The sequence below is a fragment of the Ambystoma mexicanum genome, chromosome 6q, assembly GCF_040938575.1.
Source record: "Ambystoma mexicanum isolate Mex_15411 chromosome 6q, UKY_AmexF1_1, whole genome shotgun sequence".
In the NCBI taxonomy this organism is placed as follows: Eukaryota; Metazoa; Chordata; class Amphibia; order Caudata; family Ambystomatidae; genus Ambystoma; species Ambystoma mexicanum.
In genome coordinates this window covers 1,563,758,448-1,564,335,163 of record NC_090937.1, presented here as the reverse complement: position 1 = coordinate 1,564,335,163, position 576,716 = coordinate 1,563,758,448, and the positions used below count along the sequence as shown (strand labels likewise).

The 576,716-nt window shown below is 46.7% G+C and overlaps 1 protein-coding gene across 2 annotated transcripts; it reads right to left on the bottom strand.

Annotated features, from left to right (window-relative positions):
• Positions 1 to 103,386: 103,386 nt before the first annotated feature.
• NAGK (N-acetylglucosamine kinase) lies at positions 103,387 to 564,298 on the bottom strand. Of its 2 annotated transcripts, none has more exons than XM_069632274.1 (10): positions 564,052 to 564,298; positions 505,563 to 505,647; positions 484,493 to 484,591; positions 460,773 to 460,914; positions 385,114 to 385,224; positions 383,925 to 384,037; positions 301,202 to 301,289; positions 190,087 to 190,184; positions 166,826 to 166,904; positions 103,387 to 103,931 (listed from the first exon to the last, which is right to left on the bottom strand). In XM_069632274.1, exons 1-10 carry the CDS (start codon positions 564,078 to 564,080, stop codon positions 103,741 to 103,743), a joined length of 1,035 nt encoding a protein of 344 aa, XP_069488375.1. In that variant the 5' UTR covers positions 564,081 to 564,298; the 3' UTR covers positions 103,387 to 103,740. The 2 variants fall into 2 exon arrangements, with proteins under 2 accessions (XP_069488375.1, XP_069488376.1); XM_069632275.1 differs by lacking the exon at positions 564,052 to 564,298 and adding an exon at positions 563,983 to 564,002 and having other exon boundaries at positions 103,606 to 103,931.
• Positions 564,299 to 576,716: the final 12,418 nt, after the last annotated feature.

Sequence of the window (576,716 nt, the reverse complement as noted above, 5' to 3'; positions counted from 1 at the left end):
AGTTGAACCTGTGGGGAGATGGTTTGGATGTTCAGAGGCCAGAACGCAGTGTGCCTGTTTCTTTCCAGGAACTGGAGGATGACTACCCTACCGGCATAACACAAGCTTATGTGATGCTGTGAAACGCAGAGACTAGAGCAGCATAGATCCAGTGTTTGACGACTTGGTACCATCTAAAAGTGAAACAAAGTTTCGTTGAGGTGGTGTCTCTGGCGCTTGAAAGAAATACAAGGTGGTCCAAACTCGGACATGTGAATGCTTGGATTCCTGGAGACCGCTCTTATTTGGAGGAAGAAAAGAGAGGAAGTACTGAACGTCCAGATGAACTGGGAGACATGTTCGACCCAGGAATCAAGGACTACCCCTGTTAAATTGTAGGACTATTGATTTAGATAGTTTTTTTTTTTTAAACAATTTTTATTATTATTTTTTTAAAACAACACACCAAACTTAACCAACATGTAGGACATTTTCATATACTTGCTGCTTGATGTTACATCAACATGTTTCATGTTACAGTCATCCCCCCTCACTCCCCATTAACTCGAGCGCCCACTTCAATGCCGCTGGATTCATTTATTAGGGGTTATCTCCTTCACTATTACCAGGCGTATAATCTTCACTAGAACCGACATGGGAGAGTCCCGACATCTTAGCCACCATTTGTTTCCATGCTATCAGGGGTCCTGCTACCTCTTCCCCTTCCCTGCTGACTGCTTCGTACCATGCCACCATCTCCGCTTCTGCCCACTTCAAGAGGTCATTCCACCACACCTCTAATCTAGGTCTTTGGGTGGCCTTCCAGCTCATGGCAATTCTCCGTTTGGCCAGGATGTAGGCCAGGTCTTTTAGTTTGCGGATATGCTTCAGGTTACGTGGTCTGGTGAATCCCCCCAGCATGCAAGCCCATACTGAATCCACCCTTATCTTGATCCCCTTTTGGGACAGGCGTTGTTTGACTTCCTCCCAGAATCTTCTCACCTCCGGGCATGCCCAGAACATGTGAATCATCCCGGGATCCAACACCCTGCACTTGGGGCATTTCTGTGTCACTGCACTTCCGAACCTCGCGATTCTACTAGGGGTCATGTATGCCCGGTGGGTAACGTATAACTGGATCGGTTGCAGCCTCGCATTCCGGGACACCTTATGATATCTCTGGGCTCTTTCCCATTGATCGTCCTGCATAGGTTCTCCCACCTCCTCCTCCCAGTCCCTTCTCAGTTGAAACAACTCCTTGCCCACTCTGGATATCAATAGTTTGTAAATTTGGGATATTTTCGTGCCCGCCTTCCGAGATATCGTACATCGCTTCGATAACCATATTGGGTTGTTTTGATAGAACTATCTCAGGCCACTTTTCTCCCACTTGTTTGATGATTCTGATGTATGTGATGTGTTGACCTATGTGTACTCTGGTTTTCTCCCTTGTCTTTTGGAAATCTGATTACTCTCCCTCTTGCCACATGTCTTGCAGAGTCACGAGACCCACCGGTTCCCAGAATTTGCAGATCCCCTTTATCATTTGCTCATCCTCTCTGCATAGCGCCACAAGTGGTATCTGCGGGGAGCATGGGGTTGGATTTCCCACTACTTGGCATGCTTTGCGGCATGTTTTCCAACATAATTCCAGCAATCTTGCTCGTCCTTGGACTTTTGATTTGGGTAGCCATATCAGTTCATTTAAAAAGAATGGGACACAATACTTACTTGGCAATCTGGCTTCTGCCGTTTCTACCCCCGACAGCCATCTGGCCACGTACTGGAGCTGCCCCGCTAAATGATACATCTCAAAGTTCGGCAGGTTTATACCCCCTTTGTCATATGGGTTCTGTAGTTTCCATAGGGCCACTCTATTTCTGGTATTATGCCATATGAAGCCCCTGCATAAGCTCTGGAGTGTCGTGAAAAAGCGTTTGGGGAGCATATATGGGATATTCGTAAAGAAGTGTAACAGCCTGGGCAGGACCACCATCTTGAGCAAAGCCTCCCTACCCACCATGGCCAGGGGGAGCTTCGCCCAGAACCCCATGCTGTTCTTGATTCCTACCACCGCCCTCTCTATGTTGTATTTATATTCGTCTGTAATCGTGTGGTATACATTAATCCCCAAGTGTCTAATTGTCCTAGTCTGCCAGGACAATTAGATACATTAATCCCCAAGTGTCTAATTGTCCTAGTCTGCCGAGGTATCTGCAGGACAGGTAGGTTCCCCTGTGGGACCCCCTTATATCTCCCCTGTGGGAACATGCTTGATTTTTCTGGGGTTTACTGCTATGCCCAAAAGGGTCGCATACTGGTCAATCACTTCCAGGACATACCACAAGTTTTCTTTTGGGAAGCGTAGATATAAAAACATATCATCAGCGTACAATGATATCAAGTGCAGTCCCCCCTTTGTGTGGATCCCGATCTCCCCGTACTGCTGTCTGAGGCAGATTGCTAATGGTTCTAATGCCAGGATCTATAGCATGGGGGCAGCCATGTCTTGTGCCTCTGCTGAGTTGCCATTTATCTGAGATTATTGCGCCCGTTTTGACCTTAGTTGGGGAGCTGTATACTATCTTCACCCACCTCAAATACCCTGGTCCCATTCCGTATTCTTTCAAAGCCGCCGTCATCCAAGGCCATCTCACTGAGTCGAAGGCTTTTATGGCATCCAGCGAGACTATCGCCATTTCGCTAAGGTCACCCTCTGTCTGTTCTATGATGTGATGGAGTCTCCTGTGGTTGTCGGTTATGTTCCTGCCCGGGACATAGCCAGTTTGGTCAGGGTGTATTAGTTTGTTGATTACCCTTTTGAGTCTATTTGCCATCACCGCTGTGAGGATTTTGCTATCCTGGTTTAACATAGATAGGGGTCGGTACAACCCACATTCTGTGCTCGGCTTGCCGGGTTTGAGGAGCGAAATAATCACTGCCTCCTTTAGGGATTCCGGCAACCTCCCCCTCTCATACGCCTCGTTTAACATAGCCAACAGCGGGGGGAGCACTTCTTGTCTATAAGTTTTATAGAATTCACTGGGGAGCCCATCAGACCCCAGTGCTTTGCTAGTGGGTAGATGCAGTACTACTGTCTCTAGTTCCTCTATCGTGATTGGGGCCTCCAGGTCATCCTTTTCTTCCTCATTTAGTTTGGGTAATCCTATGTCTTCCAGTGTCTCCTGAATTTCCCGTTCTGCTACCTCCCCCGTATCTTCATAGAGGCGTTTATAGAACCTAAAGAACCCCTGAGTGCAAAGGGCTGAGGATACCGCTGTTTGCTGTGGCGAGCGTTACTTTCCATTGAAGAGGAGACTAAAGAGCTTTAAGAAGAGGAAAAGAGAGGTGCGTGTGCCTGTGCCTTTATTTGCCTGACTCACTTGGTCACCTGACTCAGGCTAACTGGTATTTAAGGCCGCCTCTTCCGCCCTTGTGGCGCTAAGCCCTGAGTGCAAAGGGCTGAGGATACCGCTGTTTGCTGTGGCGAGCGTTACTTTCCATTGAAGAGGAGACTAAAGAGCTTTAAGAAGAGGAAAAGAGAGGTGCGTGTGCCTGTGCCTTTATTTGCCTGACTCACTTGGTCACCTGACTCAGGCTAACTGGTATTTAAGGCCGCCTCTTCCGCCCTTGTGGCGCTAAACCCTGAGTGCAAAGGGCTGAGGATACCGCTGTTTGCTGTGGCAAGCATTACTTTCCATTGAAGAGGAGACTAAAGAGCTTTAAGAAGAGGAAAAGAGAGGTGCGTGTGCCTTTATTTGCCTGACTCACTTGGTCACCTGACTCAGGCTAACTGGTATTTAAGGCCGCCTCTTCCACCCTTGTGGCGCTAAGCCCTGAGTGCAAAGGGCTGAGGATACCGCTGTTTGCTGTTTGGTGAGCGGCGTAAGGAGTAAGGAACAGACTATTGCATTGGGAAGTCATGGACCCATCTAACTTAAAGTCGTCATGTCAGATTTCCAGAACTAGAGCCCAAGTGAAAAGGGCCGCTAACTCTGATGTAATGCATGAAAAACGATCGAGAACCAAACAGCAGAGTCAATATTTTTCCTGTGGATCAGCTCATGACCAAACAGAGTCATCAGAATTTCTAGCTGTAGATTTTGCTACGGAGCTCATGGGAGAGGTGTTTGAACCCTCAGGTCACGAGGAGGAGAGCCAGGCTCCAAAGGCTCCAAAGCATACTGATTCAACGCCTTCACCCTCGCTGTAACGCTCACCTGATTCCCGAAGAGGCGCCGGTCTTGACTGGGTGAATGCTGTATCTTCAAAGGTGATGTGTAACACACGGTTGGCTCTTTGGGCACTGTATGTCTCACTCGAAGAGTAAGATGTCTGCAGATAGAAAATATGGGATTAATGAACTGGGGTTATTGGGTGCCTCTCTCCTCTTCCCTTTCTCTTCTCCTGTAGAACCCCAAAGGTTAACACCCTCACCTTAGGTAAGTGAACGCCGAGCTCTCCATCTGCCTCTGGGCAGGGTGCCGTAACCAGTTTCTTCACTGGATAAGGGTGCAGGCCTCTTGACCTCAGAGGACTGCTGTCCGTCGTTAACTGCACGAACGGTAAATTCTGGGCACTTCAAATGTCTTAAAAGTCTTTTGTAATGATATCTCTTGTTTTGCAGGGTCCCGGCGATGGCGGATGGCGGGCTGATGAGAGTTGAGGATCGAACCCGCGTGAGGAATAGAAGCGCCTGGAAGCACCTAAGTAAGCGCTTGTAGCCTGCTTCACAATGCGCACTAACTGTCCCTTTTATCTTGCAGGTACAAGTTCGGAGCTTTAGAGAAGCTGAAGGGTGCTGGAATACCCACTGGATTCGGCGTGGGAAGGAGTAATGGCACGTGAGTAATAAAGTTGCCCAATGTCTTTAAACGCACCTTCTTTTGTCTTTCAGATGCGGGATGCAGCGCCGAAGGCCTCCGGAGCGTGCGAAGAGCTGGTAAGCTTTTGTCTTTCAGATGCCGGAATGCAGTGCGAAGAGTAGGTAAGCCTTTGTCTTTCAGATGCCGGAATGCAGCGCGAGGCGTTGGTGACAGCCGATGGACCAGGTAAGAGATGCGCTGCCACTGAAGACCGTAGTGCTAACCTGTTCTTTCTTTGTCTTTACAGGTGCTGCTGAAGACTGGATTCCAGGATGGTAAGCCTTTGTTCCCTTAGGCAGTTGCAAAGGCTGCTGGCCGGCATAAGAAGTGCAACCGGCACTGATTAATAAATGCTGCAAACCTCTTTGGGTCACCAGAAAATCGTTCGGGCGGAGCCAGAGGTACATTCCCAGGTAGGTTGATCTGCACTGGGTTCGTAGAGGATGTTGAAGGAAGATTTGCCCCTGATGCGGGTAACAGAGTTTGTCCGGCTTGTGACTGTAGCAATTGTCTAGCGAGATCGCCTGTTCGCTCCTTGGAAATAATCAGTTCCCTTCTTAGAGCATTTGTTTCCTGACGGGCTGCATGCACTTCTGCTCTTAGTTCCCCAAGTAACTGGGCTAGCTGGTCGGTATCCGAGGTTTCCATAGCGCCTGGGTGGGAGTTTTGCGATAGGCTTTGCGTTCTGTAACGCTCACCTGATTCCCGCAGAGGCGGCGGTCTTGACTGGGTGAATGCCGTATCTTCAAAGGTGATGTGTAACACACGGTTGGCTCTTTGGGCTGGACCTCTGTGCACTGTATGTCTGACTCGAAGAGTAAGATGTCTGCAGATAGAAAATATGGGATTAATGAACTGGGGTTATTGGGTGCCTCTCTCCTCTTCCCTTTCTCTTCTCCTGTAGAACCCCAAAGGTTAACACCCTCACCTTAGGTAAGTGAACGCCGAGCTCTCCATCTGCCTCTGGGCAGGGTGCCGTAACCAGTTTCTTCACTGGATAAGGGTGCAGGCCTCTTGACCTCAGAGGACTGCTGTCCGTCGTTAACTGCACGAACGGTAAGTTCTGGGCACTTCAAATGTCTTAAAAGTCTTTTGTAATGATATCTCTTGTTTTGCAGGGTCCCGGCGATGGCGGATGGTGGGCTGATGAGAGTTGAGGATCGAACCCGCGTGAGGAATAGAAGCGCCTGGAAGCACGTAAGTAAGCGCTTGTAGCCTGCTTCACGATGCGCACTAACTGTCCCTTTTATCTAGCAGGTACAAGTTCGGAGCTTTAGAGAAGCTGAAGGGTGCTGGAATACCCACTGGATTCGGCGTGGGAAGGAGTAATGGCACGTGAGTAATAAAGTTGCCCAATGTCTTTAAACGCACCTTCTTTTGTCTTTCAGATGCGGGATGCAGCGCCGAAGGCCTCCGGAGCGTGTGAAGAGCTGGTAAGCTTTTGTCTTTCAGATGCCGGAATGCAGTGCGAAGACCTCCGGAGCATGCGAAGAGTAGGTAAGCCTTTGTCTTTCAGATGCCGGAAAGCAGCGCAAGGCGTTGGTGACAGCCGATGGACCAGGTAAGAGATGCGCTGCCACTGAAGACCGTAGTGCTAACCTGTTCTTTCTTTGTCTTTACAGGTGCTGCTGAAGACTGTCTTTACAGGTGCTGCTGAAGACTGAATTCCAGGATGGTAAGCCTTTGTTCCCTTAGGCCCAGGATCAGAAGCAGAAGACACGATGAGCGTTCTGCTGCAGAGAATGCAGAATAACGCAAAGCAAGATTCATCCATCGGGTGTGGTTTAAATAGCCTCCTGTAGTGCTTAGGTCTCTCCTTCCACAGCCACGCCTAGATAAGAAAAGAGTTCCTGCTTTCCAGAAGAGTTCCAGTGTTCTGAACCTAGGGAGTGGCTCCTGCCCCACCCAACAGGAAAAGTAGTCCCAAACAGAAGAGGATCAAGGGTTCAACTGGCAGGTAAGTAAGCAGCATGGTCTGCTGCAGGTAAGTCCACCCAAGCATTATGAGCCCGGCGCTTCCAGTGCTGGGACTGGGCATCTTTATGAGCCTGGTGCCACTGGCGCCAGGACAGGGTCCAAAAGGTCCCAATTGGGACTGGCTGGCACTCGGAACGGGGGTTATGGGTCTGCTTCCACGGGAGTCGGGCAAGTCCTGATCTTTTGGAAGCAGAGATCATGACACTCGCCCACACACTTAAAATCAATCCCTACCGCCACAGTGTGCCCCCCGGACTCACTAACTGATCAACAGGTGTAGGAGCACTTGTTGATCACATCGGACAAGTCCCATAGAAAGGCCGATAAAGTGTTCGTCCCTGCGTGCAACAGGGAAATGAATTTACCGAGTAGGGGGGATGCTGTGCAGCGGCCCCTATGTAGGGATGAGAGGTTGGTTGGATCGACACCTGTGGCGGGGGACATTGTTGCTGAGCAGCCAACAGAGGAGGCGGCGTGGCCGCTGGAGGCGGCGCCCGCGGATGACGTAAGAGGGCTTGGTCGGGGGGAGAGGCCAGCGACATTGCGTGAGCCCGGCGCCGCTGTGGAGGCCTCGCGCGGAGATGGCTTCGCGCTGCGCCAGGATGTCCCGCTGGATATGGGTGTGAGCGTTGGTGCGGCTGCGCACCTCGGGTCCGGCCTTGACTCGACCAGCCCATTGTGTGAGTCGGGCATTGCCGGAGCAGTCCCGGTACTTGAAGTAAGTGATACTGACATGTCGCCCAGTTTATTGAATAATGTGAGAAACGCTACTGTGAGCAAATCTTCTGCCTTTATTCCATATGCTGCTAGCCACACCCCCAAGCCGTCCCTTTCAGACAATCTGCAAAAAGACTCTCTTTCAAATAGAATAGGGCAGAGGGAAAGTGTTCAGAAAGAGACAGACAAGTGTTCTTCCTCTGTGGTAAATGACAACCCCCTTCTCGGCAAAAGAAACTCATTAGAGGTGGTATCAGCAGTCTTACAAAATTTGTTAAATTTGAATAAATCGAGAGGTTCTGATCGATTGGTTGTTTCTACTCCAATAAATGAAACTCCACATAAAGCTGCCCAGAAAAGGCCCTGTACGCATGTCACAGATACCAATCGAGATATTTGGGGAGCGGATAATTATAAAAGACACAAACCACGAGAGACCGTGTCTCCTGCCAGCTCAGTACAGTCACAAGAGGGAATTGTGGCTGACTCCCAGAAAAGGGTGCCTACCCATTATCAAGCTAGACCATCTACAAGGAAAAAGAGTCAACTTAATAGAAGTATAAGTTCCCACCGCGAAGACTCATCAGATGAGTCAGAAACAACAGACTCTTCGATTGGTGAACGTCCATTTCCAAAGATTAGGAGAGAAGGGGTACGTTCCATACAAAACACATGAGAGGCACATGAGACGTGTCCACGTCCCCTCTAATGATCTACTAATGGTGCTAACATCTGCAATGGCAATTTCCCTTACTCCATTCACTAAGCTGTATGAAACATTAAACGACACTTTGAAGGATGTCACGACGTTGTTAGCAATGATGAACTCAAAACTGGTCTACTTAGAGGCAAAACAGGGGACGGATGGCCTTAAACAAAATGAAGTGAACCATCAAATATTGTCAGGTATACAAGCAGTGAATGAAGTCAAACAAAATGACATGATTGACAAAATACTATTCACAGAAGTGGCGAAGGAAGCATTGGCTTTATTTCATCAGTCACATGTAGTGCAAAAATGTGAAGAGTTGAAGGTTGATGGAAAACAAAAAGACAAAGGAAGTAAAGCCGCAATTTCAAACTTTGTTGCCGTAGTAAACTCTTCAAAGAGGCCCAGGAAATCTGTTTCCCAAATACAGTTGGATCAACCGTACAATTCTACTCTCCAACCTAACATCTCAACTGAAACTTTGCAGACTGAAGTGCCTTAATTGTTTAATGAAGGAGCTAAGGTGGCTGCTTTATTGACGGAGCCTGAGGTGGGAAAGCTGATGACGGCTAACAAGTCATATGAGAAACATGACAATCAAACGAACCTGCTCGAAACTTCGTTCAATTCTGCTTTCTTACAGGCTCAAAATGTACTGAATCCAGCATTGGTGGATTTTCAAATGGCCTCCGGTTCATCCTCTGGTCAGGAAATAGTAGACTTGGTTGACGGCCCACAAAATGAGCTGCTTGCGTCATCAAAGCCAGGACTATTTCCCATTTTTGGAAATTCAGACGTAGAAGCTCAATCTACTCGGATGGTGGGGGTAAAGAAAAATCCTCCACAAACCAAAAAACTAAAGAATATGCCTGCTCGGAAAAAATCGCAACAAAAAGGAGCCCGAAAATGTTTGCGGAATCTAAACATGTTTCAGTTAGTTGACAAAGCTATTTCCACAAGCTTAAAATTAGCTGATACAATTGAAGAGACCAAAATCGTTCACCTCGATCAAGAGGATTTAAATACAAAGGTTAAGGAGAGTTTGCTTAACGAAGAGGACTTGGCAATACAGGCGGACTTAATGGAATTATCAGTCTACGAAGACAAGGCTGACGATGAAGTCGAACTGATGAAAGTTCCTGTGGAAATAAGTGACATCCAAAGAACTGATGGAGTATCGGTGGACCCAAAATCTAATAACCAAATTCAGATATCGAGTGTCGCACAGAAGCGGCAGGTGCTGCTAAACAACACAACACGAGAAACTAAAAATAGAGTGTGTGAGATAATTCCTCCTGTTATTGAGTCTAAGGATGAAAACAACGAACCTAGGAGTCCGGAGTATATCACACTACAAGGAAAAAGAGAAAGACAAAGGACCCAAAATCAGGTGAAAACTGTGACTGTTGATGGGTCAAGTCAGGGTTTGTTGAATGTGACAACTTTGGAGAGGAGAATTGAATCAGTGGAGAGTGCTAATCTAAACATTAAAGCACCCATGCCTCAGAATCTAGACTTCTACCAGTCGGAATTGCATGCACAAAACCAGAAAAATAGGAACCAGTGGCCTCCGGCACGGTCAGTGGAGTCGTCGTCTCTGATTAAATTGATGTTAGAGCGACTGGAGGGAACCGATAAACTTATTCTGAATCGAACAAATGTGCTAAGGTTGTTACATCATGTGCCGCGACTCCGCTCTCTCGAGTCGAAAGACTTGAAAATCATTGAATTCCCAGATGACTTGTGCACTGACAAGGTGATCATACACCTAAACTCTAATCTAATTGCAAACGTAATCCTGAACGCAGATGAAGAATTGCTGTCACTAGGTTTTGATTCCTACAAAGTGATGGACCCTGAACTATGTGGCAAAAAAGAAGAAGAAAAATTCTATCAAGGGGAGCCATTGTTTTCTTGTAAGAGCGATTCCGCGCCTGTGGAGGCCTTGAGAAAGTGTGATCAAACGGCCCAAAAATGGCAGCCGCAATTCGGAAAGAGCAAACTAATTTGTGAGGTCAATCAAACCGCTTCCCCTCTGCAAAGTTTGGCGGCGGGAATACAGGACACAAACATCAGAACAAGTCCAATGGAGAAAATCAAAATCACCATAGACAACGGGAGATTATCTGATAAATCCTCTTTTCCACAACGCAACAACCAAACTGCACACACTCCAGGGGAAGACTGGAATTGGATGGCCTCTGCGTTAAATATGAATTCGAACAGTTAATGCCGAAAGTCTAATGTATCTCAGGAATTCACTTTTGCTTCATGGAATACACGTGGTTTTGTACATCTTTTTAACAACTGGGCCAATGAGTTACAATTGATCTGCCTCCAGGAAACCTGGATGTGTGAATTACCAACTATCACAGACTTTGAATGTGCACTGAACCCTGCTGTTAAGGCCGAGAAAGGCCGCCCGTTAGCTGGTGTTTTGACAATGATCAATCGGTCTTCGGGATACCGGTTGTTGAAAGCAGTGAACCACACGCCTTACATTCAAGTATGCGAGATAAGAAAATCCACCGCTACTTCTCAGGCTTGCGATGTGATTCATATCATTAATATATATTGGAATCACCAACGAATTGGGACACAACCCTTTATTGATCAGGTTACCACAATTCTTGATAATTTGTTAGAATCCAGCACTGGAAGTGACTTGATTATCTGTGGAGACCTGAATATTGATTTTTTTTAATCCACAGAGCTCCCTTAAAGGTAATTTAGCAAAATCATGGTTAGACAAAATGGAAGTAAGGGGCCTCTCAATGCTAAATGGCTGTACGCAAGGTGATATTCCGGCAATGCCGACGTGGCAGCGAGAAGGCCAAAGTTCCATCATTGATTATATCTTTGTTTCTGACACCGTGCACGGAAAAATCAAGTCAATGAAAATCCGGTCGATGAACAACAGTAAACATGAAATGCTGGAACAAAAATACCAAGAATTAAGAGGTGCGCAGAGTGAAAAATGGTGTGCAAAAATCTCAGTGGAACCAAATCGCCTCCGCTTAAAGTTGGATGAAAAGGAGGTAATCACAATTTGCAATCAATTTAAGTCAACAGGGAAGGAGATTGATTATGTGCCAATACTGTCGCAGTTCAAAACAAAGAATATTGGTATGAAAAATTGGTCTTTTCAGAAAAAGCATAGTTTTGACATTATGATAAAACAATGAAAAAGAATGATGAGAGCTGAAATTCGAAAAAATAATCAAGGCCCATTGGGAGAAATATCAGCAAAAAATAAAACAGCGAGACAATCCTATAAAAACTGGATTAAAAGCCATCGAACAATACTACATCAGAATGATGCTGAAACAATGATGAAGATTCTAATGAACAAAAACAGCGGGGAGTTTCGGCGAATAATCAATGGCATGGAAGCCCCACAAGTCGCTTTGCAAGCTTGCCCGGTTCCAGAAAAAGAGTGGGTGAATCACTTCACAGCCTTATATCATAAAGATCTTGCTCCAAATAAGTCAATTTCCAATATAACATCATGGAATCTACAGTTCCCAAAAGACGAAATCCGTGAGAGCAAAAAACTCTCGGGCACCTGAACCTGATGGGTTGTCGAACTGTATGATTAAACAGTTTCCTGACTTATGGGCCAATCTGTGTGGTGATCTATTTGCAAGAATTAACTTGCAAAAACAAATACCTGCCTCATGGAAGACTGGGATAATAGTACCCATATTCAAGAAAGGTAACAGATTATCACCAAAAAACTATCGACCGGTGGCCTTACTTGACGTTCTGGGCAAGATTTTTTCATCTCTGTCGCAAAAAAAACTGATTGCATGGGCAAAAACATCAAATAGAGTGGATGAAAGAGAGGTGGGTTTTGTGAAATCTGTTGGCTGCTCTTTGAACCTGCTTGTACTAAATCTGCTGAAAATGGAAGCCCTTAGAACAAACACGAGAGTGTATCTTGCCTTTGTCGACTTTTCCTTGGCATTTGACATGATCGACTGTGAAATGTTGTGGCAAAAGTTAGAATTGTGGGGCTGTCCAGCTGGATTACTTGCAGCAATTAAAGAACTTCACAATGACACTTCAATTTTCATTCGGCTCGATCAATCTGGGACTTTAGCAGCTCCAATCAGGACGTATAAAGGTGTCAAGCAAGGGTGCCCGTTAGCAGCAGCAATTTTCAGCCTCTTTATCTCTGACATTGGTGCCACGATTCAATCTGTGAGATCCTTTCCGCCAAAACTCAATTCATTGAAGGTAGCTGGCTGGCTATTATATACTGATGATTTGGTAATCCTAGACCTGACACCAATTGGCTTCAACGTAAACTGGAAGCAGTTCAAAAATACGTGTGTCAGAACAATTTAAAGATCAATACTGCAAAAACTGAAATACTGGTCTTTGAGAACCTAAAAATAAGCCGGCTACAAAAAGGATCAAGACAGGTGTGGCCTTTAAGAGAAACTGCAAATTTCAAAAAGCGTTAAATATCTTGGGATGATTTTGAATTCCAGTATTTGCGATGAACCTTGGGTAGTAGACTCAAAGCGAAAGTGTGGCCAGCTGGCTTGTCAGGGCCTAGTGTTGCGTAGAAAATATGGGCGCTTCTCAATGCAACCACTTCGCAACTTCTATGAACAAAAAGTGGTGCCGATCCTGACCTACGGTGAGGAAAATGCTTTTGGCTGCCCGTCAACTCACTGGGCCTCACTAGAACACATGTTCTGGACTTAGTCCTTAAGCTTACCGCCCGGAATTTCTTCAGCGTGTATAAGATATGAATTAGCTCTAATCTCATTGCACGCCAGGATATGCTGGAATCAGCTCATATTGTTTCGGAAAACAAGAGCAGAGGAAGGAATACTCCAATTCCAGATTTTCCACCATGCTTCATCTAAAGGACGAGATATCCTTTTGCAATGGGTAAAACGATGTGAAGATCTTTTAGCAACTAATAACATCAACTTGAAAACTCTTCACACAAATCCAACGGCAGCCAAAGTGACATTATGGCGTGCTGATTGGATAAATACATGTACTGAACGTAGAGACGCACACGCGATGAAAGATTCTCCCGCTGAAGCAAGAGGGTATGGAATCCTTCAAAAATATCTGACTTGCTTTCCGAATCCGAAAGCTAGAAGATCATTTATGCTATAGAATCTGTCACTGGGCGTGCAATGCAGGTCTAAATCCCATTTGTCGGTTGTGCAAAAAGGAGCCGGAGTCCCTTAGAGATTTAGTTCTTTCTTGTGCAGCGTTGAAAGATGTAAGATCAATTCACTTGGGACGATGGCACGACGACCAACAGTCGGCATGCGCTGATGAGTGGTGGCAGAGTATGTGGAACGGCTTGGATATGAAACTAATTATACCATTGACCTCCTTCCTGGCTGTCATAGAAGAGAGACTAAAAGACACTAATGAGTAATTAAGAGACGGCTAGCCCTAATGTTGTATGTTCTATACACAACAAAAAATGATTGAGTAATGTTTAGACTTGTGGACAAAAGGGAGGAGGTTAATTTGGGGAGAAATGACAAAGTTCAATGTGTTCTTTTTTATTTTCTGATGTAAAATATTTTAAAGGTTTGAATTTAAACCAATAAAATTAAAAAAAAAAAAAAAACCTTCGTTCACCCCTTCTTGGGTGTTCCAGATCTGGCCTTCTCATATTATCTCCCTAATTATAGGTCTTGGTTTTAGTGTCTCGTTTTTGTATAACCATGCGAGCATCCTCCCTGGTCTTTCCCCACCTGCATGTTGCCTTTCAATATATCTTCTATAGTTCAGCTTGCATAGTCTTTCCCAGAGTGCCTCGCTAGCTTGTTGTAGTTGGCACACTTGTTCGGCATCTTCCTGTGAGGTGCCTCCTCTGTGCATTATTTATTCTAGTTTCTTTTCTGTCTCTTGTAGCTCCCGCTCTATGCCCCCTAGTAGCCCTTTGAATTTTAATATGGCCGTCCCTGTCACTACTACCTTAAATGCCTCCCATAGGGTTTCTTCTGACTTCACACTCCCTGTGTTAGTGCAAAGTACCCAATGATCTCCTCCCTTAGGTCTTCTCGGAATACAGAGTCCTGCAGGGCCTTCCCTCTGAGACTCCATGTCGGAATTCTTGCTCTGGGGGGTTGATGTCTCCAGTCCAGGACCAAGGGGGAGTGGTCTCATAACGTTCTTGTATTCTATGCTCGATATTTCTCCCACAAGGTCTGAGGTGACAAACAAATAGTCTAGTCTTGTGTACAGGTTATGTGGGGCGACGTAGTGTGAGTAATGCCTGTCTTTCGGGTGTTGCTGTCTCCATATGTCCTCTAGCTCGAAGACTCTCAGCAGGAGCTGTATTGCATTTGCTGCGGGGGTGGGTTTATCTAGTTGATATCTGACCTGTCCATTTTAGGACATAGCATGCAGTTAAAGTTCCCTCCCCATATGATCGCATCTTCATGCATCCATAGATATGCATTGGCTGTGCACAGCTGGCAATAAAACACGTTTTCTTTGCAGGATCAAAGATGGATCGGCAGGAGCTCACCAGAGACGCGTCCTATCCCGCGGCCATGTAGCCACGCCCGACTATTGATTTAGATAGTTAGTTAGGTGGGTGCCAGGACTTGAATGCACCCACTGCTGTAATATTAGTAAACATGCGTAATGCATGTGGCTGTTTATTGTTATGAAAAGGAGTGTGGTGAGGACCCTTTTATGGGTCATGACTCGGTCAAGACTGGCTCCCAATAAAAGGAACCTCAGCCGGCATGTACAGCCACTGACGGCTACCCGTCACGGTAAGGACCCTGTGAAACCAGCTTTACCCTGACAAGTCCACACAGACAATGAAGAATCCAAACCCACAACTCCATACTCAACCCGAGAAGATGGAGTAATGAGGCTCAAGCCTTGCTATCCAAAAATCACAGCTGATGGATAAAATCTATCAGCAAGAATAAGACAGACGACGTCCTTACAGCGGCAGACTCGGTGACCAGCAATTCTGTCGCTGTGTCGCATTGCTTGCAGGTCGACGCCATGGGTTCACGGTGCTAGAGCACCCCAGCTTATCCGTGTGATCATGGATCCTCATGCTTAGCCTGGGTGGCCTGAGGCAACAGTCCAGCTGTGTGACCGTGGCCATCTTGATAAGTCTGGGTGCCCCCGGCGACTGTTTTCCGGTTGTGTGAACACAGCAACCTAAGCCCCTGCTGGGTTCCCCCAGCACAGATCTGGCTGGCCTGTGATAACATAGGTCCAGCCCATACAAGCAAGGAGCGGACCTCGACTGTACCAAGATGGAGACTCCATCAGCTACGGATATCACTCCTTCTAAATTGAAGAGGGCTTTAAAACCAAACAATAGCTACTGTACCGATAAAAAGTGGAATTGGCAGCTGTCTCCCCAAAGCATAATGTCATTTTTTCCTCTATATCACCGATTATGAAAGATATTTTCTGCAACGAGTAGGAGTCGCTTAATCACATGCCCCGCAGACTACACACTTCCAACCAACGTAACGATTAATAATGACAAAATACATTTCTTTGTTGAAATTTTAGCATTCAGAATATCTAAAACGTGTCAAAGCGCATTTCATTTTGTGCCAACATTAATTGTTAAAATCATAGCACAGCATGTGGAAAAGGTTCAAATGATGGATTTTTACATTTTTGAGGTAAGTGATTTTTGAGGAATTAGGGCATGTTGACTATAAAGATGGAAGACCAGGGGATTAACTCTTACTCAGGAGAGGAGCTGCTCTGTAGGCAATGACCATGGCAGGAAGGTTGGCTTTTGTGATAGCATGACAAGTATTAGATGGTAAATAGCCCCAGACCGCCCCGCAACACAAGCAAGCACCTGCACAGATAAATACACGGACACGTCTTGATGCTTCGGGGTCCCGGCAGCAACTGGCGCGCAAGGACTCCCATTTATTCACAGCGAATGAGCGTGCAAGAACAAGGCCAGCGCATGCGTATTACAGTACGTATTGCTCTGTAACATTCCTCCTTTTCTTTGAAAACAAAGAACAACCAACACCATAATATCACATGGCCCAACAGGGGCTAACACTGTGGTACATACACATTAACGACAGGTGTACCCAACGTGCGTCATTACCATCATCCCTGCCAGTCAGGGATCAGTGCCCATTATGAAGTCCTGGAACCAGGCCGGACACCTTCGTCCTTCCCAGCTTGGGTACCTCCGGCTTCCGCCCTTGGCCAGACGTGGAGAGTCCATTGGTGGCGGGACCCCGCCACCCTCGCTGTCACTGGCTGCTGGACTGGCACTCGTGGTCATTGTTCCATTGTCCATTTGGCTTTCATCAGATGAGCGGGTCTCAATTTTCTTGAAAAAAAGACACATTCCGCGTCACGGTCCCCCTCTCGTCGGCGGCAGTTACTGAGTTTTACGTCCATGGGCTTTGGCTCATACGTGAGGGATAACTTTCCCTCTGAATGGCGGTTGCGCACTAGCTTGGTGTTCCCCACTGAAATGGTGGGCTGTTGGAGGTTTCTCCGGGCACTCTCCCGCTCATTTGCGTACCTGTTGCTCCTCTTGTACTCTGGTTATCGATGCTTCCCGGCTCTCTTCCCTCCACCTCCGGTATGAGGCCTCTGGGGCACCGCTTGAAAAGTGCCTCCACAGGTGCTACTCCCGTGGATTGATGTGGAGTCGCCCGGTACTCCTGGAGGAACTGAAAGAGGTTTCTCCGTAGTTCTCCTCTTTCTTTCAGAGATATCCTGAACACCTTGTTCAAAGAGCGCATGAATCTTTCGGCCTCACCATTGGCCCTTAACCAGAGGGGCGACACCTTCCGATGCCTTATTCCCCACTCCTCCATGTATTTTGCGAACTGTTGGCCTTGAAAAGGTGGTCCATTGTCAGAGCATAATTCAAACGGAAATCCGTGGGTGGCGAAGATTCTTTCCAGGGTATGTAGGGTGTGGTCACTGGCTGTCGATTCTACTAGCTCTATTTCAGGGTACCAGGACCATTGATCTATCACCGCCAAGAACTATGTGCTCCTCCCCGTGGATCCGAAGTCCACGTGCACTGTGCCCCACGGTTGTTCATCCCTTTCCATGGATTGGATGTGGGGTTCTCTTGCTGCCAGGCTGGCCGCTTGGCACCAAATGCACTGATGAATGTACTCGTCCACCCAACGATCCAGGTCCGGGAACCACATTTAGCACGAAAGCGGGCCTTGGTTTTGGCCGTGCCTTGGTGTCCCTTGTGGGCCAGCTCTAACACCTTCACCACCAGTGCCTGTGGCACAACAATCTGGCGCCCTCTTAGCATAAACCCTTGTTCCGAGATAAAATGTTCATTTTGGGCTTGCCACAGCACTTGCAGGTCCTGTTGGGCACCCCTCTCCCTCCGGGTGTTGTTGGCCAATACCGCCTTCCAGTCTCTGCTGTCCATTCGGGCCTCAATGAGCTCAAATACTTTGTCCGCTCTGGACGCGTCTGCCAGCTCCGGATGGTCAGCGATATGGGCATGGCAGCCTCCACTATGTGATGGAGAACCTCTGCACAGTCGTCTTCCTCTGGTCTTTCCTGCGTCCGGCCGGCACCAGGGTGGCAGCACAAATAGTCTGCCGGGTTATTCGTGCCTGGCCTATAGTGGCGTTTCACCCCATATTCCATCAGAGACAGCATACATCTCTCGATCCGTGGGGGATGCTTTGAGGACCCACCGGCCATGATGGGTATCAGTGGCTTGTGGTCGGTAATGACGACACAGGCTTGCCCAATATGTACAATCGAAAATGCTTACAGCACCATAAAAAGGCGAGCGCCTCCCTCTCAATCTGAGATATGGTATGATATGATTTTAAATTTTATTTATATTGCGCTCGCACACAAGTGTTTCACAGCGCGACCAAGCAAAGGGAGGGGAACAAGGGAGAACAAAAATTAAAAACAACGATCTTACTAGGCCGAGTGACATTAAGAACGTGCAAGTGCATGGAGAAGACAAAAGGGGGAAAGTGCGTGGAAGGAGGAGAAGTGGAAATTGCAGAACAGAGGAGAGGAAAAAATAAGTTAAATAAATGAATAAATCCAGGCAATGAAAAGGTGGTAGTGCAGCCAGCAAGTGGCAAGTGCAAGATTAGTCAGATAGGGTATATCTGATAAGTGCAGAAGAAGAGTGGGGAAGCGAAGAGGGAGGTATTGAGGTGCTTCCGGAGATGGTTCTCCTCAAGTTTCAAGGTGGCCGGTAGGCTGTTCCAAAGGGAGGCCCCAGCCAAAGACAGAGATCTGCCCCCAGCTTGTTTCTTTGAAAAATTACTGACCCTGACGGAGTTAGAGGTAGAAGAGCGAAGGGCTCGAGAGGGAAGGTATTTGCAGAGGGATAGTTGAAGGTATTTTGGACCCAGGCCCCAGAAAGCCTTGTGGACAATGCAGAGGGTTTTAAATTTAATCTTTGCATCCACTGGGAGCCAATGAAGGGATTTTAGAGCTGTAGAGATACGATCCCAAGCCTTGAGGCCAAGGACAAGTCTCGCAGTTCTGTTCTGGATTAGTTGGAGAGGGCGGAGAGTGGAGGCAGGTAGATTTAGAAATAGGCTGTTACAGTAGTCCAACCTGGAGAGAACCAGAGCTTGAGAGACAGTGAGCTTCTGGGGGAAGGAGAGGAAAGGCAGAGTACCTCTGCGGAGGTGGAGTAAGAAGTTTGATTTTTTAGAGACGTCAGAAATGTGTGCGGAGAAGGAAAGTGTGGAGTCAAAGATGACCCCGAGGTTCTTGGCTTCGCAGGTGGGGGTAGGAAGAGGGCCAAAGGAGGCCAGCCAGAAAGTAAGGGGAAAGGATGGTGAAGGTGTACCGATGAGGAGGATCTCAGTCTTGTAGGCATTTAGAAAAAGATCGTTGGCAGTACACCAATTTATAATGGTAATTAGGCAATCAGAAATGAGGGAGGGAGAGGAGGTGGCCGAGGGCAGCCTGAAAATGAGTCGAGTGTCATCAGTATAGCACTGGAAGTTTGAGCAGAAAATGGAAATCTAGTAGGCGAGAGCTGGCAGGTATTGGTTGAAAAGCCAGGGCGAGAGGTTAGACCCCTTGGGAACACCAGAGGTAGAGAGGGAGATCGATGAAAGGAAGGACCCAAGTTGTACCTGGGAGGGTCGATCAGAGAGGAAAGAGGTCAGCCAGGCCAGAGCCTGATCAGTGATACCCAGGTTATCACATGGACGGTTGAGCAGGGTAGTGTGGTTGATCATATCGATGGCAGAGGAGAGATCAAGTAGGATAAGGACAGAGGGAATGTTAGAGTGAAGGTTGAAGAGCAGATCTTCACAGATGTTCAGGAGAGCAGTTTCCGTGCTTCTGACAGCTCTGAAGCCAGATTGATGGTCATGGAGGGAGCTAACAGAATTGGAATGAAGGTTTAGTTGAGAGATGGCCAGCTTTTCCAGGAATCTACCCAAAAAGGGAGTAATGGGAATTGGGCGATAGTTAGCCGGACAAGAAGAATCGGCTGTGGGTTTCTTGAGCCAAGGATGCACAATGGAGTGCTTCAGGGGGGAGGAGAAAGATCCAGAGGCAAAGGAGAGGTTGCAGAAATTAGCAAGGGCTGGAGCAAGGGTATCAATGTGGTTCTTAATGGTTTTAGGGGAGCAGGAATGGACTTGTTTTGATGAAGCTTTCATAGATCGGACCTGTCTAGCGATCTCATCAGGGAAGAAAAAAGGAAAGGAGGAGAAAGAGGGTGGTGGGCTAGCTGGAGGAGGGACAGCAAGCAGAGACAGAGAGGGGAGAGGAGGAGGAGCGGAGGAGAAGATGTCGTGGGTTTTAGAGATAAAGTGAGCGGCAAGGACGTTGCAAAGAGCCTGGGAGGTGAGGGGGGAGGGGTGGAGACTGCAGCAGGGTTGGCCAGCTCCTTGCACTTTTTAAAGAATTCAGCCGAGTTGTTAGGTGCCGCAGAGACACAGGCTTGAATGTGGACTCTCTTCTTGGTGCGGACAGAGAGTCTCTATTGCCTTTGGAGCAGTTTGTTAGAGGATGAACAAGAAGCCCTCCATTTCCTCTCAGCCACCCTACACTTATATTTAAGTGTAGCTAGGTCAGAGTCATACCAGGAATTGCACTTGGCTTTGGACTTCAAACTGATCCTCATGACAGGGGAAAGAGAATCAAGAGTATCAGAAATAGAAGAGTAGAGAAGGGACAGGGCTCTGTCCGGGTGTGAGTCAGCCAGAGGACGAGGGTGGGGGGGGGCTAGAAAGTGGCGGCAAAAGCCTAAACTGACACGCGCTTCATGGGCCAGGTGTCCGAGAAGGTAGGTGGCAGTGTTGGGGTAAGCTTGGCTTAGAGGGAAGAGAGTGAGAGATGAGAGGAGAGGAGGCAGTGGTCACTCCAAGAGAGAGGAGTAGTCAGAGGGATGGAGAGGGGGAGGCCAGAGTAGATCAAGACATCAAGTGTGTGACCGGCAGAGTGAGTCAGACCAGAGGGGAGGATGGAGAGGGAGAGTGAATCACAGAGGTCGCGAAAGAGCACAGATGAACAATATGGATATTGAGGTCAACAATGAGGAGGAGTTCAGTGGTTGAGGCCAGGAGGGAGGAGGAGAGGTCTGCCTAATCAGAGAGAAAAGAAGTAATTTGACCAGGGGGCTGGTTGAGAGTAGCAACAATGAGAGAGTAGCTAGGAGGGAGAGAGAGCCTGCAGACAAGGCATTCGAAAGAAGAGTAAGTCTGAGTAGGGTTGAAAGAGGCTGGAATCCACTCAGAGTAGATCAGGGCTACACCCCCTCCAGGCCGGTTGGATCTGGGAGCGGAGAGGATCTTGTAGCCGTCAGGGAGGAGAGTGACAGAGCAGCCGTGAACCAGATCTCGGTAACCGAGGACATCAAGGTCAAGTTCTTCGAGGAGGTGTATCACTTTTCAGTGTCAATCAGGGCCTTGCTGGAGTAGGCTATCGGATGCATCTGGCACAGTGCATCAGGCTGTAGCAGCACCGCCCCTAACCCCATGGGACTAGCATCCACCACAAGCTCCGATTCTCTCTTGGGATCAGAATAGGCCATGGTTTCAAACCCAGTCAGTTCCACTTTGATGGTGTCAAACACCTTCTGTTCTCGGGCGGACCACTCCCATCACTCTCAGAGCCTATAGAGGCTCTGAGAGTGATTCCAGATCCCGGATAAACCGCCCACAGTAGTTCACCATCCCTATAAAGCTTTGAATGTCTGTAGGGTGTTGCCTCTCTGATGTCACGTACCTTCTCAGGGTCTGGGGAAATGCCCCCAGCATGGAACACAAATACCAAAAATTCTATTCTGTCTCTAAAAAATGTGCACTTCCCTTTGTGTAGAGTCAGGCCCAAGTTCTGTATCCTCTCTAGGTTCCTCTCTAACCTTTTCATGTGCTCTGCCTCGGAGGAAGCGAACACAAGAATGTCATTGCTTAAATTTATCACACCTTTTAGGCCTGCGAGCGCCCCTCGGATCACATTCTGAAAGACTTCAGCTGCCGACGAGATACCAAAACTTAGTCTCTTAAATTGGTACAGGCCCTCATGCGTTGTAAATGTGGTTATGCAGCAGGATTTAGGGTGCAGCCCCAGCTGGTGGTAACCAGAGCAGAGGTCAAGTTTGGAAACTACCTTGGCACCCTGAAGTTCTCCTACTATGTCGTCCAGCGTAGGTGTTAGGCGAGGCTCTCATCGGATAGCCATGTTGGGCAGCCTCATGTCTACGCAGATGCACACTCCACCCGGTTGCTTAGGCTTGGCCGCCACTAAGATCAGGGACACCAAGGAATGGGGCCCTCGACCCTCTCAATTATATCCATGTCTACAAGTGCTTGTAGTTCATGTTCAACCTGCGCCCTCAGGTGGAAAGGGATGCTCCGATGCTTCAGTGCCTTAGGTCTCACAGACACGTCACTATGGAGACGGATGGGGTCGCCCTTGAGTTTGCCTACACCTTTGAATATGTCTGCATATCGCTCTGTGATGTTCTGTATTTTGGACAGATATATGGACATGGCAAAATGCACAATGTTCAGTGCTTCAGATGGCGCACAGCTCAACAGAGAGTGTGGACGCACCTCTGTCACAAAGAAACTTGCCTTTATGGAGTGCTGTCCATGAGTGACTGATGCTACAAATGCCCCTCATATTGGCAAGGGCGTGTCGCCTCCAAACGTGCTCCGTAATGCCCTGCAGCCAGGACACACACAGATGCTCCAGTGTCTATTAGCACGGGTGTCAGTGTTTCCACGATGTTGACCACACAAGTGGGTTGACATCTCTTCTGTGAGCCTGATGCGATTTGGAGATAAAGAATACTTCATCGTCCTCCTCCTCCTCTTCGGGGATATCCAGCTCTTGAATCCCCTTCTCTACTGTGGCAACACTCTTTTGCTTCCTCGGGCCGCCGCTGCTGACTCTCACCGGGCCCCTTGAAGCAGCTACTGGTACGGCTGCCCTGCAAACTCTTGCATAGTGTCCCGACACCCCACAGCGACCACACACTCTCAACTTCACCGGACACTCACCAGCATGTGGAAGATAGTAGCCACAATATTGACAGGGGTGTGACTGGTCAGGTTTTTGAAATCCCTCAGGCCGCCTTGGAGTCCTTTATGGCTTTTGAGCTGGATTCAACTGATCCAATGTCTCCTCGCCAGATTGCCTCTCTGCGCACATGACAAACCTGTCGAAGTCCTGGTTCGCCAGGGGCAGAAAATGTTCTTGGAGGGAATTAATAAAAACTTCCACATATGATATGTTGTTGCCTGTGAGTTGATGGACTAAAAAATGCGATGTACCTCAGATCCTGCTGAATATAGCATGGTTGCCACCTTGGCATCATCTTCAGTCTCTCCGGTGGCCCTGAAGAACATCTCAAGCTTTTTGACCCATAAGAGCCACTTGGGACCCAGCTTGGACAGGGATCCTGACAGGTCAAACTCGGGCATGGGTGCCAAAGTTCCCTGCTGTCTACGTGGGGGCTGCGCTCGGGCAACAGCATCCTCCTGGTCTTCCATGACCTCAGACAGCACAAGCACCTAACCCTGAAGTATGAGGCCGCAAGTCTGTCCTCCCTCCTGGGAGATTGTGTACCAGTTCTGGGCCAACGCTGTCCGTGGGTCTTGGATGGCACGTGGGAGCACACTAGGCCGACTGTGAGCTCATTCCTGGGCTGGAGACAATGTAGCAGAACAAAATGCACCCTTTTTTATAAGTAACCACAGCCATCTGGGGTCAGACAGCTGTGAATGTTCTAAAAATTGTTCAAATGCAGATATGAACGGCGCACGAGCACCCGTGAGGGCCGCAACCGTCGTATTTGTGAAAAAGATGGCAGCCGCGTGTGCCACGTAGGAATCAGCACCTAGTGGGCGTAGTTAGATGAATCCTTCGGTATGCAGGAAAGCTGTTCCAGGATTACACCCCCACCCCACTCAGGGCTCTCCTCATCGCCAATGTTGAATGGTAAATAGCCCCATGCCGCCCCGCAACACAAGCACGCACCTGCACAGATAAATACACGGACACGTCTTTATGCTTAATGGTACCGGCGGCAACTGGCGCGCACTGATTCACGACGCATGTGCGAGCCAGAACGAGGCCCGTGCATGCGTATTACAATACGTATTGCTCCGTAACAATAAGGTTGGTTAATATCACTCCAGTTAATGGAAAGGGTTTCCTGAAATGTAGACCACGTGGCTGCATAACCTATCCTGGAACTCAAGAGGCCAGGACTAATGGATTAACAATGAAACGACTATATATTGGATTAGTGTTCATGATATGTTTCTTAACCAAGAAACATGGCTAACCAACCCCTCTTTAGTTTTGGCCATTAGGTAGCAATAAGCCTAGAGTACAGCCAGGGGGAAATGGCCTATGAGGAGGGACACATTGCTTGTAGGTGTTGTTTGGTTATTTACCCACCCACCCATTGACTGTACATGTCCATGCTAATCGCTATTGCCATTCCCACCCCTACCTGCCCCAAACATACCCTCCTGGAATCTCCTTGAGCAAACTTTATCAAGCCTGGAAATCAAACTTTGCACTTCAAGTGCCTGCCATGGTTTTTCCCAAAGCAAAATCTAAAATCTAATGGTTTAATCGGTGCTACATGCTACTGGTGTAATAAAAATGTATTATCCAGGTCTGCCTTTAGCCACTTGATTTTGAAAACAAGCATTAGCATTAGCAAAGCCAACGTTTGGACTTTTGTCTAGGTACTAGGCTGCCAGCATTAATGGCCAGTTAGTACTATTATGGCAATACCTGGCGAATACCCTTCCCAAATCTACACAAAGCCCAAACTGTTTTGGGCTGACCTTTTCCATGACCGGTGAATGGTCATGCTCTGGGGATGAATTTGAGATGACAAACCAGGGAAGCATACTCAATTTGACGTTCATTGTATATCCACCATAGATTATTATTGTGTGAGTGAATATATTGGGAAGAGTTCACACATTTAAGGCAACCTTGAGTGATTACACCATCTTGTCCTTAAAAAAGAAAAATGCGGCAGCATTAGCCAACGGGAGATTTGTTCTAATAGGGGTTCTATGACATAAAATGTACAAGGCACCAGGATCGCCTGATCCAGCAGAAACATTAGCTTCTTTGATACATCTTCAGAGGGGGTCCAATAATTTTATAATTTGGAGGGAGCTTTGGTGAATCAGCTTCTGCGAGTCAAATTAATAGATGGACAGGGATGATTGTCCTAATATCACAGTAGGTGCCAAATCAAAAAACAGACATCTATGGGGTCCACTTATCCACAATAAGAAAAGTCAATGTTAGTGTAAAATTGTTGATTTAACTGAAAACATTGTTTTAATTCGAGGTTGTTTCCATTATCACAGCCTCTATTTTTTTGCGCCCTCTCTAGTTCTTCCTCCGTTTCCTGCAGCTCCTTTTGGACTTTGCTATGGCTACCACTCTCATCACAACTTTAAAAGCCTCCCAAAGCGTACCCGCTGAGTTCACACTGAGTGTTGGTCTCAAAATAGTTAATAATCTCCTCCCTCATGTCTTCCCTGAAAACAGGGTCTTTCAGCGCCTCTGCTCTCTGGTGCCATGTCGGTATCCTCGCTTTCGGGGGTCGATATTGCCATCTTAAGAGTAATGGCGAGTGGTCAGAAAGGACCCTCACTTTATATTCCATCTGTGTGATCTCAGTTACTATCTCTTGTGTGGCAAAAAAATAGTCCAACCTGGTATGCAGTTGCTGAGGGGCAGAATAGTGCGAATATTGCCTCTCTTGGGGGTGGTGTGACCTCCATTCAGCCCCGAGCCCAAAATCTTACAGCAGTGTCTGCAATGCTTTGGCAGCTGAGGCGGGTCTATCATCTGATCTGTCTACCGTAGGATGTAGTACACAATTAAAGTCTCTCCCCCAAATCACCGCCCTCCCCGCACACGTGCTGAGGTGGTCACATAGGGTCCTAAAATATGCCGCTGTGTTTTGAATCGGAGCATACGTATTTATAATGCATATCTCCCTGTTTTCCACCAATCCCCTCAGTATAGCCATCCTCCCGTCCGTTTCCACTATCGTCTGTAACAACTGAAACGGCACATGCGGCGCCACCCAGATAATTACTCCCCTAGCGTAAGCGGAATATGAGGAGCCCACCATAGTTCCCTTCCATTTCTTCCCGATCATCTCCATCTTATCCCGCGTCAGGTGAGTCTCCTGCAACAGGGCTATGTCTATCTTTTGTCTACGTAGGTACAACATAACCTTGTTCCTCTTTAAGTAGTTATTGAGCCCTCTAACATTCCAAGTAATTATTCAAAGGTCCCTCATGGCCTGTTAGAATCTTCCCCCTCCCCCCATCTGTGCAGTCCAAATCCAATTGTATTTCCCTTCTATATAGGTTTGTTTCCCAACTTAGACTCTCCTTAACTAAAAACACATCAAACGCCTCAACCTCCCTCCCTCCCACCTCCCTTCCCCACCCCAACTCACACTGAAACACCCCGCCCCCTTTCCCTCACAACTGTTTCCCAGCTCCATCCCTGGATCTCAGGTTCCCCCACATCTAGCCCTTTCCTGGCACTGCCCGTGCTTGGGACTCAGTGGGGAGATGTCGCCCTATCGGCGCTCCTACTACTTCTACTAATGGGGATAAAGCACAAGCATCCTGTGGCTCCGATATGTCTATAAGGCGCAGCGCTATGCATCACATTTCTAAATAGTTATCACTATATCCACTCCAGTGTTCATTTGGCGAGCATATATGGCAGGGGGCTTCTGCTCTGTTACCATTCAATTTTAGCTAACAACCCCGCCCCCCCTTACCCTTATGCAATGTCATTGTCATCCCACCTCCTCTGCCCCGTATCGCCGGCTCACTTATCCTCTCCGCTTCAGTCCTGGTCCCCTTCCGGCTCTGGACATCCATGCGTGTCCAGCCAGCATGCCGCTTCTCCCGGGTCTCAAAGAAGTGGGCTTTGACCTTATGCAGAACTTTTAATTTAGCCGGGTAGAGTAACATGTATTTTATCCCTGCAGTGCGCAGTCTCCTCTAGACTGCCACGTACCTGTAACGTTGCCTTTGCACCAGCATTGTATAATCCGGGTAGGCCGTGATCGTTGCTGACACTCGTGTTATAGTACCACCTTTTCGGAAGAATTCCAAAATCTTTTCACGGTCTCTGTAGTTCAAAAGTTTCGCAATGATAGACCTGGGCGGCGCCCCTGGTTGTGGTCTTCTCGTCTGGGCCCGATGCACTCGCTCCACCGCAAATCCCTGGGAGAGTTTACCAGCTCCTACTGCCTGGAGCAGTATATTCTCGACATAGTATTTGGGGTCCGTACCTTCTTCCCCTTCCGGCAGGCCAACCACCCGTATGTTGCTTTGTCTAACCCGCCCTTCAGCTTCCTTTGCCCGATTTTTCAAATTGGCCACTTATTGCTTCAGTACATGGACCTCATTCGTAGAACTAAGGTCCTCATTCTTCTTCACAGCACTTTCCAAGCTACTAGTTCGGTCCGCCAGCGCTCTCACATCTTGCCGCAGTAAGTTTACATCTATTCCTACCGTGTCTATCTTCTTTTCCAACGCTTCTCTGAGCTCGGCCATCGCCACACACCATGAGGATTTCAGTTCTGTAATACCTCCAGTATCTGTTGGTGGTCTCTCAACACACCCCCAGTCTCTTGCACCTTCGTCCCAGACTGTGCTGGGGGGGTAGTGGGTTGCTGTGCTTTAGTGAATATGTCCAGGGTTGCTGCTTCACTCTGCTCTTAATTCCCTTTTGTGCCATTTTGCGGGCGCCCTCTTGTGCTCTGTCAGTCCGCCATTCCGGGACCCTGCGCACTTTTTGCACCCGTATGTGGGTTACTTCTGGGCGCAGTGTTTTGTGATGCTTCCTGGGGCCACCCACCTCTTCGTGGCACCTGGGCCGTGCCATCCACACTGCGAGTGAAAGCACAACACCGCAATGTCCATGCGGTCTCTTGTGGGCAAGCAGCGCTCCACTCTGTGTGTCCACTGTCTCGCCCGGACCATGGAGTTTTCAGCTTGCCTCTGTCTCTGGCCTCCACCGCGCAGCACCTTCCTGCTTGGCAGCAGCCCTCTGTTATTCGTGTATGGGCCTCCAGCCACCCCATATCCGGTCAGGCTGCCATCTTTCTATTGCTTTGCTAAACAGATATGACCTCGTGCAGCCCGTTCAGAACGCCTGTGGACTGGTGGCACTGCTTTTTTGTGCCGGATAATCACGCCCAGCCCTTAGGGCTATTTAGTTATCAGCCGTGGCTTGTGCACGATTCCCTATATGGCGGCTTGTTTTTATATATTTATTGTTGTTATTTGTATGGGGTTCACTTTTCTGAGGGGGGCACCTGCAAGTCCTCCACCCCCTATGCAGCTCGCTCCAAGTGCGAGATCAGCAGCAGCCTGCCCGCACGCACTCAGGGGCTACGGCAGCAGTCCCACGTCGCACTCCCCACAGCTCTCAGATGTTCAGAGCGGCCCGTTCCACATTATGAGGCTGCTTCAGTGACCTGCGCCGCATATGCTATTCGAGCCACGGCGGGCCCTGCCGTCAGTAATACCCAGGGCTTCACGCCCGCTCTGTGGGGTGTGCCACGGGCACCCTTCCAGCGGCGGCCCTGTATTCTGGTGGATGGGGGCTACAGGCCGCCATCGGCATCAGCGCTGCCCGCTCCCTATTGTATTGGAGCTGCAGTCTGCATCCGAAGCTCCAATGCAGTCCCCAGCCACGCTCATCGCTGCGCTCCTTTCTTCCTCGGCGCTGGGGCTGTTCACCTCCACAGATCGCAACATATGTATCCAGCAGCCTGAAGTGTCTGAAGTCACCAAGACTTCCCTCCCACGCTGCACATTATATCGCAGCTTTGCACATTCGTCCAGTCCTCTCCAGGGCTGATGGCTGCCCTTCACAGTTGTTGCCAGCCTTCTCCGGGGCTCGGGTATCCTTTGTTCTTAGGCCACCATCTTGATATTCGTTTCACGGCCGGATCCAGGATACAAAGTGTCCAGACAGCTCCTCCTCCGCCTCAAACAGGACTCTGCCTCGCTCTTTCTCTGCCCAATGTACTTACACATAGTTCATATGGTTTTTGAGCTGCAATCAGCAGTTTGATGCACGCTATTTAACAGATCTATGTACCGGATCACGGAGTTTCCAGGAAACACAGCATATTCCATGGCTGCCTAGCCACGCCCCCACCTCTATTTTTTTTATTGCCATTTCAGTTACTACAACTTCAACATAATACCCTTCCCAACAACTCCCCAATCCTTCCCTATCCCTGTTGACTCCCTCCTCCGCCCACATCCCTCCCCCTGTGCGTGTTGCAAGTTGACAAAGGCAACAGTCAACGTGTGTCTCAACTAATTCCCACTAAGCGAAGTTTGTGAAGACAGTAGGACTCCCCATAATCATTGTGCAGAAAGGTCAGCGCCACTTCCCAGTCACTGGAGAATTTAGCCTGGCCCCCCTGTATTAGTTACCTGATCCACTCCATTGAGACAAAAGTTCCAAACCTTGGTGAACCAGTCTTGTTCGTGTGGAGGTTCTTTGTTTTCAATTTCTGGACAGCTACCAAGAGTGCTGCAAGGTTCAAGATGGAGAAAGGGTTTCGTAAATGTTGTGGCCCAGATCTGTCTTTATGCTCTTGGAAGCCTAACAGACATACTTTAGGGCTTCTGCTACCTTGGTTGCCAAAAATGGCTTGCTTGTGCTTATTTATCACGTCCCAGTATTGCCTCCGCTTCGGGCATCCCCACCGTATATGGAGCCAGTCTCCCTTTTCTCCACACTCCCTCCAGCATTTGTCCGAAATGTTGGGATTCATCCTGTGCAAGCGCACCGTGTGTAGTGCCATTCACTTATACCAGAATTCCTTAATTTGTATTGAGCGCGCATGTTTTGATATGTCTTGCCAAAGTTGTTCCCATTCTTCTTCTGGAATGCCCTGGCCTAACGTGGTCTACCAGCAGTGCTTATATGTACTTGCTTGTCTGGGCCCCATCTAGCAAAATTTGATGTAAACTGGAAATGAGGTGTTTTTCTCCTGACTGTGTAACCAATTTCTTTTTGAATGGGGTTAGAATTCTAGTGGCCGCAGCTTTGTTGGGCTGGGACATCAGCCAGTGTCTGAGCTGAAAGTATTGTAGTCTTTGTGTCTCTAGCAGCTCCAGTTCTATCTTACATTGGTCAAATGACTTAATGGCGTCTCCTTGAAACACATACCTACGTTTTGTGCAGTCCGCCTTTCTCCAGCGGGAGAAGGAATTGTTTAATAAACCCAGGGTGAAGTGCCGATTATGGAATAGTGGTGTGAGAGGCAACAGGAATGTGGTAATACGTTGCTGTGAGGCCACCTTGTACCACGTGTCCTCAACCAGTTTGGTAATCCTGTTTTTGTGTACATTTTGAGGCCCGTCCTGCTTTTGTAACCACAATAATACAACTATCGGCATCAATACTGTTAAAATGGATTTCTAAACTCTGACCTGGTGGGCAGAAGTTTAGGAGGCCACCCTAGTTTAGTGGAATAGGGGAACGTTCAAAGCAGACAAATCTATGGTAGCTTGGCAGGCGGTCAAGACTAAGTCTCAGGAGGGGTGAGAGTGATTGGAAGCTCACAATGAGGACACAGTAAAACTCGACAGATTACTCTTAAACCAGTGTATATCAAAAATACATTTATTATATGCCTTTATTACAAAACACAAATCAACCACAGTAGTAATAAAACGGTTACCACACACGCTTTTCAACATGTAACATATATACAAAATGCATTTAGCCCAATGCGGATAAAAGAGGAGAACACAACCACAACCTGCAACAGAAGAGGTGAGTAAAACACAATTACCACATTAGACAGTTCTTCAAATCGATCCCTAGCGAATGCAGTCCAGCCCTACAAAATTGTGAGCCTTGTGCTCAAAGGTACAACAGTGTGTTAACAACGTGCGGCCGTGTGTAAGAGCGAAAGCGGGTCATCTTCAAGAAGCTGTAGCAGTTCAGGAAGTGGGGTGATATGGTGAAGAATAAAGCCCTAATCTGCCAGGCGGGTCTACCCTTGCAGGTAGAGAGACTTTCAGAGTTTAGGAATAGCTGGGGAGCACAGGCTAGCCCAGCTAAGGTGAGTATCTTTTCAGGGATTCTCGTGCGTAAAAACAAGTGGATGTGCCAGGGAGCTACCGGTTAGTGGTGCAAGTACTCACTGACCCTTGACACAGTTCGGCCCAAACTTTGCCAGTCTAGTCCTGGTCGCTTGTAGGTTTAACCCTTGCAGTTACAGGTCGCTCTGGCTCTCTGTGGCTGTGGCATGGTACGATCATCCTTGGCGGGACAGTAGCCTTTTCTCAGCTCTCGAAAAAAGGAGAAGGATAGTTCTGGTGCAGCACATCTCAGGACACGGGGCACGGTGGGGCAGGTCTGCAGGCACTTAGTCACAGTCACCACAACGGGGCGCCACAGGGACCGCAAATGCCACAAGTAAGCGATTCCCAAAGTCTCGAGTCTAAACTCAGGACGGCAGCGCTCCTATACGATACATCAGGTTCGAGCTAGTCAGATGGCCCAGGAACACATCCGAAGAGGCTCTTTGCGAAGGTAAGCAGGGGATGCCGAGAGTAGTTGGTCCCACTACTCCAAAGTGTTGAAGTGCCCTGGCAGGCCTTCTTTGTATGATACAAAAGCAGGGGGCCGATGGGACAACAGCAGAGTCAAGGTGCCAAACCTTCCAGCACCTCTCCGGAGGTATCATAAGTGTGCTCTTTCGTTACAGAATACTTGGCTCCTTCTGTGGTTCAGTGAGAACTTCAGGTGATCGACCTGGAATTTATGCAGTGCCCCTTCTCTTATCCAGGATTCATTTTGCGGCCAAATCTGGGATAGCCAATGGAAGATCTGCTCTCTTGCATGCACGCCAGGCATGGGCCAATCGTGGCCCATGGTGTTCCAGTCATTCAGGCCTACCAGACATACTGGCACCAGAAGTATGGATTGGGACCAGACAGTTCCAACCCTCTTTCCGGGCACTAGCACACATGACACGCAGGAGCCCACGAAAGATGCAGTTTTTGTGGCAGGCTGCATGCCCTCAAAATGGAATACCCGGGTCTCTCGACCTGGGTGAAGGCCAAGAGACAAAATGGCAAAAGGACAGAACAAAAGACTTTGTGGCACGCCCATTTTCAGCAATGACCACATGCAATATGGTCCATAAAAACAAAGTAAAAATACTTAAAAAGTAAACTACTGCCAACAGTTCATTCCTAGGCATACCTGTACAAACACCAAACAATCCTTAGAGGGTGGCTAGGGCCATAAAACAAAAGGAGCCCTATGGGCGGTACTAAGGTACTTGTCATATAGCTACAAAGTTACCAAGAAATGGCAACATATTTGAAGACTAAAGGAAACAGTTTCCCAGTACTGACAGCCTGAAGGATGTGTCAGTTTCCCCATAACAAATGAAAAAAAGACCAGAGGAGTGCAGCTAGCTGGAGGCTGTGCTCCTCAGGAAAAAATCAGGCTAGGTAAGCCAAACAAAAGCCAAATGTTTGGGGGGTCCATAAATGGAGGGAAAATTACACCTAAGGGAAATCTTTCCTAACAACTACCAACGCCTGTTCCATATGTACCCATCTTTTCTCGGGGTCATCTGCGAACTAGTCTTTTCCAACCCGGAGTTGGGCCACTTGAAAGTATCGGCAAAAGTTGGGAGGACCTAGACAGCCTTTATGTGTGGGCTTCATCCACATTTTTAATGCTATGCAAGGGGATTTGTTATTCCATACTGTGAGAAACCAGAAGGTGTCTCACCCACTAGTGCCTGGGGATCTGTCATCCAGGATGCCAGGACATGGCCATCCCTTTTGGATCCAGTTCCTGGGGGTGACCCAGTGCGCAAGGATCACCTGGGTGAGGGGTTTTTGGGGAGTGGGACACCGGATGATGAGACACTGTATCCCCTTCCCTGTAACACCTTTACTCCATCCTACTAGGTAGGATATTTAGGAATTCTACCCCCTACTCCTTTTACAACACAAACACTTTCACACAGAGAAAACAGACTAACACCTGAGCAGTATACCCGACGTATCCCAATACAATGGACAGATGAGGTCAGGCAATTACTGACCATCACACACACCTGACTTCCATTAAGCTTCCCCACACGGATAAAAGGCGGAGCACAAGAGCACACTCTGAGCAAGGCAAAGCACACAAGGAAACAGCAGCTTTGAGAAGGCAGCTGAACGAGAGAAGAAAGACGGCAGAACAGAAGGGGATCGCAAGGAGGAAAGTTCCCTTGACCTTTTAGACAAGGAACCATTACTTTCCAGAAACCTCAAGAATAGACAGTGTAAAACCAGGAAACCAGGCTGAAGAATCCTGCATTGTGTGTCAGAGATACCCGGGGCCCTGCTGTGTCAATAATCAAGGCTGTGGTACTGACCTTGGTTCCAAGAACAAAGTAGTGTCAGTGAAATCAACACAGCCGGTGAGTTGGGGAGACCGATACAAGACCGGCCTGTGTTGAAGCCAAGGTTACAAACAGCAACATTGTATGGAAAGCACTGGAATGAACATTGTAAAAACATGTGTGATAAGAGACGCACGTAAAGTAGAACTGCTTATGAGTGATTGAACTTTAAAAGCAAAATATAAAACTTTTGACAGAGTGATCCGGCACTGCGTGTGTGCTCAATCGAAGGTGTCTGTAAGGTATCCAGCTCAGAAGTGGCAAAAGTGAAAGTGAGAAAAAAGTTATATCAAGAAGAGCGTGAGTAATTGTGAATCAAAGTGATCCTGTGACGGGTCAAGCTAAATTCTACACACAGTCGAAAGTCTTCAATTTTGATGAAGTAGATACATTTGGTTCGAGCCCGGTGGAGGGAGACCAATTGAAGGTTTTGTGTTAATGTATCTGAGACCGGCGCAGGGGGACCAGGGGTGAATCACCCGAGAAGTTGTATATGTGAAATCCCAAGAAGAAAGCAACTTTAATGTTTGTTGTGCTGCATCAGGCCCTCTGAAATAAGAGACTTTGAATGGCAAAAAGACTTTGGCACCAAAGGCCCCGATGTTGAGGTTTTGAACTGCATCCTCGTGCGAGAGAAGCCAGAGAATGTGCTAATCAAGTGTGTCGCATCGTCCTGTGCTGAAAACGCGGGGTAGATCAAAGCCACCCACTTTAATATCCTGACATATCATTTCTTGAACGCATTTCTTTTGCATACCATTGTTTCCCACACTATTTGTATTTAAAAGTAAGGATTGGCAATAGATTTATTAGTATAGGCCCTTGTATTTTGACAAACTCGACTAGGACTGCATTATTATTTGATGGTTGTAGCTTACTGCCATCTTTAGATTTAGGATTAGATGGTCGTTTTTCAAACCCAATTGAAGGTCAATGAACGCCCTCAAACTGTTATCACTTGTGTCTGTCTTACTGTTTGATACCATGCCTTCCTTACAATATAAAAGCGGAGAACAGACTATTCAACGCCTGAAAAAACGAGTCAGGGATCGTAATTCGGATTGCCTGAAATAAGTAAAGAACTCTGGGTAGGATGACAATTTTTACCTTGTTTATACTCCACAACCATGAGACCGATAGAGAGCCCCATTTATGTACCTGCTGCTTAAGCTTATCCAGGAGTGATTGGTTATTAGCTAAAAATAGGCCTTTCAGTCTCCACGTAATAGTGGCCCCAGGAGTGTTATGCCCCTGTCACACATCTAAATTGCATTGCCTCTCTAGCCCGTCTAAGTTCTTCTCGCTGTAGGGATAGATTTAAAATTTTCGATTTGGTGACAATTTTTAGCCCAACCACTGCTCCATATGCCTCAATTTCTCGGACAACCACCTGTAGTGAATCTACGGGATCTGTAAGAGTGAGGAGAATATGATCTTCGTATGCCATCAGTTTGTGGACCTCCCTACTGAAGGGGATCCCTCAGATATTCTCCATCTGGCGGAGTCTCATGAGAAAGGGTTCAAGATGTATTGCGTAAGGCAAGGGCGAGAGGGGGCATCCTTGTTTGGTGCCCCTCTGTAGTGGTATTGCCTCAGGTAGCTGCCCATTGATGAGGACACGTACTGCTGGACTGTGGATTCTTGCCAAAAACCCCAGGCCAAATCCCATCTTCTCCATAGTATGGAAAAGAAAAGGCTATTTCACTCTATCGAACGCCTTCTCCGCGTCCAATGAAAGAAAGGTTGCTGAGTCCCCCTTTATTGAGATTTCTTTCCACTATGTGACATGCTCGCTGTATATTGTCAAGGGTTTGCCGTTGGTGTATAAATCCTGCTTGGTCAGGATGAATAAATCCTGGAAGGGTAGCCCTTAATCTGTTAGCTAAAATGTTAGTGTATAGTTTAGCGTCAACATTTATAAGAGCTATTGGTCGGTAAGACCCAGATGATGTTGGGTCTTTGTCTGGCTTGGGAAAGAGTACCAATTTAGTAGCCTCTTCCATCATAGGGGTGCTTTGACCGCCCAAGCTGAAGGAATTAAATAGACGGGTCAGTTTTGGGGCGAGTATTGGTTGATATGTTTTATAGAATACGGCTGGATAGCTGTCTGGACCTGGAGACTTATTCAGCGGGAGGTTTGTAATCACTCCTTGCACTTCCTCCTGTGTGCACTGGCGTAACGGGGGCACCCGCAGCCCCCATGGTGCGGTGGCCCCCGCTAGAAAATGTCCTGGAGGGGGCCCCACTTTGTTAAAAAAAATATATATATTTTTCAAATTTAAAAAAAAAAAAATATATATATATATATATATTCTTTTTGAATTCACTCTGCCTTCATAATTATTTCTGTAACAGAAATACATTTCTTTATGACGGCAGAGTGAATTAAAAAATACATTTTCTTTTTGAAGTCTGAGGGCTCCCCCCACCGCATGACATTGAAGACCCCAGGCTGGAGGCTTCCATATCATGGGGTTTGGGAGCCTTATGACTTAAGTCACTGTGCCTTCATAAAGAAATGATTTCCGTTATGGTTCGGTCCTTAAGGGAAATCATTCCTTTATGAAGTCAGAGTCACTTCAAAAAGAAACAATAGGCTTCCTTATAAATATGGTGGTCTGGAAACAATGGTGCTGGTAAGCTTACAGGCACTGTTGTTTCCAGACCGGCATACTACAGGTCTGCCTGCCGGAGCCACTGTGCCCGTCAGGTCAGACCCTGCCGGGCATATTGGCCACGGTAGGCAGACCGTCACAGAAGCATTGGCACCGTTAACAACGGTGCCAGTGCTTCCGTGTTCCGCATTCCCATAGAGTCCTGTGGGATTCTATGGGAATGGGGACTACAATTTACCAGCGCTTGACTTTCCGGTTACCGCCGGACTTGGAATGAGGCCCAATTTCTTTTTGAAGTAATAGGGCATCCCTCAATCTCATGACGTGTGCATGTGTGAGTGTATTTTGAAAGGGTGTACACTTAAATGTGTAGACGGCTGTCTGTGTGAGTGCATGGTGAAAGGGTGCACACAAATGTATGGGTGGCTGGGGTGCGTGTACGGTGAAAGGGTGCACACTTAAATGTATGGGTGGGCGTCTGGGTGTGTGTGCCTCGATTGTAAAAGGGTGCACACTTAAATGTACGGGTTGCTGCTTGGGAATGCCTGTATGGAAAAAAAGGGTGCACACTTAAATGTATGGATGGCTGGGTATGCATGTGTGTATATAGTGAATGGTGTGTGTGCTTGTGCAACAAAACCTACATTTCGGGGGCCTACTCCTTCAAATGTTGGGAGAGGCGCTAACTTCATGGGTGGTGGGGGAGGGGCAAACTGATTTGTCTGGGGGCATCGAACTTCTTTACGCATTTTAATGAGACGTTTCTAGTGCAGCTTCAATGTTACAAGCAGTTAACTCAGTGGGTACCAGTTAACCCAGTGGGTACCAGGCAACCAGTCAGTACAGCAGACAGGTAGGTCAAGTAGGTCAGCAGGGGTGGGAGAGAGAGAAAGCAGAGGAGAAGAGGAAAGTTTTGAGCTGCTTCCGGAACTTCAGGTGGTCCGCTCAAGTTTGAGAAGGGTAGGGAGGCCAGAAGGAATGCTGGAATCAAGGTTAGAGAGCAAATCTTCACAGGTGTTCAGGAGAGCAGTTTCCTTGCCTCTGGTAGCTCTGGAGCCAGACTGATGGTAATGTAGACAACAGATTCAGTGTGAAGATTAAGCTGGGAGCTGGCCAGCTTTTCCAGAGTTTGCCCAGGAAAGGGGTGATGGAGATTGGACGATAGTTTGCCAGCCAGGTAGGATCGGCAGATGGCTTCTTGAAGAGTGGAAGCACAAGGGAGAGTGCTTAATCAGAGAGGGGATCTTTCCAATGGTGAAAGAGTGATTACAGAAATCGGCTAAGGCTGGAACGAGGGTGTCAATATAGTCCTTGATGGTCCTGGAGGTGGCTGGTCCTGTTTGGACGACACTTTCATTGATCGGACTTGTCTAAAATCCTCGTCAGGTGTTGTCAGAGAGAAAGAGGAGAAAGGAGGAGGAGAGGTAGAGATGGCCAAAGGGGGGACGAGAGAGGAAGAGGAGATAGAGTACAGTATGTCCTGAGTTTTAGCAGAGAAGTGAGTGGCAGAGCCATACATAGGGCCTAGGAGTCCATAGGGGAGGTAGAGACTGCAACAGGATTGACCAGTTCCTTGCAGATTTTAAAGAGTTCAGCCGTGTTATTAGAGGCTGCAGAGAGCCGGGCTTGAATGTGTGCTCTGTTCTTGATGAGTGTTATTGCTTTGACTGGCATTTTGGTGTAACCAGTCCAGGTATGTCTAAATGTGACATGGCATGCTTTACTGTAATGTTATTACATGTCTACACTGGTCTACATTGTGCAGCCAGTGGGACATGTTTCAATGTGGCATGGCATTTTTAATAGCAAAGCATTGAGGTTGCTGTGCAGTGTTGGTGACTTGCATGTATTGGATTGGTGTTACCCTACAAAACAATTGCAAACACTGTGGCTTTTTAGCCAATTATTCTCAGAAAGTGTGCTGTATATTGCATGAAAACACTTATTTATATCTTTCTCTTAGTACAGTACGCGGCTTACCCCTTCAGCAGCACGTTCGTGCGTATTGTGCAAGCATGACAATCTAGGCCGGCCCAGAGTGTAGCACAATCCATGATTTGTTGCCGAGTTGGGGGGGGGGAAGGCCTGTGAGGAGGCCGCTTTGTACCCTCTAGAATAAGGACACTGAGCCAAGGAGTAGGTGGCAACTTGTTACAGAAACAATTTTTATTAAATATAACTTTGTTTTGTTTTCTCTTTCTCTTATAGAGAACAGAAAAAAAAGGATACGTTTTTCTTCTTTTCCAAAGGAACTGGAACCGGAGTGGACCACCGGACTCTCTTGACCCACTCTCTCTGGTAAGTTCCAGTCAAGATTTGCAAATGTTCATAGTCTTTCTTTCAGTTTTCTTTTGCCTGTTTTTTTCCTTGACACCCCTGTCCACTGCTTTCAGTCTCTCTGTACCTTCTCTTCCTTAGACTAAGGAATCTTCTTGGTCTGCTAAACGTTCTGCATAGACTTTACTGTCTTTCTTAACATGTCTTTTCAATTGACTGTGAACCTTCTACCAATTACGTTTTCGTTTGCCTTTTCAATAGTTCATTATGCTATTTTTGGATAGTCTTCCCGCTTTACCTGTTTTCATTAAGGGTTTGGCAAAACGTCCCAAATGTTCGTATTACCCTTATTCAGTTCGGTGCTTCTTTTCTCTCAAGTCATTTCCACATTCTTAAGCACTGTTCAATAATGCAGGCTTTAACTTTCCCCATACGCTCTTCTGCTTTCAACGCCGTTCGTTTCTTTCGAGGATTCTCGTTGCTTGTGGTGTGACACCTCGAACAGTTTCGCACACACGGCTCCCTCAATCCACTTCACACACACACACACGGCTCCTCGAAAAAGGTTCGGACTCTGTAATGACGAGAAGGAGCCAGGTAAGTTAGCAACAACTTTAATCATCAACCTGAACAGCCGTGTCCTAGCCGCTCTCCCCACGTCTCCTCCTAATCCCACTTCCAACCGCCAACCTCCCGGCACGAGCGTAGAATCCTCAGGTGCATTCCACGCTCGTGAAGAGAGGCTAAACCGGAAAAACCATTACAACACTTCTCCCCCCGTCACACACACCACACACACACACACACAGGAAAAGAGCGCGAACATGCCCCAAACACCACATGAAGGAACTGGAAGAAAAAACAAAGGGAACACAGAGAAAGAATACTTCCTAACAGGAAGGAGAAGAAGATTGGCCTAAAGAAAGACATAATTAAAATCCTCAATCATCGGCAAACTCTAGGACAAAGTCCTTATACTTAGCTGGCACTTTCTTCACTCTCCTTGGGCAGATACTTGTGTCATTGCTAGTCTCCCCAGAAGAATTATGCTCAGTAGGCCCCACCTCCCTTGGAAACAGCACAGAATCCTGCGAAGTACCTTGGGAAACTTCATCAACTCCCCCACCCCGAGGTGCAACACCCTCACATTCCGGGGAAGAGACCACCATACTCTCACCGACTCCTGCACCCATCGGTGCTGGCACTACCACCTTACTATTGGCCCCCGTGGACCCCGGAACGGACGCAATACAACCAGTCGCATCATCACCAGACCTAACCGTTCCCTCGCCACCTGCAACCGTACCATCACCACTACTGTCATTCGCGGAACCACACGATTCCTCACAAGGAGCAGCTGTCCAATTCCCATCAAAACTCCTATCCTGCCCCCCCCGCGTAGAGGGTATCTTCTTCCCGCCAGATGCCACCAGGATTTTCCACAGGAACCACACGTCTCAAACTCCATCTGGTACCGTCCTGTAACTTTACATAGCCACGACCAACCTTGGTCACCACACATGGCTGCATGAACTTGCTCAAACCCTTGGCCACGAACCTGGGATTCTTCACGACTACATGGTCACCCACTTTCACACGCAAGTGCCTCCTCCGTTTAAGTTGACTTTGCCAAAACACATCCTGCTTGGCGCGAACTCTATCGAGAACTTCTTGCATGTTCACACGAGTTTGAACCCCACCCCCCAAGACAGCTACCCTCAGTTTGGACCCAGGCTTCCTTCCCCTCATTAGCTCAAACGGAGACAAACCCGTAAGGAACGAAGGGGTAAGCCTATATGCCTTGAGTGCTTCGGACACCACACTGCACCACGGCAACCCATTAGCGATCGCCAACTGAACCGCTCCTTTCACAAACCTATTCATGCGCTCCACTAACCCATTGGCCTCTGGGTTGTACAAAGCCACTTTGTGGTGACGAATCCCTAACTTAGAGAAAAATTCTTGCATGGCACTTGATACAAACTGAGGACCATTGTCTGTGACAACTCCTGCAGGTACACCCTCCCTGTCAAACACTGATGCCAAAAACTCAATTACCTTTTCCGTAGTTGCGGAAGACAAAGCCGTGGCCTCCACCCACCTGGAGGTGTAGTCAACTAATACCACAAAAAATCTCAACCCACCACCCAAGGCGTCTATGGGCCCCATGATATCCACCGCTACCTTGGACCACACATCTTGGGGCACCTCCACGGGGTGGATTGGCTGCGCTAGGGTCGTCTTACTTTTATCACTGACGGAACAGGCTGCGCAGTCTTTAACAACCCTTTCAACTTCCTCATCCATCTTGGGCCACTAATACCCCTCTCGGAGCCTCCTTTTCGTCATAGATCTTCCGATGTGACCTTCATGCGCTAACTCCACAAGCCTAGCCTTTAGAGACTCTGGCGGGACTAACCTAGAACCTCTAGCGATGCCCCATGGACCTTCCGACAACTCTGACCACACTTGACCAAATGACTTACTCAAATCTTCCTTGCCCGCACCAGTCGCGAGAGATGACTTAATACTATTCAAAAAGGGATCCCGACCACACTCAATATCCCACTCCTGTTCACTGATTGCAGGAAACACTTTGGCCACCAAGGTGCACTCGTCCCCTGCTACCTTCTGGACCGGATCCCCAACATACGAATCTTGGCGTGGGAAACGAGAGAGACAGTCCGCCACTGCATTTTTCTCACCAGGCACATACTCGACCTTGAAATTGTACTCCCCCATGTCAGCCATCCAACGCATCACTCTGGAAGATGCTTGGGCTAATTCTTTGGTTGTTAAAATGTGCACTAACGGTTTGTGATCGGTGCGCAAAGTGTATTCCACACCCCATAAAAACGTCCTAAAGTGCTTCGATGCCCAGACCGCAGCCAGGGCCTCCCTCTCTATCACGGCGTATCTGCGCTCTGTCTCACTGAGTACCCTGGAGGCAAAGGCAACAGGGCGGAAAGCCCCCTCAAGCCACTGCTCAAGTACAGCACCCACACCGTATTCACTCGCATCTACGGTCAAAACCGTCCTCCTAGAGGGACAAAAGGAAACCAAAGAAGGAGCCTGATCGACTAGAACCTTCAAATGTTCAAACTCGCGCTGGCACAACTCAGACCAGTCAAAACGAACACCCTTTTTGACTAACGCTCTCATGGCAACAGTCTTGTCAGAGTACGTGGGAATGAACCTGCTGTAATATTCGGCCAACCCTAAGAATGATCTCAGCTGGTCCTTGCTGGCGGGTGGTGACACCTCACACAACACCTTCACCAAATCAGCCTTGGGATGTATCCCCTTAGCATCTAAGGTGTGTCCTAGATAAGTGACGCTTCCCACTCCAATCTTACATTTACTCATTTTGACTGTCAAACCACTCTTTTCCAATATGCCAAGAACTTGCAAAAGCCTCTCATCATGCTCCCTGTGCGACCTGCCCCACACCAAAATATCGTCCTGAAAATACTCTACGCCTCCCACACCGGAGAACAACTTCTGCATCACTCGCTGGAAAACAGCAGAGGCGGAGGCTAAACAAAAAGGCATTCGCCGGAAACGGAAAGCCCCAAACGGTGTGATGAATGAGGTGAGGGGGCGCGATTCGACATGAAGGTCCACCTGGTGGTATGCGGAGGATAGATCAAGGGTGGAAAAATGAGACGCTCCGCCCACCAGAGAGAGCATTTTGTTGATGTTAGGCAAGGGATGTCTGTCGATCCAGATATTGCAATTCAAATCCCTGAGATCGACACACATCCTCATGCCTCCATCAGATTTGCGCGCCAATACAATAGGAGCCAGCCACTCTGAGGATTCCACCTCTTCAATCACACCAGCCTCCAAGAGTTTGTCCAGTTCTGCCTTGAGTGGCTCCCGTGCGACAATGGGCACTCGTCTGACCTTATGCACCACCGGGATAGCACCCCTCTTCAAAACTATTTTGTGGGAAAAACCACGCAACTTGCCCAAAGTAGAGGAGAACACTGAGGGAAATTTGGCCTGGAGAACATCAGCCGTCAATGGACTAGCATCCTTCCACTCATCCCCACCTTCCTTGCTCACACACAAAACTGGGACCGCCTTACCCGGGCGAACCTCCATATCAAGAGCTGCCTGTTCATCCCAACCAATAACAGGATCACCCTTGTGTGCCACATAAGGTTTGCCTCTAGTCCTTCGCCCGTGGAACTCTATGTCAACCCAGTCATAACCAAACACTTTAATGGGGACACGCCCATAAGCACAAGCTCTAATGTCAGGTGGAATCAAGTCGGACACCTTTTTCTGAAACTTAGTCTTGTACAGCTCGGGAGAGACCATGGTATAAGGAGAGCCAGTGTCAACTAATACACTAAGGGGAACCCCATTCACACTGAGGGTAGCCCACGCGCTCTTCTTGGTGGGTCCCACACTCAATAGCGCCCCCTCCTTGGCGCGCACACCCGGGACCTGCGAAGGACTGACGTACCCAACAACAGTTACATCCTCATCGGCCCCGTCGGGATTCACCATGCGCACACTCTCCCTCTGCGGACCACCCCTGCACATGCGGGCGTAATGCCCCCTCCCCTTGCATTTCCTGCACATAACCGTAGAAGCAGGACACTCTTTGGACCCTGCAACATGTCCTCGCCAGCCACACTTCTTGCAAAGGTCTTTGGCGCTAAACGTTCCTCTTTGGTCCTTGTCCCTGGCACGGTTATCCTCTGCCTTGCGTGGCTGAACCATGTGTACCACATCCACTTTTTCAGTCATTTCCTTGACGCTCTTCCTGGACTCCTCCAGGGCGCGGGCTATCTCAATCACTTTATCCAAAGGAGGGTCCTTTTCCGTCCATAACCTCTCCCTAACCTTGGAATCACTTGTCCTCATCATGATCTGGTCGCGAATGTACTCCTCTATAAGGCCCGTGAACTTGCAAGTCGAAATAAGGGTACGCAAGGCCGTCACGTAGGAGTCAATGCTTTCACCAGGACCTTGCGCTCTCGAGAAAAAGTGATACCTCTCCAACACTATGTTGGCTCTCTTGCCGAAACGGGCCTCCAACTTCTTGAGAGCAGTTTCATAAGCCAACACCACCACCTGGCCCCCCTCCCCTTCGCCCTCGCCAGTGGGCAACGCCAACACGTTATTTCCTGGAAGATGTCTGAAGATCCTCAGGCCCTCCGTTCCGAGACAGTTAAGTAGGGCCGCCTCCTTATCGTCGTCTGACAACCTGGAACCCCCTGAGGCTCTAAGGTACACTTTGAAACTGTCCACCCAAAGCTCCCATGCAATGGGAGGCTCACCCGGGTTGGGTAAAAAGCCGGGGGGAGGACGAGCATTGCTATGCTGCATGACTGAACAATGCTGTAGAAGGCAAACTTGCAACGAGAAACTGGAGAAACCTCACAAGAGAAGAGCACAGTCGGCAGTACAGATGCGGGCCCGAGGACACTTGAACAGGGTTAATGGCAATTTCAGCAGAAGTAGTAAGAGGAAGAAAAACAAAAACTCTTCTGCTGATAGAACGTGGAGAATTAGTTCAGAAGGGCCAGTTGACACTCCTGGGATCTTAGGGGTTAACTGTGGTGGAGACAAGTCAATCCACCCCTTTGCAGTCAAATCCGCCCCTTTCCAGACAATCCACCCTTTAACAGCAGCAGGGGCCGTTTTCTCCTCCTCTAGGGGCGGGACAGTAAAATCCCTGACGTGGCACAGTCACGTTGGCAAACCGCCAGGAGAAGCGGCGAGGAGGGGGAACCCACCCGGGTCAGATCCCCACCCGAGCGTGCGCGGCCTCACCTGCGAGGGAGCTGGAGGCTATCAACGCCACGCTCAACCCAGCTCGGGAGCGCGGCAACAGCAACAACAGTGGTAGCTGGAATGGGCCGCGCTCGACCACGTCCGGGAGCGCGGCACGGGAGGCACCAGTTCCAGGCACAGAAGACCGTCAGCTGACAGCAACACAGTGGTGGCCGTTGTGGACCGAGCTCGACCACGTCCGGGAGCACGGCACGGAAGGCACCAGTATCAGGCACAACAGACCGTCTGCCGAGGAGAGTGCGACCAGGCTGCTGGGCTGAAGGAGAGCCTCCACGACGACAGGACACACGGCTTCGTCAGGCGCATGGGTACCAGGTTGATGCTCGTCGCCAGTGTAATGACGAGAAGGAGCCAGGTAAGTTAGCAACAACTTTAATCATCAACCTGAACAGCCGTGTCCTAGCCGCTCTTCCCACGTCTCCTCCTAATCCCACTTCCAACCGCCAACCTCCCGGCACGAGCGTAGAATCCTCAGGTGCATTCCACGCTCGTGAAGAGAGGCTAAACCGGAAAAACCATTACAACAGACTCCTCCCCCTTCGTTTGGTTGCGTATGAGAGGCAAACAGCGTCACCGGGTCTCCGCCCCTATCGCAGCTGATCTCAGCGCGGCGTCCCCACTTCCATAGAAAACACGGCTCTCGCCTTTCGTGACTGCGTGGCCGTGTTTTATCCTCTTCACATGGATTTCGGGAGAGTCGCACTGGCAGGGAAGGTTATCAGGATACAGTCTCCCTTTTACAAGCTACGACTCAGGGCATTCCTCAAACTCCGCCTTCAGACTTCGTATCACGCTGAACAGGACTTTCAGCTTATCCCATTTAACGACTGGGATCTACACTAATAACAACATAAACACAAGGAGGGTTAAGCGCAACGGCGCAACAGGACCTCTTCTGCTACAAACTTTGGTTATTTTCTCTCCTCGCTCCGTCGTTGAGACATGCTAATAAGCCCACTCATAACCGTTGTTTTTCTCCTCGACCTCCGCTTCCTAGCAACCGGAAAGAAAACAAAACAGTCATTTGTTGCGAAAAACATCCAGCTGTATTAAAAGAGAGCCTTTTATTGGCCCAAGGATTTGTCAATTACTTGTGGTATTTCTGATAGCTCAGTTAACCCTTCACATACTAGTTTTTCCTCCTGACATCCTGTTTAACCCTTCACAGAACCATTCAGCTCAGTAGTGCCAGAGTCTGAGCCTAAGGCACATGATGCTTGTTTTGCAGAATTTACCTTATAATCATCACAGGCCCTCAGCATGGCTCGCAGGGGGGCCCTCACATTTTGTGTTACACAACTGCCTGTGTGATATGTGTTTCTAACATTTCTTTCACCTGTGGGGTGATCTACGGTAGGCAGATCGATTGCCAGTATGCCCGTTGTCGTGAGTGACCCGGATGATTCAACCGATATAGAGCAGAGTAAAATGCTGGAAATAGGGCCGTAATTTCGGGGGTCGTCGTCACCTTATTCCCATATGGGTCTATGATCCCCTGAATTATCTACGAGGCTATTTTCTGTTTAAGTTTCCGTGCCAGTAGCTGATCGGCCTTATTGGCCTTTACGTAGTATTTCGGTCTCGTACACATCAAGTTCTTCTCCGCTTTCTTTGTCTGTAACAAATCTAGGTGCCCTCTAACATTCCTGTATGCCCTTTGCAATTTAACTCCGGAGTTGGTTTCCATTTGTCGCAAGACTTTGCGCAGTTTGAGCTCCAATTCTGTTTCTAGAGATCTCAGCTGTTTGTGCCTACGCACTCCCACTGCTATCAGTTCGCCTTGAAAGATTGCTTTAAATGCATCCCAGAGGGTGCTCTCTGATATCGCAGAAGAGGTGTTGTTTTGAAAGAACTCCCTAATTGTAGCTTCCAACCCTTCACGCACTACCAAGCCCGATAACAATTCTCCCAGAAAACCCCAATTCCAGAGCCCTCTTTTTATGTGTGGGATATTCATATCCATTGTGATTGGGCCATGATCCGACAGAGCTATTGCGTGTGTGTCTACTTGTGAGGTGTTACCTAGTAGCGTGCCCGAGGACCATATGTAGTCTATTCGTGAGAAAGATCTATGGACATGCAAATAAAGTTGTATCCCCTTTCGATGCCCCATAGTGAGGCCCAAACATCTTTCAGAGCAAGGTGGTCTATTCTTATCTTAAGGGCCTGTGATGTGGGGGCTGTGCATGCAGAGTACTAGAGCTCCTGTTATGTTGGGGATCCCACACCATGTTAAAGTCACCCGTTACTAAGGTGTCTCCTCTGCCAAATGTTTCCAAGTTGGCTAGGACTGTCCTTAAAAAGCCATCCTGATAATTATTAGGGGCATATATAGAGGCAACCCTAAATGTCACCAACCCAATTTGGATCGCGAGGAAGAGGAACCTGCCTTCTTTGTCTGCATGCGAGTTTAGCACCTGGACTGGTGTGCCAGATTTTAGGGCTATTTATCTGAGCGATCGCTTGACAAATGTGGGGGTATTGTTTTAGCCATTGTTTGTGCCTCTTCAACTTTTTTATATGCGTCTCCTGTAGCACCACCAAGTCTGGTTGATGATGTGAGAGAAGCCATTCGAGTTTCTTTCTTTTAACAAGGGTGTTTAAGCCCCTTATGTTAAGCATCAGGAATTTGAATTTGGGAGTCGAACAAGGGGAGCTATTTGACATTGACCCCTGCCCCTAAAGTCTTTGCTTAATTCCTCTTTGAGAGAGTACACACTGCATGCGCACAGTAAACCCCACCCTATCCCCTACCATCACACTGCCCTACCCACCCAATACTCTGTTCTGTTGTCAAACCCGGAACATCTAACATCCCACACCCCCTCCCACCCTGGTTCGAGCCAAGGACCCTATGTAGTCCTCAGGCCTTACATCCTCTGCAGTAGCTTGCAAACCCATCCAGGGACAACTTGTGGGGTGTCCTAAATCCCTGTGAGGTGAAATCCAAATGGATACCATGGCAGAGGGCTTCTGCCCCATGTCTTCATCTGTAGTGTATTTTGCTGTAAGGGCTTCCTGTGGTAATCCCATCAAGTCGAGGGTTTGCTTTGGATGCCCGCGGGGCGTCTATCTTGTGACACCCAGGGGCCACATTGGTTTTGTCTCCGACCACGAGCTGCTTGTGACCATTCCCAGGTGTTAGTCTTTTGGAGGGGGCCTCTTCCTTCTGACGTTTCCGGACCGATGTCATCATCTTCATTGATGTGCAGTAGGTGGATTACCTCCTCCCGAGTTGAGATCCTGTGTTGTCTTCCTTACCAGGTGAAGAGGAATCCGAACAGGAAGGTCTATTTATATTTTGTTTTGCCTGTAGTGCCTTAACCACTGTTCCCATCGTTCTGCCCTTTTGAAGGGTGATTTGTGAGAGATCCTGGTAGAGTTGAATTTTGGCCCCATTATAAGTGAGCGGTTCCGCTAGTCGGGCTGCCCGCAGTAAGAGATCCTTTTGGGGATAGCATGCTAGTGCAGCTAATGTGTCTCTTGGCTGTGCCCCCGATTCCAGCCTTTTGGGACACGTTGTATGGGCCCTATCGAGGGGGACGTCTGGATAGTTTCGGGTAGATTTTTTATGCAGATGTTTGACCCCGGAAACCTATTTTCAAGGTCGTCACACTGTTGTTCATCATTATGTGTGATCCTGACTAGATCTTTTAGGGTTTCATCTGTTTTTCGGTTGTTTGAACCATCTCTTGGAGCGCCCTTTCAGTAGTGTCGGCCCGATCTCCAATGTGAATGTTGCAAATTGTGCTTGGAACGATGTGGTAAGTCTGTCATGAAAGCACTTCTCCAGGTCAGCCATGGATACCATCGTCGTGGATGTGATATCACGGAATCCTACTTCTTGCAGTGTTTGCGTTGTGCTACCTTGTAGTTGGTGGTCTGGTTCCCTAGACCAGCAGCTCTGAATGGTGCTGTCTCAGAGTGTGGTCGACTGTAGCCGCTCACCCGGTGTGGTGTTCTTTTTGGCCTCCGGCATTAGCACCTCCAGGGAGAAAGTTTGTACACCCTAGAGAGAGAGCCAGTGCATTTCCAGGTCCACCTTTCTAAGGGTGGGAGGGGTGATCCCGGTACGCAATGTTGTGCCAGTATTCGCCCGCCTTATGAGGGTTCGTATGTATATCCCTGTGTGTGCCTGGGGTCGAGGCCTCGTCCCCTCCGCGTGGCCTGCAGGAACTGAGGCCATCAGCAATTGTTGGAGCCCTCTTTTTTGAGGGGAGGTCCTCCCCTTTGCGGTGGAAGAACATTTTTCGGGGCCGCTAGATGAGGTGGGACCACTCCGGGTATTGAATTGATATTTTGTTTCTATTGCACTCGTACACAAGTGTTTCAGAGCGTGACAAGGCAAGGGAGGGCAACAGGGTAGAACAAAAAAACAATCTTACTAGGCCCAGTGACTTTGAGAACGCGTACGTGCATGGGAGAGGGGGAGGGGAAAAGTGCATGTAAGGGGGAGAAGTGGAAAGTACGGAGCAAAGGAGAAACAGATAAATAATAAAGGCAACAAACAGTGGTAGAGTAGCCAGCAAGTGCTGGGTTTATGGCAGCAGACACTCTGATAAGTGCAGGAAGAAAAAGGGGGGACTGTATGGGTACAGATACAGACCCCAGTGCAAGGGGTGGCCCAGAGGCAGTGCGGGAGGGTGGCAAGGTGGGCAGGTACCTGGGCCCGGAGGACAGAGGGTGGCCAGGTGCACGGTGCCAATAGAGAACAGATCAGCAGGGAAGAGGGGGGGGGCGAAGGCAGAAGCAAAGAGGAAGGTCTTGAGGTGCTTCCGGAACCAGAGATGGTTCTCCTCAAGTTTTAGAGTGGCAAAGAGGCTGTTCCAGAGTGGGGCTCCAGCCGAAGACAGAGATCTACCCCCAGCTCGTTTCTTTGATAAATGATTGACCCTGATGGAGTTAGAGGTAGAGGAGCGAAGAGCTCGAGGGGGAGGTATTTTCGGAGGGATAGCTGAAGGTATTTTGGACCCAGGACAGGTTGCTGAAGCCAAGCGCCATCACGTCACCTTGTTTACCTTCGGGTGGTCTGCCCCGCCTTGATGGAGCGATCTTCTCCCTTTCTCCGGCACGTGTTGACAGGGCCCGCAAGGGGATGGCCTTGCTGTCAGGTGTTACTTAATGGGGGTGATGGGAACTGCTACAGCACTTAGCCTCAGCAGCGGGTAATCACCAAAGATCCTGCATGGTCGTAGTAAAACTGCATATTACTACGGCACCTCCAAGCCGAAGCAGTCTTTCCTCCCGGCTTGCTCATCCAAATTGGCGTGATTGTCGGGGAGGTATTTCCCCCGGGGCAAACCAGTACTCACTGTGCCTCCGGACCCCCTACCCCCTTTGGTGTCCGGTGGAGTTATTGTGTTCTGCAGGCGCCTCTCAGATCATGTTGGCAGGCTGCCCACTCGCTTTCTCCACGCTCACCACCTTAGCATGCTTCCATCAGCCGGCATCAAATGTCTCTGCAGACGGCTGTGCCGTTTTTTGACCAATCCCTCAGGACTGCAGAAGGGTGCTCCGAAAGGAAGGCCCAATTCGTTCCTGCGTGGGTCGGTGTGGATCCCTGATTGTAGCTTTGAGGTGCCTTGTCTAACTTTGTAGGCCTTGACGGGATCAGAACTCAGGGTGCTCACGTCTTTATCACACAACCACCATCTTGGAATCATCACAGCCTCTTTTAACAAGTAAAACATCTTTTAATTATTTAATTCCATGATTTTCAGAACAAGTGTTCCTCTCCGTATGATAAGTTCAGTACTTAAAGAGGTCAGACCCAATTCACATCTTATTAAGGACAGATGAACTCTGTGTGGCTCTCCTAGGCACGGTCGCCAATATCTTGCTTACAGTTGATCAAGAGATGGAAGAGAATGACTAGGAACACTTTCAACACGGTATAAGGCAGGTACTTTTGTTTATACAAGGTATGCATGAGGACCCAAGAAAAGTCCCTATACTTTCTAGCCAAACCTATAGTACTGCATTAAAAGCAGTACCTCTTCTAGCTCTTTTAACCCACGCCTGCTTACATGAGGTGCTGTTCCTGTCCTGTAGGCTCAGGTAACAATATTCGGCAACTATTTCCAATGGATGATCATTTAGTGGCCATTTCAATTTATTTGTAGATCTTTTATTGGAGAACATCATGGCCATATACACCCGGGAGATGGGGGCTCCTACAATCAGCAGATGAAGCTCGAAGACCTATAGCAATTCAGCTTAATCAACATATATATAGTATGATATTATAAAGGAGCAAGGTCCATCTACTCAATAGAGAGCACAAATGAGGTGATAAAGTACTAGACATAGAGCAGCCATCAATCCACAGGGTCAGATGCGGGTAAGTGTAAAGGCAGTCGATATGTGATCCGGATGTGGAGACCACAGAGGGCTGTTGGTCTGTATATAAGCCACAGCAACAAAGCATCAGATGGAGCAGAATTGACCCTTATGTTGAATTAAGGGTTTTGCAGGAAACAGCATTGTAGGACGTTCTTGAGGAAGCTGCTTCACAGCCACAAACGGTTTGCAAGCCGATTGCATGCTGCAGAAAAATTCAGGATAGATGTAAACCCAGCTGGATTCATAAATGAGCTCTCTGCATTGCCCAACAATTCAAAATTAGTTCTTCGTCGCTATAATTGAAAAACCGCTCAAATGTGGGTCGTGGTGAGCCAAATGTTGGTCTAGGCGCAGGATGCCGGGAGGGATGTACAATCTCAATAACAAACCAAGAATGAGTCAGCAACTTGTGCAGCCGTTCTTCAAATAAATGTTCCATGGTTCTCATGGTATGCCGATGATGCAAAGCTTATTGAGTCTAGGCTTACATAACATGTCCTAACACTCAGGGCAGGGACTGTGGCATGTGTCCTGCTGAGAACCAAGGGAGATGACATTTGCAGCCGGGTCATCCAGCTTGGTATTTATAGCAGCAAATCTCTCTTGCGTACTTCTTATGACCTGGCTCCATTCTGAGTCGCAGTCTGAGGCCGGCTGAACAGCGCCCTAAACAGTAGCCACCGCATAAGAGGCACCTTTGGTAGAGGTTTATAGTTTAGCTAGTGCTCCAGATAACATTTTGAAGTGGAAGTAGTCTACTCCATGTTTTTTTAAGTTGAAAATAAAATGATTTTTAAGGGAGTTAAAAAGTAGGTGCAATTCCCAACAGCAGTATTTTATAAGCGATGAGAAATAGGTTTTAATCGGATGGGAAACAGAAATGTTTTTGTAATAATTTTTTCTTTCCATCTAGCACATTAAATGGCACATGTATACTGTTTTGTATCAGGCAGAAATAACAGTCTTTTTTTGTTTTCCTAACCACAGTGTAATTTATGCACACAGATGCATCCACATAACAATGCACATCCTATTGTGCCCATTTATTCCGTTTCCCCAACTCCCCCCACCCTCATCCCAGCCTATTCCACATGTGTTATCTCCTCCATCATTACACCTGACTGTACTGAGTATCAGCATTCATACCTGCTCCATCGATTGTGTCGGAGCGTTAATTACCACTTGGGGTGTCACTATGCTCAGAGGCCATCAGTTCCTGTAGTTTATACCTCCAATAGTCCAAATCTCTATTTTGCTCTCCTTGGCCTCTCCGGGCTGCCTCCTGCCACACCGAGGTCTCTGCCGACGACCATTTCTGGCGGTCACTCCACCACAGACCTACCACCAGTCCTTTGTGACTTTTGAACCCATCGTTATCCTACGTTTCGCTAGCATATATGCTAGGTCTTTCAATTTACTGACATGTCTAGCATGCTTTGGTTGTGCAAACAAACCAAGCATACAGGCTGTGGGAGACCGCGTTGTGACTTCTGAACCCATCGTTATCCTACGTTTCGCTAGTATATATGCTAGGTCTTTCAATTTACTGACATGTCTAGCATGCTTTGGTCGTGCAAACAAACCAAGCATACAGGCTGAGGGAGACCGCGTGTCTAATAGTATGCCTGCTTTGGCTAGGGACTTAACTATGTCCCCCCCCCCCAGAACGGGTGGATCTTTGTACATGTCCAGAACATGTGTACCAAATCTGCATTAATCAGTGCACATTTTGGGCAGGTATGTTCCAACGTTTTGTTAAATTTGGCGATTTTCTTAGGGGTTAAATACGCCCTGTGTACAGCTGAAGCAACTACTGAAGTTTCGCATTTCTTGACACTTTCTTATGGTAGGCTACAGCTCTATCCCAGTCTGCATCTGACATTTGTTCGTGCAAACCTGCTTCCCAACTGCGCCGGAGTTGCGCAAGCATATCCCCATGCCGAGACATCAATAATTCGTATATTCTCGATACTGCATGCCCCCCGTCTCAAATGCCATGAAGTGTTCTATTGGTTCACTCTCCTGCAGTGCCCCATCTGTTTCTGGCTTTAGCCTAGTGAGGGGAGTAGCATGTATTATGTGCTACCCAGCATGTAAACCCGTCTCCAAGGGGAGTGCCCTAAAGTCCTTTGGCTTCCCTTCTTGTAATAAATCTCCCACTGTCGCTATACCCCTCAGTTCCCAATACTTCCTGACATTTAATCTGAACTGTGGGTCCTCAGCTTTTAGTGTCACCAATGGGATCCGAGGAGAGTAGGGCGACTATCTCTAGCGTGCAACAAGCTCTATACCATATCGTCCTACACAGCTTCAGCAACAAGGGGGGTTCGGGGCTGCCTGGTGTTTGGGTCAATATCACTTCCTTTAGAAAAAAAAAAGGGTGCATGCTGGTTGTAATAACAGTGTGTCTTGTGTCTGTTTGTCGGACAGCCAGTCTGTAACAAATTGAAGCCAGCAAGCTACAAAGTATGCCTCAAAGTTGGCACATTTATACCACCCTGTTCCTATGGTACTGCAGTTTTGTTAGTGCCATTCTGCATCTCGAATTGTGCTATAAACTGCTATGACACATAGTGCCCAATTTCCTAAAGAAGCCTTTAGGTATGTCATATGGGATGTTAGTGAAAAAATGCAGGAGCCTCGGGAGTTCTACCATATTCAATAGAGCAGCTCTGCCGATCAGTGAGAGCGGTAGTTTAGCCCAAAATACAATGGATATCTCAATCTTATCTACCGCCGTCTTTGTATTCTGTGTGTGTTCTGTCGTGTGGTCATGGAATTTTCTACTCCCAAGTATTTAAATGAGTTCACTTCCCACTTAACCGGCAGCACTGGTAATGTGTTCAGAGGTTTTTCTTTATACCCTGCTAGGGGGAACAAGCATGATTTTTGTGCACTGATCGTGATGCCTGAAAAGTCTGCGTAGCTCTCAACCACGTCCAAAATATATTGTAGGTTAGTCTCTGGGTGCTGTAAGTATAAAAGCATGTTGTCTGCGTATAGGGAAATCAAATTCTTACTACCATGTGCGACTATATCTGCATCTTGATACTCCTTACCGAGATACACTGGCAGTGATCCGAAGGCCAATATAAAACAACATAGGAGACAATAGGCAACCCTGCCTTGTACCCTTTCCTAGCAACCACTGTTCTGAGATATGGTTGCCTGTCTTAATGCTCGCTATCGTTTTGCTATATAGCAGCCATACCCATTTAGTGTATGTGGGCCCCATCTCAAAGCTCTTCAGTGTAGCAAACAACCATGGCCATCAAACCGAGTCAAATGCCTCGATTGCGTCCAGCAATGCCACCGCATAATGATGTGAGCTGTCACGGGAGTGGTCGACGATGTGGCGTAACCTCCTTCGGTTACATGTGATATTCCTGCCCGGGACGTAACCTGGCTGATCTTGGTGTATGAGCTTGGATATTACCGTTTTAAGCCTTTTGGCTAGCAAGGCTGTGAGTATCTTCCCATCTTGATTGAGCAGTGAGAGGTCTGTATGATCCACAATCAGTGTCGGGTTGGTTTTGTTACAACTGTCCTGTGGAATCGCACTGCCGCACACTTCCAGGAATCGATACCCGTGACACCCACGGTTCAACCCGGAATCGGGACTCTCAATGTGGAGGATCCAGAGACTGTAAGCCGCGCTCTAGTTGTTCCCGCTAGTTGTTCCCGCTCCACGGACCGCTTCAGTAGTGGGATGACAATACACTCTCTCAGCGACGACGGTAGAGACCGTGTGTCTAACACTTCGTTCAACATTGCTAACAATGGGGGTGTACAATCTGCAATGAATTCTATATAAAATTTGCTGGGCAGACCATCTGCTCCAGGAGTTTTGCCCGTAGGTAACCCTCTTATAGTAGTGTTTAGTTCTTCTATGGTTATGGGAGCCTCTAGCATACCATCTTCTTCTACATTCAGTGTCAGAATAACTACCTGTGTTAGGGCCTCATCTCTCTCAGACGACTGTGTTTCTGATGTCACCTCTAAGCATCCAAGATGGAATACGTGCCCTGGGTGGGACGACCTGCCATGTGACTATCAATGGCGCATGATCAGATAATACTCATGCTCTATATTCCGCCACTTTGAATAAACTGAGGATTTCTCCCCGTGAAGAGATAGGCTAGTCTGGTGTATAGGTCTTTGGGGGCTGTGTAATGTGACTAACTGCTGGCCTGCGGTTGCAGGGCCCTCCATATGTCGGACACTGTAAATGCTTGCAACAGCATCTTCAAGGCTTTGGCTGCAGGGGGCGGCTGTGTGAATTTGTTATCCAATCTATCAAGTTCTGGGTCTAATGAACAATTAAAGTCAACCCCCCAAATAAAGTGCCATCCCTGTAAGGACCAATATGTGGGTATAGTGAATGGAAGTATGCAGCTGTGTCGTGGTTTAGGCAGTGCTTAATTTGTAAAAAAATAAGTGCCTGTGCCCAAAAAATATTGGCACCATAAAGCTGGGCGCAGCGCCGCCCGCAGTGCGGTCACAGCGCTGCCCTCAGCGCGGGCGCGCCGGTCGCCCCAGTTCAGTGCTAGACCTACCTATATCGGCCCACCACCAGCCCATCACACTGCTGCTGCTCCATGTCACATGTTTGGCGCTGCAGCAACTGCTGGCACAGGCTAGTAGTAAATACGCAACTAAGACATGCTCCTCCTGTAACTGCACCTCGATGCCCCCGGGCTGTGTGAGCGCTTTAAAAATGCAAATGAATAAAAAAGCATTCTGTTTCAGTCACTGTTGCACTGTATTTGTCTCTACCTCTTCTACCCCATCTGACAGTCTGTTAAAGTACACCAAGTATTGTTAATCGGTTACCTCCAGGAAGAGCACCCTCCCCTCAGCCCGTACTTCAGTAACCTCATCCAGGTGTTTTGTGTAATCAATATACTCTCAAGCCCTTATCAGTCATCAAATCTCATAAATGCATCCCTCTTCACCCTTCCTTCAAGCATGAGCATGGTGTTGTAGAACTTGAAAAAAGTCATTTCTGCAAGACATTGTTGTGAAATCAACGGCCTGTGCTACTTCTGCTTTAGGGCCATTTTCCACCTTAACACATATTAAAAAACTAAATATGTTTTGTCACCCAATATTCAGGAGCCAGCGGAGAATGCATATTCGGATATCTCCTTCCCACTGACATGTTCTTGACATACTTCACTAAACTGCGGGTGCAACAGACACCCACCTCCCTATCTGAGGATTCCTATCTGAGGATTGCATGTGCTATCATTCGGAGCACATGCTGGGAGCGTATTGTACCCAGGTTAAGGGGGCACATCTGGTGTATAAACCACACATCAGGATAGAAAACATGCGCTGGAATTCTGTAAAAAAATGACAGCAAAAGACGGTTGAGAATTATACAGGAATACTCAACTAGTGCTTTTATTTATGACGACAGATTAGTGGGCATGTGCACCATGTTTATCGCCGTCTAGTTTACATGTGTATATCTTTAAACCTGAAATGGCATTTCAGAAGTTCGTCTTTGCATGGGCTTTTCTCGCGAAATGCAGCCGGTTCGGTTTTGGCCCAATGCGTGCACCGTTCCGGGTCCCCTCGCTGAAGCTCGTTTGTGCTTGTAATAAGACCAATAACATTAAAAGGAAGAACCGAAACACCCAGGCAAAAATTCACAGTTCATGTTTCACTTAGATGAATGCTATCCAGGGTCGGACTGGGGCATACAATTGTCACGAGTCGGGCTCAGCACCAATGAAAAAGTGGCCAAAGTGGCAAACGACAATTCATTCCTTTTGTGACAGACACTAGTGGGACCACGCTGCCGCCCGTGCCCCGCCCAGTCCTGGGCTTTGCCCTGCCTTGCCTCAATCACTTAGGCTACCTTCCGTGGGGCCACCACCGGCACGTGTTGACAGGGCCCGCAAGGGGATGGCCTTGCTGTCAGGTGTTACTTAATGGGGGTGATGGGAACTGCTACAGCACTCAGCCTCAGCAGCGGGTAATCACCAAAGATCCTGCATGGTCGTAGTAAAACTGCATATTACTACGGCACCTCCAAGCCGAAGCAGTCTTTCCTCCCGGCTTGCTCATCCAAATTGGCGTGATTGTCGGGGAGGTATTTCCCCCGGGGCAAACCAGTACTCACTGTGCCTCCGGACCCCCTACCCCCTTTGGTGTCCGGTGGAGTTATTGTGTTCTGCAGGCGCCTCTCAGATCATGTTGGCAGGCTGCCCACTCGCTTTCTCCACGCTCACCACCTTAGCATGCTTCCATCAGCCGGCATCAAATGTCTCTGCAGACGGCTGTGCTGTTTTTTGACCAATCCCTCAGGACTGCAGAAGGGTGCTCCGAAAGGAAGGCCCAATTTGTTCCTGCGTGGGTCGGTGTGGATCCCTGATTGTAGCTTTGAGGTGCCTTGTCTAACTTTGTAGGCCTTGACGGGATCAGAACTCAGGGTGCTCACGTCTTTATCACACAACCACCATCTTGGAATCATCACAGCCTCTTTTAACAAGTAAAACATCTTTTAATTATTTAATTCCATGATTTTCAGAGCAAGTGTTCCTCTCCGTATGATAAGTTCAGTACTTAAAGAGGTCAGACCCAATTCACATCTTATTAAGGACAGATGAACTCTGTGTGGCTCTCCTAGGCACGGTCGCCAATATCTTGCTTACAGTTGATCAAGAGATGGAAGAGAATGACTAGGAACACTTTCAACACGGTATAAGGCAGGTACTTTTGTTTATACAAGGTATGCATGAGGACCCAAGAAAAGTCCCTATACTTTCTAGCCAAACCTATAGTACTGCATTAAAAGCAGTACCTCTTCTAGCTCTTTTAACCCACGCCTGCTTACATGAGGTGCTGTTCCTGTCCTGTAGGCTCAGGTAACAATATTCAGCAACTATTTCCAATGGATGATCATTTAGTGGCCATTTCAATTTATTTGTAGATCTTTTATTGGAGAACATCATGGCCATATACACCCGGGAGATGGGGGCTCCTACAATCAGCAGATGAAGCTCGAAGACCTATAGCAATTCAGCTTAATCAACATATATATAGTATGATATTATAAAGGAGCAAGGTCCATCTACTCAATAGAGAGCACAAATGAGGTGATAAAGTACTAGACATAGAGCAGCCATCAATCCACAGGGTCAGATGCGGGTAAGTGTAAAGGCAGTCGATATGTGATCCGGATGTGGAGACCACAGAGGGCTGTTGGTCTGTATATAAGCCACAGCAACAAAGCATCAGATGGAGCAGAATTGACCCTTATGTTGAATTAAGGGTTTTGCAGGAAACAGCATTGTAGGACGTTCTTGAGGAAGCTGCTTCACAGCCACAAACGGTTTGCAAGCCGATTGCATGCTGCAGAAAAATTCAGGATAGATGTAAACCCAGCTGGATTCATAAATGAGCTCTCTGCATTGCCCAACAATTCAAAATTAGTTCTTCGTCGCTATAATTGAAAAACCGCTCAAATGTGGGTCGTGGTGAGCCAAATGTTGGTCTAGGCGCAGGATGCCGGGAGGGATGTACAATCTCAATAACAAACCAAGAATGAGTCAGCAACTTGTGCAGCCGTTCTTCAAAAAAATGTTCCATGGTTCTCATGGTATGCCGATGATGCAAAGCTTATTGAGTCTAGGCTTACATAACATGTCCTAACACTCAGGGCAGGGACTGTGGCATGTGTCCTGCTGAGAACCAAGGGAGATGACATTTGCAGCCGGGTCATCCAGCTTGGTATTTATAGCAGCAAATCTCTCTTGCGTACTTCTTATGACCTGGCTCCATTCTGAGTCGCAGTCTGAGGCCGGCTGAACAGCGCCCTAAACAGTAGCCACCGCATAAGAGGCACCTTTGGTAGAGGTTTATAGTTTAGCTAGTGCTCCAGATAACATTTTGAAGTGGAAGTAGTCTACTCCATGTTTTTTTAAGTTGAAAATAAAATGATTTTTAGGGGAGTAAAAAAGTAGGTGCAATTCCCAACAGCAGTATTTTATAAGCGATGAGAAATAGGTTTTAATCGGATGGGAAACAGAAATGTTTTTGTAATAATTTTTTCTTTCCATCTAGCACATTAAATGGCACATGTATACTGTTTTGTATCAGGCAGAAATAACAGTCTTTTTTTGTTTTCCTAACCACAGTGTAATTTATGCACACAGATGCATCCACATAACAATGCACATCCTATTGTGCCCGTTTATTCCGTTTCCCCAACTCCCCCCACCCTCATCCCAGCCTATTCCACATGTGTTATCTCCTCCATCATTACACCTGACTGTACTGAGTATCTGCATTCATACCTGCTCCATCGATTGTGTCGGAGCGTTAATTACCACTTGGGGTGTCACTATGCTCAGAGGCCATCAGTTCCTGTAGTTTATACCTCCAATAGTACAAATCTCTATTTTGCTCTCCTTGGCCTCTCCGGGCTGCCTCCTGCCACACCGAGGTCTCTGCCGACGACCATTTCTGGCGGTCACTCCACCACAGACCTACCACCAGTCCTTTGTGACTTGTGAACCCATCGTTATCCTACGTTTCGCTAGTATATATGCTAGGTCTTTCAATTTACTGACATGTCTAGCATGCTTTGGTCGTGCAAACAAACCAAGCATACAGGCTGTGGGAGACCGCGTTGTGACTTCTGAACCCATCGTTATCCTACGTTTCGCTAGTATATATGCTAGGTCTTTCAATTTACTGACATGTCTAGCATGCTTTGGTCGTGCAAACAAACCAAGCATACAGGCTGAGGGAGACCGCGTGTCTAATAGTATGCCTGCTTTGGCTAGGGACTTAACTATGTCCCCCCCCCCAGAACGGGTGGATCTTTGTACATGTCCAGAACATGTGTACCAAATCTGCATTAATCAGTGCACATTTTGGGCAGGTATGTTCCAACGTTTTGTTAAATTTGGCGATTTTCTTAGGGGTTAAATATGCCCTGTGTACAGCTGAAGCAACTACTGAAGTTTCGCATTTCTTGACACTTTCTTATGGTAGGCTACAGCTCTATCCCAGTCTGCATCTGACATTTGTTCGTGCAAACCTGCTTCCCAACTGCGCCGGAGTTGCGCAAGCATATCCCCATGCCGAGACATCAATAATTCGTATATTCTCGATACTGCATGCCCCCCCCGTCTCAAAGGCCATGAAGTGTTTCTATTGGTTCACTCTCCTGCAGTGCCCCATCTGTTTCTGGCTTTAGCCTAGTGAGGGGAGTAGCATGTATTATGTGCTACCCAGCATGTAAACCCGTCTCCAAGGGGAGTGCCCTAAAGTCCTTTGGCTTCCCTTCTTGTAATAAATCTCCCACTGTCGCTATACCCCTCAGTTCCCAATACTTCCTGACATTTAATCTGAACTGTGGGTCCTCAGCTTTTAGTGTCACCAATGGGATCCGAGGAGAGTAGGGCGACTATCTCTAGCGTGCAACAAGCTCTATACCATATCGTCCTACACAGCTTCAGCAACAACGGGGGTTCGGGGCTGCCTGGTGTTTGGGTCCATATCACTTCCTTTAGAAAAAAAAAAGGGTGCATGCTGGTTGTAATAACAGTGTGTCTTGTGTCTGTTTTTCGGACAGCCAGTCTGTAACAAATTGAAGCCGGCTAGCTACAAAGTATGCCTCAAAGTTGGCACATTTATACCACCCTGTTCCTATGGTCCCTGCAGTTTTGTTAGTGCCATTCTGCATCTCGAATTGTGCTATAAACAGCTATGACACATAGTGCCCAATTTCCTAAAGAAGCCTTTAGGTATGTCATATGGGATGTTAGTGAAAAAATGCAGGAGCCTCGGGAGTTCTACCATATTCAATAGAGCAGCTCTGCCGATCAGTGAGAGCGGTAGTTTAGCCCAAAATACAATGGATATCTCAATCTTATCTACCGCCGTCTTTGTATTCTGTGTGTGTTCTGTCGTGTGGTCATGGAATTTTCTACTCCCAAGTATTTAAATGAGTTCACTTCCCACTTAACCGGCAGCACTGGTAATGTGTTCAGAGGTTTTTCTTTATACCCTGCTAGGGGGAACAAGCATGATTTTTGTGCACTGATCGTGATGCCTGAAAAGTCTGCGTAGCTCTGAACCACGTCCAAAATATATTGTAGGTTAGTCTCTGGGTGCTGTAAGTATAAAAGCATGTTGTCTGTGTATAGGGAAATCAAATTCTTACTACCATGGGCGACTATATCTGCATCTTGATACTCCTTACCGAGATACACTGGCAGTGATCCGAAGGCCAATATAAAACAACATAGGAGACCATAGGCAACCCTGCCTTGAACCTTTTCCTAGCAACCACTGTTCTGAGATATGGTATTTAACGTTTTGTTAAATTTGGCGATTTTCTTAGGGGTTAAATATGCCCTGTGTACAGCTGAAGCAACTACTGAAGTTTCGCATTTCTTGACACTTTCTTATGGTAGGCTACAGCTCTATCCCAGTCTGCATCTGACATTTGTTCGTGCAAACCTGCTTCCCAACTGCGCCGGAGTTGCGCAAGCATATCCCCATGCCGAGACATCAATAATTCGTATATTCTCGATACTGCATGCCCCCCCCGTCTCAAAGGCCATGAAGTGTTTCTATTGGTTCACTCTCCTGCAGTGCCCCATCTGTTTCTGGCTTTAGCCTAGTGAGGGGAGTAGCATGTATTATGTGCTACCCAGCATGTAAACCCGTCTCCAAGGGGAGTGCCCTAAAGTCCTTTGGCTTCCCTTCTTGTAATAAATCTCCCACTGTCGCTATACCCCTCAGTTCCCAATACTTCCTGACATTTAATCTGAACTGTGGGTCCTCAGCTTTTAGTGTCACCAATGGGATCCGAGGAGAGTAGGGCGACTATCTCTAGCGTGCAACAAGCTCTATACCATATCGTCCTACACAGCTTCAGCAACAACGGGGGTTCGGGGCTGCCTGGTGTTTGGGTCCATATCACTTCCTTTAGAAAAAAAAAAGGGTGCATGCTGGTTGTAATAACAGTGTGTCTTGTGTCTGTTTTTCGGACAGCCAGTCTGTAACAAATTGAAGCCGGCTAGCTACAAAGTATGCCTCAAAGTTGGCACATTTATACCACCCTGTTCCTATGGTCCCTGCAGTTTTGTTAGTGCCATTCTGCATCTCGAATTGTGCTATAAACAGCTATGACACATAGTGCCCAATTTCCTAAAGAAGCCTTTAGGTATGTCATATGGGATGTTAGTGAAAAAATGCAGGAGCCTCGGGAGTTCTACCATATTCAATAGAGCAGCTCTGCCGATCAGTGAGAGCGGTAGTTTAGCCCAAAATACAATGGATATCTCAATCTTATCTACCGCCGTCTTTGTATTCTGTGTGTGTTCTGTCGTGTGGTCATGGAATTTTCTACTCCCAAGTATTTAAATGAGTTCACTTCCCACTTAACCGGCAGCACTGGTAATGTGTTCAGAGGTTTTTCTTTATACCCTGCTAGGGGGAACAAGCATGATTTTTGTGCACTGATCGTGATGCCTGAAAAGTCTGCGTAGCTCTGAACCACGTCCAAAATATATTGTAGGTTAGTCTCTGGGTGCTGTAAGTATAAAAGCATGTTGTCTGTGTATAGGGAAATCAAATTCTTACTACCATGGGCGACTATATCTGCATCTTGATACTCCTTACCGAGATACACTGGCAGTGATCCGAAGGCCAATATAAAACAACATAGGAGACCATAGGCAACCCTGCCTTGAACCTTTTCCTAGCAACCACTGTTCTGAGATATGGTTGTCTGTCTTAATGCTCGCTATCGTTTTGCTATATAGCAGCCTTACCCATTTAGTGTATGTGGGCCCCATCTCAAAGCTCTTCAGTGTAGCAAACAACCATGGCCATCAAACCGAGTCAAATGCCTCGACTGCGTCCAGCAATGCCACCGCATAATGGTGTGAGCTGTCACAGGAGTGGTCGACGATGTGGCGTAACCTCCTTCGGTTACATGTGATATTCCTGCCCGAGACGTAACCTGGCTGATCTTGGTGTATGAGCTTGGATATTACCGTTTTAAGCCTTTTGGCTAGCAAGGCTGTGAGTATCTTCCCATCTTGATTGAGCAGTGAGAGGTCTGTATGATCCACAATCAGTGTCGGGTTGGTTTTGTTACAACTGTCCTGTGGAATCGCACTGCTGCACACTTCCAGGAATCGATACCCGTGACACCCACGGTTCAACCCGGAATCGGGACTCTCAATGTGGAGGATCCAGAGACTGTAAGCCGCGCTCTAGTTGTTCCCGCTAGTTGTTCCCGCTCCACGGACCGCTTCAGTAGTGGGATGACAATTGACTCTCTCAGCGACGACGGTAGAGACTGTGTGTCTAACACTTCGTTCAACATTGCTAACAATGGGGGTGTACAATCTGCAATGAATTCTATATAAAATTTGCTGGGCAGACCATCTGCTCCAGGAGTTTTGCCCGTAGGTAACCCTCTTATAGTAGTGTTTAGTTCTTCTATGGTTATGGGAGCCTCTAGCATACCATCTTCTTCTACATTCAGTGTCAGAAGATCTACCTGTGTTAGGGCCTCATCTCTCTCAGACGACTGTGTTTCTGATGTCACCTCTAAGCATCCAAGATGGAATACGTGCCCTGGGTGGGACGACCTGCCATGTGACTATCAATGGCGCATGATCAGATAATACTCATGCTCTATATTCCGCCGCTTTGAATAAACTGAGGATTTCTCCCCGTGAAGAGATAGGCTAGTCTGGTGTATAGGTCTTTGGGGGCTGTGTAATGTGACTAACTGCTGGCCTGCGGTTGCAGGGCCCTCCATATGTCGGACACTGTAAATGCTTGCAACAGCATCTTCAAGGCTTTGGCTGCAGGGGGCGGCTGTGTGAATTTGTTATCCGATCTATCAAGTTCTGGGTCTAATGAACAATTAAAGTCAACCCCCCAAATAAAGTGCCATCCCTGTAAGGACCAATATGTGGGTATAGTGAACGGAAGTATGCAGCTGTGTCGTGGTTTAGGCAGTGCTTAATTTGTAAAAAAATAAGTGCCTGTGCCCAAAAAATATTGGCACCATAAAGCTGGGCGCAGCGCCGCCCGCAGTGCGGTCACAGCGCTGCCCTCAGCGCGGGCGCGCCGGTCGCCCCAGTTCAGTGCTAGACCTACCTATATCGGCCCACAACCAGCCCATCACACTGCTGCTGCTCCATGTCACATGTTTGGCGCTGAAGCAACTGCTGGCACAGGCTAGTAGTAAATACGCAACTAAGACATGCTCCTCCTGTAACTGCACCTCGATGCTGTGTGAGCGCTTTAAAAATGCAAATGAATAAAAAAGCATTCTGTTTCAGTCACTGTTGCACTGTATTTGTCTCTACCTCTTCTACCCCATCTGACAGTCTGTTAAAGTACACCAAGTATTGTTAATCGGTTACCTCCAGGAAGAGCACCCTCCCCTCAGCCCGTACTTCAGTCACCTCATCCAGGTGTTTTGTGTAATCAATATACTCTCAAGCCCTTATCAGTCATCAAATCTCATAAATGCATCCCTCTTCACCCTTCCTTCAAGCATGAGCATGGTGTTGTAGAACTTGAAAAAAGTCATTTCTGCAAGACATTGTTGTGAAATCAACGGCCTGTGCTACTTCTGCTTTAGGGCCATTTTCCACCTTAACACATATTAAAAAACTAAATATGTTTTGTCACCCAATATTCAGGAGCCAGCGGAGAATGCATATTCGGATATCTCCTTCCCACTGACATGTTCTTGACATACTTCACTAAACTGCGGGTGCAACAGACACCCACCTCCCTATCTGAGGATTCCTATCTGAGGATTGCATGTGCTATCATTCGGAGCACATGCTGGGAGCGTATTGTACCCAGGTTAAGGGGGCACATCTGGTGTATAAACCACACATCAGGATAGAAAACATGCGCTGGAATTCTGTAAAAAAATGACAGCAAAAGACGGTTGAAAATTATACAGGAATACTCAACTAGTGCTTTTATTTATGACGACAGATTAGTGGGCATGTGCACCATGTTTATCGCCGTCTAGTTTACATGTGTATATCTTTAAACCTGAAATGGCATTTCAGAAGTTCGTCTTTGCATGGGCTTTTCTCGCGAAATGCAGCCGGTTCGGTTTTGGCCCAATGCGTGCACCGTTCCGGGTCCCCTCGATGAAGCTCGTTTGTGCTTGTAATAAGACCAATAACATTAAAAGGAAGAACCGAAACACCCAGGCAAAAATTCACAGTTCATGTTTCACTTAGATGAATGCTATCCAGGGTCGGACTGGGGCATACAATTGTCACGAGTCGGGCTCAGCACCAATGAAAAAGTGGCCAAAGTGGCAAACGACAATTCATTCCTTTTGTGACAGACACTAGTGGGACCACGCTGCCGCCCGTGCCCCGCCCAGTCCTGGGCTTTGCCCTGCCTTGCCTCAATCACTTAGGCTACCTTCCGTGGGGCCACCACCGGCACGTGTTGACAGGGCCCGCAAGGGGATGGCCTTGCTGTCAGGTGTTACTTAATGGGGGTGATGGGAACTGCTACAGCACTCAGCCTCAGCAGCGGGTAATCACCAAAGATCCTGCATGGTCGTAGTAAAACTGCATATTACTACGGCACCTCCAAGCCGAAGCAGTCTTTCCTCCCGGCTTGCTCATCCAAATTGGCGTGATTGTCGGGCAGGTATTTCCCCCGGGGCAAACCAGTACTCACTGTGCCTCCGGACCCCCTAACCCCTTTGGTGTCCGGTGGAGTTATTGTGTTCTGCAGGCGCCTCTCAGATCATGTTGGCAGGCTGCCCACTCGCTTTCTCCACGCTCACCACCTTAGCATGCTTCCATCAGCCGGCATCAAATGTCTCTGCAGACGGCTGTGCTGTTTTTTGACCAATCCCTCAGGACTGCAGAAGGGTGCTCCGAAAGGAAGGCCCAATTCGTTCCTGCGTGGGTCGGTGTGGATCCCTGATTGTAGCTTTGAGGTGCCTTGTCTAACTTTGTAGGCCTTGACGGGATCAGAACTCAGGGTGCTCACGTCTTTATCACACAACCACCATCTTGGAATCATCACAGCCTCTTTTAACAAGTAAAACATCTTTTAATTATTTAATTCCATGATTTTCAGAGCAAGTGTTCCTCTCCGTATGATAAGTTCAGTACTTAAAGAGGTCAGACCCAATTCACATCTTATTAAGGACAGATGAACTCTGTGTGGCTCTCCTAGGCACGGTCGCCAATATCTTGCTTACAGTTGATCAAGAGATGGAAGAGAATGACTAGGAACACTTTCAACACGGTATAAGGCAGGTACTTTTGTTTATACAAGGTATGCATGAGGACCCAAGAAAAGTCCCTATACTTTCTAGCCAAACCTATAGTACTGCATTAAAAGCAGTACCTCTTCTAGCTCTTTTAACCCACGCCTGCTTACATGAGGTGCTGTTCCTGTCCTGTAGGCTCAGGTAACAATATTCGGCAACTATTTCCAATGGATGATCATTTAGTGGCCATTTCAATTTATTTGTAGATCTTTTATTGGAGAACATCATGGCCATATACACCCGGGAGATGGGGGCTCCTACAATCAGCAGATGAAGCTCGAAGACCTATAGCAATTCAGCTTAATCAACATATATATAGTATGATATTATAAAGGAGCAAGGTCCATCTACTCAATAGAGAGCACAAATGAGGTGATAAAGTACTAGACATAGAGCAGCCATCAATCCACAGGGTCAGATGCGGGTAAGTGTAAAGGCAGTCGATATGTGATCCGGATGTGGAGACCACAGAGGGCTGTTGGTCTGTATATAAGCCACAGCAACAAAGCATCAGATGGAGCAGAATTGACCCTTATGTTGAATTAAGGGTTTTGCAGGAAACAGCATTGTAGGACGTTCTTGAGGAAGCTGCTTCACAGCCACAAACGGTTTGCAAGCCGATTGCATGCTGCAGAAAAATTCAGGATAGATGTAAACCCAGCTGGATTCATAAATGAGCTCTCTGCATTGCCCAACAATTCAAAATTAGTTCTTCGTCGCTATAATTGAAAAACCGCTCAAATGTGGGTCGTGGTGAGCCAAATGTTGGTCTAGGCGCAGGATGCCGGGAGGGATGTACAATCTCAATAACAAACCAAGAATGAGTCAGCAACTTGTGCAGCCGTTCTTCAAAAAAATGTTCCATGGTTCTCATGGTATGCCGATGATGCAAAGCTTATTGAGTCTAGGCTTACATAACATGTCCTAACACTCAGGGCAGGGACTGTGGCATGTGTCCTGCTGAGAACCAAGGGAGATGACATTTGCAGCCGGGTCATCCAGCTTGGTATTTATAGCAGCAAATCTCTCTTGCGTACTTCTTATGACCTGGCTCCATTCTGAGTCGCAGTCTGAGGCCGGCTGAACAGCGCCCTAAACAGTAGCCACCGCATAAGAGGCACCTTTGGTAGAGGTTTATAGTTTAGCTAGTGCTCCAGATAACATTTTGAAGTGGAAGTAGTCTACTCCATGTTTTTTTAAGTTGAAAATAAAATGATTTTTAGGGGAGTAAAAAAGTAGGTGCAATTCCCAACAGCAGTATTTTATAAGCGATGAGAAATAGGTTTTAATCGGATGGGAAACAGAAATGTTTTTGTAATAATTTTTTCTTTCCATCTAGCACATTAAATGGCACATGTATACTGTTTTGTATCAGGCAGAAATAACAGTCTTTTTTTGTTTTCCTAACCACAGTGTAATTTATGCACACAGATGCATCCACATAACAATGCACATCCTATTGTGCCCGTTTATTCCGTTTCCCCAACTCCCCCCACCCTCATCCCAGCCTATTCCACATGTGTTATCTCCTCCATCATTACACCTGACTGTACTGAGTATCTGCATTCATACCTGCTCCATCGATTGTGTCGGAGCGTTAATTACCACTTGGGGTGTCACTATGCTCAGAGGCCATCAGTTCCCGTAGTTTATACCTCCAATAGTCCAAATCTCTATTTTGCTCTCCTTGGCCTCTCCGGGCTGCCTCCTGCCACACCGAGGTCTCTGCCGACGACCATTTCTGGCGGTCACTCCACCACAGACCTACCACCAGTCCTTTGTGACTTGTGAACCCATCGTTATCCTACGTTTCGCTAGTATATATGCTAGGTCTTTCAATTTACTGACATGTCTAGCATGCTTTGGTCGTGCAAACAAACCAAGCATACAGGCTGTGGGAGACCGCGTTGTGACTTCTGAACCCATCGTTATCCTACGTTTCGCTAGTATATATGCTAGGTCTTTCAATTTACTGACATGTCTAGCATGCTTTGGTCGTGCAAACAAACCAAGCATACAGGCTGTGGGAGACCGCGTTGTGACTTCTGAACCCATCGTTATCCTACGTTTCGCTAGTATATATGCTAGGTTTTTCAATTTACTGACATGTCTAGCATGCTTTGGTCGTGCAAACAAACCAAGCATACAGGCTGAGGGAGACCGCGTGTCTAATAGCATGCCTGCTTTCGCTAGGGACTTAACTATGTCCCCCCCCAGAACGGGTGGATCTTTGTACATGTCCAGAACATATGTATCAAATCTGCATTAATCAGTGCACATTTTGGGCAGGTATGTTCCAACGTTTTGTTAAATTTGGCGATTTTCTTAGGGGTTAAATACGCCATGTGTACAGCTGAAGCAACTACTGAAGTTTTGCATTTCTTGACACTTTCTTATGGTAGGCTACAGCTCTATCCCAGTCTGCATCTGACATTTGTTCGTGCAAACCTGCTTCCCAACTGCGCCGGAGTTGCGCAAGCATATCCCCATGCCGAGACATCAATAATTTGTATATTCTCGATACTGCATGCCCCCCGTCTCAAATGCCATGAAGTGTTTCTATTGGTTCACTCTCCTGCAGTGCCCCATCTGTTTCTGGCTTTAGCCTAGTGAGGGGAGTAGCATGTATTATGTGCTACCCAGCATGTAAATCCGTCTCCAAGGGGAGTGTCCTAAAGTCCTTTGGCTTCCCTTCTTGTAATAAATCTCCCACTGTCGCTATACCCCTCAGTTCCCAATACTTCCTGACATTTAATCTGAACTGTGGGTCCTCAGCTTTTAGTGTCACCAATGGGATCTGAGGAGAGTAGGGCGACTATCTCTAGCGTGCAACAAGCTCTATACCATATCGTCCTACATAGCTTCAGCAACAACGGGGGTTCGGGGCTGCCTGGTGTTTGGGTCCATATCACTTCCTTTAGAAAAAAAAAAGGGTGCATGCTGGTTGTAATAACAGTGTGTCTTGTGTCTGTTTGTCGGACAGCCAGTCTGTAACAAATTGAAGCCGGCTAGCTACAAAGTATGCCTCAAAGTTGGCACATTCATACCACCCTGTTCCTATGGTCCCTGCAGTTTTGTTAGTGCCATTCTGCATCTCGAATTGTGCTATAAACAGCTATGACACATAGTGCCCAATTTCCTAAAGAAGCCTTTAGGTATGTCATATGGGATGTTCGTGAAAAAATGCAGGAGCCTCGGGAGTTCTACCATATTCAATAGAGCAGCTCTGCCGATCAGTGAGAGCGGTAGTTTAGCCCAAAATACAATGGATATCTCAATCTTATCTACCGCCGTCTTTGTATTCTGTGTGTGTTCTGTCGTGTGGTCATGAAATTTTCTACTCCCAAGTATTTAAATGAGTTCACTTCCCACTTAACCGGCAGCACTGGTAATGTGTTCAGAGGTTTTTCTTTATACCCTGCTAGGGGGAACAAGCATGATTTTTGTGCCCTGATCGTGATGCCTGAAAAGTCTGCGTAGCTCTCAACCACGTCCAAAATATATTGTAGGTTAGTCTCTGGGTGCTGTAAGTATAAAAGCATGTTGTCTGCGTATAGGGAAATCAAATTCTTACTACCATGTGCGACTATATCTGCATCTTGATACTCCTTACCGAGATACACTGGCAGTGATCCGAAGGCCAATATAAAACAACATAGGAGACCATAGGCAACCCTGCCTTGTACCTTTTCCTAGCAACCACTGTTCTGAGATATGGTTGCCTGTCTTAATGCTCGCTATCGTTTTGCTATATAGCAGCCTTACCCATTTAGTGTATGTGGGCCCCATCTCAAAGCTCTTCAGTGTAGCAAACAACCATGGCCATCAAACCGAGTCAAATGCCTCGACTGCGTCCAGCAATGCCACCGCATAATGGTGTGAGCTGTCACGGGAGTGGTCGACGATGTGGCGTAACCTCCTTCGGTTACATGTGATATTCCTGCCCGGGACGTAACCTGGCTGATCTTGGTGTATGAGCTTGGATATTACCGTTTTAAGCCTTTTGGCTAACAAGGCTGTGAGTATCTTCCCATCTTGATTGAGCAGTGAGAGGTCTGTATGATCCACAATCAGTGTCGGGTTGGTTTTGTTACAACTGTCCTGTGGAATCGCACTGCTGCACACTTCCAGGAATCGATACCCGTGACACCCACGGTTCAACCCGGAATCGGGACTCTCAATGTGGAGGATCCAGAGACTGTAAGCCGCGCTCTAGTTGTTCCCGCTAGTTGTTCCCGCTCCACGGACCGCTTCAGTAGTGGAATGACAATTGACTCTCTCAGCGACGACGGTAGAGACCGTGTGTCTAACACTTCGTTCAACATTGCTAACAATGGGGGTGTACAATCTGCAATGAATTCTATATAAAATTTGCTGGGCAGACCATCTGCTCTAGGAGTTTTGCCCGTAGGTAACCCTCTTATAGTAGTGTTTAGTTCTTCTATGGTTATGGGAGCCTCTAGCATACCATCTTCTTCTACATTCAGTGTCAGAAGATCTACCTGTGTTAGGGCCTCATCTCTCTCAGAGGACTGTGTTTCTGATGTCACCTCTAAGCATCCAAGATGGAATACGTGCCCTGGGTGGGAGGACCTGCCATGTGACTATCAATGGCGCATGATCAGATAATACTCATGCTCTATATTCCGCCGCTTTGAATAAACTGAGGATTTCTCCCCGTGAAGAGATAGGCTAGTCTGGTGTATAGGTCTTTGGGGGCTGTGTAATGTGACTAACTGCTGGCCTGCGGTTGCAGGGCCCTCCATATGTCGGACACTGTAAATGCTTGCAACAGCATCTTCAAGGCTTTGGCTGCAGGGGGCGGCTGTGTGAATTTGTTATCCGATCTATCAAGTTCTGGGTCTAATGAACAATTAAAGTCAACCCCCCAAATAAAGTGCCATCCCTGTAAGGACCAATATGTGGGTATAGTGAACGGAAGTATGCAGCTGTGTCGTGGTTTAGGCAGTGCTTAATTTGTAAAATAATAAGTACCTGTGCCCAAAAAATATTGGCACCATAAAGCTGGGGGCAGCGCCGCCCGCAGTGCGGTCACAGCGCTGCCCTCAGCGCGGGCGCGCCGGTCGCCCCAGTTCAGTGCAAGACCTACCTATATCAGCCCACCACCAGCCCATCACACTGCTGCTGCTCCATGTCACATGTTTGGCGCTGCAGCAACTGCTGGCACAGGCTAGTAGTAAATACGCAACTAAGACATGCTCCTCCTGTAACTGCACCTCGATGCTGTGTGAGCGCTTTAAAAATGCAAATGAATAAAAAAGCATTCTGTTTCAGTCACTGTTGCACTGTATTTGTCTCTACCTCTTCTACCCCATCTGACAGTCTGTTAAAGTACACCAAGTATTGTTAATCGGTTACCTCCAGGAAGAGCACCCTCCCCTCAGCCCGTACTTCAGTAACCTCATCCAGGTGTTTTGTGTAATCAATATACTCTCAAGCCCTTATCAGTCATCAAATCTCATAAATGTATCCCTCTTCACCCTTCCTTCAAGCATGAGCATGGTGTTGTAGAACTTGAAAAAAGTCATTTCTGCAAGACATTGTTGTGAAATCAACGGCCTGTGCTACTTCTGCTTTAGGGCCATTTTCCACCTTAACACATATTAAAAAACTAAATATGTTTTGTCACCCAATATTCAGGAGCCAGCGGAGAATGCATATTCGGATATCTCCTTACCACTGACATGTTCTTGACATACTTCACTAAACTGCGGGTGCAACAGACACCCACCTCCCTATCTGAGGATTCCTATCTGAGGATTGCATGTGCTATCATTCGGAGCACATGCTGGGAGCGTATTGTACCCAGGTTAAGGGGGCACATCTGGTGTATAAACCACACATCAGGATAGAAAACATGCGCTGGAATTCTGTAAAAAAATGACAGCAAAAGACGGTTGAGAATTATACAGGAATACTCAACTAGTGCTTTTATTTATGACGACAGATTAGTGGGCATGTGCACCATGTTTATCGCCGTCTAGTTTACATGTGTATATCTTTAAACCTGAAATGGCATTTCAGAAGTTCGTCTTTGCATGGGCTTTTCTCGCGAAATGCAGCCGGTTCGGTTTTGGCCCAATGCGTGCACCGTTCCGGGTCCCCTCGCTGAAGCTCGTTTGTGCTTGTAATAAGACCAATAACATTAAAAGGAAGAACCGAAACACCCAGGCAAAAATTCACAGTTCATGTTTCAGTTAGATGAATGCTATCCAGGGTCGGACTGGGGCATACAATTGTCGTGAGTCGGGCTCAGCACCAATGAAAAAGTGGCCAAAGTTGCAAACGACAATTCATTCCTTTTGTGACAGACACTAGTGGGACCACGCTGCCGCCCGTGCCCCGCCCAGTCCTGGGCTTTGCCCTGCCTTGCCTCAATCACTTAGGCTACCTTCCGTGGGGCCACCACCGGCACGTGTTGACAGGGCCCGCAAGGGGATGGCCTTGCTGTCAGGTGTTACTTAATGGGGGTGATGGGAACTGCTTCAGCCTCAGCAGCGGGTAATCACCAAAGATCCTGCATGGTCGTAGTAAAACTGCATATTACTACGGCACCTCCAAGCCGAAGCAGTCTTTCCTCCCGGCTTGCTCATCCAAATTGGCGTGATTGTCGGGCAGGTATTTCCCCCGGGGCAAACCAGTACTCACTGTGCCTCCGGACCCCCTAACCCCTTTGGTGTCCGGTGGAGTTATTGTGTTCTGCAGGCGCCTCTCAGATCATGTTGGCAGGCTGCCCACTCGCTTTCTCCACGCTCACCACCTTAGCATGCTTCCATCAGCCGGCATCAAATGTCTCTGCAGACGGCTGTGCCGTTTTTTGACCAATCCCTCAGGACTGCAGAAGGGTGCTCCGAAAGGAAGGCCCAATTCGTTCCTGCGTGGGTCGGTGTGGATCCCTGATTGTAGCTTTGAGGTGCCTTGTCTAACTTTGTAGGCCTTGACGGGATCAGAACTCAGGGTGCTCACGTCTTTATCACACAACCACCATCTTGGAATCATCACAGCCTCTTTTAACAAGTAAAACATCTTTTAATTATTTAATTCCATGATTTTCAGAGCAAGTGTTCCTCTCCGTATGATAAGTTCAGTACTTAAAGAGGTCAGACCCAATTCACATCTTATTAAGGACAGATGAACTCTGTGTGGCTCTCCTAGGCACAGTCGCCAATATCTTGCTTACAGTTGATCAAGAGATGGAAGAGAATGACTAGGAACACTTTCAACACGGTATAAGGCAGGTACTTTTGTTTATACAAGCTATGCATGAGGACCCAAGAAAAGTCCCTATACTTTCTAGCCAAACCTATAGTACTGCATTAAAAGCAGTACCTCTTCTAGCTCTTTTAACCCACGCCTGCTTACATGAGGTGCTGTTCCTGTCCTGTAGGCTCAGGTAACAATATTCGGCAACTATTTCCAATGGATGATCATTTAGTGGCCATTTCAATTTATTTGTAGATCTTTTATTGGAGAACATCATGGCCATATACACCCGGGAGATGGGGGCTCCTACAATCAGCAGATGAAGCTCGAAGACCTATAGCAATTCAGCTTAATCAACATATATATAGTATGATATTATAAAGGAGCAAGGTCCATCTACTCAATAGAGAGCACAAATGAGGTGATAAAGTACTAGACATAGAGCAGCCATCAATCCACAGGGTCAGATGCGGGTAAGTGTAAAGGCAGTCGATATGTGATCCGGATGTGGAGACCACAGAGGGCTGTTGGTCTGTATATAAGCCACAGCAACAAAGCATCAGATGGAGCAGAATTGACCCTTATGTTGAATTAAGGGTTTTGCAGGAAACAGCATTGTAGGACGTTCTTGAGGAAGCTGCTTCACAGCCACAAACGGTTTGCAAGCCGATTGCATGCTGCAGAAAAATTCAGGATAGATGTAAACCCAGCTGGATTCATAAATGAGCTCTCTGCATTGCCCAACAATTCAAAATTAGTTCTTCGTCGCTATAATTGAAAAACCGCTCAAATGTGGGTCGTGGTGAGCCAAATGTTGGTCTAGGCGCAGGATGCCGGGAGGGATGTACAATCTCAATAACAAACCAAGAATGAGTCAGCAACTTGTGCAGCCGTTCTTCAAAAAAATGTTCCATGGTTCTCATGGTATGCCGATGATGCAAAGCTTATTGAGTCTAGGCTTACATAACATGTCCTAACACTCAGGGCAGGGACTGTGGCATGTGTCCTGCTGAGAACCAAGGGAGATGACATTTGCAGCCGGGTCATCCAGCTTGGTATTTATAGCAGCAAATCTCTCTTGCGTACTTCTTATGACCTGGCTCCATTCTGAGTCGCAGTCTGAGGCCGGCTGAACAGCGCCCTAAACAGTAGCCACTGCATAAGAGGCACCTTTGGTAGAGGTTTATAGTTTAGCTAGTGCTCCAGATAACATTTTGAAGTGGAAGTAGTCTACTCCATGTTTTTTTAAGTTGAAAATAAAATGATTTTTAAGGGAGTAAAAAAGTAGGTGCAATTCCCAACAGCAGTATTTTATAAGCGATGAGAAATAGGTTTTAATCGGATGGGAAACAGAAATGTTTTTGTAATAATTTTTTCTTTCCATCTAGCACATTAAATGGCACATGTATACTGTTTTGTATCAGGCAGAAATAACAGTCTTTTTTTGTTTTCCTAACCACAGTGTAATTTATGCACACAGATGCATCCACATAACAATGCACATCCTATTGTGCCCGTTTATTCCGTTTCCCCAACTCCCCCCACCCTCATCCCAGCCTATTCCACATGTGTTATCTCCTCCATCATTACACCTGACTGTACTGAGTATCTGCATTCATACCTGCTCCATCGATTGTGTCGGAGCGTTAATTACCACTTGGGGTGTCACTATGCTCAGAGGCCATCAGTTCCTGTAGTTTATACCTCCAATAGTCCAAATTTCTATTTTGCTCTCCTTGGCCTCTCCGGGCTGCCTCCTGCCACACCGAGGTCTCTGCCGACGACCATTTCTGGCGGTCACTCCACCACAGACCTACCACCAGTCCTTTGTGACTTGTGAACCCATCGTTATCCTACGTTTCGCTAGTATATATGCTAGGTCTTTCAATTTACTGACATGTCTAGCATGCTTTGGTCGTGCAAACAAACCAAGCATACAGGCTGTGGGAGACCGCGTTGTGACTTCTGAACCCATCGTTATCCTACGTTTCGCTAGTATATATGCTAGGTCTTTCAATTTACTGACATGTCTAGCATGCTTTGGTCGTGCAAACAAACCAAGCATACAGGCTGAGGGAGACCGCGTGTCTACTAGTATGCCTGCTTTGGCTAGGGACTTAACTATGTCCCCCCCCCCCCCCCCCAGAACGGGTGGATCTTTGTACATGTCCAGAACATGTGTACCAAATCTGCATTAATCAGTGCACATTTTGGGCAGGTATGTTCCAACGTTTTGTTAAATTTGGCGATTTTCTTAGGGGTTAAATACGCCCTGTGTACAGCTGAAGCAACTACTGAAGTTTCGCATTTCTTGACACTTTCTTATGGTAGGCTACAGCTCTATCCCAGTCTGCATCTGACATTTGTTCGTGCAAACCTGCTTCCCAACTGCGCCGGAGTTGCGCAAGCATATCCCCATGCCGAGACATCAATAATTCGTATATTCTCGATACTGCATGCCCCCCGTCTCAAATGCCATGAAGTGTTTCTATTGGTTCACTCTCCTGCAGTGCCCCATCTGTTTATGGCTTTAGCCTAGTGAGGGGAGTAGCATGTATTATGTGCTACCCAGCATGTAAACCCGTCTCCAAGGGGAGTGCCCTAACATCCTTTGGCTTCCCTTCTTGTAATAAATCTCCCACTGTCGCTATACCCCTCAGTTCCCAATACTTCCTGACATTTAATCTGAACTGTGGGTCCTCAGCTGTTAGTGTCACCAATGGGATCCGAGGAGAGTAGGGCGACTATCTCTAGCGTGCAACAAGCTCTATACCATATCGTCCTACACAGCTTCAGCAACAACGGGGGTTCGGGGCTGCCTGGTGTTTGGGTCCATATCACTTCCTTTAGAGAAAAAAAAAGGGTGCATGCTGGTTGTAATAACAGTGTGTCTTGTGTCTGTTTGTCGGACAGCCAGTCTGTAACAAATTGAAGCCGGCTAGCTACAAAGTATGCCTCAAAGTTGGCACATTTATACCACCCTGTTCCTATGGTCCCTGCAGTTTTGTTAGTGCCATTCTGCATCTCGAATTGTGCTATAAACAGCTATGACACATAGTGCCCAATTTCCTAAAGAAGCCTTTAGGTATGTCATATGGGATGTTAGTGAAAAAATGCAGGAGCCTCGGGAGTTCTACCATATTCAATAGAGCAGCTCTGCCGATCAGTGAGAGAGGTAGTTTAGCCCAAAATACAATGGATATCTCAATCTTATCTACCGCCGTCTTTGTATTCTGTGTGTGTTCTGTCGTGTGGTCATGGAATTTTCTACTCCCAAGTATTTAAATGAGTTCACTTCCCACTTAACCGGCAGCACTGGTAATGTGTTCAGAGGTTTTTCTTTATACCCTGCTAGGGGGAACAAGCATGATTTTTGTGCACTGATCGTGATGCCTGAAAAGTCTGCGTAGCTCTCAACCACGTCCAAAATATATTGTAGGTTAGTCTCTGGGTGCTGTAAGTATAAAAGCATGTTGTCTGCGTATAGGGAAATCAAATTCTTACTACCATGTGCGACTATATCTGCATCTTGATACTCCTTACCGAGATACACTGGCAGTGATCCGAAGGCCAATATAAAACAACATAGGAGACCATAGGCAACCCTGCCTTGTACCTTTTCCTAGCAACCACTGTTCTGAGATATGGTTGCCTGTCTTAATGCTCGCTATCGTTTTGCTATATAGCAGCCTTACCCATTTAGTGTATGTGGGCCCCATCTCAAAGCTCTTCAGTGTAGCAAACAACCATGACCATCAAACCGAGTCAAATGCCTCGACTGCGTCCAGCAATGCCACCGCATAATGGTGTGAGCTGTCACGGGAGTGGTCGACGATGTGGCGTAACCTCCTTCGGTTACATGTGATATTCCTGCCCGGGACGTAACCTGGCTGATCTTGGTGTATGAGCTTGGATATTACCGTTTTAAGTCTTTTGGCTAGCAAGGCTGTGAGTATCTTCCCATCTTGATTGAGCAGTGAGAGGTCTGTATGATCCACAATCAGTGTCGGGTTGGTTTTGTTACAACTGTCCTGTGGAATCGCACTGCTGCACACTTCCAGGAATCGATACCCGTGACACCCACGGTTCAACCCGGAATCGGGACTCTCAATGTGGAGGATCCAGAGACTGTAAGCCGCGCTCTAGTTGTTCCCGCTAGTTGTTCCCGCTCCACGGACCGCTTCAGTAGTGGGATGACAATTGACTCTCTCAGCGCCGACGGTAGAGACCGTGTGTCAAACACTTCGTTCAACATTGCTAACAATGGGGTGTACAATCTGCAATGAATTCTATATAAAATTTGCTGGGCAGACCATCTGCTCCAGGAGTTTTGCCCGTAGGTAACCCTCTTATAGTAGTGTTTAGTTCTTCTATGGTTATGGGAGCCTCTAGCATACCATCTTCTTCTACATTCAGTGTCAGAAGATCTACCTGTGTTAGGGCCTCATCTCTCTCAGACGACTGTGTTTCTGATGTCACCTCTAAGCATCCAAGATGGAATACGTGCCCTGGGTGGGACGACCTGCCATGTGACTATCAATGGCGCATGATCAGATAATACTCATGCTCTATATTCCGCCGCTTTGAATAAACTGAGGATTTCTCCCCGTGAAGAGATAGGCTAGTCTGGTGTATAGGTCTTTGGGGGCTGTGTAATGTGACTAACTGCTGGCCTGCGGTTGCAGGGCCCTCCATATGCCGGACACTGTAAATGCTTGCAACAGCATCTTCAAGGCTTTGGCTGCAGGGGGCGGCTGTGTGAATTTGTTATTCGATCTATCAAGTTCTGGGTCTAATGAACAATTAAAGTCAACCCCCCAAATAAAGTGCCATCCCTGTAAGGACCAATATGTGGGTATAGTGAACGGAAGTATGCAGCTGTGTCGTGGTTTAGGCAGTGCTTAATTTGTAAAAAAATAAGTGCCTGTGCCCAAAAAATATTGGCACCATAAAGCTGGGCGCGGCGCAGCGCCGCCCGCAGTGAGGTCACAGCGCTGCCCTCAGCGCGGGCGCGCCGGTCGCCCCAGTTCAGTGCTAGACCTACCTATATCGGCCCACCACCAGCCCATCACACTGCTGCTGCTCCATGTCACATGTTTGGCGCTGCAGCAACTGCTGGCACAGGCTAGTAGTAAATACGCAACTAAGACATGCTCCTCCTGTAACTGCACCTCGATGCCCCCGGGCTGTGTGAGTGCTTTAAAAATGCAAATGAATAAAAAAGCATTCTGTTTCAGTCACTGTTGCACTGTATTTGTCTCTACCTCTTCTGCCCCATTTGACAGTCTGTTAAAGTACACCAAGTATTGTTAATCGGTTACCTCCAGGAAGAGCACCCTCGCCTCAGCCCGTACTTCAGTCACCTCATCCAGGTGTTTTGTGTAATCAATATACTCTCAAGCCCTTATCAGTCATCAAATCTCATAAATGCATCCCTCTTCACCCTTCCTTCAAGCATGAGCATGGTGTTGTAGAACTTGAAAAAAGTCATTTCTGCAAGACATTGTTGTGAAATCAACGGCCTGTGCTACTTCTGCTTTAGGGCCATTTTCCACCTTAACACATATTAAAAAACTAAATATGTTTTGTCACCCAATATTCAGGAGCCAGAGGAGAATGCATATTCGGATATCTCCTTCCCACTGACATGTTCTTGACATACTTCACTAAACTGCGGGTGCAACAGACACCCACCTCCCTATCTGAGGATTCCTATCTGAGGATTGCATGTGCTATCATTCGGAGCACATGCTGGGAGCGTATTGTACCCAGGTTAAGGGGGCTCATCTGGTGTATAAACCACACATCAGGATAGAAAACATGCGCTGGAATTCTGTAAAAAAATGACAGCAAAAGACGGTTGAGAATTATACAGGAATACTCAACTAGTGCTTTTATTTATGACGACAGATTAGTGGACATGTGCACCATGTTTATCGCCGTCTAGTTTACATGTGTATATCTTTAAACCTGAAATGGCATTTCAGAAGTTCGTCTTTGCATGGGCTTTTCTCGCGAAATGCAGCCGGTTCGGTTTTGCCCCAATGCGTGCACCGTTCCGGGTCCCCTCGCTGAAGCTCGTTTGTGCTTGTAATAAGACCAATAACATTAAAAGGAAGAACCGAAACACCCAGGCAAAAATTCACAGTTCATGTTTCACTTAGATGAATGCTATCCAGGGTCGGACTGGGGCATACAATTGTCGCGAGTCGGGCTCAGCACCAATGAAAAAGTGGCCAAAGTTGCAAACGACAATTCATTCCTTTTGTGACAGACACTAGTGGGACCACGCTGCCGCCCGTGCCCCGCCCAGTCCTGGGCTTTGCCCTGCCTTGCCTCAATCACTTAGGCTACCTTCCGTGGGGCCACCACCGCCACGGCCATGCTGAGCCTGATGATGGCAAAAATAGGTGCGCGGTGCAGCGCCCCACAGAAGGTAAGATTTTAAAAGAAAAAACGTATATTTGGGTGGCTGGGGCCCATCACTTTCAAAGTGATGGGCCACAGCCGCCACTCAAAATCAGTTATTTCTCACGGAAGGTCAGGTTTTCAAAGAAAAAAGTAAAAAACATACTTTTGGGCACAATCCATGGGCCCGGCCGCCTGCGGCAGAGTCATCCGACTCAGTCTGTGGCCCCCTGCAGCCCCATGTCACAGAAATTGGCCTGGGCCTGGCACTGACTGCAGTCAGCAGCACACTGCACACAGACAGAAGCCTGGGCGCGGACGGGCCCCTGGTGTGGTCCTGACTCCTGGGCATTCAGGACACCACCAGGGGACCGTGCCACTGCACGGGCCCTGACCTGGGCCTTCCTTGCCGGATCCCTTGACTGTGAAAGGCTCAGGCAGCACCGCACGCAACAACAAGTGACTTACCTGCTTTGCCGGCTGAGACTTGCTCTCCTGTCAGAGTCTCAGGGTGGGGGGACTGGGTGCGCACACTGGCACCCGCACAAATGAAAAAGCAGGCAGAGGGGGCTCCAGGAAGCAACTGGGCCGCACCAGGAAATGCAGCAGGGCAGGCTCTCTCTCTCAACTAGTCAGGATCGACGACGCCACGCCTCGACACCTTCACTTCACAGTAACTTGTGAGATGAAGGTGGCGCTGCACTGCCTCCTGTGGCAACAACAACACGTCACCTTGTAATTTCACTGGCTCAGAAGAACAGCCAATGAAAACTGCACATTCTGTGTTACTATACAGGACGTATCAAATACTGCGTAGTAACAACAGAATGGTAGTTTTCACTGGCTGGTGTTTGTAACCGTTTGTTGTTCATTGCTATTGCTAGCCCCTCCCAGGCCCAGCCAGCCATGGCCTGCAACCACGAGTGATCAAGATCAGAATGACAAATCCCAATGATTTATAATCGAAGAAAAGCGAAGTGGAAGAACAAACAAAGCCATTGCAAGTGCGCTAGCCCCGCATGAGTTCCGGTGCCGAAAAAAGAGTGCCGGTGTTGGGCACCGGCAACCACCCCCACAAATTAAGCAATGGGTTTAGGGCATAAGTGTTGATGATACAGAGCTCTCTTTGTTCCTTGAATCCCTGCACTGCGATCATCATACCTTCTTTTTCCTTAAAAGTCTTGATGGCCCTGAATGGTACAGACGGTGCCACCCATATCACATCCCCTCTGGCGTATGCCGAATACGACGATCCCAGGGTAGTGCCCCAGGGCGGCAAGTTTCTCCCCTGTGAAGTGTGTCTTCTGTAGGAGTGCTATATCGATTTTATGGCAGCGCAAGTATGTCATTATCCTGTTTCGTTTGATATACCTATTTAGCCCCCTGACATTCCTGGAGTTCACCCATCCCAAATAATATCTACAATACGACTCATCAGTCTGATGCTCATATTATGCATGCCCTGTGTGGATCTATAGACTAACTCCCAACTAACTGCCCCAACTCCCATCCCACTCTTCCCCAACAATTGCCCAGCTCAGTAGCTTGTGCCCAGGCATCTTGGATTCTCACTCCCGCCCCAGTTGCTTGTACCTGGTGCCTTGAGTGCAGCAGGCGTATACGTAACACATAGTATCCGAAAAAACTAAACTAGTCTTGGGTGAAAGACGCTTCCTTGTAGCGTGCTCCTGACCACAGAGTCTACGCTGCTTGCTCCTGCAGTCTGCAGAGTTCTTGGTGCCTTGATCTTGTCTTATGAATCGTCCGCCATTGTCGCCATACAGCAGCGCCCAGTCTCGTTCTCACAAAACACCCAAAGTTCCTTCAGCATGTGTCGGCCTCACCTGCCGTTCGGCTGACCGCCTCAGTTGTCATATTTTCCATGTCCATCCACTTGTGTGCATCTTCAGGGCAACAAAGAAGATGGCCTGACCTTTGTTGGCTCACATCTTTCAGCCGTGCTGGCTATAACATGTATTTGAGGTTCGTGCCCCTGCAGTCTCCTCTTGACTGATGTAAAGTGCAGCTTCCGTTTTTGCACTTGCAAGGTGTCATCTGGATATGCTGTGATGTTGGCTGATGATCTCTGTATTGTACCGCCTTTACGGAAGTGTACGAGGATCTTTTCTCTGTCTTTATAAATTAGTATCCAGGCTATTATGGGCCGTGGTAGGGCTCCTGGCGGTGATTTCCTCATCAGGGACCTGTGTGCCCTTTCCCCTGTGAAACCCTGAGTGAGGGTGTCCGGGCCAATTTCCTGCAGCAACATATTCTCCACAAAATTAGTTGGGTTCGTTCCTTCTTCACCTTCGGGGAGTCCAATGAGTCTTCTGTTGTTGCGTCTTGCCCGCCCTTCTGCATCTTCAATTCTCCCTTTCAGATTCCTCAATCTTTGTTGTAGTATGGCTACTTCTTTTGAGGTGTCCTGCAGGCTGGCCGTATTTACTGCAACTTCATTTTCAAGAGCTCCAGTACATTCTGCAAGTGACCGGACATCCTGCCTCAGAAGGTTCACATCTAGGCTGATGGCATCCATCTTGGATTCCAATTGCGATTTTCAAGGCTGCTATTGCTGCTCGGTCCTGTTGGTCTCCCTTCGTTTGCTGCTGCTCTCCTTGTGATGGTGGGGCCACCGGCATGGTATTTTCATTAGGGTGTGTTGGTTTAATGTACGTGTCTAAGGTGGGCTGCTTGGAATGATTTTTTTTTTTTGAGTCTTGGACCCATTGCTTAGGTCCCCCACTGCTGTGTGTTCGCCCTTCGCTGTCCCTACACTTGTCTCGCTTCTATGTTACTGGTTGTCTGCCTTGCTGAATGGAAATTGCCTCCCTGTTCCGAGGCTACGATCTTGGCGCCGTTGTGCACCTAGCGTGCTCTGCAGATGGACCACTCTGTCAGTCCTTGATGTGACAGCCATCTTCCATGGGCTGTGTTGCGAGGTGTCCACACACACTCCCATGTGTTGCCCCTGTTACAGAGACAGTTGTGTTCCTCCTTGGATGGGTTGGCGATTACTGGCACATTCCTTTGTGTATTCTCTGAATGTAACAGTTCCAATCTCCTACCTAAGGGCCTTCACCGCTTACTGGAAGGCTGGCAGCCGTCACACCAATAATCTTCGGTACTGCAATCTTGGGTGTCACATACAAGGTTCTTGCTCCATTTCCATTAGGCCAAGGTAATGTGAGCGTGTGACCCTACACAGGGGGCCGGGTGCTGTTGCAGCGCAACTACAGTGTGCAATATTGCTAGAGTCAGTCCTGTGCGCAGCGCTATCTATGTGCCTGCCATCGCTTGCGTGGATGAAAGTCCAGGACCCACAGCTGTCCCTCCCAACTCACCGCAATGTTCGCGGTGCCCCCGGCTGTCTAGCGGTCTTGCGGTTGTGTCCGCTGCACTCCCACGGCACATTAGGCTCTTCCGCCCGAACGCCCCAGTACAGCCGCTTCCTCAATGGTGTCGGACGCTCTTGCCTCTGCAGTACGGCCGCACAGGACCTGTCTCTGCCGTGAGCTCTATGCGGCTCAGGTCAGGTCACTGCGGGCCTCTGACTGCCATGCCAAAGTACTTTGCTCACGCGCTGCATCTGTGCCGATGCAGTAAAACGCTGGTCACTGCATCTCACCCGCTGCCATTTTAGCTATGTCGTTCGTAAGGCTGCATTCTTTTCCAAATCTGTTTGTGGCAGTATCTTCACTATGCGAGTGCCGCCTAAACACGCATCTGCCAGCACTGTTCCCCCACCAGCTGGTGCACCAACAGGGTCCAACACTCGCTTGGGCCGATGTTTAAGGCCAGGATCTTGCCGTATCGGCTGGAGCAGTTAGGAACATGTCCTCACTGCATGGCTACTTAGCCACGCCCCCGCCAGGAAGTAATAATAGTTGTTTCTTTCTGTGGAACTACATACACTACTGATCCAAACATATCCATGGAGATGTGCAGGTCACAAGGTCCTAGATGTCTGTTCCCTATTTTTTGTTACGAGTATTTGTACTCCCTATTTTACATTTTTGGGAGTATTTACCTATTTTTAGGCAGCAAAAGTTGCCGATACACCCCTTATATGTAGGGTTTCCACCAAACTACACACAGGAGGGGAATGCAGGCACTCTATGGGCGACCAGCATGGGAAATGTCTGTAGTACGAACACACTGCAAGATCTACACCACCGGCGCACCGACTCTGAAGACGGTAGAGAATGCCTGGCGCAGAGGTCCAAGAAGAGAAGAGCGGGTCTCGTTGGTGACTCAGATGAAGGGTGAAAATACACAAAGCAGATAATTATGCAGTAGGGAGCCGAATGTCAAACATCTGTGTTGTGGATCTTCTCCAGTTCCCTGTGGCTGTGTTCAAATAACTGACAGTGTTGTGAGAAAGGATATCAGCTGGACTGTGGAGCCACTGTATCAAGCTGCTGTTGAGATGGCTGCTCAGCTGTGCCTCACCCATTGTTTAAATTACTAGAAAGTCAAAGGAAAAGGGACCTGCTAGGTGTTTGAAAAAATAAGAACTGATATTGAGTCGCTGAAACCTACAGATCAGCAATGGCTGTTAGGAAAACAGGTGGGTTTAGAGAAGTATGACTTCAGCCTATTAAAGAGGAGGCATGTTATTATAAGTATGACACTGACACAATAGGTACAATTTGTAAAACCTTTATTGAAGTTTCTAGGGTTTGAAAAACTCCTACTTTGCCCTATGACTAAGATGGGAGTAGTCTCAACCATCAAACGATAAACAAAACAGTTCTAGTGGAATCCGTCAAATCAAAATGGCCTGGTCTAACAAAAACCTGATGCCTGCCCTATCTCTTGTACAAAAAAAGTGTATAAAGGAGATATGTATGCAAAGGAAAAACCAATGATCAAAATAATAAATGTGGCTCAATCCGCGATCCTCCCCATGTTAGATCACACAGAGTAAGGTGGTCTTTGTAGGCAGGTTGATGCACTTTGGGTCATGCTTTCAACACAATAAACAATTCAAAACATGGATCGAGGCACGCCTGCCCTTCCACGTTAAAGTCTCTCTTTCCACTTCCAAATAAAGTTTGCATAGATCCCTCTCTGTCAGTCTCAGACCTTTCACAAACACAGCTCACGTGGTTCCCCTCTGTCTGGCTCAGACCTTATGCCGGTCCCTCTCTATCGGGCACAGCCCTTCCACAACAAAGCCCCACAATACTTGCAAGGGGGCTCACTTCCCCAAGCTTATTACACTTTGGGTCTCCCTCAGTCGGGCTCAGACCTATTTCGTATGTTGAAGACTTTTGAACGTGCATGGCTTTCTTCACGGACCGCCGCAGGACCACTTGGAATAAAAGTTCAAACCTCAACTTTCGCTCCCCCCTTCTCTAGGTGTTAATTTTGCTTACTTCGCTTTTGCATTTCATTCGCTTTATCTTTACAAACAATGTACCTTTCACAGAGACATTCGTGTGGGCTAATTCCTTTAGCCGGACCACTCTGTTACTCAGTATCGCTGATTTCATAGCTGTCCTTAATTCAAATGTTTATTCACAGGTCAGCCTTTCTTCGCGTCTCATCCACATGCGTGCAGCCGTCACTTGAAATACAATGTTGCCATTTCAAATTTTCTTTAACACACACCGGTCTCTCACGATGCTTGCCAACTCACCGACTGTGCATTTCTTTCTTGGTTTTACGATTCACATTCACGAGTCAAGGTTAGTACCACAGTCTTAACCTCGCCTACCCAAATCTGCCGTTCACCCGGAAGGGTTGCTGGCGTCCTTGGCACACAATGCAGCCTTCTGATGTCGGATCTGGCCTTCTCCATGTGTCTTTCATGGCCTGTCGGAGGCAACAACCTCCAGTAGGGAACTCTTGAGGTTTTCGACGTACTGCTCTTGTTCCTTGGTCTGTCACTCTGATCCAGTAGGTTTTCCTTCGTCCCAGAAGCTTTGCTCGTATTTGTGTTCCATCTTGCTTAAAGTGCGTCTCTAGGCTCTGCCTTTTATCCGTGTGAGGTGAGGCAATTGGTATCAGGTGTATGCACTTGGAGTCAAGTGCCTGACCCGATTAGCGCGACATGTCCAGTACGATGTAGGAGTTAGTCTTGTTACTCTGAGTCACCCTCTTCCACGGCCTAGTGTTTGTGTAAAAAAGGGGGGGGGCGAGTTGGTACTTTGGAGAATACAAAAAAATAGGATGGGTTAGATGAACAAAGCTCCAAAGAAGAATAACAGTTTTCTTGTGAGCAGATTCTATGCGGGGGGAGCACAGCTGGCAGGCACAGCTGAACCAAATGGCTAGATATGATGGTTGAGTAGGTTTGCTAAGAAGCAGCAGCTATTCCAATGCATTTACCAGAGCAGAGTAAACATGCTTTATGGGACTATAATTGAGACTTTCATCATTGTTTGCCTGCTTGTATATTTTGGAGCTGAATTTAGTTTTTTTTCAGCACTTTTTAAAGAACATCTTGGGGGGCGCTGTTGTGCGCATTAAGCATGGTGCCTGAAAGGCGCGCTCCGGCTCGAACGAAAATCCTGGTTAAATATATCCTACCAGCGCCTCTCTACACACTGAACAAACGAAGATTCCTGTGCCGGAGGGCCTCCTGCACTAACCCTGAAAAAGCCGGGCGAACTCGTGGCTGGATCGCTATGCTGCCCTGCCCGAAAAGTGAAGCTGCTGTGAGGAGGTGGTGTGGCCGCTCTGCAGCTCCACAGAACATCTGCTGTGGGTTGGGGCGTGATGGGTAGGACCCGGCCGCAGTGGGGGAGGGGCACAGGGGTGTATGCTGTATCGCAGAGCCCCTAGAAGAAGAAGCAGAGGGTGACAGCACCACAGCCTAGTGCATGCTAACAGCTGGAGGAGGAGACGAGAAGCCGTGGCGGATCAAGGTACAAGGGGCGAAATCCAGAATCGGACTGAGCCGCCGGCCGAGCTGTACAGGGCTCCAACTGGCGCGTAACACAGGAGGCAGCGCACATTGCCGGAGGGCCAGGCCCTGCTTCACCAACTGAGGCACTCCGACGCAAACAACCAGGAACGAACCGGAGACACGCAAAGTGACGTGCTTCGGTTCCGCACGACAAGTAAATGGGGCAAGGTGTGGGAGAGACCCCCCCGCCACTGTGATAAACCCTGAAGCCGGAACCTTACCCGGCGGGTTGTGAGACACGGAGGAAGCTCCATATGGTGCGCCTTGGGCAAGGGCTCAAACAACGTACGGACAACCAAAAGGCCAGGGTGTGCAATATAAGACATGTGGTGAACGAGCCCTGAGTGACTGTTGTGTGCCTGTGCTGGCACTGGGAGGACGACGCCCCCCGGCATATGGTGAGAACACTGCTTGGCCCACGACAACCCCTGCAGTGGCGTGGTGTGACCACTAATACCCTAAAGAACACTCTGTATCATAGGCACTGGACTAAAATCCCATCTGCCCCCGGAGTGGTGCAGGGTGGCGCCCCACTGAGAACCACAGTAAAACACCCATCCTGAGTGGACAGTGGGGGTCAGCCGGGTGGCGATCTCCGCCCAAATAGCTGGAACAAAAGCAAGAGTGCAGACGCCCGGTGTGGGTGGGGGTTGTGGAGGATATAGAGCTCCTGCACTATTTATTTATTTATTTATTGCATTTATTACTCGCCCAAACCCTTGGGTACCACGGCGATGTTACAGACAGCTTGGTTAAAACATTTCTTAGAAATTGCCAATCGGGCGCAGTGCATGTGAATACAAAATAATCATACACGAAGACATTTAATGCAGGGCTTCAGTACAGTGATATTTCCTGAAGCATGGAAGGGGATTTTAGTCTTGGTTAAATAGCCACGTTTTCAGGGATTTCTTGAAGCCTGAGAACGTTTGCTCATTTTTGATGGGGAGGGGAAGAGTGTTCCAATATGTGGGTGCGAGGTATTGGAAACTACTGCCTCCTGTCTTGGTTGTCTTGTAGCGGGGGATGGCTAGGAGTAGTTGACTGTTAGATCTGAGGGGCCTCTTTGATACTTTTTTGGTGATGGCGTGGTTGAGGTAGATGGGGACACAAGAGTGGATGCATTTGAATGTGACGCACAGGGCTTTGAATGTGACCCTGGCTTTGATGGGGAGCCAGTGATGGTTTCTTCTAATATTTGAGATCTGATCTGACTTCCTTAATCCAAGGGCCGCCCGAAGGGCTTTATTTTGAATAAGCTGTAGTTTGTTTAGATTGGCTTTTGAGGTACCCAGGTAGAGTACGTTGCAGTAGTCGAGCCTGGATAAGATTAAAGCTCTTGCCAGCGTGATACAGTTGGTGGGTGTCAAGAATTGGCGACTGAGAGCAATAAGTTTTGCGGTGTAGGAGGTAGAGGAAGAGAGGGCGTTAATGTGCTTGGTCATGGTGAGGTTGGCATCTAGGTAGACACCTAGTGTTTTTACTTGTTTGAGTACTGATATGTTTGTGCCATCGATGTTGATGGATGAGTAATCAGCATGTAATGCTTCTATTTTGGATTGGGAGCCCACAATGAGAACCTCAGTCTTCTCATCATTGAGACAAAGGCTATTTAGTGCCATCCAATTTTGGATTATGGCATATATTTTGTTGATAGTGTCGGTGTCTTGAGTGTAGTCTCCCGATAAAGGGATGAGGATCTGGGTGTCGTCTGCAAAGTTGGTGTAGATGACACCCATGTCGTCTAGCGCTGAGAAGAGGAGTTTAGTGTATGCATTGTATAATGTTGGTGCGAGACAGGAACCTTGGGGGACACTAATGGGTACTATGATGGGGTTGGCGGCTTCTTTACCTATGGCGACCCTGGAGGTGCGGTCAGCAAGAAAAGATTTGATCCAGGTAGTAGCTTCGGTGGAGAAGTTGAAGTCTTTCGCTAGTGTGGCGCACAGTTTATTATGGTCTACTAAATCAAACGCTGCGGAGAGATCGAATAGGAGGAGGATGCAGAGTTTTCCTGAGTCTCTGATGGTATCCATCTGGATTTTTAAGTCAAGGAGTGCCGTTTCTGTGCTATGGTTGGGGCGGAAGCCTGATTGCCTCGTGCCAAGGAGGTGGTTTTGTTCAAGGTGAGTTTGGACTTGGTTGTGTGCTAATTTATCCAATATTTTGAGGAGAAATGGGACAGTTGTTATTGGCCTGTAATTAGTGGGCACAGTAGGGTCTAGGGTAGGTTTTTTCAGGAGAGGGGTGACCCAGGCTTCTTTGATGCAAGCTGGTACTAGGTTAGTATTGAAGGATGCGTTCACGAAGTTGGTGATAATGGGGGTGAGGGTGTGGGCACAGGATTTGACTACTGATGCGGGGACAGAATCTCCTTTGCAGTTGGAGGCTTTAAGTTTGGCGATGGTGTCAAACACTACATTTTGGGATACTGGTGTGAAGTGGAATGGGGAGCTGGTGAATTCCTGATGTGGTCGATTTAGATTAAGGAGGGCAGGTTTGTTGGCTAGTGATTGTTTTTTGGATGTGATTTTTATTTGGAGTAGTTCAATTTTGGCTGTTAGTGCGTCTTGAATAGTGGTGCACCATTCCTTGCTGGGGATGGTTGGGTTTATGGCTGGGGTAGGGTTTTCCAATTCTTTTAGAATGGCAAATAATTCCTTGGTATCTGAGGTCGCATTGCTGATCCTATTATTATACACATTAGATGTGTAGGTAATAGTAGCTGTTTTATAGGTTTTGTTTATTTCTTGGTAGGCTTTTTCTGCCTCTGCAGTAGGATGCTTTCTGTAGGCATGTTCACACGCGCGTTTGGTTCTTCTGAGGGCGATAAGATCATCATTGAACCAGAAGCTAGATCGCTTGTCTGAGCGTTTTGCCTTGGTGGTGAGCGGTGCTATAGCATTAATGGTTGCAGTGAGGCAGTTGTGATATATGTCTGCTAGGAGACAAGGGTTGTCACTAGTGATCGAGGTAGAATCTAGGATTTTTGAAAGAGGAGGCGTGAGGTTTTCTGGCGTGAGTTTGCGGGCGTTTCTAGTTTCATAGGTAATCATGGTTTTAGGTTTCTTTTGTGTGGGTTCGGAGGGATTGATTGTAAATACAATGTTATGGTGATCGGTCCAAGTAAGAGGGGAGATGGCCTCAATGGTTATGGGGGTATTAAGGGAGAGGATCCAGTCAAGAGTCCTGCCTTTGATATGTGTGGGTGCATTAACTAGTTGGCTGAAGCCCATGTCCTTCAGGGCGGAGTGAAGTGATTCTGCTTTGGCATCTTGGCTGTCATTGAAACCTAGGTTAAGGTCACCCAGGATGATGTATTTTGAGCTAGGTTTTATTAGTGGAGCTAATAGCAACGGAATTTCAGTCTCTGGGTGGTTGTTGGGGCTAGGTGCTCTATAAATTACTATTAAATTAATCGTAGTTTTAGCATTTATGGGAAATTTTACGAGTAATGTTTCATAGCCTTCAATACTTTCGATGGGACAAGATCTAAGCTGTAATTTAGTCTTGACTATTATAGCAACACCACCTCCTTGTGAGTGGGTCCTATCTGTTCTAAATATGGTGTAGTCGGATGGGATTGCCAGAGTTAGTAGTGGACCTGATGCTTGATGGAGCCAGGACTCTGTGACTACTAGTATGTCGAGCTGTAATTCCATAATGAGGTTGTGAACTTCTATAGCATGCGCCCCTAAGGAGCGGGCATTGATAAGCGCTCCTTTAAAGGTGGATAGTAATTTATTGGGGGTGTCCGGGGCTGGTTTGGAAGTGGTGTTGGGTTTCTGGCTAGGAGTATGGTTTTGATGAGGGGGAAGTACTCTGGGCCTAATTTGTTTGGGAGGTGTGTGTTCATATTTGACTGGGTTGGGGTGGTTGAAAGTACGAAGTGTCTTGCTACACCTGTCACGGGGTTAGAGAATTTTTCAGTATGGCGGTGGTGAGGTGACTCTGCAGTGGGCAATACGTGTGAGATTGGATCAGGGCTGATAGCATGATGCTTGATGGTATTCAGATAGGTCCTAGGGGTAAGACTTGCGCTGTTTGGGAATGGGGGAGTAGAGGGAAGGAACGGTGTAGGACATGGGATAGGGTGATGCCGGGGGCATGCCGGCTTGCTGAGACCGTTGTTATGGGGCCAGTAGTAGTGGCCCAAGCAGGGTGTGTGGTTGGGGAGAATGCAGAACGGGAACATGATGAGGGGCAAACAGGTTTGCATATTGGATTAGTGTCAGGGCGAGCTGCGACCATAAGGCACAGCGCTAGCTCCTCAAAGTGGTCTGTAGGTGACCCTGGGGCACAATACGGCAGTCTGATGTGGTCTGTAGGCGACCAAAGGGCACAATACAGCAGTCTAATGTGGTCTGTAGGCGACCAAAGGGCACAATACAGCAGTCTAATGTGGTCTGTAGGCGACCAAAGGGCACAATACAGCAGTCTAATGTGGTCTGTAGGCGACCAAAGGGCACAATACAGCAGTCTAATGTGGTCTGTAGGCGACCAAAGGGCACAATACAGCAGTCTAATGTGGTCTGTAGGCGACCAGTATTTGAGACCGGGAGCACATTTCAGTAAAGCGGTTAAGATTACAAACATACAGTAGTGTCTCCGGTGCTGGCATGTACTTACAGTACGTTTTTATTGTCCGAGTGGTAGTCTATCGGTTGGAGAGTAGTAAAATTGTGCAGGGGGGGTGGCCACGCCGCGCTTCCATGCGCGTAACAGGCGCAGGAACAGGCCTTTGTATGGCCTTCGTGTGCGCCGCCGTCGGATCCGCCTGCCGGCGGGAAAGCAGATTCAAATGCGAGGCTCAGGCTCGTTCTCGCGCCGCAAAGTGCCCGGCATGTGGGGGTCAGGCAGGGAAGCGAGACAAAGTCAGGCAGGCCTTGTTGCGTGCATCGGGTGATGCCGCACAGCTTAACAGCTGTTTTCCTGGTTGCTGCAGTGAGGAGGGGGCTCCTGCCCTCTTCCCTTGGCAAAGGGGACGGAGTGAGGGGTCCAGGGCGCAGGAACAGGCCTTTGTATGGCCTTCGTGTGCGCCGCCGTCGGATCCGCCTGCCGGTGGGAAAGCAGATTCAAATGCGAGGCTCAGCCTCGTTCTCGCGCCGCGAAGCGCCCGGCATGTGGGGGTCAGGCAGGGAAGCGAGACAAAGTCAGGCAGGCCTTGTTGCGTGCATCGGGTGATGCCGCACAGCTTAACAGCTGTTTTCTTGGTTGCTGCAGTGAGGAGGGGGCTCCTGCCCTCTTCCCTTGGCAAAGGGAAGAGGGCAGGAGCTCCCTTCCCACGGAACAATACGAGGCTGATCTTAACACGTGGGAGAACAAAGTCCACTCTAAGGCCATATACTAAACTACATGGGCCGCACCGAGGGAAGGGCACAGGAGGGAAAAAGACCGCCCCGATGGACTCCTTCACGAGCTCCCAACCAAGCAGGTTGGCCGATGGGATGCAACAGGCACCCAACAGGCAGGGAGATTACCCCTTAGAGCGCCTGGCAACACTGGTCCAGAATGGTTTTATGGCGGTTAATGTCAAATTGGATGACATAGTGGCAACGATCTGGTCCCTGAAAGCTAGAGTGGAGAAGGAGAGCTCACGTATTACGGAAGCGGAGAATAGAATCAGCACAAATGAAGACAATCTCGCAACATGGCTGCAACATAGCCCAACACCAAACAGAACCACACAAAACTCAAAGTAAGTGTGAAGATTTAGAATCGAGATCTCGAAGGAATAACATCCGGATTGTTGGAGTTGCAGAAACTTTTGGTAAGGGTGACATGGAGCGACAAGTGGAACACCTTCTGAAGGATATCCTGGGAGCAGAGTCTTTATCTGAACATTACCTTGTGGAGAGGGCCCACCGCACTCTGGCTCCACCGCCGAAACCGGGGGCACCACCTCGCACCATACGTGCACGTATCCTTAACTACAGAGACAGGGATGCTGTACTCAGACTCTCCAGAGAGAAAGGCACTTTACATTTTGAGCATAACAGAATTCATATATACCCAGATTTCTCCGCTGGTGTACAGGCGCAGCGACGATCCTACGAACCAGTGAAAAAACAACTGCGGATGCGCAATGTACCCTATGCCCTTATCTTCCCTGCGAAGATCAGAATCCAACATGGTGGTAGAGCCCACTTTTTGAAAACACCACGGAAGCCATGTCATATGTGGAGGCTTCTATCCCGCTGCCTCCCAGAGATAGGGCGAATGATCAAAATGCCGGACTCCAGCCGGGAGCGGAGAGACGAGACGCAGCGGACTGACCGGAGTACACCATCTAATCCCCGTCACAGGACGACAGGAACACTTGTAGAGAACGGCCTGGACGTAGGTTTATTGTAGCTTCGAGGCATGAGCCCCTGGACGGAGGCCGGATGGCTGCAGCAGGCTACCCTCAGGAAAGCTCCAACAGTTTTGGGGAATGCCCATGGGGAAAGTTCCGAGAGCTACCGGGCAGCATCGTCATGTTGGGGGAGATGATGCGGGTGGGGGGGTCAATTTGCTATATGAGACTTCACTATGTTGAGTTGTATGGGATTCAAGTTGGGGGGATGTGGTTCGGGAACCCAGTTGGAAAGAAAAACTGGAACAAGAAACATGGTATTAACACACAGTCATGGCACACACCAGAGTGATGAATCAGGGGCTGAAGTTGAAACTTCTTACATGGAACGTCCGAGGGTTGAACAGTCGGACTAAGTCAAGCAAGGTGTGAGTGTATGTCACTAGGCATCATCCTCAAGTGATCATGCTGCAAGAAACTCATGCACTCCGAAAGTAAAAAGACTTCTTGAAGAGCTGGTGGCAACATAGATACTACACGGACTATTCCACGCAGGCAAGGGGTGTTCTCATTCTCATTCATCCCTCTCCAAGCTTTCAATTTGGTAAGAGCAAAGTGGACACTCAGGGTCGCTATGTCATAGTATGGGGTAGCGTTGCGGGGAGGGAGATGGTGGTAGTAAATACCTATGGTATGGTCCGAATTTAGATGACACTGAGTTCTACATAGACATGGTACATGAAATAGGATATACGGGGTGCGAGCAGATCCTGTGGGGAGGGGATTTCAACACAATCCTAGATACCACACTAGACGGTTCCACTACCAAACACCAAACTCCCTCCAAGACTGCAGCAATGCTACAACAAATCCTATCACAGTTGACAATGGTTGATGCCTGGAGGTCGCTACATCCACACAAGAGGCAATACACATTTTACTCATCGGTGCACGATACTGAGTCCAGAATAGATTACTGGTTGGCATCCACAACCCTCATGCACCAGATCGATAACTGTGAGATACTTCCCCGTACCCTATCAGACCACTCCCCTGTCACTATGGAAATGACACTAAAACATAAACCCCCCCCCCCCGACTAGGAGATGGAGGATGCCACCAGACATTAAGGACCCAGCAGTAGCCGACGCTCTGCATATAGAGGTAGAGCACTTCTTTGACACCATCAGGTGTTCAGTGGATAGAAATTCCACCCTTTGGGAAACCTTCAAGGTATGGGTGAGGGAATGCTGGTCTCTAAGTCCACGGTTATGTTGAAGTCAGTCAGGGTAGAGCTGGCGGAGATGGAGAAACGCCTGGGAATCCTGGAAGCGTGATACACACATACTCATGATAACAAAACCCTCTCGGACATCAACTGTAGTCTACTGGAATTCAATAAACTAGCAACTAGGGAACTGCTCTATATGTCAACCCCTCATAGAGCGCGCAGATATGGAGGGGCCGTACCTTAGCTAACCTACTAAAAGCCGAGAGACAGCACACACCAATCTCTAGCATACTAACAGGGGACGGGACAGTGGCCACTAGCGAAGAGGGGATAAACAGAGAATTTACCCAGTTTTATTCAGACCTTTACTCCAATCATGATTCGAAATCAGCCGAGGACGTAAAAAAGTACCTCGACAATATTACTCTCCCGACGCTGCCCATAGAATACAAACTCGCACTTGAACAACCCCTGACCACTGATGAGGTCGCAGAGGTGATCAAGTCACTAGCTAGCGGCAAAGCACCGGGCTCGAATGGATTAGGAGCAGAGTTGTATAAGGAGCTAAACGAGGAGCTGACCCCGGTGCTGCTGTTGGTGTGGGAGGAAGCTATAGAACTGGGAACCCTGCCACCATCAATGAAAGAGGCCATAATAACTGTGCTATTGAAACCTAGGCGACCTCCCAACGAGATGTCCTCCTACCGACCCTTGTCCCTAATAAATGCCGACGCCAAAATCTTTGATAAAATCCTGGCCATGAGACTCCTACCACATATGCCCACATTAGTACATCCAGATCAGTGTGGCTTCATTCCCACCAGATAGACGGCCCTAAACCTCAGGAGACTGTTTGGAATCATGGCCCAGATAAAACCAGAAGCCCAGCCGGTAGCTGTATCACTCGACGCTGAAAAAGCGTTTGATTCTGTGTCATGGTTGTACATGTTTAAACTGCTTGAGAAATTCGGGATTGGCCCATACTTTGAGATGCGTCTGTGTGTTGTACTCTGACCCCGGAGCCAGAGTGCTGACTAACCCCACGCTGTCCGGCTGGTTTGGGTTGGGTAGAGGCACGCAAAAGGAATGCCCATTTTCCCCCATACTATTCGCCCTCACAATGGAACCAGTTGCAGCAGTCATCAGGGAACACCAGGGACAGAGGGGCAGAACGATTGCCGGCCTAACCCAATCAATATCCCTATACGCGGATGACACATTGCTGTATGTCTGGGAAACAGATATACATCTAGGTCCGGCGATCGAAACCATACACGAGTTTGCTGAATACTCAGGCTATAAGACCAACAGATCTAAATCTGAGATCTTTCCCTTGACCCCCTCCACGCGATGCCCGAACAACACGCATGGCTTGCAATGGTCCCCTACTAAAATAAGATATCTGGGAATTATCGTGTCCGAGGGAAAAGCCTCCCTTTACGTTGACAATCATGAACACCTATTAAGTAGCATATCCACCAAACTTCGCCTGTGGACAAAACTCCCTATCTCACTTATTGCTCGAGTATCCATTCTGAAAATGGTAATTCTACCAGAACTACTATATATATTTACTAACATACCGATAGGGCCGGGTGCACAGTTTTTCGCAGCCCTCCGATCTATGGCTGTAGAGTTTGTGTGGGACGGGGGAGCAGCCAGAATTAAATGGGAAAAAATGGTGGAGCCGTACAACAAAGGGGGCATAGCAGCCCCGGACTTTGAGCTATACTACCTGGTGGCGCAGGCCCAGTTTGTTAGATTCTGGTATGATGAACTGAACACCTCACCTCATTTGTATTGAGAAGCATGCAGCACGCCCAACCGACCTACGCTCCATAATTTTTAAAGTTAAACATAAAGATGACTGCCCATTCGACCCAGTCAGCACAAAAGTGCATGCATGGTCTAGACTCTATCGTAGGCTCCAATTAGAGGCTCCTTATTACTCGGAAGCACCCTTCTGGAACTTCCCCGGCATAGCACCATCTTATGACCCCGATGTCCGGAAAACCTGGGACCCAGAGGGGGAATTCAAAATTAAAGATATCTACCCCAATGGCAAATTCATAACACTAGAGGAATTTAAGGTTGGGATGGGGAGGGATCAGCTGAAAATACTACAATATCATAGGATGCAAATGCCTTTAAGGCCATATGGCCTCTATTCCCCGACGAGCCTCCCCCACACCCATGCCTCGCGGCTTTGTCTACCCAGGCAGGAGTTAGTGTCTCTGGGCTCTACGCAGCTGTACAGGCAAACATGCCGCCGACAAACAAGATTGAAGCCTCCTGGGAAACTGACCTGGAAAGCACCATATCAGACAAGGCGTGGGAAAAATATTGTGATCTAACCAAAAGGGTATTCATCAATGCAGGCCTCCGCCTGATCCAATTTAAGGTATTAAATAAGTTACACTACACACCTGAGAGGATAGCTAAATTTACACGAGACGGACCGGACAGCTGCCAGAAATGCGGGAGCGACCATGCCGACTCATTCCCCATGTACTGGAGCTGCCCACCCATACACAGGTTCTGAGGAGAAGTAGCGTCCATTCTAGCAGAAATTACACAAGTCCCAGCAGACCTAACACCCCAAAAGTACCCATTTGGGGACATTGGGAAGATTTCAGAAGTGACTAGACGATTATTTAATGTGGCGTGTATAGTGGCTAAAAAATGTATATTACAGAAATGGAAGAGTATACACGCACCACGCATCAATCACTTTCTCAAAGAATTTTCATATGTCAATGAATGTGAGGAACAGTATGTAATATCACTCCAGAGGTCAAGCAAACCTAAAGACATTTGGGCTCCGTTCAGAGTATATTTGTGTGAACTGGGGTCGGCTGGTAGCAGCCCGGCTGGGCCTGGAAATGAACCGACTACGTAGCCTTCACATGTTTTACTGTGTTTAGATACTGGATAACCAAATTACTGAAATGCATGGAATGTTGTGTTGATGAAGCGACGTGTACCACCACCAATAAAGAAAATAAAAAAAAAAAAGAACATCTTGCTTTTCATGGTCTTGCAAACGTCAGCCAGGACCATGATGATTTCTTTTTAAGGGAAGCTTCAAAGACTGGGCCAAATATGTTTCAGAAGCCTCCTGGCCAGGATAAGTGAACCCCCATATGCACTAGTTGACGGAAGGGGAAAAAATTAAGAACATTGATTTCCATTGCTGGAACCAGAAAATTTTAATCCACGGCTTTAGATTGTTTTAGGTAACTGCCATTAGAAGCCACGGCCTATTGCTAGATTGGTTAGCCCTTTCCATTTAAAGGGCTTACAGTGGCTGGTATAACCTCACTGGTCTACTGGCTCGCAAATCATGACAGCACTACTGTGCCTTTAGCCTTTAGATTACTAGAAGTGGATAGGAGAAGAGCAGGATGCTACATTATTGCTAATACTGTGGAATTCTTGTTTGATTATTATTTGTAATTACCCAATAAGCAACCACAAGAGAATAAATATACATAAATGCTAAACAAAAGAGTGAGAACCCTCTGTGTCCGTTTGTGAGTATAAAGAGGAACTATATTACAAGTGTAAATGCCTGTTGATTTAGTGATGAAACTGTGCAGGGGAGTTATTAATGACATTTAATGTTAATCATGTATGCATACACAAGCGTTATGAGAATTGATTTCTAGATTATCTGGGGGTAGGATTATGACAATATTGCTGTCCAATAGTAAACCTATCCAATACTCAAGGCAAGTGGTTCGTCTTGCACAGAGTGCAGGGATTCAGCTTTCTCCATAGAATTGCGTTGGGTATAGGACTAGTCGCTGCCACAAAAGCTGACAAAGCCCCAGGTGGGCATTTTGACCACCTCTGGGGTGGAGGTTAAGCTCTGGCAAGCAGAGTCTGAAGAAAATCACAACAGGTGGCCATCAATATGGGGCTCCTATCTCTAGGGCTTAGAATCTGGCCCGTGGGATCTACAAGCTGTAGTCACTGAACTGCTTATTGGCAACAACTCGTTGTGAGGTGACTTCTAAAGAACTCGAGGGAGGTGAGGTTTTGGCTCACGCTTGGGAGACTATTTTAGGCTTTGGAGATCTGCACTGCAAATATTCTGCCTCCTTTTTAGGAGAAATGAAAATTGGGCACTAATAGAAGGAGGTAGAACTTCTAAGGAAGAGCATGCTGTTACAGCACTTGAGTCTGTTATTTGAGTAATCCGGGACTAGATTGGTCAGGAATTTGAACTTAAACTGGATGATGTCCTTTACCCTCACTCAGACAGTACAGATTGCCTGGCCTCTTTTATACGCTCCAGGTTATGGTGGCCACAGATCAAGCGAACAACTGCATTCTTGGCTCTCTGGAATATTTTCACCAGATAGATGGAGACCAGCAAAATGAGAATTGACTGCAGCACTCACCATAACAGCTCAATTTTGAACTGAGAAAGTCTTTTTGAGAATCGTGTGCTGAGAAAGCCACAAATCACTGCACTGATCTGGGGCCCCATAGTCATGAGTGAATCAACTGGTGCCCAGGGGAACGGGAGCATAAATAGTGGAAGGACCCTGATCTGTTTGTGTCGAAGCCTACTAGATACTAATAAGGATTAATTTGTTATTAGCCCAACTGAGCTGTAAATAGTGGTCTCTGGTCTAATAAACTAAAACTATGTTAAGGCAGGCCAGCAAAGGGTGACATTAGTTGCCTATACCCAACACTTCAAAATAAACCAGACTGTCATCAGTGTAAGACTAAATAGTCTTAAGATCTTAAATATAAATAATGGGGTCAGATAGTGATTATAAATTATGGACAAGTAGACTTGGGGCACCCCACAGCTAGTGCTTATGATGGAAGATCAAAATACTCCCAGCGGGGATCTTTGGGGTCAATCAGAAAGAAAGGACTGTAACAAGATCATCTTGATCTCAATCATGATCTTGCCCCCCCCATATCTCTCCTCTCTCATCTCATTCTACACTCCCTCCCGTTCCCTCCGATCTGCAGATCTCTTCCTTCTCTTTGTTCCCCTGGCCCCATGTGCCTCCTCTCATTTTTGCTCCTTTCAGCTCCTTGCCCCCTCTACTGGGATTCCCTTCCTCTCTCTATCTGTTCCAGCCCCTCCTATTCCTCCTTTCGGGTCTCTTTAAAATCTCTTCTTCTCCACTCGCCTCCTGATTCTCTGATCCTCCTCCACTGTCCCCTCTCCCCCCCTTTTTTATCCTCCTCTTCTTACTTCTCTCCCCCTGCTTCGTTTCCTCTTAAGCCCTTTAACATTAACAAGTCCCCTCTCCTCCTCTCTTGCCTTCAGCTTATTCCACTTCCTGTTCACCACTTCCTCCCCCTCTTCCCTCATTTATCTTCACTGGCAAATTGTTCTAGTTGCTGTATTACTGGTTTGATTCATATTTTGTAATTGCTTCTACTGTTATTGTATTCTTGTTGTTATAATGTAAAGTGCTATATAAACACTTACATAAACATAAAGAAGGGTTTTAGGTGATGGGTAGATCACATCACCTAGGATGTCAAGTAAATAGCTGTGGTCCACCCAATCAAGGGTAACAGACAAACCAGCAATATTGCATTGTTACTGTGGCATGGTTATCATCCCAGAAACCCACTAAGTCAGTCTCCTTCCTATGGTCTTGTTGAACACCATGTACTAGTGGGGATGTCTATGCTTATGTGTTATCAAAAAGGGCAGCGCTTAAGCGCAAGGAAAGTAAACCAACACAATGATTGCTATTAGTTATTTTGTCAAAGTCCTCCTCCAGTCCACATGTTTCTTATCTATTACACTTATTGAGACTCTGAAAGTGATGGAGAGGAATGAAGCATACACATTACACGACTTCTACCTGAAACAAGCCTCATGCCTGCAAATATCTAGGAGCAATGCCTTGAAAAAGACATTAACAATCGCCCATGTGACTAGCCTTCAAACGTCAAGGACTAGTATGTACCTCTGCAAAGCCATGACTACGCCATGGATCCTGTAGAACTGGAGTTAGCTCTGTCTCCAACAGGCATGCTGTGCATTTTGATAACCTTGAGAAATTCAAGACACCCCCCGTTTGCCTTTGGTACTAGGATGGGGAAAATCAGTCTGCCCCAGCACATTGGCCAATGGAAAACACATTTGGTAACAAACATTTAGTTCAGGGATGAGATCCATGTACGCTCTATGTAGCACTGGCTGCCAAGATGTTTTTTCTTGGGTTACATGTGATTTTAATAAATTACAAAACAACAAAAAAAAAATGTTTAACGAACCAAAAACACATAAAAAGAAAATGATTTATTTTTTTTGTTTTTGGGGGGTCCCGCCCCAGCTTGCCTTTTTTTTGTATTCATACTTTTCTCCCAACCCGCAAAACTACTGTTCCCATTACCAGCTTCATATATATCGTTTTTTTAGGTGTTTTTGGTTCGTTAAAAATTCCATTCGTTATTTTTCATTCGTTAAATTCACTGCATACCGTTTTCTTGTTTATTTGACCTACTTGATAATAAAGCGAACCAAGCAACGTTTCAGGGGTGGCACTCTCTGCGTCCTTATTGGATTGCCAGGGAAAGCACTAGGACTCATTGCCTGGTAATGATTTGTTAAAGTGTTTGCAAGAGGGTTAGACAATTAAAGGAAGTTGCTGGTAGGACAACAGGAACCGCATCAACACCAAGAAGCCTGCAAAAAAAGCACAAGAAAATAGAGAACTCCAGAACTGATCATTAAATCTCAATGTCATGGTTCAGTGTGTATCTTAACAAAACATAATGCCCCTTTAGGTACCGGCATTCTTTTTTCAGGTAGACTTAAGCTAACGTTCAATTGCAGAGGTTTACGGGTCGAAATGTTCACCAGGAAGATATGTCTATTGAAGTTTTAGACATTGCGAGCAAGACGCTTCACAGTGCAAGAGAGACACTTTCAGCTTTTCAGAGGCTTGAACTGGCCAATGATATCCTGTTTTAAGGAGATTTTTTTTCTTCCGAAAACATGCCTTTTGAATGAGCTATTATTTAGATAGAGGGAGGAAAATAAACCTTGGATTAACGTAAATGGAAAAAGTGAGTAAATTAAATGTGGTGTTTTGCAGCATTTAAACTATGAACCTATGAACTATGTATATATTTAAAGACAATTTATTAGTGAAAGAATGTTTACCAAAGTTTAGTTTTCTCTTTGGTGCGTTAAATAGGAGTCTGCAGCAAACAAAAGCCACTGTTGAATAAGGAAGTGTCTTGAATGAAAATATACCTGAAATTGCATTGTTATTTATCTGTCTGCTTTTTAATACAAAGTGCCTTATTACGAGTTAGGTGGAAATTCGGCGGTAAATCCACCCAAACATTCCCCTAAGGAATTACTGTCAATGCCACTTGGTCAGGCGGAATTTCCGCCTGAATACAAGTGGTGGTGGCGGTGTAATTGCCCATTTATTTTAGGTCCATTGGGCCCAATGGGACTTTTTTTGCGCAATTACCGCGGTGGAATTACGGCCGCAGTAATTCGGCCAAATCTGCTGATTTTTCGGCATTGAGTGGGAAGATTTTCCTCCAGGTTTTGGAGGTAAATGCTCCACTCAAAAGCCAACCTCATAATTTAGCGTAGTGGTAAAATTGGCGGTAACTCAGTTACCACCAATTTTACCACTTAGCGCCTAACTTGTAATGAAGCTGAAAGTGTTCAGAAGCAGTCAATACCAGTTATTGACTACATTCTGAAAACTCTGAGAGGAGGCCAATAACTACCTCAATGTGCTAATAATACAGATTTTCCATACATTTGTTACAGAAAGTCATGATTCTATTAAAGACTCAGAGGCGAAAGATTATTCCACCCAATTTCAATCACTGCCTTATAACAGCTGCAAAACCATTATATTAAAAAAAAGACAGTCACAAGGGGGCACAGATGGGGTGGTGTTCAAACACAGTTAGGATGAATGCTGAGCAGTCGAAAAGCAGAGCTTCAGGGTATATGGGTATGGACCACTTGGATTCTTCATTTGGTAATGGTTTAATGCGCTCAGTGTTTCTAAAGCATCATTTTTTGTATCCCATTCCAACAATCCCAAATTACTCCATTCACTTTTGCCAGCAAAAACCTTCACAGAAGTAGGCTTCTTCACAGCAAGCTTGTATTGGTATGCTAATGTTGATATGCGATTGCACACCCGTTCATAATGAGATTGGTAACAATTTATATTTGTTTCAGGGACGGAGCAAAAAACAACGCCTTCAGGAGATTATCAAGGAAAGTTAAGTCGTCTACCGGTTGGGACACAAGTTGAATTAGTTCAGCGAAAGAAAGAGGAAGGACTATGGGATTGCAGAATGTTATAGAGGAGAAGTGATCGTGATTGGGGAAATGAAGTCACGTGTTTATAATACCATATCAAAAATTGACTACAAATATGTTGGTTCTTATTGGGATTTGGAGTTATTGTTATTTCATTGATGCTGCTCGAGTAAAGAAAAGAGAGAGCCTTCGAGTCTTGACATAGAATCATTTTAATGTATTAATCACCAAGACAGAACTGCACTCTTGGGAAAAGGCACTATTTAGCAATCTGATTGCCCTTATGAGGTTGCAGCCAGAGTCTCTGAACAAGTGGCAACAGGGTCACATTTGTGTATCACTCTCTCTGCTCTGGGTAGGCTTTGTTTTCTGGGACAACTCGAGCCACTACCAGAATAGGAATATTAGGAACATGCTGTACAAGTACTCCAGAAATCCAATTGGAAACTGATCGTGCTCAGTGGCAAATCGCCTATTTAATTGGCATTTCTTATATTAATACTGGTCTTTCAAAGAACATTGTAAATTATGAAACGACCAATAATACAAATTCAAATCAGTACCTGTGTACTACTAAGGTTTAAATATGAAAGTTTCATTATTGCAAGTTGGGCAGCCAATGCCAATATTTTGAAATCCTGAACTACATAAGTTACATAGTGTACTAAATGTAGTTGACATCTTGCCAATTTCTCTGTAAATGATACAACAAACAAAACTTTTATTCACAAAACAATGAAATCGGAATTTGCTCTCACCATATGTGGTTGTTGTAGAACATCTTGGGAATACGTGCAGGGGGACTTTCTTTTGAACTGTGAGGTCAAGGGTCTTGGGTTGGGGAATGGGTACACCATACAAAGGTTATACATCAACCATAAGAAGCGTAATAAAGATGACTGATGATTCACAGGAGGGCGGCAAGACCCGTGCATGTGGACAAAGTCATGAAGCCCCTAATCCAGTGGAGGCTACGACAGGCTGCCAACCAGGAAGCCTCCCAACCAATTATGAAGGAGGTACTTTTGTTGGTCATGATTCGGTAGCCCCTCTGCTACCGCAGTTGTATATCCGGAATTAGCTTTGGTTGAGGTTGAGGAATTCAAAAAATGATTTCTTTAACGAAAAAAATAAATAAATAAAACGAAAAATCACAGAATTTATTTTTATTGGGGGGGGGGGGGGGGGGGTTCTCCCAAGACTCGCCCCGTTCCACCACTATGTTTATAAACCCATCCTAACCCCCACCTGTGTAACCCCAATATTAAAAATAATGTTTTTTAAAATCGTGTTTTCCATTTTTGTGTTTTGTTAAAAAAATAATTCTCTGAATTGTTTTCGTTAAAATCACTGCATACGGTTTACAAGCTTGTGGAGTGAAGGAGAGAAGGAGAGAAAAGTGACCGCATTAAACTTCTAGCAATGGTTTGCAATTTCAAATGTAAGAAAAATTACATAAAGATTAGAAGATACACATTTTATTGAGAGGTACAAAAATCAAATAAAAAATATAACCAAAGTAGAAAAATCTTTCAGTGCATTTTGATTACTCATGATTTTACAGTAAGGTACAGAAATAGACAATGATACTTAGGCTAGACAGTTTGCATAAAACATTCCCCTAAATGCACAAACGCACATACATATCTGACAATGTTATAACAATGCAGTTTCCTATGCAAGATGTTCAGTTGAGTCCAACATCCTGATAATTAAGTTAAGGGACTTTTAGGAGTGGCCGACGTTTGCAGGTTCGTGAACGACAGGCGAGCATTGGGTTGGCAGTGATGGTATGCTGCTACAATGCAGGCAGGCATCAGGAGAAGGTGTGTGTATAAAACACATTCACATTGGAAGCATAGTCCAGCGGGAAGGCTTCGCCTATGTGCTTGGCTCCAAGGCTGGCTCCACCTAAAGCAGATGACTGTTTCAGCGTCAGCAGGCTGAACCTGGAGAAGCTGCTTGCTACTTTGTTGCTTCTTGCAAGATCCAAAATTCGTATGAAACCTAAAAAACACGATAGAGTTTTCATCAACAGCAAAGTCAAAAATATAAAGTGGGAGTGACCAAACAATCCTAGAACATTTCTTCAAGACATACACAAATTACATGCCTACAGTACACAGAACTTGTCTGCATCTGTGCATTTTGCATAGATAAGGGGAGAGGTCATCTCTGCAGCGTCAGTGTAGGTTGGAGTGCACCAGAAAAGGCCAGTCCACTGTGCTTCACCTCAGTCTTCAAGAGTGGGGTCATCTAACAAAGAGGTGGAAGCACGGTTGTATTGCACAGGATCATCTACATTTTAATATGGAGGTCTAACTTTCTGAATAACCCCTGCTTTCAGTATGTAATTGCTATAAGACACATTGTCTAAAAACACATAGGCCCTCATTCATTATAAGTGAGCCAGTCAGGAAATTAAGGTGGCTTAATTTGAGTCTGCTGGTAGGGCCGGTAAACTTCCGGCACACCTGACCTGCCGAAGTTCTGGCCCCTAACGGCAGGTTTTTCACTGAAGCACCAGCACCGTTACTAAGGGTGTTGGTCCCTTAAAGATCCCATTCCTGGATCGGACTCCACGGGAATAGGAATGTACCGCTACTCCGCAGTCTGTAATATCCATTTAGTACCAGGATTTCAGGCGGCGGAAACGGTAAGGCAAGTCTTTATTAAGATTTATTTTGATGCTCCCCGACATATTTATCAACAAATTTATGAAATTGTGAAGAACAAAAAGAAAGGTAGACCAGTGCACCGTAACTCTTACTTTTATTTCAGAAAATAACCAACAATTGTGGGTTTTGATTTCAAGTGTCAGAAAGTGTAAACAGTTTGTTATTAACGTGCACATCTTTCCATAAAATCAAAGATGAAGCTCTTGCAGGGCCATATGTAGCAAAAGTGAAATAGCCAAAATTCTTTATTCCTTTTTTCTACCATCCATCTGATCTCCAATCCTGTTGTCTGTGTAACGTCTCCTCCAATAGCGAAATAAGGTAAATTACCAAAACCACACATCAGCACATACGCTGAAATATTTGATGTAAATGTATAATTTTAAATCTGCTTAGATTCTTAATTTGAACATCATTTTACACTTATTAGCACACAAGACGTTCCAGAAAGGACATTGCAACTATTTAGGCGCACTTACCTTTACATTCACAGGCGTCTCATAAGGTTAATAAAATGATTAGCAAAAACACGTTTCAATTTCAATACATTTAATTACATAAAAATTATGAATGGATTCATGTTGAAATACTCAAGATTATTGAATACACAAAAAAGAAAATTATGCCAATTGTGACTGCTTGTAAATATACTACAACACATGAGCTATGATTGCAGTTAAATACAGAACAATACAAAAAGATCTCAGTTTAAGTTTTTTCCCCCCATAACGTGTGACCTTCACATATCCAATGCCTGCTTGACTGCACGTAGCCTTGCGGTAACGTAAGCTGCAATTGCATAGGAAATTCTCCAGAGGGGCAGGTTGGGATGGCGATGTGGAATACGTTGGAGGAACATCCAATCGAAAGAACCTTACCAGTTTGGTAAGTGTTAGGCAGAAACCTGTGCAGTTCCCTCTGGGACCACTGCAAAAGATTTAAGACTACAGGTGTTTGGCAGTAAAACCACTTGGTAGCAGTCTGTACCACACAGATTCACTTGGTAGCTGTGGCTGAGCAGTCAGACTTCCCTCAAGAAGAGTTAGGCAGTATACAGAGTATTCGCAATAGGTCAAAAGAACACAGTAGAACAAGCAAACACTGACCAGAGCTTGGTGCAAAAGAGATAATTATTTATTTAAAACCACATCTAATAAAACACACAGGCACTAATATTAAGCAGTTCAAAAACATGGTCACTAAAAGATATACACTCCCTTAAAAGAATATTAGACAAGTCTTAAGTAAAGCCCCACTTATTTTCAGACAGCGGTGAGCGCTTAACGCAGATGGCACTCTAATAATTCGGTTTAAAAGGGAGAGAAAGGCAGAACATAAATTGAAACAGATCCCAACACTTTCAAAAGAACACAGCAAGAGAGGAAGGCAGAGTCAAACCGTGAAGTTAGAGTTCAGAAAGCCGGATCCACTTTAAGAGGATCAGAACGAAATGTGTCCAAGGTCACACGGTCGAAAAGTGCACCAAAGTCTCGAAAAGGTTCAGAAAGAGTTGGACCAAAAGAAAGGGACCAGTTAGATGGTCAAGGCGGCCAGCCCAGTCCAGAAGGTTTAGGGATTATTATTACCTTGTAGCAATCTTTAGAAAGGGAGGCCTGGCGGACACGGTACCTTAAAGTGGTGAGAATACTCCAGCGGGGGCAGTTGTTCATGGCAGCGGATGCAAGTCGGTGCTTCGTCCGGGGGAAGAGAGGATCTCGTCGGGGGGGAAGACAGGAGTCTGTTGCACTGCCAGGGAAGAAACCAGCCACAGAGTTCTCAGTTAAAAGGAGCGGTCCTTTCATTTGCGGTCCAGTGGTAAGTGGCTATCCGGTTGCCGGGGTGCTTGGCACGGGCAATTCGACCACAAGACGTCCTGGGATGCGAGGAAAAGAAGGTAAACTGGTTGTGCCCACCAGTCAGGGGAAGAAGACTCTCCAGCCGGGAGATCTTCTCTGTCGTCGGGAAGTGGTGAGTCTGTTCTACAGGGCTCCACCGGTGGTGTCGTCGTAGAAGGTTCGCTCAGCTTCTCCCTCGTCAGATTCTCAGGTCCTGTGGCGACTTCTGAAGTTCCAGTCCCAAAAGCCCTGCTTTTATGTAGCACACCCCCATTCACTCAGCCTAGCTGTCAATCAAACATGCTAAGTGGTGAGCCAATCGCACAAGAGTGCAACTTGTAACTCAGTCCAGGGTGCCTAACCCCCCCCTCCGGCACCCCCTGTGGTACCCAGACAGAGTGGCACCACTCTTGGAGGCTTCTGTGGAGATGCCCGCCAAAAAGTGGAACAAAGGGCTCGACTTGGGTTGGAGTCACAGCAGAGAACACAAACGCCATTTTAGAATCGAGTCCTGGCAAAAAATACCAACCGGCGAATTAATATTAAATAAATAAACCGCCGGTATGTTCGAGGCTATGAGAATTAAATAATTAAAGTTGGTAGCCTCGAACAATGGGAAAATCCCATAGAGATATATTTGCGGTCGAATAAAAAAAGTAGTATCCACTGCCACCAGCCAAAACTCGATCAGGGGGGACGGAGACGTGCCCCCTCGACTAACAGACCCCGGGGCAATCGAATTGCCCCGACCAGTACGTCCCCAATATGATGGTTTGTACTGGTTTCTGTTAATAATTTGGGACTAGTAAAGCCAATGGTGACTTTACATGCCCTGGGAGACAGTAGTCAGTCCCAGGGTATGGAGTCTATGGTGGGGTGGCACTATGACACCCCTGTGTCACTGCGCGGAGGGTGCTGTGTAACACACATAGTAAAAACACATGAGACCCTATGGAGTAAAGGACCCCATAGCCCATAAAACACATTAACAGTCAAAGGAACGTCACAAATCATGTCCAGGAGCGGGAGAAAAAGAGTCTCACTCTTGGCAGGAGAAAAAAACAAACTCTAGAAATCCAGCAAAGCTGCTGGGGGACTCACTAGGTTAGGAAATTCAGCCTAAACAGAGAATTCTCCCTAACAGTAAGTAACTTGTTCTTCAAATGGATTGTGTCCTCCAACGTAATCCACATCTTTGACAGACTCCCAAAGCAGTACCAGAAAATGGAGGAGGGAAAAGAATTAAGAGTACCCAATCAGATGGCAGAATAAAGAACCACCTTTCAAAAGGCCATATCTTGACCATGGTGCGTATCCAGGGAGTAATGTTTTACAAAGGTGTGGATAGAAGCCCATGTGGCTGCATCACAAATGTTCCTTATAGGAACTCCCCGCTGCAGTGCTGTGGAAGCAGCCACTCCCCTAGTCCTAGTAGAATGAGCTTGCAACCCTTCCGGAGGGTCCTTGCCCGCCAAACGGTAACATTCAGAAATTGTGATGATAATCCACCTGGACAAGGTCGACACAGCCTGGCCCAATCGGTGACCAGCATACCCCACAAAGAGTTGATCTTCCACTGTGACCCTGGACATCCTACAAATATAGAAGCTCAGAGCTCTCCTAGGGTCCAATCTATTACCAGGATGAGGAGGAGGATAGAAAGCAGGAAGTACCACTTTCTGGCGTAAATGAAACTCAGACACTACCTTAGGTAGAAATGAAGGACGTACCCTCAGTACAACCCTATCCTTGTGGAACACAGTAAAGGGTGGCTTAGATGAAAGTGCCTGCAATTCACTCACTCTGCGAGCAGCAGTAACCGCAACCAAGAACACTGTCTTGAAAGACAACAATCTGAAAGGACAAGAGTGCAAAGGTTCAAACGGAGAACCCCTGAGAAATTTCAAAACCAAATTCAAATACCAAACCGGCACCTGGAAAGGGGACAGTGGGAACATATTAGTCAGTCCTTTAAGAAATTGAGAAATCAAAGAAATCTTAAAGTAAGACCATTCTTCAGACAAGCGCTTAAATATAGACAGCGCCGCCAGGTAACCTTTAATGGTACCCACTTGAAGGCCCCTGTGGGCCAAATAAAGTAAGAAAGACAAAACCATAGGAATGGAACACTGAAAAGGATCAACATTATGTCCTCTGCACCAGTCGCAGAACTTACGCCAACGGCAACGGTACAGGGATTTTGTTGCTGGCCTTCTGGCTGAAAGCAACACCTCCATGCACATCATCCGGGAGGTCCCAATCCTTATACCTCAACCATTCAGATACCAAGCGGGAAGGTTGAGAGTCCTGACCTCTGGATGGAGAACCTGACCCCCCCTCTCGCGAGAGCAGATGCTCTCAGTAGGGAAGACGTCGTGGAGGGCAGATGGACATTTCTAGAAGGTCCGGGTACCACGCTCTCCTGGCCCAATCCGGAGCAATGAGGATCATGCGGCATCCGAACCTCCGTAAACTCCGTAACACTTGAGGAATGACGGGGACTGGAGGAAACGCGTACACCAGTGGGAATGACCAATCCACTACAAATGTGTCTCCCAAGTCTCCACTCGGAGGAAATTCCCTTGAGCAGAATATCTTGCACTTCCGGTTGGCATTGGTGGCGAAGAGATCCACTTGTGGGGTTCTCCAAAGGGCGAAGATCTCCAGGAGGACTTCCTGAGCCAACTCCCACTCGTGAGAGATCGTGCTCTGGCTGCTCAGAGCATCTGCCGCCGCATTTTCGTCTCCTGCCAGATGAACCGCTGAGAGCGAAATGCCTTGCTGGATTGCTTGAACCAGAGCTGCATTGCGCCTCTGCACAACTGGAGTGACCCTACCTTCCCTTTTTTTGTTGATGTAATGCATGGCCATAGTGTTGTCCGTCATGATCAGGACATTCTTCCCCCGCACAGATGGCAAGAAAGCCTTCAGGGTTAGCCTGATGGCCCTCAGCTCTAACAGGTTTATGTGGAGTTTGGACTCCGACTGAGACCAATGACCGCTGGCGGTCAAGTCGTTGGCATGAGTGCCCCATCCTGTGAGGGAAGCAGACGTCACTATAGTCACCTCTGGCCATGGTTGCCAAAACGGCTCCCCCTTCATCAGGTTCCCTTCAGTGGCCCACCATAGAAGATCCTGGGAGACTGAGATTGGAATCTGAACGGGATCCGACATCTTGTCTGAGAACTGTGACCACTGCATTCTGAGGGCCACTGCATGCTCGGAGACGCATATAGTAGATGCACCCACCCCAGGAAACATTCCTGGAACCCCATGCAAGACATCACCTCCCATAAGAACCTCCATTCCACTGAATTAAAGGCCTTTTCCACATCTACCAATGGAAGCGATAATGGTTCATCCTGCGTGCGTGTCTCAGATACGGCCATGAATAATCTATGAATGTTCATCCTGGTAGACTTCGGCATAAATCCACTGATCCAGGTGGACCAAAGATTTGATTACTCTAGTAGGACACTCCACCAGCACCCATGCCAGAATCTTAACCTCCCTGTTAATGAGGGACATAGGCCTGTAAGAGGCACAGGACTCCGGGGGTCTACGTAAAAACTATATGGGTTCTCCAGAGGTCCGGTGGAGCATGCTGGTGGCCTTCGAAGGATTGAACAAATTGTATATATGTGCTAACCTCACATCTCCCAGATTTTTTCATACCTCAATTGGAAACCCATTAGGCCCAGGTGCCTTACCTGACTGCAGGTGCGATACAGCAGCTGCTACCTCCTCCCCTGTGATATCTGTCTCCAAATCATCCCTCTTGGCAGGGTTCAGCCTCATCTAAGACATTCACCAAGAAGAAAAAGCTCCCCGTATGGTCCCCAATCGGTCGGGAGCAGTAAAGCTCCTCATAATATGCAGCAAAATAATCTGCGATCTCCGCATCCTCCCCGATCCGGACCCTCCATCTCCCTCACATACCTTTGCTCTTCCTCTCTACTTTCCAGGCAGGCCAGCATTTTACCAGCACAAAATCCTACAATGAGGATTTCGTCCAGGATTTGGGACAGAGGCTGCATTATTGACAGTCTGGAACAATCTCCTGGAAACGGCAGATCAGGGGGACATGTCTTTATTGATTATGCTGGACCTATCTGCCGTGTTTGATAGGGTAGATCACGAGATCCTGTTGAAGCGGCTACGGGAGGTTGGAAAGATCTCGGGACAAGACCTTCAGTGGTTCGAGTCATTTCTGACCGGAAGGGAACAAAGGTTTCCTGTCAGACTACTTTTTTACAAAAGTGTGGGTTTCCACAGGGATCCTCACTCTCCCCTCTACTTTTTAACTTATATGTTAAATCCCTTATGGACATCTTGAGGAAACATTGCATTAAATTCCATTCCTATGCGGATGATACTCAGGTGTTCCTGAAAGTAGAGAGATCAGAGGAGACCTTTGAATTAGTGGAACAGTGCCTAAACGAGGTACAGGCTTGGATGTGTGCTAACCAGCTGCTGTTAAATTCCAGCAAGGCAGAGGTTGTGTTATTTGCCTCAAAACATCATCTCCAACATACCAAGCAGGCGCGGTCACCATGTCTTTTGGGTTCACAACTGGACTTCTCCCCAAAAATAAAAAAATTGGGCTGTGTGTGGGAAGATAATATGGGATGTGGAGCGCAGGTTAGTGCAAAGGTGCAGTCAGTGTTTTACACCCTATGAATGCTTAGACAAATCTTGCCGTTCATAGCGAACGAGGACAGAGCAATAGTCATGGGGACCCTCATCAACATGCGACCGGATTATGGCAACACGCTGCTGTCAGGAATACCAATATTCCAAACGCAGAGACAACACGTGGCTCAAAATGCTGCAGTCAGATTAGTGTCTAGGGTGGCAAAATCTTCCCCCATCTCCAATCTAAGACGTTCTATACATTGGCTTGCTGTGAAAGAGCGCATAGATTTAAAAATCCTCTGTCTTGCCTTCAAATGTGTGAATCAATTATCTCCAAGTTAACTATCAGATAAAATTAGGAGTTACATTCCAAGCCAACTAAAGCAAGAGACTAGGTGAAATACCCAGTCATAGAGCCGCTCTCTGGAATCCCAATCTGGGTTATGATTAATTGCAATTTTTCTGAACACTCAGTATAGACCTTAGAGGTAATTTGCAAAAAGACTCAAAAATGCTGTTTTCCAACAATGATTTTATCTGTCAAACCAAAGTTTTTCTGAAAAATAAAAGGTAGTCACTAATAGTGTTTTAGTGAGGAAGAGCTTGCCACAAATAACTCCATAAACAGACTAAATTGTGCCAATGCATTTCGGAATAGATATTCCTTCATCAGGGCAAGTCTGAACAACATAAACATAATATGTACATTTAAATGTTAAAATAAACAGTGCAAAAATATAGAAAAAGCATCATGTGAAATAAACGTATGAAATAAAGCACATACCAAGAAGTAGTGTTTGCAGAAGCAGAAGGTAGACCGAATTAAAGAAAACAAAAAGAAAACCAATCAGTGGTGTGGTAAGCGCTGGTTTAGTATAGCTATATGTAAGGGAAATAGTCAATTACCTGAAATAGGTAAGTGAAACGCAGCAAACTGAATTCAAGCTGTAATAGTCAAAAACGAACTGCCCCACCAAAATCAGCGAAGTACGTATCACTGAAGAGCGGTATCTGTAAACAGGAAGACGTGTTAATGTCTATCTTAGAGCGGTCCTGGTTACAAGCGTTGCTAAACGCATAATTCCTTGCAGAGCGTAGATATCAAGCTTACCGTCACGGGGAACGGTACGGAGCAGTTCTCGCTGGGTCTGCCGATAGCAGACTGACCTCGCCGCATTGGAGCGTTGCTAGGCAACGATGTTACATACGACACGTGATCGCGGCTCCTCTAGAAGGGCGCGCGCTACGTGTCGAGGCTGCAATCAAGCCAGTGGGCTTGAATTAGGTTGAAATAATTATTTATAGGATCTCCCAGGCTTATAAATGGAAAACTAGACATTTGAAAAATAGGAATTTACAAAACGGAAAATCATGGAAAGGGAAGAAATACTCGAAACGAAAAACTGCAGTAACGTGGGCATAGGGATCTAATAATTGCTAAAACATTACAAATGAAATGAAATGGGATAAAACAAGTAGGTTAAACACAAGTCTTATAAAAGCCGCATCGGTGCGTTGCTAAGCAACGATGTTATATACGACACGTGATCGTGGCTCCTCTAGAAGGGCGCGCGCTTCGTGTCGATGCTGCAATCAAGCTAGTAGGCTTGAATTAGGTTAAAATAAATATTTATAGGACCTTCCAGGCTTATAATTGTAAAACTAGACATTTGAAAAATAGAAATTTACAAAACGAAAAATCATGGAAAGGGAAGAAATACTCGAAACAAAAAACTGCAGTAACGTGGGCATTGGGATCAAATAAATTGTTAAACCATTACGATTGAAATGAAATGGGATAAACCAAGTAGGGTAAACACAAGTGGGGTAAAAAACAAAAAGGATAGAATTGAAAGCATACTGCAACTTTGACATCAGACTCAGATGCATAGTTGATCACATAACAATTTACATCAATTAAAGGTATACATTAATGCTGCCAATGGTGTTGTCAGATAGGACGTCATCTTGGGTCCTGGACAGAGGGGTCCAGGAAATGCAGCATTCGGGTCAGAGATACAATGTGTGTTGCATAGCCACATGCACATGTAACATTAAAGGATACCAAAACAGTTTCAAGTTAACATCCACAATCATGTTATGTAAGCAATGTTTCCACTTATACCTGAATGTAAATTCAAACAGATTCGTTCAAACAGAGGAAGTAACATACAATTAGAGAAAACAGTGATAATTAATCTTCTCGTTTAGTCCATTAGGTACTAAACTACCAAGTTTGTCTATAAAGAAGGTCTCTCTGCGATTCAGGCGTTGACATAAATCTTCATGAGGACTGTTTTTGGTTAGTACCTCCAGAATCACAAATCTTATCTGTGTCACATTATGTCCATTGGCCAACCAATGTCGTGCCACGGCTGAATTGATGTTCGCATTTCGGATACAGGACCGATGTTCACTCCACCTTAATTTTGCTGTTCTTGTCGACTGTCCGACATCGAATTTACCACATGGGCATTTAATGCCATAAATGATGTTACTGCTGTCACAAGTACCAAAAGTCTTAAGCAAAATCTTTTTCCCTGTTCTGGGATGATTAATGGTGTTGCCTTTAATAACAAAGTTACAGTTAACACAATGGAGGCAAGGGAATGTTCCATTGCGTTGAGTTGTGGGTCCCTTCGCTGTTGGTTTGGTTTGCACCAGTTCGTCTCTCAAGTTCCTACTGCGTTGATATGGAAAAACTGGTCTTTCACTAAACAAATTCTGTACCCTAATGTTATTTTTAAAGATCTCCCAGTGTTTCATGATGGTTTTCTTGATTTTGTTGCTTTGAATGGAAAACTTAGATACGTATACCGGTGATTTCAATTCTCTTATTTTTGGGGTTCTGTGTTGATAATAGAATCTCTCGTGATAGGGCATTGACTTTGTCAGACGCTATCTCAAGTTCATTTTGTTTATAGCCACGGGCCAGAAATTTCTCTTTCATCTCCATCTGTTGCATTTTACAGTCGTCAGGGTCACTCACTATCTTTTTAACCCATAGTAACTGACTGTATGGCAGGTTTCTGAGCAGACTTGGCTGGTGAAAACTGAGGCGATGCAAGAGATTATTGAGATCAGTCACCTTCCGGAACAGTGAAGTACTATAGCAGGTTGCTTGCTTTCTGACTTGGACATCTAGGAAAGTTATGGTGTCATGCGAGATCTCCTTAGTGAACTGGATCCTTTGGTCAATGCCATTAAGGCATTCGAAAAAAGTCTCAAAAGATTCTCTGGTCCCCTTCCAAACTCCAAAAATATGATCTATGTATTGTGTCCACAGCCGGATATCCTTGTTCCATTCTTGTCTATTCAATACATGGTCAGTCTCACATTTGTGCATGAAACTGTTGGTGTATGTGGGTGCCATGGTGGCCCCCATTGATGTCCCTGAAGTTTGTAGATAAAACTGGTTGCCATACTGAAAGTAGGAGTTTTCTGCAATGAATTGTAAAAGAACCAGTATAAATTCCTTTTGGGCAAGTATTTTAGATGTTTCAAGCAAAAGCCACTCTATAGCTTCTATCCACAAATCATGAGGTATAGAGGTGTATAAACTTTTCACGTCAATAGTAAACATCAGATCCTCCTATAGAGGTGTCAGGGAGTTAAGTTTTTGAAGGAAATGGGTGGTATCTCAAGTGTAGGTAGAAGTTTTCTGAATTAGAGGCTGCAGGAAGAAGTCAATGTAAATACCCAGAGGTTGATTGATGCTCTCCATTCCTGCGACAATTGGTCTGCCAGGTGGTTTAGTACTGTCTTTATGGATCTTTGGGAATGTATAGAAATTTGGGATGCTGGGGTGGCTTTTGGAAAGGAATCTCTGTGTATGCTCATTGATCCATTCTAATTCGAGTGCTTTAGCCAAAAGACTCCAAGTTTTGTTTAATAGAATTTTGAGAATTGGAAACACAAGACAGTCCAGCCAAGATTCCAGATTACCAGGAATTCAGAATTCCAGATCCATAAAGACAGTACTAAACCACCTGGCAGACCAATTGTCGCAGGAATGGAGAGCATCAATCAACCTCTGGGTATTTACATTGACTTCTTCCTGCAGCCTCTTATTCAGAAAACGTCTACCTACACTCGAGATACCACCCATTTCCTTCAAAAACTTAACTCCCTGACACCTCTACAGGAGGATCTGATGTTTACTATTGACGTGAAAAGTTTGTACACCTCTATACCTCATGATTTGGGGATAGAAGCTGTAGAGTGGCTTTTGCTTGAAACATCTGAAATACGTGCACAAAAGGAATTTATACTGGTTCTTTTACAATTCATTGCAGAAAACTCCTACTTTCAGTATGGCAACCAGTTTTATCTACAAACTTCAGGGACATCAATGGGGGCCACCATGGCACCCTCATACGCCAACAGTTTCATGCACAAATTTGAGACTGACCATGTATTGAATAGACAAGAATGGAACAAGGATATCCGGCTGTGGACACGATACATAGATTATATTTTTGGAGTTTGGAAGGGGACCAGAGAATCTTTTGAGACTTTTTTCGAATACCTTAATAGCATTGACCAAAGGATCCAGTTCACTAAGGAGATCTCGCATGACACCATAACTTTCCTAGATGTCCAAGTCAGAAAGCAAGCAACCTGCTATAGTACTTCACTGTTCCAGAAGGTGAGTGATCGCAATAATCTCTTGCATCGCCTCAGCTTTCACCAGCCAAGTCTGCTCAGAAACCTGCCATACAGTCAGTTACTACGGGTTAAAAAGATAGTGAGTGACCCTGAGGACTGTAAAATGCAACAGATGGAGATGAAAGAGAAATTACTGGCCCGTGTCTATAAACAAAATGAACTTGAGATAGCGTCTGACAAAGTCAATGCCCTGTCATGAGAGACTCTATTATCAACACAGAACCCCAAAAATAAAAGAATTGAAATCACCAGTATACGTATCTAAGTTTTCCATTCAAAGCAACACAATCAAGAAAACCATCATGAAACACTGGGAGATCTTTAAAAATGACATTAGGGTACAGAATTTGTTTAGTGAAAGACCAGTTTTTGCGTATCAACGCAGTAGGAACTTGAGAGACGAACTGGTGCAAACCAAACCAACAGCGAAGGGACCCACAACTCAACGCACTGGAACATTGCCTTGCCTCCATTGTGTTAACTGTAACTTTGTTATTAAAGGCAACACCATTAATCATCCCAGAACAGGGAAAAAGATTTTGCTTAAGACTTTTGATACTTATGACAGCAGCAACATAATTTATGGCATTAAATGCCCATGTGGTAAATTCCATGTCGGACAAACAGCAAAATTAAGGTGGAGTGAACATCGGTCCTGTATCCGAAATGCGAACATCAATTCAGCCGTGGCACGACATTGGGTGGCCAATGGACATAATGTGACACAGATAAGATTTGTGATTCTGGAGGTACTAACCAAAAACAGTCCTCATGAAGATTTATGCCAACGCCTGAATCGCAGAGAGACCTTCTGGATAGACAAACTTGGTAGTTTAGGACCTAATGGACTAAACGAGGAGATTAATTATCACTGTTTTCTCTAATTGTATGTTACTTCCTCTGTTTGAACAAATCTGTTTGAATTTACATTCAGGTATAAGTGGAACCATGGCTTACATAACATGATTGTGGATGTTAACTTGAAACTGTTTTGGTATCCTTTAATGTTACATGTGCATGTGGCTATGCAACACACATTGTATCGCTGACCCGAATGCTGCATTTCCTGGACCTCTGTCCAGGACCCAAGGTGCCATCCTATCTGACGACACCATTGGCAGCATTAATGTATACCTTTAATTGATGTACATTGTTAGAAAATGTTATGTGTTCAACTATGCTTCTGAGTCTGATGTCAAAGTTACAGTATGCTTTCAATTCTATCCTTTTTGTTTTTTACCCCACTTGTTTTATCCCATTTCATTTCATTTGTAATGGTTTAGCAATTTATTTGATCCCAATGCCCACGTTACTGCAGTTTTTTGTTTCGAGTATTTCTTCCCTTTCCATGATTTTTCGTTTTGTAAATTTCTATTTTTCAAATGTCTAGTTTTCCAATTATAAGCCTGGGAGGTCCTATAAATATTTATTTCAACCTAATTCAAGCCTACTGGCTTGATTGCAGCCTCGACACGAAGCGCGCGCCCTTCTAGAGGAGCCGCGATCACGTGTCGTATGTAACATCGTTGCTTAGCAACGCTCCGATGCTGCGTTTATAACGCTTGTGTTTACCCTACTTGTTTTATCCCATTTCATTTCATTTGTAATGTTTTAGCAATTATTTGATCCCTCTACCCACGTTACTGCAGTTTTTCGTTTCGAGTATTTCTTCCCTTTCCATGATTTTCCGTTTTGTAAATTTCTATTTTTCAAATGACTAGTTTTCCATTTATAAGCCTGGGAGGACCTATAATTATTTCAACCTAATTCAAGCCTACTGGCTTGATTGCAGCCTCGACACGTAGCGCGCGCCCTTCTAGAGGAGCCGCGATCACGTGTCGTATGTAACATCGTTGCCTGGCAACGCTCCGATGCGGCGAGGTCAGTCTGCTATCGGCAGACCCAGCGAGAACTGCTCCGCTCCGTTCCCCGTGACGGTAAGCTTGATATCTACGCTCTGCAGGGAATTATGCGTTTAGCAACACTTGTAACCATGAACGCTCTTAGATAGACATTAACATGTCTTCCTGCTTACAGATACCGCTCTTCAGTGGTACGTACTTCGCTGATTTCGGTGGGGCAGTTTGTTTTTGACTATTACAGCTTGAATTCAGTTTGCTACGTTTGACTTACCTATTTCAGGTAATTGACTATTTCCCTTACATATAGCTATACTAAACCAGCGCTTACCACACCACTGATTGGTTTCTTTTTGTTTTCTTTGATTCGGGCTACCTTCTGCTTCTGCAAACACTACTTCTTGGTATGTGCTTTATTTCATACGTTTATTTCACATGATGCTTTTTCTATATTTGGATGTATTTTTGCACTGTTTATTTTAACATTTATATGTACATATTATGTTTATGTTGTTCAGACTTGCCCTGATGAAGGAATATCTATTCCGAAATGCATTGGCACAATTTAGTCTGTTTATGGAGTTATTTTTGGCAAACTCTTCCTCACTAAAACACTATTAGTGACTACCTTTTATTTTTCAGAAAAACTTTGGTTTGACATATAAAATCATTGTTGGAAAACAACAGCATTTTTGAGTCTTTTTGTAAATTACCTCTAAGGTCTATACTGAGTGTTCAGAAAAATTGCAATTAATCATAACCCAGATTGGGATTCCAGAGAGCGGCTGTATTATTGGGTATTTCACCTAGTCTCTTGCTTTAGTTGTTATTTTGGGCTTGGGTGTCTCCAAACCTTTTACAGCCTGCTCCTGCACAAAAAACTACTTTTCAAAAGACTGGTATTTATTAGAGACTTTGTATATCAATAATAAGTGGATTAATGTTCATGTGGTGCCCACTCATTTTGCTTCCTGTTACATTCCAAGCCGCCAATTACGTTCATGTGACAAGAATTTACACGTGAGTAAAGGGGATCGAAGATTAAAAGGTTTATGTACCAAGACTTTAGAATAGTCTCCCTGGAACCATTTGAGGCCTGAAAACACTCACTGCATTCCTTAAGGTTGTGAAGACTCAACTGTTCCGTTAGGGAATATGGATGGTTAGTTACTGGTTTGTGCGAAATATTTTCTGATCTGATATCCTCAGTATGGAAGCAGATTTACTGTTACTTGTTACATCAGTGCCCAGACACGATTTATTTCGTCAGGTGCGTGCTTTACAAATAAATCAAAATCACGGTCCTCTGATTCGGGCTCATTTTGAGCAAAAGCGCAAATGCATTGTCCAGTGCCGAAGCCGCTCCAATGTCCTTTGGAGCCCCACCCACCTGTTCAAGGTACCCTGCTCCAAATATGCCTCATCTGCCACCCTCTCCTGCTCCTCCGGTTGCCTGACCACCTGGTCTATTAACAGCCCTGTGAGCCGCAACTAGGGAGCCGCAACTAGGGAGATAATTTCCTCAGTAGGACCGCCTTATAACCTTCCCATAACACCTCTGGTGTTTAAATATTCATTCATCTGTTCATATGCCATGGCGTTCTCTCCTTGATTCTTTCTGTATCCATCTCCATAACCAAAAGAGAATGGTCAGAGATGCCACTGGCCAGGAAAAGTAGCCCACCTAAGCCTATCCACATCTCCCATCTGGACAAAAAAGTATCCAACCTAGATAGTGAACCGTGCACTCCCGACAAGAAAGAGAAAACCCAACGGGGGTACCGCTCTCCAGGCGTCCAACAACCGCATTGCAAGAACAAACTTGTTCAACTTCGTGGGAGTGCAAACCAATCTACCAGTACTGTGCATAAGATCTTGTGTTGCCTCCATGCATCATTGAAGTCCCCCCCGCCCGCTGAACCTATCTGTCCACAGCGCTGCCTTTTTCTCATTCAGAAGGTCGAGTGCCAGTGGTGGAGGGGCATACACACACACACTACTCCCCAAACCTCTCCCCAGAGTTCCCCGGTTACCAGTGCAAATCGCCCCCTCAGGTCCTGCACCACCGCCAGAAGGGAACCAGTTTGTGCTGTAGTATCAAAGCATCCCTTACTCCTCTGGAAAGGCCGTCATGTATGGCCATGCAGTAGTTTGTGCGTCTAAAAATAGGAGCACTCCGATGCCACCGAATGTGTTTCGGTAAGGAGGACCACATCAGGAGAGTGCCGGTTGAGAAGTTGTAGTACCAGTCGTCTCTTTATACCTGACCCCAGCCCATTCACGTTCCATGTTAAGGAGGAGATTGTCCTAGGTCTATCCTCCCTGCCATACATTTGAGACAAGTACGATATTTTTTTAAAAAGGACTGCTCTTATACCCTGATCTGGACAAACAGCAGAGAAACCCCCTGAATTCTTATCTCTTCAGTGCTCCAATCATCAAACAAACCAACCCTGCCCCACCCTCCCCCCCAACATCTCCAAATTCTACAATGTAAACAAAAACACCCCAACCCGTACTTCTCCTGAACTAGAAGCAACTGTCACCTGAACCCCTGAGAACCTGAACATACCCCAACCCTAGAAAACATGTTCGCCTGCCTGGGGCCGCCATGTATAGGATCCCCAAATATAAAAGTGGACACCATACCGACCGTTCACTCTGACCCTCTGTTCAATTGCGCAAAGTCCAGCTGCTTACCTTTCCCCCCCCACTCTCCCAGTCAGCCAGTGTCTTCATGACCATTCCCGCCTCCGGCAGGCCCAGCCGGGACGGATTCCTGCGTGTCAAACAAGTTCAGGGACTATTTCCAGTCTCAACCCCGATTAGCTCAGTCTCTCAGAGCTCCAGAGGCAGGTCCAGGCAGGATGTGCATCTCCATCCAGTCCCAAGCTTCCTTGGGGCTGTGAAACAAATAGACTGTGCCCTTATGGTAGACCTTGAGCAGAGCCAGGAAGAAAAGTTTGTATTTGATACTAAGGGACATCAGCTTCCTCTTGTCTGAATCAGGGGACTGTCTGGCCCGCTGCACCTCCCTGGTGTAGTCCGAGAAAAAAACAATCTGATTCCCATTGTATGTGATCGGGCCCGTAGTCCTTGCCAGATGTAGGAGAATGTCACAGCCCCTGTAATTTAATAGTTGCACAATCACAGTGCGCTGAGGTGCACCAGGCACGGGGCGGCCCGATGAGCATGTTCTATTGAGAAAAAGATGGAGTTTTTTGGGTGCCATTAGGTCCGTCAACCAGCGCACTAGAAATAGCTCCATACTTGGCCATTACTCCTTCTCCGGCAACCAAAGTATGCACAGGTTATTACGTTGGTACCTGCCTTCACTGTCTTCAGCCCGATTTTCTGGGATGGTGAGCTTCTGTGATACTGACGCCAATTGCTTTTCCATCTTCTTGAGCGGGTCTTCATTGTTCCTATATACGTTGCTCCACCTCGCCCACCCGTGAGGACAAGTTGAGAAGGTCCTGCTGAAGGAAAGACACTTCCGAGGGCAATCCATCAATCTTAGCCTCCACAGAGGACCTGGAGTCCCCTATGGTGCTCATAATGTCTGTGAGAGATATCCTCTGTTCCTCGGAAGCACCCACACAGGACACCACCGTCTCCTGTGATGAGACAGGGGGTAGAGGGGCATTCACTGTAGCAGTCCATCTTGTTTTGTACGCTCCCTTTCCAGGGTTTGTCTTTGGCCCTCCCCGCAGGATCCCTTTGTGCCAGATTATTTCCTGGCAACCACATCTCCAGCTGCCTCCACACCTCCTGTGCCCACTGTGGCACACCAGTTATCATGGTCCACAGGGATACCGGAACCTATGCACAGCTATCACGCCCTCCCCCAAGCCCCCATACAGAGGCCTCTTCTACCAGCTCAAGTCTATTAGCGCTGTGTCTGTGAGGGAGAATAGGATTGCAGTACTGTTCTTTAATTGAAAAGATGCAGATTGCCCGGGGAGGAAGCCTGCACCAGGAAAACGTGACCACTGTGCCCAACCGGCAAGCCCCGGGGTAGTAAGCGGGTACTTTACCTCTGGACACTTAAGGCATGGGTCTTGCAAGGACTGCCTATCAGTTTTGTTGCGGTTCTGTGCCTCTTCAACCAAACACAGCCACTCTCTGGGCTATACTGCCATATACAAGCCCCCTCCTAACGCCAGGCTGCCGTCTCCTCTCATTGGGGGAACTTAGCTCCTTCAGCCTGCCTGGATCCCCAAATGCCACTCGGGCTGGGCTGTGGACTCCACAGGCAGGCCTCCCAACTTTATCTGTAGCAGTGGATTCTCACTACTCGTGTTCCTACGGTATCAGACAGGCAGGACATCAGCTCACGTTGATTCCTCCAGACCCTTGATTCAATCTGTGCTCCAATGCAGCGAAGGCTGCACCTCACCTTCGTGAATCAGCTCCACTGCTGTTTCAGACATGGTATCTCCCAAGCCTCCCTGCCATGTATGCGCACCCGCTGTGAGGTGCGTACAATCAACGCCTGCGGCTCAGGACCACGGATTGCTACTCTAGTGCTCCCGCTTCAAGACTCACAACGGCCACCAGGTTGCATGTCCACACCACCATTGAGTGCATATCACTGCAGCGGCCTGGTCCAGATTTTTCCTTCAGGCCTCCAATGCTTCCGCCACACAGCAGGCGTCAGGTGCCAAGCTACAGAGGGGCACTTCACCACGCACCTGCTGCAGCTGCCCGTGGCCCAGTCCCTCCCTGCAGCCCACGGCTACTGACTACAACCTCCGCCATGGATATCGGGCCACTTGTCGGATCCCCACCGTTAATGTCACGCCGACCATGCTCGTACTCCCACTCCCACAGCAGGTCGTGTTGTAAGTCCGCTGCTCTGCCAAACTGCTAGGCATAGCTCACTCGCCTCCAGCTACCGCACCAAGATAACGGAAGGTCTCAGTGCACTTTTTCAAACTTCGCAGAGACAGGGTTCTAGTACATCAATTCTCTCTGGAATTGCTGGAGGACGTAGCAGAGACGTTCCGCTGCCTTGGTGTAGTCAATATATAACAGGATCTTAACTGCAAGCAGAATCTTTATTGAAAGATACGAGAGTCCCAGCGAAAGCTAGGGCTCACATTTGCATGAGCCGGTTGCTTGACAGCAGCCCCCCGCCCCATTCCATTTCATGATGTAGTTAAACAAAGTGATGTCGACTGGAATATTACATCTCAACGCGAAGTTGATTTATTCTCAACAAAATGTTCCTCATGGCCTGCATTCAGTGTTACATATGGAGTGTTGCCAACAGAGACCAATTTATTATGGCAGCAACGATATTGCTTGTCTCCTACCTTACTAATCATAGGAGTCCGGTGTGGCCCTGAGAAAGGCATTTTCATAGATTTGCTCGCTGAAACTAGTGTGTGCACTATTGGACCTCTGGCAATATTTTTTCTATTTAGCCCCCTTGGTCCAGCAAACCACACCCAAGGAGTCACTCATGTCTGTTTGACATCTATTGCGATTAATCCATTTTTTGCTCTAGAGTTCTTCAGTCTGGTCTCAAAATGTGTCAAATACCCAACTTTGTATAATATTTGTGACTTAATAGTACACTAGTTGGCTAACCTGGTCCACCATGACTGGGATGATTAGTGCCATCGGTTGATTGTGCCTCAGCATACTTGCATGTTGTTTTTGTTAAAATATTTATTGTATTTTGCTATGCACTGTGTTGGTTATTGTCATGATGCCTACCTCCAAGGAGCCAGACAGGGCCCGGCACCCTCAGAGGCAGGCAACATGTATACTAGGGAAGTCCCAGCCACTCCAGATAGGGGCTCTTTGGACTCAGTCCTGGCGCCGTTGGCGTCAGGCTCATAAGGGATAACAGTCCTGGCACCATCGGCGCCAGGCTCATACAAGATATGAAAGGAATAGTGTTTGGTGCAAACTTACCTGGCAGACCATGCTGCAATTTCCTTACCTGGCAGATCATTCTACAACTTCCAGATGAAAAAGGAACTACTTAACCACACAGGTGTGGCTGGTGGCAGGATACATACCTTCAGTGGAAGGATACATACCTGGGACTACTTGAAAGGCTATTTAAGCCACGCCCAGACAGCAAACCACGCTTCGCGTTGTTCTGCTCATAGCAGCTGCACGCTCACCGTGCCTGCTCCAGCCCTCGACCACGCCTGCCAGCATCCTGGAAACACCTAAGGATAGAAAAGGGAAGAAGAAACAGGGGAAACAAACCTTACCTGTTAAAGCTGCATTCCGGATTCAGCGCGCCAACGTTCCTGCAAAAAGACATCATTTTAGAAACTCACCGCGTCGCATACATCTCAGCGCTCTTCTCTTACCTGTATGTGGCGCCTTCGGCTCTGCGACGCCCATCCGGATCTCCTGCAGCATTCCAGCACCTATGGGGAGACGAAGAGAAGAAAGCAAGGTGAGAAGGGGAAAATAACCAAGAAGCACTTACCTGCCAAGCTAATTCTTCTTACCTTCGGGTCGATGCCTTCCTTGGGCATTTCAGCACCCCGGCCCTTATGGGGAAAAAGCAAACATCACATTAGTGAATGCAAGAACCGTAGCAAACGAACTATTTAAAACTTACCTGCTTACAGGTCGGACTCAGCTTTTGCTTCGTGCCGGCTCCGTTCCTTCGGCATTCTCGAACTCCGGCCCCCTAGGAAAAAGAGACAGGAAAAGACAGTAATGGGCCTACACCAAAACTCACCTGAAATCATTTTTTCGACGGAAACCGCCCACAGCCCGGAGTCTTCCATTACCTGCAAAAGAGAAGAGGAACAGTTTAGACTCAAGCTTGCCATAAACATTTAGGGTACTTACCGGAACAGACAAGCGAACTCGAACTTACTATCCAGTGACGTAACTGGATCCCAACGCACCCCTGCATCAGAAGCAGGATGGAGAGCTCGCCTTTTCAATCCCTAAGGTGAGTCTCCACAGGGAATTACAGAAGGGTTGCAAGGAGGGTGAGAAGGGGAGCAGGAGATCAACACTAAACCCGCAGGCTGTTAACCATTCCTTTTCGCTCACAGAAGGGTATTCATCCGAGCCAGACAAGTCAGATTTGGGAACCCAACCCACTCCATCTTCAGGGTGCTGAACATCTCCTTCGAAGAGGCCACTGCCGTCCAGACCACGCCCGCGCCTCCGTGGGAACCAGGTGAGCGTTACAGTTATATTTTATATGCACAGTTTGATTTTTTGCCTTGTGAACACGTTGTTGAATACATATATTTGTGTTACATGCGACTACCTACACACGCTCTTTTTTATAGGGTACTTATTTGCCCCCACATATTAATTTAAAACCATGCATTATTTTTACCTGTGAAGTTTGTTATGTATGTATAGCACTGGAACAATAAAGGCATATATCCATATGTGCCTGCACGAGCTGGCCGCTGGCTTCTCTCACTCTGTGGTGAGAGCCAAGGATATCAGCCTGCAACATTTCAGGTTGGCGAGTGTTAGCAGTGTAACTGGCGAGGAAAGTAAAATGTCCTTTGTTCAGTCAAATCTGGAAGCATGGCAGCCTTAGTCGATTCATGGATAGGGTTAATGATCACCTTCCATGAGATCTGCCTAGACTTACGCTGCTGGTAAGCACATGGGTTTGTGTGGCCCTGGGCTGCCTGAATGAAATGCTGCCTTACGGCTATGGAATATATAGTTACTGCTTTTGTCTTGCAACTGGGACGTAGTCAAAAGCGGAGTGAAGAGATTAAGCTCATCAAGTGGGAGGCCACCAACATGATGTGTATATAGAGGATTGTAGGTAAGGCCGATGCCTGACTTTCAGAATCCATATGCCTTGCAGCAGTATTTACTGAACAATTGTGATTTATGATACTGCTGTACTATAGTATTATGGTTTGTGGGAACACAAAATCCCCTAGGTGGGTACACGCACGTCTTAAAGAATATAGGGTCTTGTGTGCACGTGGATTGAAGGCTAGCTGCAGCCGTGTGGTAAGTAAGGCGATTTTCCACTACCGCCTATATAGTAGACAAGTTAGAGAAAGTACTGACCTCACAGACTGCGCTCTAACATCCTGTCATAATAATACATTTGTCCATTCAAGTGGTTCGTGGTGTATTAGCAACTCAAACGAATAGTAGAAATAATACTTGAGTCAAAGTAAGTATATACACTTCTGCATTATCATTCATACAGATTGACATATATTCCAAAAAAGTTTTAAGTAAAAACCAACACTCAAGTAGGAAAATGTAAAGAACACAACGACACGCCAACACATGTTTCAACCCAAAAAGGTCGTCCTCAGGGCGTAAGAACAAGTAGTATTAGAGAGTGAGGAGACAAAAAACCAGAGAGGGGAGTAGAGAAAACAAACACAGAGACAAAAACAGAAAAAACACTGTTAGATGAATCTGATTTTTTCCACACAAGGTACTCAAACTATGAAAATTGTACGATAAATGCCCTAAATGGCACGGTTTATGCAAAACAAGATTTTTAAGTCATTTTATAATAATTTTAGTCACACAAATTCTATTCCAGTATGTGGGATTATCACTAGGAGCACAGCAGGTTTTGGTTCAAGTAAAGGGGTAAAACAAAATATATGTACCTATAAGTAAGGTCGGTTTCTGTCTATCCTGTTGCTGCTTATTTTATATAAATGGTGGTTTTTTTAATTCCGGCTCAAAGAGTGCCTGTTTGTCTTAAACAACTGAAATGAGACAAACACATTTTGCAACCATAAATTGCAAGATATTTGGATTAGTGGTTCGGTAAATTGTAAAAAATAAAGCTAAAAAATATAGACTTTACCTGAAAGGTATTAGCAGTTGGATAAATAGTGACCGCTTTTCTTGTGCATCGGTTTGAGGCAGGTTTCCTCTTGTGGTTATGTGGCCGTAGTCTGAAAAGATTATTTGAGAGAACAGGAGAGATCCTGGTCATTCCCTAGTCAATTGTGTCTAATGGCACAACTTGCAGGCATGGTTAAGGCCTTAGTATTGTGTAAAAAGGAATATGTAATGCAATCACCGGCAAGTATCCTAGTGTACCGCGCACAATGGCGAACGCCATCGGGCATTGAAGCTGCATCGGCAGACAGAGCTTGTAGCTAAGCAACAAGAACGAGTACCCAGTCAGGTGACTTGGCATGTGACCCCCGTTGCTAGGCAACCACAATGTTGTCCAGAAATGCTATGTTCGACAAAATTCAAGTAGTTTCAGCGTGATTCTGGTGTTCTGAAAAAGTTAGTATCCATGAAGTGTATAAATGCGTGCGCATAGGCGCATCTGTAAGTAAAACTGGAACTTTTAAAACAGATCTTCGTGCACGCGTGATGTTAACGACTCCGTTTGCAGAAAATGTTACGTGGATAACTAAATAAGATCCACAAAGCAAGATGTGTTGTCCTAAACAACAAAAATATGAACACATATTTTATGGGGTTTATTTAAACACTGCATCTTGTGCGGATGCAGTGCATGAAGTGCCTAAGTTCGGCAGAACCCTTCCTGCCTTAAACACAAAGCTGCTGTCTTCGGGTAACGGGCACGTAAACATAATATTTAGAGCGCTACTAATTGAAAGCAATATAATATGTCTGTTGAAAAGAGAAATGTCTATCATAGATGGTATACCTGGAATACCTTATCTACTAAAGATTGGGTGTATACCATGAGAACTCAATACGCACTCCTGAGACAACAAAATCTATCGTGCATTAGGTAACTTGTTTATACATTACAACATACAAGAGGTCGTGCTTGGTACTTATAGGAACACATTGAGCTCATGCTCCTGATTTAAACCAAGTGAAAGACAACCCAATTTACATATTAGTCTTGCTTCTTGTTGTCGTAGCATCAACTCTCTGTCACCACCTCTCAGATGTGGTTTAATTTGTTGAAGTCCAATGTATTTGATGTCTTTGGCATTGTACCTTTTCTGTGAGTACAGGTCTGAATTGTGTTCAAGACAATGTTTATTTGTAAATCAAATAACATGATTTCATCTGCATCAATATGTGCTGTGAAGCTAATGGCAAAGACTTTGTCATTGAGGTAGAGAATGAATGTCTCAAACTCTTCCCTGCTCCCTTCCCAAATGGCTAAAACGTCATCAATATACCTTATCCAGGTAATAATGTGATGTTTGAAAGGGTTATTATTGAAGATATATTTGTCTTCGAAGAAAGCCATGAACAAGTTTGCCAAAGATGGGACATAGTTTGCCCCCATGGCTATGCCCTTGATTTGGGAATAATAATCATTGTTGACAATGAACTGGTTGTGTGTTAGAGTAAAGTCCAAAAAGTTTTTAAGCATTTGTATATGTGTATAGTGAGAGGCTGAAAAGTTTCTGAAGCTGAAATCAAAAATATGTTGGTTTCCAGATAACATTTGTTAGGATTTGTTTGCGTAGTATCTTTTAGATACGCAGGAATAGCAGGTACTAGGTTTTTCATACTACTATCAATGTAGTCAGCTAGTGCTTCCATGACTCCTCCTTGTCCACTTGTTATGGGTCTTACAGCAGGTAGTTCAAGAAAAGGTTTATGAACCTTAGCCAGAAAGTAAATTGTTGGTATTAGTGGTTTGGATACCATTAGAAAGGCCTTTTTATCATCGGATAATTGCCTCTGATTGTCCCAATGTTGTAACATTGACTTGGGATCATGCAATGTTTGAGCTGTCGGGTTGCTTGCAAGTTTCCTGCAAGATCCAGGGGCTGATAAGTGTTCCATAGCCATTTTAATATAATCAGTTTTATTAAAGATGACAATATTGCCCCCTTTATCTACTTGCCAGATTATAATGGTGCTATTTTAACATATTTCTTGTAGTGCACATTGTTCCATTTTTGTAAGGTTGTTGTTTTTACTGCTGTAACTGGATTGAGAACCATCAATGTGTTTATTAAATTTCTTAGTAATGGTTTTATAGAACGTCTCAATCACATTGTCTCCACTGATTGGGGGCATGAATTTGGACCTGTTTCTGTGTTCTTTATATCCAAGTTGCGTTGGTGGATCCCAAGTTCCTTTTGTATGTCACTTAAAGTTTTGGATTCTTCTCCCGATAGGCCTGAGAGTAAGTGTATATTTTCTATTTTTTTAATACTTTTTGAGCTGATCGGTGGCAGATTCTCTGATGGTCTAAAAGTAATGGGTTTATTATGGAAGAATTTCTTCAATTTAAGTTTTCTAGTGAATTTGTAAAGATCAATTTGAACTTCTGTCATATCTGATGTTGCACTCTAGGCGCAAACGAGAGGCCATAGTTAAGCACTGATAGTTGTTGTTGTGAGAGGTCTTTGTCAGACAAGTTGATAACTAGGTTTTCAGTATTGGTTAGCCACTCTAGAGGGACGGGTGGATGGTTTTCTAACAATTCTTTCCACTAGATAAGGGGGTGCTGCATTATTAAGGCATTTGAATATCAGGGAGACTGTTTTGAGCAAGATTCTGTCATTTATCCTCAGCCAGTGGTGTTCTCTTCTGAATTCTGAGACATGTTCTCTATTGGGAATAGTCAAGGCCGCACTTAAGGCATTGTTCTGTAAGATTTGGATCTTGTCTAGGATGTATTTGTTAGCACCTAGGTGTAGGGCGTTACAATAATCCAGTTTTGATAGTATTAGAGCGTTGGCAAGGATAATGCAATTAGGTGACTATCAATTATTTTGAGAAGGAAGGGCACCGTAGTAATAGGCCTGTAGTTTGTTGGGATAGAGAGGACCAGAGTCTGTTTTTTTAGCAATGGTAAAACCCAGCACTCCTGAATGGGGGTTCTGTATCAGAATAAACTCACCCCCTTGAAGGTAAGACCCTGTATCAGAATAACCTCCCCCACCACTTTGATAGGAAGACTCTGAGGCAGAAGAATCTCTCCCCCTTGATAGGGAACACTCTGTATCAGAATCAACTCTACCACTTTAAGGGGAGATTATGTAGCAGAATAAACTCTCCCCCTGGATGGGAGAGACTCTGTACCATAATAAACTCTCCCCCTTGAAGAGGAGATGCTGTATAAAACAGCCAGGGGGGCCAGATTCCCGGTACTCGCCACCAAACTGTGGAACTCATTCCTGTACTCACTCAGAACAGAAACCTTCTTCCACTCCTTCAAGTGTAAAGCTAAACTGTGGCTCTTTGGTCAAGACACACACAATCATCATCCAGCACCTTAGCCCACATTTCACCCTCTATGACCAAGTACCTCCCTCACAGTCTACTTGTACTTTGAATTTAAAGATAATGTATAGTCTTGTAACTATATCGCGATGTATATTTTTTATTGTAAATCTGGAAATTCTATGTATGTACATTATTCTATCACATGTTATTTATTGCTGTATTGTTGTGTTAAAGCTGATTTTGTCATTGTAACCTAAGATATGCGCCCAGATGCCTTTGGGCCAGGCAAACTATACGAATAAAATAAATACAAACGGCAAGGATAATGCAGCTTGCTTTGGATAAGAAAGGCCTGCAGGCCCTGATTAGCTTGCAGGTGTAGGCGGATGATGAGATGATGACGCCATGGAGTTTACCTGTTTATTTAGGGCAAGGGTGGAATTGAGGTAGGAACCTAAAGGTCTTTACTTCTTTAACTACCTTAATTGTGTTTCCGTCTATGTTAAAGGCAGAGTAGCTTAAGTTCAGTTTTTTTAGGTTGGCAGCTGATCCAAGAATCAGGAGCACGGTTTTGTCATCATTCAGGCAGAGGCCATGGGATGCCATCCATGCATGAATGAGGAGGTAGATTTTATTTACCAAGGCTTTATCTTTGTCGAAATTGCCCAAAAGGGGAATGAGGATCTGGGTATCATCTGCGTAGTTCGTGTAGGTGACACCCAGTCTGTCCAATTTGTCAAATAGGGGCTTGGTAAATATATTGTACATGGTTTGCGATACACAAGAACCTTGTGGAATGCCACATGTGGTCTGGATGGGGTATGCCGATAGGGAGAAAACTCTCATTGTTCTGTTGTCTGCAAAGGATTGGACCCATGCCATTGTGTCTCTCGAGAAGTGGGCAGCTGAGGCCAGCTGTTTGCACAGACCTTCGTGGTCGACCAGGTAATGGCAGCCAACAGGTCAAGGAGGAGTAGCATGGCTGATTTCCCTTTATCCTTGAGCTCATCAATTTGAGTTTTTAAAATCAATTAGTGCCGTTTCCGTTCCATGTTGTGGCCTGAAGCCGGATTGGTGGGAGCCTAGGAGGTGGTTGGCTTCAAGGTAATTCTGTATTTGCAATTAGGCGACTATCGATTATTTTGAGAAGGAAGGGCACTGTACTAATAGGCCTGTAGTTTGTTGAGATAGAGGAGCCCAGAGTCTGTTTTTTAGCAATGGTGAAACCCAGCACTCTTTTTAGGTTAAGTGGGACAGTGTTGGTTGTGAAGGAGGCATTGATTAATTTCGAGATGAACGGCGCTAGGTCTCTCGCTGCATCTTTGATTTTTTTGGCGGTACAGTTGTCGCCCTGGCAGTTGGAAGGTTTCATGGACAAAATTATTTTTTCAGTTTCCAGGATGGTTACTTTGGTGAATCTAAATGGTTCTTAGGTGCTGGTGGATCCGATGGGACTATTGTAATGCGGCTCCAAGATGGGTAAGGTGGCTTTTTTTAATAGCAATCTTATTTTGGAGTTATGTTCCTTAGTGTTAGAACTGGCGTTGGAGATTCTTTCGTTATAGAGGCCTTTTTTTGTGCTGATTATTTCCTTTTTATAGTTATTTGCAAAGTCAGTCAAATGCAGCTTATTTTCATCCAAGGGAGTGCAGCGCCATGGAGATTTTAATTTACTTTTTTGTAATCTGAGAGCTTTGAGTTGAGGAGTAAACCAAGCATTGAGATGTGCACGCTGTTTACTTTTACGCAATTTGACCGGTGCAAGGCCTTAGACATCGTATTGTTGAATACCTCAACCAGGATGTAGCGGTCACAATCACAAGGGAGTGAGTTTAGTGATGGAAGGATATGTGGAAGTAGCTTGTCCAGCGTGATATTTGTTTTGCTCCTAGTCGGAAGGAGTGGTGCTATGATTTTATCTCTGGTTGGTTGTTTATTGCTAGAGAGAAGTTAATCAGGTGGTGGTCGGTCCACAATTGTGGGGTTACCTTGGTAATATAGATTTCGCAGTTCGGGTCGGCCACGCAGTCTGGGGACCTTCCTTTGACATGGGTTAGTGCAGAAACATTTTGGGTCAGTCCATGTTCTGAGAGGATGGTAGCTAGTGCCTGAGCATGTTTGTCCCCTGGATCATTAATTCCAAGGTTAAAATCACCCAGTATTAATATTTGTGAGGAGTCTTTGGTGTTATTGGCAAGAAGGCTGGATATATCCTCCTCAAAAGGTACCGATAGGGCCCTGGGGTCTGTAAAGCAAGTAGATGATTAGGGTGTGGCAGTTGGAGATAGGAAGTTTGGCAACAACCATTTTGCAGGATTTGAATGAGGGTGGTGGCAGGAGTCTTATGACGAGGTTGGCTTTCGCTATGAGGGCTAGGCCGCCTCCTCTGGTGTTGGATCAGTCCTCTCTGAGTATTTTTTAGTTGTCGGGTATTGCTAACGTAAGGGCTGGGCCAGCTGCATCATGCTGACAGGACTCTGACAGCTAGAATGTGAAGGTCTTCTGAGGATATCCGGTCTGCTATTTCGGTGGCATGTGCTATTAGCGATCTGGCATTGATCAGTGCTCTGGAAATTGTGGTCATGTTTTTAGGATCCTGTCAGCTAGTGAGAGCAGGTTTAGGTGGATTAGTTGAAGTCTTAGTCTTATGGGGAAGGTGGGATGCAGTGTTTGGTGTTCTGAGCGAGGTTCTGTGGTCTGGTCTGAGTGCAAATTCGTGCCCCGGGGCATTTTTGTTGTAGCTAAGGCGGGGGTTTATGTTGTTACTAATCCTAGGCTCAAAGAGGCAAGGCAGTCTGGCTCGAAGTCTGTTGTTTCTGGCAGATAAGCGCACTTGGTATTGGCCATTGTTGGGGCCATGATCTGCTGGATAATAAAAGTGAATGTGATTCATCCTCGAGTGTTTGCATACTACTGCCATAACTTGAGCTAACCTGGAAGCTCGATTTAGACTGAAAGAAAAAGCTGGTGAATGCTTTTTGCCACAAATGAGAAAAGCTGGAAAAAGGAGGACGAGGCTGCAATGTGGGATTTGCAATGCCACAGATTATCTATTGACAGTGCCTTTAAACCACTTAAGTATGAGAGTGGGTGGAGCCTACAATGATCCCATATGGGAGTTCAGGATGCAGACACACGGCCCTAGCACCTAAGGGATTAAGTAGGCAGGAGGATTAGAGCAAACAGAGGATCTGCCAGTGCTCTAAAATGGTTGTTAATCACTTGAGAACATATGCACGATACAGAAACCTCACTCAGCGTTACCCTACACTTAAGAAACAAGGCGAAGAATGGCATGTACACATTACCACATAATAGACAGCCGGTAATTAGATAAACCGATTTTTTACCTAACTGCCACTTGATACAGGTCTTTTTTTTGCAAACCAATCCTTACTTGCCTTCGAGAAAGAAAGGATTCTACATCAGACATTGGTCTACACACACAGACAAAGATGTCTGACAAGAAAATTGGGTATTTGTCTAACAGAGTTATTGTACAGTTCTAGACCCTACCTCTGGAGCATAGGAGCAGAGCTGTGTAGGTCACAGCGCAAAACATTGGGTGCCAGAATTTAACAAGTTATCAAATAAACATGAGTAACAATAACCACAGTACAATAAACAGATGGGTGTGCACATGATAGCCGGAATCTAGTTTACACCAAGGTTTTGTTGGAAGAGCCAGGTCTTCCCTTATTTCCTAAACAGAAACATACTTGGAGCAGCCCAAATTGTTACTGGGTTAGAATTCCATAGAACTGGAGCGCAGCATAAGAAGGACCGTTTCCTAGTTTTCTCCTTGCGAGCCAGTCTTGTTGCCGGTCTGGCGATGGTCTCACTGCAACAGGACAGTGAGTGTGCCGCCCAGAGTTTTTAGTTTGGTCGTCGGTTAAGCTGACATACCAGCAGTGGTTGGCTGCCCAGGAACCAGAACCTAGCCAGGATGGAGAGCCAGTCTAATTTGCGCACAGTGTTGGCGATGAGGTCAAAGTTCCAAGAACCGATGAGGTGAGCTGTGGCATGGTGAGCCACTTTGTGGGGGTCACGTGAGCAGCCAACAGCCCTGAGAGGAAGGTGTTCACTGCAGCGATATCACTGGGGTCTGCACCATCGGAAATCCTGTGGTGGGAGTTGATCTTGTGGAGTAGAGAGCTCTGATACAAAGCCATATAAGCCATTTACGCAATATGTTAGTAGGATAAATTGCTTTCAACAATGAAGCCTATGAATATTGACGAGTGGGTGAGGTGGGGGTTGAACTCGTCCAAGCACATTTCGTCCAGTCACCTTTGTGGGGATTCCTGTTTGGAGGCGGTGGGAGGCCGAGGAGTAGAAATTCAGTCTTGGTGGGGTTAAGCTTCAAGTAAGCACTCATCATCCACCTTTGAATGGTTGCAAGGCAGGTTCTATGTGAAAATATCCCCAGGAAAATGTAGTCAATTGAAAAAGCAGTCAGGAAAAAGTAGTATTAAAATACAAGCAAGCAATACAAAGCGTAACAGTGTTGCCAGCATTAAGGTGCCATAAAGCAATCTTTAAAGTCACCAAAATACTAGGCTATAACCCTACAAATTGACCCACACCTCTAATAAAAACTCCACCCTCACCCTAACTCCATTCCTAATCCTTTCCCCAACTCGAACTACAACCCTTATTCTACAATAAATACTTGCCTAACACTATCCCTTCAACTCACTGAAGCATTTTATTTGCATGTCACTCAATACAAATCAAATAGAAAATGATCAGTTAGTCCAACTCCAATCCCATCCCCTGCTCACAACAAATTCCATAGCCCCAACCTGCACCTGTGCTCTAATCCTAACCTAAGCCTTACCCTAATTTCTTACTGTATCCTAACCTACAGGTCTATCCTAATCCCTATTCCACACCAAAATCACCAACCCTCTCCAACCTCCCTATCCCTTTCTTTTAACGTTAACCCAAATAGTCCTCTTTTAGCCCTAACCCCTAACACATACCCTTACACTACCCTAACTACTTACCAAACCACAACATCAGCAGCCCTCCCAAAAGCTACGTGACCCAAACCCCCATCATAACCCTAAACCAGGCAATCCCAATCCCACTAAACCCTCGTTAATCCAAACACAGTAGCAGCACTGCATTTTTGGAAACGTTTTTAGTTACATTTTTTGTCTTATTTTTGCTTGGTGACTTTTTCACTCTTGAATACCGCAAGCGAGGGCGAGCGATATCTTGAGGGCCATTGACCTTTAGATACAACGGAGTATGTATATTGCAATATTGGGGTAGTCTAGGAGTGAGCCGAGCTGTTTCATATAGAGGTTAAAGATAATTAGGGAGAAAATGGAACGCTGAGGGACTACAAAGGTGACGCAGCAGCATTCAGAATTAGTAAGTTTTGTCTCAGGAGGATAGCTCAGGGGTAACGCGCCCGCCTTGGAAGCGATGCGGGGCAGCACAGGTCCGGTTGCTGGGTCGGCGCTAAGAAACCTTTGATTATTAAGCGTGTTATAAATAACCAATTAGAATTATAATAATTTTAAGCTCATCTGGACAGGGTGGGGTCTGCCAGATAGGTAGGATGTCATGTCAGGAAGGAGGTACAAAAGTCCATCCTGAGCAAGGAGGGCAAGGAAGGCGAGTAGTGTGCGATGCTTGATCATGATGAACACACCAGAGAGGTTCAGGAGAACTAACTAAAATGAGTCCCTTATGTTTGTTTTTAAATCCTTGTATTCGTTTATTACCACACATCAGTCTCCGGATCAATGGTCGAAATCATCATCATTCCAACATAATCAAAGTAACAGAACAACCAATTTATTTAAATGAGAAAAGCAGCTTTCCAAAATGTCCAGGTATACATACTACAAAGCAATACATGTAATCATCTTCTAACAGTATTAAATGGCTGCATCTGATATTGCGGTCAACTCGATTGCTTGTATCAGAGAGGCTCATCCACCACGGTCTATACCATTTCATCTGTTGCATAGGTATAGATATTAATTACTGCTCCCACATTAAACATCTTAGTGTATTCAGGAGCAGTGGGTCTATCATCTGATGGACGAATCAACGCATGAATGAGGACATTCCAAGCATCCATATTATCTCTGGTCTCATGGGATCCTCTCTTTGAGGCTCTATACTATTCAGCAGTTTCAGCCTCAGACCACCTCTTCATATCTTCCTACCATAACACAAATTGGCCGTATTTATTTTTCCATGACAGGACTACACTGCGCTTAGCTAATATGCAGGCCAGGTCAATTAACTTAACCACATGCTTAGCCATTTTCGGTCGAGGTTATATACCTAGCAGGTATTCATCAAGGGTCCATTTCAACATGGTAACTCCCGCCTTCTCTAATGTCTGCCGAATCTGCCCGCAAAAACCATGAATTACCTAGCACCTCCAAAACATATGCAAAAGGTCTGCCAAATCAATTCCACACCATAATTAGGAGATGCCTGCTTGTTGAATCTCGCCAGTCTATTTAATTGCACTAACCTATGTCGAACATTCCTAGAGACCCGTTTAACATATCAATGCACTATCCCATGCCTCATCGTCGATTGTCCGATATCGGTCCATTTCCTATGTCTGCTTTACCGGGAGCATCTTAACACACAAGCCTGACAACAATCTGTCACACAAACTCGACAGTCAGTTCCAATCATCTTCCAGCACATGCACAAATGCAAGCATTTCATCTCCTAAGGTAATTCTAGCCACTTCCCCCTTGGCAATTTTCTCATGTACAACAGGAATTGACCTGGGTGCAGTCAGTATTCTTCTGTTTCCTCTGAGATTCCCATGAATATCCCATCCTTGAAAACATCTGCCTGAGAGCGAGTCCCAAAACTTCTCACCGCCTCATATTCTTAAGATCACCTCTAGCTTTACTTACATTTTCAGCCAGCAGAATATGGGTCTTGTATCTTGAGCAAACATAACATTCTAACCCATATCCTGCTACCAAGCAGTAAGAGAGAAGGTGTGCATGGCATGTTTCCCTCCTATATTCACAAGGCCTCTTTCAGCACGACATGCTACCCTCCTATATGCACAAGGCCTCTTTCAGCATAACAAGCATAATAGCTGCCTGCATCAGATCAATATCGTCTCATCTGACAGCCATCTAGTCAACCATTGCATTTGGCCAGCCAAGTAGTTTAATTGAAACCAGGGAAGTTGGACCCCACCATTCTCATATCTCATACATAAAGTCTTCAACACAATGTTGTGCCTCCCGTGACTCCAAAGAAACCCTCTAATCATATGAGCTCCCTTTGTTGATACTCTGAAGGGGGTGGTTGACCAACTGGACGGTAGCGGTTTCAGTGCTGCATTTGGGCCAGAACCCAGAGTAATAATACAGAAGCAGTCGGAGTTGCTCAATTTTTGAAAGTGGTTGGTAAGCAACTACCTTCTCTAACTGCTTCAATGATAAACAGGAGGCTTGTATCAGCTGGTAGTTTGCTAGGTCTTTAGGGCCGAGGGTGTTTCCACCCCCCCAGGAGTGGATGAATAACCCATTTTTAGGACATTTAGGAAAACATCATAGCATCACAAAACAGAGGATATCCTTGAGGGAGGAGGGGGTCGTCAAAACTTTCACCACATACGGTTATTCCAAAATGTTTCCATCCCAAGGGCAATTACATCCCTATCCACCACAAGAACTTCCTTTTCCCTCTCAAAATCAACACCCACTTTCCTACATACAAAACCTTTTTGAAACACACAGGCGGCATACAGACGATAGAGAACCCGTCTGGGGTCTATAATATTTCGAATAAGACTCTAACCACAAAGGAAGTGTCTATTTTAGAGAGAGGGTTCTCATTTATACCCATGAGGAATCCAAGCCGTATAGAAGTTGAAATTAAGCTACGCTCTTTCTTCTGGATAATACAACTCAAAGATTTTTTTGGAACAGAAAATGCAGACACACAACAGAATGAAACTAATACTCCTTTTAAACCTAAATCTGTATTTACCCCTACTTTACAAATGATCTCTAAAGAGATAGCCACTTTTGAAAAAGCCGTTTTGCAGGACTTTAATCAGATTTATGATGTTATAAACAGATAATAAGTACAATTGTAGTTACAATTTCTCTAAAGCTGAATGATCTTCTTTTAGAGTTTTTAGAACTTGCCAATCAGTCGTAATTAAAAAAGCAGATAAGGGAGGAGGAGTAGTAGTATGGGATGCCTTAAAGTACGACCAAGAAATCATGATACAACTCGGTAACGTAGAATGTTATGTAAAACTCAGAGGAGATCCCACGGAAACTATACTCCGAAACATCTCTAGACTCTGTAGGGTGGCATTGGAAAAATATATTCTAAATAAAAAATAATTTGCTTTTCTGACCGCATCTAAATCCTTTTCCCCCTTTGTGTGTGTTTATAATGTCGCGTATAAGGAATTAATAGAATTTTTCCTTTTTTTGTGTTTGGTCCCGTAGTAATTTATACAGTTATTACACGTTTGGAGTCGGATCGAAATTAATGAAGTTCTGCCCATATGCCTGAGTAGAGCAAGAAATAGGTAATTGGCTCCTCTTTATTCAAAATGATAGAAATTTGGGGAGGACTGGAGTTGGAGCTACAATTGCATGGTATGTTAACAGAATTTGTTTTTATTTTATGTTTTTAGTTATTTTTGAAGTCCCTAATCAGAAAAAATATGCAGACATCCGTTACCAAGTCCTGATGAAGACGAACATCAGCGCCCAGTAGGGGATAGTTAGATGTTACATCGTCGAAACTAGCAGATGAAGGAAGTCTGACAAAAGATAGAGAGGAATTGAGACACTATCCTCTATAGACCCCTCTAGTGAACTATTTAATAAGGGGCAGGCCCAAAGGGATCTACCTCCTCTAGTAGGGAACTGAAGTCTATGCTTTAGACAGACTGTTAATACTTTTGTTTTATTTGAAGATTGGATTGTTTGAGATTTAGTCTAAGATATATGAAAATGAAATAAAATTGAATGTTTGTATGTTTGAAATTAGGATACGTGTATTTGATGTTTTTATATCACCATGTTTAATAAATTAAAAGTATTTCGATAAAATAAATTTGGTTTTATTTGCCATGCACTGATCTCCTATTTTAGTCTTCTCACTTGGAATCGCTCAAGAAGTAATTAATTGTTTGATTACATTCCGTGTGGCATCACCCTAGGTTTGTATCAGTATTTCATGTAAAGCCAGAGTTAAACTATTGATTGTAAGGAACTCATTTTCGCTAGGCACAGGAACTGAACCTTTTTCACCAGAAAAACATGTCTTTCCCCTAAATTTTGTTGCGGGCAAGGGCACGGCCGTGAGTGCATGCACACCCTTGACTCCACCCTCCGGCGCCACACCTCAGTCCCCTTTGACGTTTCACCTAGATCAAACTGCCAACAACGTTACTTATTCAGGGGGAAGGATAGTGGGATTTATGGGGGAAAGGGGACTATGGGATAGGAGTTCATTAGTCACTACAGTGAGTAATTTATAATTACTCCTACGTCTCAGTCCCTTTCCTCCATACTGTATGGGCGATTACCACTGATTGAAGCCCCGGGGAGGAGAGACGTTGCCAACCCGAAGAAAACAGGATCCTGAGGACCTCTTGCCCGTAGGCTGTGTCTGATCTTACACTGCCGTCTAGCAATAATGCTCACAGAATGCAGAGGGTGTAGCCCAGGTGGCCGCCCTGGTGATTGTTTGCCATGGCACATGCCTCTGGAAGGCGACAGCCGTTACCTTGGCCCTGCCCCGCATGGGCATGCATGTTTGCTGGTACCTTCATTTGCTGCCCCTTATACGTTTCCTGAATGGCCGTGACCATCCACCTTGCTATTGAAGCCTTTGATACCTGACCATCTGGTTTTGAACCACTGAAGGTGACAACGCATCTGACTTGCGGAAGCCCTTTTGTCCAGTCCAGATACAGTTTTAGGGCTCTCCTGACGTAGCAACAGTGTAACACATTTTCTGCCTCCTCCTCAGGATTTGGAAAGAAAGTTGGAAGGACTATTTCGTCATTGAGGTGGAAAGAAGACACGCCATGTGACGATGGAACGTGGTGTAGGGCTCTGATGCCACGAGGGCCTGAATCTCGCTGATCCTGCGAGCTGAGGTAAGGCCCACCAGCAGTGCGTTCTTGATGTCGACGGATGCCATGCGCTCGAAATGGTTTATGAGCCATGGCACCCATAACCACACTGAGGTCTCAGACCGGGTGCAGGCGTCTGATAGGGGGGTATAAAATTGTCAGCTCTGCTAGAATGAGTCGCTGCCCGAGTTCCTTTAGGCCTTTATAACTGCTAGGTAAGTACAGAGTGTGTCAACCTGAACCCTGACTCTGCCAGGTGTGCCGAGAACGACAGCACCTGATCCAGTGTGTACGCCAATGGGTCTACACCTCTTTTCTTGGCCCAGACACAGAACCTGGTCCATGGAACAGATGGAGTGGATGAACAGATGGAGTGGATGCAACAGACGGAGTGGATGCAACAGACGGAGTGGATGCAACAGACGGAGTGGATGCAACAGACGGAGTGGATGCAACAGACGGAGTGGATGCAACAGATGGAACGGATGGAGTGGATGGAATGGATTGAGTGGGTGGAACAAACGGAGCTGATTGAATGAATAGGAAGGATGAAACGGATATAACACATTAAACGGATGGGAAGGATGAAATGGGTCTACAGAATGGATGGAGTAGATTATGTGGATGATGGGTCGAGTGGATGGAATGACTAGTAGATTAAATGGATGAAACAGACGAAATGGATGAACAGACAAAGTGGAATGAACGGACAGAGTAAATAAAATGGATAGAATAGATGGTATAGATGGAATGCTCAATCTCAAGCGTCTTACTGATAACCACCATATCACACCACCACGCTTACTCTCTCCTATACACCACCACTCAACTAGAACACAGCGATACTATGACACATTCGGTATAGCTGCTCTCATACTAACACCCGCCACATACTCATCCTAATTAAACACAGCTAGCTGAGCACACACCGCTACCTTAAGCGTCTCCTCAGGCCTAACACAGCAACAAATCAGTCTGGGTGTCATCCCTCCAGAATGAACACATAAACCTGACCTCCCAACCACCACACCTACTGCTAAGCAGCAGCTATCATGCACTTGCCACACCGGCTGCACACATCCGGTGCACCCATGCACACTTATGACTCTTTCTCTCTCTACTGACTTGAACGACGGCTCCCGAGGGTGCTCAACCTACCAACACTTTGAGATCATACCAATGATACATAAGGCGCTATATAAATGCCAAGTAACATAACATAACATTTGCTCTTATATTGGTTCCTGGTGGAGACGCTTCTTGCCTTCTGAATAATCTCTATGTTGCCCTGAGACAGGTGAAGGTGGCGCGTAGTTATATGCTCAGGAACCAGGCTGCTAGGGCTAATTTCTCTGGGAACGGATGGACTACCGACCCACCCTGCTGAGATAGGAACGGAACTGACCCCACAGGCAGAGGCACCGGGGCCTGATCCGAGAACCATGGTCTGGCCGGCCACTGGGGTGCTATTAGAATGAGCCTTAGGTGATGAGCCTCTCTGATATTGCAGATAACTGTGAATTAGAGGAGTCAGAAGGCATGCGCAAGCCCACATTCCATTCCACTGGAGTTGCAAGGCGCCCCCCAGGGAGCATCTGCATTGTCCTATCCAGGAAGCAAACTGATGGAATCTCTGGTTGTGTTTCATGGCAAATAGGTCTATCTGGGGCTGTCCCCACTTGCTGAAGATCTCCTGCAGAACCTATTAGTTGAGCTGCTCCTCGTAGTTATCCACCCCCAGCTTGCTGAGTCTGTCCGCCTCTGGGTTTGACTCCTCCTGGGATTGTCGAAAGTCATATGTTGTGGGCAATGGCCCATTCCCATATGTCGATGGTGAGACTCCACAGGGAAGGAGATCTGGAGCCCCCCTGTTTGTTGAGGTAGTACATGCAGATGGAACTAGCCGTCTGAACCCAGACTAGGTTATTCTTGATCACAGGGAGGAAGGCCCTGAGAGCCAGTCATATGGTAATTAGTTTGAGCCGATTGATCAGACTGCTCTTGCCCTCCCTTGTCCACAGACCACGCACACTGTGGTTGTCCAGAGTGGCTCCCTACCCATCCAGGGTGGAGGCTGTCATAATGGTATATGCGGGTGGGGGGAAGAGGGGTCTGAATGGTCTGTCCACCATAAAATTGGTGCCCTGCCTCCACCACACCGAATCCTGGTGGAGATGTGCAGGGATGGTGACTAATGATGCTTGGGAGCCTATTTCCTGGTTCTACGAGGCTGGGAAGTGTAACTGCACCCTCCTCAGTTTGAGTCTGGTATGCAGGACAACCAGGAGGCATGCCGCCATAATCCTTAGAAGGTGTTGGTACCATAAGGCCGAAGCTTACAATCTGCTGAGAACGTGCTGTAAGAAAGGCATGGTATCAAGAATAGACAGACAAAAGTGATTCAAGGGTGTTTATTAAACTGCAAAAGTCAGTGAGATAATCTAAACCTAAATCTAAGATGGGAGCAAGCTTCGACCATCAAATGAAAAAATAAGGACGTCCTTGTGGCGTCTTGTCAAATCAAAAAGGGTCTCAACTAAAAAAACCTATTGCCAAACCTTACAAACAATATGTCAGGATGCAGTAGTCAGGGTCTTTCTTCCCAACGTTTTGAGCACGGGATAAGGGGGGCCCTTTGTGCAGAGCACACTTCTAAAGCTTCCCCAGCACGAGATGACCGTTCTGTTCTTACATTATCGTGAGCCTCGCTGGCCAGGTCCATTTTACTTAAGTCTCTTGCCTTTGAGGTTCGTAAAATATTAAACCAAAAAGTTCCTTTCATACAGTAGTTATGGTATAGTGGCGCACCTCTAGGTCCCCCTTCCGGATGCAGACCCTTCTCGATTCTTAGCCTCCCTCTGCCAGGTTCACTAGGGCTCTTGTTCGCTCGTCTTTTCCTTTTCCATTCACCAGTCTTTGGGTGACGACTTTTCACCCCTGGATCAACCTCTGCTGGGCTCAGACCCCTTCTAGCCTGTTCCCGACTGTTTTCTTCTATTCAGTAAACTTGTACCCTTTCCATTCACAAATCTTTATGTCTTTTTAAACAGTGAACTGTTGACTTGCCTCCATCGGGTTCACTCTTGTCACACATATAGTTCTGTCCCCTTTCTCAATAAACGGGATTCATCTCCCGTAGCTTTCACTGGGTTGTCAGTCAAAGACTTTCAACTGTACAGAGGCTTTGGCTAGACCCCTGTATGACCACCTTGACCGTTCTTTTGTGACCTTCCCAAAGCCTTCTGGTATTAGCAGTTTTCAACAAACACAGGTGTGCCGGATCCCTCTGCAGCTGGTCCCCTTTAATTTTACAGTTCTTTAAACTTTCCTTATATTACTACTTTGCGGTTTTTGTTCAACACAGTTCGGTTCTCATCGGTTCTCACCTTGACTATCGGCTGTGATGAACCGCCTTCCCTGTATCTGGAGTCAAGGCCGGTACCACGGAAGCCGGCATCGCCATCGGTCCTGCTTATCAGCATAGACCCGCTCTATGTACCATTGGAATCTGCTGCATCTATGTTTTATTATTGCAGCACACAGCACTTTCTGTGCAGTGTTGCTGGGAGCTCCTTGAGCTTCCCTTTTTATTTTATCTGGGTTAACACATGTTACCAGTACAGGGGGACACCCTTTTGTCCCACTTATAATTTATTTTGCAAGATCAGAACACCCCACCTGAAACAATGCCTGCCCTTTATCGCTTTTCCAGTAACTTTTAGTTACTGTTTCAAGTGCATCTGACAGGCTGGTGGCAGAGTACCTATTTGCATGACTTTGTGTGGACTTTCGTCACAGCTGTCTTTGCATGCTGCGGTAAGGGACACAAGGGTCAACATTTGTCTAAAATAGGGGCTGTCGTTTTTTTAAGCCCTGTTCTTGATGGACTGTTCCCTCTTGAGCCTTCCTCTACCTGCCTAGTTGGGGGAGTACTTGATTCTTATTTTTGTCAGGCTTGCCTTAGAACGCCCACCAATCCTCTCTGAATGCCTGAAAGGACAGGAAGTATGGGAGTGATCGAAACTTACCTGGTCTTTGTCCTGTCGCATGCCTGTCCGGAACCAGTTTGTGCTGGGAGGCTGGCTGTCACCATTGGACAGCCACCCCCAAGTTTGAATGCATGCATGTCTGGTGACTGGTGGACTCAGCTGGCTTTCCTGCATAAAAGGCTTGGGTCCTGGTGCAGAAACTCCCGAGTCAACCACTGGACTGAAGATCTGGAGAGGAATTCGTAGAAGGACAACCCAGCAACTTCCAAGCGACCACCAGCACAGTTGAGTGACCCCTGCTCACCCCGAATTCTGTGAGACAGGGAAGATGTTCTGAAGACTTACTTCTCCTGCACTGGTGGGCCTAACCGTTATGAAGACAATCTGCATTTTGCACCGTCCCTCGAAGAGCTGCGACGCCCCCCAGCCCTGCAAACCCCAAATACCCTGAGACCTGTGCCATTTTGCAGTGAATCATCTTGTGAAGCACAGTTTCGGCTGAAATCTTGTGGGCATCTTTCTGGTCCTGCAGTGACTTTTTGCCGCTCCGTGACATGCCCTCAGCCAAGTCGAGGAACGAGAACTGGAGAGAGGTCTGCTGGACAATAACCGTCACCGTTCCAAAGCCTGTGAAAGGCTCCAACGAGCTAGTGCAGTGAAGATCTTCTGCTAGGTATCCCACTGCAAGATTACAACTGTTTGATCTCTCCAAATTTCCTTCTTCAGCCGCCAAGGCCAAGAAACAAACAGGCAGGCTACACAATAATCCACTATAGCGCTAACACACCCACAGGCCCTTGAATGTGCGTAGGGTAATGAGACCCAACCAAAGCCTAGACAAGAAAACAAGGAGGAAAAGTGGTGGCCAGACGTGGGAGAACATAACCCATTCGAGAAACAGCCTTAACAGTATACAAACCCTTCCTTCACAGCCCCCTTCGGGCATCAAAGCTAAGAACGGACCGGCCTCGTGGCGCGGACGATCACACCCCTGAGGGAGCATACAGCGACGCTGAGATGGTGAACAAACAGGCCAAGACAAAGGGCAAACAACCCACGCTGGAAGAATATGCAAGAACATTGCAGATGGCAGAAGGGGCTCGGAGCAAGGAGAAGACCCCCTCACCTGACTCTGTCACGGCGAGCAAAGACCAGCAGATCCCGGAAGCAATTGCGCACCTGAAACTAGCGTGGGAAACCAAATTGGAATCGGCCATGGTCGAACTGAAGGCGGCACTGGAACTTAAAGTCGGCGCAGTGCAGGAAGAGGTGAATCTCCTAAGGCAGGACATGAGAACACTTGCAGAACGTACAGGCGAACTGGAAAAGGAAGTAGCCCCGATCACAGCTGCATGTGCAGCACATAAATCTGAGATCCATATCCTAGAACAACGCGTGAGTAATTTGGGAAAGAGGGCGGAGGCGGCAGAGGGACACACCCGGAGAAACAATGTACGCATCGTCGGACTCCCGGAGGGACCGAATCCCACAGATTATATTGAAACGATGCTGCTGAAAGAGATAACATATCCAGACTACACACTGCTAGTACAAAGACGTTGTATGAACTATGGTGCAGTAAAGAGAAGATTGCGGGAGGCAGGCTACAAGTACATGCTGATATACCCAGCCAAACTGAAGGTGTACCACAGAAGAGCTCTGTTCTTCGACACCCCAGAGGATGCTTCAGAGTGGCTGGACACACACAACTGCCAATTGGAAACTGGTATCCAGAAGGAAGACGGCGCAGTTAAGTAAAAAACAGAGGCTGCAGCGCCCTTGGTGCAACAGACTCAGACACTGGGACTAGAATATAAGACAGGGCAAAGACAGTTAGGAGATGTACTACAAGGGCTGCACAGTCACAAATGCCTTAGCACGTCGATATAGCACAAAACTGCAGGAGATTTACGGATCGAGTTCTCATACCCCCAAGACTAGATTAGTTAGGTTACTGTTTGATTGGTAACACCCTGCTGGGTACCTGATTTTGGCATACCGAGACAGGGCCAAATGCGGGGGAGCCTGAGATCCAGGGATGGAGCTGGGCACCAGTTGGGGATGGGTAGGGAGGAGGGTGGTGGCGGGGGGGTCAGAGCTTGGGGCGGTGTGCAGTGTTGTTAGTTGGGAAGACTGGGGGAAGGGGGAAGTTGGAGAGTTTATGTTGAAAAAGCACAGGGAACGAGCTAATACTCAGGCCAAGTTAACTGGCAAAGGGAGCCGAGGGGGGCGGAGGGAAGGGGATAAATATGGATGATGATGGAGAACTTAGAATAGTGACCTGGAACGTCAGGGGCCTCAACAGCTACTTGAAGAGGAACAAGGTTATGATGTACCTGAGGAGGCAAAAAATAGATATAGCCCTGCTGCAAGAAACCCACCTCACTAGAGAGAGACAAGAGGTGGTGGGAAGAAAGTGGAGAGCGACCACCATTGGCGCAACATATTCAGTTTATGCTGGGGGGTGATTACTTGGGTGGCACCACATGTGCCCTTCCAACAGCTCCAAACCACGGTAGATCCAGATAGGAGGATGGTAGTGATGCGGGGGCTGCTAGAGAACAGAGAACTGTGCATCGTAAACACATATGCCCCAAACCAAGATACAGTGGCCTATTTAAAAACACTATACCACAAAATCAGCCCCCCACTTAGGAGGCGCAATCATATGGGGAGGGGACTTTAACTGTACGTTGCAACCCAAAATGGACAGGTCGGATACCAAACTAGACACATCCACCACCGCGGCAAGAACATTAAAGGCCTTGATAAGAGTTTTTGAATTAGTAGATATATGGAGGCAGCAACACCCAAACGGTGTCCAGTCAACTCGTCGAAAAAAAACTGGTCGACTGCAATTTGGTCGACGCAATTTGGTCGAAAACCAAATGGTCGAATTTTTTTTTATTTATATATTTATTTTTCGGGTTTTCGTTTAGTTAAAAAAGTGGTTTTTAGAGAAAAAAAAGGGGGTTGGGGGGACCACCCCCCCCCCCAAAAAAAAAAAAAGGGTTAAAATAAAAAAAAAAAAATTTCGACCATTTGGTTTTCGACCAAATTGGTTCGACCATTTGTCTGGTCGACCAATTTTTTTCGACGAAATGTCTGGCAACCCACCCAAACGATAGGCACTACTCACACTACGCTGCCCCACACAACCTGCACACAAGGCTAGATTATATGTTTGCCACCCAGGAACTGGCCGTGGAAATGACCGACTCAGAATACAAGGCATGCATATTATCGGACCATTCCCCTCTGGTTCTGGTCTGGCGATACCAGCTAGATTCCCCACGTGGAGGCTTAGGGCCGAAGCGCTGAAGGACACTGCTTTCTGAGAGAACCTCAGGGAGGAAATAATTGGGTATTTCGAAAACAACACGGGCGTATGCTATGCAGTCAAAGGGATCCCTATAGGAGGCGTGGTGGTCAGAGGGGCGGCCATATCTAAATCCAGAGGGCTCCAAGGGGGTATAGAGCGAGAGTTGCATGAGACTGAGAGGAAACTAGAAGGAATTATGCAGAAAGGGAGGACCTCACAGAAGGACGCTGAGCAGGTGGGCCAACTACAACAGGAGTGCGTGGGACTCTGGGAGAGGCTCTGTAACCTGAACTACAAAAAATATGTTGACAAACCGGGGAGGCTGCTTGCATGGCTATATAAGAACGAGACACCGAGGCCAGCGATTAGAGAGCTACTGGGGGAAGAGGGCCAGGTCTGGAATACCCCGGAGGAAGTGCATGAGGGGTTCCATAGATTTTATAAAAGTCTGAACGAGGACGCAGGAGAGCCCACAGCGCAGGAGATACGGGAAACGCTGGAAGACATGGGTTTACCAAAATTGAGCAAGGAAGTGTCATGACCCTTAACCCTGGCCCTCACTGGCAAGTCAGCCTTCCAGTTAGGGCCAGGTCAAAGGCCTTAAAACCTTATCCAAGACTCTCTTGGAGTCAGTTCTGGCGCCTTTGGCACCAGGCTCATAACCATCATGAAGACCAACATTAGAATGGGACTATTTACTTGGGACTATTTAACTTGGGGGGTTCCGCCAACATGGAGGCACACACATAGCACAGTTACAAGGAACTGAGCTTTGCGGTCTAGTCTTTTGGGTGTGGCAGGCCTGGGACTACTTTCCCTGGACTACTTTGGGTGTGGCAGGCCTGGGACTATTTTACCTGGACTACTTTACCTGAGACTATTTAAACCACACCCAAACAGCAGAACATGCTTCGTGTTTTTCTGCTGTGGGCAGCGTACCGCTCACCGTGTCCAGTTCTTGATGCCAGCTTACCTGAAACCAAGGACCTGCAGAGAAAGAAAGAACACTACGAAACTTACATGGAATAGTATCCATTCTTCAATCCATCGCCGACTTCAGTTCCACTCACCTGAAGGTAAGAACTCCATCATCCGGCACCGCATGCATCCTGGAATACCATAACCTGGAAAGAGGAGGAAGAAAGACGGCATTAATAAGCGTTTACTCACGTTTCCTCCCGAACAAAGAAAGCCACACAAAACCTTGTAATGAGGCAGTAGGGGTTTAACGGGGCCGGCAGCTCTACTGGCCCCCGTTAAAACCTACCGCGAGGGTCGTAATGAGGCCCAATGACTCCGACTCGACGACGAGTACTCTCACCAATCAAACACTCATTTAAGTAAGTTGATATACAACAAACAGCACAAATAAGTATGAGTAATAAGATATTATTTCCTCTATCATCCCCTGGGTTACCACAGCAGTTTAATTCTTCTTGTCAATCGGGCATTATTCCCTATAATCTTAAGCAGGCAATGGTTATCCCCCTGCTCAAAAAAATGCCACTGGACGCCTCTGTTCTTGCTAACTATTGTCCCATCTCACTTTTCCCATTTCTTATGAAACTGTTGGAATCTTTGGTCTGTCCACTATTGTCTTCTTTTCTGGAGTCTTCTCTCCTCTTTGACTCCTTTCAGTTAGGCTTCCGGCCCGGATGTGGAACAGTATGTGTCCTGGTGCCAGTTGTTGACTATCTTACCATGCTGTTTGACCAGAGTGGAGTGGGTGCCCTGATACTGCTTGATTTGTCAGCTGCCTTTTGACACTGCTGACCACTCCATCAATGTGTCCCGCTTGGTGGCAGCAGGCCTTTGTGGTCCAGTCCTGGCATGGTTCTCATCCTTCCAGTCCGATAGGGGCCAATTCATTTCTCTCCCCCATTCTATTCTTCCTCCTCCTCCTCCTCCTCTCTTTCTTGTGGAGATCCTCAAGGCTCTGCCTTGTCCCTTAAACTATTCAACATCTATGTTCAGCCATTGATTCACCTCATCCACTCCCATGGCTTTCAGTGCTACGCGTATGCCGATGACACCCAGATTTTGGTTCATTTAGATCTTGACCAGTCTGTTGTGTTCGCTCAGCTATGTGAGCGCCTATTGACCGTGAGGGGCTGGATGAACAGCAATTTGCTGAAACTTAACAGGAACACGACTGAGATCCTGGTGGTAAGCTCTCTCCTTGCTCTTGCTCTTTGGCCTCCCTCTTTCTGGCCCATTGCCTTCAGTCTTTTATCTACTCCAGTGACAGTGGTTACAAATCTGGGAGGCTCTTCCTGCTCTGTTCCCCGCACAGGTCTCCTTCTGCTCCAGTTAGCTCTATTCTGAATGATTGGCATCACTGTTCTTCTTGTGGGGTCGGGTTGCCTCTTATATCTTGTGCGCGGCTAGCGTGTCTTCTCTCTTCCAGCTCCAGAGCGCAGCTCTGTGAAGCCTTTCCAGTTGCGGTCTCAGCGTTGTTTGAGGACCAGTCGGTGAGAGTACCTCTCCAGGGTCACGCCACCGCCTCGATTCTCGTTCTTGGGCATTGTCACAAATCCGAGGATGTTGTTCCTTTTTCCCTAGAGGGATACCTTTTTCTAGGTTTTAGGGCAGTACCTCCACAGTACACTACTGCTCTTGGTGGTAGCACACAAAGGAAAGAGTCTGTGGCGAAAGAACTGCACACTAACATTGGGGACCAATACCACCAAGGAACGTAGTATTTCACTGATGTAATAGACGCCACTCCTTTCCCCCTCTTTAAATCATTCTTCTACTTGGTTAGACAGAACAGACATGTTGTATTGCCAATGTATTCCATCTGGTTTAACTAACCAATATGAGAAACTAAAGACTTCCAGATATCAAACACATAGCTTTAGGGCTAACACTGGGATGAGGAAGAGGACCGCAAGTAAAAGGATGTCTCAGAAACAAAACGAGCGGCGTAGACTCTTGAGAATGGTGAATGGTCTAAAGCAGTATAATTATCCTTTGCGGAAGTGTCAGAGGTGTTCACGCTCAGCTGCAAGCTGGGAAACAGAGCTAGACGAGTGCTAGCCCCTGGGAAGCCGAGCATGGAGGGGAACAATGTGCGAGAGGTCCCTGTGACCAGGACTCCTACGATACTGCTGTGAGAGACGACCAGGCTCCCATTTCACTGGAGAACCTTCAGTGGAGTGAAAAAGACACCTGGCAGGGAAAGAGCAGACACCAAACAAACCACTACCGGCTGTAATATAGTTCTGACAGCGACTGGAGCCTCCAGGGAAGCAGCGGAAACGCAGAGAGCCCCCGTACGGGACTGGAGACAAGACACAGGTAAGCGGGTTGCCCGGGAGCTGCACGAGGTCCGGGGAGGCACGGGGCTGAGCAAGTGAACCACGATGAGAGGGTTTGGGACCCTGAAGGAAAGCCGACAGAGTGGTCTACTTTGCAGGAGAGCGAACCATGGGAAGATAGCACCACTGTGCGAGTCGAGGACCTGCACCTCAAAGAGAGGGTCTGACACCCTAAAGGAAGTTTGAAGGGGTTGTCTACTTGGTGGTGGAGTGAACCAAGGACAGACAGCAGCACTGTGAGTCGAGAACCCATACATCAACAAGAGGGTCTGGAACCCTGATGAAAGCCTGAGAGAATTGTCTACATTGCAGAAGAATAAACCAGAGGGAGACAGTGCTACTGTGTGAGTCAAGGACCCGCACTTGAAAAGAGGGTCTGGGATCCTAAAGCAAACCTGGGAGGAGGCTGACATTTGGCAAAAGAGTGAGCTAAGGAGATACAACATCGTAGTACAACTCGAGGACTCCTACCCCAGAACAGTGAGATCTGGAACCCTACAACAAATCAGAAAGAGTGCCTAAAAGCATAAGGATAAGCTAAGCGTTTATAACATAGTAGTGCGAGTCTGGGCCCTGCACCCACATGAGAAGTAAAGACAGAACATTAATATAAGGAAAGCCTTTGTTGGGCAAGAGGAAGAAACACATTTTCCTGGCAGGCTGGGTCCTGCCCATACAAGAAGCCAAAAAGCAGGAAACCTATGACTTTAAGGCTGATACAGAGGATCCCCACTTTCATACTCCCTTAAGGTGGCAGGATGTCAAGCCGGTGTACTATAGACAATCCTTCATATACTAAACAGCGCTAAAGGTGAATAAGAAGTCTAGGGGAAAGGAGAACCACCGTAACCATAGACATTTTTTATTTTGGATCATTACTTTAATACTTAAACACCAGCGAAGCTGAGAACTTTTCTGTTTGGCTAAAATACTATGAACACTTTAGACTTCGAGAAAAGACCTTCCTTGTATATTTATGTATTAGTTGTAGGGACAGAAGTAGGGTTTGCGGACACAATAGTGACTAACGCTATAATTTCGGACTGCCTGACAATTTCATTAGTTTCTTTTAGGGACTGTGAGGCCTTTTACAACCCTTTTATTATTTAATAAACATCTTTATCAAAAGCATACCACCTTTGTGTCTAACTCTTGCGTCTGACTCCTTACAGCATACACAGTTTAACTTTCTGCCCACTCTTCCGCATTATGGTTCCCGGTGTCCTCTCGACCGAGGACCTCCTGTGGACTCTGGTTTATCATTCACGGCAGCATTTTTTTTATATTTCCATTTTTATTGGCAGTTGTCACACAGCACAAATATACATAGCACAATCGCATATTTTCACATTTCAACAACCAGCCCACCTTTTTTCCCCCACCATAATTTCTCCCAGTGAAAATCCACACCATCAATTCCTCCCCTTATCCCCCTCCCCCCAATCCCCTCCGAGGTCCGAGACACCGCTACCCAATATCTCATCCTTTGCAATGGGGTCTGCACATCATCCTTAAAATCGGCATCTGGCTCAAAGGCTCCAAACACCTATACCCTTCAACCTCCTCGTGGGCGCCATGTGAATACTTTCCCCTCCTTTTTTCCCTCGTGTTGCTCACATTCACCTAGGGTGCCCTCAGTCATGAACTTACTTATCAAGAAAGGGCGCCCACTCCAGAGCATGTTGGCCACTTATCATGCAGATCACCAGTCAGCAGTTCCATCTCATAAATATCCCGGGCTTTCAGGTCCCACTGTGGGGAGCAAAACCCTCTTCCATCCCCCGCCAGGTAGGCCCACATGGCAGGCAAAAGAAAATGAACCATATGCAGGAGCATCGTCTATTCCCCCTCCAGCTCCTCAAGGGCAAATAGTACCAGCCTGGGGACGAGAGGTCTAAATGCCATCCAGGGATGTTCTCCACCCCAGGACCTCCTTCCAATAATCCTGTACCTTCGCACATCCCTACCACATTTGCCAATAATCCGCCCTTTGACCACAATCCCTCCAACATTTATGGTCTATTACCGCATACATCTTTGATAACCTCACTGGGTCCCACTGCCATTTATACAATAGCTTAATGCCATGCAATTTGTATTGACAGGAAATCAATGTCCTGTGCGTGTTCTTACATAACATTTCCCACTACTCACCATCCAGCTCTACCCCCGTGTCCTTCTCCCATCTTCTCTTGTGCATTTCCGGGTACCCCCTGGGCTGCCAGCAATGCTTCATACAATTTGGAGATCAAACCCTTGATAGAGACCTCCGTTCCCAGTATCTCCTCAGTGGCCGTCAGGCCCCTCTCCCAACCTGGCTTCATAAACACCCCTTTTAATTGCAAGTATTTTTTTAAACCTTTTTTTATTGGGTTTTCAAATACAACATAACATAAAACTTCACAAAAATAAACACCCCTATCCCCCCGCACCACTCTCCGCCCCTACTCTTTCCTCGCCACCTCCCCTCCCAGTACACATGTATGGATATTATACGACAAAGTTCAAAATATGCCCAGTAGCCGTATTTTATGCAGACAATATTGCTCCACAAAATCTCCATGTAGAAAATCCAGAATCGACGCCCATTCTTCGAAAACTTGGCCTGCTCCCCTAGAATCGTATGTGTGACTCATTCTAAGGACAAGGTTCCACAGTTTATGTTACCAGTCCATAAAATGTGTGGGGGGGGTCCTTTCCATTTCTGGGCCTCCATGAGCAAGGAGCCATCTGGAGAATATAATATGCTTTCCTTCTGTGTTTCTGCCATTGTCTTTTATCCTGTCTAGCCATGCCCAGAGGCATTATCCTATGGGTTGCTCGGATTGAGATACAAACATTGCCTGCATATTCTTAATTACCTCTTCCCAGAACCGCTGTAATTTTGGGCAGGACCACAGATGAGTAGCCAGTCCCCTTTCCCCTGACAGTCTCTCCAACAGGAGTACAAAATGGTCAGAGCCATCTTGTGCAAACATTCCTTGGTATAATGCCATTGGAATATTAGTAAGAGCCAGAATACCCTGATATGAGACCAAAGGTTTGACCACATTTCTTCCGTAGGTGTAAACCCCAGCGTTTTCTCCCATCTAGCTTGGTAAGGTAATGTTGTCTGCGAGGATTATCATTTAGGAATTAGTATATCTTTGAGATCAAGTGTTTGTCCCCCGGGTTAGAGATCAGTAATTTCTCAAATGTTGTGAGGGTTCTCTGTGCTGCTGATCTATTTGGAGGGGCCATCGGCCAGTGGTGAACCCCAAAATATTGGAACCGCTGGTTCTCCTGTAGCCCTTATTCTTCTTTGCATAGGTTAAATGGTTCAATGTCCTTCCCTAGAAACATATTGTGAAATTTTGTACACCTGCCATTTTCCAGTGTGGAAATGAATTGCCATCTAAGCCCGGGGTGAATCGTGGATTCGTAAAGAGTGGGGTGAAGGGGGAGGGAAATGTGATGATGTTGTCGAATTGCTTGGTCCCACAAATCTTTGACGAGTTTTGCGATCTCACTCAGGTATACGTTTAGGGGCCAGTCTAGTCTTGGTAGCCATCATTTTTCTCCCATTCTTGGGCCTATTAGTGCTTTTTCCATCTGCCCCATCTCCTATACGTATCCTCCCCGAACCAGTCCTTTATCACTCGCAGCTCTGCTGCCCAGTTGTATTCTCAAAATACCCTCTATTTTGAGGAAGCACTAGGGTTTTCAACGCTATACAGGGGAGGTTTATTTTTCCAAATTAAATTGGATATCGTCTTGTGTAGGGTGCGGAAGAACGAGGTCGGGTTCGGGATGGCTGGAAACAGATGGAGAAACCGGGGCAAAATGACCATTTTGATAGTGTTAATCCACCCCGCCATGAAACTAAGTGGACTTCACGTCTGCAGTTGTTTCTGGATGCCTGCTATGAGTGGCTGAACATTTGCTACATATAGTTCCCTAAATGGCGCGTGATTGTCACCCCTAAAACTTGAATGCCCGTGGAGACCACGTAGATCTGTGCACCCCTTTGGCCTTTATTAATTTGTCTTGTTTGACCGACAGGTTTAGAATTTTAGATTTTATGATATAAATTTTTAAACCGGCAATCGTATCAAACCTTTCCAATTCGTGGACTGGCGTAGGGAGCGAGACAACCGAGTTGGTAATAGAGAGGAGCATGTCGTCTCCATAGGCCATCAGTATGGGCGTCTCCTCCAAATGGTATTCCCTGAATTGTCTCAGATTGACACAGTTGTGACAATAGTGGTTCCAGGTGTACCGCGTATAGGAGAGGGAAGAGGGGACAACCCTGTTTCGTGCACGTTTGAAGGGAAACAGGGTGGGACAGCTGACCATTTATTAGTAGTCTGGGCGAAGGGTTAACATAGTTAGCTTAAACCATAGCAATACATTTAGGGCCGAAGCCCATTGCTCGCAGGGTATTGAAGAGGAAGGACCATTCGACCCTGTTGAATGCCTTTTCTGCATCGAGTGACACAAATACTACACCATGTCTCTTCTTGGCCACCTTTTCCAACAAATGGCACAATCGCATGATATTATCAAGGGTTTGCCCATTTATTATGAACCCTGTTTGGTCAGGGTGGATTAGTGCAGGAATTCAATTTCCAGCCGATTTACAAGAATTTTGGTGTAGATCTTTGCATCTATGTTTATAAGCGCAATCAAGCTATATGATCCACAATTAGCTGGATCTTTCCCTAATTTACGGATGAGAATTAATTTGGCTTCCACCATGGTGGCTGTTATTGAAGCCGGCGGCAAATGAATTGAAGAGGTCGGTTAATTTGGGAGTTAGGGTCACACAGAATTTATAGAAGGCGGCCTGGTACCCATCCGAGCCCAGCGATTTATTCACCGGCAGGTTCGCCATCACATGAAGAACCTCCTCCCAGGTCATGTCTTTCTCTTTAACTTTATTATTTGTAATACGCAGCCATGGGCCCTGAGGCGTAAGGGTGCGGACAAGACAAACTAACGAAAAACAGACGGGAGCAATGTCCCAGCTGGTCACACCAAGCTGTGAGAGTATGACCCAACGGTAGATCAATAGAAGAGCCAGGTCTTGAGGTTCCCCTTTAGCGCCGTCAGGGAAGGCTGTTGTCTTAGAGTCAGCAGTAGAAAGTTCCACAATTTTTAGGGGTGGCGAGAAAAAAGGCGCCATTCTCAATCTTTAGTTTACATTGTGGGAGCATCAAGAATATTTGATTGCTGGACCTCAGAGACCTGCTACTAACCTTCTCGATGATCAAGTCTTGCAGGTAGGAGGGCATTTTGCCCAGTCTGCATTTAAAGATAATGGCGAGTAATCTAAACTTGGCTTGAGCCTCTACTGGGAGCCAGTGTAGGGCACGCCTAGCATCTGAGACATGATCGTGGCAGGCCACACACGCAACCACTCTCACGGCTCCATTCTAAATTACATGGAGTCTGCTGGCATCAATCTTGCAGAGACCAACCAGGAGACTACTGCAGTAATCGATCTTAGCCCCGATAATGGCTCTCGCTATGGATTCTGTGTTAGCTTGGGAGATGAAGGGTCTCAAGTGGGCAAGCAGTTTCATGTAGTAGACCGGCCGCTGACACAGTTTTGCTAACATGGGCCTTCATGTTAAGCGTCTGGTCCAAAACCACTTGCAAGATTTTTAATTTTGTTTGTGGAAAAATTCCAACAGATCCCAACATAAATGATTTGTAGGCATGGTCCAGTTTAGCTAGGTTACTAGGGTTACCCACAATCATCAGCTCTGTTTTGGCTTTATTTAGAGTGAGTTTATTACGCATCATCCAATCCTCAATCAGAGCGAAGGTTCTATTGAGCTCCTGTTCATCTTGAGAATACACGCCGGTTAACGGGACAACACACTGGGTTTCGTCGGCGTAATTTGAGAAGATGATCCTCTTAAGCTTCTCTCTGTCTGGTATGGGGATCATATTTAGTGGAATTGCCTGTAGGTACTTGTGTTGGGATATCTGGTCAGGGTGATCTGACTCGTATAAGGCGGAGTAAAAGGCTTGAAATTGTGAGGCAATGTTTTCTCCCCATCGAGTCTTTCACCCCCTGAATTGTTTGGGACACATTTTTCTGTCTTAGTTGGCTTGCTAACAATATATCTGCCTTCTTTGCCTTAATGCAGTATTTCTGCTTTATGTAAATTAGGCTCCTTTCGGCTTGTTTTGTGTGAAAGAGGTCCAATTTGCTCTTTACGTTCCTATACAAACGAGACCCAGACTGGAATAGGTCTCCATCTGCTTCTGTGTATCTTTAACTGCGGCTTCGAGGTCTAATTCAGTCTTTCTCTTAAGTTTTGTCCTGTGTGCTTCTGTTGCTATGATCTCCCTCCTCAATGTTGCTTTTAATGCATCCTAGATTACATCCGTGCCCGTTTCCCCGCTGGTGTTGATGTATTCTATAATTTTGCATTTGAAGTCATCACAAATAACTTGGTCTGTTAATAACGCACTTGGACATTTCCAGCTTCGTAGTTTAGTTTGCAATATGGGGAGGTCAAGAGGGCATGATCTGAGATTGCTAAAGTATGGGTATCTATGTGTACCATTCTTCCCATCAACGTGGTCGAAACCCAAAAGTAGTCTATTCTAGAGAATGATTTATGGACACTGGAGTAGTGAGTATAAGCTGTTTCCTTGCCCCTCAGGGTTGTCCAGACTTCTCTGAGTGTCAATTGTAAACATTTCATTTTGAGGGCGTTTGAGGGTGGAGGTTGGGCGTATTTTATTTTTGAACTTCTATCCCAGAGGGGATCCCATGCAATGTTTAAATCTCCCATCCCTATTGTTTCACTTTTGCAAAAATGTTCTGAGTTCGAGAAGACTGTGTTCAAGAACCCCTCTTGGCCAGAGTTCGGGGCGTATATGGAAGCTAGTGTTAGAGTCAGTGGTTCCAGTTGGAGAAGAAAGAGATAGCAGCCCTCTTTGTTTGCGTTAGTCTTCAGGATTGATACATGGGGGCCTGCCTTAAAGGCGAGGAGTACCCCCGCTGCCTTCCCCTTGGCGTTAGCCTGTATGGTCATGGTTTTATTCTAAGTCTGCGTCGGTCCTGGATTTTAATGTGCGTTTCTTGTAGTGCGATTAAGTCGTGTTGGTGTATGGAGAGAAGGCATTCTAGTTTCCTCCTTTTGACAGGGGCATTTAGACCCCTTATGTTAAGTGTCAGGCACCGGAATGTAGTTCCATTTTATGGTGTTCATGTTTAAGGATATCCTGGTTGTAGGCATCATTTTGACATCTTTTAACAGCCCCCTGTGCATTACCCAGTTCCCCCCCAACATTTAACCCACATCTTTCTACTAATCCCAGTTCCCCCTCCCACAACTATAACATAACTCCCCTCTCTCCGTGGTATAGAGCACCTTTGCTAATCTCTCCTCGGACTCTGTCCTCATATGGCCTACTGCTAGAACCAGGGATACGTGCGGGGTATCCTAAAACTGCATCCATAGGTCTTTAGTGGATCCCAATACGAGCATTTGCCATGCCCCAGCTTTACTAGGAAAAAAGTATATCAGCTCAGCGATAAGTTACCTCGATTGGCTGAATCATCCTTTTTTCAGATGTGTCTTTAGCGGTCAAGGTGCTTGAAGATGCTCAGCCAAGGGAGCCTTTATGGCATTTCCTGCTGCCTCGTTCCGTTGTTGTCCATTCCCAATGGCGGGGACTTCGGGGGTTATAAGGACGGGCTGCGTTTGGTCCAGGATGCTCGTTTAATTCACTCTGCAGTAACCAGGCCCCTTCCTCCTTTATTGTCACTCTGTACTGTCTGCCTTCCCAGTTGAACAGGAGGCCGAATGGGAAGGTCCACCAGCATGTTATCTTTTTAGATTGCAAGTGTTCCAGCACCCCATGAATATCCCTTGGTTTCTGCAGTTTCAGTAGGAAGAGATCTTGAAAGAGTTGGATTTCTTCACCATTAAATGAGATCAGTGCCAACCTTCTAGCTGCCCTAAGAATCTGCTCCTTTTGTGGGTAGCATGCTAGTGCGGCCAAGGTGTCTCTGAGACGTGCGCGGTTCCTGGCCCCACTCTGTGGATCCTGTCTATTGGGATGTTCATCACTCCTTCCGCATTCACAAAGTCCATGAAGATACCTGTCACTTCATCTTTCAGGTCTGTGTCCTGCACCATTTCTGATACGGAAGTTGGAGCTCTGCAATCTATTTTCTAGGTCCTCGCAGTGCAGTTCGATGTTTGTTGGCCTGGCCAGGTGTTCCAGTAGTTCATCTGACTTTGTGGAGGGCCAGGTCTTGGAGCACATTTTTGTTTGTGCCGGTTCTTTCCTCGAGAGAAGCAATGTCTTTTCACCTTTCCGACATACAAGACTTGAACTAGCTGGTAAAGGTGTTAAATTGTGCTTACAGGGAGGTGGAGAATATATCCTGGAATTCAAGGAAACAGCGCTCTACATCCTCTTTGGAAGCTGCCATGTTGGTTATTGTTGTATTTGGTAGGTGTTCTGCAGAATTTCGTGTGCGGTCTGGGTTTGAGTGTAACCCTTCTGATCGTAATCAGCAATTTCGAATTGGGTTTTCTTTGGGGGTGGACTGCTGTGTGGGCTTATGCGGTCTTTTTCCCCTTGGTTCCTGGCATTGACCACTATCTTCGCTGGAGGTCGCCGTTGCCGCTCTGAGCTCTTCAGGGGCCCCACTTCTGCTGCGTGTTCAGTCCGCTGTTCTGTAATACCTATGGGACGGGTCTCCTTCCCATCTTGAATCACCCAGGTGTGATAGCCGGACGGCACAACCAGCTCCACTCAAATCGAGGGCCCGGAAGCTCACCCCACCTCTGGCTGCAGGCACAGAGGAATCCCAACACACCCAGGAGGGGATGCCTGCTACTCCTGTGTGCGTGCTGACCAGGATGGTGAGTCCGACATGAGGTTAAGACGCCACCCCCTTGAATCCCCAAGCTGCTCACCTTGTAGTTGTGTGTGGCGGCTTTCTTCCCGGCCTCACCCGCTGTTCATTTGCTTCTGCCTGTAAGGCCCGCTCCGGTACGATCCCAAACAGGGGAGGAGGCACTCCTGAGCACTTGGGGGCATATCCGCACCTGTTGTCAGATGCTGGATTGATTTTCGTGGACCCCGGGTCTCTGTTCGGTCTCTTTGTCTGTTCTTTCCCCACCCCCTCTTCTGAGCCACACCCCAGGGTGAGGGAGCTGCAGTGTCCGATCTCCAAGGGACTTGTTCCTGACTAGGTACAGGATCATATATGGGCACGCAATCATCCAGAGCCATCGCTCCCTGCGAACCGGGTTGGAAGAGTTTTCTTTTTTTTGGGGCTTGCAGGCCCTCGTGTTGGTGTTTTTGTATCTCCGAGCGGTCTCCGCAGTCCCCTGCACCGAGCTGGGCTTCTTCGGGGGACAGAGCCCATCTGGCCACGACTGTACTAGCAGGCGGCAATCTTGGAATTCTAATTGCAAGTAATTTAACACAGACAGTGGCTCTATGCCCAAAGCCTTCTCCAGCGTAGGCAGGCCTATGAACTCCTCTTCCTTCACAACCTGCCACTCCCTTTCCAGACCGCCTCGTACCAGTCTTGAAACCGTGCATGGTCCGGAATGTCATCCCATATCGGGGGCGCCCATATGTGGCTCAACGGCGAGTGCCATGTCGTAACTCCTGTCATTTCCCTGTTTGCTCTCCACAGCGCCAACACAACAGGCCCAAAATGCGATGCTCATGCACCGTCCTCAGAATCGGCGTTAGGGGCGCCCATAACCAATACCCTACCGTTACTGGCCTCAGTAAATAATTTTCAATATGCACCCATTGCGTTTGCGTATCTGCTCTCACATGTGGAATCAGTGCCCTAAATTGTGCTGCTCTGTAATAAAGATATATGTACGGCATCCTCCAGCATTTCAATGGGCAACACCTTACGGAGGAATGTCATTTTGACGGCCTACAACCTACCCAACCATGGTGAGCCTGAACCATCTTTCCACGTCCTCAAAGAGCGTACTCAACAGCGGGGGGTAATTGATTTTATAAAGATCATTAAGATTCTTTGGAATCCGTATTCCCAGATACTTTATACTATCTTCTACAAACGGAATGCTAAAGTCAGTCAGGTCGTCGCTGTCTGCTCGCACCAAGGGAAAAAGGACCGATTTAGCCATGTTAACTTTAAACCCCAATACATGTCAATATTCTGCCAGCAGCCAGAGCACGCCCCGGACCGAAGTAGCTACTTCAGAAAGATGGAGAATATTGCCTGCATAGAGACTAATCTTATCCCACTCCCACTCTGATGCCCGCTAACCGCTCATGCTGCTTTATCTTCATACTGAGCAGTTCTATGAATAATACGAAGAGCAGGGAGGATAAATTAACCACCACCCCCATCCGTCCATTAACCACCACCCTTGCATTCAGCGCCTCATATGTAGCCCAAATTGCCTGTCACATTCTTTCCACAAACCCTATCTTGTGAAGCACGGCAAACAGGAATCCTCACTCCACCCAGTCAAATGCCTTCTTGGCATCAAAGCTCAGTAGCATGAACTCCTCCGGCTCAGCAGAAACATGTTGCATGAGGTCCAGGGTTTTCCTGATGGCATCCATTGCCCGTCATCCCGCTATAAAACCTACTTGATCCAAGTGCATCACCCGAGGTATTATTCCCTCTAGGCGGGTGGCCAATATTCGTGTAAATATTTTTTCATCTACATTAAGTAGGGATATTGGTCGGTAGGAAGAGCATTGTTTCGGGTCCCTCCCCTCCTTATGTATCACAGTGAGCAACGCATTACTAAAGTACACTGGAGCAGTCCTGCTATCAAGTATATTCTTATACACCTCTGTTATTTGTGCCACGAGGACCCACGAGAACCTTTTATAACATCCCATTTCATTTTGTAGCCATCTTCGCCTGTTGTCTTACCATTTGGAAGCCACCCGATTGCCTCCAGCACCTCCTCTCCAGTTATCGGGCATTCCAGGATTTCAACCTCCCTACTAGTGAGCGCTTCCATTTCCACCACCTTGAGATATTCCTTGGATCCTGTCCCATCTTTTTCAAACTCTGTACCATAGGTCTTCAAAATAGATTTCAGAAACTTCAGCTATCCCTTTACGCGTGCTCTCAGCTCATTCCCCCTTCATCCTGCAGCTCTCCCACCCATCTTTCAGCCCTCTGTGCTCCGAGACTAGCGGCCAGTAGTGCATCTACTTTCTCAAAAAACAGTTGCTTAAGGAATTTAAGTTTACATTGGGTCTCCCCCAGTTGAAGTCCCTTCAGTTCAGCCCTTTTCTATTGTATGGAATCCCGCACCTCCCCATCATACACCCCGTCCATGTGAATCTGTGATTCCCCTTCCAAAATGTCCTCCCTCAACAACTCCTCTCGCAGTGCCCATTCCCTCTTTCTGCGTGCCCACTCCCACATCAAATGCCACCTCCAGCTGCCCTTCCCGCATCCCAAACCACATTGGTATCAACCTCCCTGTGTCATTAATCTCAAAATATGCGACAATTTCCTCCTCAAATTTCTCCCCAAAGAGCAGATCCCGCCATAGGGTCTTATTACACCACCATCTACTGTCAGCTCTTCTATGCTCCCCTAAATCCAGTTCCATTATAACCATGTCATGGTCTGACCACCCCACTGGTCTAATGGCACTGCTAAGCACCCTCACCCCTTGTTCCCTATTTAAAAGTAGATAGTCAATTCTGGTATAAGTAGAGTGGGGAGCAGAAAAAAAACCTCAGTTCCCATGTACATCATTCTCCACACGTCAACCAAGCCTCCAGCTGCAATGACGCAACCCAAATGCCCCTCCCGCTGCTCCCCCAAAGCACATGGGGGTTCCTAGCTGACTTTCTGTCCCACAGTTCATCAACCCATGCATTTAAGTCCCCATCCCCCACAATGTATAGGTCTCCCACAGTGGCCATTATAGCATCTAGGGACCCCTGGATAAAAACCACCTGACCTTGGTTAGGCGCATAGAGTGCCACCAGCACCACCCTCACTCAACTCACTCCAACACACCCTGTAATATAAGCAGACGCCCTCCATCAGTTTTAAAGTAACATCATTCTCTAACCGTTGTTGCTTGTGCATTATTATACCCACCTCTCCTTGCATTGCTGGCCCTGATACCCAATATACCTGCCCAATTCATGCGCCCCATAGTCACGCCAAATATCCGTATGCTTTTTCTCCTTTCTCTGTTTTCCAAGTCGTACATCTTCAGGGTGACTTCCTCTTTATGGAGCTCTATCTCTGTCATCCTGGCGTCCAGCCGCATCTCTACCATTTCGGCATTGAGTTGATTATTCTCCAGGCTCTCAATCTTACTTTCCAATGTGCTCACCCTCCCAGTTAGGTCTGCTTTAATTTCGAACAGGATACTGCCAATGTCATCCTTCGTGGCAAAGTTTGACACATCGACCCACGCCAGTAACCTTCCTTCCTGCGACTCACCCGCTGCTCTGCCTTGCTCTCCAATGTCCCCAGCTTCGGTGCCCTTTCTCTCCTGAAGGTGCAGGTCCTTGCTGCACAACCTTTCCAAGCCTTCTTCGTCAGTCTTCCCCCTCAGCCGTCAAATCTGTGTCCACAATCCCCACCTGCTCCTCCGTGGTCCGGCCAGGGATCCATACTGGCCCACTGCGCCGCCACGCATCTGGGTCACAGATCCTCTTGCTTCCGGCCCTACTGCCTCTGAGGCGCTACAACACCGGTGGGCTCCCGCCTGGGAGGGGTCCCTCCGGGGATCGTCCTCTTCCTTCTCTGGGCGCCTCCGACAGGCACGGGCCACACCAGGAGCGCTCTGACCCTCTCAGGAGGAGGTGCGTGTTAGCACACTGGACAGGCAAGAGTGGTCTCTCTTGCACTCTGCTGTCAGTCAGGTCCGTGCAGGCCCGCTCACCAAACACTGCTTCCACTTGGGCTCGCCCACAGTAGCCAAAAGCCTGGGGGTATAGCACCCCTTTCACTGCTCTTCTGTACCCCTCAATCACTCCAGGACGGCGCAGTAAGGCTCTTTCTCATCGCGTTGATAGTGGGAGGAGCGGGAGCCAAGCATTATGCAGCCACGATTCCCCCCCACCCCCTGGTGGTCCCCCACTCGCCAGCTTTCAACGTACCGAGTTTCACCAACAATATACGTTGGCCCTTCGGTTTTAAGGGGAAGTACTGGTACTTCCCCAGCATAGAACCATAGTCCTTTGTCTCTCTCTCATGAGCGCTATTCCTCACTCACTCAATCTTCTTAGGCCCAGTATGGTTGGCTGCCAACCAATGGGTGAGCTTTATTTTTGGTATACTCTTCTCAGTATGTTTGTCTGTCGGATGGCGAGTTGGTCTGATATTACAATAACAAACATTGACTTGTGGAGGATGTTCCTCCTGAAGCCTTGATGGTTTCACTGGTCATCAGAGGGATTCAGGGAGTTCCCTGACTGAATGGGAGTCCTTGTCCCCAAGAGGGGACAAGAGGGGAGTCTCTCCCTATGAAGTAACGCTTACCGCTATCTCTAGGAGGAATGTGGCGTAGCAGGTTCACCTCCATAGCCCCACAGGGAAGGGCTCCCCTCTGGGGAGAAGTGACGAGATCCTGTGAATCGTCACAGAGGATTTATTTACCTTCCACCCCCGGTTATACAGTGAAGGTCTCTAAGATGTGTAATAAATGTTCGGTGCATACAAATGTAAAGTGTACATGTGAAGTCAAATTGTGTCCTTTGAAATGATGGTGTGATTCTAAAATGGTGGTTCCCAACATGTTTTGAACCAATAGCAGGGATCAGGACTTCAGAGACAGAATTCAGGCCTTTCTGTAGTAAGCTCCTGCTGCCAGGCCATCCATTAGCCCAAGCCTGTCTGCCTCAGTGGTCTTCCAAAAACAGAGCCACAGAGATATGGCGAAAGAGAGCAGAGAACTGCTGGCCTCATGCCAGCCAAGCAGAACTGGCAATTGTGGGTACTATGCCAGAGAAATGTGGAAGAAGAAATTATAAGTTACTCACCTAAGTGATTAATGTTCTCTACCTTAGTGATTAATGTTCTCTTAGTTCTGCTCTAAATTTAAAGGGGAAGGTTTTTTTTCTGTTGAAAAAGGTTCCGTCTCCCATCCCTTGGAAGGGACGCCCATGCAGTATGGAGGAAAGGAGACGGGATGTAAGAGTATCACTAGGTTCCCTTCGGCGCAAGGACAAGTATAGGTAGACCCACATTGGGCCATCTGCCTGCAGGAAAGAGCAGAAAGACAATGAACTGTGAAGCTTCATGTTAGGCATTACCGCCAGTGCACTGCAGAAAGCTTAAAGTCGTGTCACCAATAAAGGATAGAAGGATCTAAAAGAAATACATGTACCAAATGCCCTCCAACAGCGATTAAGCATCCATTAGCCAAGGTAAGCTGCTCATGTTGCCAGGGCTGCAGAATGGAAGGATTCTAAAATAAAGCAATACCCCCAGTCTAAACACGTTCCCACTGGCAGGACAATCGGAATGTGGCAAGGCTTAAGCGATGGAAATAGAAAGAAGGAAAGACAGGCCACTAAGCCCTTACTCTGCTTTCGAGCCTCGAGTCATAAGAGAAATGAACAGAACAAGCAATTTGAAAATAATCCTGTTCCCGAGCACACTATGTGGCCCGACGAACACACCTCGAGGTATATGGATGTAGCGAAGGCCACCCAAAATGTGTAATGGATCAATAGTTACAAATGTGGGTGCACTTCAATTTATTTTGCCCGACGCAGTCGGCAGCTGTACAGGGCTGCTAAATTAAAATTTTTCCTACTGTCAAGTGGACATTTTGTTCCGTGAGCTGGTGGCCTATTGAGCCTTCCATCATCCAGAGTGACTGCAGATGCTGATGAAAATAACATTGTAAAATAAGCAATTTTTAAAAAGTGAGAATGCACAAAAACATGCCCAATTGTTCCTCTATGACAAATTAAAATCACTTCCAGTTTGAGTTTATGAAATTTGCAATTTGCCGCCACACAGACTAAACTGCATCTTGATGCAGGTGAATAGTAAAATGAGCTGAACAGAAGAACATTAAGTAAAAGGATGGGTTTGTAAAGCCTTTCTGAAAGGTAGCCAGAAACTCAACAAGTAAAGAGTTCCACAGTCATGTGCCATGTACTGAGAACCGCCGTTCTCCTCTGGTGTTACATTTTACGGAGGGATTGACAGCAAGAGATTATTTTGGGAACGGATAAACCCATCAGGCTGATACACGCGACATACTGGATCAGGTACTATGCATTCATGCCAAGACCATACATAGTAGCTTAAAAAGGACCCTTTGATTAACAGGCAGCTAATGATAGGAAAGATTTTAGCCAGAGATGGTATAAGATTTGGGGAGTTTAAAAATGAGGTGAAATGCGGCTTTCTGAACAGCTTGGAGTAGGTGGAGCTGGTGCTCCAGCAGCCCAGCATAGACAGTGTTGACAGAATCAAGCCTGAAATTAAGACCCCAACTACCCCAGAATGATCCTCCCTGGGAAGAAAAGGGATGATGCACTACAGCGGGCAGAGCCCAATCGTGCCCGTTTTCAGCACTTCCGATTTGATAGTTCAAGCCTATCCAGGTACAGACCAAATTGTTCACTTTATCAGCATACAAGGTAGGCAAAACAAAGAGGATAGGAAGGATGGGATCACAAAGTAAATCCTGAATCAAAGGTTTAGGACTCAATATCACACCAAAACTCGCCCCAAAAAAGTGAATAGCTTCAGAGGTGAGAATCTGAGGATGAGAAGACGAGTTGACCCCTATTACATTTAGATTTTTTAGGCAAAGCGATTGGGGCTGCAAGAGAACCAGAATCAAGTTGGAAGGTTGGCTGACAGCAAAGACTGGCAAGTGATGCAGCAGTGAGTGTAAAGGAAATCCTTGGAAACAGAAGAGGAAAGGAGCGATGGCATGAGTTCTGGACATCGCTTATCAAATAGGCTGCATGAAAATGTGCATTCTCACGAGAACGAAGGAAAGAGCATGAGTCCGGAGTGCACAGCATTGCCACAACACACGTCTTCAGAGGACCACAGCTGATAGGAGCCAGAACACCATAAGCAGGCACCAGCTAAAGACAAGTGACAGTTGTTCTGTGCAAGGCTAGGGCAAGGATGAAGGGTGCTGGGTGCATTTACCAGTTGGTGCTCAATCTAAATTGCTTCTGTATCCTCGTTATTACACCCATTCAACTATAGTAAAATACTTACAGGGTAACCCTAAGCTACAGAATTGCTGATCAGAGGGCATCAGTTCACAAGCAGGGTCTGGTAGTCGAACATTCAAAATAAAATGAAAAAGATAAAAAAGAAAAATGTGGCAAAAATGGAAAAAAGGCACTTCTTAAGTAATGTTTCTTACCTTCTTTCATTATTTCCCAACTGTTCCACACTGACCCCACACACAGGATTGGTAGGCCGAGCTCACCTTGAAAAAGGGTCTACAAAATAACACAAAATAGAACATTGTCATACAAATGCATTACTGTGCAGCTTAACAAGTAGAATACAAGAACTCCATCCAACTTGGATGCTATAACATTGTTATGATTGGCGAACACAGAGCACATATTCAGAGGGAGGGCACTTTGGGTCTTGGCACCACAGGACCAGACTACTGCCTCGACAGAGTCTTAACTCATATGAGCTGCATTAAAATAGGATTGTTGTCACTGCATGAGTAAGCAGCACGGGGGACGCATTAAAATACATATTTAAACATAGCAGGCTGTCTATTGGAGGATAGTCCGCTAAGGTTGCTTGCACATGGAACATAACTCAAGAGACACACATGAGACCTGTGCAGGACATGGCTTCTGTGGCATGCCAGAAGAAGGACACAGAGTATGATGAGCCATTTCACTAAGACGCTATAAGACGTCTCTACCTAACAAAACTAGCTACAGTGCTTGTCCGTCGTCGGTGGATGTCTTAACATAATCGGTCCCCCGTCCAAACTAAGTTAAACTGACCCTATCACTATAACAACAACTGAAGACAGGAGAATGACTCCCTTCTCCTGCGGATTTGGCTTCTTGCAAAATTCTGTTTTAGTAACTAATCTTCAGATAATCTCTGGGGACTAATTTTTATCAGTTTGTATAGTTCATTCCACACTTTACTGCGTTTTGGTTTCCTCTCTGTGATGGGTACCTTTAATGGTTTCATTATTCTCCTCTTGATCCTCTCTGCAGAGTGCTGTTCTGTGCTCCTCCCGTTGTAAGATTATTCCATGTTTCACAGTGTCTTTACTTTGACTGGGACAAGTATGATTGGTCCCATAATTATTCTCTGTTCCCCTCCCGGGTCTTCCATTTTCCCTCTTACCTTGTGCGCTTAGGGATATTGTCACCAAGGCTTCTACATGCTTGGGGTTTGCTCTCGCCTTCACCAGTGCAGCCTCTCATGTTTCGGCAATGTCTCTTCTCTCGTTCCGTCATCTAGGATGGGCACACAGTATTTCTAATACTGTTAGGTTCTGTGTCTCCACTCCCCAAGTGGGTTTTGTGTTGTTTATTGGACTCTTGGTCCACCACAAATCTTTTGTGGTGGTCACGCCACCACCTTCTCTGTCTCTCTTTCAGGGCTCCAGGACGCTCTGCATCCGCGTCCACTTCTCTCGCTTCCTCCAGGTAAGACGGTGCGCATTTAATTCTGCTTCGTGTTGCTTTCTCGACATAAGGCACCATTTGCCCAGCTCTCGATCTGTATCACGCAGTTTACCTGTTTTGTAACTCGCAGGTTTGTCTACTTGCCAGTCTCCTCCATTCTTGTGCATGAAATAGCCTCAGACTTCCACGGTGTATGTACAGAGCTTCCCCTTCCTCTTTTGTATGGTTTCTCCCCTCTTTCATATGTCCTCTGCCTCGTCTCCGTTATATGGGATTTTTCACTTAAAGGAATATTTACAGTTTCTGGGCGACAGTAGCAAATACTGTTTTCATCTTCATTCATGTTCCCATAAGAGTTCCTCAAAGAGGTATTGTTGGGGTGTTTACTAGTGAGTTTCTCACAGGAATGGGAGCCCTTGTCCCCAGAGAGGGAATCTCTCCTGTTGAGGTCCCACTTGCCTCGGTCCCTAGGGAGGGTGATCCTTAGCGGGCTTACCTCCCTGGCCTCATGCTTTCCTGTCATTTGTCACACTTCCCTCTACAGGGGGTATGTGCATGCAGCATTTGGGGGTAGATCTTTATCCCCTGCATGTGCCTCCTTCTGGAACAGCCTCCCTGCCTCTGTATGCCTTGTGCTGGAGCTCCTTAAGTTCCGGAAAACCTTCAAGACCTTTCTCTTCGCTTCCTCCTTCTCTCTCCCTCGCCCCTGCTAACCTACTTTCTTTTTCTCTCCTGCCTCACTCCTCCTTCACTTCCTGACACCTCCTTCCCTTCCTAACTCTGTTCAGTTTTCACTGACTGGTTGCCTGGTTCACCTTCAGAGCCACACAGGTCCCAGGCTCCCCCACCAGTCTTTGCACTTGCTCCGGGCCTCTGCACTATGTTCAGACTACTGCACTTGCAGCATTCGCTCCAGGAGAGGAGTAACCTTTCGGCACTTAACCCAGGGCCCTGCTGGACTGGGCACACTTATTCCCCCTCCCTCGCACGTCTGTCTGTGCACTTGCATAACCCTAATTTACTAGGACTAGCAAGTTCTGTTGTGTCCCCCTTTTGTCTTCCGTTGCTAGTTTGGTGGCACCTGAAACACTTCATGCACTTGCAGTAGGAGAAATGCTGTAAGGCCTAGTACGCAAGTTACTTCCTGTTAGTTCATTCGGAAAATCCAAGGCTAAAGAATGACTACTGTATTCCCTTGCTCCATTCCCGCCTTGAAGAGCTTTGAAGCACTTCACTTGTGTATAAGCTCTGTACAAATAAACAATGAATAAATACATGAATATAGCTTTGAAACATTTTCCGGTGGCACATGCCTGGGAAGTTGGAAGCCAGATGTAAAGGCACATGCACATTTGTGATCGCCGAAAGTTGAAGAGATTTTGTGTTTTCATAACCTAAGATGGTTCACTGTGTTAGGTCTTTCTAAAAAAAAGAAAATCAATTTTTGGGAAGGGAAACATTACATCTAGCATCAGTTAGGAGAATTATGCCACCCTGTGTTCAGGAAACCCTCCTAAACATAAGCAAATAGGATTTCTTAAACATTTCTTTGGATCCTCAAGTTCAGCTCTTAAGAGGGGCTGGGGTAAACAAGAATACATTGTAAAACTGTTTACTTTGAATAAAGGAATTCCTACACAGAGGTGTTATACAAATATACTTTATTTCTAATAAATCATTTGGACCCAGCCCAGTATCTAGGGATTTTCGCTTGACTTTGTTAGATTCAACCGTGAAGTTAAATATTAACCAGCATCAATTTAGACAAGCCATACCACAGGGAACTTATGACTTGTTAAGAATTGAAAAGTATCAACCGTAATACTGTCTCCACCACAAAACAATGAGAGATATGGATAGGCATATGTTTGGCATCTCCATCAACCAGACCATGTTGAAGATACAGCTCAATTAAGAACTTTGGACAGGTGATTTAGAAAAAATGAAAGTGGGTTTTTATATCTAGTTTCATGCCTCCAGGCCCAGGTCTGGGTATCAAACCTGTTCTACTCTGCATTATCTTATTTCTAAGACAAGTGCGTGTTGACACTGACCTATCCTCCCAGCCCGTATTTCATGTCAATTATATGTAAATTGTATGTACCGTGAAGTGTTTTAATATTTCATATTAAGGTACATTGGTGGTATAATGTTTTCAAGAAACTATAAAAACACTTTAAATAAAAAGATCAAACTTGGCAAATGGATACCTGGGTGCATAATGAAGATGGAGAAGGGAAGTCAGAAGGCTGAGTCACAGCATTTATTTTATTTATTTATATTGCGCCGAACTGCTCGCAAGCATCGGGGCGCCTACGTGGAGACACAGACAGACAGTGAAGGACAGAACAATGACGGGACACTTCATTACACGTCAGGATTAGGCCAACAAAGGACGTAGGGTCTTATCTAGGATAACTCAAAAAGCATGGTTTTTAGTTTATATAGGTTAGATTCTAGTCTGTGGCCTGTCGGTAGTTTGCTCCAGAAAGCTGCCGCACGTGTGTGGAATGCTTTTCCTAGACCTAGATTTTTGAATTTAGGAGTTATCAGTCCCTTGGCTTCAGATCTTAATGTTCTGGTAGGGTTGTAGGGTGTTAGTTTGGTCTTGAGATAGGCAGGGGCTTTTCCATAAAGGCATTTATGGGTTAGACACAAGGACTTGAATTGGACGCGGTCTTCCATTTTCAACCAATGTAGGTCTCGTCTGGCTTCGCTGATAGGATCTCTCCTTGGTTTTTGTTTGATAACTCTTATCGCCTGATTTTGAATCAGTTGGTACTTGTGTAAGCTTTGTTTGCTGGCACCAGCAAGGAGTGCCTTACCATAGTCCAAGCGTGATAGAATGGTGGCTCTGGCAATAGTGGCGCAATTATTTTCATTGAGAAGGGGCCTAATTGTTTTGAGGAGTCCGATATAGTAGTTGCAGTTTTTGCTGACATATAGGGCTTGCGTTGAGTGTAGCTTCCAGGTTCATGCCAAGTGTTTTGACTTTACCAACTACATCAATGCAGGATTCCTTGATTTGGAATGCCTTGTAGTCAGATGTCAGTTTAGCGCGAGCCTGGGTGTATCTAAATACCATTAACTCGGTCTTGTTGCTGTTAAGGCACATCCAATTATTGTTCATCCACTCTTCTATATTCTTATAGATGGTATTCAATGTAATACCGTCTTTAACGTAATCACTGCTCAATTCCATAACTAGCTGTGTGTCGTCAGCATAGTTAGTGAAAAATACTTGAAGTTGTTCCAGTAATTCACACAGGAGGCGTATGTAGATATTAAAGAGCAGCAGTGATAGGCTGGCTCCCTGAGGAACTCCACACGAGATGTTCAGTTGAAAATTTGTCTCCCCAATGGACACGTGAAATTCTGTTCTCTAGGAAGGAGGTGAGCCAGCTTATTGCTTCATTGGAGCAGTTTGCCGTTTTCGCTAGTGCTTGTTGTAAGTGTTGGTGGTCTAACAGGTCAAATGCAGCACTTATGTCTAAAAGCACTAGTAATCCGGTTTTACCCTTATCCATGATTTCCAGCATTTTTGTTTGCACGTCTAGCATTGCCGTCTCTGTGCTATGTGCTGCTCTAAAGCCGGATTGTTGCGGATGTAATAACTCATTTTTATCTACGCATTCCTGTAGTTGAGCTGTAGCGATTTTGTCCATGACCTTAAGGGTGACATTGCAGTTCGTAATGGGCCTCAAGTTGTTAGGGTCGCGTTGGTCTAAGTTGTTTTTTATTTCCAGTGGGGTAATGGTGACTTTTTATAACTGGCACTGTTTTATCTCTGAAAGATGAATTTACAATTTTAGTAAATAAAGGGGCAAAAATGTCAGAGTGTTCAAGAATGATTTTCGGTGGAAGCTTGTTTTCTATCTCCATGTTAGTCGTCAGTTGGACTGAAGGGTTAGGTTGTGGCTTGGTCTGAAGTGCGGATGCAATTCGTTCTCTCGCTTTGATGATTTCATTGGCGAAAGCTGTCTGAGTGTTATCACATTCTAGTTGGGAGGGATTGAAATTGGGAACCAGGGCCTGGGGTTTGTCGATAGATTTTAGTATGTCGAAGAGTTTGCTTGCTGAGCTTGCAGATGCTTCGATTTGACTGTTGCGATAATTCCTTTTGGCTTCATTAATGCGGTTCTTATATGATTTTTCTAGTGACTTCCAATTAATCTTATTGTCGTCTGTAGGTTTTTTTTGCCATTGAGCTTCTCTAAGGTTTTTTTCCCTTTTTAAGTTTGGTCAGTTCTGGTGTATACCATTTTTGATGGTTGGAATTGGGCCTGACTGTTTTTTCGCGACTAGGTGCTTTTTGGTTTATCAAGCTTTGCATCTGATGGTGTCACAGGAGTCTGTTTCCTTAATTTCGGCCAGGATTCTGTTAACACAGGATTGTAAATCTGTGCTTTCGATATTTTTTAAGTTTCTTGAGTAAACTTTCTTGGCATCGTTAGCAGGTTTTTCTGCTAACTGAGGGATCAATAGATTGAAAACTATTTTGAAATGGTCAGACCATATACAGGGAGTAGTGGTAACATTGTTTGTTTCGATGTTATTGGGAATAACCAAGTCCAATTGGTGGCCATTAGCCATGGTAGGGACATGGTTTAGTACATTAAACTGGATTTATTTTAGGCATTATTTTTGGGTTGCAGCTTTGTGAGCCTACATCGTTGGCTCTGCGCAGGGATGGGCCAGCAATGCTTCTGGTAGCACAGTGCTCTCAAGGGCCTGTGAATCAGCTTCCCCTGCTGGCTTAAGGAGAGAGAGCATAACTCCTCTGTCTCGTTGTAAAAGGGAGAGGGGGGCACATTTGCCATCACTAGAGAAATGGTAGAAAGAGGGCTTCTTTAGATTCCCATATAGAATCAAACAGCAGGACACTTTGATTGTGGGGAATTTGTGATCAATTGTTCCAGGCAATTTCATGGAGCATCATTGTATACTGTCTATAAGCTCCCCATTTTAGGGGGTGAATGATGTAACACTTCTACACGCCACGTATAGAAGTCGATTCCACGTTAATATATATTATATCATAAGTGATATTCTCCTAAAATATTTTGTGTTATATGAGTGGCATGACTGAGTTTTGTTTAACCATGGCATTTATGATGTTACAAACTGTGCTTCCCTCCGCAAACTTGTATCTGACATTCAATTTATTGGTTGGTTGATGTACTTTTACTCATGATTAAGGGAATTGTAGAAACGCCTGGAGCATCTCGATGAGAAAATAAATAAAGAAATGTAATGATCAATTGGATTACTCAAACTCTTCAATGAAGTTTTGGAAAACAAATCTTTACTATAATAAAGAAAAGTTACTTTTAAACCTAGCTTTAGAATTTTCCTGATGTGGAGTCTTTTGACTGGCCTTATCCAGTATCATGGTGTGCAAAGTATCCCACTTTATTTTAGATGACATTTCTCTAGTCTACCTGCTGATATAGCCTATTTGCCAAACCAAGCCTTTCTTAACCCCCCCCTGCAAAAGAATGTGATTTAACTTTCTTTAACACTCTACTTTATATTTGTCATCTTCAGGTGTGCACTTGAATGCTTTTTTCGACACATATGCTGCCATGTCAGGACTTTGCCAAATGTCTAGACAAGTGCGGCACGGCCTCAAGATTTAGTTTCAGGTTGGTTTTTCCCCCAAGATTTTGGATTCATCTTTATGTGTTTTCAAGGTAAGGGTGCAGACCCTCATATTCTAAGATGGTACTGGGGCTGGGCCTCAGTCTCAGTTCTATAGAGTCAAACATTTCAGCAGCCACCGAGTTAGTGGGATTCAGCATACTCAAAATCTGCGGGCATCTTTATGGACTAGCTCAGATGTGTAATCTGGTATGAATCCCAGACAGAAGTCATAAGATGTTAATTTCTGCTTCTGACAATAACTTTTGCTCGGAGGCAGGCAGTCGCCAGCCACAGAACGCTAGGACAGCCTCTCCTCCAAAACGTGGCTATGCTCTGCTTGGCTACGACCAACCTAAAAACGAGGAATGCCATTTTCTGTGTGCGAAGGTACGCTTCCTAGGCATAAAACTGAGGTAAGATGCATAGGAAAATCTTTTAAGATCGATGACAGTATGCTTAAAAATACATGCCCGAATGATCGGGACAATACAACTTTTGAGCGAGCATTCACTTTAAGGGTTTCCATAGCCAGGGTGATGTGAAAGATCTCCAATATGTTATTACTAAATGTGTATGTGGGAAAGTGAAGACAAATAAGAATAATGAGGTGAAGCTAATAATTAAAATTAATCCTGTTTAATGTCTAATGAAGGACTGAAAATGTGTGCATGTACTTAATAGATGAACACGAATAATGAGAATGACTGCCCATAGATTGAAATTGACCCTGCGGAGAGTGCGTTAGGAATCAGGAACCAAGCAATGAGACTATTCTAGATGGTTTGATAAATGACATCAGAATACATTAGAAACGCATACATAATAGAATTCTATTATGTATGCGTTTCGAATTGTGATGTTGCTGGTCAATATTAATTTAGGTATGAGTTTGCTGTACGTTAAGATGTGCTTGCAGTTCACAGGAATAGGTATTCAGTTTATGCAAATAAGAATTCAGTGTGGTTCATTTATTTTTTGTTGAGCTATGTGTCTATTATAAACCTTTCACATAAATAATCAAGAGTGATGCTGATATATATAAACACACAAAAGAGAAAGAAAATGCGTTCATACAAAATAATTACACAAAACTTAAAATCACAATTCTGCTTAATAAAGTCTTACTGTGTGAATAACTGATTCTTGCAAACTATGAAGTGTATGGTTTTGGATGGGCAATGTCATCAGAGCAAAACGAATTAACAGGATGCAAGTAAAATTGTATAACCTAACTATTTTGATAAAATCAAAAATAGATCAATTAAAAGGAATCACAATAAAATCATATTTAAAATATCAAATGTTCAGGTATTCTAGGCAGTGAAATACAAGTGTATTGAGTGGCTGCTACACCCATAAGCAATCTCTGATGATACAGGCCTACCTAGGCAGGCAGCGATGCTTCTGGAGACTGCTGTGCTATTGCAATCCTTTGAGAACTCACTAGAAGATGGAGGTTCTAGGCAGCACTTGAGGTTATAAAAGGCTGAATTGCTTACTGCATAAACATGCGGCTCAAAGATCAGATCAACAGTGAATGCGATGCACACATTGCAGAGGCGGGGGTGGGTAAAAGAAGGGCAGCATTGAGAATTGCAGGCAGATCCTATTCAAAACGTCCATCAGTGGGATTTCGGAAGGTTTCATAGGCCTTCCGATATGTAATACGTACTCAGCAACCAATGGCTGACTATGCACACTGTTATGGAATTTGAGGGATTGCTGGCCAATCTTAAAACAAAGAACATTTGGGATTGGGGACATATTGAAGTCTAAGAGGACCTGTGATAATATTGCCCCCAGAGAGACCCTACCAGTGCCTTTGATGGCAGAGAGCATTAAACCTCAATTTTCACCCAGAGGACATGATCAGTGGGAAAGGAGAGAAGAACAAGTTACTCTCTTACCTGGTAACGTTCTTTCGATGGGATGGTCCGACGACATATTCCATATCTATGACAGTAATCACCACAGCTTTGCTGCTTTGGAAAATTGTCTTTGTCCTATGTCGATGACATCGATACGCCGTCCTCGAGGACCTCCTCCGACGGCCGACGTCACTATTACATAAGTAGGACGCACGACGCCCGTAGCCTTAGTTGTAGTTTTTCCCCCCCAGAACGTGTGGAACCAGTTGTCTGCTAGTCTGACACACAAAGCCTTGCGGAAACGTAAGCTGCAATTGCATAAGAAATTCTGCAGCGGGGAAGGTAGGGAGGGAGCGATATGGAATACGTCATCGGACCATCCCATCGAAAGAACGTTACCAGGTAAGAGAGTAACTTGTTCTTCGAGGGGATTGGGTCCTCCGATGTATTCCATATCTATGACAGACTTCCAAAGCAGTACCAATGCAAGGAGGTGGGAAAAGAATTTAGAAAACAGAAATTTAGAATGCCCAATCAAATTGCGGAGTAAAGGACGGCCTTGCCAAAGGCCAGATCCTGCTCACGGATGGAATCGAGGGAGTAGCGACGTACAAAAGTGTGTACCTAAGCCCAGGTGGCTGCCTCACAGATGTTACGAATAGGAACCCCCCTCTCTAGGGCATTAGAGGCAGCCATACCCCTGGTAGAATGGGCCCGTAAGCCGACCGGTGGGTCCTTACCCACCAAGCGGTAACACTCAGATAGCCAAAATAATCCAGCGAGACAAAGCCCGTTTCGTCACAGCTTGTCCCAAACGCTTTCCAGCGTAACCAATGAAGAGTTGATCGTCCACTCTGACCCGGGACATGCGTGAAATATAAAAGCTTAACGCTCTCCTAGTATCAAGCCTATGGAGCCTCTCCTCTTCCTTACCAGGATGTGGAGGAGGATAAAACGCCGGAAGAACAACCTTCTGGCTTAAATGAAATTCCGACACCAACTTCGGAAGAAAGGAAGGACGAACTCTAAGGACATCCCTGTCCTTATGAAACAGTGAAGGGTGGCTTAACTGAAAGTGCCTGTAACTCACTCACTCACTCTGCGAGCGGAAGTGACCGCAACCAAAAACACAGTTTTAAGAGTTAACAGTCTAAAAGGGCATGAATGCAAAGGCTCAAACGGAGCACCCATCAAAAACTTGAGAACAAGATTCAAATCCCAAACGGGCACCAGGAAAGGTGACGGAGGGAACACATTAGTGAGATCTTTCAGAAACTGAGAAATCAAAGGAATTTTAAAATAGAAACACTCTTCAGACGAGCGCTTAAATATGGAAAGTGCTGCCAGGTAACCTTTAACGATGTGGGCCAAAGAAAGCAAAAAAGACAGAACCATGGGAATGTCACATGCAAAAGGATCCACATTCTTAACCCTGCACCAGTCTCAGAACTTACGGCAACGGTACAAGGACTTTGTTGCTGGCCGTCTGGCCAAGAGCAACACCTCCATCACGTCTTCAGGGAGGTCCCAATCCATATACCTCAACCTTTCAGAAACCAAGCGTGAAGGTTGAGGGATCTGAACTATGGATGGAGAACCTGACCCCCCCTCCCGTGAGAGCAGATCGTCTCGGAAGGGAAGACAAGGTGGAGGGCAGATGGACAAGTCAAAAAGGTCCGGGTACCACGTCCTCCGGGCCCACACCGGAGCAATGAGGATCATTCGGGAACCGAACCTCTAACATCCACACTACTTGCGGGATGACGGGGACTGGAGGAAACGTGTACAGCAGTGGGAATGACCACCCCACCACGAACGCGTCTCCGAAGGTTCCTTTTGGAGGAAATTCCCGCAAGCAGAACCTCTCGCACTTCCGGTTGACACTGGATGCGAAGAGATCCACTTGAGGGGTCCCCCACATGGCGAAGATCTCCAAGAGAATCTCCTCAGCCAGCTCCCACTCGTGAGAGATCGCGCTCTGCCTGCTCACAGCGTCCGCCGTCTCGTTGTCGTCTCCGGCCAGATGAACTGCCGAGGTCGAAACTTCCTGCTGGATTGCCCAGAACCAGAACTGCATCGCCTGCACAGAGGAAGTGACCCTTGTTAGGACAGTTTTTCTGAAGTCCAACTATGGGCGTAGCAAAACCATTCTACTGAGGCAGTACAAGACTCCACTCTTAGTATAAGGCTGTACCACCTGAGTTTGGGGTAGCGCAGACAGCTGCCCAAACTCCTCAGAGGAGGAATATGAGGTTTCTGATGAGGAGGATGTTAGTTCACCCCCCCTCTCCTTCTCTTGCCTCTACCTTGCTGCGACCATGTGCTCTGAGATATCTAAGGAACTGAATATAACAACATTCCTATGGGAAAACAATATGAAGATGTGGGAATATGAGAAAAAGTATAACAGGTCTGTAGAAGACCATTTTCTGCACCCCTCTTCTTTTTCCAGGTCTTCTGTGTCTACAGCTTCCAGGTTCCCAAAATTGGTGAGTCAGTATGATATGAAGTATGACATTGTTGTATGGCTGAAATCTTTTGACCTCACTTGTAAAAGGTTTGGTCTGTGTGAGAGTGATAGACTACCCTGGGTTCTTTATAGACTTCCCAAGAGAGACTACTATGTGCTCTTGGATTTACCTGAAGTAGAAATAGGTAACTGGGATAGGGTAAAAACAGCTCTCATAGATATATATAAGAAGAAAGCTTCTCCATATCTAAACCCCTTAAGGGACTCTGAGAATAGAGGTAGGTCAAAAAGTGCTGTCTCCTCATCCCATAAGGAATCTGTCAATACTGAGTATAGCAGAGAAGCTGTGGTCTTAGACCCAGCTGAGCCCCCTTGTAAAAAGGCTCAGGCTCTTAACATTGAAGTAAGAGAGGTCCCCTTAGGAGCCCCTCATTAGAAATAAAAGGCATTAACTGCCACTCTGAAGGACACTTGGGTGTAGCACCCATAACTTCAGCTAGGAACAAAGCCCCTAGGCCCACAAAGCTAGAGGTCACTCCTTTGACCCCACCTTTAGCTGCTGCTAAGGTGATAGAGCCTCTTGAAAAACCACATGTAGTGGAAGTGGTTCAACTAGCTCCCAAAAACTTAAAAACTTCTGTCCTAGTACCGATATGGTGTAATACCATTAACCAGATCACTGTTGTGACTCCAACTTCAGTTAACACTGAGTTGAAAGAACCTCTTGAAAACCCACCTAGAGTGGAAGTGGATCACGCTGTGGATAGAAACTATATTCCTGTCCAATCTCGAACACTGTGTAAAAACTTTGTTGAACCTGACAAGAACCTTAGTGTTCATGTCACACACCCTGTGTGGTGTATGTCCTTTAGAATAAAGGCCCCTTCAGTTAAACCTGTAGTGGCTGAACCATTTGAAAACCCACTTACAGAGGAAGTGGTTCCTAAAACTCCAAACCTGGATACACCTGCAAACCCACTTACAGTGGAGGTGATCCAGATAGATGTACAAAGCTTAGGTATTTTTAACAACCCTAAGAGGGCAAGGAGTTTCCTTGGCCCCAAGGTAGGAATTGAGTTTTCTCCTTTAGTTCAGAGTGCCCAGTATGTAACTTCTGGGCCTGAAAAACTGAAAACCAACAAGAGTTATAAGAAACCTAAGAATAGCTTTCTTGCTAGGCCTTCTGATAAAAAGCCTGTGACTCCAACTACTCCTACAGTAGAGATAGATAGGTGTTCTGACGAGGCTAAGGTCTCTGTTTCAAGAGACCACTCTAAACCTGTAGGATCCTCTATAGCGAATCCTACTGAAAGTCCTAATGTTAGAAGGGAAACCTCTAAGAGCCCAAACCATGCTCTACCATTTCAGTTCCAATTCTAAAGTGTTTGACCCACACTGCTTCTGAGGAAGGGGTGGATAGACCAGATGGAAACCTAACTAGGCCTTTGAGGACTGGTAAACCTGGTGGAAATCCAGAAAAGATATGTCTAAGGCTAAACCCCTTGACATTGTGGGCTCTTCTGCTGAAGACCCCCTTGTAAATCTCAGTATTAGAAGGGAAAACCCTAACCAAGGTAAAAACAGATCTAAGAGGAAGTGGAAGGATTTACAATGCTTTGCCACAACCCCTCCAACTAGGATACCCGAGACCCAACCTGCTCATGCGATAGAGGTGGTGAGGAATCATGGAGACCCCTCTAGGTCTAAGGGATTTCTTTATAAGAACTCTTTCAAAAAGCCTATTGTAGGTTCAGAGGTTGTCACAACTTCTGATGGACTGTTTAATCAGATCCCCTATACCTTAGACAAGAGTAAAGTGCCAAACACTACTTGTAGGTCATATAGTTTGCAAATAATAACTAATATAAGAAAAAGTATCACAGCAAGGGTTACAAAAAGATTGCTAGTTGACTCAGCAAACAGTTTAATCGACTTGAAACAAGAGATCCATCCAGGTGAGGATTAGCTTCTCATGTTCCTTAGTCTGGGGGGGGGACGAGTGTTAGGTAAGATTTCCACAGAGCTGGTAAATCTTCCTTTCCTGGTTCAACTCCAGAACTTTTTGTTTTTCTATTGGGATATTTTTCATTAATACCTCAGTGAGTGGGAACCTTTTTCCACACTCACCTGTCTTTAACTCTTTTTATGGGTGTCATTTTTTTAAGACTCTCCATGGTGTCTTTTTAAAGTTAACATGTCTAACAACTGATTGGCAATAAGTGCCTGTTGGTGCTGGGTTGCCATAGGGGCTCCCCATTTAACTTGCTTGTGCTAACCTTGAGTGAACTACAGTTCCCAAAGGTAGAAAGGATATTTGGATCCCTTTTACATTTTATTCTGTGAAACCAGCACACCCCACCTTATGTGGAGTGCTGGGGAGATACAATGTATCCCCTTTCACATTAAAACTGTAACAATTCTGTTACAGTGACAAGCTTACCTTTAATGGCTGGTGGCAGTGATACCTTTTACTAATTTGGTGCACCTTTACCGCGGGCTGTGATCACAGCTGCAGTAAAGGCACCGAAGGGTGCTCATTTTACCAAAATGGCCCCGGTCTTCTTTTTCTGCCATTTTAGTGTTTCTTGTCGTTTCTTGATCCTTCCCCCAACATCCAGGGCGGGAAATTCCTTTGTTTGAGTTTTGCCTTTGGCCGGAGTCCCCTGGACAACCTGCCCAGGCTCCAGTCAGTCTGTAAGCACACGAAGTGGGGGAGGAGTCCAAAACTTCCCCCTCCTTTGTCTTAGGCCTTCCTTCAACTGGGCCAAATCCCAGTGGGGGGGTTGGCTGTCCTGATTGGACAGCCAGACGCCCCTTTTATGTAAAATGCAGGGAGAGAATGCAGAGGTTGTGTTGCAGTTCCTGATAAATACTGGAAACCTGGAAGCTGAAGTCATGTCGACCACTGGAACAGAAAACCGAAGAAGATGACGAAGGAAAAGCGGCGGGAATTATTTCCAGTGGCCGGAGAGCCTGCTGTGTAACCGGAGCCTGCTGCAGCCCTTCCTTCCGATCGACCTGGGGTGTTCGAAAACGACGACCCGAACCCAGAGCCTGGTCAGACCCACTAGACTCAAGAAGACCTGCATTTTGAGCCATTCCACAGGTTGCTGCGACCTTGCGTTCTTGCAATACCCCAATACCCTGGGACTTCCAGCCACTGTGCGGTGCACGGTCTTCCGAATTCCGAATCTCGCTGAAACTTCGTGGGCATCCTGGTCTATCTCCAGAGACACAAATCGAGTCCAAAAAGTCCCCTCCCAAGAGTGCTGGACCTTTTTAACGAAGAGAATTCAACCGCGATTTTCTGTCTTCTTCTGTGCTCCTTGAAAAGGCACCAAACCTGCAGAACCGCATTAAGCCGCGAGAGAAATCTTGCCTAGAGCCTTCTTCATCGATCCCTGCTGCAAAATCTCTTCTGAGGTCTTGTGTTCAGTCTCCAGGACAAGGAATCCACTGACCGGGTATTTGGCTACAATCCCTGAAGTTCTCCTGCTGCAATCTCTTCTTCATTGCTGAGGTACTGTGTTGTCTTGGGTATATACTTACCTTAAGCCTGTTGGGATTTCTGTGTAGTCCTGGGGTGTTTTTCTGTGATTGGGAGGTCCCTCATCCAGTACACCAAGTCCCACTGCTAGAATCCTGCTGTGGGTGTCTTCTGTGAAGTCCCTGGACCCTCTTCTGACCCTAAAAGTAAAGCACTCACTTGTTTGCCAGTTTTCCTAAGGAAACTCTGACTTTTGCTACTAAAGAACTAGCCTGTTGGTCACTAGTCCTAGTGACCCCCCTACTGCTACTGAGAACACTCATGCTCTAAGGGAAAGATTTTGAAGGGATTGGGACTTCTGCCTAGAAAAGAAATCAAGTGTTTTACCTACTTGTAAGAGTTGGTGGGTAACTGTAATTATCAGAGTGAACAGTTACAAAGGTTCTTACTGATCTTGAATGTGTGATGCACTATTCTTAAAAGTATGGTTAACATCTTTTCTTCGCTAGCCACTGTTTTGCCAGTCTAAAAGAAAGTAGATGTAAAGGTATTTTACTCTCCTGTGATTAGGTTGTGCCTCTTTACAAAAGTATTGTGTTGGTTTCACCAGATTATTCCTGTAGGGTAATTGTATGAGTGTCCTCCAACTGTTGGTATCACCAGGTTAGTCTTGTTAGGATAACTGTATGCTTGTCCCCCAACTGGGTCTTGCTTCCTCTTGACTTGCTGCTAGCCTGTCCTTAATAAGTCTACATTAGGTTGTTGCCTACCTAGAATAACTATTCAGCAAAGTGTGACATTGGGTTTTACTTTCCCCTTCATTGTGAAGTTAAAGTAAGTGGGTTTTACTTACCTTGTGTTACCTGTGTGCCATCCAAACAAGTTACCAGAGTTTTTGCTTACCTCTATCTGGGGTTCCCTGATTTCCAAAGCATCTGTAATTGTACATTACATCCGTAGGTTGTACTCACCTGGTATAACTATGTGTTATGACAAAAGTAGTTATAGGTTTTTACTGCACCTAGAATAAGTGTTTCACTATTCACCAAAAGTATATGGTCCAGTTGACTGTTTATGTGATTTGTTCCAAGAGTCACTGTACAAATGGAAGGGCATACTGTCCTGGTATTGCCAAAAGTAATCTAAAAGTAACCATTGGTCTTTTACTCCCAAAGAATAGGCTTGACCTATACTAAATGTGTATAACAAGGTTTTGACTTCCCTAGAACTACTGTTAGGTGTTCCAAATAAGGTTTATACTTGGGCCTGTGTGCTTTCAAGTATAGTGTTGTGTTTTATATTGTGATTTCATATAATGTGTTAGTACTTACTTAACGGCAGAAAAGCCTTCAGGGCTAGCCTGACGGCCCTCAGCTCCAACAGATTGATATGGAGTCTTGACTCCTACGGAGACCAACGACCGCAGACTGTCAACTCGATGGCATGAGCTCGACCATCCCGTGAGGGATGCGTCCGTCACGTCGTCACCTCCGGCCAGGGTAGCCAAAACGGAGCCCCCTTCATCAGATTGTCTTTGACAGCCCACCACAGAAGGTCCTGGGCGACCGAGGACGGCACCTGAACAGGGTCCAACATCCTGCCGGAGGACTGAGACCACTGGAGCTTGAGTGCCCATTGCAAAGATCTCATCCGCAACCTGGCCTCTGACACCAGAAGAATGCCAGATGCCATGAGGCCGAGCAATCTCAAGAACTCGAACGCTGGGAGACTCTGGGCAAGTTGAAACTTGTGCACCATCTGCTGAATGTGATGAGCCCTCACCTGTGGAGGAAAACACTGCCCCAGGGACGTGTCGAGCACTGCTCCGATGTACTGGAGCCTCTGAGTTGGTGTCAAATGGGACTTCTTTAAGTGGAGGGAGAAGCCCAGCTTGTGGAGGGAGTGGCAGGTGACTGACAGATGATCCAGGACTTGCTCGGGAGAGCCCGTCCTGATCAATCAATCGTCCAGTTAGGGGTAGACGTGAATCCCCCCCTTTCCTGAGGTGCGCTGCCACCACTACCATGAGCTTGGTGAAGACCCTTGGGCGGAGGTCAATCCGAACGGCAGGACCCAAAACTGAAAGCGCGAGTCGCCAACCACAAACCTCAGGTACTTCTGTGCTTTGGCTGGATCGGCACATGAAAATAAGCGTCCTTGAGGTCGAGAGACACCAACCAGTCCTGAAGTTGAAGGCCTGGAGGACTTGAGAGAGAGAGTAACCATCTTGAACTTGTCCTTCCGGTGGAGTTTGTTCAAACCGCGCAAGTCCATGATGGGTCTCAATCCCCCGTCTTTCTTGGAAATCAAAAAATAAGGGGTATACCATCCCTTGTTCCTCTCCGCTACAGGCACCAGTTCTATGGCGCCTTTCTCCAGCAGGGATTGAATTTCCTGCGAAAGGAGCGGAACCGGATTCTTCAAAGAGAGATTCCCCTGTGTGATTGTTTTGAGGCCTCTGCCGGAAAGGAAGACAGTAGCCGTGGGTTATGATCTCCAGAACCCACACATCTGAAGTAATGGTGCGCCACTCTGCAAGATACTGCGCCAGCCTTCCCCCAACCGGCGAACCATGAGACATGGCCTCATGAATGAGCTGAAGCGGCTGCAGCGTTGCCTGAGGGCAAAGAGGCAACAGCCCGAGCGGCCTTGGCACCTCGAGTACCTTGCTTTCCACCTCTGGCACTCCTACGGTGGCCCCTTTGACTGGCAGCTCCTCTTGCTTTACCAAAGGACGAGTAATAACGAAAAGGAACCTCCCCTCCATTGCTGTCCCCTAGGAAAAAAAGGCAGAGGTTGGCGAACTGCAGTGCCCAAAGACTTAGCTGCAGCTTTGGAGGTCTGCAACCTCTCAAAGCTCTAGTCGGCCTTGCTGCCAAAAAGATGTTCCCCGTCAAAGGGCATGTTGAGGGGCCGGGCCTGCACATCAGGAGCAAACCCAGACTTCCGCAACCATGCAAACCTGCGTATCACGGTGCTCGCCTCAATGGACCGGCTGACGCAATCTGCCATGTCCAAATCCGACTGAACGGCCTCACACATGGCGTCCTTACCATCCTGAACCATGGCACGGAAACCATCCCGTTCATCCCCTTCTGGAATATGTTCAGCCGCTAAGGAAACAGTTCCACAGAGTGCGTGAAACATGACAAGGCACATACGGAGTTGGCCACCTGAAGCGCCATACCCCCTGAAAAAAACACTTTCTTTGCCCAGCCGTCAAAACGCTGGTCGTCCCTATCAGGAGGGATGGTAGGATACAACGCCTGCTTTGCCGGGGCCGTAGCCGCCTGCACCACCAAACTCTCCGGAGTGGGATGCTTGGTCAAGTAGCAGGGGTCGCTACTGGCTGGGTGGTATTTTCGTGGCAAAGACTTGCCCACTGCCGGGAGACTCTCCGGAGCAGTCCAAGCCGCCGTCACCCTCCTCTGTAGAGCCATATGGAACGGCAGTACCGGGTCAGTTGGTGGACCTTGGTCGAGGATATCGTAAGGTCATCCTGAAGAAAATCCCCTGGGGGAGCAGACCAACCCAAGTACTCAGTGACCCTGGATATAAGGCGCCGGTACGAGGAGTCGGCATGAGTGCCAGGCTCAGGCCTACAAAACTCCACCTCCGGAGAGGTGTCCAGCCCACTATCATTGTGCAGGGATTGCCGCAAGTCTTCAATCTGGCTATGGCCCGAAAAAATCTCTTCGGTACCATATCCGGAACCATGCCATCATCAGAGCCCTCATCCACCTCCGAAATAAACTCAAGCTGGCGGAAAGAAGGCACAGAATGCGGAACAAAGCCATGCTTGGCCTTTTTGCCAGAGCCTTTCTAGGCGGTTCCACCGAGCCCTGAGGAACCCCCGTCGACACAGCCTTGAAAGGCGTAGAGTGAATCGGCGTTGACGCCGAACGCGGTACCGACAGCATCGATGGCGCCGACACAGTCCTCGAAGCCGGGGCCCCGAGTGTGTCCCTCGACAGACTGGGCACCGATGGCATCGATGACTTCTTCGAAGACGGGGCCTTGAAAGAGTCCGTCGACGACCTCGGCGTCAACGTCTTCCTTGAAGATACCACAGGTTCACACGGTCTCGAGAGCGTCAAGGACCGGGACCTGGAACGGGCATACCGAGAACGATTCCCCTTGTCCGAGCGGGACCTTTCCCGTGAATCGTGACGACCACCCGAGGCCGAAGACTTACGAGCAGCGTCTCTCGACCAATCACGACCAACCCCATTCGGAGGCGCGGACAGACCAGTGCCCTGCGATTCGAGAATCGCCAACAATTTCTTCTCAAAGGAAGCCCATTCCTCCGGCGTTGCGTGCTTGGTAGAGTAAGCGACCCGCCGACGGGCGGAGTCCTCGGAAGAGGACGGGGAAGGCGACCGATGACGGCGCTTCCGGGAGTGCCTCGAAGAGGCAGAGGAGTGGCGGGACCGACTCCGGGACCGAGACCCACTGGACTTCCGACGACACAGAGAGTCGCCTCTCCAATCGTCCGTCGAAAGCCCCGCAGACCTCAACTTCCGTGGCTTAGACACCTTACCTACCGATAACTTCTTCTTGCGCTCCCGCAAGGCTTTTGACGTGAGTGACTGGCAGTCGACAGAGTCATCCGTGTCATGGGCCTCCCCGAGGCACCAGAGGCAGGCGTTGTGCGAGTCCGTAACCGACATCTTGGACCCACAGTCCCCGCACTTCTTAAAGCCCGGACGCTGTGTGGAAGACGAGGTAGACATCTTCACGAAGAAAGACTTCACAATACGAAACAGGTTTGAAGAACCGAGAAAGAACAAGAACTCCAAAGAGTCGAGGCGCGCCGAGATCTCCGAAGCGAACACGTTTGCGGTAAAAACAGAACTGAGGCTTCGGGCGTCGTGCGTCCTACGTATAACATCCAGTGACGTCGGAGGAGGTCCTCGAGGGCGGCGTATCAACATCATCGACGCAGACGCCGAAGATTTTCCGAAGCAGCACAGCTGTGGTGATTACTGTCATAGATATGGAATACGTTGGAGGACCCAATCCCCTTGAAACTGTTTCATTAACATTATACTTAAGTGATGTTTCAGCTGAAGTGCCAAGACTCCAATAAAATGACTGGATTTACCGAATAACATGTACATAAAAATATAAGTCTACACATCATGCTTTGGATTTCCAGTAAAAGGTAGACTTTTATGAGAATGTAAAGATTATTTGAAAATAGGAACAAAAAGGAACTGTAATGAATGAATTTACATAAACAAAAATCAAGCCACTTTAAAATACTGGAGAGTGCAGTGCAGTTGGAATATTTTGAAATCACAGCTGATGTAATAAGCTATTACAGATGCAAAATGGTATGCATGTATTCATATTCATACTACATTAGAGCTGGCATGTAACAAGAAAATAATGTACATGATCTTCTATGGACATTACATCCTCATTTAAAGGTATCACCCATAAATCCAAACCCACCGGCCAGCTTCCACCCAATACCAAATGTACCACGCATTGGCAAAGTCATGTAGAAGCTTGATGTACAGCTCTGGAATTGGATAGTGAAGAGCCTACTCATTAACGCATCGCCTACACTCAAACTGCCATTCTTCGCCTCCTGAATTTATAACTGGCATTTGATATAAGTGGCCTTAACATTCACCATAAAATAATGTAATCTCAGGCTTTTCTAGCTTAAAACCTCCCCAATTGTTCCAACCAGAACAAATTAAGCTGATGTTCTTGTTTTATTGCCTTACTCTCGATTGCTGGGTATCCCAAAGCTCTTCCCTTCAACATTCCGAGCAAAGATTATACAAAGCCTCAATGTGGAATTCTAAATATAAGCAGACAACACCCAGAAAGGGCTAGGAGTGGTTTTGGTTTGATACTGGTGACTGATTCAGGCAAACCCAGGCCACTCCACAAAGCTTTTCCAGACTGTCTAAGAGCCATTTGCATCAGGGGAAGAGAGTTTAGCCAATAAGGTGGCTGGGAAAGTGGCAGAGAATACACATTCTGCACTTTCTGCTCCAGCCACCCAGGCGCATCCCTGGGTTGCTGCATTTAAAACAAATAAAAAGTAATAATTAATTCAGGGTGGTGAAAGCAGAGGTGTTGCTAGGTCTGGAAAAGATCCAGGGCTATCCTGATGACGGGACTGTCGGGGCAGCTAGACATTTGGATGTAGCCCCTGAGCTTCTATGCAGGGTGTTAGGCAGAAACCTGTGCAGTTCCCTCTGGCACCATTGCAAAAGATTTAGGACTACAGGTGTTTGGCAGTAAACCCACTTGGTAGCAGTGGCTGAGCATTCAGATTTCCAAAGAGTTAGGCAAGAGCACACAATAGAACAAGTAAACACTGACCAGGGCTTGGTGTAAAAGAGATATAATTATTTATTTAAAACCACATCTAGAAAAACACACAGGTACTAATAGTAATCAATTCAAAAACACGGTCACTAAAAGATATACACTCCCCTAAAAGAATATTAGACAAGTCTTAAGTAAAGCCCCACTTATTTTCAGACAGCGGTGAGAGCTTAATGTAGATGGCACTGTAATAGTTTGTTTAAAAAAGGGAGAGAAAAGCAGAGAACAAATTGAAACAGATCCCAACACTTTTTCAAGAACACAACAAGAGAGGAAGGCAAGCTAAAACCGTGAAGTTAGAGTTCAAGAGGCTGGATCCACTTTCAGAGGATCAAAACGAAATGTGTCCAAGGTCACACGGTTGCAGTGCACAAAGGTCCTGTAAAGGTTCAAAAAGGAGTTGGACCACAGAAAGGGACCAGTTAGAGGGACAAGGCGGCCAGCCCAGTCCAGAAGGTTAAGGAGTTATTATTACCTTGTAGCAATCTTTAGAAAGGGAGGCCTGACGGACACGGTACCTTAAAGTGGTGAGAACGCCCCAGCGGGAGCAGTTGTTCCTGGCAGTGGGTGCAAGTCGGTGCTTCGTCCAGGGGAAGAGAGGATCTCATCGTGGAGGAAGACAGGAGTCCGTTGCACAGCCAGGGAAGAAACCAGCTGCGGAGTTTCTCAGGTACAAGGAACGGTCCGGTGATTCGCGGTTCAGTGGTGAGTGGCTATCCGGCTGCCGGGGTGCTTGGCACGGGCAGGTCGACCACAAACCGGGCTGGGGTGCGAAGAAAGAAAGGAAAACTGGTTGTGCCCACCAGTCAGGGGAAGAAGCCTCTCCAGCCGGGGAGATCTTCTCTGTCGTCGGGAAGTGGTGAGTCGGTTCGGCAGGGCTCCACCGGTGGTGTCGTCGTGGTAGGTCGGCTCAGCTTCTTCCTCGTCGGATTCTCAGGTCCTGTGGCGACTTCTGAAGTTCCAGTCCCCAAAGCCCTGCTTTTATGCAGAAAACCCCCATTCACTCAGCCTAGCTGTCACTCAAACATGCTAAGTGGTGAGCCGGCCGGCTCACCACTTGGACCAATCACACAAGAGTGCGACCTGGGTTACCAAGGTAACTCGGTCCAGGGTGCCTAAACCCCCTCCCACACCCTCTGTGGGACCCAGACAGAGTGGCACCACTTTTGGAGGCTTCTGTGGAGAAGCCCGCCAAAAAAGTGGAACAAAGGGCTCGACTTGCGTTGGAGTCACAGAAGAGAACACAAATGCCATTTTAGAATCGAGTCTTGGCAAAAAATACCAACCGAAGAAATAATATTAATTAAATAAACCGGCGGTATGTTCGAGGCTATGAGAATTAAATAATTAAAGTTGGTAGCCTCGAACAATGGGAAAATCCCATAGGAAAATATTTGCGATCGAATATAAAAAGGGGACCCACTGCCACCAGCCAAAACTCGATCAGGGGGGACGGACACGTGCCCCCTCGACTAACAGACCCCGGGGCAATCGAATTGCCCCGACCAGTACGTCCACAATATGATGGTTTGTACTGGTTTCTGTTAATAATTTGGGACTAGTAAAGCCAATGCTGACTTTACATGCCCTGGGAGACAGTAGTCAGTCCCAGGGTATGGAGTCTATGGTGGGGTGTCACTATGACACCCCTGTGTTACTGCACGGAGGGTGCTGTGTAACACACATAGGAAAAACACATGAGACCCTATGGAGTAAAGGACCCCATAGCACATAAAACACATTACCAGTCAAAGGAATACCATGAATCATGTCCAAGAGTGGGAGAAAAAGAGTCTCACTCTTGGCAGGAGAAAAAGAGTCTCCTCCACAACCACAGTCTTCCTTGGGGGGCCTTGAAGATGCTGCTCATTTTGTACGAGTGTGTAAAATGTTAGCAAGAAATAAGTACATTCCCATGTTCTACATACAGATTAAGTGTGATGTTAGAAGAAAATACATCAAGTCTAACATTGACAAAAACCTGAAATACCAAAAAATACTAAATGGGTCTTGTAAAAATTACTCTACATGGCTAGGTGCTTGTTTACAGTAGCATAATCTAGAAACTGGCCATCCTATCTGAATTTGTTAACCAATTTCTTTATTTCAAGTCAGAAAATGCAGTCCCATGCAAGGCATCGATACCTGAGGGTTTGTAGCGCTATATAAATTCCAAATTATTATTATTATTACCTCGTCAATCTTGGGTAGAACAGCCACGATGTGACGAGCGAGAACCTCGCCTGCCTTCGTGAAAACATGGCAACACAGCGGGTCCCCTTTCACAGCCCCTGAGAAGACAAACAGAGGAAGATAATGAAGGGGAGCATTCATTTTGTTTACTATAATAGGAATACACTATTTTTTTTTCAACCTGTTTATTTTGAACAATACAGCATCTAAAAACCTTACATTTTGTTAAGCAAGACACTGACCACTTATATTACATAGGCACATTTGATACGAGTCATGCAGCTTAACCATCTGAGGGCTGTACATTTTTAACACATGAGAAATAATTAAATAAAATGAACTACAAACTGAGAGTGCACTCCTCTGGCTAAGTCAACCATCTGCCTAAACTATGCCATTAACACAGCCTACTTTCTACCTATCTCTAACAGGAGAGTGTGGCTAAGAGGGTGCCGTGATTATTACTTATAGGCAGTTCCTTACTGGTTTTCTGGACAAAAAGAACAGTTGTGACCAGATGAGGGGACACCATCAGGGAGGAGCAGGACTCCTCTCAACCTACGGCAGGTGGTCTACCAGGGTTTTAATCAGAGTCAGTACTGCCCCAGAGGCGTGGCGATGGAGTAGCGAGGTTCCAGTCTCTGCCCCCCTATATGTACTTTGTTGCATGCAGAAGGTACCGCTGTCAATCACCCAATGCATGCCTTATTGTATTCTGCTTCAGGACTACCTGTCCCAGAAGGATATTGTGATGAATCTGATGCCATCACTTCTTTCACAGGCATAGCCTCTCCTCATGTAGCCAGGGACAACAGCTGCCGGGGGGGGGGGGGGGGGGGGGATTTGGTATCAGTGACATGGTATCTCCCTTTCCCCCTTTAGAGACGCCCCATCTATTCCTCGTGACTTATTGGCATATTGTGGTAAGCCCACCCACATCCAACAAGACTTACTAATGGCCTCCACCCATATCCTGCAATGACAGACTGAATATCCAGTCTGTTTTGTTTTGTTAAGGTCACTAAAGCACGAAAGCCCACTCTGCGCTCTAGAAGTTGAAAGCAATGTCACTGTGGCAGGAGCTTTAAATCTCAAACAACTGATGAGGTTATGAGAGAAGCTGACAGGAGCTGGTGACTTATTGGAGGGAGAGAGACGGCTCAGTGAGAACCCAGCTGCTTGCAATACCTGCAGAGGAGAGGAGCAGACAGATCTGTGTGACATTGAAAGTCTGCCGGTCCCGCCAAGAAGCAGGAGAACCAGAGTACCGCTAGACTGCGGAAGCCAAACGAAGAACGGAGAAGGGACGAAACACTCACAATACCTACTGGAGTGCTGCAGCGTGCACGGAAGCCTGCAAAGGATGCCCGACTGGCCACACAACTCCTGAGCACAGCTGGGAAAGGTGGGCTGCCGGGATGCTGCACATCAAGTACTGTGCAAAAGGCTGCAGACACCGTAAACGTGATTGAGAAAGGGTTGACTTATTGAATATCAGGAGCATGGCAAAGGCTGAAACCTGCAATTAAACATAAGTCTAAGACGCACAATTGTGAATCAAGTGAATTATGTGAGACAGTCCAGGCAGAGGAGTATACCAGGAAAAGTCAATTGTGTGAAAGAAGGTTACATGCAATTATAACTAATGAAATAATAACCAATAAAAAAATAACGAATACAAAACAACTAATTCCAAAATAACCAATTCATTATTCATTTTTTGGGGGGTTCCCACCCCATCCCACCACCAACACCCCATTTTATTTTAATAATACTTTTCCCCCTCCCCCTAAACCACTATTCCCTCTAACAACCCCATTTTTAGTTTTTTTCAAAATTTGTTATTTTAGAATTAGTTGTTTTTTCATTCGTTATTTTTTATTAGTTGTTTTGTATTCGATATAATCACTGCATTCCGTGAAACAATCCTAAGAAAGACCCATGCCCTTGGGATTGTGAATCAATTGAACTATGTGAGAAAGTCCGGGCAGGGGAGTATACCAGGCAAAGTCAATTGTGTCAAAGGAATCCTGAGGAGGAGTCCATAACCTTGGAACTGTAAATCAAGTGAACTGTGTAAGAATTCCTGGCAGGAGAGTATACCAGGCAAAGCCAATTGTGTGACACAAACCTCAAGGAAGACCCATACCCTTAGGATTGTGAATTGAATGAACTGTATAAAGAAAGTTCTGGCAGGAGAGTATAACAGGAAAAGTCAATTGTGTGAAACAAATCTTATGGAAGTACCTTACCCTGGGGATTGTGCAAGATTGCAAAGTTAACTGCAAATATCAGTAAGAAGAAGTTATCTTCTTGAGTTATGAACAATTTTATCACATTTTGGAACTTGTTTTTGCTGGAAAGAAACCCGAGGAAGGGAGACATTCCCAGGTATTGTGAACACCATTGAAGTGGAAACCTTTTTGTTGGAATCCTATTTTTTTTTCAACCTGAAAATTTGTGCACTTCTCAAGCCAATCACATTACCCTTAGCACCTTAGAGTTACTTTTATTATGTGAGGGCAAGAATAGAATTTCAGACACAGGACATTTTGCTTTGGACCTCTTGACATTGGACAGACACTTAGTTTTGGTTGAGTTAGGGAAATACCTCTAGGATTGGGGTCAGCAAAGCCTTTTCCAACCCTCTTATTATTTCCTCTTAATATTTAAATAAAAGTCTATAACAATCAACATTACTTCTCTGTGTCCACTTCTCATTCCTGGTTTATCGCACTATGCAGCATATGAAAGTCACCATGCTCTGTTAAGTGTAACCGCTGACCGCGTGTATAAAGGAGAAATGCCATCACTAGTTCAAAGAACCTTTCCAACTAACTTCATATCGGCTACCAGAGAACAAGCACCAATACCTGCACTGGAAAGACACTAGCACTATGGACGGAAAAGGGGCAGAGCTAATCAGGGATTTTAAAGTATCTCATTGCTGTGGTACAACTCCAGGGAAAAAAGTAAGACCAGATTGGCCCAAGGAAGCAGGTAAACACAAGAACCATTGGGAGGTGGAGTGAAAAAAAGGCATCCGGAAGTCAGGAGTATAAAAACCTTGAGCGACAGAAAGAGGTGTTCGGATGAGGTTAAGTGGAGTGGGCCAGGCAGAGGAAGGGAGGTGGAGTGGAGCGTTGGGAAGATTGTACTGGAGATTGGTTCAGGGGATTCATTGGTTGTGAGAGAGAGTGGTACTGGATTGTAAGCGTGAAGCTGTGATTGAGTGAATGCTTGCTAGACCATATGAGCAGTGTTCGGTGTGGATAGGAGTATGAGTGGGAGAAAGGGGAATGCTTGAGAGAGTTAAAGAGGTGAATGAGGGGAGAGAGTAGGGGAGAGATGAGAGGAGAAGAGATAGGAGATAATAGAGAGGAGGGTGGAGAGAAGATCAGAGTGGAGAGTAGAGTGGACAGCGGAGAGGGGAAGCCAGGAAACTGTGCTGCCATGGGAAGGACAGAGAAAGGAAGTAGACAGAGGGGAGGAGAAATGGATAGAGAAAGAGAGAGAGAGAGCTGGAGAGAGGACAGAATGAGCAAAATGAGAGTGAGTTAGGAGAAAAGCATCATGGAGAGGAACGAAAGTTTGTGAAATCTAAAAGTGAGAGAAACTGGGCCTTTGAAAAGACACCAGACCAAAAGAACCTATTGAAACCTATATAGGGGAGTCATTATGATAGGTTACCACCTAGAAGTAGCACAGCCAGTATAAGAGAGAAATGGGAAGGGCCTAGGCCTTTAGGCCATGATTGCAGAAAGTATAGACAGTAGGTGTTACTGATCTTGAATACAATGAAGCTTTGGCCACGGAGGTGGTATGCCCATAAGAGGTGAGAGTGGGGTGGTCTTTAGTGTGCAACATTTCAGATACATTTTTACTCAAAAGATATGATTATAGGTAACGAAAATATAAATTCGTCCTTGGAAGTCAGAGCATTCTTAAAGCCATCTGTGGCACAATCTCTGATTGTAGGATTGATTAGACCCTGATACAGAGGTCAGCCACTACACAAAAAGATGCTGAGAATAGTTTTGTCATGAAGACCGCCCGCTTACCTATAAGAGCCACACCAAGGGCTTCTGGATGCAATCTATATGATGTCAAAAGTGTGGGATCAGACCAAGAGGGAATGCCTTGATCATGACCAGTCCTCGGGTGGAGGCACCAGACATCATGAGAGAAATATTGGAGGAGCCAGACAACCAGCAAACCAGTAACCACCCTACAGCACAACATACAATAAGGTACATGGAGAACATCCGCGTTGATAAGATACCCTTTGAAAGCCGCATTGATAAGATCTCCTCTCAAAGCTGCATTGGAACATCCCAAGTATGTGACAAAGTGATGGACCTCAAGGCCACCACACAAAACATGCTGCTGGCCAGATGGTGTGAGTCTGAAATCATCACTGAAGTCATGTGTAATCTAAATTATACAGCCCATCGAGCCCACAGAAGTAGGCCAATACTGTTAAACCACTCCACTTAGGGCCTTGGAAATTTTTGTACTCACTTCTCTCACTGGAGGCGCCAAATCACATTAACTACACAGTAAAGGTCCTTCCTACCATGCAGGACGCCAGAGCAAAGTGCAGAGCCGGGGCTGGGCAGTCCGGTTTTTACTTTGTCCCAGGATCGCCATGGGCATTGAGGGCCTTGCATGCACCACTGCACCCTCTCATTTCCAGACGATCACTGGAGGGGTTTGGGGCAGCATTTCCTTTTTGCTATGGTCATGGGCTCAAAGAGCTTAGCAATAGGTGTATGAGGTGCCTCCTTTTTATTTTGCTCACTATTTGCGGTTGACTGATTCTATGTCAAGACGGAGGCGAGCATTAAGCTTCATCTTCTTTATTCTCTACTCTCCAGCAGTTTCAACAAATATAACTTTGTAAACTTTCAATTTAATCTTTTTTTTTAAACAAACATCAAATCCCATCAATCCTGTAGTCCCTTAGTCTCTGGCCATGTGACCTAGTCCTTCCTGTTCCTCTGTCCTTCCTCTTCTTTTCCTACTCTCCACAAGATAAGTACTTCTTTATCTTAGCTCCGTAATATTAGCTTGACAAAACGTGTTTTATGCCATTAAAGTAATTGGAATTGTACACCATGGACAATAATAGAATAAACATGTATAGTAAGGCGCGCAAGCGTTAGTGTTTTAGTGTTTAATAGGGATTAGGAGGCCCCGTGTCGTAATGTACGACACCTCAGGAGCCGGCCGTACCCCCTAGCAGAACGCAAGTTCGCAGCCCCAACCCTTGGAAGGACGGAGCTCTACGCAGGCGGGAAACTCCCCGCGAGCCAAGCAGAAACGGCCATGCGCAGCGAATGCGCCAATAGCGAATGCCTCCTACGCGGGGGCGTGGCTTTAGACAGCGGAGCCGCACGATTATAGAGTACTACCAGGGAAATCGGAAAGATATATCCTGCAAACATACATATTGTATAAGGAAGGTGCAGCCTCGAGCAAAGTGAATCTGTGGACGCGCCACTACACCTAGACAGGTATTTGATTCGGGCACCGGCCAGCACAATGTCGAACTTCGAGTGGAGCGAAGAGGAGCAGGAGGCAGTCTACCAAGAAGACCTAGCCTATAGCTTCAAAGAAGTGCTGGGAGATTCACTGACAGAGGCAGTGGCACAAGGAGTGCGGCCTTTACAACAAAGGCTAGATACCATAGAACTATTCCTGAGCCAGAAGGAAGAACGCACCAAGCAGGAAGATAGCGCGTCCACAAAGGCAACGTTTAACGACCCTAAGGGGTGTAACAGGGCCCGGAAGAGCAAAGACTCTTCTGACCCCCGGGCCAACCGACAGGGGCGAGTGCAAAAGCCTCAGAGGCTACGGACGCGTTCCTCAGACTAAAGGAAGCGGTCATGAAAGATTCCCAGGTGCCGAGCCTCCGGACCCCCTACCCAGGGGAAGACAATATGGGTTGTACAGAGGAGGAACCCCCAGAAGGCTTCCCAGACGAGGAACCGCCGATATCCCCCACATCCACTCAAGCGGATGCAGATAACGAAGGGGATGAGGGGATCCAACCTCCCCCTAAGAAAAGGCAACGAAAACTCCACCACCTAGAGGAGGACGAAACGGCGGACATGTTCCAACCGGAAGAAATCAGAAATCCGAGATCCTTGGAGTGGGTGCCATCGCCGAGAGTGGCGAAATACATGACGCAGAGATTGAGGAAAGCACTCGAAAAAGAGGTCAGACAAAGACTGAGGGCTGAATGTCCGAGACCAGACCTGCCGGGCAAAGTAGCGGAAGCCCCGGAATTGGACCCTAAAATGTTGTCGTTCGTCTCCAAATCGAACAGAGACCCGAGAAACGGCATAGACTGCTCCTGTAGAAGCTGCCAAGAAAAACTCCTCGACCTGGCAGGTCCACTAGCCAAAATAATGGACCTCGCCGAACATGCCAGATATACAGGCGAGGAGGTAGACCCAGGAGTGTTAGCGAACTGGGCCCAACGGGCCGTATGTATACTAGGAAACGCGAACTGCGCGATTTCATCGGAGCGCAGGAGAGGCCTCCTCTTGAAAATAGACCGGAAACTAGGAGACCTGTTGTCATACGAAGCCGGCGAGGCAGCGCAGGGCCTATTGTTTGGAGAGACGTTTGGTAAGGAGATGGGGAGGTTCGTAACCAATACTGGGAATCCAGGCAGCCTGATACCTTCTTTCCCCCAAGAGGCTGATTCCCTAGAGGAAGACGAAGCAGAGGACAGTGAAGAGGACAAAACTTCCCCACAGGTGAGAAACTTTACATATCCACCAGTAGGGGGGAGGACAGCGATATTCTGGGAAAACTGGCGCTCGCTTTCCAGCAACGCTTGGGTCCTTCAAACAGTAAAAGGCATGCGTATAGAATTCACAGAAACCCCCGTTCAGGACCAAGCGCCACGCCCCGTAGTCACTACGCTGACCGAGAAAGAGCTGCTAGACTAGGAATTGCGAAACCTAGCAGAGAAACAGGCGATCGAACCATGCATAGTGCCTCCAAGATTTGTGAGCAACATGTTCCTGGTTCACCGAAAAGAAAAAGAGAGACCAGTGATAAATCTAAGGCACATGAACAGCTGGGTGGCCTACAACCTCTTCAAAATGGAAGGAAAACCAGCTCAGAGATAACGCTCAGACAGAACGACTGGCTGGCGAGGATAGACTTGAAAGACGCATATCTGACGATTCCTGTACAGAGGGATTTCCGTCCATTCCTAGCATTCGACTGGGACGGGCAGTTATGGCAGTTAGCCATGATGCCTTTCGAAGTCTCAGCAAAACGAGCATATCACTCTGCACCGTAGCGAGAGTAGTAGGCTTATTAGCGGCATCAATACAAGCAATCTTCCCAGGGCCATTACACTACCGAGCCCTTCAGAGGCTGAAGATACTACACCTTCAGCAAGGCCTACACTACCACCGACTGGTACTCTTAGATCAAGAGTTAGAGTTAGAATGGTGGTTAGCGAACATGGAGGCCTGGAACGGCAGAGCCATCTTCGGCGACCGCCCAGACCTGATAATAGAATCAGATGCCAGCAGAGCAGGCTGGGGAGCCTGGTGCGGGGATCTCCAGACAGGAGGGAGATGGAGCGCATCGGAACTCCAATTACACATAAACTGTCTAGAGTTACTAGCCGGATCCTTTGCGATCAGGGCATTTACGAAATGGAAAGTGACCTCCTGTATCCTGCTAAAAATGGACAACATTTCGGCAGTCAAATACATCAACCATTTAGGAGGGACAAGGTCCAAATTGCTGGCGGAAATAGCCAAGGATTTCTGGCATTCCTGCCTAGAATCAGGGATCTCGGTGGTAGCCGAATACTTACCAGGTTCGTTGAATGTAGTAGCAGACTGGAACTCCAGACATCTCTCAGACTCCAGCGACTGGATGCTGGACCGGATGATTTTTCAGAAAACTGGAAAAGATCTGGGGCCCAATATACACAGATCTGTTTGCGTCCAGGCTGAACGCTCAGAAAGAGAGGTTCTTCAGTTGGAGATTGGACCCAGCGGCAGCCGGAGTGGACGCTTTCCTACAAGATTGGAGGGAGCAGACGCTTTACGCTTTTCCCCCATTCATAATGATGAACCGAGTACTAGCAAAGGTACGCAGAGACACAGCGGACCTGATAGTGGTAGCTCCGATCTGGAAATCCCAAGTATGCTTCCCAGCACTGATGGAGCTATTGGTAGATTACCTGAGAATACTGCCCCGAGGAGAACACCTCCTCACGGATCCAGCTGGGTCATATCACCCTCAGAGTGAAGGGGACACTGCCCTTGATGGCATGCAGGATAGCAGGAGACGCCGGAATCTCCCGGGCATTTCGGCACAAGCTGCAAGTCTCATTGCAGAGTCATGGGCTCCATCGACTCGAAGGAGCTACGACGCAGCTTGGAACAAGTGGTCGACATGGTGCAGAAGGAGAAATATTTATCCCGTTTCTGCCCCTCTAGTCGAGATCTTGAATTTCCTAGCCAAACTCCTCCAGGACGGCAAAGCATACAGAACAATAGGGGTATACAGATCTGCGATATCAGCAGGCCACCTAGCCGTGGAAGGAGTACCGGTGGGAGAGAACATAGCAGTAATTCGGCTACTAAGAGGAATAAGATTCAGGAAACCACCGCAGCCAAAATATGAATCTCTATGGGACGTAGCAATAGTATTGAAACTATTTGCGGACTGGCCCGACAACAAGTATCTCTCTCTAGGACAGCTGTCCGAAAAGCTAGCCATGCTACTATGCTTGGCGTCATGCAGGAGAGTAGCAGACGTGACAGTCTTAGAAGTGAATAGGAGAACGTACGGGCCGGAAGGCGTGATGTTCAGCTTAGCCAGAAGAACTAAAACGGATTCTAGTACCATCACATACCCGTACATGCAGGAGCACCCGAAATGGTGCGTAGCGACATGTATAAAAGAATACGAAAATAAAACAGCCGAACTAAGACCGGCAGGGATGACTATTAATTGCGCGCAGAAAGCCACACAGAGGAGTAGCAACAGCCACCATAGCACGGTGGGTCAGAAACATTATGAGCTTAGCAGGCGTAGACATGACAAGATTCGGGGCACACTAAGTCAGAGGAGTGATGGCCTCGAAAGCACTGAACTAGGCGCATCATTACAAGACATCATGAAAGCCGCAGACTGGGCTAGTGATACGACATTCAGAACGTTTTACTACCGACCTATTAATGCAATGGCAGGAGTAGTAGTTAGAAGCTTTGAACAAGCTTAATGCTCGCCTCCATCTTGACATAGAATGAAGATTCCCCCTGCTAATAGCGCAGGGAGCTCTTGATTCTATTAAAGACAAGGAGGCGAGCATTAAATTCCCATCCCAAATACACAATGAATGCAATAACGAAATACAGGTTGTAAAGTACTGTTGATAACTAACATAGCTATTTCTTCCAGAATAGGGTGTGTATTCCCTCCCTAACGTATACCATTTTGTTTCTTATTGACTTAGGAGATGAGCATGAAATCCCGAATAAGAGCAGGTCGCTTAGAACAGACTCGAAAGCTTGTATGTGAGAAGATCGAACTGGTACAAAGCAGGAAGTTCAGCACAAGTTCAACAGTTGAGTGCGCAGTTAAAGAGAAAGGACAAGTTCAAGCAGTCAAAGAAGAGGAAGGACAGATGAACAGGAAGGACTAGGTCACATGGCCAGAGATTAAGGGACTACAGGATTGATGGGATTTTACGTTTGTTTTTTTTAAAAAAAAAAGAAAGAAAAAATTTAAATTGAAAGTTTACAAAGTTATATTTGTTGAAACTGCTGGATAGTAGAGAATAAAGAAGATGAAGCTTAATGCTCGCCTCCTTGTCTTTAATAGAATCAAGAGCTCCCTGCGCTATTAGCAGGGGGAATCTTCATTGGCAGGGATTCAGTTGGTTTTATTAATTTGGTTTATCTGCCCTGCACCCAGAACATTTCTTTGCTTTGGAAGAAAGAGAGCCTGTAACATGGCATACAGCAAACAACCACCAAGGATCTAGGGGTTGGTGGTCTTATATTTCACCCTCCCATGAGGCAGATAAGCTCTGGAGTCAGGGAATGTGGCACGAAGTAGCTCTCTTTGCATGTGACAGAACATGAATGCAGCAGATGATTTGAGCAAAACAGGCCTTTCCCCCAATGCCCTGCAGGACTGCCCTTGGGGCACGAAGGGCTGCAATGATATATTACGGGACGGTGAGCTCACTACAGTCTTCACCTGGGCCACAAGCTCCAGGACATAGGATACCTTTGCATTACGTTTGATATTTAAGAGTGGCTGCAGCTATCTTGTCCCCAGGCACCTGGAGTTCTTGCGTGGAGGGGCCTATGCACGCAGAGGTACTGCTGGTAGCATTACATATTGGAAGCAAACGGCTGCAGTGCTCCCCTCAGAGGCAGATATGCAGACACCTGGGAGTCGTAGCGCAGGTCTCGTGAGAGGAAAGCGGAGATTTCCAAATGCTTGAGAGACCCGAGGTAAGAAAAAAAAAAAGTATGCACAAGAAGTGCTGAGATTAAATAGCTTGAGAGAATGGAACAATCATGGAATTAAAGAGGCTCTTGGATCATATGCATATTGTCATGCCTGATCCTACCAAATCCTGGACTCCAAAATGTGGTTCAAGAGTTTTTTTTTAATTGAAAACAGAATAAGGTGTTCAGTCGTCTAACTAATGGAGTCAGCACTAGGGTGTTTCTCTCGTCTTCCCACGTTTCTCACCTCCCTATCCCCAGCCGTACCTAAACCCCAGAGAGGTAACTAGCAATAGGTAACCCCTACTATCTAAAAACTAGCCAATAGGAGGACCTAACGGCCATTGCCTTATCTGTATGGCTCCCTCTGGGATTCTTCCAAGGGATTCTTTGTCCTAACACACCCCAGGTCCGATTGTGGGATGCTGTTTTTGTCAATATGTGCTTTAACAGATACTAGGTTCTATCTCTCTTGTGTGCTCTCTCCCATTCCTTTCACTGACGATCTTGTTCATTTCCTCCACTCTTCTGTACTCTTGACCTTCTCCCTCCCTCTCACTACGCTTCCTTTTCTTGTGCCGACGTCTGTCCCTCCGGGGGTTCACGTAGTCTCCTCCCTCCTTCGGCCCTATCCTCTCAATCGTCTTCGCTCAATCTTTACACTCACACTCGACAGTCTCTTACACAGCCCACCAAACACTCACCCACAACCTTACAGTTACCACGCCCTCTCATTACCAATACCTGTCTAATAATCTTTGCCAGAATCTCATCCACGCTCCAATCCAATGTCCTTCTTCAACCTGGTCTCTGGTTCCACCTCCTGTCTTCATCTTAACATCCCTCACTCGGCTTGTCTTGGGCCGATCTTTTGTACTCTTCCTTTTCTGTTCCTATCACCCCCCCCCCCACCTCCTCCTGACCATTGATCTGGTGTTTCATCTGACCTTATCGGCCAGTCTACAGGTGCTCTTTCACCACAGGGGTGGAATTTCACATTTAGAATCTTAAAACCCATTAAACCCTGCCCCCTTCTATTGTACAACATCCAAATTCCGGTTTGGGCATGGCATAATACTGTGTTCACTCTACTCTGCATTCCTCAAACGATGTGGTAAGTATGGGATTGACACTGGGGGAAAACGTGCTAGAACAAAAAGGAAAATGGCTCAATTTTTGTTGATACTGCCAAACGACTGATCACAATATCATGGAAATGCCCTAAGAGCCCACTGAAACAATCTTGGGCAGGAGATGTGCAGCGCTGGGGGATGGTAATGGGGGGAAGAAGGGGAAGAGAGGTTGGACTGGGGACAAATGCTCAATGATTTAATGACCACACCGGATTTACAGCCACCCTGAATGGATATGCTTAGTTGATTCATGTGGTTGATGGGGTTGTAATGGGAGGGCTAAAGATGAGAGGGAGATGCACGTCTGGTATCCTGCTTGGGGAATGTCATGTTCATATTGTGGTCCCGATGTGGTGTGGAGTGCTTACTATTGCTCTAAACAAAAGTCACAATACAGACGGTTAAGAATTCATAAAATAAAAATACATTAAGAAAAAATGATGTGTTAAGTATAGTTGATTCGGCACGGGGTGTAGCTCTTTGAATGTGGGTGCCTCAGAAACTTCACGAGGAACACTGGCTTCTTGTCTCAGGTCACGGCGTGCGTCGGCCCGGGCTGGGCATGCCGGTATTGGTATTTCAGTAGTGAAAGAACTCTGGCCACCATCGAAATAGCATGTCATGGCATGATTGATATTGGCACCTTGCTTATTCAACACGGCTCAAGCAGGAGGGCAGAGACTGGGGCCCTCCAAACTCTCTCACCACAACTCTCAGGTAGGACCGGCTGTGGCAAAAATCCTGGTAGGTCTCTTGCACCAGCCTGGTAGGGATCCCTGTGATGAATCTAAAGTGAGCCATCTATCTTTTAAGGTTAGTCATGTTGCATATAAGCCCAAAAATGCCTGATCACTCATCTGTTGAAAAAAAAAAGGATTGGACCAATTGGTGCCTACTAACTATAGGCCCAATAGCAATACACCATTTTTATTAAAATGTTTAGACTATCTTAACACACATGATATTTTAAATAAATGGCAGTCGGCTTGAGGCAAGCTCATAGCACTGAAACAGCCTTACTAAGTCCAGGCTGTTTCAGATGATGGATAAAGGGCAGGCTGCGCTACGCATTTGTTTCATGTGTCGGCAGAATTCGACCTGGTAGACCATTCTTTACTGGTCACCAGGTTGCTGGAAGTAGGTGGCTTCTCAGATAAGACTGCTTTGTGGATTCAATCTTTCTTGAATAACAGAGATTAGGGTTCATAGTGAGGACGCTGAGGCTGCGCCAGCACCATTGGGGGAGGCCTCTCCCCCTCAATATATAATATCTGTACAGTTCCCCTTTTTGACATGTTGGAGGAAAGGGGGTTGGGGGGTCTGGTTTCCGAATTATATAGACTATACACAATGGACCTCATAAATCCAGTGGTAACCCGCAGGTGACATCAGCGGGTTACCGCCAGGCTGAAACACTGTTTGTCGACTGGTATCCCAGTGTCACTGGCACATTATAAATCCAGGTGGCCCGGGATATCAGACGGTGGAAAATGTTGTCCCCCATTCCAATGGAGCTCCATAAGACTCCATGAGCGTGGGGAGACAGAAGCAACGTCACTGTTGGCAACGTTGCCTGTGCTTCCGTGACAACCCTGCTTTCCAGGGCTGTTGCACTCGACAGGACAGACCTGCCGGGTGCACAGTCCCAGGAAAGCAGAGTTGTAGTGTGCCGGTCCAGAAATGGTGCCGATATGTTGCTACCTGCACTCTTATTTCCGGACCGGCAGACTCATAATGAGGCCCAATGTGTTAATCCCCTCTCTGGCAGACATGAGCAGGTCACAAAAAAAGTTAATAAAATGTACACATTTTTATAGGCTTGGATGGTGGAAAGTGTCCTTGCTCTGAACAATGTGAAAACCGAGCTGATGATTGTAGGAACAGAAAAGAAAATAATCAAGCTTGGGGAAGAATACTTGCAATTTAAGGTAGCCGAATGAGTGATTCCACACAAAATAAAGTCAAAACACTGGGAATATTTTTAGACCAGTATCTCATCTTGCGGGCCCAAATAAATAATCTAGTATCCTGATCAGCGTGCTACATAAAATTGTTGGCCCAGCTACGACCTTACATTTACACAGCAAACTGCGAGAAAGTTGCTAGGGCCATTGTTGGCGCTAAATGGACTACTGTAGTAGTTTGCTGGTAGGGATTTAAGATAGGGATTGTGGCAGGCTTCAACTAATACAAAACAGCGCTGTTAGAATCACTTTTAGCCTCAAGAAGAGAGGCCATGTGTCTGAGGCTAGAAAAAGGCCTACACTGGCTCCCTATTGAGGCTAGAATCGAATATGGCTGATGATCATTTGTAAACATGCAACATTGAATCAACAGTTATACCTGTCTGAAGTATTAAAGAGTAATGTATCTAGCCGGGAACTTTGATAAAATAGCCTGATCCTATTGAAAGTGACCTGGTGTAAAAAAAGGGTTTTTTTTGCAGCAGCCCAGAGAGCATGGAACAGGCTACCGTCGGATCTTAGAGAAATAAAATTTATGGAAATCTTTAAAAAGAAGTAAAAACTTTATTATTTAGATAGTGCCCATACTCAATCAGTTTAAGCTGCTTGCCTGATTTGTTCTACATATATACCCTCTTGCACTTTCTGTTGCTGGCCTCATTGTTTTCTCTGTCTGCGATTTGCCCGTTTGCCTACAGGGCAATTGGTGCACAATTATTAAAGTGATCATCCCAGAAACCCTAACCTGGACATCTTCTCATGTGGCCAGGGAAAGGCAGCTGCTTCCTGATCCTGACCCTGGGTGTGGTTTTATGAGGGAGCATCACATGGGAGGGGGATCAGGTCAGGAATGCTGTGAGCGAGATGTGTTAGAAGTCAGGAGACCTTGGCACCACAGAGGATGCGGAGTGGGAAGCAGTGCTGAAGCCAGACACTCCATGAGGGAAAGTAGCTCCTTGCCCATGTTGAAAGGATCTGGTAATGAGTCTACATCAGAAAGTGTGCAGAGCTGCAACAGCTCTGATAAAGATTGGCGCGCAGAGCAGCAGACCAGAGGGAGCTGTCAGAAGCAGAGGAAGCCTAGAGAGTACCTGCAGAGAAACCAGCGAGTCAGAAGGAGACGGCAAAGCATATCAGTGATTTGGGCTGAAAAAGGTGACCCTGAAGCGCTCCAAAGGAGGCAGCTAGGTGTGCTTAAGTGTATGAATACCGAACTACTGAATTAAGGTGAACTGGGCGCAACTCTAAGGGATTCCATAGAGGAGAATATGATAACCTGCATCGCCCAAGCCAGAGAAGATTGAGAAACTGGCAACCGGGCCCAACTTTTCTGAAGAGATCTCTAATAGAGGAATATTATAACCCACACTGCCAATGTTAACGAAGGCTGACATTTAAAGACGAGGGCCGCATCTCTCCTAAACAGAGATGTCAAGTAGAAGATGTGAAAAGTTTTGAACAAGCATTACCACAAAGTACTAATTGTAGTAGTAGGAGTTTTATCCTACCAGTCGAGTAAACCAGGAAAGGGACTCTTTGTAGTTAGTCCTGGCAGGTGAGTATACCAGGAAAAAGAAGATGATGCAAAGGACTGTGATTGTATTAAAAGGAGGTGGTGGAAACTGAAGTATTAATTCCATCAACCTGTCGGTTGTGTGGCAGAAAGGTTATTATTGAACCATCCTGAGCGAAGTGTTTAATTTTGAAACAAACAAAAGAAATGGCAAAAAGTGTGGTTAAAGGAGCAAGTGACAGTTGTATTTGATTTATCCATCTTGTGTTTGAAAGAAAAGACCTTTGATTTAAAACACAAGGGGTTGTGGAGGAAAAGACTCTGGCTTTACCAAGTAAGAGACTGGAAACACTAACAATTGCTTTTAAGTGTGAATCAGATTTGAAAGAGACATTCCCAGTACCAAATGAAAGGTTTTTTTGAATGCAAAAGACTTGGTACGATACATTTGAAGGAACTTTAAACACTGTACAATACTTTTATTGGGTTAAGATTAAGGGCCGTTGGGCACACAGTTTGGTGACAAAGCAGAAAAATTATCAGACATATACTCAGTGTACAAACTAACAAAAGTAAAAGATACATTAATTCAAGAAAAGTAGAATAAAACTATACAAATTGGCAGAGTATTGGAAGGGAAGCAGGTGAGGCAGAAAGAAATGGTGGGTATGCCACCAGTCCAAAAAGTACATGCATTACAGATATGCAGGAGGCTACAAAATAAAAGCCATTGCATAAACACTAAATGAAGTGTGGCCAAGATTAATTGTTCCTTGAAATGCCACAGGTGCAGTATGATATTATATATCTTATTTGTATCGCGCTCATACACAAGTGTTTCAGAGCGCGACTAGGCAAGGGAGGGGAACAGGTGAGAACACAACAACAACGATCTTACTAGGTCCAGTGACATTTAGAACGTGCAAGTGCATGAGAATGGGAAAAGGGAAAAAGTGCATGGAAGGGGAGAGTGGAACGTGCGGTGCAGATGAGAGCAGATAAATAATAATAAATATAAATACATAGAATATGGGGGCAATAAACAGTGGTTGTGCAGCCAGCAAGGGGTACATGCTGTGTTTAAGGCAGCAGACTGGGCAAGTCTGATAAGTGCAGAAAAAGAAGAAAAATGGGGTGGGGGCTGTAAGGGGAGAGATACAGTCCCCAGTGCAAGGAGTGGCCAGGAGGCAGTGCAGGAGGGTGGCAGGCTGAGCAGGTACCTGGGCCCAGGGGACAGAGGGTGGCCGGGTGCACAGTGCCAAGGGAGAGCAGATCAGCAGGGGAGAGCGGGAGCGAAAGCAGATGCAAAGAGGAAGGTCTTGAGGTTCTTCCGGAACTGGAGATGGTTCTCCTCAAGTTTTAGATTGGAAGGGAGGCTGTTCCAGAGGGAGGCCCCAGCCGAAGTTGGAGATCTACCTCCAGCCCGTTTCTTTGAAAAACTATTGACCCGGAGGGAGTTAGATGAAGAGGAGCGAAGAGCTTGAGAGGGGAGGTATTTGCGGAGGTATAGCTGAAGGTATTTTGGACCCTGGCCCCAGAAAGCCTTGTGGACAATGCAGAGGGTTTTGAATTTAATTCTTGCATCCACTGGGAGCCAATGAAGAGATTTCGGGGCTGGAGAGATACGATCCCTGGGCTTGAGGCCAAGGACAAGTCTCGCAGTCCTGTTCTGGATAAGTTGCAGAGGGCGGAGAGTAGAGGCAGGAAGATTTAGAAAGAGGCTGTTACAATAGTCCAACCTAAAGAGAACCAGAGCTTGGAAGACAGTGAGCTTCTGAGGGAAGGAGAGGGAAGGAGAGGAAAGGCAGAGTACCTCTGAGGAGGTGCAGTAGGAAGTTTTACTTTTTAGAGACCTCAGAGATATGGGCGGAGAAAGAAAGTGTGGAGTCAAAGATGACCCTGAGGTTTTTAGCCTCACAGGTAGGGGTAGGAGGAGGGCCAAGGGAGGCTGGTCAGACTGTGAGGGAGAAGGGTGGAGATGGTGTGCCGATGAGGAGGATCTCAGTCTTGCTGGCATTCAGACAAAGATCATTGGCAGCACACCAATCTGGAATGGCAGTAAGGCAGTCAGAGATATGAGAGGGAGAGGAGGTGGGCAAGGGCAGCCGGAAAATGAGTTGAGTGTCATCAGTGTAGCACTGGAAATTCGAACAGAAAATGGCAATGCAGTGGGTGAGAGGTGCCAGGTACTGGTTTAAGAGCCAGGGTGAGAGGTTAGACCCCTGGGCAACCCCACAGGTAGAGAGGAAGATGGAGGATAGGAAGAACCCCAGTTGGACCTGGGAGGGTCGATCAGAGGAAAGAGGTCAGCCAGGCCAGAGCCTGATCAGTGATACCCAGGTTATCACGGAGACGGTTGAGCAGGATGGTGTGGTTGACCGTGTCGAAGGCAGAAGAGAAATCAAGAAGGATGAGGACAGAGGGAAGGTTGGAGAGCAGATCTTCACGGATATTCAGGAGAGCAGTTTCTGTGCTTCTGGCCGCTCTGAAGCCAGACTGGTAGTCATGGAGACAGCCAACAGAATCTGAATGAACGTTTAGCTGAGAGATGGCCAGCCTTTCCAGGAGTTTGCCAAGAAAGGGGGTAATGGAAATTGGGTAATAGGTAGCCGGACAGAAAGGATCAGCTGTGGGTTTCTTGAGAAGAGGATGCACAAGGGAGTGCTTCAGAGAGGAGGGGAAAGATCCTGAGGCAAAGGAGTGGTTGCAAAAATCGGCAAGGGCTGGAGTGAGGGTGTCTATGTGGTCCTTGATGGTTTTAGAGGAACAGGGATGAACCTGTTTTGACGAGGCTTTCATAGATCGGACTTGTCTAGGGACCTCATCAGGGGAGAAAATAGGAAAGGAAGAGAAGGAAGGTGTGGGGTGGTTAAAAGGGGTTCTGCAAGCACAGACAGAGGGAATGGAGGGGGCAGAGGAGGAGAGGGTGGACAGAATGTCCTGGGTTTTTTTAAATAAAGTGCGAGGCAAGGGCATTGCAGGGAGCTTGGGAGGCAAGAGGAGGAGTGGAGACTGCCGCAGGGTTGGCAAGCTCCTTGCAAATTTTAAAGAGTTCGGCTGAGTTATTAGATGCCGTAGAGACACAGGCTTGAATGTGGGCTCTCTTGTTTGTTTATTTCTAATGTGCACCAAGCCCAGAGGTAACAGGGCGCAGCAGTAAGAAGGTGCAAAGCTTACAAGTTTACAAATTTGTGCAGGTTACAGAATAGTATACAGAGAAACAGAATAAATTACAAATAACATTACAAGACAATGTAGCATTGTTCAACTACAATTCTAAGAATGCAGGTTACATACAGTTGAAGTAAATGGGCTGGTGGGCAGAGGCTGGTGGGCAAGGGCAGCGTTGATAACAGGGTGACAAGGTGACTAGTGGTCATTGGAGTTGATGTATTTAATAAAGTTCTTCCTAAGGTGTAGGTAAGGTTGGTCAACTCTCAAATTATGGGGCAAGGAGTTCCAAAGTTTGGCAGCCTTCACAGGAAAACTGTTGCCACCAATCATGGTACATCTGAATCTTGGTACTGCAAGGCAATTTGGCGTTGCCGGCTCTGGTCGGTCTGATGGATGGATGTTCTTCTACTTCGTTTATCCATAAGGTAGCTAGGTGCAGCATTCTTTAAGGCTTTATGGGTCAAGGAGATCATTTTTAGCTCCATCGTGTTGTTGGTGGAGAGCCATTTGTGTTGGGGTCTAATGGAAGAGATATGTACTCTTTTGTTCATGCCAAGCACAGCTCTAAAAGGCGTTCTTTTGTAAAGTTTGTAGCCTCTGGATGGTAGTTTTGTTAGCACCGCTGTAAAGGGCATTGCAGTAATCAAGTCTGGAGAGTATTTGAGCTCTAGCCAAGATTATACAGCTGTCATTAGAAAGGAAAGGCTTACCAGCTCTTATCAGCTTGCACGTGTAGTCAGTGGTTGAAGCCAGAGATGTTACTTGTTTACCAAAGGACATAGTGGAATCAAAGTAAAAACCAAGGATTTTTACTTCCTTGGATACCTTGATGATATTTCCGTCAATACTGAATGAGGAATATGCATGGCCTAGTTTGTTAATGTTAGAGTGCGTGATTATCAACTCTGTCTCATCATCGTTCAGGCATAGACCATCAGTAGCCATCCATGCCTGGATGATAAAATATACCCTATTCACCAACTCCAGGTCCTTACTATGATCCCCAGAAAGCGGGAGGAGAATCTGTGTATCATCTGCATAGTTATTGTAGGTGATACCCAGAAGGTCTAAATCATAGAACAAAGGTTTGGTGAAAATGTTGTATAGAGTCGGGGAGACACATGAACCCTGAGGAACACTGCACAGGATAGGTGTGGGGTCCGCCGCTACCGAGGGGGAGAACACTCTCATGGTTCTCTCGCTCAGGAATGATTCTATCCATCGGATAGCCACGGTGGAAAAATTAGCTGCAGAGTCCAAATGTTTGCATAGGACCTTATGGTCCACGATATCAAATGCAGCTGAGAGATCAAGTAAGAGGAGAAGAGCTGTCTTCCCTTTATCTCTCAACTCATCAATTTGGGTTTTTAAATCAATTAAGGCAGTTTCTGTCCCATGTAATGGACGGAAGCCAAATTGTCTAGCTCCTAGGAGCTTATGCAGTTTAAGGTATTTTTGAATCTTGGTGTATGCAGCTTTATCCAGTATTTTAAGTAAGAATGGTACCGTGGTAATGGGGCGGTAGTTAGTAGGAATGAGAGGATCTAATGTCTGCTTCTTGAGGAGTGGGCGTACCCAGGATTGTTTTAAATTGGCAGGAATAGTACCTGACAAGAAGGAGGAATTGATCAATTTGAAAATTAATGGTGATAGGTCTCTGGCAGCATCTTTTATTATCTGTGCTGGGCAGATATCGCCTTTGTAGTTGGAAGGTTTAAGCAATAGGATGATTTTCTCTACCTCTAATATTTTGGTGAAATTAAATTTGTTGGTTTGGGCAGTGGGTGTATCACTAGGCTGCGGGATATTGGACAGGTGCTGTATGTTAAGAGTGTCTTTTTTGCTGTATTTTATTTTGGAGCATATTTATTTTATTTGCTCACGCATGTTGGATGTCTGCACACCAGGTCTTATCCTTGGTGCATATATCAGGTGTGGCTGTTGGTGACTCTAGTTCTTTCAGTATGGAGAAAAGTTCCTTCATGCTAGAATTAGATTTGGCAATGCTTTCTTCATAGGAGTTCCATTTTGCCAGGCAGACTTCATTTTTGTAATGCAGAGAGATAGAGGTTAAGTTTACTTTGTTCTCATTAGATGGGCATTGTCTCCAGGTGGCTTCACATTTTCTTTTCATAAGACGTAGGTCTTTTAATTGTGGCGTAAACCATTTATTTAGATGGGATTTATGTTTACTTGTTCTAGGCTTAAGTGGGGAAATTGTATCCATTGTGGCAAGCATAATTTTATTATATTCATGGACTAGTGTACTAGGGTCTAGATTATCTGGCAGTGCATACAGAGGTGGAAGGATAGCAGGGATTACTTTGTCCGCTATAATGCTCTTTTTGTTTCTGGTTAAGCATGGTGGCGCCATTAGCGGGGCCATATGAAGAGCTCTGGTGGTTAATAGATTAAAGGACACAAGTGAATGGTCTGTCTAGGGTTGAGGTGAGATGGAGGAAATAGTAGCTGTACAGTTATAATCGGCTACCCAGTCTAATATTCTCCCCTTCATATGGATAGGATTGTTGACTTTTTCAGACAATCCTAGCGCGTTAATGGTATTAGCTATGTCCGAAGCGTGCTTATCAGCTGGATCATTAAAGCCTAGATTGAAGTCACCTAGTAGCAGTAATTGTGAGGTCGATTTGACGTTATTAGTTAGTATGCTGTGCAGGTCCTCCTCAAAGATCCCAAGAGGACCAGGTGGTCTGTATATTAGATGAATGGTAAGTGATTGGGAGTTATTTATCTGGAACTTAGCAGTAAGGATTTCACATGATTGCAAGGTTTGAGTAAGGGCTAACCTTAGGGATAGGCTCACTCTGGATATAATGGCAATTCCGCCGCCTCGGGTGACATCTCGGTCTTGTCTGGATATTGTGCATCTGCGTCTATTGTGTATATTTTGTGTCTGGGATAGCTAACATAAGTGACGGTCCTGCGGCATTATGTAGCCAAGTCTGTTATCGCAAGGAAATACAGATTACCTTCTGTAATTAGGTCGGCTGTGTCTAGGACAGGGGCAACGAGCGATCTCATGTTAAGGAGTGCTCCCTTAAAGGAATGTGCCTCCGTTTCAGCTTTAACCTGGACAGGAGTGGATATGTTTGTAGCAGTAGGCTTGGACTTATGTCTTAAAGTTTGGAAGGAATTTGTGTTGGAGGCTGATGGTGGGGAGGGCCGGTTAGTATGGTTAAGTTTCATACTATGCTGGCGGTTTGATTTCAAGTTTGTTGGTGGTAGGGATCTTCTGAGTGGCTCATGCAGTTTAATAAGTCTGGCACAGAGTTTGGAGTTTCTGTCAGTCGTGGTGCATGGAAGAGAGGCATGGGCTGCTAGCTCTATAGCATCAGGGTATTTCGGGCGAATGGTGCCCAAGTAATTCATAACTGTATTTGGCAAGCTAGGTAAGATTGGTTCTAACTCTGGTGGTGGGAGCCCGATATACCATTCCTGACTACTAGTATCAAGGAATGTGGTGGTGGCCATTATACAGTAAATAATGATTAGGCTTAACATCTTTCGCGGCTAGGCTGTGGGTGTGATGAGGAGGCGGCAATGCAGAGGCAAGGTGTTTCCAGGGCACAGAGAGGCAAGTGTTAACAATGGGAGTAGGGCACACAGGAGCAGATCAAAAGGTAGGAACAATAGGTTAGGCAATCAATTAGGCACTGATGCATATATGTAAAAGGTACAAAATCAGCAAGCACATGTAGGCAGTGGACATATGATGATCACACAAGTCGCAGATACGTGAGTCTAATGTGTGCATGTTCAGTTGGTCATAAAGCGATGCTCATTAGTAGTAAACTGGAGATAGGAGGGGAACTGGCTAAGAGTTAAGCTAGTATATATACACGTAGTCAACTGATCATGTAGAATATTGTGTAAGGTACATATTACCAAAGCAGATTAGACAAGGTCAGGTAGGTTAGTGCGGTACAGTGTGGGTAGGACATGCTCATTTGGTTGGCGAACTGACAACAATACACATGGCATGGGTACATGAGGCGAAATACATACAGGTGCGCACAATCGGATCACAGTAGTGTAGAGCATGGTAAGGGTAGAGACGCAATCTGGTAGTTGATAGCATGACAAGTCGAGTGGTTGATAAAATACAGACAAATAGTGAATTAAGCAATGCGCAGAGCACGCTAGATCACTTTTTAGGTTGAACTCATTTACAGCAATCCTGTATAGCAGTATCCTTGTGGCGCGATTACGTTCAGAACAATCACGTAAGAGCAACTAAATCACTATTGCATACGGTTGTTTTAGAGTGCTCATGTACAGGCATCTAACCAATCAAATAGTAGTATCTAAGTTCGCTTATGGTGCAAAGATGTACATGTGCCTAAAGTCGAATTAGCAGGGCACGTGACAGGACTACACAATTCAACATAATATAGTGAGCGTTATGTGGCAATGTAGTGAATAGGCATAACATTTGAACAGTTATAAAGAAAGTAGGCAAAGACAGGCATAAAATAGCGAGTAGGCACAGTCAGAATCATGTATGGAAAAGCATTTTTGGTGATCGGCATATGGTAACGCTGGGGCACAGTGATACATTTCACAGCCAAGAACCAAGTGTCATTTGGGACATTTTGTATGCATTAGTGATTTGGAGAGAGACTAGATGTGACAGAGAATTGAATTATAAAATAAAGCCAAGGTAGAACTAAAAGCGGAGGTGAAGAGACAACAAGGCATGCGTGGCAGATGGGACAAATACCAAAGTACGGTGTCTCAGATGGGATGACGACATGATGAGATGCGATAGTTGCGAAGTGGCAGTGTTGAGAGTATTTAATTCCAACTAAAGTCGGAATTATATGGGGTCATTGGCTTACCAAATGTTCCTTAAGGCAATCGATGGAAGGGCGACATTGTTTGAGATGGAGATGGCCATCTGGCTCTATTGGCTCCTGACAGGCTCACGACAGGTGAGAGCCTTATTGCGTGAGCCTTTGTGGGTGTGCCGACTGCGCCTGCCAGCTCAGGATAGGCTTGATATCAACGGCGGGGACCAATCGCAACGGGCCCCTGATTCAAAGAAGGAAGGCAGGACGAAGCTGGGTAATAGTAATGGATTACGGCCATTTTGAAGTGCCTAAAAACCTTGTGGTAGGCTATGGTGGTCTGCGAGCTAGTTGGGATCAGGCCTCTTGTCGCGTGGAACGAAGCAGTGCTCTCAGGCTGGCATCCGGAGTCCACAATGATAATGGTAATCGGTGTCGGTTGAGAGTGCACCGATCGTGCAGACAGGGCCGCAATTTGCATATGCAACTGGGGTAACCCGGAGGCTACCTCAAGATAGAAAGGAGCTTAAGAAGTAGCCTCCAGTCGATGGCGCTGCTCCTGCAGCGGGCACCAGCTCCTGCTGAGGCGGACAGAGAGTCGTATTGCCTTTGGAGCAGGCGACAGGCCAGTTTGTCAGAGGATGAACAAGAAGCCCTCCATTTCCTCTCAGCCGCCTTAGTGACATATACTTGGCTAATGGTAGACAATGCCCAGCTAGGGCAAGAGACTGAAACAACTGTGGCAAAGGGGGGGGGAGGGGGCATTTTGCAAAAATATGTCCAGAACATAAGGTGGTCTCTGTTGATGCAAATAGGAACAACATAGATGAGTCATCATCAGATGAGAATCATCTCACGGTATTGGCAGTGCATGCCAGGAAAAGCAGAAGACAAAAACCCTTGCTGCTATATCAAGATTGATGGCAAGGGTCTGACTATATTACCTATAAGCACGTACAAAGAAATGTCAGGACAAGACAATGTTGAGGTGATGGAAACCAAATAATACACCAAAATGTTTGGAGGGTCCAACATATGCTTGTTGGGGCATCAGAAGTATTGTATTGTAGTTAGGGGGAGAAGGGACAAAATTAAGGTGCATTTTGCGGGAACGTGCTTGGCTATGATGGGGTTGGGAGCCAGACACAAATGTATATAAAATTAGACACTACAACTGTTGTTCAGATGCTAGCGCTGGATTGTGTATATGAAGATGACATAAGGGCAGTGAATCCAATAAAACAAAATGTGTCCAGTGCCCGCTATCGTGGCACTGAAAAAATAAATAACATCTAGCAATTGAGACTCTGCATTGACCTCCTCATTCTCAACCAGGAGCTATTTACTGACAGTTACCCATTACCGAGCATAACAGAGTTTGACATGTTACTGAAAGAAGCTTCCCTTTTCCCCCAAGATTGATATATACGAGATGTGTCCCATCAGACCAAACTACACAAGGAATCCAAACCCTTGACGGCCTTCATTATCTTTTCTGGTACACTACAGCCTACATGCTTTCCCCGCGGGACTCTCCTTAGCTACTTCTGTACTTACTTGTTAACGTGTAAAGAATGTAGTGTCTCTTACTTTCCGGACGATATCCTGAATTATGTAGACGAGGCCAAGATGCATGATTAGGCAATGGAGAGAGAGCTGAAAAAATCTGAAGATACATGTACAAAGATATAATATGACACATGCATGTTTAAGAAAGATGATCTGGGGTGTACCATCACATCTAATAGAATCAAGTCCAAACTAAATCACTTTAAGGCTGAAGTGTATCTATCACGATCTACCAAGAAGGACAATCTTTATTTGTTTTCAGGACTATTATAAAAGTTTTTCTGATGTTCTCTGAAGAAAAAGACAAAAGGTCCACATGAGGCTGTTACTGAAGAAGGGCTCTGAGTTTCAATAGACATCTGTGCAGCAAGTCGAATTTGAACTGGTCAAGATGAGGATATTGGAAGCACCATGCCTCTAACATTTTAACCCAAATTCATCCACTTATATTAAAAATGATCTAAATGCAGATGATTTGGGTTCTAAAGTGAAGCAGAAGCAAGGTAGCAGAATATTTTGCTAATTGCTCTACATACTGTTTTGTTGGTCTGATTCAAAATTAAACATTGTTATTTGCTTCTACTGTTATTGTTAAATTGTTATCGTTAAATGTACACTGTTGTGAAAATTTGCAGCGCTTTGGCGTAAAGCGCTATAGAAACCTAATAAATACAAATGCAAAATACGAATTAAGCTAGACAACACAAAGTATCAATTGGAACTACTGATGAAGACAGGTTGGCCGCTTGAATGGGCAGTCCCGAAGCATAACGCTCATTTTGGAGTTGCCCTATAATTATATATGGATATCAGCCTGCTGTTCTATAATAAAAAAAAGGACCACACCAAAGAATATGTAAAATCATAATTGATAGACCCCAAATGACCAGCATGTGCTCTACTATGTAATATAACGTAATTTGTCTTTTGTATAGCGCCTTTCTCCCATTGGTATGATCTCAAAGCGCTGTAGTTGAACACCCTCGGGGGACCGTAGACCAAGGTTTGAGAAAATTGAAACACAGGAGATTAGAATGCGTGTATGCATTTTGCCAAAGCGAAGTTGGGTAGGGTTGGCCAATTCCCTACTAGCTACCCATATCGAGCTGGCAAGTGGATGGGTGCTTTAAATTTGATAGGAGAGAATGCGAGAGTAGTAGAGGTATTATGTGTCCAGATAGACCGAATTTCTGTGATGGGGTATAGCTGCATTCTAATGGTTGCTGTTTGATGTGTTGTAGGGTGTAATGTATGGTTGTGTGTGAGTGGCCGTGCCATCAGCTATCTTCCATAAACATGGAGTATGATACGTACCTGAGGGCTTCGGTTGGCATTGTGGATGCGGCATCAACTCTCTCCTGTTTCCTGCTGGAGATAGTACTATTATTTGTACCGTTGTTTGGTGGTATTATGAAAGTACATTTTCTGCCCTGGCCTGCATGAGATGGTTGGCTTCCAGAAAGCCAAGAGGTTCTCTATGCATCGGATGTCAAGTAGCATTCAGTTCCAGATAGTGGGGACTTGGACAGAGAGGGAGGAGCCTCCTGTTCTGGTTGATTTGAAGGCAGGAATCACAAGGAGGAGTGCAGTGCCTGAATGCAAGTTTCTGTTGGGTTGGTAGCGGGTGATTTTCTGTTCAAGGAATTCTGGTCCTGTTTTATGGAGGGCGGGTGTGTGATGCACATGGCTTTAAAAGTGGCCCTTTGTCTGACCGGGAGCCAGTGAAGGACACAGAGTGTGTGGGGTAATGTGCTCTCGGGGGCTGAGGGCATGCAGGAGCCTGGCTGCTGAATTCTGGACCATTTGGAGCTTCCTTAGTTGGTAAGCAGGCGCACCCAAGTAGAGGGAGTTGGTGTTATCCAAGTGGGAGAAGACAAATGGCAGTGACTCTATGGGGGAAGGTGAGGTAAGGGAAGATGCATCTCAGAATGCACAGGTTTAAGTAGCAAGATTTGAACACAATGTTAATGTGGTGTGAGAGTGACAGTTCAGGGTTTGGGGGGGGAGGGCTAGAGAAGGCGGCCAGGGGGTGAATTGGCTTTCTTAACGCAGAGCCTCATTTCTGTTTTTCAAGGATTGAGGAGGAGGTGGATGGCCGTCATCCACTTATCAATGTCTGTGAGGCAGGAAACGATGTCAGGGGAGAGGGACTTGGGGATCTCTACTATGATGAAAAGAAGTTCAAGCGAACCCTCTTGGTGGATCAAAATTGATTCAGATGTCATTAGCGCGTTGATGATCTGTCATGAATCTGCAAATTGTGATAAGAGGTTCCAAGTGAGATAAGCTCCTCTCCCCTCAAACACAGAATGACCTTCTAAAGCATAGGTTAAAATATGCCTGGTCCTTATAGGCCTGTTGGAAGACATGCAGGTTGAACACATGTATGGCATAATCGTAGTCGAATGCTTGTCTAACAAAATTATTATTTTTTTTTTTTACATGTTTTTACATTTTTGATATAACCACTGTGATCTTGATTAAGGCTCTGAAAACGATATTCATGTTGGATCAGCTACAAAGAGGGATGGCGACGGACAATGGAGTGCAGCTGGCCTACATAGAAATTGAAGGTTTCCTCAAGTATCATACCATAAAGCAGATGATAACATCCTTATATCACCTGCTAGCAAACAGGTTAGTTGAAAGTGCTAACAGATTTCTAAAATGGTGCATCCAGAATGCCCCAGCTCCAAGTACAGATCCACATGACACAATGTAAGCTGTGGCACCATACCCGTCCACCCCATATGCCATCTCTGGGATATCTCCATTTCACATGTCTATAAGAGGAAAGACATCCCTACTAGTTCCATAATGGCTGCATAAAATGTGAGAAAACAGTACCCTAGGTGTGAGAGATGTTTTTTATGAATGAAGAAAGCAAAGGGCAGATGGAAAACTTGTTATGATGCCAGTAATGAGACACTGTGGAAATAAAACGTCCCTAAAAAGATCAAGTCATAAGATCCTGTTACAGAGCTCCCATAAGAGTAATTGTGCATGCACAAGGAGGGACACAAGTGGAACCTAGTCAGAGTGGGCTTGTGTGCAAAAATCAGTGGTGAAACCCATCTCTAGAGGATAATGCTCAGGACAACGGGGAGAGTATTCCAGGGGAACCTGTAGAAGTGATTTATCGAAGTGGACTGTCACTTTATAAGGAAGATGCACTCTCACCTATTGCAGGAAGCTCACTACCTTCCCGAAGAAGTGATGGGACCCTGGTCGGGTTTAAGAGGTTATGCGAAAGACTTTCGCCAAGGAGATATTTCCTTGAATATGAACTGTATCGCCTGTGAGAAACAAGAAGCCGTTGTGAAGATTAAAGCACTTTATTATTAGGGACTGAACACTTTCTTTTCCCAAAATAATAAGCGATAATAGGAGCATGAATCTTATGAGAGGAATGGGAGATTGGCAAAGTCTTGCAAGCCCAGATGCGAGGAAAAAAAAAGCATGCACAAGAAGAGCCCAGATTAGCAAGGGGGGGACAGAAAATTTAAGTAGCTCCTTGTGCATATGCACATTCTACAGTAGACGCTTACCTGTAAATAAAGCATTGCAGTATTTACCTAAACCGAGTCATGTATGCATGATTGGTGAAACACTTAACATGTGAAAGCTGGTCACAACACAAGGGCGCACATACTGACGGGGACAGTGGATCTTCTTAGTTTAATAAATGGGCCATGTTGAGATAGATTTAAAAAAATCAGCCCTGGTGGGAGGGTTTTGGGAGACCACCCTGTTTATAGTAAACAGGGAAGACACAGAGGTTAGCCAGAACCAGTAGCAGAGCGGTCAAGGCTTAGTCTCAGGAAACGTCTGAGAGTGGATTAGAACTACAATGAGTCCACACAGAGCAATGCAAATAATTCAGGTTAGAGAGTAAGTATATACAGATACAGTTATTATACAGTTATGTATTAGGTCTCCAGTTACACACGAAACATATAAAAATCACGGATAAGTATTGTCACACAAAACCATATATTGCATACATACACATTCGCCATTAAGAGAATAGAATTGCAAATTAATTTGTTTAGTTTGTTTATTTGTAAAGCGCTACCAAACCCTCGGGTAACTGGGCGCTAATTCTTTAAGTACAACAGTGGTTAAAGATTGTTGCACATACAAGCATGTGAGTATGATACATTACAGTGTGGTTCGAAGGACCTGGTTACAGAGCGGTCCAGGGAGAAGCATAGTAGATTATAGCAGGCCAGTTACAGTTTGGTTTGCACAAGCATTACATATATTTGAGTGAGGAAGCAGATAATAGATTAGGTTACAAATACATAAGTAAGGTAATGGACCCGTTGGGTATAGTTAAGTGCCTTGGCCCGATTATTGTTGGGTGCTAGGAAGTTCCTTGACTTTGGCTCTAAATGACCAAAATGAGGTGTCGGCTCTTATTGTCATGGGAAGTGCATTCCACTGTTTGGCGATTATAAGTGTAATGCAGGTGAGTAGTCTCATGTAAGGAAAATAGGTGAAACAAACACAAAAATATTTATAAACACAAAGTACAACATTGAAATGGTGTGGGCCCTTGTATATAGCTTCTTCAGGGAAGGCAGTAGACTGTGGGGGATGCAGTTAGGATAAGTAGTATCCTAACTGCACTTCACTGTATGGTGATTGTAAAATGATAAGGATTAATAATATGATACACAGAGGCTCATAATAAGTTCGGCGGTGTGGGTAAAGTTAATACTGTTTTCCTCACCTTTTCCTGCACCGCCAAACTACAAATGTGCCTGTACTCAAGCTGGTGGTAACTCTTCCCCTTTCGTTCCAATAACAGCTGGTATTCCCATATGGTAATACCGGCACAAATCCCCAATGGAGTCCTATGGACTCCGTTAAACTGACTAAATGGCGGCATCAGTAATTCCATTTGCTGGTTTTCTGATGGATTTACTGTTGGAATACCAGCAAACTCATAATGAGCCCCATAGACTCTTAGGACGGACAGTCTTAAGCACTAGTCAGTTTCGCCATAAGAGTGAGCAAAACAGGCAGGCAAGTATAGCAGAGGTCTTTACTGACCTCCCAAAAGCCAGGACATGATTCAAAACAAGCAAAAAGAATGGAAGACTCCTAGGAATCTATGGAGGAAATGGTGCAAAAAGGGGAACCGGCTGGTGGCACTGACGGGCAGGTGACATGGGACAGCGTCCCAAAGGCAGTCGTGGCTCCTCGGCATCTGTGAATGTCATGGCCATGTTGGCATGTCCGCGGAGCCCGTTTAGGTTCTCGAAGCCAGCTGCGCTTACGTATCGTTCAGCCTTGCCAGGGGGATGACGCCCGCTGCGATGAACGCAAGGCGGGAGCAGCGGGCTATTTAAAGCCTGCCTAGTACACTCATGGAAGCATCTCAATATGCTCCGGTTGGTGGGGATCCTTATTTCCGTGTGCTGGACCCTGAAGGATTCTGCTCTCCACCTTGTTCTGCCTTGCCTTTCCTTGTCCAGTTCTGTTAGTCCTTCCATCCTTCCTGGTCTACTTTTCCTCCTGTTACCTTCTCCCTGCCTCTGTCTTACCTGTAATATTGCTGCCTTCCCCAGCCTCAGTTGCTCTGCCTTACCTGTGCTGCTGCCTCCGCGCAGTCACTGTTGCTCTGCCTTACCTGTGCTGCCATCATTCCCGTCTCTCTACCTTGGTTCAAGTTGACGGACAACTTCTCATCTACGAACTGGTGTGCCTTGGTTTCTCTGGACAATCAACACCCAGCTTTCCCAGCCAGCGATTGGGATGTCTCCACATCACGTAAAGCTGGGAAAGCTGTATTGTTGCGTGAGGAACTGGTCTCAGAGTTCTCTCCCTGTCAGTTTCTGTAGGGGAAGGACACTGAGGGGTGGTGCCTGCGCCATACTAGCAGCCTGAAGCAGTCTGGATCACAGATGAAGTGTGTAAAGTCATGACCAGGAAGACAGCAGTGACAAGACCAGGTACTTGACACCACTAGACTAGGGATGGCAGGATCCAATCCACCCTTTAGTGAGTTTTCTGTTCCAGTCAAGTTATACATCTTGGAGAGCTCATCAGCATTGCTATATTGAGTACATGGCCTATGCTCAAAGGTGAAGTCAAAGCCTTGAAGAAATATGGACCACCTGAGAAACTTATGTCCCTTCATGTTCATCAGCCATTTTAAGGGCGTATTGTCAGTCTGTACAGTGTAGTGTGCCCCAACAAGGTAGCAATGTAGCTTTCTAAGGGCACATGCAATGTTAAAACACTACTTTTCCACTATGGCCCTGCTTAACTCGCTGTCCTTCAACTGATGACTGATGAAACCTACTGGGTGATCCCTGCCTTTGGTATCTAGCTGAGAGAGGGTTGCTCCTATTCTAGTGTCAGAGGCATCAGTTTGTACTACGAAAGATCTCTGGCAGTCAGGTGCCTGACAAAGGGAATCCTTCAAGACCTGAAAGGCCTTCTCACACTCCACTGACCAATTAACCCTTTCACCTATTTGGAGTGGCGAGTACAATCAAAGGGGCAGCTATGTTTCCATAAAATTCCTGTAATACCCAGTGAGGCCTAGAAAAGCTCTCACCTGGGTTTAGGCTGTGGGAGTTGTCCAGTCATGTACAGCTTGTACTTTACTTGGTAGAGACTGAATTGTGCCCCCACCAAACTCATCCCCAAGATATGTCACTGAACCTTGACCAATCTGGCATTTTGTAGCCTTCATGGCCAAGTGGGCCTGGAACACAATTCCCAGGTGTTTAACATGTTCTTCCCAAGTAGGGCTGAAGACTGCCATATCATTAAATATGTCATGCATAATTCATCTAATCAATTCAGGACATGGTAAACCAACCTTTGAAAAGTGGCAGGTGCGTTGTTTAAGCCAAAGAGCTTGAGCCTGAACTGGTAAAGTGGTTCCTCAGGTCTTGAGAATGCGGTCTTCCCCATGGCATTTTCTGTCAGAAATATTTGCCAAAATAAGCGCAACGTTACTGAGATATTTTGCAGCACGAGGTTTGTACACTAACACGTCAGTTTGTGGAAGGGGATGGGCATCTGTCTTGGTGACATCATTCAGAGCTCTATAGTCTTAGTCTTAACCTATAATTGGCCTGAACCATCAGAAGGGCCATCATCTTTCTTAAGCCCAGCCCACAGTCTAATATATTTGCAGTAACATGAGGATTAGCGGACTACCATTCTTCCTTGAGTACAGCTAAGGGTCCCCTGATGGGGGAACAAAAAAGTTAAAAGTGCCAAAAGCCAAATCCTTTATGAGGCACCTTAATGTAGGCAAAAAGCATGGAAGAAGAAGGTATCACTTCCTTCGATGGGGCTTCTCAAGGGCTCCAAATATGCTTTTGAGAGTTCTGTTAAATCTCTCAACAAGATCATTTGTCTGTGGATGGTATGGGGGTGAAAATGTACATGACACCACACATTCCTTCCACATGGCCTGCATATAATTAGACATAAAGCTAGTGCCTCTGTCTGACACCTTTTTCAGGAAAGCCTTCTAGTGGAAATGCCTAATAATGCTTTAGCAAGTCACTTAGTCAATGTTTTCAGTGGGATGACTTTGGAATATCTGGTGGCGTGATCAACAACAAGCAGGATAGAATTGCTGCCACAGGATGTAGGAGGATCAAGGGGACCACCCACGTCAATCCCTACCCTCTCAAATCTTATACCCACTTTAGGAAGTGGTACCAATTGACAACTGACAAGTTGCACTACTCCTGCAGTGACTTTCCACTTGGACACCCATCTTAGGCCAGAAGAAATGCATACTTAACCTGTTCTTGGTCCTATTGACTTCAAGATAACTTGTAAGGGGGACATAATGAGCCTGCTGCAGGAGGAAGGGCCTTACATAGTGAGGCACCACTAACCTGCTGTGGTTGCCTCCTGTGGACTCTGTGCGTTCACTATGCAATACCGACCTTCGCAATGGATTCTATGCTTTCCAGGGGATTCTACCTCCAATCGGGTGCACGCCTGTCCCCTTGGGCCTTCTAGCGATGGACGCTCTCTCAAACTCTTAAGCATCCCTTAAATTCATCCCTCGAGGGACACCATTCTTCAAGCAAACTTTGCAGGGTGATCAGGGCGATTGAACACTTCAGGCAACCGTTCTTCCTCATCAGGTTAAGGGTTTGGTCAGTTACCTCAACATCAGTGGTAGGTGAAGTAGGGTAGGGATTATTTTTCCTCTTTTTAGGAATCTTTGTGTAGGCAAACCCTTCTCTTATTTTAAGCATTCCACTTTGTGCATAGCAAGCGTTGTATTAGTGTAGGTTTCCATAATGTCATGACTTGGCCATCCTGGTCGCTAAGGAACAGATGGTGTTCTCTTGTTCTTAGAACACTTTGCAAACTCCCCGTCAAGATGACCGGCACGTTGGCCGGCATCAAGGGTTTCTTTTGCCCTTCCTGGTTGCCTTGCTCTCGTGTGAATTTGTGTCTCCATGGTAACCCGCTCTGTGCCGGCTTCAAAACATGTGGCCGCAGAACACACTGCGCGTCTAAATGCTAAGGTACTAGCTCAGCGCTCCTTGTGTTTCTCTGTTACGTGGCTCCCCGCTTCTTCATTCCCTGCTTCCTTTTTCAACCCGATCTCCTTCCTCTGCCTTTTGCATTACCTGCTCCTGGATTCGGCCTGATGTCTCTTCTTTACAGCATTGTTCTTCCTCCTCCCGCGTGGACCTTCTTCGTCATCGAATTGAATCTTCCTGTCGATACTTGTCCGGCAATTGCAATACTTCTTGGAAAGTACATCTCAAAAGCTACTATCTGTGGGATTTGGCCCCAACAGCTTTTGTGGGTTTTTCCATGCAAAGGGTTTTTCCCCACATCTTACAGAGTTCCACTCCGACTGTTACACGGTGGCGACCGAGGAAGAATGTCCATTTCTTCAGGGCTCCAACTTGCACCAAAAGTATTGTCAGAAACAAACATTTTTTTTCAACAACCAATATTGTATTTGGGTTACATGATTCTGCATACTGGAATATCCGTGGATTCAAGGAAAGTTCCAGCAGTTTTAGATCGGCCTTCCCCTACCAGCTTTAAACAAATTCAACAGTTCCTGGGTTTGGAAATTTTTTATAGAAAACGTATACCAATTTCTCTGAACTTGTCTTGCCCATTACCCATCTACTAAAAAAAGTGTGTCTTTTCTCTGGACAAATGAAACAAACTGCCTTTCGTTTACTCAAGCACCTATTTACTGTGGATCCCATTTTTCAACAACCTGACGTTGAAATGGTCAGAAGCTGCGATAGGGGCCGTCTTGAAACAGGTACAGGAAGACAAAGAAGAACACCTACCAGCCTGTATTTGTGATTCCCGATTTTGCAGGAGCCATTTGCAATATCTGGTTGAGTGGAAGGGCTACCCTCCTTTAGAAAGATCTTGGGAGCCCCATTCCTTTGTCCATGCGCCCCGTATTCTTTGCCTATCTGTCAAAAACACTTACAGATTCTCAGTGCCACTACTCAGTTATTAAAAAATAATTACTAGCCATACATCAGGCTTTTGTGGAGTGGCGTCATCGCCTCCTGGGCTCAAAACATCCCGCCAAAATAAGAACAGACCACCGTAACCTACAGTCTCTACAATCACTGGAGTGTTGCAAAAGTAGGCAAGCCAGAAGGGCCTTTTTCTTTGCTCAATACCACTTTCAGTTGACATACATAGCAGGTACCACAAATTGTATTGCAGATGCTCTCTCTCTCTCGAAATATCAATTGGAGCCCCTCTTGTCCATGCTCTATCATATAGTTCCACAAGATAAAACATTCATATATTCTGTGGATACATTCTTAACTCAAGTGGAAAGAGGATACTACGACTACCCTGGAATGCCAGAATCTTGCTCAATCTAATCCCTGGTGCCTACAAAACAAACAAGGTTTACTTTTCAAAGACCATTGCCTGTTCGTTCCTTCGATGAGAACAAGAAAGCACATATTACCAAGTTGTCACAAATCCTTTGCAGCCAGTCACAGAGGTATTCACGCAATTTATTATTATATTCAGCATCATTTTTGGTGGCCTGCCCTATCTGTGAAACGACGCATTAAGGCCTGTTTGGTGTGTGCCCAATCCAAACCTATTAAAGGGAAACTGGTGGGGCTTCTTCAACATGTCTTGCTTACCAGGCCTTGTGAAATCATCTCTACTGATTGCATTGTGGACCATCTCCCCTCTATGGGTTGCACAGCTATTATGTTTACAGTAGATGTGTTCTGCAGAAAGGCACATTTTTCACCATTAAGGAAGTTACCCTCAGCACAAGAAATGGCCCTGGTCTATTTCAAGGATGTCTTACGCTTAAACGGTCTACCTTACACTATAACCACGGACCAGGGTTCTCAGTAGGTTTTCAAATTCTGGTCAGAACTATGTTGAAAAACAAGAATCAAGAGGGTACTTTCCTACGGCTACCATCCAGAGAGCAATGGCATCACAGAAAGAATCAACCAGACACTTGAACAATTCTTATGCTGTTAGTCCACACAAGTACAGGATGATTGAGTTACTTTACTTCCTGTAGCTTCATTTTCATACAATAACTCAATTCATACATCCACAAAACACACCCCATTCTTTTGCTCCTATGATTTCCATCCAGCAGTGTTTCCTTCGACTCTGAAGGTGTAATCTAGCATTCCTTCTGTATAACAGTGTCTTTCCGATTGATGTAATATCCAGCGGAGCACCATTCAACATCTCTCCCAGGCTCAGGAAAGAACTAAAAGATTTGCGGACAAGAAAAGGAGACCTACACAACCCTATGCTGTCATAAATTTGGTATGGCTCTCATCTAAATACTTACCGCGCCCTCTGTACTCCTCTAAATTGGCTCCAAGATTCTTTGGCCCTTTTTCCACAGTATGGAAGATGAAACCACTATCTTTTCAATTACGGCTTCCGGTCTCCTGGAATCGGATTCATCCAGTATTTAATGTGTGCCTGTTGAAGCCATACCATCACCCTGATGTTCCTGCTCTCCTACCTCCAGTGTCTGTTATGTGCGATTCTGGTCGAGAATTCGAGGTGTCCTGTAATTGTGATTCCCGATTTTGCAGGAGCCATTTGCAATATCTGGTTGAGTGGAAGGGCTACCCTCCTTTAGAAAGATCTTGGGAGCCCCATTCCTTTGTCCATGCGCCCCGTATTCTTTGTAGATTTTATCGCGTGCACCCTTCGCAAACTCCCCGTCAAGATGGCCGCTACAGTGGCCGGCATGAAGGGCTTCTCTTTCCCTTTCTGGTTGCCTTGCTCTCATGTAAATTCATGGCTGTTCCATGCTTGCCTCTTGATTCCCTGCTTCATTATTCAACCCGATCCTTCCAGTTTCTCTTTCCTCCGCCCTTCGGATTACCTGCTCCTGGATTCGGCCCTATGTCTCTTTTTATCCTTGTTCTTCCTCCTCCCCCGCAGACCTTGTTCGTCATCGAATTGAATCTTCCCGTTGATTCTTTTCCAGCAATTGCTATACTACTACTTCTTGGAAAGTACATCTCCAGAACTATCATCTCTGGAATTTGGCGCAAAACAGCTTTTGTGGGTTTTTCCCCATCAAGGGTTTTTCCCCACGTCTTAGCTGTCACACGGTCTGGCTTTTAAGTCGCTAGTCAGTGTTGTGACCAGGGAGGAACATCCATTTCTTCAGAACTCCAAATTACACCAGAAGTATCGTGGGAAACAAACATTCTCACCTTCGCGGACTACGGCTAAGGTGAGCAAGAAACCTGACACAATCAAATATAGGTAAGATATCTTTTACAGGCCTAAGGCTTTTAAAGCCTAGTGTTCTATGTAACAAGAACTGTGGGATCACATAGTGCATCTACACTGAGTGTCAAATACCTTATCTAACCGCTGCCACCAATTTAAGATGGATTTCCAAAATCAGCACTGGTGGGAAGATTTTGGGAGGTCACCCCATTTATGGTAACCAGAGAAAATACTGAGATGTTAGCCAAAACCCAATCAAGGTAAGGTTGATGAGCAGGCAAGGCTTATTTTCGAGAAAAGTGCAAGAGTGGTCTAGGGCTACAATAAGTCCACATAGAAAAACACCAATAATTCAGGTTAGGCAGTAAGTATACAAACATACAGTTATACAGTTATTTATTAGGGCTTTAGTTACACACTAAGCATATAAAAATCACTGATAAGTATTGTCACACAAAACCATATAGAACAGGTTGCCAGTGAATTCGTCGAAAAAAATTGGTCGACCAGACAAATGGTCGAATCAAATTGGTCGAAAACCATTTCGTCGAATTTTTTTTTTTTCTATTTTAACCCTTTTTTTTTTTTGGGGGGGGTCCCCCCCCAACCCCCTTTTTTTCTCTAAAAACCCATTTTTTAACAAAACGAAAACCCAAAAATAAATATATAAATAAAAAAAAATTTGACGAAATGGTTGTCGACCAAATTGCAGTCGACCAGTTTTTTTTCGACGAGTTGACTGGACACCTATAGAACATACATACACATTCACCATTAGGAGAAAATAATTGCATATGAATTACCAGTACAATAGAGGCGAGTAGTCAGATGCAAGGAAAATAAGCAAAACCAACACAAGAACAGCTTCCCCCAATCTTAAGGAGTCCTATCCTGAGATGGTTTGGAGCCTTGTGCACAAAAGTAACCAGTTCCATTGTATAGCTTTTTCAGGTAAGGTTATTCAGAAATAATGCAGTGAGCTGTGGTGGAGCTTTTAGAATATTTTCAACGTTAGATAAATACTTTGTACAGTTCAAGTAAGTACTCAACTCAATCCTATTCACTAGGTTAGGCCAAGGAAAGGATCCTTAAGCAGGTCAGGTAAAAGTAAGTTAGCGTGAGGACTTTATGTCCAGGGCACCTATGGTAGATGGGTGGAGAAAGCAAAAGGTGCATAGACGTACCCCAATGGCGCGGGTTGTTCCGGATTCCACTTGTGCAGGTTCCAGACTTTGTTGTAGGTTCTTTGTTCTGTTCTTGTTCACATGGCAAGCGTCATTCAGATAGAAGGATATTTTGTTTCTTGGGATTTAATTTCAGTTGGTTACGGTGCACAGGAAATTGTACCAGACAGCTTCCAGTTGAAGACCCAAATTAAGACAAAGGACAACCTCTGCATGACTGACGGTCACTGGACACAAAGAAGACAAGATCAACTGAAGGTCACCACGATCAGGGGGCAACATGTGATTGAACAGCGGCAAACACAGAAGCAGCCCCAACTTCACTTCGAGTGAGACGGCTGAAAATGCAGGAGCAGCCTACATGTGGCACAAGCTGGAGATAAGTAAGTTCCAAGGTTCTGCTCAGAACGATGTTTGCTGTAGCGAGATAGCCCAGGAGGGAGCTTGTCAGTCCACTGGTTGGTCCAGGGACACCGACGAAGGCTAAGAAGTCACGGATCTTTGAGCAGGCATTAAGACTGGTTGTTCATACTGGTCCAGAGGTTGGAGCACCAACGTGTGTCTTCTGTGAATAGGAGAGCAGCAGAGTTTCACCTGGCCAATGACTGAAGTCGATGCTGGTCAGCTGCAGGGGTCGTCCTCAAGTCGTCAACAGGCTGCTATTGTCGTAGAGGTCTTGGCTCCAACAATGATCTGCTGAACAGTTTCAGGAGTGCCCCTCTAATCCAAGATTTAGGCTGGGAGCAAGCCCAACCCCACCAATGGTAGGGATCTGCAACATTCAAGCAGCCCAGTGTTGTCAAATGATGGACAACCACTGGTCATCACATCTGCCCAGCGGCAGACTTTCAGGCACTAGAGGTTGTGGATTGGGACTAGACAGTCCCATCCCCTTACACACAGTTCCCCTAGTGGCACTGCCATCTTATTGTGCTAGCCACCTTTAATAGCCATTTGCGGTAAATGCAAAATTGCACAAGTAAAATCACATAGAAAGTGTAAATATCACACAGCTGGCACCAGCTTGTCTTGAGCACAATGTAAAAGTAACTAAAAAGTAATGATATACGAAGTTATAAGAATAGAAAGTATCTTAACTGCACTTCACTGTAAGGTGAAGTGTGCAATTGCAAACATACATGAATTCATTAACAGTCATAGTCTCGCAATACTGACAGTCTTAGGGACTAGTCCGTTTCTCCATACGAATTCGCAAAACAGGTAAGGAGGGGCTTTGCAGGCTTTAAAATAGTCAGAACTGAGTTCAAAAGAAGCTAAAAGAATGTGGGTCCTATAGGACACTATGAAGAGAAAGGTGCGAAAATAAAAGTCCAGTCCTCCTCGGTGCAAAATCCCCATCAGCGCACACCCATTTTTATGGGGGGGGGACTTATTTTCAACCACTGGGAATACCCCCCAGGCTGCTCAGAGAGCATGGTAGGACATTCTGGTAGGTTTCCTCGGAATTTGTCGTGCCCCCACAGCTCGAACATATAAAGAGCGACCAATAGCGCCCAAGTGGACAATCAGGTTAGTATTCGTTCTTTTTTTTTTATATACGAAGGTTCACTAATAACTCCGTGTGATCCGCTCCGTGGGCGGAGGCTAGGGCTGGGCTCCCATTCAGTTCTGCTATCTAGAAGCCTGCACTTCCCTGAAATGAATGCAAACTCCCTGAAAGCAGATGATAACGCCGTCTCTGTTAATGAGGACATCACGTGTTGTTGGTTGTCCCTCTCCGCATGGTAGCCCAGAGAAGAATCCGGATGCGGGTGTTAATGGAATAGGGACCCAATGCAGGCGTATCTGACCTGAGCTCTCAGCTGCTTGTGCATTTTCACCGAAGATCGCGGATGAATGATTGAAATCCTTTATTTCGCAGTTTCATGCACCCCCCCCCTAGAAGTACACACGACAAAGTTACAAATAGGCTAAAACAATGTTCACACAAAATGTAAAATCATATTAACATGGAAAAATAGAATAAACACAAGTAAACTGTATCAAGAACTTAAGATCCTGTCGCTTATGGTAGGTTTTAAACAACCAAAACATTTCTCAGGCGGATATCTTGGGGACTGAGCACCACAGGTTCGATCCCTGGGTCCGCGCTTAGAAACCTCTGGGTATTTAGCGCGTTATTAATAACATAAATCATTTACTGAACATTCTAAAACCCAAGTACTTATTTCACCAATTGCCATGGGTCAGCTACCTCCTAGATGCCCAGCACCCATATTACCATCTCACAAGCATAGGGGTTACTTAAAGAAAGTCAAGTACTCATAGATTCTCTAATGGGTCTTAGTTGGTTTTCTGATCCACTCCACAAGGACCCATCACAAGGCCATTTCCCTCCATTTCTGTGTAGTAATGGGAAGTGGACTGAATCCAAGTCTGGCAAGGGCACAGATCTTCTCTGTAGCCCAGTCAGGGAAGCTTGCTATACCATAGCAAGATGCATGGGGATACAGGGATGTAAAGGCCCTTTCTTTCAAACAAGGTGAACTGAAGGTCATGGTCTCCTCAAAACGTGGCCGCACTGGCACAGGGAGTGACCGACATCGGCCATCCTAAACGTAAACATGTTTTGCACCAGCCTAAAGAGGACACCCAAAGCTTTGGGAGGGCTGGAAACTCTGCCCGATGCAGAAACTGGAGAGGGCATGATGGACTCATATTTTGGGCCGGCCTCAGGAGGACTCCTGAAATAGTATGGACTGTCGCTGGCACATACGGCGCATTCCCTCTTTGCTCGCCCTGGTGGGCACTGTCATGGTTCAAATGCTCGAGGGCTGATGCAATCTGTTTATTGCTATCTTGCCATGGGCAGAATATAATCTGGAGAATTGCTGGCACACACCAATGCTTCTGATATAGCAACCACAACGTATTTATTTATTTATGGAGCGCTAAAGCACATATGCCTCAAAGCGCTATGACATAAAAGACAGCAACAGCACACAAAAGACACCAGTCCGACAGAACAAGCATATGACAGAACGCAGGGTGACCAGGTAAAGGATTCAGAGAAATTAAACGTTTTGACATGTGTCCTAAAGGATGTGGGAATGGGATGAAGTATAGTAGACGGTGGTAGTGTATTCCATGAGGTGGGCACAGGGAATCCAAGCTAGAGGTTGAGCTATGTGGACCACCGCCATGGATGTAACAGATCAGCATTGCGTTCTATTTCCAAGCAGCAGTGGAATCGCAGGAGGGGAGGGAGTGGGGTGAATTAACCCCCCCCCCTCCTCACCCACTGTGACAAAACTATGTGCAGTACGGAGGAGCGCCAGGTCCCGCTCCCTCGGCATTCCCAGTACTGCCTTGTGTGGGCTGCAATTTCTTTTTCGACCCAATACATTTGTTTATTTCAAACAACGGCTTCGCAATAGGCCTCAATTGTATTAGGGGGCAGCAGCAACCATCATGACGAGTTATCGAATGGAGTGTGGGTATCGCTCTGCTCACCTTTCCAGACAAGCAAGTAGTGAAGCTTCGCCTGTGTACACATTCTGTGAGAGGGGAGATCGCCGTGTTGCCGCGTGGCTTCTTGTGTGAGGGAAGCTTGCTACTGGTATCTACATGCAAGCCTAGATGCACCACCATTCCAATCAGAAGATGCTCAACCAGTCCTGTTTGTTATTTACATTCTGGGACTTGAAGTATAATCCAAGGTGCACTTTGGAAGGTTGGTATTCATGCATCTGCGTGGGAGAGGTTTTGCGTATTAGGGAAGCCTGCCCTGCTGCAGCATTTGCTTTACCTATGAAGAGTTAACTGTATACGGTTTCTGTCTGTGTTTTTTTTTCTGTACAAGTGAAGCGTGCACTGCTACCGGATTGGTTCTGCGCATGACAGGAACGTGTACTACTGCTGCCTATGTCAGAGAGAGTCAGGGAGGCGCCTATGCTGCGCCTTTCAGGGAGCGGGAGGGATGTTTACACTCTGCTGGAAATATTTTTGGACCAGTTTAACACCCGACACAACAATTATTTTTTTTAATTGTCATATGGTTAAAAATAAACCTTTAACAAAATTACAAAAACATTTCATTTCCAATATTTCAAAGCCATTTTAGAATATTCATAAAACACATTTGATTTCACATAATTCTTTACAATATCTAAAACAGAAGACATTGGATGTAAAAAAGAAATACATTTCACTCCAATTTCAAAGACGAAAACCAGCGACTGCCCCGTCCAAAGAGGTGGTTCGACCTGCAAGTCAAAATTGCCAGAAAGAATCGCAAGAATCCAAAGCAAGTAACGATAAAAATCGGCTAAAATATAATTCACGCTCGCTTTGGGGTAAAGGACAGAGAATTAAAAAATGCTCATGAGTTTGAACTGCACTCATCGAGTTAAAGAATCGACAGTGAGTCAAATCTTTACTAATCGTGCTATTTCTCTATTTAAAATCAAATTCCATCTGAATCTGACAGACGCCTCACAGATCGATGGGGGTAGATGGTAAAAAAAAGGCCCCATTACATCGGCAGGTTTAAAATCAAGTCTCAGATGGTGCAATGATTCATTGGCCAAACAAATCCGATCACCTCCTTCTCTGATGATCACCTCTAGATCAGTGAATAAGCAGGGTACCTCTCCCATCAGATTAATAATGTATCAAAATCCTGTCACTACCACCTCAAGCCTTTTCCCTTACCTCACCTACCCCAACAGGCTCGGCACTACTATGTCCACTGTTATGTCGAGACTAGACTATGCCAACTCCTTATATATGGGTACACTGCATACCAACTTAAACTCCAAAGAGCCGAAAACGCTGCAGACAGACTTCTGCTTGCACTGGGACACAGGGATCACATCTCCCCCGCTCTCTGCACCCTTCACTGGCTGCTTGTTGGACAAAGGACCACTTTCAAAATCCTATGCATTACCCACCGAGCAGTGCACAAGACCGGCCCAGCATACCTACAAGATAAGATTACACCCTACCACCCATCACGCTCCCTAAGGTCAAGCACTGCCCTCTTACTAGTGATCCAAGCCTCCAATTCAAAAAGGGTTAGAGGGTCCACCTCCTTGGCTCCAACTCTGTGGAATTCTAACCACCCCCTCCCCCGTCAGATTCAACACACACAAGACTACATGGCTTTCCGTAAAGCTCTAAAAACCTGGCTTTTTCCGTTAACCATGATTAGGACTAGCTAAAGCCACTGAAACTCACAAAACTATAGAATCATGAGTTTAATGACATTCACTTGAAAAGTAATTACAGCTGGGCGGCCACCAAGTGTTCCTATGGATATCGAGAGAAGGGACCAGAGAAAGCGACTAATAAGACAAAGGTGGAATTAGGAACTGTGAGCCCACAGATGGCAGCCTTAGTGTCCCGCAGGCTCTAGGATATGCATCTGCTGATACTTCGCTTCCCGTTAGTACTAGCAGCCTCTTTTGCCATCAAATTGATCATACCCATTCACTCCCTACCATGTCCGACTACAGACCTAAGATACAAACCCTCCCAAGACACCAACAACCAAGCTCTACCATGCCTCTGTCCAGCCTGCCCTTTAACACCACTGCCTCAGTAGGGCAACGTTACTGTGAGATATATCCTGACCTAGTTCCAGTATCCTGCCTAGACCTACCCTGTAACTCCCCCCATATACCACAACCAGGGACCTGGAAAATGAGCTCAATGACACATAGTGCTGAACCTAAAAGCAATGACCCTCTGACCGGGCAAATGATAGCGTACTCCGGTCCAAGCTGTAAATCTACCTCAATGCACCGCTAGCGCGAAAACATGAAGACCATCAATGCCAGCTCATCCAGACCCAGAAAGTAACCAGTAACAGTACATCATCCACTCCAGACACTCACCTCTCCTACCTCTATGCAAACTCTCCACTTTACACCAGCAAACAATAGAGTGCAGTTATACCCCTCGATCAATTTCAGCCTAGCTGCAAACATAAGAACAATTTCTCCATGAATACCTCAACAACCTGTTAGAACGCAGCTATACTGCACAATAAAATCAGCCAACTGCACACATAAACGTCCTACACAGGCCTAATGCCGCCAGAATGTAGTCTCAGAGACCACCCACCCGATTGCACACAGTCAACTGATCTCTCACTACCACCACACCTTGTGTTAGGATGCAGCCGCCATTATGCAAATCACACTGACTTCACACATATTGAGTGCACAAAAGCACTGTATTCTATCCTACCGCCTCGAGACCGAACTGGACTACGGTCCCTAAGGGCGTTCAACCCACAATCGCTTTGAGATCATACCAATGATATATAGGGCGCTATATGAATGCCAAATAACATAACTTTCAGTGAACTCCGAATTTTATAGTAGAGGGATAGATGTTTCCAGAGTGCACAACTTAGGAGTGAGTAACAGCCAGAGGCTCACGATTTGGCACCTGCCAAATCTTTCTTCACATTTGCCCCACTATGGCAGGCAAGAAATTAAGAGCCCATGTTGGTAGAGTTTCTATGCCATACAATAGCTTTGGGACAATGTTCCCCTCAGAGAATTTCACACAAGGCAAAAAGCAAATGGCTACCATACCTACAATCAACCCGATGCAGTTGGTTAACCAACATCACCCAACGATAGATTAGTCACTCCTTCACTAACGTTTTATGTTGTTTAATGAAGATGGGGAATCCCAGGTATATAAAACATTTCACTCTCTCAAGGAGTACTTCCTGGCCAACTCTCCAATTGAATACTTTGACTTTGTTCTTGTTTGTGCAATGCACGACTTTAGTTTTTTCAGAATTGATCTTTAGGCTATGAGCTGTGGTGAAAATAGAGAAAGCATTAATCAGCTGCTGGAGACCAATTGGGGTGGTATCACAAATTAGAAAGTCGCCAGCATAGGCAAGCAAAATTGGTTTCAAGTTGGACATTTTGGGTGTAGCCAATTCTGCCTAGTTTAAATGCTCGCCTAGGTCACACAGATGGAGATTGAACAGGCAGTGAGCAAGAACTCAACCCTGCCTAACACCCTGTGAAGTCAAAATACTACAGGACAGCATTCCCTCTCGGGTTGAATAAAACCTGAACCTTGAGTCAGTATGGAGGCCAATCATAAGCCGAAGTAACCCCTGCGGTAAGCCTCACCTTTGCAATTTAGCCCATGATAAAGCATGATCAACTGCACCAAAGGCTGCAGATAGCTCAATTGTGGCAAAATAAACAGATTCGTTTTTCCTCTGCCAAACTTTACTCAAGGTGGCATTCAACAGGAAACCGTTCAGCATGGCATTATAATTTTTCCGAAATACGGTTTGCCATTTCGGGATCCTGTTTGTTATTTTTTGCCAAGTTTCCAGATGGTGTAAGAGCAGAGCTGAAAATACTTTGCTATCCGCATCCAAAATCAATATGGGCCGATAGTTCAAAGGATTGGAGCGGGAACCGATTTTATAAATTGGTAATATGTGAGCCGTAGACCAAGATTTAGGAAAATATTTGTGTCTGCTACATTCTTAAATAAGGTGCACAAAATAAATGCCCAGGTGTCAAGGTCACCTTTAAATAAGTTTGAGAGAGTATTTAGGCCAGGCGCCCGTGATGTGTTAATCTACAAAATAACCTCAGTTAACAGCGAGAGTCCAATTACTGACTACAGTACTCACATTTGATATCGTCAAGTGATCATCTCAACAACAGCCCCATAAAAAACTTCACTGAAATGTGCAACCATTATTTTTCCGGCACAGAGGAGATTCTATGGTCAGATTGGGTGCTTTCCATGTCATTCATTAAATACCTGCCTCATGTTCTCTGCATCTAATTGGATACGAAGAGCACAATTGCCCCTCAACCAATTTCTGTAAGATTGTTTTACTTTATTAGACAGCATTTACAAGTCAAAGCTCACAAAGTTGTGGGGGATTTCAAGTCTCTTATTTTCGCATGCATAACCTTTTTCCTATCAACCACATTGTGGTTAAAAGAATGCAGGTTTTTTTTACAGCAATCTTTAATCTGTTATGCCGGGCCAAACTATAGCACAAAAGCTCCTTCAGAAAAACCTCAAATTTCTCAATCTGGAAAGTACAGTACTGCCAATCCGTTGAAACACTTAGACAAGCAAGCCGAAGCAGTCTCATCGACTTTTTGGACAGAACCATGGTTCCAACTAATCATATTACCAGCTGGATTTACTTGCATAGGTAGAGAAACTGAGGAATCTATGTGAAGGTGACCGGAATCAAAATAGAATACAGTTGTATGGTCGCTGAACTCATTGGCACAAATAGACAGGTAGGTGCACATATAAAACAGAACCTTATTTAAAAAAAAAAAATAGAGTCTATTGAACAGAATGAGGTACCATAGCTCCAGGTCAAATTACTAGGCACATCTCCGGGAACACAACCATTCAACATCAAGAGGACCATTCCTTTCATGTTGTTTACCCAAACTTTCCCATATTGCTTTTTGCCTCAAGTTATTGCAAGAAACCAGAAGGTGTCTCGCCCGCTAGTCCCCGGGGATCTGTCATCCAGGTGGCCAGGACACAGCCATCGGTTTTGGATCCAGTTCCTAGGGGGGACCAGTGCGGGAGGATCACCAGGATGAGCGTTCTTCGGGGATTGGGACACCGGATGGTGAGAAGCAGTAACCCCTTCCCTGTAACACCTTTACCCCATCCTACCAGGATACTTAGGAAATCTACCCCTCTCTTACAACGCAAACACTAGAGGACCCAGTTCTGTCTTGTTTCGCTTTTTGTAGGTCACCTGACCAAAAATAAAAAATAGTTTGACAATTTTAGGCAGTCTAACAAAAGCGTAAAGGCAACATTGTTTCACATAAGTGAAAGAAGTTATAGACAGGGCTGGCTGTTTTAGAGCTATGGAAGATGCACCAAAGTGAGAAAGAAGATCCAGCTGAGATTGAGTGGGTGCTTAATCAGCATAAAAGGGGAGGATAAAACACCTTTGGCTCCATTTAACTATCCTGAAAACAAGAGCGCAGACACAGAGCATAAGGGGTTTTATCCTTTAAAGGAATTGAAAGCAGCAGCGGGGTACGTTAATCTGACATTTGAGCCCCCCGCTTATAACAGTGAGGACAATGTGGAAGAGAGTAAAAGCAGAAAATACAAATATATCTTAACACATAATGAAAGTAAACAGCGCGAGGAGAAGGAGGACAGATCCAATAGATAGATGGCGATAGAGGAAGACGCAAGGAAGCAGTAAGAAATAATGAACAAAGCTAAGGGAATGACCATAGTACAGAACGAATGGATGGGAGGACAGATATTACACAAGCTGGATGATAAGGGCGTTGATAGGGTTCGAGGAAGAGAGAAGAGCGGTAAAAGAGAGAAGGAAGAAGAGTTAGCATATAAAGAAGAGAAAGAAAGAATGTAAGCCAAGGGAAGAACAAAGAAGGCACGAGGCAAGGAGAGAAAAGAAGACAATAGCAGAGATGAGAGGAGGTAGAAGCACATAGAAGGTTTGATGGAGATGAGTAAGAGAGAAGACAAATGAACAGAAGTAGGGGACTAAAAGATGATAGAAGCATAGTGTTGATCAAAGCTGAAGAATGACTTGAGGAAGAGAGAGAGAGTCACAACAGGCCCTTAGGAAGCGGCAAAGAATACCAAGAATACCAACATGGGCTGACGAGCGAGATACAGAAGACATAGGGAAAATAATTGGGGATTTATAAAGGCAAATGAGGGATAAAGAAGGGCATAAAACCCAAGAGAACGTAGAAGGATTTTTTCCAAAGGAAACTGGAGGTAGGTCAGATGACGTTATAACAGACGAGTACAGAACACTGTCTTTAAGTAGACTCGATCTTGATGATGCAGAAAAATAACAGTCATACAATAATGTCAGACGAAGAAAAGGAATAATACTAAAGAGCGCGAAGGGGTGCGCATGCAGATTTTAAAAAGAATCGAAAGTAGAAAAAGGGGCAAAATTGTCCGATTTAGAGGACTCCAAAGAGAGAACAACAGAATCCACACCATATACTAAGCGACCACAAGCACGATCATGCAGAGCATGGGACGTATTCCCGCCTTATGAAAGAAGATTAAGGCCACTACCAGGACGGAAACGAACAGGCAAGACTAGCCCCGCCTGGAAGACCAGAAGTGTAGACAGGTAGGATTATGGACCAGGATTTTCACAATTCCCATTATTAGAGAAAGGAAGAGGACAACAACAATATATACCATGGCCACAAATAGATAAAGACAATTTAAGATGTAAATTATCAGGTTTAACTTCAGGAGTGGGAAAATATATAGATGAGTTAGAGAGAACGACATCAGGAATAACATTGACATAAAAGGGTTGTGAGCAGCCATTAAAGGGGAGAGAGCTGACATTTGGAAGCGAGCAGGATATGCAGGTGTGACTGCACAAAACACGACACACCATGGAGCACCATTTAATAATTGCAGAGCTCATGTATGGCGGGCTCTCAGAGTACAATATCCTGTTACATCAGATATGGGTGCAAAAATGGGGGAGGGATGAAGGGTTGAAAACCCTGTTGCTTATATTCAAGAACGATTGCGCCTTGAGACGTGTAGACCTGCGACAAAACAGTAGCATCATTCTACCACTTTTTGTGTCGGGGACTGCTTGAGCCAGTGCAACGGCAAATGAAGAGACAGGTGGGAATGGAAGCAAAGCCATGTCCAGCAATACAATTTACTATCGTGCATCACTGCCGATAGATGCATGAGACGAATAAGAAGAAAGCCGAGAGTAGAAAGCAGGAGGAAGTGTAGTAAGAAAAAGTTATTAAAAATAGCCATAGAGCTAGCGATATGGACGAGTAATGAAGGTAGGGTGACACAAGAGATGCAATCAGTGCAGCAAAACGATGTAGTGTATCCCATTGAGCAGAGTGGGTACAAGTCTTTGGCCAAGAGGAAGAGGAGAATTTCCTCCAAATGGACTTAAGCAATATTCAGCTCGAAAGTGCAATTGTCCATTATCTGCATGCCATCTTGGTGTGCAGTGAGACAGAGGATAGATGTAGAGAAGATTCAATCAAGCTTATGAGTATCCTCTCAGAGAAAGGATATAAAGAGAAGATACACTTCTGTGAGGAAGAGGTCTTGTATATAGGACAGTTGCTTTCTCATGAGGGGAGGAAAGTGATGCCTGAAAGATTAGAAGAAATTATGAAGGCTTATGCCACAATTTCTAGGCCTATGTAATTATTGCAGGCCCTGGGTTTTCGATTACAGTACCTAAATTCAACCAATTTTAAAAGGGCTTAAAGAAGCACAGGTGGGCAAGAGTAAAATAATATGGACAGATGAAATGAATTAAAAAAGGCGATCAGTACAGCGCCTGTGTTGAGAATTTCAGATTATCGTGAAGAATTGTATTTATTTTCCCATTCAAATGGTGAAATCATGACAGCAGTCCTTACACAGAAAACATAAGGACATTGACACAAACCATGTGCCTATTATAGTGGGATTTTAGATCCAGTTATGAAAGGGCATTATCCTTGTGAGCAGTCTTTAGCTGCTGCTACATTTGCAATTGGAAAAGCTTCAAGAACAACAATGGGGACCAGTAACATTTGTTGAGCATGCATTGTTTGCGATTTTAGAGAAACCCTAAACTAAAACCACACAATGAGTCCCAGGATACAAGGTAATAATCTTGAATCCTGTGATTAAAATGGTCAGATATAAGATAGTGAACCCTGCAACATTCATGGCTTTACCAGTAGGGGTTGATGATTATGTACATGATTGCACAAAGTATACTGAAAACTAGAAGGAAATTCCCCAAGCTAAAGAAGAACAAGTTACTCTCTTACCTGGTAGCGTTCTTTCGATGGGATGGTCCGACGACATATTCCATATCTATGATAGTAAACACCACAGTTGTGCTGCTTGGGAACATTTTCGGCGTCTGTGTCCTGCGTCGATGACGTCGATACGCTTTCCTCGAGGGCCTCCGTCGAGCCGACGTCACCGGATGTTATAAGTAGTACGCACAATGCCCATAGCCTCAGTTGTAGTTTTTTCCCCAGAAGGTGTGGCACCAAACCACTGCCAGTATGACCACAGAAAGGCTTGCGGAAACGTAAGCTGCAATCGCATAAGAAATTCTGTAGCGGGGTAGGGTGGGTGGGAGCAATATGGAATACGTTGTCAGATCATCCCATCGAAAGAACGTTACCAGATTAGAGAGTAACCTGTTCTTCGAAAGGATTGGGTCCTCCGACGTATTCCATATCTATGACAGACTCCCAAAGCAGTACCAACGTATGGAGGAGGGAAAAAGAATTTAGAATATAGAAATTTGGAATGCCCAATCAAATTGCAGAGTAAAGGACCGCCTTGCCAAAGGCCAGATCCTGCCCATGGATAGAATCTAGGGAGTAGTGTCTTACAAAAGTATGGAACGAAGCCCACGTGGCTGCTTCACAGATTTTACGAATAAGAACACCCCTCTGCAGGGCATTAGAGGCAGCCATACCCTAGTAGAATGGGCCTGTAACATTCAGAAATTGCCAAGATAATCCATCTAGACAAAGAGCGGATGGTCCACCCTGACCAGGGACATGCGTGAAATATAGAAACTTAAAGCTCTCCTGGGATCCAACCTATGGAGCCTCTCCTCTTCCTTACCAGGATGTGGAGAAGGATAAAATGCTGGAAGAATAACCTTCTGGCTTAAATGAAAGTCCGACACCACCTTTGGAAGAAAGGAAGGACGAACTCTAAGGACAACCCTGTCCTTATGAAACACAGTGAAGGGTGGCTTAACTGAAAGTGCCTGCAACTCACTCACTCTGCGAGCGGACGTGACCGCAACTAAAAACACAGTTTCAAGAGTTAACAGCCTCAAAGGACAAGAATGTAAAGGCTCAAACGGAGCACCCATAAGGAATTTCAGAACAAGGTTCAAATCCCAACCAGGCACCTGGAAAGGTGACGGCGGAAACACATTAGTGAGTCCTTTCATAAATGGAGAAATTAAAGGAATTTTGAAATAGGAACACTCCTCAGATGAGCGCTTAAATATAGACAGCGCCGCCAGGTAACCTTTAACAGTACCCACTTGCAGGCCCCTGTGGGCGAACGAAAGCAAAAAAACAGAACCACAGGAATGTCACATGAAAAAGGATCCACATTCTTAACCCTGCACCAGTCGCAGAACTTTCTCCAACGGCAACGGTAAAGAGACTTTGTTGCCAGCCGTCTGGCCGAAAGCAACACCTCCATCACGTCTTCAGGGAGGTTCCAATCTTTCTACCTCAAACTTCCAGAAGCCAAAGCGTGAAGGTTGAGGGTTCTGACCTCTGGATGGAGAACCTGAACCCCCTCCCATGAGAGCAGATCGTCTCGGTACGGAAGATGATGTGGAGGGCAGATGGACAAGTCGAGAAGGTCCGGGTACCACGTCCTCTGGGCACAAGCCGGAGCAATGAGGATCATCCGGGAACCGAACCTCCGCAGCACTTGCAGGATGACGGGGACTGGAGGAAACGTGTACAGCAGTGGGAAGGACCACTCCACCACGAACGCATCTCCTAAGGCTCATTTTGGAGGAAATTCCAGCGAGCAGACCCTTTCACACTTCCGGTTGACACTGGAGGTGAAGAGATCCACTTGAGGGGTCCCCCAAAGGGCAAAGATCTCCAGGAGTATCTCCTGAGCCAGCTCCCACTCCTGAGAGATGGCGCTCTGCCTGCTCAGAGCGTCCGCCGTCTCGTTTCCGGCCAGATGAACCGCCAAGATCGAAACCTCCTGCTGGATGGCCCAGAACCAGAGCTGCATTGCCTCCCTGCACAGAGGAAGTGACCCTGCCCCACCCTTTCTGTTGAGGTAGTGCATGGCTGTTAGGCAGAAACCTGTGCAGTTCCCTTGGGGACCACTGCAAAAGATTTAAGACTACAGGTATAGCAGTAAACCCACTTGGTAGCAGTCCGCACCACCCAGATTTACCTGGTAGCTGTGGCTGAGCAGTCAGACTTCCCTCAAGAAGAGTTAGGCAGTATGCAAAGTATACACAATATGTACCCAGGCACAATAGCACAAGCAAACACTGACCAGAGCTTGGTTTCAAAAGTATATAGTTATTTATTTATCAAACACACATAAGTTGAAATCACTCTAGCAAGATATAGTAAAAAAACACTTCAAACACAGTTATAATGAAAGCAGTTTCAACCCTTACTCCTATCTAGACAACTCTAGGTTAACACCACATAATTAAAACAGAGGTGAGCGCTTAACGTTAGATGACACTCTAGTAGGTTCAAGAAAGGGATAAAAAGAAACAGAAATGGGTTAAACACACCACTCTAAGGTCCAGAACACTTGCAATAGGCTCAAAGAAGCACAAAGTCACAGGTGAGCAAAAGTCACTAGGCAGGGCCCACTCTTAGAGTAGCCGGAGCGAAAATGTGCCCAAGATCACACTGTTATTAGGGATTCAAAGTCTTGCAAAGAGTTAGAAAGAGTTTAGAGTGGCTTAGAAAGTTTAGCCAGGGTGTTCCAGGCACTCCCAGGTTCGAAAGCCGGGGGCTAAATCTACCCCGTACAGTGGGTGGCAAGGGAAGCCAGGCGGAACACGGTACCTTAAGCGGAAAGGATCCTCCAGCGGTGGCAGTTGTTCCAGGCAGTGGCAGCAAGGCTCGACGTCGGTCAGGGGAGAAGAAGTTCTCGCTGAAGAGCAGAAGAAGAAGGTTGTTGCACTGCCCGGGAAGAAACCAGCCGCGGAGTCCTCCGGTTAAAGGGTTGTACCGACTTTCGTGGTTGGGGTAAAAGTGGTGGGGTTCCGGTTGCCGGGGTGCTTGGCACTGGCAAGGCGGCCACGAGATACCTCGAGAAGCGGAAAGAAGGTGAAAACTGGTTGTCCCCACCAGTCAAGGGAAGGAGCCACTCCGTTAAGAGTTCTCCTCGGTCGTTGGAAAAAGTGGTGAGACGGTTCAGCAGGGCTCCACCGGGTGGTGTCGTCGAAGCAGGTCGGCTCAGCTCTTCCCTCGTCGGATTCTTGGTCCTGTGGCGACTTCTGAAGTTCCAGTCCCCAAAGCCCTGCTTTTATGCAGCAAACCCCCCATTCACCCAGCCTAGCTGTCACTCAAACATGCTAAGTGGTGAGCCGGCCGGCTCACCACTTGGGCCAATCAGGACGGAGTGCGACTTGAGTTACCAAGGTAACTCAGTCCAGGGTGCCTAAATCCCCCTCCACCCCTCCTAAGTACCCCAGACAGAGTGGCACCACTTTGGAGGGCTTCTGTGGAGAAGCCCGCCAAAAGTGGAACAAAGGGCTCCACTTTGGGGTCAGAGTTACAGAGGCGAACGCCAACGCCATTTTAGAATCAAGTTTTGGCAAAAAGTCCCAACCGGAGTTATAATAATAAATATATAAACCGGCGGTATGTTTAAGGCTACCGTAAATAAATAATTAAATGTGTTAGCCTAAAACAATGGGAAATCCCATAGGGAAATATTCGCGGTCGAATATAAAAAGTAGTTTCCACTGCCACCAGCCAAAACTCGATCAGGGGGGACGGAGACGTGCCCCCTCAACTAACAGACCCTGGGGCAATCGAACTGCCCCAGCCAGTACGTCCACAATATGATGGTTTGTACTGGTTCTGTTCAGGATTCAAGACTAGCAAAGTCTTTGGTGACTTTACATGCCCTGGGAGACAGTAGTCAGTCCCAGGGTATGGAGTCTATGTTGGGGAGTCCCTAGGACACCCCTGGGTCACGGCACAGAGGGTGCTGTGTAACCCACATCACAAAAATACATGAGGCCCTATGAAGTAAAAGACCCCATAGCCCATTCAACACAAGGTTTAACCAAGAAAACACACTTCAACATGTCCAAGAGTGAGGGTAAAAGAGTCTCACTCTTGGCAGGAGAAAAAAAGAAACCCCAGAAATCCAGCAAAGCTGCTGGGGGACTCACTAGGTAGGGAAATTCAGCCTAAACAGAGAATTCTCCCTAACACTCGCCCCCCCCAGACTAAGGGACAGGAGGATTTAATCCACTCCTGGATGAACCTCATACCTCTAGTCGATGATATACATCCTAGAGAGTCCATCAGCATTTTGATGGTGACACCCTGACCTGTGCTCAATGGTGAAATCAAACCCTTGCAGGCAGATTGACCATCTCAATAGTTTTGGATTTTCCCCTTTCATTTGCATTAACCATCTCAAGGGTTGGTGGTCAGTCTGAATAACAAAAGTAGAACCATACAAGTATGGCCTAAACTTCTTCAGTGCCCACACAATAGCAAAGCATTCTCTTTCGATTGTTGTCCACCTTGTCTCAGGATCCTTCAGTTTTCTACTGATGAAGCAAATGGGGTGCTCCCTACCCTTCTCATCCAGTTGGCTTAGAACTGCACCTATACCTACATTGGAAGCATCAGTTTGTACAATGAAAGTTTGGTGGTAGTCAGGAGCTCTCAATACTGGAGCTTGGCAAAGAGCTCTCTTCAGTTTTTCAAAGGCCTGATTGCACTCCTCATTCCATTTTATCTTTTTAGGGAATTTAGGAGAGGAGATTACATTCAGTGGAGAAGCTATGGTCCCATAGTTCTCAATGAAATTCCTGTAATACCCAGTGAGGCCTAGGAAGGCTCTCACTTGGGTTTGAGTAGTTGGTGTTGTCCAACTTTGCACAGCTTCAATCTTGCTGAGCAAAGGCCTTATTTCTCCATCTCCTACCTCATGCCCAAGGTAGACCACTTTACTTTGACCAATCTGGCACTTACTGGCTTTGATTGTCAAATGGGCCTGTTCCAGAGCCTGCAACACATGTCCTAGGTGGTTCACATGTTCTTCCCAGGAGTGGCTGAAGACTGCAATGTCATCCAAGTATGCCATGCAGAAATCTTCCATCCCAGCCAGAACTTGGTTCACCATCCTTTGGAATGTGGCAGGTGAATTTTTTAATCCAAAAGGCATGACCTTAAACTGGTACAAGCCAACTGGGGTTGAAAATGCAGTCTTCTCCTTGGCATGGTCTGTCAGGGCTATTTGCCAATAGCCTGACGTAAGGTCAAATGTGCTGAGGTACTTGGCTGCACCAAGTTTATCCACCAACTCATCTATCCTGGGCAAAGGGTGGGCATCAGTCTTGGTGACTGCATTTAGAGCTCTATAGTCCACCCAGAATCTCAAGTCTTTGGATCCTGCCTTTGGTACTAACACAACTGGGCTAGACCATGGACTAGTAGAGGGTTCTATTACCCCGAGATCAAGCATCTTCTTGACCTCTCCTTTGATGTGGGTTCTGATATGTTCTGACATTCTGTACCCTCTGCTTTTGACTGGCAGACAGTCACCAGTGAGTATCTCATGCTGGCCCCAAGGGGTCAAGCCTGGTGACAGTGAGAACAGGGAGGCAAACTGATTTAACATAGATTTGCACTCCTCTTGTTGCTCAGGTGTCAGGTCTGAAGAGAGATTAACTCCTTCGACTTTTTCGTCTAAAGGCACCCCTCTGAGGAGATCAGGGAGAGATTCACTCTCTTCCTCCTCTGCAGCTGAAGCTAGGAGCAAGGCTCCTACGTCAGGTCTGGAGATGTATGCTTTTAGTCTGTTGGTGTGGAAGACTCTAGGAGCTTCCCTGGGACTGCCCAGATCCACCAGATAGTTGACCTCTCCAAGCTTTCCCACAATCTTGAAGGGTCCCATCCACTTGTCTTGCAAGGCCCTCTGCCTTGTTGGGAGCATAACTAGAACGAGCTGGTCTTGAGTAAACTCAACCATGTTAGCCTTCTGGTCATGCCAATGTTTGACCAGAGCTTGACCAGCTTTCAAGTTGTCACTTGCTTCTGCCATCATGTGTGACATTCTCCTCCGGAGACCTATCACATAGTCAGTCACTCTGACTGGCTTGAGGGGAGGAGCACCTTCCAACCCCTCCTTAATCAGGGCCAATGGACCTCTGACCGGATGGCCATAGAGAAGCTCAAAGGGAGAATAACCTACTCCCTCCTGAGGGACTTCTCTATAAGCAAAGAGCAGGCATGGCAGTAGAAGGTCCCATTTTTTCGTAAGGGGTTCCTCTAAAGCACCTATCATGCTCTTCATGGTTCTGTTAAACCTTTCAACCAACCCGTTTGTCTGAGGGTGGTATGCTGTTGAGAACTTGTAAGTAACTCCACAGGTTTTCCACATGGCTTTCATGTAGTGGGACATAAAGTTTGATCCCCTGTCAGAGATTACTTCCTTAGGAAACCCAACCCTGGTGAAGATACCAAGGAGGGCCTTAGCCACAGCCGGAGCTGTAACAGTCCTCATAGGAATTGCCTCAGGGTACCTAGTAGCATGGTCTACTACAACAAGTATAAACCTGTTGCCTGAGGAGGTTGGAGGATCAAGGGGACCAACAATGTCAATCCCTACCCTCTCAAATGGGACTCCCACAACTGGGAGAGGCACTAAAGGTGCCTCATTCTTGGAACCAACCTTACCAGAAGTCTGGCAGGTATGGCAGCTCTTACAATATCTATCTACTTCAGCCCCCATCTTTGGGCAATAAAAGTAGAGTGAGAGCCTTTCCTTGGTCTTCTTGAAACTCAAGTGACCAGCCAAAGGTATCTCATGGGCTAGTTGTCTGTTCTCTTGTGGGACTACAAGGCGTTTGTAGTCTCCAGGTTCAGACTCAGTGGGTTCACTGTAGAAGAGGCCATCTTCCCAGTGCAACCTATACTTCCCAGGCTCTTGCCCATCAGCTTGAGAAGCTGCCTGGTGGCGGAGACCTTCCAGAGTTGGACATTCTCTTTGCCCCTTACGGAAAGCAGCCCTGCTAGGCCCACCTTCTGCCAGTAAAGACTGCAGCTCAGGATGGTCCTCAGGGTCCAAATCTCCAATAAGGTTTGGGCCTCCCTCTAGCTCTTCCTCAGAGTCTAGCTCAACCACACAGGGTTGTACCTCCCTCTCAGCCTCAGCTGGAGGTGGAGTTACAGGTGTAACTTTGGACAACCTAGGGGAAGTCCTTGTTGGAAGCACTGGAGTGCTTGCTGCTGGCTTTTTCCTAGGAGTCTTGGGTTGCCCCTTTGCTCCTGATCTGGTTGTTACTGCAGTAAGTTGTTCCAGTGGGAGAGGAGTGATTTCTGTCATCATCTCCTGAGATAACCCTCTCAGGGTTTTCTCTCTTGCAGGTTTTGTGAGCTCCTGTAACCTTTTGCTAGGGGGTCTGGGGGTATGAGATACAACTCCAAGAGCTTTGAGGTCATTACCCAACAGAACCCTACCTGGCACTTCACATTGTACACTGACAGGTATTTTTACAGCCATATCATTACATTGGATGAGAACTGGTAACTGGGAACACATCTGCACAGGCCCACCAGCTAACTTGGTGAGGCATTTGGGTGCCTTAGCAACATCCTCTGCCTTGAAAAATGATTCATCCACCACAGTTATGCTGGCCCCAGTGTCCCTAATGGCAGGAGTCTCCTGGCCATTCACTTGGACACTGTCCTTATAATACTCTTTAGTATTATCTGGGATAGAGTTATATACATCTAAATTCTGTTGTTCCCACAACCCCAGAGAGACTAAAGAAACACTAGCTGAGACTCCAGTGGGTTCATCAGCCAGTAATAGAAAGTTTCCACTTGCCATATGTACTTCCTCTTCTGGAGCGAAGGCTAAGGAGGCAAGTTGGACCCCTGAAGGTTTACCCTTACATCTGGGATCTCCTTTCACATGGTCAGTAGCCTTACAAACAAAGCATGAGCCAAAGGCTCGCTGGAATGGAGGCTTGTTCTGACCTCCTTCTGGTCTGGGACCAGAAGGTACACTAGCCTGATTCGGTTTCCCTTGTGGCTTACCCTTATAGTTTTGTTTGGGGCCCTCTTTGGAATTTGTAGTATTTGAATTCTCTTTGGAGTCCTTTTTAGGCTGTCTCTCCCCATCCTTTTTCTGAGTTACCCCAGAATCCTTGTGAGTGGCCCTGTTGGCAACCCACAAGTCAGCAGCCTTAGCTAGTTTCCGGGAATCTAATTCCTTGGAATCAGCCAAGTGTTGTCTGAGCTCAGGAGAGCAGGCATCATAAATAGTCTCCAACATAAACAAATTCTTCATACCTTCATAAGTGTTCACCTTGTAACCCTTAATCCATCCCTCTAAGTTTTTCAACCCTTCACTCACCCAGGTAGCCCAAGGGGTACCATCATGCTTTTTGAGGCTCCTAAACCTCTTAAGATACTGGGAAGGGGTCTTCCCAAACCTAGCTATCAAAGCTAGTTTCACACATTCATAGTCCTTCTTATCCTCCTCCCCCATCTCCATTACCACATCAGTTGCAACAGGGGGAAGCCTAGAGAACAACCAGGTGAGTAAGTCATTTCCTGTGATGTTCTGGAGCCCATGATTATATTCAAACAGAGACAACCAATCCAACACATCCAACTTAGGCTCATACATACCAACCAATTCTTTAGGCATCCGGGGTCTTTTAGGACTGGAACTTCTAGAGGAGCCAGAGAGAGAAGCATTCTCAACAGACAATTTCTTCATTTCTAGCTCATACTTGAGCTCCATTTCCCTTAGCCTTAGTTCCTTGTCAGTTTGAGCATTCAGTTTCTTATACTCCAATTCTAGTTTCATTTTCTCCAGTTCAAAGTACTGAGGACTAAATGTGGGACCTGGTAAAGGCCCAGTAGGTACAGCAGGTAGAGCAGGCAGAGGCCTAGGGGGGACAGTCACAACAGCCTCACCCTCCTCTTCTGACTCTTCCTCAGAATCATCAACATTTTGCTCCATGTTAATTTCAATACTGTCATCTACAGTTGCTGGAGTGGTAGGTTCCTCTGAACCCTCACCCAGACTTTGGTTAGCTAACAATCTTTCAATCAGCTCCATTTTCTTGCCCTTAGTCAGGAGGTCCTTATGTTTACAGAGCACTCTTAAACAATCAGCAGTTTTGGCTGCAAGGGACTCTTGACTATAGCTTTCTATAACTGACATGTTAGAGGTTTACTTTTATAGTGCTAAGCTTTGTAGTTAGTTGCACTAAGGTATCTAAAGCACACTAAAATGTATACTTAATACAAATCCCACCGCTGTACACCAGTGTTAGGCAGAAACCTGTGCAGTTCCCTTGGGGACCACTGCAAAAGATTTAAGACTACAGGTATAGCAGTAAACCCACTTGGTAGCAGTCCGCACCACCCAGATTTACCTGGTAGCTGTGGCTGAGCAGTCAGACTTCCCTCAAGAAGAGTTAGGCAGTATGCAAAGTATACACAATATGTACCCAGGCACAATAGCACAAGCAAACACTGACCAGAGCTTGGTTTCAAAAGTATATAGTTATTTATTTATCAAACACACATAAGTTGAAATCACTCTAGCAAGATATAGTAAAAAAAACACTTCAAACACAGTTATAATGAAAGCAGTTTCAACCCTTACTCCTATCTAGACAACTCTAGGTTAACACCACATAATTAAAACAGAGGTGAGCGCTTAACGTTAGATGACACTCTAGTAGGTTCAAGAAAGGGATAAAAAGAAACAGAAATGGGTTAAACACACCACTCTAAGGTCCAGAACACTTGCAATAGGCTCAAAGAAGCACAAAGTCACAGGTGAGCAAAAGTCACTAGGCAGGGCCCACTCTTAGAGTAGCCGGAGCGAAAATGTGCCCAAGATCACACTGTTATTAGGGATTCAAAGTCTTGCAAAGAGTTAGAAAGAGTTTAGAGTGGCTTAGAAAGTTTAGCCAGGGTGTTCCAGGCACTCCCAGGTTCGAAAGCCGGGGGCTAAATCTACCCCGTACAGTCGGTGGCAAGGGAAGCCAGGCGGAACACGGTACCTTAAGCGGAAAGGATCCTCCAGCGGTGGCAGTTGTTCCAGGCAGTGGCAGCAAGGCTCGACGTCGGTCAGGGGAGAAGAAGTTCTCGCTGAAGAGCAGAAGAAGAAGGTCGTTGCACTGCCCGGGAAGAAACCAGCCGCGGAGTCCTCCGGTTAAAGGGTTGTACCGACTTTCGTGGTTGGGGTAAAAGTGGTGGGGTTCCGGTTGCCGGGGTGCTTGGCACTGGCAAGGCGGCCACGAGATACCTCGAGAAGCGGAAAGAAGGGGAAAACTGGTTGTCCCCACCAGTCAAGGGAAGGAGCCACTCCGTTAAGAGTTCTCCTCGGTCGTTGGAAAAAGTGGTGAGACGGTTCAGCAGGGCTCCACCGGGTGGTGTCGTCGAAGCAGGTCGGCTCAGCTCTTCCCTCGTCGGATTCTTGGTCCTGTGGCGACTTCTGAAGTTCCAGTCCCCAAAGCCCTGCTTTTATGCAGCAAACCCCCATTCACCCAGCCTAGCTGTCACTCAAACATGCTAAGTGGTGAGCCGGCCGGCTCACCACTTGGGCCAATCAGGACGGAGTGCGACTTGAGTTACCAAGGTAACTCAGTCCAGGGTGCCTAAATCCCCCTCCACCCCTCCTAAGTACCCCAGACAGAGTGGCACCACTTTGGAGGGCTTCTGTGGAGAAGCCCGCCAAAAGTGGAACAAAGGGCTCCACTTTGGGGTCAGAGTTACAGAGGCGAACGCCAACGCCATTTTAGAATCAAGTTTTGGCAAAAAGTCCCAACCGGAGTTATAATAATAAATATATAAACCGGCGGTATGTTTAAGGCTACCGTAAATAAATAATTAAATGTGTTAGCCTAAAACAATGGGAAATCCCATAGGGAAATATTCGCGGTCGAATATAAAAAGTAGTTTCCACTGCCACCAGCCAAAACTCGATCAGGGGGGACGGAGACGTGCCCCCTCGACTAACAGACCCTGGGGCAATCGAACTGCCCCAGCCAGTACGTCCACAATATGATGGTTTGTACTGGTTCTGTTCAGGATTCAAGACTAGCAAAGTCTTTGGTGACTTTACATGCCCTGGGAGACAGTAGTCAGTCCCAGGGTATGGAGTCTATGTTGGGGAGTCCCTAGGACACCCCTGGGTCACGGCACAGAGGGTGCTGTGTAACCCACATCACAAAAATACATGAGGCCCTATGGAGTAAAAGACCCCATAGCCCATTCAACACAAGGTTTAACCAAGAAAACACACTTCAACATGTCCAAGAGTGAGGGTAAAAGAGTCTCACTCTTGGCAGGAGAAAAAAAGAAACCCCAGAAATCCAGCAAAGCTGCTGGGGGACTCACTAGGTAGGGAAATTCAGCCTAAACAGAGAATTCTCCCTAACAATGGCCACTGTGTTGTCCGTCAGAATCAGGACATTCTTCCCTCGCACAGTCGGCAGAAAAGCCTTCAGGGCAAGCCTGACGGCCCTCAGCTCCAACAGATTGATATGGAGTCCGGACCCCGATGAAGACCAACGACCGCTGACTGTCAACTCGTTGGCATGCGCTCCCCATCCCGTGAGGGATGCGTCCGTCACAATCGTTACCTCCGACCAGGTTGGCCAAAATGGAGCCCCCTTCATCAGATTGCCTTTGACGGCCCACCACAGAAGGTCCTGGGCGACCGAGGGCGGCACCTGAACGGTGTCCGAAATCCTGCCGGAGGACTGTGACCACTGCATCTTGAGGGCCCATTGCAGAGATCTCATCTGCAACCTGGCCTCTGGCACTAGAAGAATGCAGGATGCCATGAGGCCGAGCAACCTAAAGAATTCGAACGCCGGGAGACTCTGGGCGTGTTAAAACTTGTGCACCATCTGCTGGATGTGATGAGCCCTCACCTGGGGAGGAAAACACTGCCCCAGGGATGTGTCGAGCACTGCTCCGATGTACTGGAGCCGCTGGGTTGGCGTTAGATGGGACTTCTTTAAGTTGAGGGACAAGCCCAGCTTGTGAAGGGAGCGACAGGTGACAGACAGATGATCCAGGACTTGCTCGGGAGAGCACGCCATGATCAACCAATCGTCCAGGTAGGGGTAGACGTGAATCCCCCCTTTCTTGGGATACGCTGCCACCACCACCATGAGTTTGGTGAAGAACCTCAGGGCGCAGGTCAATCCGAACGGCAGGACCCGAAACTGAAAGTGCGAGACTCCAACCGCGATCCTCAGGTACTTCTTGTGCTAGGGATGGATTGGCACATGAAGTAAGCGTCCTTGAGGTCGAGAGACACCGACCAGTCCTGAAGTTGAAGGGCCTGCAGGACTTGAGAAAGAGTAACCATCTTGAACTTGTCCTTCCCGAGGAGCTTGTTCAAACCGCGCAAGTCCATGATGGGTCTCAATCCCCCGTCTTTCTTTGAAATAAAAAAATAAGGGGAATACCATCCCTTGTTCCTCTCCGCTACAGGCACCAGTTCTATGGTGCCTTTCTCCAGCAGGGACTGAATTTCCTGTGTAAGGAGCAGATCCGGACACTTCAAAGAGAGATTCCCTGGTGGATTGTCGTGAGGCCGGAAAGGAAGACAGTAGCCGCGGGCTATGATCTCCAGAACCCACACATCTGAAGTAATGGCACACCACTCTACAAGATGCTGCGCCAGCCTTCTCCCCAACCAGCGAATCATGGGACATGGCCTCATAACTGAGCTGAAGCAGTTGCTTCAGTGCCTGAGGGCAAAGAGGCAACTGCCCAAGCGGCCTTGGCACCTCGAGTACCCTGTTTTCCACCTCTGGCACTCCTACGGTGGCCCCTTTGACTGACAGCTCCTCTCGATTTACTAAAGGATGAGTAATATCGAAAGGAACCTCCCCTCCATTGCTGTCCCCTAGGACGGAAAGGCGGAGGTTGGCGAACTGCAGCGCTCAATGACTTCGCTGCAGCTTTTGAGGTCTGCAACCTCTCAAGGCTTGCTGCCAAACAGATGTTCACCATCAAAGGGCATGTTGAGGAGCCGGGCTTGCACATCAGGAGCAAACCCTGACTTCCGCAACCACGCAAACCTGCATATTATGGTGCTCAACGACATGGACCGCCTGACACAATCCGCCAAGTCCAGACCCGACTGAACGGACTCACACATAGCATCCTTGCTATCCTGTACAATAGCAAGAAAACCATCTCGTTCCGCCCCTTCGGGAATATGTTCAGCCGCCAATGAAATACAGTTCCACAGAGTGTACGTGAAACGTGACAAGGCACACACGGAGTTGGCTGCCTGTAAAGCCATACCCCCTGAAGAAAACACTTTCTTCGCCCAGCCATCAAAAAGCTTGTCGTCCCTATCAGGAGATTTGGTAGGGTACGACGCCTGCTTTGATGGGGCCGTAGCCGCCTGCACCACCAAACTCTCCGAAGTGGGGTGCGTGGTCAAGTTTTCGAGGCAAAGATTTGCTTACTGCCGGGAGACTCTCAGGGGCAGTCCAAGCCGCCGCCACCCTTCTTTGCAAAGCCATATCGAAAGGCAGTATCGGGTCAGTTGGAGGACCTTGGTCGAGGATGTCCGTCAGGTCATCCTGCAGAAAATCCACAGGTGGCGCAGACCACCCCAAATATTCCATGACCCTTGACCTAAGGCGCTGGTACGAGGACTCGGCATCGGTGCCAGGCTCAGGCCTACAGAACTCCACCTCCGGAGAGGTGTCCAGACCACTGGCGTCTTACAGTGACTGACGCAGGTCTTCAATCTGGCTATGACCAGACAAAATCTCATCAGGCACCTTCTCAGTCCCCTCATCCCCCTCAGAAATATAATCCAGAGGTTGGAAGGAGGGCGCAGAAAAAGGGTCAAAGACATTTTTTGCCTTGGCCAGAGCCTTTCTGGGGGGTTTCACCGTGCCACGGGGTACCTCCGACAAAGCAGCCTCAAAAGGTATCGACGGAATCTGCGTCGATGTCGAGCGTGGCACAACAACTTCGACGGCGTCGACACACTGTCCTCGAGGGCGGAGCCCCGAGCGTGTGCTTCGACAGCCTGGGTGCCAATGGCTTTCTCGGAGGCGGAGCCTCTCGAGAGTCCCTCGACGACCTTGGTGCCAAAAGGTGTCGATGTCTTCCTCGAAGACTTCACAGGCTCTGACGGTCTCGAGGGCGTCGAGGACCGGGACCTGGAACGGGCATGTCTAGAGCGACCAGCCTTTTCCGACCGGTACCGCGAAGGCGCCCGGTGGTTGCGACGACCGCTCGAGCCCGAAGGCGCACGAGCAGCATCTCTAGCACGCTCACAGCCGGCGTCTTTCGACGGCGTGAACGGAACGGAGCCCTGCGACTGAACAATCGCCATCATCTCCTGCCGGAACAAATCCCATTCCTCAGGAGTGGAATGCTTGTTGGGACAAGCAACCCGCCGATGGGCGGAGTCCTCAGATGAGGACGGTGAAGGTGACCTGTGACGGTGCTTCTGTGAGTGCCTCGAAGAGGCAGAGGAATGGCGAGACTGACTCCTGGACCGAGACCCCCTGGACTCACAACGATGATGCGGAGAGTCACCCCTCAAATCGTCTGTCGAAGGTCCGGTGGATCGCGACTTCCTGGGCTTGGCCACCTTACCCACCGACAGCTTCTTCTTACGCTCCCGCAAGGCCTTCGATGTAAGCGACTGCCAGCCGACACAGTCATCCGTATCGTGGTCCTCCCCGAGGCACCAGAGGCAAGCGTTGTGCGTGTCCGTCAATGACATCTTGGACCCGCAAACGTGACACTCCTTAAAACCCGACCGCGGGGTGGAAGAAGCCAAAGACATCATTTTAATACACAAACCAACAGGTTCGAAGAACCGAAAGAACAGGATTCAGTAGAACCGAGGCGCGTCGAGATCTCCGAAGCGAACATGTTCGTGGAAAAAACGGAACTGAGGCTACGGGGGACGTGCGTCCTAATTATAACATCCTGTGACGTCGGCTCGATGGAGGCCCCCCGAGGACAGCGTATCGACGTCATCGACGCAGGTTGCAGACGCCGAAAATGTTCCAAAGCAGCACAGCAGTGGTGATTACTGTCATAGATATGGAATACGTCGGAGGACCCAATCCCCTCGAAAATCCCCTCGGGAGCTTAGAGAAGTTTTTTATTGATGGTTCTTGAAAAATGTATCAAACGAACGGCAAAAGGCATTCTGGATCAGCAGTAGTAAAGCTGAACCGAGAGGATGAATTTGCAGTAGTTACAAGCGAGACATTGCCTTCACATTGCTCGGCACAGGCTGCAGAATTAGTGACGCTTATCGCCGCACTTCAGAGATTAGTAGATGAGGAAGTGACGGTGTACTCTGACTCTGCCTATGTGATGTCAACCATACACGCAGGTCTGTCACGCTTGAAAAGCAGGGGCTTCCTCTGTGTAGACGGCACTCCAGTGCAACATGCAGCCTTATTGGATAAATGTATTCAAGTACTAGCACTCACATTGACTCTAGCAGTCAAAGTGCGCAGCACATTCTAAAACGACAGGTTTAATTTCTCACCGAAACGAAGCCGCAGATTTAGAAGCCAAAAAGGCAGCCTATTTCCGAACCATTTCTAATTTTGAAATTGTGAGAAAGCAAAGGGTGTCTTTCTTGCTAGTCCCTGTCTCGGGTGTCCAGGTCACAGCCATCACCTTTGGATCCAGACCCTGGGGGGGTGGACTAATACGGGAGGATCACCTGGGTGAGGGGTCTTGGAGGAGTGGGGGTGAGTCAGCCGATGGCAAAACACGGTATTCCTCCCTATCAGGTACCCATGATCCCTCCTATTTCACAGGATTCTCCAGTGTCCCAACCCCCCGCTTTCCACACAAACACTGGGCCGAGGAAGAGGGCGACTGAGTAATAATGCTAACTCTTACACATTGCATTGGACATATCCCGCTAATTGGGTCAGGCAACATCAAGCACTTCACTAAGTGCATACATTTGATACCAATTGGCTCTCCTCACATGGATAAAAGGCGGAACATAAAGACACACACTGAGAAAAGTGGAACACGAGTAAGAGTAGAGCTTTCGGGGCAAAGCCAAACCTACTGGAGCAGAGCAACTGACCATGGGCAAGAGCCACGGGTGGAGAATCCCAAGAGTTCCATGCAGGAGGCGTTGCCTGCAAAAGTCCACTAAAGACACGTGGCGAAGGGCGAATCCCAAATAAGAAGGCTGCATTGTGTTTGAAGAACACCAGCGAACCCACCAGATGAACGGCATAGATGTTGAGGCAAGGCCAAGTCTGTGATACGAACAATGACTCATAAAACTGAAAGACAGTAAAGACAAGAAAGAAACGCACACAGCCGGTGAGTTGGCAAGCGACCAGTGTGAAACCTGAAGGTGTTTCCCTGACTAGTCACCAGGGATCTGTCATCCAGGTGGCCAGGACACGGCCATCGCTATTGGATCCAGTTCCTGGGGTGGACCAGTGAGGGAAGAACACCTAGACGGGGGGTCCTCTGGGAGTGGAAGTGGGACACTGACGGGTGAGATGCAGTATTCCCCTTTCTTATAACACCTTTTCCCCATCCTACCCCGTGAGATATTCAAACACTCTACCCCCGCCCCTTTTCCGACATGAAAACTTTCGCCCACCACGAAAGACGACGGACAAACACCAAAGACCTTTATATGACATGTCCCACCACATGAATCAGGCAAAGTCAGGCAATTGACCCGAATCACACACACCTGATGGCCTATTCCCTTTCGCACAGGGATAAAAGGTGGAGCACAAGAGCAGAATACGAGCAAGGCAGACCATACGACAAGAAAGCTAACTCAGCATGGTAGTTCAAGAGGAGGAGAAAGACTGCGCAAACCGGGAGGGTGATGAGGAGAGAAGCAACCTTGCCCTTTCTGACCAAGGCCTGTGAAACCTCCAGAGAAGGAATCGTAAAACTGCGAACAATAGCCAGTATGTTTTGCAGCAGATGTCAATGGTACACAGGTTCCTCCTCCGCTGACAACCAAGCCGGGGAGAGACGCTGGGCCCCATGTTACCGGCCTTTTCTCCAGAGACAAGACAAGAAAAGCCAAGCGATTCATCACAACTGATGAGTCGAGGGGAGAGCCGATAAGAAACCAAATGTGTTAAGCGAAAGTAGCAAATGGCTAATTGAACTGTGAACGAGTACAAAGAACTATTTGAACTGTTGATACCAGAGAAGGGAAAACCATCTGCAGAGGAGTCTGGCAGCACGTGGGCGCTCACTCGAGAAACTCTAGGCGATTACCCTATTGTTGAAACTACCGTTACCACAAGGCCTTGGGAAAAACGAGAAAAGGGGTCAAAGCGGTCATACAGGGGCTCAGTAAAATCCTCTATACAGTCGAAAGTCTTTGACCGACAGGTGAATTTGAAGCAAATCCCACATTGCAAGAACTGTATATTGACAAAGTTGGCAAGTGTGAACACGATGGAGGTATGCCGTTGAAAACGGGGCGAAACCTAAAAGTCCCTATAAACAGTGCGTTGACAAGAGTGAACCCAGCAGAGGTAGCGTATCTGAGCCCAGAAGAGGGGGATCAAAGGGTGAAAAGGCATCACCCAAACGTACAAGCAGAAAGGCACTTTTTAAAATTATTTTGAAACCATTCAGGTCCTCAGAGTCAAGAGACTTTTTGTAGAAAAGAGCCTTAACCAGAGCTGTGAGTGGAACTGTTGGCTTGTGCTGGGAAATCTCGAGGGTGTGCTGTGCTCAGGAGTCCCGCCTTGTCCCAGGCTCAAAACGTGGGGAAGAGAGACCCCGACTACCGCCTCCTGACTTATTATTTGTGAACACTTTCTTCTGAACCTTATCCCACACTCTGTTTGTATTTATCGTATGGATTGGCAATAGATTTTTCTTAGTGTAGGCTCTTTTATTTGACAAGACGCCAATAGGACTGCCTTATTATTTGATGGTTGTAGCCTGCTCCCATCTTCGATGTATTTTTCGATTAGGCATTTTTCAACCTGTATATACAGTTTAATATGCACCCTTGAACTGTGATCACTTGTATCTGTCTTTACTGTTGCCACCATGAGTTCCTTACAGGCGTGAGAGACCAGTGTGTGCTAAAGGAAGATTGAAGTAGCAACATAATATTGCACAATTGAAGGCTGCACGCATGTGGATGAGACGCGAACAAAGGCAGATCTGCGAATGAACCTTGCAGTAACAATAGCTGTGAAGTCAGCGATACTGAGCAACTGAGTAGTCTGGCGAAAGGCAATAGCCCACTCGAAAGGCTCCATGAAATGTGAAATGTTTATAGCAATAAAGTGATTGAAGTGTAAAAGCGAGTTGATTGAAACTGACCCAGAGAAAAGGGGAGAGTAAAAAGGGGAACGCTTAACTATGGTGCATAATATAGTGAACAACCCAGACCAAAACACTGAGGCAAATAACATAGGAGTGTGAGTTGAAAGCTGATAGGTCAAAGTTGTCCTGCCACGCACTCGGCATTAGGAAAATGGTCTGGGCCCGACTGAGGGAGACCAAAGGTGTAATAAGTTAGGGAAAGGAAACCCCTAAAGGAGGTGTATTAAGCTTGGGGAAGGGAACCCCTGCAAGTGTTTTGTTTTGCTTTGAAAGGTCGGTGCCCAACGGAAGGAGACCGACGTGAACTTTTGCTGTGAAAGGTCTGAACAGAGGGGGACCGACATGAACTCTTTGGTGAAATGTGTTTTGAAAGTTGGAAAGTAAGACTTTAACGTGGAAGGCCAGGCGGGCTTCGATCCATGTCTTGAACTGCCTTTGTGTTAAGAGCCTGAGCCAGAGTGTGCCATCTCGTCTACAGGGACCATCTTACTCCGTGCTATCCAATGTGGGGAGGAGAGATGACTCAGCCACATTTATTCTTTATATTTGAACACTGACTTTCCTTTGCACACATAGTTTCCTTTTCACACTTTGTGTACAAGATATAGGGCAGGCATTAGGGTTTTGTTAGTAAAGGCAATTTTGATTTGACAGACTCAACTAAGACTGTTTTATTTATTATTTGATGGTCGAGACAACTCCCATCTTAGCTATAGGGCAAAGTGGGAGTTTCTCCAAACCCATTGAAACTTCAATAAAGGGTTTTACAAATTGTAACTTTTGTGTCAGTGTCATACTTGTGATACCATGTCGCCCTTTCAAAATTGAAAGTGTTAAACAAATGACAGGACGATGCATGTTCGTAAAGGAGGATTTGAACATGCTGTCTAGTGTCCAGTTAATTGAGATACAAGTCGAGCACCACAAGAACAGAAGAAATTGTGAAAGAAACAGGGGTGTTCACTATCCCCCACTGAGGCAGGATAGCACATGTAAGCCAGTTATGCCTCTAGTTCCACTACCCCGCGCATGTGATTCGGGAGAGTCTAGCTGCTATAATAGCGATTTTAGTGATTTTCGCCAAATGTGCTAGAGCATGTGGCATAGTATTGTAAATTGCATTGTGTGCCAGAAATGGAATGCAGGGCACACTTTACAAACAGTGAGAGGAACAATTCCCAAACCTAATGGCTTATTTCAGCCCCTATATATATATACTATGTAGATATGCTGCAGATATGCTGAAGACATGCAACGGTTTCTTATATATGCTGTTGGGATAAATCCTTTTTCTAGATTGAGGCAGTCCATGCACACACCGTAACACCATGTGCACTGCTATGTCCCTTGTGTGTGAAGTGTTCCCAAGTTGCAGTGTATGTGAGATTTTGCGATCTGACAATGGACCACATTTTGTAAATGAGCTGTTCGACAAATAGTTCTTCTATTAGGCATTAAGCATACGTTTCCTCCACTTATCGCCCATAGGCAAATGGCGTCTGTGAGAGATTAAATGGATTATTGAAGGAAAGGATTGCAAAAATCAAGAGGACCCTAAAGAAGCAATAGCTATATTGCCTACCCCTAGCATTATACGCTACAAGAAACCAGCCTGGCTCAGATCACCATCTAACTCCTCATGAGTTGATGCTGGGACGCTGCATGAGAAACCCCATTGCTCCTCCAACTAGGTTAAAAACTGATGCCCATAGTGTAGCAAAAAACATCGGGTGACGAGATGCATGATTATCTAACAACAATAACTGCAAGTATTTCTTTCATGTCTCAACAGGTCAAGAATCGAAGGTAGAGGTCAAACAGCAGCGACTAAGATGATCAACCCATTGAGGCAGGGGATTTGTTAAAACAACCAATTCTATACCCAGGGCACCAGGTGCTGCCATGAACATTTGTTCGCACTTGGACTACTCTCCGCTTTGAAGGTCTATAATAGCTGGAAGAAGTAAAACCCACAGCAGCCATGTTAAAATGATGAAGAGCCTGGCTTCATTTGTAGAACATCAAACCGTATAAAAGGTGAAACCCCAACCCCTTCTGGAACTACTGACTGCGAAGCAAGAGAAGAAGTAGTTCAGTATATGCAGACCTGTTCGATGGCCAAGACTAAAGGACAAGGAAAATTAAGAACACAGCAGCACCTTAGACTAAAGGCCAATATCTTTTAACAGACTTGCAGTTATTCAGGAACTTTTCTAGATAGGCTCAAGAGACAACCCGTTCACTTACCGGAACTGAAAGAAGAAAAAGCACACTTCATCTTTGTTACCTATTGCTGTTAGACCAGAACCGACCCTATAGTATGTACAGTATGTTGGCCAGAAACCAATCGCATAATGTGACAAACATCGCAAACGCAGAATCGCCAATGTAACCAGAGGGCGTCCATTTTATGAAATGTCAGCCATTTGCTTTTTTCCTTTCTGTCAAAACGCTTTGCAAAATGTATTCTATGCTTCGAATTCATACACGGTGCAAGGCCACGGCCTGAACGCTGAAGACTAACACAGACAGGAATGTCAAATGATATAGAAATACATTGTTTTCATCCCTCATGAAGTCCTTGAAGGCGAGCATAAACTGCATCTAATCAGCAGACCAAGTGCCGGCCTGTCTTGCAAACGCTGTAGTAAAAGGTAGTTAAAGCATGAATTATATTCTTTTTGCGGAGACTGGTATTTTCTGCCTCAGAACTGTCTGACCCTTGGTTCATGAATAGAAACACAGATAACGTGCTAAGGAATGTTTCTCTCCTACGAACAGGATATCCTTGCTGAACTAAGAGCTTTATGTTCTCCATAACAAAAAGCTGTCTATGCTACTGTTTCTAGAATAACTATATTTAGAACTATATTTAGACTGAATAGAGACTTGTCATAATTGTCATGATTGTCAATCACCGAACCCTAGCCTGAACAATACATTTATGGGCGGTTTGAACTGCCTTCAAAGATTGCATGTTATGTATATATATTGCTGCGTCAGCGTTGCTTGCTCTCTTGCGTCTCACGAGGTCTGGGTACACACATTGCGAGATGTTGAGACCCCAGTCGGCCGACTGAGCATACTTTGAAATAAACCAGACTTGTTTGGAAATCGAACCTCATGTCTGTTGTGTCACTAGAATATATCGTTATTGGTCCTTAGTTTCCATATGCGGTCTTTGTGGCCTAGCAAATATGGCGCCCGAATAGGGACCCTCCCCCTTTTGCTCCATCGTATACGTTAAGTTTGAAGAAGGCAAAAACGAGTCGAGGATGAAGCCGTCAAGCCGGGATCGAAAGGTGTTCTGGGCGCCCCTGTAGAAGTGATGACTCATTTGAATATCTGTACACAGCCGATCCCTGATCGACTATCAGCACAAAAAGAGCATTGAGGTGAGGGTCCTGGAAAGAGGCAGATTGAGCCAGACACGCAGTCACAACGATTCTTGGTTGCGTCTATATACGGACGAATTGCATCCTGAGTGATGAATTGATCAGGTGAGTCGTGCCCCGATTCTTAAACGTCCTGATATTGATCGAGAGTTGCTCTTGCAAGATCAAACACCCAGGATAAGAGAAGGATAAGAATTAACCATGCCTAGGAAATTGTCTTCCTGCTTAGTGGGATTTTTCCACTGCGGTAGACAATCTTTGGAAACTGGCCAGGTCGGGCCACCCGTGGGGTTGCTGGCATATGAAATGTATGTAAAATACGGTATAGGGGCAGTAGTGTTTATTGCGATTTGGCATAGGCTGACCAGACATGTATCAGACTTACAGTGGCCTAATGATGGGAGCTTTGAATTAGCGCGTATAGAACACTTAGAATCAGTATTGCTACACAAGAAAGCCAGACCAGCGGTGTTCGACATCATGAGAGACTGGAGGAAGGTAGCAGAGAGAAACACGCACACAGACATAAAACAAACGCAGAGAAAGCGCTAGAGCATGATCAGCATCAACAGACAGAGGCCCTTAGGAACATGGACAGGGCTTTCCAATTAGGTGTACAGATCCGCAGCAAGATGGATTTCAGATGCTGGCATTTCCCCAATTGAAGTGCATGATACGTTTAGTCAGTATACACCAGAAATGCAGAGAAAGGTATTACAGGTCATAGTAGAGTATTTGCAAGATGATTGTATGAAGAATAAGACATGTTGTCCCGCTGATTTAATGACGAATTATAAAAGAGCATTTTCGCCTGAAACTGGAATGACTGCTTTTTCTCTCGATTTAGCTTTATTGCTCAGTAAACGAATAAATGTAGAAACACCTAGTTTGCCATTACCCATGAGGGAAGTGCCTCTGTTAGGCAGAAACCTGTGCAGTTCCCTTGGGGAACACTGCAAAAGATTTAAGACCACAGGTATAGCAGTAAACCCACTTGGTAGCAGTCTGCACCACCCAGATTTACCTGGTAGCTGTGGCTGAGCAGTCAGACTTCCCTCAAGAAGAGTTAGGCAGTATGCAAAGTATACACAATATGTACCCGGACACAATAGCACAAGCAAACACTGACCAGAGCTTGGTTTCAAAAGTATAGAGTTATTTATTTATTAAACACACATAAGTTGAAATCACTCTAGCAAAATATAGTAAAAACACTTCAAACACAGTTATGATGAAAGCAGTTTCAACCCTTACTCCTATCTAGACAACTCTAAGTTAATACCACATAATTAAAACAGAGGTGAGCGCTTAACGTTAGATGATACTCTAGTAGGTTAGGGAAAGGGGTAAAGAGAAACAGAAATGGGTTAAACACACCACTCTAAGATCCAGAACACTTGCAATAGGCTCAAAGAAGCACAAAGTCACAGGTGAGCAAAAGTCACTAGGCAGGGCCCACTCTTAGAGTAGCCGGAGCAAAAATGTGCCCAAGATCACACTGTTATTAGGGATTCAAAGTCTTGCACAGAGTTAGAAAGAGTTTAGGGTGGCTTAGAAAGTTTAGCCAAGGTGCTCCAGGCACTCCCAGGTTCGAAAGCCGGGGGCTAAATCTACCCCGTACAGTCGGTAGCAAGGGAAGCCAGGCGGAACACGGTACCTTAAGCGGAAAGGATCCTCCAGCGGTGGCAGTTGTTCCAGGCAGTGGCAGCAAGGCTCGACGTCGGTCAGGGGAGAAGAAGTTCTCGCTGAAGAGCAGAAGAAGAAGGTCGTTGCACTGCCCGGGAAGAAACCAGCCGCGGAGTCCTCCGGTTAAAGGGTTGTACCGACTTTCGTGGTTGGGGTAAAAGTGGTGGGGTTCCGGTTGCCGGGGTGCTTGGCACTGGCAAGGCGGCCACGAGATACCTCGAGAAGCGAAAAGAAGGCGAAAACTGGTTGTCCCCACCAGTCAAGGGAAGGAGCCACTCCGCTAAGAGTTCTCCTCGGTCGTCGGGAAAAGTGGTGAGACGGTTCAGCAGGGCTCCACCGGGTGGTGTCGTCGAAGCAGGTCGGCTCAGCTCTTCCCTCGTCGGATTCTTGGTCCTGTGGCGACTTCTGAAGTTCCAGTCCCCAAAGCCCTGCTTTTATGCAGCAAACCCCCATTCACCCAGCCTAGCTGTCACTCAAACATGCTAAGTGGTGAGCCGGCCGGCTCACCACTTGGGCCAATCAGGACGGAGTGCGACTTGAGTTACCAAGGTAACTCAGTCCAGGGTGCCTAAATCCCCCTCCACCCCTCCTAAGTACCCCAGACAGAGTGGCACCACTTTGGAGGGCTTCTGTGGAGAAGCCCGCCAAAAGTGGAACAAAGGGCTCCACTTTGGGTCAGAGTTACAGAGGCGACCGCCAACGCCATTTTAGAATCAAGTTTTGGCAAAAAGTACCAACCGGAGTTATAATAATAAATATATAAACCGGCGGTATGTTTAAGGCTACCGTAAATAAATAATTAAATGTGTTAGCCTAAAACAATGGGAAATCCCATAGGAAAATATTCGCGGTTGAATATAAAACGTAGTTTCCACTGCCACCAGCCAAAACTCGATCAGGGGGGACGGAGACGTGCCCCCTCGACTAACAGACCCTGGGGCAATCGAATTGCCCCAGCCAGTACGTCCACAATATGATGGTTTGTACTGGTTCTGTTCAGGATTCAAGACTAGCAAAGTCTTTGGTGACTTTACATGCCCTGGGAGACAGTAGTCAGTCCCAGGGTATGGAGTCTATGTTGGGGAGTCCCTAGGACACCCCTGGGTCACGGCACAGAGGGTGCTGTGTAACCCACATTACAAAAATACATGAGGCCCTATGGAGTAAAAGACCCCATAGCCCATTCAACACAAGGTTTAACCAAGAAAACACACTTCAACATGTCCAAGAGTGAGGGTAAAAGAGTCTCACTCTTGGCAGGAGAAAAAAAGAAACCCCAGAAATCCAGCAAAGCTGCTGGGGGACTCACTAGGTAGGGAAATTCAGCCTAAACAGAGAATTCTCCCTAACAGCCTCCCACGTTTGTCCCGAAAGTAGAAGTTGCTGCCACTGCAACGACTGTAGCGCACACACGATCAAAGCCCATTAAACTGTGCAGTTTGTGCATGTCCCTTTTTCTAGACAAGAGGTAAATAATATCAGTCAGACGATCCCTGATATTAGGAACAACCCGTTGAATCTGTTTTTAATTCATCTATTTTCACATTGAGTGACATTGATTTATTGTTTCCCGTGATTCTTTCTGTAGACATATGGAAATAGGTTAGAAACATAAATGATGTGGCGATGTTAGGTGATACATGGGAGAATTTGATTAGAACTGATGGTGAGAGAAAGGCTGGAGAAAAACCGCCGCAAGTTATGTTGGCTTTACCATCGCGAACAGTAGAGAAATTGAAAACTTTGGTACCTGAGAAGAGAATAGTTTGGGATAAATTGACTGCTTCTTTACAGGGCAAAGATGAAGGAGCGACTGATTATTTTAATCGATTTAAAGAAATATTTGCAGATTTTAGTGGTCAATACTTGAGTATGAACCCGGGAAGAGATTGTTTGTTGATAAGTTTGTGCGAGGTTTGTTACCGAACATTCAAAATTTAATAATGACATCTGAAAGTGCATGGCAAGCAAAAACACAAAGTGAAGTATTACAAATGGCCCAGTATTACGAGAACAGAGTAAATACAGAGAAGGACAAAGAAATAAGGGACAAAGGGAATTTGGAAACAAGAGTATTGATGCAGCAAGTAGCAAACAATAATGGCGGTAGCGGGAACGCACAATACAGAGTCCAATTTTCCAACATGCAAGGTGGTACAATAGGGATGGATCAATGTGCCTATTGTAGACAGGAAGGCCACTGGCGAGCACAGTGCCAGCAGATACAGAATCGAAATGGGACTTTCCAGAGAAGACAGAATAGAGGTTGTCCGGGAATACAAGGACAGAATAGAAACCAAAGAGCGCCACAATTTCAGAATAACCAGGGGAATCAGAATCAAAATCTGAACTAACAGTGAAACAGCACAAGTGATGGAAATGTTTTTGACAATCAGTCCAATGACGACTTTACATCTGATGATGTATTGTTTTACTAGGACAGCCCGAGACAGGGGTTGGAACCAGTATCTATTCCCGTAGACCAGAAAGCAGCCCTACGTAGAAATGAAGGCTGGGAATAGGGAACACATTTTTCTTGTGGACACAGGTGCACAAAAATGTTCAATTGAGCATTAGCAGGTTCCAGATATACCACTGTCAGGGCAGAACAATGTCTCAGTAGGGTTCTCAGGCACACCAGTAATTAGTCCAGTGTCACAATCAGTACCTATAACTCTAGGTCTATTCACTGAGTCTTGCCCATTTCTTTTGAATTGCAGTGAAAATTTGTTGGGATTAAATTTGTTGAAGAAATTGAATGCTGTTATTTATTGTTCTCCTGATGGAGTGTATTTGACGATATCGCCACAAAAGACTCCTGTATCACAATTTTTATCTAAACCATTACCGACTGAATTGAGTAAAGTACCGGCTTGTATAGAGCCAGCGAAAATTGTTTTGAGAGAAGGAATTACATTGCCGCGTATTCCGCAATATAAAATTTCGGCCGAAGGAGAGAAAGCATTGAAATGCATTGTGTCGGATTTGATTAAAAGAAACGTAATTGAAGAAATTTCTGGTAGCACTTGCATTAGTCAAATTCTTCCGGTTTACAAGAAAGAAGGTAATGACATACCGTATCGTTTCAGAATTGATTTGCGCGGAGTGAATAAAGTTGTTGATCCACAATTTCCGTTAGTCCCGGATGTGACTACAATTTTGACTATGATTCCAGCATCTGCATCGTATTTTAGTGTTGTAGATTTGAAGAATGCATTTTTCAGCATTCCAGTACATCCAGATAGCAGATATTTATTTGCTTTTACTCTAGGAGGACATTCATTTACATTCACACGAATTCCGCAGGATTTCACTGAAAGCCTGAGTATTTACAGTAGTGCATTAAAAGAACTAGATATGCTAGAATTACCAGCAGGTTGTGTTTTGTTACAATATATAGACGATTTATTGATAGCAGACACAGAAGAAATTTGTAAAGAAAGTACAGATGCACTATTAACACATTTAGCAGCACATGGACACAAAGCTTCACTAAAGAAACTCCAGTATTGTCGAAAGGAGATGGCCTAATTGGGCTACCTCCTTTCGAAGGAGGGAAGGAGATTGACGCCAGAAAGAATAGAAAGCATCTCTGATATGCCTATACCAAATACGCAGAAAGAAGTCAGGGCTTTAATTGGCATGGTTTCATATTGTAGGGAGTGGATCGCAAATTTCTCTACGATTGTGAAACCGATAGTGGAATTGACAAGGAAAGATGTTACCTTACCTTTGCCACGGGACATGGAATGTCAACAAGCATTTGACCTGCTCAAAGCTGCATTATGCTCAGCACCAGTTTTGGGCACACCAAATTATGACAAGAGTTTTAAGTTATTTGTGCATGAAAATAATGGTTGTGCTTTGGCTGTTTTGACTCAGGAACAAGGAGGGAGAAATAGACCATGCAGCTACTTCTCTTCCTGTGCATGCGCTTTGCCGTGCTGCTTGCGAGCTGTTGCTGCAGCTGCTGCGTCATTAAAACAAACCGAGGGTATGGTTTTAGGTCACGCTTTAACCGTCATGGTGCCCCATTCAGTGGACGTTCTTTTAAATAGAACGCAGACGCAACACCTTACATCAGCCAGATTAACAAGGTACGAAATTGTTCTGTTTGCACCGGATATCCAACTTATGAGGTGTTGCGCTTTAAATCCGGCCAAGTTAATGCCCCCTCCCAATGAAAAAGGGGGTGAAGAAGAATTCCCCAATGATTGTTTAATGGTTACTGAACAAGAGACAAAAGAAGAATTGATCTAACTGATACCCCACAGAAAGAGCCAGATGGAGAACTGTTTTGTGACGGTTCTGGTTTTAAATCACCCAATGGTACATCAACTGCTGCCTATGCCATCACTACACCGAAAAGTATTGTAGAAAGCAAAATAATCCCATACAACTCAGCAAAATAGCACTAACCAGAGCATGTGAAATTTCTGCAAACCTTAATGTAAACATATATACTGACAGTCAGTATGCATTTGGGGTGGTACACAATGTTGGTCGATTATGGGCTGAAAGGGGTTTCCTGACATCACAAGGAACAAAAATCCAACATGGCACTTTAATAGTGAGACTGTTGTCTGCCCTTGCGCTTCCCAAACGATTAGCAATAATGAAATGTGAAACACATAAGAAAGTAACATGTTATGTTGGAAAGGGAAACGCATTTGCAGACCGAATTGCGAAACAAACTGCCACTGATTTACACACAAAAATGTATGTTGAAAAAATGAAAGAAGTACCCTGCATGATAGAAAATAGGATTGCCACAGTTAAGGAAATTCAAGCAGAAGCTACTGCAAATGAAATAAAAGCATGGTCTGAGGGTCCAGCAGAATTAGACTTTGAAGGTTGTTGGGTGGACAAAGAGAACACAAGCTGGATGTTGCCAAATGCCTATGTAATGGTAATGGTCACTGTGTCACACAGTCCAACACACATGTACTAAGAAAATGATTCAACATCTAGATACGGTATGGCAGAATCCACAGATTAAAAAAACTTCTGACAGATTGGTCCAAAATTGCATGACTTGTTTACAACATAGCATTGGAAAAGGACCAACGACGCCTTTAGGCACTTTTGGCCCCCCCATGCCGTTTGAAGTAATCCATTTTGATTTCATAGAAATGGAAAAGTGCCAAAACTATAAGTGTGTCCTTGTGGTGGACTGCGCATTTAGCAAATGGGTAGAGGCATATCCCCTGAAAGATTGTACAGCTATGTCCACAGCCAAAGTTATGCTAAAAGAGTACTTTTCCTGTTTTGGCCTACCCCGTGTCATATGGTCAGATAACGGTCCACACTTTATTGCAGCCGTGATATTGCAAATTTGGGCAGGCCTCCAAATTGACAAACAATTCCATTCGGCCAGACACCCGATGAGTGCCGGTTTGATGGAACGTCAGAATGGTATCTTGAAAAATAAACTAAGTAAGATCTGTGTGGGGAGCAATTTGAAATGCCCGATGCATTACCGCTAACCTTATTGTGCATGAGGACATCTGTACAGGCAAGGACTGGTCTCTCCCCCTATGAAATAATAATGGGGAGACCAGCAAATGATTGGAATGCTCCACAGCCGAAACGGCTGAGAGACATAGAATACCCGTTGCTTATTAACTATTGTAAACAGTTAACTCAAAACTTGCGTTTAATTCATCAGCAGGTGCAGGAGCCTCTTCCTGTCAGATATACCGGCCCAGGACATTGTCTGCAGCCCGGTGACTGAACACTGATTAAAGAGAAAGGGCCTGGGGAGATTGCAACAAAGATTCAAAGGCCAAAGGTGTCTCAACCTTGTCAGACTACTGCCGCATCATTACTCATTGCATCGCAAGCTGGCACTGATCCTGCATCCGGAAATGAGAGTGCATTGTTCATCGATCATACTGTACCTGGAGCCATAAGGTACAACCTCCGTTCACAAAATCGGAAGTGATCTGCATGTTTGTTTGCCTTTGTTCCCAACATGGATGAAGTGGGAACGGAGGCCTAGGGAAAAGGAGCGTATGAGCTGTATTTAAGCGGCATCAAACTGAAAGCTCTGAAATGCGGTTTCCCGGTGCTACCATTGAAAAAGTGAAGGACCAGTGCGACCCTGTGGGGCCAAGCAGGGGGGGCATATGGTACAGACACAATTGATGCTTGCTCCTGCCCTTTTGGAGCTCTGTGCAAAATCACATCAGCTTGCTGTCATTTATTAAACAGGCTAGTGTGTTGCTGTGGAGAACTTTTCCGTGACGAACATTGAAAACTTTTCCTGAGATAAACATTACAGACAATGCCTACACTCACTCCAGCTCCCTCCTGCACCAACGCTGTTGAGATTGTAGAAATAGAGACTAAGCCTGTTCCTAGAAAAACTTGGTTCGGAATAAAATATATGCTAATGATTATGATACCTCTTTGCATTTTGATTACGCTGATCCCAATATTTTGGTATCTGGAAACTGTGCATCCTTTGAACTCTCTTTTGCCTGCTACCAATGCCCCCTACTACGAGCAGCCCAGTACATGTGCTCTCTTATACTCTCCCCTCACAAAAAGTGAAACATAGAAAAGGTTATGACAATAATACATTGCTACTGATTATGAATATGACCCATGCTATCTTGAATAGGTCCAACTGTTGGCAGGGCCATCTTAAGCATTTTTGGGGCCCTAGGAATGGACATCTTTGGGGCCACCCTCCACCAAACCAAAGGAATAAAGTGATCAAGAATATCTGATGGCACTCTCCTCCCCAACGTGATCATAACCTATAGGTTGATATGCTGCCTCGCAGCATTCAAAATAAGCATGTTTACTCCCTTTAGGTCCCCTTACCCTCTTCATTCTTGCTCTAATCAGAATGATAAACAAGTAGCATTTGAATGCCAACATTTGCAATCTACGAAGAGCTTACTTCTCTTCAAGTATAGAACCAGGATACTTTTTATCAATAGCATCCTGGAAGGTATGCAGCCTGTAGTATTAATGCGGGACTGTATGTAAAAGGTACTTGTAACCCAGAATAGGCAGAGAACTCACATTATCTGCCTCAGAGAATGCAAAAGTGCTCAAGCATGGATATAGTAGGCCAATTGTAAGGAAGGAGAAAGCTACACATAGCATAGCCTGGACACCGGCCCTCATTACAACACCAGCGCTAAACCATGGCGCTATTAGCACCATGGTTGCTGCCGGTATGGAATTGTAACTAATCCGCCATGGTGAAATGGGCAAGTACCACCCCATTCCAAGGTTGGCGAGGCGGCACTTCCGCATTTCACCATGGCCCTTCCCCATTCCCATTTATGCCACGTAGGGCATAATGGGAATGGGGAAAGGCAGTAATTGCGGTACCGCAAATTGCGGTACCGTAATTATCGCCCGGGTCCCAGCAAAAACGGCTGGTTCTAGCCGCCATTATGGGAATTGGGCGCTAAGGGATTACCGGTACCAGTAATCCCTTAGCGCCAGGGTCGTAATGACCCTCAGTGAATGCAGAAGTTAGCAGGAAGGTGCCTCTATCCAGACAGAGTGAGATTAGAAGTGAGAAATGGTTTTCAAATAGTGTTGCCATTAGTGATCAAGGGAACAAGTGCCTGTGGTGTGCAGTATATCAATGCTCACTATTATAGTGGAAGCAACCCGATAGCCAGTGAAACCACGAGTGGGGCATTTATGAAGATCATATCCTGAGAAGGAAATCAATCACTCTGAAGGGCTGACAATTTTGAAAGGATTAGGGACTGGCAATTCTGAGAGGTCAGGCAATACATTATTAGATGAGATGCCCAGGATCACATATTGTTTAAGGGGTGAAGCTGGGATTTGTGCACAATGGTGCACAATGGAATCTTACTTTCAGGCAGCCTTGTGGAGCCTTGTGGGGCCCCCTCCAAGGTGGGGTCCCTGGGCAAGTGCCCCTTTTGCCCTCCCATAAAAACGTCTCTGACTGTTGGGTCTGCTCCCATTCACCCCAGCATGATGGAAAAGGAATGGGTTGGTATGTACATCCTTTTTCCACTTACTACCGCATGTTATGCATCATTGAGAGCGTTATTTTATGGAAAATGGAACGACAGTGATACTGGTCAGTTTGATGAAACAAATATAAATGAGTTTGAAAGAGTGGTATTGGAACCAGTAGGTTGTTCCATATTTACAAGCACAAGCAAAATAAACACGGTAATAACAAATCCAGTAGATAGGCTTTCTAGTCCTTACAAATCCTTAATCATTTTGCTTACGAAAAAAGGGTTCCTATCCTGTAGGAACATTTACTAGATGAACAAGTTACTCTCTTACCTGGTAACGTTCTTTCGATGGGATGGTCCGACGACGTATTCCATATCTTTGACAGTAATCGCCACAGCTGTGCTGCTCGGAAAATTTTCAGCGTCCTACGTCGATGACGTCGATGCACCGTCCCCAAGGACCTCCTCCGACAGCCGACGTCACCCGATGTGATAAATAGGACGAACGACGCCCGTAGCCTCAGTTGCAGATTTCTCCCCCAGAACGTGTGCCACCAGTCTTCTGCCAGTCAGACACACAAGGCCTTGCGGAAACGTAAGCTGCAATCGCATAAGAAATTCTGCAGCGGGGAAGGTAGGGAGGGAGCGATATGGAATACGTCGTCGGACGATCCCATCGAAAGAACGTTACCAGGTAAGAGAGTAACTTGTTCTTCGAGGGGGTTGGGTCCTCCGACGTATTCCATATCTTTGACAGACTCCCAAAGCAAGGAGGTGGGAAAAGAATTTAGAACACAAATTTAGCATGCCCAATCAAATTGCGGAATAAAGGACTGCCTTGCCAAAGGCCAGATCCTGTCCTCGGAAGGAATCTAGGGAGTAGTGACGTACAAAAGTATGTACAGAAGCCCAGGTGGCTGCATCAAAGATGTTACGAATAGGAACACCCCTCTGTAGGGCAGTAGATGCAGCCATACCCCTGGTAGAATGGGCCCGCAAGCCATCCGGTGGGTCCTTACCCGCCAAGCGGTAACACTCGGAGATAGCCAAAATAATTCAACGAGACAAAGTCTGTTTCGTCACAGCTTGTCCCAAACGCTTTCCACCGTAACCAATGAAGAGTTGATCGTCCACTCTGACCCGGGACACGCGTGAAATATAAAAGCTCAACACTCTCCTAGGATCAAGCCTATGGAGCCTCTCCTCTTCCTTACCAGGATGCGGAGGAGGATAGAATGCCAGAAGAACAACCTTCTGGCCCAAATTAAATTCCGAAACCACCTTTTGGAAGATAGGAAGTACGAACTCGAAGGACACCCCTGTCCTTATGAAACACAGTGAAGGGTGGCTTAACTGAAAGTGCCTGTAACTCACTCACTCTGCGAGCGGAAGTAACCACAACCAAAAACACAGTTTTAAGTGTTAACAGTCTCAAAGGGCAAGAATGCAAAGGCTCAAACAGAGCCCCCATAAGAAACTTAAGAACAAAGTTCAAATCCCAACCGGGCACCAGAAAAGGTGACGGAGGGAACACATTAATGAGCCCTTTCAAAAACTGAGAAATCAAAGGAATCTTAAAATAGGAACATTCTTCAGAGGAGCGCTTAAATATGGACAGCGCCGCCAGGTAACCTTTAATGGTACACACTTGCAAGCCCATGTGGGCCAAAGAAAGCAAAAAAGACAGAACCATGGGAATGTCACATTCAAAAGGATCCGCATTCTTAACTCTGCACCAGTCGCAGAATTTACGCCAACGTCAACGGTACAGAGACTTTGTTGCCGACCGTCTGGCCGAGAGCAACTCCTCCAACACGTCTTCAGGGAGGTCCCAATCCTTATACCTCAACCTTTCAGAAGCCAGGCGTGAATGTTGAGGGATCTGACCTCTGGATGGAGAACCTGACCCCCCTCCCGTGAGAGCAGATCGTCTCGGTAGGGAAGACGACGTGGAGGGCAGATGGACAAGTCGAGAAGGACCGGTACCACGTCCTCCGGGCCCACGCCGGAGCAATGAGGATCATCCGGGAACCGAACCTCCGTAACCTCCGCAGTACTTGCGGGATGACGGGGACTGGAGGAAACGAGTACAGCAGTGGGAATGACCACTCCACCACGAACGCGTCTCCCAAGGCTCCTTTTGGAGGAAATTCCCACGAGCAGAACCTTTCGCACTTCCGGTTGACACTGGAGGCGAAGAGATCCACTTGAGGGGTCCCCCAAAGGGCGAAGATCTCCAGGAGAATCTCCCGAGCCAGCTCCCACTCGTGAGAAATCGTGCTCTGCCTGCTCAGAGCGTCCACCGTCTCGTTGTCGTCTCAGGCCAGATGAACTGCCGAGATCGAAACTTCCTGCTGGATTGTCCAGAACTCGAGCTGCATCGCCTCCCTGCACAGAGGAAGTGACCCTGCCCCTACCTTTTTGTTGAGGTAGTGCATGGCCACCGTGTTGTCCGTCAGGATCAGGACACTCTTTCCTCGCACAGTCGACAGAAAAGCCTTCTGAGCTAGCCTGACGGCCCTCAGCTCCAACAGATTGATATGGAGTCTGGACTCCGACGGAGACCAATGACCGCTGACTGTCAACTCCTTGGCATGAGCTCCCCATCCCTGAACAGGGTCCAACATCCTGCCGGAAGATTGCGACCACTGCATCTTGAGTGCTCACTGCAAAGATCTCATCCGCAGACGAGCCTCTGGCACCAGAAGAATGCAGGATGCCATGAGGCCAAGCAAACCTCAAGAACTCGAACGCCGGGAGCATCTGGGCAAGTTGAAACTTGTGCACCATCTGCTGAATGTGAAGAGCCCTCATGTGGGGAGGAAAATACAGCCCCAGGGATGTGTCGAGCACTGCTCCGATGTACGTGTTGGCGTCAAATGGGACTGCTTTAAATTGAGGGAGAAGTCCAGCTTGTGAAGGGAGTGGCAGGTGACGGACAGATGATCCAGGACTTGCTCAGGAGAGCGTGCCCTGATCAACCAATCGTCCAGGTAGGGGTAGACGTGAATCCCCCCTTTCCTGAGATCCGTTGCCACCACCACCATGAGCTTGGTGAAAACCCTCGGGGCGGAGGTCAATCCGAATGGCAGGACCCGAAACTGAAAGTGCGAGTCGCCAACCGCGGACCTCAGGTACTTCTTGTGCTTGGGATGGATCGGCACATGGAAGTAAGCATCTTTGAGGTCGAGAGACACCAACCAGTCCTGAAGTTGAAGGGCCTGGAGGACTTGAGAGAGAGTAACCATCTTGAACTTGTCCTTCCGGAGGAGTTTGTTCAAACCGCGCAAGTCCATGATGGGTCTCAATCCCCCGTCTTTCTTCGAAATCAAAAAATAAGGGGAATACCATCCCTTGTTCCTCTCCGCTACAGGCACCAGTTCTATGGCGCCTTTCTCCAGCAGGGCTTGAATTTCCTGCGCAAGGAGCGGATCCGGACTCTTCAAAGAGAGGTTCCCAGGTGGATTGTCTTGAGGCCTCTGCCGAAAAGGAAGACAGTAGCCGTGGGTTATGATCTCCAGAACCCACACATCTGAAGTAATGGCATGCCACTATACAAGATGCTGCACCAGCCTTCCCCCAATCGGCGAACCATGGGACATGGCCTCATGACTGAGTGGTAGCGGCTGCGGCGTTGCCTGAAGGCAAAGAGGCAACTGCCCGAGCGGCTTTGGCACCTCGAGTACCCTGTTTTCCACCTCTGGTACTCCTACGGTGGCCTCTTTGACCGACAGCTCCTTTCGCTTTACTGAAGGATGAGTAATAACGAAAGGAACCTCCCCTCCATTGTTGTCCCCTAGGACGAAAAGGTGTAGGTTGTCGAACTGCAGCGCCCAACGACTTCGCTGCAGCTTTGGAGGTCTGCAACCTCTTAAGGCTCTCGTCAGCCTTGCTGCCAAAAAGATGTTCACCGTCAAAGGGCATGTTGAGGAGCCGTGACTGCACATCAGGAGCGAACCCCGACTTCACCAACCACGCAAACCTGCGTTTTACGGTGCTCACCGCCATGGACCGGCTGACACAATCTGCCATGTCCAAACCCGACTGAACGGCCTCACACATGGCATCCTTGCCATCCTGGACCATAGCAAGGAAACCATCCCGTTCGTCCACTTCGGGAATATGTTCAGCCGCTAATGCAACACAGTTCCACAGAGTGTGTGTGAAACGAGACAAGGCACATACAGAGTTGGCCGCCTGAAGCGCCATACCCCCTGAAGAAAATACTTTCTTCGCCCAGCCATCAAAACGTTTGTCGTCCCTATCCGGAGGGATGGTAGGATACGACGCCTGCTTTGCCGGGGCCGTAGCCGCCTGCACCACCAAATTCTCCGGAGTTGGGTGCCTGGACAAGTAGCAGGGGTCGCTACTGGCTGGATGGTATTTTCGCGACAAAGACTTGACCACTGCCGGGAGACTCTCCGGAGCAGTTCAAGCCGCCGCCACCTTTCTCTGTACGTCCATATGAAACGGCCGGGGGACCAAGATCGAGGATGTCCGTAAGATCATCCGGAACAAACACCCCTGGGGGAGCCGACCATCCTTAGTACTCGGTGACCCGAGACATAAAGCGCCGGCACGAAGAATCGGCATGAGTGCCAGGCTGAGGCCTACAAAACTCCACCTCCGGAGAGGTGTCCAGTCCACTGGCATCATGCCGTGACTGCCTCAGGTCTTCAAATTGGCTATGGCCCGAGAGAAGCTCATCTGGCACTGTAACCGGAACCAAGCCCTCATCAGAGCCCTCATCAACCTCTGAAATGTACTCCAGGCGGTGAGAGGAAGACACCTGGGGACCAAAGCTATGCCTGACCTTAGCCAGAGCCTTTCTAGGGGCTTCCCCCGTGCCACAGGGCCCCTCCGACACCACCACCTGAAAAGGCGTCGAGGTTGCCGAACGAATCGGCGTAGACGTCGAGAGAATAGGCGTCGACGTCAGCCGCAGCGCCACCAGCATCGACGGTGTCGACACAGGCCACGAAGCCAGAGCTCCGAGCGTGTCCTTCGACGACATAGGCGCCGACAGCGTCGACGACCCCCTCGGTGGCGGAGCCTCGAGAGAGGCCGTCGACGACCTCGGCGCCACAGGTGTCGATGTCTTCCTCAAAGACTGCACAGGATCACGCGGTCTCGAGCGCGTCAAGGACCTGGACCTGGAACGGGCATGGCGAGAACGGTTACCCTTGTCCGAGCGGGACCTCTGCCGCGAACCGTGCCGACCACCCGAGCCCGAAGGCGTGCGAGCAGTGTCTCTCGACCGATCACGACCGACCCCACTCGGCGGCGCGGACGGACCGGTGCCCTGCGATTCGAGAATCGCTAACATCTTCTTCCCGAAGGAAGCCCATTCCTCTTGTGTCGCTTGCATGTTGGGATAAGCGACCCGCCGATGGGCGGAGACCTCGGTAGAGGACGGGGAAGGCGACCGATGCCGGCGCTTCCGGGAATGCCTCGAAGAGGCAGAGGAGTGGCGAGACCGACTCCTGGAAGGAGACCCACTAGACCTCTGACGATGACACAGAGAGTCGCGTCTCGAATCATCCATCGAAAGCCCCATAGACCTCGACTTCCGGGACTTAGATACTCTACCTACCAACAACAACTTCTTGTGCTCCCGCAAGGCCTTGGCCGTGAGCGACTGGCAGTCGACACAGTCCTTGTCGTGGGCCTCCTCGAGGCACCAGAGGCAGGCATCGTGCGAGTCCGTTACCGACATCTTGGACCCACAGTCCCCACATTTTTTGAAGCCCGGACGCGGGGTTGAAGACGAGGTAGAAATCGTCACGAACAGGCTTTTCGCAAAACCGAACAGGTTCAAAGAACCGAGAAGATTGCAACAGAAACTCCAAAGAGTCGAGGCGTACCGAGATTCACGAAGCGAACACGTTCGCAGAAAAAACGGAACTGAGGCTATGGGCGTTGTGCGTCCTACTTATCACATCGGGTGACGTCGGCCATCGGAGGAGGTCCTCGGGGACGGCGCATCGACGTCATCTACGTAGGACGCAGAAAATTTTCTGAAGCAGCACAGCTGTGGCGATTAGTGTCAAAGATATGGAATACATCGAAGGACCCAATCCCCTCCAAGCATGAATACTGCTGTACTTGGGCAAGAAGAGAACCCATTATATATAGGAGTTTCTGTTTATTTTGTATGTGGAGATCAGGCCTCTCCATGGATACCTAGAACTTGGTAAGGGACCTGTTATTTAGGTATACTTTTTCCTGGTGTATTTCTATCCAAAACTTCTAATATATCAAAACTATCCAGATCATGCCACGACGAGATGATACCGCAGGACAGATTGCAGGGGATATAGCGAAGTCATTCATACCATTTTGGGAACAAGCAATAATTTCATGGAATATAAGGAAATTGTCCAGGGTGTTAGAAAAGACGATAAATGGAGTTACAGATATACTCTATAATATGACAATAGAACAGAAAGCAATTTGATTAATTGCACTTCAGAATAGAATGGTCATTGACATAATTTTGGCTGATCGTGGAGGGGTTTGCAAAACTGTGGGGTCAGCGTGCTGCGTATTTAAGTCACTCCTCCCCCATGATATTTGAAGCAATCAAGAAATTGCATGTCCTGTGTTCTGATATTCATGTCCCCACAGGTGGTTGGAATCTGAATATAAGTCTATGGTATTGGGAACTCAAGCGATCATGGGGATGGAAACTAATTGCCATTTTGGTCATGATACTTGGAATCCTCATGTTCTGCCATTGCTGTATACAATGCCTACCAATCCTTTGCCCCCAAATTACAAATGAGTGTGTACACGCAATCAAAACAAAACCTCCTCGCATATTAAATGAAGGTGCACAACATGAAAATGAAACAATCAAAGAATTTATGGCAATTAATATTTCTGATGACGATTAAAGTAGTATGCATAGTTCAGAATTAGACACGTGGTCAGATGAAGATGCAATGTATGGATGATGCTCTTGGCTTACGGACAAAAGGAGGGTTTGTTAGACCAGAAACGACCCTATAGTATGTATAGTATGTTGGCCAGAAACCAATCGCATAATGTGACAAACATCGCAAAAGCAGAATCGCTAATGTAACCAGAGGGCGTCCATTTTATGAAATGTCAGCCATTTGCTTTTTTCCTTTCTGTCAAAACGCTTTGAAAAATGTTTTCTATGCTTCAAATTCATACACGGTGCAAGGCCATGGCCTGAACGCTGAAAGACTAAGACTGGAATGTCAAACGATACAGAAATACATTGTTTTCCTCCCTCATGAAGTCCTTGAAGGGGAGCAGAAGCTGCATCTAATCAACAGACCAGGTGCCGGCCTGTCTTGCGAACGCTGTAGTAAAAGGCAGTTAAAGCATGAATTATATTCTTTTTGCGGTACTCCTTCGGAGACTGGTATTTTCTGCCTCAGAACTGCCTGACCCTTGGTTCATGAATAGAAACACATAGATAACGTGCTAAGGAATGTTTATCTCCTACGAATATGATATCCTTGCTGAACTAAGAGCTTTGTGTTCTCCATAACAAAACGCTGTCTCTGCTACTGTTGCTAGAATAACTATATTTAGACTGAATAGAGACTTGTCATAATTGTCATGATTGTCAATCACCAAACCCTAGCCTGAATGATACATTTATGGGCGGTTTGACTTGCCTTCAAAGATTGCATGTTATGTATATATTATTGCTTGAGTGTTGCTCGCTCTCTTGTATCTCACGAGGTCTGGGTACACACGTTGCAAGACCCCAGTCAGCTGACTGAGAATACTTTGAAAGAAACCAGACTTGTTTGGAAATCCAACCTTTGTGTCTGTCGTGTCACTAGAGTATATGGTGTTTGGGCCTTAGTTTCCATATGTGGTCTTTGTGGCCTAGCATTGCAATAACACATTCTTGTATGCTGTTTTTACCTACATATTACAGCCTTATCCAGCTCTAATAAGAAGATACGTCAATGTCATAACTTTTCTTGGAAATCCTAAGATCAATCATATTATTTTTAGAATAATTATTGCAATCATCTTGCAGTTCTTGATATAAAGAGACTTACAGATTTGCATATTAAAAGCATGAGCAAAAATGAGGATATTTCAGAATAGAAGAGTCTCATTGCTATCAAGAAAATATTCCATTGAATGATAATGGTGGCGTCATTCTGCAATATTTGCATTTTCCTCCTGATTATTATGACATTTAGACATATTATAATAGACAATACAGACATGGTGGGGTGACAGTGAAATATTTAATATTGCCCCTGATGAAAGCACAAACCGCATTTTTTATAAAATAACTAGGCATTAATTTCGATTTAAAAGCGGTGTTGGGGAAGATCATAATGATATAAATACATATCTTGGTAATTTGGCTCATTTAAAGAATAACCTATGCTATCAGCACATGAAGAAGGTGGGAAGGAGAACATAAAGCTGCTACGTGTGTTCCCTTATACATTAATATTTGGGAACCTCTAAAATATTCATAGCAACAGAAGTATTAGTGAAAAAGACATTACCTGACAAACCTTGAACTTTGCATAACCAGAGGACAATCCCAAGGCAGAACAGCATCCTTATTGTGGGAGAATAAAGCAACATCTCAAAGAGAAGATAATTATGACAAGTCAAGAGAAAAGCCAGAAACAATGCATCAAATAATAAAATATGAACCGCCTGGAATTAATGGGGCAGAAATCAAGACTGAAGAAAATAAGATGTTAAAATGTAAGGAAAAAAATGGGAAGTAAATACTTGAATACTGGGAAAGAGGTCAACAACAAATTCAAGGAACAGTGCTTACTCCTGAAGGATGGCCTGATGGATTGGTTGTGTGCCAAGCAACAGCGTTATCCGGATAATGGAAAGTCGTTATGGCAAATGCAGAAAAGGAATGGAAAAGCCAATGGCCTAAGATTGACCACATGGGTCGACGATGAGGGTGGACCATTGTAAATACTACCCCTGTAGAATGCGTCTTTATGCTTTAGAAATAATGGCACAGTGAAAGTTGTAGAGAACCGTGCGTGGCTATGTTTTTGATGTACCAGGCATGAAGGAAGGAACAGCAGCATCAACAACATATATAAAGTTGCCACTAAAACGGGAAGGAGTTTGTTCAGTGGTAGTGATGAGCATGCCAGCCTTGGTAGTACCACAAAAAGACCTGCAGATCACAGAATTCCCAGAAATGAACACGCACCTGAGGAAGAAAAGATGGTTTCATTGAAGCAGACAGAGGAGAGATAATGACTTCTCAACAAAATCAATAGAAGCCTATTATGACATTTCAGATGAGCATACGTCGTTCAGCAGAACAGCAGATATATTTACAGCTATATTTCTGCCAGGAATTCAGACTCTCATTCAACAAAAGCACCCGTTTCAATGTAGATCTTCCTCAGTCGGGGTCAGATCTTGCAATCACAGAACTTGTAGGGGTTCCCTTCCCCAAGCTTTAATCATATTTGTTAGGGGGTTCCCTTCACCAAAACCTATTTCATTTTCTAGATCTCCGGGTCGGGCTTGGACCTTTCACTGATGTCGAATCAGTGTGAATGTGCAAGGCTTTTCCAAAAACCTCTGCAGGACCACTCAGACTTCTACTTCAGCTCGTCCTTATGATATTTTCCCCAGTGTCTCTTGGTCTGGGTACTTCCACAACACAATCAGAATAGTTCAAAGAAGTATTTCTCTTAAAGCAATTATATTATAAATTCCCCTTTCATCTGGGATAATCTTGACCATTGGCATTTCAAAAGTTAATTCACTTTGTTGCTCTATAACAAACATCAAACCTTTCGCTGAGACTTTTGAGTGGGCTGTTTCCTTTCGCCAGACCACTCTGCTATGTTGCATCACTGGCTTCACAGTTACCAATACAGGTTTGCTTTGTTTCGCGTCTCATCAGCACGTACGCAATCTTCAAGTGTGAGATACACTGTTGCAGTTTAAATCTTTCCTTGGCACAAACCGGCCTTTCATGTGCTTTGCTAACTCGCCGGTTGTGTGCTTTCTTTTCTGTTCTCTGCTGCTTTGATTCTCAAGTCAAGGTTAATGCCACAGACTTAGCCTCGCTGCCCCAACTCTGCCGTTTACCCGGGTGGGTCACTGGCATCCTTGAAACACAATGCAGACTTCATTTTGTCTGAGTTTTGGGTTTTTCCGTATATCTCTCACGGTTTACCATAGTCAACAACCTCCTGGAGGGATGTGCAGGGTTTCCCAAGCCCTCATTCTGGTCCCTTGATCGGTCGTCCTGCTCCAGTGGGGTCGGTTTCACCCAGAAGATCTGTTCCTTCTCGTGTTGCACCTTGCTCATCGTATGTGTCCATGCTCTGCCTTTTATCTGTGTGGGGGGAGCTAATGGGTATCAGAAGTATGCGCTTAAGGTCAAGTCCCTGACTGCCTGACAATTGTGCCTTATTGTCCAAAGCGATATGCAAGTGTTAGCCTCTTTCTCTTATTCCTCCTCTTCCTCGGCCCAGTGTTTGTGTAGAAAGGGGCCTGGAGGGCAGAGGGGAGTTGGGACGTCAGAGAATCCTATAGAATAGGATGGGGAAAGAGCATGAGAAAGGATGAAATACTACATCTCACCATTGGTTGTCTCACCCCCAAACCCCGAAGATCCCTCACCCAGGTGATACTCCTACACTGGTCCGTCCCCCCAGGGTCTAGATCCAAAATAGCAATGGCCGTGCACTGGCCACCTGAGAGAGAGCTCCCCGGGGATAAGCAAGTGAAACACCTTTTGGTTTCTCACACCTTAGAACCTTCCACGCAGGGCTGTTGTAGTATGCCAAAAGAGTTCACAATGCCTCTGGGTCTCTTGGGACTCCCTTCCCCAAGCATTGATCGTTCCAGTTCCAAACAAAAAAGACAGTTCCTGTTGGATTCCATTTCCAAAGTCTATGGCCCTCTTTACGCATTTCAACACAAAAACAAAATGTTTCTCTTGGCAGGATGTACCTTTCATTGTAGAGACTTTGGAGAACGCCAGGTTTTTTGCTCTTCTCAGGCGCGACCACTCTGACCTCTAACCCCTCTCCTTATTCTCTGGCACCCCTTTCTCTTCTGTGCCTCTTTAACACTGTCCGTTTCCACTTTACTGTGCTTCCTGCACACTTTTTCCTGTTGTGTACACTTGAACCTTCTTTCCACTGTTCTGTCCCTCTTGCACACTTCTGTTTGCTTTTCACTGTGCTCTCTTGCACCTTCAGTTTCTCACGTGCTCTCTTGCACCTTCATTTTCTCTTTAACGTGCCTCTTGCACCCTGTATTTTCTTGTGGGTCGCCTGCACCATCTTTCTTACTCTGTTTCTCACAGCCCCCCTTGGCTGCTTCCGGGCACTTGCTCTGTCTTTCTATACTTCTGTGAGTCTAGCACACCTTTTCTGTCTTTACGCTATGCTTTCTTTCACTTCTTTGCTTGCCTTTACCTTTTCTTTGCTCTGCTTTCTCAGCTTTTGCTCACCAGGCTGTTCCCTTTTCCCAGCGCTCCTGCTCCAGCCTCCCGCACGCTACTGAGTTTCTTCTGGCTAACAAAGCTCACCAACAGTAGCGCAGCGCTGGGGAGCAGGTCAAAATGGGTTTGGGTCGAGGTCAGTGTCTCACCACCTGCTCCTCAGACCCCCAGGGACCCACACACGTCCCAGGGAAACAAGCACTGGTCTAAACAAGGCCAATAGACTGACGCCCGTCCCGCTCCGGCTCCCTGGATACCGCTCCCTCGCCATGCTTCAGCCACTCAGACACACCAGTACAGCGTCTCTGCGTCCCACACTCCGGTCCTTCTGGACTCCTCTCCATGCAGCCTTCTGCTCCTTGGCCTTCTGGTCCCATCAAACAACCCCAGCTTGCTCAATGATTCTGACAGAACCACCCTTTTTATACTGCAGGCGAGAGCCAATTGGAGTCAGGTGTGCACAGTTAGGGAAACGGGCCTGACCTTCCATGACTCTATTAGTGGGACAATTTGAAGGTGTTAAATGGGAAGCCTCACTTCTTTGTATTCCTATGTTGTTTCCATGGTTAATCACCTTTTCTCCTGATCACCTCTTCCTTGTCCAGTACTTATTTGAAATGGGGAGGGGGAGATGGGGTTAGAGTGGAAATACCCCATAAAAGTTGAGGGAGGGGGGTTGGTGTACAATTAGGAAAGGGGGAATCCCATGTCTCGCCCTTGGGTATTCTCCTCCAAAACCCCTGTGGGCCTCCACTCAGGTGTTCCTCCCTCGCTTGTCCACCCACAGGGTCGAGATCCATAGGTGATGGCCCTTCCCTGGCAACCTGAATGAAAGATCCCGGGGGATTAGGTGGGAGAATAGCGTCAGGTTTCTCTCAGTGGGTTCTCCGCCCGTGTGAGGGACGGAGGGTGTGAGCAAAGAAGGGATGATATGCTTCAAGATGGAGTTGAGATGGGGGAATCGACTGGCTGACAGGAATTTTCTCTTTGATGACATCCTCATCAAAGTTGGAATCAGGCACCGCCTTATGGGTTGTCATTTTGAAATGGCCCGCTGCTTTCTTAAGGCTGTTATTGAAGAGCAGCTGATCGTCAATACAGGAAGCCTCCCTGGGCTGTAGAACAGGTGTGGAGTCTATTTTCAGGCTCTGTCTCATGAGCAGAGGTAGTGGGCCAAGGCCCCTGGTCATCAGCAGCAATCCATTAGTCTGGTTTGTGGGACGCATGATCTTGGGACACATCATCCTGGTCTGGAACATAGAATGCTTCTTCATCCTGATCATCTTGGAAAATATCCCGAGGAGTCAGTCACCTTGAGCAAAGAAGAGGTAGAGCAAAACTGAGACCTAAGGTCATCTTCAAAGGAGTGAGCCCTCTTATGAGTACTTCTATCAATACTGTCTGAGAAATTAATGAACTCCATACATTCTTCAAACTGGCCCTAGTTCAGTAGTGTGTAGTTGGAACTTCAGGAAGTGGAAAGGATATTTCCTCCTGAAAAGGACCCTTTTGACCCCGTAATGATTTTAACACTGGAGTAGAGGTCTGGACATAGCCAAGAGGTACAACAGGGGGTACCTGGGAACCGGAACCACTAGAATCTGGATGGAAGAGTGCCTTGGGAAACATTTTCCTTAATTCAGGGTTTGTTTTACCTACGGACACACGTTTCGACGTGTCTTTCGATGTGTTTAAAACAAGTGCTGAGCCTTTAGTGGAAGCACCCTTCGTAGTCCAAGACTTAGAACAAGGGTCAAAGGCAGAAATGCAGAGGGTAGAGAAACTGAAGGTTCAATATGAGCAGCTGAATATTTTGATGGGCCTTTGGGTGCCGCTGGCTTCTTCGACGATACTGTCACTGGATGCCGAGAGGTTGTGTGCTTAGCCTTAGTGGTGGAAGTGCGTGTGACCCTGTCCCCAGTGGGTGGTTTCCCTATAGCAATGCTTTCGGCATGCCTAGTGGGGTTGGGACAGGCACACAGGACTCCGCAGACTCCACATCAATGTCTTTGGCCTCCAACCTGGAGTCGTGGCTGCTGGACGGGACCTCGTCTGATGCGAAAGCGCTGGTGGCGGAATGTGATTGGCCTGCTTGGTGGTGGCCGCACCCCGTTTGGTGCACATTTAAGTGTTTTAGGGTTAAAGTGTTGCCAGGCTTTGCAGCGCTGCCCGTAGTGGTCACGAGGTAAGCAGTTATTACACTCCCAATGGGTATCGCTTCAAGGAAACTTCCTATTACAGGAAGGGAAAGATTTTAAAAGAGTTCTCTCCTTTTTTAAGCAGAAATATAGCAGCCACACAAGGGAAAGAAGAGGGAAAAGCAAGAAAAGGCATTCTCTAAAAGTAATGTTGAGAAGAAAGGGCCCCACTCTCCCTACTGTGAAAGGCCGAAGACTGACGAAGGCCGCTCACAGCTGCCGAGAATTCAGTCATGGAATTGTAAGACTGGAAACAGGAATAGCCAAAACCATTGAAAGCTTGGTCAAAGACACGATAATATATAGCAATAAATCTCGTCAACACGAGCTCTGCATTAAAGCTACCGACTAGTATGCTGGAAAAAATTTTGGGGGACCTCAAAGCCTGAAGATCATGGGGGCACTACATGTCACAATAGGGATAGTCTTACGTTCCTTTTCCATCTTCGAAAAAAAGATGCAATAATCTGCGATTACCACTAGATGTCAGACTATATGCACAGTATGTGATTCTAAGCAGATTAACAAGCATCAAACATAAATACAGCAGTTAAGCATCGGGGAGGGACGAGTTGCTTGGTTGGCGGGGAGGGAAAAGAGGGTAGAGGATGTTCTTTCACTGGCTAAAGGATGGAGATTAAGCCTGGTTTTAAGTAGTTCCATTGACTGAATTGCTTTAATGCTAGATGAGGAGCAGTCTAATGATAAGGGGGCAGGAAAAAGGTGGAGCTGCATCGTGAGTCAAGACATGGTAGTAGGGGACAAAAGGTGTGTGGAGAAGTGTTTATGCAGGCTGTAAACGGTGCGCGTGGCAAAGTTGAGTACCTTGTTGAAGGGAGCAAAAGAGTAGAGGGAGAGGACCAAAAACAGGCGAGGACCAGGTTGAAGATGAATGTTTTGGCAGATTACTGAGCAAGGTCAGATGGATGTTCCTGGTACAGAGGATCCCAAGATTGCAAGTCCTGGGTAATGGAGTGAGGAGGTTAGGGGATGTAAGAGTAGGGTTGGCAATTGCGTGCGAGAGTAATAGAACGTCGGAGTTAGAATAGTTTCACCTCATGTAGCATAGTGCCATCTAGTGACAGATGGTGAACAGATGGCTGGCAACATTCCCTGAGATGTCGTGAGAAAGAGGAAGAACTGGGTATCATTAACAAAGAGGTGGTACGAGAAGGCAAATGATAAAAGGAGATTACCCAGGGATGAGGTATGGAGAGTGAAGAGGAGTGGGCCCAGAACTGATCCCTGATGCTACACAAGGCAGGGGCGTTGCTAGGTTTATAAAAGATCCAGGGCTAAAGCCCATCGCAAGTTTGGACGTCACATACATGAAAAAAAACGAACATGCGCGCCGCGTTGCGATTTCAAACGTTAATATTGCAAACTATACTCCTCAAAATACTTAGTTGGAAGCCCAGACTGTTAGCCTTACGCAAGAACCGACACTGGTTGTATTTGGGGAATGGTTTCACCTAGCTGAGGTGGGATGTGAATGCAGTCCTGTATTTTTGTAATTTTGGGATTTGTAATTTTCAGAAATTTCAAATAGGAAAGAAAAATACGAGTCCCAGAATTCAAAGGGAAAAATAACAAGTTACTCTCTTACCTGGTAACGTTCTTTCTATAGGATGGTCCGACGACGTATTCCAGATCTATCACAGTAATCACCACAGCTGTGCTGCTTCGGAAAATCTTTCGGCGTCTGCGTCGATACGCCGCCCTCGAGGACCTCCTCCGACGGCCGACGTCACTGGATGTTATAAGACGCACGACGCCCGTAGCCTCAGTTGTAGTTTTTTCCCTAGAACGTGTGCCACTAGTCTTCTGCCAGTCTGACCACACAAAGCCTTGCGGAAACGTAACCTGCAATCGCATAAGAAATTCTGTAGTGGGGAAGGCAGGGAGGGAGCGATATGGAATACGTCGTCGGACCATCCCATCGAAAGAACGTTACCAGGTAAGAGAGTAACTTGTTCTTCGAGGGGATTGGGTCCTCCGACGTATTCCATATCTATGACAGACTCCAAAAGCAGTACCAATGAAGGAGGTGGGAAAAGAATTTAGCAAAAGAAATTTAGAATGCCCAATCAAATTGCAGAGCAAAGGACCGCCTTGCCAAAGGCCAGATCCTGCCCACGGATGGAATCGAGGGAGTAGTGACGTACAAAGCCCAGGTGGCTGCGTCACAGATGTTACTAACAGGAACACACCTCTGTAGGGCAGTAGAGGCAGCCATACCCCTGGTAGAACGGGCCTGTAAGCCGACCGGTGGGTCCTTACCCGCCAAGCGGTAACACTCAGAAATAGCCAGAATAATCCAGCAAGACAAAGTCTGCTTAGTCACAGCTTGTCCCAAACGTTTGCCAGCGTAACCAATGAAGAGTTGATCGTCCACTCTGACCCGGGACATGCATGAAATATAAAATCTTAAAGCTCTCCTAGGATCGAGCCTATGGAGCCTCTCCTCTTCCTTACCAGGATGTGGAGGAGGATGAATGCCGGAAGAACAACCTTCTGGCCTAAATGAAATTCCGACACCACCTTCAGAAGAAAGGAAGGACGAACTTTAAGGACAACCCTGTCCTTATGAAATACAGTGAAGGGTGGCTTAACTGAAAGTGCCTGTAACTCACTCACTCTGCGAGCGGAAGTGACCGCAACCAAAAATACAGTTTTAAGAGTTAACAGTCTCAAAGGGCAAGAATTCAAAGGCTTAAATGGAGCACCCATCAGAAACTTGAGGACTAGGTTCAAATCCCAACCGGGCACCTTGAAAGGTGACAGAGGGAACACATTAGCGAGCCCTTTTAGAAACTGAGAAATTAAAGGAATTTTAAAATAAGAACACTCTTCAGACGAGCGCTTAAATATGGACAGCGCCGCCGGTTAACCTTTAACCGTACCCACTTGCAAGCCCCTGTGGGCTAAAGAAAGCAAAAAGACAGAACCACAGGAATGTCACATGCAAAAGGATCCACATTCTTAACCCTGCACCAGTCGCAGAACTTTCGCCAACGGTACAGGGCCTTAGTTGCGGGCCTTCTGGCCGAAAGCAACACCTCCATCACATATTTAGGGAGGTCCCAATCCTTATACCTCAACCTTTCAGAAACCAAGCGTGAAGGTTGAGGGATCTGACCTCTGGATGGAAAACCTGACCCCCCTCCCGTGAGAGATCGTCTCGGTAGGGAAGACGACGTGGAGGGCAGATGGACAAGTCGAGAAGGTCCAGGTACCACGTCCTCGGGGCCCACGCCGGAGCAATGAGGATCATCCAGGAACCGAACATTCGTACCCTCCGCAGCACTTGCGGGATGATGGGGACTGGAGGAAATGCGTACAGCAGTGGGAAAGACCACTCCACCACAAACGCGTCTCCTAAGGCTCCTTTTGGAGGAAACTCCCGCGAGCAGAACCTTTCGCACTCGGAGGCGAAGAGATCCACTTGAGGGGTCCCCCAAAGGGCAAAGATCTCCAGCAGAATCTCCTGAGCCAACTCCCACTCGTGAGAGATCGCTCTCTGTCTGCTCAGAGCGTCCGCCGTCTCGTTTTCGTCACCTGCCAGATGAACTGCCGAGATCGAAACATCCTGCTGGATTGCCCAGAACCAGAGCTGCATCGCCTTCCTGCACAGAGGAAGTGACCCAGCCCCCCCCCTTTTTTGTTGAGGTAGTGCATGGCCACTGCGTTGTCCGTCAGGATGTGGACATTCTTTCCTCGCACAGTCGGCCCTCAGCTCCAACAGACTGATATGGAGTCTGGACTCCGACGGAGACCAACGACCGCTGACTATCAACTCGTTGGCATGAGCTCCCCATCCCGCGAGGGATGCGTCCGTCACGATTGTGACCTCTGGCCAGGGTAGCCAAAAAGGAGCCCCCTTCATCAGATTGCCTTCGACGGCCCACCACAGAAGGTCCTGGGCGACCGAGAACAGCACCTGAACAGGGTCCGACATCCTGCCGGAGGACTGAGACTACTGGAGCTTGAGTGCCCATTGCAAAGATCTCATCCGCAACCTGGCCTCTGGCACCAGAAGAATGCAGGATGCCATGAGGCTGAGCAATCTCAAGAACTCGAACGCTGGGAGACTCTGGGCAAGTTGAAACTTGTGCACCATCTGCTGAATGTGATGAGCCCTCACCTGGGGAGGAAAACACTGCCCCAGGGACGTGTCGAGCACTGCTCCAATGTACTGGAGCCTCTGAGTTGGTGTCAAATGGGACTTCAAGTTGAGGGAGAAGCCCAGCCTGTGGAGGGAGCGGCAGGTGACGGACAGATGATCCAGGACTTGCTCGGGAGAGCGTGCCCTGATCAAGCAATCGTCCAGGTAGGGGTAGACGTGAATCCCCCCCTTTCCTGATATGCGCTGCCACCACTACCATGAGCTTGGTGAAGACCCTCGGGGCGGAGGTCAATCCGAACCGCAGGACCCGAAACTGAAAGTGCGAGTCGCCAACCGCGATCCTCAGGTACTTCTTGTGCTTTGGATGGATCGGCACATGAAAATAAGCGTCCTTGAGGTCGAGAGACACCAACCAGTCCTGAAGTTGAAGGGCCTGGAGGACTTGAGAGAGAGCAACCATCTTGAACCTGTCCTTCCTGAGATGTTTGTTCAAACCGCGCAAGTCCATGATGGGTCTCCATCCCCCGTCTTTCTTGGAAATCAAAAAATAAGGGGAATACCATTCACTGTCCCTCTCCGCTACAGGCTCCAGTTCTATGGCGCCTTTCTCCAGCAGGGATTGAATTTCCTGCGCAAGGAGCGGATCCAGACTCTGCAGAGAGAGATTCCCCGGTGGATTGTCGTGAGGCCTCTGCCGGAAAGGAAGACCGTAGTCCTGGGCTATGATCTCCAGAACCCACACATCTGAAGTAATGGCACGCCACTCTACAAGATGCTGCGCAAGCCTTCCCCTCAACCGGCGTATCATGGGACATGGCCTCATGACTGAGCTGAAGCGTCTGCGGCGTTGCCTGAGGGCAAAGAGGCAACTCCCCGAGCGGCCTTGGCACCTCGAGTACCTTGTTTTCCACCTCTGGCACTCCTACGGTGGTCCCTTTGACTGGCAGCTCCTCTCGCTTTACCAAAGGATGAGTAATAACGAAAGGAACCACCCCTCCATTGCTGTCCCCTAGGACGAGAAGGCGGAGGTTGTCGAACTGCAGCGCCCAACGACTTCACTGCAGCTTTGGAGGTCTGCAACCTCTCAAGGTTCTCGTTAGCCTTGCTGCAAAAAAGATGTTCCCCGTCAAAGGGCATGTTGAGGAGCTGGGCCTGCACATCAGGAGCAAGCCCCGACTTCCGCAACCACGCAAACCTGCCTATTACGGTGCTCGCCGCCATGGACCGGCTGACACAATCTGCCATGTCCAAACCCGACTGAACGGCCTCACACACGGCATCCTTGCCATCCTGAACCATGGCAAGGAAACCATCCCGTTCGTCCCCTTCGGGAATATGTTCAACTTTGAAGGAAACACAGTTCTACAGAGTGTGCGTGAAACGTGACAAGGCACATACAGAGTTGGCCGCCTGAAGCGCCATACCCCCTAAAGAAAACACTTTCTTAGCCCAACCATCAAAACGCTTGTCGTCCCTATCAGGAGGGGATGGTATGATACAACGCCTGCTTTGCTGGGGCCGTAGCCGCCTGCACCACCAAACTCTCCGGAGTGGGGTGCTTGGGCAAGTAGCAGGGGTCGCTACTGGCTGGCCGGTATTTTCGCGGCAAAGACTTGCCCACTGCCGGGAGACTCTCCGGAGCAGTCCAAGCCGCCACCACCCTCCTCTGTAGAGCCATATGGAACGGCAGTACCGGGTCAGTTGGTAGACATCCTGAAGAAAATCCCCTGGGGGAGCAGACCACCCCAAGTACTCGGTGACCCTAGACATAAGGCACCAGTACGAGGAGTCAGCATGAGTGCCAGGCTCAAGCCTACAAAACTCCACCTCCGGAGAGGTGGCCAGGCCACTGGCATCGTGCAGTGACTGACACAGGTCCTCAATTTGGCTATGGCCCGAGAGAATCTCATCTGGCACCGTATCAGGAACCATGCCATCATCAGAGCCCTCATCCACCTCTGAAATGTACTCAAGATGGCAGTAAGAGGGCACAGAATGGGAAACAAAGCCATGCTTGACCTTGGCCAGAGCCTTTCTAGGGGGTTCCACTGTGCTCCGGGGTACCCCTGTCAAAACAGCCTCAAAAGGTGTTGAGGGCATCGAGTGAATCGGCGTGGAACGCGGCACCGACAGCATCAACGGCGTCGACACAGGCCTCGAGGGCGGAGCCCCGAGTGTGTCCCTCGACAGCCTGGGCGCCGACGACTTCTTCAGAGGCGGAGCCTCGAAAGAGTCCGTTGACGATTTCGGCGCCACAGGCATCGACATCTTCCTCGAAGACACCACAGGTGCACATGGTCTCGAGCGCGTCGAGGACCGGGACCTGGAACAGGCATGATGAGAACGATTCCCCTTGTCCGAGGGTGGCCTTTCCCACGAATCGTACCGACCACCCAAGCCCGAAGGCGTACGCGCAATGTCTCTCGACCGATCACAACCGACCCCACTCTGAGGCGCAGACGGACCAGTGCCCTGCGATTCGAGAATCGCTAGCATTTTCTTACCGAAGGAAGCCCATTCCTCCGGCGTCGCATGCTTGGTGGGATAAGCGACCCACCGACGGATGAGGATGGGGAAGGCGACCGATGACGGTGCTTCCGGGAGTGCCTCAAAGAGGCAGAGGAGTGGCAGAACCTACTATAGAACCGAGACCCACTGGACTTCCGACGACGATGCGGAGAGTCGCCCCTCGAATCGTCCGTCGAAAAGCCCCGCAGACCTCGACTTCCTTGGCTTGGACACCTTACCTACCCATGTCAAGCTGGAGGTTCTGGCAGCTGCAGGCACAAATGTAATGTCTTTGATTCCAGACAGAAAGTATGAACCGGACTCGCCCATTGATCCGGTACGGACCACAGTGCAGGCCTGGGCCCAGATGTTTAAATCTGTGACGAACAGTACCCGTATTACAAGTGGCTCCCTGCCTGGAACCTTTCCGGGCTGGAACCCACACATGACATCGCCCTGGCACGACACTGGGAGGCCCTGGGATACCGTGCCCTCAATGATTTTTATCCAGAAGGTCAGTTGATAACACCACAGACGTGGAGGCCGGGACACTCGGGCTCCGTTATGGAGCTTCTGCCGTTCTACAGGCTCCGCGCTACTTTCCGCAGTGCTTGGCCTGACTTTCCCGATGAGTCACCGGACTCCCCTGGAATTGCTTATATCGCCAACTCGGGTGTCGCCCGAGGGGTGGTTTCTTCATTGTATAAACTGTTACTGACTACTGCCTCTCCCCAACCGTCCAGGGCCCGGGATGACTGGGCTTCCGAGCTGGAGGTGGAACTCACTGACCAACTGTGGGAAAAGATGTGCTCTCATACTAACAGGGTGTCCCTGAACTTCCGTTACCGCACCATACAATATAAATTGCTCAAAAGGCTGTATTACACTCCATGTAAAATTTCGAGGTTTGCACACTCTGATCCACGGCTCTGCCCCCGCTGCAATGTGGAGGGTGCGGACCATCTTCAATTGTTTTGATCTGTCCTGCGCTGGCCACATTCTGGAGTAAGATCATAGAGACACTGTCTGCAATCACTGATTCTGTTGTCGAGCCCGACCCGATGGGGATCCTGTTTGGGGTGTGGGGGCCTAGGGACATGCTAAGTTCTTGAACATGAGCTGTGTGGTGGCCAAGAAGTGTGTTCTCCAAAGTTGGAAGAGCCCACCCCACCTACATACCAGAAATAGTTGAATCTGCTCACATGGTCTCGAAACTGCGAGGAAGAATTCCTGAGTATGCTCCCGACCCGTTCCCGTCCCCATAATATTTGTTCTGCTTTCAACAGCTACCTGAATAGCCTAAATGATACTTCCTCTAAGGACAAGTCCTCCCAGGCCTCTCCATTAACTGTTTGAGATGTTGGTGCTCCATGATATGTCGCTACTTCACTGTTGCCTTACTCTTGCATGTAAGCCCATCGTATTCATGTATATGTGTACCAAATTTGTTATTACTGCTCCGATGTATGTGTGTACGCTATCTGCCTCTGTCAACAAAAATAAAAGTTAAAAAAAAATAAAAAAAAACAACAGCCTTTATCGCGACCATTACACCAGAGACTAATGTACCATGACATGGATACATGGCACATTTTGGGGATCAATTCGAAAGCACAATTGCAAATAAGAATCGGAAACCAACTTCTGATTTGGGCACAGTAAAGGCTAATTGTTGTGTTTAAGCGGAGGAAGCCGGTATGAAGTGCTTCGTAAACATGTGATTTTATTAGCAACCCAGAAAGTATTTTATGGATTTACGGAAATCGTGACAGGCTCCAAGAAATATTTTGATGGTGTACAAACAGTACAGACAAACCTAAACATCAATAAAAAAAAGAAACCATTAGAAGGCAGAAGCAGGATCTCGGAGGAAAATAAGTTCAGACACATAGCTGTTCTTTGAGCAAATAATGCACATATCGCTTCCGCCCCTAATTACATTTCCATTAAGCAATTATGGTCCGATCGTAATGTACTGCCTTTTCTCCAGTACCTTTATCCCAATTGCATACACATGACATGTACGGGTCTTGATGGAAAAATAATAATATGCTGTCTTTGCTCCCAGTGTCGTGCCTAGCTGATGTACCGGTGGTAAAGGATTTACTGAACGACCGTATTCATAATAATTTAAAACTATAAATCGCACATCCTAGTGAGAAAAGATCCTTCATGTGCCGAAGGCCTTATGCGCACAAGGAAGCAGGCACCATCCTGCTACAGTCGGAGGGGCGCCATTTCCCTACGGTGCATGTATCCTATGATTTGGCAAGTCAAATGTTGCAAGAAGGAAACAATGCCACCTACCTCCTCTACTGTAGCCATGTGGGTGGGTCATGCAGGTGGCAGCTCGGAGCTCGCTACAAGAGAGCACTGTCTGCAAGCAGAGCACGGGCGTCTCTCACACCTGCTGCTGCGCATGCCAGACACTCAGGACACGCGAGTTTGCGCAGCCAAGGACAGCAGCAGCACGGGTATGCAGGCCAGGACGCAGCGATGTTTGTTTATTTTTTATTTCCATTTAATTTATTGGTTAAATAATTTAAAAGGGATCTTATCACGAACATTGCTGCCATGAATCTATGCGTGCAGTTTTTATAAATTAAGCAGGATAGATACGGCAACACTATTCCAGGCATGTTCGGGGCTAGCCTTTGGTTGTAGCCCCCAGATCTTCATCCGGGGCTACAATCAAAGGATCTGGGGCTATAGCCTCCCTATCTCCCTCCCTAGTGACACCTCTGCCACAGGTGAGATTGGGGTAGAAGAGACGGAGCAGTTGGGCAGAAAATCCACCTCATACAGTATGCCAAGTTTGAAGCCAAAGGAGGAGAGAGTTTCAAAAATGGAAGGATGAGCCTCAGTGTCATAGGTGGTAGATATCCAGTAGAACGAGAAGAGGAGTGGAGAGTAGTGGTAGGAAAGCAGAGGACGTGGGTGAGAGCAGTTTCTGTTGAGCGTTTGCTGTGAAACTCAGATTGGTGGGAAGGTCGCAAAGCTTTTTACCTCTAGATAGTGGATGATATGGTAAAAGACACCCCTTTCTCAAAGACTTTGGAATGGTTCAGTAGAAGAGTGGTGGGTCTGTAGAAAAAGGCATTATTAGGGCCAGCAGTAAGTTCTATAAGATAGGTATGACTGTGGCCACCTTGCAGTATGCTGGTAAGATATTGGTTGATTTACATTGAAGAGGAGAGTATGTAACAAGAGCAGGTTCTTTCATCATTTGATGAAACAAGACTGTCCAGCAAAAATCCAGGATGGGTTGGATGGCCAGAGTATGAACCTGGGGAAGTAAAAGAGAAGTGAGATAGAGAAGAGATTGTGGGGGTTAAGACGGGAGGAGAGCAGAGTATGGAAGGGCCTCCTAAGAGGGAACAAGATACACATATTTTGGCAGTTTCTAAAGTGAGATGCAAAGTTATTGGCAGAGATGGATGAGGAAACAGAGCAAGCAAATTAGAGCGTCTGCTATCCATGGCCTCAAGAGTCATGGAGAGCTTGCAAGGGGCGAGCAGAGGGAGGACGTACAATGAAATGTATAGAGATTTGTAAGAATCAAGAAAAGTGCGAAAGGCCAGGGGAGAGAGCTTTTATGCAGTTAACAAGGCAGGAAAGTGAGCATTGCACCAGCAGTTTAAGTAGTAGTCCGCAGTTGTTGGATGGTTGTGGGCAGGGGGGGTAATGGAGCGGGTTGGGCATTGGGTTGAATTCAGTAAAAATTGAATAGAGTGGTAAGACACTGCTCTACTTTAGGAAATTCCACTAAAGTACATACATACATGGTTCGAAAAGGTCAGGCTTGCGTTTCTGCATCAGGCATCTGGGGATATCTTAAATGGTGCCTCCTAACTGACCTTTCCCAACCTGGGGTTAAGGTAAGGTAAAAGGAGTTCCACACTATTAAGAGGTGATTCATCAGACTCTGGCTTCTTGCCAGCAGCCACCTCGCTAATGTCGAAGGTTCATTATAATTTTAATCATTGATTTTTATAGCACACTTATTACCGAAGAGGTTTCTAAGCGCAGACCCAGGATTTGAACCTGTGTTGCTCTACGTCGTTCCTGCCATGGCCTGGTCTAATGGAATGCTATTATTCCACTCTCTGCCACCCATCACACTTAAGGCAGTGGTGGATACAAACTCAGGGTGGGGCATCTGAGCCACGGACACGTTTGTGGGTCCCAACTTCTTTACGCTTGTACCACCTAAATGATCTCCTCCAGACTGTCAGATGCTCAGCAGACAGCTTCTCTCCCTTCCATTCAAAGAAGAGCTGCGTCATGGGTATCTGGCATAGAGCAGAGCTACTGGGCGTACAGTTTGGTAAATGGCAGATAACCCTGTTAGGAATGTCCTCCCCTGTTAGGATAGTTTTGAAGTCCAACTAAGGGCTTAGTAAAACCATTCAACTGAGACAGTACAAGACACCACTCTTACTTTCATTTCATTCAGTTCAGCAGCATTGCACAGAGTTCCGCAAGTGCGAAGCAGTGAGAGAGTGCATATGGCACTGGCCATGGTATACTTAATTGGTTAGGCTAGCTCTTGGAACTTTCAGCCTCAGATGAAGAGTCGGTGATGACTCGAAACACGAGTCAGGCTACTTCGTTATTAAACTCATTGGACTCATGAGAAATCCCTCCTTCTTTGAATTACTTGGAACACCTGTCACTAATGCACTGTTCAGCGCAGTGACACTGAACTCTCTGTATTCATTTACACTCTTAATATAAGGCTGTAGCACCAGAGTATAGGGTAGCATAGACAGAGCAGCCAGGCTTATTTTAGGAAGGAAAGAGAGCTGTAGAATCAGTACAAATTAAATTGTAATACAAATCGTCCAAAGTAACACTGCAACACTATGTATTGTGAACATTTTTATTTAAATACAAGTAGGCCCAGATAAACTTTGGAGGAAATAAGTACTATTGCATTATATATAACCACAATTATAACACAACACTATGCTTGAAGGTGCACAGACCAAAGCATATAACCTTATTTGGAACACCTAACGGGAGTTCTAGGGAAGTCAAAACCAACAGTTACTTTTAGATTACTTTCAGTAATACCAGGGTAGTAGACCCCATTAGTTGGACCATGACGCTCTGCAAGAAATCACATAGTAATATCACTGGACAATATACTTTTCTGATCTAGTGAAACACTGATTCACACTGATTCTAGGAACAGTATAAACCTATACATCTGATTCAGGATAACACAGTTATTCTAGTGGAGTTGAACCTTGGGGTGTAATATTCAATTACAGTTGCTTCTCAGTTCACAGACTAAGGGAAGCAGTAACTCACTTATCTTAGGATAACAGTTATACGCAAGGTAACTAAAACATACACGTTTTACAGGCGCCACGAGCAATTTCAAGGCAGGTTTAAACCTAAGACTCTTTTTGTGTCTGTCAAAAACAGACTATGCAAAGCAAAACCCAGAATTACACTGTATGAATAACTCCAAGCTATTCTAGGCAGGTAAAACTGAATGCAGACTTATTCTGGACAGGCTAACAGCAAGTCAGGGGAAGCAAGACCCAGTTGGGAACTTACTATTTCTTTCAGAAAATGAGTGTGTAAGTTAAGCCAACAGCATTACTTTTGACAGAGAGGTACAACCAATTCACAGGCGAGTAAAATAACACCTACCTTTCAGAAGGGTAGAACATTTCTAAGGTATGTAAACCAACCATTTATATCCTTTTCAGAATGGGAGAACATTTCTAAGGTAAGTAATAACTTTTTTAACTGTTCACTTATTCTCTTTTCTAGGCAAAAGGCCCAATCCTTTAAATGTATTTCCCTTACTCTTGAAGCATGAGTGTTTTCAGTGGCAGAAGGAGGGTCACAAGGGTGTAACTGTAAGCTTTTTCTCTGTAAGAAAGCGCCCAGATGCATTTGGGCTTGGCGCGCTATATAAGCAACTAAATAAATAAATAGGGTCTAGTGTCCAACAGGCAGTGTCATGGTAGGTGCTTAAGTAGCAAATGTTCCTAAGGAAGACTGTTCAAATAGGTGAAGATTTTGCTTTAGAGTTAGTTGAGGGTCCAGATGCTTCACAGAAGACACCCTAGGAGGATTCCAGCAGGGGCCTGGGTGCACTGGACGAGAGGCCTCCCAATCACAGTAAACACCCCAAAACTACACAGGAATCACAAGAGACTTAAGATAAGTAAATACCCAAGCCAGCACAGTACCTCAGCACAGAAGAAGATTTTGCAGCAGGACGACTTCAGGAGCTACAGCCAAAAACACGGTCGTGGATTCCTTGTCGTGGAGACTGAAAACTGGATCTTGGAAGGGATTTTGCAGCAGGTATCAACAGGGAAGGCTCTAAGCAAGGTTTTCCTCACAGCTGGATGCGGTTCTGTGGATTTGGTGCCTTTTCAGGAGCACAGATGATGACAGAATATCGCTGGTCGGATTCTCGTCGTTACAAAGGTCCAGTACTCTGGTGAGGGGACTTTTCGGACTTGATTCGTGTCTCTGGAGATCCAGCAGGATGCACACGAAGTTTCAGTGAGATTCGGAATTCGAAAGACTGTGCACCGCACAATGGCTCAAGGTTCCAGGGTATTGCAGTCCCGCAAGGTCACAGTGTGGCGTGGGATGGCTCAAAATGCAGGTCTTCTTGAGTCTAGTGGGTCTCACCAGGCTCTGTGTCGGGGTTGTGTTTTCGGAGTCCCCAGGTTGATTGGACAGAAGGGCTCCAGCAGGCTCCGCTTACACAGCAGTCTCTCTGGTCGCTGGAAATTGTCTCAGACGCTTTTCTTTCATCATCTTCTTCGGTTTTGGTTCCAGTGGTCAACTAACTTTTCAGCTTCCAGGTTCGGACTTTTATGCAGAGACCTAGCCAATCAAACAGCCTTGCAACATTCAAACATAGGGGGTGGCAATCCTTTTAGGACAGCCAGCCTTCCAGTTTGAACTGGAATCTTGTACTCAGGCTGGAAGACAAACGGATGCAGAGTCTTGGACTCCTCCCTCGCTTCCTGCCTTCACAGACACTCTGGAGCCTGGGCAGGGAGTCCAAAGGACTCCCGCCGAAGATAAAAAAAAAAAAAATCACAATTTCCCACCCTGGATGTCACGGGAAGGAACAAGAAAGGACAAGGAACACTAAAATGGCGAAAAAACCCAGCAACAATAGGCACTTATTGCCAAATAGTTGTCAAAGAGGCAAACTTTTAAAATACACTATGGAGAGTATTAAAAATGACACCCCGCGCCACCCAGCTCCAAATGCCTATAATTTTAATATTGTAAAATAAATGTATAGGTATTAGATGTTTTTATGATCTACATGATATGCTGTATTTCCATAGTGAATATATTTTCATAAGAGATCATCACACAGTACCAAGTACACAGGTACCAGGAATCAGAGAAGATTCTCTCAAAATGTAAAGGGGCTGTCGTTGTGTAAAAACCTTATAGTTCTATTCCTGGGCATGCTCCAAAAGATCCTAGGGACAAGTACCGCTTTTGCAAGATTCAGTCAAATGGAAACGCAAGTGTAGTCATAAAGACCTCCAGTAGCATGGAACTCATAACACCTTATATGGCTTAGTACTAGCACTGATGAACAACCACTGGAAAATGTTCCTCTGGCATGGTGCGAACATTAGCAAATATAACATTGATGGAGACAAATCAATTTAAACCTTTAAATAAAGCAAGGTTTAACATAACGTCCAAATAATTTAGCACTACAGCAGGACAGAGCATGCTATACCGAATGTGAAAGTCGTGGAGACCTAGTTACAGGCCTGACCAAGGAGAAGCCCTTTAACATAGTCTCAGGCAGGGGTAACTACAGTGCAGTTTGTTCTGGAGGGCACTAAGGGGATCATCCCCCAAACAGGTCTGGGTGTGTGGAAAAGGGCAAATGTGAATGATGAGAGTACGCCAGTTTTTATAAAGGAAAAGAGAAAACAAGCCAAACATGGCCATCATGGTAAATGAAATGGTGGCTCCATCAGCAAAGGCAAATCCCTATTTTAATCTCTATGGCACAGGATGAAGAGGAGGGGGGCACAGCCGCTGAAGTGCCAACTGTAGAAGGCATATGGCAACACAGGAGGGGTGTGGAGGTGCAAGGAGCCCAGGAGAGGTCTTGGAATGCGGAGATCACTGCATTCAGAGTCATCCCATTGGCTTTTCTGCACCTCCATGGTGCTAATTTAAGTACAATGAATGACCTTGCAGTCCAGAAGAACTGAGACGAGCGGCGCCGCAGGAAACAACCTTCCGATTTATTTTGCTTTGCTATGAAACCAGGCCATCAGCAACCCCGGCAGGGTTTCAAAGAAGTGTGATGAAAGTTTGCCAGGAAAATAAAGCGTCATTCCTTTCAGCGACTTGGAGAACTCCTTGCCATTAAGGATGTAGAGAATACAATTGGTATTACAGGGTGCACATGCTACAGTACTATGGCAAGTTCTGTCCAGTCTAAACACAATGCAGAATCTCTCTCTATATAAAGCACAACATCTTTTTTTTAAAAAAAATATTCTTTGTTTTCTTTAATGTGCATTTGCTTACAAAAAGATTCAAAACCATAAGCACAACAGTCTAAAATCTTCCCATTCATAAACAATTAATTGTTCAAAATATCCTAAAATACACGTTATATATAACTTGCATTCACACTTCATTATTATCATTAAAACATTTCAGTCTGTCCCCTAATAAAAAGCTGTCCAGCCTGCTTATCAGATCCTGGAAAACCCTGCCTGCTGTCTCAATTCTCTACTGAAAGAGTCAAGAGGTATTTTACAGCTTCTTTCCACACACATGGTCCTTATTCACAGAATGTTTTCCAATAGGGGTTTGCCATTATAAAATGCTTTCATGAATTAGGCCCAAAGTATACAGCCCCAGAGAGCTTCAGAACCGTTTTCCTTTGGTGTTACTAATATCAGTTTCAAAAGCAGCATAGCCCCTTTCATAATGGACCTTCAACCGCAGACATTGTATCAATATGTGTCGATTAGATTGAATAGAATTTAGACACAATCTACGCCTTCGATCTTCCTGATGGACACCTATCCAGCTACCCGTGTATTCATATACAGGGAGACTTTTTAGACTAAGGAAGATTACAAACTCCCTCATTCTCCCATTACAGGGTTTAAGCAAATAGAAAATCTAGTTTGTTCCTCATAGAAGTTCCACACTGTTCCAATAATCTGCACCAAATTAGTGCCTACATGGCATTTGGAAACCCCAACCCTTTCTTGGATTTCAGCCCCTTCACACATGAGACAGTCACCTGATAAGAGCGAAACATCAATGTTGTCATAGATGGAAAGGACAGAGCTCATTTTAAGCGTCTCGACACAAGGAACAAAGAAAATCAAAGATCTCAAAAACCATGTTTCAAGGCCCATCAGGCTGCATTTCCGCTACTATGGCAAGAGGCCAAGGTTGGGTTATTCCCAAAATATTGAAAAGATACTAGTATAGGTGGATCATATCACCCCATAGACTTCATGAATCTGGATGCTAAAATGTATACAAAGTTATCAGCCAATAGGATGGTATCTCTCCTTCCCTCGGTTATACATCCAGACCAATCAGGCTTTAGAAAACACTGTCAAACACACAATATTACGCGTACTTGCCATATTTTGGAAAAGGTGAAAAAAAAAGATTTTAGTGGTCTTGCTTTCTCTTGACGTGGAGAAAGCTTTTGATCGGGTATAGTTGCCCTTCCTCTTTCTGGCGAAAATGGGCTTCGGCCCGAAGTTCATCGATAAAATTAGGGCAAATTACAGACAACCGTGTGCGAGACTGCTGATAAACTGACTTTCGCCTTCCATCATTAGCGCTAAATAATTACAAATAAATACAAATGTACTTAGGTACATTTCCCTGCTCAGTTTTCTCCTGAAATGCGCACGTGCCCTTTGAGAATATGCTGACCTGTGTATTTCCTAAACTAACAAAAAAATGCACATCCTCATGAGTATCATTTACAAAAAAAATATATATATATATATTTTTAGAAGCCTGGCAATTGTCCTCTCTCAACGTCCCTACCAAAATACTGCATTTCATACAATACCTTCTGCTAGCTTCCGGCAAAAGCCTGCAAACTTGGATTTCTCAAAAGTCCTGTACAGATGGGGCAGGATACCGAGACGATCAGAAACCTGCAAGAACACACAAACACAATGACAACAAATACACACCTCAGCAGAGACCGCATGTGGCAGGAGGGGAGGCAAGGGTACAAGGACACAGCCAATGATTTGCAAGCTTTCTCGTCAAAAAATGAAAAGCAAACAGCCAGGCACGAAATTACTCACCCTTTTCATTCTCTTTATGCACACGGCACACCATGTGTTCCTTGCCAGGAGTCAGTTATTACTAGCCACCGGCTTGTGCATATTTATAAAGTCTCGCATCATATTGTCACGGTGGATAGGAAGTGAAACAATGCCTTGATCCTGTAAGGGCACAGCCGAATGCCTCCTCTGCCTGTGGAAGCCAGTGTTCCACAGCTTTCCGGTCATGGCATGGCCTGTCACTTTTAGAACACCCACAGCATAGAAAGTTGGGCCTGCCGTACTTCGCCCAGTTAATCCCCGCTGCTCTCTACGTACACGGCATAGTCTCGGGAGGATAGCTCAGGGGCAACGTGCTCGCCCTAGAAGCAAGACGACACGGAGCAACACAGGTTCGATCCACGGGTCCGCGCTTAGACACCTCTGGGTATTAAGCGTGTTATAAATAACCAATGATATTTTTTTTTTGACATAGCTGAACTTCAATACAATTTAGTATGATATAAACTCACATTTTTTATAACAATAGACAAATAAAACGAAAACATCCCGAATTACATTTAAGATTTACAGAACATAAAATGCGATGCACTACCAAGAACCAACTACAATTACAATCGATGGCATTGGTGCCAAGCCATGAATGAGAAACAATGAATAAGTGACTGCCCACTTTGGGCCAGTCTTCAATAGCAGTGAGCTATATGCCACTTGACTGTTTTAATGCCATCCACAATACACAGTTTAGCTCAGAGCCATCAAGCCTCAAAGAGGGCAAACCATGTTCCTGAGGTCTAGCAACCTTGGTTGGCAAATTCACAAGCAATACAATGCGACCTTCAGATTATAACTTGTTTGAATTATGTTAGCCTGAAATAAAGAAAAAGATTAAAAATGATGTGGTCAGAGACCAGTCTTCTTTTCTTATTCCCACACTTTAAATACTACCGGTAGACTCGGAAATCCAGATCACTTCCTGACCACCACCTCTCGTGTGCATCACAGAACTACGGGCAATGTCATTAAACGCTACTACATTTTATGGTCAGTAAAACATTCCAACTGTAAAAGAAGCAAATGTTACTTTTAATCCCATTTCTACATCATGGACATCATCATTACATGCATAATAACGTTAACACCTCTGCCCAGATGTGGTATCTCACAATACACATCGAAAAGAAAGAAAACATGCTCTCCTTTTTTTAGGTTTGGCTATTGGGTGGTGCTGAAGTGCTACCTATAAGCCGAAACTATTGCACTGAAGTATAGCTCAGCGGGGGATTACACGCGATTAGGGACACACAGCATGTGGGGGCTATTTACCCAGCCACTGGCTGTCCCTTGCCATGCTAATCCCGATCACAATTCCTACTCGCTAGCCCCTGCTCGCCAAAAACACTTCCTCTCGGTGTCTCTTTGAGCCAGCTCTATCAAGCAGTAACGTCAAACCTTGCGCTGACGAGGGTATTGCTAAGCAGTCTGCTGTGACTTATTTCATAATTGCCACTGTAAAGTGTTAGGGGAATTCTCCATCTAGGGCTAATTTCCCTCACCCAGTGAGTCCCCCAGCAGCTTTGCTGGATTTATGGAGTTTATTTTTCCACCTGGTAAGAGTGTACATCCTTTTTCCACTCTTACATGTGTTTTGGCCTATGCGTTTTTACTCATTGTGTGATCCTGGGCACTGGAGCACACTACTCCAGGTGCCCCTGTTCTTGTATGGGTTACACAGCACCTTCAGTGTAGTAACCCAGGGTTGTCTTTAAGACTGCCCTCTGACACCATTTCACTGGGGCGGACTACTGTCCCCCAGAGAAAGGTAAAGTTGCCATTTACTTTACCTAGGCACTTTTACCACAGACCCAGTACACCCCATCTTACATGGAGTACTGGAAGGGCTAATCTGTACCCCTTTTCTGTCTGTACCTCCCTGAGCATTGTTTTGCTCTTTTAACATTTAGACTTGGCTGGTGGCAGTGGTATCTACCCTTACTTTTCTACCACGATTATAGTAGATAAACGTGGTAATCCTTATGGCTATTTTTGAAGCCTTAAGCATAAACCCTCTTGACCAAATTGTCTTTCTTTTGGCTCCGGTTGGGTTTATTCGCCATTTCTTTTTGTTCAAGTCCTTGTGTTTTACTTTGCGCAGCAAACTTTGTTCGCCTTCTTTGTTCATCGTCTTTTGGCGGGCTTCTGCATAGAAGCCCTTCTCTTGGCGCCCGGGTGTCTAGGTAGACTGAATGTGGGGAAGGGGTGTAGTCACCCCCAGCACAGGGTATCCTAGGAAACCCAAGTCGCACTTTGCCATGATTGGCTGAGGTGGTTGTCCCGGCTGGACAACCCCCATGCTGCGTGATTGACAGCCAGGCTGTGTGAATGGGGGTTTTGCGCATAGAAGGCAGGTCTCTTGGGCTAGAAGTCAGTCGCCACTGGAACTACAAGGAACCGAAGAGAAGCGGAGAGAATGACGGCTGCTGCAACTACCCCGTCCCGGTGAAGCCCTGCTGCAGTCCTGAGCTATCTAACCTTCAACGACTAAGAGAAGATCCAGTTTGGAGTCTTCTTTCCTTGAGCCTGGTGGGGATAACCAGCTCATCTTCTTCAGCCAGAGGTCACCCTCGTGGTCGAAATCGCTGCACACTGCTGTAGTGGTCCGGATTGCCACCTGACAAGCCTCTCCTGTTTTTAAGGAGCACACCTTTTATTCGCTGTCGCTGCTGCCGGCTTCATCCCTGTGTGGTGCAGACCCCCTTCAGACGCCGTCCTTCACAACGAAGCTCCAGAAATCGTGGGTTTGCGGTATTACCAACAGGAACAACTGCCAGGGCACCAGCTGCACCATTGGAATAAGGTACTGTGTTCTGCTTGGGGAAATTGGGTGAACTCCTTTTCTTCATCCTCAAGGCTTGCCCTGGTCTTCTCTCCTTCTTATAACTTTTGCTTCTGAACATTGACAATATCAAAGTACTCTTGGCTACACTGAATCGTGAACTGTCTAACGATGTGATCTTCGGCAACAGGTCTCCGGTGTCACTTAAACCTGGCTCCGGCCCTTTGACTTTTGAACTCCTGTTTCTGAGTGTTTCTCGATCCTGTCTGCCTAACCTAAATATTGCCTGTGATTTATGCCTCCAACTCACTCTGGGTATCTCAAGTTCTAAGTGTGTTTTTGCCCCAGTAGCATTTGTCAAAAAGTGATCGCAACCGTATCCGCGGTATCGTGTTTTGTTCATAACACTGGTTCATTCAAACACAGGGTACTCAAGGTACTTGCCTTGAGAGCTGCCCTCGGCATTAATAAGAGAGATCATATCTCAACCACTAGACGCCAACAGAAATGGCTCTCTACAGACAACAAAATCAAACTAAAGTTGGCCTCCCTAACCCATAAAGCCCTCAACAATGCCGCCCCCAGTTATCTGATGGACAAGGTAAAGAGAAAGTCCTCCATCCGACAAACAAGAACCATCAATTCCAACCGTCTGATAATCCCCAGATTCAAACTCTCCACCATTGGTGGGAACAGTTTCCCGGTGAAAGCTGCCACGCTCTGGAACTCTCTGCCTCACAACCTAAGAGCTGACCAACCATACTCGCACTTTAGAAGACACCTCATCAGTCACCTTAACTCCAATAACTCTTGTATTTAGCTGCACTTTCCTACACCTATGTATAGATAGTGATACTCTTGTTCGTGTTTCTGCCTTCGCCTCTAACAGCCCCGCACACTTCTGTACACTTACCTCCTGTATAGATATTGACTTTTAATGTTTGAAGACTTGTATACCTCTTATTCCTTATTACCTCTGTAATCCTGAATATTCTTTTAGGTTTACCCGCCTCTAACAGCCCTGTACATATCCGTATATTTACCCCTGCATAGATATTGACTTTGTATATATGAAGATTTGTATATTTTTTATTCCTGTAATTCTGATTATTTTTATTACTACCTCAAAGTGTATATTTCTGCAACATTGTAAGCTTCGAATTATCTTTTTGCTTGCGCCCTGTTGCCCCTGGGTAAGGTGCGCCATACAAATAAACAAACAAACAAACAAACAAACAAACAAACTTACCTTGAGACATACTGTACAAAGTGAATTGGTCAGTTGTAGTATATTTAACGTGTGGTTTTGTTTAAAGTTTAATAGAAGTGTTGTGTTTATAACTGACGGTTTAAAAATAAATGTACTTATATTTTTCTACCTAAAACCTTGAGCCAGTGTTAGCTTGAGTCACAGTAATTGTGGTCCCTTTGTGTAATCTCTGCTACTGCTCTTATACTCTTGAGATAAGTCTGGCTGCTCCGCTACTGCTACCACTATAACCTAGTAGTACAGGCTTGTACCAAAGGTAAAACTTGTATTGCCACCTGTAGTTTTAATTGTGTGTAGTGGTCCCTAAGGGCACTGCACAGGATTCTGCCTAACATAAATGCGTTACTGGTGTACAAATAGTAACAAAGTATCCCTTCAGCCACTTGAATTTAATCTGCTCCATGCACTGAAGTCATGTTAAAAACAAGCACTGACAAAGCCAACTCTTTTGTCTTGTGCATATGCATTAAATAAAGATTTTCTGGCCACTGTTATCATATGCAACCCCTCTTATTGTTCTGTCTCCGATTGGCCTAAACAGATTAATCGGGGCAAAATAACCTATGACGCACACTTCAGCAGGCAATACTGCACGTATCAGTCAATGCTGTATGTGCCAAGTCACAGGTCCCAATATGCACCATCGAGGATCAGCTGCCACTACAAACACTGCCAATGCACTTTCCTTCAATCCCTGGCACCTACCGAACTACTGCACCTTGTCTGTTCACACCCTGACCATCACAGCGTGAACAGCTACGCAACACGGAACAAAGGGAGGACAGACAGCGATCCTACTAGGCCAAGTGTCATTCAGATCGCGCAAGTGTGTGGGAAGGGGGCAGGGACAGTGCAGTACACTGCGGCCAGCGGCGAGCATGTGGCAAGTGCCGACATCAGGTGTCAAGGGAACAAGTCAACCCTGACTTAATGCACGGACACCAAGCCATAGCCGCATTCTTATTGCACCTCTTTGCCACTTTCACTACATGAAATAAGTAAATGCTCTACCAAGTTACCAATCCTCGGAGAAAACTAGCAAATCTCAATTTTAAACATCAACGTAGTTCATTCATTTCAATAAACCATTTCTCGAAACAGAAGGAATCTTGGACAGAAATATCTACTGCACGTTTGGGATATCATTAATGGTCAACATATCTTCCAAGAACAATATATCGCTCAGGATATAAATCATCGGGAATATTGCCCCCCCCATTCGTGCCAAGAATCTCTTATACATAAACAAAGCGCAGTCAAATAGTTCCTCGGTTATACACACAAAAAAGAAGGCTGACATTCTCCAAATGTCCAGGTTGAGCTTGCACACTCAATCAACACAGAGCTGTTATGTCTTTCCAAATCCATTATTCGACCCAGCTTGGCATATATGGTTGGTTATGCTACATTCCAAATTATATTTCAATTTCATTTTCAAAAGGTTGTGGTTGATGAGATTTCTTATCGTCTTAGAAAACTTCCACCAACCATTCGCTTGGAAGATTCTTTTCCTGCGCTCACAGCTAAAATATTTAGATTTCATTGCAGGTTTTATTATTTAATCTGTAAAGAAGTAATTCACAGAAGTTGTTGGTGCCACAAAACCAAAAGCAGCCATAGAACCTCCTCTTCTGAATAAAAAATAATAGAAATGATTCATTAGTCCAGAATAATTATTGATCTGTAGCAGGACTTCTTTGGCTCTCTAAGATTTTGGAACGGGTGGCCTCATCTCTACTTCAGTTGTTTGTAGGATTACATTTTCTATTCTACTGCTTTCAATTTGCCTGTCATTCTCAACATGACACTGAGACCGCCTCACTCACTGTCTTGCATGACATTCTTCAGCAACCAGACAACAGTGGCATGACCCGGTTGGTCAAGCTCGACATATCGCCCATTTTCCACACAGTCAATCATGACATCTTAGTTCAACGTCTGAGATATGTGGTATCATTTCTACCCGCGCATCAAAATGTTTTTTGATCGTTCTTATATGAAAGGACACGAGAGGTGAAATTAGTGCCATCTCTGGCCCCAGGTCCTGCTCGTATCATATGGGGTACCGCAAGGATTGCAATTGTCCTGTGTACTTTTTAATATATATATATTAAACCACTCTATTTTTATTAAAGGGGAAGTGCACTAAAAAATGTTATTGTCCCGATCGTTCGGGCATGTATTTTTAAGCATACTGTAAATTGATCTTAACATTTTTTCTTTTCCTATGCATCTTACCTTAGTTTTCCTCACTTTTACACATGCGAAAACAATGGGTTTGGCCACGACCATCTTGTGCTAATATTATCAGTTGAGGCATCGCACTAACTTCAAGGGCGCTCGCCGCAAGAATGCAGACCGCCCATCCCTGAAGCTGACATCACTAGACGCGTATGGCCCTTTTCACAACAATAGTGCACTTCTTGTGTCAATGTTCTCTGTGTGCAAGCTATTGAAGTGTTACCATGGAAATGGCAGGATGCCTCTTTCCTCAACAAGTATAAACAGACCCCTTCTCATCAGACAAAATCAGAGTTGCTTTTTCAATCGTTTCACTATATTTTTGTCGGCTGGCCTGTGACTCGTTTCTGCTCTGTTCAGCTATCTTCATAGTAGGAAGCACCTGCGAACAGATACTTACACTAGCAGAACTGATTTCAATCGTTACTTACGTTTTATAAAAACATGTGTCTTAACAATACAGCCCTACCAGTACAAGCCTGAGTATTCTGAGAAGGAAATATTTGAAAGAGAAAGATGCAGAAATGATGGGGAAATCGAACGGTAGTTGGGAAGATGAGCCTGAGCCTAGTCGCATGGAAGACGCTTCCACCTGGTGTACCTGCAATCATTGCGAGGTCATGCCAAACGAGGTGGAGAACTGCTGCTGCCAAGAAAACTCTGGATGCATGGCCTACATATCAGAAGAAGACCCACCACCGCTATGTGTTACCGAGCTGCATGACTTCAGGGCAGCTTGCCTCACAAGGTCCGTGTTGAGGATTATGACGGTGCTTATGCATGAACTTTGCGCAACAGTTCGCCGTCGCAATCCAAGTAACGAGTAAGTGTACTCTAGATGTGATGTCATTTTGACCACTGAGACGACTAACATTTCATGTTTGTCTCCTAAATTATCACAACTTTGACCGATCACGGACTAATTAATTTAGGCTGCAAATGGAATATATTTCTCTCACTTTTTAGAAATCATTGTTCATCGCTTACGTGTCTTAACTAAAGAACAGTATTTCTCTGTGGCCCAAACTGTTAAGGATTGAATGGGTGTTCACCTTTGTAATGTGTGGAGACTTCAAAGCCCAAATTCATTTTTCCATGAGCTAACTTTTGTAAGGGCAACTAAGCCATAGAATTTAGGATGTGTTTTCAAGTAAGGGTGGTACACTTATCAGGTTCATTCAATTACAGTATGTATGTTTCTCTTCCACAGTGGTACAGGCTGGCAGCCTACAGCTCGTTTACATGGTGGCTTTATGGGTGGCGTGGATTCCTCATTCGAAGAGTAATACTCGCCTGTGTCGTTGGAGCCATTCGCGCCAAATTCCCCAGTGAGAGCTGACAGTACAGGGGATTATTACATACTGTGCTGCAACCTCAAGTATACAATTTGTTGTTCGTTTGTGCCATCAACATCACCAAACTAAATAAAATACAAATGAGCATATATGACATTTTTCAGTGAATCAAGAACACGCTCACTCGTCCATGAGGGACATGAAAGAATGGTTGGTGCTATTTTGCGCTCACCTTGTCCGCAACAATTCATCCCCCCTCTATTACATCCCACTCTGGTACTGGGTGGGTGGGAACGGCCAAGGTGCCAAACACCATGTACAATGCAAAGAGATCCTCCAGACTCCACTCTTCAAGACCCAGCTCCTGCAATCCACATAAGTTTGTGTCCCTTCAGCAGTGTTCCGGGCCTATTGCGCTCGCCTCATGCCCATTCATCCCCCCTCTAGTATCAATGGCAGTTAGCACCTGTGCCCATGCGCTTGCAAGGGGCCTGGGAGGATGGGAACGCTCAAGGAGCTAAACACCATGTACCTATCAAAGGGATCTTCTGCGCGGTGACCATTGTTCACATAGCCTCCCCAGACCCAGTGTCTCCAAGACCTCATCCCTGAAATCCACAAAAGTTTGTGTCCCTTCAGCAGTGTTCCGGACCTTTTGCACTCGCCACATGCCCATCCATCCCCCCTCCCGTATCAATGGCCGTTGGCACCTATAAACAGGGTCGTACTGGGCCATATGATTGTCCCGGGCACCAATGAAAACGTGGCGCAGTTTAAATTCGCTATTCATTCCTTTTTGGGCACAGTTTTATTTTTAACCGATAGGTGAGTATTTTAATGAAAAGGTGATGCGAATTAGGCATTTAAAATAATATATATTCAAAAACAGTGTTCACTACTACTAGCTAGTTAATGAAGTAACTCATAAAACTAGGACACATGGGCCAAAAAAGTAGGCCACTTTCATTAACAAAAAAAGACTAATACGAGCATTTTGCGTTAGGAACAAGTTACTTACCTGTAACTGTTGTTCTCCAGCATGGGTCTGGCATGGATTCACATGCTCATGAATATTCCCCGTCGTCAGGCTGGGAATCCTCGGTAAAGAAAAAAACCAGTATCAGTTTCGTTTCTGATCTGTCTTTCGTAGTAATAACCAATCACTGGTCTCTGCGTCATACTGACCACAGCCAATGACTGCCCTCTACCTAAGCACCGCCTCTGGCAGCCATCTTCAGATTTGGAAGCACGTGAAGTGGCAGTATGACCAAGTGAAGAGCCGCAGAGGGGTAGGCGGGAGGGTTCGCATGTGAATCCATGCCAGACCCATGCTGGAGAACAACAGTTACAGGTAAGTAACTTGTTCCTTCTCCAGCATGGGGTCTGGCATGGATTCACATGCTCATGAATAAAGAATACATAGCAGTACACACATGCACAACCACGGGAGGTGGCAAAGGCTCAACATTAAGCATCACATCAACTCAACATTAAGCATCTTACCTCCTCACCAGGCTCACCTCAGGCGAACAGGTTGCGCAGCACTGCTTGGCCGACCCTGGACTCCTCCCTGGAATCCCGGTCGACGCAGTAGAATTTCGTGAAGGTGTGCGTCGACCTCCACGTAGCAGCCCTGCATATGTCCAGCAGGGGCACACCAGATAGGAACGCCGTGGTAGCTGCGATCGCTCTGGTGGAATGGGCTCTCGGACGGCCAGGCAGCGGTCGGTTTGCCAACCGGTGACAGCACATGATACAGCCGGAGAGCCATCTGGAGATGGAAGCCTTCGAGAGAGCCTTCCCCTGATTGACAGGTCCAAAGTTCACAAAGAGTTGTGACGTCTTCCGAAAACCCTTCGTGCGGTCCACGTAGAACTTCAGCGCTCTAGCTACATCCAGCGAGTGCAAAGTCCTCTCAGCCGGCGATGAAGGCGACGGGAAGAACACAGGTAACACCAAGGGTTCGTTGAGATGGAAGTCCGACGGTACCTTGGGCATGAAGGAGGGGTGCGTCCTGAGCACTACCCTCGTGTCGTGGAAAGTCAAGTACGGGGCCTTGCAGGAAAGGGCCTGGATCTCTCCCACTCGTCGTGCGGAGGTGATGGCCACAAGAAAAGCTGTTTTCCACGATAGAAACTTCAACGGGGCCGAGTGCAGAGGCTCGAACGGAGGTCCCATGAGCTTGGTCAGCACCACGTTGAGCTCCCACGCCGGGGCCGGAGCCTTCACCGGCGGGAACGATCTGAACAGTCCCTTCATGAACTCTTTCACCAGACGATGAGACCACAAGGACGTCCGCCCCGTGGTTCTGGTGTATCGGGAGATCGCAGCAAGATGAATCTTGATGGACGCGTGTGCCAGACCAGCTTTGGCCAGCGTCAGCAGGTACGGCAGTACTTGGGGAGCCGTAATCCGTAGAGGGTTAATCTTCTGTGCGTGGCACCAGACAGAGAACCTCTTCCATTTGTGTCCGTAGCATTTAAGAGTCGAGGACGCCCTGGCCTTTGCAAGAACCTCTCTGCAATCGGCCGGTATGTCGTATCCTCCAAACTCTAGCGCTGCAGGAGCCAGGCCTGCAAGTTCAGCGACTTCGGGTCGTGGTGGAGGATGGCGCCTCCTTCCCTGGAGAGTAGATCCGCGTCCGCCGACAGCTTGATCGGCGGGGACGCTGACAAGTCCAGAAGGTCCGGGAACCATATCTGCCTCGGCCACGCAGGTGCGACGAGGATCATCCTGCACCGTGACCTCTTGAGCTGGTTGACGAGCCAGATTAGCAGAGGCAAGGGAGGGAACGCGTAGAGGAACAGGCCCTCCCAGGGGAACGAGAAAGCATCGCCCATGCTCCTCGTCTGGGGAAACCTGATGGCGAACCTCCGGCACTTGGTGTTCGTCGCCGTCGCGAACAGGTCGATCTGGGGTGTGCCCCACCGTCGGAAGAGGCGATCCACCAGATCCTGCCGTAGTTCCCACTCGATGGTGTTTTTTATCCCTGCCAGATGAAACGGCACCAGAAAAATCCCTTGGGCGACGGCCCAATGCCACAGGTCCTGCGCCTCCTTGGACAGCGCTGGGGACCTGGTTCCGCCCTGTTTCCTGATGTAAAACATGGTGGTGGTGTTGTCGGTGAAGATCCTCACCACCTTGCCCTTGAGGGACGGAAGGAAGGACCTGAGGGCCCAAAACACTGCACGGAGCTCCAGGACGTTAGATATGCAGGGACTTCTCCGTCGGGAGCCAGAGTCCCCTTGCGTGCAGATTTTCGGTGTGCGCTCCCCACCCTTCCAGGGAGGCATCCGTGGTCACAGTCTCCTGGTGGGCTGGGGTCTGGAAGTCCATGCCCGCCGTCAGATGCGCGCGGGTGCCCCACCACCGTATCGCTCGTCGGAAACTCTCGTCAAGCTTGATCCTTTCCTCGAAGCTGCCCGTCGTCTGGATCCAGCGCGCATCCAGGAATTCTTGCAACGGGCGCATCCGGAGACTGCACATGGGAATGAGGTAGATGCAGGAAGACATCATCCCGAGGAGGGACTTGATGGACCTCACTTTGGCCGCGTCGGCCACCAACATCCGTTGCACCTTGCCCAAGATGGTCCTGGTCCTCTCCTCCGACGGGGAGGCCAGAAGGGACACTGTGTCGAGCCTCGCTCCCAGAAACAGTGCGACTTGCGCGGGCACCAGGTGGGATTTGGCGTAGTTCACGGAGAATCCCAGGTCCGTGAGGAGTTGGACGGTCCTTGCCGTGTGGACCACGGCGAGCTCCCTTGTCTTGGCGCGGATGAGCCAGTCGTCCAGGTAGGGGTAGACGTGAATCCCCTCGCGGCGCAGCTGCGCCGCCACCGGTGCGAGGCACTTGGTGAATACCCTGGGTGCCGACCGTAGTCCGAAGGGAAGGGCTTTGAACTGGTAATGACGCCCTTGGACCACGAATCTGAGGAATTTTCGGTGCCCCTTTAGGATGGGAATGTGGAAGTAGGCATCCTCCAAATCCAACGACGATAGGAAGTCTCCTTCCTCCAGCTGACCCAGGACGTGCTGGAGGGTGACCATCCGGAACTTCTGCGCCTTGATGAACTTGTTCAGACGTCGCAGGTCTAGGATGGGGCGCCATCCTCCCGTCTTCTTCTTCACGAGGAAGTATCTCGAGTAGACTCCGGAGCCCCGAAGCCTCTTTGGGACGAGTTCGATGGCGCCCTTTCTGAGCATCGCCTTTACCTCCAGGAGAAGTTGAGGGACGTGAAGTTCTTTCCTGGCCACGGGGGGGACGCGCGGGCACCTTCTTTGAAACTCGAGCGCGTGGCCCCGGGCCAGGGCGTCCAGCACCCAACGGTCGGTGGAGATGGACTCCCACATGCTGACGAAGCCCGCCAGCCGGCCTCCCACCGGGGTGCTTCGGTGGGGGCCCGACCCCACGGCCGGTTCAATCCTGCTTGGACGCGGCCTTGCCGCCTTGACCTCCTTGGCGACGACGGCGGGGTCCTCTAGACTTGCCTCGTCCTCTGTAGGCCTCTTGCGACGACGAGCGGGCCGCTTGACGGTAGGAAGCGAAACCGCCGCCGGAACCTTTGGAGGCGCCCTTGCCTCCGCCGCTCCGAAAGGGCGTCCGTCGTTGCAGGACTCCAAGGGCCCGGGCCGTCTCAGTATCCGCCTTGATGGCCTGAAGGGAATCGTCCACTGTCTTCCCAAACAGGTTGTTCCCGTCGAAGGGCATGTCCAGGACTCTGGTCTGGACGTCCTGCCGGAAGTCCGTAGCTTTGAGCCATCCACGACGTCGAAGGCAAACGCCGTTGCCCAGCTGGCGGAACCCAGTGTCGGCGATGTCCGTCGCCACGGTGATGGCGTGGTCCGAGGCCACCTCACCTTCCTGCAGGATCTCAAGGGCCTGCGCCCTCTTGTCGTCCGGCAGAAAATCCAGCAGGGGAGCTATCTTGTACCAGAGCTCCCTGTCGTAGCGGGCCACGATAGCCAAGGCGTTGGCCGCTTTAATCGTCGTCGCTGCCGACGAGATGACTCTACGTCCCATAGCATCCAATTTCTTTCCCTCGCCGTCCGGCGGGGAAGTCGATGTGGAGGCCGCACCCCCCCCCGCTTTCTTCCTGGCTGCCGCGGAGACGACGGAGTCCGGGGTAGGCTACGCCCGGAGGCATAGGGGGGCCGTGTCCGGGACCCGGTACTTTTTCTCGTACCGGTCTCTTCTAGCTGGCGTCGTGGAAGGGTTCTTGAGGAGGGAAAGGCCCTCATCCCAAATGTCGTCCAACAGAGGCACTGCGAGGACCGTCTTCCTCTTGGCCTCGCGCCGCTGATAAAGGAAGCCTTCCTTTTTCTTCTCCTCAGGGCAGAGTTGGAAAAGCTCGGAAGCCCTGGAGATCATGGAGTGGAAAGATCCGATCTCGTCGGGCGGAGAAGCCCTTGTGGGAGGCGACGATGGAAAATCCTCGTCGTATGCCTCGTCGTCCGTACCCGTCGCTGCCGTGTCAGTCCCCGTATCATCCCCTCGGGTGGACGGGGAGGAGGGCTGGAAGGGGCGCGACGGTTGAAAAGGAGGTGGTGGATGGATCCTTCTTTTCTTGGTAGGGGGAACACCAGAAGGTCCCGGTTCTGGATCCCCCGACGGGAGAGGTTCCTCCGTCGGTAACGGTAGCCTCGTCCTTATCTCGGAGCATAAGGACTGTATGGCCAACAAAATGGCCGCCGAGTTGTCTTGCGGCGCTGGCAGAGGGGAATCCGACGGGCGAGCAGGGGCCCCGTCGGTATCCTCGACGATGTCGTCGTCACCTGCGTCGGGGTCCATTCCGACGGGCTGGCCTTCTTCCACGCCTAGGCCGTGGCTTAAGACCTCGATCAGCTCCTCTTCTGAGGTTGAGGCCGAATCTACGACGACGCCCTGCCCCCCCTTCTTCTTCCCCACGGAGGGTTTCACGGGGGTCCTATCGATGGGCACAAAGGAAGACTCCCTCCGAGGAGGCAGGGAGATTCTGGGCCCTGAGGTCGCCACCACTGGTGCAGCCACCACAGGCTGAGCCAGGGCCGCCGCGACCGTTTCGATAGAGGGCTTGGTCGGATGGATCAAGGCCTTCACCACCTTAGGTGCGCTCACCGCCTTATCCTTGAGGGAGGGGGCACTGCCACGCTCCTCCTCTGCCTTAGAGCTCGACCGGGGCCTCTCCAGGAGCTTCGCCGGGTGCTCGGCCTTCCTCTTACCCGACCCAGAGCGTTGGCTCGTGGTTGATGGTGCGGGGAGGGTGCGCCCTGCCTGGCGCCCGTAGAGCCCGACCGTTCGGCGCTCCCGGTGCCAGCGGACTCGCGGTGCTTGGCCTTATGTTGGGCCCCCGTCGCCGGGGCGCCCTCAAAGGTCTTAGAAGACCGCTCGGATTTCTTCTTCTTCTCGCCAGACGGGCTCTTACCCTCCAGCCAGTTGGCGAGACGTTGATGGCGGTCCTTCATGGTCCGTTCCGACATGTTGCCGCAAAACGCACAGTCCTTCTCCACGTGCGTCTTGTCCTCATGAAGGCAGTAAAGGCAGAAAGAGTGTTCGTCCTCCTTGAAGACGTTCTGCAGCTGGCATCCAGGGCAGACCCTGAACAGCTTTCCGGGCGTCGAGCTTCCCTTCTCCTGGGCCATCTCCGAGACCGGGCCTGAGAAGCTTCTGGAGGCCTCCGAAGTGTAGCTCGACGAAATCTTCACCCTTGAGGGGCACAGATGAATCCGACACGGGTCCCCGTTGATCGGATGTAGGATCGGTGGAGCTTGAGGCTCTTTTGACCGAAAGAATCGAAGTTTTTTGTGAAAAGCGCGAAAAATAGCACTAACGCTCGAGAGCAATAGCACGAGGATCCCAACACATGAACGTGCGGTAAAAATCTGAAGATGGCTGCCAGAGGCGGTGCTTAGGTAGAGGGCAGTCATTGGCTGTGGTCAGTATGACGCAGAGACCAGTGATTGGTTATTACTACGAAAGACAGATCAGAAACGAAACTGATACTGGTTTTTTTCTTTACCGAGGATTCCCAGCCTGACGACGGGGAATATTCATGAGCATGTGAATCCGTGCCAGACCCCATGCTGGAGAAGTGTTACAACCCTGGCCCTGTTGCCCTATAGGCTGTACGAGCAAGCCTATTCCTGTGCGCTCGGAAGGGGGTCAGGTGGGTATGGCATATGTAAAACGTTTGCTATCAAAGGCTGAGTGGATGTCAACAAACATGTCACACATTCACATACACACCCACTTTTCTAAGCCTTTATAAACACCTTTACATTTAACAGGAGAACATCTCTGAGATCTACAAGGTATCTCGTCATCGTACTTCCTGTTCCCCGGATAACTGTTACACGGCTACTTGCTCCCTTGCTTGCTGAATCGGCTCATTTGTTGGTCCAGGTAAGGGTAGGTCACCTATTTACTTTTCTATGTCATCGATCGCTGATCTCAAAGTTTCTATTTCCACGTCAGGTACCCAGTATTGTAATGTTCATTTATCTCAAAGACTTCACCATAATATAATGTTTCAGGTACTTTGATCTCGGTAAATAGCACATTGCATCACTGTGCATTGGAACAGAATAGAATATTTCATGGTCCATGTTTGCAAGCATGGTTTCCTTTTGATGCTTGAAAGTTCATTCAACGGACGAGTAACACGTTACAATTTGCGGTATATCAATCAATTCTATACAGGTTTTCTTTCTTTAAGTAAAACAAATATTACAGTCAAAGCTGTGTTATAATTCCTTCAATCACATGCATACAGTATTTTTTTTAATACAGATTTTACAGACTTTTGCGGGAATGCCTTCATGTTTGTGTTTCGGTTGCTGTTCTGTGAACTATGCCAAAAGTCCAGGCACAGTCCTGCATACATTCCAGAAGGATACAGATTTAATAAGAAAATGGATTATAAATTGCGGTGTTACAGTAGGCGAGATTGAAAGTAGTGCACAGGCTGTCTTTGAAGACATGAGGGCCAATCGATTCCGCCTCTGCAGCCTGCACTTTACCGATGATATGTACGAACAATCAAAGAACACAAAAAAGAGTCGACCCAGAATTCTTCGTAAATTGTTTCCAAATGCAATTCTACTCAATTCTGGCATATGCTGGCTCAGGTGAATCCTTGACGATGAATTGGTTATGTTTGTTGGTATGTAGGACGATGGTCTGCATATATAAGTATTCTCTATGACCTCTCCATTTAATTAAGGTAGTGTAATGAAAAAAGGTCACTTCATGAACGGATTAGAGCTTTCGGTGTATATTTACTTAAAATTTGTCTTACTAAAGTTTCCATAGTTACCAGATTCTATTGAATTTTAAAATGTTTTACTTTACTACATCTGTCCCTGCTTTCTGGAGCCTCTTAATAAATCAGTGAATTGTGACCATTAGTAAACAATGCCATAGTGCCCTTTAAAAGTCGTATACTGTTTTTAAAATCTGGTGCTTGACATATCCCTTTTTTTCGTAGAGCACACTGAGGAAGCACAGATCCTCACAAGTGATGAAACCACTGCCGCGTTTAGTATGCCAATGGTGAGCCCTACCAACATGCAGAAAGGGATATTTTCGAGTGTTGGATCTGCCCACATATCTATTACTACTTTTACTTTTCCCCTTGTACTACTTTCTAGCAATGTATTGAAAGAGGAGGAGCGAGATTCTGCAATAATTACTTTTCTGGAGTCAACATCAAGCTCACTCGCCTATCAAGCAATTAAATCGTAATGGTTCTTTACGAGAATGTGTAATGGTTGGAATGTTATAAAAAATAAAAAAATGTATGCAGAATATCGGTTATTTACACTAAGTGGCATGCATGGGTGTCTCTCTATATGTACCATCGCCTGCATCTCATTGTTTCAGTTCCATTTTGCTCTTTTCATCTGTACTAAAACAAGTACTGTGTTATACGGGGATGCTGGAACTTCGACTACAATCCCTTCCTCCTTTGCTACAGGTCCAGAGTATGAGGTATGCATACTTACAGTTCCCTTGCAAGAATGAAAGTAAATCCTACAAAGGACATTGAGACTGAAATGCATGTATCCTTGCACTGTTTCAAACTTTTCTGATTATGGTCCTAACGTTATACTTACTCCCTAACGCAGAATAGATTAAAAAACAAACATTGCAAAGCAGACTACTTTTGAAGGCGACATTACAATCACTATGTTTTGCACGGTGATCTCAGATCAAGTACATGTACCATCTCGGAAGGTTACCAGGTGAAGTCTGAAATGTATATTATGACCAAATAACGTACACTGAGGGTATGTTCATGATTTCGTCCAAAATGACCGGAAAAAATACAGAATGCGTGATTTGGCCAAATTTCAGCAGTTCGAAAAAATGTCAAACGGCCAAAAAGTTCTGCAAAATCACGCATTTGGTGCAGGGGTCTTTGGGGAGTCCCACGCACCCTTGCTCACTATATTGTGATCGGGGGTTCAAGTGGTGTCCCCCGCAGCCTTCACAAAAATACATTTTTTTTTTAACAAAATGCTGCAGGGGTGTCCCCCGCAAACCTCGCTCACTATGAGCGAGGGTTGCGGGGTACACCCCCCGCAGCTGTCCCAAAAAATAAATAAATAAAAAAGGAAAGGACTCTGCGGTGCCAGTTCCCGATCACAGAAGTGAAAGGGAACAGGCGTTGCAGGGACCAGCGAGATGGAGGCAAGCTAAGTAGGGGGTGTGGCGGGGTGGGCAGCGGTTTGGCCAAGTCAGGAATGTTCAGGGGAGAAAAGGCCGAAGGTTATTTGGAAAAAATAATCGTCTTTTTTCCCTCAAACATTCCTACCTCGGTCTATCAACCCCAAACCATGTTCCTTCGAATGTTCCATTTGTGTTGCGACAACAAACCTTATAGTATATGGTTCTTTATCATTTCAGTGCTCTGAGCGATAAAAGAATTTAATTTCCATTACGATAGACATTTTTTTTTAATGAATATTCTATTCACGGATTGTACCCTAGGTGTGGAATTAGAAGAGGCACATGAACCAGAGGTGAACATTAACTAATATTGAATACAATTGGACATCACATTGCATTTGGAATAAATGTTTATGTTGTAATGTTTTCAAGTTAGTCAAGTTTGTTCTTTTTGTAGATATGTACATATGTTTGTGTGAAAATGAAAATGTTTTTTTTTATAAGGTTTAAATAAAGCCAATTTCTTTCAGCTTGATGGTGCGGTGGGCAAAGGGAAGCCCACCGTTTCGAAGCAAATTAGGAAAAAAGGGTAAAGAACGAGCAAGTTTGTTTTGGAGAAGTTTTTAAGCAGATGTCTGATTCATATTAGGTTTTTAGTTTTAATATGTTCTCTGCTGTATGTGTGCTATACATTGAGCAGGTTTTTCTACACATCTGTTAGAGGCCCATAATTAAGAGAAGTATAAAGACTCAGTCAACAAATGAAACCAAAGATGTTGCTTGCCAAACAGATTTCCCAATGGAGCTACTACGATTTGAGGCACAGCGTGCTCCAGTCAATAAGCAGACTCGTGATGCATATGTCCAGTGGCCGGAAAATAAATGGAATCTCACCTGCGAAACGTACAAAGTGTCCATGGACCATTGCTACTATGTTTCAACTCGACAAGATGAAAGTGAAGACAATGAAGATGCACTGCAATTGCTAGCAGACCCCTTGACACAATCCACACCCTCTAAAGAAGTTCCACCCAAGAAACATTCAATATTACCCATATCTCCAATTCATGTGCAAATATCACAACCTGAACTAACAGAGGCTGAAGCTTCAATGCAATTGACTGAAGAATTTGCTTAAGATCTCGACTTCAGTTTGCCTAGTTTGGGGAAATTGTCCACCACCGTCGAGTCACAAAACACATTCATGACAGACGATTGGCTGTTAAAGGAGCAAAAATACATTGACGTCGACAGTTGCCTGCTAGAGATTGTACAAATGCTGAAATGTGTCCATACATTAAGAGGGAACATATGCAGGGAACCATTGTTAAATGTGTCTTGTATATTATTATATATAAAAATCCATGCCAGCTGTGTCCACCTCCATAATACATTTTCATGGTCCGCTGAACCGATGCTGGGCAAAGTGCCTGCTGGAAATCTACTATGTTCAGCAGCTTTACTTTTCAGCGGGTCGACTTTCAGTAAGATTTCCAGTTTCTGTCAATTTGTGCGAGTGGAGTTCCTTGCCCAGTACTACAAATATCGAAGGGAATTCTTATTCCCCGCTATTAGTCAAGCCTTATTAGTCAAGCCTTGAAAAGGGAACAGATGTCAATGGACAGTACATTCTCTGGCAAACGTTTCAGGTTAGCTGGCGACGGACAGTGTGACGGTCCTGGATTTTCCGCAAAGTACTGCACATACCACTTTCAAGACATGGAGTTCGGTGATCATGCAGGTTTCTGAATGTACATCTTCTGTGGCCATGGAGAACCATGGTTTCATCAAATCTGAACATCAGGAATCCAAGGGAATGCAAATAGACCTGATAGCCACTGACGGGCACGTTTCAATAGCCAAGGCCATGCAAGAGCAGTTTCCGCACATTTGGCATCAATTTGATGTATGGCATGTTGCCAAATCATTCAATAAGAAAATTACAGCTACTGGCAAGAAGTGGGTGGTGCCATGTTCCCCTCCACACAAAGCACTTGAGAAGATGGTGTACGATAAAACGCTTTCACTGTGTCCATCCCTGCAACATTCCGCGAGAGAACGTTCCCGCGGAATGTTGCCGTAGCAGTAGACCAAGCGGTCGACATACAGCGCTGCTCCTGATAAGGAGCCATCAAAACTGAGGCCCTGAAGAGCCTACACAGCCCAGCTTCCAGGGCATAAGTCCAAAGCCACAGGAGGCCACATGGGGGACCTGGAAGCTTGCAGCGTGCCATCCATGTGCACACCTTGCCCCCAGTGAAGTAACTGGGAGGCCCTGAACTGAACTGTGAGTAGTTCCCCTGCCTTGCATGAGGACAAGTTAACGTTCACCTGTTTGTCATGTAATAAAGACAGTTAGAACCCATTGAATCATCCTGTTGTCCTTAAAGGCCACCACACAAACCCTTATCAATAGATTCTTTATTGCAATTAAACGCCGGATTAGTTTACCAAGATTCTGATATGCTTTGGAAAATTCACTTCCTGGTGCCACGGAAACAGCAAAGTAAAGGATTACTGGGAAAAAGAGACTTCAGTTTCCGCTTTTGCATACTTCAACACAAATATCCGTAGCAAAGCCTTAGGAGAACTGCATAATGCTCCCAGCATATAGACGATAGTTGTGCAACAGTCAGACCAGTGCTAGTGATAACACAGCACTTAGAAAATGGCTGCGCTTAAATCAATAATAATGACGTACCCACCCGCATTTCTTTAATGGCTTCTCTTTATGCATTATAATGGTAATTACCTAGTCACAGGTGAATTAGGCTGATAGGAGTGGGTGTCTTGGGCAAATCGAATGAGCGCCGATTGTGTCTGTATTAACTTGTGGGGACGTATGGTTCTCGTAGCATGCTACCACCTACATTTGTCCAGGGCCTTCTTTGGGGAAGAGAAAAAGCTCTTTAATTATGTGGCCACTGCGCATAGCAGGCCATTACTAAAAACCCAGTTATCTGAATGCGGCGCTGGGGAGTTTTAAATCTATCCGTGATTTATCGAAATAAACAAAACATTTGGTAAATGTATTGTCTATACAATTGTTCTAGATATTCCACCCCACTATCCCTCATGCAAACTATGTGAATAGGGGTCGCGGCTGAGTCCGGCCATACAGTAGAATGCCGAGGGTCGTCCCGCAGCCGCTCCCCTTCTTCCCCTGGAATTGCAGAGCAGTGAAATAACTCAAACTGGCTAACATTGGGCATAGTGGCCCACTTTGACCCAAACAATTGTCCCATACCAGCATTTTGCATTTTTGGGTTTGGGCATTGCCCCATTGCCTTATAGGCCGGTCTGAGCCTGCGGGTACAGCCTGTCCAAATCAGTGCCCTTGACATAAAAGCATTGAACTAAAGAAAACTGCCAGCCCGCTACCTATAAGAAAAGCTGATATTGCATGAAGTACATATGAATTCACATTAAATGACTGCCTAGGGAAGTCTATGCAACTTGTAGGATAGCTCTGCTGTCCAGACCTCTAAAATCTGTGCATCATGAGGGCTAGACCTGCAATCTCAGTACTGAATCTGAGATTGAGGCGTTGATAGCCCAGTACCCACCTGCCCAACTGGATTTAATGCGAAGGTCCATTTGATTGCATTGCTTTCTGCATATTTAGGGGTAGGTGGAGAATGAGTAGAGTTTAAACGAGACCGTATGGTTGTGCGCAGGGGATTTGGGGGGGCAGTTAAAGGTTTGTATTGGCGCTTCCCCTCGTAAACATGCAGCGAGATGGCGCCTGAGGTGTCTTGTATATGATCTGATAGCTTTGCTTGCTCAGGTTTGAATCTCTGAGATTTGTGTAACCCAAAGGATCTGCTGTTTGAGGCCTGAACTTGTAAGACCTGCCTATTCTGCACATTAGCTCTGCGGTCTGTGCCTCACTCCGAGGGCGGTATAATTCGAGGGATAGATATGCTGCATCGGGCCTTAATCTCCGAGATCTGTAAAACACAAGCGACTGGTCTGCAGTCCCAGGCTCGGGCATGCATGATCTGTGCAACCTGCAGGGTAGCTCTGCTGTCTGGACCTGACCCTATATAATCTGCACTTACAACAAAGACTAACCTGCTGCCAAAGCACTAATCTAGAAACCTTCTCCAAGCTTGTAAAGCACGGGCCAAGTAAATGACGCAGTGTCGTATGATCAAAACAAAAGAGGTGATGGTTGGAAAGTTTAGAATAAATCTTAACCTCTGGGCAACCCTCCAGACCATTGTTCTTCGTCTGCCAAGCCATTACAAAAGGGGAAAGACCATATGCAAATCAGGCTTGGTCCCACCCCCAAAGAGGTAGTCCAGCCCGAACTGCTAGGTCACATCCCTTCTGCATGAGATCACAAGCATCCCCAGACATGTTTCAGCCTTGTTGGGCATCATCAGTGAGGAGTAGCTTGGGTCTCTAGGCCCAGCAGGCAAGGGACCCACCTCTGGGCTTGTGTCCTCGTGCAGAAGGGATGTGACTTAACAGTTTGGGCTGGACTGCCCCTTTTGGGGTAGGACCAAGCCTGATTTTCATATGGTTTTTACCCTTCTGTAATGGCTTGGCAGGCTGAAAAACAATGGTCTGTAGGGTTGCCCAGATCTATGCTCTTGGTTATGATTAATTCAAAACCTTCCAGCCATCACCTTTTTGTTTTGCTACAGTCTTGTATGATGCCATTGTGGGTTAGAGGGCCATATTCCCGGGGAATGACTCGGCCACGGTACAATGCGTGGCAGTCACTGGGGTGCAGATACAGCAGATAAGCCCACAAGGCACATTCTCAGGACAGTGAAAGGCGTGGTGAGGGTATGAAGGTATTCCCAGTTTACCCATGGGGAATCCCTTTTTTTGCTGCTTGAATCCCGAGGCCCAATTGTTCGGTAACAGAGAGGGAAAAAAAAGAAGGGTGGCAGAGACGGAAAGGGACTCGGCTGTGATGCTGATGCTATCACTTGACCCAACATCGCTCTCCGCTTACAGAACATACACACACACACACACACACACACACCGAAGGTGATCAGTGTTACAATATGTTTTAATTACAACTCAAAAAGCAGCCTGGGGAGAGGTGCGTCTAAGAAGACAAGTTGGAGGCCAATGAGACAATTCGCGGGGAGGGTGACCCCTCACTAAGTAAATTCTAAACTTACCTCGTTGAGTTGAGGTAGGTACAGGCCTCCTCAACTCACCACTGCTGCTGCCACAATGAAATAAGCTACAAAGCCTGTCTTGCCACGCTGTAGCCATGCCCCCAGCACAGAATGATGTCCCTGGGAAGAAGTGTTTTTTTTTTGGGTGCGTTTACAAGAAATCCCAGAGGAATGGAAACATTCACAACAAGAGACAGTATTATTTCTTAACAGGAGAAAGTGAAACAGTAATTCGACACAAAGACCAGAATATCCTGAGGAACAAAAAATGAACTTTTGAAACCCAAGAACATTCCGAATATAAATTTGGCCAGGCTGATGCCCTGTTAAAGCTATTGTATCAAGCCTCCCATTTCTCTTTTAGTTGAGATTTTTTTTAAAGCGGCAGGGTAAGTTAGCTGGATAGGATTCGGATTGAAGAACTTTATTTTTTTACTTTAATGCAAACCTTTAGCTTTTGTTTTGTTAGGTAGGTAACTTTCCTCATAGCGGTAGGGCTAGTTAGGCTTTTTGACTCTTAATAAAGCATCTTGAGAGTGAACTCCAATTGTTTGAGTCTTTCTTCCGGTTCACCACAATACATTTCTTATAGGAGGGGCTGTATTAACCGTCGCCCAAGTTGAATGGGAGCTTGGCTTACACAGGTTGGTATGATTTGCCTTTTGCCAACAAAGAAATGCAATATACTGTCCATCCTGCTACAGATGATTGTGTTGAGGCAGGAAGATCTGTTAGTTCAAACCACATAATTGACAAATAACTATTCAGGCTTCCTAGTTTCCTTTGTTATCTTCATTAAATACTTGCTCTGTTCACAACTAATATAAGAATAGATCTCTTTGCAGGAGAAAGTTACTTGGAGAAAGCAAGTAACGAAAGAGTGGGAATCAGAAACCACCTTTGGAAAGAAAAGAGGGAAATGTCCTCAATGATACCCTATAGTTGTTGAAAACCACGCAGTTCTCTTCCCCACTCAAGGTCTGTCACTAACTCTACTGGCTGATGAAGTGGCTTCTAGAAACAAATGCTGCTTATATCTACTTTTTGCATATGTACAAGTAGTACAGAAGGGATGGCTGTGTAAATGGGTATGGAATTCTTTTAAAAAAATGTTTTATTGTGTAATCAAAATAAGATTTTACAATACATTGTTGCTTGAGCATTTCAAGAGGCGAACAAGACAGAAAAAGGCTTTGAAATAGTGGCAGGGTCCAACTGAATGCATTGGGTTTTGAGAATATTTAACTATTTAGTGACCACCTTTGTCATTTAGTAGATTGTTCTCGATGTGTTCAATCATTTTGGCCATTGCAATTTGCCATGCAGTTTTCTCGCCTTCTATCAACCGACACCACCATGTGTCCTCCTCGGCCAAGATGTCAAAGCCTGCCATTCGTGATAGATGAACAAGTTACTTTCTTACCTGGTAACGTTCTTTCGATGGGATGGTCTGACAACGTATTCCATATCTATGACATGTAATCACCACAGCTGTGCTGCTTCGGAAACTTTTTTCGGCGTCTGTGTTCTGCGTCGATGACGTCGATGCGCCGTCGTCGATGACCTCCTCCGACGTCATCCGATGTGATAAGTAGGACGCACGACGCCCGTAGCCTCAGTTGTAGTTTTTTCCCCCAGAACGTGTGACATTAGTCAACTGCCAGTCAGACCAAAGCCTTGCGGAACGTAAGCTGCAATCGCAAAAGAAATTCTGCAGCGGGGAAGGCAGGGAGGGAGCGATATGGAATACGTCATCGGACCATCCCATCGAAAGAACGTTACCAGGTAAGAAAGTAACTTGTTCTTCGAGGGGATTGGGTCCTCCGACGTATTCCATATCTATGACAGACTCCCAAAGCAGTACCAGAGCAAGGAGGAGGGAAAGAATTTAGAATCAAAATATAGAATAGCCAATCAAATAGCAGAGCATAGGACCGCCTTGCCAAAGGCCAGATCCTGTCCTCGGATGGAATCGAGGGAATAGTGACGTACAAATGTATGTACTGAAGCCCAGGTGGTTGCATCACAGATGTTGCGAATAGGAACACCCCTCTTCAGGGCAATAGACGCAGCCATACCCCTGGTAGAATGGGCCCGCAAGCCAGCCGGTGGGTCCTTACCCGCCAAACGGTAACACTCCGAGATGGCCAAAATAATCCAGCGAGACAAAGTCTGTTTCGTCACAGCTTGCCCCAAACGCTTTCCAGCGTAACCAATAAAGAGTTGATCGTCCTCTCTGACCTGGGACATGCGTGAAACATAAAAGCTTAAAGCTCTCCTAGGATCAAGCCTATGGAGCCTCTCCTCTTCCTTACCAGGATGCAGAGGAGGATAGAATGCCGGAAGAACAACCTTCTGGGCCAAATGAAATTCCATCACTACCTTCGGAAGAAAAGAAGGACGAACTCTAAGGACAACCCTGTCCTTGTGAAATACAGTCAAGGGTGACTTAACTGAAAGTGCCTGTAACTCACTCACTCTGCGAGCGGAAGTAACCGCAACTAAAAACACAGTTTTCAGAGTTAACAGCCTCAAAGGGCAAGAATGTAAAGGCTCAAACGGAGCACCCATAAGAAACTTAAGAACAATGTTTAAATCCCAACCGGGCACCAGGAAAGGTGACGGAGGGAACACATTAGTGAGCCCTTTCAGAAACTGTGAAATTAAAGGGATTTTAAAGTAAGAACACTCTTCAGACGAGCGCTTAAAGATGGACAGCGCCGCCAGGTAGCCTTTAATGGTACCCACTTGCAAGCCCCTGTGGGCCAAAGAAAGTAAAAAGGACAGAATCATGGGGATGTCACATGCAAAAGGATCCACATTCTGAACTCTGCACCAGTCGCAGAACTTACGCCAACGGCAACGGTACAGAGACTTTGTTGCTGGCCTTCGGGCCGAAAGCAACACCTCCATCACGTCTTCAGGGAGGTCCCAATCCTTATACCTCAACCTTTCAGAAGCCAAGCGTGAAGGATGAGGGATCTGACCTCTGGATGGAGAACCTGACCCCCCTCCCGTGAGAGCAGATCGTCTCGGTAGGGAAGACGACGTGGAGGGGAGATGGACAAGTCGAGAAGGTCCGGGTACCACGTCCTCCAAGCCCACGCCGGAGCAATGAGGATCATCCGGGAACCGCACTTCCGTAACCTCCGCAGCACTTGCGGGATGACGGGGACTGGTGGAAACGCGTACAGCAGCGGGAATGACCACTTCACCACGAACGCATCTCCTAAGGCTCCTTTTAGAGGAAATTCCCGCGAGCAAAACCTTTTGCACTTCCGGTTGACACTGGAGGCGAAGAGATCCACTTGAGGGGTCCCCCAAAGGGCGAAGATCCCCAGGAGAATCTCCTGAGCCAACTCCCACTCGTGAGAGCTCGCGCTCTGCCTGTTCAGAGCGTCCGCCGTCACGTTTTCGTCTCCGGCCAGATGAACTGCCAAGATCGAATCTTCCTGCTGGATGGCCCAGAACTCGAGCTGCATCGCCTCCCTGCACAGAGGAAGTGACCCTGCCCCCCCCTTTTTGTTGAGGTAGTGCATGGCCACTGTGTTGTCCGTCAGGATCAGGACACTCTTTCCTCGCACAGTTGGCAGAAAAGCCTTCAAGGCTAGCCTGCGGCCCTCAGCTCCAACAGATTGATATGGAGCCTGGACTCCGACAGAGACCAACGACCGCTGACTGTCAGCCCGTTGGCATGAGCTCCCCATCCCGTGAGGGATGCATCCGTCACGATCGTCACCTCCGGCCAGGGAAGCCAAAATGGAGCCCCCTTCATCAAGTTGCCTTTGACGGCCCACCACAGAAGGTCCCGGGCGACCGAGGGCGGCACCTAAACCGGGTCCGACATCCTGCTGGAGGACTGCAACCATTGCATCTTGAGTGCCCACTGCAAAGATCTCATCCGCAGGCGAGCCTCTGGCACCAGAAGAATGCAGGATGCCATGAGGCCGAGCAACCTCAAGAACTCGAACGCTGGGAGCATCTGGGCATGCTGAAACTTGTGCACCATCTGCTGAATGTAAAGAGCCCTCACATGGGGAGGAAAACACTGCCCCAGGGATGTGTCGAGCACTGCTCCGATGTGCTGGAGCCGCTATGTTGGTGTCAAATGGGACTTCTTTAAATTGAGGGAGAAGCCCAGCCTGTGAAGGGAGTGGCAGGTGACGGACAGATGATCCAAGACTTGCTCGGGAGAGCTCCCCCTGATCAACCAATCGTCCAGGTAGGGGTAGACGTGAATCCCCCCCTTGCCTGAGATGCGCTGCCACCACCACCATGAGCTTGGTGAAAACCCTCGGGGCGGAGGTCAATCCGAACGGCAGGACCTGAAACTGAAAGTGCGAGTCGCCAACCGCGAACCTCAGGTACTTGTGCTTGGGATGGATCGGCACATGGAAGTAAGCATCCTTGAGGTCGAGTGACACCAACCAGTCCTGAAGCTGAAGGGCCTGGAGGACTTGAGAGAGAGTAACCATCTTGAACTTGTCCTTCCTGAGGAGTTTGTTCAAACCGCGCAAGTCCATGATGGGTCTCAATCCCCCGTCTTTCTTCGAAATCAAAAAATAAGGGGAATACCATCCCTTGTTCCTCTCCGCTACAGGCACCAGTTCTATGGCGCCTTTCTCCAGCAGGGCTTGAATTTAATGCGCAAGGAGCGGATCTGGACTCTGCAAAGAGAGGTTCCCCGGTGGATTGTCGCGAGGCCTGTGCCGAAAGGGAAGACAGTAGCCGTGGGTTATGATCTCCAGAACCCACACATCTGAAGTAATGGCTTGCCACTCTGCAAGATGCTGCGCCAGACTTCCCCCAACCGGCGAACCATGGGACATGGCCTCATGACTGAGTGGGAGCGGCTGCGGCGTTACCTGAGGGCAAAGAGGCAACTGCCCGAGCGGCCTTGGCACCACGGGTACCCTGTCGTCCACCTCTTGTACTGCTGCGTTGGCCTCTTTGACTGCCAGCTCCCCTCGCTTTACTGAAGGACGAGTAATAGCGAAAGGAACCACCCCTCCATTGCTGTCCCCTAGGACGAAAAGGCGGAGGTTGGCGAACTGCAGCGCCCAACGACTTTGCTGCAGCTTTTGAGGTCTGCAACGTCTCAAGGCTCTCGTCAGCCTTGCTGCCAAAAAGGTGTTCACCGTCAAAGGGCATGTTGAGGAGCCGGCACTGCACATCAGGAGCAAACCCCGACTTCCGCAACCACGCAAACCTGCGTATCACGGTGCTCGCCACCATGGACCTACTGACGCATTCAGCTATGTCCAAACCCGACTGAACGGACTCACACATGGCATCCTTACAATACTGGACCATAGCAAGGAAACCATCCCGTTCATCCCCTTCGGGAATATGTTCAGCCGCTAACGCAACACAGTTCCACAGAGTGTGTGTGAAACGAGACAAGGTACAAATGGACTTGGCCGCCTGAAGCGCCATACCACCAGAAGAAAACACTTTCTTCGCCCAGCCATCAAAACACTTGTCGTCCCTATCAGGAGGGATGGTAGGGTACGACGCCTGCTTTGCCGGGGCCGTGGCCGCCTGCACCACCAAACTCTCCGGAGAGGGGTGCCTGGTCAAGTAGCAGGGATCGCTACTGGCTGGACGGTATTTTCGCGACAAGGACCTGCCCACCGCCGGGAGACTCTCCGGAGCAGTCCAGCCGCCGCCACCCTTCTCTGTAAAGCCATATGGAACGGCAGTACCGGGTCAGTTGGGGGACCAACATCAAGGATGTCCGTGAGATCATCCTGCACAAACTCCCCTGGGGGAGCAGACCATCCCAAGTACTCGGAAACCCTAGCCATAAGGCGTCGGTACGAGGAATCGGCATGAGAGCCAGGCTTAGGCCTACAAAACTCCACCTCCGGAGAGGTGTCCAGTCCACTGGCATCATGCAGTGACTGCCTCAAATCGTCAAACTGACTATGGCCCGAGACAATTTCATCTGGAACCTGACTAGGAACCAGGCCATCAGAATCCTCATCCGCCTCCGAAATATATTCCAGGTGGCGAAAAGAAGGCACCCGAGAGTGCTTGCTCCTCACCAGAGCCTTCCTAGGGGGTTCCCCCGTGCCACGGGGTACCTCCGACATGAAAGGCGTCGATCGAATCGGCGCCGGCATCGAGAGAACAGGCATCGGCGCCGAGAGGATCGGTGTCAACGTCAGATGCAGCGCCGCCAGCATCGGCGGCGTCGACATAGCCCTCGAAGCCGGAGCCCCGAGCGTGTCCTTCGACGACCTGAGCGTCGACGGCTTCCTCGGAGCCGGAGCCTCGAGAAAGCCTGTCGACACCCTCGACGCCTCAGACGTCGATGTCTTCCCCGAAGACATCACAGGTGCACACGGTCTCGAACACATCGAGGACCAGGACCTGGAACAGGTACGTCGAGAACGAGTCTCCTTGTCCGAACGGGACCTCTCCCGTGACTCGTGCCGACCACTCTTGCAAGCGGTGTCTCACCGACCTCTCACGACCGACCCCACTCAGGGGCGCGGACGGCTTAGTACCCTGCGACTCGAGAATCGCCAGCATTTTCTTCCCGAAGGAAGCCCATTCCTCCGGCGTCGCACGGCTGGTGGGGTAAGCAACGTGCCAGGCAGAGTCCTCCGAAGAGGACCTGAAAGACGACCAGTGTCGGCGCTTCCGAGAATGCCTCGAAGAGGCTGAGGAGTGGCGAGACCGACTCCTAGAAGGAGACCCACGAGACTTCCGAAGATGACGCGGAGAGTCACCTCTCGAATCATCAGTCGAAAGTCCCGCAAACTTCGACTTCCGGGGCTTGGACACCCGACCTACCGACAACTTCTTCTTACGTTCGCGTAAGGCTTTGGACGTGAGTGTCATGATCTCTGCTTCCAAAAGGCCAGGACTTACCCAACTCCCTTGGAAGCAGACCCATAACCCAGGTTCCGAGTGCCAGCCAGTCCCAATTGGGACCTTTTGGACCCTGTCCTGGCGCCAGTGGCGCCAGGCTCATAAATATGCCCAGTCCCAGCGCTGCAAGCGCCAGGCTCATAATGCTTGGGTGGACTAACCTGCAGCAGACCATGCTGCTTACTTACCTGCCAGTTGAACCCCTGATCCTCTTCTGTTTGGGACTACTTTTCCTGTTGGGTGGGGCAGGAGCCACTCCCTAGGTTCAGAGCACTGGAACTCTTCTGGAAAGCAGGAACTCTTTTCTTACCTCGGCGTGGCTGTGGAAGGAGACACCTAAGCACTACAGGAGGCTATTTAAACCACACCCGATGGATGAATCTTGCTTTGCGTTATTCTGCATCCTCTGCAGCAGAACGCTCATCGTGTCTTCTGCATCTGATCCTGGGCCTAAAGGAAAAAGGCTTACCATCCTGAATCCAGTCTTCAGCAACATCTATAAAGACAAGAAAGAACAGGTTAGCACTACGGTCTTCAGTGACAGCGCATCTCTTACCTGGTCCATCGGCTGTCATCAACGCCTCGCGCAGCTTTCCTGCATCTGAAAGACAAAGGCTTACCTACTCTTCACGCGCTCCGGAGGTCATCGCACTGCATTCCGGCATCTGAAAGACAAAAGCTTACCAACTCTTCGCACACTCCGGAGGCCTTTGGCGCTGCATCCCACATCTGTAAGAAAAAAGAAGGTGCGTTTAAAGACATTGGGTAACGTTAAATACTCACGTGCCATTACTCCATCCACGCCGAACTCAGTGGGCATTCCGGCATCCTTCAGCAGCTCCGAACTGGTACCTGCAAAATAAAAGGACAGTTAGTGCGCATCGTGAAGCAAGCAACAAGCGCTTACTTACGCGCTTCCAGGCGCTTCTATTCCGCATACGGGTCCATCCTCAACTCACTTCAGCCAGTCAACCGCCATCGCCGGAACCCTGCAAAATAAGAGACAGCATTACAAAAGACTTTTAAAGACATTTGAAATATTCGGAACTCACCGTTCGTGAAGTAAACGACGGACAGCAGTCCTCTGAAGTCAAGAGGCCTGCGCTACCTATCCGGTGAAGAAACTGGTTACAGCACCCTGCCCCGAGGCAGATGGAGAACTCGGCGTTCACTTACCTAAGGTGAGAGCGTTAACCTTTGGGGTTCTACAGGAGAGGAGAAAAGGAAAGAGATAGGGACACCCCAATAACCCCAGTTCATTAATCCCATATTTTCTATCTGCAGACATCTTACTCTTCGAGTCAGGCATACAGTGCACAGAGGTCCAGCCCAAAGAGCCAACCGGGTGGTGCACATCACTTTTGAAGATACGGTAGTCGCCCAGTCAAGACCGGCGCCTCTGCGAGAATCAGGTGAGCGTTACAGAAAGCAAAGCCTACCGCAAAACTCTCGCCCAGACGCTATGGAAACCTCGGATACCGACCACCTAGCCCGGTTACTTGGGGAACTAAGGGCAGAAGTGCATGCAGCTCGTCAGGAAACGAATGCTCTAAGAAGGGAACTAATTATTTCCAAGGAGCGAACAGACGATCTTGCTAGACAATTGCTACAGTCACAAGCCGGACAGACCCCGTTACCCGCATCAGGGGCAAATCTTCCTTCAATATCCCCTATGAATCCAGTGCAGATCAACCTACCTGGGAATGTACCTCTGGCTCCGCCCGAACGATTTTCTGGTGACCCAAAGAGGTTTGCAGTATTTATCAATCAGTGCCGGTTGCATTTTTTATGCCGGCCAGCAGCCTTTCCAACTGATCAAGCTAAAGAAGCTTTTGTGCTTTCGTACCTTAGTGGCAATGCGGCAGACTGGTCGATTCCTCTAGTTAATCAAGATGATCCGGGTCTCCATGATTTTCAAGCCTTTCAGCTTAGTATGGAAAAACTGTTCGCAAGACATTCACAGGGGCAGGCCTTGGACAATGAGCTTCTTTCGTTGCGACAGGGTAATCAAGACCTTTTGGCTTATATTGCATCTTTCAACAGACTAATAGTGGAAACTCAATGGCCTGAGGACAAAAGGATTACGCTGTTTTATAGAGGTCTACGTGGAGAGCTCAAAGACGTTTTAGCCCAAGTAGTGAATCCCCCACAAGACTGTTCGGATTATATAGACTTAGTCGTTCAAATAGATCACAAACTGCAGAACAGGAAGGCCGATCGTTCCAAGTTTGATGCTCGAGTATTTTCCAAACCACCAACTCCTTCCAAAGGAGTAGACTCCGGGGAACCCATGCAAATAGGGGGCCTGAAAGGACCACTAACACAAAAAGAGCGGGAAAGGAGAAAACAGTTGCAATAATGCCTCTATTGCGGAAACTCAGGGCACTTTCTTCGAGACTGTCCAGTGAAACCAGCCAAGAAGGCGGTAGGAGCTGCAGTTACCAAGGTCACAAACTCTGAGCAGGGAAACGACCTCGCCCGACAAGAATAGAGGTCCTCTTGCCGAGCGTTAAAACCAGTTCCGTGACCTCGCATTTCGTGATACCTATGGTCCTCATTAGCCCTGATCATCCAGATCGATTACATGCGATTGAAGCTTACGTCGACAGCGGTGCCATCGGCAATTATGTGGATCAGGAAATGGTTTTGAGGATGAATCTAACTCTTTGTCCCAAGGCTGTAAAGGACGTCATTACTACGGTGGATGGTACGGAGATAGCCTCCGGACCAGTAACGCATACCACTCAAGAAGTGACGCTAGTAAGTCAAGATGGACACCATGAGAAGATCGTGTTCGATGTGATCAAGGCCCCTCAGTTCCAGATTATTCTAGGGATACCTTGGTTAGAGAAACACAATCCTCGGATCGATTGGCGAGCAAGAACGGTTCAGTTCCCAGAATGTGTCTCTACTTGTCACCCTCCACCTGGTGTTGCTCTAGCAGCAATTTCTTCGGAGACTCCCCAGTTACCTCCCGAATACCTAGAATTCCAAGATGTTTTCCGGAAAGATTTGGCTAACTCTCTACCTCCTCATAGGTCCTATGACTGCCAGATAGACCCGATACCTGGATCTACTCCTCCGTGTAGCAGAATTTATGCCCTCACAGAGCCTGAGAACCTTCACCTCCGACAATACCTGGATCAATACCTAGCGAATGGGTTTATTCGTCCTTCTAAGTCCCCTGCTTCTTCAGCTTTGTTCTTCGTTCCAAAAAAAGAAGGGGACCTTAGAACTTGTATAGATTACCGCGCCCTGAACCAGATCACCGTTAAGAATAGATATCCGTTACCTTTAATCCCTGAACTCCTGGACCAAGTCAGAAGAGCATGCATATATACAAAGCTGGATCTTAGAGGAGCCTACCACTTGGTACGAGTAAAAGAGGGCGATGAATGGAAGACGGCCTTCCGCACCAAGTATGGGCTATTTGAATATCAGGTCATGCCCTTCGGGCTTTGCAATGCCCCGGCCGCCTTTCAATATTTTATGAACGATGTCCTCAGAGAACTCATAGATGTATGTGTTGTCGTTTACATTGACGACATCCTCGTTTATTCTTCATCGGAAACACGTGAAAATGGTCCTTGAGAGGTTGCGTCAACACAGACTTTTCGCTAAGTTGGAAAAATGTGTTTTCAACGTGACTGAAGTTGAATTCTTGGGATTCATATTATCACCTAGCGGAGTGCGTATGGATTCAAGGAAGGTCGATGCAATTCTCAAATGGCAATCACCATCCTCCGTAAAAGGGGTTCAAAGCATGTTAGGCTTCGCCAACTTTTACCGCAGGTTTATCCCCGAATTCTCTCGAATAGTCCAGCCCATCACCGCCTTGTTAAAGAAAAACAAACGTTTTGAATGGTCTACCGAGGCGGAACAAGCTTTCCATAATTTGAAGACAAAATTTATCTCTGCACCAATTCTAAAACAGCCTCGCCCCGAACTCCCCTACATCGTTGAAACTGATGCTTCGAGCCTTGCCATGGGGGCAGTTCTATCACAGAAGGACCCAGTAACCAATCAGTTACATCCCGTGGCATTCTGGTCTCGCAAATTCTCGCCTCCTGAGATCAACTACACTATTACTGATAAGGAACTTCTGGCTATCAAGTCTGCCTTTAAGGCTTGGCGGCATTATCTTCTGGGGGCCCGACACACCGTTACTGTGATTACAGATCACCGAAACCTGCAATATTTGAAAACCGCAAAAGCCCAATCCTCTAGACAACTCCGTTGGGCACTATTCTTTGCCGAGTTTGACTTCATAATTACCTATCGACCTGGTACAAAAAACGGTAAAGCTGATGCCCTTTCTCGGATGGGAGTGGAGGAACACTTGACCAACCCTAAACCTGTACCTATCATTCCCGAACAAAGAATTCTGGGTGTAATAACCACACAATCCATAGAGGAAATTAAGGATAAAACCAGGCAACTTATAACTCCAGCAGAAATACAGAATTGGCATCTGCAGGGAAAGGACTTTGCAGTAAAGGACAAGTTATTGTATTTCCAAGAACGATTATACCTGCCCAGCACAGATTTACAGAAAAAGGTGATCTCTTGTTATCACGAGTCTCTAATGGAAGGACATCCCGGTATGGCCAAAACCTCAGAAAAGATCAAGCGCTACTTCTGGTGGCCGTCTTGGAAAAAAGATATCACAGACTTTATAATGTCCTGTGGAGTATGCGCCCAAAACAAGAGTCAAAAGGAAAGACCAGCCGGCCTCTTACGCCATATTGACATCCCACCTCGCCCTTGGCATAGGCTTTCTATGGACTTCATCACCGACCTACCTCCATGCTCCGGATACAATACGATCCTGGTAATCGTGGACTTATTCTCCAAGATGGCTCATTTCATTCCACTCAAAGGCTTGCCAACAGCAACAACTCTGGCCCGAGAATTTCTCGACAACATTGTCCGACTGCACGGTTTTCCTTCAGTGCTAATTTCGGATCGAGGTAGTCAATTTATTTCTCATTTTTGGCGAAGTTGTTGTCGGTCGGCTCAAATTGATGTGAGATTATCGACCAGTCACCACCCTCAAACCGACGGACAAACCGAGAGGACCAATCAAACTCTGGAACAGTATTTACACTGCATGCTGCAACAAACTGAAAAAACTTGGAAAGATATCCTTTGGATAGCCGAATATGCCTACAACAACTCTGTCCACTCAGGAACTGGGAAAACCCCGTTTTTTCTTTTATACGGCTGTCACCCTCGAACCTCAGAGTTGGATCCACCCCAAGATCTTGGAACACCAGCAGTAGACTACCTGCACTCTACAATCACCCAAGCTTTTAAGGAAACCGTTTCTCACCTTCAAAGGGCTAAGGAACAATACAAGAAAGGAGCAGATCAACACCGGAAGGAAGCCCCCCAATATCAAGTAGGAGATCAAGTCTGGTTATCCACCAAATATCTACCTCTAAAAGGACCACGCACATTCAACCCAAGATACCTTGGTCCCTATTCCATCGCTACCATAGTAAACCCAGTAGCGGTCAAGTTGGACTTGCCCCCTCACATGAAGATACATCCGGTCTTCCACGTCTCTCTTTTAAAACCCGTGCAACCTCAAACCCGACTAACTAAATCCCCAAAACCTATCCTAGTTGATGGAGAACTCGAGTTTGAAGTCAAAAGCATCCTGGACTCCAAGATCTCCAAATCTAAGCTATTTTACCTAATTGACTGGAAAGGCTACGGCCCTCAAGAAAGATCCTGGGAACCTGCAGAATATGTCCACGCTCCTCGTCTAATCAAAAGATTTCATCAAACATTTCCTGACAAGCCAAAACTCCCGGGGAAGCCCGGTTTGGGAGGGGCCTTGAGGGGGGGTACTGTCATGATCTCTGCTTCCAAAAGGCCAGGACTTACCCAACTCCCTTGGAAGCAGACCCATAACCCAGGTTCCGAGTGCCAGCCAGTCCCAATTGGGACCTTTTGGACCCTGTCCTGGCGCCAGTGGCGCCAGGCTCATAAATATGCCCAGTCCCAGCGCTGCAAGCGCCGGGCTCATAATGCTTGGGTGGACTTACCTGCAGCAGACCATGCTGCTTACTTACCTGCCAGTTGAACCCCTGATCCTCTTCTGTTTGGGACTACTTTTCCTGTTGGGTGGGGCAGGAGCCACTCCCTAGGTTCAGAACACTGGAACTCTTCTGGAAAGCAGGAACTCTTTTCTTACCTAGGCGTGGCTGTGGAAGGAGACACCTAAGCACTACAGGAGGCTATTTAAACCACACCCGATGGATGAATCTTGCTTTGCGTTATTCTGCATCCTCTGCAGCAGAACGCTCATCGTGTCTTCTGCATCTGATCCTGGGCCTAAAGGAAAAAGGCTTACCATCCTGAATCCAGTCTTCAGCAACATCTATAAAGACAAGAAAGAACAGGTTAGCACATCTCTTACCTGGTCCATCGGCTGTCATCAACGCCTCGCGCAGCATTCCTGCATCTGAAAGACAAAGGCTTACCTACTCTTCACGCGCTCCAGAGGTCATCGCACTGCATTCCGGCATCTGAAAGACAAAAGCTTACCAACTCTTCGCACGCTCCGGAGGCCTTTGGCGCTGCATCCCACATCTGTAAGACAAAAGAAGGTGCGTTTAAAGACATTGGGTAACGTTAAATACTCACGTGCCATTACTCCATCCACGCCGAACTCAGTGGGCATTCCGGCATCCTTCAGCCGCTCCGAACTGGTACCTGCAAAATAAAAGGACAGTTAGTGTGCATCGTGAAGCAAGCAACAAGCGCTTACTTACGCGCTTCCAGGCGCTTCTATTCCGCATACGGGTCCATCCTCAACTCACTTCAGCCAGTCAACCGCCATCGCCGGAACCCTGCAAAATAAGAGACAGCATTACAAAAGACTTTTAAAGACATTTGAAATATTCGGAACTCATCGTTGGTGAAGTAAACGACGGACAGCAGTCCTCTGAAGTCAAGAGGCCTGCGCTACCTATCCAGTGAAGAAACTGGTTACAGCACCCTGCCCCGAGGCAGATGGAGAGCTCGGCGTTCACTTACCTAAGGTGAGAGCGTTAACCTTTGGGGTTCTACAGGAGAGGAGAAAAGGAAAGAGATAGGGACACCCCAATAACCCCAGTTCATTAATCCCATATTTTCTATCTGCAGACATCTTACTCTTCGAGTCAGGCATACAGTGCACAGAGGTCCAGCCCAAAGAGCCAACCGGGTGGTGCACATCACTTTTGAAGATACGGTAGTCGCCCAGTCAAGATCGGCGCCTCTGCGAGAATCAGGTGAGCGTTACAGTGAGCGATTGGCAGTCGATACAGTCATCCGTGTTGTGGGCCTCCCCGAGGCACCAGAGGCAGGCGTCGTGCCAGTCCGTCACCGACATCTTGGACCCACACTCCCCGCACTCCTTGAAGCCCGGACGCGGGGTCGAAGACGAAGTAGAAGACATCTTCACACGAAGGATTTTCACAAAAACGAACAGCTTCGAAGAACCGAGAATAACAGAACTCCAAAGAGTCGAGGCGTTAACCGAGATTCACATAGCAACACGTTCGCGGAAAAAACGGAACTGAGGCTACGGGCGTCGTGCGTCCTACTTATCACATCGGATGACGTCTGACGAGGTCCTCGACGACGGCGCATCGACGTCATCGACGCAGGACGCCGAAAAAAGTTTCCGAAGCAGCACAGCTGTGGTGATTGCATGTTATAGATATGGAATACGTCGGAGGACCCAATCCCCTCGAAATTGTTGTCTGATGGCGCTGGTGGCTGAGCAGAGCATAATCAGATGTCTTAGGGTCTCTTTTGGTGGATGGAGATCATTTTTAATCAGAAACCACCTTAGGAAAGAAAAGTTGAAAACCATGCAGTTCTCTTCCCCACTCAAGGTCTGTCACTAACTCTACTGGCTGATGAAGTGGCTTCTAGAAACAAATGCTGCTTATATCTACTTTTTGCATATGTACAAGTAGTACAGACGGGATGACTGTGTAAATGGGTATAGAATTCTTTTAGACTTTGAAGAGCAGTAGATCCTCCCTCTCTTTGGTGATAGACAGGCGAAAATGTCATTCAGGCCATGATTTATGATAAGGTATTTATAATGCGCCTGTACACAAGTGTTTCTAAGCGCCTTGCCTTCCTGTTTAACAGTGTAAAAGTCAGAAGCATTGTTCATTGTGGCAGCCAGGCTGCCCTTATTATAGGAAGGTACATTTGACAATAGGTGGCACTGCACACATTTATTTAGGACAACATAAAAACAAAGACATGCTTCCATTGTGCACAACATAATTAACACAGAATATAGATTTCTGATATAGAATATATGTCCGCTAAAAGCAGCCATTTTCCCCAAAATGATTATTACATCATGCATGACAGATGGCTATAGGCCTTGCATGGAAAATCAAAAGTGCTGCAAGCACAGAAATATAGTGCTGCATGTAACCTCGGAAAGGAAATGCGCGGGCAGAAGCCAACATGCAGTGATTCAGCAGTTTAAAAATAATATATCCTGCTATTCAGTGTTGCTTACAGATGAAGCTGGCATAGAATCAGTATAACGATAAGCCAGGCGGGGTAACCATAAAAATCCAGACAGTTTATCTATGTTTTGGACACAGTGTGCTAAGAAGTCTGAAGCAATGCATCATTCTCATAACTGCTATTTCAAGTTTTAAAGTTACAACACATGTTTTGTGATTTAGAAAATGTGGAAAACACCTAGTCATGATGTTTAGCAAAAACGAGGTCATTGCGACAGAAAATGATCTTGTGTTTCAGGAAGTGTTTATGTCCAATAGAAACCAAGTGATGTATTTGACCTTTAAGTAAATTGGCCTGTAAAATAGAAGGTTCATATTAGTATAGAATTATTGTGTAATTTTTGCCACCTTATCAAATCCTGATGGATGAAGAAATGCAGTGAGAGATTCTTTTTGTCAGCCTGTAAAATTGATGATTTAAACAACATACTCCCTGCTAGCTTTTATTTGGGTCTGTGGTTCCCTCCCAGGGTGGCTGGTAACAGAAGATCATCCTAAGAAAGGGGCTCTAACAAACTTTTTAAAAGGTCCTTATTCACCAAGATACTAAAAAATAAATGTGACAGCCTTTTTCCATATTATATTTTTTTAATTTTTATAATTGTTCTTTTATAACGTAACGCGCTCAATACCAACGAATAGTTTCTATGAGCGGGATTGGGATTTGAACCTGTGTTATGCCGCGTGGTCTTGCTTCCAAGACAAACATGTTGCCTCTGAGCTATCCTTCCTTCCTATTCTGTGATAGATGCCACATTAACAATTTCTTTTTGTCTTGTGCTCTTTTGCATTTTACAGCTTACCAAACAAAACGGTTGTGGCACAAAATTTCTCGCCTGCCCATTGGCTATCTTGTCATTTGACCTTCTTCCTGACCTGGAGTGGCTGTATTGTCGATATATGGTAAGACTTTTTGCAGGGAAAGCTCCAGTTTCTGTGGGCAAAGTAGTGGTATGTGTGTGGCTGGATGTTGGGGGCCGAGTCTGTCTGGACCCAGTCCTCATCCTTGCCAAGTGTGCATGTTGCTGTTGATTAGACAGCCGCAGCCAAGGTTGAATAGTGCAGATACTTACCATAGGTGGACTGGTGGAAGCTCTAGCCCAGATCCTGGATAAATGGAGGACTCCTTCAGCCGTTATTCATATCATCATTGGAGCCAACACCCCTTCAAAGAGGAGCAACTGGCTGAAACCCCAGAACTCATAGTTGGAAGATTGCCAACATTCTATTTTTAACTTGCCCGGCAAAGCCTTGCCTCCCTGTGACTCTCAAGAAGACCTACATTGGTGTTTCGACCCCTGGATTGGTGAGAGCAACCTCTCTATCCCTCGGCTCGGAGAGTCTGCTCTGGAAGCACTCACAACAGTCCCAGAACCATCCAGTAGGCTAGCCAGATGTCCTCCTGGACTATTTCCCTTCAGCAGTCGTCCTGAGTTGAGCCTTGGGCCTCCGCAGATCCACAATTTATGAAACAAGCATTTCCTGAAGTTGCAGCTCTCCACCACAAAGAGGGGCCTTGCAGTATCAGTTTCTTGGTTCTCACCACAAGGGTCACCTTACGCCATTGTCTTCAAGTGGCCTCGCGGCTCGCTGCCTGTATTTCGATCGGGGAGTCCTCTGAGGTCGTCGCAGAGTGGTGGTCTCAAAGTTGGTGTGTCCTGGTGTCCAGAATCCAGCTTTGGTCTTCCGGAACCGCAAACTAGGCAAACACACGAACCCAACGCCTGACATGACATCTGCCCCAGCGACTCAAAGGCATCCTCCAACGGAACCAAGGCACAAATGCAGAAAGCCCAGTGATTTTAGGAACTCCTGTGGTGGTCCCTGAGTGAATCAGAGTACAGGGGTTGAGTAAACATACCTGTTATGGCCTCCTGTGTCTCTATAGGGTTCTATAGGTAGAAAGACCTAGCCCCATGTCTTCCTTGCCTAGCCCTGAAACGTGGTGTTCTTCCTTGTATTCTTCTCTCTGTATCCCTTTAGGTCACTGGATTGGGGGAGGATCTTTTAAAGACTTTCCTTTTGATGTTATTACATTTGGAAACACAACTGCTTGTTTGGCCAGGCAATCACTTGTGCAACTTCCCAAACGAGGCTCAGAGCCTCCTCAAAATATTATTGGGACCTGGGACTAAGGGCACTAGGGCCTTGCTTTTCTAGCTAGGGAAGGATAGCATCTTATTTATAGGATTTTGTATGGTGTTTGCTACTCTTTCATTCTAAACCTACTAGTTCTCAAAGTATTGATTGTTTTGAGGCCTACCCAATTAAATGTGTTTTTAGACATACTACCTTGCTTCTATTATTGAGTGTGCTCAGTGTGTGCTTAACCGAACCCTTCATCACTCTCACAACCTCCTAGGTCTAGCACTTACTGTTCCGTCACTACCCAGATAGAGATTGGCTAGACATCAGCGTTTGTCCCTATTTATCAGAATAGGATGGCATCCTAGAATATGTCCACAGGGCTGATTCTGAAAATCCATCTGTTAAGACAGAATCCATTGGCGACACAATCCTCTGCACTTCTCCGGGTGTGGAAGGCTAAGGGTTGCAGGTGCGTATGGTCACTTTTGGCATCAGGATTTAATTTTGGTTGGTTGCAGTGCACAGGAAACGACTCTAGTCAGTTTCCAGAAAGAAGGATGTAGACTTCTGTGGTGCAGACCCGCTCAGGACACCTCATGGTATTGAAGGAATGTTCCAAATACCTTAATTGTTCCTGCGTTAAGGAGACTAGGTAGAACATTTAGTTCAGCATTCAAGGTGTTAAGGAGTCATAGAAGGGTAGCGCATTAATGTGATGACGAAGAGTGGGAAATGTTCCACAGTTATTGTATGTGTTCCAGAATTTAAAGTAAGTCTGGATAATGGGAATATATACCGCAGTCAGTGTATAATTCCAGAATTATAGTTTTGTGTTGTTCCAGCATTTATGAGAAAGTCTGGATATGGAAATAAAGTAGCACGTATGGTATACCTGTCCAGCAATTATAAGGAAGTCTGGCTATGGGGAATAGTTATGAGGAAGTCTGGATATGGAAATAAGGAAACGCGGTTGTGTACCTGTCCAGCAGATTAGTGGAATAGCGTACTTTTGACAGTAGTTTTGATCGTGGTGAATGGAAGTCTGTAAATAGGAGTAGGTAGCACGGTTGTGTGCTTGCCCAGCATTTATGAGTAGATGGAACAGTACTAGTGATCTTGTGTCCGAGAGAATGATGTTGAGATTCTCAGAGGTATAAAATGACAGTTTCTTTGAGTTAGAAATTAATGAAACACATAGGGTGTACTGTCTAATAGAGGCAACACAAGAATTAGGCTATAAGAACAACTTATATCTAAATTAGACAGTTAACATAGGGTCAGGAGGCATAGCTAACCTATTGTCATGTGGCTATCTGTTTCCTTCATGCAATACTTCTTTGTGTTGCAATTTTATTTTGTGTGAGCTTTGTCGGGTCAGTATCTTTTCTATCCTTTCCTACTTATGTGTTTTCTTTAGGGGATGTGGTTAATGAGTTTGTCTTCATATTCATAAGGTTTTCTTTGAATTTAGGCAAGGTGATGTGTTCTGACAGGATACAGAGTGAGAGTAGTTTTCTTTTGGATTAGAGTGAGTATGTGCTTAAGTGTGAGAGGCTTAAGGTTGGGATGTGGCCGTTCCTGACAGAAGGTATGAAGTTTTTTTGAGGGTTAAGTTAGTTAGGTGATGTTTTATGCTCTCTTGTGAGCGGTTGTGCTTAGGTGTGGCAGGTTAGAAGTCCTGGGTGGCAGTCAGGACATAAGGGTGTTATGGCAAAATTTCCAAAAGCTAGTATTTGTCTCGAATCATATAGACCTAGTAATTATGGCCTATGATAGAGTTCCCTTTGTTTGGTTTAGGAACAATGATGTGTAGTGCTCTGCATATGTCTGTTTAAGTTCAGTGAGCTGAGTGGCTCTATGGAATGTATTGGAATGGTATGATGCAAGTGGAATGAAGTGTGCTGAGGGTTCCTGAAGTGACTGTTGGTACACTGGGAGAGAGAGAGGTACTGAAGAAAGCTTGCTTACCACTCTCCTACATCTGCTCTATATCTGCAACAAAGACCTAGTAACGAAGCATTCCTTTTCCTGGTCTGGAGTGGTTCATCCATCATTACTTACCTTAAAACCAGGAGAATACTTCATTTCTCCCACACAGACCAAGCTACCAAGGCACCAATGCATGGTCTGTGTCATGTTCTAAGAGTGGAAAGTCAAACCTTTCTCGTAGAGTTTCATCTTCAAAAGGCTCTCGGATAGAGCTTCTGCACTATCTGCAGGTCTCTGAAATGTTCCACCAGTGTCTTTAGGGGTGCATTCTAGGATATTAACAACTTAATGGAGCAGGCCCTCACTAGACATAGGGAAAAGAGTGTGGCGAGGAGTGTGTTGCCTGTGCTGGAGAAGCTGTTTTTGGAGTCTGCTTTCCCTCTCCGTTGTTCTATTACGATCCAGTCCACAAAAGCTTCAGCCCGACACAGAGCATCATGCAATATGGCGAGGAGTGTGTTGCCCGTGCTGGAGAAGCTGTTTTTGGAGTCTGCTTTCCCTCTCCATTGTTCTTCGGCGATCCAGACCACAAAAGCTACAGCCTGACGCAGAGCATCGCAGAGTGTGGCAAGGAGTGTGTTACCCGTGTTACACGTGGTTTCCCGGCCCGGAAGGCAACCCTTGGTTAAGCTCAGGCGATAACATATGATGGAGTGAGCGTTCATCCCAGTGAAAGAAGTTTGCAGTTTTTGGCCAGCTCTATGGCATCCAAGTCATCGGAGGCAATGTCGCTTAGTCAAGGTGCTATTTTATTATCCTCTACATCACTGTTGAATTTGATGTCCACACCAGGAACCCCAAGTGGACTATCTGCTATGGCATCTGAGATAGCAGGTGACCCTAACAGCGATCTGACCATCCCTGAGGTCTTTGGCAGACTTCAAATTGTAACAGATCTAACAAGGACAGATTAAAAAACTTGAAATGTGTGGGTCGGGGGAGGGGTGTGAAGAAGGGTTTGCCAAGAAGAGCGAAAGGCCCCATCGGATCACAGGAAGTTTAGGGGCAGTTGGGGGTGCCAGTTTATGGCAAGCGACTGTTGAACTAACAGGCAAAGATATGATGGCTGGTGTTGAAAATGGGCTAATGGAGCCAGGGTGGGATGAAATACAGAACCCCAAGTGTATTTTAGATTTAAGTTCTGCGTCCCCACTGACAGTGGAGTCACCTCAATCAACCTCTCTATAAATTCCAACTTTATGTAGGAGACTCAGTAGAGTTGGACCATCTGAGGAGAACGAGGCGATCCGGCAGGACCGTGAAGTATGGGTTTCCGGAAAATGGTTCACTGGCAGCGAGGTTAAGGAGGGATTTAGCCGATATATCCCTCCAAATTGAAAACAGCAGGGGACACCCTGGAGCAGAGGTAATTGAAAAAAACAAGTTGAAGAAGTTAACTCCCCCCCTCTCTTTGGGAAAACGTACCAATAAGGGTATTCTTTCATCAATGGACACTCAATCAGTTGTAATAAGTCCCCCAATTGAACTTAACATTCAACAAGTTCATATGCGTGCCACGAGATCTACTGAGAGCGATTCCGACAATTCAACCGAGTCACGATACCCTCAGAGTCACAGATGCAGGCCAAAAAACAGTTTGTAACACAAGTGAACCAAGGCATCAATAAGAAACATCGGAGGAAATAAAGTCCGACTCACATACAGAAGCTGTTTTGATGTCAGCCTTGACAATATTTCCCGCCCCTTTTTTAAAACTGGATTAATCCATACATGAAAGCCTTAAGTATCATGCAACCTTAATAGTTATGATGAATTCAAAATTGATATTTATAGTGTCCAACATAACAGTGTTGGGATGGAAAAGAGTATATCCCACCCCCATAGGCACTTTCGGGTGAGGCAAACCCCATATGAAGTGATGTAGTCTATAAGGGGGGTGGAGAAAACCGCACTATTAAACACAAAGTAGAAGCAATATAGCCGTTAACAGCAGATGCGCAGCATTAGAAAACATAGAACAAAACTCAATTTGTAGTAGGCCATGTATGATCGCGCTGTACACGCCATATTCCATGAACCCAGTTCACTAGGCTCAAACTCAGTAAGGCAGAATGAATCTGCGCAGCCAGTTCTCACGGAAGTTCACTTCCCCCTTGTCCCTCCACTGTTGCAAACATTTAGGGCCTCATTACACGGATGGCGGTAAGGATTTACCGGTACCGGTAAAATACCGGTACCGGTAAATCCTTACCGCCTTACTACAAGGTCCCTTTGCGGGTTGGGGGATTTAACGCCTGCTTTTTGCAGGCGTTAAAAACCAACCCGCAAAGGGACCCAGGGAGCTAATTACGGTACCGCAATTTGCGGTACCGTAATTAGCGCATTCCTCATTCCCATTATGCCCTATGGGGTAAAAATGGGAATGGGGAAGGGCAATGGTGGAAGGGGGAATTACCGCCCCGCTAATCTTGGAATGGGGCGGTAATTCCCCTTTCCGCCAAGGCGGTGCCGGTATTTTACCGGCATGAACCATGGTGCTAATAGCGCCATGGTTCTCCGCCATCCGTGTAATGAGGCCCTTAGTGTCTTTCCCAGGAATGCGCCCTGCAAGAGCATGACAACACCTGGCCCCGCAAAGCATCCACGTATCACCACTTAACTGCCAATAGGCCTCTAACTCCCACGCAGTGAGCCCAAAGCCAGGCACACACCACTGACTCGACCCCACACCTCTGCATTCTATGATAAGCAAGAGACCCTCCAGTCCTAACACAAATCAAGTGGCCATAAAAGATCCAAGCATGTGCAACTGTTTCTTCCAGCATAAAACATAGCCTTTGTAACACAAGGTACAGGGAGGGATAAGTTAAAGATCAAACCTAGGGTGGAGACCTTGAGTGTGGGAACAAACCCAGGTGGAGACCTTGAGTGCGGGAAGTGTGGTATCAACGAAGCCCTGAATGTGTGGGTCAGCATAACTGTATTTTATCCTCCCTTCACCTTGGCACCAGTTTTCGTGACTCCCAGATGCATGCCCCAGTGATGGAATACGGAGATTAGCGTGCTCGTTTAGATGAAACAATGTATTATACGAGCAATCTGACCTTCACCCAAGACTGAGATGAGCCCAGCTGACCCACGTGGATCCTGATCGACGGCAACAGAACTAACCAATTGTAGCCTGGAATCCCCTATGAAGCAGGCCCAGCCATACGGTACTACCAATCAGTAGCACCAGTTTGTACTGTATATGACGCCACATGGTTTATTTAAGCTTCTGCCTGTTCTTAGAATAACCAAAGCACTCTCAAGCAGCAGAGTCCTTTACTGAGGTTGTCTTTATTCTGGAGTGTGCGTAAAAAGTTACTTACATTCAACAGCTAGGCAAAAGGCCACAACCTCAGGTGGAAAGCAAGATCTTCACAGACATCAACAAATTTTCTGCGATTGGTGGAGTTCATCTAGGGCTGTGCAGGGATTCCAAAGTCAAGAGGTGACAGTGGCCCTGAATCAGAGAGCATCATAATACTTAATGAAGAAGGCGCAGAATTGTTAACCAATCCCCCTAGAACAAGGAACGTGGCTCCTAATGCCATTATAAAGACACAGGTGATGGAGCTCCCCTTCATAGAGGGAGTGATCGTGGAACAGGGGGACTTGAGTCAAGTGAGAGAGATGATCAAAGAAATAGGGCCCACATGGACGTTGATTCAAGGGACTTAAATCCCACGAATACTGACTTAACTGCCCCATCCCCAGTGGAGGAAACCATTACTTGAAGAAGAGTGTGAGACCCCTGAAGGTGTGCCACTGTCTGAACACTGGGGGATCCCTTTCTCAGGTGGCTAGGGCACAGCCATCGCCTTTGGATCCAGACCCTGGGGGTGGGCAAGTGCGGGAGGATCACCAGGGAGAGGGGTCCTCGGGGAATGAGGGTGAGACATCAGATGGTGAGACGCGGGAATTTCCCGCCTTTCGACACTTCCTCCTTCTTTATATGTTATTCTAAATCCTGTCCCTCCCTAATTCCAACAAGTACCAACTCAGAAAGGAGGCGTTGGGGAACCAGGAGAAAGAAATTGCAATTACCATCTCCTGTATTACAACCGCAGGACTATCCCCATGTCTCAGATATGCCCCTAGCCGACATTCCTATAGTTGAAATAGAATATTGTCAAACCAGCTCCATTATGCCCCCATACCTTTCTGTAAAACCACACCAACACATTTATTTACCATCAAACACTAACCCTGTTTATTTGGACAAAACGCTACACAGTTTTTCTCTAATTAATCAGAAAACACCACAACTCCCACAATCCCTCCACACTGGCTCTCTCTACAAACACGGAGATGAGGAAGAGGGGTGCTGAACGAATGAAGATCTCTCACAGCACCACTGACAGACAGAAGAAAGACTATGGGCCTCATTACGAGGTGGGCAGTAAGGGATTACCGGCACCGGTGCCAGTAATCCCTTACCACCCTACTACGAGTTCCCTTTGCGGGTCCTTCCTTAACGCCTGTTTTTTTCAGGCGTGAAGGACGGGACCCGCAAAGGGACTCTAGAGCTAATAACGGTACCGCAATTTGCGATACCGTTATTAGCGCCTTGCCCATTCCCATTGAGCCCTATGGGGGCTCAAATGGGAATGGGAAATGGTCCTGGTGAATGGGGAATTACAGGTCCTGCCAACCTTGGAATGGACCGGTAATTGCTCCATTCACCGGGGCGGAATCGGAACGAGTTTGGAGGCAGCCATGGCGCTAATAGCGCAATGGCTACCTCCAACCTCGTAATGAGGCCCTATGCCATACCAAGACTGGACTGTCCCGCTAATGAGGCCAGGTAAGGTCAGTCGTCCTTTTCTAACTACTCACACCGGACTTTACTTGAGACGCCCAGAAGTATAAAAGGCGGAACAGGAGAGCACACTTTGAGCGAGCTAAGGATGCTGGAAGGTGTTGAGACAGCAGAGGAAGATCAGTTGAGCTGCAGAGAACCTGCGAGACATGGAGGAGGAGGAGGGAACCACGACACTGGACCTTTAAATGCAGGAGAGGATGCAGTGAGGGGAAGAGACCTGTACCTCCAGGAGCAAAACCAGGGGAAGCTGGGATCTCCTGGCAGTGCCACATCAGCGCTCCTCCCGTATGCCAAGCAGGCAAGTCCAGATCTCTGAGGGGCAGGTGATGAGGCCCGGATCTCAGGACACATCCCCATTGAAACTCCTGCAGCTCCCAAAGCCTTGGACTGCTGTTTTGGGGAGCTTTTAAGTGGGCGCAAAATACTCTACAAAGCATTCTAGCACTAGAAGTCCAAAACTGTTTTTTGGGAAAACTGAAGAAGGGTTCGCACCCGGCAGAGGGAGAACCTTAAAGCAAGGTGAGAAGGTCTGAGCCCGGAAGAGGGGGAACTAGGGGTCTGCGCCCGGCAGACGGAGACCCTTAAAGCAAGAAGGTCTGAGCACGGAAGAGGGGGATCTGAACTTTAAGAAAACCCAGTGAAGGACCAGCAGAAGAGTGGTCCAGCACCACGTATGCGCTCATTCAAAGGATTCTGGCTGATCCCTTTTGTTGAAACTAAAAATACCAAGAGGCCCTAGGAGAGGGTGACGTGAGGTGTGAAAGTGGTCATACGAGGGTCAAGCAAATCCCCTTGTACAATCGAAAGTCTTGACACGCTGAGGAAACAACCCTGAGTACATTGTGTTAATAGAACTGCGTGAAGCCTGGCTGGGGGCTGAGACCTGGACTTGATTAAAAAGTGAACCTAAGGGATCTAGAGTGATTTGTGAATTGTGGCAAGTGCAAACCCGCCAGAGGGATGCCGAAAGAAAACTAGGGGATTGGAACCACGCTTTCAGATGAGATGATAAAAACGTGAACTGTGTTAGAATGGCTATGTGAACACGACAGAGGGATGCCAGGAGCAAGGCGGAGGGAAGGGAGTCCAGTATTGTGAAAAACGGATCGAACTGTGATATGCTGGCAAATGTGAACCCGGCTGAGGGATGCCTGCGAATTAGGGTGAACAGTAATACACACATGAACATTGGGTTAATAAGCGTGAACCCGACTGAAGGTTGTCCACAGTGAGTGGTTGGTCTGAGCCCGATGGAGGGAGGCTAACACGAAGAGGAGGAACCTTTGTTTTGTTGTTTATGGTACTGAGAGAAGGATCAGAGCCCGGAAGAGGGGGATCCTAGTGTGAATAGAAACTACCCGATGTGCAGAAGGAACTCCGTTTGTTTATGATATATCGGGCCCTCTGAAGCAAGAGACTTTGCATAAAAGAGACTTGGGCACAGAAGGCCCTGATCTTGATAAAAGGAACTGTAAGCTTGTGCCAGAGAAGCTCGGGAACGTGCTGTGCTCCAGAGTCCCGCCTTGTCCCATGGTTAAAACTTGGGGAAGGGAGACCCCGGCCATAAAATCCTGACTTATTATTTGGTGAACACTGTATTATTATTATTTGATGGTCGTAGCTTGCTCCCATCTTAGATTTAGATTAGGCTTTTATCTCACTCATTTTGAGTCAATAAACACCCTTGAACAGTGATCACTTGTCTGTGGTCTTACTATTGCTATCATGAGTTCCTTACAAGAGAATCATCGTACTGGTCCACAAGAGGATCTTCAGGATGACAACAACTTTTCCATCTTCTATTCTTGGCGGAAACTAAATCAGCAAAACCGTGTCAATAAAAACGTACAGGCAAAAAAAAAAAAATATATATATATATATATATATATGCCTCTGTAACTTGAGAAATTGCACAACAGACTTGGATGGAGTTAATTTGCACATGAAAGAAGGAGCCAAGATCGCACCTGCTACATTGAGAACACTCCTGCAGACTCAAAGAGTGGTGGAAGCTTCCAATTCATCTAGCACTGATTTATTTAACATCTCGATCTGCAGCACTGATGAGATAGAAGACGTGATGGCAAGTCAGACGACCCCAAAAGTGTTCTTAAATAGTTCAAGTGATCATCAACAGCTTTTAAGAACTTGAAAAGTGGCGAGGATAGGGACACTCCCAACAGGGGTTGTCAGTCTAGAAAAGTAGACACCCCTCGAACAGAAGGCAATGCAGGATAATTGGTTGGCCGAAGACCAACCGCCTCATTTAAAGTATAAAGAATATATGCCCATTACCTATTACGTAGCTATTAGTTCAACTAGAGTGCGGCCATTTTAAGGTAACCAGACTCGCCATTTTGTTTTCTCTATGTTTCTCTTTAACATCGTCACTTTTGCCTCATGTAAAACTGCTTTGCTGTAGATATTATTCCACTTCAATGGTCCAAGGTTATTAAAGACATGTTGAAACATTGCGCGAGGAGCCAGACAGAAAAGCCCGTTTTCCTCCTTCACATATCCTTGGAAGCAGGGAGCAAGGCATTCTTATCAGTACACGGATGCCAGTGAGTCTCCTTAAAAGAATAGCAATGCACAAAACTAATATTAAAGGGTTTGAATTATGTTCTTCTTTACGGCCCCCCTTCTGAGCGGTGTGAGCCCCCGGAGAGCAAGCTGACCTCTAGAGCGTGAATCGAAACCAGGAGATAGTAAGGTCTGGAATGTGCCAGTCCCCCTGTGCGCAGCTTGTCCATGAAAACAGAAGCGCTGTGTTCTCACAAATAAAGAATAGTGTCTGTAAATTCGAGATTGCAAACTATTACTAAATATGGTGACCTAAAGTGTCATATTCGTCACCATGGTCAATCATCGCCTCCACTTCAAAGGGAATGAATTAGGGGCGGCATCGAAGGTGTCAAATGTGTCATTCCTGATTGTAAGATGCTCATTTTGTATATATGTAACTGATGTTACGATTTTTGCTTTCTTACGTCCCCCAAGGTCTGTTAAGACACGTCGCAGGGCGTGGGACCATTTGGCCAACTGAGACTATTTGTTTTTGCAATAAACCCTAGATTTTGGGAATACAACCTCGTGTCTGGCGTATCAGTTCGTGTGTGTTGATTGTGCCTTGTTTCCACATCTGAGGGTCCCTCAGGGGCCCCTTCAAGATGGCGCCCGAATAGGATCCCTCCCCCACTTGTTCCATCGTGTACGTTGCAAATTGTTGAAGGCGGCAAGAACGGCGAGGACGGGAGCGATCGGGGCGCCCTGCGAAAGTGATGAGACTCCTTTGCAGATCTGCACACAGTTGATCCCTGATCGACGTGCCTGGCCAGCGAACAAGGGGGCGAGGGTCCCGAGACGAAGCAGTGCCGAGATACGCAGACACAACGTCATTGGTTGCGTCAGTATACGGACGAATTGTGTCTTGAAAAGACAAATTGAATAATCAGGGGAGTCGTGTCTCGATTCGTAAGTAATCCTGATATTGGTTGAGAGTTGATTTTGCAAAATCAAACGCCCAGTGTATGTTTGATTAGCCAAGGGTAAGGTTAAAACATGCCTGGGGTATTGTCCACCTTGGCAGGTTTTTTCCACTGCGGCGAACAATCTTTGGAAACTGGCCAGGTTGCGCCTCCGGGGGAACGACGGCTTATGAAATGTATGTGAAGTATGGTGTGGGAGCGATAATGTTTGGTGAAATTTGGCATAAGCAAACCAGAAAGCAGGAAGACCTTCAATGGCCAAGGAATGGTAGTTTTGAGATGGATCGGATAGATAACCTGGAAAAGGTTTTGATAAGTAAGAAAGCGCGTCCTGCGGCACTTCATATCCTTAGGGATTGGAGGAGGGAAGCAATGCTCCGATTTAGAGGTAGAGAGAAACATGCACGCAGGAATAAGCCAAAAGCAGAGAGCGGAGGAAAAAGGAGGAGGAGGAGGAGTGGAGCAATAGTTTGAGAAAGGCAAATAGATGCGACCAGTTGATTATTGAAAAAAATATATCCACAGAGAGAGTTGCATTCATCAGATGAATTAATAAACAAAATACTAATCAACACAAAACAAGGCCTGAGAAGTGAAACTTAGAAGATCACGTCAGTAGGCGCCATCCAACCCCCTCCTATTGCTCAGCCTATCCCAACTCCAATACAGTCACAGGCAGCGTTAGTAATTGTACCGCCCTCTAGTCAGCCAGCCACGAGTGTTTCGCAACCATCACAGCCCCAGCAGATCTCCCCTGTGCCCACTGCCCGTTCCACACCTTCTGCTCAAGGGGGTATTTCTGTTCCGACTGCGGCCCCCATAAGCGAATTAGAACAAAGCGAGTGTGTGAGTGTGACTCGCAGCACGATTAGCAAGGAGAGAAAGCGTGAGCTGCAAGAGCAGGCGGAAATGTATATAGACGAGAACGATGGGGCGGCCATGTTAGCATCAATACATGACTTCAGGAAGAGCAACGAAAAACAGGTATTGTTGGAATGCATGGGGGAATATTTGTCGGCGCAATTTTTTTATTTTTTTATTTTTTTTATTTAAGTGTATTTGGTTTATTTCAAACCTTTCACATCAGTAAAACATTGCGTTTCATGAAGAGATCTGTCGTAATGCAATCACATTGAACTCGACGCAGAAACGATTCACAGAATAAGTGATAAGAGGTAACAGAATGTTAGCTACAAATTAACTCAAGAATAACTAAAAAATCAGAAGAGATAAATTAATTTAAAACCTCCCTTCAGAATCCGGTGGAGTACTTAATATAAATTTCTATTGCCAACAGTATTAATTAGGATAAAATTGTTAAATCAATAGTTTTAGGTAACGAGTAAATATCTAACATTGACTCAACGCAACCTTTCATTCGTTCAAGTTCATTGTTTGTGATGTATTTTCCTCATCAAAGTGGTCTAGTCTTTTTAGGGTGTTTTCTAAAGATTTGACCGTTGCGAAGTTTATTTTTGGGGATTGACAAGTATATATTAGGCTCCACCATTTCTCCGCATCTAGATCGCATAAGTCAGAGCTATTACTTGCTAGAAAGAGATTTCGCAAGTCTCCTAATTCTGGGCAGAATAGCACTAGATGAGTTAGAGGTTCTTCGCTTTTTTTGCACAGTCTGCATTTTGTACATATTTTCTCTTTCGTATATCTTGCTTTTGTAGTCTTGTTTCGTAGAATGTTCAGTCTGAAACGTAATAACAGATCTCTTTGTTTTGAACTTGGAAATTTTTTCAGGTAGTCTGGTATAATAGACATCACACCACAGTTGGATTTCAGAAGTGTGTGTGTTTTCGCCAAAGCTCGTTTCATTTCAGTATTCGACCAATCCTCCGCCCACAGCGCTCTTTTTACAGCTATTGGTTTCTCCGCTAGTGTTTCGATTTTAATGCCAAATTCTGTCAGGGTTTGTTTGTTTCCATTTTTCCAATCTTCTATTACTTTTTCTTCATAGTTATTGGATTTACCCAATATTTCAAATTGGGGAGGTGTCAAATTGGTAATTGTTTTTCTATATAGCATCAATTGGTTGTAACGTATGTGTATATACATTGATGTTAGGCCTAGTTCATGGCGGATTACCGAGATTGGGATCGCTTTTGGTATCGAGAGGACGGTTTTCCAAAAAAGACCTTCTAGAGTGGACCAGAATTTCTCTGGGATATTTGTACCAGTTTCTGCTCCATATATTAGTGTAGGAATTGCTTTTAGCTTATAGAATGTTATCACTGGGCATAGAGAGAATTTTCCATATTTGTTGATGATGATTGCTTGGGCTGTTAACTGTTTAGTTTTTGTCTTTAGCATCTTTTTCCAAGGTTCTTCATTCTTTATTCCGCTTATTTGTAGCCCCAAGTATCTCATTTCATCGCAAGGTTTTATCCAGGTTTCGTTCACTTTCCATTCTTCATTTTTGGTCTTTTTCCATCTTTTGTCACTGATTATTAATATCTCGGTTTTATCTGCATTTATTTCTAGGTCGTTGTTTTCTATGTATTTTTCAACCAGGTTTAATGCTCGTTGTAGACCAATTTGTGTATGGTCTAAAATTATCAGGTCGTCTGCATATAGCAGATGATTAACTGGTTTGCAGTTTAATCTCGGTGGAAAGGTCCTGGTATTTTCAAAACATTGTTGTATATCTTCAATATAAAAGCAGAATAAAGTGGCTGCTAGCGGGCATCCTTGTTTTAGGCCTTTTGCTGTTTTTATGTCCTCAGATAAATTTCCGCATTGGTCTAATTTCTTATTGAAGTTTCAGCGAACAGTTCTTTTATTGCTTTCAAAAGATCAGGGGGGGCACCCTTTAGAGGCCAATTTTTCCCAGAGTCGACTTCTGTTCACACTATCGAAGGCTTGTCGAAGATCTATACTGGCTATAAACAGTTTTTGTTTATTTGTGTAGGCTCTTCTTTTCATCAGGCCTAGGATCAGAAGATTTAAATTGCACCCCACATTTTCGACAAAGCCCGATTGTCTTTTATCATAGGTATTCGAGGCGTTTATCCAGGTCTTTAGTTGTTTTAGCAAAATCGTGGCGAAAATTTTCCCGACACAATCTAACAGGGCGATTGGACGGTAATTTTTAGGATCCATTCTATTACCTTTTTTGAAAATAGGAACGATAATGGCCAGCTTCCAAGATTTTGGTATTTGTCCTTGCTTCACAATTCTCTTAAAGAGTCTTTCGCAGAAAGTTGCCCATTTTTCTGGATCTTCTTTTAGCACTGCATTTGACAAGCCGTCTGGACCTGGGGCTCTTGACGAGCTTGCTCTCAAAATTAAGGATTTTATCTCTTCCTTATCGAATTCAATTTCCCATGGGCATGGTGGTTCTTCTTTAGTGTTGTCCTTCTCCGTAGTTTTTGTCTCGTTGAATAATTTTGTGAAATGTTCTGCCCAAACATTTTCTGGTATTGGATTCATAAGAGCTGCCATTGATTGTTTCTCATTTAGCAGGTCCCATAAAGATCTACTATTTGCATTAGATATTGCTTTCTGCATGGCCTCAGCATCTTGTTGAAGCAGTTGTGATTTGTGGGCTTTTTGCCAGTTCTTGTATTTTTGTTTTCTTCTTTGGATATGTTCTTTCAGGTCTTTGTTCTTTTCATTTTTTAATGCACATATATCTTTTCTCAGAAGTTTCTTTTGTGACGCTACTTCTGAATCATATACATGTAACTTTCTGGTTTTTGGTTTTATGTTTTTTCCATGGCTTTGTTTAAAGATCTGTAGTGATGTCTCATATTCTATGGACAATTGTTCTTTAGATTGCCATTTTTCTAGGCTCTTTAGTACAACATCGAAGTCTCTTTTTTTCAGCCTTAAACGATTAAGGCCATGTTCTAACTCCATTTATGTGTCCCATATTTGATTTGTTCGAATCTTCGAGTGTAAGAATTCAGCAATGATTGGTTCGTGGTCGCTATAATTCGAAGGTGATATCCTAAAGCTTTGTGCCTTTGCTAGTAATCGTTCGCACACAAACATGTAGTCAAGTATGTTACTCACATTACCATTTGACCAAGTCTTTGCAGGTGGAATGTCACCCTTCATATTACCGTTAAGTCTGTGTAATCTTCTTGTTTCCATTTCTTCATTCCATATTTTGCCACGTTTACGTTTATAATCGTTTTTGTATGTGGTTGTTTGAGTAGCCTTATTTTCTTCGAAGCAATTCACATTCAGATCACCACAGATGATGATAATTTAGGTCTTTGTGTGCTTCTATTTTTTCATCTAAGCATTCCATTACTTGGTCTATGAAGTATTCATCTTCGTTTTTTGCAGGGTTCCAATAGACATTTAATATTAACATTTTTTGGTTTGTTTTTAGGGTATCTGGCTGAAATTGTATGGTTATTGCTTGAGTGTGCGAGTTGACGTTTTTTGATTCAATCACCTGTATTCCTGATCCATTTTTAATTAGAGTTAGGAGACCTGAAGATGGTCTTCCAATCAAGCTTCCTTTAGCAGGATTGCATAACACAGTATATCCTTCTTTAAAAGGGGCTGTTTTTAGCCAGGATTCCTGTATGCATATAATATCTAGCTCGTTTAGAAGAGGATTGAAGTCATTGAAAAGATGTCGGAAGCCTCTGGTGTTCCAACTTCCTATTTTCCATTGGTTGGTGTGAGTTTGAGTGGCTACAGTTTTGGTCTGGTAACAAGAGAGCCTGCTAACCAATTCCAATATTTCGGGTCTTCTTTTGTCATTTGTTGCGCATTTATTAGGTCACTTGTATTTTCATTTCTTCTTATTGTTATTTTTATTTTGTTTAGATGCTCTTTTTCTCGCATTTGTATTTGTTCTTTATTTCCATTTTTCATCTCTATACTGTATGGAGGTTCTATAGTCAATCCTAATTTGTTTTTATTTTCACTCATGTTGCTATGGTCATGTTGATAATTCTCTCTTTGATTTGTCTTTCTATTTTCGATTCTCGCGTTGATGATACGGACTTTCATCTCCAGAGAATGTTATCTGAAAATGTACAAATTTTTTTTTTTTTTCACTCATTCTGGGCTCTTCGTATGTAGTTTGTGTATCCGCTAGTTCAGAGATCGTAAATCCCAGTGCTCTGAAATTCTCGTAGGCCTCTAGCATAATTGAGGCAAGTATCGCTGAGTTCGTCACGATTTCCACCAAATCAACACGCGCTTCATCCGGAAAGCTTACTGACAATAGTTCTTCCGATTTTATTGTTTTTAATTGAGGGATGTATTGGAGAAGTCTCAGAATTGCTGATCGGTTTAATGTCAGTCCATCCGTATTTTTTACTGTTTTTTCTATTATTACAATCGTGTTTTTCGGTGGTTTTGGTTTTTGCTTATTCCATTTGGGATTCGCGCCGGTGTTCTTAAAGTTTCCTTGTTTTCCATTTTGTGGCCAAGGCTCCCTTCTTGTATCATTTTGTTGGGCATTTTTCGGGAAGATGAATTGCGGTTCTTTTTGGGAAATATGGCCCTTCGGTTCTTTTAATTCTAAGTATTTAACTGTGCATTTTTTTAGTTTATCACTTAATGTTAGAAAATCTTCGTCGGAAGTCTTGGAATCAATGCATACTTCTTTGGCTTCATATGTATTGAAATCCATGATCATTCGTTCCTGTATTTGATCTGTTTGAGCATTTTCGTCATCGTATATCGAGCAGTCTAGAAGTTCTTGTATACTTTCGTCTTGTAAGCCATCTTCTTCTGATGACACAGACTGTTTGGGTCTTTTCAGGGGTTAGCTGGGTAGGTGACTCTATGTTTGCTACAAGAGGCGATACTAAGCAGCTCTTTTTCTTCTGTGTCTTTTACATTTCGTAAAAAGCTCCTTGATCCACGTTGCTTCTTCTTTTCTTTACTGGTCACATTTTTTGTTTTACTTAAACTTTTTTGGTTTTTCTTTTGTATGTTATTTGTGTTTACTGCTTCTGGCTTTTTATTTGCATTTAAGTCAAAAATTGGGAAGGTACTTGTTTTTGTTTTCTCCTCATTTTCAGTCGATTTTTCAGCAGTCTCAGGTGTGGGGTTTTGACCAATTTCATTTTCCGTTTGTATTGGAATGAGGATTGTTCTTGTATTTGGGGGCACGATGGCAGAGGCTCCTGGGTGTATTGATTCAAGACCCGTCATATGTAAAGTACTTTGAGCCTCTCTCTGTTCCTCACATATATGAGTCCGCATTGGGGCTCGGTCTTGATTCAGTCTTTTTTGGTAGAGAGGCTAAAGTTGTAACAATTTCTCGAATTCCTTCTAGAAAATGATGTTTGTCAGTTTTAGCTTCTTTTAGTAAATCAATCAAGGTTTTTAGGACCACTCCGTCCATTTCTTTCTCTCGACTTCTCTTTTAATTTGCTCCATGACTGATTCCACGTAAATCATTTTGCTATTCATTAGGGCAATCATTGTTGATTGGTCTCGTTGGTTTTCATTTAAAGCTTCATAGAGTTTTAAGAAAGGGGCCAATGTTATTGATACAGATGCTATGATTGCTTCTTGTGTCACTTTTAGCCACCTCACTTCATTTGCAGATCCATGTGTAGTACTGTATGTACGTCTTTGTAAATTTGTTCTTTTCTTCCTGTTACTTTCATTTGGACTGGACTCTAAAGAGGATGAAGAAGTATCCTCTGATGTCATAGTTTCAATTGGACCTTTTTTTGTATGTGGTAGGAAGTTTTTAATTTTGTCTTGTAATGTTTTTATTTCCAGGTCACAATTTTTGTTTGATTCTCTCTCTCTCTGGAAGTCCTTTGTCTGTGATTTTCTAGTTCGAGCATTATTTTAGTGGCAATTTCACTAGTCGATGCTTCTTTATTAACAGGGTGTGTAAGGATCTCCGGTGTATTAGGCAGAGAGATTTTTTCTGGTGAGTAGATTCGGGGGCGCTTAGGTGCCCAAGAATCATTTACCTCATTTTCTGTGCTTCGGTTTGCAGTAGATTTTTTCTGGTTTTCCATATCATTCAATATTTCTATGGTTGGATTTATCATCTGTGTATCTGTGATCTCTACTATGTTATTTAGTAGGTCGTCGTCTGTTATTTCAGTGATCACATTTTCTATGAGGGATATGTTGCTCTCTTTAGGCACAGTTCTTGCACTGGAAGTTACGATTTTGTCACTATTTGCAAATTTACTTTTTTCTAAAGGCGCAATTTTTCCATTGAAGTGCCATCTAAGAGTGCCGATTTCTGATGTGGAATAGCACCTTTTTGTTGTCTGCTTCTTTAGGATTTGTATGTCATGAGCTTCTGATCTTTTATCTTGGTCGCCTTCTGCCGTAGTGACCAACTTTTTTATACTAATGCTTTTTTTGGCAACTTTGGGATGTGTGTTTTCGTATGAAAATGTTGGCACTTTGTTTCCATTTGAAATGTTTAGTAGTGAGGTGGGGCGAGAGGCTGCTTGAGCAGTCTCTGGGGACATTTGCGAGGTCGAGTTGTTTGTTTTAGCTGGTCCAGGTTGCCAGTGCTTTTCTGTAAACAGAAGCCTTTCATTTAGGCTTTCTTCTTCTCCAGACGTGAGAGAGTTAATTTCTCTCTCTGCGTCAGCGGTGCACGAGGCCAGCTCGGGCTTCCGAGCAACTCCGCCCCCGCTCGGCATCAAGCCGCGCGTCTCCTCGCAGCCACGGGGTTTAGCGTCTGCCTCTCCCCGGCCATCCGCCTTCACTGGACGCGACACCGCTGAGGGGCACGTGGGCTCAGTGCACGGGCCGCAGCCCACTTCCCCTCCCCTGCAGGGAGCCAGGCGGACTGCGCCCATGTCAGCGCTCGCCTCCACTAGACACGACACCGCTGCGGGGCACGGGGGCTCAGTGCGCGGGCCGCAGCCCACTTCTCCTCCCCTGCAGGGAGCCAGGCGGACTGCGCCCATGTCAGCGCTCGCCTCCGGGACGGGGACCGCAGGCGGCACTCCCGCACCCCCAACCACAAACTCCTCAGCCCGCCCCTCCCATTGGTCGCATCGCATACCGACCGTGGCCCCAGCAAACACCCCATCACAGAGGGCGCCCGAGCCGCGGCGACAGCCGCACGCCGCAACGCAGCACGCCGATGACCCTCCAGGCGCCACATAGGCATCCAGAGAAGGTGAGGAGCAGTTGTTTGGCGGGGTTGGCGGGATTGGGGAGATGCTTTCATTTGTGGTTGTATTGCAGACTTTAATGAGGCTTAGGTTTGATGGTAATTTTTTACATTGTTTCCCGATGCCTTTTATGCCGGTCTTTAAGTTAGAAGGAGCAAAAGAGGAGGCTAAAGGTGCATTATTGGACTGATTTTCATCCAGTGCACGTACCTTACTTCGTGTTCTTGAGTGCATGTCTCCTGATGTCTCAAGGTCTATTTGCTCGCACATCGGCGAACACTCGGCAAACACTCTGCTACGCTCCGCGTCTGTGGGTGGTTCTTAAGGGTTCCAAAATGTAGAAACAAAGAACAGACTCTAGCAGAGCTTCTCCTTCTCCTTTGCTGCCAAACACTCGGCAAACACTCCGCTACGCTCCGCATCTGTGGGTGGTTCTTAAGGGTTCCAAAATGTAGAAACAAAGAACAGACTCTAGCAGAGCTTCTCCTTCTCCTTTGCTGCCAAACACTCGGCAAACACTCCGCTACGCTCCGCATCTGTGGGTGGTTCTTAAGGGTTCCAAAATGTAGAAACAAAGAACAGACTCTAGCAGAGCTTCTCCTTCTCCTTTGCTGCCAAACACTCGGCAAACACTCCGCTACGCTCCGCATCTGTGGGTGGTTCTTAAGGGTTCCAAAATGTAGAAACAAAGAACAGACTCTAGCAGAGCTTCTCCTTCTCCTTTGCTGCCAAACACTCGGTAAACACTTGTCGGCGCAATGGAAAAAGTTAGTTGGGAAGTTACCACCTTAACGATTGCTGGATTTGAATGTATTGGCCCATTGTAGAGGGAGAGATGAGGAAATAGAAGAGCATGTGAAGCGACTGTTTGAATTAAAGAATTAACTTGATGAAGAATATTCTGAAATACTTGCCACACCGGGGTACATTGAGAGGGGTAGACAGCAGCGATTCTTATCACCAGCAGCACAAATTAGTGCAGAACTAACAGTCTGTATACGAGAGGCACTAAAATGGATTTCAGGTCCTAGTACTCCCACAATGGAAATACATGGAATATTTGATGAATACACTATCAATGAAAAGAAGAGCGTTACAGACAATGGTTGAATATTTGATAAACAAAGACATAAGCGAGAGAAAGGTCAGCCCTCCTGAGCTGTTGGCGGTATATAAGAGGGCAATGGAATGGGGAACAGGAGAGACAGCTTTATCCCTCGATTTGGGAATATTGTTGCAAATGAGAGACGGGGAGGACCAGTGAGTACGGCATTCCCCATGAGAGAAGTGCCCCCTACCTTTGTACCGAAGGTAGACTCCCGGGGTAGGCAATGCGCCACCTCAGGTAATTCCAGCATATTACACAGCCTAATATGTGCACGTTCCTTGCTCTAGACAGGAAGGAACAAGTTACTTACATGTAACTGTTGTTCTCCAGCAGGGGTCTGGCATGGATTCACATGCTCATGAATATTCCCCGTCGTCAGGCAGGGAATCCTCTGTAAAGAAAAAATCAGTATCAGTTTCGTTTCTGATCTGTCTTTCTTAGTAGTAACCAATCACTGAACTGATCTCTGGGTCATACTGCCCCCAGCCAATGACTGCCCTCTCCCTAAGCCCCTCCCCTGGCAGCCATCCTCAGATGTGGTAGCACGTAAAGTGGCAGTATGACCAAGTGAAGAGCTGCAGAGGGGAAGAAGAGGGCATTTGCATATGAATCCATGCCAGGCCCATGCTGGAGAACAACAGTTACAACTTGTTCCTTCTCCAGCATGGGGTCTGGCATGGATTCACATGCTGATGAATATAAGAATACATAGCAGTATACACATGCACAACCACGGGAGGTGGCAACAGGCTCAACATTAAGCAATACAACAGCTCAACATTAAGCATCTCTTACCTCCTCACCAGGCTCACCTTAAGCGAACAGGTTGCACAGCACCACTTGGCTGACCCTGGAATCCTCCCTGGAGACCCGATCGACGCAGTAGAATCTTGTGAAGGTGTGCGTCGACCTCCACGTAACAGCCCTGCAGATGTCCAGCAGGGGGCACACCAGACAGGAACGCCGTGGTAGCAGAGATCACTCTGGTCGAATGGGCTCTCGGACGGCTGGGCAGCGGTCAGTTTGCCAACCGGTGACAGTGCATGATGCAGCCGGAGAGCCATCTGGAAATGGAAGCCTTCGAGAGAGCCTTCCCTTGATTCACAGGTCCAAAGTGCACAAACAGCTGTGATGTCTTCCGAAAACTCTTCGTGCGGTCCACATAGAACTTCAGCGCTCTAGCTACGTCCAGCGAGTGCAGAGTCCTCTCGGCCTGCGACAAAGGCGACGGGAAGAAAACTGGCAACACCAAGGGCTCGTTGAGGTGGAAGTCCGACGGCCATAAAGGAGGGGTGAGTCATCGGCACCACCCTCGTGTTGTGAAAAGTCAAGTATGGAGGCTTGCAAGATAGGGCCTGGATCTCTCCCACTCGTCATGCGGAGGTGATGGCCACGAGAGATGCTGTCTTCCAGGAACTTCAACGGCGCCGAATGCATAGGCTCGAATGGGGCCCACATGAGCCTGGTCAGCACCACGTTGAGCTCCAATGCCGGAGCAGGGGCCTTCACCGGCTGCAACGATCAGAATAGTCCCTTCATAAATTCCTTCACCAGGCGATGAGACCACAAGGACACCCGTCCTGTAGTTCTGGTGTATTGGGAGATGGCAGCCAGATGTATCTTGATGGAGGCGTGAGCCAGTCCAGTATTTGCTGGAAACAGTAGGTACGGCAATACTTGAGGGGCCGTAACCCGCAGAGGGTTAATCTTCTGTGCACGGCACCAGACAGAGAACCTCTTCCACTTATGTCCATAGCACTTGAGAGTTGAGGACGCCCTGGCTTTTGCAAGAACCTCTCTGCAGTCAGCCAGGATATCCTCCAAACTCTAGTGCTGCAGGAGCCAAGCCTGCAAGTTCAGCGACTGCGGGTCGTGATGAAGAACGGCGCCTCCTTCTCTGGAGAGAAAATCCGCGTCCGCCGCCAGTTTGATAGGTGGGGACGCTGACAAGTCCAGAAGGTCCGGCAACCAGATCTGTCTCGGCCACGCCGGTGCGACGAGGATCATCCTGCACCTGGACCTCTTGAGCTGGTTGATGAGACGGAGCAGAAACGGCAACTGAGGGAACGCGTACAGGAACAATCCGTCCCAAGGGAACGAGAAAGCATCGCCCATGCTCCTCGGCTGTGTGAACCTGCTGGCGAACCTCTGGCACTTGGAGTTCGTCGTCGTCGCGAACAGGTCGATCTGGGGTTTGCCCCATTGTTGAAAGAGCCGATCTACCTGGTCCTGGCGTAGATCCCACTCGTGGGACGAGCGCAGCTCCCTGCTGAGTGAGTCGGCGATGGCGTTTTTTATTCCTGCCAGGTGGAAGGTAACCAGAAACATCCCCTGAGCGACGGCCCAGTGCCACAGATCCTGGGCCTCCTTGGATAGGGCTGGGGATCTAGTGCCCCCCTGCTTCCAGATGTAGAACATCGTGGTGGTGTTGTCGGTGAAGATCCTTACCACTTTGTCCTTGAGGGTCGGAAGGAACAATTTGATCGGCCAGAACACGGTTCGTAGCTCCAGGATGTCGATGTGGAGAGACCTCTCCTCCGGGAGCCAGAGGCCTCTTGCGTGGAGATCTCCGGTGTGAGCCCCCCATCCCTCCAGGGAGGCGTCCGTCATCACCGTCTCCTGATACGCTGGGGTCTGAAACTCCATGCCTGCCGTGAGGTGCGCATGGGTACCCCACCATAGAATTGCCTGACGGAACTCCTCGTCGAGTGGGATACTGTCTTCGAAGCTGCCCGCCGCTTGAATCCAGCGGGCATCGAGGAACTCTTGTAGCGGACGCATCCGAAGTCTGCAAAGTGGCACAAGGTAGATGCATGAGGACATCATCCCGAGGAGGGACTTGATGGACCTCACCCTGGCCACATCCGTGGCTAACAGGCGCTGCACCTTGCCCAAAATGGCCTTCGTCCTTTCTTCCGACGGAGATGCAATCGCTCCACTGTATCGAGCTCCGCTCCCAGAAACAGTGCCACCTGCGATGGAACAAGGTGGGATTTGGGGTAGTTGATGGGGAATCCCAGTTCCGTGATCAGGCGGACTGTCCTCGCTGTGTGTTCGACGGCGAGTTCTCTTGACCATGCACGGATTAGCCAGTCGTCCAGGTAGGGGTAGACGTGGATCCCCTGCAGGTGCAGCTGCGCCGCCACTGGTGCGAGGCACTTGGTGAACACCCTGGGTGCCGACTTTAATCCGAACGGCAGGGCTCTGAATTGGTAGTGACGCCCCTGGACTACGAATCTGAGGAACTCTGTCCTTTTAGAATGGGGATGTGGAAGTAAGCATCCTCCAGGTCCGACGACGATAGGAAGTCCCCCTCCTCCAGCTGTCCCAGCACGTGCTGGAGGGTGACCATCCAGAATTTCTGTGCCTTGATGTACTTGTTTAACCGACGCAGGTCCAGGATGGGGCGCCAACCGCCTGTCTTCTTTCTGACGAGGAAGTACCTTGAGTATACTCCGGAGCCCCCGAGCCTCTTGGGGACGAGCTCGATGGCACCGTTCTTGTGCATCGCCCTTACCTCCAACAGCAGTTGAGGGACGTGATTCTCCTTCCTGGCCACGGGAGGAATGCGAGGACACTTCTTTTGAAATTCTAGCGAGTGTCCGCGGGCCAGGGTGTCCAGCACCCAACGGTCGGTGGAGATGGACTCCCACATGCTGACGAACTTCGTCAGCCGGCCTCCCACCGGGGTGCTTCGGTGAGGGCTGCTTGGAAGAGGCCTTGCCGCCTTGGCCTCCTTGACGACGACGGCGAGACCCTCCTTGCTTGCCGCGGCCTCTGTAGGCCTCCTGGGACGAGGAGCGGGCCGCCTGGCGGTACGTAGAAGAGCCACTGAAGGATCCCTTGGAGGCTCCCTGTCTGCCTGCGGAGCTCCGAAAGAGCCGCCGTTGCTGAAGGACTCCTAGGGCTCGGGCTGTCTCTGTGTCGGTCTTGATGGCCTGGAGGGACTCATCCACCGTCTTCCCATACAGGTTGTTGACGTCGAACGGCATGTCCAACACTCTGGTCTGGACGTCCTGGCGAAAGTCTGTCACCTTGAGCCATCCTCGTCGTCGAAGGCAAACCCTGTTGCCCAGCTGGTGAAATCCGGTATCGGCAATGTCCGTTGCCACCGTTATGGCGTGATCCGACGCCACCTCACCTTCCTGCAGAATCTGTAGGGCCTCCGCCCTCTTGTCGTCCGGTAGGAAGTCTAGCAGAGGAGCTATCTTGAACCAAAGCTCCCTGTCGTAACGGGCCACAATCGCTAAGGCATTGGCTGCCTTAATCGTCGTTGCCGCCGACGAGATGACTCGTTGTCCCATGGAGTCCAACTTCTTGCCCTCGCTGTCCGGCAGGGAAGTGGAAGTTGAAGCCGCCACACCCGCTGCTTTATTCTTGGCCGCTGCCGAGACGACAGAGTCCGGCGTAGGCTGGACCCTGAGGCACAAGAGGGCTGCATCAGGGACCCGGAACGTCTTCTCGTACCTGTCCCTTTTGGCGGGTGTCGTGGAAGGGTTCTTCAGGATAGCCAGCCCCTCGTCCCAGATGTCGTCGAGCGACGGTACCGCGAGGACCGTCTTTCTCTTGGCCTCCCGTCGTTGGTAAAGAAATCCTTCCTTTTTCTGTTCCTCAGGGCAGAGCTGGAAGAGCTCGGATGCGCTGGCTATCATGGCGTGGAAAGAGCCAATTTCGTCGGGTGGAGGGGCCCGAGGGGGGGGGTTATGAAGGAATGTCCGTTGTATCATCGCCACTGTCGTCGTCCGTCCCCGTCGCTGTATCCGTCGCCGTATCATCCCGAGGGTCCGGCAAAGGGGGATGAGGGGTCTACAGGCCTCGTGGGCACGAAGGGCGGTGCGGGGTGGACTCTAATCCACTTGTTCGGAGGGCTTCCCGACAGTCCTGGTTCTGGATCCTCCGCCGGGGTCCGTGGTAACCTCGTCCTTATCTCAGTACATAAGGATTGGATCGCCAGCAAAATGGCCGCCGAGCTATCCTGGGGCTCGGGCAATGGCTGCGACGTGCAGGATGGCTGCTCCACTGTGCCCTCGTCGTCGCTATCTTCGATCACATCAGCAGGAACCTTCCCCTGGGATCGAACCTCTCGTTGAGGCCTTTCACGGTTTCCACCAGATCCTCCTCGGAGGCTGAATCCGAGTCTGTAATGGCCACCGCCCCCCCTCTTTTTCCACCAGGGTCTTCACGGGGTCTTAACGATGGGCTGGAAAGAGGATTCCCTCCGCGGTGGCAGGGAAACTCTGGGCCCAAGGCCGCCTCCCCTGGCGTAGTCTCTGCCGGCTTCGCCAGGGCCGCTGCGACAACCTCGGTAGAGGCCTTTGCCAGGTGGATCAAGGCCCTCACCACCTGAGGTGCGTCCTGGGCCTTCGCTTTGGGGGGTTGGTCATCGCCTCGCTCCCCCTCGGCTCTCTTCGTGATCGACCGGGGCCTCTCCAGAAGCTTATCCGGGTTCTCGGACTTCCTCTTCCCCGAACCAGAGCGCTGGCTCATGGCTGATCGTGCCAGGGAAGTCGCGCCCTGCTCGGCTGCCGAAGAGCCCGACCTTTCGGCGCTCCCGGTGCCCGCGGACTCACGGTGCTTGGCATTCTGTAGGGCCCCTGTCGCCGAGGCGCCCTCACAGGACTTAGAAGACCGCTCAGACTTTTTCTTCGCCTTCTCACCAGCTGTGCCCTTCTCCAGCCAGGCGGCAAGGCGGGAACGACGATCTTGCTTGGTCCGTTCCGAAAGGTTCTTGCAGAACGCACAGTCCTTCTCCACGTGCGTCTTGTCCTCATGAAGGCAGTAGAGACATCTCGAATGCTCGTCCTCCTTGAAAACATTTTGCAATCCGCATCCCAGGCAGCTCCTGAACAGCTTGGATCCGGGAGTCGAGCTTTCCTTGTCCTGGGCCATGTCCGGTGAGGTAGGCCTCAGATCTTCTGGAACCTCCGAGAAGCGTAACTCGACGAAAACTTCACCCTTGAGGGGCATAGAAGAATTCCGAAACGGGTCTCCGTTATCGGAAGTGGAAACGGTGGAGCTTGAGGCTCGATTAAACCGAAAAAATTAGAAAATCTCCTGAAAAAGCGCAAAAACGCAGTAAAAGCTCGAGAGCTAAAGCACGAGGACTCCCAACACTTGAACGTGCGGTAAAAATCTGAGGATGGCTGCCAGGGGAGGGGCTTAGGGAGAGGGCAGTCATTGGCTGGGAGCAGTATGACCCAGAGATCAGTGATTGGTTACTACTAAGAAAGACAGATCAGAAACAAAACTGATACTGATTTTTTCTTTACCGAGGATTCCCAGCCTGACGACGGGGAATATTCATGAGCATGTGAATCCATGCCAGACCCCATGCTGGAGAAGTGAATAATATAAAACAAACGATCCCTGACATATGGAAAAATCCATCGGGTTTTTATAAAGAAGTAGTCTCTTTATTGCAATCTTCAGCGTTCACTAGGAGTGATATAGATCTAATATTCCCCGTGATTCTGCCAGCGGATAGATGGAAACGAATAAGGAAGGTAGAGGATGAGACGGCCTTTGGCGCCACATGGGCAAATTTAATACTGGAGGATAGAAATAAAGAGGTGGGTGCACAGCCAGGGGCGAATATGTTAGCATTACCGGCACGAATAGTCCAAAAGTTAAAAGAATTTGTCCCAGAGAAAAGAATTCAGTGGGATAAAATGACTGCGTGCGTTCAAGGTAAAGACGAGCTGGCCACAGATTATTTTAACAGATTCGAAGAAGTATTTACAGATTTCAGTGGGCAGGATGTGAGCACGGAAGCAGGAAAAAGGTTATTTGTTGATAAATATGTGAGTGGATTAATACTCCTGATTCAAAATTTTATAATGACATCAGAAAGTGCATGGCAAGCAAAAACGTTAGGAGAAGTATTACACATGGCCCAATATTATGAGAATCGGGTAAATACTGAGAAAGAAAGAGAAGCGAAGCATAGAACGAACTTGAAAACAAGAGTGTTACTTCAGCAGGTAGCAGGACATAACAGGAGAAGGGGAAATGTGCAGAGCAGGGGCAATTTGAATATGCATGGAGGGTCTCTGGGGTTAAACCAATGTGCATATTGTAGAGAGGAAGGACACTGGTGGGCACAATGTCCACACTTGCAAAATAGAGGGGGATATGGTGAGAGGAGACAGCACAGAGGGCATCCAGGAACAAATGGCCATAATAGAAACCAAATACAGCAGCACCAGAATAGTCAAGGGAATGGTGCACATAATCAGGGCCAGGCGCCAAATCAAAATGCTTTTACTCAGAGTCAAAATCGTCATGCCAATCAAAGTGGAAACAGAGGAAGAGGCGGAAATATTTTTGATACTCAGACAGGTGCATACTATAGTAATAGTAGTGATTACACCTCGGATGATGTGTTGTTACCCCAATAGGACAGCCCAGGACAGGGGTCGGAACCAGTATCCATTCCCGTGAATCAGAAAGGACCCTAAGTAGAAATGAAAGTTGGGAATGCAGAGCATAGATTCCTCGCAGACACGGGGGCACAGAGGTGCTTGATAGATCATCACTTGGTTCCAGATATACCTCTGTCAGGGCGACAAAATATCTCAGTAGGGTTCGCAGGCACCCCAGTAATAAATCCCGAGTCCAAATCAGTAACAGTGACAATAGGGCCTTTTACTGAACATTGTCCATTACTTTTGACAGAGAATTGTGGGGAAAACCTCCTAGGATTGAATCTATTGAAAAAGCTAAGCGCGGTTATCCACTGCACACCAGATGGGGTATTTTTGACTATTTCTCCTCAGAGTGGGCCAACTTCTGAATTTGTGACGAAATCTTTAACAGGGGAATTGAGTGAGGTGCCAACTTGTATTTGGGCCATGAATGACAATGATGAGGGATGCTTGAAAATAGAGCCAGTGAAAATTGTTTTGAAAGAAGGGGTGACATTACCACGTATTCCACAGTATAAAATTTCAGCAGAAGGGGAGAAAGGATTGAAAAGTACTGTTTCTGATTTGACCAAATTGGGAGTGATTGAAGAAATTACAGGCAGTGTATGCAACAGCCCCATTCTTCCGGTGTATAAGAAAGGGGGTAATGAGGTACCGTTTCATAATTGATCTTCATGCACTAAACAAAATAGTAGATCCCCAATTTCCGTTAGTGCCAGATGTCACTACGATATTGGCAATGATCCCTGCATTGGCAGAATACTTTAGTGTCATCGATATGAAGAACGCTTTCTTTAGCATTCCAGTACATAGAGAAAGCAGGTATTTATTTGCTTTCACTTTAGGAGGACGATCATTCACATTCACACGCATTCCACAAGGCTATACTGAAAGTCAGAGCATATACAGTAGAGCATTGAAAGAACAGCTAGACATGTTAGAATTACCGGCAGACTGTGTGTTGTTGCAATACATTGACGATTTGTTAATCGCTGCTGACACAGAAGAAATTTGTAAAAAGGTACTGTCTCATTATTGACCCATCTAGCTGCGCATGGCCATAAAGCAAGCTTAAAGAAATTCCAGTACTGTCAGAAAGAAGTGGCTTATTTGGGTTACTTACTTTCAAAGGAAGGGAGAAGATTAACGCCAGAGAGAATAGAGAGCATTTCTGGTATGCCTATTCCAAAGACGCAGAAGGAAGTCAGAGCTATACTTGGCATGGCTTCATATTGCAGTCCATGGATTGTGAACTTCGCCTTAATTGTAAAACCAATGGTGGAATTGACAAAAAAGGATGCTGTGATGACTTTGCAGTGGAATAAAGAATGTCAGAGAGGATTTGACTCGCTAAAAACCATTTTGAGTTCTGCTCCAGTTTTGGGCACACCGAATTATGAAAAGGTTTTTAGGCTGTTTGTGCATGAGAGCGAAGGATGTACGTTGTCTGTCCTAACACAGGAACAAGGTGGAAGAAATAGGCTGTGCGGTTATTTTTCTTCCGCGCTGGACCCTGTAGCGCGTACACTACCACAATGTTATTGGGGCACACTTTAATTCTAATGTTGCCACATGCCGTAGATGTTCTACTCAATAGAACGCAGATGCAACACCTCACCTCACCTCTGCTAGATTGACTAGATATGAAATTGTATTGTTCGCCCCCCCACATCCAAATCATGAGGTGTAGTGCTTTGAATCCAGCAGAATTAATGCCAATGCCTGGGGAAAACATTGATGAGACTGAATCACCTCCCCATGATTGCTTAATGGTTACTGAGGATGAAACAAAAGGGAGAATTGATCTACACGATACGCCACTAAAAGAACCAGATGGAGAACTGTTTTGTGATGGTTCTTGCTTTAAATTACCTGACGGCACTTCAACCGCTGCATACGCTATCACCACGTTAAAAAGTATTGTGGAGAGTAAAAGAATACCATACAACTCTGCCCAAGCAGCAGAGATAATTGCCTTAACAAGGGCTTGTGAAATTTCAGAGAACTTGAGCGTAAATACCTACACTGATAGCCAGTACGCCTTTGGCGTGGTTCATAACTTCGGCCGACTGTGGGCCGAGAGAGGGTTCCTAACATCACATGGGGCTAAAATTCAACATGGCCCTTTTATTGTACGATTACTGTCTGCACTTATGTGTCCAAAGCACCTGGCGATAGTGAAATGTGAGGCGCATAAAAAGGTGACATGCAAAGTGAGAGAAGGAAATGCATTTGCAGACAGTATTGCGAAACAAACTGCCACTGATTTGAATACAAAAATGTTAACAGTACAATCGAAGGCAGTACCCTGTATGATAGAAAATGGAATTGCAACTGTTAGAGAGATGCAGGCGGAAGCTACCGCCGACGAAATACAGGGATGGGGCAAGGGGTCTGCAGAACTAGACTTGGAGGGTTGTTGGGTGGACAAGAAGAGCGGGAATTGGATGTTGCCGAATGCTTATGTAAATGCAATGGTAACAATGGCTCACAGTCCCACCCGCATCTGTGCGAAGAAAATAGTCCAACATTTAGCCACGGTCTGGGAAAATCCTCTCATAAAAAAGAATGCCGAAAGGCTAGTACAGAACTGCATAACGTGACTACAGCACAATGTGGGGAAGGGAACGTTGACTCCAACAGGAAGTTTCGGACCTCCCTCTATGCAATTCGAAGTGATCCACTTTGACTTCATAGAAATGGAGAGATGCCAAAACCTGAAGTATGTTCTGGTGATCATATGTGCATTCAGAAAATGGGTGGAAGCGTATCCATTGAAAGACTGTACAGCCATGAGCACGGCAAAAGTAATGCTAAAAGAGTATTTCTCTCTCGCTTTGGTCTGCCCGCGTCATATGGTCGGACAATGGTCCGCATTTTATAGGTGCAGTAATATTGCAGATTTGTGCAGGTCTCCAAATCGATAAGCGATTCCATTGCTCCAGGCATCCCATGAGTGCTGGACTTATTGAACGTCATCCTAAAATCCAAAGTAAGTAAGATTTGTGCAGGCAGCAAGCTAAGTTGGGTAGATGCATTGCCAATAGCGTTACTGTTTATGCGAACATCAGTGCAAGCCAGAACTGGGCTCTCCCCATACGAAATCATAATGGGAAGACCGACGAATGTGTGGTGTGCACCCCAGCCGAAAAGAATGAGAGGTAGAATACCCTGTACTCAGCATTTATTCTAATTTGTTAGTAAAAAAACTGCGTTTGATTCATCAGCAGGTTCAGGAGGCATTACCGGTGGGGTACACTGGTCCAGGACATGCATTGGAGCCTGGAACCTGGGTGCTGATTAGAAATTATGAGCGGAAAACATCGCTGGCACCCAGGTGGCGTGGGCCCTACCAAATCCTTTTGACCACGCAGAAAGCGATACGCGTGGATGGGCGGAAAGCGTGGATTCACGCCACGCATGCCAAGAAAGTCCCACTGCCATTTGACACTTTGACTGATCGGGACAAAGACCAGAAAGAGACAGTAGCGGCTCCAGAAACGAAAAATGCAATTGCCAGTTCTTTGCCACAAAAACTGCCTGATCCTGAAACAAAGCCTGATGAGATTGCCATAAGAGAGGAAAGGCAAAGGGCACCCCAACGTGGTCCAGCAGATTCTGCATCACTGCTGGCCGATATCAAGCGTATACCTCTGTGGCGCCCTCCATCTTCTGTTGCGCCGCAGCCTGCATCGTCACCTGGGCACTCATCATCATCATGTGCCATTGTGCCCCAGGCTGACTCCAAGCTTGAGACCGGAAGTGCACCTGCACTATTTGTCGACCACACGATACTGGGGCAAATCGGTATAACCTGCGGAGCAGAAAAAAGGAGTGATCACATCTTCAGCTTTTTGTGATTTTAATGCCTCTGTTTCCTACTCTCGGATGAAGTAGGAACTGGAGGCCTAGAGGAGAGTGGCGTGAGTTGTGCAAGCTAGACAGCTCAACAAACACAACTCCTCAGTGCTAAATCGATGTGTCCGGAACCCGAGCGAACAAACACACGGGAATCTTACCAAACAGATAAGCAATCCAGGCTGAACGAGAACTGGCATGGAAGGACTGTAGACATTTATCGAACTCTCTGACATCCCAACAAGCGCATCGGTAGGAGATATTCACGACGAACACGGCGAGAGCAGAACGACGAGGGAGGTCGCCGGAGACAGCTGCTTTGCAAAACTGCTTTGCTGTAGATATTATTCCGCTTCAATGGTCCAAGGTTATTAAAGACATGTTGAAACATTGCAAGAGGAGCCAGACAAAAAAGCCAGTTTTCCTCCTTCACATATCCTTGGAAGCAGGGAGCAAGGCATTCTTATCAGTACACGGATGCCAGTGAGTCTCCTTAAAAGAATAGCAATGCACGAAACTAATATTAAACGGTTTGAATTATGTTTTTCTTTACGGCCCCCCTTCTGAGCGCTGTGAGCCTCCGGAGAGCAAGCTGACCCTTCAGGGTGACTAATAGACATTTCACAATTATGGCTGAAAAAAAGATACTGGCTGATAAAGTATTCATGATCGAATGACGGAAAAGGTGGCAACTTCGAAGAGCCATAGCTCTGAGCAAGTAGGGGATAGTGTGCTTTCACAACTCGAACAAATTCGAAAAGACCCTGAAAGTGCTGTAAAGGGAGCATTATTGGCAGACTGTAGAGAATTAAGACACATAACAAGAAAAAAGTATTGCCAAGTCTATGGTTGAAACCTCACATGCTGAGTTTGTCATAACATTACAAAGAATACTTCTTATGGAGGACGAGTTGATTTTAAATCGCAATAATGTGATGTGGCTCTTCCACCATAGACCTACGTTACGGACCACTGAAGCCGACATGGTGATTGTTGAATTCCTGAATGAGAAACAGTCGGATATAGTTTGTCTACATGTAAAATTCAAATATGATTCTAAACTTATTATTGGATGCCTCTCCACTGTTGCGCCCATTGGGATTTGATGCAACAGAAATTAATAGTGAATGGGACTGTTAAAAAGAATGGTAGAGAGGGAGCAGAATACAGACCCTTATCCCGGGGTGTAGATCAATCAGGTGTCACTGGAGAAGGAGTCGAGTTCAATTCCTCCTCATACATATAAAACGTGTCACAGGAAATCAATGGGACTAACAAATGAATGCATTTAATCAAATAGGGGATTGTAAAAGGTGGATCATAGAACAAAAAGTCCCACCAAGAAAGAGGGAATGTTTGGCTAGGGCATTCTATGGATAGAAGACGATAATGCCACATACCAACCCAGGAGGGTGTTGTTTCAATGGGCTCCTGGAACACCAGGGGATTTGTCAATTTGTTTATTAACTCGGAATGTAATATAGATCAATTTGATATCCTATGCCTCCAGGAGACCTGGTTGACTAACAATCCCTGTTTTAGATGGTCGGAGCTTCTTCCTAAATAGTGTGATAAAAGGGGCAAAGGGACACCCTATGGCGGGTTTGCTTACTAATATGAGGAATGGTGCAGGGTTGACCGTGGTGGATGAATATTCTCTGAATCCATATATCCAATTGAAAGGGTGCACACGTTTGAGCACTACTCTTTTGGTAGTATTTCATTTATACTGGAAATAAAAATGTGCGAAACATATTCTGTTGAAGAGTACTTGCTCAAATGTACACTCATGTAAAAATTGGAATACCTGTACTACTTTGTGTGGGGATTTGAACATAGTTGATAGGGAGAATTCTCAGAAATGTGCTAATTGCCTTTTGCTGGACTTTAGGACTTTTAATTGTTATCCTGGAGAGAGTGAGACCTTTTTCCCACTCTCTCATGTATTTTTCTTTGATTTAAACATTGTTTCTTTTGGTTTTGGAGTCTGACAAGTGTAGTGCAGTGTCACAGATAAATCCCTTGGATTTCTAAGGTTTAAATAACTTTTCTCTTGGATAAACTTCTGTTTCCAAGAGCAGTAAAGTGAAATTTGAATTTACTTACCTTTTGTAACTTTGTAGACACAGCACACACTATCTTCCATAGAGTGCTGCAAGGTTACTTAGTATGTCCTTTGTCTACTTTCGCATGTAAAATGTTTATGTTACCCTTTCTACAATTAATGGCTGGTGGCAGTGGTTTACTTTTTCCTTCCATTATGTGTTTTTACCGCAGGTTGCAGTATAGCACCCATGGGTGCCATACCGCAGGTTGCAGTATAGCACCCAGGGGTGCCCATTTTGTCAAAATGTCCCCGGTCGTCTTTTTTTCACCATTTCTTGTTGGAAAGGTCCTTCTTGAGATTTACTCTGCGCGCCAAAATAGGTTTGGTACCTTTGTTTGTTTTGTCTTTGCCGGGATTCACTGGTAAAGCCTGTGTCGGGCTCCAGCATGTCTGGCAGGGCAGGAAGCAAGGGAGGTGCCCGAAACTCCCTGTGCTTAGTCTCCTTGGTTACAGGATTGCACCCAGAGGTGATTGGCTGGCTGGCTGGCTGTCCTTGAAGGACAGCCATCCTGCTGTGTGAGTGACAGCTAGGCTGTGAATGACTGGGAGAGACTTGCATAAAAGGCGAGGTCTTTTACAAGGAAGGCAGAGTCGACCACTGGATGAAGGAATCTGAAGAAGAACTTGGAAGAGAAGCTTGCTGCAACTCCTGGACCGATGGTTGGCTCGGTGAAGACCTGCTGCAGTGGTGAAGATCCGAATTCGCCTCAACTAGAGAAGCCCTGCAGAAGCCCTGCAAAGGACTACTTCTCCCCTTAGGTTGGTTGGATCAATCGACCCCAAGACGAACTTGACTGAATCCCCTCTTTCTGCTGGCTGTACTTCCATTGCTGCTGCAGGAACCGAGAGCCAGGGGACAGGAACACCAGAATTCAGTGCATCGTTTTTAAGCTGTACCCGAGCTCCAGTAAGATCTTCCAGACTCCCTTGAAGCGGGGCTGATCAAGCCTGAGCCACCTCAACAGAGTGCTGGACCCCAGAAGCAAGGAAAGTCGACAAGGTTTCCATGAACTGCGGTAGTGCTAAACCGAGAAATGCTGCTGATCTGAACTTTTCCCATTGCTGCCGCCGACCTTCGAATCGTAGTGAAGAAGACCCCAGACGCGCTCCCTATTGTCCCCACGACTGAGGCCCAGGAATAACAGGATCTGCAGGAGCTACAACAGGAACAGAAGCCAGCTGGAACCATTTCTTCAGACCTAGGGTACTGTGAACTAAGGAATAACAGGATCTGCAGGAGCTACAACAGGAACAGAAGCCAGCTGGAACCATTTCTTCAGACCTAGGGTACTGTGAACTAAGGGGTACTTACCTCTTGTTGTGTAGCTTTCTTGCTCTCAGTTGAGACTTGCATTGGCTGCCCTCTGCAGAGTTGCTTGCAGCTTTGCCCATCACAAACCTCCCAGCTTGTGGCTTTTTCAACAAAACTATCATTGTGCAAGACTTTCACTTACCTTCAAGAAGTGCTTCAGCTACCCTAGACTTTGCTCAAGTGACACTGGCTGTCCTGGCTCCCTGAAAGACCTTTCTAACCTCCGACTTTGTGTTTTTAACTATCCCTCCAAAAGTCATACATACCTTACTTGTATAGCAGGGTTAATCTACATTACATTGGGGGGCGGGGTTTCAAAAGAGCTTACCCGTTTGAGAAACTTGTTAACCATTGTTTCCTTCCCTAACCTTTTCCCTTTTGCCACAACTTCAGCATTACCAGTTAAGTGTGAAAAGTGATATTAATGTCCACAGTGTCCTAGCAATTGAAGTCACCTCAGGGTGTAGGAAAATCTGTGTGCCCTCCCAAAAGGGTATCTATCTACTTATTTATTGAACTAATGGAGTGTATTTTGAAGTGTACTTTCATTGTTGCCAATTGCTCCCTCTGAAGAAGGTTTATTTTAAAACTGACTGTAATTAATCAAGAAACCTTGAGTGCAAGTGTTATTTGAATACTACCCTACAGCTCACATTGACCCCTCTTGAGATAAGCCCGACTGCTCAGTCACACTACCAACTTGTGCAGTACAGGCCTATACCAAAGGTTTGGTTAACTATTGCCAAGAGGACAAGGCTTGTGTAGTCTCCCACAGGGTTAGTACATACAATCTTGCCTAACATGAGTCCTTGGTGAAGGAAGAAAGAAGTTTGGTGTGTGATCAATCGGGGAGGAAAGCGAGAAAGGGGACTTTCCAAATGCATTGACATGTCACAGAGGCAATCGGAACTCTGTTTTGGACTGTTATTTTGTGTCACAGAATATCTTCAATAGGGTATGGTTGCTCGAAGTAATAACCATGCAAAATAGCGATCATGACCTTTTGAGGAGGATCTAGAACGTGGCAGTTGAGCAGAACAATATACCCTGGCCAGAGAAAGTTTAGATCGAGCCAGGTCATAATAGGCTTGCTTGAACCTAACAGACATCACACAACTGTCTCAGAGATATCAGAAAGGAGTGCATGAACAGAGGATGAGTACAGACTATACCCCATTATTGGCAAGCTATATGGTAGTACGATCAGGGAATAAGAATATGAATTTTAAACCCAGACATATTTTCGATAAAGAGTTATGGAAACAGAAGAGGAAATTACATAAGGACATTAAAGCTTTGAGGAATATGCCGGCTTTAATAAAATCATAATGCCACAAAAGACGCAGACAGCGGTATAAGAACTGGCTGATTTCGCACAAGGGCATTTTTGTCAGGAATTGGGATTGGGGCAGGAAAAGGCGTGCGGTACAGAGGAAATATTAGGCTCAGAGAACTACATTTACCAGCAGCCTTGGGAAAATCAGTAGTTCTGAGCTTCGCGCACTGGCACAGCTGATGCAAGTGAGGGACTACATAATGCGCCGGCCGCTCGAGCTCAGGTGCAAATTATTAGAGGTTTCCAGCACGGGCAGTCACAGCTGTGAATTTAGGAAAATCTGGAGCTGAAAAGGACGCCGAAGGAATGCTGCACTATTACTTCCCGGGCTGCGGCGGTGATGCAGGATGGTCCGACCAGTGCTTTGCATCATAACCTCAGGTCCGGGTTGCCCCGCAGGGTCGAGGACAAGCAGATAAGTGCTTACATATTGTTTTCTCTGGCTGGTTATGTGCATTTTTGCTGAATGTGCGCTGCTCGTACTATCAAGTTTGGGGCGTAGGGCTGTATGAACTTTCACGCGGACATACATTTGCCTATGCTAACAGAGAGACAGCAAGCCACAGTGAAACACGGGAGTCCAGTTAGGAGAGCAACATAAGAAGGGGCTGTTTAGTGTTGGCTATCATTACATTAGGAGAAAGGGTTCATGCATCTACATGTCGTATACTAGAAACCCTTGAATGTAATGTACTGTTTGTTTGCTTTGTGGCTTGCCCAACGGACCATGCGTTTGTTTTTTCCATGAAGGGGGAAACCCCTGTTTGTGCCATAACGCTTGCTCTTGTGTTAATGTGTTTCGCATTCTGCAAAAAGCTCTATGTCTTGTGTTGCAAAGCCGCATTAAGTCTTATGTTCTGTGCTCCTATGTGGCTTTAAGATCCATGTTATGTGCTTTCGTGTTGCACAAGGTTCCATGTGTTGTGCGTACATGCTATGTGCTTGCCTGCTACATTATGTTCCATGTTGTAAGAGTTCTACCTTTCAGTAGCAGGGTATGAGGTACAGGTAGGAGTCTTTTAGGTTAGGGTACAGGTGCTGATCACAGGCAGGTGTTGTGGTGAGAGAAGGTCAGTAGTGTTGGTTTAGGAGTATGCTTGCTTTTCCTAACTTCCCCCAAACCTATCCAACTACGCTACCCTTGCCCTCTTTCCGGTTTCCCTTCCCCATACCCATCCACAACTTCTCCCTAATCCCCCCCCCCATTGGCTGCCACGTGGTTACCTGTTACACTGAAAATCAGGCGCCTGTGTCAACCACAGTGGAAGGGTCGATCTATTTGGGGTCTGTGGTTCGGGGGAAGAGTGTCGATACCCTCTCCTCCCTTGGTTCCTGACAATTTTAGCCCAAAATGATGCTGAGACTGCGGTCTTCGAATAATACAAGGAGAATGTGGCAGGTTTTAAATGCAATAGGAACCAACCAACAAGCTCTCAAGAGCAATCCAGTCTCTGAAGAGAAATGGGTTGAGCACTTTGGCAGGTTGTTTGCCAATTCAGAACATGCAAAACCACTAAGATTAGATCAGACTGAGTGAGATATCCTATTTACCGAAGAGAAATTAGTAGACTTAATCGTGAAAGCCAGCAGATCCCAAGCTCCTGGCCCGGATGGAATAACAAATGAGATGTTGAAATCAGCAATGGTGGAGTGGGCATAATTTTCATCACTATTTTTTTATCAAGTTGTTAGAACAGAAACAGTTAATCCCTCTTGGAAGTCTGCGGTTGTGGTACTAACTTTTAAAAAAGGCAACAGGTTGGATCCAAACAACTATCGGCCAATTGCTCTTTAGACATACTCGCTAAACTGTTTGCGTCTTTGTTATTGACAAGGCAAACGGCATGGGCGATGAATACCAGACATTATGTTCTCAGCCAGACTGGATTTGTAAAAGGAGTGGGATGTAATTTAAATATGTTTTTGATTAATTTACTGAAAATTAAGGCGAGGAAAGAAGAGAAACAGTTCTATTGTGCCTTCATTGACCAGGAACAAGCTTTTGATGGTATAAACTGAGACGTGCTTTGGGGTAAGCTGTTAGCCTAGAATTGCCCGAGTGGCCTATTCCTGGCTATGGAGGCGCTTTACTCTGAAATGCCTGTCCAGGTAAGATTAAAATCAATCAGGCCTTTATGGATAATGCTAGCTTGAATTATAGAGTGGAGTGAAATGGTTACATATGGGGGGGGGAATTTTGTTGTTTATGTGGTTGTTTTGTGTAGTCTTGTTTGTCTTTTATTTGTTTGATATATCTGGTTTGGTTTTAAGTTAATTTTACATTTTGATATGGTGGGATATGGGGTTATGGTATGAAATTCTGCTGTATTGCTTCCTGCTATTGTATATTTTGCAGTTCAATGACTTATGATGATGATACTGCTTGTTGAATATTGTTGAAAATGAGAAATAAAGAGTTGAAAAAAAAAAATCAATCAGGCCTTGTGACTAAAAAGATCAGTACATATAGAGGGCTAAATCAAGATTGCCCATTGGCTCCAGCTTTATTCAATGTTTTTATTTCAGGTCTAGAGATGGCTCTAAACTCCACCACAGCCTTTTCTCCGAGAATAGCAGGGAACCCGCTGGGACGGTTACTCTACACGGATGACCTTGTTATTCTCGGGCTATAATTAAATGCAGTCAAATAATAAATCTTAATCCTGCAGCCACAGAGGGGAAAAAGAAACACAGGTGGTCATTGGCAAAGCTGGCAATACAACTGGTAGAACTGATAAAATATTTAGGAATAAGCGTAAATGTGAATATACAGGATACGCTTCAAATTATGAAATGAAAACTAAAAGCTTAGAATCTGGCAGCCCAAGGAAAAATGATTCGCAACAAATATTATTGGCCCCGGTAGTGACATTTTACAATCAGAAAGTGGTACCCATATTATGCTATGGTGCAGAAGCAATATTTTGTGTCCCATAGGACCTTTGAAGGTATTTTTTGGTGTAAAGTTTTACACATGCCAAATTGTGTACCCTCGCCAGTTATTAGATATACGAGCTGGTTCTTTTGTCAATTTATGCTAGGGTAGTATGGAACTCTTTAGCTTTATTTCGAAAAATAATTTATGAAGACCGCCCAGCCCAATTTGGAAAATTAAAAGGTGGCCCGGGACATGACAGTGTTATGACTTCATGGATTTCCAGTGTAGAGAAATACTTGCAGACAAGGGTACATCAGAAATGCAACTAAAAATTAACCCAGATTCGGTCAAGACTATGGGGTAATGATTGGACCGAAACCTGGACAATGAGAAAGGTCTATAAACTGTATGAGCATCTTTTTGGGGATATTAAATATCTAAACATGCTCCCCAAATATTTGTTAACATTTCCTAGTGCATACCATCAAATGAACCTTTTACCAACGAAGGAATTATTAAAAATTAGGAAGCAAGGGAGTTTTGTAGATGGGCTGTGCCGATTATGTAAGGACTGTCAAATCTTTGAAGCATTTAACTTTGGTGTGTCCTATATTGAGAGATTGGACAATAACATGTCTGGGTGATTTTATACGAGGTAAACTGTTAGCAAAGTTTGATGAATGGTTGGAATTCTTAATTGGAAGAACCAATTTTAGGTTGACATTTGTTATGATTAATTATTTGGAGGACATTTTTAACAAAAAAATATTGGGGGAAGCAATGGTTATTAAACATGATTAAGTCTAGGTGATTTACACAACAGATGATTTTTAGGTGATGGAAAGAAGAAAATTCAATTTTGTATCTTATCGAGTGTGGTTTGGGATGGATTATGATGGTAAAAGTTTGTAATAAACTAAATATCAATAAATGAATTAAAAAATGTGGGCTGAGAAGGATGCTCACATCTCTGAGAAGTCAAACTATCAGCTGCACCACCTCTGAGTATTCTTCCTTTCCACGCTTTCCCCCAGAAGCTCACTGTCTCCAGAGCTCTGGTCCTCTAGGCTGGATTACTGCAACAGCCTCTTTCTAAATCTTCCTGCATATACTCTCGGACCTCTACAACTTATCCAGAACAAGACGGCAAGACTTGTCCTTGGCCTCAAGCCCAGGGATCGAATCTCTACAGCTCTGAAATCTCTTCATTGGCTCCCAGTGGCGGCAAGGATCAAGTTCAAGACCCTTCGCATCGTCCACAAGGCTTTCTGAGGCCTGGGATCGAGCCACCTCCAACTTTCTCTTCCTAAACACCTGCCATCTCAAGATCTCCGCTCATCCACTTCCAAGTCTCTGAGGGTCAGTCCCCTTTCCAAGCAGAGAGTTTGGAGAAGATCTTCATCTTCGGCTAGGGCCTCCCTCTGGAACAGCCTCCCTCAAATTTTAGCAGAACCGCCTCTGGTTCTAGAAGAAACTTAAGACCTTCCTCTTCGCTTCCACTTTCTCTCTTCCTCTCCCCGGCTGATGTCCTGACTGCTCCACGCACTGTTTACCTGGCTACCCTCTGTACTGCATGTCCAGTTGCACTTCGCACTGCCTTCCGGCTCCCCTAGCACTTGCGGTCTGTATCTGCAACTCTACAGTCCCTTCGCTCTGCACTTATGAGCCACATGTTGGCTGCTCTTTTTGAGTTACCTGCACTGAGCCACACGCTGGCTGCACTTTTGAGTAACCTGCACTCCCCTGCTCACTCGGCACTTCTCAGCTTTCACTTCCCCACACTTGAGCGATTTGAATGACAGGGCCTAGTAGGATTGTTGTTGTGTCCTCCTTATGTTTCCCCCTCCTTGTCTTGCCGCGCCTAGAAACGCTTGTATACAGGCACGTTATAAATGCCAAATCATATCTGATCTAACTTTTGATACCTATCCAAACACTTGGTGGTTGCCACTTAACAGTCACAGTTCTGTTCCTGGGGTTTGGGCTGGAACATATTCCAGCTAGAGTCACAGACACCCATGTATTCCAGCCTTACCTGGTCTGGTCAGATCCTTTATTGCCTTTCCCAAGGGCTTCAGCTGGTAGAATGACAATATATAGCTCACATCTGTGTCCACCATTTTGTCTGTAGTGCTGGTCTGCATGATACAACTGTCAACAAACAGGTGTGCCCAGGGAGAGGAGTCCTCGGCGTCCACAACATGATCACTCTGACAAACTTGCAAAAAACAAAAGGACCGGTGCAAGTACAATGGATTTTAGTGAGATGCGATGTCAAGGCATTGGTACCCCAGAGTATATTTCAGGTAGATCTGCTGTCGGCTAGATTTGCACTTAAACACAAATATTGTGACTGTAGTCACACAAGACAATACCAGGCTACATAATGTACCCTCTGCGAGAGGACAAAGAGCCTCTCTGGAGCACATCTACAGATTTGCGTACTTGGCGATGCCTCACATTATTAAAGTTAGCTAGTTCAGGGTACAGAAATAAATGACCAAGATTCCCTCCACAGAGGTGCCGCAGGGACTTTCTCCCGCACTGAAATGGCAACGTATCAGAAGGCTATATTGGCTGCGCATCGAGGATAATTTTGGCCAAGAATAGTGACAATGTGCACCTATAAAAAAAAAAGTAAAGAAAAGATAATCTGATGTGTCCAAATGCCACTTTCAAGTACAGTAGATATTCACCCTCCCTCATTAAAATGTTGCCGTTTCTAGGACCTGACCCAAGCTTTGCAGAGGGTTCTTGCATGTATTACAAAAAAATACATTTGTTCAATTTCCCTTAAAACTGTCACATGTGCTTTTGTCTGATGTTGTTTATTGAGCGTGTAACTTTTTTTTTATCAGTCACCTTTGAAGTGTTTTCCTTGGTTCTTGCTCCATGTTGTCTATATGTTGTGATCACAATTGAGAATTACCTATGCAAACTGAAGACAATGGAAACTGCACATTAATCATAATGTACAGAACTTATTTATAACATACGATATAACATAGTAAAAAGCAGCTAAGCTTTCCATCCCAGTTGAAGACCAGACTGTTGTGGTGGCTGCTACAGGCAGCTCCAATAGTCGGGACCAATTAACTGGGCAGAATTACCAGGATTTTACTGTAATGCATAAGCTGCTGTAACGAAAGTCAGAATTGTACAAAAGGTAAAAACACTAGACACTATTTTGGAAGCATCACTCAACTCTGAGGCTCATGTCAATAACGCTGCTAAAAATTCCCACTATCATCACAAAGTCTTACGTCAAATGAATCCACTCATTTCACATAAGAACTGCAAGACCTTAGACAGAGCCATAATAATACCCCGGCTGGATTATTGCAATGCCCTGCTTAGTGGACCCAGCAAGGTAAATGTCCATAAACTACACGTCATCCAGAATGAAGCAGTTAGGATACTCTACAATCTCCAGACATCACCAATTTCCAGATGGCGCTTCATTGGCTGCATGTGGAAAAGAGGATTCAATTCTAAATTCTCTCTCTGACTCACAAATTCCTACATGGTAATGATCCGGGTTATCTTAAGCAATCACTGACGCAACACAACCCCAGCAGGACCCTGCGATCTTGCGCAGCGTGACGTCTCCCTGTCCCTGTGCGAAACTCCCTAGAGGAAAGGGTAGATCCTTTCCCCCTGAGAGCTGCCAGAGCATGGAACGCTCTCCCAGTGAGCTTGCGGACAGAATAAAAATGTATAGTTTTCAGAAACAAATCTGAAAACCTTACTGTTCGAATAAATTCCCCATTTGATTTGATTGTTCTCTGTTCTGTTTTCCTGCTGTAATGTCCTTGTGTATATGTGCGCCCTGATGCCTACGGGCTATGGCGAGTTAACAATAAATAAAATTTTAAAAAAGTTCAGATTTATTTGATCTCGAATGGGAGGTGAAACAAAAGAGTTTTTCTTCACATGCATCCCATCTTTCGAAATTACCTCTGAACTTTGTTTTTGAAAAGTTATTTCTCTGCACAACCTGAACCACAGAATCGTTCAGGATTTGAGACACCAGCACACCCTTGTTTTGATTGTATTTAAATTCTTAAAGAGCAGGGTTTTTTTTGGGACAAAATAAAAAGCATCAGAGTTTAAGAACAATGGCCCTCTTACCTGAAAGTAATCAAACATGGCTTCCTTCACGTAGCCAATGTCGTAAGGTGGGACGACCAGATTGTCAATGCAATCAAAGACAATCTTCACAGCTTGGTGTGCGATCCAAAAGGCTGTAGGGGACAACAACATGCATTCAACAGAGCAGCAACGAAAATAGTACTACACAACTTTAGCCCAGCTAAGGTCATGTTTACGTAATACGTTAATGCACACATTTGCCACCTTTGAAATGTTTTACCATTAAGTGTTAGACTTGATAGACGTGGAATAGGATTCGCCTCAAAAGAAAAGAATTTAGGACTTCAAAGAAGCAGCAGGTTTGTCTTTTAGTTTTAATCCAGAATATTTTACGTCAAAGATATTTTTGGTGACAGATTCCTTCATTTAGAGTGGCTAGTATGCAAACCTTCAAAATGGCCCAGGGTTCGTTGCAAGAGACTGAGCTAAAATGATGGTCTGGGGGTTCGCACAGAAAATGAAGAGGATGGTGAGCTGCCACATGAAGCCAAAAAGGTGAGAGATTGGCTTGACATTGGAGTAGCAGACAGGCTACTTCTGGGCTTCTCGGTGCTTCACACAGGTGTGGCTGGCAGACCGATGTAAATGCTATTTGTGTTGCCCATTCTAGCAAGTCAACCAATAAAATAAAACATTTGATGTGGCACACGCTTCCTTTAATTACTTTTTGCTAAAACAATCAAGTGTGTGTAACTGTTTGACACAATACCATTATTAACGTCAAATCAAAGTAATTAAACAAATGTATTCCAACCATCCAAAAATATAAATCCTTTATGCAAACGACATACAATGCCCTCTAACCTTACTGAAACCAGCAGAACACATAGAATCTTGTCACTTGTGTGAGTTTGCATTTATAAATCATGGCCATGCTGCTATGAGACTGCTGCCATGCTCCTTTCAACACAACACTGCCTTTGCCTTCTTTTAATGAAAGTAAATTCAGCTCTGAGAAGTTCTACTATAATAATGAAAAACAGTAAGTCATAAACTTTGGAAAGCGGCTCATGTTGAGGGAATACTCCATGATGATGGCATGCAAGGGTATGGGTATTTAGGCGCTTTCCATATTGTTTTGTGTACTGAAGGCTGATATTGGACTCACAGAGGGTTATGAGACATTGTTATACAAAAGTGGTCAAAGGCACCTCCACGGTGTCCTTACCTGATCCCTCGTCTCCCATCATGTGACCCCATCCTCCACAGCCAATCTCGGATCCATCTGGATTCACAAGTTTGCAGTTGGAGCCAGTCCCAGAGATCAGAACCACACCACCTACAGACAAACGGGTGCATCATTGTTGTGCCATTTCTAAAAATCGTTTTTCACCAAAGCAATCATTTTTTATGAGTACGTCCTCACTACAACTCATTCATGGGGTATCAAATAGTGGCAGTAAGGTTGTAGCCTATCGCAACATACGTTTAAAAAACAACACAACTGGCTATTTCTACATACAGTACAAGGTTTGAAATACGGATTTGAAGAGCAAGGGCTAAAAGTAGCTAATGAGTATTGCATGCACATTGCTCAGTAAGCAGGAGATGCCTCTGGTGAACAAAGGGTTAATACTTATCGTGCCAAAAACCTAACATCTTCATGAGAAGCACGCCGAAGCCGTTTGTCCGTACATTTGACCCATTAGGTTTCAAGCATCTTCTATATGTGTCATATTGATCTTTAGTACACATTGCCAAACATGTTAATTTCACATTCTATGTTAGCAGCTGGCTGGGGGGATTACAAAATAGCTCATGGTACCCCTGGATGTCAGACTAACCAGGCTCTACCTACACCTACACACACCTACACACCCACACTCGCATCGCCCTTCACTAGAATATACTAACAATCGTTGCTAGGCAACCAATACTGATTAATGGTAACTACTAGGCCTAAGAAACATTCCCCCCCCCTCAAGATTTCACATTCTATTGCACGAACACAGAATTCAGCAAATGATAAAAGCTGAAGGCACTTCCCAAAAACCTTTTAATTGCCGATGATTCCAATAACCAACCAACCAATCTCCAACTTCCGTGGCACTGCCAAAATCCCTGCGAGTGTGGAGACTTCCTAGGTACACTTGCTTTGAATTCCATAGCCTACTCAATCACCAAGCTGCATTCTACCCCACAACAAAGGCACCAAAACGGTCCTCACTTGCTTAGCCTCCGACTGTTGTAGGTCTATCCTCTTATAAGCAAAGGTTGGGAAACTGGCATCCTTCTGGATTGTTCCTCAGAAATCTACAGTCGATCATACACCTATCCTAGCACTCTTTAACCAAGATACAGATAGTTTCTTGGCACTTTCATTGAAAGATCTTATTTATATTTAAGACAACTCAACAGATCTGTGCAACATATCTTGAGAATCATCTCAAAAGGTCTCCAGTCTTTAAGAAAATCTGTTACAAAAATGTTGTCATCAATATCTACAATTTCCTCCAGGCTCTACTATAGCAATGTTCTTGTAGTGAAGCCTTAATGTTAGACATTCAGTGTGCACTACTAAGTTAGTTCCAGGCAAGGCTTTATTCACATATGTACAAATCTGTACATTACTCCAGTTACTCTTATTATAGTTACAGCACGCGTAGACACTGACATGGACATGGGAAGGTATAAACATCACTAACAAAGGAGCTGACCCACCAGCCATCCATTCAACCCAGCTCAGGCCCCCAACTGACACTCGCAGAACATTCACACACAGATCCACCCAACATTCTCCTGAGCTGCATTCATGCACCAACATTCTACAGCAAGCATCCAGGCCAGTGGCAATACAAGACTACATTACAACAGTTCTCTACTTCCTACCTTCATTTTTTTAATGCAAAACATGCAAAATACATTAGCCATAGGAGACTTGTTGGGGTGTTCCGGAAAGGAGCCCACAAACAAGAGGGGGTTTTGTTGAAAGCACTGTGACTGGGGGTCGGGCAAACTGGGCACAATGTTACAATTTCATATGTATCCAGTATAGTTAAAAGTGAATGGGATATGTTACTTAGTGTCACTTTTTGGTTAAACTGATAAATATTAGCTTTACATGCATGTAGAAAGACACATGCTAAACCTGCCAAATGAAATATAAACGCAACTCAGACAATGTGCAATGGAGTGCCCAGAAGCAGACAATGAGGATTATTTTATAATGCGCCTGCGAGAACGGCCTGTACTTAAGAATTCACTTTAAAAGGGACGATAGTATTTGTAAAACATGCATGCACACTGGGAAAACATACGTAGTGGGCTTTTTATGAACAGATTAAAACACAGCAGTCATGGGTTGACTTTTGAGAAACTTGTTCTGCTGCGTTTTCATAGGCCAAAGGATGGATAAATAAGTAAATTCGACCTTCGCGATGGTCTGCTCAGCTAAAGGAGCCGGCTATGGGGTTTATGGTCTGATAAGTATTGCAGAAGGCAGGATGTAATCTTGAATGCATGGGAGCTTGACAGAGGGTTTTGCGGTTTGTTTTGACTAGCAATAAACCATGAGAGGTGAATCAATGCTCGAGGCAAAAGTGATTAAATCCCAGGAATTTTACTTGTATTTTCAGATGTGCTGTGCAGGATGAAATCGCAATTATTTAGATTAGAATCTTCCAATGGAAGCCAGTGAACCGGGGGATGAGATAGTTATCACGAATTCAAAGAGAACTTGTTTGTTTGAAATATTTATGCGAACCATGGGCAATTAAGAGTTAAGGTTAAAAGGGATTAGGTCAGTTATTACTAGTAATTAATTATGCTTGCATACAAATGTTTAAGTCATGACCTGCCACGGACAAATTCTAAAAGGTCGCCTGTTCTACACCTGAGCGAAAGATGGTCGTTAAGATAACAGCTGCCAATGAGAATGTAGGAATTGGACAAAGATGCGATTTCTTTGAAGAGGTTTTGTCCAATCACATGAGGGGGGTGGAGAGTAATAAAGTATCTGGGACTATTGCAAAAATGTATAAAATGTATCAACTGATGTGGTTCGTTGAGACTCGGCTTAGTTCGGTTCCACCTCACCATGTAACTGCTCCCTGAATGATTGTACAATAAACTTGCTTTACGTACAAAGCATGCAGTTGTTTCTCAGGTGGTGAGCCCACTTGGGTTGAGGTATTTAGGGGTCCGCCGCCACAGACTCTAAAATTACAGAATATTTATAGCATGCATGTAGTGCCCTCTCTCTTCCATTACTGGCTCCTAGCTGACAAGAAAAATTGTTATAAGGATCTCTGCATTAACAGGACCTCAACCCGCAAGACCGCACCTGCTTTCTTATCCCCAAATACAAGCTGAATACACCTACTTCTGCACTTCCTTAAACTTGCTCCAATTCCCATGTCAAAAGGCAGCTGTAAACTAGCCATTCAAGCAGCCTGTCCCCTGACCATGTCCCCGAGACCATCCAGGGAGTGCACACCGTGTTCTATTAATGTTCCATATAAAATCAGATTAATCCAATACAAAAAATGTTCATTTCTATATGAATATTGCAGTCAATGAATTTCTGTACTGTTTTGCTGCTTCCCGTGTCATTTAATTAGTTAGGTTCTACCCACCCTTTATGTTCTCTTACTTACAACTTTGTATTTTAACTATATTACTCTGACAATCAGAAAATCCACCGATCATGTCAATGATTGTTGCACATTTATTTATTTATTTGCATTTTTAAAGCGCTCACACAGCCCGGAGGCATCGAGGTGATGTTACAGAATTATTTGTTGTTGTGGTCTGTTGCATATTTATAACGTGCTTAAATACCCAGAGGTTTCTAAGCGCGGACCCACAGATCGAACCTGTGTTGCTTCGTGTCGTCTTTCTTCCAAGGCGAGCACGTTGCCAATGAGGTATCCTCCCGGGACATCTTTAACAAAAGAGCCTTCATTTTATTTACCTTAAAGGAATGGTTCGGTCAAAAATGTTTATTGTCCCTACGGGTCGGCCATGTGTTTTCAAGCCTAAGTCGCTCGATTTTTAGAAAAATTTCGTATGGACCTTACCTGAGTTTTCGTCTATTAAACACACGCGAAAACAGGCACCATGACGCTGCCATTTTGTGATAATCCTATCACTTGCCCCATCGCCCTGGCTGACATGCTTTTGCGGCACTAAATCATATCCCCCGCCTCTGAGCCTGTCATCAGCAGACGCGTACCGCCCATTTCACAACGCCAAAGCACGTCTCGTGTCAACAATCGCTGCGCTTCAGCTAATGACGTGTCGCCATGGAAATGGCAAGACGCCTCTTTCCTCAATAAGTATAAACAGACCGTTTCACAACACACAGCAGCAGATTTTCGATTCCATTCCTCTCTGTGTTACTTTGAGTATTCTGTGACTCGTTTCTGTGCTCTGGTCAGCTACCTTTGCCGCTTGTAGCCCGTGTGAACACCTGTACCATCGCTATAAATTATTTTAGTTTGTTTACCACACAATGGCTACAATAATGCCCTACATGTACAAGCCCGAGTATACCGAGGAGGAACTACTGGATAGGGAAACACGCGAAAACGATGGGGCTTCGGACGGCAGTTGGCAGGACGAATCAATGGATGAAGACACTGGACCTAGTCGCATGGACGGTGTTTCCACTTGGTGTACATGCAATCGGTGTGAGCTAATGCCAACCGAGGAGGAGAACTGCTGCGGCTGTGAAAACTCGGGATGCGTGGCCTACATTTCGGAAGGCGAGCCACGACCGCAATGCATCACCGAGCTGCCAGACTTCAGGGCAGCCTGCCTCACACGGTCCGTGTTGAGGATAATGATGGTGCTGATGCGGGAACTTCGCGCAACTGTTCGTCCTCGTAATCCGAGTAACGAGTAAGTATAATCTGCTTGTGATGGCACTACTATTTCATGGTCGTCTCCTATATCCAAAATTACATCTACATATCATTGTAACGCATGAAAGTCGTTCAATAGTGTGCAGTGTCTAGATAGCATTTGTCCGAGCAGAATGCCATTAGTTACAAGAATTGTCATTGACAACAAACGTTTAATCAATTTATCTTGGTCATTTAAAAACAGTCTGTATCATCATTTTTCACAGTCTGTACCGGCTGGTGGCCTATCGTTCCTTTACATGGTGGCTTCACGGGAGGCTTGGACACCACGTTCGAAGAGTAATAGCCGCCTGTGCCGTTCGTGCCATAAGAGAAACTTTCCCGAGTGACAGCGGTCAGTACAGGGGATTTTCCCTCACTGTGCTGCAACCTGACCTCTACAATGTGTAAAGTTTTGTATTTTTGTGCCATCAAAAAAAGAAACAAAATAAAACACCACATATATTTTAACAACGGTTGTTTCGATTTTTTAAATGAATCAAGTGTGTCTCCATTCAGCAGTCTTCCTGTGCCTTATCTGCCCGCCCCAGGCCCATCCATCCCACCCCTCCTCTATCAAAGGCGGTTCGCACCAGTGGATGCGCGCTGCTATGGGGGGCTGTCAGTGGCGCGAACGGCCAAGGTGCCAAACAGCATGTACGCTTCAAAAAGTATCCCACGCCAAGGGCCCATCACTCACATGGCCTCCTCAGACTCCGTGTGTCTGGCCAGGACCCCCCCTCACGCTGGCCGGCCCCCGGTAAACCACATAATACCACGACATACACACGTCATTCATTCAAAAACACACCCGTTTGTAATACTTTATAAACCACTTGATATGTCTGATGAGAACATCTTTGTGCTTTGCAAGTCAACTCCTGAACGTGCTATCTGAGAACCACTGAGATCTATGCTAATCTGCTCGTCGTCGTGCTATCCGTGAACTTCTGTGACCGCTTCGAGCAAACTCGTCAGTGTGCTACTTGTGGCCATCTACCTGTTCTCCTGCAACATACTGCTCGGCTTGCTGAATCCAACTGTTTGTTGGTCAAGGTAAGGCCATGTTTCCTAGTCATATTTCGCAGATTTTTAAATTTCTATCGATTTGCGAGTAGAGTACTCAATAGTGCTATGTTCATTGGTCTCATTGATATTGACTTGAGTTTCCATTGTTATGCTATCAATAGATCTATTTATCTTCTTCTGTGTCAATTGTCATCGAATTGCATCCTTCGGGGGTCCAGTCTATAATGTAAGCATGTTTCCTTCTCGTGCAAGACAGAACATCCAAGAGACGAGTCACATGTTCAGAGTTTAGTCACATCATTTATAAATTTCTGCAATTTATGCAAATGCTAAGCCGCACATGATGAACTGGTATAGTTCCTGCGACCAAAACAAACCTTGCATTGAACATTGTATGGTTCATTTACTTTTGTATCACATTTTTATTCATCAAGATTGTATAATAATGTTGATATTTACTTTTCAGAATTTTCAACAATGCCTGCCTGTTCGATTAGCGGTTGCCCTTCGAAGACCCATGCTAAATCTGAAGGCACTACAATGCATGTATTCCCTAAAACTGTTGATCGAATAAGAGAATGGGTCAGACATTGCAGATATCCACTGGATGAGCTGGAAAGTAGATTCCAACAAGTTTTAGAGGACAAGAGGGGTGATCGATACCGCATCTGCAGCTGGCACTTTTCCTCGAACATGTACACAACATCTTGGGTAACAAAGAAGCATAAACGGCGAACGACACGAAAATTGCTCGTGAACGCTATTCCCCCTCTATTCGTCCACATTCCGCCACTGGTGAGTCAAGTGTCCGGATTTAGCTTTAGGCCTTGCGGTAGTGTGTAGGTAGCCGAATGGATTAATTGATATTTTAGGTGTTGCGTCCCTTGTAATACTTTCGACATTGATATGAGTGTATAGCTTTTTGAATAATGACATTTATCAATATATTCTTTTTCGATTTCATAACCCACAAACGAAATCTATATATGGGCACAGGGAACTGTGCTATATTGTGCATTTTCAATAGCATTACTCTTAAGTATTCTGTCTCCTTACATGGCAATTTTTAATATTGGCATTTCATTATCAATCAATAATTTACCTTTGCAACTGCTTGACTATCCCTTGAATCTGAAGCAAGAACATTCTACATCCGTGACGTGCTCGCAGTTATCAACCACTTCTAGCGCGCATCAGGTAATCTTACTTGGCTATTCCGCTACAGACTTGTTTTATGCATGTCAAGTAATATTTTTATTGTATCGTGTAATTATTTTACAGAATGTTTGGTTAGTGCTTTCCAATTGATATACACCTTAGTTATCGTCCACTGGTGTTTGTTTTCAGTTATGATTAGTGTTATCCATAGTAATGCAAGTACTGTCTTTCAGGGAGATGCTGAAGCGTCCACCATATTGACAACATCCCTAGATGTTCTTCAGCAGCACGAGGTATGGATACTGACAGCTCCATCTAACTAGATCATCAGAGCTGTAATACTTGTCGTTTGATTGTTCTACACAATGTTTCATTCGTGGTTAGCCATTGATATGTACCTGTGCGGTCGACCCCAAGTGTGTCTTATGTTTTCAATATTGTAATCCTTACTAATGCAAGTACTATCTTTCAGGCAGTTGATGGAGCGTCAACCCCTGCACTTGATGCAGAGCCTGACATTCAAGTAATTCCAGGGGAAGTGGAAGCGGGACCTTGCGTATACGAATCGGCGCAACAGCTTTCGGAAGTGCGCACTACATTTACAACATCCCTACATATTCTTCGGCAGCACGAGGTATGGATACTGACAGCTCCATCGAGCGTCATCATATAACGTGATTCCATTTGCTATACTTTCTTCCCCATTATCGCAAGTACTGTGTTTCAGGGAGACGACGGAGCTTCCACTACAATAACAACATCCCATTTAGATGATGCAGATGTAAATAAATCAGAGAAATAAGTCGAAGAAATCTGATCATATTTAGATATTCCTTGATTCTTTTAGACAATGCATCATTTGTGGTTATCACTTTATATGAACCTGTGCCGTCGACCCCAAGTGTGTGTTATGTTTACAATATTGAAAACCATACTAATGCAAGTACTGTGTTTCAGGGAGACAACGGAGCTTCTTCTATAATTACAACATCCGTTGTAGGTGATGCAGATGTAAAGTAATCGGAGAAATAAGTCGATTAAATCTGATCATATTTAGATATTCCTCGATTCTTTTAGACAATGCATCATTTGTGGTTATCTCTTTATATGTACCTGTGCCGGCGACCCCAAGTGTGTGTTATGTTTCCAATATTGAAAACCATACTAATGCAAGTACTGAGTTTCAGGGAGTTGCTGATGCCTCCTCTCCAATACAACCATTCATGGCAGTCCATGCAGAGCCAGAGGTATGGATACTGACAGTTCCATCGAACTAGATCATCAGAGGTCGAATACTTGTGGTTTGATTGTTCTACAGAATGTTTAATTCGTGTTTAGCTATTGAGATGTACCTGTGTGTTCGTCCACACGTGTGTTTTATGTTTTCAATATTGTGATACATAGTAATGAAAGTACTATGTTTCAGGGAGTCGATGGAGCGTCATTCCGTGCTGTCTATGCGGATCCAGAAAATATAGTCGTTGCAGCGCAAGAGGAAGGGAAGACATGCGGAAACTAATCGGAGCAACAGCGTGCAGATGTTGAAGTTCGAGTCAAGAATGTTGCAAAGAAAAACAAAAATAAGGTTAGTTACAAACAGTTCATAATTTTAGGAATTGTTTTGTGTTGGGGACTATATTATGTTTTTTTCCTGTCAATTGTACTATACTTTATATTGTGTTTAAAATGAACATCCCTTTTCCAATCTGTCCTCTATTTACCCGTGGGTGTACGAACTATACATACACAGACAGTGAAGCAAATGCGAGATGTTGCTTGCCAGACCATTTACACTATGGAGGAACTATTAATTCAGACGCGGCGTGTTGAGACTCAGGATGCTCATGTCCAATGGCCAGAACATGAATTGAATGTGTCCAGAGAATCCAGTAAAGTTGTATTGGACCATTGCTACAGTTCGACTGCACCACCAAAAGAAGATGATACTGAATGTATTGAAGATAGCTCTGAAGTAGTCGCAGATCAATTCACACAATCTACACCTGCCAAAAAAATGCCACCCAAAAAGCTGTCGACAATGTTGTGTTCTCCCATCAATGCTGAAGTAACAGATGTTGAAATGACAGAGAATGAACCAGCACCACCCAACGATGCATCAGAATTTGATATCAGCGATATTTCTTTCGAATTTCTTGATATGTCCTCAACGGCACAGTCCGAAACAACTTTCACGCTGGATGACAGTCTAATGAAAGAGGGTAAATACATAGTATTCGACAGTTGTTTGATGGATATTATAAGTATGCTGAAATGTGGGCATTCAGTTGGAGGGGAAGTATGTGGGGAGCCATTGATTCATGTGACTCGTCAAAAACAAGGCAGTAACTTCAAAATACATGCCGCCTGTAGATTTAATCATGCGTTCTCATGGTCTGCACAACCGATGCTGGGGAAGCTGCCAGCAGGCAATCTACTGTGTGCAGCTGCCTCACTTTTTAGTGGGTCCAGTTTTAGAAAGTTAGAGTCTTTCTTTCAGTTTGTGGGACTCAATTTCATTTCTAAAACACAGTACTACAAATACCAACATGATTATCTGTTTCCGGCCATTAGTGATGCTTGGAAAATTGAACAATTGTGTCTAGCAAGTACATTCGAAGGGAAACTATTCAGGCTAGCCGGCGATGGACAGTGCGACAGCCCTGGATTTTCTGCCAAGTACTGCACCTACCTCTTTCAGGACATGGATAGTAAGAGAATAGTGAGTTTGGTGGTCGTGCAGGTGTCCCAATGTAAATCCTCAGTGGCCATGGAGAAACTAGGATTTATAAAATCATTGCAATATCTACAATAAAGGGGAATGCACATCGACCTCATAGCCATGGACAGACACGTTTCAATTGCCAAGACAATGAGAGAGCAGTTCCCACATATTAAACATCAATTTGTCTTTGGTGGAGCTCCAAAACTTGTGAAGGGTCAGTGGAAATCCTACTTGAAAAATGGCGGTCACTGATGCACCACTGTACCAACATTCACTGCTGGACAGAAAACCAACATTTCCACCAATGTGAACATGGCCCTTTGTCCACAGAGGCGACACGGAAGAAGAAGTGGTTGATTGCATCTTCACCTACACACAAAGCCATTGAGAAGATTGTTTGATAAAACTATCAAGAGATTTGAGGGGACTGACAGAATTCTGTCACACAGGAGAATTGGAGGTGTTCCACAATATGTGCCTAAAGTGCAGGCCAAAGCGATTACATTTCAGCTTACAGGGCATGTAACATAGGACTCTACTAGCGGTCTTGGCCCATAACGAGAATGTGGGCCGTGAACAGTCGAGGACTACGGGAAATGTAGGGATGCCGCGCTACACTACGACCTTTGGAAAAGGAACTAAGAAATGGGGGGTAAAACCAGTATATGAGGAAATGGAGCTCGATTTTGTTAAAGGCCTTATTGTTAGTGTACTCGAGAAGCACAGATATGGAATTTTGAGCGTTTCTGTGCAGAGCACTGATGCATTGCCACCAAACATTGCCACTGTGCCATGTCCACCCAAAGCAGAGCTTGTTGAGAAGTTCAAATCCCGGTTTAAATAAATCATTGTAATCTTTTTGTCTTTTTGAAAATTATGTTATTGTACAGTGTGCATACAAAGTATGCTAACCCTAAACCCTCCATTCACCATCCTGGGTGGCGAACAACATGGGTGTCATCTTTGACTTCTCTCTCTATTCACCTCATATCGCTGACCTTGTGAATATGTGTATCTATATATTTTTGTTGCTGTAACTAAGTTTTGCAATCTCATGTAAATGCTGCGCACTATTAACCGAGGGGAGGCTTGCGTATTGCAAATGATAAAACAAATAAACAATAAATCTCACTTTCAACTCACTCAACTCCTCGGGTACTTTATACTTTCCCTGACCTTCCCCCAAAAAGTCAATTTCTCCATAGTTATGGTTCTCTAGGGCTGCAAAGCTCGCGGACGAGGACAAAATTGGGGGCCTTAGAACGCGCCAAGTGAGGTGTTGCAGATGGGAGAGAAGCCAGTTTGCATTTGCACATTGAGGCCTAGTACAAACATGGAGTCGAAAATTCAAGTTCTCACAGATGGCTTTACACGGGATGTTGCAAAGTAAGAATGTACGCTCATGCAGAGTGAAGGTCAGCGGCTTTATGCTCGCGGGCTGAAGAGGCCCACGAATCGCACTTGCAGTATACGGTTCTATTGTTTTTTGACCTTGAGAGACAGGGACCATGCCGAAAGGACTTCAATTGAAGGAGGTGGGCAATAACGTAAGAGACGATAAGGCTGAAAATTCGGAAACTAGACCGAGTTTCATGTTAGTTCAGTATATGAAAAATCGTTGGCACGAACACAGTGGGATTTACGGACTGCATTACGCAGAGATATAATGGAAATGGCAAATATAATGTAAGTAACTCTTTAGACGCTTTTATACCGGAATGAATGAATGAATAGCAAGTACAACATTTGTGGGATCGTCTTTCTACCGGGCACATGGGCATGCATGTGCCCATTCGACGCGCATGGAGACAAACAGTCGTTTCTCAGTGGTTCAACGGTAAAAAAAAAAAAAAACACATTCGTTTGTGTGTTTCCCTCGATTTATTTCGTTAGTTTTCGCATTGCTTTTAGAGACGTACATACTCCATTGCACTATCCTCGCAAGCAAATAGTTTCAGCTTGCCCGTAATAAATAAAATGAATAATAGTAATAAAAATCGGCTGGTGAGACCAATTTCAATTTTTATGTTTTCTAAACAGGTACATCCTACCATATTGCCACTGCCACCTATTCCAGACCCCGGCAGACGGCTTCTTCAACCGCCAGCTGCAGCTTCTTGTAAACAACTGCACTACATTGACCATCTTATGGGACGATCGCCAAGGAGCTATATGTCCTTACGCGGTACTAGCAGCTAGAAGCAACATATCGACCTTTACGGTGGCCTAGTGCTAGTTGATGGAACTGCCTTGCGGTTCACCGTGCGTCCAAAGTGCTTCTTTTAACGAAAACCAACACCCTGTGTACCATAAAGGAACATCGCGTGACTCACGATAAACTTTTACGGATTTGCGGATCGAGAGAAAAGAAAAAAAATTCCATTCCGATTTAATATGCCAATTGTTGAATATTCTCTAAACATTTAATGTCAAATAAATGTACTTTACCAAATGTACCGTATTGCTGTTTGATTTTAAAGTACAGTTTCATATTCCGAATTGTGACGTGCTGTGTTGCGAGTTGATCTGTGTTGGTTTCCGGGTTCTGTGTGAAGTCGCGTAGAAGACGACTGGGCGCGTTTGCCTACGCAGCACAGTAACGTCACGGAGAGAGGCGGGGAATAAGAATGTTTTGGTAATGTCAGGCTCAGGGGCGGGGGATATGATTTAGTGCCGCAAAAGCAGGTCAGCCAGGGCGATGGGGCAAGTGATAGGATTATCACAAAATGGCAGGGCTCTGGTGCCTGTTTGCGCATGCGTTTAATGGACGAAAACTCGGGTAAGGTCCATAGGAAATTTTTCTAAAATCGAGCGACTTACGCTTGAAAACACATGGCCGACCCGTAGGGACAATAAAAAATGTTGACCGAACCATTCCTTTAAAACAAAATGACCTAACCGTCTGTTTTAAAATTAAAACAAACTGTTACATGTAAAACCCAGACTCCTTCACTACGTTTGATTCAGCTACTGAATTTTCAGTGACTAACACACAGTATTCAGGAAGCTGAAAACGTGCTGTCCAAACAATAAAGAGCAAATAACAGAATATGGAATGCATCACTGGAAATGTGCATTATGAAAGTGCCACTGACGATTGACACGATTGTCATGTGCTCAATAAAGTCAATGTAGACCTTTCAAATAACAAACTACAGAACAATTCCTAACGTTGGAAGCAAAACTGTTGGATAGATACCTTTGGACAGCTGGCAAGGGTAATAAAGGCATGCGAACATTTTTTAAATGTGCATGCAATAAAAGGAAAAGTCTTGCCACATGCGGAGTTACTGTATATATAAATAGAATGGTTACCCTTCAACTCCAGACTAACCTTATTTTCAAAGACCATCATTATGGTTTCAGACCTGTTAGAAATACTGATTCAACCCTACTGAATATTAGGGGGATGGGGAAACGCCTCTTGGATAATAACCAAATTGCAGTACTAATCCTCCTAGCCATCGCCAATGTTTCCTACATTACCCACATCCTGATTCATAGGCTAAAAAACTAAGGGGCAATTAAGGGTGGAACACCCAGCTGGCTTAAATAATTTCTTTAAGACAGATCAGCTAGGTTAACATTGCCTTTTTTCCACTCTGACCATCTGAATAAACCATGCAGGGAACTCAAGTTTCAGTGATCTGACTTTAGTTGTTCAAGCCTGTGGGGGCATGCAATATGTTATTCCAACCAAATGCATATTATTTGTTTTTTACAATCCGATTAGACAGGGTGGGTAGAACCAACACAATCTAAATTACTTTGAAAGAATCCATAAATGGATGTAACACAGCAACCTTTATTTCAAATGGAAATCCTACTATGGTCCTCATGTGTTGTGTGGATTTCCAACCCAGATCACTGGGCATCTATGCACAATTAGGCTTTACACTAGCACGTCTGGAAAGATGAATAACGCCTGTATGAGATAAACTCAAAAATCTGCATGATATAAAAAGGAAAAGTTACAACATGAGGATTTACCTTTATTGCACTTACCTGGCAGTATTGCACTTTAGGTGCCATACGAAATAGTTGTGAAGCCTTAGTAATTGTAGTGCTGGACGTCATTTTCAAACCAGCTGCTGACTGCACTGGCTGAAGAAATTGCCAAGGAGGTATCCAGGCTAAATGACTTGAATTCCCACTAGAAAGTGCACCCCCACTCTGGGAGTGCATCATTGCAGCAGTCTCCTTCCATATCAAGATGGCGGAGGAAGTCAAGAATAGTTGAAATGAATTTCAAGCAATGGGTGCGTACCTTTGTGCCAGCCTATCGCTGAGAGTACAATGCCACTGGAGCGGGCACTGCCCAGCCCTAGGAGCCGAGAGCAGCAGCCAGAGGTAGGTACATATAGAACTTCAGCTTCTGTTTTGAACTCCACTTTATGTGCAGTCTGCCCCAGAGGCGGAGTAGTGACTATGTAGAGGTATGAACAAGCAAAGGAGGTGGTAATGATCCACCTGTTGCCTCTGATGTTGGTAAGCAGGGGCTGAGGAGTTGCTGTTGGCTTTGAGCAAGGAGGTCTTTGGGAGAACTATAGAAGAAGTAAAGACAGCATCAACCCAACACCGACGGTGGCTGTGATGCCCAACTCTAATAACAGAGGTTGATATTGGGCTTGTTATGGACCCTGTTGAGGATGTGAGATTAGAAGGTATAGGTCCATGGCCAAATACTTTCACAACCAAGGGTGGCACTGGAAGATGAAAGAAACAGGAAATGCAGACTGTTAAGAGTACAACGATGAAAATGGCAACCTCCTGCTAAGAGCCCTCATTTTGTGACAATGGAATGCCAGCTATATTGCCAACTTGTTCCCTGGACATGTCGAAGGGTGAATCCCTCCACATAGCCCTGAAAGGCCTGCAGGAAACAGCAAGTATAGAAATGAAAGCCATGATGGTTAAGAAGCCAGAGTCACTATTTCAGAAGTCATTCGATGTAGTTAAAATGTGCTCTAGTATAGTGCACCTCAGTCATTTTGGTGGTCTTGTTGCACGTGGCTCAGCAAGAAACAAGGAGGGTGATCGATAGGAGGAAGGTGGAAACTTAAGGCATTTCTGAGTGCATGCTGCAAGTACCAGAATCCCAAGAGTTTTGCCATAGTATCAAGCATGATTTTATTGTATTCATGGACTAGAGTACTGGGGTCTAGGTTGTCTGGCAGTGCGTTTAAGGTTGGGAGGATAGCTGGTACGATTTTTTCCATTGTTATGTTTTTCTTGCTTCTAGTTAGGCATGGAGGTGCCGCGACTGTAGTAGAAGGTTAAGTAGTTAGTAGGTTAAAGGACACCAGCAATTGGTCAGTCCAGGGTAGTGGCAAAATGGCAGAAATGGCGAAATGGCAGAGATGACAGCTGAGCAGATAGCTTCGGCAACCCAGTCTAATATTCTTCCCTTCAGATGGGTAGGATTGTTAACTTTTTGGGATAGTCCTAATGAGTTAATCGTAATGGCTATGGTTAGTGTCTGTGTATCCGCTGGACCGTTAAATCCTAGGTTAAAGTCGCCTAGTACCAACAGTTGTGAAGTAGCTTTGATATTATTATAGTTAATAAGCTATGCAGATCCTGCTCGAAGGTCCCAAGAGGGCAGGGTGGTCTGTAAACTAGGTGAATGGCGAGTGATTGGGTGTTATTTATGGGGAGTTTAGCTATGAGGGTTTCATACGATTTCATGGTTTGGGAGGGTGCTAGCCTTATTGATAGGTTCACTTTAGATATGATGCCACGGGTGCCCTCTCGGTCTTGCCTAGATATGGTATAGCCGTCTGGGATAGCCAACATGAGTGACGGTCCGGCTGCATTGTGTAACCATGTCTCGGTTAGAGCAATGAAATCCAGATTAGCTTCAGTGATTAGGTCAGCTATATCAAGGGCATGGGCAACTAGTGATCTTGTATTAAGGAGTGCTCCTTTGTAGGAATGTGCCTCTGTTTCTAGTTTAAATTGAGTATGGGTGATTGTGCTTTTGGCACTAGGCATAGGCCTGGACATTTGGGAGTCATTTATAGCTGGTAGGGCAGAAGGGTGAGTGGATACAGTACTTTCCCCTAATATAATGGCATTTCATTTCTTGTTTGGAGGAGGGGAGAAGTCTTCTGGGAGGTGTAAGTCTGTTGTCTTTCGCAGTGTGAGAAAGTGTTTGTGTAGGAAAGGGGGATGGGACAGTATTTCTAAATATCCTACGGGGTAGGATGGGGAAAAGGTGTCATAAGGAAGGGGGTACCGCGTCTCACCCGTCAGTGTCCCACTTCCACTCCCCGAGCACCCCCCATCCAGGAGATCTTCCTGCCCTGGTCCACCCCCAGGAACTGGATCAAACAGCGATGGCCGTGTCATGGCCTCCTGGATGACAGATTCCTGGGGACTAGCAAGTGAGACTCCTTCAGGTTTCTCACACAGCACATGAAGGAGGTTGGGAGGAGAATGTCAGAGGAAAGCTGCTACGTGTGTTCTCTCATCCTTTATGCCATGAGCACTGACAGAACATGTTTTGCAAGAGAAATACCCATACATGATGCAAAGTGCCTCAGCCATCTAGCAGCTTTCACAACAAGAGGAACATTTAAAGGAAAATGGGCAACCCTAAGATGGAGATCAAGAAAGACATTCTGATATGGAGATGGATACGTAAAAATGCAGAAGATGGAGAAAGATCCAGCTTGGGTGAGCCGAATGCGCTTATAAGCAGATGGTGGCATGACTGGAGACCAGATGAGGATGGTTGAACAGAAACAATTGAATTGTGCAGACAATCGGGAAAGGCCATGATTGCCTGGATGTTGGGAAAGACATCAGATGTTGGGGTGTATGGACGAGTGGCAACCAGCACAGGATGGGAAGATGGAATGCTAGCTTGCAGCACACATGTATTGATTCAGCACCAGTGCAGACTGTGCAAATAGTGAATGACGAATGCCTGAAATCATGGGCCAAGTATTCAAAATTATTGACATGGGTTAATGATGAAGCTGCGCCTGTATTCATATTACCAATGAAGAATGCCACAGCATTTTTTCGAAGAACTGACTAAAGTTGGATAAAATAAAGAACGCTAGCAGATAATTGATGTACCAGGAATGAATAGAAAACTGCTGTGCTGATGGACCACTATTGGGCCTGTGGATCCAAAGCTTATATGCAGCTACCTAAGAATTGGGAGGAATATGCTCTCTAGTGACGATACATGTTCCTGCATTGGTGATTCCCCAAAGTGACCTCCATTTTAAAGAGTTTCCAAAAATGGACGTGCACAAAAGAAAGAAGAGGTCGCTCAACCTCCTTCGGCTGAAAAGAGAGAACTATTTCTCAGCAAAATCATTAAAGGTTTATGACAATATTCCAGATGAGCATAAACTATTTGGCAAGACGGCAATGATACATAAATCCATATGTATGCCAGGACTTCAGACTGCAGTGAATGCCAAGGGGTTACAAATCACCAGATGGGAGTTGCTACAAACAATTAACACAACAATAAAAGGATTCAATTCTTGACTTAATTACAGCAATGGAAGGTGGCGTTTGCACCAAGATCGGGCATTCTTCCTGTACGTGCATTCCTGCCTATGATAGAGAAAATGGAACCCTAACAGAGGCAATAACGATGTTGTCAAACCTACATAAAAAAATGGAGTAGTAGAAGACAAAACTGAATGAGATGATTGTACTCGTCCCTATTTTTGTGGATTCCGACCTGGATGGCAAATGCATTCAACCTACTAGGAGCAATGCTAGTGTTGGTGATGCTGGGATTCTACATTGTGAGAATCATCATTAGACAGTGTCAGAAGACAGCAAAGAAAGCTATTGGAATGAAGATAATGATTGACATTAATGCTGAAACTGGTGAAAATGAGAGCACCACCCGTGAAAATATAAAGGGAAGTACCCTGACACTCCCAGGAGGGAAGTGCCTTTTACCTTTTCGACGAGGAACCGTTACTTTCACAAAGCCTCGAGAATAGGAAGCATAAGACCAGGAAACCAAGCTGAAGAATACTGAATTGTGCGTCAGGCCCTCCTGTGTCGATAATCAAGGCAGAAAGAATCGCTTGCTGCCGTGGTACTGTCCTTGGCTCCTACAACAGAGCAGTGCCAGTGAAATCAGCACAGCCGATGAGTTGGGGAGACCGATACCAGACCGGTCGGTGTTGAAGGCAAGTTTGCAAGCAGCAACATTGTATGGTGAGCGCTGAAGCAAACAGTGTATGAAACACATGTGATAACCAACGTGAGTAAAATGGAACAACAGATGAGTGATTGAACTTTAAAACCGAGATATGATATTGTGAGCAGGCAGGGACGCGGACCAACACCGACCAAACGCCTCGCTTTCCATGCAGAAGGCTGCTGGGTTGACGAGCGTCTCCTGCAGCTCGCCGCCGTCAGTGAATGGAGCCGCCCATAAGGAACAGTGGAATCCGGTACGACCAGTTGCTGTAAAACTGGGCGGAGAAACAGAGCTTTCACTAGAGGCACTGAGGGATAGCCTTTCATGCAGGAAACTGGATGATGAGAGGAACTTGTGTCTTCAGTTTACACAGTTTTCTCAACGGCTTACAGGATGGTCGGGACACGGCCGACCTGAAGCCCCTGCAGTGGAGCAGGACGACAGGCTGTCTGTAGTAGCAACACCTTTTCATAAACATTGCAGTAACAACGTACCTTCCGCCGCCGTTTTAAGTACCGTGCCTGGGTTAGAAGCTATATGCTACCATGCGTTCAAACGCCCACGTGTTGCACCTACGCCGGTCACGGAGACATCATGGCAAACTTCTCACGGAGAGAATGGGGGTGGGGCTTGTGGGGTTAGTTATCGACTATGGGATAATGTGCATGCTGATTGGTTGGGAGGGCCCCAAACCCTATATAAGCTAAAAACTAATGACGGACTGTGTGTTGATCTTCCACCGTTCACTTGCAGAAAAACTGAGCAACCGAAGATAGCAGGTCCAGAGATCCTCAAGGCCTATGAAGACTAGGCACCAGACCTTCCAAATACATCCATACCCAAGGAGTTTTTTTACTTTTTCCAAGACTGAATTAAGTCCTCTGGTGTTGGTTTTTTTTGTTTGCTTAACTATTCCTTTTGACCAATAAAGGCGTTTTTTGTTAAGGAGATTGCTGAGCTCCAGCCTCCTCATTACACATTTGGTGGCAGCAGTGGGATAAGGCAGCATGCCATGGAAGCCATTATCAAGGCCTTGGCTGAAGGACAGCAACACCTACAACAATTGATCCAGGCCCAAACACATTAGGCACAAACGGATCGGCAGACCCTGCAGCAAGCGATGCATATGCAAGCCGCCAGTCAAGATGCGCTGAAGCAGGTCACCGATGCCATGGCAACTACCCGGGGGCAACCCATGGCACCGACTGTGGTTTTACAGAAGTTCCAGCTTATTTTTTCACCAAATTTGAACATGTGGCACGCAATGCTCAGTGGCATGTTCTCTTGTAGAGCCACTGAGCAACCGAAGAGAGAGAAGGTCTAGAGATCCTCTGGGCCTATGAAGGCTAGGCACCAGACCTTCCAAATACATCCATACCCAAGGGAAGCGAAGAGGAAGAGTTTTTTTTCATTTTTTCAAGACTGAAGTCCTTGGGTGTTGATTCTTTTTGTTTGCTGAACTATTCCTTTTGACCAATAAAGGCATTTTTTGTTGAGGCAACTGCTGAGCTCCAGCCTCCTCATTACAGATACCTTTGACAGAGTAGTCCGGCACCGCGTATGTGCTCATTCGAAGGTCTCTGTAAGGCAGAGTTATTCAAAACTGTGGGGCGTGAACAAGTGGTCTGCAGTTGCAAATGGATATTCATTCCTTTAGTCACAGACTGTTTGAATAGTTCCCAACCCCACCAGCCCCCCTTGCGCTCGGTCGCTATGGCATATCTGGTGGAAATACTTATGCCCATGCACTTAAAAAATTTACCAGCCACCACTGGCCCTGGGACTGTGCTGGGAGCGAGCTGGGGGAGCCCAGGGACTATGGTGGGAGCCGGGTGGGCGAGAGCCATGGGATAGTGGTGGGAGCAGGGTTTGGAGAGCCCAGGATCTGTGGTGGGGTGGGGAGAGCACATAAACTGGGTTAGGAGTGGGATGAGGGAGGTCACAGACTTGATGGGAGAAGGTGGGGGAGCCCAGGGACTATACTGGGAGTAGGGTGCGGTGACGGCGCACAATAGTTCATAGCCATTTGGCATTTTTTGGGGGGCCCGGCCTGACCACATTTTGCTCGGCAGGGGGTGGGGGTTTGAAGACCACTGTTGTAAAGTATCCAACTGAGAGTTGACAGAGGTGAACGAGTGGCAAAGAACTGTGTATTGAAGTGGTCCTGCGACGGGTCAAGCAAAATCCCGTGCTTAATTGAAAGTCTTCTATGTTGATATTGACAAGAAAGTTGATGACAAAATAGATAAAGTTGGTCCGAGCCTGAACGAGGGAGATCATTTGGAAGCTTTGGGTTAAAGTCAGTTTGTGCTAGAGTGAATTGAATTGGTCCGAGCCCAGCGGAGGGTGACTGATTGAACATCGTCTTAAAACGGATCAGAGCACTATTGAGGGGGATCCGGGTTGAATGGTGAATCACCTGAGAAGTGGAGTACATGTGAAATCCTGAGAAGAAAATAATGCATTGTTTGTCGGATCAGGCCCTCTGAAAGAAGAGACTTTCAAAGGCAAAGAGACTTGGGCACGGAAGGCCCAGATGCTAATCTTTGAAATACACCCTTATGCTAGAGAAACCAGAGACTGTGCGAAGTTGGAGTGTGCGCTTTGTCCCGTGCTGAAAACGTGGGGAAGGGAGGCCAACAGCCTGAATACGCTGGCATATAATTTCTTGAACACTTTTCTTTTACATAACATTGTTTCCCATACTATTTGTATTCAGAGGGAAGGATTGGCAATTGTTTTTTTTATTACTATAGGCCCTTTTGTTTTGACAAGTGACCACTAGGACTGCATTATTATTTGATGGTCTTAGATTGCTCCCATCTTTAGATTTAAGATTAGAAAGGCGTTTTTCAAACCATTTTTGAAGTTCAATAAACACCCTTGTGGATACCATGCCTTCCTTACATCATGGTCTAACTGATGAGATGGTAGGCTAATTGACCAATGTGGACAGTGGCCTGACGTTGTTCCCAGCACCTGGGTTGCGTTTTGCTTAAGTCCTGCTAACAAGCCGAATGTCCAAAGTTAGGCGAGTAGATCAACCAATCATAAGGGGCTATGTAGCAGCATGCTATACGATGTTGCAGAAGCCAATCGGCCGTTATTATTTCTTTATTTCTTCATAATCCAGGTTATGTGTATTTCGAGATAGCTTGAAGTGTGCCTACCAGATAGGGGGCAGCAATGAGGTCACTTAACCAATCCCTCCTCTGGATAGGTTTTATTGTTTGCAATGTAGTATAACGTCATAGCTGATGTACATCGAAGTATAAAGCCATTGTGTAATAGAAATGTAACTGAGAATGAGTGAGCTGCAATTCACCAGATTTCCCTACTTTATTTGAGCTGATAATAAAGTAGTATTTTGCCATATTCTTTGAGTCTGTTTGGTTATTTGGGTCCGAGATTATTTATTATGGTAATTCCATTCTGCGCACGAGAAACATCCAAAGTGCATGTCATCTTTCTTCATTGTTACAGATGACAACATAATGAATAGCTTCTTTGAAGGCATCCTTTCTTTCAGATGAAATCATTCCCAGTAATCACTGCTGTAATAATACCTTTTAACACATTTCCAGTGTGGTGGGTGGTCAGTATGGCTGATTTTAGACTTTTTTTTTAAACTCTCTTTATTGGCATTTCAAAAACCAAACAATACACATTCAATATCCTATACTCACAACCCCTTCAACTCCCCCCTCCCTTAACCCCCGGTACACCCCATCATGGCTGAATGTTCACCTGGCCTGGTCTCAGTGTGTACACATACTTCTCACACTATTGTGAATCAGTTCGCAAGTTTAACCGATTTTGTTCAAGGCTCTGAATAACGTAACAATAAACCACCCATCCTCCTGGCCGTACTATGTTCCGGTCCCTTGAATCGCCTCCTCATCGGCTGGTGATGTTGCACCCTCGGCGTCCAGTTGTTGAAGCAGACCGTTTGTATACGCATCCACCATACTCTTATCACACCGATATCGGAACTGTGACCCCCCCCACCACCCGTTCTCCATATCAATACAGTACATTATGTCATCTTTCCATTGTGAGATCTTGGGACTCCATTTCCTACCCCACTCCATAGCCACCCGCCGTTTAAAAAGAATAAGGAGCAGCCCAACCAATTTCCTTGTGCTACTGGGGATGTGGTCCACTGTCTGACCTGTAATTCCACCAAGCCAATCAGACACCTCTCTCCAAAACTGCTCTATGTCCGGGCTGTCCCAAGCTACATGGAGGAAGTCAGCTTGTTCTGCTCGGCATCTATTGCACCTCCCGGACATGCTCGGGAAGTTGTTTTTTAGTTGGGCTGCTGTGTAAAGTAGAATTGATGTATGTATTTAAAACGAATAAACTTGAACCTGGCATTAATGGCCCCTTTCCTGGTCATCTCACAACAATATTTCCACGTGTCCGCTGGTATCTCCCTTCCCAGCGTTCTTTCCCCATTTCTCCCCTGGCAGCGACCCAATGATCCCTCTGGACTGCATGTGCATGGAGTATAAACCAGATATCACCTTGCTACCCATCAAACCCCTGAGCAGTTTATCCAGCATAGGGGAAATCTGAGGTTGTTCAGGAAATGCGGTCAACACTAGCCGCAAGCTCTCTTTTGCTCGGTAATATAGAAATATGTCCAGCGCCGATAGGGTCCCCTTCACCCGCAACCCGTGAAGCGTTACTGCCCTCCAGGAAATAAGTCACTAAAGTGCGTGACCCCCAATTTTTTGACCATGCTCACAAACCCTAGTTCACTGGTGATTGGTATCCCTTTCAAGTCCATCACTGGGAGTAGGGGCGAGTACAGCAATCCCCACCTCTTTTTTACATTCTATTCTGACCCAGGCTCTGCACGTCTGTTCCACCAGGTTCCTCGGGTGTTGGGTTCTCTGCGGTGCCATCAATCTCCACATGCCTCCTATCTCCCTGCATCCCATACCAATATGTGAGAAACCCGGCTTGCACCACATTCTAGTACGATTCAAAGTCGGGTAGACCCAGGCCCCCCCTCGTGTATTGGCGCTGCCAGTTTGTCCCAGGATGCCCTGGCTGGTTTCCCCGCCCATAAGAATTGTAGCACTGCAGTCTTTAGGCCACGAAAATAGTCTCCCGATATCACTATTGGGGCATTTAGGAAGACGCAGAAGAATCTGGGAAGCAGTGTCATCTTAACGATGGAGACCATACAGATTGAGGGGAAGGTTCTTCCATCTCGGCATAGCCTCCCGCGCCTGCTCCAGCACCTTCAGATAATTGCTATGATACACCACAGCTGGATCCCTGGCTATGTAGATTCCCAGATACCGAGTTTGAACCATGTGCCACTGGAATCCCCAGCCATCATGGTAATGGCTGACGACCTCGGTCAACGGGAAGAGCACCGACTTGGAGGCATTCACCATCAGCCCGACTATCTCCCCGAAGCGATGAACATCCTCCATGACGGGCCCAGGTTTATCTTGGGGGTCTTTTAAAAATAGCACCATTATCATCTGCAAATAACGATATCACTACCTTGTGATTATATAGTTGAATTCCGCGGTGTATTTGCTGTTCCCTCACTCTTTCAGCAAACGGTTCGATCGTCAGGGCAAAGAGGAGCGTTGATAGGGGACACCCCCTTCGTGTCCCTCTCTCTAATGGTATGGTCCGAGTAAGTTGACAATTCATTCTCACACTAGCGCTCGGCTGCATGTACAGCAGTTGGACCATCGCTATGTAGGGCTCCCCCATCCCCATGCGCCTTAACACCGGGAATAAAAAGGGCCATTCAACGGAATCAAATGCCTTAGTGGCATCCAGTAATGCCGCCACCAGCGGTTCCCCCTGAGGCGCCGCCGCCATCAGACCGAAAATCCTCCTTAGACCGTATGAGGTGGATCGCCCCGGGATGAAACCTGCCTGGTCCGCCCTTAATACTGTCATCATCATGGGCGATAGCTGTGAGGCAATGATTTTCGCTAAGATATTATCAATAGTTATTAACGAAATTGGGTGCTAAGAAGAGCAGCCGTTACCAGGTTTGTGTGGTTTCAGTAATACCACCACCATTGCCTCTCTAAGTGTGTCTGGCAGGACCCCTGTCTCAAAACTTTGCCGGTACATGCCCAGTATGTGGGATGCTAGTTTATCAGCGTAGTATTTATAAAATTCTGCCATGAACCCATCAGGTCCGGAGGATTTACCATTCGGCAATGATTTAATGGCGGTCAGTACCTCTTCTAATAATAATGGCTGGTTCAGGTATTCCCTTTGGCTATCAGTGCAAGGCCACCTGAGATAGGTATTCCTCAATCTCCGCCAGCGAGACCTGTATTTGCGAGGAGTATAGATGGCTATAGACTCAGAAGAACTGACGGACTTTCTCCAAGTCCTCGAATCTGTCATTCCCATTTTCATCAGCTATCGCATGAATCCTCCCTATCGTGTCATCCATCCTGGTTGCCCTAGCCAAAGGTCCACCCGATCTATTCCCTTCCACATATTGTCGAACATTATGCACGTTACCCATATATTGGGCCTCCCATAGGGCCAGAGTCTGGAATTCTTACAGCAGTGCCAAAATCTCAGCTTGTTTTGGATTTGTGGGGTTCAGGTTAGTAGTCTGAAGCATTCGTATGGTGCTTTCTTTACTGGCAGCTCCTTTCTAATCTGTCTGAGAATCTCTATCTCTCTGGAGATGCATTCGCCTCGTATCACACATTTAAGGCTCTCCCAAAGTACCCCGGCCTATCCCACGGAACCCACATTTAGGTCAAGGAAGGTGTCAATTGCTACCGCCAGACTATCCCTGAAAACCGTATCCGATAGACCTTCACTTTTGAGCCGCCACAGTAGAAACCCTCTTGCCCGGCCATCCAGCCTCACCTCCATGGTCACTGGAGCATGGTCCGATAGTGTACGCGCTAGGATTTTCACTTCCCCAACCCGTCCCATAAGTGAATGTGAGATTTAAAAAGAAATCCAGTCTTGAGGCCAAGCTGTGGGAGGCAGATTGACAGGTATACAGACGCCCTGCCGGGTTCTGCACCCTCCACGCATCAACGATGTCCCATAAGAAGGTCATATCCTGCAACCAATTGGTCCCACTATTGCCTGCCCCTCGGCCTCCCCCAGATTTATCTAGATCAGGCCGCATCACTGCATTAAAGTCCCCAGCCCAGACCACCTCTGCGGTTCTACCCATTCTAGTGTGTCTACCGTGTCTTGATTCGGTCCACAGTAGTTAATCAGTGTGTACATCTTCCCCTAGATTGTGCCCTGTACGATGAGACCTCTGCCCTCCCTGTCTTTTACCACTTTAGTTAGGTGAAAGCCGACCTTAGTATGAATTATGGTGCCCAACTCTCAGGTGTATGAAGAGAATCTTCCCAAATGTAGACTTTGTATCAGTTGTAAAATGGGTCTCCTGTAGAAATGCGACATCGAGGGGGCACTGTTGCGCACAAGAAGAAATGGACGCTCTTGTGCGAGCTCCGGTGACATCCTGGGCCGCAATCCTGCTATACCCGCCCGACAGACCCGGTTTTGTCTGAAATCCGAAGGAAACGTGCTGCAATACCAGAAGAACATGCATGTGAAGTTTGGGCTCGACTGGCTGAAAGGTGCTGAAGCTGCGGCAAGGGAACGCTCCTACGTGCGTCGAGGGAAGCAGCCCTGAAGAGCGGCGGAGGGAGGAGCCTGGCGCCGGAACAATGCGAGTGCCGAGACGGACACTGAGCCCAGCTGTGCTTGCGAAGTCGCGGGTGCTCCGGTTGCCGCCGAGCGCCCGCTGACTCCAGATACTGGCCCGCTGTGACTGGAGGGGGCGGTGCCCGAAGATCGCTGAACCCGTCACTGTTCAGGTAGGAGAGGGAAGGCACACGCCATCGGGGCCCCCTGTGCGGCTGCCCATCCCTTGGGTGCTTGGGCCGCAGACTTGGGCAATCGGTGGGCCCCATGCCCTGCAGTAGTTGAAGACACAAGAGAGCCGGTGGGGGGTGCGGAAGGGAACTCCTCCCCACCCCCCGGTGAAAATAGGGCAACCCACCCCCTCCCTTCGGAGCTCGGGCCCATGGGGGGGCCCGCTGCCCTGTCGGTTGGCGGGCCTAATTACATCAGGCCCGGGCCCTCGCTCTGAACTGCGGCCCCCCGGTGAACAGCGTCGCTGCAGAGAAACACAACACTATAAAATTATAGCCTAGCCCAGAGGGAGGGAACCACAGAGGCACCACGACTACAAACACCCCCTATCGTACGACCCCCAGAGGTAACAGCACCAGCAGACCACGTGTGTTGACAGAAACAAACAATAGGGGATGCGAATGAAGACAATGGGACCCCCCCGCATTGGAGTAAAGGGACCTGTGTATAGGCAATTGAGGTGCCTATGGAGTATAGCCTCCAAGTTAAACAGCAAGTGGAGCACGGGAGCAGCGACCCTATAAGACTCAAAAGTACTCGGATGCACATTGATATCTACCACTGGCGGTAGATTCAAACCTCATCACAGCCGGGCAGGCCAGAAAGCCTTCCCAGGTGAAAAAAAAAGGCTTGCAGAAGTCACTACCCCAAAGCACAACAAACCTATTCCCCCCTCCCCCGAATTGACAAGAACAAGCCCTCACCTCTTAAACATAGAGCTAACCCCTTGGAACTTTAAGTGCCCTTAGTAGTCGCTGACAGACACGAGGCCAACAACAGGAGGGGGCAACTAGCAACAGAACTAAAACATAAACGGAGCAGATACCGGAAGGCGCGCATAACCACCCGATGAAATAGTCCAAACGCCTCCATGAGATCTGTATAAACCAGCATTATACGCCCGCCAGGTACAGAAATCACGCAAAAGAAGAAGACTGCTGGGCCTGATCCCGGGTAACTTTTTCTCTGCAGAAACGATGCCCAAGAGCTTCGGTCCCAAGGAAGGGAAAGGAGCCATAGAAAAATATACGACAGCAACAAGGAAAGAACCAGAACCCACAATGTGTACGGAGGTACCCCCACAGGAGCATCCAGCTGCCCCAGTACCAATGATGGACCCCCAGGCGGTCTTTCTGGCCATGTTACAGGGTTTCTCCGCCCTCGATGAAAAACTAGATGGGATAACGGCAAATGTCGCCTCCATTAAAACGCAACTAGATAAAACTACATTGCGCATCACGGAGGTGGAGACGAGAATCTCAGGCACATAAAATGCACTAGAGGCCTTAAAGACCACAGTGTCCACAATGGCAATAGAACTGGGGACAATGAAAACCAAATGCGAGGATTTAGAGGCTAGATCCCGGCGGAACAACATCCGCATAGTCGGAGTTCTGGAAGAGGCATTGAAGGGGTCAATGGAAAAGGCAGTAGAAGATCTTTGCGCAATCTCCTGGGAGATCCCGGATGGTCTGCAATGTTCATCGTGGAGCGAGCACATAGGTCACTCGTCCCGAAGCATAAACCTGGTGCATACCCTAGACCAACCATAGCTCGAATGATAAACTACAGGGACAGAGACTTAATACTGAGAACTGCCAGAGAAAAACAAGAACTAAGATGGGAAGCCAACACCATACATATCTTTCCAGATTTCACACTGGCGGTGCAACAAGAAAGACGACTCTCCCCGGGGTTAAGAAACTACTGCGTGAAAGAGAGGTCCAGTACGCTATGCTATACCCGGCGAGGCTGAAAATACAACATCAGAACCAAACTTACTTTCCCCGAAGAGGCGCGAGCTTCGTAGAAACACATATCCCAGCTCTGGCCTGGCAGCCCAGAAGTGAACAAGACTCTTAAATACCTAAAAGCACAAACGGCAGGCACGTACAGGTTGAACAATGGATTTGAGAAAATGGAGGCCCCACCAGGTGGCCCACACAGGGGGTGAATACAAGCTACCTTGCAGATCATGTTGTTGAGCTTAACCCCACATGTGTCGACATGAGTGAGAGTAACAGCATAAGTAACCGGACACACGGTACATGAATATATCTGGCATTGGCACAGGATGTCGCTACAGTCCCCCCTGTAGCAGGTGCACATGAAGTTAATGGGAGGCGGGGAGGGGATTAATGGGCATAGTTGAAGTTCGGGGACTATGAGGGCGGGGGGAGAGGACAGGTTGAGTTTGTTGGGGTTCAGTTACGTAAAGAAAGGTTTCAAAACAAAATGCACACAGGTACTAAGCACCACTGTCGGTAAGTACACAACAGGAAATAGACCGTGATCTATATGATTGCATCCACTTTATAGACGATGGCTAATGTAGGCACGAACAACATAAAAATATTGAGTTGGAATATTCGTGGTTTAGGATCCCAAATCAAGAAAAGGAAGATACTAGGCTATATAAACAGGCAGACCCCTAAAATAATCTACCTTCAAGAAACACACTTAGGACCTCAGCAGGGTGGACACCTTGTCCCTAACTGGGGGTCGCATCAATATTACACAACATACTCCAAACGGGCAAGGGGGGTGGCGATTCTTATACATAAAACTCTGCCTTTTATCTGCCTTAGCCATGAATGTGACCCCGGGGGAAGATACGTGTTGCTCCATGGCACACTATTTGACAGGGAGCTGGTCCTACTCAACATATACGGTCCAAATATTGATGATCCAGATTTCTTTTCTGCATCATTTGAAAAACTGGCAAGCTACCCCACGGCCTACTTGATATGTGGTGGAGATTTCAACACCATCCTAGATGTACACTTAGATCGTACATCGACACAAACTAGAGCAGTCACCAAGGCAGCAAAGATACTCCTACATAGCACCGACCTAAACCTGAAAGATGCATGGAGGGCTCTGAACCTTTCAAAAAGAGAATAAACATTATTGCACTGTCCACGACATGCACTCGAGAATAGACCTATGGTTGGTGGCCATCGAGGTATTAAGCTGGTCACTAGCGCCCATATCTATCCCAGAACATATTCTGATCAATCGCCAATACAGCTAACATTACGAATTCCCGATAGTACAATGAGCAGGCCACCTTGGAAATTTAAACCCGTGGGTCTGCAAGATTTGATTTACAGAACAACAATGGCCCAGCAGAAACAGGATTACTTTGACATCAATGAGGGTTCCATGTCCAATCAGGCAATATTGTGGCAGGCATTTAATGTCTGTATAAGAGGTAACTCAATATCCGCTGAATGCGGCGTCCTCAAGGATATCCGTGGTAGTTTGGCACGCTTAGAGGCACAAATAGCCTCTTTACAATCTCAATAAGCACACTCCTCATCATCACAGCTAAGTTCAGAAGAACAAGTTACTTTCTTACCTGGTAACGTTATTTTGATGGGATGGTCCGACGACGTATTCCATATCTATGACATGTAATCACCACAGCTGTGCTGCTTCGGAAACTTTTTTCGGCGTCTGCGTCAATGACGTCGATGCGCCGTCGTCGAGGACCTCCTCCGACGTCCGGCATCATCCGATGTGATAAGTAGGACGCACGACGCCCATAGCCTCAGTTGTAGTTTTTTCCCCCAGAACGTGTGACATTAGTCAACTGCCAGTCAGACATAAAGCCTTGCGGAACGTAAGCTGCAATCGCAAAAGAAATTCTGCAGCAGGGAAGGCAGGGCGGGAGCGATATGGAATACGTCGTCGGACCATCCCATCGAAAGAACGTTACCAGGTAAGAAAGTAATTTGTTCTTCGAGGGGATTGGGTCCTCCGACGTATTCCATATCTATGACAGACTCCCAAAGCAGTACCAGAGCAAGGAGGAGGGAAAGAATTTAGGATCAAAATTTAGAATAGCCAATCAAATAGCAGAGCAAAGGACCGCCTTGCCAAAGGCCAGATCCTGTCCTCGGATGGAATCGAGGGAATAGTGACGTACAAATGTATGTACTGAAGCCCAGGTGGCTGCATCACAGATGTTGCGAATAGGAACACCCCTCTGCAGGGCAGTAGATGCAGCCATACCCCTGGTAGAATGGGCCCGCAAGCCAGCCGGTGGGTCCTTACCCGCCAAGCGGTAACACTCCGAGATGGCCAAAATAATCCAGCGAGACAAAGTCTGTTTCGTCACAGCTTGCCCCAAACGCTTTCCAGCGTAACCAATAAAGAGTTGATCGTCCACTCTGACCCGGGACATGCGTGAAACATAAAAGCTTAAAGCTCTCCTAGGATCAAGCCTATGGAGCCTCTCCTCTTCCTTACCAGGATGCGGAGGAGGATAGAATGCCGGAAGAACAACCTTCTGGGCCAAATGAAATTCCGTCACTACCTTCGGAAGAAAAGAAGGACGAACTCTAAGGACAACCCTGTCCTTGTGAAATACAGTGAAGGGTGGCTTAACTGAAAGTGCCTGTAACTCACTCACTCTGCGAGCGGAAGTAAACGCAACTAAAAACACAGTTTTCAGAGTTAACGGCCTCAAAGGGCAAGAATGTAAAGGCTCAAACGGAGTACCCATAAGAAACTTAAGAACAAGGTTCAAATCCCAACCGGGCACCAGGAAAGGTGACGGAGGGAACACATTAGTGAGCCCTTTCAGAAACTGTGAAATTAAAGGGATTTTAAAGTAAGAACACTCTTCAGACGAGCGCTTAAAGATGGACATCGCCGCCAGGTAACCTTTAATGGTACCCACTTGCAAGCCCCTGTGGGCCAAAGAAAGTAAAAAGGACAGAACCATGGGGATGTCACATGCAAAAGGATCCACATTCTGAACTCTGCACCAGTCGCAGAACTTACGCCAACGGCAACGGTACAGAGACTTTGTTGCTGGCCTTCGGGCCGAAAGCAACACCTCCATCACGTCTTCAGGGAGGTCCCAATCCTTATACCTCAACCTTTCAGAAGCCAAGCGTGAAGGTTGAGGGATCTGACCTCTGGATGGAGAACCTGACCCCCCCCGTGAGAGCAGATCGTCTCGGTAGGGAAGACGATGTGGAGGGCAGATGGACAAGTCGAGAAGGTCCGGGTACCACGTCCTCCGAGCCCACGCCAGAGCAATGAGGATCATCCGGGAACCGAACTTCTGTAACCTCCGCAGCACTTGCGGGATGACTGAGACTGGAGGAAACGCGTACAGCAGCGGGAATGACCACTCCACCACGAACGCGTCTCCCAAGGCTCCTTTTGGAGGAAATTCCCGCGAGCAAAACCTTCCGCACTTCCGGTTGACACTGGAGGCGAAGAGATTCACTTGAGGGGGTCCCCCCAAAGGGCGAAGATCTCCAGGAGAATCTCCTGAGCCAACTCCCACTCGTGAGAGATCGCGCTCTGCCTGCTCAGAGCGTCCGCCGTCACGTTTTCGTCTCCGGCCAGAAGAACTGTCGAGATCGAAACTTCCTGCTGGATGGCCCAGAACTCGAGCTGCATCGCCTCCCTGCACAGAGGAAGTGACCCTGCCCCCCCCTTTTTGTTGAGGTAGTGCATGGCCACTGTGTTGTCCGTCAGGATCAGGACACTCTTTCCTCGCACAGTCGTCAGAAAAGCCTTCAGGGCTAGCCTGACGGCCCTCAGCTCCAACAGATTGATATGGAGTCTGGACTCCGACGGAGACCAACGACCGCTGACTGTCAGCCCGTTGGCATGAGCTCCCCATCCCATGAGGGATGCATCCATCACGATCGTCACCTCCGGCCAGGGAAGCCAAAATAGAGCCCCCTTCATCAAGTTGTCTTCGACGGCCCACCACAGAAGGTCCCGGGCGACCGAGGGCGGCACCTGAACCGGGTCCGACATCCTGCCGGAGGACTGCGACCATTGCGTCTTGAGTGCCCACTGCAAAGATCTCATCCGCAGGCGAGCCTCTGGCACCAGAAGAATGCAGGATGCCATGAGGCCGAGCAACCGCAAGAACTCGAACGCTGGGAGCGTCTGGGCATGCTGAAACTTGTGCACTATCTGCTGAATGTGACGAGACCTGGGGAGGAAAACACTGCCCCAGGGAAGTGTCGAGCACTGCTCCGATGTACTGGAGCCGCTGTGTTGGCGTCAAATGGGACTTCTTTAAATTGAGGGAGAAGCCCAGTCTGTGAAGGGAGTGGCAGGTGACGGACAGATGATCCAGGACTTGCTCGGGAGAGCTCCCCCTGATCAACCAATCGTCCAGGTAGGGGTAGACGTGAATCCCCCCCTTGCCTGAGATGCGCTGCCACCACCACTGTGAGCTTGGTGAAAACCCTCAGGGCGGAGGTCAATCCGAACGGCAGGACCCGAAACAAAGTGCGAGTCGCCAACTGCGAACCTCAGGTACTTCTTGTGCTTGGGATGGATCGGCACATGGAAGTAAGCATCCTCGAGGTCGAGTGACACCAACCAGTCCTGAAGCTGAAGGGCCTGGAGGACTTGAGAGAGAGTAACCATCTTGAACTTGTCCTTCCTGAGGAGTTTGTTCAAACCGCGCATGTCCATGATGGGTCTCAATCCCCCGTCTTTCTTTGAAATCAAAAAATAAGGGGAATACCATCCCTTGTTCCTCTCCGCTGCAGGCACAAGTTCTATGGCGCCTTTCTCCAGCAGGGCTTGAATTTCCTGCGCAAGGATTGGATCCGGACTCTGCAAAGAGAGGTTCCCCGGTGGATTGTCGCGAGGCCTGTGACGAAAGGGAAGACAGTAGCCGTGGGTTATGATCTCCAGAACCCACACATCTGAAGTAATGGCTTGCCACTCTACAAGATGCTGCGCCAGCCTTTCCCCAACCGGCAAACCATGGGACATGGCCTCATGACTGAGTGGGAGCGGCTGCGGCATTACCTGAGGGCAAAGAGGCAACTGCTCGAGCGGCCTTGGCACCACGGGTACCCTGTCGTCCACCTCTGGTACCCCTGCGTTGGCCTCTTTGACTGCCAGCTCCTCTCGCTTTACTGAAGGACGAGTAATAGCGAAAGGAACCACCCCTCCACTGCTGTCCCCTAGGACGAAAAGGCAGAGGTTGGCGAACTGCAGCGCCCAACGACTTCGCTGCAGCTTTTGAGGTCTGCAACCTCTCAAGGCTCTCGTCAGCCTTGCTGCCAAAAAGGTGTTCACCATCAAAGGGCATGTTGAGGAGCCATGACTGCACATCAGGAGCAAACCCCGACTTCCGCAACCACGCAAACCTGCGTATCACGGTGCTCGCCGCCATGGACCTACTGACCCATTCAGCTAAGTCCAAACCTGACTGAACGGACTCACACATGGCATCCTTACCATCCTGGACCATAGCAAGGAAACCATCCCGTTCGTCCCCTTCGGGAATATGTTCAGCCGCTAACGCAACACAGTTCCACAGAGTGTGTGTGCGAAACGAGACAAGGCACAAATGGAGTTGGCTGCCTGAAGCGCCATACCACCAGAAGAAAACACTTTCTTCGCCCAGCCATCAAAACGTTTGTCGTCCCTATCAGGAGGGATGGTAGAGTACGACGCCTGCTTTGCCGGGGCCGTGGCCGCCTGCACCACCAAACTCTCCGGAGTGGGGTGCCTGGTCAAGTAGCAGGGGTCGCTACTGGCTGGACGGTATTTTCGCGACAAGGATCTGCCCACCGCCGGGAGACTCTCCGGAGCAGTCCAAGCCGCCGCCGCCACCCTTTTCTGTAAAGCCATATGGAACGGCAGTACCGGGTCAGTTGGGGGACCAACATCAAGGATGTCCGTTAGATCATCCTGCACAAACTACCCTGAGGGAGCAGACCATCCCAAGTACTCAGAAACCCTAGCCATAAGGCGCCGGTACGAGGAATCGGCATGAGAGCAAGGCTCAGGCCTACAAAACTCCACCTCCGGAGAGGTGTCCAGTCCACTGGCATCATGCAGTGACTGCCTCAAATCGTCAAACTGACTATGGCCCGAGACAATTTCATCTGGAACCTGACTAGGAACCAGGCCATCAGAATCCTCATCCGCCTCTGAAATATATTCCAGGTGGCGAAAAGAAGGCACCAGAGAGTGCTTGCTCTTAACCAGAGCCTTCCTAGGGGGTTCCCCGTGCCACGGGGTACCTCCGACACAAAACGCGTTGATGGCGTCGAGCGAATGGGCGCCGGCGTCGAGAGACCAGGCATCGGCGCCGAGAGGATTGGCGTCGACGTCAAATGCAGCGCCGCCAGCATCGGCGGCGTAGACACAGCCCTCGAAGCCGGAGCCCCAAGCGTGTCCATCGACGACCTGAGCGTCGACGGCTTCGACGACTTCCTCGGAGCCTCGAGAAAACCCATCGACGCCCTCGACGCCTCAGACGTCGATGTCTTCCTCGAAGACCTCACAGGTGCACACGGTCTCGAACGCGTCGAGGACCGGGACCTAGAACGGGTACGTCGAGAACGTGTCTCCTTGTCCGAACGGGACCTCTCCCGTGACTCGTGCCGACCACTCTTGCGAGCGGTGTCTCTCGACCTCTCGCGACCGACCCCACTCGGGGGCGCGGACGGCTTAGTACCCTGCAACTCGAGAATCGCCAGCATTTTCTTCCCAAAGGAAGCCCATTCCTCCGGGGTTGCACGGCTGGTGGGGTAAGCGACGTGCCGGGCAGAGTCCTCCGAAGAGGACCTGGAAGACGACCGGTGTCGGCGCTTCCGAGAATGCCTCGAAGAGGCTGAGGAGTGGCGAGACCGACTAGAAGGAGACCCACGAGACTTCCGACGATGACGCGGAGAGTCACCTCTCGAATCATCCGTCGAAAGCCCCGCAGATTTCGACTTCCGGGGCTTGGACACCCGACCTACCGACAACTTCTTCTTACGTTCGCGTAAGGCTTTGGACATGAGCGACTGGCAGTCGATACAGTCATCCGTGTCGCGGGCCTCCCCGAAGCACCAGAGGCAGGCGTCGTGCGAGTCCGTCACCGACATCTTGGACCCACACTCCCCGCACTTCTTGAAGCCCGGACGCGGGGTCGAAGACGAAGTAGAAGACATCTTCACACAAAGGATTTCACAAAAACGAACAGGTTCGAAGAACCGAGAAGAACAGAACTCCAAAGAGTCGAGGCGTTAACCGAGATTCACGAAGCAACACGTTCGCAGAAAAAACGGAACTGAAGCTACGGGCGTCGTGCGTCCTACTTATCACATCGGATGACGTCGGAGGAGGTCCTCGACAACGGCGCATCGACGCAGGACGCCGAAAAAAGTTTCTGAAGCAGCACAGCTGTGGTGATTACATGTCATAGATATGGAATACGTCGGAGGACCCAATCCCCTCGAAATTAAAATTAAGCTAGATGAATATAAGGACGCAGAGAATCGTGAGATCCGTTACTTTGATAGACCGGCGGCAGCACGTCGATATGGGGAGAGTGAACGCCCAGGGAGACTGTTGGCCAGAACGGTGCGGGGTGAACGGGGCTTGACAACTATACCATGCATAAAATTAACGGACGGTACAGTCACCACAGAGAATAGTAAGGTGAAGGAAACATTCTATGAATTCTATAAAAAGTTGTACTGCCCTCAGTGTACTACCAACGATGAGGAGATAGATCAATACCTCTCCCAAATACCAACAACATTATTAGCTGATGCCACTAGAGTCTCTCTAGAAAGACTGATCACTGAGGCTGAGATAGCAGAGGCAATAAAAACACTCCCTAATGGGAAAGCGCCAGGTACAGACGGTCTAGAGGCAGAATTTTATAAAGAGTTCAGTCAGCTGTTAGTCCCAAGACTACATGCAGTATGGGTGTAAGCTTTAAACTGCTGCCCAAAACCACTAGGGAGGCAGTAATCACGCTATTGCTTAAGCCAGGGAAACCCCCAGAAGAATGCGGCTCGTACAGGCCACTGTCTCTAATAAATACGGACGCGAAGATCTTCGCAAAGATATTGGCAACTCGTTTAACTCCATTGATGCCCTACATGGCCCAAGCTGGGTTTATTGTAGGTAGGTTCACAGCAACGAACATAAGGCGGTGCCACAAAATGTTGGCGACTATACCCCCCGAAACTCAAGGGGTAGCGGTTTCCCTCGATATGCAAAAAGCATTCGATACAGTCTACTGGCCCTTCTTGTTTGGGGGTAATACAAAATTATGGATTCGGGCCCAACATCATTAAATGGTTTCAAATATTATATGCACGCCCCTACACCAAGATAAGAGTGAATGGCACTTTAACGGACATGCTAGACCTACTGGGGGGCACCCGACAAGGCTGCCCGTTGTCACCGCTACTAATCGCCCTAGTGATAGAGCCCGTAGCAGACATTCTCAGGGCTCGCTACAGCTCACACGGACTGTGGCTTAAGGGTAAACTACACATAATAACATTATACACTGATGATATTCTATTGTATCTACGGAACCCAGATCGTACACTGGGCAAAGTACTGGCAGAAGTTAAGAAGTTCGGCGACTACTCCGGTCTAAGGCTCAATCCCAACAAATCGGAGATATTTCCACTCACAAAAAAGACAGTAGAACCCCAAGACTTATACGGTCTTATCTAGAGCCCTATTCAAATACTTTATCTTGGAGCATATGTGGCTAGGACAGCCCAACTGTCTCGAGCCTTAAACTACAGCACATTAGCTAATACCCTGTGTGCAAAAAAGAAACGTTGGAGCTCCCTGCCCGTATCAATGATGGGAAGAATAGCCCTTGATATGATAATACTACCAAAACTGTTCTATCTATTTAATACAGTGCCAGACTGGCCAGGCCGCGCACTGTTCGCTAAAATGAAAAGTGCTTGCACCACATTTGTTTGGGAGGAGATCCTAGGCTAAATTGGAGGGCATTAATGGACACATATCCACGGGGTGGGTTGATGGCACCGGATCTAGAGCTCTACTACCTGGCAGCGCAGGCACACTATGCCGCCCACTGGGCCACGGACTTTCTCGCCCAGGGGAGTCCATCTCATGAGCGGCATACACGAGAATCAATCATGGCGCTGCATAAACAGACAAGATCACGCCCTAAACACCACAACTCAATAAACCCTATGCAGGTAACTACCACAGCTTGGGCCAAAATTACTGACATATTTGATACAGACAGATTATACCACCCGAACATGCCAATAGGGGGTGAACCCCATACACCATTCACCCTGGACAGAGAGGTGGCCACACACTGGAGTAACAGAGGTATTGTTCAATGGGGGCAGTTATTCCCGGACAAGCGCTTTGCGGCATGGGAAGATCTTAAGGACATAGTGGGGAATGCAAACAAACATAGGCTACAATATATGAACATAAAAGCAACCATAAAAAGTGTATGCCCCACCTTCCCAGAAGAACCGGAGATAAACATGGGGTTTGGATATATATTGACAGGCGGGACACGGAAAATCACAGCCTCTGCTCTATATAAAATCATAGTTCAGACACGCTCAACTGTGAACCACACAGCCAAAAACAAGTGGGTACAGGATCTGGGGCAGCAAATAGAAGACCACGAATGGACCCAGATATGCACGTTGACCAAACATACAAACTAATTAATTATAAAATAGTACACACTATACTCCAGTAAGACTTAAACGCATCTACCCCACTGTTACTGGAACATGCCCGAGATGCCAAACCGAAGATGCAGATATTTACCATATGCTCTGGGCATGCATAAAGCTGAGAGACTACTGAGCAGAGGTTTGCACAGCTATGGGTGAAATGGCAGACCAGCCCGTGGAATGGACACCTCGATTGTGCCTGTTGAGCGCGGTGGGGAAGATGAACCCGATATGGCGAAAACTTTTGAACTTGAGCCTGTTAATAGCCAAAAAAACGATACTAATGAAGTGGAAGAACGCTGCCCCACCAACCAAGGCAGACTGGGACATAGATATGTTATGGACAATTGACACAGAGGAGCTATATATAGACTCGGGACTACCCTCTTCCAGACCCAGAAACATATGGGCCAAATCCAAGCAGTACCTATCGGACAAAGCCGAAACCGAAAGCCCAGACACAAACTGAAAGTGATTGTGTGCGATTTATTGATAGAACATTTGAATTTGTATGTATGTGCTATTCCTGCGTGTAGTAATAAAGTTTAAAAAACAAAAAAAGAAATGCGACATCGACCCCATGCCTCTGCATGTATACTAATATTTTTCGGCGTTTGACAGGGCATTTCAGCCCCCTGACATTCCAAGTACAAAATTTAAGTGAGGCCATCTCGCAACGTGTTTTCAGATCCCATCACCCAATAGGACTCTACCTTAAATTGGCCAGATACTCAAGTATCCTGAGTTTTGGATCGGGTGCACCGTGTCCACCCCCTGACCCCCGCCGACAAGCCCAATTCATCAGTGACAACAACCCACAACCCCTTTGCTGATCACCCCAACTCCTCAGCTGAAATCCTTTATCAACCAGCAGCTAGACTGGAGCCTTCGTTTGAGGAGCAGCCAGAAGCCCAGCCACCCCCCCACACCCCTGGGATACATGGTCTGCCCGCCCCCAACCAAGCCCTCTGTCCATCCAATGAGTATCATACATTGAAAAAAGCATATACATCAACAGGCAGGATATCATATTATACCCCCGGTGCCGGGGCTGTCTCGGCTGCTTTTCCAAGAAAGACGTGGCTTCTTCCAGGGTGTGAAAAAAGATTGTCCGACCCTCATGCTCTATTCATAGTTTGGCAGGAAACATCATGGGATAGCGGATTCCACTCTCCCTCATTTGCTTCTTCACTTCTAGGAGTGTTCTCCTAGTTGCATGGATCTTGTCCGAGAAGTCCGGGAAACATCTTATAGTGTCGCCTTTGTACATCACCGTCCCTCTTTCCTTGGCTTTTTGCGAAGGGCAGTGTCCCTTATCCCGATAATTTAACATCCTGCGATAATTGGTCGAGGAGGTGCCCCTGGAATCTGCTTCTTCCCGCTTGGCACCCAGTGGGATCTCTCCACTATATATACTGCCGAGAAGTCTTTCGGACCGAGTGCCTCCCGAAGTATATCTTCCACCATGAGCTCCATATTCTTCTGTTCCTCAGTTTCCGGCACTCCGATGTTTCGCAGGTTGTTCCTTCTCGAGCGTGTTTCCAAGTCATCCTGTTTATCAGTTGGTTCTTTTAGCGCCTTTTTCACTAGTGTCATGTGTCTGACCAAGGAAGTGGACTCATCTTCCACAGTCGACACTCTGCCGTCCACCTTCTCTAGCCTCTCACCGTGCTTGTCCAGACGGACCGGCATGTGATCATCTTTGCATGTTAGTGTTTCCATTTTCTAGTCTAAGGGTTGTGTATTGGTCTGTAACTAACTGAGCATTGTTTTGATGTCTTGAAAAGCTCCAGTTGGAACCATTATAGCGGTCTGGGGTTGTGCCTATGGGGATTTCTCCATTGGTTTGTTATGTTTCACCTGAGATGGGGTGTCGAAATGTAACTTCGACTGTTGCTGCTTGCCTTCCTTGCCAGATTTGGACATCTTTCACGGAGCTGAAAGTTGCCACTCTGGGATGCGCTTTTATCAATTCAGTACGCACTCCTTTGGGTCGAGTGCTCCTTGGAGCTAGTGATTCCTCAGTGTCCTCCCAGTGTCTCTTAGCAGTGGTATTATGGATCCGGCTCCAGCGGTTACGTGTTTGTTGGTCCAGAGCTCCAGAATCTGGATATACGTCTCCTCCTCTCTGGTTTCGGCTTACGCCGTCCGGGCAGTCCAAATCTGGGGCCTGTATTTAACACGTGGTCAAACCTGGGAGTGACCACCGCCTGGTCTGACCCCAGATTACCGCATAGGACGTCTCTGCAGGATCTCCCCCCTGCGGTACACTATCCGAGTCATAGTATTTGTATTTGTTTTATTTATAACGCGCAAACCATCAGGCCCGGAGGCATCAGGGCGCAATTTGTACAAAGTAACCATAATACATATATACAGACATAAAAATTACATTAACAACATACTAACAGTGTTTCTATCTACATACATTACAGTAATTACAGTGCCGCTAGGCTTACCAGTAGATATACCCAAAGGGTGTACAGTAAATAGTAGCGGAGGTCAGCAGGCCAGAGCACGTAGGACAAGGGGGCAGAGCATGTCTTAGTGCTGGTCAAAAAGCCAAGATTTGGTTTTGGCCTTGAATGTGTTTGAGTGAGTCTTCAGCTCCGATTGTGATGGGGAGGGAGTTCCATAGCTTAGAGGCTAGGACAGGGAAGCTGGTGCCCCCTGCTTTTTGAAGTTTAAATCTAGGGATCGAGAGACAGTGGGTCTGGGCTGTTCTTAGAGGTCGGGAGGTCGAGTGGCGAGACAGCCGACTGCAGAGGTAGATAGGGGCCTTGTTAGCCAAGCATTTGTGCGTGAGGGCAAGTGTTTTTAGTGAAATTCTCTGCTTCACATGTAGCCACTTTAGGTTGGTTCTGGATTCTGAAATGTGGCGGTTACGGGGGATGTTTATGGCAACTCGAATGGCATTGTTCTAGGTTGTTTGGAGTTTATTCAGGTTCTCTTGGCTAGTACATAAGTAAAGAGCACTACAATAATCAATTTCGGCCATAATGAGAGTTCTAGCAAGTGTGACACTGTTAGGGGTGGTAAGGAACGGTCTGCAGGCTGCAATAAGTTTGCACGTGTATGCAGAGGCAGATCTGACTGCATTTATTTGTCGAGAAGGATAGGGTGGCGTCAAGGTAAAAACCTAACGTTTTGGTATCTTTCGAGACACGTATGGTATTACCGTCTATGGTAAATGACTGATAGGACGGCTCTTGTTTGCTCAGGCGTTGTGAGGTGCCCAGGATGAGGAGCTCCGTCTTGTCGTCATTTAGGCATAATTGGTGTTGGGCCATCCAGGCTTGGATGACCAAGTAGACGTCGTTAAGGGCCTTGGTGTCAGCTAGATAATCACCTGTGATGGGAATGAGTATCTGTGTGTCATCCGCATAGTTAGTGTATGAGACACCCAGATAGTCAAGCACATCAAAGAGTGGTTTCGTGAAAATGTTAGAGTGTAGGTGACACGCAAGATCCCTGAGGTACGCCGCAGTGAATTGGGGAGGGGTCCGTGGCTGCAGATGGGGCAAAGACCCTCATGGATCTATTGCTCAAAAAGGATTTGATCCAGGCCGCAGCAGAGGACGAGAAGTTGGCAGCAGAGTGGAGGTGCCTGCATAGGATCTGGTGGTTGACCAAATCAAATGCGGCAGAGAGGTCGAGGAGTAGTAACATTGCTAGTTTACCCTTGTCCTTCAATACCTCAATTTGGGTTTTTAGGTCTATTAAAGCAGTTTCAGTACCATGTCTAGGACGAAATCTGGATTGTCGTAGACCTAGCAGATTGTTAGATTCCAAGTAGTCTTGGATCTGAAGGTATGCTGCGCGGTCTAAAATCTTAAGCAAAAACGGTACCGTGGTGATAGGGCGGTAGTTAGTAGGTATGCTTGGGTCTAAGGATGGCTTTTTGAGCAGTGGGATCACCCAAGCGTCCTTGAGGTTGTCCGGGACAATACCTGTTTTAAAGGAGGAGTTGATGAAGGCAGTGATGAATGGAGCCAAATCATGTGCAGAGTCCTTTATGATGGGGGCTGGGCAAGGGTTTAATTCTCAGGATGATATTTTCTACCTCGGTAACGGTGAGCGGTGAAAAGGCGAATGGTTTGGTGTTAGCAGTTTCTAGCGGGAGTGCCCTAGCAGGGGAGAGTGAGCAGTTCTCAAGCTTCAGACTGTCCTGCTTGTTTTTAATTTTAGATTGTAGCGTAGAGATTTTATTCAGTAAGGCAGCTTGAATGTTAGCACACCATTTACTATCTTTCGAGCAAGTGTTTGGGGGGGGACTGGAGTTTCTAGCTCTTTTAGGATTCTGAAGAGTTCCTTTGTATTCGAATCAGCTTGCAGAATACGATTGTTGAGACTCTTTTTTTGCAGTGATGATAACATCTTTATAGCTAAGTGAGGCAAGAAGGAAACCATCTTTATGCTCATCAGAGGGGTGGCTTTTCCAGTGATTTTCAGCACAGCGTTTAGCTTTACGGAGCATTCTTAACTGTAGGGTGAACCATGAATTAAGATGTGCTCGTGGTTTAGCCTTCCTAAGTTTGATGGGTGCTATAGAGTCTATGGCCGTGAGCATAGTTTGGTTATAGGTGTCTGCTAGGGAGGTGGGATCAGAGCAGGTGTTAGTGGCCGCATTGAGGGAAGGGAGTAGCAGAGGGAGGAGTTTCTCCTTAGTCATGTCCTTTTTACTTCTAGTAAGGAGTGCTGGGGCTATCAGTGTGGGGGCTCGCGGGGTTGCTTCAATATTAAAGGTTATGATGTGATGATCAGACCATAAGCAAGGGGTATTGTCAAGAACCTTGATAATGCAGTTAGAGCCGGCTAACCAGTCAAGGGTCCTGCCTTTGATATGCGTAGGTTCTTGAATGTACACGGTGAGGCCAAGGTCAGTTAGAACATTCTCCAGATCTATTGCCACAGGATCTTTTGGGTCTCCAAGACCTAAGTTAAGGTCGCCTAGGATGACAGTTTGTGAGTTATTTTTAGTTTTGTCAAGGAGGAGGGTGGATATTTCACCGACAAAGGTCGGTGCCGGACCTGGGGGCCTGTAGATAAGGTGGAGGGTGGCCGTTTGGTTAGGTGTTTGTGATAGTTTGACTGACAATGACTCGGCTGATTTGAGTTTGGAGTCGGATACCACTCTTAGGTCAAGAGAGTTTTTGTGGATGAAGGCCATGCCACTGCCTCTGGTTAGGGCAGTGGTACGGTCACATCGCGTGATGCCGTAGTCAGGCGGTAAAGCCAAGGATAGTGAGGGGCCAGATGCGGCATGTATCCAAGTTTCGGATATAGCGATGAAGTCAAGGTCAGAGGTGGTGATGAGGTCAGCAATGTCTAATGCGTGTGCTGTGAGAGATCTAGCGTTGATAAGGGCGCCCTTGAACACAGGCAGTTTCACCCCTGTCGTAGTGGAATTGCATGTAGCGGTAGATGGGGGTGAGCCAGGTGGCCCAGTAGCTTCCAGGATAAGGAGGATCCCCTTTAATTGTAAGACAATGTCCACTTGCCCCCGAGCAGCTGTCGGCAGCATGACCAGGGTGTCTATCTCGAGCTCGCCAATGCCTGAGCAGCCCAAATTCATATGGCGTTGTTGGTCCACTCCAACAGGCCGAGGGTCAGCAATCACCACCCACGTGGGAGATTGTAGCCAAGAGTTGGTTCCAGGCTTCTGCAGTGAGCGTGTGGGGGTTCCCCTTATGCTCCATTGACAGAGCGCATGATATCATGCCCCCTGATATTGAACCTAGGTTTACTGTTTGCGGGCCTGCATCTCTCCCAGTTAACAGGCCATCTTGTCCTCCAGGGCTCCCCCCCATCCACTTTCAGTGCGTCCTGGTTGTAGGGGCACTTCCCAGAACCCCGGGCTCACCAGCTTACCTCAGAACTACTCTGGACGGAGTTGGGAGAAGTGCGCACTAATGTCACGCATAAGACTCCGTGGGCTCGTTCCTGTCAAGTCGCTGTGTTCTCTGCCGTCTGGGCAGAGAACACGGCGTGCCCCTCCTCCACTTCAGTGCCTTTCTCTCTCCGTGATGCAGCAGCTGCGAGCCGACTTCGGGCCGTGTCCGGCCCCCCTGTGGGGAGTTCCTCACCCGGATTTCTTGCGCCTCTGTTAGTAGCGTTGAGATGCACTGGGTGTTCTACTGCCGATGCCCAGCAGACAGCTCGACTCACTTGGTTTTGGGACTGCTGTTGGTATCCTCTGGTCACCCACTCAGGCAGCGCCAGCAGGTCCTCTCCCCGCTCTCAGGGTACTGGGGACGCTTTCCCGTTCCGTTCTTACCACGGGACGAGCCACCAGTGCTTGATACGGAGACTCGCCAGGCCCCTCTGCGCGCACCTGAAGGTTCCTGTCCCGCAGCATAGTATTACTTTCCCCTGCGGTTCCCGCAGTGCGAGCTGCTTCGGCTGAACAGTGCGGAGGAGGTCAGACCTACACCAATCCACTCCCGTAGGGTTGTGGCATTGTCGGTACCCCCCTTCAACATCGCACCCCTGGCTAACAGCTGGGGCAGATGCGCGCAACCCCAGGATTTTGCTCCCCGCAGTTTGGAACGTGCCACCTTTCAATCAGGAACTCTGTGCATGGCTCATGGTTTGCCGTGAGGAGGGGTTTCTGTTTACATTCACAGCAGCCTTCCCCGACACAGATTGTGCTCCAGATTTCGCTCGCCTGTGCACTTCAAGTTCATATAGCTTTACACCATTTGAGAGGGCTAGTTGCGGCCAGGAGACCTCACATGGCCATCTTGGCTGGGCTCTCCAGCGCCCTCCTTATTTCAGACCTTTCGTTGAATATCAACATGAGCTGTTTGATAAAGCGTAGTCGGTATCTACATTCACCAGTCATTCTAGTATATATGCTGGTTTGCTGATCTTGTCCGTATGGAACAATTCTCAGTTTTTTTACGTACACACATACAGGCTGGTGGCTAACCCGGCCTTCCAATCATCAACCATGCACTAGTCAAGGGTCTGGCAGCCGTCCAATCAGGAAAGGACAGCTAAACTCACTTTTGTGGGCCTATACACAGGAATGTAGATTACAATGTCTGGTAGACCCTCATCTGGATGCCACAATCTAACAAAAAAAATGTAAAATCACTAAAAAAAAAATGCCTAAGTCACAGGGCTTAAAACCCAGAGTGATCACTTTTCTCCTGTTCAGGGATCAAGTGGCTACTAATGCAGTAAAAAGGATACAACAACGTGCAGCCATATAAAGATATAAAGTGACCATCAGCCTGCAAAGTGACCATCAGCCTGCGAAAAACACATCTGCATGATGTGTAGACTTGCCCTGGGACAGAAAATGAGGCACTTTTTGGGTACTCCTTACCTGTAAGTCATAATGGCTACTGAGATCACATCAAAACACAGTTGCAGCTTCAACAGGGACATTGGCAGGGGTCACCCTATTAGCAACAATAAGTCAGGAAACTAAAAAGCCAGCAAAATAGCAAAGTAAAAAGAGTGTTATAAATGACTTTCTGACAACACTGGAGATTGTGTGTGTGAGCATGGTGTGGATGTTCATACAGGTGTGTGCGTGTGCGTGTGCGTGTGCGTGTGTAAGATTGTGCACAGTCCGGGTGGCATTGTGTGTTCCTACATAATGTAGTGCTAGAGATGGGTTGTCAATGCAGTGTTTGGGTGTTGCCTGCAGTGCTGGAGCAGTGGGTGGTGGTATGTGCACAGTTATTATGGTATTTATTGAGTGCAGACCTAACTTTGATAAACAACAGAGTCCTTTACAGGGGTATACAACCATACAGATACATAATGGAGGCCTTTACATCGGTATGCAACCGTACAGAAGCATAACGGAGCGTTTTTCAGAGGTAACAGAACAGATATACAGTGGGGGTGGGATACAGAGGGGCACAGAGGTGGGGTACAGCCGCACCGGGTGGCGGGGACGAGAGGGCGGGCAGCAACTAGGTGGAGCGTGGTCATATATGATGGCCTAGGTGTTGAAGTGGAGAGATTCCTTGAAGAAATGGGTATTGAGTACTTTTCTGAATTGTAGGAGCATGGGGGGCGAGTCTGATGCGGACGGGGAGGAGGTTTCATAGTATTGGGGTGTAGGCAGAGAAGGCTAGTTTTCTGGTGCTTTCCTTTTTGCAGCAGCAGATTTCAAGTCTGCACATGTCCTGGCTTCTGCTGTTGCACTGTCCGCCGGAGATGCTGAGTTTCTCCTCAAGGTGGCTGGGTGACAACCTTATAGATTATCCAGTGGGAACCAGTGAAGGTTGATGAGGGCCCGGGTGATGTAGTTGTATCTGCATAGACCCTTGATGAGGCATGCAGCCGTGTGTAGGACACTTCTCAGGGGCACCAGGGAGGACGATGTGAGGCCTTGGAGTAGTGCATTTACTCCATCCATGTGGGATAGGACCAGTGCTTGAACAGTGGATCTAAAGCTGTCCGGAGGGAGGAAGGGCTTGACTTTTTGCAGGAGGGAGAGCCGATACCAAGCTGTCTGAGTTGTCTTAGCTATGTGTGTCTTGAAGGAGAGGTATTTGTTCATGTGGAACTCGAGGGACTTAGCGCAGGGGGTGAGCTCGAGTCTGAAGCCCTAAAGGTTCATGGTTTATAGCCAGGTCTGTATGTCTGGATGTTCGGTTCTGTTGGTGAGGAGTAGGAATTCAGTGTTGGAGGGGTTGAACTTCAAGTATGCACTGGACATCCAAGTCTGGGTCAGCGAGAGGCATGTTTTAAGCCTATGAATATCCTTGATGGAGTCGATCTTGAGGTATAGCGGTGGGTCGTCGGCTTATTGGTGGATGTGGATGTTGTGTGTGGCTAGGAGGGCTAGCAACGGTTCAATGTATAGATTGAAGATCACTGGGGAGAGGATGAAACCCTGTGGGACTCCAAAGGTGACGTGCAGCATTGGCGATCTAGAGGAGTCCATCTGAACAAACTGCTGTCGGTTGGCAAGGTAGGATGTTAATCAGCATAGGACAAGGTTGCTGATCCACATGCGCCAATGTAGGGTGTCTGTAAGTGCCTGGTGGTCTACTGTGTCGAAAGTGGCCGAGAGCACGAGTAGAACCAGGAGGCAGGGGTGACTGTCATCAAGGATGTTGAAGGCGTTGTCAACCCCCTGTATGGGTGCTGTCTCCAGGCTGCATCTGGGTCTGAATCCAGATTGGTAGGTTTGGATGAGATTGTTGGTGTCGATGTGTTGCTGCAGTTGTGCGACTAAATTCTTTCTCGATCTTACCAAGGAAGGGAAGATGGATCATGGGGCGATAGTTACCTAGGTTGTCGGGACCCAGAGTGGGTTTCTTTAGTAGAGGGTGGATTTTTCCTGTTTTTAGGGTCAATGGGAAGGTGCCCAGAGTTAGGGAGCGGTTTATGATCTCCAGTTAGGGAAGCAGAGCTTCTGTGGGGAGGGTCTTGAGGATGTCGTCTGTATAGGTTGTGGCTTTGAGGGCGGGCAGTGTTTCTGCCAGGGCCTCTGAAGAGTGTCCTGAATGTTGTCCAGAGTGTGGAGATTTCGTGAGGAGGGACGTGATGTGGTTCTGTGGATGCAGAGCTGGTGTCTGTATGTGCTATCGAATCTTGCTGATTTTGTCAATGAAGAAGGTGTGGATAGCGGCGGATATTTTTTGATGGAGTGCGGTATGGCTGGGGGGTGGGTTGACGCAGTGCTAGACCGCTTTGAAGAGAGCTCTGCTTTTGTTGTGGGCTTCCGCTATGGTGTTCTGATAGTAGGTGGCCTTGGCTGGGTTTCTCAGCGTTCCTTGAGGAGTGCCAGGTCAGATGCGGTTCTATAGTGGCGCCATGTTTTCTCTTGTTTCCCCGATGACTATTTTGCTGACATTGGGTTCTTGCATGTACCAGGGTGCTGATGGTTTCGGTATACAGGTGCATTGTTTCAGAGGCGCCTGCCGGTTGATCGAGGCGGGAACTGTGGCGTTGAGTGCTTCCAGTAGAGTCGCAGTTTGGTTCAAGAGTTTTCGGTCCATGTAAGGTGGTGGCTGCAAGGTCTTACGTGAAGGTTTCCACCGGGAAGTTCTTGAAGGACCTGACGGTTAATCTGATGGGTTTCTGCTGGGAGTGTTTCACTGAGGTGGTGTGCAGGATGTTGAAAGCCATGGCCAGGTGGTCAGACCAGTCACGCGGGAGAGGAGAGCTGTAGTGGAGGGAAGAAATCGCAGTGATGATTAGGTTGAGGACGTGACCTTTCTCGTGTGTTGGGTCTTTCATGTGCTGAGTAAGTCCGAGGGTGTTGAGAAGGCTTAGGAGAGTTTCCTTCATCAGTTTGGTGGCCTTGTTGTCTGGGAAGGCGAAGTCGCATAGGAAGATGGTGTTGGCTTGCGTGAGGGACATGGTGGTGACCAGGGCGGTGCAGTCTCTGATGAAGGTGGTGTTGAGTTTGAGTGGTCTGCAGATGAGATGCAAGGTGACTGTGTCCACCGGGGAGCGTGTGAAGTGGCAGGAGTGGTCTTCAAAGGAGACCATGTTGTTGACGTCAAGTCTGGTGCAAGGACACAAGGTCTTGTGGACGACTGCAAGGCTTCCACCTGTCTTGTTCGATCAATCTCTGTGTTGGATGCTGTACCCATCGAGGACAAGGACGTCTAGGATGTGGGTGTCAGCCAGGTCTCGATGATGAAGATGGCGTCATGGTTGTGTGCGGTGATGAGGTCAGTGACGTCTGTTGCATGGGTGATAGCTGAGTGGATGTTGACGAGCATTACCCTCCATGTTGTGGTCTGTGAGGGGGTGCTGATGGAATTGGGGCCGATGTCGGTGAGGTTGCTGCATTGCAGACTCCAAGCCTTAGAGGAGGGTCGATGTTGATGCTGGTGTTGCCCGATGATGGTGGGGATGGCCTGTGGGGACGGAGGTAGAAAACACACATCGGCATGTGCATACCTGTTGTGTGAGCAGGAGTTTTGGCCCTCCTAGTCCAAACATGTCCAAACAGGAATTGCCCTTTTCTTCGTCTGCCCTTCACTTCAGACACCCCGGGCATGATATGCCCTTGATCTAAGAGTAGAAAGTAAGAGGCAGGGCTAGGAAGGTGGGTGAGACTTAGGGCAGGTGACCTAGATCCACTTGCACCTGCTCACCAACAGTGTGCAGAATGCAGTTCGGTACTTGGGCGGTCTATGTGCACTGCTGCGGAAAGTGCATGAGTGCGCAATGACTGCTTTTGATGAGGGGGGGAGAGGGTGTGGGTGTGTGTGTATATATATATATATATATATATATATACACACATACACACACAAACGTTCTGGTGAAATGCACAAAGAAACCACTTGGCCTTCAGGGTTTATTTCCATTTTAACAGAACCTCTCATCTCGTCCTACCACCAACCCCTGTTAACCCCAAAGAACAAGTTACTCTCTTACCTGGTAACGTTCTTTCGATGGGATGGTCCGACAACGTATTCCTTATTTATGACAGTAATTACCACAGCTGTGCTGCTTCGGAAAATCTTCGGCGTCTGCGTCCTGCATCAATGACGTTGATACGCCGCCCTCGAGGACCTCCTCCGACGGCCAACGTCACTGGATGTTATAAGTAGGACGCACGACACCTGTAGCCTCAGTTGTAGTTTTTTCCCCAGAACGTGTGCCACCAGTCTTCTGCCTGTCTGACACACAAAACCTTGCGGAAACGTAAGTTGCAATCGCATAAGAAATTCTGTAGCGGGGAAGGTAGGGAGGGAGTGATATGGAATACGTCGTCGGACCATCCCATCGAAAGAACGTTACCAGGTAAGAGTAACTTGTTCTTCGAGGGGATTGGGTCCTCGGCGTATTCCATATCTATGACAGACTCCCAAAGCAGTACCAATGCAAGGAGGTGGGAAAAGAATTTAGAAAACAGAAATTTAGCATGCCCAATCAAATTGCGGAGTAAAGGACCGCCTTGCCAAAGGCCAGATCCTGCCCCCGGATGGAATCGAGGGAATAGTGACGTACAAAAGTATGTACCGAAGCCCAGGTGGCTGCATCACAGATGTTTCGAATAGGAACACCCCTCTGCAGGGCAGAAGAGGCAGCCACACCCCTGGTAGAATGGGCCCGTAAACCGACCGGTGGGTCCTTACCCGCCAAGCGGTAACACTCAGAGATAGCCAAAATAATCCAGCGAGACAAAGTCTGTTTCGTCACAGCCTGTCCCAAACGCTTTCCAGCGTAACCAATGAAGAGCTGATCGTCCACTCTGACTCGGGACATGCGTGAAATATAAAAGCTTAACGCTCTCCTAGGATCAAGCCTATGGAGCCTCTCCTCTTCCTTACCAGGATGTGGAGGAGGATAAAATGTGGGAAGAACAACCTTCTGGCCTAAATGAAATTCCGATAACACCTTCGGAAGAAAAGAAGGACGAACTGTAAGGACAACCCTGTCCTTATGAAACACAGTGAAGGGTGGCTTAACTGGAAATGCCTGTAACTCACTCACTCTGCGAGCGGAAGTGACCGCACTAAAAATACAGTTTTAAGAGTTAACAGTCTCAAAGGGCATGTATGCAAAGGCTCAAACGGAGCACCCATCGAAACTTGAGAACAAGGTTCAAATCCCAACCGGGCACCTGGAAAGGCGACGGAGGGAACACATTAGTGAGCCCTTTCAGAAACTGAGAAATTAAAGGAATTTTAAAATAGGAACACGCCAACGGCAACGGTACAGGGACTTTGTTGCTGGCCGTCTGGCCGAAAGCAACACCTCCATCACGTCTTCAGGGAGGTCCCAATCCTTATACCTCAATCTTTCAGAAACCAAGCGTTAAGGTTGAGGGACCTGAACTATGGATGGAGAACCTGACCCCCCCTCCCGTGAGAGCAGATCGTCTCGGTAGGGAAGACGACGTGGAGGGCAGATGGACAAGTCGAGAAGGTCCGGGTAACACGTCCTCTGGGCCCACGCCAGAGCAATGAGGATCATCTGGGAACCGGACCTCTGTAACCTCCGCAGTACTTGCGGGATGACGGGGGCTGGAGGAAACGCGTACAGCAGTGGGAATGACCACTCCACCACGAACGCGTCTCCTAAGGCTCCTTTTGGAGGAAATTCCCGCGAGCCGAACCTCTTGCACTTCCAGTTGACACTGGAGGCGAAAAGATCCACTTGAGGGGTCCCCCAAAGGGCGAAGATCCCCAGGAGAATCTCCTGATCCAACTTCCACTCGTGACTGATCGCACTCTGCCTGCTCAGAGCGTCCGCCGTCTCGTTTTCGTCTCCTGCCAGATGAACTGCCGAGATCAAAACTTCCTGCTGGATTGCCCAGAACCAGAGCTGCATCGCCTCCCTGCACAGAGGAAGTGACCCTGCCCCCCCTTTTGTTGAGGTAGTGCATGGCCACCGTGTTGTCCGTCAGGATCAGGACATTCTTTCCTCGCACAGTCGGCAGAAAAGCCTTCAGGGCTAGCCTGACGGCCCGCAGCTCCAACAGATTGATTTTTAAAAAAAATGTCCTTTATTGATTTTATGCAAACAAAACAACAAAACCAAACGAGCAGCATAATCATAATAGTTCAATTACACATCAAGTTATCGTAATCACTGCTCCCATTATCCCTCCCTCCCCCGTGAGCCTATTTGTCAATCCCTTTCAATGTTTGGCACATGCGGCTGGGTTTCGTTCTCTTCGGAGTCTGTTGGATCTGATATTACTCCAAACAATTCTGTTATTAGCGTTTTCCAAGCCAACAGGGTGCCCGCCTCCCCTTCATCAGCCCGGCTACTCGCTTCTTGCCATGCCACCGTTTCAGCCTCCGCCCATTTCTGCAAGTCCTTCCACCATACATCCACCTTAGGTTTGTGGCATTTCTTCCACCCCATGGCGATCCTACGTTTCGCAAGCACATACGCCAAATTTCTCAGTTTCTCAATATGCTTGAGTTTCCGTGGCCTAGGGAACCCGCCCAGTAAGCAGGCCCAGGCCGTGTCTGTGACAAGAGTAACCCCTTTATCAGCCAGTTTCTGCGCCACTTCTCCCCAGAAGCACCTAATAATCGGGCACGACCAAAACATGTGTGTCATGTCAGCGTTTTCCAGGTTACATTTAGAACACACTTGTATTCCAGCGTTTTGGAACTTGGATATCCTCAAGGGGGTCATGTATGCCCTATGCGTTACATACAGCTGTATTTGTTTTAATCTGGCATTTCTAGACACTTTTTTGTGGAACCCAGGGCACGTTCCCATACCCCGTCCTCCATCGGGGCCCCCACTTCCACCTCCCAGTCCAGTCCAGTCTCAGATGTGTCAAATCTTTCCCCGCCTTAGCCATCACCATCTCATACAGTCTCAAGATCTCATCACCTCCTTCGGATATATCATATATTGTCTCCAAAACTGCATCTGGTTCTTCTATCAAAACTGTCTCTGGCCAGGTGTTCTTAATCATCCACACCAATCTAATGTACGTGACATATTGGCCCGTGTGTAGCCCTGCCTCTTTGTTGAGTTCTATAAACTCCTTAATGGATCCCTCTTGCCAAACATCGCCTAGCGTTGCCAGCCCCAACAGATTGATATGAAGTCAGGACTCTGACAGAGACCAACGACCGCTGACTGTCAACTCGTTGGCATGAGCTCCCCATCCCATAAGGGATGCGTCTGTCACGATCGTCACCTCCGACCAGGGCAGCCAAAATGGAGCCCCCCCCCTCATCAGATTGCCTTCGTCGGCCCATCACAGAAGGTGCCGGGCGACCGAAGACGGCACCTGAACAGGGTCCGACATCCTGCCGGAGGACTGAGACCACTGGAGCTTGAGTGCCCATTGCAAAGCTCTCATCCGCAACCTGGCCTCTGGCACCAGAAGAATGCACGATGCCATGAGGCCGAGCAACTTCAAGAATTCGAATGCCGGGAGACTCTGGGCAAGTTGAAACTTGTGCACCATCTGCTGAATGTGATGAGCCCTCACCTGGGGAGGAAAACAATGCCCCAGGGATGTGTCGAGCACTGCTCCGATGTACTGGAGCCTCTGAGTTGGTGTCAAATGGGACTTCTTCAAGTTGAGGGAGAAGCCCAGCTTGTAGAGTGAGTGGCAGGTGACTGACAGATGATCCAGGACTTGCTCGGGAGAGCGCGCCCTGATCAACCAATCGTCCAGGTAGGGGTAGACGCGAATCCCCCCTTTCCTGAGGTGCGCTGCCCCCACTACCATGAGCTTGGTGAAGACCCTCGAGGTGGAGGTCAATCCGAACGGCAGGATCCGAAACTGAAAGTGCGAGTCGCCAACCGCAAACCTCAGGTACTTCTTGTGCTTTGGATGGATTGGCACATGAAAATAAGTGTCCTTGAGGTCGAGAGACACCAACCAGTCCTGAAGTTGAAGGGCCTGGAGGACTTGAGAGAGAGTAACCATCTTGAACTTGTCCTTCCTGAGGAGTTTGTTCAAACCGCGCAAGTCCATGATGGGTCTCAATCCCCCGTCTTTCTTGGAAATCAAAAAATGAGGGGGAACACCATCCCTTGTTCTTCTCCGCTACAGGCACCAGTTCTATGGCGCCCTTCTCCAGCAGGGATTGAATTCCCTGCGCAGGGAGCAGATCCGGACTCTTCAAAGAGAGATTCCCTGGTGGATTTTCTTGAGGCCTCTGCCGGAAAGGAAGACAGTAGCCGTGGGTTATGATCTCCAGAACCCACACATCTGAAGTAATGGCGCGCCACTCTGCAAGATGCTGCGCCAGCCTTCCCCCAACCGGCGAACCATGGGACATGGCCTCATGACTGACCTGAAGCGGCTGTGGCGTTGCCTGAGGCCAAAGAGGCAACAGCCCGAGCGGCCTTGGCACCTCGAGTACCTTGTTTACCACCTCTGGCACTCCTACGGTGGCCCCTTTGACTGGCAGCTCCTCTCGCCTTACCAAAGGATGAGTAATAATGAAAGGCATCTCCCCTCCATTGCTGTCCCCTAGGACGAAAAGGTGGAGGTTGTCGAACTGCAGCGCCCAACGACTTCGCTGCAGCTTTTGAGGTCTGCAACCTCTCAAGGCTCTCGTCAGCCTGGCTGCCAAAAAGATGTTCCCAGTCAAAGGGCTTGTTGAGGAGCCGGGCCTGCACATCAAGAGGAAACCCCGACTTCCGCAACCATGCAAACCTGCGTATCACGGTGCTCGCTGCCATGGACGGCTGACGCAATCTGCCATGTCCAAACCCGACTGAACGGCCTCACACATGGCATCCTTGCCATCCTGAACCATGGCAAGGAAGCCATCCCGTTCATCCCCTTCGGGAATATGTTCAGCCGCCAAGGAAACAGTTCCACAGAGTGTGCGTGAAACGAGACAAGGCACAAATGGAGTTGGCCGCCTGAAGCGCCATACCCCCGGCAGAAAACACTTTCTTCGGCCAGCCGTCAAAACGCTCGTCGTCCCTATCCAGAGGGATGGTAGGGTACGACGCCTGCTTTGCCGGGGCCGTAGCCGCCTGCAGCACCAAACTCTGCGGAGTAGGGTGCTTGGACAAGTAGCAGGGGTCACTACTGGCTGGGCGGTATTTTCCCCGCAAATACTTGCTCACTGCCGGGAGACTCTCCGAAACAGTCCAAGCCGCTGCCACCCTCCTCTGTAGAGCCATATGAAACGGCAGTACCAGGTCAGTTGGTGGACGAATATCGAGGCTATCCGTAAAGGTCATCCTGAACAAACTCCCCTGGGGGAGCAGACCATCCTAAGTACTCGGTGACCCGTGACATAAGGCGCCGGTACGAAGAATCGGCATGAGAGCCAGGCTCAGGCCTACAAAACTCCACCTCCGGAGAGGTGTCCAGCCCACATGCAGGGACTGCCTCAGGTCCTTAAACTGGCTATGGCCAGAGAGAATCTCGTCAGGCACCGTGTCATCATCAGAGCCCTCATCCACCTCTGAAATGAACTCCAGATGGCGGTAAGAAGGCACAGAACTGGAACCAAAGCCATGCTTGACCCTGGCCCAGAGCCACGGGGTTCCCCCGTCGACACAGCCCCGAAAGGCTTTGAGTGCATTGGCGCCGAAAGAATCGGCGTCGAAGACATCATCGACGGTGTCGACACAGGCCTTGAAGGCGGAGCCTCGAAGGCGGAGCCCCGAGCGTGTCCCTCGACATCCTGGATGCCGACGGCGTCGACGACTTCCTCGGAAGGGAGCCTCGAGAGAGTCAGTCGACGACCTCGGCGGCACAGGCGTCGATGTCTTCCTCGAAGACTTCACAGATTCACGCGGTCTCGAGCGCGTCGAGGACCGGGACCTGGACCGGGCATGCCGAGAACGATTCCCCTTGTCCGAGCGGGACTTTTCCCGCAAATCATGACGACCACCCGAGCCCGAAGGCGTGCGAGCGGCGTCTCTCGGCTGATCACGACCGACCCCACTCGGAGGCGCGGACGGACCAGTGCCCTGCGATTCGAGAATCGCCAACATTTTCTTCCCGAAGGGAGCCCATTCTTCCGGTGTCGCATGCTTGGTTGGGTAAGCGACCCGCCGATGGGCAGAGTCCTCGGATGAGGACGGGAAAGGCGACAGATGACGCGCTTCCCGGGGTGCCTCGAAGAGGCAGAGGAGTGGCGAGACCGACTCCGGGACCGAGACCCACTGGACTTCAGACGACAACGCGGAGAGTCGCCCCTTGAGTCATCTATCGAAAGCGCCACAGACCTCGACTTCCGGGGCTTGGACACCTTACCTACCGATAACTTCTTCTTGCGCTCCCGCAAGGCTTTCGACGTGAGCGACTGGCAGTCATCCGTGTCATGGGCCTCGCTGAGGCACCAGAGGCAGGCGTTGTGCGAGTCCGTGACCGACATCTTGGACCCACAGTCTCCGCACTTCTTAAAGCCCGGAAGTGGTGTGGAAGACGAGGTAGACATCTTCACGAAGAAATATTTCACAAACAGGTTCAAAGAACCGAGAAAGCAACAGAAACTCCAAAGAGCCGAGGCGCGCAGAGATTCCCGAAGCGAACACGTTCGCTGAAAAAACAGAACTGAGGCTACGGGCGTCGTGCGTCCTACTTATAACATCCAGTGACGTCGGCCGTCGGAGGAGGTCCTCGAGGGCGGCGTATCGACATCATCGACACAGGACGCAGACGCCGAAGACTTTCCTAAGCAGCACAGCTGTCATAGATATGGAATACGTCGGAGGACCCAATCCCCTCGAATCACATGTACAGCGCTCCGTTTCTTCCTAGCTTAGGTTTGGCAACACATACATACCCAAATATAAAAACAGTAACTTTATACCCATATGTGTGAATGTAGCAATTCTCTACCAATGTCTGTACTCAGGGGGTGAGGCATGTGCACATCCACTCTTGGACTTCTCTCAGCAAGGGGCAAGCTCTGTGGAGGAGGATGGCCTCCTCACCCAATGGGATGAAGAAAGACAGAGAGAAGGAGGGAGAGGGATAAAGAGATGGGGCGAGAAAGAGCAGGAGAGGGAAACTATATGTAAGTACAATACACCATTTCACAATGTCGCCCAATAGCCATCATAGGAAGATCGCCCCAAGTTCAGAGCCACATGAGCAATGGATTGTGGGTACTCAAATTAGCAGAAATGCAAGGCTTTTGCTTTGGGGTGGGCTATTTCATACAATACTGATGGTATAGGAGAGAACACGCAACCAAGTGCAGTAAGAGCGACAGACAAAAAGAGAGAGAGATGGAGAGAGACGGGGCAAGAGAGAGAGAGGGAGAGCGCCAGACAGTTCTTATGTTATGTGTGCTTATAACGCGCCGGAAGCCTGCAGGCATCAGGGCGCGGAGGAAACCTGAAAGATAAATTCACAACCTAATCCCAACTAGCAATTAAAACCAGGTAGGCATTAAGAGCGTGCCTTGAATATTAAGGTTTATTGAAACAAAAAGATTTTCAAAGCTTTCCTAAAACTCAGATAGTTTACATCTTGCCGAAGGGCAGCGGGCAACTAATTTCGGTATAGTGCTGCCTTAACCGGAAAAGATCTGCCACGCCCTACAGCACGATTTGCGCAGGGTATGTTCAGTAGACCTGCGTCGGCTGATCTTAAACCATCTCGGAGGGATATAGAAGGAGAATTGTTTTTTAAAATGGCTCGGTGCCTCTCCAATAGGCACCCATGGACTATCATCATAGCTTTAAATTTGACTATCTTCTACAGTGTAAAGCTTTTCTCCCTGTCGATATATATGATCTCTTATTTTTAATTCCCTTGACTATGCAAACTGCAACATTTTCCATTACTTGGCACCTTTCTATCTCCCTCTTGGTGGCTCCAAGTAGTAAGGCGTTGCCATAGTCTAGACGCGACAATATAATTGCTCTCGCAATGGTGGCTGTTTTCTTCATTAATAAAGGGCCTTATAATTCTTACTAGGCGCAGATAGTATGCATTGTTTTTATACAGGTAATTCACCTGTCCTTCTGAGCTACTGAGGCTTCAACCATCATCCCCCAAGTGTTTTCATTACCGGGATGTTAGCTTCTTTGATAATGAAAGGTTTATAATCCACACCAAGCTTGGACCTAGCCTGTCGTGTTACGAATATCATCAGTTCGGCCTTGGTGTTATTCAAGCACATCCAATGTTTTTGCATCCAAAGGTCTATAACTCTGCTATTTTTTTGCTGTCTATATCATAGTCACCTTTTAGTTAGAAGATTAGCTGTGTATCATCGGAGTAATTTGTAAAAAATACGCTGATGTTTTCTAGCAAATCACATAGGCTTCTCATATAAAGATTAAATAATAAAGGGGATAGACTTGCTCCTTGAGGGACTCCAAAAATAATGGGGGCAGCATCGGAGAATTTGTTGCCCCAATGTATTCTGGCTCTCCAGTCCTTCAAGAACGAGGCCAACCATGCCAGTGCCACTGGGGAACAGCCTGCTATTTTATCTCACGCTAATTGTAGTAGCTGATGGTCTACCAGGTGAAAAGCTGCGCTGAGGTCGAGCACCATAACTATCCCAGTTTTGCCTTTATCAACCAATTCCAACATGTGGGTCTGTAGATCTAGCATAGCGGACCCTGTGCTATGAGCAGCCCGAAAGCCTGATTGTTGTTCATGCAGTATCTCTAGAGCCTCCACATGTTTTTGCAATTGATTAGTTGCAATTTTATCCAGGATCTTCAAGATAAAATTTGAATTGGTGATAGGTCGTAGGTTGCTGGGATGTTTGGGGTACAAGCCCACCTTTTTGATCAATCGAGTTATCGTGACCTCCTTAATTTCCTTAGGCACAATTCCCTCACTGAAAGATGCATTAACCATCCTGTTCAGGATAGGGTAGAAAAGTTCTTTATGGTCCAAGATGATCTTTGTGGGCAAATATTCTCTGCAGATGAATTTGGCTTAATTTTATACATTACCAAGCATAATTCTTACTCCGAGATAGGCGAGAAGCTGAAACTCTCTTTCTTCAGGTATGGGAGCGTCTCCCAAAAAGGCTACTGTTTCTACAGCTGCTCTAGCCGTAATAATATTATCTCTGGCTTTCTGGATCTTAGCTGAAAATGCTTCTTGCACCTTGTCACAATCTTTCTTAGTAGGTATATGTGGGGATGAGAGCATCTTGGGTTTTTCGATACCTTTAAGTATCTCAAATAATTTACTAGTCGAGTTAGGGGCAGCCTCTATTTCTCTATTGTAATAGTTTTCTTAGTTTCTTTGACTCCCTTCCTGTAAATATAATCTGAGCGTTTCCAATTGTCCTTGTTTTCCAAAGTCGGGTTCTGTCGCCATTTTCTTTCTTTGGCTCGTTTTACCTGTTTAAGTTTATTAATGTCCTTGTTATACCATTTACATTGGTTATTGTTTTTTCTAACTGATTTCATTTTCAGTGTTAATGTTAAAGGACATTTGTACCGTGCACTATCACCACCGGAGTGGGGAATTGTTCTCCACCAAAGCCTGCATATGTTTAGTATATTTCAGTAACATATTCTCACAGTCGTCTTGATCATGTAAAGACTCAAAAATCTTCTGTAGGCATGGTTTCAATTGCTCAGAGCCTATATTTTAAAAATTTCTAATCAAAACTTTAATGTGAGGATTCTCAAGTTGTTGGGTAGGGTTATTTAAATGTATCTCAAAGGTAACCAAGTAGTGGTCGGACCAGATGCAAGGCTCTGTTGCTACCATTTGGGATTTCAAGTTATTCGTAAAAACCCAGTCCAGCTGGTTCCCTTGCAGGGTTGTGGGTTCATTGTTGATCATTGGGAAACCCATATTCTTCATAGAGTTTTCCAGTGATATAGCCTCTTTGTCTCTAGTGTCCCCTCTCCATCTGTTCATATCTCCCACTAATTAAGTGGATGTATTGGTTGAAATGAGGTTGGTTACTTGGGAAGTGACTTTGTTATCAAAATCAGATACTAATGAGGGTGGTCTATATACCACAATGATTTTCGGGCAATAATTTGGTGCGTAAGTTCATTTCAATTGGATGGTCTCACAGCCAGTATATGCCAAATTGGCTTTGAATATCTCTAATGATTCTCTGGCTATGACTGCTACTCCTCCGCCTACTCCTTTCTCTCTGTTTTTGTTATACATTGTGTACCCTTCTGGAACAGCATTTTCGCATACTGGACCAATGGGGTCCTTCAGCCAAGTTGCCGTTATGCACATTAGGACTAGGTCCCCATCTTTAATGAGGTTGTGGACATTGTGTGCATGTTTATTTAACGGCTGCGTGTTTAGCAGACCCCCTTTCAGCGTTACATTCGCCAGTGCAGGCTTTTTTACTTGTTTTTTCAATTATTGGCTTTTGACTGAATCGGTCTTGTTTTTCCATGCTCCCTTTCCCATTTATCTGTGCTGGGTTGCTGTTTTCAAAATCAAATTTCCTCCACTGACCCATTCGCTAACTGCGCCAATTCGCACCTCAGTTGTTGAGCTCCTACTAGTCGCAGTACTGAAAACAGTTAACAGTGGGTTTTCACTTGTTGTTTCCCATTTAGTATGTTGCTCTTTCTGTATGCTGCTATTTATCATGAAAGCGTGTTTATTCCCTGCTAATATTCCCATAGTTTCCGATATGACAATATGAAAACACTTACGTGAAAATCTCCCCCTTCCACCTCCTTACACAACTGTAGCAGACTGTGCCTGCCCGTGCGCGCTGGCGCGTTCGCGCCGGGTTTGTAGAGCAATGGAGTTCTGGAAACTACAATCCTGCTGGGGGTTGTAGTTTCTTTCCTACATAGACGTGTGTAGATAGGAGAGCTTCTCTGCTTTTACTTGCGCCACGTGTATAAAACTAGTACACTTCAAAGAAGGTTAACGCTTGGTCATACACACAATTTAAACAATGGATCTCACCAATAATGAGCACCACAAAGCTAAAATTACAGGTATTTAAGCAAGCAATTAAAATACAATTTAAAATACGTGAGAAAAAAGAAGTGCAAATTTAAAATCGGTTCTTGCCGGTGTTTGCTAGCACTCTGCCTTTTATACTAAGCAGACTGTGCTTGCCCGGGCGCGCTGGCGCATTCGCGCCGGGTTTGAAGGGAAATGGAGTTCTGGAAACTACAATCATGCTGGGGGTTGTAGTTTCTTTCCTACCTAGACATGTGTAGATAGGAGAGCTTCTATGTTTTTACTTGCGCCAACGTGTATAAAACTAGTACACTTAAAAGAAGGTTAACGCTTGGTGTCACTGTGAAGAGAAAAAAAACAACGACCGGTGGGGGGTGTCTGTACTTCTGCTCTCTATATGGTAGAGGAGAGGCACAGAGGACCCCGGCCAAGATTCTCTAATACGGTAGCAATGGACGAGCAATCAAGGCCTAGCTTCTCGGGAGGTGATGCAGGCTGGTTCTTAAGTACAGTGTACCCCAAGCCCCCACAAAGGAATGTCCACACACTGTATTGGTTAGAACACAGTCTTTATATAATCAATATTCAAGGTTATGTACACTTATCATAATAACTCACTTTGTACTCAGGAAAACCAACAATGACAAATATATACAATTCTAAAGTGGTACCACCCTTTGTATTAGATCTTATTAAAGTGCATCAACAATACTGTAACAAATACACACAGATCAAAAGAGTGAAACCAGCAATAGAGAGAGGAGAGAGAATAAGATGGTTGAGCAATAGGCAGAATACTGGCCCCTACCACTAGGCACAGTTCTGTGTGGAGATCCCCCCACCTGGGCAACCTGTAAAATAAAGATATAGCACAAGCCCAGTCCATATATTGTTCTGCAAGTCTTACTCCCTCCTATAATGTTTTTACCCCCCCAATGTACCTGGTGGAGTCGAGTTCTTCGAAGAGGCGTCGACAGATCCTTCTTGAGCGACCCCCTTTCAAGCGGGAGTCACGGATCGTCGAGAGGCGTCGAGAAGCGTCGAGGAACTCGGTGTTCTGCGACGGGGAATCGACGGCCCTTCTTGAATGCCTTCCCTTTCAAGCGGGAGACCCGGGGCGTCAAACGTCCGTCGACAAACAGAGTAGAGCGGCGTCGATGAGGCGGCAGCTTCGTCCGAGCGTCCTGCAAGGCAGAGGCGTGCGGGGCACCTCGGTGACAATAGTTCTGGACCGCAAAGATTGTGGAGACGGAGGCCCAGCAAGGGCGTCGGGTCGTTTGAGTCTTTGTGGTCTTCGGGTGGCGGGAAACCCACCGGCAGGTTTCTCCTCGGCGCGTTGGTCGTCCTCGACTTTCTCCGGCAGGACAAAGCGGTCGACGGTGCGGACGAGGGAGTCCTTCGATTCGAATGTTCTTAGGCAAAGGAGCGGACGGCTCCGGTCGTCGGCGGCACGGCGTCAAGTGGTTCCCACGGCTGGGCAACACAACTTTGACGGGCCTCCAGCGGTTACACAAACCTGCGAACCCTGTTCGACGGCAATGGACTTCGACGGCGTCGATGTCCGGGTGCTTCACTTCGATCTCCTCGGCGGTCCCGTCTCGGGTCGGCAGCCTTTCGAGGGTCTGTCTTCCAGGGCGCTTCGGCGAAGATGGAGCGGTGCTTGATGGTCCCTCGGAGCACGGGAAGAGGGCGCCTTACCAGGTCCTCTCTCGGGTCAGTCTTCGACGATTTCGACAACCTTCGGATCGGTCGAAGCAAATGCCACAGCAAGTCTTCTTCCAGCTGGACGTCGAGGATCAGCAGTTCCAGTTACTCTTAGAGTGGAGACTCAGCTCCAGAACGCTTCTGAACGCTTCTGAACGTTCCCTGAACCAATTACCAGTGGCGAGAGGTCCCCAGATATACTATTCTGTCTCTCATCCACACTGCTGGCACACACTCAGCAGCCAATCATACAGAAGGGCATTCATGCAGTCAGTCAGCCAATCAGGCACACAGTGCATTCAGGCCACACTCCTCCCTTTCAGACACTCACAACAAGGAATGTGGATTGGGACAAGTACCCAGCCATTTAACACTACACACTGCATTCAGGCCAGTTTCGGGCAGGGCTGTCTCAGTCTGTCTCTCATGCCAGAAACCAGACAACCACAACAAGGAGTGTATATTGGTCACACACTCCATTCACCCAGGTCCCACCCACAGGAGGTACCCACAACATACAGTCACTGGGAAGGCTCCAGTCAGTCTAGCTGGGCCTTCACAACAACACCATATATGGAACTTCCACCCAACAGCCAGTCAGGGGGAAGGGACAGAGTCAGGGCTTCCCAGGACTTTGGGAAAACAAGGTAACAGGCAATAGAAAGCAAGAGGCCACAGGGGCCATCTTGTTTCCTATCAGGGATCAACTGATCCCAATGGCAGGGCCTGGGTATCCCAAAATGGAGGACACCCAGAGCACCTGTCAAATTCAGCATGGAGCTGCCACCAGCCCATACCCTGCTCTGTGGGCCACCCACAGGTGCCCAAAAACATACACTAGGGGCACAGGGTTGTACCCCTACCCATGGGTGCCATAAGGGTATCCCATGGGTCTGTTTACCAAACCAAAAGAGAGCTGCACTGCCAAGATTCCCACATGGACTCCTGGGCAGACAACATGACAGAACACACAATGAAAAGCAGTAAAGGACAAGGATTCAGAGGCCCTGTCCCTCAGATGCATTTCCAGCATCACAGTCGCCCCCCCCCAGACTGAGGTGGAGGGTGTCTTATCTCCCACGGGATAGACACCCTCATCCAGACGGTCAACATACCTTCTGGAAAGGCCATCTGCATTATTGTGACTCTTCCCTGGTGAAGTCTAGCCCTTGCAGGCTAATGGACCACCTGAGCAATTTCGGATTCTCACCCTTCATTTGCATAAGCCACTTCAGGGGCTTATGATCTGTTTGGACCTTGAAGGTAGACCCCGTAAGGTAGGGCCTAAAACGCCTAAGGCTCCAAACTATGCTAAAACACTCCTTTTCAACAGTAGCCCACTTAAGTTCTCTACCCTTGAGTTGTCTACTGATGAATATGATAGGGTGTTCTCTCCCTTTGTCATCTAACTGGGACAAGACAGCTCCAATTCCGGTGTCGCAGGCATCCGTCTGGACGATAAAGGGTCGGCTGTAGTCAGGCGCACACAACACAGGTGCCCTACACAGACTTTCTTTCAAGCCATCAAAGGCCCTCTGACAGTCTTCGGTCCAATTAACCTTCCTAAGCTGTTTGGGTGAAGTTAGAGCTGTCAGGGGTGCAGCTATGGTTCCATAGTCTGCCATGAAATTGCGAGAGTACCCAGTGAGGCCCAAAAAGGCTCTCACCTGGGTTTGAGTAGTGGGAGTCTCCCAGTTCTGTACATCCTAAACTTTACTGGAGAGAGGTTGGATTTGACCCCCTCCTACCTCATGACCAAGATAGGTAACTTTCCCCTGAGCTATCTGGCACTTGGTGGCCTTGATAGTGAGGTTAGCCCTTTTCAAGGCCTGCAACACCTTATCCAAATGTGTCAAATGCTCTTCCCAGGTGGAACTGTAGACGGCAATGTCGTCTAAGTAAGCCACACAAAAGGCTTCCAGCCCACCGAGCGCATGGTTGACCAATCTCTGGAAGGTGGCAGGGGCATTCTTCAACCCAAAAGGCATGACCCTAAACTGGTAGAGTCCCTCAGGTGTTGAGAAGGCCGTCTTTTCCTTGGCATGGTCCGTCAGAGCTATTTGCCAATAGCCTGAGGTAAGGTCAAAGGTGCTCACAAATTTGGCAGCACCTAAGGTGTCCACGAGCTCATCAGCCCTGGGCAATGGGTGTATGTCAGTTTTGGTGACGGCATTGACTCCTCGGTAGTCCACACAGAACCTCCAATCCTTGGTACCCGCCTGGAAACTTGCCTTGGGGACAAGGACCACTGGACTGGTTGAGGGTTCAATAACACCCAGATCCAACATCTTGGCGACCTCAGCCTAGATGTGGTTCTTGACGGTATCTGACATACGGTAGCACCTGCTTTTGACAGGCACACTGTCACCAGTGTCAATTTCATGCCTACACCACGGTGTAAGGCCTGGCTTCAGTGAAAACAGAGAGGAAACTGTTGGAGCAAAGCCCTGCAGGCCCTCTGTTGCTCTGTTGTCAAATCCGGAGAGAGATGTACTCCCTCCACTGAGCCATCCTGAGGGTTGCTATGCAGCAAATCAGGAAGGGGCTCACTCTCATCCTCTTCTTGCCCTGAAGCTAGCAAGAGACATGAGACTTCTGCTCGCCGGTGGAAAGGCTTGAGCCTGTTGACATGGAATATCTGAGGGGCTACCCCAGAGGCTCCCATGTCAACCAGATAATTGACTTCGCCCATCTTGGAGATGATCCTGAAGGGTCCAGTCCACTTGTCTGCCAAAGCTCTAGGCTTGGTAGGCTCCATCACAAGGATTTCCTGTCCTGGAGTCCAATCCACTTGCGAGGCTTTAAGGTCATGCCAGTACTTATTCAATTCCTGGCTGGCCTTGAGATTTGCTGTTGCCTGACCCATTATCTGTGTCATCCTCCGTCTGAGGCCTAACACATAGTCCCCCACTTGCTTGGCGGGACCTGGAGGGGTGGCTTCCAAACCTTCTCTGATCAAGGCGAGGGGCCCCCTCACGGGATGTCCAAAGAGTAACTCAAAGGGGCTGAAACCAACACCCTCTTGAGGTACCTCTCTGTAAGCAAACAGCAGGCATGGCAGGAGGAGATCCCATTTCCTCCTTAGGGGTTCTTCCAAAGCCCCTAGCATGCCCTTGAAAGTTTTATTAAATCTCTCAACCAGACCATTGGTCTGGGGGTGGTAAGAGGTGGAGAACTTGTAGGTTACCCCGCACTCTTTCCACATGGTTTTCATGTAACTAGACATGAAGTTGGTTCCTCTGTCAGAGACAACCTCCTTGGGGAATCCAACACGGGTGAAAATGCCCAGGAGAGCCCTGGCAACCACCTTGGCAGTAACAGTCCGAAGGGGTATTGCCTCAGGGTACCTGGTGGCATGATCTACCAAGACCAGGATGAACCGATGTCCACCTGAAGTGGGAGGGTCAAGGGGACCGACGATGTCGATTCCCACCCTCTCAAATGGTGTGCCAACCACTGGCAATGGCTGCAGTGGGGCAATGACACTGCCTCCAGTCTTGCCAGACAATTGACAAGTTGGGCAGGTCCTGCAGTGGGACTCCACTTCTACTCCCATCCGTGGCCAGTAGAAATGGGCAGAGAGCCTCTGCTTAGTCTTCTTGGTCCCAAGATGACCAGCCAAGGGCACCTCATGCGCCAACTGCAGTAGGAAGGGCCTGTAAACCTGGGGTACCACCAACCTCTTGAGGGCACCAGGTTCAGGCTTAGTGGGCTCACTAACAAGGAGCTCACCCTCCCAATAAATCCGGAATGTCCTAGGCACTTCTCCTTGTGCCTGGGACAGGGCCTGTTTCCTCAGTCCCTCGAGAGAGTGGCACTCTCTCTGTCCCTTACAGAAGTCTGCCCGGGAGGGTCCCCCTTCAGCTAACAAGCATTGAAGGTCAGGATGATCCTCCGGGTTGAGAACCTCTCCCACAGGAGAGTCTTCTGTCTCTTCTCCCACAGGAGTTGAGTTTGGTTTTTCCACTGGACCCAGCCCGTCCGGAGCATGGATCCCAATGGGTGCTGTCGGAACAGCAGGAAGAGAAGGTGTTCCCTCCACAGAGGTGGCCTTCTTGGTCTTCCTTCTTCTTGCCTTAGGCCTCGCCTTTGGCTCGAGTACCTGACCCACAGCCAGACCCGGTGTCACCTGTGACCTAGTGACTGCAGCAGCAGTCATGGGAAGACCATCCGAGATCAACCCCAACTCTACTAGATCATTTCCTAACAGAATGTTAGCAGGGACATTGTCCTGAACCAGGACAGGAAGCTTTGCTGTCTTGTCTCCAATCATGAGTGTGACTAAGGCTACAGGTGATCATTTGGGAGGCCCACCAGCTAACCTGGTGGTTTGCAGAGGAGCACCTTCATAGTCCTCTGGCTTGAGCAGGGTCCTGTCCACCACTGTCATGCTTGCCCCAGTGTCTCTCAAACCAGTAGAAGGCTGGCCATTCAAGAGGACACTTCTTAAAAACCTACGGGTGTTCTGTGGGATAGTCACCAGTACTTCTGCATACTGGTCCCAGGCCCCAAGGGACACTAAGGAAATCTCTACCGGAGCACCAAATGTGATCCCGGTAGAGGAGGGGAGGACAGTGGCCTCCACCTTAGACACAGGGTAAGGGTAGGTCAGGCTGACAGCCTGTACTCCAAGTGCCTTACCTTTACACTTGGAGTCACCCCTTTTGTGATCCAGAGCCCCACAGTCCCAACAAGCGCCAGGAGTGCGGGGTACGGTACTGGAACCACCGGGAGCCTGCTTTGCAGCAGGTGGACCACTACTCTTATTCCCACCCACAGATGACTTATCCCCACTAGATTTTTGGGTCTTAGGAGAGGAAGGTTTTGGTTTACCCGACTGTGACTGCTTGTGGGACTCCTCAGCTTTCTGAGAGGCCCCCTTTTCTTTGTCCTTGTCCTTCCCACTGGAGTCCTTAGGGGACACCCGGTGGGAGACCCACTTGTCAGCCAACCTAGCCAGCTTAAAGGGGTCCAAAATGTTCTGATCAGCCACATACTGACGCAGCTCTGGTGAACAGGCTTCAGAAAAATGCTCAAAAAACAAGAGGTGGGACAATTCAACAAAAGTGTTAACCTTGTATCCATCGATCCACCCCATCATGTTCATGTGCGCAGCATTCACCCAGTCAACCCAAGATACATTCTCTCTTTTCTTAAAATCCCTGAACCTTCTAAGGTATTGGGTAGGTGTCTTGCCAAACTTGGCAATCAAAGCAGACTTCATACACTCATACTGACCCCTTTCTTCCACACTCAAATTCAGAATATAGTCATATCCAGTTTGAGGCACTCTGCTTAACAAACACTTAGCCCAATCTCTTTTATCAACCTCATGAATCGCACAAGCCATTTCAAACGCTTCAATCCATTGGAGGATATCTGAACCCTCCACAAATACACCAACCAAATCTTTCATAAACTTGGTGGCTGGGGACCTGACACTCTCACTGGTTTTAGCTGAAGTCTCCACTCTAGCTTTCTCTACCTGGATTCTCTGACATTCAGTGTCCTGGCTCTTGAGTTCAAGGTCCTTATTTCTGAGTTCAAGATCCCTATTCTTGAGCTCCACTTGTTGAGCCAACTCCTCTTTCTTAAGTTCAGCATCTATTTCCAACTTGCGGTATTCAAAGGCCAATTTCATCCTTAATAACTCAAGCTCCAAGGAATTGCTGGGGTTTGGAACAGAGGCAGCAGGAATGGCGGCATTCCCAGAAACAGATTCAGCAGAAACCCCAGGGGCAGAGTCCTCATTGGTTGCATTCCCCCCCTCATCAAGAGTTTCACCATCAGTCTGGTAGTCCACCAGGGCAGCTATCAGCTCAGCCCTAGACTTATCCACAAAGTCTAACTCCCTGGCTTCACAAGCACTCTGGAGAGCCTCCAAGCTCATCCGAGTCAATTTGCCATTTGCAATAGACTCTATTGTTTGTAATGCAGTTATCTTGTACACAACTAAACCTTAATTTAATAAAGTGCGGATATCCTTTGTAAGTGGCACGGTTATACACTGATTCTTAAAACCATAAGCATCCCACCGCTGCCACCAGTGTGAATAGAAAAAAAACAACGACCGGTGGGGGGTGTCTGTACTTCTGCTCTCTATATGATAGAGGAGAGGCACAGAGGACCCCGGCCAAGATTCTCTAATACGGTAGCAATGGACGAGCAATCAAGGCCTAGCTTCTCAGGAGGTGATGCAGGCTGGTTCTTAAGTACAGTGTACCCCAAGCCCCCACAAAGGAATGGCCACACACTGTATTGGTTAGAACACAGTCTTTATATAATCAATATTCAAGGTTATGTACACTTATCATAATAACTCACTTTGTACTCAGGAAAACCAACAATGACAAATATATACAATTCTAAAGTGGTACCACCCTTTGTATTAGATCTTATTAAAGTGCATCAACAATACTGTAACAATGTCACACAGATCAAAAGAGTGAAACCAGCAATAGAGAGAGGAGAGAGAATATGATGGTTGAGCAATAGGCAGAATACTGGCCCCTACCACTAGGCACAGTTCTGTGTGGAGATCCCCCCACCTGGGCAACCTGTAAAATAAAGATATAGTACAAGCCCAGTCCATATATTGTTCTGCAAGTCTTATTCCCTCCTATAATGTTTTTACCACCCCAATGTACCTGGTGGAGTCGACTTCTTCGAAGAGGCGTCGACAGATCCTTCTTGAGCGACCCCCTTTCAAGCGGGAGTCACGGATCGTCGAGAAGAGTGGAGGAACTCGGTGTTCGGCGACGGGGAATCGACGGCCCTTCTTGAATGCCTTCCCTTTCAAGCGGGAGACACGGGGCGTCGAACGTCCGTCGACAAACAGAGTAGAACGGCGTCGATGAGGCGGCAGCTTCGTCCGAGCGGTGCTCGTCGGCGTCGGAGCGTCGGCGTCCTGCAAGGCAGAGGCGTGCGGGGCACCTCGGTGACAATAGTTCTGGACCGCAAAGATTGTGGAGACGGAGGCCCAACAAGGGCGTCGGGTCGTTCGAGTCTTTGTGGTCTTCGGGTGGCGGGAAACCCACCGGCAGGTTTCTCCTCGGCGCGTTGGTCGTCCTCGACTTTCTCTGGCAGGACAAAGCGGTCGACGGTGCGGACGAGGGAGTCCTTCGATTCGAATGTTCTTAGGCAAAGGAGCGGACGGCTCCCGTCGTCGGCGGCACGGCGTCAAGTGGTTCCCACGGCTGGGCAACACAACTTTGACGGGCCTCCAGCGGTTACACAAACCTGCGAACCCTGTTCGACGGCAATGGACTTCAACGGCGTCGATGTCCGGGTGCTTCACTTCGATCTCCTCGGCGGTCCCGTCTCGGGTCGGCAGCCTTTCGAGGGTCTGTCTTCCAGGGCGCTTCGGCGAAGATGGAGCGGTGCTTGATGGTCCCTCGGAGCACGGGAAGAGGGCGCCTTACCAGGTCCTCTCTCGGGTCAGTCTTCGACGATTTCGACAACCTTCGGATCGGTCGAAGCAAATGCCACAGCAAGTCTTCTTCTTCCAGCTGGACGTCGAGGATCAGCAGTTCCAGTTACTCTTAGAGTGGAGACTCAGCTCCAGAACGCTTCTGAACGCTTCTGAACGTTCCCTGAACCAATTACCAGTGGTGAGAGGTCCCCAGATATACTATTCTGTCTCTCATCCACACTGCTGGCACACACTCAGCAGCCAATCATACAGAAGGGCATTCATGCAGTCAGTCAGCCAATCAGGCACACAGTGCATTCAGGCCACACACCTCCCTTTCAGACACTCACAACAAGGAATGTGGATTGGGACAAGTACCCAGCCATTCAACACTACACACTGCATTCAGGCCAGTTTCGGGCAAGGCTGTCTCAGTCTTTGTCTCTCATGCCAGAAACCAGACAACCACAACAAGGAGTGTATATTGGTCACACACTCCATTCACCCAGGTCCCACCCACAGGAGGTACCCACAACATACAGTCACTGGGAAGGCTCCAGTCAGTCTAACTGGGCCTTCACAACAACACCATATATGGAACTTCCACCCAACAGCCAGTCAGGGGGAAGGGACAGAGTCAGGGCTTCCCAGGACTTTGGGAAAACAAGGTAACAGGCAATAGAAAGCAAGAGGCCACAGGGGCCATCTTGTTTCCTATCAGGGATCAACTGATCCCAATGGCAGGGCCTGGGTATCCCAAAATGGAGGACACCCAGAGCACCTGTCAAATTCAGCATGGAGCTGCCATCAGCCCATACCCTGCTCTGTGGGCCACCCACAGGTGCCCAAAAACATACACTAGGGGCACAGGGTTGTACCCCTACCCATGGGTGCCATAAGGGTATCCCATGGGTCTGTTCACCAAACCAAAAGAGAGAGCTGCACTGCCAAGAGTCCCACATGGACTCCTGGGCAGAAAACATGACAGAACACACGATGAAAAGCAGTAAAGGACAAGGATTCAGAGGCCCTGTCCCTCAGATGCATTTCCAGCATCACAGTCACATACAATTTAAACAATGGATCTCACCAATAATGAGCACAACAAAGCTAAAATTACAGGGATTTAAGCAAGCAATTAAAAAACAATTTAAAATACGTCAGAAAAAGAAGTGCAAATTTAAAACTGGTTCTTGTATATGTATGTATGAAGTGTATGTATGTATTCATATTTCTTCAGTGTGAAAAAACCAAGGCCCAGAGGCATCTGGGCCCTAGCAATAGACCAGGAAGGCAGAAAGATCAGCAACCCTACAAAAGTTTTAAGACTTTTTTGGAAGTGCAGAGGATCTGGGATGTCTCACAAACCTTGAGGAAGAGAGTTCCATAAAATCGGAGAGAGAAAAGAGAAGGAGCATCCTCTGGACCTTGACCTGCAGAAGCATAGAACTATTAAAATGTGTTCAGAAGCAGATCGCAGCCTACGCTCTGGGATGTAGCCAGTAAGCATAGACCGAAGAAAGAGAGGACCCACAGAGTGGACAGATCGATGTACAATGCACAGGACATTGAACTTAATCCAGCTTCTCACTGGGAGCCAATGAATTTCAACCAACATCCAAGTAGAATGAGAAAGCCTGGTGGCGCCTAGGGCTAAACGTGCTGCAGAGTTTTGTAAAATCTGGAGTCTCTGTACCAATAAGTCAGGCTGCCCAAGGTAGATGCCGTGACAATAGTCCAGACAGACCATGATAGAGGCAGTGACTACTGTGGAGTGACACTGAGGCTGAAAAAAAGGCAGGACTTTCCTCAGCAGTTTCAGCCTAAGAAAACCAGCATTATAGACAGAAGCAATCTGGGCCTCACGCTAACCAGTAGGGCGAAGCGTTTCCCACCAAAGATCAGTGTGCCATCACGGTTGTCCGTGTGTTGTGTGAAAAATACTTTGTGCCCTACGGATGGCCGCCAGGATTGATCCCGACCAGGGATCAGACTTTGAATCAACGCTCATCAAGCAGATGCTGGTTGGCATCAAGAAGACCAGTACAACTCCATATCACCCCAGGGGAATGTCCAAGTGGAGAGGTTTAATCGTACACTCTTGGCCATGCTGGGCATTGTGAGGCCGGAGGAGAAGAACAGATGACCCATGCATACAACTGTACGAACAATGATGCCACCGGGTTTACATCATATTTCTTGATGTTCGGAAGGGACGCCCGGCTGCCTGGTTTTGTAGCGTTCGCAGACAGAAGAGGCAGCGAGAACTACGCCAGCTATGTTAAACAGCTCAAGAGTCAATTGGAGCAATCATATCAGCTCGCCCAGGCTACCGCGGAGAAGATGGCAGAATGGAACAAACGCTGCTACGACACCAAGGTCAGGTTTTACGCTCTTCAACCTGGCGATCGTGTGTTGATCCACAGCCTGGGAAAGAGAGGACGCAACAAGCTAGGTGACAAGTGGGAGTCTCAGCCTTTCATCATAGAGCATCAGCTGGGAGAGCTCCCGGTCTATCGACGGCAAGAGGAAGGACGCCAAAGAAATATCAAGATGTTGCACCGGAACCACCTGCTCCCAGTCGGGAATGAGGTTGAGCAGACACCAGAGGTGACAGATAAAGAACCGGCAAAGGGGGTCGGGATGAGGCAGCGACTCTGCGCTGAAAGGCCTGAAGATCCTTTGAAGGCTCAGTCCAGATTCTCCAGCTACTGAGGCTGAGAGATCAGAAGATCAGCCGGAAGACAGTGAAGATGCTGATGCCGAGAGTGATCAGTTTGGCATCTACCCAGACCAAGGGTTAGATCAGACACTAGTGTTGGTCCCTACACCCGCTGATCCAGATCCCACTCCTAGGGAATCTGAACGCCATTCTCAGAGTATTCCTTTAGAGGTTGTTTCTGATCCTGCTCCAATCACCCTGATACGACTGACGTGGTAGAGGAATCCTTACCCAATCCTCTACTGGAAGATAGGGTCTCCGACTTGGTGCCAAGCACTTCGCCAAGTCTGGGGGAAAACCTACCTGAGGCCCCGGCTGCTCTCCTTCGTACCACCAGTGAGAGCAGACCAGTTATGAAATGAACATATTATACACCAGGGGTCCAGTGTCAGGTTTCCATCCGTTCCTCTCAGTCTTCCGCCCCCCCTTCTCTAGAGCAGGTTCCTAGGAGTTCAGATGTACTGTGGGAGGTGCCTGAAATTCAAGGTACTGGGTGGCAACCGGTGGCCTGTCCTAAATCATGTCTTGAACGGTTCATTGACCAGGTCAAAGCTTTCCTCGGGCTGAAGAAAGTTCAAAGGGGTGGGGGGCATGTAACCCCCGATCGGGGGATAAAAGAAAGCATCCCCAGCGCATGTAGCCGTGCCAGGGATCCCGATATGTAAAAAAGGGAAAATCAGGTGCCTGGCACAAGCCGCGTCGGGAATCCCGAAAATGAAAAAACAAAATCTGACCGACGGCTAGAGCCGCGCCAGGGATCAGAGTAAGGGACCCTTGTGCACTCAAGGGTCCCTTGACTCAAAAGAACTAAACGTTGCTGGTGCGAGCGGAGCGCCTGGGACATGGAAAAACCCTGCAAGAGGATTGAGGGCACTCCGCTTAGCGCCTGTAGCCACCACTGCCTGAGCCCTGTAAGCGCTCGCCTGATAAACAGGAGAGCGCACGAATCACGGCTGCTGCCCCCCAGGAGGCTGCATTCCCAGTTAATTACTGGTGCTCACTATATCAGGGGAGCACCCAATGTGTGTTTAGCCCGTCTAGGGCTTGATATAAGTGAAAGGGCCACCTGGACTGCCTGGGCCACACCTGGCAGACGTGGCCAAGGTTTTGAAGTACTGTGGGGAAGGGGGCTCCCCACACTGCGTCTGAGTGCTGGCATATGCAGCCCAGCCCATATAAGGACTGTGAGGTCCATACAGACTGTTGTTGCTGCCCTAACCCCTTGACTTTCCAGACCCTTACCTTCTTCCTATCGAAGTAGACCAGGGTGATCTCAAATCCAGGAGAGCAGGGCTTGGAGACAGATAAGAGGCGGGTCAAGTTATAAGTGAAGAGTTAAGCTGTATATTGTGTGCCCGCCTACACCTGTCTCCCTATGAGACGCGTTGGAAGATCACCCCGCTACAGTTAGAATAGGCTCATGTCTGTGTCAGAAATGGGAGAAAAGGAGTTTAGTGACTAGGTTGGGGGAAGTGGTCGAGTTTAAATCAGTAGAAAAGGCCAATGGTTGTATAAAGGATGCTCGTAATTTTATAAGTAAAGAATGTAGGAAAGGGGTTTCATCATAGGTTGCATGAATAGAAGATTATTAAGGTCTGTGAAAAGATGTCTTTTTTCCATGTGCGTTCAGAGCAACGGCGAAATCAAAGAGACCGTGGTCCAAAGGGAAGGTTTCGTCCTAGAGGAAATGAATGATCGAGAAGGGTAAAGGGAGTCTCCGGTAGACAACATAGCAGAAGTCAGAACAGATATAGTGTCATTAACATGCCAAAAGGTAAAACCGGAGAAAGAGGGAAGGAATGAAAAGATTGCTGGAATTAGAGGTAAAATCTCTCAGATCACGACGTGACAAAGTAGTAGAGGACTGGTTACAAATGGGGGAACTGGGAGAAGCAGAGAAAAACAAACGATAAAAGAAGATCTGCAGAAAGAATGGTCTGGGATAAGAACTGTAGTGCAGAGTCCAAATATGTGAAAGGAAGATCAAGTGAAGATGCCAAAATGTGTAAAGGCGGGGCGATGCCTGAGAAAGATCATATAAATTGAGTAAAGATAGAAACGATGGAAAGCTGTGTATGGAGTATAGATCAAAGTCTCCAAGTAGGAAGAAAGGACTATCAGTTGAAGTAAGCTAGAGAGCAAGGTATTGAAGTCCTTGTAAAAAGGGGACCAGGTGGTCTATAGATAAGAAGGTAGGGTATAAGAAGGTAGGATAAGATAGGGTAACGTTTTGAGAAAGTAGCAAAGTGGAACTCAAAGTAGGGAAAAGAAGAGAGCAAAGTGTTGGGGGGGGATAGATTATGAGGGGGATAAATAATTCCAGTACCCCTGCCTCTGAAGCAGGAGAAACATGCTTGAGGGGAAGAAAGTGCTGCATGGGTAGCAGTGTTAATATTAGAAATCCAGATGACAGTGATGCCGAGGAGCTGGTGATTAAGAAACAAAATGTGCTTTGTTGTACAATTAACTGTGTTCCAGAGTGCAACTGAGATTACAGGAGAAAACAGGGTTCATGTAGGGGGTAAAGAAGATTTGCAGGATTACGCGTCTGTGTGGACACAAGCGAAGTGAGAGATTAGACGGACAGGAATTGAGCCAGTCATAGTTGAGATGGCCAAAATTAATGATATGCAGCAGATAGAGGGAGACAGACCACCACTGAATTTGGTGCAATAAGGGAGTTTTTGAGTTGTAGCCATGATTGTTTTGGCGCAGATGTTAATATACCAGACTTCCCTCCTATAATATACACCTCCTATGGGCATACCTTGAACCTGGGGGGGATTAGGCGATTCCAGGCAAGGGTGGGATATGACCTTTTCCAGAAAACGAAAAACTCATAAGTTTGGATGCAGGGTTTGCGGATTCAGACGGTTCTGCTAACCCAAGTGGGCAGGCTATGCTAAATCAGTGAACAATAAAAAAGGCAATTTTGGGGAGTGTAGGATTTAGGACTTTGGTGGACTGAACATCACCAGCTTGTCAGAAATTAATACTTTTTACAATAATTGGCGTTTGAGGGGGGTAAAGTCAGAGGGGAACTCAAGTACATTTTTCTATTTTAACATTGGTTCCCATAAACAGAACTGCATTAAAAACGTTCCTAGAAAACATACCATGCCCGCTTAGATTACATTATTGGTGGACAAGCTGAGTTATCCCTGCAACCAGAACAAAGCTATGAACAGTTCAATAAAGAGCTTCAATATTGTCTTTTTCAAACAATGCCTAGATTCCTAATGTTTTGAAATTGAAATTCTATCAAGGAGCCAAGGGCTATGGCAGACCCTTCATTACACATCCAATGCTGCCCTGGCTCCACAGAGCTACTCTATACTTTACATGGTGCCTACACAATACTAAATACTGAGGAGTTCATTTAAACCCTTACATCTCTAAGGAGGCGAGGAGAGAGGGCTTTTCAGGTAGGACTACCACAAGAGCACGCAGAACCACAGGGAACGATGCATGAGGCCCTTCATATTCTACAACGCACCTTACCACATTAACACGGTCCTTCTTCAGGCTTGTAAGCATTTTGTTTAAGTTATTTTTCTTTCTTTCAGAATAAGAGCATTGTTCATCAAGGGTGTACAGGTGCATATATTCCACAGTTCATGTACAAAGTCTGTCACTGTTTGATGCGCACATTAACATGACCTTTTGGTTCTTGCATCCTGTTTTCATATTTGTCCATTATCAGTTCCAGCAATTGCAACATGAGCACATTGGAGGACCTATGATGGTAACCAAATATCTACCAGTCTCTGCTTAGGATTTAAAAGCCTCATGACAAATTGCTCCTTGCCACGCCACATAGCTATGCCAGCTATCAGGCCTGCATAACGCCCTATGATGCTTCTGTTCTCACATTGCATCACACTGTTAATGGGCAACTCTTCAGATCTGTACATGACAATTAAAATACTAAGCTAGCTTTTTGTTCAAGATTAAAATCATAGGACATCTATTATACGTTGAGCAAATGGAGTTTCTGCTCATTTCTTTCATGGTCACTATACGAGGGTTTCAGCATTCAGAAAAGGAAGAATCCCACATCATAAGCACTCCCAACCCAAAAATTGTACCCTCACAAAAACCATTGGAGGCCTTAATCCATTTCACTTACTAATCCACAAAGAGAACACTTATATTCAGCTCACATTAGTATTCACAGTGCTTTAATAGAAAATATTCAATACCATATATTTAATTATTATTTATTTGTACATGGTTCAAAATAAACCTAAACAAACACAAAATGAAAAGAAAATCACATCACATAGTTAATCACTCAAAAAACATTTCAATTGAGATAAGACAATACAGATTTAACTGGGAAGCATATCTGTAATGCAGACAATTTCCTCAATATGAACCAACGATAACTGTACTTACCCTGGCCAGTTGCAGTAGCCATTGCCCCTATCGCGTCCGTGGTGATGTAGTAATTTTCACTGAGTTTTGGAAAGCGTTCCTGCAGTTCATCAACAAGTTTCAGGATGGCTTCTTTCTGTTCTCCTCCGCTCAGTGACATTCCCTGCATTGCAAATGTAAGTGAAATTAATGTGAAAGCCACAGCACTGTGGTCTTGAAACCCAGGTTGCCCTTCTGGGTGCAGAATCAGAACTAATAAACAAATGCCCCACAAGAAAATCTCTAAACGACTATACAATTGCCAGAAGGCAATCAAGGTTCCCCTGGAGACATTGCTTTCCCGCCTTGGCCCCTAACAGCTGAAAGTGAGGCACACAGGGAACAATGCAAACATCAACATGAATAAAACAACTTCTGAAGCCCTGTAGATTGTAAGGAGTTTGGGAGATTATGTCAGGCCTCACCACCAGTTTAAGTCACCAGCAATTATCTTTTTGATATCCTACAATCCAGCCTCCACCCAAGTCATTGAATCAAAAACATGCTTTTTTGTTATCTGGGCTGGACAGCTGGTGCTGCTCCTAAATGTAGTGTTTGACACAGTGGCTCGCAAGAGCCTACTGGGCGGCTTCAGAGCAACCTTCATAACAAAGCTGTCCTAGAAACGAAACTCCAGGCCTTTGCTATAGGACTCTGGAATCACTGGTTAGGAGGAAGGCCCCAGCCCTATGTTGGAGGCCTGGGTTCAAATTCCTAACTCGAAACAATCAAGTTTTCCTGGGATCGCCTACTTCTAACAAAGGTAGGTAAGCCAAGATCCCTTATGTAGGAAGTGGGGTAGACAAGAATGTAGCGTAACAGTATCAAAGCAATGTCCATACGGGAAGTATAAGAAAACATTCATATCACGTAAAAGGTTGGTAAAAGGTATTCATGCAGGTTATAGACAATTGATTTGCATTCAGGCAGAAATCAACATTCTTAGGTTGCTACCGATTTAGTTTGGTTGACAGTGGACCTTACAGCTGAACCTAGGTCTAAGGATCACACATTTATACCAGGATCTGAATTAAGTGAACTGCGTTAGTTTCTCATAGGCAATAGTAGAACAGACTGCTAGGATTCCGATTGGCTAAGTGGGATACTGGCCAATGTTAAAGTTAGAGCTTTGTCTGCACACTGGCACCTTTCAGAAGGGGAACCGAGTGGTGTGAACTTCATATGGTGAAACTTGCACTCGATGTGCTGTAGAAGGGCAACAGCAGTGTTTCCTGTATTCTGGTGCAGGAGGGGATTAGGATATAACTGAACATTGTATTACTTGAAATACTCATCTGGTCAAGTGGCACAGTGAGTAGAGTGCTGCTTTGACATCCGTGCAGAGCCTGCTAATGCAGGTTCGAATCCCGGCAGGGCCAAACTCAGACTTTCATCCTTCCAGGTCGATACATGAGACCACACACCGTGGGTAATAATAGGCAGCGTTCTTAGTGCTATATAAATGCCAAATTATTATTATTAAGGAATGACCACACAGATGTACCAGGTAAATATACTTTATACCTCGTGAAAGGTGAGCAAGGTATTCGAGCATCGTAAATCTAAGTAATTCAGGTTCAGAAAGTCTCTCGAAGCAATCTTAGGTATTGATCCCAAATGTTAGGAATTTAAAAAGTCAGCCAGGACCTCAGGGTCAAGTTGGACAAGTCTTTCCCGAAGCATATTTAAGAACTCATTTTCACTGTAACCAGGATGCATTTGCTCATAGGAAATAATGTAAAACAGAGAGGCTTTTGAGCGGGTCACTAATCCTGAGGCAGAGTGGTCACCAATAGTACATAGAAGGCCCATATGTTAAAGATATGGCTTGATATAGATGGGGATCACGTTTGTACCTTTACAAAGGCAAGACAAGTGATTGGAGTCATAGTCAGCGATTTTCAACCCATAGCAGTATCTTCAGATATGATATGATATATGATATGGCATTTGTAACGCGCCTATACACAAGTGTTTCAAGGCGCGACGAGGCAGGGAGGGGGGAACATGGGGAGACAGACAAACGATCCTACTAGGCCAGGTGTCATTCAGATCGCGCAAGTGCATGTGTAGGGGGACGGGAAAAGTGCAAGGGGGAACAGATGAGTTTTAACAGAGGGGGAGTACTGGTGGTAGTAATCCCCATGCCATTGGCAGCTCTGATGAAGAGCAAGACCTTCAGGCAAGTGGAATACTGTGGAGCCACTGGTGATGCTGGTATTCTGAAGTGGACGGGGAGTGGTGCAGATGTCAACTTTACTGAACAGATGGATCTGATGCTGGGAGGGGCAGATACTGTTAAGTGTAGGCATATTTCTGCACAAGATGAACTCCTGGACAGGTGGGATGAGTTTCTTTGGATTGTATCTTAGTTTGACTACTGGGTTTGCAAGGCTTTTGTGATCAGGTATGCCCTGAGTGCTTGCCTCTTGGCGGAGCACTCCGGATCAAGAGTAGGCATCACCACTGGTCTATCTTCTAGTAATGAAAGGGCTAGTGCAGTGGGCACCATGGCTGAGCTTTGCTTCAGTGAAGGGTCTTGCCAAGTTGCAGTTACACCAGGGCCAGGCCCATGTGCACAAAAAGTAAAATAAACTAACTGAAAGGAAGCAACAAGCTCTTAAAAAAAAAGAAAAAATGCATTTTGATAACACCATTTTACAAACATAAACAAAGGAGGAGTGGCAGGACTTGCTATAGGGAGTGTGGAGAAAGTAGAAGTCTTATTAGGGAATGAGCAGGATCTCTCTTCAATAAAAGCAAAACCAGTCAATCAATCAAATCTAGAGACATTGCATTTGGTGAAAAAAAAAAAAAATTCATATGCAATTTTCGTGCAACATCACTTCATAAATAGCATCTAATGTCTCCTTATTCCAAACAGTCTTTCAAGAAAAAAGTTCAGTTAAATATTTATCAACCAAAAAGATATATATTTTTTTAATTTTTCTTTTTTTTCCCTTTGCGTTTACAGTACACAAAATACTTTACACAATTTTATATTACACTCAAATGTTAAAAGACAAACGTAGAAAAAAAAAGTAAAATTGAGTTATATTACATCACAACCTCGACACATAAAAGGTTGTAAGAGTAAAATTAATTAATATACTTCTCTTAAATCATTCTTACTCATTAAAAAGGAAAAACATTACGCTTTCTTACAAATCACTTACTAACCACAGGTCGATATCCATCATCTTATTTAAGTCAGAAAATATTTTAACCAATGCTAATATGAGTGTCAGTTGAGAGGTCGTCATTAGCCTGTTCCATAGATTATTTGAAAGTACCCGAGCAGTTGAATGGATAAAAGGACCTGAACTCAGAACCCTATACATGATATCATGTGGCATTTATAATGCGCCAGTACACAAGTGTTTCTAGGTGCAACAAGACAAGGAGGGGGGAAACAAGGGAGGACAAAATAACGATCATACTAGGCCTTGTGTCATTCAGATTGCGCAAGTGCCGGTAAGCGGGCAGGGGAGACGTGCCAGGGTGGAGGCGAAGGGGGAAGTTCAGTTAACTCACAAGGGCAGGCAGCGGGTGGCTCATAAGTGCAGAGAGAAGGGACTGTAGCGTTGCAGATACAGAACCTGAAGTGCTGGGCAGCCCAGAGGCAGTGCGAGGGCAACTGGACATGCACGAGCTTGGGCCCGAGTTCAGAGGGTGGCCAGGTGACCAATGTGCAGAGAAGTCCGGTGCATCAGCAGGGGAGAGGAAGCGGTAACGAAAAGGAAGGTCTGGAGTTGCTTCTGTAACCGGAGGTGGTTCTGCTCAAGGATGCCGGGCAATCCATCCCAAGATGATAAAGGGCACCAATGGGATTAATTGTTCATTTTTCAAACCATTCTTTCACATTTTGGCAGTATAATTGTTTTGTTGAACACATGATGGCCATTTTCTTTAAGGGCTTCATTATTTAACTGTAAACCTATGCATGCACAAAAAACTAAACAGATACCTGACAACTCAACATATATTAACAACATGTAAAACACACACTATTACAAAGGCCTCTATTCACTCAAGAGGTGCCTGATGTACTATGTGCAAAACATTGCAAACAAACAACAATACCAAGTGCAAAATACAAAGTGCAGAGTCAAAAAAACAAATTACTTAAAACTTCATAATTGGCTGTAGGGAGTACACTTCTTCAGTGTTTACCGTCTTGCAAGTTCAGCCTACATACAGTTACTTAATTTTGAAATCTTCCATGCAAAACCCGGAACCACTGAAATTGGAATCGGTTCTATGACCCTTTCAATGTTGATCAGTTCGTGGACCCATTCACGGTCAACATCACTAGACACTAGCTTTAATTGAGACAGGTACTGAATGTAACAGGTGTTCCTAATAGCCTACCTTCACTGGATGTTTCAGCATTACATGGTTAAATTCCTTTCCCTGGACCAAGAATAGGTGTACCCTGTTGGAAGACCCCAAAATGCCCCTGAGCTATCCTCCCAGGACCTTGCTCGAAAACCTTGAATAACAGGGACCGGAATCCCACATGGGTGCATGAACTTGTAACACAGATAACAAAGCTCTGTGTCAGGTCCAAAGCAAATGTGCCAGTATTCATTCACAACATATTTACTTATAAAGCATGGGTTTCTGGTGTGAGAATCCTGAGGGTCTTCGCCCTCCTACTACCCCTGGATCCTCTTCTCAGGTAGCCAGGGAAAGGTAATCGCTCTTGGATCCTGCCCTTGTGGGAGGATCACCTGGGTGGTTGGTCCTTGGGGATTGGGAGTGGGGTGCCTGCAGGCAAGAAATGGTATCCCCCTTTCCCTATTGAAGACCAACCTAACCCTCCGATGACCTTCATAGGCTATTGTAACACCTCTCCCCTCTTTTCCCTGTCTTTTACCTTTGACAGCACTTATGCGACTAGGAGTGATGAACACTAACACCTCAGTTCATCACTCTAGTACTGGGACGAAGAAGATACCTAGGGAGTGTTTCATAGGTCAGGCATGTCCTTTTAATTATGGTCAGAAAGCCCAATTGCAAATCCACACCTGCAACATGTCAAGGGGTTGCAGGTGTATAATGGGGGACCAGCATTTCAGAAGAGAGAGCAAGAGGGGGGCCAGGTTGGCAGAGACCAACAGGGGACCCGTGTCGTGAGGAGGAAGCCGTAGTGGGACCCGAGAGACAGCCAAGGACGCCGGCGGAGATTCAAGAGAACCTGTGGAGCCCAGGATCAGCTGTGCTGGGAAGCTACAACAGGTGTGGGAGCCTCTGTATGGGATAGTAAGCAGAAGCCGGCCCAGCAGTCTACAAGACAGAGGAGGAGAAGCGGAGCCATCGGAGGGGAACTCCAGGACCAGCGAGTGTCTGAGAAGTCTCCCAGCACTGGGGTGCTCCTAGCAGGCTACGCTTAATCAAAAAGGGCCGCACATGGATATTGAATACCGAACTGATTGAAATGTTGAAACCAAAGGAGAAATACGTTTATTGAAAGCCGTATTGAATGAAACTTTGAAGCAGAGCTGATTCACCCATTTCGAACCCCGAAATGAATGAAAATCTTGAAAATGAGCTAAAGTAAGCGTATTGCACACTGAACTGAATAACGTATGACAACCAAAACGGAAAGCGCCAATTTGCAAGTAATTTACCGAAAAGAGCACAAGTGTGAAAGAATATCACAGCAAGGTGGGGCAGTGAAAAGGCCACAGAACAGCGAACTCTATAAAAGGGATGCAATGCGGCAAAGCCAGAAGCTGGCGAGAGGTGTCTAACACGTGGTGACAAAGCCAAGAGGCTAACCAGGAGAAATCACGAAAAGGTAAAATGGCATACAAAGCCAAAAAGGGATCCTGGTTGCGCGACCTGCGATGGGTGGACCATGTCTTCAGACAACTGCGCCTAGACCAGTGAGTCCTAAGTGATGAAAGTTAAAAGACATTGTGAAATAAACCAAGGAGCACTGTGAGTGAGCTGGTGGAGCGAACCAGAAGGAGAGCCAAGTGGACCTAATTTATTTTGAACATTGAAAGTGCAAGTCTTACATTGAAATCTTGGGCAAGGGAACCCTGAGATTTGAGAAATTGCAAATACTGTCTTCAGGATGGAGACTCAAGACCCCCTCTTTTGTGTGAAATGTGTTACATTGAACTTGGGGGGGAAAAACCTGTGAATTGTGTGAAATCTAAGTTGAAATCTTTGACCGAGACTTTCCATAGTTTGGCTCAGGTAGGGAAATCCGACCTAGCATAGGGCCAGTTATGCCTTCAACCATCCTGACATTTAAGTTAATAAAGTTATTTTGATTTTACTTTGAATCTGTTGACTGTGGCTTGATTCATGATACCTTAACAAATGGTGACAGCGTTGGGATGCGGTGCAACCGATACAAGTTGGGGAACTTAAGATTTGAAAAGAAGTACCAGAGCATCAGACTCTTCAGTAGCTACCAAAGGTTCTATCAGGTTTTATATCTGCAGTAGTAGGGATGAAATTATTCCCCCAGTTGTAGGAAGACTGATCTGATATGAATTCTACCCCCTGATACATACATCAGACTAGCACCCAAATCAGTACTGGCATGGAGATTTGGAATTGATGTATTAGTGCGAGTAATAGACCCAGACTTTAGAGGCGCTGTTAAAGGTATTGCTACAAAATCACAGAAAGGACCCATTTCAAATTCATCAAGGGTATAAAATTGCTCAAGGGGTTCCTGAGAAAGCAGTGTTACCTAGGCTCAAGGAAGAATCTGGTAAGGAAAGTACAGATAGGGGAACTTGAGGAGTCCTCCCAACCCTGAACCCAGAAAAGCCAAAACGTAAGAGCCTCAGACACTTCCCGACGTAGCCTTAGCACAAAGAAACGACCCCTTGTTAGCTGAAGCATTTTTGCAAGTAGTATCAGAACCTGTAGGTCATGAGAAGGGGGACCCTTTTTCATTTTGAAACATGGGCTTCTTTATAGAAGAGACACCACTTCAGATGTCCCAGTAACAGTTGGTGGTCCCTAAAAGTCACAAAAAGGTGGTCCTACAAATACCCCATTCATATCCGATGAGAGGCCATCTGGGGCAGTCCAAAACCCAAACACAGATTTTCCCTGTTCAAACTCCTTTACGGACGAGAACCATGGGATGTCCTGGATATGTTGAGAGAAACATGGGAAAAGAGAGAGAGAGAAAGAGAAAGCGAATCAAGAGAGAAAAAAAGAAAGAAAGAGAGAGAGAGAGAGAGAGAGAGAGAGAGAGAGAGAGAGAGAGAGAGAGAGAGAGAGAGAGAGAGAGAGAGAGAAAAAGAAAGAAAAAGAGAGAGAGAGAGAGAGAGAGAGAGAGAGAGAGAGAGAGAGAGAGAGAGAGAGAGAGAGAGAGAGAGACTGCGAATCGGTTGAAAGAACACATGACAGCTGTTAGATCTCTAGTCTAGGCTCATATGATGAAAGCACAGGAACAACAAAAGCCCTCTTATGACAAAAAGGTTGCATTATGATCCTTCACCATAGGTCAAAAGGTGCAGGTTCTATTGCCTACATCTGAAAACAAGTTGGTGTCCAGATGGCATGGACCATATGAGGTACTGGAACAAATGAGTCCCTGTAATTATAAGATCTCTCAGACCGACCCCCATGTTAAAACCCATGTCTACCATGTGAATTTATTGAAAGAGTAGAAAGAAAATCATTCAGAGTCCCAGGCTATAATATTATCCTGTCTTCTACTCGAAGACACAGAAGACAGACCTTTAATTTCACCCAATCTCAATAACAATCGAAAAAACAAGATCTGTACTATCTTATCAAGCTATTCACTGATGTGTTTGAAGAGGAGTGTGGAAAAGTAAAGGGTATTTATCATCATCACATCCGCACTCCCGACGGTAAAGTGGTATACTTGAAACCTTATTGGTTACCTGAAGCTAGAAACGAGATCACCATTCAGAAAATGTAAACCATGTTAGAGGCTAATATCATAGAGACTTCTACTAGCCCTTGGTCCTCTATCTTGTTGGTGGCAAGCCCCGATGGAAGCTGGAGGTTCTGCATAGAATTTTGAAAGGTGAGTGCCATTTCTGCCGTTGACACTTACCCCATCCCCCGTTTCGACAAACTGATAGATCGGCTGGGTAATGCAGTCTACCTTTCAATGATAGATTGCACGAAAGGATACTGGCAAGTTCCTTTACATGAGCCTGACAAAGAGAAAACTGCCTTTGCCACTTCCATACGGTTGTTTCATTTTAAAGTTCTGCCCTTTGGGCTACATGGTACTCTTGCAGCATTCCATAGACTTATGGATACGATCTTACAACCGTACTCTAAATTTTGTGGAGCCTATATAGACGACATTGTAATACATAGCAGGCCATGGGAAGATCATTTACACCACCTTTATACCATCATGAGAGTGTTAAGAGCAGTGCTGACCGCTAGCCCCAAACATTGCAAACTTCCCCACTCTGCAGTAAAGTATTTGGGGTTCTTTGTGGGTAATGGCACTGTCCAACCACAACATGAGAAATTAAGAGCTGTACTCGATACACAGACTCAGAAACTAAGCTCTAAGAGATTTTTTGGGACTAATCGGGTACTACCACAAATGTATTCAATATTTCTCTAGCAAAACATCTAGACGGACCGATAAATTGAAAAGTGCCAAACCCCAAAAGATCAGATGGGAAGAGGAATCTGTTATATGATTTTAAAACAAGCCCTATGCCAAAGCCCCATTTTAAAGGTTGAAGAGGTCTCCAAATAATTAATCCTCCAGACTGATGCTTCCTTAATGGGATTAGGAGCTTTTCTGTCACAAAACCATGATGGGTTAGAGCACCCCATTTTATACATCAGCAGAAAACTCTTCCTCAGAGAGAAAAACAACTCAGTCATTGAGTTAGGGGTATTGGCAATAAAATGGGCTGTGATTCATTTTGAAGTATTATCTTTTGGGTCGTAGGTTTAGCCTAATAACAGACCACCCTCCTCTAGTTTGGATCAGTCAGAGGAAGGAATCCAACCCTCGGGTAAAGCAGTGGCTCCTGGGCCTTCAACCATACTGCTTCACAGTCAAAAACCGGAAAGGCAGAGAGCAAGGTAATGTGGACTTCCACTCCCAGTTTCCCAGGTTGCTCCAGCCCACACTGGGGAAGGGTATGTGAGGAACCAGAGGGTATTCTCGATCCTACTCCCCCTGGATCTTCTTCTTAGGTGGCAAGGGAATGGCAATTGCTCTTGGAATCTGACCCTGGAGGGGGAGAAGCGAGTGAGGATCACCTGGGTGATGGGTCCTTGGGGAATGGGAGTGGGGTGCCTGCGGGCAAATACGGTATCCCCCTTTCCCTATTTAAGACCAACCTAACCCTGCCACGACCTTCATAGGCTATTGTAAAACCACTCCCCTCTTTTACCTTTGACAGTACTGGGACGAGGAAGAGGCGACTAGGAGTGATGAACGCCAACACCGCAGTTCACCACTCTAGTACGGGGATGAAGAAGATGCCTGTGGAGTGTTTCATAGGTCAGGCATGTCCTTTTAATAATGGTCAGGCAAGCTCAATTGCATATCCACACCTGCAACCTGTCAAAGCGTTGCAGGTGCATAAAGGGAGACCAGAATTTCAGCAGAGAGCAACTGGGAGGTGTAGGTGGCAGAGACAGGCAGGGGGCCCATGTCGCAAGGAGGCAGCTGTGGTGGAACCTGAGAGACAGCCAAGTCACCGGCCGAGATCCAAGAGGACCTGTGGAGCCCAAGACCAGCTGGGCTGCTAAACTACCACAGGGGTGGGGGCCTTCGTATGGAACAGAAAGCAGCTGGAGCTGCGAACGAGACAGGACGAAGAGACAACTGTGTCTGCGTCCAAGCCGAAGCAGCAGGGCCACCGGCGTGTGGAGGACGACATCCGGCCCAGCAGTCTACAAGACAGAGGAGGAGAAGCAGTGCCATTGGAGAGGTACGCCAGGACCGGTGAGTGCTGGGGAAGTCGCCCAGCACCAGGGCGCTCATAACGGGCTATGCTTAATCAAGGGCCGCACATGGTTATTGAATACCGAACTGAATGCAACTTTGAAACAAAGTTGAATTACAATCATAATACCTTTATTGAATACCCAACTGATTGAAACTTTGAAAACAAAGCTGAAATACATTTATTGAATGCTGCATTGAAGGAAACTTTGAAGCACAGCTAATTCACACATCGTACACCGAAATGAATGCAAATCTTGAAACTGAGCTAAAGTAAGCTTATTTCACACTGAACTGAATAACACTTTAAAGTTAAGAACAGATGATAAACCAAAAAGGAAAGTGCCCATTTGCAAGTAACTTACTGAAATGAACACAACTGTGAAAGAAAACCACAGCAAGTTCGAGTAAGGAAAAGACCACAGAACAGTGAACTTTATAAATGGATGCAATACGGCAAAGCCAGAAGCTGGCAAGAAGTGTATAACACGTGGTGACCAAGCCAATAGGCTAACCAGGAGAAATCAGAAAAGTGTAAAACGGCATACACCGTCAAAAAGGGTTCCTGGTTGCGCTACCTGTATTGGGTGGACGGTGTGGTCTGACAACTGTGCCTATACCAGTGAGCCCTAATCGATAAAATTTAAAAAGCCATTGTGAAATAAACCAAGGAGCACTGCGAGTGAACTGATGGAGCGAAACAGAAGGAGGGTCAATTGAAGCTATTTTGTGGTGAACATTGAAAAGGTTGAAAACAGTGCAAGTGTTACATTGAAATCTTGTGGAAGGGAACCCTGAGATTTGAGAAATTGCAAATACTCTCTTGATTATGGGCCCCCTGTTTTGTGTGAATTGTGTTACATTGAACTTGTGGAAGGGAACCCCCCGAGAATTGTTTTGGACATGTATTGCATTGGCGAGAGGTAATCTTGAGACTTTTGTGGAACTTTCTTCAACTTGGGCAAGGGGAGCTGAAAGGGAAGCTAAAAGCTGGAAGAAGCTCAGAACTATGTCGATCACCATTTCTTTCATTAATGACATCCCTACGCATGGTTTAGCTTTAGTTGTGAGGGCAATAATAGGTTTTGGACACAGACTTAAGTTGAACTCTTTGACTTTCCTTAGTTTCGTTCAGGTCGGAAAATCCAACCTTAGCATAGGACATTTAAGGTAATCAAGTTGTTTTGTTTGAACTTTGAATCTGTTGTCTGTATCTGGCTTTATGATGCCTTGACATTGGATACTTTAATGCTCCATTTAATGATGCAATAATACTTATTTCGTTTACGAGTGGACCTGTGTGTTAATCATTTTGTGGGAGGTGTAAGGAAGGTATGGTATCAACAGTAAGACAGACACAAGTGACCACAGGGAAAGGGTGTTTATTGAACTTCAATTGGGTTTGGAAAATGCCCATCTAATCCTAAATCTAAAAATGGGAGTAAGCTACAACCATCAAATAATAATAACGCAGTCCTAGTGGTGTCTTGTCCAAATAAAAGGGCCTATATAGTAGTAGACCTATTGCCAATCCTTACCTCTAAATACAAATAGTGTGGGAAATAATGTCATGTAAAAGAGAAGTGTTCAAGAAATAATAGGTCAGGATATTCAAGTTGTTGGCGTCCCTTCCCCACGTTTTCAGCACGGTACAAGGAGGCACACTTGAGTTTAGCACAATCTCTGGCTTCTCTAGCACAAGGGTGCAGTACAAAACTTCAACATCATGGCGGTATGTGCCAAAGTCTCCTTGCCATTGAAAAGCTCTTCTTTCAGAGGGCCTGATACAACCAACAATAAAGTTCCATTCCTTTATTTATTTCACATATACAAAATTTTCTTAGGTGATTTACTATTCACCTCGGATCCCCCTCCGCCGGGTTCAGATCCACTTCAACACACTGTTCTCTGGATTTTCATGTATCCAATTTCTCGGGTGATTTGCAGTTCACCCCAGATCCCCTCTGGCGGGCTCAGATCCACTTTAACACAAAATCTTCAATTAGTCTCCCTCTGCCGGGCTCGGACCAACTTTATCTACTCTGTCATCAACTTTCTTTACTGTATCAACATCGAAGACTTTCGATTGTGCACAGGATTTTGCTTAACCCGCTACTGGACCACTTCGATTCACAATCCTTTGCCCCTCTTTCACTTATTCTCAGCTGGATACCTTACAGAGACCTTCGATTGAGCACACACGTGGTGCTGGACCACTGTCAAAAGGTATTGTATCTTGGTTTCAAAGTTCAATCACTCATCTGCAGTTCAACTTTAATCACGTTGGTTATCACACGCTTATCATACAATGTTCATTCCAGAGCTCGCCATTCAATGTTGCTGCTTGCAACCTTGGCTTCAACACAGAACTGTCTTGTATTGGTGCCAAGATAGATTTCTAAACTCTGGCCTGATGGGCAGAAGGTTAGGAGGCCACCGTAGTTTAATGGAACAGGGGAACCTTTTGAACAAACCAGACGCATCTGCGGTAGCTTGTCAGGCGGTCAAGACTAAGTCTCCGGAGGGGTAAGAGTGATCGGAAGCCCACAATGAGCACACAGAGTAAAACTCTGCAGATTACCCTTAGATAGATGTATCAAAAATACATTATCAGCCTTTATAACAAAACACGATTAAACCACAGTTATCAAGAAAACAATTACCACACACGCTTATGCACTAGGTTACATATATACAAAATGCGTTTAGCCTAATGCTGACGAAAGGGGAGAAAATAACCAGAACCTGCAATAGAAAGGGCTATGTTCAACACAGATATCAAATTAGGCAGTTCTTCGTAGTCAATCCCCAACTTATGTATTCCAGCCCTACGAAGTGAGGAGCCTTGCACTCAAAGTACAGTAGTGCGTTAAAGCGTGATTCCAAGAGGAGGGTCTACCCTTGCAGACAGCGCGACTTTTAGAGTTCGGGAATAGCTGGGAAACGCAGGCTAGCCCAGCCAAGGTGAGTATCTTAAGGGATTCTCGTGCGTAAAAATAGATGGATCTGCCAGGGGCCTACCATCATGTGATGAAAGTACTCACCGACCCTCGACACAGTCCAAACCAAACTTTGGCAGTCTAGCCCACTTTGCTCATCGGTGTTAACCCTGCAGTTTCAGTATGCTCAAGGTCTCAGCGGCTGCGGGACGTGGCGATCGTCTGTGGTGGGACAGTAGCCTTTTCTCAGCTCTCGAAGAAAGGAGAAGGAAAGTTCCAGTGCCGCACATCTCAGGACACGGTGGAGCTTGTCTGCAGGCCCTTAAAGTGACAGTCACCACAGCAGGGTGACAGTGACTGCAAATGCTCGCGGAGGCACCCTCATAAATCGCGACCCAGAGGAGCTACGACCCAAGTAAGCGATTTCCAAAGTCGCGAGTCTCAACTCGTGATGGTGGCGTTCCTGTGCGATACTCTGGGTTCGAGCTGGACAGTTCACCGAATGGCCCAGGAACACCTCTGAAGGGTCCCTTTGCAATGTTAAGTAGGAGCGGCCGAAAATATTTGTTCCCAGTACTCCAAAGGGGCGAAGCGCCCTTGCAGGCCTTCTCGGTACGATGCAAAAGCAAGGGTCCGACGGGACAACAGTGGGGTCAGGGTGCCAAACCTTCCTAGCAAGTCACCGGTGATTCCTCGTGTCTGCTCTTTCGCTAAGGATACTTGGCTTCTTCTCTAGTTCAGTGTGAACTTCAGTTGATCGAACTGGAACGGATGCAGAGCCTCTTCTCTTATCCAAGATCCATTTTGCTCTCAGATAGCCAATGGAAGATCTGCTTTCTTGCATGCACGCCATGCGTGGGCCATTTGTGGCCATGGTGGTTCGTCATCCAGGGCTACCAGACATACTGGCATCAGTGGTGTGGATTGGGACCAGACAGTCCCAACCCCCTTCCTGGGCACTAGCACACGTGACATGCATGAGCCTGCGAAAGAGGCGGTTTTTGCGGGAGGATGCATGCCCAAATAAGGAATACCCGTGTCTGTCGATCTGGGGGGGGGAACGGAATACAAAATGGGTGGTTCCCAATTTTTTGGTAAAGGGGGGTATCAGGCTCTTGTTGGGAGATTAAAGCAAAAAACAAGCACAAAGTGAGCCCAATTACCTCTCTCTATCTCCGCTTACAGAGACCGCAGTATTCTGTGTATCAGTTGTAAGCTACAATTAGTCTACACGACACAGGGGGGACAAAATGGCCAAAGGACAGAACAAAAGACTTTGTGGCATGGCCATTTTCGGCACTGGCCACAGTTTTGCGGTACGGTCCATAAAAACAAAGTAAAAATACTTTAAAAGTAAATTGCTGCCAGCAGTTACTCCTAGGCACACTTGTACAAACACCAATAAATCCATAGAGGGTGGCTAGGGCCATAAAACAAAAGGACCCCTATGCGCGGTTCTGGAAGGTACTTGGCACATAGATAAAAAGTTAAGAAATGGCAACATAGTCGAAGACTAAGGGAAACAGTTTCCCACTACTGACAGCCTGAAGACATGTCAGTTTCCCCATAACAAATGAGTGAAAGCCCAGAGGAGTGCAGCCCAGCGTTAGTTCTAAGGTAACTACAACTTGAAAGAGTATGTGAAAGAATGTCTTAATTAAGCAAAGCTTGTAGCGAGGAAGCTACCATCATGCTCCGCTCGAGTGTAGCCTTTGTGGCAAGTACTCTGTGTAACCTGCGGAGTACGTACAGAACGCAAGTCGTAACTAAACAAATATAGAGAAACAATCTTGTTACTATGAGGCTCAAACCATGTTTATCTTGAGGCATATGTGCGTAGGATAACTGCGCAAACAAAGCGGGGATCAAGCGGTTACGACCTTAAAGAGGCTCAACTATGCCACGCGAACCTCCACGCCATGGCTGTTCAGGACCAGCTGCTTGACACTGCTGTGGCTTGAACCAGCGTCTGTTGTGTGCATGCACTCTCATTCAAATGGATGCCTTTCTACCAAGTAGATGGTTGTTTGAGAAAAAGCTTACAGTGCAGCCACTATTCAAAAATCGAAAGTCAAAACAGTCCATACGTCCCTCGGGCACCTAAATGCAAAAATATATATCGGCCTGCAACTAATCTCCCATCATTTTTACCTACAGTAGCAATAGCTAGTGTGGATAAGTGCCAGTTTTGCCGGATAAGCATCATGCACAGATGTCATAGCCTTGGATCCATCATATATGGATTCCCTCCTCATCTGACCACAACCTCAGACCCTAATGGAGCTGCAGAGTTTCCTGGGATTCTACAACTACCACCAGAGGTTGATCGCAGAATTTGCCAACCACTTGAAACAATATCTGTTCACCCACAAGGGCAAGAGGAGTACCATTTGCTGCATGTAACATCAGAACAATCCCTGGGCCCCATTTGGTAAGAAATGGACTGACCATTGACAGCAGTCCTTCAAGGAGCTGAAGCGGATCCCTCCCCACAGCATTAATCCTGGCCTACACGGATCCTCATCTGCCTTACATCTTCCGTGAAGACACAAGACTGGAGGGAGTGGGGGCCGTCCTCTATAAGGAGACCAAAGGTGAAAAGAGTCCTATCGCTTTCGCCAGACAAGGCGTGCATGTGGTGGAACGATGATATGAAGTCCACAACTTGGAGTTGCTATTATTTATTTTGATAAAACATTTTATTTGTTTTGAACATAGGTAGTGGAGCTTACACCTTAAACACTACAAGGTAAACAAAACCAAGCCCATCCTTTAGTATAGTATATCTCACCCCCAACATATTCCCGACCATCGTTCAAAGCTTAAGTCAACTTGCATCTTCCCATTTCTGACAAATCTTTTTCGCTTTCCCAGGGCACTCCTTCAACATACAAATGTTCACATCCACTACCCATTGCGCAAAAAGTTGAACAACAGTGGCCCCCCACAGATTCGCTATGTTACGCTTACTTAATCTAGTGGTCGTCGAGAGAAATAGCTTCTCAAAGCGTGTTGTGTTCCCCCCTCTCAATACCCAGCAGCATCATCCTAGGATCCCTAGAGATGGTGTGGCCCAAGAACGCAGTCTGTTTATTACAATATTGTTGCCAGTACTCTTGAATCCGGGGGGACTCCCACAAGATATGAAAGAAGGTGCCCTCTTCCTGCAGGCAGCACAAACAGTTGGGATCGGTGGCGCGGTTCCATAGATACAATGCAACTCGCCGCTAGTACACCCCATGTAGGATTTTTAGCTGTATCATCCGGAGTCTGGCAGAAATCGGGTTCTCCCGCAGGCACAATGCAGTCAACCAGTCCTCTGGTTGTATAGGTCCAACATCCCCCTCCCATTTGAGTTTTAAGTTACAAAGTTCGGGTGTGGCAAAGGAGGATATGGCATTGTACATGACAGAGGTAATTTTATTGGATATATGTTCTAGAACTATATTCCTTTCTAGCGGTGCATACTCTGTCATAGTCGATAGCTTGGGGAGGTGTGTATGTATTGCATGCGCTATTTCGAGGTAGTGATAGTGTTCAGTAGTGGGGAGACCAAATCGTTCGGAGAGGTTCTCAAAGGAGGTCATTCTACCATTTATAATTACATCTCTGATTTTTCCAATTCCCACGGATATCCACGCTGGTAGTTTGCCTAGTTTGGGTAGATTGCGGTTTCCCCCATAGTGTTTGCACCGGGGTGACTTTTTTAGCTCAGCCAATATATTTGTGAGTGTCTCTCCATATGAATGCAATGTGAGCAGTCATTGTGTGGGGCAGAGGGGAATAAAGAAAACATAAGTGGAGATGCGCCTTGCATCGCGGTGATCTCTGCTTGAACGTTTTGCAGCTCTTTATCCCCATACATGAAATCATTGACCACCGCCATTTGGATAGCCCAATAATGGGATTACAGGTGTGGTAGCCCAATTCCGCCCTCCCAGATGGAACGTTGTAGTGTTTGTAACACGACTCTTGCGTTTCCTCTGCCCCATAGCAGTGTTCTAAGGGTGCTATCAATTTTGTGAAATTCCAGGTCTGGCATTCAGAGTGGGGCATTCTGAAGGATGTAGAGAAGGCACGGCGGAGCCAGCATTTTAAAGAGCGCAGCTCTCCCCAGTAATGTCAGCGGGAGCACCACCCAGTGTCGAACATCTACAATAAATCTCTATGTAATCGGGTGCAAGTTCCTGGTTACATATTCAGAGAGATTTGCCGTGATTTGGATTCCCAGATAGAGGAAATGTTCCAATTCAATGCGGTACGGGCACTGAGGAGGGATTGCTTGTGTCGCCCCTTTGAGTGGAACAAGGATGGCTTTGTTCCAGTTCACTCTTAGTCCGCTAAAGGACCCATATTGTTCAAGTATTTTTGTGACTTCTGGACAAGCGCGATCCAGATCCCATAAGTATACCAGAAGGTCATCTGCGTAAAGGGAGACTTTATCCTCCAAGCCCTCAGGCCAGAAAAAACCCTTCCACAAGGTTGTGTGGCATAACAGTATGGCAAAGGGTTCGATGATTAATGCGAAGAGTACTCAAGACAGGGGACACCCTTGTCGCATTCCCTTACTCCGTTGCTAAAACTTGTGAGGGCCACCCATTTACTCTAACTTCCGACACTGGCGATTCATACAGAAGTCAGACCCATCCCATAAAGGATTCCCCAAATCTCATTTGCAGCATGATTTCCCAAAGGGCCTCCCAGAAGACAGAGTCAAAAACCTTTTCAAAATCAATAGCTAGTAGTGCCAGGGGGTCTTGGAAGGTAGAAGCTCTGCGAATATTCATGCGTGTGGACCTTTGGGGTATGAATCCACACTGGTCTGGATGGACCAGTGAGGTTATTACCCTCTGCAGCCTGTTTACAAGCATGTTTGCCAAGACCTTTGGTACACTGTTGATTAAAGATATCGGTCTGTATGAGCTGCACCGCTCCGATGGTTTATCCGGTTTTGGGATGACAATTATATTGGCTTTGCGGAGATCAGGGGATAGGATACCTTGCTCTTTATAATGCAGAAACATCTTAAGTAGGTGCTGGGCCATCTCATTCCCTCCCAGTTTCTTCCATATGTCAATTGGGAACCTGATTGGTCTCGGAGGTTCCCGGGCTGCAATTGTGATATGGGCATCACAATTTCCTCCTTTGTAATATCGTTTTCCAGGAGTGTTTTTTGTGTTGGATCTAGACAGGGGAGTGACACCATCGAGCACCGTAGTGCTGATGGGTTCACTCTGGGGTTTGTATAGGTCAGCATAATAGTCCGCAAAACCCTCAGCAACATCGCGGTCCGACTGTAATAGCTCCAGTAGTGTTGTTCTAATTTCCCTGACATGCCAGTGACCAGCGTCCCTACGTTCCAGCCAAGCAAGCATTTTACCAGCCTTATCCCCAGTTTCGTACAGTCTCGTACGCATCTCTGAATGTGCTTGCATAGCGTTGTCTAGAGCCTCATTACAGAGGCGTTCCCTTTCCACTAAGAGGGATCAGTGCGTATCAGGCGACCCACTAGCTATGTGCTGCGCTTCATTTTGCAGAACTTCCTGCTCTGCCTCCACCAGAGTCTGCTGGCAAGCTTTCCTGTGAGCCGATGTCCAGGAGAGAATCTCACCCGGGAGGACAGGCTTATATGCTTCGCACAGTATTGCTGGGTTGTCCACCGTTCCGGTGTTGAACTCAAAGTATGTGGTAGTAGTCTCCAGGGTTGTATAATTGCTCTATGTGCGTCTATCGTTGAGGAAGAAATAATCTAGCCTTGAGAGAGAGGCGTGGACTCCAGAGGGATAAGAGTACCCACGTTCTGCCGGGTGCAGGTCCTGCCATATATCTTTCAGCCCAAGCGCTGAGGTAAAGGTGGTGAGTTTGGTGATTGCCTTAGGGTTCCTACCTCGCAGATGTGTGCGATCCAATGTTAGTCCCCACCCCCCCAATTACCCACATATCAGATGTGTGGGCCGTGATTACGGTGCAAAGTCTCAGATCAGTTCTGTTATTAGCAATGGTGTGGTATATACTGCTAGAGTTTTGTTTCATAGCATGCCTTGCAGTAACACAAATCTTCCTCCGGTGTCATGTACCACTTTAGACAATTTGAAGGGGAATCTCATATTCAGCAGTATCAGCACCCCCCCGTGAGCCTATGGAGACGCCAGCATGTAGTGCTATTCAATAGTTTGTGTGCCGGAATAGGTTGAAAGTTGTGCCTGCCAGGTGTGTTTACGTGAGGAGACCAATATCAGGGGTGTGCCTATTAAGGAATTGTGCAACTAGACGCTGTTTAATCCCATTGCCATTCCATGTCAGGAATTTCAGGGTCTTAACACTGTCTCCGGCCATTGCTATTTCGGTTGATCCATGTGTGTCTGTAAGTAGGGCAGTGCTGGGAGAGTACTTCGTGTATGAAAGTCGGATTGGTGGGTTGAGGGCACAAGATACGTATACACTCCAACCGGCAGTCTTGAGAACAAAGACAAAATTCACAAACTAACCCCGGTGCCCCCTCCCTATACTCCATCCCAACTTGAAGCATCTGTCGCCCGAACCTTATTGATAGGTGAAACCGTCAGCTATCAATTCTAAAACAAAAATCATACAACCTGCTCAGTCAACTATAACAAATGGGCAATCTCAGCTGTATAAGCAGTCACGTGTCGGTGGGGGTGCACCGGGACACGAAGCTGTGACTCATCTATGAGAGTCGTCACTTCAATGTTATTTCATAGCGTTGAGGTGCACCATTCAGTCGGTGCAGCTCTGGTCGGTGGCAGTCTCTGTCTGGTGTTTACGGTAGCATACCTTAGTCATTATCCATGGGTGGTGGGATTTCCGGTACCCGGTCTGGTGATAGCGGATATGGTAAAAGTCTTTCGGGTCTGATCTCGGATCGGTTATTCTTGTTTCTCTTGCTTGGTCTCCAGTCTCCCTCAAGAGGCTGTTCTGCCCATCTCCAAACCTCTTTAGGAACCGTGAAGTGCACAGTCGTGCCTTTTTGGTATATCTCAGTTGGGCGGGAAATAGAAGACCGTACTTGACATTCAGAGATTGCAGGCGCTTTTTGAGCTGATCAGAGGACTGTCTGGCGCGTTGTACCTCTCTAGTGTAGTCCGGAAAGAAGGCTAACCAGGATCCGTTGTAAGTGATTGTTACCTTGACTCTGGTCATCTGGAGCAGGGCATCACGATCCCTATAATTCAATAGTTTGGCTATTACTGTGTGCGGCGGCTGCCCGGGTGTGGGCCGTCCCGTCGGCATGCAGTGAGCCCGTTCAACAGAGAAGAAGTTGGAAAATGTCTTTGGTGTAAATATGTCCACGGGCCATTGAGAAATTGTTCTATTTTTGGGCCTTCTGTTTTTTCGGGTAGGCAAAAGATGCAGATGTTGTTGCGTCGTGCTCTATGCTCTCCCTCATCCAATCATTCCTCCAGTATTTTAAGAGGTGCCATCACACCGGACATTTGCTGACCCATTGTGCAGAGTCCATCCTCGCTCCCAAATATTCGGTTTTCCGCCTCCCCTGTACGAGACATCAATTTCTGGAGATCGAGACGAAGAAGAGACATCTGAACTAATCCCATCCATTTTCTTCCCCATAGAGGCACAGGAATTGGCTATGGCATTCATTACATCTTTTAGGAAAATGGTGTCCTCCCCCCTCTGTCATACCCTCAGATTGCATCTGCCCAGTGGAAGCAACTGTTGTGGGCGTTGCATGTTGCTCCATTTTGCTTTGGGTGGATGCCTTCTTAAGCTTGTCTTTGACCATAGTTGGGTGTTTGAGGTGGGTGAGCACTCAGAACTCTTGAAGAGGTTACCAGCGATTTGAAAGACGATGTGTGTCTAATCGTGGGCCTGTCGAGCCACGCAGGAGTCTAGATCTCGTTGCAAATGCCTCTGGTCCTTGCTGATTCCGATCTGGGAGGTCCAGTCACTCCGGAGATCTTTATTTGTGTCACCAGGTTGCTCCAGAGGTCCGGCTGAGGGGGCAGTCCCAACTTGGTGAGTACTCCAGGTAGCTCCCTGCCAAGGGTGTGCTAGATCGCACCAGTTATTCACGCCTCCTCACCTGCCACTCTACATTGTCAAATCCGGCCGTCGTCTGTTAAACTCATGGATCTGTATGGGTTGAGACTGTCAGGATGGATGAACGGGCCCCTACTACCAGTTAGATTTGTATACCACAGCGTACTCGGCCTGTGTGGTGTGGCTGGCCCCGATACAGGTCTCCTTGATCTTTTAAACCAGTGTTGGCATGAAATCAGGATGTTTGGTCAGAATATTGCTGGCAGCTATGGGAGCTATGAGAACTCACTTCCTCATAGACAGACTGCTGGCAATGCCCCTCAGAGTTGCTAGTATTGACGTGAGCCACTGCAAAGAAGTTCCGGCATTACCTCTACAGTGCCACTTTCAGAGGGATGGCAGATAAAACCCTCTGTGTTGAAGTCTGCGAAGCCGGATGCTAGTGGATATTGTCCAGATAAAATTTCAATTTGCAATACCGAACTATGTGCACTAATATATCCATGCCAGTTCTCACTCTTGGAAGTGAGAAATATATAGAATGCAATACCATGGCCTCTATTGTGCTGGACATGGCAGAAAATACCTCACATTTGCCTCCACTAGAATGTAGAGGTCTATAGAGACTATAGAGGTCCTAACTAGGCCGACGGATCCCTGCTGGTTCTGCAAAAGACCATAAGCGTTGCCCCTGCTCTGTGTCCACTCCCACTTGGCCAGGGATGATTTGCTGCCTACTGAACTCTACGGCTTCTCTCCATTCCATTTTAGCTGATGCTAAGGTATTGGGGCAGGAACTGGATTTGTAAGGGAATTTCAGTATTCCATTATACTCCAAATTCTGCCACTCAAATAGCATGGAAGTGGTTGTTCTACGCGTAACACAGACCTGAATGTGTGATCTGGTGCAGTGTCGAACAAATAGGGGAGTGGAGGGGTTATGTGAACACCATTACATCAGATTTGTACAACGGGTTTGTTTGTCTAAGAACAGACATGTTTCTGCTGTGCATTTAGCATTCCAATTTTCGAACGGATCCATTAATGCATCTTTGCTGCACAGCAATAATGCTAAAGTATAGACCAGACCATAATATTAATGAAATGCTGCTCAGAGTGCTTTCTAAAATCATTTTAAGCAGCACAAATGTGCTTTAAAAATCGATTCTTTATCTTGATTGGGAAGCGGAAGTGGGGGCCCCGATGGAAGATGGGATGTGGGAACGTGCCCTGGGATATCACAAGAAGGTGTCAAGAAATGCCAGACTAAAACAAATACAGTTGTATATAATGCATAGAGCATATATGACCCCCCTGAGGATATCCAAGTTCGAAAATGCTGGGCGACAAGCATGTCCAAAGTGCGACATGGAAAACGCTGACATGACACACGTTTTGGTCATGCCCAGTAATTGAGTGTTTCTGGGGGGGAGGGGGAAGTGGCACAAAAACTAGCAGAGAAGGGGGTCACGGTCGCCATAGACACGGCCTGGGCCTGCTTGCTGGGAGGGTTCCCCAGACCACGGAAATTTAAACATGTTGGGAAACTGAAAGATTTAGCGTACGTGCTCGCAAAACGGAGGATTGCCATGGGATGGAAGAAGTGTCACAAACCACTGGTGGAAGTGTGGTGGAAGGGGTTGCAGAAATGGGCAGAGGCTGAAACTATGGTATGGCAAGAGGCGAGCAGCATGAGTGGGGAGGATAAGGCGGGGGCCCTGTTGGCATGGAGACTTCTAATAGCAGAATTGTTCGGATCTATATTGGGTCCAACAGATTCCGAGGGAAGTGAGACCTTGCCACGTATAGCAGACACTGAATGCGAAGAACAAATGGGCTCATAAAGGAGGGTGGGATTGGGGAAGCAGTGGTCAATTTTTTTTTTTTTTAAAGGAAAAACGAAATCGTGTTTAATGGAACTGTTGTAAATTGCACTGCGTGTTGGGTTTTGTATTGTTGTTTGTTGTGATTAAAATCAATAAAAAAGAATTTTTTTTTAAAATTAATGGAAAAATTGATTCTTTATCTATATTCTTGAAAAACTACTTGATTGGGAAATTCTATCTTCCCCACTCAAAAAGCATCAATTGTTCACAAAGATAGTGTGCAGCCTAGGGTGAGCATGCACTATATTTTATCTGAAGGATAACAGAGGGAGTGTGGCCTAGGGGAAACGTTGACAATTTTGAGTCAGCAGACCTGGCTGCTAACTCCAGCTTCAGTATTTAGGCAATAATGTGTGATCCTGTGCAGAACAGCTATTCACCCTGTGTCTTAGTAACATAACTGCTATAAATGGGAGAGCTTATAAACAGGCTGGACACAAGCGTTAAACAAGGCATTTCAATTCATAAATGGAACTTTCTGTTCAGCCTATAAATGCCTAGGTGTAATTCAATTTGCGACTTTGCACTATAGAGATTCCCCAATACACTGACAAGACTCACAAATTTGTGAGTCCCACTTCCAAGCGGGAATGGGGCTAATGAGGGTAAAGAAATAATACCTTTAAAAACAAAACATTTCTATCAATTCTCAGACATTTGTAAACTCGTTACTTTCGTACCTACTTTCATGCAATTGTATACGTTATCTAGTTAAGCATGGTTAGTTAAAACAACTCATCTTTGCGTTTTGGGGTCTGTCTATTACCAGGTTATATAATGCAGGTGCAAAGTCTACTTGGGCTTGTGCCAATATTACCATGGTGGCACCAATCCTGTAGGAGGCCTACTTAGGCACCTAGCAACTCTACAAAATACACAAAAAACAGACAGACCTACGATATGGTTTTATTATCTCACCAGTGACTTGAGTGGGGTATGGGGGTCCAGCCCGGCCTTCTCCTTTGCCTCCGTGACCATTTCATTGATGGTTGACAAGCACTTCTCAGACCCAACAAGCTACAGAAAGAAGAGCGATAGACAATAATATTATTTACAAAGTACCAGGTAAGTTAATTTTCCTTTACTTTTCTGATCAAAAGGGACAATGAAACGCAAACAACTTACTTGCTTCTCTACAAACATCACCATAAATTGTCTCACAAGTCATAGACAAATAAAATTCTGTTAAACCTCTGCTACGCTTGTTCACGTTCTTTCTGGCAACTAGGGGCATGGCATTTTAGTGGGGAGCATAGCCACATATTAGTTAATAGTAATAATCAATAAGTACTGTGGCAAAATATTTTCTCATATACTTTTTCTAAACTAGAAAGAACAAGAATTGGCTGTCATTTGACATTCATTTTTTCATTGCTTCTACAGCTAGAAAATGAACCAACTCCGAAATAATAATATATCAAGCAGAGGCAGTAAACCACTGCATGGCATGATGTAAAAGAGAATATATTGAGGATGTTGAGAGCCCCTTGAAGGAAGGAACAAGTTACTTACCTGTAACTGTTGTTCTCCAGCATGGGTCTGGCATGGATTCACATTATCATGAATATTCCCCGTCGTCAGGCTGGGAATCCTCGGTAAAGAAAAAAATCAGTATCAGTTTCGTTTCTGATCTGTCTTTCGTAGTAGTAACCAATCACTGATCTCTGCGTCATACTGACCACAGCCAATGACTGCCCTCTACCTAAGCCCTGCCTCTGGCAGCCATCTTCAGATTTGGTAGCACGTGAAGAGGCAGTATGACCAAGTGTAGAGCCGTAGAGGGGTAGGCGGGAGGGTTTGCATGTGAATCCATGCTAGACCCATGCTGGAGAACAACAGTTACAGGTAAGTAACTTGTTCCTTCTCCAGCATGGGGTCTGGCATGGATTCACATGCTCATGAATACAAGAATACATAGCAGTACACACATGCACAACCACGGGGGGGTGGCAAAAGGCTCAACATTAAGCAATACAAAAAAACTCAACATTAAGCATCTCTTACCTCCTCACCAGGCTCACCTTAAGCGAACAGGTTGCGCAGCACTGTTTGGCCGACCCTGGAATCCCGATCGACGCAGTAGAATCTCGTGAAGGTGTGCGTCAACCTCCACGTAGCAGCCCTGCAGATGTCCAGCAGGGGCACATCAGATAGGAACGCCGTAGTGGCAGCGATCGCTCTGGTCGAATGGGCTCTCGGACGGCCTGGCAGCGGTCGGTTAGCCAACCGGTGGCAGTGCATGATGCAGCCGGAGAGCCATCTGGAAATAGAAGACTTCGAGAGAGCCTTCCCTTGATTCACAGGTCCAAAGTTCACGAACAGCTGTGATGTCCTCCGGAAACTCTTCGTGCGGTCCACGTAGAACTTCAGCGCTTTAGCCACATCCAGCGAGTGCAAAGTCCTCTAGGCCGGCGACGAAGGAGACGGGAAGAAAACAGGTAACACCAAGGGCTCGTTAATATGGAAGTCCGACGGCACCTTGGGCATAAAGGAGGGGTGCGTCCTAAGCACCACCCTTGAGGCATGGAAAGTCAAGTACGGTGGTTTGCAGGATAGGGCCTGGATCTCTCCCACTCGTCGTGCAGAGGTAATGGCCACCAGGAATGCAGTCTTCCACGACACAAACTTCATCGGTGCGGAGTGCATCGGCTCAAATGGAGGCCCCATGAGCCTGGTCAGCACCACGTTAAGTTCCCACGCCGGGGCCGGGGCCTTCACCGGCGGGAACGACCGGAACAGTCCCTTCATAAACTCCTTTACCAGTCGATGGGACCACAGGGACGTCCGTCCTGTGGTTCTGGTATATCTGGAGATCGCCGCCAGATGAATCTTAATGGAGGCATGGGCTAGCCCAGCCTTTGCCAGCGATAGCAGGTACGGCAGCACTTGAGGGGCCGTAATCCATAGGGGGTTGATCTTCTGTGCTCGGCACCAGACAGAGAACCTCTTCCACTTATGACCGTAGCATTTGAGAGTCGAGGACGCCCTGGCCTTTGCAAGAACCTCTCTGCAATCGGCCGGTAAATCGTAGCCTCCAAACTCTAGCGCTGCAGGAGCCAAGCCTGCAGGTTCAGCGGCGCCGGGTCGTGGTGGAAGATGGCGCCTCCTTCTCTGCAGAGAAGGTCCGCGTCCGCCGATAGCTTGATGGGAGGGGACGTTGACAAGTCCAGAAGGTCCGGGAGCCAGATCTGCCTCGGCCACGCCGGTGCGACGAGGATCATCCTGCACCGGGACCTCTTGAGCTGGCTGATGAGTCGAAGCAGCAACGGCAACGGAGGGAACGCATACAGGTATAGGCCGTCCCAGGGGAACGAGAACGCATCGCCCATGCTTCTCGGCTGGGGAAACCTGCTGGCGAACCTCTTGCACTTCGAGTTCGTCGCTGTTGCGAACAGGTCGATTTGGGGTTTGCCCCATCGTCAGAAGAGTTGATCCACCTGACCCTGGCGCAGTTCCCACTCGTGACACGCGCGCAGCTCCCTGCTGAGCGAGTCGGCGATGGTGTTGCTTTCTCCTGCCAGGTGGAAGGGAACCAGGAACATCCCCTGGGAGACCGCCCAGTGCCACAGATCCTGTGCCTCCTTGGATAGGGCTGGGGATCTGGTGCCTCCCTGCTTCCGTATGTAAAACATTGTCGTGGTGTTGTCCGTGAAAGTCCGCACCACCTTGACCTTGAGCGACGGGAAGAACGATTTGAGAGCCCAGAACACGGCTGGAGTTCCAGGACGTTGATGTGCAGGAGCCTCTCCTCCGGGAGCCAGAGGCCTCTTGCGTGGAGATCTCCGGTGTGGGCGCCCCAACCTTCCAGGGAGGCGTCCATCGTCACCGTCTCCTGGTACGCCAGTGTCTGAAAGTCCTTGCCCGCCGTGAGGTGCGCTGGAACGCCCCACCACTGAATCGCCCGCCGGAACACCTCGTTGAGAGGGACCCTGTCTTCGAAGGTGCCCGTCACCTGCATCCAACGGGCGTCGAGAAATTCTTGAGGAGGGCGCATCCGTAGCCTGCAGAGGCGCACCAGGTAGATGCAAGAGGACATCATCCCCAGGAGGGACTTGATGGACCTCACCCTGGCCACGTCCGTGGCTAGCAGGCGCTGCACTTTGCCCAGAATGGTCTTTGTCTGTTCTTCCGACGGGGCCGCCAGGAGCCTCACTGTATCGAGCTTCGCTCCCAGAAACAGGGCCACCTGCGACGGCACCAGGTGGGACTTTGGGTAGTTTATGGCGAATCCCAGGTCTGTGAGTAGTTGGACGGTCCTCGCAGTGTGTTCGACGGCGAGTTCCCTCGTCCTTGAGCGGATGAGCCAGTCGTCCAGGTAGGGGTAGACGTGAATCCCCTGTAGGCGCAGCCGCGCCGCCACTGGTGTTAGGCACTTGGTAAAGATCCTGGGGGCCGACTTCAATCCGAACGGCAGTGCTCTGAATTGGTAGTGGCGTCCCAGGACGACGAACCTGAGGAACTTTCGGTGACTTTTGAGGATGGGAACGTGGAAGTATGCATCCTCCAGGTCCGACGACGATAGAAAGTCGCCTTCCTCCAGCTGTCCCAGTATGTGCTGGAGGGTGACCATCCTGAACTTTTGTGATCTGATATATTTGTTCAAACGACGAAGGTCAAGGATGGGGCACCAGCCGCCCGTCTTCTTCCTGACAAGGAAGTACCTTGAGTACACCCTGGAGCCCCAGAGCCTCTTGGGGACAAGCTCGATGGCGCCTTTCCTGAGCATCGCCCGTACTTCCAACAGCAGTTGCAGGACGTGATTTTCCTTCCTGGCCACCGGTGGAACGTGAGGGCACTTCTTCAGGAATTCGATAGAGTGTCCTCTTGCCAGGGGTATCCAGCACCCAACGGTCGGTGGAGATGTACTTCCACACGCCGACAAAATTCGTCAGCCGGCCTCCCACCGGGGTGCTTCGGTGGGGGCCCGAGACCACGGCCGGTTCAGTCCTGCTTGGAGGTGGTGGCCTTGCCGCCCTGGGCACCTTGCCGACGGCGGCGAGGCGCTCCCTGCTTGCCGCGACCCCTGTAGGCCTCCTGAGATGAGGAGCATGCCGCCTGGCGGTAGGACGACGAGCCACCGCTGGATCCCTTGGAGGCACCCTGTCTGCCTCCGGAGCTCCGAAAGGGCCGTCCTTGCTGAAGGGCTCCTAGGGCGCGGGCCGTCTTCGTGTCCGTTTTTATGGCTTGGAGGGATTCGTCCACCGCCTTCCCGAACAAGTTGCTGCCGTCGAACGGCATGTCCAACACCCTGGTCTGGACGTCTTGACGGAAGTCGGTCGCCCAGAGCCAACCCCGTCGTCGTAGGCAAACACTGTTGCCCAGCTGGCGGAACCCGGTATCAGCAATATCGGTTGCCACCGTTATGGCGTGGTCCGACGCCACCTCGCCCTCTTGCAGTATTTCCAGGGCCTCGGACCTCTTGTCGTCCGGCAGGAAGTCCAATATGGGGGCCAGTTTAAACCAGAGCTCCCTGTCGTAACGGGCCACGATCGCCAGGGCGTTGGCCGCTTTGATCGTCGTCGCCGCCGACGAAATGACCCGCTGCCCCATGGCGTCCAACTTCTTTCCCTCGCCGTCCGGCGGGGAATTCGACGTCGAGGCTCCTGACCCCACCGCTTTCTTCTTCGCCGCCGCCGAGACGACCGAGTCTGGCGTTGGCTGGGCCCTGAGGCACAGGGGAGCGGTTTCGGGGACCCGGTACTACTTCTCGTACCGGTCCCGTTTGGCTGGTGCCGTGGAGGGGTTTTTGAGAACCGACAGGCCCTCCTCCCAGATGTCATCGATTAGGGGAACCGCGATGACCGTCTTCCTCTTGGCCTACCGGCGCTGATAGAGGAAACCTTCCTTTTTCTGCTCCTCCGGGCAGAGCTGGAACAATTCGGACGCCCTGGCGATCATGGCGTGGAATGAGCCAATCTCGTCGGGCGGCGAGGCCCGTGCGACAGGATACGGGAGACCCGTTCCGTCGTCGTCGCCCTCAGAACCCATCGTCGAGCCCAACGCACCGTCATCTCCCGACTCGTGGGAGGATGAGGAGGGAACTGTAGACCTTACGGGGGCGAGCAGAGGAGAGGGTTGGGTCCTCCGTCGTTTGTTCCGAGGACTTCCCGACAGGCCAGGTTGCGGGTCCTCCGGCCTGGGCCGTGAGAATCTCGTCCTTATCTCAGAGCATAAGGACTGGATGGCAGACAAAATGGCCGCCGAGCCATCCTGAGGCCTAGGATCTGGCTGCGCCGGAAGGGAAGGCCGCTCTTCCTCACCATCGTCTTCTTCCTCGGTTATCTCCCGAGGATCTTCCTGACGGGATCGAACCTTCTCGAATTGGACTTCGAGGTTCCTCACGGCCTCGGTCAGTTCCTCCTCCGAGGCTGACTCTGAGCTTGAGGAGGCCACCGTGCCCCCCCTCGCTTCTTCCATCATGGCGGCCACGACGATGGGCTGAAAAGAGGATTCCCTCCTTGGCAGCAGGGAAACTCTAGTCCCGGAGGCAGTCTCCGCTGGCGGTGTCTCTGCCGGCTTGGCCAGAGTCGCCGCGATAGCCCCGATAGAGGCCTTCGCCTGCTGGGTAGGGGCCTTCACCACCTTAGGTGCGTCCCGGGCCTTCTTCGGGGGAGGGGCGACGCCTCGCTCCCCCTCTTCCGAGATCGGACGGGGCTTCTCCCGAAGCTTACCCGGGGTCTCGGACTTTCTCTTCCCCGAACCGGAGCGTTGGCTCGTGGTTGACGGTGCCGGGGAAGGTGCACCCTGCCTGGCGACCGAAGAGCCCGACCTTTCGGTGCTCCCGGAGCCAGCGGACTCGGGGCGCTTGGCCTGGTGTTGGGCCCCTGTCGCCGGGGCGCCCGCACAGGACTTAGAAGCCCGCTCGGACCCTTTCTTCTTCTTCTCACCCGTTGAGCCCTTCTCCAACCAGCTTGCGAGACGGGATCGATGGTCCCTCATGGTCCGCTCCGACAAGTTCTTGCAGAACTGGCAGTCCTTCTCTACATGAGTCTTGTCCCCATGAAGACAGTAGAGGCATCGCGGATGTTCGTCTTCCTTAAACACATTCTGCAGCCCGCATCCAGGGCAGCTGCGAAACAGCTTGGGTCCGGGCGACAAACTCGTATCCTGGGCCATCTCGAAGTAGGACGCGAATCTTCTGGAATCCTCCAAGAAGTTGATTCGATGAAATCTTCACCCTTGAGGGGCGTAGGAAAATCCTGCAACGGGTAGCTGTTAACGGGAGTAGAAACAGTGGAGCTTGAGGCTCGATTAACCGAAAAAATGTGAAAATTCACCTGAAAAAGCGCAAAACACGCAGTAAAAGCTCGAGAGCTAAGCACGAGGACTCCCAACACTTGAACGTGCGGTAAAAATCTGAAGATGGCTGCCAGAGGCGGGTCTTAGGTAGAGGGCAGTCATTGGCTGTGGTCAGTGTGACGCAGAGATCAGTGATTGGTTACTACTACGAAAGACAGGACAGAAACGAAACTGATACTGATTTTTTCTTACCGAGGATTCCCAGCCGGACGACGGGGACTATTCATGAGCATGTGAATCCATGCCAGACCCCATGCTGGAGAACTCTTCAACTTCTCTGGACTAAATGCCATATTTCTGTTCGCAATGTAGTGTTTGCGTCCTTTTTCAGGGACGGGTACCTTGGATGCACTGCTGACCCAACATTGTTGTTCTCCTATAGGTTCCAGGATTCAAGAAATTAGATCACAATGAGTTTTATGCGGAGTGAGGGGGGGTTCTATTGTGGGGTTTAATATCAAATTTCATTGGCGTATTGCAAAAAGGAACGAAAATTGAATAAGTAGAGGGTTCGTCTTATACGAGCCAAATATCCCAAGACTACTCTTCTTATTGTACTGTAAAATGTTCTCAAGAATTTAAAAATTGGTTAAAACATTATAGGTGAACATGCATAACTCGAAAAGGAAATGTGGAGGGTTATACACCGAAAGGATTCCTGTGACTTTTGGCCTTCAATTAATGAAGATTATACTAAGAAACAAATCAACCCTATTGACTGAAAATAACCCACTATCTGTCTAAGTAGAAGATACTGTTTGCCGATATCTAACCAGGGTTCAGCATTAATAATTAAGCAAAATGGCAGGAGTAGTGTTCTGAAACTAAGATAATGCAAAGTCGTCCCATCACCAAGGCTCAGACATTGTCTGGGTTTGTGTTGAGAAGGGAACATCATTTTATGAACCTGAATCCTGTACCTACTATTCCAGTTTATCATTGTAACAGGTAGGATTCCTGTGCACTGGTGAAAGGATGTTCTGATCCCAATTCATAAAAAAAGCGATCACTTAACGCTGTTAACGAACTGAAATCATCTTATTCTGAAATACAAGACTAATCGCGTAAGTCAAAGCAAATCACCATTGTATGTGGCCTTTCTGGATTTTAGATCTGCATTTGATAAGGTGAAAAGAAATTGCCTGTGGAATAAAATACAAAATAAAGGCATTGATTCAGATATTGCGACATTGAAAAAAGCCCTTCAGAGTGCCGCAGTAGTACGGGTACGTCTATATTTCTTGGGTCATAGCTCAAATGGCATTTCATCCAATATGGGTGTGTAGCAGGGTTGCATGTTGGCGCCTTTCTCGATTAATCTCCACCTTTGAGATTTAGATGTTGGCATGATGGAGCCAATGAGTTTCCTCCAACATTGGAATTCCATAAATTACAATGGCTTAGATATGCAGAGGACTTTTTGTTGTTAGATCATACCCCAATAGGACTGCAACATTCTCTGAAGATAGTTTATGGTTAAGACTGCAAATAACACCCCAAATACGAATATGATTTTTATGACCCGTTACCTATTGAAATCGAATTTTGTATGGAAACCGGGTCCTGAGTCAGTAAAGTTGGTTCAAGAACTAACAAATATGCCACCCAACGAGAAAGTGTAAATAAAAGGATACCAACAATTGCAGCATTAAAAAAGGGTTCCATATTAGACACAGTGGGTTTTCTCTTACTCCCGTCAAGATAGCGTACAACCAGACGATTATGCCCACAGTGCAAAGTGTACATTCACCATTAGCAATTGATTAGTGATTATTGACTCTTGGTGAGCAAAAAACGGAGTGCTACCTGTATGAAGTGAGTTGGTGAGAGAATTTTGATGACTCGCTAGTAGCTTAGACCTTGATGTTTTCCCGCTGTTCTACCTATGGTGTTAAATAGAGTTAGGTGAACTCCTAACTTGGATTGAGGCAATAGAGCCCACATTTTGGAAATCTATTTTAATTCTCGGAAATGCTGTTCACTTTCAATAGTTGGGGTTAGACTCATTAAGAACGCTGATGAAGATTCGTAGTGCTTGTTTTTTTAATGAAAATTATATCTGCTAATGCTTGGTTTCTGCTGTATTTTGTAAACGCTGTTTAGTCTCTAATCCCCTTCAGAAAAACAAAGACAGTATTATGAATTTTTTTGAAAAGATAGATATTATATAACATATATTCCAATTCCTGAGACTCTTTCAGCAAACACCCACTCTCTATACTGTAACAGGGCTGTGTGTTGGCCCAATTCTCTACTGTCTATGTATTAATGTCATCAGAGGAATTGCTGGCGACTAGCCTTGATCCACCTAAGCTGGGACAGGATAGTTTTCCAGCACTCTTCTATGCTGACAACGTAGTTCTTTTATCTACAACCCCTATGGGGCTGAAACCCAATTTGAACATCTTTAGGGAGAAATTTCTATAACTGTCTAGGACATTGAACCTTGAGAAAAGAAAGGCTATGGTCTTTAAGAACCAGAGAAAGATCAAACTGACCATCACCCTAGGTGAAAATGTGTTAGAGCAGGTGCAGCATTACGACTACTTGGGGATTAGATTCTCTGAGGATCTATCATGATCAGCACACCTTGTCAAGACCACAGCGACCCTGGAAAAATACAGTGGGGAAATACACTGTCTTTATAAAAAACTGGGAAGGGGCAGTTTCCCAGCTATTAAATTGCACCAAGAACAGGACATGGCTGCGGCTTTGCAAGTGGCAGAACTGTGGATCTATTGTCCTTCTCCGGTGTTTAGTCTGGTGGAAAATGGCTTCCTCAGGAGCTTAATAATACAATCTAGGGGAGCCCCAATGGCTAGCATACGGAGGGAGCATTACCTAAAGCCTATAGCTACTGAGCTGTTGTTGTATTGGACAAGGCTCTATTGTACCCCGAACCTGCCAAATACAGAGAAGCAATGATTTGCTTGAGATCTACATCGGGATCTGGTTCTTTTCCATGACTACGATTTGTCAAGAGAGGTTTTGAGAAAATAGGTCAGGGACACCTTCGGACAAGCCCAGCGGATATAACTCTGAGATAAAAGGCCACCTGAAAACCATGCGTCAGGAAGCTATAATTAACCAGATGAAAACTTCCTGTGCTGTACTGAGAACTGGTGCTCTATACATAATGTTGAAACAGGTTTTGTATTTGGATTATGTAGCCCCAGCATATTCTTTATGCTTATATATTCAACTACGCACCAATACTCTTAAAGTGGCAATTTTCGGCAGGGTGGTCATCGTCCCTGGAGATGAGCTATAAGATTTGTGGCAATTTTGAGGAGTCAGTTAAACACTTTCTATTGTTTTGACCCGGATATTCACGGTTCAGAAAGTGTTATTTGCTTCCAGTGATCCGACTAAAAGGTATTAGATCAACTGTTGTGATCCTTTGTAACAACACCCCAGATCTAAATCGGGTCTATTATATTGCAAAATGTGTACACAGATCATGGTTACATAGGGCGAAAAACGGACAGTATTGTGCGTTTGCTGGCCGAAATTATTCTTTTCTGCAAGCAATGAATTCTGTTTGCATTGGATTATGTTGTTTTAAACTATAATTTTAACTAGAATTGTTAATGTGACTTGTCGGTTTTTACCTATGCGGTTTGATGTTGATTTATATCTGCTTTTATGGTATTTTACCGAAAAAAGCTATGTCTAAGAGTGTAACATATTAATTGTGCCTTTTTGACAGTGGACCGGCTATTAATGATTAAGGAAATTAAATTAAAGGCAGGAATGTTGGATTGGTGTAACAAACAATGTGTTTTATGAAAATTAATATGTGCAAGAGCTTTTGATGTTAACTCCGCAATATTATTCTCCAAGGCCCTATGCTTGCATTTTTTCCTGATTGAATTTTTAAGAATTCTTTTCAGGCATTTTTTTAAAGATATATTTATTGGTTTTTACATCAACTCCAAACAAATAATGATGCGTTATTTATATAGCGCCTTTATCCAAAGCGCTTTACAGAGCACATATTTTTACATACAATATCACCCAACCGAAACTGGTACTCATTTAGCGACCTCGGAAGGATGACAGGCTGAGTTGGCCTTGCCGGGATTCGAACCTTCCACCTGCAGATCAAGCTCAGATTGCAGCAGCGAGCGCTCAACCCGATGAGCTATCTTACCGTCTAAATAAATAACCAGTCCCCTTCTCCCTTACCCCCAATGTGTGTCGAGAAACCCTCTTGGCCACAACCCCTCGAGCATGTTTTTTTGTCAGCTTTAGGCTTAAATCTATGGAGTTTAGGAGGTGGGCGGGTTAGTACCAGCTATGTCATATTTTTACTTGTATTACTTGGTGTTGCTTGCATGTGGTGCTTTTCCATGTATTACAGTATATACCTTACCATTCCCTCAGAGTGATAGCCCTCCCTAAGTGACGAGCTTCCCCATTAGGCCTTTCATACCACTAGCCTCCTGAAGGATTTTCTTGTAGCCCCCTTTTTCATAGTTGGGTCATGCAGCCAATCTCCTAGCTGTTGATATCAAAACCTGTCTCCTCCTTCCAATCCAAAAGGTTTCCTTGCACTCGTAGGATGATTTTATGTCCCTCCCCTTTACCAGGTCACCTACCTTCCTACATCCCTTCCTCTGTCATACCTCAAACCCTCTGTCCCTAAGGGCCGGTGTCAAGACGTCATTGCCATTTTCAGGTGCTTTTAATTCAATCTATGTGCAAAACGAGAGGCATTAGGACCAAGGCTGAATCGGTCCCATGATGAACATATATTTAGGTATTGCAAGGTAGTAGGCTTGATTACATTAAACACTGGGTGATTGCTTCTGAAGTTTTAAAGGAGTAAAGGAATGCGCCCAATTCTCCAATTTCGCAACTCATTACTCTTTCAACAACCCCTGACCAAGGACTAATTTCAATGGACACAGACACCTACGCAGACCTCACAGTACTGTGCTGTTAAGATGCTAGCTACCCACACTGTACAGCGCTCCACTGCTCTCAAGCTAGGTCCGCGCTTTAAACAATAAAATAAAGGATCATTTACTTTAAATATTTTGTATACAATACTGATTCGAACTGTAGCAATCAATTTAGGGAACAATGTATGCAAGGGTGACAGGTTGCACTTTTTCTGACACTGTAAAATTTTGAATTGAGGTTTTGGAAATCGTTAAGTACTGTACAGTATAGCTAACACTTTCTTTTAAAGAGGTTGCCCACACCTAGAGGCAGATATAAAACCACATTTTGTGCCTCCTCCCAAAGTCCTAACACTTGTTATTGATCACCACTTTGTGCTCTAGCACCTTGAAGCGTCTCTTGTGCTGATGGAATTACCAATAAAGATCTAACACCAAATAATCGGATACACTCAAAGAATATGGCAAAATACTACTTTAATCTTAATTTAATAAAGCAGGGTCAACTGGCAGACATCGGACTGATGCTTGCACACTCACCCTCAAACCTGATTACATAGAGGTCCTATACCCCAATATGTGTCATCTATGACATCATCCTACGTGGCAAACTGTAAAACGTATTAGCGGAAGGGATTGGTTAGAGGAACACATCTACTTTTAGAATACATAGGGGTTACTACACCATTGGCTGTCTCTTATTTGTGAGGCACACCCCGAACTACCTATATACGTATATATATATATATATACATATATGTATAATATTGATTATAACAGACAAAATGGCAGCGGATTGGTCTATGCAACATTGTATAGCAGGTTGCCCCATAGACGCACTGATCGGTTGGCATTCTCACCCAACCATGGACCTTTGGCTCGTTAGCAGCACGTAAGCAAACGAAACCCAGGTACTTGAATCACGTCAGATTACTCCCCACTTTCCTAATTAGTCCATCATCTCTCTTCATTCCGGCCATGAGCCAACGTTTCCCATCTGTAGTTTACCTTGTAGCAATGCTTAAGGAGTAGCTCTTGTTTTCAACTTCTGAGTCACATGTGAAGAGACCACGAATTTGTCCATTTCAACCTCTTATTTATTGCCAATTGATTTACTTATACTGACTGTCATTGCTCTTCTTGGCCTCTCGAGGCTTGCTCACTCCATCGTGTATAGACTTGATACACCTTTAATTGTCCAATACCTGGCTTGCGCTGATGTTTTCTTCTTCTTTAATCTAAGAGAAATATGGCTCGTTCATGGCTTATCCGTCTGCCTCCCTTTGTGATTTGCAGTTATTCCTTAAAAATAGCATCATTGATCCCAAGCCAACTTAGACTTGTTTTACACAAAGCTGTTCTTCCAGCGTTCCCTGATCTGTTTCTGAGGTAGCTGAATTGAATCTTGACACAAGCCGGCGTCCATTTTCCAATTATGGCCGTCCTAGCCACGTTATATATTCCTTTACTTGTATTTTTTATCTTGCGTTACTACTCATTTACACTTATTGGTCTACAAGTTACTTTGTGTTCTTTTGCATTCATGATTACTTTATTATATCATACATGTTTCTCTTTTCATTTCAGTTACATCTTCACCTTTAAGTATTTTCCTATAGTTTCAGGATGGCTTTGTATATTTGTTTCATGACATCACTCTGCTCACATCAGGTTTCACTCAGCGCTCCATGATGTCCAAAGGTGCGTGCGGACATCCTTCCACACTTGCAGTGCGAGGTTGCTCTTGGTACGGCTGTCTGGGTGCATATTGTCTCTCGTACACTCAATGTGGTATAGGAACAACGCATGGGGTCCCATTCAGAGCTCTTGTCCTACTTTTCTAATATAAAGACGGTGAGGGGTCGGCAGTTAGGGATAATGCGTCCAACTGCTCCTCTACAACTTGAAGCACCAACACAATGGGACTCATTACGGGTCTGGCTGTAACCGTACCGGTAAAACCGGCAGGTAACCGCCGGACATGTAATGAATTACCAGCACCTGACTTCCCGGTGCCACCGGTCTATTCCGAGTCTGGTGGCCGGGAAGTCAGGCGCCGTTAATTCCGTTAGTCCCATTCCCATGGAGCCTCATCGGACTCCATGGGAATGGGGACACGAGAGCACTGGCACGGTTAACAACTGTGCCGGTGCTCCAGGGAGAAGTCTGCGAGCGGTTGCTGTCTCACCCGGGCGGGCGGAAGGCACCCGCCCGCAGAGTTGTAATCTGCCGGTATGGAAACAACGGTGTCGGTAGGCTTACTGGCACTGTTGTAATGAGGCCCAATGTTTAATTTAGAGCAACAACGTGAGGGAGACACTGCGACAGACGGTGGAAATTGTGCCCCTTGAATTATGCAGATGAACCATTACAATCCACTAAATGCCATTTTGAAACTACAGAATCCTAACACTTAGTGCCTCCACTTTGTTTTACCAGTATATACACACAGAAACTAAATCCTCTATATAGAAAGTTTAATACAGCCTTCAAAAACTAGTTATATGACGAATATAACTGAACCCTTTTGTCTTTTCTAGCATCTTCCTTTTTTTTTAAATTCTAATACGAAAGGATATGAAAGGTCAGTAAATAGAATAAAAACCATGCAATTGCACATACAGAACCTCCTTCAGTCTCCAAGAGACCCTCCATTCCTCTTACCAGTTCTACAAAAGAAATTATGAATTCCTCCATTTTCAATCCTGTTTTAATTATTTTGTATTCCTAATTTTTCCTGTAGGGGTGTTGTTCCTCTTCATATCCCGCTTTGGTGCACTTCGCCCTTTGATTTTAACCATTAAGATAATACCGGTGTACCGTCCAGGAACCAACATTTCCTACACAGATGTATTTTTATAATAAAGCACTTTTTTCTCTTTTTTTAACGTTCATGTTCATAAAAACAGGCTATGTCATCTCACCACCACTTGCTCCCAAAATTATGCACTGTAGATAACTCCCAGCATAGCCGGACCCTCCTTATTCACATTTATTTTGGTTGAACATCCCAGCCTCAGTTCAGTTTTTATCCTCCCAAAAGCAGATACACCATCGGTAGGTCAGGGCACCTTTAGTCTTTGCACAATTGTACCCTACTCCGCTTATGGTGACACCATCCTGCTAGTGACAGTGTCTGCTGCTTTTTAATACACTCCAGTTGTGCTAGAGCTGAACTCATATACCATATCTTTTCAGTTAACAGGCTAAATAATCCTCGGTGTGATCTCCCGGATATCACTTCACCCACTCGCTGTAGTACCCCATCATAGCTTGCTCCCATTCCCTTTTCCCTCAAGACCGCCTTGAACTGACTAGGCTTCTCTGCACCACCCAATCCTCCTCTGGCACTGCTAGGTCTTCTACATGTTAGATGCAGAAGAAGAATAGATACATTGTATTAAAAAAAGAAAATGGGGGGTGTGGCCGGCTGGAAAAACTTTGTGGCATTTTTCCGGTGAGCTCCACGCTGCACCATCTGCCATTCCCTGCAGATTTCTGTGCTATCTGACGTCAGCAGGAGATCTTACTGTTTGTTGTATTAACTCAGACCGTTTGACAAATAAAGTTGACAAATAAATAACATTTTAAAAAATGAACATGTAATCCATGGACTAACTTTGTAAGTCTAACTATAAACAAACCAGTGAGGGCAATCTAACCCAATCCATAAAGAAATAGAAAGTCTGTAATGGTTATTGAAGACAAAATAGAAAGACTATAATTTAAACATTTTGCTTGTATGGCTCACAGAAGATGCAAGTCCTTTGTTTTATTCAGAGAGTGGCTTTCAAAGAAAGAATAACGTTTTAAGATAAAATGGAGGATAATATTGGCAAAAGCCATAAAAAACAAAATAGGAATAATTTAATTGCACTAAAGTACTAATTGTACTAACACTGGTTCTTTTTAAAATGTTAAAGTGTTCATGTCCAATGATCATTCCCAGTATATATTAGTTATAATAGCTTTACACGTGTCATGTCTTACTCTGCAAATCACATTATCAAAACCTAGAATAACCATGTATATTATTGTCCTCTGCTACACTTTCAAAATAACTGTATGAGAAAGTGGAAGGGGACAAACAGAATCAATCAGGGATACTGGCTGATTTGCATAACATGAAAGCATTTTGAAAACATAAGAAGGACCATAGATTTCTATATTTGACCAGAGGTATGGTGGTACTGGTTCCAATGAATAACAGTAACCAAGAAGAGCTATCACAGAAAGTGGGAAGGATTCAGTTGCAGCTGGAGGAAAGGGGTCAATGAAGAAATTGAGTGTGGTGGCTCAACTGCAACCATAGAAACCAGACACTAATTGACCTCTGCACCTGCGTCCTATATCACTCTTTCAATGCACTTCAGCAGGCTGGTAAACAACCTGGTGCAGTGTTCTGCCTCCTAATCATCACTGAGTCCCTTCTTCAGCACCTATGGACTTCTCCAAAAGACGTTCACCGAGTAACCACAAGCATTACTGTCTGTAACCGAGTCATATTTGCAATCTTCCTTCAGGGAATATCTTCTTCCCCAACATCTGGTTTGCAGTTCCTCTGCTATGGCTCTTCTTCCTCCCTCAACCAAAGGTTGACTTCTCTACAGCTAGTCTGTGAACCTAGTCACTTTCGTTTCCATATAACTTATTAGCCTTTTCACAACTTTTCCAGGTCCCCAGCATTCCGCATTGCCTCCAGCATAGATTCGACACAGAGGGGTAGAAGGTATGTAGTTTCTCTGGAGTTAAATGCCATTGTAGCATACATTGTATCCATATTGTTTGGATTTGCAGGGATTGTGTTAATTTAGCAATATTAGCCCACAACTGCTGCCAATATCCTCCTATCCTTTCGCTGGTGACCCCCCTCCCAAAGTGTCATGTATTTCCTTTCCCCTGGTACCTCCCCTTGTTTGATAAGTGCATAGAGTGCCCCATTATATGTTTATCTCCAGAATCAGATGTTAGGTATTTCTCGAAGGAGGTTAAACTGTGAGTTGGTGCCCCTTTGATGCACGTCTACATGACCCAATGTCTTATCTGGAAGTATCGGTATCCTTTCGATTCCTCCAAGTCAAAGTCCTCCTTGCATTGGGAGAAAGACTTAATATCTGTTCCCCTTGAACATGTCCCGAATCTTTAGGCAACCCGCCTCCTGCCAGGCCTGAAAGCCCCTTTCCCCATGGCCTGGGGTAAAACTTGGATTGTCAAAAATTGAGGGGAATAATGACAGAAAAGTAGTAATTCTGGGCCTGCCTTATCGCTTCATCCCAGGAATCACGTCCCACTGTCAGTATCTTACTATAATACCTGTTTTTGGGTATATCTTCCTTCGGTTTCCACAAAACATCAATATTATGCCCTATCCATTGACCTCCATATCTTTTCCCGATCATCTTTCGATCAGTCCCTCAATATCTTTATCTGAACTGCCATGAAGTATATTTTCAGGCCCGGTTCTCCCATCCCTCCTCTATTTCGCGGCATCACCACCACCCTTCTGGCTATCCTTGGTTTTTTCTTATTCGAGATAAATCTTCCCGTCTGTTATTTGATTGCTCGAAAATAAAGGGTGTTGGGACTTGGATAGGGAAAGTCATGAAGTGATACAACAATTGTGGAAGAATTACCATCTTTAACACATTAATCCTGCATATCCAGGTTATCGTTAGTGGACTCCAATCCACCAGCTTGTTTCCAATTGCCTCTAGAGACACATTTAGTCCCTCTCCATTGCTCTCAGGGAGCCCTCCGGCTCCCACAAAATCATATTGTCCTCAAAGGCAGCTACTTTATGAACCCTTCCCCCAAAAATGATCCCCTCAATCTCGCCATTCGCTCTTATTGCTTCCAATAGTGGGTCCAAATAAATAGCGTAGCGCAAAGGGGAAAGTGGGGATCCCCGATTCGTGCCCCTTCGGAGCTTAATGGGCTCGGAGAAGTGACCATTAATTGCTAACCTTAGCGAAGGATTCTGGTAGTTGGCCCTAATCATTGGTAGGAATGTCACCCCAAGGCCCATTTGCCTCATTGTTATGAGCAAGAACCGCCACTCCACCCTGTCAAAAGGCTTTTCTGCGTCCAAGGCTACTAAGATCGCTGGGATTCTATTTTTGTTGATCTTTTCTATGAGGTGAGCTATCCTCCCGGTGTGGAACCCATTAACTTAACTAGCTTTTTGTCCTGTTACTTCCTATGGGCAAACCTTAAAACCTTCTAAAGTTTCCTAAAGTATTGAAAAGATGTACTTACTTGTTAACTGTTGAATACTTGCTTGGTTTAAGTAAATACTTGCTAATGTAGCTATGCTCTCTATGCACAACATTAGATAAAGAATATACTTTTCAATGTAGTGAGCGGTGACAGAAATAAAAGGGTGCGTTTTCCCTCATAACCACTCCTTCACCTCATAAGAGGAAAACCAGGACTACTGAGCCAGCAGTCACTGTCAAATGTATGAATAAAGTAGCGAAACCCTACACATGCGCTACAGGTTGGTCTTCCTAAGCCCTTACCACAGGATTTGTGGTAAATGACCCAAACAGCCACAGTGTCAAATAAAACCTTCCTACAATCTATTTTTGGTACATTATTACTATTGCTCATTCAGCATATCATTCTCTAATGAGGTCTAGGGGTTGTGGATTGGGCATGTGAAAGGCACTACATTTGTGCAAGTCGACCTGCATATGAAAAAGGGAACATTATCCCCTGGAACTAAAGCAGCGTAGTGTGGGAGGGTAAATGTCACGGCTATGTCTATACTTGCATGCAAATCCTGGGGCTGTCCAAATCAGTACAATGGTTTTTTGGTTATTGTTGGGGTGAGCGTTGGTGAAAAAAGAAATGAGCATGAAGCCCCGTGTGCATTATGTACGTGGTAATTCAAGGATTGAACTATTGTAACCACTGACATTTGTCAAATATAGAATCACAATCAGGAAATGGCTCCATTTTCTGACAGCCATAAAAGTAACAAATAAAATACATTACATAAAATGGTTAAGAAAAAGGAAATCAATCCAAAAAATGTAAAGCAACCTGCTGTATTAAAAATTATGAATTGTAAGAAAGTGAAGGTTGTCCCTACAGTTTAGGTCTAATGTTTTAGGTCAACTAGACCCAACCACATTTGATCGGATTTATCTGACCTTTTATTTGGTCATTAAGGAGGGGTGAGACCCCCCCTGCAACCCCACCCTCCACTTCCCCTCAACCTGATCTATACATATATTTAATTAAATTTGTCAAAAACATGTCAAATGTTTTAGGTCAAATGTGATTTGGGGACAATAAGGGATCAGTATAACAAGGGTGGTCCTACCAGAAAACAAGGATCCGCTTATTATTTTGACTACTAGTCTGGATCTGTTGTAAACGTATGAATCACTTCTATAATTCTCAGAAATTATTGCTAAGGTTATATTACTAAACCTTACATTTTATGATTTAATTAAATGTTTATTAAACTTTTTTTTATTCATATTTATAAAAACTTAAAATGCAAACACACCCAAGTGGATGTGTTATCTTATTCACAAATAAACCGAATATAATGACTAAATATCAAACGATCAATTGTGGTGAGACACAAGACATCAAAACAAAGTGTTAAAAAAAGCGACAAAGTTCAGTTGCAGGATTTTTTGAAGGCTGACGCATGCACAGTGTTTCAGCTGAGAAAGATGTGCCACCTTCTTCAGTACCAGGTACCCCAGAGGGAACTGCACGAAGGAAAAGGGGGGACTGTATTAATAACCTATTGAGCCATCACCCTGCTGTAGGGAAATCGGATTGAAAAGGCAACTAATGGGTTTCTCACCAGGTTTCCTCAGAATACGACCGTCTCAGTTTCCATGTCTGGAGTCAATTAATGGCTCGCCAGTTAGTTCTATAGTATCGATTCTAGCGAGAGGTGAGATTACCAAGCACACAGGGTGAGGATCACCATTTCTAGTTCGGCTCTAAATCTGTTGATGCTAGAACGGATCAAGGATGCAATGGAGTATGCACATACCTAGTTGATTGGTAGTGCAGGACACCACTATTATGCAGCAGAGTTAGTTGTCTTCATTTATTTTCTTTCCATTGAAGACATATGGGTGCAGAAGTCACAGTTTGAGTCCAATACTGTTGGTTCTCCAAGAAACAAGAGAGAGAGAGGAGGGGTCTTGGTTTAGGGACCTCAAATGCAATGAATGACTGGAGGAGAGGCCAAATGTTCATTATATTGAGGGAAGTTGGAGAGGTAGGGATAAAGAATTAATTGGCACTTACAAGCTGTCAGCCTGGTCCCTGTGATTGCTTATTGGAATTAGGTCAGAATACCCACAATTCGTTCCCATATAATGCCCCTGATGCCTTGGCATCTGTCGTTATGTGTGCGATGCCTTTACCTAAACTGGTATCTACAGATAAAAACGCTCCAGTGCTGAGAACACTCAGAACTGAGAAAAAATCCTTACACTGTGATTCCAAAGAAATAACAGAGTGTTCGACCTACTCATTATTTATGAAGGGCTGCGATTGATACCACTAAGTGCCACATTTCATCAGTAGACAAAATGCCACCATCTTCAGTGTTCCTCTTGCAGGTTGGGTGCATGTGCAGAAAAAAAAAAAATCTTTGGACCGCCCTTTTGTTTCTTCCAAACGACACCTTAACCGACCCTCTGTGCGAGCCAATGTTGATATCCAGATGATGGCCATGCAGTGCCACAGATGGTACTCCACCGAAAGATTGTTCATCTCCCTATGGGGAGCCATTTTGGCCTTTGTCATAGAGAAGTTAGTTCAGGGAGCTTAATGACAGCATGTACTTTGCCAGACAAGGACCTCTCCCCTACATAATCAGCGACTCTGGCACCACTCGCTGGTGGAATTTCAAAGAGGTCAATCACTGCTCAACATGCAGCTAAGCACACTGGCCATCCACCCACATCAACACCTTTGCGTTCATCCACCCACCTACCAGCTCAGCTCTCTGTGACACCTTCTCCACTGTAGTGCACAGAGAATATCTCCCGGACCCCAGACAAAATGGTGTCCCCGCTGCATGGGCTCCCTCTGAACACTGTAGTGAGACTTCTAAGTGACTAAAAGACCCTAGCTCTCCACCACAGCACTTGACGCAATTGGTAAGATTTGCCATGTACATTACAGGTGAGCACCGACCACCTTAAACAATCCAACACAGATCAGGTATACCACATGTATAAGACTTTATTCTGATCTGGGAACAGAAAATAACTTTTTTTTCCGCCCTTTAGATCACGATTGGCAAAGTGTGAAACTATTTTTTTATTATTCCATGTGGCCTACGGCCCACATTCTGGAACATTTTAATAAAGTGGAACTCACATGACAAGATTCTTTCCAACTTGTTAACATATGTCAGTTGCAGAATGAAATACTGCTGAAAATGAGTGTTTCTGAACTACACTCTCTGCTGACAACATTGAGCACCTCTGCCAACCCCAAACTCCGAGTGCCCCAAATATGCCCGCCAGATACTGCACCACAAACTGGATGCAATGCCTTTCCATCTAGCAAAAACGTCATCAGATTATTTGTATAACTTTATAACACTGAAGGGTACTTTTCAACCAGCACCAACACAGCCCTTGCCAAGCACAATGCAAAGGCATTCCAGGATCTTGATTGGCATTTCAGCTGCCTGTGCACGTCAACTACTACTTCCACTAAGAAGATTATCTCCTGTTCCAAATAATATATAAACACACCATTCTAACCTCAAGTGAAGCTTAAAGGGGCCTTACCCAGTGATTAGTACAGGGCCCATCTGTCTCAGCAATGATTGCTCCATTTTCAGCGATCAAGACAACCTTGGAATGGGTTCCACCCCTGAGGAGAAAGATACACGAAATTAGTCAGTCAACCGATACCCCAATTAATTATTTTACATTTCATTGAAAAAGTACAACAGAATCAACCAAAAAGCAGAAATTAGCTTCCAGTAGCAGACTTATCTTAGATAACTCTCCCAAATGTATTTTATGTTGAGCATTATTTAAAAATGCCCACCACCTGCAACTTGGACTGTCTTTTGGAGCAGTCCGATGTCTGTGTTGTGGTAGGTGCACACTTTTGGGTTTCTTGGCACAGTGGGTTCTCCAATAAATGGGCTTTTGTATGGAGGCGTCCCATACTGTGAACTTTCGGCACCATTCCGTTTTCAGCTCAATAACTTTAGACTCTGGTAGTGGCGTCTAGCCAGAGTTTCATGGCAACTTCAGATCTTCTGGTTTTGGGAATCACTTGAGCGTACTAATGTGTAGTTTCAGTTTGTGGCTTTCCCTCACCTTTGTGTGGGTTTTTGTAAGGCCGTTCAGGAACCTTCCCAATGTGTTTTTCGCTTGTGCGTTTCCTGTTGGGCTGAGGGTGTGGCTTGGATTCTTGGTGGACTAAAAGCAGTTCGATATAGGCTTGCTGTGGGAGGAAAAACGTAGGCACTGACTTTCCTCAATAATTGTGTATCTTGAGGTACATTTTTACAGGGAGTAGACAGAGATATATTATATACAGGGTTCAGAATTTGCACTCACCACTAGCCATTGGCCGGTGATATTTGTCTCTTGGCTAGTAAGAAATGGTGTGCTGTGTATATGTATAGAATTGAGGAGGAGCGTTACTTCTTTATGGCTGGCTAGTAGCCGTCATCTTAAAATGTCCTCCCCCCCCATTATAAATGTGCAAACATTAAAAAAGGAGAAAGTGTAAAAGCATACGCTCAGGATTGCACTCCCACGGAGCCGCGCTTAGTCCTTGGCCCAATTGCCGAAATTAACTCACAGAAAGCAGAATTTTTTTTTTTTTTTAAATAAAACTAATCAAGTCACAAGTGGAAAAAAGTGAAAACTTGCTACAACGCATTTCAAAGCCCTCTGGCTGCTTGCTCACATACCATATATTGTGAAGGCATCATGAAGGAGGACACAGACAACATACTTCAAGTACAAAAGATATTTATTAACTTAAATGCCAGGATGGTTGAAAGCCCAATTTGCCCCAAGCTATGGTGGGATTTCCCTACATGAATGAAACTAAGGAAAGCCTGAATCAAAAGGTTCAACTTAATAGTCCGTCTGTGTCCAAAACCTATCCTTGCCCTCACAACTAGAATCAATAAATGTGTAGGGATATCATATTAAAAAAGAACCGTGCTTAACGGAAAGTTCTGAGTTTCTTCCAGCTCACAGCTTTCTTTCAGCTCCTCTTCCCCAAGCATACGAAAGTTGTCCCCCAAGCATACGAAGGTTCCATTAATAAAAGTCTCGAAATGTACCTTCTCCAGTTGAAGGTGATATAGTTCAAAATCTTTTTAGCGTTTCCTTCCCCAAGCTTTGAGTTGCACAATCAAACACAAGGGGCCTCGGGAGTTCGTTCGCAAGACATCCCTTCCCCAAGACCTCACTTGCTTCAGTCTTTTCAAAAGTGTTGGTGGTTTTTGTGTCCTTTAGTTTTCACCCTTCAGGGCTCTCTGGTCTAGGTGCAGTTGCCAGACTGCACTGTCCACCCATCACAGATCCCTCGGCTCCTTAACCCACATGCAGATTTCTTGGCACTGGCTCCTGTGCACCAAGTCACCTTCACTTGACTCCTTGTATTGGCCCCATGGCTTTAGGGTGTACTCTTATATTAATCTGGCTTCTCCTTGGTTGCCTCGTGGCTCTGCCACCATGCATCACACACCCCCTTGTCAAGTTTTAGCGTTGCCACACTGCATGGAGTCATTATAGTTCATTATTTAGGCTTCCTTCATCCTTCAATATACTCAACTTCCTGGTTAAATGTAACTCGTTGTGCAGCATAGATTCATTATGGTTGAATTTTAGTTCAGAGTTCAAAAGTAATTTTATGTTGCTTAATTATATTCAGTTTGAACTGTACACTTGTTTGCTTCAAAGTCAAACTATTATGGAGTTTGGTATTCAATATGTGTGTGTTTGCCTCAAAAGTTTTTATATAGGTCGGCATTTAATATATTTATTGGTTTTCTTGCAATGTTAAATGTTCATATAGTTTGGTATTCAATATGCGCTCAATTGTTAAAGCTCACAGACTGTTACTCAATTGAGGTCCTTTAGCAGCTTCCCAGTCGCTGGAGCGTCCCTGCAACACTCACTCGCTTCCTTTATGTTCGTTCGATAGTTCCTGTGACTTCCTTTCTGCTCCAGAAGCTGGATAAACCCACTGGTGCGAGCATCACTCACTCGCTGCGTGGTTTCTCCTTTTGCGACGGCACCTCCGACGCTTGTTTTCAGAGGCGGAGCGCGTCCTCAGGGTTCTGGGCTCTCCAGCAGCCCCTGCTGCTTATGCCGAGCTTTTGAGGCTCCCAGGCTCGGAGAAATTACAAAGCTCATTTACCTTGGGTCGTACAAGTCCTATTGGTCTTTTGCCAGCATCCTGGATCTTCATCCTGGACCACCACGGCTGCTGCCACACATGGGTCTTGTGCTGTTTCTCTCCACACACATGTCTCCTTGTTGCTCCTTCTCTACTAACTGCTGGGCTAGTTTCCCTTTATACATGTGCAGCACCTTGACAGACTGCAGTACCAAAGTGGTGAGGCCATCTTCATCACCCTCAGTTGCCCTTTTTTGGTCTCAGTACCGTCAGGTGTTGTATGTGGGGAAAATGGGGGAAACTGACTTTGAACAGCCTATAAAAGGTTGGAGGAGAGTTAGGTTGACTGCCACAAGAGAAAGGGGGATAGCAAGTCTTGCCCAAAGGTACCCTCCTCCTGTGTCTTCGAGGTTTGTCTTTTCTCCTGAGGCTATTCTGATCAAAGGTAATGGGGTGACAATATCCCACCAAGGCTTCTGAGGCTAGGGATTCATCACAGAATGCCAAGGGGGAATACTGCGTTTTACTTGAGGACATTTCATTCCCCAACCCTCCACCCAGGTGATCCTCCCTTGCTTCTTCGCCCCCAGGGGCAGGATCAAATAGCGATGACCTTTCCCTCTCCACGCGCAGAGGATCCGAGGGAAGTATATGTGAGAACATCTTCAGGTTTTTCACAAATTAAATACATATATATATATTTATTTTTTTTTAATTTATTTATTGTTTTCATTGCACATATAGACTTATAGACTGTCGGACTTTACTTCCATCGGTGGAAGTGTCCCATAAAGGAGAGTGGTGTAATGCAGTTTTTCTCATGCCTTGCAGGTTTTGTGGTTTATTTATTCAGTAATGTTCCTCTTTTTTTGTGTGCTTTAGGTCAGGATTTAAAAAAGGCATGTGTCCAAGTAGCTGCGCTCCCATTGTCCGTACCATCATGATCAAGGCCCAAAATGTCAGCACCGAGGATGCAATCAGAGGACACCCATCCCTCTGACCACTTGGGTCTCTCATCAGCCCACCCCAGAGCGTATAACAGTGAGCAGAGACGAGGCAGTTTAGGAGAACAAGGGCAGTGTGTTTAGCACAGTAGCATGTTGGCATCTCGTTCATGCCACTTCCTTGAGGTGCCAAGCTGCCTGGGTAACGGATGGCAGAGTGCAATTAACAGGCTTCGACAGAAGTAATTATATTTATTTTATTGTTCATGTATAACGCGCTTAATACTAGCGAGTGGTTTCTATGGGCAGGATCGGGATTTCGAACGTGTGTTGCCCAGCCTGGCTTCCAAGACAAACGCGTTGCAGCTATCCTTCCACCCCCAAAGGTCTGGGAGGAACCTGGAATGCCCTAACCCACACCTTGTTTATCCTCTAGATCAACCCTCGCCCTTCCAGAGAAAGCAAAAACCTTTTGTGATTTTTGTTGCGCAGAGCCCGAAATACTGGCATAGTTGTCATTGTTTTTGCAGAACCTTACAAACGCTATTCCTCGTGAAAAAAAGGAAGATATTTGAAGGCAGAAGATGCAGAACTGCAGAAGACTGCTTTTTGTAACACGCACCATCTAGGCACCCCGCCTTTCACACAGCCACCAACGCTCTTTGCTATAAATAACTATTGTAACCTCAAGTACAGTTTTACAAAGGTAAACTAGACTGGGGTGCTATGATGTTACTGCAGTGTGCGCTGCGAGATAGTTGGAGGATATGCAAGGGTGGGCGAGGGCCCGGTGTCATGAATTAACGCAATCACAGTTTCGAGAAAGGCTTTTTTTTTTTAACTAGGGGTGTACTGAACTTCGGCTTCGAGTAAGTATTCGGCCGATTTCCGGCTGAAAAAAAGCTTTTCGGCTCCGGCGAATAGTTTCTAACTATTCGGCTCTTGCCGAATACTTTGACATTCTCATTTGAATACAATGCAATATGAACTCTGAAAGGCAAATATAGACTTCAATTTGCAAAACTGAATAGAATTAGACCAGACAAATTGCTATCACAGAGCTGAAAAATATATTATATTTTAATCTGCTCTTTAGGGCATGTTTTGTTACAGATTCTTAGACAAAAGGGTGCTTATCTTTTATACTTAAGTTTGCAAAGGTAGCTTGCGCCCCTCTCTGGATAGAACAAGGCTTGATAACCTGTTCAGTGGTTATTAACCACTTGAGAGTTCGCAGCCACTGCTTTTTCTCACTGTGCCTTTCACAGATGGGAAATATCCATTTGCATATCAGTCTTTGTCCTGCCCAGGGGCAGTCCAGCACCGAAATGCAATGGCAATTCCAACCTGAACGAGAGTACCACCAGCAACCCCATACACGTGTTTCACCCCTGTTGGGGATCATCAGTGAGGTGAAGCTGATGCCTCTCTAAGCACAGTGAGCAGGGAGTCCACGTCTGGTTGCCCCCAGGAGACCTATGGTTACCAATCCCAGGTTCCTTGAAATTTGGTTTGCAAAGGTAGCTCACTGTGCTTAGAGAGGCTCAGCCTCACCTCACTGATGATGCCCAACTAGGCTGAAACACGTGTATGGGGTTGCTGGTGGTACTCTTGTTCAGAGAGGAATTGCCATAGCATTTCGGTGCTGGACTGCTCATGTGGGTGGGACAAAGAATGATCTGCAAATGGATATTTCCCATCTGTGAAAGGTTCAGTGAGCAAAAAGCAGATGGCTGCGAACTCTCAATGTGGTTAACAACCACTGAACAGGTTATCATGCCTTGTTCTTCCGAGAGAGGGGCGACTGCTACCTTTGTTGAATTTGTTGAAGGAACTTGGGGTTGGTCACCCTAGGTTACCTGGGGGCAACCAGACGTGGACTCCCTGCTCACTGTGCTTAGAGAGGCTCAGCTTCACCTCACTGATGATGCCCAACTAGGCTGAAACACATGTATGGGGTTGCTGGTGGTACTCTTGTTCAGAGAGGAATTGCCATAGCATTTCGGTGCTGGACTGCTCATGTGGGTGGGACAAAGAATGATATGCAAATGGATATTTCCCATCTGTGAAAGGTACAGTGAGCAAAAAGCAGATGGCTGCGAACTCTCAATGTGGTTAACAACCACTGAACAGGTTATCATGCATTGTTCTTCCGAGAGAGGGGCGCCTGCTACCTTTGTTGAATCTTTTATACTTAGCATGCAACAATACAGGAACATCTTTTCTTTTTTATATTCAATGTGCACAAAACAAACTGAAAAAAAAGTGCATAGATACTTTCCGTTCCTGTCATGTTACTTCCCATTGCATACGTCATAGGCCCCCCTTTTCTTTTTTTAAGGACGAGTCCTGAGTTTGGAACATGATTTTTTAAATAAAGCAACTATTCGGCTTCATATTCGGCTTCGGCCGAATAGTTGACAAACTATTCGGTATTCGGCCGAATACTAAATATGCTATTCGGTAGAGCCCTAGTTTTAACAAGCAATCCATGTGCCAAAAAGGCAGTGCACAGCTGCTGAAAGTAATGAAATCAAGGACCATTTCAGGAGTTTGCCTTTTGCTGAATCTGGAATAGCCATTTGTATGAATAATAATAATTTGCTATTATATAGCGCTACTAACCCTCAGGTGTCCTGTTATTGTTACCGTGTTTTCAAATATCGAGAAGCAGGGATTTTCTTCATTATCAGCTACGTAAAGTGATGTCGCGCTGCAGAATCGATTCATTAGAAGCAGGTGTTCCGGTATGTGACTTAGCAGACATGTCATTGGCAGATATGTGTTCTCCTTCAGCAAGTAAAACACCAGTCCCAAAATCACAGAGGGAGCTATGCCATCGTGCAGCAGAAATCACAGATAATGCCGTTCGACAAGGTATAGACAGGAATGGATTTTCTTAGCAGCAATACCCAATCACACACTGTTGGAGCTGTATTTACATATATGTTCAGTAGGCGGAATGAGCTGGGACATTGATAAACTCTGAGCACTTTAGGGCCTAATTCACAGACCCTATAAAACGCTTCTGTGAATTAGGCCCTTAATGTTCGGTTTGTGTGAAGATAGCCTACTATTAGGATTGAAATCTTTATGACATTTTTCCCGTCTCTTGCGCAGGCACGACCAAATAAAAACACATCGGACAAAAAGTACTTTAGTTTTTAGGTATGTTCACTACTGCCACCTAAAGGACAGCAGTGGAAAGTGCAACACAAATATTTCTGCATGAACAACATGAACAGATAAATATGTGACGCTCGAGTACTAACGAAATGATTCTCGACCGAACTGAAAAGTACTCGCCTACGCAAGGGGGCGAGGGGATTCTGCGAGTCCTGATGTGCACATCTGTAAAAGAAAACATATCTGTGTAACATCCCTTACAAGGCGGAGAACACAAAGTAGGACAATATTTTTTAGACGGTTATGCACAGATAAATGGCACTCGTTTACCATGGCTGTCACCAACCCAATGATTTAAATGGCTAATGGGTACTAGCCATGAACACTTGTACAGAAGGACCCTGTTGAAAAAACAAGTTCTAAAAGTCGTGGAGTACGGTCCACACGTTGTGGGAGCCTTTGTGGCTCGATTTGTTGAAAACAAATGAACTAAATGGATTTCTAAAAAAACAAAGACTTCCAGAACCTCTACAGCCACGAGATGCTTTATATGGTGGCAGAATAAATGCCAAAGAATTATACCATAAAGTTCCCGAGGGGGATCATTCATTACTATGAAGGATTTCACAAGTTTACACCCCTTTGTAAATGAAACAAAAAAAGTGTAGCCCGTTGGCAATCCTCAAATTATTTTGAAACTTTTTGGAGACATTCAGCAGTATTTTGGATTCATAAAATGTCAGGTTTACCCACATCGAAATCTTTATATCCCAGTGCTTCCCTACAGAGTCTCTGGAAAGCCAACATTCCCTCTGTGTAGAACCCTCACTGAGGCTAAAGCAGTCACACTCTGTATACAAGAAGAATGGGCAATTACAGGCACCTGGTGTCCTGTTGAGTTGCAAGCAGCTTTACAAAAAAACGGAGGCAAGGTTGGGAGAATTCATGAAATGTAACATTTTGAACAAAGTTCTCTAGATCTGATCTGTGATTCCATAAAGCGGGAGGCCTCCAGTACCCCGAATCATGCACAGTTGATGATGCTAAATGTAAATACGACGATTGTGTGCGGAAAAAATTGAATAGAATCCTGAAAATCGTCTGATTGCAAAACTGTCTTAATTCCCTAAAGGGGACGTTCGGACAGGAAACCTGCCAAACCATAAAATAATAAAAGACCCTGTTGAACTATTGAAATATCTTTTTAGGGCCTATTTTGATGTATGCAATTGTGAGTTCACTAATGGTGACATGGCCTGTTTGTGCTGGAAATACACAAAATATTACTCAACACCACTGAGCAATGTAAATATTTGTATAGAGTGTTTTACGACAGCTCATGCATGATAAGAACTTTACATGGTTATAGAGACACAGCGGCGCTGCCTGTATAACATGATACTGTTATTTTTGTGAGCATTCCCAAGGATATAAATCCTCCATTAGGAGATTATTTGGGGGATTTGACCAATGAGCTAGCACCTGGAGCAGAGTGTAGAATATTTATAACCGTGGCCTAAAACATATTCCTACAGGACATCCAGAGGCAAGGACTGCAGGAAGGCACAAGGCATTACTTGCAAAATAAATAACAGTACAAACATTCATTTAGAAAGTTTAACGGGTGTGGCAAACGCTATGCTTCAGAAAATGAACAACCGCAGGAGATTGTGGTAGAACAGCCCAGCATTGAGATTAGAAGAACTGGGGGTGATAACTACAATAACTCTAAGTAGTGTTTGATACGCGGGTGCTGAAATGCGATGATAAAACACTGCCTTATGGATATTTACGCCCTCAAACACCTCTGGGCCTTGTCATGGATACAAGATTGCAACATCCGGTTTCCTGTATTTTATCAGGGCCTTCCAACTGCGGTAAAAGATATTTCGTACAAAAGCTTTTAGAAAACGCTTCTAGCGTTTTGACACACGCAGCAGCATCATCATCATCATCTGGATTTATTCCTACTAGCAAAATATATATATGGAATGATTGTATAGGTTACCACTTTATAGAAAGATTACGTTACCCTGTTCCCCATCAGGTGTGTAAACAGCCTCATTTTAGATGACCTGATGGGTGAAGCAGGAGACAGTTTGAGAAAGAGAACACAATCTAAGCATCTGCTACTTTGTACAGAATTCGTTCTATAGGGGTAAAAGTAGCCGTTCTATAACACTCAATGCATACTATATAGTTATTTTAAAACAGATATAAGATATAACAGAGATAGGAACAGCTATCATTTAAGCAAACCGATGTATCCTGGGAAAAGCCAATACTTTCTCGCAGCTTTTGAAGATGCTATGGATACTTGTTGGTGGATTTAAAAACAACTGCCCTAGAGGATTATAGATTGCACACAGATATTTTCACCCCAGCTCTAGCAGTTGTCTACATCGTAAAACATATTTCCAAGACCTATAGAAAGAAAGAGTACAAGGTTTTTATTTCATTTTCACTTCAGGTCATCATGTCAGCAAGGCGCAAGAGGAATCTAACTTTTAAAAATGCTAGTGCATGCCACTCTGCATCGGCGAAAGGCCATGCTGTGTGTGGCTTTGATGATTTAGTAGCAACCATTTAAAGAATTGCCTGAAACACGCAAAAAGGCACCATTCCCTTGTCAAAGCGTCATTTACAGTTGTTAAAAAGGGTGATATTAAAGAAATACAGTAATAAAAAAAAAAAGGATCTGAAAGGTATATTGCAAAACTGTCTGGCAGATTCATGGGTTCACTCCTGCACCTGGTTATTCCTTTTATCGCAAGCCTTTTAGCTAAGAACTAATGGGTTATGCCCAAGAGATGCACTTTATACCCCACCAACAAGTAATTGGGGGATCCTCATGATGAAAACGGGGATATTAGAAAAACAGCAACGCTTTGCCTAGACTCCGAAATGCAACACATTCCAACAGGTAACATTTAAACAAATATGACAAAGCCAATCTCTACTCAATTCTTCAAAAATACCTCACTTGTGTTCCTCAAGGGGAAATGAGAAAACCAAACTGACCCTATATACACAACAGATTCTGAACTTGCAAAAATGCAATTACCCTCAGAAACATTAGTAAGTAGAGATCTCATTGAGGTTTTGGGTTCTGAGAGTCAACGTTACAGAAGAAACGCAGAGCTCCTACTTGGTAAAATGTGCGTTGATAAAAATGTTGCTTCCTGGAATGAAAAAGGCGGGTTTGGCTATAAGTAAGAGGCCACTAAAGGATCAAATCTACATGACCTAATCTGTGGTATAACACACCCTCAGGCCCTGACGCGGCAAAGAACACTTAGGGTTTCGGACCGTTTCATGCAGGCCGCCGCAGAGTTGAACATTCCTTCCACCTTGGGGGGGTGGTAATGTCGGAAAAAGAGAATTATTAGAGGTCTTAAAAGATTCAGGATCAAACCCCTTCTCTAACCCAAAGCGTGCAACAGCTCTACTGTTTCAACCACATTAAAAAACACCAACGCCTCCTTCATGCCCACAAATGGTCCCCATGGAGGATCATGGAAACCTAAGGACGCGTCACAATAAAAAAAGAAACTTTATAATAATGCACCCGATTAAAATATAGGCGTTTCAAGGTTGCTACCTGTGGAATAATTTTTTTTATTTTTATGTCTCTTGTTGATTCTTGTAAAGTATATATTTGTAAATCAGAATGTGTTTTTATACCTAAAAATGTTCAGACGTTTTAATTAACATGTGATGTTTTTCATTTGAAGTAATAGACGTTTGTAATTTTTTTTTATTCCTGCAGGGTTCTATATTTTGTACTTAAAATGATGTTTTTATTCCTGAAGAATTTTGTAAATAATTATGTGTTCATGGTCTCATTCGCAGTTACTTTTAAAGTAGGGTACTGTTATTGTTGTGTAGTTTTTTTCTTCTTGAAAACATGCCCAAGCATGGCCATACCTGACGTGTTATGCTTACTTAACACGTCAGGGTGCATAGAGGACGTGGAATTGTGGGATTAGAGTTCAAAGAGTGTGGGATGGGGCTTCCCGGTTCATGACCATAGAAAGCTGGGGTGCAACTTCAGGGGTCGAGGTAACAATGACTTCAGGGGCTGTCGCTTTTTAGGATCAGGCGTCATAATGGGTGGGGAAGGGCTTCCTGGGTCAGGGTTGAAAGAGGATGGTGCAGGGCTTCCTGGTCAAGGTGCAAAATGGCCCAGGGAATTTACTTAGGAGTTGAGGTCAACAGGACAAGAACCTCTGGGGTAAAAAGGGTACATGGCAGGGGCGTGCAGGGTCAGAGCCCAATTGTTACTCGGGGAAAAGGACTTCCAGCCTCAAGATATCAAATATTGGGGTGTAGCTTCAGGGGAACCACTGTTCACCCCTCATGCAGGCCATACAAGACCCCAGATGATGTCAATTCAGGGGGCAAAACATCCGGGTCAGGGGACCAAGGCTATTTGTCACTTTGATGAAATATATCCCTTCCTTCTAATCAAGTAGATTTATAAAAACAGTAATGCCTACACAAGGACTCCCTCAACTCTGTGTGTGTCCTTTGCGAAGGGCAAGCACTCAACATAAAATAACGGGAGGTGGGGAGAACCAGGTGTTAGGTAAGAATTTCATATTTATGATAAATCTTCCTGACGTGTGTCAAACCCAGAACGTTTTGCTTGGACTGGGTAATTATTTTACCTTGTCCCTAGGTGAGTGGGAATCTTCCTCCCCCCCACCTCTCGCACCTAGTCTTTTACTCTTTTTGGGCTTAGGCTGGGTTGCCCTTTAGGGCTCTCCCGTTAATTTTTCTTTCATGTTCTTGGGTGAACTACTGTTTCCAAGTAGTATAGAGGAATTTTCATCCCCTTTAAATTTTGTATAAGTGAGCCAGCACCCCTCCCCCCCCTCCACTGTATGTGGAGTGCTGGTGGAATACAATGTATCCCCTTTCTTACTTACCTCGCAACATTTTGTTACAAATGTGAGTTTACATGAATGGCTGGTGGCAGTGGTTTTACCTTATTGACTTTTAGTCTTTATTACTCGCAGGCTGTTAATTCTGCCTCGGTAATGCACAAAAGGGGCACCATTTTGCTAAATGTTGGGCTCCTCCTTTTTCTGCCATTTCTTGTGTGCTTGCTGTTTCTGAGGTCTTCCCCTGGCATTCTGGGTGGGAACGACCTCAGTGGAAGTATTGCCTTAGGTGGGAATCCTTTGGATTCCACACCCAGGCTCCAGAGTATCCGAGAAGGCAAGACGCGAGGGAGGAGTCCAAAACTCTGCAGCCCTTTGTCTTTCACCTTGCCTGAAAGAAACCAACTCCCAGTGAACCGCCCCTTGCTATAAAATGCAGGTTGAGAACGTCGAAGTTGTGCTGTAGTTCCTGTTAAATACTCCGAACCTGGAAGCTGCTGAAAAGTCAACCACTGGACCCGAGTGTGGTGAACTTGACGTCTGACATGGGCCAGGTTCGTGGCTTTAAGCGGAGTACCCAAATCAGGCCTAAAACCAACCTGAAATTGACTTAGTAATTTGTTCTTTTTTACTAATGTGCCAAGATCCCTCAAAAGGAGGATTGCAAAGACTTTACCAATAGCGTCAATCAGGGTGATTGGACTATAGTTGTTAGGATTGATAGCTTGGGAATGTGTAAGGAATGACATGAGTTAGAAAAATCTGGTCAAATAGAAGTTTTAATACAGCTTCCCAGGTCTGCGGGCATTCTTTCAAAACAAAGGGAGGTATTCAGGACACAGGGCACACAAAATGTCATCCCCATCCCATGGGCAAGTACCCTCCACCACATGACTCAAGGCCACCCCCTCCCCACAGCCACTAAACTTATGAGGTAAGGAGTATTTCTGCTCGTAGAATTCGACCCAGGATATCTGACAATTCAAATCTTTCTCTCTGGTGCCTAAGGTCTGATTTATAATTGGCCAAAATGTATTTTCACGGCCCTCACATAGGGACTCAAGGGTAAGTTGATGTTTAAGAAGGCCAAGCTCTATCTTGAAGATCTTGAAAGTCTTGAAAATTCTGTCACCCCCCCACATAGATTTTGACAATAGTCAGGGGTTTTCCCGAACAACTGTTAATACAGGCCAAGATTATATTGTATTGAGAGCTATTATAGCCCTCGGCCCAACCCCAGTCTGCAGATAGCAAGGACCAGGAAAACAAAGATTTAGGCAGCAGCCCATTCAACTTGGCCACCAATTTTCGATTCCATTTGATAGTGTTCCCTCTCCCATTTACTGAAAGGGCGACCAAATCAGGTCAACGAGCAAGTAGGAAAAGGGACAGTCAAGGTCAAAGAAAGAAGCACGTGGTTGCCCACGCCATTATCAAGATGGATCAAGTGGGAACAATGGGACCTGAGGCCATTAGAGATCTAAAAGTAATCAATCTTGGATGACAAAGGGCCTCTTTTCCATGTTTAGATAGGAGGGCGGGGTGTGGACAACACTCCTACAAGGTCATATCCCATTCTGTGAGAAAAAGATCCCACCCCATGCCCCTTAAAACCTGATGTTTCAAGCTGGTAGGGGTAACCCCTGCTTCATTCCACTGTGCACCCTCAGAACAATAGAAGTTGAAATCCCCTCCAACAATTATTCTTTCACCCCACCCCCTCGTGAACCAAGCTGAAAAGATCACACAGACACTCAAAGATATTCTTCATTTCAACACTCACGGGATTCCAGTAGAGGTTTACCAATAGAATAGGCAACTGACCTAGACCTAAATCCAGCTTAATAGCCAAAACGCATAAATTGCTGTGTACCAGTTCCCAACTAATCCCCAATTTACAGTCAATGGCAATCGCAAGGCCCCCCATAGGATGCCCAGCATTTCCCTTAACCGCCGGACTCGCGATGATGTGGAAACCCTTGAGTTAAAAATTCAATTGGATCACGGTCTCCTGGAACAGATAGATACTAGGAGAGTCTGTTACTTTACTAGCAGCCATACATTTTCATGCACGCACCGGCCACAGTCTAATGTTCTCAAATGTTTTTAGGACTGGTTGTAGCCATGACCAGTCCTGACCATTACCAAAAAGTTTAGAAATCAAAGACGGCACATCTTGGGGGTCTGCTCCTTTGGTGCCCCTAAATCGACTTTAGGTTTTGGATCAACCAGTCGATTGGCCAGAAAAGTCTTGGCCTGCATAATACTTTTCAGTTCCACTAGGTCATAACCCAAAAAAGCCAGATTTCCCCTTTGGCACAACACCATACTGGCCACGATTTCAGAATTAAAGTAACAGACCATTCAGTGGTTATCCAAGATTGGCAAGGAGATGGCATCAATATCCTCTGATGTAATGGATCGCAAAAGAGATATCTTTTTCAAGATAGACAAACTACTAAATCCACGAGTCTTGACTGTATTCTGGACGGAGGTTGAGCAGGCTCTATGGGAGAACATCGTATACCATGTCACCAGTAGCGTGAACGTTGCTATCCAACACTTCCTGTGTTTTGCATTGCTTCTGTTCCTTAGCTACAGTGCCCTCTAGAGTGTCATTAAGGTCAGCCTCATGATTACCATTGGATCCTATAGCGCCCATGGTGCCCAACAAGTTCACCAGAGCGTTGGAACCTGTAGAGACACGTGTGTGCATCGTACTAGTAATTTTCCCAAAAGCAGTGATCTTGGTCTGCCTGGTCTGTACTCGCTCAGGCACTGCCCCAGTCTCAGCCGCTGGCTGCCCTTGAGGTTCTTTCGGAGAAACTTCGGTTTCTTCTTTGTCACCCACTAGCAATAACGATTGGTTGCAATTGTTATTAGTTAACTCCCTTTAGCATCCTGGCCTGTTGTCAGTATCCATATCTAGCCCCGATATTTGACGAATGGCCTTTAAATTAGAATTCCTACCTTTAATCTTAGTTGAAGGCATATTTTTGGTTTTCTTCAAATGCTTCGGTTTGTTCTTCCATTTCCTTCCCCTGGGTGGAGATATTCTACCCAGATCTATTGGTTTGTCTATATTGATAACATTTAGGGATGTGTCACCCATCAAACTCTTGTTGCTAGGATGCTCTTGTAATGCTGCCAAACTCGCAGCAGCCTCCACCAAGGCCATCGGACTATCTGGGGGAACAAAATTCGGCCCTCTCTGTATATCATCATTGAAGACAGACTCCACTGCTGGTACCTGGGTAACGCCAGCCATCACCTCTGGGTCCCCCGCCCAGGTCCTTTTTAGTATTTCGCTGCAGGTCCTCAATTATAGAAAGTTTGCCCAAAACAAGTGAAACCTTGGTTTCTAGACCCACAATCTTCTCCATATATTCATCAGATGCAACCCCACGTGACCTGGGGGATGCTGTTGTTGGAGCCAAACCCCTCACAAAGCCCTCAAAAAAAAATAAAAACATATGTGACATCAATTCATAAATGCATTTTTTGCCCCATAAGTACTTCCCCCACCCCAAACTATCATGGGTGTCAGCTAGGGTCTTAAGGACGAAATTAAGGCTAATATGCAGATTAGGAAGTTGGGGTGTCACCAGATCTTGGGCTCCCTCAGATTGGTTGTACACAACTTGACCATTCGAGGGAGGGGGTTTGTGGCCCCTCCCAGGTCCTGTGTCTGTATTCACATGTTTAGGTGATAAGCACAGAGCTCTAGGCTATGTGATAAAAACTTTCCTATCTCTACACAAGTCTGAAGAACTCATTCTCTCCTGCGCAGGGCTAACTGGAACATTCGTCAATAGTGAATTGGTCAAGACACCCGGTACAATCTCCACCTAGACAGCCTTAGCCCTCCCCAATTCAATTGGGTGTACCCCATGTCCAGGCCCTTTATTTTAGCAGACCATCCACCAGAGACTCACATTCAATGGGATTGGTAGATAGATCCCCCAGTACTCCACCTCCCAAACTAGTGCCAGACTTGGACCCCTCCAGTTTGCCAACACTAGACAACCTCCTGTGATTCCTTATAGTGGATGACTCTTCCAAAATAGGAGCCATATCCAGCTCAATAATATCCTTCAATAGCTCCTTAGTTGCTGCAGCTCCCTCCCCCAAACTCAAGTTAACTGCACTAGCTCCAACCTCAAACAATCTTTGAGTTCTCGATAATGAATCACAACAAGATTTGCCAAACACAAACACATTCCGTACAGAGGATGTGGAGGCGAGTGATGAAGCCATCGAGTCTCTTGGCACTTCACAAGAGCCCCTTATTGTAGGTAAATATGAAAAAATGATTATCACAAATAGAGCCTGCAGCTTTTTTAGTTGAGCCTGTGTGCTGGGGAGTCGAGGCATGAAATCTCACCACCCTCCTTGAAACTAATTTAGGGGGTGCTGACACACATCCACTTAGACACTCTAGATCAGTCAGTTCCATAATTGCCTCCACAGGGGATGCTTCCATAGTAGGAGGAAATAAGTCTGTAGATCCCCCATTAAAGCCATTGTTTGTTTGTTTGCTGCTCACTTGAGAATAAGGCTGCACCCCCCCCCCTCTACTATCGCCATCCTGTCCAAAGCCACTCCTGAGCGTCAGCATTTCCAAGTTGCAGTCTTGTAGAGTCCAATCTATCCTTTATTAACCACCGGTTACCAACACTTGTATTCTGATGTTATGGGAAGACAGGATCGGCTAAAAGGCATGAAATGCCCAAAGTCGCGGACCCAAATGAGACAACAGGTAGCTGTTAGTTGTTACAAAATGTACCCCGGCACAGGCCAAAGGCCCTAGGCCTGCAGTCCACACCCGGATTAAAGAATATAGTCAATAGTTAATGGGGCAAGCTGTGCTCAGTAAAGCTCAAGTATAAACACCTACAGTTGCCAGTGATAACTATTAGTGCAGGCCAAAGGCCCTAGGCCCACAGTCCTTGCCTGTTCAGAGAATAGCCCACTGTTTCGGTGTAAAAGGTTAATAGGACAAGCTATACCCCGGCGCTGTATATCAAACGGCTCACAACAGAAAACAAATTGAAAGGAGAGACTGAAATGTTTATGGACATATGGGGGATCGTTCTCGATGTGTATGGTTAAAGTCTCATAGTGACTCAATATGCTGGTGTGTTTTGTCCAAATTCACTATTACCCTGAAATGTATTCTAATTTGCTCTTATGCTAGCCAAGATCATGCCATGTTACGTGGGGATATGTTTATTGATTGTATCATTTGGTAGTACAATTTATAAATAGTTAGATATTCTTCTGTTTCTTTCTCTTCTCCTTTTCAAGTCTCTTTTTAAATTTTCTTCTACTTTTTCTCCTTATTTATGTTGTGTTATGCATTATGAGATGATTTTTTCTTCTTTTTCTTCCCTTTGGACTCAATCTTATGACCAGGTTTGTAATTTTATGAAGCTTGTTTATTTCTGATTGTATTGCAAACTTTATTGGTGAAAATAAAAAATGATAAAACCTAAAAAAAACAAAAACAAATAAAAAAAAACAAAAAAAAAAAAACAAGCAATTCGGACCGCAAGGACAGCCACAATCCGATGTCTAGATTTAAAGACTAGTCCCGTAGACGTATGTTCCACGAGGGTTCAGTTGTGTATTATGGGAATTGTGATACAAAGTTGAACTTCTTGGCGTCTGGAAAAGTAACAATGTTTTGTAAACCCACTCGATAGCAGGAATACGGAGCCAGTTACAGTTGCAGCCAGCCAGTTACAGAACCGCACTGGCAGCAACATGCTGGATATAGATATAAATAGCGAGGGAGATGGAAACAGAACGCAAAACTGATTTTCCAGGCGGTAATCCAGACAGCAACAGTAGCCAAGATACGGCTGCAGCCAGTAATTTCTCGAGGACACACACCCAAATTGCCCCTTCAACTGTTATGAAAAGACTGTTGGACAGTCGAGCCCACTGTGTAAGACATAGGAAATACAAGCAAGATAACACTCAGCCTCCCATCGTAGTCTCAGTGTCAAGCTCAATCACCAGGAGGGTTGGAGAGGGGATGGGAGGTAGAGTTTTGGCCCGCAGAATAATCTACACCTTAGTGGGGGGGACCAGCCTCCCTGACATCCCCATCATCCAGCGTGTGCTGCAAAGGGGTGCACAAGGGGGCGAAACGCTGACCACTTAAAACACCTCCAGATGGTTGAGCGTTACCTCAGGCAATAGCTCAGGCGTTACATCAGGCGTTAGGTCTCCAAGATCCTTCTCCCAGCAGGACACAAAAATCCTGCACCTTGGCCTGCAACAATGAGGTTGAAAGCTCGACCACTGCAGAGCTTCAGATACTCTGTTCCTCCGAGTCTGGTGTAATCAAATCACTACCGGGCAGCAACAGCACAGTTCATCAGAGCCTCCGTTAGTTAGTCAGAGCCAACAGCGAGACATCAAACATTAGAGGAAATGGTGTAGTTACGAGCTGTGTCAAGCCGAAATGCTAGATCGTTCGCAGAAACAACGAGAAACAGCGAAACAGCAGCCGCTTCCTATGAAGCTTTGGGGGGGGATTCATGTGATTGGGAGTCCTCTTATCTAGTTCACCCATGCCCATTGCTGGATTCCCTCTAGAGTGTCTCCTCTGTAGTCCCTAGAACCATTTTGCAACTCTAAAGTAAAATACTTACTTGTCTGAACAGCTTTCCTCAGCAACTGTGACTTTTTCTACATCTGTGCCTACCCTGACCTGCATGTTGGCCACTAGAGACCTAGAGACCCCCTCCTGCCACTGAAAACACTCATGCAGCAAGAATAGGGAAGGACCTATAAGGTTACTTACTGGTAATGGAGTTGGTGTGGTAACTGTCCCTCAGAAATATGAGCAGTTACAAAAGCTATATCTATCCTTTGAATGTGTTGTCATTCTTAGAAATATATAAAAGGCTATTTTACTCAATCATGAATTGGGTCCCCCACTTCTCAAAAGTAATGCTGCTGGCTTCACCAAACTATTTCTTTCAGAATATAAGTGTATAAGGTTACCAATTGTGTCTTGCTTCCCCCGACCTGCTGTATAGCCTGTCTAGGATAAGTCTGCCTTGGGTTTAACTTCCCTTGAATAGCTGTGTGCAATTCTTAATAAGTGTATTGTGGGTTTTACTAACTTTGGTCTGCCTTGTGCCATCTTAAAATAAATAAAAAGCAACTGTAATTGTATATTGCAACATTTGGTCTTACTCACCTAGAATAACTGAGGGTTATCCTGAATGTATTTCTAAGTTTATACTGGCACATGGATTTGTGTTAAACTATTCAGAAACGTATTCTGGTAACAGGGTTGGTTTACTATGTGATTTCTTAACGGAGTGTCACTGCATAACTGATAGGGTCTACTACATTTGAATTACTGTAAAGTAATCTAAAAGTAACTTGTGGTTTTACTCCCCCTGAATAGGTGTGTTTTATTCTAAATGTGTATGATTAGGTCTGACTTGCCTAGAAATACTGTTAGTTATTCTGAACAAGGTCTGTGTACCTTAAGCATTGTGTTGTGTTTTTATATTTTGCTTATGACTCTATGACAAAATACTTACCCACCAAGATTGACCTTGGCGTATTTATATTTATTATAAACCTTTTTTGTTATAATACTTCTAGGTGCAAGTGTTTCTTTTGAACCATTTGTATGCTACAGGTTCTTTGATCTTTCCTACAGCCCTCTCTCCCTCCTAAAATAGGTCTGGCTGGTCTGTCTACGCTACCAAATACTCTGGTTGGTACAGCCTTATACCAAGAGTGGAGTTTTGTACCGTCTCATTTATATGGTTTTACTAAGCCCTTAGTTGGACTTCATAAAAACGCCCCCAACAACAGGCTACCATGCAACCCAAAAAGAAGGTAAGTACCTAGTAGTCTGCACAACTACGTGACACTCAACAGATGGCCCTTCTACTTAAGCAGCTAGTCAAACTAATGCTGTTTAAGGATCGGAATGGATTAGTTACTTTACACAATTGTATAATAAATTAAAGACCGATTCCGGTATATTATTCGCTTAAAATTGTGCCTGGGTCAATATCAGACCTAAAAGGAAATTTTAGCTGTAGGGATGTTAGTAGAATGAGCGCATCTGGCCATGTAGGATTATCCAACACCATTTTTAAGGCCAATCACATTTTATGGTCCAACATTCTAGCTGATCAACTTAAAGAATGTTTTTAGAATTTTCCAAAGATATGGATGGTCTCTTATGTCATTCCTGTATTTACGGGACTTAGAAGTATTATAGGTTATTTCTTAACTGCATGCTGTCAGAAAAGATTTGTGTTCTCTTAATTTTGAGGAACGTTAAAGAAGGGAAAGCAAACAGATTGGATCTGATTCTTTTAATACTATGTAGGTTGCATTTTTTTAAAGTAGCGTTAAATGAGCTCGATTGAGGGAAAAGGTGGAAGAAGCATCTGCATGGGGCATTACAAATGGTGTGTTGCAAGTTATAATGATGTTCCATATGGACGCTATCATACAGATTAGTTCCCTAACCACTGCCATCCCAACCCTGGCAAGATTGAAATAAAGCTGCATATATATTTATTTAGTTTAATATACGCACATCCAACCGGCTTTGTATATGCAGTAAACAATTACATAGTAAAACACAAAAAACATAGCAGTACACATACATCATAGATATATTAAAATGTCCACGTTACTTCCAGATAATGACACATTATAATGTCCAAGATAAAAACAGTTTACGGCTTTAGGTCATTACATTAGAAACATGGCAATCTAAAACCCATGGGAAATCATCTAAAATATCTATACACTTCAAATAAAATGTTACCATAAAAAATATAAATTTGTGTCATCACGTTGAATAAATGTAGACCCGATAAAAGACACCTCTACACAATCAGTTAAATTACTATACGATTTAACATATTTAGTTCTCATTTCATTCAGGCTCATACACTCTACTAGTATATGTTCCAATGTTTCTAACACATTCTCTACACAGAGGTGGCAATGCCGGTCGGCTCTGGCCCGACCCACATTTGGACCTTCCAAGGGTTTCACATACATTACATTTTAGAAGTAGGTATTGTCAAATAACACTAAAAGAATGGCGGGCCCTAGATTACGAACACTCCTGCGCTGAGCTCTAGATTTCTAATACTATGGTGATTATATATTGCAAGGTCACATGTTGGTAGAGGTGACGCCCACACCTCTTAGTTAAGGTTAGAGAGAGGATCCTGGCTACCTTGCACTGGTATATTTACAAAGGATGAATATCCACACTATTTGCAGTTGGTATGGTGTAAGTTTATTTAAGCGAAGACTCTTAGTCTTAGTAGTGGTCAGCCGATACGTGTTTCGACCTCTCGGGTCTTTATCAAGGTTGAATCGTAAGAGTGCACATATCCAGCAATTATTCAATATGGGTGACAGTTTGTGAAGTAGGTGACAAGTGTGTGCATGAGGTGTGAATTAGTGAATCAATTTGTACATTCATTTGTGTTGTATGTACACAGTTTACATTTGCAATGTGAATCATACGGTAGGTTATGGTACATAATATATACATTTGTTATTAATGCATTGAATAGGACAGTCAATAAACAAAGGCTATTTGGTACCCTCTTTTTTGGTGACTGGGGGGCCTGACTCATGAGAGTTATAACAGTATTAGTAAAAGTGAAAGTGAGTCAAAGGCTATCTCTCCCTAACAGCGCTAGGCGGTGGTTGACGAGGTTCAGGGGGCTAGTGTACCATAATTAGATTACACTAGTAAGGCACAGTATGTCAAATAACAATTCATTTATTCTGAAAAAATATATATACATGGTGCAGACAATTAGACAACAAAATAGATATATGTATGTATGTGTATTAAAAATCAACCACAATGTCTGTTCTACACAGTTCAAAATGTTTGCAACATAACACAAAAGTCCAATGACTGGCATTTGATTTTACAGTGCTGATAAAATCCAGTGTTTTAGAAGCTGTTCCACATATTGCTTCTATCGAGGTTTGTCGACACTATATTAGGTGTTTCAAGTTCAGAATGGAATGTGACTAACAAGCGGCCAACAAGATAGTTCTGAACTCTCATAAGGATTTTACGTCTTTGAAGGCATGAGAGAAAGTGGATTGTTGGTCGGTGGGGTGCCGATCATAGTATCATCGCTATGAAAATTCTGGAGCACTTGTTGGGCTCGAGACCACAGTCTTGATTGAAGGGTTTTCGATATTTATAAATGCATTTGGGACCTGCAGATCTGGATGGAGTCTCGCAGGTAGGTGGGCAGAAATGTCGAGACAGATATATGCTGGAAGTCTCACTTATAAATGTAGGCCATCAATTGCATGAAAAATAAGTATCATGTAGGGTTCGGTCAACTGCTCCAGGCAGGGTCAGCTAATATTAGCTGTGGAGTACAATGTCATCAGCGACGGCTGTGGAGAGGTCCGTGCAGAGTAAATGGCGCGAGTCTTGTTTGTGAGCTGCAAGCGAGCATTTCACTCTGGCGCATACGTGGAAATGCACACAGGAACCTACGTGAAGTTGTTGGAGTCTCCGTTGCTAGGGTATACATATATGTATTTTGTGGTCTAATTGTCTGCACCGCGTATATATATTTTTTCAGAATACATTTTTCTTTATTTGACCTACTGTGCCTTTCTAGTGTACTCTAATTATGGTACACTAGGCCCCTGAACCTTGTCAACCACCGCCTAGCGCTGTTAGGGAGAGGTAGCCTTTGACTCACTTTCACTTTTACTAACATTGATTGGGACATTGCCAGTGAGAGGAAAAGAGGGGGAGGAAGAAAGCAGAGAGACAGGTTAGCATGAATTTTCCCATTTGGTTTGGGGTTGGGATCAAGGTATATTGGTGGTTCTTCCCTATGGTCCAATTTGGGGTGTGTGGGTCTGTAGTCACAGATTGGGTACCCTTTTGGGAGGATCAGAATCTATGTTTGTCCAAGTCTTGGGTACTGGATAGGCCTGTCGGCTGGGAGTAGGAATACATTTGTCACATAGCGCTTGAGAATTATTGCCACATTTGCATACCGGTGCTGTTGGTGTTAACGACTTGCTGGTGGGTGCGCCGTGCCTGCCGTCCTCTGGCGGTGGGTGGGCACAGCATAGATGGTGATGCCAGTTATTACATGTATGGGCATCCTATGCTGCGGGCCGGTCTGTTGTGGTTGCCAGTCTTCTTGTGTAGTCTTGTGTTATGAGTCAACACTGTGCTGCTTCTGGTTGACTGGATATAATAGTCCCCAGGCAGGGTTTTGGACGGAGAATTCAGCTGTCTTGTGTTGCAGGTCAAAACTGACTGCTTCTAGTTGTCTGGGTATAGTGGTCCCCAGTAGTGCATTTTGAGCCGGGGGTGAAACTAGGCTGTCGGCTATTTGCTGTTGGATGGGAGGTGCTTGTGAGTGGGAGATGGATGTCGTTTATGTGCCGGTTTAACATATTGGGTGAGACGCAGTGGGTTTGCTGTGCCAACGTGGGTATTTAATAATGACACAGGGTTACTGATCTGTTGATCCACTTATTGTGTATAGCTAGGGGGGCCATGGAGGGTGTTGGAGGGCCCACTCTACATGTGTTGTTCATTTGGGCGACAGCATTCCTGCCCTTAACACCAATCCCTAGCTAACACACTAGAGGATACCCACAAAAAAAACTTTAGTTACCGCTTGAGAACCTGATGGGCCACACCCAGTGGGATGCCAAAAAGTGCCCCAGCCTGGGCCTACATACCCACTCCCACCACAATCATTACCCCTTCCTCCACCTCTGCAACCCAAAACAACCCCCCCACCTGTAAAAAAAATAAAAACACCAAAACAACTGGAGTAACAACGCCCAAAACAACTGGCCTACCAGTTGGATCAGACACCTATGTGGCCCATGTCAGACAGATCTGGTGAGCCGTGGGGCGTCGCATCCTGGCAGCGCAGTGGCCATCATACAGACTAAATATAAAACAGTCACTATTGCATTAGAACACACTCTGAAAATGGAGGGTCTCCTTGCTCGGATCTCCATATCGCCCTCCTTGACACTGACTATTTTGGTGGTCTATCGTCCCCCGGAGCTGACAGTCTGTTCCGTTTGGAGTTCCCTGCACTTGCAATGGAACTCTAGCTTAAATATTCCAACCTCTTGATCGTTGGCGATTTTAATCTTTCAGGTAACATTACAATCTCTGCACAGATCACAGATTTTTGATCTCTTATGGATGGCCTTGGCCTTCTTCAGCTTGTTAGTGAGCCTACTCACCAGCTTGGAAATATGCTTCATTTTATTTGTGCACCTAAGGAGTTTAGGTTCATCTTTCCTACGCTTCCTATAGTATGGTTGGACCACATCCTTGTTTCTTTTGTGATCCATCAGGCCAGTCACAGTACCCCCTCCCCTTAAACTTGCCATCCCCAGACGCAGTTGGAATAAGGTTACAAACCAGCAACTAGTAACCTCATTGACATCTCACTGCAAGTCCTACTCTTCCTACTCGCTGGCATCAATAGAAGCCTCATTCACTGCAGCAGCTGGCCTGATTGTTCCTTTAAAAACTGGAACACAAGACAAGCCGAGAGGAAATGGTGCATCGATAACTCTCCTGAAGCTAGGTGTATCTTCCATACCACCCTATCAGCCTATCACAAAGCTGTTATTGAAGCTAAAAAAGCTTTTTTCTCCCACAGGTGGAATCAGCTATAAATCAGCCCAAGGCCCCGTTTGAGCTGGTGCAGTCCCTTTCTGCCCCAGTCAAAACTGGCCCTCAGGCGCCATGTAACTCACTTTCTTCTTTTTCTTTTTTTTCACACAAAGATTGAGGCCATCCAGAAGAACATTGAGGAGGGAGCCGGCCTATCAGCTACGTCCTATACTCCTATGGATCCCTCTCCCCCCAGTGATATCTGCTCTGACTTCCCAGTATTCTAGGTGTGATGAGTTGGCAGCTATTGGGCATCTATTGGGCATCTTAAATCGGCCTCCCTGGCTGATCCTATCCCTCTGACCCTTCTCAAAGAAACTATGCTGACTTGATCTCTTTACTCACCACTGCTGTTAACACCTCTTTTTGGTGAAGGCGTCCTCCTCACGACTCAAACATGCGCTGGTGATCCCTCTTCTCAAGAAATTCTCTCTTAATCCCGTCTAAACTTGCTAATTTCCTTCCCATCTCACTTCTCCCATTCCTCATGAAGTTATTGGAGGCTCTTGTATCCCCACTGCTCTCCACTTTCCTCGAGACCTCTGGGTTCTTTGATCATTTCTAATCTGGTTTCCGTCCGGGAAGAGGGACAGAATCGGTCCTGAACTCTGTGATGGATGACCTGGCTCGTCTGGTGGACCAGGGTGGTGTTGGAGCAGTGCTGCTGCTCGATCTGTCAGCCGTGTTTGATACGGTGGACCACCCCACCCTGATCTCCCGCCTATCCTCGGCCGGGCTGTCTGGACAGTTTCTGAGATGGTTCCCTGCATTTCTTTCTGATTGCTCTCAATCCATCTCCTTGCATCCCTTTCGCTCTAAACCTATGATGCTTGGATGCGGTGTCCCACAGGGGTCTGCTCTTTCTCCTATACTTTTCAATATCTATATCCGGCCTCTTCTGTCACTCATCTACTCTCAAGGTTTCTGCTATTATTCCTACGCAGACGACACTCCGATCCTGTTGTGTCTGGATCTTACCTGCCCTGACCTTGCCACCCATTTTAGGAAGTGTCTGGAAGACTTGGGGGCGTGGATGACAGTCAATTGGCTTAAGATGAACGGTAATAAAACTGAGGTCTTGGTTGTAGGCACAAGCACCCCTCTGTCAATTTGGGGAAACGATTTCTGGCCTAGCTCTCTGGGCTCTTTTCCCTTGCTGCCCCCCTCTGCCCGGAATTTAGGGGTACAAATTACACCCCCTCTTTCGATGCATGAGCAGGTTACGGCTGTAAGGCGGTAATTTCAAACTACATATCCTTTGGAAGGTGCTTCACTACATCCCTGAAAAATGTCAGGCTCCTGTTGTGACAGCCCTTGTGCTGAGTGCTGTTGACTATTGCAACTCTTTGTATTTGGCCCAGCCACGGTTTCTCATAAAACACCTCCAACTCCTGCAAAACGCAGCTGCCAGGGCCACTCTGCACCCCCCACCTTACCGGGCACATATGACCGCCTTGCTCAGACAACTTCATTGGCTGCCTGTTGAACAGCGGATTCTTTTTAAGTCCTTATATCTTGATCATCACGCGTTCTCTGTCATAGGGGCAGAATATCTTCAACAACAATTCTCACAGTATGTGCCTTCTTGCTGCCTCCGTTCCCAGTCAGCCTTTGAGGTGGCTGTTCCTCGTGTTAGACTCTCCCATGTCGGCAGACGGGCTGTCTCAGTGGCTGCCGCCAAGGCTTGGAATGCTCTCCCACTTGCACTGCAAATTACTATAGACCATCTTGCTATTCGCCATCTTCTGAAGACACATCTCTTCCAGCCCCTCATGACATGCTACTGTTGCCAGCGCCATGATGCCTTTGGCGAACGTGCGCTTAAGAAATACGGATAACATAACATCCAGGATTCTCCCTGGATGACTAACATGGGATTAAAACACAGCACAAATCTGCTCATAAAATCCACCTATCATCCTAAACGGGTTAAAACCCACGATCTCTAGAGGCCTCAAATGCGGCCATATGATATCGATGAACTAATGGGCCATCCGTGGCACTTGTACATTAGCCGCAATATTACAGATTGATGAATCAATTTCTACCCTAGGCTTAGCCACAGCAAGTGGCTCACTACTGCACCTGCACAATCAGCGATCAATGCCTGCCTGATTTGCATGCACGCATCTGATTATTCTCTGCGGGTTCCACTCCTGCACATGTGCAGTTTCACTAGTAACGGTGATAAACATATTGTAACAACAGAATGGGCCCCGCCCGAGACACTTCGAAGACAGCAATCCACACGGGACATTCTAATTCAAGGTAAGCGCACCACAAGCTCATCACCCTCTTGATGCATGACTCAACGGCCTGACACAGAATACTCGGCCCTGTAGAGCTGCTACACGCACCACCTTTTTTCGAATTCCAAAATCCGAATTATCACTCAATACACGCAGAGGGGTAATTGCCTCCTTATGCTTAGTTTCACGCCGTTCCATTAAGATGGAATGCGAGGGTCAAAACGGATCAACCCTAGTTTACAGTGCACTTCGCTGCACCAGCGGGAAAATATGCATACTGGGCCCTCACAACCCAGCCCTAATCACTCGGTCCTGTAGAGCTGCTACACCGACCGTCATATTCCAAATACCTAATTGCCACGTAATAACTTGTCCTAATGAATTAACCCTAGATACATTGCACCATGCGGCACCAGCGAGAAAATATGTCTACAGGGCCCTGTTGAGCGACTTCAATTCAGCAATCCCAATAAGTCAGTGCCTCGTCTGGGACGCCCAAGGGAAGCCCTTATTTATATATTTTTATGACAAGTTATACTCTGGATGATAAACCCTTCTATAACGCCCCTCTCTGAGAATCCCCCTGACCCCACTGAGCCAAGAAGTAGGTTTGTTTTGCAAATTAAAAAGGTTTATTTGAAAAATTAAACAATAGATATATATCACACTTTTATAATAAATTAATATTTGATATCACACTTAGACATATGACAGTGAGTGATCAACAATGGATGATGTTATACTAGCACACTGGTTTAATTACTTAGGAGTAGTATAGAGGATAAGGTAGCTGAGAATGCTTTATATGGTACAAGGAAATACAAGGTGGAAAAGAAGCAACACAGGAATAAACTTGATCTGATTTCTGCAAAACATAATATAATCACTTTTCCCCTTTTGGCAATTCAACCCCCCCCCCCGCTCTATGCAATGTAAGGAGGTGGAAGTAACGCACACAGTCTTCAGGAATACAATCACAGTACAATACGAATTCAGTTCCCCCCTAGCAAGCTTAGAGAAACAGGGATGATTTTAAACACAGGCAAAGTACTTTAAAGGTGGTATGAAAAGAAGGAAAAAATATGCTAAAAATGATTTTAATTCCCTCTAGAGGTTCAGGGTGAGTGAGAGATACTTTAAATCAGTTCAGGCCAACCCTATCAATGATTCAGGGATGGTTACCAGGTTGAAAACGGAATTCCGTAATGGAAGCAAAAGACAAATGTTTTTACACGTGGCTGAAATGAAACAAAATGTCAAATAGCGGCAATTTAGTCGTGTGCGTCGAGCGCAATTACGAAGGGACTATAAGGAGTAGCAAGTCGGTCGAGAGCTTGTTGGCAAGCTTGGAATCTCAGCTTTAAAATAAATGTTAAATCTTGCTTCTATCACAAACGGTTCAAGAGATACGGACGATTTTGTGAAGGTAGATTCTCAAAACAAAAGTAAAGCTCAGAATGACAGATGACAGTTTTGCAGCTTTGAATCAACAGGAGGGACACGATTTCTATGATGCAGTTCTCAATAGGTTAAAATAGTTTGAATTAGATTATTTTAATCTAAGAGATTGGTTTTGCACAGTTCTGGCTGAGTACTCACACTATATTTTGGACAGGAATGCGACTTCGTCACGGATCGGGTCAGGATTGGCTGCAATTCTCTTGCCACTGGGTACTGGTTCTGCGCACAGCGATCTGGGTCAGCTCTCAGCACTGCACAGCGATCTGGTCTGGGTCTGGTCTCTCTGGATACAGCACTACTTTCTGGGTCTGCTACCGGTTCTGGCAAAAGTTCTTGACAAAGAATTCAAACAGCTCGCCCGGCTGTTGAATAGTTTGCAAATGATTTTGAGGCCTGCTGAAAAAGGATTCAGCTTGTGGATTCAGGCCTCTCTGCTACAAGTTCTGGAGTCTGGGTTCAAAGTTCTGGTCTCTGGAGATTGATGGATTTGAAGTCTGGAGTCTCTGTCAGTGTGCTGCGCATGAATTCAGTTGAAGGTTGGAAAATGAATGTCTCTGCCTGGGTTCCAGTGGCTCTTTTTATGTCTTTTGAAAATGGGTGTGGGTGCTAACTTTCTTTGCCCAACCCACTCACGATTTGATAGGTCAAGGATTTCTCTTTGACCTGATTTGAGAAGGGAACAGTGAGTCAGAGGGATGAGGTAGGTTTATGGTCAGAGGATCCTAACCTTGTCAAATTGCACACAATCTATTTCTGATCCAAATACCCATTTATGTAAGTACCATTTTCCTAATATTATATGTCCAGTTAACATATTTTCTGTACCACCAAACCATCCAATCCCTGTCTTTGTAAGATGTTGTGTCCACTTTTGACACAATTCTGCCCTTTTCATCTAGACCTCTAAACTTTTCCAGATTTTACACAAATGTGCACAAGGGATATGGGTTTCAGATGATAAAGTGCCAGATTTTTAACATGCATACATTTGGAGTAACAACCTTATTTTGCGCTACTACTCCCCAGAACATACCACAGAGTCCCGACACCTCTTAAAATGTGCACAGAAAAATCACAAGAATGATATTATTTATCTAATTCCGCACTATGAATTATCCATCTTTTTAAAATTATGCTCTGGCCCCAAAGGGGTGTGGTTTTCCAGAGCACATGGTGGAATTTCTGGTTTGTCCACTTCCCCCAAGCTCATCTTGTTCACAGAGGCACTTCTCCTCCCACTTCTCCCAAGAGGAAGCTATTTTACGACCCCCCAATATAACATTTGCTTGAGCCCAAGACAGTGCTTTGTTCAGTTCCCTGCAGTCCCCAGGTGCCCCTCCCCTAATTCAATCAGAGAGGTGTCATCTCCTTTTGACAGGGGCAGCAGAATGCAACCAGGCCTGGGAACACAGCTGCTGATCAAGTTTCAACTCCTGTCGGGGGCAGTTGTCAGGCAGAATTCAATCTCTTGAAGCCAGGCTTCAGCTAAATGTCACTTTGGTTCCCAGTTTTCTACATTCAAACCAAATTTGCAATTTTTACACATGCAGCTAGAACACTGATTCTAAGTTCAAAACTATGACATTTAAACAATTGCAACCTATGTGACACTCAAAAGTAGGTCACTCATTTATTCTAAACATTTCGATTTTAGTGGCTTTAAATCCAAATTCGCTTAAGCTGCTGACATCCCCAGCTATTTTCAATACATCCATTAGACAATTACTTGCTTCAAGTCATTTCAGAATATAGTTTTACATTGTATCCACCTCTTAGTAAGTCTTTCTTTGGCCTGGTTTGGTTCATTTGTTCAGTTTTACACAAGTGTCTGGTGGTTTTAAAACGCTGGCTTTCTGGTAGTGGTGAGCACCAGTATTGCACCCATTTTTGACATTAATAACAACAGATTGTGAACACATATTCCTTAGCACTGATTTCGCTCATGGCGCTTCTGGCCCCTCACGCTCACACTGGTGGGTGGCAGGTCAGGCGACCATTTTGTTGTGCGCAAAGGCTGCGCGGTTCTCCAGGATTCTGGCGCAAATGTGGGCTTTTCCGCCCTCTTGGATTTCCTAAGCCCACAGCACCAAGTGTTGCAGCATAATAGTCCAAACGTGGGTCAGGACACCCAACAAGCCCCCCCGCACGACTGCGCTTTGATTTCGAGTCGAGAGGGAGTCGGGTGCAAAGGATGTTTTGATCCACGAGCTGGTATGTCCGCATCATCTTCTTCCAATTCTACAGATGGCACAGTTCAGCATCTTTTTCTCCATCCGGTTGGATCGATCGGTTCTCCTCGCCTGTCCTGATGGGAATATTGGGCGGTACCCCGGGCCCCTCGGATCTTTGCTCCCGGTCTCCGGGTCGTTCTCCTTGGTCAGTCTCCATGGTTTCATCTCTCCTAGGATGATAAAGCAAAGCGGCAATACACATTCCTAGACATTTTTCCACCACTATTAATGGTGTGGCGAACATATACATTTTATACATCCGGATACATTTTGCAGTCTTATTTTAAAAAACAAGATGTAACAGGAAACATTTTCATACCAGAATCATGATATTTTAGAGACTATATGCGGGATATTTTAGGGTTGGAACTGGATTACTCTGGAGCGGCCCCCTCTGGGATTCCAGAGGATTCCTCCAGTTGCTGCAGAGTGTGCCTGGGATGGCAACACTTTAGCTGATTTATATGTACCCACTTGTCTTCCCCTTCCGCCAGACTACCTTTGGGGATGTGGATCTTATAAGCTACTGGGGAGATCTTGTCTATAATTTCAAACGGTCCCTTCCATGTAGGCAAACATTGTCGCTGTTTGGCCTGGTTTCTTTGGAAATTGTATAGATAGACCCGGTCTGCCACATTATATACTTTCCTGGAAGTTTTCAAATCGTAATGGGTCTTCATGCTATCAGCTGATCTTTCTAGATTCCGCTGAGCATAGGCAAAAGCATGTTGAAGGCGTTTCCTTAAATTCTCCACATACTCATGAGTTGTAGAGGCATTTATCAATGTCTGCTCTTGGGTCCTGTAGAGCAAATACTGGGGAAGCACCATCTTGCATCCAGTCATCAGCTCAAATGGTGACATTTTATTTGCAGATGAAGGGGTAGATCTGATGGCCATTAGGACTAGAGGTAATTGGATATCCCAACTTGGCCCAGAATCTGCCACAAACTTTTTTAATATGCTCACAATGGTCCGGTTGTAGCGTTCACCTGCCCCAGAAGAAGCTGGCCGGTAAGCAATATGTAGCTTCCTTTTGACCCCCAGTATCTCCCACATCTTTGTCATCACTTCACTAGTGAAGTGGCTACCTCTGTCTGACTCAATCCTTTGGGGTAGACCAAAACGGGAAAAGATGTGGTTAATCATCAGGGCAGCTGCTGTTTCTGCCTTGCAGTTTGGGGCCGGGAGACATTCCACCCACTTGGTAAACAAGCATGTGACCGTCAACATGTACTTGTTTCCCCTAGACGAGCAAATCACCGGGCCTACGAAGTCGATTTGCAAATCTGACCATGGCAGTGTTATTCCCCCTCTTTTGGAGAGGCGCACAGTGTGTGAGGGATGATGGTTGAAATTGTGCACACACCAGACACCCCTTCAAGTATTGGTCGAGATCCTGCCCCATGTGTGGCCAGTAAGCAACCTCTCTTAAGATCTCAAGTGTTGTGTGAAACCCCCTATGACCGGCGGTGTCCGCATCATGGGCGTGACTGAACATCAGGCTTCGGAATGAGGTAGGAACCACCCAATGATCATGGCCAGCTTGCGATTTCCTTACCAACAAACCGTCTTGGATGCGGAACATTTTTGGACATTTCATCAACACTCTAAGGTCCTTCTTCCCAATGTAATCGGTATCCGTCAAGGGAAAGTTCTCAGGGTCCTCAATGTGTTGGTAAAACTTACCAATTATTGGATCCCCCTTCTGAGACGTAATTAAATCAGCATCAGGGGTCTCCTTACTCAATCGTGCAGTTGAAAGATCGTTGTGAGCATGTGTCTGGGACCTAGTGATAGCAGTGACCTGGATTTCCCCCAACAGGGACTCAATCTCTATGAGATCCCCTTGGATGGCCCCGGTTTTGGCCAGCTGATCAGCTAAGTCATTTCCAGTTTTGTCTGGTCCCTCTACTTTGGAATGACCCTTGATCTTTTTCCAATAGATAGTCATCCCATTCAAGGTGACCAGATCATCAATGTTTTGGATCAACTTCCCATGTTTGAAGGGTTTGTTGTTAGCACATAGCATGCCTCTGGTTTTCCAATTAACCAGGTGCTCCACGAACCCGTTCCGTACATAATACGAATCTGTGATTATGACCAGTTCGTGGAGTTGATGCTGGACAGCAGTGAGGATGGCCTGATGCACAGCCATCAACTCTGCCACCTGACTACTTCGGGGACCAATTTTGTACCCAGCGGTTGGGGTTCTGGAGACTCATTCACCCATGCATTCCCTACGCCGGCCACCAGTTCTGTTTCCCCGTTGTTGTCAACATGGTAAGAGCATCCATCCACATAAGACAGTGGGCATTCCCTCACACTTGTCCACTTCAAAGACTTTGTGTGGGGAATTAAGGTATGCCTCCATGTTGTCCTTGATTTTTAGACTTTAGTCCTCGAGACAGTTTTCTCTGGCACAATCATGCAAGTCAGCCAGACCTTGCGCGAGGGGACTCTTCTTGTTTTGGCCATATCTGACCTCCAGAGGAAAGCCTTGCATTGACAGAATCCAGGAAGTAATTCGGGAATTACTCACATTTCCGCCCGGATTCTGTCACTTTGGAGATATTGCAGAGGCTGGTGTGGAGTCTCCACTATGATGTGTTCCCCCTGGATGAACGGGCGGTAATTCCTCAATGCCCACACCGTTGCCAGGAGTGCCTTCTCACAATCGTTGAATTTTTCCTCCACAGAGGATAAGGTTTTGCTCGCATAGGAGATTACTTTATTGACCTTGTCATGCTTTTGGTAGAATACTGCCGTCAAGCATGTATTAGAGAACCCTGTCTCCAGGAAGAACCCCTTGTTTCTGACAGGGTAAGCTAGGCAAGGCGGTTGTGAGAGGCTTCTTTTGAGTTGTCTTACTGCCTCGGATTGTTCTGGACCCCATTCCCACTTGACCCCCCCCTTCAAGAGATGAATAAGGGGTCTGGTGATCTCTGCGTAGCCCTCAATGAACTTTCTGCTGTAATTAGTCAGTCCAAGGAGGCTCCTTAGTTCCCGCAGAGTTGTGGGGTCTTTCAGTTTCTGAATTGCTTCCACTTTCTTTTCCTGGGGACAGAGGCCCTGAGGAGTAATCTCATGCCCCAAGAAATTAACATGGGTTCTACACCACTGTGCTTTCTGAAAGGAAAGTTTTGCTCCGGCGGCCCTCAACTGTGTCAGAACATAACGGATCTCCGCTATGTGTTCTTCCACAGATGAACTTTTGATGAGGACATCATCTACATAAGCCAGGTTACCCCTCGCACCCAGGTCGGGCATGGCCTTATGTAGGAAAATGTTGAACTCATTGCCGGAGTTGAGGTATCCGAAGGGAGTCCGGGTCCATGTGTACTTCTGGCCCCCAAAGGTAAAAGCCAGTTTGTATTGGTCCTCCCTACTGACAGGCACGGTCCAGTATCCATTGGTCAGGTCTATTGCAGTGAATAAATGTGACCCCTGACTCTGGGCCAGCCCTTGGTCAATGTAGGGTAGAGGCCATCAGGAAGTATGGACCCGTTTGTTGAGCTCCCCAAGGTCAGCGCAGAGTCTCCACTGGCCGTTTGGCTTCAATATTCCCAGCACCGGATTATTGAAGGTGCTGTGGGCTGGATGGATTATTCCCCGGGACTCAAGGTTCTTAATTATTTCAGTAAGGGACTCCATGGATGCGAGGGGCAAACGATATTGCTTCACAAACACTGGAGTCATGCCAGAGTCCGTGGGAATTGTTGTTGTGTGGATGTCGGTGCGACCACAGTCATATGAGTCTACCGCAAAGAGATCTTGCAAATCCAAGAAAACTTGTTTCAACGTTTGCTTCTGTTCCAGAGTCACGCAGGCATCAGCTAGGTTGACTCTCTCTTCCACCATCTGCCTGAAGCCTGGAAAGACTTCTGGTTTTGCTATCTCAGCGGCCTCCTCCAGCTGGGTGGAGAAGTCCCTGGTCAGAGTGCTGATTTGGACCGGAGGCTTCAGGTGGGAAAGGCAGCCCTCATGGACCTGGAAAATCACCTCATCCCCTATGAAGTCACAAGTCACATCTTCCTTGCCATGAGGCAAGCAGTGTACACCAGGAATTCCCCCCCATGCTGGGTAAAGATCCTGTCTGGTGTTGTATTGTCATCACTGTCACTGTCAAAACAGTCCTTGGGGATTGGTCCTAACAGTTCATTTCCTAAATCAATGGAGACATGTCGGTCATCAACCGCCATTCCAATAATGGTGCCTGCGGCTAGAGTAATACTCTAAGTCGCTGTTATCCACCTCTATTGGAATGGTGTCATGTTCAATGTTGACTAATGGTGTTGGGTTTACCCCCAACCCTTGCTGTTGGAGGAAAGCATTTAAATAAATATAAGCATCAGGGTTTTTCAATTTTTGTCCTCTTAACTTTCACTTCCAGGGAGAACTGTCGGGTCCTTTCTGGGATGGTGACTTCCTCCTTAATCTGAATTTCAACTGCATAAGGTAGCAATTGAGCTGACCTAAATGCTTTTTCTGGATCATCAAAGCCCATGGGATTATCCGCTAATCGGGACCAAGCTTTGAAGTTTATTAGGTCCAAACTAATGGCAAAGCGATTGAGAATGTCACTGCCTAAGTAAAAGGCAGCAGTGACGTCTCGCACGACCCAACAATTATGGACAATGCTCTTGTTGCCAATGGAGATTTTGAGCATACACCTGCTTGGCAGGAGATGTTTGGAATTAGGTGCTTCCAGGTCCATTTCACATTTGTCTATCAGTTTGAATGCGGGAACGGCTGGATCTTTTGGGAGTTGGCAGAACATGGCTTCGCTGATGAAGCTCTTACCGTTGTTCACACACACTCGGGCGAGAATAGAGTCCTTCCCATCATTTAACTGAACAGGGATGAACAACTGCTCTCCAATTTGCTGAATATCAGCCAGGCTCTGAGCTGATTTCACATCTTTCTGGACTATCGGAGTGGGAATGTCTGATTGTGGATTAGTAAAGAATTTCAGAGTATTTCCTTCTAGTGTGGAATACCACCTTAAACTGGATGGAAGGTTGATTTTCAGAAATAGAGAGGATCCCCCATCACCAGTCTGTTGTCCTACTATTACTGTCACATCTGGAATTTGGTTGTTCTGGAAGTGAAATTCTACTTGGTCAGATTTTTGTTCAACCATGTGTCGGGTGCCGTTTAAACTAACATGGTTGACACTTTGCTTTAATTTTATTGGTCGGCTAGTCTGGGTCCAGAGGACCTTGTTTGCGCAATCTATTAGGGGTGACAACCTTCTCAGGAGGTCATTCCCTAGTAAACAAGGGGTGCCCTCTGGAGTCACTACTATGACCGGGTGTTTCACCTTGTGTGGCCCAATTTTGATGTCCAAATCTGCAGTCCCCTCAACGGGAATTTCCTTCCTGTCAAAGTTCTGGAGTTGTCCAGGAAGAGAGGTGAGAGGAATACGGTAATTCTCCCCCCTTCCTGCATTTAGTTCATCAAAGGCCCTTTTGGACAGAAGGGTAGCTTGGGATCCAGTGTCCACCAGTGCCAAAATTGTACCCTTCCCCTGTACTTGTACTGGGGCATAGTATCTTCCCTCCTTCTCCTCAAGGGGGCACAGATAATGCACATTTTTGGACAACTGGTGGGCTAACTTTCTGGTTTTGGACATTGAGAGAGAAGAAATTTGGGCAGAATTCTGTGGAGAGCCTTGGGAATCTGAAAGAAAAAGTTGGCAACTGGAAATGGTTTCAGGTTCCCCTGGTTCCGGTTCCGGGCCGCCCCACACCCCCTTTTGGAGGCAGTCATCAGGATGGGTTTGAACCAGGGGTTTTTGGTATTGTTGGTTCTGGGATAGGATGATGGGCGGCGACAGCTCGATCCCCACATCTACCCAGTCTGGATTGGAATCCCTTGGAACCCATTTTTCCTTGGGAGGAGTTCCCCCCATCTCTGAAGGAGAAGATCCTTTTCCCAGGATCCTCTGAGGATCCCTCTCCCTCAAATTGGAAGACCTGTACCTCCTCCACAAAATGGGTCTGTTTGGGTCCTTTGTTTCTCCTACCTCCTCTTTGCTCCTTGGGTGGCAGACTTCCAGGGGTAGGAGATTTTGTTTCCGGTTCTTGGTTTTCCAGGGGCTGTTTACAAGTTGGGAAGGAAGCTTCCTCCAAGGCTTTACACCCCCCTTCCCCTTGTGCCTCCCCCCTGGGAACCGGTGGGTTATCGGGGTGCTGCCCCCATCATTGCTATGAAGCACCAGGCCCAGCGTTTGGGGCATTCTGCGGTGGCATGCTCATCTGAGGGTTCTGTTGAGCCCTCAGTATGTGACCCAGATCCCATGCCATATTTTGGACCTGGCGCTCTAACTGTGAAACCCGCTCAGGCTGATACGGGGTTCTATTTTCTCCCCTGGGCTGATCCCGGGAAGGGTAGCTTTCCCTTCTCTGGTAGTACCCTGGATTGGGAAGATTTGGGTACCCCTCCACCCTTGGCCTCCCCTCTCCCGGATTCGGTTGTCTTGGCTCAGGGAATTGGGAAAAGAAGGATGGATGATTTTGGGGCTGGAAATTGGGTGGATACCTGGGAAAAAAGGTCTGCCCAGTGTTTGGGGAATTTCTGCCCTCCTGTGGGAAGTTAGGAGGGAAGTTCCCTGGGTCAGGTGCTTGGCTGGATCCCCCCCCCTTGGGCTGGAGGAGTCCACACGTAACCCAAGATGAGTCTGTTTCCCTTGTAGCGGGGACTTACTTAGTCAGGGGAGCGAGGGACCCCATTTGTGGGACTACCTCCTTGACTCCCTGTCTGTGACTGGCCCGAGGGCCTTCTGGGCTTCAAATTATTTGGGGCAGGCAGGTTTTTAGGCCCCCCCCCCCCCATCTCCAAATCTAAAACGGGGGCCACCTTTACCTCTGCCACCTTGGCAGCAGCAGTGCTGTTGGTTTTGGGGTTTTTGGGCTGATTCTTATTTTCCACCGGTTTCTGCACCTCATAGATACGGGTGGCTTGCTCAATGACCCAGTCTAAAGATCTTTTCTCGTGAAAATCTCTCACGAGCTGGGTCATTATGTATTTGGGGAGTGCATGGAAAAATGTGTTGATGAATTCTCTGTTGTCCGTGCGCACCCTTCTGGTGGTCTGCGCAAAGGCACGCTTCAATTCTTGCACGAATTCTTGTGGGGCCTGATCCTCCCCACATTGCAGATTGTAGGCTGCCTTCCGAGCCTCTTGGGGGTTCCGGTGAACAGAAAATTCTTTCAAGATGGCCGCCCTATATGTGGGCCATCTTGAATGCTTTTGGTCCTCCAGCCCCGCAAAGAAACTGGAGTATTCTGGGGAGAATGCCCATTTGACATACTGAATGCAGCTACTGCTGTCCTTCAAATGGAAAGTCTCCATCATTTGCTCAAAGAGCTCCAAGTGTTCCCAAACAGAATACTTGGAGTTCTTGTGATAAGGGGTGATGACACTCCTTATTGCCTTGATCTGCTTTAAGAGGTCCTTAAGCAAGGCCCTTTTTGCCCGATTGGCCTGTTTGGTTCGGGTAACCCTGGTCCATTCCTCCTCTGACTCAGAAGCACTGCTCCCAGAGGTGCCCGTCTGATCTTCCAGGCTCTCCCGGATTCTGCGAGCCAGGCAGAATGTGGGGGCCTGGTCTCCTGTGTCCTGGGCCGCTCAGAGGAGTCTTCAGATCCCTCCTTGCTGCCAGGATTTGATGGGTACCCCCCCACTGACCTAACTGGGCAGAGGTTTTTAGGATGCCCTTAGTGGGTCTACTTTCCTGGGGTTCCCCACTAAATTGCACTGTGCTTGGGTGCCCATACCCGGATGCCCGCCCATCCATTCCTGGGAGGTACTGGCCTATGAACCCCATACTTTTGGCCGGATAGTAATCTGCCCTTCTTGTGGCCCTGTGCCAGGGGACATGGGGGTGGCAGAGTCCAAGGACTGGAAGAGATGAAGGCCTCTGGTACGAGGGCTCCTGAGGTTATGGTCAGGTGTTTCCCTTTCCCAGCGAACTTCATCTCTATCAGCCCCTGCTCCCTGTTGCAATGCAAGAGCCTGCGCTTTCAGTTCCTCAGTTAAGGCCTTTCTAGACTATCAGTCTCTCCTGCATGGCTACCTGTTGCTGGAGCCTATCATTGTGTTGACAGAGAGCCTCATTTTCCCTCTGTGCTTCCTGATTGGTCTTGGAGCACTGGGTCAGTATTTGCTGCAGGGTGGTTACCTCCTGGGCACCGTCCCTACTGGCCTGCTCCTTTCTTGTCAGAGCATCTTCCACCCTCCCGGTGTGCTCTAACAAGTTCTGATGCTCTTTTTGGAGGTCACCCAGTCCCTGGAGGGCCAAGTGATTTTCTTGAATTTTTCTTTTTAAGTGGCAGACTTCCTGGCCTAAGGTATCCCTTTCCTGAGTAAGAGCCTGCATCTGTGCCGCCAGGCCATCCCTCTGCCGTTGAAGTGCACCAGCTTTCTGGCGCTCTTGATCAAACTCTGCCTGGGTATCCAGGTCTTTCAAAATCAATTTATTGCTTTCCTCTTTCGCTCTGTCTAGTCGGATTTGCAGGGTGGCTACCTGCTCTGTGCAAGCCCTGTTAAAGTCTAGTTGTTGCTCCAGCTTTTTCTGGCTCTGCAGTAGGGCGTCCAAACCTTCTTGGTACTCCTTCTGCAAGGCCAGAAATCTGTTATCCTGGTCAGACTTTTCCTGTTGCAGGATATCCATATCCTCCTTTATTTTAATAATATACTGCCTACTATCATTTTCTGACTCCTGGCTCCTCTGCAGCCTCTGCTCAGAAGAGACCAGGTCAGATTGGGCCTTCTCTAATGCCATCAGTTGCCTATTTGCCAGATCTTGGCCTTCAGCACATTTGTCCTGTATGGCTCCCATATGTAAATATAAATATGCCGCTACCCTGGCAATCGTGTTGCGCTCATCCTTGGCCTTAGGGGCCATATATAGTTCACTCAGGGCCACATGTAAGGGACCCTGATCTCTCCATATATCTGACCCTGTTTCAGTGATCTGGGGTGCGATTGCCTGCAACCAGACTGCCTGGTCCTGATGAGCCCACTCACCTCTCACAAATAGCTTATGTAAAAGGTATTCTCTGGCTATTTTGATATCTACCAAGGTCGTCATTCTGGAACTTGATTTCCTTCCTGACTTACAGAAGTTTGTATTTTATTTTGCAAAACAGACTGTTTCCTTGGAGCGTTCCTTTGAGGGGTGTTTTTACAGTGTAACAGGGCATGGTGATCCAACAGAATTTATATATTCTGTCAGCACACTGTATTAATCTGCACAAGTGATAGATCTAATTCAGAATCCCCGGCTACAAGCCCCCACTCTGTTAAGCGACTTCAATTAAGCAATCCCACTAAGTCAGTGCCTTGTCTGCGACGCCCAAGGGAAGCCCTTATTCATATATTTTTATGACAAGTTATACTCTGGATGATAAACCCTTATACAACGCCCCTCTCTTAGAATCCCCCTCACCCCACTGAGCCAAGAAGTAGGTTTGTTTTGCAAATTAAAAAGATTTGAAAAATTAAACAATAGATATATCACACTTTTATAATAAATTAATATTTGATATCACACTTAGACATATGACAGTGAGTGATCAACAATGGATGATGTTATACTAGCACACTGGTTTAATTACTTAGGAGTAGTATAGAGGATAAGGTAGCTGAGAATGCTTTATATGCTACAAGGAAATGCAAGGTGGAAAAGAAGCAACACAGGAATAAACTTGATATGATTTCAGCAAAACATAATATAATCACTTTTCCCCTTTTGGCAATTCACCCCCTGCCCCCTCTATGCAATGTAAGGAGGTGGAAGTAACACACACAGTCTTCAGGAATACAATCACAGTACAATACGAATTCAGTTCCCCCCTAGCAAGCTTAGAGAAACAGGGATGATTTTAAACCCAGGCAAAGTACTTTAAAAAGGTGGTATGCAAAGAATGGAAAAATATGCTAAAAATGATTTTAATTCCCTCTAGAGGTTCAGGGTGAGTGAGAGATACTTTAAATCAGTTCAGGTCAGCCCTACCAATGATTCAGGGATGGTTACCAGGTTGAAAACGGAATTCCATAATGGAAGCAAAAGACAAATGTTTTTACACGTGGCTGAAATGAAACAAAATGTCAAATAGCGGCAATTTAGTCACGTGCGTCGAGCGCAATTACGAAGGAACTATAAGGAGTAGCAAGTCGGTTTAGAGCTTGTTGGAAAGCTTAGAATCTCAGCTTTAAAATTCTTGGTTCTGGCAAAAGTTCTTGGCAAAGAATTCAAACAGCGCGCCCGGCTGTTGAATAGTTTGCAAATGATTTTGAGGCCTGCTGAAAAAGGATTCAGCTTGTGGATTCAGGCCTCTCTGCTACAAGTTCTGTAATCTGGGTTCAAAGTTCTGGTCTCTGGAGATTGATGGATTTGAAGTCTGGAGTCTCAGTCAGCGTGCTGCGCAGCAATTCAGTTGAAGGTTGGAAAATGAATGTCCCTGCCTGGCTTCCAGTGGCTCTTTTTATGTCTTTTGAAAATGGGTGTGGATGCTAACTTTCTTTGCCCAACCCACTCACGATTTGATAGGTCAAGGATTTCTCATTGACCTGATTTGAGAAGGGAACAGTGAGTCAGAGTGATGAGGTAGGTTTATGGTCAGAGGATCCTCCCCTTGTCAAATTGCACACAAATCTATTTCTGATCCAAATACCCATTTATCTATGTACCATTTTTCTAATATTATATGTCCAGTTAACATTTTCTGTAACACCAAACCATCCGATCCCTGTCTTTGTAAGATGTCGTGTCCACTTTTGACAGAATTCTGCCCTTTTCATCCAGATAACGACCTCTAAACTTTTCCAGATTTTACACAAATGTGCACAAGGGATATGGGTTTCAGATGATAAAGAGTCAGATTTTTAACATGCATACATTTGGAGTACCAACCTTATTTTCCGATACTACTCCCCAGAACATACCACAGAGTCCTGACACCTCTTAAAATGTGCACAGAAAAATCACAAGGATGATGATATTATTTATCTAATTTTTACAAGTCCGCACTATGAATTATCCATCTTTTAAGATTATGTTCTGGCCCCAAAGGGGTGTGGTTTTCCAAAGCACATGGTGGAATTTCTGGTTTGTCCACTTCCCCCAAGCTCAGCTTGCTCACAGAGGCACTTCTCCTCCCACTTCTCCCAAGAGGAAGCTATTTTACGACCCCCCCAATATAACATTTGCCTGAGCCCAAGACAGTGCTTTGTTCAGTTTCCTGCAGTCCCCAGGTGCCACTCCCCTAATTCAATCAGAGAGGTGTCATCTCCTTTTGGCAGGGGCAGCAGAATGCAACCAGGCCTGGGAACACAGCTGCTGATCAAGTTTCAACTCCTGTCAGGGGCAGTTGTCAGGTAGAATTCAATCTCTTTAAGCCAGGCTTCATTCAGCTAAATGTCACTTTGGTTTGAATGTAGAAATCTGGGAACCAAACTTGCAATTTTTACACATGCAGCTAGAACACTGATTCTAAGTTCAAAACTACGACATTTAAACAATTGCAACCTATGTGACACTCAAAAGTAGGTCACTCATTTATTCTAAACATTTCAATTTTAGTGGCTTTAAACCCAAATTCACTTAAGCTGCTGACATCCCCAGCTATTTTTCAATACATACATTAGACAATTACTTCCTTCAAGTCATTTCAGAATATAGTTTTACATTGTATCCACCTCTTAGTAAGTCTTAGTAAGTCTTTCTTTGGCCTGGTTTGGTTCATTTGATCAGTTTTACACAAGTGTCTGGTGTTTTTAAAACGCCGGCTTTCTGGTAGTGGTGAGCACCAGTATTGCACCCATTTTTGACATTAATAACAACAGATTTTGAACAGCACCATATTCCTTAGCACTGATCTCGCTCATGGCGCTTCTGGTCCCTCACGCTCACACAGGCGACCATTTTGTTGTGCGCAAAGATTGCGCGGTTCTCCAGGATTCTGGCGCAAATGTGGGCTTTTCCGCCCTCTTGGATTTCCTAAGCCCACAGCACCAAGTGTTGCAGCATAATAGTCCAAACGTGGGTCAGGACACCCAACAGCCCTCAGAATCTCAACCAGGGCTCCTCTAACCGTTCATCATGAACAATGCAAAAACAAGTTGCATTTGGAGGAATGCCTACTGCCTCAATGATTTGACGTAACATAGGGCCACAAAGACACCCAAATGAACAACACATTTAGAGTAGGCCCTCAACCACCCACCACTGCCCCCCTTGCCATAAAAAAAATAAGCAGACCCACAGATCGGTAACCCTGTTTCATTATTAAATACCCACGTCGGCACAACGGCAAACCCACCGCGTCTCCCTCAATATGGTAAACAGGCACATAGACGAAATCCATCTCCCACCCACCAGAACATGGCCGACACCCTAGTTTCACCCCCGGCTGAAAATGCACTACTGGGGACCACTATACCCAGAAGCAGTCAGTGTTGACCTGCAACACAAGACAGCTCAATTCATGACCCATTTACACTGCTTGGGAACCATTATACCCAGTCAACCAGAAGCAGCACAGTGTTGACTCACAACACAAGAGGACTGGCAACCACAACAGGCCGGGCCATGTAGCATAGGGTGCCCATACATGTAATAAGAGCCCCACAACTGGCATCACCAGCTATGCTGTGCCCACCTACCGCCAGATAACGGCATGCAGGGTGCACCCACCATCAAGTCGTTAACACCAATAATCACTGGTATGCAAATGTGCCACTAAATCTCAAGCACTATGTGACAAATCTATTCCTACTCCCAGCCAACAGGCCTATCCAGGACCAAAGACTGGGACAAACAGATTCTGATCCTCCCGAAAGGGTACCTCATCCGGGAGTACAGACCCACACTCCAAATTGGACCATAGGTAAGAGCCGCCAATATACCTTGATCCAAACTTCAAACCAAAAGGGAAAATTCACGCTAACCTGTCTCTCTGCTCTCTTTCTTCCCCTCATTTCCTCCCTCGCTGGCACTGTCCTAATCAATGCATTAATAACAATTGTATATATTATGTACCACAACCTACCATATGATTCACATTGTAAATGAAAACTGTGTACAACACAAATGGATGTACAAATTGATATCACTAATTCACGCCTCATGCACACACTTGTCACCTACTTAACAAACTGTTACCCATATCGAATAATTGCTGGATATGTGCACTTTTACTATCAGCCTTGATAAAGACCCCAGAGGTCAAAACATGTGTCTTCTGACCACTACTAAGACTAAGAGTCTTCGCTTGAATAAACTTGCAGCATACCAACTGCAAACATTGTGGATTTACATCCTTTGCAAATATACCAGTGCAAGGTAGCCAGGATTTCTTCTGGGATTTCTCAGAATAGGACAGCCCTAAAATGAAAATGGTACCAATCCCCATCCTTGTGGATCAGTCTGAACCCCACGTTAACAGGAGAGTTGGGAGACAGGAGCATAGATTTCTAGCAGACACAGGGGCGCAAAAGAGCTCCATAGATCATTCTAAGGTTCCAGATATTCTTTTGAGTGTGCATGCTAATATTTCAGTAGGGTTTGCTGGAACACCTGTAGTTATATTATATATAATATGGCATTTGTAACACGCCTATATACAAGTGTTTCAAGCAGCGATGAGGCAATGAATGGGGAACAGCGGGAGGACAGAGACAAAGATCTTACTAGGCCAATTGACGTTGAGATCAAGCAAGTGCATGGGAGGGAGCAGTGATGTACATGTGATCAAAATAATAACAAGAAGTGCTGGCAGCAGTTGGAAGGGTAAGTGCAGACAGCAGGTTCCATAAGTGCATGTAGGGGGGCGGGGTTACAGATATAGACCCAAATGCAAGGATTGCAGGGTGTGCAACTGGTCGGGCAGGGACCTGGGCCATAAATCAGAGGGCAGCCAGGTGACCAGTGCTGTATCAGACAGGAAATCAGGAAGAGAGAAGGCAGAAGCAAAGAGGAAGGTCTTGAAGTGCTTCGAGAACCAGAGATGGTTCTCCTCAGGTTTCAGAGAGGCAGGGAGGCTGTTCCAGAGGGAGGACCCAGCCGAAGAAAGATCTACCACCAAATCGTTGCTTGGAAAACCGACTGACCCTGAGGGAGGTGGAGGAGCGAAGAGCTCGAGTAGGAAGGTATTTACGGAGAGAGAGTTGGAGGTATTGAGGACACAGGCCCCAGAAGGCCTTGTGGACAATGCAGAGGGTCTTGAACTTAATCATTGCAGCCACTGGTTGCCAATGCAGAGATTTCAGTGCTGGGGAGATCCGATCCCTGGGCTTCAGGCCAAGGACCAGTCTTGCAGTCCTGTTCTGGATAGGTTGCAGAGGGCGGAGAGTAGAGGCAGGTAGATTTAGAAAGAGGCTGTTGCAGTAGTCCAGCCTAGAGAGAACCAGAGCTCTAGAGACAGTGAGCTTCTAGGGAAGGAGAAGAAAGGAAGAATACCACTGAGGAGGTGCAGTTGGTAGTTTGACTTCTTAGAGACGTCAGAGATGTGAGGAGAAAAGGAGAGTGTGGAGTCGAAGATCACCCCGAAGTTCTTAGCCTCACTGGTGGGAGCAGGAAGAGGGCCAAGGGCAGCCAGCCAGAGAGTGACATGAAAGGAGGGTGCAGGTGTGCCGATGAGGAGAATCTCTGTCTTACTGGAATTAAGGCAGAGACCGTTGGCGGCACACCACTCCTGGATAGCAGATAGACATTCAGAGATGAGAGAAGGAGAAAAGGGAACATAAGGGTGCCTGAAAACAAGCTAAAATCATCCGCATAACACTGAAAGTTGGAGCAGAGAGCGGAAATGCAGTTGCCGAGAGGTGCCAGGTATTGGTTGAACAGCCAGGGAGAGAGATTAGACCCCTGGGGAACACCACAGGCAGCGAGTGAGATAGAGGAAAGGAAGGACCCAAGCTGGACATGGGAGGGTCGATCAAAGAGGAACGAGGTCAGCCAGGCCAGGGCCTGATCGGTGATATCCAGGTTATCACATTGACGATTGAGCAGGATGGCAGAAGAAAGATCGAGTAAGATGAGGACAGATGGGAGATTAGAATCAAGGTTAGAGAACAAGTCTTCACGGAGGTTCAGGAGAGTAGTTTCCATGCTTCTGGCTGCTCTGATGCCAGACTGATGGTCATGGAGACAACCTACAGATTCAGTGTGCCGATTAAGCTGGGAGATGTCCAGCTTTTCCAGGAGTTTGCCCAGGAAAGGAGTGATGGAGATCAGGTCACAGCCAAAAACAAATTAGAGCGTTTATATGCGCTGCCTCCTATTGTGGACAATGGATACCCAATTTCTCCCTTACTGTCACACCTTAGATACGACTCACGATCAAACATGTACAGGATCCAGTGCCATGGACTGTTGAACATCAAGAGGCATTTGTTTTGTTGTGCACAGCGCTTTGTTCTGCTCTCGTTTTAGGGACTTTGGATTATGACAAAGAATTTGTTTTGTTTGTGCATGAAATTGATGAATGTGCTTTGGCTGTTTTGACACAGGAACATGGAGAAAGGAATAGGCCGTGCAGCTATTTTTCCTCCACATTAGACCCTGTTGCATGTGCTTTGCTTAAGTGTATCCGCGCAGTAGCAGCTGCAGCTTTGTCTATAAAACAATGTGAAGGTATGGTTTTAGGTCACTCTTCAACCATGTGCTTTTAAAAAGGACTCAGACCCAATATATGACTACAGCCCGACTTAACAGATATGAATTGATATTGTTTGCACCACATATCAACATTAAGAGATGCAACACACTCTCTGCTCAACTATTAACCATACCAATTAGGGTAATTTGGTCGGATAATGGCCCCCACTTTATTGCAGAAGTAATACGAAATGTGTGTAATGGATTGCAGATCAAAAAGAGATTTTACACAACAGCTAACCATCCTCAAAGTGCTGGGTAAATGGAGCACCCACTGCTTGTTGATTATTGTAAACTATTGACTAACAATTGTGTCCTATCCACCTGCAGGTGAAGGATAGCTTGCTGGAAAGAAAATGTGCGAGAAGGACATCGGGTGAAGACTGGTATCCTGGTGATGGTCAAAAAAACGTACAGCGAAGCAATCCACTGTAACCACGTTGGTTAGGACAATACCAGATGATAATGGCCACCCAAACTACAGATCGAGCAGAGGAGAAAGGGCATTGGATACACACTGCTCATTTCAAATTGGTTCCTTGCCCTCCCTCTCCGATGAGCATAATCCTCTTTCATCTGAAATAAAGGATTCTTGCACTACTGTGAGTTTGTCAAAATCTGAGATAAAGTCTTCAATATAGACATACATCTTGTTCGAAGATCATACTATTCCGGGAACAACTAGGTACAAATGAAGACCCAGGAAGGAATAGGAGTGCCCACTGGAAACCTACAAAGTGTGGGTTTGATATTGGGGGTCAGCCGTGCACCTACACAAAATCGGTGTGTCCTGATCCCTGTGCACACCAGGAGTTAACAGGTTATTAAAGGATTGAAGAATAATCTGCATTATGGAGTTGCATCCATTCGGTGATCAGACTCGAATGAAAAGCAAGGATATGACTTTACCTTCTCGCTCACAAAATCTATGGACAAAGGAAGATCGAATAGTAATATTGACATTTTGCAAGATTTAAGTAGTAGGACTTTCTGCCTGCTTCTGGTTCCTTGAACACGAATATGTGCATCTTTGGAAGACACTTCTTCCCAATGACACTAAAACTACTACTGAGCTCCCTTTTACCCCTCATGAGATCCCTTTTACCGCTCATATCTTAAACCATACTCATCACTCCTTGTACGTGTTTTAAACATATTGGTACCATAATAATTCCTATGTACAGGTTTTGAATAAAGTTCAAAAAGCCATTAATAGAACATTTTGTTGGCTTTGTTCACATGTTCCACAGAGTGGAGATGGCATAGGGATACCCAATTAATAGATCAATATTGTGTGCTGTACTTACATACCAGATAGTGCTAGAGATATCATTGATGCTATTGATCGATTATACGTGTTGGGAGAAGCAGTGCATTATGAGGTGGGACAGGAGAACAGCTGGTCCCATTGGTTTTGGAGTCTGCTAAAGGATTTGGAATGGAAATTACTGTCTAGATTTTTAGTGGTCTTTGGATTAATATTAGGTGGTTGTTGTCTTCAGTGTAGTCCTATATGTAGTTGTCTTTTTTTTTAATCTCAAGTATTGTGTTAGGGTAGTAAAACGAATTAAGCCCATTAAAACTAGTTATAGAATACTATAATGATGAGAGAAATACAAATCCAGAATTTAAAGGACATAGATACTTAGCCTAAAAGGAGGGTTTGTTAGAATATAAGAATAATATGCATCTTTCTTAATCCTAAGCGAATTCCTTTTTCGCGATCAAAATCCCTTTCTTTCAGCAATATTCAAAATGGAATTGCACAAAAGGGATCTTTTTAAGGTTAGACAAATAGGGTGACCATTTTTAGAACATAGGGCAAGTGGATTCTGTATTTAAGGCCTCAAACATAAGTCACTGTCTTTGAACTGGCCGTAAAAGAGTTTCTCATAAAAGCCATAGGTAAAGTGGAAACTTGCAATGACAATAACTGTTGAAAATGTAATGTGTTCTGCCTTCTGGGGATCAGAGTACTATTGTGTATGCAGTCTGAACATATTTGTGTTGTTATCTCTTGTAAATGAATAACAAATTACTTATGCTGATGCAGGCTTCATTTTCTATATAAAAGAAGAAGCCGTGTACTATTCAGGCACTTCTCTTCTCCACTCTCCATGAAATACTGAGCTGGATGAACCTGAAGTCAACTCAAGTGTATAATAGGCGCAAAATAATTCTTACCTTGTAATTTTGAAACTCTTTCTCAGATACTCTACTTTGTTTGAAATATAGGGCTTAGAAGTCTCAGTGTAGATGAGATGTTCATTAAGTCTCCCATATATTCAACTTCTGGTACCTCGGTGAAGATATCAATATTATAGTCATAAGTGGGCTCTAGGAGATCTATATTTCTGTCTACCATCCCACTTACCAGGTTAGTGACAATGATTTTGTCTTGCAGAATTTCCTGTATGTTTTGGGACTCACGTGTCCGTGTTTGGTCATTCAGGATTTGTCCCGACATAGGTAGGTGGTTAATATGGTCTGTGTAGTCTGCATCGGCTGGAGCAGCAGTGGTGATGGCATTAAACACAGCCGCTGACTTGGTTGGTACACCAATCACATTATCAATCAACTTGGTACTTAGGCAGCATAGCGAGAGATTGAGATGTGTTACGATTTATTTTACCACATTTTCTTCATCTATTCCGCTAAGCTCATTTACTTTAGGGAAGAAGGTTGTCATTTTTCTAGTTTTAGATGCTGCTGCTGCAGTTTTGGTGTTGATTTTGGGGGGGCAGATTCTGCCGCAGCGGCATCTTCTGTTCAGGGTGGGGTGGTGCACTGTCATTGGTGTCTCCAGTCTCCCCAGACTCCTCAATGTGCCACTTTGCCTTCGTAGAAGGATCAGCAGGTTGAGGCTGATGTGTAAGCAGTGACATGGAGGATTCACTTTCAGCAGTAGGGCAGGACTGTATGTATGGTAGCAGCACAGGAGGATAAACATGTACGCACTCCCCCAGATGTACAATGTCAGGAGGGTAATTAAGAACAGTCACTGTGTTCTTATACTAACAGTTGATGCTAACACGGTGCGAGCTGTGTGATATAACTCTGCACTCAGACACAGCACATCACAGGAGGATGTTGTTCCACAGTGAGTGTACTATATACTAGGGTGGGAGTCGGACAACACACGCAACGTAAGATTCTCTCACAAAATTGAAGGCGACGACGGAGGAGAAAATGGAGGAGGCACCCCGATAACCCGGGCTGGGTCCTCCTGCCTCCCCGCTGGGTAAGGGGAGGGTCTCAGCAAAGCGCACCAAAGCGCTGCCAAAGCACGCGAAGGGCAACAAAGGAAGGGGGCATGGCGAGCACAATACATACCGGCAGGCATCCTGCTGCAGGAAGCAACCAGCCCCCAGCAGAAGGACGCCCGCCGCAGACAAGGAGAGGATTTTTATTATCTTGCAGGAATGAATCGCGTTGCTGAGGAAAAAGAAGAGCGGCTCATACGGTCTGGACCTTGCAACTGGTGCCTGCTTGGACGTCCAAGAGAGGAACTGCTGTCTCCGTCGGGAGCTGGGGACGCCATGAAGAAGAGAGCCGCCTTCGTGGGAGGAACAGCAGCGGGTTCCTGAGCCACGGTGCTGGTGCCAGGAGGCCGCCATGTGAAGCGGAGCGGCGGGAGGCGAGGAGCAGCCAGTTTCCAGCACGGATAGGACGCAGAGGATGGTGTGGGATCCCAGGAGGACCTAAGACTCACCGGAGCACACACCCAGTGCCGGTGAACGATACAAGGTAGGCGCCCGAGTTGAATCCCGTGTCGAAAGGCATTGTTCAAACACAGGCACGGAATTTGGCCGCGGTGAGTAAAAAGCAGAAGATTTGAATGTGCAGCAAGCAAAGTTGAAATGATTAACTCTTTTTGCTAACATCCAGGCTGCAGTGGGGGAATAAGGCAAAGGAGTAGGTGCGGCAAGAGACGTTTAAACAATTGACTCAATTTTGACGAGGATACAAAAGAAAGGCATTTGGAACTGCAGGTTTGTTTGTGGGCGAATTGAGAAGCACCTCAATTTTACAAGCATCTGGGCAGTTAGCAAACTAGAGGACAAGGGGACGTTGTGGAGAAATTGGCAGTCCGCCTGGGTGAAAATGAGCAGTCCGATTGGAACAAACTGCTGGAGCATAGCAGGCTGAAGGCGGCTGTGGTTTAAACAGCATAGAGACTCAAACGCAAGAGTACTGTAACCAGGGGTTTACCTGAAAGGCTGCTGCAAACGGCAGTGCATGTGCGTGGGTAGGATTGGCTGACATAAGCAGTTTAAGGCAGCAAGTGCAGAGGGAGAGACTGCTTGAAGGATCCCACATCAGGAAGATGGCTACACAGCAGCAAGGGGCGCCTGGGTTTCATGCCCCGAGAAGGACATGGAGGCCTTCTTTTCCATGGCCTGGTTGGCGGCAGCCAAGCATGGGCCCAACTGAATGAATTTGGTAGCATCGCACCTGGGGGTGGAGGCAGCTGGGCCCAGCCAAAGGTCTGATTCACCTCTGCTGTTTCAAAGCATTTCTAATGAGGAGGCCTTGCAGGACATTCAGGCCTTAGAAGGAGAGGAGGAAGAAGATGGACAGAGCGCGGAAGAGGAGCCAGTAGCAAAGAGAAAGAGGACCATGACTGAAAAGGCCAAGGCCAGCAAGCAGCAAGCAGAAGCCTCCAAGAAGCACAGATCGGCTGGGGCAAATGGAAAGGCGCAGGAGCCTGTAGCCTTGACGGCACCCATACCTGCTGAGGCTCCAAGGACCCATGGCGGTGCACCCAGCACTCCTGTAGCCAACTCGGCTGTAGCAGCAGAGGGGCGCACATCCTTGGAGTTGGTAAAAGGTATGTTCATGCAGTGTATGCAGGCATGGGGGAATGGTGGCAATTGGCAAACATTATGTGGTAATGTGAATGCATTTAATCATTTAGGAAGAATTGCTGAGGCTGTTCACCATCAAGGGGAGAACCTGGGGTTGAGGGGCTTGGGGGTAAATCAACCCTTTGCCTTGCCCAGCGCAGGCCGCGTAGTAGGGGTAGGGCATTTGCCACAGGTTGTTTCATCACCAGCAGGCTCGCAGGGGCAAGGGCCAGCATGGTGGGGGCAAGGGGCAGCAGTTCCCGGGATCACCTCCTTTAGTGAGGGAAGCCAGGGGGCAATGCCGGTGCCGGCACCCGCAGTCAACCAGGTGCAGGGTGGAGTATGGGGCAATATCACACAATACGGGAGGCCGATACCGGGCTTTGCCCTCACTCGGGTTGCAGGGAACTCCTTGGTTTGGCACATACCAAGGGCCTATAAGGAGAGGATATGGCAAAAAGAATTTCTGTAAATCCTGGATATGATGGGAATGGAACTGGAGGGTGAAGGGTTAAGGGAGTTATCTGAAAAGAAGCACACAGAGAGACCCAAGGTCAAGGCAACTATCCACAATTGGCTGAGGGCCTTTAGGATGTACACGTCCATCATGATTGAGAAATTCCCACAACATGCAGCGGCAATGATTGCATATGAGCAGTACATTCACAATCTGTATCTAAAACATGGCGGCGATGCCTGGCTGAAATACGACAGAGGCTTTAGGGTTGCGATGCAGGTCTGGCCCGCAATGCCCTGGGATGAGGTGGATGTCGGTGGGTACATAGACAAGATGGTACCTGCCAGGGAACCGGGGGACAAGGCCCAAGGGGAGAAGCCTCAATTTTGGAAGAGCAGAGGGTCTTCGGCACACCGGGGTAGGGGGTCCTTTCACGGGCACTCCTCCTGGAACAGTCATTCCAGCTACCAGGGGGAGCAGGCGGATTGCTGGAATTTTGCAGAAGGGCACTGTCTCTTTGGCAAGGCATGTAGATTTAAGCACTCAAAAGGGCAATTGTTCAGGGGATCACAGCTCGTCTTTAGGTGAAGGGAAGCAGAGAAGCGGCGCCATATCCAAGGATAAATCAAAGCGTGATTAAAACTAGTTACCCACACAAGTTCACCGGCATACTAACCGAAAGGGTAGACAAAGCGTGATTAAAACCCATTTACCCACACCAGTTCACCTGCATACATTGATTCCTTTTCTCAATATGTACCACAACAGGTACAGATGCAAAACTTCTCTGGGAAGGTTTCAGGTGGCGGTTCAGGATTCCCTTCACAGGGACTAAAGTTGGCAGGGAAGCAAACAATTTGAAGTCAGCATTGGGGATGCCGGAAGCGGTGGCACAAAAAGTAGAAAAGGAAATCAAACTCAGGAGGGTTGCGGGCCCTTTCACCTCCCCACCACTGGAGAATTTTGTAGTATCACCATTGGGGCTGGTCCCAAAGAAGGAGGAGGGGCAGTTCCGTTTAAACCAGCACCTTTCCTTCCCTGAGGGGAAATCAGTAAATGATGGCATAGCCGAAGAGATGCGCAGGGTGCACTATTCATCATTTGATGATGCAGTAGAGATGGTGAGGTCTGCTGGGAGAGGTGCTGTTATGGGGAAGGTTGACAGAGTCTGCCTTCAGGTTATTACCAATCCACAAGGAGAGTTACCACTTACTGGGCTTCAAGGTGCAAGATGAGTATTTTTATGACAAATGTTTGTGAATGGGTTGTGCTAGTTCTTGTGCATACTTTGAAAAATTCAGCACCTTTTTGGAATTTGCGTTGAAGCAAAGGGTTCAAGGGTGTGGGGTCCTGCACTAGTTCGATGATTTCTTTATCGGGAAAAAGGGGACAGGGGAGTGTCGGTCGCTCATGTGCTCATTTCAGGAATTGATGGAGGAAATGGGGGTTACGTTAGCCGGTGAGGCCCAGTAAGGGTAAGACGGTGGGCCCGGTCACGACACTGACATTCCTGGGGATCGAAATTGATTCAGTCACAGGGGAGTGCAGGCTGCCCAGTGATAAAGTGCTGAAATTGAAGAAAACAATCAAGGTTTTGAGGGGCAAGAGCAAGGCTACCCTGAGGGAGCTTCAATCATTGACGGGTAACCTCAATTTTGCTGGAAAGGTCATCCCGGCTGGTAAGGTGTTCGCTAGGAGTATTGAGCTCAAAATGGTGGTTTTACAGCATGCATCACAACATGTCAGACTAGGGTCTGAAGTAAAAGAGGTTCTCAGAATGTGGGACGGATTTTTGGATGAGTTTAATGGTGTATAGCTTTTGAGGGAGGAGTGGGCCAGCAGCAATAGACAAACTATTCACTGACTCATCAGGTTCAGGTCTGGCCAGCAGCACGGCATCAGGAGGGGATTACCAGGGACATCACGCTGCTCGAGCTGTTCCCCATCGTGGTAGCATTTAAATTATGGGGCAAGCAATTGAAGAACAGAAAGGTGTTGCTCTGGTCAGACAACTTGGCAGTGGTCCTGATCATCAATCAAGGGACATCCAGCAATCAAGGTTATTAAAACTGCTTAGAGAGCTCACAAAAAGCTTGCTTACATTGAATACAGAAGTTAGGGCATAGCATATTCCAGGGGTGAAAAACGTGGCCGCTGACTCTCCCTCTTGTTTACAGTGGGAGAAGTTTCGGGGGAACTGTACAGAAGCAAGCAAGACAATGACCCCGTTCAAGGCTCAGTGGTGGGGCATGATTGGGGTGATCCAAGTTCCTTAATACATACCGCTCTAGCACCTGGCACAGCGAGAAGATACAAGGTGTGCTGGGATCGGTTCTTGGCCTTCCAAAACAAGGTTTTAACAGAAGGGCAGAGGGATTTGCCAGTGCGAGTCTTTGTTGGATGATGTTGGCGGTCTGGGAAAACCAGATCATAGATGGCGTACCATTTGGCAGCGATAGCCCATTCTTTTAAGCTAGGGGGCAAAGCTGACCCCACGAAAGAGCATTACATTGTGATGGCAATGAGAGGTTGGGCCAAGCAGGTTGAGAAGAAGCCAGATGCAAAGCGGCCCATTGATGTTGTAAAACTGCAGAGTCTAAGTAAATGCTTTGGGGCCGTTTACCATAATGAGTCCGAGAGGGTTTTGTTCACGGCAGCTTTCACATTAGCTTTCTTTGGAGCATTCAGAGTGAGTGAGCTGGTGCATGAGAATAGGGATGGAAGGGATTCTGGGTTTTTAAGGTTGGGAGATGTTCACTTGACAGAGGGTCGGTGGGCATTTTTATAAGTAGGTCAAAGACCAACCAGAAAGGGAAAGGCAGAACGATGACACTCCTGGGCATCCAAGGGAGCATAGTGTGCCCGGTAGCGTGCTTGGCAGCTCATCTCCAACAGAGGCTGGCTAAGGGTAGAGTCTCTCCTCTTCTCATGAACAGTGACAGGTCGGCCTTAAGCGTTTTCAATTCAGGAGGGTCAGGGACATGGCACTGGAGAAGATGGGTATAACAAAAGGGGTGTTCGGGACTCATTCCTTTAGGATAGGGGCAGCCCTAAAAGCGGCTGAGGTAGGCTTGGGTCCAGAGGCAATCAAACAAATAGCGGGATGGAGGTCGGGGTGTTACAGAAGATACATCAGACCTGAAAAAATGTAGTGTTAACAGCTTCCTTCTGATCCCCTTCGTACTAGCAGTGACACAAAGGAGGAGACGGTCCGTCTGGGTAGTAAGGCATTCCTTTGTGTCAAGGCCCGGGGCGAGCTGGACAGCAGAACAAGAGGAGCTGACCGCCGGCGAATACTGGATATGGTGGCACGGGGTGCCCGGGATGAAATGGGCCCAGCTGCAGGGGGGCATTCATAAATTGCTGGGTAACCAGCAAAAGCCAGATGTCTTGATCGTACACCTGGGAGGGGTAAATGATTTGACGAGCCTAGGGAGGGGGGGCATTGCTGAGGGAGATTATGTTTTCTTTCCAGGAATTGTCGGCACAGCTGGTTGAGACTGAGATTTTGTGGTCAGAAATCATTCCGAGGCAGGAATGGAGGGACGCTGAGAGCCACTCAGCTGTAGAGAAATCAAAGAGAAAACTGAATTGCGCAATGGCGAAATGCTGCAAGGGCAGAGGTTTTCCACAGATCAGACACGGCCTGTTCAACTTGAAATCCCTGGAGTATTACTTGAAGGATGGAGTGCATTTGTCGGCATCAGGGATGGATCTGTTTTATTGGAATGTTTGCACGGAGCTCCTGGAATTATGAAGTGGGAAAGGAGGTAACCGCGGTGGGTGGTAACACACTTTTGGAATGGCGGTGTTTGGGCGACCAATAACAAGAGACAGACTCCGAGTGAGCCATGGGAAAGCTGGAAGGGTCTTCGCTCTTCTCGACACCAGCGCCTCTTGGGAGCTTAAGCGGCGGGGGCGTCTGGTGGTAGCAATAAGGGCTCAGCTTCCCCCAAATTAACGGCGCTCTCCGAGTCCAGGACCACCTGCAAGGGCAGTCGGGGCTCAGACACGAAGGGTTTGGGGAGTTGTGCCTACTGTGGACTTTGTTGGGATAAAGGGGAAGCAGGTTTTGGACACGGAGCAGTCGCTGCACCATGGGAACTTTTTTCACTAATTTGTGTGCAGTGTTTGAAATCTATGATATTGTGAAAATAAATCTGCAGTATTTTTATGCCAAAAAGACGACATGTCTCATTCTGCACCTTACTGCCCACTACTTACTACCCACTTCTAAAAAAGGCCACACTTGACGCAGTGCAACCCAACAACTACAGACGAATAACGACAGTCCCGTTCCTCCTAAAAATCCTGGACAAAGCAGCTCACATCCAGATACAATCATACTTAGAAGCTAACTCCATACTAGGCAAAAGACAATCTGGCTTCCGTGTCGGGCATGGAACAGAATCCACCTTCTTAGACCTAAAAAATCAAATCTCACAGATCATGGACAAAGACAAACCTGCCTTGCTCTTACTCCTCGATCTATCAGCTGCTTTTGACCTGGTAGATCACCGAACACTCACCACCCACCTCCGCCATGCAGCCCATTTCTCTAATCAAGCAGCATCCTGGATCACTTCCTTCCTTGAAGGAAGAGCCATGAAGGTCTACTCCGACACAGCTAACGCAGATCCTACCACTATAAACTGCTGTGTCCCCCAAGGATCTTGTACAGCCCCCACCCTCTATAACCTCTTCACAAAACCCCTCTTCGACCTACTTGACTCCAGGGGTGTTGCATATACAAACTATGCAGACGACACTCAAGTACTTTTACCCCTATCCGGACTCTATCACCAAGATGCCACGGGCCTTCACAACATCTATGCCACTATCCAAGCTCGGATGTCAATCAATGGCCTCTGCCTTAACGGGGAGAAGACTGAAATTCTCATTCTGGCCCAGTCAAACACATTATCGAAACTAAGCCCCCAATACAACAACTTCAACATAGACAACTCAACCATCTCCGTATCATCCTCTGTCAAGACTCTAGGTGTTCACATTGATGCAAATCTATCGATGACCAAACAAGTCGGCGCCATAGCCTCTGCATCAGCGTTCCACACCAAACTCATCAATGCCATTAAACCCTACTTATCCACCCGCAACCGCTTGGCCATAGCAGGAGCCAACCTCGATTATTGCAACGGCCTTCTAGCTGGCACCTCCGCCAAACACATTCACAGACTGCAAACCACACAAAACAATGCCCTCAGAGCCACCATGAGCATCCCTAGAAGAGACCATATATCCCACGCCAGACGTGAAGCCCGGTGGCTCCAGGTCAAAGACCGTATTACTCTGAAAATCACTCACAGGTGCATCAACAAAACCGCTCCAGCATACCTATCTGAAGCAATATCAAGGACCACATCCACTCGCCCCACCAGAGCTCAGTACACCAACCAGCTACACATACCACACATAAAGAAAGCCACAGCGGGAGGTCTAGGCTTCTCCTATATTGCACCAAAACTCTGGAACTCCCTGCCACCCTTAGAGCTGAAACTTCCATCTCTGTCTTCCGCAACAACCTCAAGGCCACTCTCCTCAACTAGCAAGTGGAGGACTGCCTCCTCCACTTCTGCCATGTATATTGTAATATAACACAAATGTAATATAACTATATTGTAACCTGTGTATATACTGCTAATGACTATGTAACTATATTGCAACCTGTATATATATTGCTAATGACCATGTAACTAAGTAACTAAGCTTTGTACTGTAACAAGTGCCACAATGTCCTCGGGCTGTTGTGCGCTATATAAATACGAGTAAAACAAACAAACTGGGGGGAGAGGAAAGGAGCAAAAAGAATGAGCAAGTATAATGTATGTTGGTACAAAGATGGACAAGTGCCCAGGTTATGATCAACTACCTACACATTATCTCGGGATCATGTTCACGTAAGGCATCATAGTATCAGCAATTCCTCCGTTGCTCGACTGCGAAACAGCATTTCAGAAAGCATTTCCCCAAATGCGCGCTGCTTTAAATAGTATTTCTGGGGGTCAGAGGTCGGTGCCAAAGTAGCGCTGAAATTTGGTTTTCCAATAAATAATAGCCTAAATCAAGAGTGAGATAAAGGGGTATAAGTAGATAAAGGCTGAGGTAAGAATGGATATAAAGTCCAGAAAGTCCTTCTTAGAGTCCAATTACCCTTTGTTCCTTCTTCATTGAGCACGGCAGAAGGGTGCAGCAAAAAACACTTCACAAAGCACTACCCCAAATGCGCGCGGACGATGCTTAAATAGTATTTCCTGGGTTCAGGGACAGAGCCAAAGTAGCACTGGATTTTTTTTTTCCAAAGAGAATAGCCCTTTGTTCTTTCTTCGTCCAGCACAGCAGCAAGGTGCAGCAAGGACAGCAAACAGCACTTCCCCAAAAACTGCATAGTAGCCCCTCATTTGGTTAATCTTTTCACGCCTGGCCATAGAAAACTGAACTGCTCTGTTTCTACCAACTGAAGTGCCCACAGCACCAGACTGAGACGTGAAACTTTGCAGACAAGGTCGGAGCTTTATTGAGAAATAGGAGATATGTAGTATCTTTGCTAGCTCGAACCACAGCAGTTATGCAGGCATAGGAAGACGGATGTGCAGGCTGTAAATGCTTGCAGACCAGGGAGAGGCTGGCGTGGGGAAACAGAAACATGCCTGACTTTATAACTTACATGTATGTAAATAAAAAGGTAATTACTCCTCACATATCAATATTAGCCATTTCATTTGGGAGACAGCCGTCCACCCGGTCCTGGTTTTAACGCTGCATTCTGGGACTTGTGGTCCATGCTTTAAAATGCGGTGCTTGCTCCAAGACCACAAGTATCAGAATAAAACAAAAACAGGACTGCAGCACTATGTGCTGAATGCTGACCTCAAAATGTAACACCAGACATGAACCAGCGATTAATAAGTATTTCAGACAATCGAAGCTCTCACGTTTCTCGTGGCTATGCGTGACAATGACATTAAGAGATGTTGGAATTATAGGATTGGTAGTTTTTTCTACAATTGAAACAGTATGAGATAAACTACAAGTCCCATATTCCAAAGGGCGAATCACAGGATTGGACGGCCTGATCACTCATGGCCAGGAGAACCTCGAGCGCTAGGGAGATATGGAATTAATTCCCTCAAAATAGAAGGTCACTATCCTGGAAGCCTGTTTGATGGAAACCGGCGTTTCCTAACAGTCCGAATTATGGTGCCCATCCAACCTCGCAGAATGACTGACCGATAAAGTAGGTTGGTTCAAAGGGAGAAAATAACAGCAGCCACAAGGCAAGCAGATGGTTCCACGCACCCCTCAACTCCTCCGTAATGCACAGACATGCCGACCCCAGCACCGCTGCTGCAGGCTCCGCTGTGTGTGATCACGTGGGACAAGCGGAGCCAATCCACGCAGGCGGAACTGGAGAACCCGGAAACGGAGGACTGACACAAAAGAGGGACGACCGGTCTGGCTCCACGTAGGGGAAAAGAGTGGAAATTAAATTCCTGTATTCGCCGTCACCCAACACTGCTGCGTGCAGGTGTTGGTTAGATTGACTGCTAGTGAAACCTAACACGTGGTTTATGAACCCTTAACCCCCCCCACCCCCCCAAAAAAGTCCATACCGGGGCAGTCTCTCAGCAAACGAAAATGTCCATACAATAGAGCACCCGAGGAAAAGGACGTGGGTGTGAGTGAGGCGAGCCCACGGTGAGGACTCACACATGCCAACCCTCCCGATTTAGGCGGGAGACTCACGACTTTTCACATACATGCCAACATTCTGTGACCAAAAATCTGTAGGAATCTTAAAGTTTCAAAAATAGTCAGTCGAGGAGGTAATGATAGGAATAGGGCGCGTCAGCAGCCCATTGTCTTTGAATGAGCCCGCCGCCGCGGGTGCATTCAATGACAATGAGGCGCCTGCCACGCCTTCTGCCATCACGCCAGCTCGGGGGAGCCCTTGAAAGACTCACCAGAGTTGACGTGGTGGGGGGGCTAATGGCGCCTTTTGTGAAAGGCACTCGCGGCGGAGGGGCGCCTTTAGCCCACCGCAGTGGACGCCTTTTACATCAAAGGCCTGCATGCTGCGCCTTCTCCCGCTACGGCAGCTCGGGGAAGTCCTTGAAAGACTCCCCCGAGCTGGCGTGGTGGGGGGCTAATGGCGCCTTTGACCAAAAGGCACCCGCGGTGGAGGGGCGCTTTTAGCCCACCGCCGTGGGTGCCTTTGACATTAAAAGCCTGCATGCTGCGCCTTCTCCCGCTACGCCAGCTCGGGGGAAGTCCTTGAAAGACTCCCCGAGCTGGCGTGGTGGGGGGCTAATGGCGCCTTTTGCCAAAGGCACCCGCGGGGGAAGGGCGCTTTTAGCCCACCGCCGTGGGTGCCTTTGACATTAACAGCCTGCATGCCGCGCCTTCTCCCGCTACACCAGCTCGGGGAAGTCCTTGAAAGACTCCCCGAGTTGGCGTGGTGGGGGGCTAATGGCGCCTTTTGCCAAAGGCACCCGCGGCGGAAGGGCGCTTTTAGCCCACCGCCGTGGGTGCCTTTGACATTAAAAGCCTGCATGCCGCGCCTTCTCCCGCTACGCCAGCTCGGGGAAGTCCTTGAAAGACTCCCAGAGTTGGCGTGGTGGGGGGCTAATGGCGCCTTTTGCCAAAGGCACCCGCGGCATTAAAAGCCTGCAAAAAAAAATCGGTATTTGATGTCAAAAAATCGGTAGGCGGTAGGACTGCTTAAAAAGCGGTATCCTACCGCCTAAATCGGTAGGGTTGGCAAGTATGTTTTCAGTGAGAAATATTGATTTTTCTCACGTTCTCCCGCCTAAGATAATTCCCGCGCCAATACATTCCTATGGGAAAAACTACGTCTCCCGATTTTCTCTCTCAAAACTCCCTCTTAGGTGCTCTGAATTTTGGCATGTATGGGACTGCACAAGTAACCTGTTGCTGTGTTAAATGTGCATACTCTAGAACAACGTTTCTGGTTTATCCCCTGTCATGCCTAAAGCCTAGGGTGGCCAACTGTCCCGTATTTTGCAGGATTGTCCCATAATTGTGAACTCTGTCCCGCAGTTTGCAGAGTAGCTGTTCGGGACCGCAGGTTGTCCCGACTAACTTGCTTTGTTCCCTGGAGTGTGACACTCGGGAGAAAGCAGGCAAGGACAAGCTGCATCCAGCACAACACTCTGCAAACTAAAGCATAGCTCTCACCCGCTTTTGGCGGGTGTCACCCACCAGCTCATCCGTTTTACCCGCCTTGGAGCCATGCACTAATTTTTGCCTGGACCCTATTTCGAAATCCCGAAATCAGGTCCTGGCGCGACTTTTCCTGCATGAATTTTTCACGCCCCCATTTCCTCCCCCTTCCCCTCCCTGGCGCTCTCCTCCAATGAGAGGATTGTGCCTCAGGGCACCCCCTCCCACCCCCTCCCCCTGCAAAAGGTCAGCGGCATAGAAGTAGGACTACAGTTTTATTTGTTTTTATGGCAGTCCTTCTTTTATGTTTATGGCCTGTCTGGGTTTTCTTTTTTTTAAATCTGGTAACCCTAGTTTTCACCCGCCTTGGTGTCAAAAAAGGTTGATAGCTATGCTAAAGTGGCCGTCTACACACCACAGTGCTGCCACCTGATGCTGCCTGCAGTTTTCTTTCTCTGGGCGGCTCCGCGGTCCCGCATAGCTCTCATCTCACACGCTTTTGGCGGGTGTCTCCCACCTTGTAAAGGGCTGACTCACCCGCCAAAAACAAAATCGGGTGATTTCACCCACCTTTGCATTACAAATGGTTGAGAGCTATGGTCCCGGCTCCTTTTTGGAGCCTGCAGGTCGAGCTGCTGCCTCTGCTGTTCCAGGCTTGCTGCTCACGCTCTGACACCTGTCTTCATTCCAATGCTAAAACTTTGTTCCTGGGGTCGTGCTGGTCATGTTTGCAGTTAAAAAACGTGACCATCACACCTCCCAAGGACAAACCATTTGCATTGCAATTAAGCCAGGTTTTAAGAGCCATTAACAGAGCCATTAACACATTTTTCAAATTACAAATGGGGCGAGCCAAACGTGAATGATGCTGTGACATCATCACCACCTTGTGGGCAAGTGTCCCGCAAAACGATCACAAAAAGTTGGCCACCCTACCAAAGCCCTCCTGGTCTCGGGCAGCGCACACGTGGCCTGGAACACGTGGAAGACGTGTCCGAGATACAATAAAAGGGCAGAGCGGTTTCCCTCTCGGCAGTGATATGCCCCTAGCTCTCAGCTCACCCGCCTTGAAAGCAGCTGAATCACCCGCCAAGTACCTCATACACCCATTCACTTCTAGGGCCTCTCACGCGCCCAAAAGAAAATCCATAGCTCCCAACTCACACGCTTTTGGCGGGTGTCACCCGCCTTGTAAACAGCGGACTCACCCGCCAAACCTCATGCACGCCCATTCATTTCAATGGGCCTCTCGCCCGCCAAATGTAAAATCGGGTGTTTTCACCCGCTTTTGCAACATAAATAAATGGTTGAGAGCTATAGAAAATCTGGTGTTTTCACCTCCTTGGTGACAAAAGGTTGGTAGCTATACCACTCTAATACGGCTCCCGGTGTCTCCTTTCAGCGTGCGCTGGCGCTGTGCACTATGCCATAGCTCTCAACTCACCCGCTTTTGGCGGGTGTCACCCGCCTTGCAAAGGGCTGACTCACCCGCCAAGCCTCCTGCACGCCCATTAATTCCAATGGGCGTCTCACCCGCCAAAAAGAAAATCGGGTGATTTCACCCGCCTTTGCGAGACAAATGGTTGAGAGCTATGACTATGCTGTGGGCCTCTCCAACATGGCCTTCTAACCACGGGGTCTGGCATCCCTGGGCCCCACAACATCTGGCAACAAGGATGGGATATGGCCCTCCGCTGATCCCGGTCACCGAACCAACGGCTTCCCTGCCTCGTGGAGTCCCAGGGACACAGCCTGTCCTGTCTGCACTGCGTGGCAAATCTTGCTCCTGTAGTCCTGCAACCCGGAGCTAGAGCTTGACACACAGAGTGTGACCAGAGTGGTGGCCACGAAAAAGGTGGCAGCCTCCACCCAGCCCGGCTTTGGACAAGGGTCAGAACGGTGGCCACAATCAGGAGCCTCACCGAAGCCCCCAACGAGCACCAGACCTGCTGACCTCCATGGCACATCAAAGGTCTGACGAAAAAGAAAAGAAAAAAAAATGTAAAACAAGAAGTTACTACTGCCGTAGCTTAGCCTCCAGCAACAATGCCTGGACCACGCCAGCGGCATCTCCTGCCTGGGGGAGACAGAAGCGCAACGGTAAAGATAGCGCGGCCTGTGAGACGCCTCTGGCAACATAGACCAACAGCAAGTAAACGCAACTCCTGGCTCTGCTGGCTGTTTTCCGCAGAGATGCGGCAAGTGATCAACTGCCCGTTACATGGCCTTCCAGGGCCACTGTGCTGAAGCTGGGACCCCTACTGGGGGAGAGCCATGTAAGACCGGTGCTGCCACATTAAATCAGTGACTCCGTCTGAGGGGGCAACAGCGTGGTATCACTGCAGCCGCAGGGGGAGAGAGTGGCTTGCTGCCACGCTAAATAAAAGATCTCCTACCTGAAGGGAGAGGAGATAACCAGTGGCCTCTGCAGCCACGTCAGAATGAGTGATTCCCGCCTGGAGAGAGAAGGCCTGGCGGTGACCGCAGCCTTCACATTGGGCTTGTCCTGCCCGAAAGTAAGAAGGAGTGGCGGCGACCGCAGCTGTTGCGTCCTCTTTCTATGCACCTGTTTTGTTTATTCGTTGTTTCATGTCCGTTCTCTGTGTTAGTGAACGTGGTGACGTTGGGACACGGAATGAGGAGGCGGGGTTACCGCCTCCGTGGTTAGTTTGGCGCCGGGAATAAAGAAAGTAGTTTCTCCTGACCCCGGCTCCCGCGTCTCATTTACTTGACATCGATTGCGCTCCCATGTTTATATTACGCGCAGGGCTGATCACTGCCGAGCTCGTTTGATTGAGCTACGAGTTCGTAAGAACTCAACATTGGCGACGAGGACGACCCACCCGCTGGCAGCCCCAGCGTCGCGTGCGGGCCGTGATAATACGCTGCAGCAGCTGACACGGCCGCACATCATCTGGATCAACGGCGCCGCGTCCAACATCAAAGGCGGGGGAAAGAAAGCTCCCGTTTCACCACACGCTGCAGGAGAAAGCCCCGCAGTGCAACAGCTAAGGGCCACCTACCGTTCATTGAAGCTCCATGCAGGCCAGGTCACCGTTAGCCCCTAACTTCAGCCGGCGAGGCCGCATTGGTGAAGGAAGTTGAGGTGGACCCTCAGCACACGACACTCCAGTGAGTAGAGACCCACAACAGCGCAGCGCCTCCGCACGCACTCACGAACAGCGCAGCCCAGCCGCTTCACCAAACATGTCGGCAGACAATACGGATAGCGGCCTACAGAGCCCCCAAGCCAGCTCCACACCGAGAGCAGCCAACAATGCAGAAGATAACTCCTCTGAATCTTTGCAGCTACAAGCAGTCCCGCACTTTGACATGACTGACACCAACAGCCTGGCACCCCGGTGGGCTCGCTGGTTACAAGAACTCCACATCTATATCGATGCCTCTGGCGTGAGAGAAGAACGCTGCTTGAGAGCCATCCTGCTTCACTCCCTGGGTCCCATGGTGCGGGACATCGTATTCGAAATGCCTGAGGCCAACACTAACTCATTTCAAGGCATAATTGACTCATTAAATGCGTACTTCGCACCCCTACGGAATGTCGACTACGAGAGACACGTCTTCCACACAACTACACAAGACAAAGACGAAAGTATGGATAATTTTATCATGAGGCTAAGGAAAAGAGCCAAATATTGCGACTTTGACAAATACTCCACTGAAGAAGCACTAAAATCGCAGGCCATTGCTGGGTGCGGTTCCCCGGACTTTCGCAGAAAATTGTTACAAAAGAGCAGGACGTTGGAAGAGATCCTTCAAATTGCAAGAGCAGACGCTGCACTAACCCTACAAACTGAGTCTTTGGGCAACATCTCCATCACGCAAAATGCCAAGTCAGCGTCCCTCTGCCCCATCCGCACGCCCGTTGGCCCGTCTGAACAGAAGAAATGCTACCGTTGCGGGTTCCGTTTTCCCCATGTAGGCCCATGCCCTGCTATTGGACATCAGTGTGACAAATGCGGAGGGGAAAACCACTTCCAGTCTGTATGCCGAAACATCAAATTCCTCCAAGGCTCAGGAAGCACAAGAGAAGCCGGAAGACAAGAAGGTGGACGCTCCAGGCGGGAAAGCCCGCGCAAATACTCACATCGAGTCTCCACGCATGAGAGGAGGCGCTCTCACAGCTCAGCCAAGGAATACGCGCCATCCTCGAGGAGGCGAGAAGAGAGGAGAGAGAGAGAAACGTCTGGCCACCGAGAAAGCAGGCGCCACTCCCCACACCGCAAAACAAGACAAAGGATCAGATACGTGGATGATTCACCTCACGACAGACAGACAACCAGGTCATCCTCCTCCAGTGGAGACAGAAAACGGGCATACGTACATGCTATTGGGAACGCCACAGCGGCGGAATACAGTCCGTCCCTGCTACTCCAACTAAACGGCCAGAATCTAGAATTTCTGATTGACACAGGTGCCACTGTGAATGTCATCAATGACATAATATACAAGTCGCTAGAAGTCAAGAAAGACTTGAAGAAAGCTGACACGCTGATATACCCTTATGGGTCCAACAGACCACTAGACTGTATAGGAATGTTCAACGCTCGCTGTCAATACAAGGAGAAGAGCCAGAAAGTAAAAATATATGTAATCAAAGGGGAAGTTCCAGGTGGGAGCATCCTAAGCTTCCGCACGGCAATACAAATGGGTCTCATTAGCATCATGTATGAGATCATGTCTGCATATACCTCCAGCGCCAAAGACATGATACAGAAGATATTTCCCTCACTCTTCAAAGGATTGGGGTGCCTAAAGGGCAAGCAAATCAAACTACATATCAACCAACAAATAAAACCCATTGCACAACATTACCGGGGCATTCTCCTCAACATACAACGGCAAGTAGAAGATGAGATTCACTCACTACTCCAACAAGACATAATCGAACCAGCGACTCCATGGGTTTCACCAATAGTCCCAGTACCCAAGAAAGATGGCACCTCCAAAATACGCATCTGCGTAGACATGCGTGCCCCGAATGTAGCTATTGAAAGAGAGCGACATCTAGCTCCACGCATGACGGACATGATACACCTTCTGCATGGTGCCACCATCTTTTCGAAACTTGACCTGAATAAAGGCTATCATCAGCTCGAACTTCACCCGTCATCACGCTATATAACCACATTCTCGACCCACCTAGGACTCTTCAGATACAAGAGACTAAGTTTCGGAGTATCGTCTGCGGCCGAGATTTTTCAAAATGAGATACATCAGATAATCAAACACATTCCACACTGTTTAAATTACAGTGATGACATTGTTATCTTCGGCACATCCCAAGAAAGCCATGATGACACATTAAGAAGGGTCTGCATGGCGCTAGAAAATGCAAACCTCACGCTCAATTCGGAAAAATGTGAGATCAACAAGTCCACACTCAAGTTCTTTGGACATATATTTTCCAACAAGGGCATGCGTCCAGATCCAGAGAAGGTACAGGCCCTGGTGGATGCACCCACTCCCACCTCATCATCGGGCATACGATCATTTCTGGGCATGGCGAGCTACTGCACGAGATATATTCAAGACTTCGCGTCAGTGAGCACCCCACTAAGAGTCCTCACCGGCAAAAACCAAGAATTTGAATGGACAACAGAATGCGAAACAGCATTCCAGGCAATTAAAAGACGCATATCATCAGCTTCATCCATGGCATACTATGACCCCGATTACGACACGGAACTCACAGTGGACGCCAGTCCCGTAGGCCTGGGTGCCATTTTAGCTCAATCCAGACCAGGAGCACCACCCAACTCACCCAAGCGTATTGTAGCATATGCCAGTCGGAGCCTATCAAAGGCAGAATGCGCGTACTCACAACCTGAAAAGGAAAGTCTCGCAGTGGTATGGGCGTGTGAGCACTACCACCTTTTCCTATATGGCCGCCCTTTCACAGTCGTAACTGATCACCAAGCCCTGACCACAATATACGGCAAACCTACTGCCAAAATGCCACCCCGAATCGCCAGATGGGGCCTGCGTCTACAAGAATATTCCTTCAAGATCATACACCGCCCCGGGAAGGAAAACAACCCTGCTGACTTTCTTTCCAGATATCCACTACCAGCTCAAATAGAAAGACAGTCCATAAAAGCAAACCAATACGTTAATTTCTTAGTCAACAATGCACTTCCAAAGCATGTCTCCCTCGCTCAACTTGTGGACGCCACAGCTGCGGACATGCTGATACCCATAGTAAAGGAGTGCCTGCGAACAGGCCGGTGGCATGCCAAAGAACTAACAGAAGCAGAAAAAGCTCATTTTCATACTTTCAAGCTAATATGTCACTCCTTATCTGTATCCCCAGAAGGATTGCTCCTCAAAGAGAACAGAATTGTAATCCCCTCCAGCTTGCAAAAACAAATACTGGACATAGCCCACGCGGGACACCGTGGAATAGTGTCCACCAAGAGGCAGCTGAGAACAAAGGTCTGGTTCCCTAGACTGGATGAACAAGTGGAACAGATGTTAGGCAAATGCCTCACCTGCCAAGCGGTGGGGCCCCGAACATTCCCAGCACCCCTTCAACCATCGGAGATGCCTCCGCAAGTGTGGGACCGAGTGGCCGTGGACATGTTTGGACCCCTTGCAAACGGGAAATACGTGCTGGTAATTGTGGACGAAATGTCTCGGTTCCCGGAGGTACATCTCATTCACTCAACAAGTGCCCAAGCTGTGATACCCGCTTTGGACAAGACCTTCTCTGATTATGGCATACCTTCAATAGTAAAGTCAGACAATGGCCCACCATTCAGTGGTCATGACTTCGCAATGTTCGCGGAACACCTCGGCTTCCAGCATAGAACAATCACACCACTGTGGCCACAAGCCAACGGAATGGCCGAGAAGTTCATGAGCTCCCTCAAGAGAACGCTCCAAGTATGTGCCATCACAAATCGTTCGTTCATGCAGGCCATCTGCATCCTCCTGCGTGAATACCGGAACACTCCACACAGCACCACAGGGGTGTGCCCGTCCACACTAATGTTCGGGCGCGTCGTACGAACGCAACTGCCCCACAATCCCCTTGCCCAATCATCGTCAACAGCCGTTGGTGATGCCATCCAAAGAGACAAGCGGAGCAAAGAAATGACAAAAGCATACACTGATCAAAAGAGACAGGCCAAGCCGTGTCACATTCAAGTGGGCGATGTGGTGTTAGTAAGGCAAGAACAAACCACCAAGGACACCCCGGCGTTCAGACCTGAACCCTTAGAGGTGACGCACATCAACGGCTCCATGATAACAGCAGCCAGTCCCAAAGGGACCATCACAAGAAATTCGTCGTTCTTTAAGAACTTTGAAGGACACTCCGAACAGATCACCGATCATTCGAGGACTGACTATGAATCTTCAGATGTGGAGTCAGAGTACCAGGTGGAAGCACGAGATGCGGACGACAGCGACAGTGACACCCCCGTGCATGGGGAGGAGACAACTCGGAGGAGCCTTTCCAAAAGGACCACTCGCCGACCCACTCGATGGATAGAAGAAATGTAGCAAGGCGCACTCCTCTCTTAAGTGGGGGGGAGATGTTGCGTCCTCTTTCTATGCACCTGTTTTGTTTATTCGTTGTTTCATGTCCGTTCTCTGTGTTAGTGAACGTGGTGACGTTGGGACATGGAATGAGGAGGCGGGGTTACCGCCTCCGTGGTTAGTTTGGCGCCGGGAATAAAGAAAGTAGTTTCTCCTGACCCCGGCTCCCGCGTCTCATTTACTTGACATCGATTGCGCTCCCATGTTTATATTACGCGCAGGGCTGATCACTGCCGTGCTCGTTTGATTGAGCTACGAGTTCGTAAGAACTCAACAGCAGCCTTCACTTTGAGCTGGTCCCGCTGGAGGGTCACTCCTGCCTGGGGAGAGGAAAGTGCGCAATCCCGACCACTGCAGGGTCCGTTCTTGAATGGGGGAGCCGTCGCGTGCTTTCCTCCAAACACCCGTCCACCTCCACAGGCACTAGGGGTGAATGTGTGGCCAAACAGGGCTACCAGGGCTGCTGCCCTGAGAAGAGCGCTCCCAGAGAGGGAAATGGAAGCGGCCCGACTGTGCCCAATGGTTGTACCGACCCAACCGTGCGCATCCACACTTGGCTGCTGCCTTCCTGGAGGCAGGTGCTCGTGCAGCCGGATTGCTCACAAGTGCTGGGAGAAGGCAACAAACATCCATGCCCGGCTGGCAGCCCCAGGACAAGGGACCCTCGTCACAGACCCTCAGCACTTCGCCGCAGGTTGTCGCTTGCCAATGACTGCACTGCCCACTAACAACGCTCAGGACTAAGGGAGCATGAGAGGGAGAACTGTACCCTTCTCCCTAGAACAGCAATACCTGTGTCAAGCTGTTCACCGGCACGCAAGTGCTTAAAACGGACGCAGCAATCCTGTTGCTGCTGGGAGCCCCAGCCCCGCTACCCCAAGGACCAAAGTGCTTATGTGGCCCCCGATGTACATTGTCTAATAAAGTTCGTCCGAGTGGGCTGTTTATTAACTAATGTTTGTCCATGGCTGTTATCAGCAATATGTTTAAACTGTTGTCCTGCATAGCCCTGTATGCTTAAAGCTGACCCAGTAATACTTTGTAGACGCCATGAAGTTAATTGTTGTTGGCGTTGTTTCATTTTATACCCCTGGCATGAGATGTTATGCCCAAAGCCCCTCCTGGGCTCAGGCAGCACATGTGTGGTCTGGGACATGTGGAAGACATGTCAGAGATACAATAAAGGGACGAGCGGTTTCCCACTCGGCAGTTATATGCCACTCTAATAATGGCTCCTCCCGGTGTCTCCTTTCAGCGCGTGCTGGCAATGCGCACTATGCTCTGGGCCTCCCCCACATGGCCCTTCTAACCACAGGGCCCGGCACACCCAGACACCACAACATCCCCCATGTAACTGAACCCTGCAATATGACAAAAAAAGCTATTTTAAGGAAATCAGTATACCCACTTACATTATGTCGTTGTGGTGTTGTGCCCCTTTAAGGGCAAAGAGTCCCTGTTTAGGGCTCGTGCTCATGTCACATGTCAGCATACATGCTAACCCTCCCGATTTAGGCAGGACACTCCTGATTTTTCAGTGAAAAATATTTCTATTTTTCACTGTCTCCCACCTAACATAACTGTAGCCGCAATGCATTCCTATGGAGAAATGTACATCTCCCGATTTCCCTGTGGAAATCTCCCTCCCAGGTGTGTCTGAATGTTGGCATGTATGTGTCTGTGACCACGTGACCACATCATTAAAAAGGATGAGCGGTTTCCAGTTCATCAGTCGATACCAACTGACACCTGCCTGTTGTGTCAGTCTTCTGCAGCACGAAACTGGCGCTGCATAGCAGGCACAGGGCCTGCCCTGCATGACCTTCCAACAGGACAGTGCTGCTGCGAGGCAATGCTGTCCCTGATATCCCCCATGTTTAGCAGAGCCCCTGATGGGCCTCTCTGCAACTCTATTGTATTGTTTATTCATTTATATGGCGCTCCGGTCCCTCAGGCATCTGGGCGCATTGCAAGTTACACACATTACCAGTAATTTTGACATCAAGTACAATTACAGCCATTAAAATCTTTATACATAATATACAATTAACAAAATGTACAGTTTAAAGGTGCAGACAAGTTAGAGTATAGTCACAGGAAGTCAGAGCAAGTTACTGGTCACAGGAATCTAGCCAAAGTTTGGCATTATTCTGAAATGAGTGAACGGATGGTAAGGCTCTTAAGGAGTCGGGGATAGAGTGCCATAGTTGGGCCACCATGACTGGAAAGCTACTTCCTCCTGTTTTTGCGAGTTTGAATTTGGGGATTCTGAGGCTATTAGTTTGCACCTTTCTGATGCGACAAACGGAGGTATGTCTAGTGAATCTAGCCACAAGGTATTGTGGGACCTTGTTGGTGAGACATTTGTAGGTAAGGTTTAGTGATTTAAACTTTATTCTATCTTTATGGCACGCCAATTGGTAAACGTCTGGCGTGGGAGATATGCTGACATTTTGGGATACCTAATGCAGATCTTAAGGTGCTATTTTGGAGGGTTTGTAATTTATTGATATTGTGTTTGCTCGTGCCCAGATATAAGGCTTTACAATAATCCAGCTTGGATAGGATCAAGGCACGTGCGATCATGGTGCAACTTTCTGTGTACAGGAATGGTTTGCATGTGTGGATCAATTTGCAGGTATAACTAGTGGCAGAAGCTGTCACGTTGACTTGTTTATTGAGGTTAAGTAACAAGTTCAGATAAAAGCCTAACATTTTTACTTCCTTTGAGACTATAATGTTAATTCCATCGATGATGAAGTTCTATTGGGGAGAGAGTTTGTTCAGTCTATTAGTTGATCCAATGATTAAGAGCTCTGTCTTATAATCATTGAGGCACAATCCGTGGGTGGCCATCCAAGTTTGTATGATGAGGTAGACTTTATTAATCAGGGCTACATCTGTGTCATAGTCCCCTTGGATGGGGCTGAGACACAACATCTAAGCCAGGGACTCGGTGAATCTGCATTCAGTAAGTAAATGGCATGTCTTTATATTCTTTCGGATTAAGCTTTGTACCTATGCACGCCAAACAGGTTTTAGATGCAAGGCACTTACTGGTGTGTAATATATTTTCAGGGGAAGGCACATTCTGCTGCTGTGCGACCATACCTTTTGGAGTTTTCATGAAGAAGTGCTTTTTGCTAACATGCCGACAAGCACATGCAGCTTTGAAGTAAATACGTGCATTTGACTGATCCAAAGACCGGGGGTAATTA

Bases quoted from the DNA above. Each gene is read 5' to 3' on its own strand.
- NAGK (XM_069632274.1), bottom strand. From the start codon at position 564,080: ATGTCTGTGCATTACGGAGGAGTTGAGGG. The intron at 301,290-383,924 runs GTAAGAGGGCCA...GTGTTCTTGCAG, and splicing joins CCATGTTTGATTACTTTCAG to GTTTCTGATCGTCTCGGTAT. The intron at 103,932-166,825 runs GTAAGAAACATT...CGTGTTTTTTAG, and splicing joins TTGGGAAATAATGAAAGAAG to GTTTCATACGAATTTTGGAT.